Source organism: Saccopteryx bilineata, chromosome 12 (genome assembly GCF_036850765.1).
Source record: "Saccopteryx bilineata isolate mSacBil1 chromosome 12, mSacBil1_pri_phased_curated, whole genome shotgun sequence".
NCBI classification, from domain to species: Eukaryota; Metazoa; Chordata; class Mammalia; order Chiroptera; family Emballonuridae; genus Saccopteryx; species Saccopteryx bilineata.
Window position 1 is genome coordinate 29145887 of NC_089501.1, and position 576716 is coordinate 29722602.

Sequence of the window (576716 nt, forward strand, 5' to 3'; positions counted from 1 at the left end):
GACAAAAATAAACACCACAAGAGTTTCATTACAAAGGCTCAATATTCGTATGGTAATAACAGTTAAACATACAGGGAAAAGTAAATATTTTAAACTGGTATTGGAAACATATTCAACAAAATTTAGAGTGCAGAATATTTTTTTTTACTATTTTATTTATTTCTCAATTCTTTGCCATATTTTTGAACTCATCAAAATGATTCTGAAGAATTTATTCTTTTTTTGAATGCATGCCACTCTTTTATTTAAAAATTATGTATTTTATACTGCAGTTATAATTTCAAATTCTTAGAGGCATTGATGTTTGGAACTGTTTCTATAGTTCATGGTTCTTATAGGTTTGAAAAGCAGCATTTAATAGTGGCATATGACAAGAATTCAGCAAGTATTTATGAAATAAGTATTTATAAAATAAATATATAAAATTGTTTTTCTTTAAAATTACCTTCTACATAACAGCAACTTGAGCCCTTGTATTTGGTATTGAAACTAATTTGAATTGCATTATATTCATGTATAAAATCACATAGTCCTGTTGGTTAACCTTCACTGTCCATACTCTACAGAGTGAATACTCTATATGCATTTAATCTTACTTTCTTCCTTTCTGCAGAGAGAAAGGAATACTGTTCTGAATTATTAGGGAAAGTTTAATTAAACTTTATACCACGTGAAATTACATTAATTTTGAGTATGTCTAGTCCTAAGTAAATTGTGAAATAAGAGAAGTTTGTTTTAAGATCTTATCTTTTAGCTTTCTATTTTATAACCCAGCATCGCTTTCTCTTTGTCATTGCCTGCTTGTGCCTGGTTTGACCCTGACCCTTTAAGGTATTCGTAAGCTACCTTCTTCATGCAGTGGTACACACAACAGGCCTCCATGTGGGCTTGGTGTCAGCTGTCCTGTGCTCAGACCTTGTCAGATTTGCTGCTTTCCTCACATCCATATGAAAATTCTCTTGTTCTGAGTTCCATCCTGTCAAGACTCCACTGCCTGCTTTTTAAAGAGATTGCTAATTAATCTGATAAATGTAACTCTACTGATGTGATACACAGATTAACATATAACATTATTTTATTGAAGGAATAACATAGATTCAGAAAATGTACATTATTCAGAAATGTGCAGCTCAATGGGAGTGAACACACACATGTAACCAGCACCAAGATCAAGAAATAGAACATTGCCAACAGTCCCAAAACCCTTTTCCAAGCATTATATATCCTAGAGTCCACATTATTCTAACTTCCAATGGCATATACAATGTTTATTTTGTACTTTACTTGAATTGAACCATACCATATGTAGTCTCTTGTCTCTGGTGTCTTTCACTCAACATTATGCCTATAAAATTCCTCTACATGGTTGCATGTGTTTGTGAATCATTCTCATTGTATATATAATATTCCATTGCATGAATATGCCACAATTTATTCATGTTCCCTTTGATTGGCATTTGAGTAGTTTCTAGTTTAGGGTATTATGAATATTCTTCACATGATTTTTGTTTATTAATTTTTTTTGTTTTTTTTGCAAATATAACTTCACATTTCTGGTGGGTCTAGACCTATGAATGGAATTGCTAGGTCATAGGGTACACATATGGTCTCAATTTTAGTAAAGACTCTCAAGACATTTTCCAAAATGGTTAACCAATACATACTCCCTGCAACAGAGTGTAAGAACTGGTTTTTTTCCAAATCCTCCCCAAAACTTGGTATTGTTTGCCTTTTTGTTTTTAGTTATTTTGTGTGTTTATAATAGCCCACCATAATTTAAATTTGCATTATGTTGATATCAATGAAATTGAGCATCTTTTCATGTGTTTATTGGTTTTCTATATACCTTTTTTGATGAATTACATATTAAAGATATTTGTCTGGTTTTCTCTGTCTTTTCGTGCTAATTTATAGACATAATTATATTTAAACAAGGCACTCTAATCATGGGAGCATGATGGTAAGCAAGGTTTTAAAAAAGGATGCCTGGATATATTATTTTTGTTTATTTCAGTCCCCAAGTGCACTTCTAAATAACACAGGAACACAACTCCTGTCTTGAGCCACGTAGATCATTTCAACCAATATCCTACTTTAGAAAATGTACACATTTGTGTTATTTTTTATTTTCAATTGGGGCTGAGAAAAGTCTGGTACGAAGTCCAGATTCTGCTGAGTTGACATCAAATAGCAAAACCCCAATGGAAAAATACATGCAGAGAACTAGACCAAGTGAGGGCGAAGTGGAATTAACGTCTTAGCCTTGGCCGTTGTGTCTCTCGGCCATAGATGCCACTGTGGTAATGTTATCCTACTTGTGTGGTCACAGTAACCCAAAGCACCGCTGGTGAAAGCACCCGGAAAGAGTTAGCCCACAATGTTTGAATCATCCAGGGGAATTTTCCCATCAGTGTTCCTCCTGAAAGAGTGCAAGCAGCGATGCAGAGAATAACAACACTGCTGAATTAGTAATGCTGTCAGCTGTAATTTCCATTTTTTTTTTTTTGAGATTTTTTAGTCACAGGCCTGCTATAAGTTCCTGCATTTGGCAATGACTTCTTGTTTCAATTGTATAATAGTGAGCCCATCAGTCTGCTTGAAAAGGTGCTATAGCAATGCTGGTTAGTGACAATTTTAATCCAGCCTGATTCAATTAACCTCAGACTCCAAGTCTATAAACCTGTGTATTTTTACTTGATTCCATAAATGCTGCTGCAAATAATTATCTTTTGTTTCGGTTTTTGTCTGTTTTCTTTTTCCCAATGGTATGAGCCAACCTAAACCCAACAACCATACTGAGCAATCTCCCAGGTTTGTTTAACACTTCACCCTCAGGGTCTCAGGACTTGGATTTGAATCTCTGTTGTTTTCCCTACATAGCAAGTGATTTTGACTAAATAACTTGACATCTCCAAGCCCTCATTTTCTTATCTGCAAAATGGGAAAAAAAATTACTTTTTATACTTGTCAGGATTAAAGGGGTTTATCCACTTAATATTTTATGTGAGCACACAGTACATTTGGCTAGTATTACTACATATTTTATAAAATTTATTACATTGATTTTTAACAGCACTTATCTGAACTATTTTAAACTTTGCTAGTATTTTGGAAATGGCCCTTTTTTTCCTACTGCCCTTTAACCACTGAGCTTTCTAGAGCCAGAAATGAGGAAAAATGACATTTTAATTCCACATTAGATTTAGAGAAATCAGTACACTAACCTGTGGTTATCTTTAATTTATAAGCAAACAGAATTAACAAGAAAACTGTGCCTCACCCAAGTTCTCAAGTAGTGTAAATGTAAATAAAATGCTTTAAGTACTCTGATAAAAGAATCAAAAGCAAAGTTTTATAAAAAAAAATTACCCATGATTTAAACATGAGCCAGCAATAGCCTCTAAATAAAGTAGGAAGTTGATTACATGCATATTTTGTTATTTCTCTGTCTTCTCTTTTTGTTCATTTTTTACTCTTGGGGTCTGAGGCTCCCCTCCTGAGCCTTTCTGGTTTCCATTTATCTCCACCGTGACACTTCTTCCAGACCTACGCTTACCCGCCACTCAAACCCTGTATCTCCCTGTCCCATATCAAAATGTCTTTATTATCTGATACACTCTTCAAGTGTGGCCCACTTTGCTATCACCCTGAAAATAAAAATGTCTTTCTACGATAGCTTAAAAGCATTATGGGGCTACCTCTCCAAAGACATGTCTGTGTGGGATGAACCTAGAGGGTATTACACTAAAGGAAATAAGTCAGATTGTGAAGGGTATGTACCAGATGATGTCACTTATGGGTGGAATATAAAAAAAAAAAAAACTGAACCAACAGAACAGAAATAAACTCATAGATACAGAGAACAAAGTGATGGTTGCCAGACAGAGATGGAGTCGGGAGGCTGGATGAAAAAGGTGAAGGGAGTAAGTACAAACTGTCAGTTTTAAAATAGGCAGAGGGATAGAAGGTAAAGCATAGGGAATGTAGCCAGTAATCTTCTAATAACTGTATGGTGTCAGCAGGTTACTAGACTTATAAAGGGGGATCACTCTGTAAATTATATCAATATCTTACCACTGTGCTGTATATCTGAAACTAATATACTATTCACCTTCCACTATAATTGAAAAATAAAAAAGGATGCCCACATAACACTTATTAACATACATATAGTTAAAAAAATAAGATTCATGATGGTTTATAACCTGCTTTTGTTAGCAACCCAAAATATGTTTCACATGGGAAAAATACATATCTGTAAAAAAAAAATCAACAACAATATGTCCATGTGAACAAATGGATCTTGGTTTAACTAAAAAGAATCAATTCTTAACCGTGGAATGTCGGGAATCTCTTGCTGAGCTGTGGGTGAGACATATGGAGAGAAAGTACATTTTTTTAGTAGATCAAATCAGTCAACCTATTAACCTATTAATGGTTCTACAGCCCTGTGGGCAATCCCAGGCCTGATTAAATACATCCATCGTGTATATATTTGTGTGGCTTTAAATGAACTTTCCCAGTATTTTTTTTTTACTATATGTAATTATGTCTACTCATATGACTTACATCTTCCCTTCCTCCCATCACATGAAAGTTGTTACAGCACACCATCTGAAAAATGGCCCTATTTGCACACCCATGGTAAACTGAACCTGAAAAGCAATTATCCTGGATTAGCACAAGTCCTCTGATGCTAAATTAGCAGCCAGACCCATGCACACCGCCGCTCCCTAACCCTCAGATACTCTTCGCAGAAAACCTGAAGAAATCTGAGTAGAGCAGTCCTTCTGCTATTGGTTTAATTTACTTACCATTTATAGACCTGGCTTCAGTCAGGAAAGAGATTTATTTAGTGACTAAGAAATTCGTCCAACCTAGATACATATTAAGCAACAATTAAATGCTTATTCATTGGCTAGCAAATAAGCGCCTTGAAGGAGAGGGGGTGCAGAATCAATGTTAATGCTGGTGCAGGCTTTCCGGATCACCACTGAGCTGGATCCTCTTTTTGCTGTAGATTAGAAAACTGACGCAGTCAAAACAACCCATGAAGTGTCCAGAACAAAAGTGACTCCAGCGATTCAATAAAGAATAGAAGAAGCTCTGTAATGGTATTGTAGGGAATGCCAAAAGTAAGAAAACTGAGGGAATAAAGCATACCTAGTCTGGTGTTAATACTAGATTATTTGTACTGAAGTTGGAATTAAGTAAGAGCTAGACCACTGAAGTCAACCCATTTTATAACACATGTTATTTCTTTTATTTTCTTAATTTTGCTTCTTTATAAAGTAACAATTTATTGCTTAATACAACTACAAAGCACTTAGTTTAGTACTTGTTGACTTCTGTCTGCTCACTAATTTGCAATGCATAGACTCTAATTTTTTTTTTTCATTTTCTTTGAAGGGTGTTAAAACTTCTATTATAAATCATGAATCGATTAAAAACTGATTTAGTTAAATTTTCTAGTAGGAAATAGAACTGAAGCATTTTAATCCTTGGGAAAAAATACCCTTGTGGTCCTCTTGCACTCTTTAGAGAGTAAATAGTCACTCCCCAGCCCTTCTTTGAATAAATGAAACAACTCCAAGGACCAGGAGGCATTGGTCTTGCACTCTCTAGGGAGGTTCCCTTTTTCCAATGAAACCTGAGGGATCAGTCTCAGCCAGGCACAGCTGGAATTCCTACAGTGCTTCCCACTGTACCTAACCATCACACCATTTTCCCATGCCCTGTGTGCGCTACCATTTATGACTTTTTCAAACAACTGTTTCAAAATGGGAGAGGCTCAGAAATGAAATAGAAAGAGTTAAAGTGGGCTTCATGCAAATAAGAACAACCCAAACCGTGGAAATTATGGGTTTGGGAAAAATGTTTTCTTGGCTTATTTGATTAACACTTTGCCACTGAGGCGAATTTTCCTTTGAGGTTTCTTATTCTGGATAGTTTTTAATGTAATTGGTTTAAGTGATACTTTACTTAAATATATCTTAAAAAGAAATCTGCCTCTAACTATAAAATTTTCATGTTCAGTCCAATTGACTTCAAAGTAATCCAAAATGCGTTTTCCCAAGTGACACCTATCAGTCTCCAGCTGTGTTCCTGATGGAGACTGACATCTGAAACCAACAATTAAAGTTACCTAATGCCAGAACTCTTTAAAGACTAAAGGGCTTTACAGTACCCTATCAAAGCGGCTCATAACCAACTCATACTATTATTGTTTCTATAAGTGTGCTGGGAGGATTAATTTCTTGACACTCATTTAACATTACAGGAAAAATAATTTTCAGAGCCAAAAGGTCATTCTTTGCCAAATCAGCACATTCAAAATAGTATGTTTAATAAAAAACCAAAAATATTTTTAAGGCTTTGACTGTTTTATATGTGTTCTATAATCATTCTGGCCTTTTTCTCATTTTCTGTGTAGCATCAATTAAAGGATATTATTTAAACTTGAAACTTGTCTTCAAGAAACAAAAGCAAAAAGAGGAAAGGAGGACCTCAGAATAATGTTACCATTCAGATTAAGGTATAACAGATCAAATTCCTTTTTCTTTAGTATTAAATGCAATTATTTTTTAAATGCAATTATTTTATTATTTCACAAACCTTTCTATTGGCCTTCAGACTGGGTTATTCAAGCAAAGACTGAACAGAACTTAAAGGGTTAAAAAGCAGCAATTTTCTTGTTCTGTAATGCAGATGTCTCAGAACTCATGAAACCCATCATGATTGCTCCAAATCTTAAGAAAGGTGCTTTCAAGGAAACATAGGGAAATATCATTAATATAAAACCTACATACTATGTGCCAGGTCCCGATGGTGTTAAAAGATAAAGGGTTATGAGTGATACCAAAGGAATTCTTGCTAAGGGTGAGAAATGGACATCCTTAACTATGACTGGAACAAGAGGATCAGCATGTAACTCCTTCATCTAACCCTCTTCCCCTCCTAATTCCTATCAGCCTCTTCTCCAACTCCTTCTCCTCCAATTCCTCCAACTCATTTTTTCCTTGATGTTCACCATAACCACTAATTACCAGGACTACATAGAATTAATTAAAGATATTTAAAGAAACTTAATAATAAAATTGTTCAATTATTGAGCACAATGAATGATCTATCAGTACAAATAATTAAGGCACTGGATACCTCTGGTTGATATTCAACTGGATAATCAATTTTTCAAGTTCCAGAGGAGACATCTGATCTGTAGTAGACTGATGATTCTCAATTTCATATTGCAGAAACAAGATAACTTAAATAACATAAAAACTTACTGGTAAGATTAATGAATGTTGAAATACAAACTGTTTTTATTTGTTATAATAACTAGATTTTTTTTTTGAATCAACTTTTTTTTAAAACAATATTTTGTTTTGGCATTGATAATGGCTGACTTTCAGCTGTAAAGTAAAATAAGATTAATGTTACTTTAAGGATTAGTGGCAAACTGGGCATTAAGTAGAGAATACACATATAGTATTTATGAAGGTGATCTAGAGAAAGAAATATTTAGTTAAATACCTAATTTTTTAGGTGATAATAAGCCATTCCAGTTTATAAAATGTCAAGTAAACATTCACCAGAATGTCTTAAAGCTATGTGTATAGACAGATTTCTGGAGGTAAATTTCAGTTTATGGATTGTAAGTTAATCAATTTAGCAAAAGCACCACAAACAATACATTTGGATAATGACTTCTAAATTATAAATTACATCCCTGAAGAGACAGTTGTTATAAATAGTTTGTTTTCTAAAGAAATTAGCCCAGGGAATGGTGAGATTATCACAAATTAATTGTTTCATGCTTAATATTGTTTAGAAATATATTATATACATAAAAAAATAGTCCTACCTTTGCCCAGAATTATGGTTCATCTGCATCTGGAATAGGATTACAGTTTTGGAGATCATATTTCATGAAAAATCAGATGGGGTTTGAGAAAGTCCAAACAAGAAGCAATTGTATCTGGGATTTGTATGTGTCATTTATTCATTTTATAAGGTGATTGAGGCTCTTCGGTCTCCTCACAAGAAAATTCTAGAGGCCTTTTAATAGAAATCCATCAAGTCATGATGTTACAAGAAAACACTTACAAATATTAAAACAAAACAAGAATCTTTCCAAGAAAAGGATTTTTTTAAAGAGTAGATCAACGCATGTCATAATGGCTTACTAACAAAAACTGGAATGGGGGGGTCAATTCAATGGGCAGAAATGACTGTTTTGTTAGGCCGTCTCAAATCTCAGGCTAGATGTACTTCTTTTAAAAAAGCCACAGACATTATTTTTTTTTAATTTTTTAAAAGATTTTATTTATTCATTTTAAAGAGGAGAGAGAGAGAAGGAGTCGAGGAGCAGAAAGCATAAACTTTCATATGTGCCTTGACCAGGCAAGCCCAGGGTTCTGAACGGGCGACCTCAGCATCCCAGATCGATGTTCTATCCACTGAATCACCACAGGTCAGGCCTAGATATTCATTTTCAAACTGATGTACAATTCTTGAAAATACAAAATTCCATAAGTATGGAGTTGAGTAATCCTTTCTGAGTTTTAATATGAATAATTTGATTCATCTCCATTATTTTAACAGAATGGTTAATGATATTAAAATAATGGATTTTTTGTTAAATGATTTTAAGGATCTCAGTAAAATCCAGATTAAAAAAATGAAGAGACAAAACATTGTCTTTTATGTTTGATCAAGAATGATACCAAGATACAATTTGTAGACTCCATAACATGCAGTAAAGTTAAACTAGGAGCCAATCTAGCTAGTTACTTATGGTATACAGACCAGTGAGGCCCAGGAGGAGCTGCTTTATATAAGCACACACTTCAAAGTTACAATAAAATGAAAAGGAACTAAAGCAAGTTTTTTGTTGTTGTTATTGTTTGGAAATACAACCTTCCAGGAGGTATTGTTTGCATATCAAACTAGATGTATAAACAATGCTGTTGTGGGTTTAATTTCTGAAATGAGTGTAAGCCTTGATGAACTATGATGTTTGCTATTTGGAAATAGAAAACTACTTTTAATTTTACATATTCATCAGAAGATTGACACAAACATAAAATATGTAGACTCCCCAAATTAGCTTAAAGCTTGAAATTTTTCTCAGCAAGAATTTAAATGATAGCATAAAAGTGGTGGTTTTAAAAGTTATGTCATCAGTTATGAGGTTTTATGATATAATACCCAATAAAATATTTTAAAATGCTGTGGTATTAAAAATTCAAGTGAAATACTTCCAGTTGTTGGCAATGGGTACTTAAATCCATGCACAATTGTGTCCGCAGACGTTGTGGCCAGTCTTGGGTGTTACATGCGCATCATGTTTTTAGTTGATAGTTTTTCTAAGTATCACTCCGATGTGCTCAGAATGTGTTAACTTTGTTTTGAGAACAGTAATCCAACATTAATTAAGCACTTATGCTTATCAAACACAAGTATCTTTAAATAATGTTTTAATAATGAAAATAAAATTGTAAATTCAAGTGAAGCTCTACTCTAAAAATAGTTAATATAAATTTTAAATTAAAAAAACAATGTTATACACTCACATTAGTACTTCTGGTTCATTCGTATATGTCAGTTGTAACTTGCTGCTGAGTTGATATTCAACTACTATAGGTAGTATCAGTAAACAGGTAGGTCACGTTCTCCTGATTCCTGAAATTTGATAACCATGGTAAATGGATTTAATTCATTCCATCTTTAGAATAATATTCTGAATTATAAGCAACAGGAAACCTATTCTAAAGAATTGTTTTATGAATTTCCGATTTTAACCAGAAAATACAAGGTGCTACAAAGAGTCAACCTTAAAAAACAGTTAGAAAAATAGGGAAAAATAAAGTAAGGGTGAGCATTGCCAATTACTTTATTGGTCAGCTAGTTACATATTTATATAAAAATAATATTATATTTAAGAGGGTAACTGTTAAAAATTTGTCACCCACAGTAATAATAACACACATGTTTATATTCTCAGTAGCTTCAATTAGCATGCTAAGAATTGTGAGACCTGTATTCTACTTGTATTTCTCCCCAACAACTAATGAGGAAATCACTGAAAGAAGTTCTCTGCGCCTGGAGTCTTTCGCTAAAGAATGAGAATTTTGTGCCAGATTATAACACAACCTACTTACAGATTTATAAAATCAGTTATTTTATGACAATTATTATATTGTTATTAAAAAGTTAAATTATCTCAAACTTTTTGGTGGGTTGCTGACAAGGGTGGAATAAACAAGTTAAAGAAACAGTGGAATTACTTCAGAAGAAAGAATGATACATTTTTTTAAATGTAAGATTCCCAAAATTCTAACCCTGGATATACTTTGATGAACTTTGCCTTATTTTTTGTTACATAATCATTCAAAATAGTGTGAACACTTTTAAAAGCTATTTATTTAGAGGCAGCTTATCTTGATAAAATATGATTAGAAAACAAATTAAAAGCAGATGAGCAAGAATAAAGGTTGGATGGAGCCTTAAAACGTATAAGGTGAAGGCTAATACAAGAAGACATACCCCAGCAGCCTTGCTGTGAATGAGTCCTAAACATGGTTCTAAACTTTTGAGCCGTAAGTCAAAAATAAGATACGTTATTGGTTACATAATTCTCAGTGCCATCAAGATTAAGCATCAAGATTAAGATAGTTCTGATGATGCTAATTTCCTTTGTCCTTTGCAAAAAAGAGACCGTAAAATACCAATTCTCAACAACAGCCTATGAAGTAGGTACACTACTCTTTCCACTGGCTTATTATCACTATTAGGATTTATTGTGTCTTTTTAAAAATTATAGCTGTATCAATTAATAAGGTATATTTCAATGAGGCCCAGGCAATACAAGGAGGCTCAGACAGTGTGTATAGAATTACTGGTATATTCAGTACTTTTATATAGAGTGCTTACTATGTGCAAGATTCTACATTAAGTACTACAGAGGATTCAATGATGAATAAAATGTAGCCTCCCTAAATGTAATATCAGTAATCATCATACCAAGTAGATTTTTTTCCTCACCTATAACACATACAACAATGAAGGATGTTCATAAGAAAACAAACCAAAAGGTATCGCTCAGGTCTGTGTGGTTGAATGAAGGTGATAGTGTTGGAAGGACAGGAGATTGGAGGCTTTGAAAGGTTCCCTGGAACGCCCCCCTGTCCTCCCCAAATAAACAAGTGACATGAAAAGAGCTGTGCTGAAAAGTGAATAATCTAATAGGAGAAGCAGGGAAAGGATTAGAAATAGAAAACTAATTATGCAGCCACATACATAGTCTGTGTGAGAGTGAATGAGACCCAGATAAAATTAGTGTTAAAAAAAATACAAAGGAAAAAGAAAGCAAAGCTTATAGGAAAATGGGAACTATAGGACTGATTGAATAAACAGGGCTAAGGAATGAAAGGATTCATTTCCACTTCCATGCGGCTGGGAGGGCATTGGTATGGTGCCAATCATAAGAGAGGGGTCACTGGGAGAGGTGTATCTTGTTGGGGGCAGGGGCGGTGAGGCCGAAAGAAAGAGTAAGGACTTCTATTTTTGTTAACTGAATTATACGTACTCCTAGACATTCTTTAGGCTCTAAGGCTGGGTCCAAATGCTGTCTCCTTCATTCTCTTAGCTGGACACAAACTCTCTCTGCTCTGAACTAAAATAGCCTGTTTGTCAATGTTTCTTTTAAGGAGCTTGACACTTTCTCATGTAATAACTATTTTTAAATGCCCTATGTTCTGCTCTATACTGAAATTTTCTGGAAGAAAGGGCTGTGCCTAGTTCACCTCTACTCTTCCTTATACTGAGTAAGCATGCTTGACTGCTAAGAACATGTGGTAAGGAACATCCCCATTTAAGTGGCCAGAGGGGATTCAAGGAGAAGACATTAAGGAGTATTCAGAGGTAGAGGTGATGAAGGCCACATAGACCCACAAAAGTCAAAGGAGAAGAAAGTTCCAACAAAGAGTTCGTCAGTGGGGCCATTCATCAAAGAACAGGTCTGCAAATAAAGGGACCGAAAAAAGGATTTGACATTGAAAGTCGAGGGTTTTAGGAATTTGATATTGTGAAACCCAGGATGAAAACAAGGCAATGCCACCAGGGTTTTGAGTTCCACTAGACTGATGTCCTAGGTGACTTCAGCACTGGCAGCTAACAAATTTTTTTGGCAACAGGACCAATTTGGGGGAAAATTAAGTGTTTATGGGTTTCTTTCTTATTTTTTTTATTCAAAATTAAAATAGCTTCTTTATTGGCTCTCCTGGGGACAAAGGGTCAGTTCTTATAACTGAGACTGCCTTTGATTTGAAGGGTAATGAAAAGAAAGTTGTAGCGTTTCAACCACTCAAATATTCAAATGAGGCAGAATTGGGGAGCAACAGCCCAAAGCCTTCCCTAAACTGTCTCACAGGTGCACTAACTAATTTCAGTTGAAATAAAAGTTTGTGGGTTCATACCTTTGCTTCAGATGAGGTATCAACGGCTTACTTTAGATTAAAATTAAATGAGCAGGGGAATTGCATCTGAGTCAGTTCATTCAGTTCCGTGCAATAATAACATTTATCATCGCAGTGGCACTGTGGAAGACACGGAGAAAAGAAAGAGGAATAAGAGGCAGCCATCTTGAGTCCTTCCCCTCCTGACTTTCCCTAACCCAGTCCTCCCTCTCCTGTGGATATAGTTCGCTGTCTCAATGGGTTGCCCTCAGCCTCCCCTCCTGAGCCACAAGTCCCCATCTGTTTTTTGTTTTTGTATTTTTTTTTTTCAAACTCATAGACTACTTTGAAAATTGTCATGAAGCTGGGATGGTTCACCACAGATCCCAAACTACAGGACACATGCAGAACACTTTATCTTTGCTAATGTGGAATAGGAAAAAGTAAAATTCAAAAGAGGGAAGATGTTTTGAATTTTGAGAGCAAATCCAACTGCCTCTGAGATCCTGTGTGAGTTGGCACTCCCCAACTTTAAGCAAATTAAACATCCATGACGAGGCTCCCCATCAGGTTATCACAGTCAGTTTATTACAGTCAGGTTATCAACTGGTGTGTTGACTAAGCCTTTATTCAAGCCATTTATTTATTTATTTATTTATTTATTTATTTATTTATTTATTTATTTTAGTAAGTATTCATCTAGTGTCAGATACAAGGTACTGTGCATGGGAGAGAAAGGGAGATTCAGGGCTCTGGTTTGCTCTATCCGCTCTGGGCAGTTGTCACTGCTGGCACAAGGTATTTGCACTTTATTAAATAAACATTTGGAACCTACTGAAGATTCTTAACTGAAATAACTGTACTTTAAAGAAAAAAATCTGTATCTCTGTGTAATGAATTGGCAGAAAAGAGGTTTGAAGAAGAAGGGAATGCCAGTTAAGATGTGGAACTGGATGTGAGGAGGCAGCAATGATAAAAAAACAAAACAAAAAGGAAAGATAGATGGGGAGACATTGCCAACAGATAACTAACTAACTTGACTATTTGGCTTATTGTATGTGGAAGGTGAGGAAGAGACGTAAAGATGAATTCAAAGGGTCAAGCCTGAATGATAGTGGTGCCATTTTCAAAATTAAGAGCTGGCGAGAGGGGTAGAAAGGATAGGATGATGCATTCAGCTTTGACTCTGCTGAGATGCCAACAAGACCTGCAGTTGAGGCTGCCTAGCCCTCTGAGAAGGAGGTTAATGCTCTTAAATCACCCATTTAGAGGTGACAGAAGAGACTATAGAAGTGAGTAAAATAGTTAAAGGAGACCATCTAGGGAAGAAAAAGAAGAGAACTTATGTCTAATTTTATTTTCAAGTGTAATTAAGAGAAAAGAAGAAGCTGTGTACGAACTAGAAAAGTAACAATCAGAGGATAAAGACAGAATCATGGCAGTCGAAAAGGAAGTTAGCAGAAGGCTGCCGTCAGTAACACCAAATGCTCCCTGGGAGTCAAGAATGAGGAAGACTAAGAAATGATCATTAAGAAACCACTGGTGATCTCAAAAAGAGAAGTCTCAGCGAAGGAATGAGAGCAGGTCAGACTTCTAGGATTCAGTGACGTCTGGAAGTAGATGCACTGAGCACTGAGCAGTAGTTGAGAAGACTGGTGGCAGAATAAACTCAGGTAGACAGGAAAGTCATTATAATCCTGCTGAAGAGGTTGACAAGAATGCATGCTTACAATAAAAAAAACATTGTAGAAAGAAATTGTTTCTAAATGTGCTTTAAAATATAATGGAAGAAATGGACAAAACAAACCCTTCAGTAGTTTTCTATGACATTATAATATGTTCTTTCAAAAATAATCAATCTAAATAAATTGTTGCAATTTAGTAATTTTCCTAACTTTGAGATTTTATAAAATAAATGGATGCTGGAGTAAACCATGTCAAATGCACTGCTTTAAAGTTGTCAAATCAATTTGTTTGCCATCCTTAAAGTAAAATTCCTTTTCCTACTAATCATAGAATTGTGTATTTGGGGACTTTTGAATTATAATCAGTGAACAATTTTCATAACATCACAGGATATACAATAAAATGTTGAATAAAAACAGATTAATTGGATCTTTCCTATGTTGAAATGATTTATTTGATAAGCCAATGAAATCAAAAGAACTACAAAGTGACATTGTTTCTACATATTTCAAGTACAATTATCACTTAAAACTGTGCATTTGAAGTACAGTGGTACCTTGAGATACGAACAGACTAACATACAAGTTTTTTTAAGATATGGGCTGCTACTCGGTCCGTATTTTTGTTCGAGATCCAAGCGAAATTCTGAGATACCAGTCGTGATTCAGGAAGCTGCTGCTAGTTGGTGCGTTGGTGCATGGGTCCAGTATCGGCAGTTTGATATACGAGTTGACTGACTTACAAGCTCAGTTACAGAACAAATTAAATTCATATCTCAAGGTACCACTGTACTTGATAAAACAGAATTATTATAGTATCTCAAAAGAAACACTATGTGAACTAAAAATAGAGAAAAAAATTACACGTATGTTTGTTAGAATATGAAAGGAATGTGAGTGAGTGGGAATTTGCAGTGAAGCCAAAACCTAATGTCACAGAAGAAAAAAAGGAACTCATTCTAGTATGTTAATGAGACCACACCCAGACCAATGTATTCAATGTGGGGTACCTCTAAACAAAAATGAACATTTAGGAAACTGAAAATAGTTCAGAGACAAGCAATAAGCATGATTAAGGGCTTGGGGAGACTGAACTGAAACAAGATGAAAAGGCCTTACATTTGTTTAACGTGGCTAACAGATGACTAAAAGTGGGCATGATATCTGTTTAGAAACATCCGAATGTTGGGTGTAAACATGAAATCTAGAGTCGAGTTGCATACTATGGTATGAAAAGGATTTAACTTGGGGGAGAAAACTGAAGAGAGAATTCGAAAGTCAATACAATGAAGTTGTCTCCCAGAGAGTGTGCTTTTTCTTTTCTTTTCTTTTCTTTTTTAAGAGACTCTGCCAAGAATGAGGAAGTGTATAGCACAAAGCCCAGCAGAAGAGAATGACCCAACAGGTCCCCTGCAGATCTGGTTGCTTCACTTTCACAGACCAATAGAAACATTTTTAAGCGTGAACGGTTTGCACAAAATTACTCAGAAAGTGTGTTTATTTGTAGATTTTAGAAAACCAAAAGCAGAGCATTTTAGATTCCTGGACAATCATATATCCTCATTTGTTCTGTCATTGGTAGAATAAGCCAATAAAACAGTCTTAAGTGTAGCTCATACTGATGCTGGCCTCTAAATGTCTATTCTCCCAAAGCTCAAAGCGTTTGGCTTAGAATTTAATAAGAAACAATTGAATAATTATATTTTTAAAGAATTGTATATACTTCCAGCTGGAGTTCAAAGATACACCAACAAAGGTAACTCAAGAGATCTATTCTGGGATAGATTCTATAAGCATCCCGTCTTCTGTCTTTTTTTTTTTAGTGAATGTATTGTCTCATTCCATTTTTTTTTTAGCCTAAAGTTTGTTCTTACTAAAGTGATGGAATTGTTTTCCATTCAAGTTGCTTTAAAGAGAAATTAAAACAAAAATTAAATGTAAAAAAAATTTGAACTGTTCCATTTTCTCTCTTCCCAGAACAAATGTTTTTCTCGGAAGAAGTTGAACGTTTATAGATGTTCTGATGGCCTGACTTACGCCACCTGCGAATGTTTCTAAATCACTTCCAGAATTTTCCAGCAGATCTCAGACTCCTGCATTGCCCTACGTGTCTTCTTAGGCTCTCGGAGCTTCTCTCTCATTGATCTACTTGTGCCTCCTCTTCATTGCCTTGTAGAACTTGGTTGCAATACCAGACTGGGCCAATAGATGCTGCCACTTCTATGTTAACAGTTGGAAACTTTTTTTGTGGTTAAGGCCTAGGATTAAGAGTGTGTTGGGGGGGGGGAGTAAAGGAAAAAGGAGGGTAATGGGTAATTGCTAAGTCTCTCAGGAGAGTAATTAGGTTTTTATTTGTGTGCTTAGGAATTATTTGAATTTTACAACAAGTAAGATAGTAAGCAAAACAATAACATATAAATTACTTTAAAAAAGACACTTCCATGTCTGGTGCTTCGAGTATATTTTAGGCAAGAAAATTAATAATTGAATAACAGAATTTTAAAACTCATATCTAAAAGTATTTTGGACTCAACATTTCTCTACAGTCATGGAAAGGAAAGACATAAAAATATGTTTTGGAGAGCCCAAGGGATATAAGAAATGTAATTCTTTAGTGTTTTGCAAACTGATGTGTAAGATTATTTTAGGTGGTACAGGATAAATGAGTTTTATTTCCATAATATAGATTTATTTGCAAGGTCACTCTGTCTTCATGGCTAGTTATATTGGTTTTCCATTAATGGTGATCGCAAAAAGCTTCCTATATCAGACAAATGGATTTAATAGCTTATTTAAAGGAAAATTTGAGTCATTAATATTATAGGTTAATGGCAATAAGTATAAAAGTGATATTCAATAGAAATCCTAGAAATATCGCCCTGTTTAAACACACAATACATTTTCACCTCTATAACCTTACAATTCTTTGTTTATTACACTCAACTGAATGTCAACTGAAAATGTGACATTTTATATCACTCATAGAGGTATCCATGTAATACAGAGGTGGGCCGAGTAGGTTTACAGTTGTAACATTCTTTTCAGTTAATAAAGCTATGGTAATAATCATGAACTGCATGTCTTTTTCCATGTGGACAACTGTAAATGTACTTTTGCCCACACCTGTATATGTATGTCTAAGCCTATATCATAAGAAGAAAGTAATAAGAATTTGAATAACTAAATTTGTGCTAAAATCTTGGGTTTTTGTATAACTTCTGTAAAGATATTTTTATGCGAATGTAGAAAAATTGTGTGATAGTAAAGTAACTTGAAAGCAAGGTAAATATTGCTGAAAATCTGATTGTAGAAGGGAGTAAAGAAACATCCTAAACAACTATACTTGTGTGAACAATATACTGTACAAATGTATGAACTTTATTTCTTAAGTGAGAGGTGCAGGCAGGGAGGCATAGCGACAGACTCCTGCATGTGCCCCCATGGGGATCCATCTAGCAAACCCATGAGAGGGTGATGCTCTGGGCATCTGGGGCCCTTGCTCTGTTGCAACTGAAGCTATATTTTAGCACCTGAGGCAGAGGCCATGGAGCTATCCTCGGTGACTGGGGCCAACTAGCTTCAACCATTTAAGCCATGGCTGCAGGAGAGGAAGAGAGACAGAAAGAGGAGAGAGAGAGAGAGAGGGAGAGAGAGAGAAAGAGAGAGAGAGAGAGAGAGAAGGGGTCGGGAAGGGGTGGAGAAGCAGAAGGGGGCTTCTCCTATGTGCTCTGACTGGGAATCAAACCCAGGACTTCCACACACCTGGCCAATCCTCTACCACTGAGCCAGCCATCCAGGGCCTGAATTTTTATTTTATCTAAATTATACATCTTCCCATCTTTATGTAGAGGCCAGCTTAACATTTAACATTCTATATTGAAATGAAATTCAAAATTTTGTGGCCTTATGAGGAAAGTATTTAATTCAGCATTGCATTTAATTTTTCAATGTATTTGCTATAGCCACTGAGAATTTCTAGACACCAAATGAGTCACAAAACATTTAAATTGCATTATATTGCCTGTGACATATACACTGTACTGAAAATAATTAATAATTTTCTGACAACTACTGTTACATTACAGTGGCTAAGAGTGATCTTTGGGGTTACACACAGGTTGGTTTCATCTTAGGTCTGCAAGTTTTTAGGAAGTTACTAGAAATTATGAACCCTTAGTTTTCTTTCCTATAAAATGAGAAAAAAAATAATGGGTAAAGTTATCTAAATTTGTCCATTGATATTTCTGTCTTGAGTGTATATTACTGGCATCCTCTTCAGGCCAGAATGCTTAGGGTTCTAAATCTTCTTTGCACCAAGCCCACCGCCAGAACCCTTTCTTCCTTGAGAACCAGGAAAAGGAACATTATACCTGGCAAGTGCCTACTCCTACCTTCCCCCAATTAATCTGCAGGGAAGCACACTCAGTGAGAGCAGCAATGCATGCCTTTATCAGTTTAAATATCCAACCTTACCTTTTCCATTGCCTGTTAATAATTGCAGATAATGCTTCACTAATTAAAAAATAAATTAAAAAATGTAACTATAAATATCAGGTATTGTTTTTGCTTTTGAACTTGACAGTATTCATACCAGTTGCATAAGGAGGTATAGAGCAATAGAAGATAGAACAAAGAAACAAAAACTCAAGGGGCATAGACAACAGTGTGGTGACTGATGGGGGGGGGAGTAGAGGAGGGGATAGGGGCATAAATGGTAATGGACAAGGAAGATTTGACTTGGGGGTATTAACACACAATACTGTGTACAAGGATGTGTTGTAGAAATGAGCACCTGAGACCTGTGTGATAATGTTAACTAGTATCACCCTAATAAATTCAATAATAATAATTAAAAGAAAAAAAAAACAAGCTGAAGTAAAGGGGGAAAGCTTTTCCTGAACTTTTTACGGAATATAATTTAGTTGACAATGTATTACAACTAAATATTCTCCCAATGAGAGTAATTTATGCCAGTTAATCTGTAATCTCTGAGGCCACATCTAAGGCAGCGGTGGTGGTAGTTGGGGAGAGGAGTGGCTTGTTGACTCATAGGCTTTCTGATTAGAGACCACTGGGTTTGTCTTTGGGAAAGTTGCTGGGGTTTCTTCCGGCCTCAGTTTACTTAGCTCTTATAGGGGCTTAAATGATCATCATAGAGCTGCTGCAAAATTAAATGAATCCATATGCACCATAAGTGGCCAGACTAAATACTCAGTAAATTCTCAGTACACTTACATTATTAAAACACTTAAAATTGATATGACAAAGATGTTCCTTAGACAACAGATTGTAGGAAGAGGTGATTAAATGGATATAACATTTATTTATTGTTTATAGTGCATTTTGCTTCAGCCCCTGTTTGTGATATACACATGTGCAGTCCTACGTGGGTGCATAATACAGGCGCAGAAGGCTTAGAAATGAAATGTCACTTCAGCAATGTGCCTGGGAAGCTCTGACGCTGCCTTGGAAGTCAGTCGTCGCTGCCTGACCTTTGGTCGTCTGGGAGGGATGCCTATACCTGCGCCCAGCGCTGGAAGGGGCCCAGGCCCTTCCCAGCACAGCCTATTCCCAGACTGCTTGCTCGTTCCTAGCATACATCTTCACGGAAAGGGTTATTCCTCCCTTCAGTGAAAGTTTCCCAGTCTGGCGTGGGTTGGTTTTTATTTTACGTTGTTTCAAGTAGGCGAAGTCCCTTCTGTCTCCTCCCTTGGGGTAAGTGGAAAGGAGTCCATCAGGACGTCCGCAGTGGCCTACACCCGGGGACAGGGTAGCGACCGAGTTAGAGACAACTAGGCTACTGCCCCAGCAGAAGCAGGTGGGGACAGACAGCGGTTCCCTAGTTCCGGCAGGAGAGTGCGGCCGCGGGTCCCTCCCCTTAACCTGGAGGCCGCGGCGTCCAGCGCCTGGACGGTGGGGGGCGGGGTGGGGACGGTTCTGAGAGCGCGGAGATTACCGTGGCGCCACCAGGGATGCCCAGGGTCCCGAGCGGTTTCCCCACGCAGGACCACAAACGATGACAACAGGCAATCGTCCCCCTAGGTCGAATAAAAAAGAGGCAGTTTCCCGCTCACCGCCGCCGCCTGTAGCCTGCCTCCAGGCCTCCGGCAGCCTCCAGTGGCCGCGGGCGCCGGCGGCGGCGTCCCCCGCCCCCAACCCCGCGCGCAAGTGCGAGGCTGCCCGCGGCGCGGCGCACGCTCCTCCGCTCTCGGCTGCCGCGCAAAACTTCGAGCCTGTCCACGAGAAGTTGTCGCTCCCCCTTCCAGAGGGGAAAGAGCTTTGGGAAACGCTGGGGAGTGACGACTGCGGTGGCTGGGCGCGCGCTTTCTTTTCTTTTTCTTCTACTTTTTTTCCGCCTGTCGTCAGTCCGCAGTTTTGGCTCCTCTCCTTTCCTCCTCCCCCTCGGAGCCGGCTTGTCCCCCCGCCCCGTTTCTCCCCCACTTGTGTATGCTATTTGTTGGGGGGTGACCGAAGGGGATGTCCTGTTTTCACCAGAGGCACAGCGCGAAGGGGAAACTTCGACACTGGAAGGAAAGAGAATAAATAGCTAAATACGGACGCACGGATCCGCTTCTGGGACAGACACTTGAACTTCAGGATCCTTAGGCGGTCGGGGCGGCGAGAGGTGAGTGCCCCTCGCTTCGAGCCCCGTCCTGGCGTGCGGGGGTTCAGGTTTAAGGGGGCCGTACACTCTACCCAGGACGGTGCGCCGGGCGCTGGGGACAGAGGGCACACGGCGGGACAGTGTCGGCGCCGGGGTCCCCGCGGCTGCTGGGAGGCGGAGTGCCGCACCCCGGCCGGGCCGCTCGCGCTGCGGCGGTGCGTGCGCGCTGGAGTACGCCCCGGCGCCCCGACTGCCTGGGCTGAGCCTTCCCGCCGCTTGCGGGGCCGCGCTGGAGCCGGCGCTGAACCGGGTGCGCCGCTCCCTACCTGCACTCCGCCCCTGCTTCGCAGAGATGCGCTTCCCGGGGTCTCCCCTTCATCCTTGCTGTGACTTTTATTACTTTGTGATGACTCCCTAGATAAGCCTGGGGCAGGGATGCTGACCCGGGTCCCGGGGAAGGAAGGCCCAGACGCCTAGGGTTTTCACGATCTTGGGTGCGTGTGTACGTTCAGTGCTTGTGCTCTGATCTCCGGGCGCGAACCGGGCTTTTATACTGCGGCCATCCCACTTTTAATAGTTTTTATGTGGCGTGGTCCGAACGTCCCCTGCAGTTTGCCAGGGTCCGTGAAATTAGAGGCGCCTTGTCAGAGGAGTTGCGTTCATTGGCTCGGGACGCAGATGCCATGGAAGGATTATAACTTCTGTAAACGAAGGGACCTGGTGGGGGGGGAGCGGGTTTTCTCTCTTTTCCAAGCCTTCTGGTTCGGGGGTGGTTGCGGGTCTGGAAACGGCTTGCTGCTATAGCATCGTTGAGCGGTGTTTGGAAGTCGACTTTGTGCGTGCTTGTTTTACTTTGCGCCACACAGCTGCCAGGACTTTCATTTAGTAGCACTTTAAAGATGTTTCTTTCTTTGTATACATTATTCGAAACAGCTTGGAGCTATTGGGGAATTTTTCGACCCGAGTCCCTTGGCATAGTGGTGGCGAAACTGGAAAGAGCAGTTTAATTTTTGTCAACTCTTCTCTAGTTGGGGTGATGGTGTCACCCCTCACCACCACCTCTCTGCCCCCTTCCCTTGAAAGCTAGGGGATTTGTGAGTTGGGTGAGTGGGTATGTGTTTGGTGTGAATGGGGGGAGGGTGTTGTTTGTAGACAGTCTTTTCTCCCCCTCCACCCTGCACTACCAAGGGGACAGTTCTTCGTGAATCCTAACCTGAGGGCAATGGAAGAAGGTGCAAGTTGCTCGGTCTGCTAAGGTGCAGAAGAGCGACGGGGGTGTGTGTTTTGGTTTCAGAGCAGTTCCACGTGGAGCACCTCCGTGTGCGTGTGTGTTGTGTACTTGATCTGTGAGGAGGTAACAGGAGTCTCGTGTTCAAACCCAGTGGGCTGTTGGCCATTAATTTGCTTTCCTGGCTGTCATTACAGACACTTCCAAAATCTGATACCTAAGAGAACCAACAGGTTAGGTTTCACATTAAGAGCTCATACTTAACAGTTTTCTTTCTCCCTTTCCCCTTTTGGCTTGGCACCCTGGGATCAACGTAACTGATGGAGCGAAACATATCTTCTCGAATATGGCATTTTGTTCCTCTTCTCATCAGCAGCTACTTTTTGCACCCTCGGGCGTTTGTCAGTTTCAGTGCGGGCTCCTGCGGGACTTAGGTGGGGAGTCTTAGGAGCGTTTAACAACCCCGGGCGCCCCTTCAACAGCTTCTGAAGTTTCACTTACACGTAGGTGACTGACAGTATTGAAAGTTGACGATGGTTTTTCTTCTTTGTTGGGTTGCTTTTGTTATTTTTTTCAAATCTTAGGACAAGGATTGTACTTGATAACCTTTTCCGGGTTATCAAGTACTTCTTAAGCCTAAATATTGCTTTTTATTTCTCTTTAAAATATTTCTGGCCAGTTTATAGCCCAAGGACCAAAAACTAGGAAGAGGCACAGGCAGAGAATTCTAAAACAAAATACTTGGTACATAGTAATAGTGCGTTTTAGGAGACCGTATTCAAAGGCATTTATGTACTTTTAAAAATAACAGTATTCCAAGAAACAAGTAGCAGTAGTAACAACAGACAAACTATTCTGTGTGGGGCCAGACTGCCAGAATATAATTTTTATGGCAACAATACCAAATGCAGATATAACTACATCCTTTTTTATTATTATAAACCATAAAAATAGTTTGTTCCACCTGATTAAAAGCTGTAAGTCATTCAGAGTTAAACCAATTTTTAGAAATGACTGTATAAGAAAGTTAAAACCTTTAACAGTTACAGCTTTAAAAGTAACACAATTAGCTTATCTGGAAACTTTCTTTTTTTTCCCCTGATTATTAGGGCAGTAATTTTGTCTTTTATGACAAGTGAAGATCTAAAATCAATGTGATTTTCAAAAGCCTGTTTTCCTTTGTCAATTTCCTGAAGATACTGTGCTTCAACATTTTCAGACCATCAAAATTACAGGTTGTTTCACAGACAGCTGAAATAAAAATCATTACTTGATTATTTTTATTAATGAGTAAGTATTTTATTGGCTATTAGGAACTTAATTTCTCTTTTACAAAATGGAAAGTTTTATGTATATGTATATATTTATAGTTAATATTTAAATAATATGTTCAGTTTTAAAAATTAAAAAACTCAAAGCTTGTTTAAAAACAAATTGGTTGAAGGACAACGGTTATTATTAAAAATATAGATACTGTATTCTACAGGGTTGTTGAAGCTAGTTGATAAAATAGTCTGCATAGGATTTTCTTTTTTGAGGGTAAACTGGCAGATGAGTAGTTTGTTATTTTGGTATAATTTTTTTCTTTTTTAAAAAAACTTCTTTGAATTCAAAAAAAAAAGGAAAACAAATTTTTCATTTTTAAGAGTTTCCTTTCTATTTATATTGTGATTTGGAGTGTAAATAAATTTTACATAGCCGCGGGAAATAGAGTGTCCTGTTTCATGTTTTCAATCTCTGTTGCAAGCTCTAAATGACTGATGCTGTATCTAAAAATATATTTGTGTGGCTTGGTCTTTCATTTTTTTAAAATTTATGAACTGGAATTGAAGTATTGAGAGTTTTTAGGAATAGGATGGTAGAAAAACTGTATCTATTGTTATGAAAACTCAGGAGGTTGCTAAGTTCATGTTTTAATTCTCAAATAGTAAAATCAAAATTATTTCACCCAATGGAAGTTTTTATGTAGAATTCAAGAAAGGGAGAGATCATTCTTTTCAAGACTCAGTGAAGTGTTAAGTAATTCAAAAGTGCAAGTATTATGTTTTCTCCTTATCTTTTTTTTTTTCCTGCTAGGTAAATGCAGGAACACTGAACATTTAGTGAAAACAGGCCCCCCTTTATAAGGAGTTTATTCACCATAGTTCTGTATTGCAGCTGCTGATCATATTTCATGGAGCTGTTAAAGCACTTAAAACCTAAAATTAGGTACTGTCTGGTTGTAAATATTTCAGATCATTCATTTCAGAAACAAACAGAAAAGCGTGCTATCAAAAGTAGGAGACATTTTGAATCCTCTCATTGGAGAGCTGAACAAACCTCTATCAAACACATTGTTTTTTTCAGTGAGAATGTAATCATAACAGTTTCTCTTACAAATAGATATTATTCTTGCATATTCTGAACTCTTACAATGTGTCTGCCTATAGAGTATCTTAAACTAACTGTATTCAGAAATACAGTTGGGGGATTTTATTACAATGGTTACTAGGTGAATGAAATCAACACCAAAGAGGAATGGGATGAGGTTGCCAGTGTACCTGCTTCTCTCATGAATTTTTCCCAGTGAACTAAGAAATAACATGTTCTTTCAGGCATGCTCTAGAAACGGGTGAGATGCAATGTGTATTTAATTGTAGTATGTGGAATACTGCATTTTGCAGTCAGATGTGTTTTAATGCAGGGAACACTGAATATTCATTAAATTGTACGTGGAGCCAAACTTGGTGTCATTTAACTTGAACTTGAGTGCAAGAAAATAAACAAGAGTCGCATTTTCAAAAGCAGTACACACAACCTCCACTGCTTGTGAGTCTGAAGACTTTGTAAACGTTACTGTCACCTCATATTACTTACTGCACCGCATATTAATATATACCTTTGTGATATACCATTTTGCTGTTCAGTGTTTATGGTTCTTATCATGTCCCCATCCATGTTTTCACTAGTTAGAGAGGTACTGACAGTGAATACCACTATTCTTCTTTAACTCCTTTCCCTCTTTCAAAAAAAAAGAGATGAAACAGATTAATTTAAAAATAGAAACCATTTTTTGTTATCAAAACCATATTTATATGAGTGGTTTTAAACAGTTTCTGAGAGCGAGCCTCCGCATCTCACTGTAACCTTTTCTGTCATTGAAAGGTGCTAATTGATCTTAGGGCACTGACATAATAGTATAGTTTGATATTTGAAACCTTTCAGCATTGGTCTGGCCCTTTCCTCACCCTGAGATTTCAGTGCATGGCTGATGAGGAATAACACTGTATTAAGATACCAGGAATCTAAATTTTCCCCTATATAAGACATTTTAATACAACATAGTCGCACTTTAGAGCTTTTATTTATGCACAGTGGTAAATTTATTTTAATGTATTTCTGAGCCATGAGAAAAATGATTGTTATCATGTTAGCATTTTTTAGTATTATTTTTCCACAGGTACATCATTTTTAGATTGAAAATTTTAGATAAAGTCTAAATTGCTATAATCACATTGGAATACACTCAAAGGGAGGTTTTATTAAATCCATATAGAATAGCAATCTTGAAATTTTATATCTGAAGTTTATTTTCTTACACATATTTATAGATTGAGGTATATTTTAAAATAAAAATTGCCAGTTTGGATTTCGTACTGTTGTAATTTTTTTGTCTTGTTTAATCATCATTGTCATTGTCATTATCAATCATTATCATCATGACATCATAGCTGACGTTTACTTGGAATTTACTTTATGCAAAATACTTTAAAGTATTTATGTGGATTAGCTAATTTTAGTCTTCTCAACTATGCCATAAATTAGGTACTTTTCTTATTCCCATTTTACAGGTGAGGAAACTGAGACCCAGGCATCCAGTGGAGTGGAGCCAGGATCCCAGCTCAGCAGTCTAACCCTAGATCCCTATCCTGAAACAGTGTGCTAGGCAGTTGCTCCCACCAGTCAGGTATACAGAATCCGCTTTAGGTGCTACTCAAACATTTTATTTTTATATTATTACTTATGCATTTATTTCTAAGGATATTAGGAAAACGTATTAAATTTTATTTTAAGCCTGTATTTTCATGGATAATATTAAGACAGGGCCAAAAAAGTATTGAAGTAAAAATAATCTTAAAAAGCACCTATTTAAAGAAACATATTAAATAACAAACAGTGAACAAGTACTTGGCTGAAATAGCCAAAATCATGAAGGTTGACGGCAAATGACTAATTTGGAGAAACTGTTACTCGGGAATGCTTCCCAATCGTTAAGAAGTTGTGACTAGGTCTTTTTAATATCTATCTTGCATGGAGAATTTTCTTTGTCTTTCAAACTTATCCGTTGGTTAGAAGTTATCAGTTTTACAGGGTAGTTTTTTTATTTTCTAGTTTTAAGCTTGATTGCTGGTTAAGATTCTCAAATCTACACATTTATATCAATTCAAGTAATAAGGACTGCATCATGATTACCAGAGGCAAGTTTAAACTATGATGGGGTCAGCCATATTTTGGAAATATTTTCAACTTAACACAGATATCAGAAGTTGCATTTTTAAGGATTTTTTTCTAGGTGAACACTTGTATTGCTGCTATTAATCTATTTTAAATCTTTATTGTCTTTTTTCACTGCAACAGGGATTTTCACTTTTTATTTATTTAGTCACAGACCCTTTTGTTCACGTGAAAATCGACTCTGTGCCCACTAGAGAAATATCCACTGCTCAGGACGTGGGTGGCTTGTGACTCACTCAACAACACTGCCATTGCCACCTCCCAAAGTCTCTTTGAGGATCTTCCAGTGTGTGAATACCACTGGAAAAATGAACAAGTCTTGTGACGAAAGTGTACAGAGGACCTGCTCTAGTATGTTTGTGTGGCACTCACTAAAAACTAAAACTAAACAAATACAGAAACAAAACATCACAAAAAAACAACTCTCAAATACCACAGAACACCTCCAGTGTAATTATATAGGCAAAAGCTCTGTCTGTCCACTCTAATATAACTTAAATATTCTTATTAACTAGTCCGTAACTTTATTTCAGTTTAGTACTGAGAAAAATAAAACAGTAGCGTCATCTTAACACCTGAAAGTTGACATAACACTTTTTGGAAGTATTTTTGTATTAATTTTTTTAATCTTATTTTTATTAATTTTTATGCAGTGACATTGATAAATCAGGGTACATATGTTCCGAGAAAACATCTCCAGATTATTTTGACTTTTGATTATGCTGCATACCCCTCACCCAAAGTCAAATTGTCTTCTGTCACCTTCTCTCTGGTTTTCTTTGTGCCCCTCCCCTCCCCCTACCCCCTCCTTCTCCTTCCTCACCCCCTCCCCAGCCCTTCACCCCACCCCCTGTTACCGTCACACTCTTGTCCATGTCTCTGAGTCTCAATTTTATGTCCCATCTACTAAGGTGCTGTATTAATTTTTATTAACAGTTGAAGTGTTTCCCACATAGAGTAGGTCTGATGGAGGCACACAGAATTTGTACATGCAATGATTTGTGTTATTAGAGCATTTTTCCTTTAAAGAGTTTATGAAGAAATATTAGCAGTTGCATAAATTGAACTGACCTTAACTTTCGTGTACATTATTACTACTTTTTCTATTATTCTTTCCTCCTTTCTTTCTAAAGTGAAAGTGATGTTTATTGTGAAAGATCACAATTAAATCCTAGAAATTTACATTTGTATGCCATTAAGTTTAATTCTACCCACAAAAGCAATAGCATTAAATTTGAAATTCTGTCTTTAAGCAAGTAGGTGTACCATATACTGGGAGAACTTATTCTCTGCAAGGTCATATACACAACTCACAGACCTCTGCATGTACCCAGTGGAGGGTTCTACTCAGTACATTTCACCTCTGACTCTCAACTCCCTGATGTTAAAGGCTTTAAAAACACCTGAACGTTCTGAAAAAGAGATTGAATATTTTTACCTTAATGTGTCTAATATGTTGAAAGTGATGATAACGGGGAGTCCACAGGTCTCTGAAATAGCTAATTCTTTTTATTTAACATTTTATATTTTAATGTAAATGTTTATTCATGCATGATTATGACTCTAGTAATTCTAAACAGATTTAATCACAAGGTGTGTAAGCAATGTTCAAGTTGCCTTTTGCAGGTTTTCAGTAATCTCAAACTGTGCTTCTAGTAAGTTGCTTACAAATGCAAACTTCAATAAGTCCATGAAGAACAGCAATACTTCCAAAACGTGTTATGTCAACTTTCAGGTGTTAAGATGACGCTACTGTTTTATTTTTCTTAGTTGACCTGAGATGATTTTTAATTTAGGTCTATTTTTGTTGTTGTTGTTGTTTAATTGTTGGCCTTAGTTTTTAAAGGCTTCACTCAGGAAAATACCTGGCAAAGTTCTGGGTACATGTAAATGCTCTTTAAATACCTTTTTATTATCTGTGTTGCTAAAGACATGCAAAAATTAGATTGAGGTGAATAGGTTTTTTCCTACTCTGCATAGTTTCTTATTATAAAAAGATTTGGTTTTCCTTGACATATACTATTTACAGGGAATGTTTAGCATAGTGAGTTAACCATGGTAACCAAGGTCACTGGTTGAACCCTCAGGTATTGCATTAGCTTTAGGTGGGCAATTGTCCTATACACACTTGCTCATATTATCTTTGTTATAAAATGTATAGTTGTGATAGCTCGACTGCTTCTTTTTGGGGGACCATTCTGGACTCTGCCAGATCTGTCTCTAATACCCTCCTCCCCATCCCTAGGATGTTCAGCCACATTTGTTCAGTTTTTATCAGGGCCCTCCTTGACTAAAAATCCTTTTAAAACTTTTCTGTAGGACAAACTCCAAAATTCTTAGCAGAGAGTAAAGAGATCTTCATGCTGAGAACCTTGCTCAGGCAGCCATTCTCCTCTCGAACTATCCACTCACAAGAAATCTCTGCTCTAGCCATATGGAATGCTGCATTTTTCAAATATACTGCTCACAAAAATTAGGGGGTATTTCAAAATGAATAGGAAGCTAATTTTTGTGACAGTATACATCCTGGTTATTTCCATTTCATTTCTTCACGCATGTGATTCTTTCTGTCTGAATGCCTCTCAACGCTGCCCCTGAAACTTTCTTTCTTACTCCTTTTTCAAGATTCAAGACGCAAAAATGTTACCTCCTCTGGTAAGTTCTTCTGAATTCCAGAGGCTGAACTGGAAGTTTCTTTTTTCTTTACTGCCAAAGCTCACAGTTTCTACCTTTTGCATAGCGCTTGCCACATTGAAATGTAACAGGTCACGCAAGTTTAAGTCTTGTTCTAGACTGAGAATTTACTGATTACCAATATTTGTCATCTCAGTATCTTTGGTAAGGAGGGATCAGTAAATTCCTGTTGAGTGAATGCCATTGACCCTGAGAAAGAAGATACTAAGAAGGGCTCCTGTGGCTAATTGGGATCAAATTTAAATTCAGAGCCTAGAAGCTGTTTCTAAACAGGGGCCTCACACACAAGCTGCCTTTCAGGGAGAAGCCTGCACTAAGCTGCCTGCCTCCTGCCCTGAATTCCCTGCAAGCACTGTGTTCTTACAGTCTAAGCCAGCCTTTATAAATGTGTTAGTTCCTGGAATTGTATTTCAACCAATAGGACTGTGACTTTCCCTGTCCAATCGGAGCTATATAACTATATCCTCATTAGCATCTTTACCATCCAATCAGAGCATTTCATTCTGACCAACCAAGAGAGTGCTTTTTGGACAAATCGCACCATGAGGATTTGGAGTCCTCATTTGTATGAGGATGGACCAATCAGGGACTTCTATGTAAGTCAGCTCCCCTCTGGCTCTGAGATCACGCTTCCTTTTCTGCCAATGACCAAGTAGTGATTCCATACCTCTAACCCCCTTCCTGGAAACTGAAACACTAAAGATGTCTCAGAGGAGCAGAACAGGGCTGTCTAATTTGGAAAGGGGCCTTGCCCAGAGCCACCTCACAGCTATGTTGTTACACAGTTGTGCTGATTCATAATCCAGCTTTAACACAATTAAGCAGCTCCACAGCTATACTGTATAATGATTGAGGTGTTTGCACTGCACAACGTTTTCTCCTTCACTACATCCCAAATTGAGGATTTCTGTTGGCATTGAATTTGTACCAACAACCTTGGTTGACAACGTATAAAGTATATGGGGATAAGAGCAATGATGGTGACACAGGCATTCTTTGCCACGAGATTGGGAACAGTGGGAATAGCTGCGACCATAACAAGTCAGAGCAGGCTGAAGAAGAGCCTCAGGGAACTTATGTATTAACCCAGTAGAATTGTAGCTCTAAATCAGGCCCAACTTATGCATATGTGTATATTGATGTAGAGATGTATTTGTTTCCTACATAACCATTGGGAAGTCACTGATCTAGTAGACAACCATGGATCCTGACACTCTCTGGAAATGTGGGTCTTTTAGAGCACTTGAAATCTGAAGATTCCATTTCTTTTTATAGCATAGTGTGGTTAAGTACCAAGAATATGGAGTCAGGTTGTTTGGGTTGGCACCCCAGTTCTGACTCTAACAACTCTGTAATGATAAGCGTGATACTTAAACTGGTTTTGCTTCAGATTTCTGAAGTGTAATAGACGATACTCCATGGGGTTCTTACGATAATTCAAAATGTAAGTATATGTAAGCATTTAGAATAGTGTCTGATACAAGTTTTAGCTATTACAAATGTATACCCTCCACTATATTATCCAAAATATTCCAGAGGTTTCTAGAACTGAAAGTCCTTTTGTGAATATAGATTGGGGACCATGAGTTGAGTCCACAGTGTTTCAAGTACCAATTTATTTCTCTGGGGTAATCTGGGCAAATCTAAGAGAAGACATTAGAGGTGTGCAGAACTCAGCTGCGGTCGTTTGCGTAGCAGAGGGTTTCTTTTACACATACTTCCACATACAGTAATCTAGATTTGTAAAACATTTTTTTATGTGTGTCTGTGACAGAGACAGAGAGAGACAGATAGGGACAGACAGATAGGAAAAGAGAGAGATGGAGAAGCATCAGTTCTTTGTTGGGGCACCTTAGTTGTTCATTGACAGCTTTCTCATATGTGCCTTGACCGGGGGCAGCAGACCGAGTGACCCCTTGCTCAAGCCCGTGACCTTAGGTTCAAGCTGGTGAGCCCTACTCAAACCAGATGAGCCTGTGCTCAAGCTGGTGACCTTGGGGGGTTTTGAACCTGGGTCCTCTGCATCCCAATCCGACACTCTATCCACTGCGCCACCACCTGATCAGGCTAGATTTTGTAAACATTTTGACCTATGTGGTTCCTTAACTACCTTAAACAATTATATAAGTGCTCTTATTTTACAGACAAGATTTGTGTCCTCAGTTGCTTTTTCTTCAGCCTGAAGACACCAATTATGAGAATTTGTATAATTTTCAGTTGCCAGTGGGATTGATGAAATCAGTTTAAACATTTTAAAAGATAACTCTAAATATTGCTATGATTATTATGTTTGTAGAGACAATAGGAGATTGTTAGCACTTCTGTTCCTAGAACTTGTCGCTGGTCCTTGGATTCAGATGTAATGACTATATGGTAGAGCGGGGCTAAGGAAGGAAGGAAAGTTAAAATATTAATTACCGAGGTCTCATTTTTATGCTTACCTGGAGTATAGCTGGAGTACAGCTGTGGTACAGCCAGGTACAGGTGTGGGGGAAAAAAAAGAATACTAATATTAATGTTGTGTCTGGATCCTCAATATATTAAGACCAGGGTTTCTCAAGTTCTGCGTACCGACATTCTGAACTGTTTATGTTGTTGGGTATCTGTGGCCGTCCTTTGCATTATAGGGTGTTCAGTAGCATCCCCAGTCTCTGCCCACTAGATGCCAGTAGCACCTTCCCCCGAGTGATGAAAGTGTCTCCAGACATTGCCAGACGTCTTGTGGAAACAAAATTGTCCCCAGTTGAGAACCCAGAACCAAAGTAGAGTTTAAGATCACTTGATATTGTCAAAAGATTCCAGAAGGTCTGCGTGAAAAGATTGTTCTATTTTCAGTTAAGTGTAGAGAATCATACCTTCGTCCGAAATGTAAGCACAAGGTCAAACAACTCTCATTGGTCTGTGTTGATAACGTTAATTTTACACGGAGGACGTTTACAGATAAACTTCACACGGGTGACTGTCTTCGGCTTATTTTCCTTACAGGAAACAGTATGTGAAGGGGGGAAGCATAATATCTGGGAAAGAATATAGGAAGCAGATATTTATCTGAATTAATTATATGTCTATTCTTTGTATTATTTTTACTGTTACTTGTTGGTAGGTAGTTTGGGGTCATTTTTAATAATGACAATTACATGTCCTTTTCAGTATATAAATATGTAGTGATAAGAAACTTGTACTTTGTTCAGTCTGTAGTGTCAGAAAGAGTTGCTACCTATTATCACAGCTGCCTAAGAATAAAATACTTAATGAATTAAATACTTCATTTGATATAATGAGAAATTTTCAAATGAAGTATGGCTTAGCTTTCAATTCATACCGCAATTTTAGAATCTTGAGCTTAATGACACTGGTACAATCTGGAGAAAGTAAAAATTAAAATATTGCATGTAAAAGCTTCTTTGGTAAATTACTAAATTCAAACCTATATTCTAGTTCTATAGGTTTAATCTTGGGATACATTTAATCTATGAATTGCTGTGCAGTTGACTGAAAATAAATGGGACTCTAGTCTGAGTATGACCTCTAAACTCTGCCTAGTTTGGGTATAGGAAACAGGTTCCAAAATTCCTGAAAGGAACAAAATAGGAACGTGTAATATACACATAAAAACAGAAGATAACTTGGCTCATAAGAATTTTCGGTTGAATGTGAAAATTATTTAAAATATGAAACACTGTAATAAATATCTATATGATTAGACTAATATCCACAAGGTTTAAATCCTACTAATAATTGCAAAGATGCTTGAAATTCCACACATATGTATTGTTTAATTTAGTGGTTTTGCTTTAATTATATTAGGCAGGTAATCATGTTACCTGGAAGGAGTCAGACTAACCTGATGATTTCACATCGTTTACTAATTGATGCTGAAGCAAGCAGGGTAGAGGTTCTTGAAAACAAACAGCCTGTCTGTCCGCTTCTCTCTCTGTCTTACCTCTCCTTAGACTTTAATTTTTGAAATGTACTCTTAAGAGGGCAAAGTGGCTCAGAATATAGCATACTGTATGTGACCAAAATGTCTTTCTGTTCTAAGAACAGAAGGACCTGGCACAGCTACTTGTTAGCAGAGAGATGGAGTGGGTTCTGGGCAACCCAGTGACAGATGGGGGCCATACTAAGGGACCTGGGAAGGGAGTTGTATGTCAGGGGCTTAAATCGTAAGTTTTCAGACAACGGAGGAGAGTTCTGCTTCATGCGTTGACAGGAAGTACAGAGAAGGTCTAGCAAACCTTAAGTCCATCTGGGCACTTTACGCCTGACATTGAACAGGAAGCCTGGTAGCCCTTAGTCATTGGAGAAGAGCCAGCAAACCAGAGGTTCTGTTTTTCCAAATGAATACTTTTGGATTCATAAATCAGAGACCCCCGCTTCCCCCCAAAGAATTCAAGTCACATATCTACTTTCTCAGCTTGGTTTTTTGTACAGTGGATACTAATGTAAGACTTGTCTATGTTTATGCATACTCTATGGCAGTGTTTTTCAAACATTTTACACTTAGGGACCAGTGAAAATGAGAATTATTTGGGGGACATCTAAGACAGAATCACCCTGAGTATAAGCAAATTCGACTAAGATCATTGGGTCTGTAATCTTCAGACTACTTCAGGGTGATTAACTCTTTCTCAGACTGGAACAAAATTTCTGATGGACCGGCCCACTGACCATTAGTTAAAAAACGCTGTTCTGGGGCATAAAATATAATTAGACACTTCCTTTCCTCTCCCTGGGATAGTCTCACCAAATCCTACCCTGCTCCGGCTCCCTTAATCTACTTGCCTCTTATTTTTTTTTTTTTGCTACCTACCAGGACAAAAAAAAAAAAAGCTACTCAGGTTTCAAGGATTAGCTCAAATGTCACCTCCTCTGGGAAGCCTTCTCTAAGGCTCAGGCAGAATTCATTCTTTCCTCTCTGTAATACCGTAACACCTTATTTGGACCATCAGTATAGCAGCATGTTGTTCTGAGGCTAAGTATATGTGAGTCTGTCTTCCAGGGAGCATCTGGCCTCACTGAATGGAGAGCTCATATCTTCCCCACTCTGTAGCCCCAATGCCTGCACATACTGATGGAAGTTCAGTAGCTACACACACTCTTCCATGCATGTCTTCAAAGGACATTCATCTGAAGACATAACTACAAAGAAGGAAATCTGTTCACATTTTGCAGCCATGGAAACAGAATGATTAGTTTCTATTCTAACTTATTTAAGGCTTCATTTGTACCCGTGGTCCAGCATGAATGGATATTTTGAATAAACTGAAATTAAGACAAATTCTACTTGAGGTTTATGGTCTTCCTGTTTCCAGTTTTCTCCAGAAATAAATTTGATCACTTTCCGCTGAGATAAATTTCATGTTATCTTGAAGAATTTTTAACCCTCAGAATTAAGGACTTCATCTGAGAGGTAGCATGTTCTGTATTTTCTATCACTGTTTGAAAATGTGGGCATTGAAACTCCCAGATATGTTGTATGTATATGTGGCCTTTTGGTGAGAGGAATTAGGTCTTTCTTTTTCCAGGCACAATTGAGGAAGGAAAAAGTTTTGTTTGGTTTCTAGTGGTTTGTTTTTAAGCATTTTTCACAAAAAGATGAGCAAGACCTTTCAAAACCACGAACTTGCTTATTTAGGGGGAAAGAAATTTCTCCTATGTCCAAAAATAACATTCAATTAAAATTATTGTTTCCAATAGTTTAAAATTTGTGGTTTTATTTCCTTGTATGAGTCATTTCTGAATGCAGGACATGATTTCATACATCATGATGAAGCATATTTGCTTTGTATTTTAGGAGGTCACATTATTCATCAGAGGATCAGATCAGAAGCGGAGCTGAGCCTAACTCTCCATTTTGCAGAGAGATAACTGATGTAGAGACATTAGGTGATTTATGGAAAAGAAGCTGAAAAGGGAGCCGCTGCTGTGCTCTCAACTCTACATCTTGCCCTGATTTTTGTTGTTGCTGTTTATGTCTGACAAGGATTTGCAAAGACTGGACTTAGACTACCTGTGTGGGTACCCAGGCCCTGCCGCCACTCATCACATGGGCATGGAACTTTGGGGAAGTTATTTACTGACGTGCTGAAAGTGTAGTTCCAGAGTGTGTAAACTAGCAGGGGGGCTGTAATAATGATAGTACCGGCCTTGTGGAGTTGTTATAAGGAATCACTGTGTGCGCACAGGACAGACACTCAGGGCACTGAAATGCTCCTTATGCGTTTTGAATGCATTTCTTTGAATAAGCTGCTTAGTGTATCTAATACTTAAGGAAGAGATGTTCATACTGCTGAAGCACTGTTTTTTAAAATCGTATCTTTTTTTTGTTTGTTTGTTTGTTTGTTTGTTTTTTTCATTTTTCTGAAGCTGGAAACAGGGAGAGACAGTCAGACAGACTCCCGCATGCGCCCGACCGGGATCCACCCGGCACGCCCACCAGGGGCGAAGCTCTGCCCACCAGGGGGCGATGCTCTGCCCTTCCTGGGCGTCGCCATATTGCGACCAGAGCCACTCTAGCACCTGAGGCAGAGGCCACAGAGCCATCCCCAGCGCCCGGGCCATCTTTGCTCCAGTGGAGCCTTGGCTGCGGGAGGGGAAGAGAGAGACAGAGAGGAAAGCTCGGCGGAGGGGTGGAGAAGCAAAATGGGCGCTTCTCCTATGTGCCCTGGCCGGAATCGAACCCAGGTCCTCCGCACGCTAGGCCGACGCTCTACCGCTGAGCCAACCGGCCAGGGCCTAAAATCGTATCTTTTTAAAACTCATATCTTTTTTAAAAAACAAAAGCAACCTATAAATTGTGTAACATACTAAAACAGGTATGATAAGGGGCCACCTCTGGATGAGGAAAAAAGAGAGGGTACTGGAGTGCTGACAATGCCTTGATCTTGACCTGACAATGGTGATATGTGAGTGTTTATTTAATAAAAATTCATCAGCTGTGTAGTTGGGATTTGCATCTTTTACTGTGTGTATGTTATACTTAGCTAAAAAATAAAAATCCAGATACATGTAAAGTAAAAAGTGGGTTTTTCCACATTCCACAGTTTGGGGTAAATTGTTCTTTAGTCTGGTTTCCTCTTGGACAATTTTTTGCTCTACATGTGCAAATTTAAGACCTATGTGAGATGTTGTTTATTTTTATTTTACATTTTTAACTCGAAATGGTCCATCAGTTGCCCTAAAACTTGCTTTTGGTTTGCTGTTTTTTTAATACTTTTCCGTATTAGAACATACAGTTTTGGGTACTTCTAGTTAATATGCTTGCATTTTATAATTTAACTGCTCTCCTCTTAGAATTATTGAGGTTGTTTCCAGCTTTTTACAATTACAAAGAGTGATGCGGTGATGATTTTTTCTATCTATCTGTCCATCTGTCCAAAATTCCTGTAGATACATCTCTAGATGTAGGATTAGTAGATGAAAGTGTGTGCAGTTGCACAGAAGATGCCAAAATACATTCAGAAGAGTTGTAACACCTTACATCTCAGTGATGGTGCTTGTATATTTCTCATAAAAACCAAGGGCAAAATTTCCTGCTTAACTGAACATTGTAAGTATTTGTGCTCTGGTCCATAAGCAGGTGTTATAATGGTAAATCCCTTGAGACTCATATACTAATTGTGCTGGTTCACTGATAAGCACCAATAATTCTAACCACATTTATATCAAATTTGTTATATGTAGTTAATATCTCACTTAAGAATTGTTACTACTCAGTTATATGAATGATTATTATATATATTCTTAGCTTTTTAAATTAATTGGTAGGAAGAAAAAATCAGCATATACTATATTTACGACCTATTCACTTAGCACCATAAAATATTTATATGAATTATTAGGAGAAATGCCTTTAACACTGATATTGTTAATAAGAATTTATAAGGATTTATTTATTCTTATTCTATTAAAGGCCAAATGTTTGCCTGGCACAGTCCTAGCTAAGCACCTTACATATATTACAATAGCTTTTCAACATATAGATTAAAAGTATAGACATTAAATTATTATATATGAGATTATTCCATTCTGAATGTGTTGATAAATATTAGTATGTATTATCTAATGAATGCCATAAATTTAAATCTGTTGTGTTAAAGTCTGCTTAATATGAAAATTAAAATTAATGTATCAAAATCCAGAAAATTACTGCTTAAGTCCTGGCTAAAGTAGTATATGCATAAAATTTAAAATTAAGTACATTAATCAGCTGGCTTTATTGTTAGGATCTTATAGGTAGTAAATTTTGTATTTAGAATATCCAGTTCTTACAGTTTTTGGTTAATTGAGATACTGGTTAACCTTTAATGGTCATCTAGTGCCTTAAAAGAGGAATCCAACTCAAAATAGCTAACTTATTTCTTCAACATTGGATAAATATGGCTATCAATTTTTGTGGGCTTTTTTTTCCTGCAGAATTTTCTGTTATTCTAAGGGATTCAATAGGACTTACGCACATAAAACTGAAATTTATATCACTACGGGGAAATGGTTTTGTGCCTTCGAGAAGGAACTCTCTTGCTAACTTAAGTACTGTATGTGTGCTGAATAGCTAACATATTCCTCCCCAGAAATTTCATGTATGCAGTTAAAACAGTCTTAAATTGATTAAGGATTTGTTATATATTTCCAGAAGCACTCAAGAGTACTTTTTATGGTTATAAGAGTAGAGTGCATTAGAATGCCAGAAACCAACGAATACGCTAGAGGCCTTCAAAACCATGCCCAGCATTCCTGACTTCACCATATAAACACACGGGCAGCCTAGAAAACAAAACAACTCCCCTTCCCCCAAATGTGGGCCAGCCTCTGATGATAACGCAACTGGCTTGAATATTAATTTGCTACTTTTTCTGTTACAAGTAATTTTTACTACTTAGGAAATGGAATGAAGAAGTCAAATAGGACTGGTATTTATTTCTCAAGTAAAGTATTATAAAATAATACACATTTGACCAGTTACCTTTATACTTTTTGGAAAGTGTATTATTCTACAACTAGCACTGTATTTTGTCTATTAATCGGGGAAGCTAAAAAGCGTTTTATAAATGTTGAATCAAAACTCTTACTGCTGTGAGGGAATTAAATTTCAAGCCATATACTTCTTTTATAGAGTGAGAAACTGAAGTATGGAGAAATTACAAGGTTTTCCCAAAGCCATACGTTAACTGTGGCAGACATGGAAGTCTACAATCCTGTTTGCCTGATTCATTCTGAAAGTTCATGAAATTAAAGTTATCTACTTACCGATGTGTGCCTTAGTAGTATTTCCTCATTTACTAATTCATCCCTTCCTTTATTGATTTATTCATATATGTAAAAGAATTTGTATTTTTACAACATATAGGACGGTGAATAATACTTGGTATTTCTGTATCTTAGATACTTTTTTTTATAAGAAGCTCATTGTATTTTTTTATGACGATGAAAAAAAAAATTAGAGCATTAAAAAACAAGTTGGGTTGGCCAGGTGTAGGGCACAACAGTATCTAGAAGGATCTGAAGCTTCTTTGGGAGCTAATAAAGTTTGTTCAAGTGCTTGAACAAGAAGTTGGCTGAAGACAAGGCCTGTAGTGTAGGCTGGTGACCAGGAGAGTCTACAGTACTTATCAGGAGTATGGAAAGAGCTAGTGTCTTCCCAAGTTTCAATTCTCACATTTAAATTCTTATTGTGATCTTTCTCTTACTAGTGTAACCTTGCTTTACCTTCTGCGTTTTATCTTCCGAGCTTTAAGAGTCATATTTAAAGCAAATAGCCTTTTTCTGGGTCAGACCTCACTTTGGACTGAGCAGCTGGTACCACAAGTACTTTCAAATGAGAAAAGTCTCTGACCTCTGCCCCAACACAGCACCCTATGACAGAGAATCCAAAGATCCAAAGACTAGAGGGATGCCCTCTGCCCTCAACTTTGTTTCCAGAGAGTTTAGTGAACAGTTGTTGTGTGTTTGTTTGGTGGTTCTTTTGTTTCAGTCCTGAGCCTGAAGACTTAGACTAGTTCTGGCTCTTTGGGTCCCCAGCTTTTCCCTTCAAAGTGTTCTTCCCCGGGAGGCTCCTCAGGTCCAAGAGCACTTGGAGCCTTGGGAACCCAACCCTTAGATTCTACAAACAAGCCCAGACACGTCCAAGTCCTGGGCAGAACAAACGTTCCTGTACCTTAAACACTAGTCTTTTCTTCTTTAGTTTTTGTAAAGAATAATACAGTCTTCAACAAACCAGGAAACAAACAAAACCCTAGGGTCTTTCTCAAAGAAGCATTCTTACTGCTTTGAAAATTTATTGTCTTAATTTCTATTTCAGCTAATTGAGTTTTCTTTCTTCCTTTCTTTTTTTTTGGTCTGGGTATAAATGTGGTATGTAGTATATATTAATTCTGATCTATTATAATTTAATGCCAATTTACAATTGAGTGGTTTAAAAGTAACGATGCACTGTGACCTAGTAATTATCCACCTTCCATTTAATGCAGTTCCTAGGCAATTATGCTTTTGTGTCTGGCAGAATTTTCCTATAATCCATGTTGGGAAAGAAGAACTTTTTTTTTTCTTATTAAAGATGTGGTAGTATTAGCTAAGGGCAATTTGAGGAAGAAAGACTTAGGGGTGACATGAATGATAGCACTCTCTTAATATTTAATAGTTAGCCATATATACTTGAAAACAGGGTTCAGTTATGTTTTGTGGCTCTGGTGGGCAGACCAGAGTGGAAGTCCTGGAAGGTAAGTGTTAAAACTAATATATAAGGAAGAACTGAAAAAAAAGAAAAGAAAAGAAAGAGGAGAAGGAGGGAGTTCTAGTCAAGGAGCTCATAAGCTTTAAGTATTATTCAGTTACTATATCTGTAGACTCATATGATCTTTCTGTAAATAAACCTTACTTATTGCTATACTCCTCATTATCCCAAGACAAAGAAATAAGATTATGGATTCCATTCATGCTCTTTCTCTGTATCTAAGTTTATCCTTAAAGATAAAACATACAACATGAAAACACAATATGGAATTGAACCACAACACTAAATTTATTTGAGAGAGTATATACTGATTTTCTTACAACTTTAGCCCTTAGAAAGTTCTTTGGATTTAGAAGTTACAATAGCGGGGATTTTTTTTTTTTGGAAGTGTGATTTTATTTTGAATGCAGTTATAAAGTCAGTGAAATTCTTTTATACTCTGAAGCTACAGGGAAATATTTAGAGGGAAAGAATGTATTCAGACTTTCCTGTATGCCTCAATTATAAATCTGGATGAACAAAATTTTCCTCAAGTGCTCCCAAATTTTAGGAAGGCAAATAGCATCCTATTTAATTATATCCTTAGTTAATATTCACTATGAACACAATTCAAGCAAGTAAGTTGACTTTAGCTAAGTCACATTTACTGCTATATTTTGTATTTTTCATGTTTACTTTGTTATATATTGCCCCCCACATCTTTGATAATAGGAAACATTTGACTTTCAGACGTCGCACACCTTGACTCCTGAGAAATTGGTGTATGGGAAATTTAAGAAGATATGTTTGTGTCTATGTTATCATTTTTGTCATCATTAATTTCATTCCGAATCTTATATTGTACTTCACAAATTGTTGTGTTTTTTTTTCTTAAGTGAGAAGTAGGGAAGCAGAGAGACAGACTTTCCCATGCACCCAACCAGGATCCACCTGGCAAGCCCACCAGGGGCTGATGCTCTCCCATCTGGGGTGTTGCTCTGTTGCAACCGGAGCCATTCTAGCTCCTGAGGTGGAGGCTATGGAACTATCCTCAGCACCTGGGCCAACTTTGCTCCAGTGGAGCCTTGGCTGTGGGAGGGGAAGAGAAAAATAGAGAGGAAGGAGAGGGGGAAGGGTGGAGAAGCAGATGGGCATTACTCCTGTGTGCCCTGACCGGGAATTGAACCCGGGACTTCCACACGCCAAGCCAATGCTCTACCACTGAGCCAACCGACCAGGGCCCACAAATTATTTCTTTAGCTGAATCTAATCTGCTGTTTGATTCATTATTATTATTATTATTATTATTTGGTAATTTCAGTGCATCTATTTTAAAAATGTTTTTATGGTTCTTTTCCAAATGTATATTTTTTTCATTGTGTGTGTTTCCTTCAGTTTTGTTTCCATTTTTTTTGTCTCTTTATTTGTTTTAAGCATACTAATTATTTGGTATTTTTTCAGACAGTCCTATAATCTTGGAATTTTGGGATTCCAGTTTCCTTGTTGTTGAATTTGCTATCTACAGTGTTTTATTCCCTTACATAGCTATCATTGTTGAGGAGTTCTTCTCTCAGAATCCACTGCACCCTATGGAACAATTCTGCATTTGCTTACCCCTGAGTCTGGGGATTTCAGGCCTCTATCAGTCTTGATTTTAATTTTTTGGCCAGAGGTTTTGATGCCACAGATACAGTAACAGTTTAAAATTTACATTTGTGTAAAGCTGAAGCTTTGATTTATCTTGAGTAATTATTTTCTTTGATTCTGTCTTCAAAGGCTTCATCAAATGATGAACTCCTTGCTGAGTCAGATGGTGGGCTGAGGTTTTCTAGCCCTCTTTGATAAAAGGGACACACTCTTTATACTCCTTTCTTTAGCTTTGTCTCTTGCTTTTGTCTCCTGCCTGTCCCCATAAATAAAGATAATGATAACAAAAAATAACACAAACGTATCTTTCCCTCTCAACTTTTATATCATATATCAGCAATTTCTCAAGAATCAAGGTGTGATACCTTGAACGTCATATTGACCTTATCAGTTAAATTCATGTTTTCTATGTCCTATTGATTTTACTTTCACATCATCACTTATATCCAGGCCTTGTTCTTGCCTTTCTCAGCCACCACATCAGTCCAGGTTCTCTTGAGTTCTTACCTAGATCATCCCAACAGCCTGCAAGTTGCCTCTTAGCCACTTATTATTCATCTTGTTTTCCAGAAATCTGCAGTATCTGTGTTATTGAAGTTATAGCACATATGCTATCTTCATTTGTATTTTAAGGCTATCAGGATAGAATAATAACCAATTCAAAACTTACTAGCATCCAGGAACACTGAATACTTACCTGCACTCATGCCTTATTTTTCAAAAACCTCTTCTCTTTCACATCACCGTCTATAACTCTTTTTTATTTTTATTTATTGATTTTTTAGAGAGAGAAGAAAGGGGAGAGAGAGAGAGGGACAGGAACATCAATCTGTTCCTGTATGTGCCCTGACTGGAGATGCAACCTTCAACCTCTGCACTTTGGGATGATGCTCCAACCAATGGAGCTATCCAGTGAGGGCCCCATCTAAAATTCTGTTATTGGTATCATCAGTCTCTCAGTCTTTTTTTTTTGTGTGTGTGTGTGTGTGTGTGTGTGTGTGTGTGTGTCAGAGACAGAGAGAGACAGATAGAGGAACAGATAGGGACACACAGACAGACAGGAAGGGAGAGAGATGAGAAGCATCAATTCTTTGTTGGGGCACCTTTGTTGTTCATTGATTGCTCTCTCATATGTGCCTTGACCGTGGGACTACAGCAAACTGAGTGACCCCTTGCTCAACCCAGTGACTTTGGGCTCAAGCTGGTGGGCCTTGCTCAAACCAGATGAGCCTGCGCTCAAGACGGCGACCTCAGAGTTTTAAACCTGGGTCCTCCGCGTCCCAGTCTGATGCTCTATCCACTGTGCCACCACCTGGTCAGGCAGTCTCTCAATATTAATTAAACAAATCATAACTTTGATGTTATACAGAATGGCAAATTAGAAAGAGCTAAATGCTAATGACTTAATATTGTTCATGGTTACAAACTTATGTGAGTTCAGAAATTGGTAAAAGACTGGTGAATTTTGGCTACTGTCTAAATATAGATAGTTAATACAGCTCCTGGAATTTAAAGATCAGTATACTATTCTTAGTTGAGCAAAGTTAAAAATCATTACACTTTCACAAGTAATTGCATGGATACTACACTATGCAGTGAGAAATGTTTTAATTCTGTGTATGAAAGGCCAAATATAAAAGTAGAGAATTTTTACTCTATCACTATCAATCAAATGGCATTAATTTTGGAATACATGATTTTATTTAATCCTAATAAAATTTAACAGATATTATTACTGTCCGTGTATTATAAATGGAGAAAATGATATTTGAAGGTATTAATAATTATGTCAAGACCATGAAGTTATCCAATGGTAAAGCAAGGGCTTCCATATATACCTGTTTTATTCCAGAAGACTTTACTTGGAATTACTACATTTATATTCACTTTAGCAAAACTCTTTTAGACCTCTAGGGTTTCAAGAGGTGAACTCAACATAAGCGATGTATTTTTCAGTTCTTCCAAAGTGCAACTAATTTTTTACAGAAATCATCAGATGTGTGTTCAATAACATTTACAGTCAATATATCCATCAAAAAAAGGTTCCTAGCTATGGAAGAGGGGTTTATGGCTGAGAAAGAAAGCAAACTGCTTGTAAGAAAAAAGCTGAAGTAGTTCTTTTCTGCCAGGCTACAGGAGAGTCAGCTAGGTGAACCATTAGAGTGTATATAAAAAGCTCAGCAAGTTAACACTAATAAAACAAACAATCCAATTAGAACATGGGCAAAGGGTACGAATAGACACTTCTCCAAAGAGGACATACAGAAGGCCAATAGACATGAATGTATGTTCATTGTTACTAATCACCAGAGAAATACAGATTAAAACCACAAGATATCATCTCATACATGTCAGAATGGCTATCATTGATAAATCAATAAACAAGAAGCGTTATTGAGGACGTGGAGAAAAGAGAACCCTGAATAACTATTTGTGGGAATGCAGACTGGGGCATCCACTATGGAAAACATTCTGGAATTCTCTCAAAAACTAAAAATGAAACTTCCTTATGACTCAGTGATTCTTTTTTGGAAATATATCCAAAGAAACCAAAAACACTAATTCAAAAGAATATATGTATGCATCCCTATGTTCATTGTAGTATTATTTGCAATAGCCAAGATCTGGAAGCAGCCTAAATGTCCATCAGTAGATGAGTGGATAAAAAAGCTGTGGTATAGCCTGACCAGGTGGTGGCACAGTGGATAGAGCACTGGACTGGGATGTAGAGGACCCAGGTTTGAGACCCCGAGGTCGCCAGCTTGAGCGCAAGCTCATCTGGTTTGAGCAAGGCTCACCAGCTTGAGCCCAAGGTTGCTGGCTCGAGCAAGGGGTTACTCAGTCTGCTATAGCCCCCCTGGTCAAGGCACATATGAAAAATCAATCAATGGACAACTACGGAACCGCAATGAAGAATTGATGTTTCTCATCTCTCTCCCTTCCTGTCTATCTGTCCCTATCTGTCCCTCTCTTTGACTCTCTCTGTCTCTCCCACAAGAAAAAAAAAAGTGTGGTATATTTACACAATGGAATACTACTTGACCATAATAGAGAAGGAAATCTTACCTTTTGCAACAGCATGGATGGACCTGGAAAGTATTATGCTAAGTGAAAAGTAAGCCAGTCAGAGAAAGACAAGTATTATGATTTCACTTATATGTGGAATCTAATGATCAGAATTAACAAACAAAATGAAAACAGACTCATAGATACAGAGAGCAAACTAGCAGCTTCCAGGGAAGGGTGTTTGGGGGGTTGGATGAAAAAGGTGAAGGAATTAAGCAAAGAAAAAATCTTATAAACACAGGTAGCAGTGTGGTAATTGTCAGAGGGAAAGGGGGAGTGACAGGAAGCAGAGGGTAAAGGGGTGATCAATGCTATCGGAAGGAGACTTGACTTGGAGTGGTGAGCACAATAAAATACAGATGATGTGTTATAGAATTGTATATATATAGGTATATAATTTTATTAACCAATGTCACCCAAATAAATTCAATAAAAAATTTAAAAAGTAAAAATATAGCATAATGCTGACATAAAACTTGGTAAAAAGCGGTGAATACTTGAACAGAGATTTGGATACCAAGATGACCACCATGATGGAATATCATTAAAATACTGTATTCAAGAGACATTTATGTCATAAGGAAACATATAATGTGTAGTAAAAAGGGAGGGAGCACGACTTTATATTCAGCAGGATCCATTTTGTGGTGAAAAATATGAAAGGTAATAATATAAATTTTAATTATTAAAAAAATCTCGGCAGAGTAGTTGTGAAGTGCAGGTTGGGGGGAGCGGATGGGGAGGAATGTTGGTCCGCAGGGTCTGCCTGAGAATCCGCAAGTCACAGAAGTTGCTCGAGCTCGGGATTCTTGCCGGTGTTTCTCTGGGATCTTCCGCTTATAACTGTGTTTGTGTTATCTAAGGTAACTAGCCCACCATCAACAATTAGCAAACACAAACATAATTGACAACGTTGGGTAACCCTGCTTGTCAAAAAATCAAGTGATCATAATTTATAACTCCAGGACGTTTGTTGCTATCCCGTGAAGCTATCACTAATAACCAAAATGATTATCATAAAATTGAGCTTGTAATTTTTTTTTTTAGCATGAGAAATTAACGCCATTATTTTTAAACATTTTGTACTAAATGGACCATTTTGTGCAAGTCCATGCTACTATATCTTTATAAATAGTTAAAAATAGTTCAGCATCTAGTTTGTAGCTTGGCTTCATTTAAGGGAATTGAAATCAGGTAAAATACTCATTACTGTTCACCCAGATCTGTTTCTTGGACACCTTTGCAATTTTCCTTTTGTACAAGCAGGGAAGAGAGTCACGTGCGTGGGCGAAGAATGCGCACGTCCGCCTCTCTGAACAGTTGGCCGTAGAATCGGAGCTAGGTGTTCTTTGTGCCTCTGGCTTCTCTCTCTGGCGTGCTGCCTGGGCCGTTGGAACCAGCCAGTGGCTGACCCAGCTTCGCAGACCCATTAATGAAATTTGGAGGGTGGTGTAGATAACTGGGTGAACAGGACAGGAAAGCAATGCCCTTCTTGACAGCTGGTCCCAGATATAATTTCTCAATAATGGAATGAGAATCGAAGTTGTTAGACTTCCTATACAGTGACAGTTTTATATTAGGCAATATGCTTAATAAAGGAGAGAATTAACTGAAGACTCTGAGTGTAGCTCACGGAAGCCAAGGAGGAACTGAACAACCAAGCAGCAGGAAGAGCACAGGAACAGCGAGACTGCAGGAGTAACCAGATCCACATCCTTAAATTCTGCCAGGACGTTCTTGCCATCCTCACTTTTGCTCTTCTTTCTGGGTCAGCTCCCTTTTGTCTCTCCCAGCACACCAGCTACTTCCACGTGTTTTATATCCTAGGCATTTTGCCCCTGGAGGAGGACTAGCCCGACACTCTCCCAGGCTCTTATCCTGAGCATCAGGAAGGGATTTTGATGAGGCATTAGAAGTAGCTTGTTGTAAATGGAAATGATCTGGGGCATCTCATGGGTTACACACTGAATATGGATCAGTGTCGTAGATGTATATTATAGGTATGTAACCTAGCCGCATATAGGCAAACCTTAATTTTATACACACTATGTTTCTGAAATTTTACTTGCAGTTTGTAAACCTTAAAGGTAAACAATAGATTAGCTGCTCTGAATTATAGAGTATAATGGAAGGTCACTCTCCTCTGGCTTAGAAAATTCTGCATGTGTATGTCGATTCCTCAGAGTCCCCACCTAGGCTGAAAGAGGGCTGTGCCAGAGGTGATGGATAGGGCCAGCCATGTGCCTCCCCTTCCGTCCCAGGGTCTACATAGGGGCTGGAACCGAAGTTTGGGCAACCCACAGTTTTTACATCATTCCCTGAAGGGATACTAGACATCTGAAAGAGGGCTGTGCTACAGGTGATGGATAGGGCGAGCCATTCGCCTCCCCTTCCGTCCCAGGGTCTACGTAGGGGCTGGAACCGAAGTTTGGGCAACCCACAGTTTTTACATCATTCCCTGAAGGGATACTAGACATCTGGAACGTGGGCTGTAAGAGAGCCTCTGCCATGCCTGGACCCTCCTGGAACTCTGGTGCTGTTCCCAGGCTTTGGCTGAGGCTCTCCGGTGGTGGTGAATGGTGGGGAACGGCAAGGACAGGGTGGCAGAGGCTAGGGGAGAAGGAAGGTGGAGCTCTCCCTTAGAACTCTCACTTTAGACAGTGCTCCAGGGAGCAAAACTCCTGACAGGCTCTACCACAGCTGCAAGTAGGACTGGTTAAGAATTTCCAGCTTAGGTCCTGGTCGGTTGGGTCAAGAGGTAGAGCGTTGGCTCGGAGTGTGCATGTTCAGGGTTTGATTCTCGGTCACGGCACACAAGAAGGACCACCATCTGCTTCTCCTGCCCCGTTCTCTTCCCCTCCTGCAGCCATAGCTTGATTGGTTTGAGCACATTGGCCTGGGTGCTGATAATGACTCCTTGGAGCCTCTGCCTCACGCACTAAAAATTGCTCATTTGAGAGCATGACTCTAAATGGGTAGAGCATCAGCCCCAGACCCCCATGGATTTCTGGTTGGGGTACATGCAGGAGTCTGTCTCTCTATCTCCCCTCCTCTCACTTAAGGAAAAAAAAAAGAATTTTCAGTTTATCCTAAGGATGGGCTAAAGCTCTGAACTGTTGAGAGAATACAACCAATCTTTATTTTTAAACTATCACTCAGGCCTGATTGAAAAATGAGGTCCAGGGAGCAGGGTTGGAGGAAAGGTGATCCTCGGGAGGCTGACACTGCAGTCCAGGAGTGGGCAGTGATGGCTTGCACTACTCCAGGAGCAGCGAGGAGAGAAGGAGGGAGAGATCTGAGCAATCCCTATGAGGTATAGATACAACTTGTTCATTTATCGAATGCAGAGAGGAGTGGGCAAGGAGTCAGTGACAAAGGCCACAGGTCTAGTGTTAATGACCAGTGGAAGGCTGTGCCATTCATCTACCCAATCCAGAGAGAGGTAGAGTATTGCAGGTGCAGCTTCTGTCCCTGTCCCCCACCAGCCCTAGTGCACAGAGTCTCCCCCTTCTCGTTCACCTTTATTCAGCCAGAATAAAGCACGCCTGGGCAAGCTTTTTATTGAAGGTTTGATTAGGAAGATAGAGAATTAAGCTACATTACACAAACTCTACAAACTGCTTTTTCTCTAAGGCACAGGGTCCCTTGCTATCTCTACCACCTGGACCAAGCCTGAGTATCTCATTCCATTTCTGATTACTGCTCTTCTGATATATAGATGTCATTATGTAGTTAAATTAGAAAAATTATCAATTTTTATTTCTCATTTTCTAAGAGACAGAAGTTTACAGTTCATTTCTAGAGTAGAGTTAAAGGCAAGGTTTTGAACTGTTTTCTATATATTGGAAACCTAACTGCAGAAGAAGTAATCTCTCATGGAATGGGTGAGGTTGCTGTTATTCCTGTTTTAAACTCACCTTTTCTGGAGGAACGACCCTGAAATCACGCTGGGAACTAGATTATTGCCCCATAAAACAGCGTGAGGTTACTATTATTCCTTAATTTTATATCCTTATTATGAGGTAATACTTCTCTTACTTGATTCTAAGAGTGTTCTCATCTTTTTCTCATATATTTGTGAAAACTAAATGTTAAAGGATTTAGCATAACAACCATTGCTAAATTATGAGGTAAAATAATACTGTGTCTGCAATTAGCCTAGGTAGTTTTACTTGGTTCAATAATATGAAATCACTGGGCTCATAATATTTTAGTACCTCAGTGTGTTTGGCAAAGAAAAAAATTCATGTTACCATAAAAATGTTAAACTAAGTAACAATTAATCTCAATTTTAAGGAAATATAAAAGAGAGTATTATGTTGTAACATGGTACATTGATACAAATAGCTCCCCAGGTAGAACATTAAATAGATTCTGAACTGGTGCTTAACCAGAAGAGGCTAGTTTTTGCCTAATTCTCATATGCTCCAGTATCTTCCAGAACTCTTCATTTTTATTTCATTTGAGTTATCACCAGTGCCCTGGTGGTCCTTCTAAAAAATGATGACTTCTTTCCTAATTATCAATATCCTTATTTTAATTCTTATGTATCCTTTCTGGTAATTCTATGATCCCATCTTGAAATGATTTAAGTGTGGTAATAATATGTGTTGTGCTTTGAATTGTGTCCCTCAAATGATATGTTCCAGTTTTTACACTCTCATCAGTGATTGTGACCTTATTTTGAAATAGGGTCTTTGCAGATATAATCAAGTAAAGAGGAGATCTTACCGGATTAGGGTGAGCCTGAACCAATGGCTGGTTTACATATTGGAAGAGAGGACTTTGGACACTTGAGACACTGACACACAGAAGAAGGCCGTATGAAGAGGTGGACAGGGAGAATACCATACAGCAATTGAGGCAGGGATTGGAGTGATGCAACCACAAGCCAAGGAATGCAAGGATTGCCAGCCAACACTAGACACTAGTAGAAGAAACAAAGAAGGATTCTTTTCTAGGGCCTTCAGAGGAAGCATGGTCCTGCCCACATTTTAAATTAGGACTTGTCTTGAGAACTGTGAGAGAATATAGTTCTAGTGTTATGAGCCACCCAGTGTATTTCTTTCAAAGCAGTCCTAGGAAACAAAATCAATAGGCTATGTTGTAAGTAAACAGTTGGTTACAGTGGCATCAGTAGTAATTTTATTTTAAATATTTTATTAGGTCATCTTTGTTGTAATAATTATGGTTTTAACTGATCTTGTAAAATCAGTTTATCAACATTTGGTTTTATTTGCTGCATGCCTCCTTGTATTATAGTGAAAAAATAAAATTTTATTTATTGCACAGACAACATTGAAATCAGCAATAATCAAAGTACGGGAAACCAAAATTATTATTATTAATTATATTTTTATTTTTCAATTTGCCTTTTAAGCAATATCTTGCTAGTGGTAATGTCTAGTTCCCTAATACTTTGAGAATGCAATCTGTCACTACATTGTAAATGCTATAAACATGTTTAAACTCTTATCCACAGTAATTGTCCTAAGAAGTAAACTTGCCCCAAAATAAGTCACAAGATATTCACTACAGTTTTATTCATGATAATAAAAACTAGCAACAGCCTTGTCTTTGCAATGGATCAGTTAAACAAACTGTGGTCCACCAACTTAATATAATACTGAATGACCAAAAGAGTCATTATTAGAAACGGGGAAAAATAAAAATTGTTGTGTATTAAGTGAAAAAAAATAGGAACCAAATTTTAACTATCTAACGCTAATGTACATGAATTTCAATTGAATGAAAACACCATTTTCTTTACTATATCCTTTCTGACAATGGGTATTACATTTAAAATGTTTTGGTTATTGAGTATGTATACAATAATCCAAAATGCATATTTATTGCTTAAGTTTGCATATTTTGGCAACTGTGAGACTTTTTCGTGTGTGTGTGTGTGTGTATATATATTTATTTATTGTTTACATTTTTTTCATGCTTTGTGTTTTCATACCCTTGCTTAATTATTTAATAGGCTCTTAAACTTCTCCTTACCAATTTCTTTGTTCTCAGCATTACATCTATAATATTGACTGAACATATTTTCCACAATCTTTTCTGCCCTTTTAGTTTGGGGGCTGTTTTTCTTTATTCAGAAATGCAAAGTTTTTGTGTCATGTTTATGTAGCTGAGTCTGTTCTCCCTTCCCTGTGCAAGCTGGTGGTGCTTTTACCATCCATCTTACTTGTTTATCTGTTAGAATGAAAAGGAACATCAAATTCTCTGCTTCAATAGAGCACTTAGCTAATTTGTTATCCAGGAAGTGAGAAGAAAATGGCTTTAAAGATGATCAGCCACAACTCCATCAGAAGGGATGGAGGACGGGCTGGAGAGTCAGGCAGGCGTGGGGTCTCAGCAGTTTCTGTCAGTTGGACTAGTGGTCTGCACTTTCTGTGTGGTGTGCACTGTATCCAAGGTGAGCCTGAGCTGGAGTGGTCCTAGTTACCTGGTGTGTGTGTGTGTGTGTGTGTGTATTTTCATGTAACTTTCAATTTTGATTTTTTTTGTGTTTGTGCATGTGTATATTCAAGGGGGTGGTGGGGCTTTTTTGTTTTCTATTCCGTTGCTTCTATTATAAAATCCTTCTCTCTGAGAACTTAAAAATATATATGCCTATTTTTTAGAGGTTTTTTTAAACTTTAATTTGCTGCAGAAAATGTTGATGTAATGTATAAACTTTATACTATAAAGATTAACTTTTTTTGAATAGTAAACTGATTTTCTTACCATAGTTAATTGACCAGTTGTCCTTCCCAAACACAGGGTTAGGGCAAAAGTAGATTTACAGTTGTGACTACACAATACAGAATTTATTCTTATATTATTAGTTATTACTGTTTTTTCCTTACAAACAACTGTAAGCCTACATCATCCAAACCTTTATATTTGTGATAACTTTGTTGTAATAGTCTTGTTTTTATTCTCTTTTTAATGTTGGCAATGTATTTCATAACATTATGTTCTTTGGAACTAAATAATGATATCTGTTAATTCAAACTTTCCTGTAATAAAAAGCTGTCAAATTAAAATGCACATTGTATTGCCTGATCAGGCGGTGGTGCAGTGGATAGAGTGTCGGATTGGGATGCCGAGGACCCAGGTTCAAAACCCCGAGGTTGCTGGCTTGAGCTCAAGCTCATCTGGTTTGAGCAAGGCTCACCAGCTTGAGCCCAGGGTCACTAGCTTGAGCAAGGTGTCACTTGGGCTGCTGTAGCCCCCTGGTCAAGGCACATGTGAGAAAGCATTCAATGAACAACTAAGGTGCTGCAATGAAGAATTGATGCTTCCCATCTCTCTCTTCCATCTGTCCCTATCTGTCCCACTTTCTGTCTCTGTCACAAAAAATAAATAAATAAATAAATACAATGTACATTGTATTTTCTTAATTTTATGTACTTTATAAAGTGAATGGTTAATGCAGACTTAATATTTAATCCACTGATTGTTCAGTGACATACCTCTCTCAGCAAAATAATGTAGTAAGTGTTTATTCAGACTATCTCCAAACTTGTTGTCAGGTGTTTTTGTCTATCTGTAGGATTCCTAAGTAGCTATTTACATATCTCAATTTAACCATGAAATGATTTTCAAGATCATCATTTCTGTCATTTATGAGGACAATATTAATTATTTTTGTTCTTAAAAATAATTCAGAATACCTACCTACTATCATGAAAACCATAGTGTGTTTTGATAATTTTACAAATAAATGAAAAAGGTACCGTTTTCATTTTCCTCCTTTGTTTCCCTCTTTTTGTTTCAGACAGCCCGTTTTTAACTGAAGGAAGCCGCTTCTACTCAGGAGTGGCAGGAGAAGTGAGGAAACCACATGGAAGACTCCCAGGATTTAAATGAACAATCAGTAAGTCTTCATTTGTTTCACGTTTGCTGAAATATGTGTGGCATGACTACTCAGAATCATACTGTAAGGAATAGATTGTAAGAAGCAAGTTTTTTAAAACACATTTTTTTAGTTGATTTTGAAATTCTCCTTTAAGACCACAACACAGGCCTTTGGAAATTTATGGTGTTCCTGGTTGTGACTGTGATCTCCCACGGTTGTCTACTTGTAAAGCCACTGGGAGAAAGACCAGGGAATTGAAATCATGCTAAGTGTTTTACTCAGTATAAACAATTTTATACACCTCTTTTATTAGTTTTATTCCAAATGTGCTTCAGTAATGCATCTGCTGTTGAAAAGAGAAAGTACTTTGCTAGCGTGCCTATTGCTCATGTCAAGGATGGCAGCCACAGTCCTCGAGGGCTTTCCTTATTTTGCTGAGCTCTTTGCAGAGTGAAGAATGCACAAGACTGGTGACAATCATTCTAACACTCTGATTTCTCAAAGGGAAAAGATTTATATGGCCTTTCCTGCTAACTCATTAGCACTATCTCCCTGAGACTAGTTCCTTACTGTGTTGACCTGGATTCACTAGGAGGTCTTCCCTCATACTCTCACATTACTACCAATGTTGGCCCAAGCTTTTCTGTTCATAGACAACTAATGATATCACAAGTACGGAGACATGTGTATCTACCAAGTATGGGTAGTGCTGACTGATGCTATTTTTTATTAGCTTATGTGATCATGATTTGATGTTAGAGTCTAATGTTTCTATCAGGCAACAAAAGGCAGTGTGTTTGTGTTTAACAATGTGGTTCTAGAAAAGATTTCTTTGATGAGTTCAGTTTTAAAATACAGAGGTAGACCAGGTGGTGACGCAGTGGATAGAGTGTCGGACTGGGACGCCAATGACCCAAGTTCGAAACCTCGAGGTCGCCAGATTGAGCGTGGGCTCATCTGGTTTGAGCAAAGCTCACCAGCTTGAACCCAAGGTCACTGGCTTGAGCAAGGGGTTACTTGGTCTGCTGTAGCCCCCCAGTCAAAGCACATATGAGCCTGACCTGGTGGTGGTGCAGTGGATAGAGCATCAGACTGGGATGCAGAGGACCCAGGTTCGAGACCCCGAGGTCGCCAGCTTGAACGCGGGCTCATCTGGTTTGAGCAAAAGCCCACCAGCTTGGACCCAAGGTCACTGGTGCCAGCAAGGGGTTACTTGGTCTGCTGAAGGCCCGCGGTCAAGGCACATATGAGAAAGCAATCAATGAACAACTAAGGTGTTGCAACACGCAATGAAAAACTAATGATTGATGCTTCCCATCTCTCTCCGTTCCTGTCTGTCCCTGTCTTTCCCTCTCTCTGACTCACTCTCTGTCTCTGTAAAAAATAAATAAATAAAATTAAAAAAAGGCACATATGAGAAAGCAATCAATGAACAACTAAAGTGCCACAAAAAAATTGATGCTTCTCAGTTCTCATCTCTCTGCCATCCTGTCTGTCTAATCCTCTCTCTGACTCTCTCTGTGTCTTTGTCAAAAAATAAATAAATAAATAAATAAATAATAAATAAATAAAATACAGAGGTATATGTGTTCTGGTATATATATATATATATGTCATTTCAAGTTAATTTAATATTTTTCTACTATTTTTTTCTTTTTATGAAGCTGGAAACGGGGAGAGATAGACTCCCGCATGCGCCGACCAGGACCCACCCGGCACGCCCACCAGGGGCGATGCTCTGCCCACCAGGGGGCGATGCTCTGCCCCTCCGGGGCGTCGGTCTGTTGCAACCAGAGCCACTCTAGCGCCTGGGGCAGAGGCCAAGGAGCCATCCCCAGCGCCCGGGCCATCTTTGCTCCAGTGGAGCCTTGGCTGCGGGAGGGGAAGAGAGAGACAGAGAGGAAGGAGAGGGGGAGGGGTGGAGAAGCAAATGGGCGCTTCTCCTATGTGCCCTGGCCGGGAATCAAACCCGGGACTTCTGCATGCCAGGCCGACACTCTACCACTGAGCCAACTGGCCAGGGCCTTTTTCTACTATTTTGTTTAAAAGAAATGACAATTGAGTCTTTACCTACACACATGACTGTTATTTAAGTTTATTATATATTATATGATTTTTTATCTTTACACAGAATCGAATATAAGAAAAATTATAAAACTATAAAAGTATCTGTCAAATAATAGAGATGTTATTCTTCAAAAGTAGCCTGACATTTTTAGAAAAGTAGACAAATGAGAGTCTGGGGTTTCAAAGTTTTTTTTTTTAGTGCTGGTCATTGAACTTAAATGTTCACAGTGTGGATTCTAGAAAAATGCATGATAGCATGATGATGTTTCTAGATCCCTGTGGTGTCAGAGCTCTGTAAGCGTAACCGTGGATATATCTGAGTAAAGGATGATATCCTCTTAATAGTGATGTTGCATGAGAGGGCTACTGTTGATTTGTAGTTTGTTCTAACACACGGAGGGTTATTTAAAAGTTTCTGAGTGTGTGTGTGTGTTGTTAGACCCAGGAGGTTCCCAGGACATGGGACTATCAAAGCTTAAACAGGTGGAGTCTGGGATGTTTGATCCAGTTGATCCTAGGGTGTGTGTATACTTAAGAACAAATTTTTGTTTTTAATGCAGTGGAGGTTAAAGATAATATGTTTTTATGTTCAACATTAGAGTGAGCTTATTACCCAGGGTGCTTCATACCACCTTTTGCAAAATGAAACCCAACACTTGTAGATCAAATATAAAGTTTCTTCTTAGTGATATTTTAGAGCTGTGGAGCTCAGTATTTATTTATTTTTGTTAAAGTTTCTGGTGTTACTAAGGTGAAGCCAGGTTTGAGAACCAGAAATGTAGGGGGACGTTCTGGCCTCTTAGTTTGAACCAGCTGCTGAATTTGTGGTGAGAATAGAAAAAATCTTGAGAGAAGAAAAGGGTGCTCTTCCCTGTCTGTCTTTCCCCTTTTCCACACGGGGTCCTCACGTGAGGGTTAGTGTCTGGTTAGTCAGATGAGAAGATGCTGCTCTGTGCAGTGGTTTGTTAGGCCATCAAGAAGGGGTGTTTCTGGTTTAAACCACAGGAAGCTTGAAGTTTGTGTCAGTGTTAATGGATTAATGGCTTTGATTTTATAAGCACTGTAAATTCTTTCTCCTTCTTCAACATCCTTAGACATAGAAGACCATATAGACCAATCTTTTGATCTTGTGTATGTGCAAAGGGATACTTGGCACTCTTAAATGACTTGCCCATGTTGGCATGGCTGGTAAGTGTCAGAGTTGAGACTTCACACAGGTCTTCTGACTCCAAGTCCAAAGCTCTCTTCATAACATTAACATGCTTTTGAGTTTTCTTATTTTGACATTCATCACCATAGAAATGTCAAAAAAGTCAGAATGGGCCCCCTTTACATTGAAATGGTTTCTATTTGAATGAAATCTTTTAATGACTTTAAATCTTGTAGAGTAAATGAATGCTTCAAAACTTTTTTTAAAAAGAGACATCACATTTATCAAGATGCAGAACAGCCGCCAGACCTGACCTGTGGTGGCGCAGTGGATAAAGCGTCGACCTGGAAATGCTGAGGTCGCCGGTTCGAAACCCTGGGCTTGCCTGGTCAAGGCACATATGGGAGTTGATGCTTCCAGCTCCTCCCCCTTTCTCTCTCTCTGTCTCTCCTCTCTCTCTCTCTCCCTCTGTCTCTCCCTCTCCTCTCTAAAATCAATAAAAAAAAAGATGCAGACACATAGGGTGGAATTTTTAAAAAGTGCATAATAAGATGAAAGGGAATTTACTGAGATCACAGCTATTTTACTTAAAGAAGAATTCTTTCTCTAGGCATAGGCCTGACAGTCAGTGCCATTCATTGCACATGCATACTCCATTTAGCATTTTCCATGCATTCTCTCCAACACTTCCTATGTCCTTGTGATGTAATGGTATGTTCACCATTTTACAGAAAAGAGCATGGTGGCTTAGAGAATAGCCAGATCAAACAACAATTAAGTAGCAGAGATTAGAATTGAGCCCGCTTTTACCTGGCCCTAAAACCTGTAATGGATTGTGCGTGCTACACCACAGTATAGAACTTAAGGAATTGAATGCTGAAGCCAGACACCCCTCACACTTCAACACTTGATAACCTTTTAGAAATTACTTAAACTCTTCCTCATCTGTAGAGTGGGGAGGGTAATTAAAAAGAAGTTATTTGAAAAATGCAGCACATGCCTTGCTTAGAGTAATACTCATTAAATGTTAGCTGCTATTACATATATCCCGACAAATTCAGGTGGTCTTTAAGAAGTATGCATTTATTCTTGCATATCCAGCTACACTCTGGTGACATCCCTTCCTGGAGGCACACAGGTCCACAAGCTCAATAGGTGAAAACTGAACTCACCAGCTCTCCTGTCAGTGTTTTGTCCTCGCTCTATTGCACTGCTTACCGTCTCAATGGAGAGCGTCATCAGCCAGAGTGGGTTAAATCAGAAAACCGGTAGGCATCCTTTTCTCCTTCATCCCCATTTCAAATCCTGCCCATTCTTAATTTTTAATATCTCTCAGAGCCATTGTCTGTGCTTCAGGTCCTTATTTTGGATCTTTATTTGACCTCTTGCCTGTCTTTTTCTGCTTTGTTAGTTCTAGAGTGGTCTTTCTAGAATACATACCTGATCACATCATGGTTCTGCTTAATTTCCTTCTCAGGCCCTTTGTTGCCCTCAAGAGATGGTCCCAAGTGTGTATCAGGGTACACAGACATCACTTCCCACCTGTAACTCATCAGTTTTATTTCTGGCTTCTTTTGGTTCCCTGAATCTTGCAGGTTCTCTGAGGTTCTTATGACTTGACTAATGCTATAGCCTCTTCTCATGTGGCTTCTTCTCCACCAAGATAACTCCTAACTCTTGAAGACTCAATACAGATTTCATGGCCCTGGCCAGTTGGCACAGTGTTAGAGTGCTGGCCTGGTGTGTAGATGTCCCAGATTCGATTCCCAATCAGGGCACACGGGAGAAGTGATCGGTTTCTCCATCCCTCCTCCTCCCTTTCTCTCTTTCCCTCCTGCAGTCATGGCTTGATTGAACAAACACATCAGTTCCGGCCGCTGAGGATGGCTCCATGAATCACTTGCCTCAGGCACTAAAAAATAGCTCTGTTGCAAGCATGGCTCCAGATGGGCAGAGCACCAGCCCCAGACGAGGTGCCAGGTAGATCCAGGATCCTGGTTAGGGTACATGTGGAAGTCTGTCTCCCTATATCCCTTCCTCTCACTTGGAAAAGAAGAAAAAAATCTAGGTTTCATTCCTTCCGAACAAGCCTTTCCTACTGTTTCTCCTTCCCCAGGCTGTTAGCCGTGCTGGGTCGGAGGCTTCTGCAATGTGCTTCCATAACTTCGGGCATTTACCTCTTTCTTAGGACTTACCCCACAGAACTGAAGTCTGCCTGTTTATTTGTCTCTATACTAAATCATAAACTGCTTGAGAGTAGTAGTGGGTCGTGTTCATCTTGTATCCTCTTTAGCACAGTTCTTGCTGATAATGTTCTCTTTAAAAGCTTTTATATGCTATTAGTAAAGCATGTTAATGAATAGCCTGACAAGTTTTAGAAAGCTAAAATGTTATTGTCGGAATGGATTACTAAATTATGAATTTATGTTTCACTTATATTTTTTTAAAAATTGCATAAACATGTAATATTAGTTTAACAGCATGTGATCAAAACAAATTTTGGTCCTTAAACATTGTATTTTACAGCATGGCTGTATCTTATTTCGTAGTTTGGATTAAAGGACTTAGGGAATTTTAAGAGGTAAGCAATTAAAGTAAAATTTAACATTTATGTTGGCCTGAAATTCTGTATTAGGACTTCATAATTACTTAGAAGCAGTTTTAGTTATATCCAATTATATCTTTCTACAGTTTTTAACTAAATATTGCTCTATTAATAGAAATAAATATGAATCTAGATTATACATAGCAGTATCTACTATATTCATACTCTGAAGTTCCTTTGATACCATGAAATATGTTATATTCCCTGTATTCAAATAAAGGCTGAGTAATATTTCTTGTTTTTGTAGCTTTTATAAAAAATTCTTACACAACAAGATATTCTAAAGTTGTATTTTTGTGATGTTGAATATTGCCAATATTTTTTTTCAGGTCTGATTTATTCATACCTAAGTGAGAGTGAGAGTCTGGCCTAAGTTTATCATTAAACTGGAAGGTTTGAAAAAAAGAATATATTTTGTTACTTTTAAGTACTATATGTTATACAAAAAAACATTAGCGACTAAGTAACTGAGGTAAAATGAGTAAGTTGTCGCTTATAATAGGATTACTTTCCTTATTATTAAATAGTAAGAGCCTGAATATTTCTACATATGTAAATTTTGTTACTAAATCAGTCAAATCATATTATTGATGACATACATTAGTTAGTGAAGTCTAAATTAATTCATATCTATTGGATCCATGTTATATATTACATATTTCAGCAGTACACTTAGAAAGTCATATGTATTTATAGATAGTAATAGTATTTTTTCTTGCCTAAAACCTAATAGCAATAATGTGTATTAAAATTATAGTTAGTTTAATAAATTAATTTCTGATTCTGTTTTCCTCCTTTAGAATTCCAAATGACTTTAGATTATTCTGTACTATGCATAATACTATATGTAGTACAAATAGAGAGATTCCATAGTATCGTCTTTGATTATAGCCACTACCCCACCCTGATCACCTGCACTGCTGTCTGAGCCATTTAGACAGATCTCTAGCTGTTGTATGGAATTGAGTATACCATCCAATTTATCATCCAGATGTAGAGCTTCAGAATCAGCCATTTCTGTCATTGTTCCTACACTATGCCAGAAAATAATTGTTTTGATTAGTTTCAGTCATTATCAAATTGTACCTAACGGTACTATTCTACTATTGCCTTTTTCTTAGGTTCTCTAAATAATTTTGAGCAGCATGCCTATTTTTATTTTTAGAGGTATTTTATTCAGATCTAATCAAAATCAGGAGTTTGTTTGTTTTGAGCGACAACTCTGTTTGGAAGAACTTGGCATTTAAACTAGTCAAAAGAGTCATGTTTACAAGATGTATTCTTTACAGCGTCCAAATAGACAGCATACTTCAGAGTTCAATGGAATTCTGCTTAAAGCTAAATTATTTTAGAACTGTAACTCCCAATGGCCAATTACAATCTTACTTAGCAATTATATAATAGAGTACCTATTCCATAAAATTACAAAGTAATCTTAAATATATTTTAATTTTCATTAGTCATTAAGATTTATCCTTTCATTTCAAACAATTTTTTAGCTCTGAATTTTTATATTTTCCATGAGTTTATAGCATTCATAAGAGGATCTTGTGAATTATTATATTCTATGATTTTCTCATTTTGTTATTTAATTTATTAAAACATTCACAAATTTTGGAACACACACACACACACACACACACATATAGAGAGAGAGAACCCATATTGAACAGAATATGGATTGTGATTGCGTACCATTTTCTGATATGTAGAATGTAAATATTAGGCTTCTCTTCTGTCAGCTGTAATCAGATGTAGCAGCTGCCTCTGTTGAGTCGGAACCTAAAGCTGCCTTCTAGCTCATTGGAAAAGTAACATTATACATGTAGTGTGGTCTGCTGTGGACTGGGTCTGCCGGTGTCTAGGTCCGCCTTGGGCTGGATCTGCCATGAGCTAGGTCTGCGGTGGGCTGGATCTGCCATAGGGTGGGTCTGCCATGGGCTGGGTCTGCTGTGGGTTGGGTCTGCCATGTGCTGGATCTGCCACAGGCTAGGTCTGCCATGGACTGTGTCTGCCGTGGGCTCGGTCTGCCGTGGACTGGGTCTGCCATGGAGTAGACCTGCTGTGGGCTGGGTCTGCCATGGAGTAGACCTGCTGTGGGCTCGGTCTGCCGTGGAGTAGACCTGCTGTGGGCTCGGTCTGCCATGGAGTAGACCTGCTGTGGGCTCGGTCTGCCGTGGAGTAGACCTGCTGTGGGCTCGGTCTGCCATGGAGTAGACCTGCTGTGGGCTCGGTCTGCCGTGTACTGGGTCTGCCATGGAGTAGACCTGCTGTGGGCTGGGTCTGCCATGGAGTAGACCTGACGTGGACTGGGTCTGCCATGGAGTAGACCTGCTGTGGGCTGGGTCTGCCATGGAGTAGACCTGACGTGGACTGGGTCTGCCATGGAGTAGACCTGACGTGGACTGGGTCTGCCATGGAGTAGACCTGCTGTGGGCTCGGTCTGCCGTGTACTGGGTCTGCCATGGAGTAGACCTGCTGTGGGCTGGGTCTGCCATGGAGTAGACCTGCTGTGGGCTGGGTCTGCCATGGAGTAGACCTGCCGTGGGCTGGGTCTGCCATGGAGTAGACCTGCTGTGGGCTGGGTCTGCCATGGAGTAGACCTGCTATGGGCTCGGTCTGCCATGGAGTAGACCTGCTATGGGCTCGGTCTGCCGTGGAGTAGACCTGCTGTGGGCTCGGTCTGCCATGGAGTAGACCTGACGTGGACTGGGTCTGCCATGGAGTAGACCTGACGTGGACTGGGTCTGCCATGGAGTAGACCTGCTGTGGACTGGGTCTGCCATGGAGTAGACCTGCTGTGGGCTGGGTCTGCCATGGAGTAGACCTGCTGTGGGCTCGGTCTGCCGTGGACTTGGTCTGCATGGACTTGGTAAGGAGGAATGGTACAGAGCCTCATACCTGCTGATCCTGGGCTATGCCAGCAGCTCAGAGCACTTTGTTTGAATAGTACAGATGAAAATAAAAGCTAAAGTCTTTATCTGAATTTACAACTCACATATGGTATATTAATTGTCCAATAATTCTCCCTTATATATTAAAATGAAAACCACTGTTGAGGACAGAAATTTTATTTTATGCTTTTATAATCCTTTTTGAATCCATTCTAATGGATATATTATAATTCACTTTTCATTATTTATATATTTGTAGTTTTTTAAATTACAGTTTATAGTCAATATTATTTTATATTAGTTTCAGGTATACAGCATAGTAATTAGATAATCCTATACTTTACAAAGTGTTTCCCCGGATACTCCCAGTAATCTCCTGGCCCTATATGTAGGTACTACAACATTAGTGACTATATTTCCTATGCTGTACTTTATACTTTCTATACTGTACTTTATATTTCCATGACTGTGTTGGAGCTAACAAGTACTTCTCAATCTCTTCACATTTTTCACCCAGTCCCCCAACCTACCTTATAATCTCGAGAAAAAGAAAAAACGAAAGTAATATAACTTTTGCTACAAAGTATACAGCAAATGGTAAATATTCACTGACAAAAAGACTAACACTCATTTTACCTCATTTAACTTAATGGTCACCAATGTGTTATTATATAACATATAATATACTGCTCACAAAAATTAGGGGATATTTCAAAACAAATATGCAGCAATAAAGTATCCCCTAATTTTTGTGAGCACTGTACTTACAATTTTGTTCATCGGTAGGCACCATGCTAAGTGGTTTATGTGACTTAACGCAAGGAACCTTAAGCAGCCGTGTGGATGTGCTCTGGCATGACCTCAGTCCAAAGAACAACCCCCTGAAGCTGAGCTTAGAGATTTTATTCGAAGCTGTGATAGCGAGAAAGGGACGTGAGCTCATGTCGTCTTATTCCGGATTCCACACTGCTGAACAAAGTATTTTATCTGCTTCGGTCAGCTTAAACGGTTTTCAGACCCTTCAGTACATTTTGTCTTTTAAAAGTATTCATTAAAACTCAACTTGATCTCAACTTATTTGAACAAAAAGCAAAGGTTTTGAATATCGTAGATCTTAGTGAGAAATAGAAGTTACTTCCCCATGAATACAAATCAGCTACACAATCTTCATTAGTAAATATTTTGAACAGGCAGTCATAAGATAGCAGAATATAGGCAAGATGAGTGATAATTCAACAAATTCAGTTCAACAAATATTTAACGATTCCTCACTCTTTTGTCAGGAGCTCTGCTAAACTAAGGATTAAGAGATAAATATAATACAATTCCTGTCCTTCCCCAAATTTTACTTAAATATATGATTGTAGGATGTTATGCCAAGTTCTAAAGTTATTTTAAAATGCAATTTGGACAGTGGCAACTAATTTATTCAGTGAATATTTGTGGTTACATATGTACTTGAAGTATCGTTTTAGGTGTTGGAAATACTTGGTAGACAAAATGGATACAATTATCATTCCCATGGAGCTTATATTTTCGTGGAGGAGACAGGCAGTAAGTCAATACAGTGTGCTGATAGTAATAAGGGCAAGGAGAAACGTTCAAGCAGGGAGGAGGATAAGAAGTTCTGAGCCATGCTGGGTGGGTAGGGAAAGCGACGATTTTTGGAAAGTGATCAGGGGGATCACACTGAGAAGATGGCATCGTGCGAAGACTGGAAGGAGATGAAAGAGCAAGTTGTGTGAATATGGGGGCGAGTGGATTTTGGTTTAGAAGGAACAGCAACTGTACAAACTGAGGTGGCAGCATGCCTGGTATGTTCAGGGAATAGGAAGGAGGACAGTGTTTGTGGCGGTGGTGGAGACAACAAGGTGGAGATATGGATGTGCTGAGGATGTGGAGATGGAGGAGTCCACCTTGTGTCGGGGATTTTAGGCGCCATAAGAGCTTGAGCTTTTCTCTAACTGGCATGGGAAGTAGTTGGAGGAGCTTTGGGATGACATGGTGTAACTTAAGTTTGAAAAGATCACCCTATCTGCAATGTTGAAAATTGTCGGTATGATGTCAGGAGTAGAAACCGGGCTACTGTAAATATCCAGATGTACAAAGGACAAGGTAGCTGTGGAGGTGGTGAGGATATGTTTTGAATGTAGGGCCATTCAGTGGATTTGGATGTGGATTAAACCAGGAGTCACAGATGGCTTCAAAGTCTTTGTCCTGAGCAGTGGGAAGGATGAGATTGGCTCTTGCTGAGCTGGAATGACTTAGAAGGAACAGGTGGAGAGTGGGGATAAGGAGGTTGGCTTCAGACAAGGTGGCAGAGACATTCCTGTGTTTTCACCAGTTCTGTTTCATATACTTTTTTGCTGCTGTCCCAATTACTACGCTCCTCCCCCCTCCATTTAGACATGTCATTTCCAGGCTGAGGCAGTGAGAAGCCTCTCCACGATTTTTTGGTCTCTGTGTTCCCCTAGTATGAAGAATGAAGAGGAAGCCTCAGGCTAACATGGCAGAGCCCCAAGCCTGAGGAAGGCTGGATCCCTGAGGCATGGCATGGAGGCCAGATTCCCAGGACAGTGTGAAGCAGCTGAGTTAATAGAGACATATTAAATTTTCCCTGATATGAGACATGCATGGAAATGTTCGGTAGTCAGATGTAACCATTTGGAGCTCAGGAGAGAATGTTGGACTTGAAAAAGAAATTCGGGAGGCTTCAAGGTATCGGTGGTATTTATCAATGGTTGAGAGCACTCGAAGAGTTAGTCTAGATAGAGATCAATGAAAAGACCTGAATACAGTCAGTGAATTGTCTTTTGATGTGTTTTTCTTCCAAATTTTCCAACAGTCACATTATATTTATATATGGGTTATGGGTTACTAAGTTCACCTCTCTCAGGGGAGTGTACAGCTGATTAGGTATTGAGACATCATTAACGTCTTTGCCTTTTTTTGTCAAAGTAATAAGAAGCCATAAATATTTAGAAGAAAATAGACAACAAGTATTTGTTATTTTCTCATTGTTGTTTGTAGATATGATGTTTCCATCATTCCAACTTAATAAAGAATTGACATACAATCAAGGTTTCTAAGCTTCAGCATTATTGATATTTAGGAATGAATAATTCTTTATAATTGGGTGGGGAGGGTGCTGTCCTGTACATTATATGATATTTAGAAGCATTTCTGGTATCTACCCACTAGATGTCAGTAGCACTTCCTTGCCACCCCCAACATCACTACTGACAATCAAAAATGTCTTCTGAGCGAGGTAAGAATCACTGATCTATATTATATCTGCTTTTAGTGAGTTAGTTATTTATATATTTATTCTCTGCAAAGTATCTGAGGAGGTTTTCCTGAACATTTAATATAATATGCTATATTAAATTATTGAGGAAACTGAGATGAAAAATAAAACCATGATAATACAGAATTTAATCAAGAAAGCAACATAACATTGCCAATTTTACAGTACAGAATAATTAGCACTATGTTATTAGCGGAGAGAGTCTATTCAAGAAAGGTCAAGAAAGGAATTAAAGATAGGTTAGGTCATTCCTTAACTGATTGGTCTTGAAAGAGGGGGTGACATGGTATGGACACAGCCTGGCCTGGTGGATAGCAAGAAGTGCAAAGTAGAAGGCAGGAAGTCCCACCTACGTTCTAGGGATGGGTTAGAATGATGGAATCAGAAACTCTGTGGGGTGAAGATGTAGAACGGTGGGTAATCTCGCTGAGAAGTTCTGAGGCCAGACTGGCGAGAGTTTTGAAGTAGAAGGAAGAAGATGGATCAGGAGAGACAGAGAAGACAGAATAAGTGAAACAAAGGAAAGATCAGGATAATAATGTTTTCAGAGACAATGGCCAACCTAACTTTCGGGAGGAATTGGTCATCACTGTCTGACATTTCCAGAGGTCAGGCATGATAGAAACTAAAAAAAAGGCTGTTTCATTTTTTATTAGGTCATTGGTGGCATTTCAGTATACAGTCTCATAAGAATTGTGGCAAAAAGAGACATCTCAGAGGCTCAATACAGAGAAGAGGAGGAGGGAAGAGGCAGCTGGTGCATTTAAAGAAGAGAAACGGGACAGTAATGGAAGGGAGCACTGGTTCCAAACCAGAAGAGCCTTGGTTGTGTGGTTGACGACCAGGGGAGAAGAGTCAGTGGAGAATAGAATCAGTTGTTGCAGAAGGGATGTTAGGCCTCAGTGGAGGGCAGAATAAAGAAGATATAGGGATGAGGAGGCAAAATATTCTCTGACTCTGAAAATGTTAGATAGAAAATGCCTGTGTTCTTGCATACTCCAGGGTGCACTCTCTTGATGGCATTTGGTTTTTTGTTTGTTAGTTTTCTGGTAACACAGGAGGGAAGTGCTTTTGTTCATGTAAGGTCAGGAAGTGGATTGAAACATGGTGGGATTAAAGATTTAAGTTGTATAAAGAAGATCAACAATGACCGTTATTTTTAAAAAAAATGATAGGTGAGCCTGACCTGTGGTGGCGCAGTGGATAAAGCATCGACCTGGAAATGCTGAGGTCGCCCGTTCGAAACCCTGGGCTTGCCTGGTCAAGGCACATAGGGGAGTTGATGCTTCCACTCCTCCCCACCTTCTCTCTCTATCTCTCTCCTCTCTCTCTCTCTGTCCCTCTCTCTCTCTTTCTAAAATAAATAAATAAAATAAAAAATAATAAAAAATAAATGATAGGTGAGTTCCTAGAACTCAATGCACAGATTATTAAGAGACATTTTCAGTTTTCCTTTAGCAAAGCAGATTGCATTGACTATGACTTAAGACTGCGTTAGCCTGAAAAGTTTATTTTTTTGCATTGAAACCATTAAGAAGACACAAGAGAAAAATAAACATTTTGTGGTTAATGAAAATGCCTCTCATCTTTGGAAGAAACTGCTTCCTCTGTTTTCTTTGGATATCAGTATATCCAACAAAAAGAAGAGCCTATTTATTTAGATGTGATTGGGTCAAATTTAACAAGAGTCAGACTGGAAAAGTACTTCTCTCAAAGTACATGAAATTCTATCATTTCATATCTTCTTGGAGAAAGGATTGATTTTTCTGCTCAGACTTCTTTTAAGATGCAAATATCCTTGGAAGGGTTAATATGTTCAGAAGTTCATGTTAACTCTCTTGGCAGAAGCTGGGACGGCAGGGTGGAAGAAAGTTTACCAAAAAAAAAAAAAAAAAAAAAAGCAAACGAGAGTTAAAAAAGAAAGGCAAACATTGTCTGCTTACTTTGCTTAGCTTTCATTATTTTGCCCAAACTGCTGTGGATGACACATGTGAACAGTGGATTATAACAAGATCGTGAGTGCCAGCTGCTCACAGACGACACTTACGTAGTCCTCACTTAGGCTTTCTAAGTGCCTTATGTATACTAACTTATTTAATTCTTTAACAATTTGCTGAGGTGGGCAGTATTATTATCCCTCAATTTCTAGGTGAAGGATCACTCAGCTAGTGGGTGGGTGAGCAGGATTTTAATCCAGGCACTCAGGTTCCTGAGCTGACAATATTCGTTGCTAGGGGAATTCGTTGCAGGTAGAATACCCTATTTACTTTTCATTCCTGACTCAATGGCTTCTATCAAAAAATTTGAAATGTTTTGACTTTTCATACATATGAAGAAAACAAATTTGATCTGTGTCCTTTTTTTTTTTTCTATTATCATTTTCTTTCATTTGCAGATCTGTCATACCACACATGGTGTGAAGGGGTAGACCACACACCTATAAAATAATAGGTGGTATTTGTTTTTTCATTCTAATTATTAAAAAAGTGGGCTTAGATAGACACTGGAGTCTATGCCGGTTTTCCACATCAGGATTTTTAGGAAGACAAAGGCACACTTACATTTCTTTTACATTAAACGTATTGCAGGCCTTTTCTCCTTTTCATGTTGTCATGCTTGATACAAAGGCCTAGACGATTTGTTTTATAGGTGGTTGCGACCTTTAGAGATTACATTATCCAAATTCTTTATGTTGTGGATGCTGAGAGGGCTTAAGCTCCATCTCAGGCTAAGACTGAGGAGGAGGGTGTTTTGAAATAAGACTTTATGACTCATTTCCACCTCAACACTAAAATTTGAATACTTTTGTATGCAGGATTTTAACATCTGGAAATTAAAATCAACCCCTGTGTTAAATTAATGCTTTATTTGGAGATTGATGAAATAATTTTATTTGAACTTACACTAAAGTTGTTGGTAAATCAGGGTCGTTTCAGAAAAATTCAGGAAAGGTGTGATATTTTACATGTTTATTTTTCTCCTGGTTATTATTTATTGCTCAATCAGCATTAACAGAAGAAAAATAGTTTGGCTGCTGAGTTACTGTAGTATAGGATTTCAAAGGGCCTTATTAGAGAGGGATGTAATTTCATCCTCTGGGCCTTTTATGTAACAGAGTGCATATTTGGGTTACTTTATTTTGACCCGGAATTAAACAATAGATTAAAGTGGTGCACAGGAAGTTAAATTATTTATTCAAGAAAGATTAAAAATATATTATGGTTGATTTTTAGACTACTCAGGCCGTCTTTATACTTTATAGCTTTATACTTTTATTTTTGGTAACTCTTGTCTGAATGGCCTGCCGCAAAGTTTTCTGTTTATTTCACAAATTTTATAAAATGTAGGTATTTGACAACTACTGTGTCTAATCAATGGTTTTTAAACGCATAATTTTGACAAATTGATAGACAGTAATGCTTTTGTATATTGCTTAACTATACAGTGTATCCATAAAGTCATGCTGTACTTTTTTAACCGGTCACAGGAAAGCAACAAAAGACAATAGAAATGTGAAATCTGCACCAAATAAAAGGAAAACCCTCCCAGTTTCTGTAGGATGATGTGGCAGCATGTGCACATGCGCAGATGATGACGTAACACCGTGTATACAGCAGAGCAGCCCACGGCCATGCCAGTCGAGATGCAGACAGTACAGAGGAAAGTTCAGTGTGTTCTGTGGCTCGCTAAATTAGGATCCATGACCAAAGTGCAACGTGAATATCGGCACGTTTATAATGAAGTGCCACCACATAGTAATAACATGACTCGGTGGGATAAGCAGTTGAAGGAAACCGGCAGTTTGTTGGAGAAACCCCGTTCTGGTAGGCCATCAGTCAGTAATGAGTCTGTAAAGGCTATACGGGATAGCTACCTAAGGAGCCCTAAAAAATCTGTGCATGAGCCCACATCGAACTGCACTGAATAGATATGAAACTAGGAGAGTTTTCCTTTTATTTGGTGCAGATTTCACATTTCTATCATCTTTTGTTGCTTTCCTGTGACCGGTCAAAAGTGCACCATGACTTTACGAACACACTGTATATGACCATAGTTTAGTTATGGGATTCAGTAATGAAAAATAGAGTAGATGTCACAGATTGTAATGAAGCTTCACGTATTAAATATTAAGGGAAGAAAACTTGAAGATCTGTGAATTCAAAGAAAAATGCCTTTACAACTTCAGTTTTGAGAGCATTTTCATACGATGAAAGAAACAAATAATATCAGGGTACTGCTAACTCTAGCCATCTAGTAGTGCATGGATCCATCATGAGACTTGAAGGTAGTCCTCTCTGCTCCCTCATCCCATGACTGACCCTGTGATTTGCATAATAATATCCACCCTGGTTCATGTTTGGGGTGATTGTTTCCATCCTCAATGTGAGACTGTGGAATTCTTATTTTGTTTCCATGAAGTAAAGTTTGCATTGGCTGGGGTCCCAGCTAGACTGATGCTTTTTTCTCATTTTGTTTATTTGTTTAATATCGTAGGTTTTGAAAGTCATTCAAAATTAAAGGGCTTGCATATTATCCTAAGAAGATAATTTGTGATTGAAACCCTTTGTGAAAAATTACAAGAGGCATTTAAATGTTTGTTAAGTAACTTGTTATTTATGGTTGGATGAGAGGTCGATCTGGAGTATGCCTCTGCTGAAAATTTATATGGTACTTACTGAAGGCTATCTGCCTACTTTTTGGAAGATACAGACACATTCCAGTGTGCATAAGTTACTTCACAGAAGTCAATCAGAAATTGTAAATGATAATTTTAGGTCATGCATAATTATATTTTAGGGCCCTGGCTGGTTGGCTCAGTGGTAGAATGTTGACCCAGTGTATGGAAGTCCCAGGTTTTGTTTCCAGTGAGGGCATACAGGAAAAGTGACCATCTGCTTCTCCTCTCCTCCCCCTTCTCTCTTTCTTTCTCTCTCTCTCTCTCTTCTCCTCCCACAACCATGGCTCGATTGAACCAAGTGCTTCTGCCCTGGACACTAAGGATGGCTCAGTGGAGCCTCAACATCAGGCACTAAAAATAGCTCGGTTTTGAGTATGTTCTCAGATAGGTAGAGCATTGGCCCTAGACAGGAGTTGCTGGGTGGATCCCGGTCAGGACATATGTGGGAGTCTGTCTCTTTATCTCCCCTCTTCTCACTTAAATTAAAAAACTATATATATATATATATATATATATATATATATATATATATATATATATATATTAGAATGTTGAATGTATGTGCTAATCTATAAGTCAGTAAATTTTACATTGATATTTCTGATTTAGTAGTTTTAATATATTAATGCTAGACTAATTTTACCTTAGTTTGCTATTTCTTGCACTACAATGGTAATTGGAGTATTTTAATTCTAGAGCCCATTAAGTCAAGCTCGAGATTTAAGGGAATTAATTGAAGGCCTTCAAGATATTGGTATTTTGTTACATGGATTGAATATTGATGTTGAGGTCTTAAGCTCAAAGTTGCTTTGCTGTTTGATTCTGTTAGACTGAGTATACAAAGAATTGGGGAGGGGGAGAGGATATACTTGCAGTTCCTGGCTTTCTCTACCTTTGGAACAAGTAACAAATTTAAGAATTGATAAAAAAGGAAAATTTTTGTTTTATTATAATTTTTTCCAGATTTTATTAAATACTCTTTTGGTTTCTGGATTTATATGAAAGAACTCCCAGAAGTTTATATATCTATATAAATAGTTTTGCCCTTTTTCTAAATATCCCTTTGGCAGAGTCTTTGTGTGTTTAAGTTTGGAGACAGCAGAGACCAAGAAGTCCAACTCATCATTTCATAGATGTATGTAGAGTGAGCTAAGGACCGGGGAGATTCAGGATCACACAACTGGTGGGTGGTAGCATCAAGATTCAAGCTTGCATTTTGAATCCCAGGCTGTGTTTTTTACGGTCTCAGCAGGCTTACTTTTTTCTGTGTCCAGAGCTTACATCCATGATATTTATTGAAGTTTTGAGTCTAGGGGAACTGTCATTGTTGGAATTTTTGAAGTCATACAGGGTCTAAACCTTACTGAAAATTTCAGACTGATTTGGAAAGGAAAGAAAAAAAACCAGAAGTTATTTTTTCTGTTCTTAAGATCACAAAACTGACATTTTATTTATTTTTATTTATTTTTTATTTTTTTATTTTTTCTGAAGCTGGAAACGGGGAGAGACAGACAGACTCCTGCATGCACCCAACCGGGATCCACTCGGCACGCCCACCAGGGGGCGACGCTCTGCCCACCAGGGGGCGATGCTCTGCCCCTCCAGGGCGTCACTCTGCCGCGACCAGAGCCACTTTAGCACCTGGGGCAGAGGCCAAGGAGCCATCCCCAGCTCCCGGGCCATCTTTGCTCCAATGGAGCCTTGGCTGCGGGAGGGGAAGAGAGAGAGAGGAAGGAGGGGGTGGGGGTGGAGAAGCAAATGGGTGCTTCTCCTATGTGCCCTGGCTGGGAATCGAACCCAGGTCCCCCGCACTCCAGGCCGATGCTCTACCACTGAGCCAACTGGCCAGGGCCAAAACTGACATTTTAAATGAGATAAAAATCCTTCTGAAACTAGAGATTACTTTATTTAATTTGTTTTAATTTTTAAATTTTTATTGAGGTATAATTTATATACAACAACTGCTTGTGTGTATGTGTGTGTGTGTGTGTGTGTGTGTGTGTGTTTGTATTCTGGGTACAAATTCTTATATATATATACACTTTGCAGATGTTTTCTCACATTCTGTCTTATTTTTTCATGGTGTTAGTGGCTTATTAATTACAAGAAAGCGAAGGAAAACAAAGCAAAGAAAACAAAACAACTGGGATTTTGATTGACATTGCATTGAATCTGTAGAATAATTGGGGAGAATTGACTTAACAATGAACATTGAGTCTTTATACCCATTTATTTATGTCTTTATTGCTCTCAGCAACATTTTATAGTTTTCAGCATGTAGGTTTTGCACAACTTGTCAGATTCATATCTTAGTCTTTCATATTGTTGATGCCAATGGAAAAGTTTTTTTATTTCAATTTTCAGTTGTTTATTTCTTATATATGGAAATAAGTTGAAATTGGTATAATTTATTATACAATCTTGCCAAAGAATTATTAGTTCTACTATATTAGGTTTTCTATATAGACATATTGTCTGTAAATAAAAGCAGTTATAATTTTTCATTCCTCAACCTAACCTTTTATTTTTCTTTATTGCTCTGTTACAATAGCTAGAAATTCTAGTTCTATATTGAATACTGATGAGGAAAATATCCTTTATACCTTTTTACATCGAGATGAGAATGGAATCAATGGTCGTTCATGGAAAGTCTCAAATGAAACTTCTTAGAAGGCTCATGATTGATTTTGAAAAAAAAATCATATTTTGCATTCTTCTCTATAGCTTTCTGTTTTTAAATATAAAATAAAATTTAAAAACTTAATAGTTTAATTATTTTGTTCAGAAACTGTCTACCCCCTGACCCCAAACATCTATGAAAGTGTTGATTCAGGAAGATGTGCTGTAGTTAATCCTGTGTTTTTTATAGCATGTATCTTAAAACATAATTTGAGAAGGAAGGTAAATAATAAAATATATGTCACATAAAATATATCTAAACAATACAAAACAATGTAAAATGAGTATAAGTTGTATAACATTATACTGAGTTATTTTGCAGGCTGTATTATGAACTTAACTTTAGGTCTCTATCGGTAGACTGTAAATTTCTTCTAGGCAGACCTCATCTTATTCTTTATTTTTATCTACCATAACCTATAGGACAGCCCTATATACATTTTGCGGAGTGACTTTTACTAGACCTTACTCAACTTTCACATGCAGAGATCACTGGAAATAAGTAAGAGAGAGATTATACTGGAGTGATCAGAGAGCAGGTTAGAAGAACTAAAGTGTGTGTGAGTTTGGGGTCAGATTGGAACAGAGGCTAGGTCAGATACCCATGAAATGGAAGTAGATTATATGTCCATTATGATTAAGGACTGATATAGAACAACAACTCATTTCTTTATTGCACTGAATAATATTCCATAGTCTGGAGGTACCACAGTGTATTTATCCATTTACCTACTGACAGACATTGTCATTGCTTCCAAGATTCGGCAATTATGAACAAAGGTGCAGTAAATATCTGTGTGTAGGATTTTGTGGGAACAGTTTTCAGAGCCTTTGGTTAATTTTTTTTTCTTTTCTTTTTTTAATTTTTATTTTTTTTAATTTATTTTAGAGAGGAGAGAAAGAGGGAGAGAGAGAGACAGGGAGAGAGAGAGAGAGAGAGAGAGAGAGAGAGAGAGAGAGAGAGAGAGACAGGGGGGAGGAGCTGGAAGCATCAACTCCCATATGTACCTTGACCAGGCAAGCCCAGGGTTTCGAACCAGTGACCTCAGCATTTCCAGGTCGATGCTTTATCCACTGCGTCACCACAGGTCAGGCCCCTTTGGTTAATATTAAGGGGCATGATTGTTGGATTGTATGGTAAGAGTATGTGTAGTTTTGTAAGAAACTGCCAAACTATTTTCTATAGTGGCTTATTTGCCATTTGTATATCTTCTTTAGTGAGGTGTCTGTTAAAGTCATTGGCTCATTTTTGGTTGTTTGTTTTCTTATTGTTAAGTCAGAGTTAATATTTTGAGTTGTAAAATACTATACAGGAAGATCTTTTGTGTGATTAATATAGTTTTTCCCAAGTTATGAAAAAATTAATGTTTCAAAGGACATCTGAGTTTCAAAAGGATTCTTTTTTTTTTTTATAAATTTTTATTAATGGTAATGGGATAACATTAATAAATCAGGGTACATATATTCAAAGAAAACATGTCTAGGTTATTTTGTCATCAAATTATTTTGCAAACCCCTCGCCCAAAGTCAGATTGTCCTCTGTCACCCTCTATCTAGTTCTCTGTGCCCCTCCCCCTCCCCCTAACTCTCTCCCTCCCTCCCTCCCATGTCCTCCCTCCCCCCCCCCCACCCTTGGTAACCACCACACTCTTGTCCATGTCTCTTAGTCTCATTTTTATGTTCCACCAATGTATGGAATCATGTAGTTCTTGTTTTTTTCTGATTTACTTATTTCACTCCTTATAATGTTATCAAGATCCCACCATTTTGCTGTAAATGATCCGATGTCATCATTTCTTATGGCTGAGTAGTATTCCATAGTGTATATGTGCCACATCTTCTTTATCCAGTCTTCTATTGAAGGGCTTTTTGGTTGTTTCCATGTCTTGGCCACTGTGAACAGTGCTGCAATGAACATGGGGCTACATGTGTCTTCACGTATCAATGTTTCTGAGGTTTTGGGGTATATACCCAGTAGAGGGATTGCTGGGTCATAAGGTAGTTCTATTTGTAGTTTTTTGAGGAACCACCATACTTTCCTCCATAATGGTTGTACTACTTTACAGTCCCACCAACAGTGAATGAGGGTTCCTTTTTCTCCACAGCCTCTCCAACATTTGCTATTACCCGTCTTGTTAATAATAGCTAATCTAACAGGAGTGAGGTGGTATCTCATTGTAGTTTTGATTTGCATTTCTCTAATAACTAATGAAGCTGAGCATCTTTTCATATATCTGTTGGCCATTTGTATCTCTTCCTGGGAGAAGTGTCTGTTCATGTCCTCTTCCCATTTTTTTATTGGATTGTTTGTTTGTTTGTTGTTGAGTTTTATGAGTTCTTTGTAAATTTTGGATATTAGGCCCTTATCTGAGCTGTCGTTTGAAAATATCAGTTCCCATATAGTTGGCTGTCTGTTTATTTTGATATCAGTTTCTCTTGCTGAGCAAAAACTTTTAATTCTGATGTAGTCCCATTCATTTATCTTTGCCTTCACTTCTCTTGCCATTGGAGTCAAGTTCATAAAATGTTCTTTAAAACCCAGGTCCATGATTTTAGTACCTATGTCTTCTTCTATGTACTTTATTGTTTCAGGTCTTATATTTAGGTCTTTGATCCATTTTGAATTAATTTTAGTACACGGGGACAGGCTGTAGTTGAGTTTCATTCTTTTGCATGTGGCTTTCCAGTTTTCCCAACACCATTTGTTGAAGAGGCTTTCTTTTCTCCATTGTGTGTTGTTGGCCCCTTTATCAAAGATTATTTGACCATATATATGTGGTTTTATTTCTGGGCTTTCTATTCTGTTCCATTGGTCTGAGTGTCTATTTTTTTGCCAATACCATGCTGTTTTGATTATCGTGGCCCTATAATATAGTTTAAAGTCAGGTATTGTAATGCCCCCAGCTTCATTCTTTTTCCTTAGGATTGTTTTGGCTATTCGGGGTTTTTTATAGTTCGATATAAATCTGATGATTTTTTGTTCCATTTCTTTAAAAAATCTCATAGGGATTTTGATGGGAATTGCATTAAATTTGTATATTGCTTTGGGTAATATGGCCATTTTGATTATATTTATTCTTCCTATCCAAGAACAAGGAATATTTTTCCATCTCATTGTATCTTTTTCGATTTCCCTTAACAATGCTTTGTAATTTTCATTATATAGGTCCTTTACGTTCTTTGTTATGTTTATTCCTAGGTATTTTATTTTTTTTGTTGCAATCGTGAAGGGGATTATTTTTTTGAGTTCGTTTTCTAATATTTCATTGTTGGCATATAGAAAGGCTATGGACTTTTGTATGTTAATTTTGTATCCTGCGACCTTACTGTATTGGTTTATTGTTTCTAATAATCTTTTTGTGGAGTCCTTCGGGTTTTCGATGTATAGGATCATATCATCAGCAAAAAGTGATAGCTTTACTTCTTCTTTTCCGATATGGATGCCTTTTATTTCTTTGTCTTGTCTGATTGCTCTGGCCAGAACTTCTAGCACCACGTTGAATAAGAGTGGAGAGAGTGGACAACCCTGTCTTGTTCCTGATTTAAGGTAGAAAGTCCTCAGTTTTATGCCGTTTAATAGGATGTTGGCTGATGGTTTATCATATATGGCCTTTATCATGTTGAGATATTTTCCTTCTATACCCATTTTGTTGAGAGTCTTAAACATAAAATTGTGTTGTATTTTATCAAAAGCCTTTTCTGCATCTATTGATAAGATCATGTGGTTTTTGTTCTTTGTTTTGTTGATATGGTGTATTACGTTAACCATTTTGCGTATGTTGAACCATCCTTGAGATTCTGGGATGAATCCCACTTGATCATGATGTATTATTTTTTTAATATGTTGTTGTATTCGGTTTGCCAGTATTTTGTTTAGTATTTTAGCATCTGTATTCATTAGAGATATTGGTCTGTAGTTTTCTTTCTTTGTGCCATCCTTGCCAGGTTTTGGTATGAGGGTTATGTTGGCCTCATAAAATGTGTTTGGAAGTATTGCTTCTTCTTCAATTTTTTGGAAGACTTTGAGTAGAATAGGAACCAAGTCTTCTTTGAATGTTTGATAGAATTCACTAGTATAACCGTCTGGGCCTGGACTTTTATTTTTGGGGAGATTTTTAATAGTTTTTTCTATTTCCTCCCTGCTGATTGGTCTGTTTAGGCTTTCTGCTTCTTCATGACTCAGTCTAGGAAGGTTGTATTGTTCTAGGAATTTATCCATTTCTTCTAGATTGTTGTATTTGGTGGCATATAATTTTTCATAGTATTCTACAATAATTCTTTGTATATCTATGATGTCTGTGGTGATCTCTCCTCTTTCATTTTGGATTTTATTTATTTGAGTCCTGTGTCTTTTTTCCTTGGTGAGTCTTGCCAAGGGTTTGTCAATTTTGTTGATCTTTTCAAAGAACCAGCTCCTTGTTTTATTGATTTTTTTCTATAGTTTTTCTGTTCTCTATTTCATTTATTTCTGCTCTGATTTTTGTTATCTCCTTTCTTCGGCTGGTTTTGGGTTGTCTTTGTTCTTCTTTTTCTAGTTCCTTAAGGTGTGAAGTTAAGTGGTTTACTTTGGCTCTCTCTTGTTTGTTCATATAGGCCTGAAGTGATATGAACTTTCCTCTTATTACTGCTTTTGCTGCATCCCAGAGATTATGATATGTCGTATTTTCATTTTCATTTGTCTGTATATATCTTCTGATTTCTGTGCTTATTTCTTCTTTGACCCATTCATTTTTTAGAAGTATGTTGTTTAGTTTCCACATTTTTGTGGGTTTTCCCCCCTCTTTTTTGCAGTTGAATTCTAGTTTCAAGGCTTTATGATCAGAAAATATGCTTGGTACAATTTCAATTTTTCTAAATTTGCTGATATTGTCTTTGTGGCCCAACATATGGTCAATTCTTGAGAATGTTCCATGTACACTAGAGAAAAATGTATACTCTGTCGCTTTGGGATGAAGTGTCCTGTAGATGTCTATCATATCCAGGTGTTCTAGTATTTCGTTTAAGGCCACTATATCTTTATTGATTCTCTGTTTGGATGACCGATCTAGAGCCGTCAGCGGTGTATTGAGGTCTCCAAGTATGATTGTATTTTTGTTAGTTTTTGTTTTAAGGTCAATAAGTAGCTGTCTTATATATTTTGGTGCTCCTTGGTTTGGTGCATATATATTAAGGATTGTTATGTCTTCTTGATTCAACTTCCCCTTAATCATTATGAAATGACCATTTTTGTCTCTGAGTACTTTTTCTGTCTTGTAGTCAGCATTATTAGATATGAGTATTGCTACGCCTGCTTTTTTTTGGGTGTTGTTTGCTTGGAGTATTGTTTTCCAGCCTTTCACTTTGAATTTGTTTTTATCCTTGTTGCTTAGATGTGTTTCTTGTAGGCAGCATATAGTTGGATTTTCTTTTTTAATCCATTCTGCTACTCTGTGTCTTTTTATTGGTAAGTTTAATCCATTTACATTTAGTGTAATTATTGACACTTGTGGGTTCCCTACTGCCATTTTATAAATTGCTTTCTGTTAGTTTTGTATCTAGTTTGATTCTTCTCTTTTGTTTTTCTAACATTTGTTTTTGTTTGTTTGTGTTCCATACTTCTTTCCTCTGTTGCTACCTTTTTTAAGTCAAGTGTTTTTGTGGTGGTTTTTTTAAGGGTGGTTACCATTAAGTAATGAAAAGGGTACCTACCATATTCATTGTAGTACCCTATCTTATAAGTATTTCTGCACTTCATCATCCTTTGCTACTGTTAATCTCCATCCTCTCCCCCCTTTTTTTCCTTTGTTGTCACAGTTTAAGTTTGGTTTTATTGTGTTCTTGGTGGAGCTGTTACTTGTGGTGTTGTTTTCTTTTGTTCTTTGAATCTGGTTGGAAAACCCCCTTTAGTATTTCCTGGAGTGGGGGCTTTCTGTTGATAAATTCTCTCATCTTTTCTGTATTTGTGAATGTTTTTATATCTCCTTCATACTTGAAGGATAGCTTTGATGGGTATAGTATTCTTGGCTGAAAGTTCCTCTCTTTCAGGGCTTTAAATATTGGGGTCCACTCTCTTCTAGCTTGTAGAGTTTCTGCTGAGAAATCTGATGATAATCTAATAGGCCTTCCTTTATATGTTGTACTCTTCTTTTCCCTGGCTGCCTTGAGAATTTTTTCTTTGTCATTGGTTTGTGTCATCTTTATTATGATGTGCCTTGGAGTGGGTTTGTTGGGGTTAAGAAAACTTGGTGTTCTGTTTGCTTCTTGAATTTGAGGCTTTAGTTCCTTACACAGGCTTGGGAAGTTCTCGTCGATTATTTGTTTGAGTATATTCTCCATTCCATTTTCTTTCTCTTCTCCCTCTGATATACCTATTATTCTTATGTTATTCTTTCTGATGCAGTCAGACAATTCCTGTAGGGCTTTCTCGTTTTTTATTATTTTTGAGTCTCTTTCTTCTTCTCTCTGTTGTGCCTCAAGTTGTTTGTCTTCTATTTCACTAATCCTATCTTCAATCTGGGCTGTTCTGTTAGCTAAGCTTGTTACCTCGTTTTTCAGCTCGTGAATTGAGTTTTTCATTTCTGTTTGATTTGTTTTTATAGTTTCAATTTCCTTGGTAATATATTCTTTGTGTTCATTGAGTTGTTTTCTGATCTCCCTATATTGCCTTTCTGTGTTTTCTTGTATATCTCTGAGTATTTTTAAGATTTCTATTTTAAATTCTCTGTCATTTAGCTCCAAGGCTTCCAATATGTTAAATCTTTTCTCCATAGATTTTTCCACATCTATTTGTGTTACCTCTCTTTCTTTTGTATCCATAATATTTGATTTCCTCTTTCTTATCGGCATCTGAGGGTGATCTTATTGATAGCACTAATTAGAATTAATAAAGAGTAAAAAGTAAAAAAAAAAAAAATGTAAAACACCCCACACAAAAAAAACAGTAATAATTTATTATTTCCCCCTTTTTTTCTCTCTTCTCTTTCCCTCCTCTCCCCTCCTCAGGGAAATATCGTGCCTATAATGGAGGGCCTGATTTGGGGTGAAGAGTTCAAGGGGCAAAAAAAGGGAGTAGGGACCTACTAAATGCAAAAAAAAAAAAAAAAAAAAAGGAAGAAAATCTTAGACAAGCATAAGATGATTTGCTTGTAAGTGATGGTCAACTAAGAGATATAATGAGAGGGATAAGAGGGAACCAGAAAAAAGGAACAAAAAAGAATAATAAAGAAGAAAAAATAAAAATAATAAGTAAAAATCTGTTGTATTAAGTGGAGCGAAGACTAAATACAATGGAGACCTTGGGTTGGGAGGACCCAAAATGCCACAAAAATAAACAAACAAGGAAAAAAAATGAAAACAAAAGCAAGAAAGAGAAATAAAGCCAAAAAAAAGCCTTGAGTCCCAAATTAACTAATTTGTTCGTGATTGAGGATTATATAGGAGGAAAGTAAAATGAGAAAAGAAAAAATGAATAGAAAGGAAAAAATAAGAAAAAGAGAAAAACGAAGGAAGAAATAAAATAGGAAGAGAAAAAAACAAAATAAAGCAAGACAAAAAAAAAAAAAAACAAAAGAGGAGAGAGTGAGAGTTAAGTGTTTTGGAGTATAACCTTAAAGGAGGGTGAGGATGAAGAAGAAAAATAAAATGCAACACTCATGGGTAGTGTAGTTCAAGAAAGGGGAAGCATAAGATGGGCAGAGAATAGAAGGACCGAGGTGGAGGAAATAAAGGCAAAAAGATAGAAGAAACAAACAACAACAACAACAACAAAAAAATTAGTGGATCAAGTTGTAAAGTCTGTGGGTTTTTCTTGATTTTGAGAGGTTAACTTCTTCCTTTTTCTTTTCTCTACTTCTTCCTGGTCGGTGACTCTGTACCCCAGGCTCTGCCCCTGTGTCACTCTTAGGTAGGGATTTGCAGTTGATGGGATTCTATGGCAATGTTATATAATTGGCTTTAGTCTTGCTGGAAGTAAAGGCTTGTTGGCGTTTGCAGGGTCCAACGATGAGAGAGTTTGCTTTCCTGGATTCTCTCTCCTAGTCCCCCCTTTCTGAATTAGCAGCCTGGTGATCCAGCTATAAGGCTGCAACTGCTTTTGCCTGGGGAGTAAGAGGCTCAAAGAGCTGGGAAATCCCCACTCTATCCCCACTCAGTGCAAGGCTTTGGGAAAGGCTCTGAGAGTCAGGGCCTCCAGTGTAATCAGGCGGGGGTGGGAGTCAATTGTTGTCAAGGTGACTGTTCAGCGCCTATCATTTAGTTGGACCTCTCAACCCAGGCTTTCCACACTTTGTAGCCTGTTTTTGCAGGGAAGAAGAGGCACTAGTCTCTGCTTACGACTAGTGTAGTATAGACCTTAATATCTGCCAAGTCCTTCTTGTTAGCGTTTATCCCTGAATATGGAGGCTCTATCAATCAGAAGTTGCCCCCGCCCCTTTAGCGAGAGGCACTAAAAAATATCACGCCTCTTGTCTTGGATCGCTGAACTGAGAGAGATCTTATCAATTAGAACCGAGGGTGCGCAGATTTTATGGGTTAAGCTAATTTCAGTGATTGGGTCGCAGCTGTGCTTTCCAAGGTATTTTAGGCTGCCTGCGCGCGCCCCTCCCCCAACGCTTGATTGTTAGCTTGAATGGCTGGGTGAGGTGCCCCGCCCACGGAGAGAATCTCCCAAGCCTCTCCCGCTCGCCCCGCCGCTGGCGGCTGGACCGCACCAGGCGCAGGACAATGGAGCCCCCTGGGTGTGCGGGCCAGCAGGGCGCCCTGGGCGCGTGGAATGCCCAAGGCACGCGCGCGAATGGGGCGCTCTGGGCACCGGTGGCTGGCGACCCCTACTCGCAGTGTGCGGGCTGCTGGGAATGTCAGCGGTGCTCAACCGGACCGGGTGCGCGCCCGGCTGCTCGCGGCGGCTCATGGCGGCTGCTCGCGGTGGGGGTTCGCAGCGGCCGCTCGCAGCGGCGGCTCTTGGCGGCTCCCGGGGGTTCGCGGCGGCTCGCGGTTCCCAAGTATATGGGCTGACTCACCACAGGCGCACTTCCTTGCGGTTTGAAAGAACGTCCCTGTGGTAGATTCCTCCACACCCTCGTCTCTCAGATTCAAGTGATAACAGTCCTTTCGCTATCAGTTTGTGTGGAACTCCGGAATGCTCCGAGGATAAATTTTTCTGTTTCTAGTTGATAAATTTGTTGTGATTTAGGGGAGAGCTGTCGGACGCGCTGCTCACGGCGCCATTTCCATGACGTCACTCCCCGAAAGAATTCTTTAAATGATTGGCTGTATGCGTATGTTCTTCATCTGATTGTATGTGTAGGTGATCCCTTACAATGGTTATAAGTGGAATCATCAATTAATTCTAGGATTCTCAACTCACATAGAAAAACACTTTGTAGCTATATTCAAAGTATTTCATCCAGCCTCAGCAGGGAAACTGTCTTTCTCATGCAACATTGTAGGACCTTGCATTGAGATTGGGCTTGGTCATTATAGAGAGAGATACAGTAGGAAGATGTCTCCAAAAGTAAAAATATAATGACATCTATTATTTATTTAGCACATACTAGTTATAAGTCACAGTGACTTATATATGATACATAATGTTCATATAATATATATTAAATATATTTATGTACATGCTATTTTTATCATTGCTAAAATTACAATTGCAATTTGGGCATTTACATTTTCTTTTTAAAGGTTAGACAATGCAGCCCTGGCTGGTTGGCTCAGTGGTAGAGCATCGACCTGGCGTGCAGGACTCCTGGATTTGATTCCTGGCCAGGGCACACAGGAGAAGCACCCATCTGCTTCTCCACCCCTCCCCCTCTCCTTCCTCTCTGTCTCTCTCTTCCCCTCCCGCGCAGCCAAGGCTCCATTGAAGCAAAGTTGGACCGGGAGCTGAGGATGGCTCCATGGCCTCTGCCTCAGGCACTAGAATGGCTCTTGTTGCAACAGAGCAATGCCCCAGATGGGCAGAGCATCACCCCCTGGTGGGCATGCCTGGTGGATCCCGGTCGGGTGCATGTGGGAGTCTGTCTGACTGCCTCCCCGTTTCCAACTTCAGGGAAAAAAAAAATTTAAAAAAAATTAAATAAATTTAAAAAAAGGTCAGACAATGCAATCTTAATGAGGTTAAGATTTTGCCCTAATTTACATATCAAGTGGCAAATATGGGATCCAAATCCAGTTCTTTCTGACCCCAAGGTCTTAGTTTACTCTGTTATATTTAGTTTATTATTTATTGATGAATTTATTAAATAAAGATTAATGGAGTACTTACTAAGTGCCAGACACTGTGGTGCTGAAAATACTGCAATGGAAAAAGACACCAAGTTCTTGCTTTTAAACATTTTATATTCTAGTGAAAGAAATAAAGAAGCAAGTATTGTATGAAAGGAGAGGTTAGAAATAAAGAAGCAAAATACACGATTGTCTTGTGATGGTAAGTGGTATAGAAAAAAGACAAAGCTGTGCAATAGGATAGAAAGTGATGGAAGAAGAGGTATGCATGGGAAAGGATGGGCCATGGTAATATGTGCAGGAATAGCCTTCAGGCAGAGGGAACAGTATGTGCAGTGCTCTCTGAAGATAGGAAATTGATTAGCATGATTATGGAACAAAAATGAGGCCCATGTACCTGAAACATGTTGAGTATAGGGGAGAAGGTAGGATATGAGATTAAAGAGGTGGTGTGCGGTCAAAACCTTGGTCAAGATTTTGGCTGTTTCTCTAAAGGAGATGGAAAGTCATTGAAAAGATTTAAACATGGGTTATGACATGATAGGACTTATGTTTTAAATGGAGAACAGACTATAGGACAAGAAAAAGGGTACGGGGGACCAGTAAAAAGGCTACTGAAGGTAGTTCAGGCTTGGGCTTGACGAATAATTGTAGAAGTGATGAGATTGGAGATCTACTTCAAAGGTGGAGCCAACGAGATTAGCTAATGGATTGGATGTGTAGTGGAAGGAAAAGAGAGTGTTGATAATGACTATGAGTTTTTTTATCCAAAGTACTACAATGAGAATATCTTGAGGAGGGAAGATTGGGAAGGAAATCAAGATTTCATGTGTGTATAATGGTGGGTAGGTTTTCCCTACCATAAATAGCCTATTATTTCCAGCGTATTTATTGGTCTTTCTTCTTTTCCATTTATCATCTATTTTTAATTGATCACTTATGAGATAACCATTTATATCCATTAAGGAATATATAATTGTGCTATTCAGAGTTCCAATTTTACCATTTTTCATTACTAAAGGAGAGTGACTAAATCTATTAATTACTGAAATAGGTGTGTTAAAATCTTTCATTGTGATGGCAGATTATCATTTTATTTTACAATGATATTTTGACTTTATATATACTCGTTATGTTACTGGATTCATGCACATTTAGAAGTGTTCATTCTTTCTGGTGAGTTAACTTTTATTATTATGTGTTAATATCTTTATCAAATATCCTACAGTCTGTGTGGTTACAACCATTCTTCTTCTTCTTTTTAATTTTTTAATTTTTTTTTTTTTTTTATCAAGTGAGAGGCGGAGAGGTAGAGACAGATTCATGCATGTGCCCAGACCAGGATCCATTCTGCAAGCCCTCTACCAGGCTCTTCCTGGCTGGGCTGCTGCTCTGTTGCTCAGCAACTGAGCTATTTTAACATTTGAGGTGAGGCCATGGAGCCATTCTCAGTGCCCAGGGCCAACTTTGCTTGAACCATTTGAGCCATTGCTGCGGGAGGGGAAGAGAGAGAGAGGAGGAGGAAGTAGCAGATGGAGGCTTCTCCTGTGTGCACCGATTGGGAATTGTACCCAGGACTTCCACACACCAGGCTGATGCTCTACCATTGAACCAGCTGGCCAGGGCCACAACCATTGTTCTTTTGGTTAGTTTTTGTGTTCCTGTTTTGGACTCATGTTGTTTTGAACGTTAGCTATGGGAATCCTTTGGAGTCTGGGCTTAAATTACGCTCCTCCATGAAAAACGTGAATTTGCACCTGCCAGATTCCTGGAAGCCCTGTCATCTGGGGTTCACTTAAACTAAAGTTTGATTTAGTTTTTCTTTTTGTGGAAATTTTTGTAGCTTAAATGTTGAATACCAAATTGAGTGATTGTGAGCTTGGAATTAGGAATTCTCAGGAAAGTGTTCTATTATTTTCCCATCTGAGCCAAAGTCATGATAGGCGTGTGGCCCCATCATCATCCTCCACAAGATGGGCTTCTTCTACTTCATCACTGAAGGTAAACCCTTTCCACAATCCCACCTTGACTGTTCCCGATCTAGTACCCACTCACCCACGGGAGTTTGAACTCCTGACTTTGCCTCATTAAAACCCAACTTCAAGTCCACTGGGGTTAACACCAGATAAAAACCCACCCAGCCTGCGCTTACTAACTCTGCTGAATTTTCCAGTCTTTTTTCATTATTTCCTCTGAGGAATTTCCTTATTTCCCGCTATCTCGGATATTCTTTAACAGGTATTGAATTTTTATACACATGTTTACATCTGCCTGAGCAGCTAACGTTTTCCTGAACATCTAGTCCACAGTAGTTGTGGGTGACATGCAAGGCTGTAAACACATGAAGGTGTGAGGCCAAGCCCAGCATTGTGGTTTTTGTTCACCAGCTTTGCCGGTAAATACCTTTAGGTTGCATCAAGAGCCTCTTCTGTAACAACCTGTCACTGAGTGGCTTTAGCATCCACTAACTATTATTGATTGAATTACCTGTTATGCAAAGGGCTACAAAATGGTGATTTTCAAGACCTATTATTTTTTCTACAAGTATTATTTACCATTTTTCCATAAAAAAGAGCTTTCTCCTCTGACATATATATATATATATATATATATATATATATATATTCTTACTGTGGTCTCATGGGTTATTTATAATTAAATATGTTCTAAACCTTTACCGTTATTATTTTTGATACTCATACTGTCCTGAATTTAAGTGGAAGGCCTTCAAACCAACTCCTGTGTTCTTTTGAGTGCCCCACTTAGAGCTTTGCGCCCATCTTTGCTTTTTGGAGCATGGAGATGTTGCAGGCTTGCTTTGCACGGTCCCATAACTAGATCTGGAGTTAGCCAGTTCGCCTGAGGAGCCCTGCTGCTTCTGGTGGGAAATGGCATTTATAAACCAAGATCAGAGAGACATAGCTCATTGCTGTTGGAGTCATTGCTTTTAGGTCCCTTCGGTGGAAACAACTAGAAAAACTAATTTTAAAATCCTAAGTTTACACTGATATTTTCAATTTACAGAGTTTATTTGCTCTAAAAATAATAAATATCAGAAATTATAGCATAGTGGTTAATAACCTCCATTCTGAAATGTACTGGTTGTTGACCTTGGGAAGTTTATTTTACTGCACATCTTTCTTAGTTCCCACATCTACAAAATCAGAATAATGAAAGAACCTACCTTAGGAGGTATTGTGAGAAGTAAGGAAGGGTGTTGATATATGTAAATTGGCTATATATGTCCCTGGCTTAGAGTATGCACTTTATAACCCTTTGCTAAATTAGGTGGAAGCTATGTAACTACCACTATTTGACCATTTTGACCTACAAAAATGATCATTTCATGTGGCTCAACCTAATAAATATATAAATACCATCCAACAGCAAGTGCCTGTTAGGGGCTGGATACTATGATCTGCAGTAGACACCACAAGGTCAGTACAAAAGCCCATGACCTGAAGGAGTTGAGAGAGAAGTGTTAGGTCAATCAGTAAGATTTCCCAATAGCGCTTTTTATATGGTGGGAGAGTAAGGAAGGACTCTTCTTGGACTATCATGAGTCAGTTTGGGGAGGGAAACAATCTTGGGGTCTAGAGAATGAGAAGGGTGGGATTGTGTTTTGGAATTCTCAGACTCAAGGTGGGAACCCCTGTGGAATGTCCCCAGGGAACGAGTTAGAAAAAAAGAGCACATCTGAGCCTGACCTGTGGTAGTCAGTGGATAAAGAGTTGACCTGGAACTCTGAGATCGCTGGTTCGAAACCCTGGGCTTGCTGGTTAAGGAACATATGGGAGTTGGTGCTTCCTGCTCCTCCTCCTTTCTTTCTCTCTCTCCTTCTCTCTCCTTTCTAAAATGAATAAATAAAATATATATAAAAAGAGCACATTTGTGCAAGACTATGTATAATTTTTCAAACAAAAGTTCTAATAATCTTGAGCCTGTTTCCATAATGTGACCAAAATGAACATATGTGTTAGAATCCTATTAATTCCTTTGTTGACTCTTTTAAAATTATTTCCTCTCCATTATTCATATGTGTTACAAACTCAGTCCTGTATTTATATTTTTGGCATTGAAGTGGTACCATTAAATACTCACATCAAGCTAACGTACGGTTATCATTCCCAACCGGGCTGAAATAGAAATTTATGTGGTGAATATTTATAGTTTTAGTCTCTGATTCTCTCATCATTCTTATTAAATGTTAATGAGTGAGAATAACACAGGATTAGCACAAATACAGGGCTGACAATAGCAGGTCTTTCTTTAAAAGCTAGTCTTTTATTGGCGATGTTTTAGTTAATCTTAGTATCAATCACAAATATTTGTACAAAATGTTATTTGACTTTTTTTAAAGAGTGATGCATTATATATTTTCTTATTAATTAACTAATTAATTAATTAAAGAGTGATAGGTTCTTATACTGAGCTCTGTCATTGTTTGATGAGCTTGAATTCCTGGAAGTGTTAGAATGGAGAAGAAGTATTAGGAGCACCTTCTCACAAAGTAGCCTTTTAAAACTTCTCATAAGCACAATAGCTAGATCATTACCATATTGCTCTGCTTGCCTTCTCTTTTGTATGTCCAATTATTTTTTTTAGTGCTTATAAAATTAAAAGCAAAGTTTTTACAGAATTCTAAGAAACTTTATTTTGCTGAAGTCCAACTCTAGCCGGGAGTTGAATTTTCATACCATATGGTTTATATTTTATACACTTTTGACTCTAATGAGACTGGCATTGCCATGTGAGTCATGCTGGTGAATAGGATGTGTGTGTTTGTGTTTATGCTCTGTAGGAGGGTTCTGGAACATGTGTACTTATTACAATCATAAAAATCTATTAAACCATCTTGATAAGAAACTTTAAATATGTAAACTATTCATTAAAAAACCCTTTAGAGAGAAATTCCTTAAAGAAAACATGATGAATGAGTGTTTATCTTTTAAACATTACACTATTGGATTAATAACACATGATGAAAATGCTAACTAAGCACCGTTATCTTTGGCTGGTGAGCTTTTCCTTTGTGTGTACTTTGAATTAGAGGTTTTCCTTTGGTGTACCAGTCTGACTCTGTGTGTGTGTGTGTGTGTGTGTGTGTGTGTGTCAGAGACAGAGAGAGATACAGACAGAGGGACAGATAGAGACAGACAGACAGGAAGGGAGAGAGATGAGAAGCATCAGTTTTTCATTGCAGCACCTTAGTTGTTCATTGATTGCTTTCTCATATGTGCCTTGACCTGGGGGCTATGGCTGACCAAGTGACCCCTTGCTCAAGCCAGTGACCTTGAACTCAAGCTGGTGAGCCTTGCTCAAACCAGGTGAGCCTGCGCTCAAGCTGGCGACTTCGGGATTTTAAACCTGGGTCCTCTGTATCCCAGTCCAGTGCTGTATTCACTGCGCCACTGCCAGGTCAGGCCCAATCTGACTTTTAGGATTATTAAGATTTTAATGGATTCCTAAATGCCTTTGGGGGTTCTTTTTTTATTTTGTGAAAAAAAGTAATATCTTAATACAGAACAAATGTTGTGCATATCAGGAACTCTGCTAAATTCTATGTGCATTATTTTATTTAATCTTCATACAACCATATGAATTAGATGATTTATATATATATATGGAAAACTGCAACTTGGAGATGTTGGCTAACTTGCATAATTTAAAAGTAAGTGGTGGAGCTGGGGTTTGGATCTGCCTTCAAGACTTGATGCTCTTATCTGCTGTGCTCTATTTGATTTGCTGTGTTGGTTCTCACTGCCACACGCACTCATGCATGGTCACTCTGCACTGTGGACAAGGAGACGTGCCGCACTTCAGAAGCACAAAGATGATTAGATCAGGACATGCCCCTCACAGTGAAGGAGCTCCCATGTACGAGGGCACGTAGTCACTGAGTATAGGAACTGTGGAAATACAAAAGAGCATGGCTAAATCTGCCTGGGATGAAAACAGGGAAGCATCAAGTTAACTTCTCCGGGGAGCTGGGTTAGGCTCAGCTGGCATAGCAGGGGAAAAGGACTTTCCAGGAAGTGAGGACAACAAAATGGTGGTTTTGCAGATGCTGCAGAGACGAGATTTGGAAAGACCTTGGATGCCTGGTGAAGGAATTTTGAATTGTGAAGAACCATTGGAAGAGTTTAAGCAGTAATGGAATTAGGTTTGCTCCTTTACAGACTTATCTAGCAGCCATGTGGGAATTTTGTTACAATGAGGCAGACTGAAGGCTCTCAGGACTTCATGGTCCAAGTCTTCTTGAGAATCGAGCAGAGGTAGAAAATCCCGAGGATCTGAAATTTCAATTTAATATTAGAGTTGTAGAACTTTGAGTTGGTTTTTGGAGTCCAGACTATATTTTCTCATGTCCCCAAATCAGAAATAGTTTTTATAGCAAGTTTATTAAATACTTGTTTCAAAATGGACTGAATTTGGAATTTAATCAACCAGAAACTTTGACATTCCAGAAACAAATGTGTTCATAACAAATACCTAGATATGCTTGTTTTATTTTTTCACCTCGCTGTTAGCTTCTGCAATGAAGTTGAAACTAAATCAGATATATACAAACTACACACAAATACACACACACACACACGCCTATACAGCAATTTACCACTCACTTGTTTATACTAAAGCCTAAGTAACTATAGATTTACAAATTAAGATCTTTAAATCTTTATGAACAGATGATAGCATTCTCACTATAAGAAGAATATGCAGTTACTAAATGTAAAGCTTTTTGAAAAGTTAGTAGAATGAAAAGTTTCATCTAGTTAAAAAATATCATATCAGCTGATATACCAGCCCCAGATAAAAGATTTATATTATTAGCTTAATCCAGGGATCTATAGACTTTTTCAGCAAAGGCCCAATTAATAAATATTTTTGATTTTGTGGACTGTACGTTCTGTGTTGCAATGACTTCACTCCACCATTGTTTAGTGGAAGCAGCCATTGCCAATATTTAAATCAATGAGTGTAGCTGTGTTCCCATAAAACTTAATTTTACAAAAACAAGTGGTGAGACAGATTTGGCCCACAAGCCATAGTTTACTGACTCCTGCTTTATAGTTTCATTTGTTTGCTTGCTTGCTTATTTTTGATTCTTAATTTTATTATAAGATAAAGGGTAACACTGAATGATACTGTGTTTTGTCCCAGTATGTGCTTAATGTAAGCATATCGGTATTCAGTGTTTTCTCAGTGACCTTTTTTTTTCCCTTTAGCAACATAGATTATTTTTATATTCGGTAGAACCATTTGCACTAATTTTTTTGCTTTCTTTTTAATATTATCTTTAGTTTGAAACCAGTGAAACAGTTTTTCATGGTATTTTTATTCTGGTTTTTTTATTTTAATTCTTCCAGGTATTTACTTAAACAGAGAGACAGTCCCATCAAAAGTCCAGTTGAGGCAGGTGCCAGAGCTAGACCGCTGTGTCCCAGCTGGTGTCACACAACTGGAGGCCCTTTCTTCTGCCTCCCAGATGCTGACTGAGCCTGGCCTCTCCTCTCCGCATCCTTCTGCCTTTCCCCACTCCCCATTTCAGGGTTCAGGTATAACGATTTTGAATGCTTTATCAGCATTCAAAAATTTTCTCTTAGGAACACTAAATTATTTGAGTCCCTATAACTGGATGGAAATAAAAAGATATTTTACTTTATTCCATCATTTCAGATTTGGTATAAATGGAATATTGTTTTCCTTTAACATAAAATATGAATGACACAGTGCAACCAGTGCTTTTAGTTTAAATCAAATTTCACTTCTTTCATATTATCTTTTCTTAGCACCCCATCATAAGACTGATATATATTTTCTTATTAATTTGTATCTTTTAAAAAATTTATTGATGTTTTAAAGAGAGATGGAGGGAGAAAGACAGAGAGAGAGACAGAGAAAGAGAGAAACATTGATTGTTCCACTTATTCATGCCGTCAGTGGTTGATTCTTGTATGTTCCCTAACTGGGGATTGAACTTGCAACCTCAGCATTTCAGAGCAATGCTCTAATCAACTGAACTAACAGTCAAGGCCAGAAGTGATATCTCATGTGTCACAGTTCTAGTAGGACTTTGTTCATATCACTCAGGTGAAATTTATGTGGCACTAAATTTAATATGAAATTTGTTCACCCCTAGTGAGAGGTGAGGGCAGAGTGGATAAAGGGCTCTGGTAGGGGAAGGTTACCTCCACCATCTTCATGTTGTCCACAGAGTCTGACACAGTAGGGTCATCCCTGAGTAGCCACAGGGAATTGATTCCAGGATCTACTAGGATAAAAGTCACAGATACTCTAGTCCCTTATATAAAATAGCATAGTATTTGCATATAACTTATGCACATCCTACCATATACTTTAAATCATCTAATATAAGTAATATCATAGAGTACTTGCAACACCAGTGTAAATGCTGTGTAAATAGTTGCCATATTGTGTTGTTTTGGGTATAATGAAAAAGAAAAAAGTCTGTATATGTTCAGCATAGATGCAGCCATGCGGCCATCCCTTCAGTAGGCCTGACTACATAGCATATGCCAGCAACAATGTAACTTGTTTTACAGAAGGCTCAAATACATGTGTTGGTTGAATGAAGTAAATAAATGGATATTCTCCGTAAAGGAACATGAATTGTACATATGATATAGTTTGTAGCAGTCATTTCTGCCCACACCCTGAACACATAAATTTTCTAGTAAGTTTCTCTGGCCATCATTCAGTTCAAACTTCATTTGAGCATTGATCCTGGACTACATCTTATTGTAGATTCTGGGGATACACATAATATATTGGTTTATTATTTAGTGAATTATCTAGTAGGGAAGACAAACATTAATATATTCTTTTAATAAAATGTGATATGTATGTTTTAGGGAGCATGTGCAGGGTACTCTTGTAGTCCACCCCCCTCAATTCTCCTTCAGGAAGCTGGACATTCTTTTCTTCTCTTATATTCCCACCCAGATCCGGAAAAGTAAGTACAGGGAAGTGAGGGGAATAACGGGAGGAAAGAAGGAAGGAAGAGCACTTGGGTTGAAGAACTAGCTACGACAAAGGCAGAAGAGGGTGAGACATTGTGGCGTGCATTGGGAACTACCAGCAGCTCTGTGTTGGAAGGTGAGTCTGGAGAAATAAGCCAGCCCAGATTATGGAGAGTTACATGCCTCATGGTAGGGGAGCATGAACTTTATCTTGGGAGATAGAATAGTACAGTGGTCAAGTGTGTATTCTAGAGTGTGCGTTTTAATCTTCCTTCTGCATCTTACTGCAAGCTCAGAGGCCCTCTCCATTTTTCTCACCTGTAAAGTGGGGCTACAAATGATATAACTTCTAAGGTTTGTTCATTGATTCAAGTTGACTGATGAATACTTATTGTGTTTCAAGACTTTCTAGGTATTGGGAATATAGCACTAAACAAAGAAACAAGATCCTATCCTGGGAACTTATATTCTAGATGGAGTGGAATGGGGAGAGATGTACAATGAATAAGATGAGTAAAATCTAGAATGTGTTCTGCGGTCCAAGGAGGATAGGGCATGCTGGACCAGGTTAGGACTGAGGGCCAGGTCAGGGAAGACCTCTTTGAGAAGACGGCAGTTGAGTAAAGACCAGAATGAAATCAGGGTCCAATCCATGAGGATATGTGGGGGAAAAGCATTATTGGCAGAGGGAACAGCAGGTGTAAGGTCCCTAGATGAAATGTTTCTGACATGTTTTAGGAGCAGAAGGAGTCATTATGGTTGGAGGAAGTGAGTGAGCAATAGACAATGAAGTCAGTGGTAAGGTGACTGCAATTTGTAGGGCTTTGCTGGTCATTGTTATGACATAGAGTGAGACAAAGTGTTCAAGGGTTTGGGGCAAGCAGTGACATGATCTGTCTGTGTTAATAAGAGCACTTTGGCTGCTCTTTTGAGAATATATCTGGTAGGGCAAGGTCAGAAAAGAAGACCAGGTAAGAGGCCAGTGTGATAGGAAAGGAGTGGTGAGAAGTGGATTTTGTAAGGACTAGCCAACTTGTAGGTCACTTCTAGTAGCGCCTGGCACATGGTAAGCAGTAAGTGTTAGCTGTTAGTTGATTGTTAAAACTTCTAATGACATTCAGCAAAGAGGGGTCAACCTATCTGAGGTTTGATTGAGCATAATGAACATGGTTTGTGGGGTTTTTTTGAAGTTAAGTGAAAAAAAATGTATATTCCGTTACCAGCTAAGACATAAAGACCTTACCTGGAAACAGCAGCCATGAGGAGTTAAGCATAGGGACCTAGACGCCCAAGAAGCGAATGGCAGCCATTCTATGAGCACTCACAGTGAGCCAGTGTTGTGCAGGTTGTGGAACACTTTTCTCTGTGACCTGCTGGGTAATCCAGCAGCTAGTATTCTACCAGTATCTATGCTTCAGTTCAATCTGCTGAAGAAGTTTAGTGTCCTGTTCACAACCAGAGAATTGGTAAATGGCAGATTTGTATTTGAAAACCACAATCGTCTTTTTCAACTAGGTTAGATTGCCTTATACCTAGTGCTTTGTATCTATTCAAAATTTAAAGTCGGTCATACAAAAGAATAAAATATGTAAGTAAATAAATATATGGAAGGCATATCTATGTTATATTTCTGCCATTAGTCATAACACCTGAGTAATAATGAAGACGTATGTGTTTGACAAGTGTTATTTTGCATGTGTGTATATTTATTCAGATGGTATGTCTCATATAACCACAGTAAAACATTGGGTCACATAGAACCTTTTCCCTAGAAGTTTTAATGATGTTGCAAAATTCTGCGGTGCTTCCGGGTTCTTTTCTCTGCCAGGTAGACAGTGCGTTTGTATTGCATGATTTTTACCACGAGTTACAAATGCAAGGAGACAAGGGTCAGGAGAGGTTAAATGCTGTAAGGACACCTGCCCATGAAAGTAGAAGAATTTAGATTAGATCTGAACACAGTGGTACCAGACCCTGTTACTCTTATGGAACAGAACACCAGAAGACATAGTCATAGATATATGGTGTGAGAAGCGACCTTATCAGCAGAGGTCCTCATTTCTACGTAAAAAAGTGGGGTTCTGATCGTGGGGATTGCTGTAGCCAGTAACTGGTAGAGCCAGTACTGTAATCTGGGCCTCTCACTTCCATTACCCTGCTCAGCTTTAATTTGATCAGCTGTTTTTCCAAGTGAAAAGTATATTCTCCAAGGGGAAAAACAAATACTTCTTTTATTCTCTCAACGTTTCTGAGCAGCTTAGTTTTATTGTGGAGCTGTATTAAAAATGGAATCCTTAATTTGAAAACCAGACTTGTATCCTTCAGTTATGTTTTATGTTAAATTATACTGAAAAATTATCATATCCAGAGTTTTTCTTGTCTGTTGAATTCTGTTTATAATACTTAACATTTTCAAAACAACTGATACTGTAACCCTGTTTAAGTAGTTATTTCTGTAAACCAAATATAAGGATATATATATATATATATCCTTATATATCCTTAGAATCAAGACAATATGACATACAGATAGTGATAGTAATTGAACCCTTACTATGTACCAAGTGTGATTGTAAGAATATATAAAGATATAAAATATAAAAATACAAAAATAGCGATTTAAAAAGCACACATAAATTTAAATCATAAAAGAACTGAACTGATTAGAGATTCTCAGTAGGAACTTTAAAAAAAAATGTATTTAATCCTCACTTTCCAATCGCAGCAACAAAGTTTGGAATGATTTATGTACAAGAAAAACATTTTTTATTATTTTTGTGGTGGGGCATTTATTGCACACACAGTAAGTGTTATAACCAAAACAGATATACAATTGGGACATTGTGTTTAAATTATCTTCTGTCATGTGCTATATAAACCGACAATAGTTTGAAATGTATTTAAACTACCATCTGGGACAAAGCAAAAGCAGTTCCAGGATCCAGCACGTGATGAATGGGAGCTGAGTTTCATTAGGAGCCTTCCTAGCACGTCTCTGCATCCTGGATCATTTGTTCCATGGTCTGAAAGAATTCCAACATTCGTCTTAGCTCCCAGAGTTTTTGAGTGTTTTTAATAGATCATGACATTTTTTCTGGCTTCATAAAGAACTAAATCAATGAAGTTAAAACTTTTTTTTCTGTCTAGATTTTCTTTAGTCTTGAGAGATAAAGTCCAGGCTTGTGTCTTTTAATGTTTCAGCAGAAAGTTCCATCTGATGGGAAGAATTCTTGCTGGGAATATAGTTTGCAAGGTGCAGTCTTCAATGAACTCACCTGAATCAAGTACTCATTAAGTGGCATTCCAGACCTAAATAATAATCTTGCATCCTAATCTAGCTCTGATTGGCTCTAAAGCCCTAGTGATTTTCATTTAGGATACTGTGTTTATTGTGTTTTCCCTATACAATGGCAACAATATAAATAGTGACAATTCCTGAGCCGTATTATGTACCAAGCATGATTCTAAGGTCTTTATACAAAATATCTCAGTTATTCATAACAACAGTCTTATGAGGTAGATACATTTATAATCACCATTGTTTTACCTGTTCGGCTGAAAAGCTGCAAAACTGTGTGACTTGCCCAAGGTTTCACGGCTAGAAGTCCTCACACCAATGCAGGCATTATCTCAGTCTTTACAGATGATAAAACGAGGATAGCAGTTAAGCAAATCTCCTAAATCATATATCTAACAAATAAAAAAGGAAAGAGTTGTATCCAGGACTTCTGATGTCAAATTCAATTTTAAAGTAAAACATGTTATCTTTTCAATAACTTTATATTTTTGTGCATATAAACTTTAATACGCTTACATAAGATATTTAAAAATAAATTGAATATGTAGTTTTAAAGTAATTTTTTATTCAGAGAGTTCTCTACATATTTTTTTGAAATCTAAATTGTGTTAGAGAAGACACAACATTATAATTGTGGACATTGTATAGCTGCTACACTTTCCAGTTGCACTGAAATATGTTCGCCCTTTAAAACAAGAATAACATAAAATACCATGCACAAAAGGCATTTTTAGTATTATGTTTGAAGATACTTGATATAATATCTAACATATATAGATTTCTTTAGTAGTTATGCTAAAATGTTTTTCTTTACTAAATATAATATTCAATATCATATTCTTCTGTAGACAATGAAAAAAATTACAAAACTGTGGAAATCAAAGATATTTAAATTGGTAGTTAATAGAGGTACTACATTTGTTTTCAGGGAATAAATTTCAGAATATTGCAGTTTAAGTAGAGTCTGATAGTGGTTGTATGATGATACGGAAGTATAGTAATCTTAGATGGACCAGAGCCTTGACATTTAATAAAAGTATTTTTAAATAAACTATGTGGTGACATTGCACTTCATACTTTTAAAATATTTGTTTTAAGTTGTTAAATAATATATATGTAATAATCATATATTTAGACATATATATCTACAGGTATGAGAGAAAAACAGGTTTTTTTACATAAAAATTTTTCTGTTTTAAAGCCGCTGTAGAGATTTTCAAACAAATCTTTGTTCTGTCTTCTGATTGAGGTAGTAATACTCCAAAATATTTAAAAATAGTTTCCATTAATTTGCTATTGATCTTACCATTCTGGCTTTTTTTTTTTTCTTAATAGAAGACTGGTAAAGGCATTTCCGCAATATGAGAATGTCCTAACGTGTATTTGCTATGAAAGCAGATCTCTGTTTTTGGTTTGAAACATGTCATTCAGAAAGTTCTCTGATGTAGGAAGCCAAAGGAGGTTAGCCCAAGGGAGGAAGACTTCACGGTCAAAGCCCAGGTGAAGGCAGCACATGGACCTTTGGGTTGAGAGCTTTATCTTATTCTTTGATTGTCAGGCAGTATCATCTACTGATGAGGAGAGTGTCAGGGAGAAGGTACTGGGGACTTCTAGGGGAGGAGGGGAAAAGTATCTGGGAAAGACTATTTTGCCTGTAATAAGCAAGTGTTAAACAAAGTCTCTTCCTTTACTGTGAGGGTTTGCGATGACGTGGTGAGGGAGCGCCTCGTTCACCTCAGAAGACTCAGTGGTCAAGGCCTAGAGAGTGAGGAGGCTCATTTGACTTATTTGGTGATTTCAAGTGGAAAGTCTGTGCTGTGCTGTAATAACTCCTACTTTAAAATACATTCAATAATTGTTCTTTCTGAAGGGAAGAAAGCCTTTTTAAAAAATAGATATATTTGTTGCTGAACAGGAATCTAAGGGCCTTATTATTTCTCCACTGTGTATTTGTTGTTTCATTCTGATTTGGAAACAGTTTACTATATATAATGATTCTGAATAATCTCTCATTTATCTCATTACTATGTCATTGCAACATCTTTTTCTTGTTCCCCTCAACAATCTATTAGTTTGTTAATATATAATTTTAATACAGCCTAATAAGATATGAATTTGGTTAGTTTGAGTTTTAGTATTTTTCTTTTTCTAAAAGTATTTTACTTACTGATTTTAGAAAGAGGAGACAGAGAAGAGAGAAATGGGGGAGGGAGGAGCAGGAAGTATCAACTCATAGTTGCTTCCCATATATGCTTTGATCGGGCAAGCCCAGGGTTTTGAACTGGTGACATTAGCATTCTAGGTTGATGTGCTATCCACTGAGCCACCACAGGTCAAGAAGAATTTTAATATTTTTTTTTAGGCTTTGAATGCACCATAAATTGGCACGGTGAAGAAAAATGTAGCATATAATTGACATGGAAAGAATTATTGAGGGCTTGGTGATAGTTTTCTGAGAATACATGACCTTGGCTTGAGGTTTGGTTAACAGTAATTTCATTGCTTTTAAGATTTTAGTGACTCCAAAATAAATTTGGAGGAGTCCTGGTGAAAAAGAAATGAGAAAATCCCTGAAAAACAACTGTGAAACACCACAGTTGATAACAAAATAGTGTAATTAGATGTCTAATGTTTAGCCAAATTCAAAATCCAAAAATAGGTTCTTGAATATGAAAGCATTAGGATGAATTTGAAAACTGTCAAGCTAGCCTTAATTCTGTAGGAAACAACTGAAAATTTTATCTTTGAAATTTCCTTAATATTAAATTTCTAGAAGGTCATATTTTATTATATTTTAAAATTTCTATTTCTTAGAATCTTTTTTTGTTTGATGATTCTGTCATGAGATCTCAGACCTTTTTCTTATATCTGTATTTGAGGTGACCTTATTTAGTTGACATTTTGGTACCCGGACCTAAAACTAGATTTTACTATTTTCTCCTTGTTCATTCCCCATTTCTTTGCCATCTTCAAGGCCTGTCCATTTTACCGCCCAATATGTGCCCAGTCCGTTCAGTTTTCCAGCTTACTGCCTTCACATTTGCCCCACCGGGCTGTAATGATGTTTTTTCTGGATCATTACATTGCTTCTAGCAAGTGTCTCTTCCTTTTCCCCTTTCCTATGTCCTGTCTATTCTTTATACAATGGAAGGGATACATTTTAAAATATTTTAAATTAGATCATATCCCCTTCACCCCCAAAGTCATTCAGTAGCTTCACTGCACTCAGTTAAAAACCCAATTATTTTTAATTTTCTTCCAAGTGAGAGGAGGGGAGATAGAGAGACAGAATCCCGCATGCACTCCAACTGGGATCCACCGGCAACTCTGTTTGGGGCCAGTGCTCTGCCATCTGGGCCCATGCTTACAACCATGCTAGCACCTGTGGCAGAGGCTTCATAGAGCCATCCTCAGCTCCTGGGGCCAATGTGCTCAAACCAATCGAGCCATTGTTGCAGAAGGGGGAGAGAGAGAAACAGAAGGGGGAGGGTTGGAGAAGCAGATGGTCACTTCTCCTGTGTGCCCTGACTGGGAATCGAACCTGGGACATCCACATGCCAGGCCAATTCTCTACCATTGAGCCTACTGTCCAGGGCTAAAAACCCACATATCTTACCATGGCGTACAAGCATTGCATGATCTGCCTTGAGAATGTAAACTCTGTGGAAACATTTATTCTCATTCAGGAATGTTTATAAAACTTGTATGCAACATAAGCACTGTGCTAGATCCTGGAGACACAGCAATCACATAATGAATAAATAACAATAAAAAATAAAAAGAAAAAAAGAACATATGTGGACCCTGTATGCATGGAACTTACAGTCTAATGGCATGGTAAATATTAATCAAATAATCACATACAAAATACCCTATAAAAGTACATGATAGATGCTGTAGAGAATAGATCTGTGGTTTTTTGAAAGCATGTAACAGGGAAGTCTTACTGAGGTGATCATAACTGAGGTCATGAGAAAGGGGGTAATTATGTTGCATGGAAGATTGTGAAGGGAGGGGAGGGAGAGAGTATTCCAGAAGGAAGAAGCAGCATGACAGACTCTGTGGTGACAAAGACAGGCTGTGGCTGGAGGGCATAAGATGTGTCCATTTCTGCAGAATGTTGTGGGTCTCATTTAAAGATTTTCTAATGGATTGAATGTGGGAGGGATGAGGAAAGGAAGGCATTGGCAAGTTTTTGGTCAAGTTTTGGGTGGATGTTGCCAAGCATGACTTAACACTTAGATACCTTGATTCAAGTGTTGGTGGTACTACGTGTGTGTGTGTGTGTGTGTGTGTGTGTGTGTGTGTGTGTGTGTGAGAGAGAGAGAGAGAGAGAGAGAGAGAGAGAGAGATTGAGATAGAGAAAACCATCAACCTACTTTAGGTAAATCACTTAACATTCTGAATTACAGACTTCTCATCTTATTTGTAAAGTAGACAGAAAATATTACTTAACTCGTGGTGAAAATCAAATGAAATAGTGCAAGTAGTTTACAAACCATAAATTGGCATTTTCATAGATCATTATTATTACTGTTTCTCAGATATTTCCCTGAATTCTTCAGTGGTACTTTCTGGCCACTGTCCCACTATACACTGTCGTTCTTCTTCACCGTACCAATAGCATTTACCTAAACCTTCATCCTCACTCAAAGCAAATTGTCTCTTTACAACCCATTCTCTTTAATAGATTCTTTGCTTCCATTTTATTTTTCGGCCTCTATTAAATTTATGTTCCTTTCTTGTTTCTTTTGTGTTACCATTCACTCTTGCATTTTCTATTCTTTCCATCTTGGGCTATATTTCACTTTCAGAACATGACTTTCCTGCATTTCCCTGTAGCTCTGAGCCTAAGACTCTGCCCTCTTATGTTTTCCCCCTAGGTCCTTATGGGAAAGAGGGAATGAGAAATATAAACACATTCAGTTTTTTAAGTGCATTCATATTCTTTTATTCTTATTTTCATTTTATTTTATAAACTAGACTTGATTTAAAACTTTGGTTAAAGCTCATGTCTATAACATTTATGTTATTCTGTATCTTTTGTTCCTCAGTTTATTGTGTTCATTAGATTCCACACATAAGTGAGATCATGTAATATTTGTATTTCTCTGACTGGCTTATTTTACTTAGCATAATAATCTTCAGGTCCATCCATGTGTCAAAAAAGTAAGATTTTTTTTTTTTTACAGCCATGTAGTATTCCATTGTGTAAATGTGCCATATCTTTTTATCTGCTTGTCCACTGATGGACATTTAGACTCTTTCCAGATCATGGCTATTGTAGACAGTTATGCAGTGAACATGGGGTTGCAAATCTTCTGAATTAGTGTTTTCTGATTCTTAGGGATATATTCCTAGAAGTGGGATAGTTGGGTCATAAGACAGTTTCATTTTTATATTTTTGAGGAAACACCATACTGTTTTCCACAGTGGCTGCATAAGTCTGCATTCCTACCAATAGTGCACAAAGGTTCCCTTTCCTCCACATCTTTGTCAACACGTACTGTTTCCTGATTTATTGATGATAGCCATTCTGACAGGTGTGAGGTGATATCTCATTTTCAGTTTCCACCATTAGTTTACATTTTCTTGACTTAGAAAGAGTATTTACATATATACTTAAAAGAAACCTAATGATAAATTTTAATTTTCAGAAAAATATATTATTTTGTTATTCTACTTGGATTAATTTTGCATTAAATTTGGATTAATGGATGAATTTTCTCACATAGTAAAAAAGTACTGTATTTTTTCAAGGCACACTGATATAACTTGCCTTATGCATGAAAATATTTCTGCTTCTCAAGCCAAATTTTCAACTAATATTTAATTAACAAAGCAATATTACTATTATATTAATTAAAAGCCAATATTAAACATGATTAATTTTTGTTTTGATATTACTGTATTCATCATCCTTAACTATGAGAACATTTTGCGCCCTGTAAAGCATTTAAGATGGCAAAATAGTTATATAGGACTCTCCTTTTAGTAGTTGTTTTATGGAAACTCAAAATCAACTGAAATTTTGAGTGTGGGATCGCTGGCTTAAGTGTGTGATCATAAACACGACCTCATGGCCCTTGGTTGAAGCCTAAGGTCTCTGGCTTGAGCAAGGAGTCCCCAGTCAAGGCACATATGAGAAAGCAATCAATGAACAACTTGATTGCTGCAACTACGAGTTAATGCTTCTCATCTTTCTGTCTTCCTGTCTGTCTGTCTCTCGTCCCTTCCCTCTCTCTCTCTCTCTCTCTCAAAAAAATCTGCTGAAATTCCTAACTGCAACTGGAATTCATTATGAACCAATGCCAGGTGTCACCCTATTTTCCTGCTCATCTAATAGTAGGAGTCTGTAATTTGGAGTGGTGACACGATTTTCTAATAGAACTTTGAAAGAACAGTCTATTAAAATGTTGCTTCTCCTCAGTTCTCTTCCCTCAATGGAAAAGACACGTCTAAGCTGAGGGGCGTCCACCTGTGTGGGAAGGAGCCAGTCTCTGGGGACATGGTTAGTGGAGTCCTGGACAGACAGATCTGTGATTACTGAAGCGGCAGAGAAACTCAGGGTCGCGGCCCCTAAACCACACGTGGCCTAGGCCGCCGCAGAGTCAGAGGAGGCTTGCAGATACTGTTAAGGACAACAGCCCCAAGTCCATTTTTCATAGAACTTTTTCCAAGTGCTTTTGTAAAACCATTAAGTGTTAAAACTTTTTTGGGGATGGAAGGTTAAAGATTTTTCTCTCCCTTTATGGTGATATAAACTTTAAGGTGAAATATTCCTTAAATTGAATAAAGTACATTGTTTTAAATAGAGAAAATTACATTAAAATAATTTCATAGGACATAAGAGTGCAAGCAGGGGAAGTCTGTTTTTATTTGAAATCTGCATCAGTACTCTTAAACTCAGAAAATTTGCTGAAAGTTCTGAAAACTGGTAGAAGGTTAATAAAAGACAAACACTACTGATAGAAATGTGAAAAGATATAAAGACATTTTAGGAACAGAAGTGATTAAGGTGACGAAAGTAAATCCATAGGGTCTTTAAATACATAGAAACAAAAATTTAAATTATGCTGATGCGAAGAGAAAGTTTGTGGGATTAAATTATGGTGAGAAATATATTCTATAGTAATAATTGGCAAATATATTGATTCTTATACTAGCTCATTTTAAAAGCGTTTTTTTTTTTCCCAGTTCTAAGATTTGTGTGATTGAAAAGATGTTTTGCATCTCCTAACAAAAATTCACGTTGGAGTTCAGTGGCAGCCACAGTGTGATAATTTCTATAAAGGGGGGGGACGCAAAGTCAACAGGAACAGAGCGTTATTGGAAGTGTCAGCGGGAAGCTCTGGCTCACTGGAGTGAGCGCTGAGACTGTGCAGCACACACTCCGAAAGCACTCTGGTTCCCATAGGGGGTCCAGCAGAGCCAGGCCGGCTCCAGGAAGGCCTGTCAGCTGATGTCACTGGTAGGTGGGTCCGTGGTTAGTATTCCTGTTGAACTGGCTCTTGCTAAGTCTCATTTGAAGAAACTAAAGACTCCCTAATTCTCTCAAAAGCCTGACAGTTTATTATTTATTTTTATCAGCAAATAGTTAACATTAGTGAAGGCTTATATAGAGATTTCTTCAATATGGGAAGATGTGTAGATGAACATTAAAAAATAAATGAGCTGTGCTTTTTTGTCTCCTTAAGTTTTAAAGTCCCTTTACCATGCCTGATTACTATAGGTCTCAAGGTAAACATCTTATAGCCATAAGCGTACAACCATAACCAACAAAGTTCTATAAGCAGCCACTTAAAATTTATATTAGGGTAAATGCATTCTCAAAGAGATTTTTCTGGGTAGCGAAGTATTTTGGGTAGCTTTTTGTAGGCATTCTTTTTTTGTGTAATATAATAATTTAGAAAATGTGGTTTTTTTGTGTTTTTTTTTTTTTTTCATTTTTCCGAAGCTGGAAACGGGGAGGCAGTCAGACAGACTCCTGCATGTGCCCGACCGGGATCCACCCAGCACGCCCCCCAGGGGGTGATGCCCTGCCCCTCTGGGGCGTCGCTCCATTGCATCCAAAGCCATTCTAGCGCCTGAGGCAGAGGCCACAGAGCCATCCCCAGCGCCCAGGCCATCTTTGCTCCAATGGAGCCTCGCTGCGGGAGGGGAAGAGAGAGACAGAGAGGAAGGAGAGGGGGAGGGGTGGAGAAGCAAATGGGCGCCTTTCCTGTGTGCCCTGGCCGGGAATCGAACCTGGGACTCCTACATGCCAGGCCGACACTCTACCGCTGAGCCAACCAGCCAGGGCCAGAAAATGTGTGTTTAAGTGAATATTAATTGAAATATTACTTTAGCCAACCAGTTCCCCCACTGTCTTTTTTTAGTTCCAGTAGGTTTTCTACTGTACTCTTTTTTGGTCCTTCCTTACTTGTATATGGCTATTCATTGACCTTTCCCTACACTGTATTTTGTCTCTCATTCATCCCCCACCAACAATATATAGAGTATCCATTAGATATTTTATTCCCAGATCACTAGTTTACTCTTGCTGGGACACCCTTTCTTCACCTTGTACATATTAGTTCAGCTGCCTACCAGTAGGAACTAGACTTCTTCGCTGCCTGTTGATGACCTTGCAGTCCATGAGCAGTCTGAGTGGCTCACCGCACTTTCTTCTTGGGCCTGCATAAAGGCTTATGCTTACTTTATTCATGATTGATCAGTGGGGCCTTGTCTGTTCTTTGTTCAGTTTGGAACAAGAAAGAGAATGACAAAGAGAGACAGAATGAGGGGTTTGAGGGACAGAGTCTATACTGAGTGATGTTATTACCATCAAACATCTGCTCAAATCTGGACAGTTCCATTCATTCTTTCCACATATCAAAGAGGCAAAAGATGCTGGGATATTAAGAGGTAGATACTACTTAAATGTTAGGATTATCCTAATTTAGCACTATTCTAAGTTTATATTTATTATTGTTATATCACTCTTGAGAATTAATGAACTTATATTAATAGAAGTAAAAATAATCATAAAATGCATGTCTACAGTTCTGGAGTGAAACTGTTCTTAAATATATGAAATGAAAGAGAATGGTACCATTTCCTCATTCACTCCTATTTCCTAGGTGATAACCACATAATAGTTTAGTATGTATCTATCTGAGTTCTCACATAAATATTTTCAATTTTCCTTCCTTCCTTCCTTCCTTCCTTCCTTCCTTCCTTCCTTCCTTCCTTCCTTCCTTCCTTCCTTCCTTCCTTCTTTCCATCCATCCATCCATCTATCCATCTATCATCTTTTTCTTATACCAGTGTAATCAAACTTGATTTTTTTCATGCAGTTTGGGAGACAAATATATACATTTGAAGAACATACTTGTATTCTTTTGTTGATCTACAATTCAGAGGGTTGATGTACCAGTGATTTCTTAGCCTATGGTTATAGAATTAGAATTATTTTTCTGAAGCATGACAATTTGTGAGCAATTTCAGGGTCTGATTTGTGGATGGTGTTGGACCCTTCTGTGACTATGAATGGTTATTATTTGCTGGCTCCACTGAGGACAACTCATGTAGAATCAGTTTTAGAACTGAATGGGCACTGGTGATTGTTCAGAATTTTATGTGAAGATTTTTATCTGTGAATGAAAACTGGTTTATCTGTGAAGATAAGCAGAAACTAATGGCTTCTCTTTGCTTGTCCTAGTTATTTTCACATCCTAGTTTCTGTGAAACTTCTATGTTCATTCATGTCTTCCCTTTCCAACTGTTAAGATTTGCACTTGGTGCCTGACTGGGTGGTGGCGCAGTGGATAGAGTGTCGGACTGAGACATGGAGTAACCAGGTTCGAAACCTCGGGGTCACCAGCTTGAGCCCAAGATCGCTGGCTTGAGCAAGGGGTCACTCGGTCTGTTGTAGCCCCCCGGTCAAGGCACATATGAGAAAGCAATCAATGAGAAACTAAGGTGCCACAATGAGGAATTGATGTTTCTCATCTCTCTCCCTTCCTCTCTATCTGTCCCTAACTGTACCTCTCTCTGTCTCTCTCTCTCTCTCTGTGACACACACACACACACACACACACACACACACACACATACACAGAGAGACTTTTCTTAATCTTTTTCCAGATTCTCTTTTTATTCTGCTGTTCATATGCTTCTGGTCCAAAAAGTCAACGTTTCACCATTCAGTGTCTCTCAGTTTCTTGAGCAGCTTTAACAGCTCTTCTAAACACTCAGCATCCTGGACACCGTCCATACCACTGTAGGTACCATTTATGATGCCCCCTCCACCCCGTGCTTATTTTTACCTAATACTCCAATGTGTACCTAAAGTTTCTACTTTGGGGTTTCCTTTACTTAACTTTGTTTTCTTCTCTCACTTTCTTTGGCACCATTCATGTTTTTGTTGTTGTTTTATTTTTATTTACTGATTGATTGATTTTAGAGAGAGAGGAAGGGGGAGAAAGAGAGAACACTGACTTGTTCCACTTTGTTGTGCATTCATTCATTGGTTGCTTCTTATATGTACCTTGACCGGGGATTGAACCCGCAACCTCAGTATATCAGGATGATGCTTTCTACCAGCTGAGCTACCCCACTAGGGGCATTTTTATGTTTATTTTTGTCTTTTAAATGTAGTCACTATTGTATTAGTGTGATTATCTGATCATAAAATACTAGATTATCTAAAGCCCGTGTTAATCTGTGAAATTGTGTCCAAGCAATGAATCTACTGATAGAAGGCTATATTGACAGCATTTTCACTAATCACACTTGTGGCAGGCAGCTCAGGCTGTACCTTCTAGACAGCCCTTTGTGCTGCAGAACAGTGACTAATAAAACTCCATTTCCTCTTGCTGTGTCCCACCTCCCCTGCCAGAGTTTAGACCCCAGGAAGACTCTCTTCACAGATCTTTGGGGGAGGCAGGGAAAGATTTCTTCATCTTGGATTTGCTTAAATCTTTGTGGAATCAACACGGTGATGTCTTATAAGAAGTTGATAATTTCAAGACTAGACACAAGCCTCTGTGCTTAAATTCAGCAGTCAGAATTTAGATATACAGGGGATTCTCAGGTTATTACATGGTTTTGTTCCTACGATAGTGGCATAACCCAAATTTTGGTGTAAGTCGAAACACACCCTCGCCTGTCACTTACCTATCCTAACACAGTTGTAAAATCATAATCCTGTGGTTGGCTTGCACACTGAAAGGGGCAGTGCAGGGTGGGAGAGAGTGATCTATTGGGAGGAAGAAGCTGGAGAGGCAGGAGAACTTGCAGAAGGTGCTGGAAATACTGGGTCAAGTGAGTCAGGATTGCCTATGGAACATGCAGTAAATGCTGAGATCATTCTATCTATACTACAGGTGTTTCATCTCAAGAAGCAGCTGATGTAGAGGGTACAGGATCTGTTGCAGGCCTCTCTACCTTCTTAAAGAATTGTTCTAGGCTAATCTGGAAGGTTAATGACATTTGCTCTTCTGAAATCTGCCTATAGCATTGCAAGGCATCTACTGTGTCCGTAAAGTCATGGTGCACTTTTGACTGGTCACAGGAAAGCAACAAAAGACGATAGAAATGTGAAATCTGCACCAAATAAAAGGAAAACCCTCCCAGTTTCTGTAGGATGAGTGGCAGCATTTGCGCGTGCGCAGATGGTGACGTAACACCATGTATACAGTGGAGCAGCCCACGGCCATGACAGTTGAGATGTGGATGGTACAGAGGAAAGTTCAGTGTGTTCTGTGGCTGGCTAAATTCAAATCCATGACCAAAGTGCAATGTGAATATCGGCGCGTTTATAACAAAGCACCACCACATAGGAATAACATTACTCGGTGGGATAAGCAGTTGAAGGAAAACAGCAGTTTGGTGGAGAAACCCCGTTCTGGTAGGCCATCAGTCAGTGACGAGTCTGTAGAGGCTAGCTATATGGGATAGCTACCTAAGGAGCCCTAAAAAAATCTGTGCATGAGCCCACATTGACTGCACTGAATAGGTATGAAACTAGGAGAGTTTTCCTTTGATTTGGTGCAGATTTCACATTTCTATCATCTTTTGTTGCTTTCCTGTGACCAGTCAAAATTGCACCATGACTTTACGGACACAGTGTATATCAGCTCTGTAGACCTTACTGAGTCTGTTATCACTGATGACACTAACAGCGTAAGTCGAAACACACGTCTCAGGTTTTTTTGTTTGTTTGTTTTTTTAAAAAGAACCATGTTTTGAAATTTATTTTTAATTTTGCTGCTCTCATAGCACTTAGTTCATTACTAATATATAATACTAAATAAAAATTAGTCAGTGATTAAATATATATTATTCTTATTCAAAGATCAGAATTACCATTATAATAGAATAGAATAAGTCAAGACAAGTAACGTCTCAGTCTTTTATAGTTTTTATGGGAGTGAGCTTCATAAATTCAAAATGTCGTATGTAGAGACTGTGGTAACCCGAGGACCCCTGTAATCAATTGCCATGAAACTAGATGAGTAAAAATCTCCCTGTAAGATCGCACATTTTTTAGTTAACTTTTACTTTGCATACTTGGCATGTTATGTTTTGTGTGTACAGAAGTTCATAATTTTATATCTTCTCGATGGATTTTCCTTTTGCACTGGACAATGCCTTTCTTTATTCCTATTTACTCTTTTCTTTGACATAAATTTTATTATTTTATACCAACATGGCCGAACCACCTTTCTTTTGCTTAATAGTTGTTGAATATTCCTTTTCCATTCCAGTGATAACTTTTTTCTTTTTTTTTTTTTCTTTTTTTACAGAGAGAGAGTCAGAGAGAGGGATAGGTAGGGACAGATAGACGGGAATGGAGAGAGATGAAAAGCATCAATCATCATTTTTTCGTTGCAGTATCTTAGTTGTTCATTGATTGCTTTCTCATATGTGCCTTGACCGTGGGGCTACAGCAGACCGAGTAACCCCTTGCTCAAGCCAGCGACCTTGGGTCCAAGCTGGTGGGCTTTTTGCTCAAACCAGATGAGCCCATGCTCAAGCTGGCGACCTCAGCATCTCGAACCTGGGTCCTCTGCATCCCAGTCCGATGCTCTATCCACTGCGCCACTTCCTGGTTAGGCTCCAGTGATATCTTTTTAAAAGCAATTGTTTAGCATGCCTTTGTATTAGTGGTGTCATTTTCAAAGCAGAATAAGTTGGATTTCTCCAATTTTTCAAATATCTGATAATTCTCAATAGGTAGTTTATTGTCTACACTTATTGTGTTTAAGGCATATCCATATTTATTTTTATTATCTCCTTTCGAGTTTCCTTTTACCATCCTGCTGTTTTGCTGCTTTCCCCCCTTTCTGCTCTTTATTGGATAATTAAAGCTTTCTTTATTTTATTTTACTTTTTTCTGTTTACTTGAAAGCTATACATTGTATTTCTGCTTCTTTAGGAATTGCTTTTAAAATATTTATAAATTATTATATATTTTAAGGTCTGAAGTTAATCTGTGTTTATATCCTCTTCCTGAACGTACCTTAGAGTGTTATAAATACTCAATGAATAATTCTTATTGTTAATACTGACTAAAGTTTTGGTTTTATTTTTACTGTAGTATAATTAGTTATTATTTTATAGTGAACAGTTAAATTTTCAATAGGTTTTTTTCTTTTATCTTGTGGCATTCATATGGATTCATTTTTTTATATACTGAAGTTGATCCTTAAATACAAGTTGGGGCAAAACTAGATTTATAGTTGTTCATATGGAAAATAATATAGTAATTAATAAATAATAAAAAAACCTGTTTCACATACTAATGACTGGAACCCTACTTTTGCCTTACCCTTTCATTGATTCAGTGACAGTAAAAAATGTGGCTTTAATTTTATTTTTGAGTAATAATTTTTCTGGGTTCAAAACTCTAACATTTATTTTCTTCTCAGCACTTTAAGGATGTTCTCCTATTGTCTTTCTCCTGAAATACAGTAAGCAAAAATGAATAGCATCTGCTGTTGCTCATAAGAAATGACTGTTCCTTTGCTGGTATTCTGGCCTTTTCTTTCTATCTAGTGGCTTTGATACTTAACTAATCTTGTTGTTTGCAGTTTTCTTATTTGGATCTGTAAATATTTAGCTTTACCATATGATAGATTAAGTTATTGATCTGTGGAGTGATATAAATTTACAGAAAGTCTTTTTTTCTTTTTTTAATTTTTCTAAAGCTGGAAACGGGGAGAGACAGTCAGACAGACTCCCGCATGTGCCCGACCAGGATCCACCTGGCACGCCCACCAGGGGCGACGCTCTGCCCACCAGGGGGCGATGCTCTGCCCCTCCGGGGCGTCGCTCTGCCGCGACCAGAGCCACTCTGGCTCCTGGGGCAGAGGCCAAGGAGCCATCCCCAGCGCCCGGGCCATCTTTGCTCCAATGGAGCCTTGGCTGCAGGAGGGGAAGAGAGAGACAGAGAGGAAGTGGGGGGGGGGGTGGAGAAGCAAATAGGCGCTTCTCCTATGTGCCCTGGCCGGGAATCGAACCCGGGTCCCCCACACGCCAGGCTGACGATCTACCACTGAACCAACCAGCCAGGGCTAAATTTACAGAAAGTCTTAATTTGTATATCTCCAAAGTATTCTTTACCTATATTTATCTTATCTATAATCTATAATCATCTATGAAATATATTTATAATCTTTCATCAACTCTTATCAGAGATATGGACCTCTTTTTCTGCACCGCCTATCAGAGGTGGGGTGGAGCCGCTCATTTGCTCTGCAGGGTCTGTTTATTTCAACAGAATCTTTAGATTTCCTTTCCAATATTTTAAACTTATAATATTTATATCTTCTGTTCTTTTAAAATTCATGTCAGTTGTTGTTTGCATAAGTTTTATTTTTGAGGGAGGAAGGCAAGGAACTTTTTCTATTATTTATCTATCTGAAAATTCTACACTAAGTTTCACAAAAGTAATTGTCTATGGGGGAAATCAATGGTCAAACTGGTTGATTTTATTGTGTTTTTGGGATTAGGGGTTCTTTTAATGTCTTTTGGAATTTTGGTATGCAGGCTTACTTTAAGTAGGAGGATTTCACAGTTATACAAAATTGAGTGTGAAGGAAGCAACTGGGCTCTGTACTAGCTCAAAATTTCAATTAGTGATCCGGGGTAGGGTCTGTATCTTGTGTTGAGGACATTTTGTTTAGGCTTGTGATGCTCTGAGCCAAGTTACTACCTGCTTCTGAACGTAGAGGCCAGTACTCCCTGCCATCTGCCTCCCATACCACTTTTCCATTTCTTATCTAAATGCACTAATGATATATTTTTTAAAATCTCAATTATAGTTTTATAACTTTACATTTTCTTACTGTCTTACAACAGCTGTAGGTTTGAGCCAGAAGAGATATGTCAGTGATTGTATATGTGGAAACATCTTAACTGGAAATTGAGACTTGACTAGGGGAATAATTACTGACAAAAAAAAAAAAAGATTAAGCTTTGGTTATTTAGATTGAGTGGCCCTTGAGGACATAATACTAAGTGAAATAAGTAAATCAGAAAAAGCTAAGAACTGTATTATTTCACACATAGGTGAGATATAAAACTGAGACTCCTGGACATGGATAAAAGTTAAGTGGCTACTGAGAAGAGGGGATCAGAGAGAGGAGAGAAAAGAAGGACAAATATATGGTGACAGAAAATGATCTGACTTTGGGTGATGGGCATACAACACCACAATCTACAGTTCAAATGCTATGGAGATATTCACCAGAAATCTGTTTTCTCTTATTGATCAATGTCACCACATTATATTTAATTTCAAAATAAAAAAAATTTAAAAATAGATTGAATGCCTGTATCATTTATCATGCAAACTGAAACCATTTTGAAATTGAAGGAAGGTACTATTAGTTGTTAAATGGAACAATAAGTTAATAGAGGCCACTATAGAAACATAGAATTGTATAATCATTGTGCTATAAAAGACTGCTCTCCTTTAATTTACTTATATATAAATATATTTATATATTTGACTCAGTATTACAATCTTTCCATTGATGACTGTATTCCCCACATTGCAAGATAGTTTTCCTACAAGACACATATAATTAGTATATAAATATAAAATCCAGTAGACTTTGAAAACTTGAAATACAAAGTGGATTAAAAGAAAGTGGGGTGCATGAGCAAATCTAAAGCTAATTATATTCATTAATGTTTTGAAAATATTTAGAATTATCTCATTAAAATATTTATAGAGTTGCATTTTGTGATAGTTGAGTCTAATTTCCCTTAAAACAGATACAAGGATGTAGCAGTAGGAGGTGATCCTGAGGTAAAGTTGATGTGCTCACTTTTGTACATGTAGAATCCTGTTTCTTGACTACTATATACTATAATTGCGACAAATCTAGTACATAGACATATATATAAGAGAAATTCAGAAGCAGTATGCTTTGTAAGTACTAAGCGAATCAATATACTGAACTTTAGTTAAGACTAGCAGCATGAAGGATATTTTACAAACACACTTAAACTTTTTATTCATCACAAAATTTAAACATAGTACTGCACCTGCCTGCTACTGATAAAATACAACATAATAATGTCTAACTACCCTATCTGTAAGGGTCTGTGATTCTAGTCATTGGTTTTAGGAAGTATTATCAATTTCTCAGGACACAACTCATTCACTTTTATCTTATATATCTTTTCCTACATATATCAATAGAAAATGTCCCTGTGTGTGTGTATTAGGCTCAGAAACCCATGGTGAATATGGGCTTTCCGTTTTTCTGCTCCTTACCATATCTTCCTGAGCCAACATAATTCTTGTTTGTTTTCTTTTTCAAAAAAGCACATGCCATCATGTTGGTCAGATAGAAGGAGAGCCATCTCATATTTTGTTTGTTAGAGAGTTTCAATTATTTAATAAGTGCAAGTAATTAAGACATTAAGAATTAAAGTGACTCCAAGAAGAGCGCTGAGACTCTGCACTGCAGAGTGTTGCCTAGGTTTCTGAGTTTGAATTTCAACAAAAATAAAAATACCTGCTACAGGTTCTTTCAACAATTTTATAAGATGCAGCATGTTGACATTATACTGTGACGTAGACAGTGTAAAATCATGTACCCTTTGGTTAATAAGAACAGTTATAAAATCCAAATACAATGCTTTCATTTCTTACTAAGTTGGAAAGATTGTATCACCAAATGGCTCAGTACAAATATGTATTAAATAACTTAATAGTTGATAATGTGGTTCTAGTGGAAGCAAGGATTATTATGTGCATGTGCACACACACAGGTGTGTATGTGTGTATGTGTGACTGAATGGGGAGAGGGAAGGAAAAGAAGAAGGAGAGGAATAAGAGTGAATATATCGAGGTCAGTATTTCCAAAGACTTTCTTTTCAGTGACTGTATTTTATATGCTCAGGTAGGCAAAAATATATACTAAAGGAATTACCACAATTATTTCGGTGTTCTTACAAATGTGCTATAGTTTCCCTGAGGTTATAAGGCACACACCAGGAAGAGGTGGGACAAATGCAAATATCTTAACACACAAATATCCATAAGGAGCTACAAAATGTGGTATCTGAATAACTGGGTGGCCGCTTTCATTTCTCAGATAATAATGGGGTTAAACCTCATTCTCCATTAACATTTTTAAAACTTTCATCTTCATTTAAACAAGTTCAAATATTATTGATTTCTCCTTCTTCTTTTGAAAATCAATCCCTCAAGTTTTCAAAGACAACTTGAATATTGGATAGCAGTTCATATATAATGCATATAACCTCTCCACTGCTGTCAAAATAATCTTTCTATAGGTTCATACAAGAAACATAAAGTTCTTAAATTCAGAACAGTGCATCTCTTTATATGACGGAGAAGTTATAATGCATTCTGTCATCCAAAACAGTGTCTGTAATTAGTTTTATTTATAATAACATTTAAGCTTCTGAAATGAAAAATGTAATTTTATAAGAAAGAATTTTAAATCTGCTTTGTGTGTGTGTGTGTGTGAGACAGAGATAGAAGTGTCATATAAATACTTGATTCACTAATTATTTTGTTTTCAAGTATTCAGTCCTTAAAGTGTTTCTATCTTATGGAATATATAATGGTAGTTTGGTTTTATGATTTTTTTAATATAAAATAAGTGTCTAAAATACCAGGTTATTTCTCTGGTCCAGACTGGCTCCTACCTCAGTGCACATAGTAGGTCCTCAGTAAATACTTGTTGAGTGGCACATGGCATGAACTTTGTTGAATATGAATCTTAATAATGAATTAAAAGAAAGGATTTTATTAGAAAATTAGCCAATATTTCAAAATAAGCAAATTAATAAATCTAGTCCTTTCTTTCAAGTTTTGTTAGTTATTCCTGGAAACTTATAGAACTTACTTCAGTAATTATTTTGACAGAGGCAGCCTTATCTCTGAAAGCTAGCTGGTACATTTCAAGAATGCCAGGTTAGTTAACCAGGTAAAGTATCCATTGCGGAAACCAAGAGTCCATTCGTAAAATGATCAATGCAAGCATGTGCATTTAGGCAGGTGAGAGTGAAAGTTGTGTAGGAATATGGTTATGATTCCAAGAAGAAAGGACCCGTATAATCTTGTGGAAGGTAAACCTGTTGGTTAGAGTGGGGGGGGGCAGAGCGAGCGAGATAGGGAGGGTAGAGAGAGAGAGCTGAAATACATCATATTGGTGTGGACCATTTTATTAGTATCAAAACTACTGTTTGTATCCAGATCTGTGTAATCCATCTAACTAGTGTGGCTTAGCTGAAGATATTGACTTTTTGATGGTTTTATGGTCTGTCCTCTCAAATCTTACAGTTCTAAATTTTCATCGTTTGTACTTATTTCCATGTATAAACTTGCATCTGGAAAGACCGATACTTCTCCAAGGCAGCCATCAACAGACTTTCAGCAGAAAGGGCAGATAGTAAACGTTGTAGGGTCTGCGGCTATCAGGACCTGGTTGCAATTACACAGCTTTGCTGCTGTAGCCAGGAAGCAGCCATCGACAATGGGCGAATGAATGGATACGGCTACTCACTCTTGTTAGCTTAGCTGTGGGGAAACCAGCTTTCTTCTACTCTCCTCAACCCTGCCCCCACCCCCCACCCAGCCATTAGCTTGTCACAGGTGATCAATTAAGCTTTCTTTATCTTCACCCACCACCTATCTTATGATTGCCTCATTTGTAATGCTGTACCTACAAGTTCCTGTTTGATGGTCTGCCTCTTCATCTCTTATGCTTTATAGGCCCTCTGCTAAGGAGACCCTAGGGGACAGCAATACCTCTCTGAAGGTTCATATTTGGGAAGAGGGTACCTCCTGTGCCCTTTTTTGTGCCTTCACCTGTGGAGGCAGTGATGCCCAGAACAGCCAGTTCCAGAGCCAGTCTTGACTAGAGCTTCACACGTGCTGGGGACCTCAGCGCCATAAGCTGGCAGGTGTAGGATGAGTTCTGCTGTAACTGGTGCCTGGAAGGGTTGGGTAAACACTGAGCAGGGCTGTACGGCTGTGGAACAGGACCCCCTCCCCCACATTCACATGAATCCGTTGTCCAGCTGGGAAGGGGACCCAGCCTGCTTGACTGGAGGGGTTGATTCGCTCTTCTCTCGAACTCTGAATTCACTTCCTCATACCTTTGTTGTGTCTGAAGTGCTGCTCCTCATGGGAAGCTAGCCCTCAGATGATTTCCTCTGTTAAGTACTGATGGCATTCGGGTCTGCTGTGTTCTGCCTGTTCCATCACTTGACCACTCTTGACTCTCAGTGCCTGCCTGAACCACGCCTCTGTGGGCTTGCTTGTTGGCTTTCATTCTCTCTTCCCTGCCTTCTCACCTCCTAGGTGGCACCTGCTGCTGAGGACTCATGCTTCCCCATTGGCCCAGCATGATATATGTCCAAGTAGAGATCACCTTGTTTCTATTCAATGTAGTGATATATAATTTGATCTTTTGTTCAAATATGAACATTTTGTGATTATTATTGGTTAGATACAAAAAACCCCACACTAATATTGATTTAAACAGATATTTTTCAAGGGATTTTAAAATCTGTGCTCAAAGATACTAAACATGGGTCCTGGCTGGTTGGCTCAGCGGTAGAGCGTCGGCCTGGCGTGCGGGGGACCCGGGTTTGATTCCCGACCAGGGCACATAGGAGAAGCGCCCATTTGCTTCTCCACCTCCCCTTCCTTCCTCTCTGTCTCTCTCTTCCCCTCCTGCAGCCAAGGCTCCATTGGAGCAAAGATGGCCCGGGCGCTGGGGATGGCTCCTTGGCCTCTGCCCCAGGCACTAGAGTGGCTCTGGTCATGGCAGAGCGACGCCCCCTGGTGGGCAGAGCATCGCCCCCTGGTGAGCGTGCCGGGTGGATCCCAGTCGGGCGCATGCGGGAGTCTGACTGTTTCTCCCCGTTTCCAGCTTCAGAAAAATACAAAAAAAAAAGATACTAAACATGAATTAAAGCCAGAAAAAAGTGAGATTTCATGTCGGTCATGATGCATAGGGAGCAACATAGGGAGAAATTTAAGATTCACAAGAGATAAAAACAAGGCTGAAAGTATTGGTTTTTGTTCAGTGATAAGAACCGACTAGAAAGTTTTCTGCTTCTAAATTGTCTTTTACAATTCTAGAGTCAAAATACTTGCTATAATTTAGTAAGTAGGCATACACAAGAGCTTAGTGATTATTTTTATAACATACAATTTCTAGAAATAATATCAAGTAATAGTAATTCTTTTATAGCAGAGTAGTCTGTAGAGAGAGACATATATGTATATGGACTATAGAGAGGAAAAACAAGATGCTTAAAGTCCAATGAAAAGACCACTGCAGTTGTCTGGGGACAGATTGGAAATATGAAATGGAAAAGTTTCCTAGAGACTGCAAACTGGTTAGTTTCATTTTTCATATAAGTCAAGATGGTAAACTTTAATAATGGTCAGAGTCCTTTAAGTAACCAACATAACCCTTTGGGATAAAGGCTTGTGGTTAGCAGCTTTGGGAAGGAAATATTAGAACAGAGGTTAACAGCAATACCAAGGGGTACCACTACTTGATGTACAGCCCAGTAATACATCTTAGTAGTGGGAAGATTATTTTACCTCTGTATGCCTAGTTTCCTTATCCTTAAAATAGAAATATTAAAAGTAACCAACTTTGTAGGGTTGATTACCTAAAGATTTAATGGGATAATATGCATAAGACACTTAGACCATTAAAAAACATGTTATTATTATATGGAGTTAATAGCATGGATTTAATCCTTGCTCCACCATTTATTAGCTCTAAGACTGTGGGAAAATCAATTAAATTACTCTGGTTTAAGTATTGTTATCTTTATTAAAGTAAGAGTAATATTATTTCATAAAATGGTTGTAGGAATTGATCCCAATAAATATAAGTAATTTTTAAATACATAATAAGTGTTCAATAAATTATAGCACCCATTAGCATTTGCTAAAGAGATAATATATCTGGTTTAAATAATCTTATTGCTTTGAGGGAAAACTAAAATATATGTAGAGACATAAATCTATTTCCTCTTTGTTATTTATTTAAAGTTAGTTTATAGTTTTCCTTCACTGATAAATATTATCAAAATGTAGTCACAAATTAAGTCCAGATTAGTATTTTGTATGAATAGAGAAATTGCTACAAAATGCCAGACAAGTGTATATAGAGAGAGTTGTCCTTCAAGACCTAATACTGAATTTTAAGATCTTGAAAATGCATTGTTTTGATAAATTCATAGGTTTTCAGGAGACACTGTATCATTACAGGTCAACTTCTGGCTTATAAAAATGGTACTGGATGTTTATATAAATGTCTCATATCAACTTCAAAAATTTGGAGACTTAATTTAGTTCAACAAATAGAGGGCTGCTTGAATGCAAGGAAATTTCTCTACTCAGTCTGCTTTTGAAGTATCTTTCATTTATTTGTCTAAATCTTTTGAAAATACTTTTAGTTCTTGGAGTGGTGACAATTATTTTTAGTATATTGTGACTTGATGATTAGGTCTGTGTTTATACCATCCAAAACTTTTCAAGGTTTTAAAACATTTTTGAATTTATTTTTACCAAGCCTGTTTTACCAATGTAAATAATATCCACCCTAAGTGTCTTATGTGCTAACAAGTCCATTCCCAGCCTAAAGCCCATACCTGCTGGGTAACTACTATCAAATATTCACACACACTAAAGAGGGATTTTTAAAAGTGGTGGTTTAATCCTTCAAAAAATAGCTAAAATTCTAGCTGGGAGATTTGAAATTATGTGTCTTATTTGCTTGAGAGCTGCCATTGTCGTCCAGTCTATGCCTGCCTATAAATCCATATGGTACAAACCACATAAGGGCTGATAAGGATTCTCTGTGGAAGTAAGTGGTGACATGATGTAAACGAGCTCTGAAGTGGTGTTTTGCAATCAACTCTAAAGGAAAAAAGGAGCCATGAATGCAAAGGAATTAAAAGAACTATACGAGGAAGGTGGATCTACTTCTCCAGATTTGGAAACCTCTCCATTTAATAAAAAATATACAGTGGGAAGGAGAGAAACAAAGGAAGCAAGAGAGTGGAAAGTCTCAAGTGATTCAGAAAGGATATATATATATATATATATATATATATATATATCCTTTCTGATATATATATATATATATAGCGCCTGACCTGTGGTGGTGCAGTGGATAAAGCGTCGACCTGGAAATGCTGAGGTCGCCGGTTCGAAACCCTGGGCTTGCCTGGTTAAGGCACATATGGGAGTTGATGCTTCCAACTCCTCCCCCCTTCTCTCTCTCTGTCTCTCTCTCCTCTCTCTCCCTCTCTCTCTCCTCTTTAAAAATGAATAAATAAATAAATAATTTAAAAAAAAAGAATATTTTATATATATATATATATATATAATTAGTTGACTGAAACTGAAACGAGCCGCCTAGAAAAGTTGAGTGTTCAACTGGTGGAGATACTGAAGTCAAATGTCTCATTGTTGGATGCTAAAGGAGTTCATACATCAGCTATTGATGTCTTCCACCTTTCATTTGCTGTGATTCTATGATTTATACTGCTAATTAGCCAATGAAAATACTATGTGAAAGATATGACAATACATCTCTTTCATGATTGCTCTGGAATAATAAATTACCCCTTTAAGTAACTACAGTGATTTAGAAAAACACTACTAAAGTAATATATTTCTTTATGGGAAAATTATATTACATTTTCTAACTTGATTTTCTAAATCCCATTTCAGAAAAATCATCCTTCTGCTAATAGAAATAACAAAAGTCAAATTCTTCGACTGGGATTATAATGTATAAATATTTGGGGGGAGGATCATAATGCTTAAAATAAACCTAGTAAAATAATAAAAACCTGTATGTTTGGTTGATAATTTTTGGAGTGGCCTAAATTTTGTCATACACTGTGGTTTTCTAAAGAGCCCTGATTTTCCCAAGTAAATAAAATATGTCCCTTAAATGTTTTCACCCCTGCAAGTCTAGTTTAATAGGTGTCATTTTCTCTTATGCTGATTTTTCAGCTATATATCATGTGCAAAGGGCAGTAAGAGGAGTATGTTTTTAACAGTGAAGGATGTAGTAACTGGAAGCACTTAAAAATGTGACTTATAATGGCTCATGGAAAATTAAGTAAAACACATCGATTTCATAAGATTCTTTTTCTGGTTATATTATATAAGGAGATCAAACAAGCATTCTAAAGTTTCATTCCTAATGCTGTTTGATTATTCGTTAGTTAATACCTAAACTCTTTCTTGCTCCAGAAGTGTAAAAATTAATGATTAACACATTCGTCTCCATTATTAAAGTTGAAATTTCAGATTTTTTATTCTGAGGCTCTGTATACTTATCCAATAAAATGAGCAGGTTTTGTGAATTAAAATTGTCACCAAATGGATATAATTTTATTACTAATGAAACTGTCCTAAATTTGTAATGTACCTTAACAACTTTTTGAAAATATCAGAAATCTTGGGGAAATGTGACTTTGGAGAAGGATAATGCATAGGTGTGATCAGTATCATTTATTGTCGGCAGAACGGCAGAACCCTATAAATAATTCACTTTCTGAAGGCCTGACTGATACCTAGCGAATCCCTGTGTCATCAGCAGCATTATTTAAAAGATGGCACAGAAGGTAACATCTGGGAGCCAATTCATCATTTAATTAAATTATCCTGTAATGAAATCTTCAGTAATGAGATTAATTTTAATTATTAATCAGGAGTTGACATGGGCACAAGGCACCATGAATAATAAATGGGAGGCTTTGTCTGTCCCATTTCTAAGAAGGGACCTACTTTACTGCAACAGTGCTTTTGTATAGAGCGCTGCTGAGTCCTCGCAATGTGATCATCCGAGAAGCTGGCTTGATTTTTATTTCAGAGCCTAGCAAGAGGATAACTGATTGATACTTTCAGATTTGAATTCTAAATCAATTTATATTTAGTGTACACATGGATTTTTTTTTAATTGAAGCAATTTTCAGTCTTTCAAGTAGTTTTGAAGATGACAAAGACAGGAAGTGCTTTAAAAACTAATGTGAGTTAAATTTCTAATTCACATATGAAAACGTCGCTTTTTTTTCAGAACTTTATTGAGGTATAACTGACATGTGAGTTGGTGTAAGGTTAAAGTGCACTCTTATAATTTGATACATAGATATTACAAAGTAATTGCAATAGTAAAGTTAGTTAACACATTTATCACCTCCCATAATTACATTGTGTGTGTGTGTGTGTGTGTGTGTGTGTGTGTAAGGAACATGTAAGAGTTACTCTCTTAGCAACTTTCAAGTACATAATACCATATTTTTAACTGTAGTTACCATGCTATATGTTAGATTCCAGAACTTACTCATTTTATAACTGGAACTTTGTACCCTTTGGAAAACGTCACCTTTAATGGGGAAAAATAGTGATTGCATTAACAATTTTCTATCAACTGTAGGTGTGCAGTTGAAGTCTTCTATCAATGGTCTGTCAGTTCTTGACAAATCTGTCCATGAGGGGTCACCAGCCTCCAACCAGGCTTACACCAACACTAATAGGACAGTAGGTGACTCAGGGGACTAAATCACAATTCAGTGGAGATTCAGCAGTGCCCAGGACTACAGGGGACCCCCATGGTTACCAAGCAGAAGCCTCCCCAAGATACTGGCCATATTCGCTCAAGTCTTATGCCTTCCCTTTCTCATGGCTGCCTGAATGGAGCTGAATGAAGGACAGTCATGAAGAAAAGGAATGAGACCTACCCTTTGTAGCAAGAGATTTCAGAGTGAGGGTTAAATTGACAGAAAAGCGTTTGAAAAGTCTTAGAAAAGCAACAGATCATTTCACCCCCCCCCATGCCGTGATTAAAGTTCTTCAGTTGATTAATTTTATTTAGACTAAAAATTAATTTTCTTTATAAACCTACAAGGCTTCTGCAACTTCACCTTTTTTTCAGTCACCTCTACCCCCTTTCCCTACACATATATATTTTTCTATAGTCTCAGCAATATTATTTTAGGAACTGGAGGATGCTATGGCTCTTTCTACTCAAGGCTTTCATTATGCGGTTCCTGTTGCTTTCTCCTCGATATTTTCTAGTATGCTCCTAGTCATACTTCAGGTCTTAGCTTAAGTATCTCTTTTCTCAAGAAGCCTTTGCACCTTTCTTTGCCTAAGTCATTGCTCCCCATGTGTTATAATCTCTGATCACATTTCCATTGATTCATTCATATTTTGTGAAATTATTTTGGACTTACTGTGTGACACCCAGCTTTTGCCTTCCTTTAGATAACCTTATCAAACTGTGTAGCTATATAGTCATTTTCTATAATTATTTATTTATTTGTTTTACTAGACTGTAAGCCTCAAGAAGGCAGGGAGCATACTGAAAACCAAACAAGTAACTAGTATATAGTATCCCTTAATCATGAATACCTGATAAATGAGAACAAGAGAGATGAGAACTTAATAATTTAATCTATCAGATACATTAATGGAAATGCTTAAAAAGAGGCTATACTACTTAATTGAATTTTCCTCCAGAAAGGGTATTTAAGCATTAGAGAGGAAATTAAAATAGATAATTATAAAATTTTACTCTAATTCTATGTGTGTGTGGGGGTATAATATCTAGGAAATAATCAAATAGTTGCTTAATAATTGACTAAGGCATTACTTCTTGGTGATAGTCCCAATATTTGCTTCATGAAGAAATTGAACATTTCTAATTTATTCTTAAAGCACTTGTTATTTGTTGAGAATAATCTTTGAAAGCTAAGACTCTTGGCTTAATATTTTACCTGTACCAGTTTCTAACACCAAATCAGCCATCATGCCATTCTACTTTCACTTTAATTTCTACCAGTTGCACTAGAAATATTTTAATATTCCATCTTGATATATTAGAATAGTAAGGACTATATGAGCAGGGGAAATAACATGATAATTGTAGTAAAAAATAACCACAGTCTAGCATTTGATTAGGTTGTATTGTACATTTTGAGTGTTATTACTAAGTAATGAGCAAAGTTTTGCAGGTCATAAAATTAGCTTGCCTTCTGAAAAAATTTCTTCACGGTTGGGAATTTACTGGTGGGCTATATATACACACTAAGGAACTCTTTCTTTTTAGTTGGTAAAATTCCACTGCTCTCAGCTATCTCTCAATCTTGACTACTTAGTGTAATTAAAGAGACAGAGCAGAAGACACATCAAGCCTCCCTACAGTTCTTGAACCCAGTTGGCTGTTTTGCTCATTGACAGTGAATCACTCAGTCTTCACAAAGGATATTCCTACCTACATAGTAGCTTTCAATTTATAATTTGACAGAAATTTGAATTAGCAGATGCATATCCTAAAACCAGAGCATTTTTTAATAAAAAAATTCTGGTTTTACAAGCCTAACTTGTCCATGATATGCCTCAAAGGTACAGAGGACAGGATTTATGTAGCTGTTTCCTTACACTCCTTATGTGTAAGAAAAGAGATTCGGGTCTTCATCGTTTTGCCTCTGGGACCTTAAAATAGTCCAGTCCAGAATGGAACATTTTTTTTTTCAACATCAACTGTTTGTTTGCAAGTTGGTAGTAATAGTAAGACTTTCAGATAAGGATTTTTTTTTCTTAAGTGGTATCTGGAAGTTGTATTAGTAATTGTAATTAGCTGGCTCTACCTAAATATATTTTTCTGCTACCATGTATCTAGCTGGCATGTGTCACCAGGGCTGAACATTTTAGCACCAGCTAGAGGTTGTATTGTGTTTCAGTACTTTTCCTACATGAGTGCGGCTTTGCCAGTCTATCTGTTTGATCACCTCTAGCAAGGGAAAAAAAAAAAACACCCTAGTGATTGCCACCAAATTGTTTATAAAATAAAGTCTATTTTATTAAGGTTTGTTTTTAAGCCTCTATTGTATACTTTGTAGGTGACAATTATTAACATAAATATTAGAAATAGTACCTACATAAAGAATATTTTGACATCTGTTTATCTTTTGTTGAGAATTTCTTTCATTGCTGAAATTTCAAAAGCCAGACAGTAGCTGAGCTACATATAGATCTAGCCAATAAATAACACTCTTTTGCTAATTTTAGGGGTAAGAGTATTGCCTATGCCCTAATTGAGCATTTTATATCACTTTTGCGATGACACAGTGTTTTGTACAAGAGAGAATTATTAATTCCACAAAAGAAAGAAAAGTTATTTTTAGGCAAGACAGATGACCTGGTGGAGGCCTTTCTGCATGTCTGATTTTTACAAAGTAGTTTGTTGATCTGGATCACTAAAAAATTAAAAATAAAAATAAATTTCCAAAGGAAGTACTACAGCAGCAGTTCAGCAATGTGCCTTTAAATGCTTAAGTCTTTGCTTCTTCTTCTTCTTCTTTTAGCTAATTATAGGTAGCTCAATTATAAGTTGTGGAGACTTGGATTGCTAATTTGTAAATTTCTACAAGAACATCCATTCTGTGTCTAAATAGCTCTAAAGGTGACTAAATAATGATACCATGCATCAGTTCATTCATTCATTTATTCAACAGGCGTTTATGAAGCTTCTGCTATATTTCCGACACTGTGCCTGGTTAAAAAATTACTGATTTTGTTCTTATATTGCTTACTGTCCAGTTGCTAAAAGAGAGATAAAGCAAATAATATGAAATCCAGCTGTCTTAAGTGTGATAAATTTAGGTAAATAGGAGGTTTCTCTGAGGAAGGAGTTTATTGAAGACTAACACTGATGAATAAGAGTTGGGTGGGAGGAGGTACCTGCGGGGAGCATTTGAGGTGGGAGAAGAGCCTGTATACTCTTTAAAAGAATGGAGCATGATGCTTTGTACGTGGACCCTGAGAGCCAAGTACGCTTTATAAGTGCAGGAAGGCTGTCCAGGTGAGTAGGGACCAGTGCAGGAACTTGGAAGCCAAGTTAAGGTTGTTTTGTTTTGCTTTGTTTTTCTTTTTGGTCTTCAAGATCAATGGATGCGCTTAAAGTGTTAAAATGTGTGTGTGTGTGTGTGTGTGTGTGTGTGTGATAGAGAAAGAGATGGATTAATAAAAAAATTACTTTGGTTGCACTGTAGAGCTTGGGTGAAAGGCATTAAGAAATGATACAGAGTAATGATTATAATTTACATAACATGAATAAAAGAAATTAAAAATAGGAATCCATAGGGATGCTTGGGGGTAGAAATGGAGTAGGGGGAAAGAAAGCTCTTCTTTACAGAAAACTGTTAGCTCTTATAAGTAGAAGGAATGATATGAAGTCAACATTTTTGCAATTCCTAAGATAGTAACTAATTAGAATATCATTAACAAAGTAAAACCATTAGATAAATGCCTATGAAGAAATAGTATATTCATATGGTACCAAAGTATTACCTTAGAGAATGAGTACTAATTATAGAAAATAAATTGTAACTTTCCAATAGAGGGTCACCACTTTCACCAAAGGCTAAACTTAGCTTCACTCATAGTGGGAAAGCTTTGTCATGAGATGCGATGGAAGTTCCAAGCCTTGCCTATGAAGTATTTATGCAAAAGGAAAAAAAGGTTTAACCTGACTATAATCAAACCTCTAAATCTAACTCTGAGTTTGTGGACAATGTAAGAACGGACAATCAATTAATTGACACCATGTGGTGGGACATTCCACAAAACTCCTGGCCTAGATATCTTAGAAACTTGGTATCATGGATAGAAAAGGTGGTGAGGTTGTTTAATATTAAAAGAGATTAACAAGATGTATAGCAAAACCACTTGTAAAGATCTTGATTGTATTTTGGTTTGAAAATTTATATAAAAAAAAAAGACTTCCTTGGGACAATAGGGGATATTAGAGGATTTTATGGTATTGTTAGTTTTTATAGATATGAAAATGAACCTATTTTTAGTAAATGATATATGTAAGGTTGAAATGTTAACCTACTTCCAAATGATTTAAAAGAAAATATAAATATAACATAGAAATAAAGATAAATATGGAAAAAATGTTAAGAATTATGGAATTCAGGAAGAGACTATCTAATTGTTCATTACACTATTCTTTCAGGGTTTTTTTGTCTCTATGAAAAATTTTATAATAAAAATTTGGAGGGAGAGGGAGGATTGTAAGCTGGGTAAGTTACTTGACTCAGTTTCTGCACCTGGTCACAGGGTTTCTGGTACATTAGAAGCTATACAGTTGGTGGGCTGATCCTTTATCATTTCAGAGTCAACCTAGTGTCCACAATTGCCAAAGCTGGAGTGGAAGCACCTCAGCAATGTAAATATGTGTTTTGTAGTATGAGTCTCAAAGCCTACACACCTCCACTGAGAGTCTGGGACTCAGGGTGGATTATGGACGCCTGCAACAACTAGAGTGTTCATGCTTGACTTCACACAGAAGGAATGACTGGGATACCAGTGAGGAGGCTCTTGCAGTGTGCTGGGTAGAGGCTGATATCACAGCATTTGTTCTAGGATGGTGGCAATGAGAGAGAGAAGCATAGATATAAGAAATAAATTTTAGGAGGTAAAAGATAGCTACACTTAATATTATATTGGTAATGGTGAGTAAGGCAGAGAGGGGTATAATGTCCAGCTCCTAGGTGTCTGACTTGTATAACTGGAAGGCTGTCATGTCAGACACGGAGAGTAAGAACTCTGAAAGTAGAAAAGTTTGTAAAGAAAGATCCATTTTAGACATAATGGATTTCATATATTTTGAGAAATCAAGGTGTAAATGTATTATTTGATTATATCGGGTTATGAAGTCTAGTTTGGTGGGGGAAAGAGACTTTTAGAAATTATTATACTATAGTCCTTTGCATGAAATAGCACTTATTTGGTGTACTTTCCTGACTGTTCTCACTTAAATAAGTTTCTGGACAATTACATGATAAATTTTGTCTAATAGAAATTTTTAAAGCACTTTCCTGCATTGTTTATTCTCTATGAAGCTATATTATATAGGCTATTATTTTTGTTCAGAATTTCTCCAAATATAAAAGTTAATATTCAATCAATGTAGGGACTAGAAAGAGCCAAATGCTAACTTCATTGGCTAAATATATAGTCATTAGCAAATAACAAAACAAAACAAAAACACCAAAATATTACTATCACAAGTAATAGATACTCATTTTAGAAATATTAGAAAAATTCTAATAAGTTTGAGAAAAATATGTCATTTGTCATTTCAGTAGCATTTGATGTTGATTGATTATGCTCATTTTAGACTCAAATTATATTTTTGCCTTTTGTGTAGTAAGTGAACTTATTACTTTTGGACTAACCACATATATTTTGCCATAATTATTCAACAGGACAGAACTGGATATTTTGTTTAATTTTACCTGAATATTTGTATTTCAGTATGGTATTTTTTCCAGAAAGTCTCTACTTAATTTACATTGACAAAAATTTATAAAAAGTAAGCCTTTTATCTCACCTCTAGAAATCTGTTAGATATTATACCATAGCTTCTATAAACAAATGCTAGCGTAACTTAAGGCCATGGCCCCAATACAATCCTCTCTGTTGTACTTTTACACACTGCTACATTAGTGTCATCAAATAATTTCTTAGGACACATTATAGCAGTCACTCTTGGTAGTGCTCAATTTAGCTATGGCATGATTTTGATAGGAGAGGTAACAATTTTAGTTTTTGCTGAAACCATGCAATATTGTGTGTGTGCGAATGCCCATAGACACATACACAAAAGAACACTTAGAAAATGATCACTGATTACATATTTTTTTGTCATCTCAAAAATAGCCAGATGTATTATGTAATAAAAAGACACATTCTTAAGAATCGTGTTTCTCCTGTGAAGAAGATGATGTCTTCTGGGCATCATTTGTGTCTTCTAAATTGATTGTCACAGTCATTTTTATCAGCATCAGAAGACCTTAGTAGGTGCTGAAGTCATTGCTGGGCATGCAGGATGTGGTCAGGGAAAGCTTTGTGTTGCATATCAGGAGACCCAAGTTCTGTACAAACTGGAACACAGACTTTTCAAATGTCTTTGCCCAAGTCATTGTTGATGGAACTAGCATTTGGGGAGTTTGGCTAGTCTATTTAAGGAACCAAGTAAGAGACCATAAAAAGGGACTGTTTTTGACTTCTGTTGAAGCAGTACAAGGTAGTGAAGTCCGTCAGGGTAGAATAGACCCAGTTCGATTTTCTTAGGTCTCTGAAGGAGTGGATCTGTAGCTCCAGAGAATCTAAAAAGTTGCTCTGAACAGCAGAGTGCTGCCTGCAGGTGTATGATGATTGCAGTTAGATGACTGGTTTCAGTGGCCAGTGGTGGTACAGAGCCATTAGTGGAAGGGTATCAGACTTTTTTGTTTGTTTTTAGAATTGGGGAAATATGATTGTGCTTGTCATCAAAGCAGAGGTCATCCCTGGAGAGGAAATGGAAATATGCAAAAGAAATGATGGGGAAAGGTCATTCTTGCTTATTGGTATGGTTATTCTTTGAAAAGATGATCATGGATTCTGGGCTGCCCAATGAAACATGACAATCATAGTCTATAGCCTGTAGTTGGGGCAGAATGTTCAGTGAAAATGTGATTTCTGAAGTGATAAGAGAAGAGGTTGTATTTAGAGAGGATCTACTAAGAGCTCAAGCACTGATAGATTGATAGGTTTATAAATAATAAGTTACGACAGTGTCCAGGTAGACGTTTATAGGTAGCTAAAGTGGAAAAGTACTAGGAAGTCATTGACTTTGAGGCAGTGAAGGTCTTTGTGTCCAGAGGCAGAAAAAGTTAGTAAGATGATGTTGAATCATCAGGGACGATGGCCAAGAATGGATTACAGAAGTGTGTACAATAGTTGCTGAAACCAACAAGCAGGTTTGGAATGTTGATGATGGGAATGGTAAAATTTAGCAACCAGTTAGAAGTTAATATAAGATGGTGAGAAAGTCTTAAAAGAGAATGGGATATTAAGTCACATTATCAGAATTTGCCATATCCACTGATGTGGGTTAAAAAAAAGTTGTCACTAATATCAAGATTGTGCGTAGGCTTAATGCATTAATGCATGGTCAGAAGTTCATTCCACACCCTTTATGTTTACTGGATAGATTGTGGTTATAGACAAAAACAGTACAAAACTAGCATAGTTGTTTGTATGATCTCATGTCTCATTCTTTGGCAAATTGGTTTCGGACTACTCTTTTAGATTCGAAAATAGTTCTTTTTCTGCCTTTATCCTTTTGAACATATACATCTTTCTCTTAGGATTTGTGCCATTCGAAAGGACCTGAACATGTTTGACCAGGAGTATTTTCAAGGTCACCCTAATTTATTTCTTCACATTTTCATAATATAGGTCCTTCAGGTCACCTAGGCATCTGTTTGCTGTGTTTATCCAGTGCTTCATTGTGCAAAGTCTTCCCTGGAAGATTGGTTGACCCTCTCTTAAAACGTGTACTCAGGGTGCTCAGGCCCAGACTTCATGTCCAGGCTCTATACCACAGCCAGTATGAATGTAGGAGGAGTTATACATTATTATTTCTTAAATTTTGGGCTCCATGGTAAGTAACTTCCATCTAAAATACAATCTACTGGCAAATCATGTTGGCCAAATCTTCAGAATACAACTATATTTTAACCCAGGGGTCAGGAACCTAAGGCTCACGAGCCAGATGTGGCTCTTTTGATGGCTGCATCTGGCTCACAGACAAATCTTTAATAAAAAAAAAAATAATGTTAAAAATATAAAACATTGTCATGTATTACAATCCATTTCCTACTGCTCATGTTCATGGTTGTGGGTGGCTAGAGCCAGTCACAGCTGTCCTCCGGGACAACACCAAATTTTTATTGGATAATGCGTAATGTACACGGGTCCTTGTATGGCTCTCACGGAATTACATTTTAAAATATGTGGCATTCAGCCTGACCTGTGGTGGCGCAGTGGGATAAAGCGTCGACCTGGAACACTGAGGTTGCCCGTTAAAAAACCTTGGGCTTGCCTGGTCAAGGCACATATGGGAGTTGATGCTTCCTGCTCCTCCCCCTTCTCTCTCTCTCTCTCTCTCTCTCTCCCCCCCCTCTCTAAAAAATCAATAAATAAAATATTTTAAAATATGTGGCATTCATGGCTCTCTGAGCCAGAAAGGTTCCCGACCCCTGCTTAACCACTTCCCACCAGCCCCTCTGATTCCATGCTGATTAGTGGCACAGATGGGAAGCTATCTTCCTGTGTGTGCCCTTACCCCTTTAGATTTCTTTCTTCACACAGCAGCATGAGGAACTGTTTTGAAGACTTACCTCACCATGCCACTCTTCTGCTCTAACACTCCAGTGGCTTTCCATATGACTTACAGTAAAAGCTTAAGTCTTTATTGACCTCGAGGGCTTGATAATCATCAGTTTCACCACTCCCTCTGACCTCAACTTTGAGCCCCTTTCCTCTCTCTCACTCTTTTGTGTCCACTTGGCTTCCTTGTTTTCAGACGCTCAAAGCACAATTTGCTTTCTGACTTGTACACATCCATCCCCTGGAACGTTTGTCTCCCGTTTACATGTAAAGTTCCTTCTCTCATGTCTACGGGGAGGTCTCTGCACGAATCTCGCCTTTTCAGCGGGGCTTGCTTCACCCCACCACATTCCTCTCCAATCTCCTTTCTAGCTACATTTTCTCATAACCCTTATCACTATCAGACATGACATATATTTTACTTGTTTATTTATTTACTGTCTGTTTGACTTCCCTAGATCAGAAGCACCCAAAAAGCAGAAATTTTTGTGTTTTGTTCATGTTTTGTCTCTGAGTGCCTACAAAGTGACTAGAACATGCTAGATTTTCATTAAATGTTAGTTGAATGAATAAGTGATTAGAGGTACATATGGATGAATTTAAATACATGGTGATTTAAAGTATAAAGGTAAGTGGTAAAGCCAGGATTGACACTGAGGACACCTTTTGGTCAAAGCTACTATTCCTTTTACTTTACCATATGAACTAATCTAGATTTTTTTCCTGAGATATATGGATGGAACATTAATAGTAAGTCCTTTGTAGAGTCCACTATAACATTGAAATTTATATTCAGCCTGACCAGGCAGTAGCACAGTGGATAGAGTATCAGACTGGGATGTGGAGGACCCAGGTTCGAGACCCCAAGGTTGCCAGCTTGAGCACGGGCTCATCTGGTTTGAGCAAGGCTCACCAGCTTGAGCCCAAGGTCACTGGTTTGAGCAAGGGGTCAGTCAGTCTGCTGTAGCCCCCTGGGCAAGGCACATTTGAGAAAGCAATCAATGAACAGCTAAGGTGCTGCGACGAAGAATTGATGCTTCTCATCTCTCTCCCTTGCTGTCAGTCTGTCCCGATCTGTTCCTCTCTCTGTCTCTCTTTGTTTCTGTCACACACACACACATAGGCACACACACACACACACACACACACACAGAAATTTATATTCAAGCTGGATTTAGCTTTGTGGATTTCCAAATAAAAACAATCTTAATAAATTCTAATTTAGAGGTATAGCACTGAATAGAATTTACAAAATTATTTTCTAGCCTTGAAACAAAGAACTTTTGCAATAGTTGAATTAAAAAAAAAAACACATTGACTCACAAATGACTAGCTAAGGGAGAGCAGGATTTCTAGATAAGCAGGACAAAAAATTTCCACTGTTTCTCACCAAGTATGTAGCTAATGGGGATGGTGGCTGTAGGCCAGCTACCACTTAAGGGGAAAAAAAAAGCGTATCATTCAACAAGTGAAATAGTTAGTGTGGAATGGATAGCGTCTATTGAAATTTGATTTTTAGCAGTCTTTCCAAGTGACTGAATAAATTTTTTCAACCTGTTTACTTTTATAACATGTCTTCTCATAGTTAAATTTCAGATTAATTATATGACAGTATGTGGTCTAATGCTACTCAACTTTCTTCATAATATCTTTAAAGATCATTTGAAACATGCTGGATCCTAAATGGCCTGACTGACATAAGATCATTAACCCACAGTGATCAGAGTTTAGGGGCAATTTACTATCAGACTGAGCCCCAAATCCAGATAATAAAATCTCAGAAAGTGAGTGAAACTGAGACTAGTCTAGATTGGAACCAATACCTGCGGGTCTCTTCTGTGGCAGGGTGAAGTCAGGTGGGTGGTATCATGATGCCATTTTGGATCTTGGCTGATACAAATCTAAAGATGAATTCTAGCCAGTAGGGAAAGAGGGTACACAGGCAGGTCGAATCCCCAGAAGGGCTTCACAGAGCCTGGACACATTTTCAGGGTTCAGCCAAATAGGCTAAATTTCAAGACAATTATATAGGTCCATCTGGAGGAAAGTGAGACAGATACAGGTCAGCAGGCAAGTCAGGGGAATGGGGCAGCTCTTTTATAGTAAACATCTAAATTTAGGTCCTATATTTCTTAGGCTTACCTGATAACAAGGTATACTGCTCCTGTCTCATTTAAGGCATCTACTGGAAGTTTATAGTAAGCATCTAAATTTAAGACCTATATTACGTAGGTTTACCTGATAAGAAGGTATACTGCTCCTGTTTAATTTAAGGCATTGACTCTAATATTTTGATGAACTTAAATGAACTTGGCTGAAGGCATATATTAAACTTATCATGCATATTGTAAGTCCTTAGTATTTTTATATCTGGGCCCAGCTAGGGTAAACAAGTATTAACAAGAGATTTGGGAATTTCTGAAATATTTATTCAGTATACCTATAGCAAGTAGCCTTAATATAAACAAACAGCACTAATTTATTTTAATGGTGAAAATGCCCTTATAATGTGATGCTAATACTGTATTTCTTTAATACAGTACAGACTTGATTCCTTGTTGTACACTCTATTAATAGGTCTGTATTCAGAACACTGTTATTTATATTGGTTTCTTGATTTTGATAAAATGAATGTATTTATTTTGTAAGTTAAATTATGAAAATATGCTATAAATATGGAAATTTACAGGTTAATGACTATTCTGTGTTATTTGATTTATTAACTTTATAGGTTTCTGCTAAGGAGGTGGAGGGTAAATTGATCTTCTTTAAAATTTTTTATGGACCGTTCTAGAATATAAACAGATATCCTAAGAAATGAAGGAATAGACTTCTTGAAGAAGAGCTTGACCTTAGGAAAACCTGAGAAAAGCTTAGTTGTGAAGAGACCCATCAGAATAAAATTGTACATATTAACATATAGCTCCTCTATGAGACTACACAACTGAATGTGCCAGGATGGGTCTTGACCTCTCTTTTACTTTAGATCTATTTTGGTTTTCATTTCCAACTTACTTACACACTTTTACCCTGTCTCTACTTTACTATCCTTGAGTCTCAACCCTCCTCTATTTTGTCTTTTGTAGCATAGACTTTGCTCCTATACTTGGACTCAGTTTAAGCTGGTGTCCTAGGACAGTAATGATCTCGTTCCCTAGCAACTGTCCCCACTCACATCCAACAATCTCTTCACCTCCTCCACCATCATAAGCACCACCACTCCCTCCACATACACACCATGGTGAGTTGTATTCTGATGTCCTTACTTTGTTAGCCTTGACTGTTATAATAACACACTACTATCTACAGTTTTCACACATTCATTTTTCTTACTTGATTGCCATTTCAAAATAGAAGATGAAAATTATGAATTAAAGAAGAATTATATTTTAAAAATATTTTTATATTTATGATTAAGTAAGAAAGGGTTTAGATATGTTATTTATAAATATTTTCTTGTAGGAAATAAAATATTTTGGACTCTTATATGTGCAAGATTTTATTTATTCATCAGAAAAATATTGCCATGAAAGTCTCTTACAATTTTACGAAGATTGAAAGCCATTATTTATCATTAAACTTTATTTATTATTAAGTAAATTCTTATTTTGGCTTTGTATGTTACACTCTGATATAAAAATATCCTCTTGTTCTTGAAGTGAGGAGAGAAATCAAGAGAGTCTTCTCCTGAGCATTGTAGAAAAAGAAATGAGCATATGTTGTATATTCACTCAATGTTTGGCACAATCACATGCCAAGGGCATTTGACTAGAATATCCAGGCCCTTGATGACATGATGTATCTGACTTATCTTAGGTCTTCAGTTTCCACATTTGAAATATACTGGAGTAGATCTAGGACCCTGTGATTTCAAGCATATGTAAAAAGTGAGATCATGCCCTTTTTGAAATGATTTCTAGCGTTTTTTGATATTTCAGATATACAATTTTACAAATTGAGTAGTTCAAAACTGTGTTTTAGCTTTTGGAGAATTTTGCTTTTGCTCATGATTATAATAATTTATTAAATTATTTTAATTGTATCTGATCAGTTAATGTATCAGGTTTGTTTTACAGTCTGTTTGATTTGGTTCCATTTATACTTTGACCTTATCAATTTTAGGCTCATAAATCAATTAGGTAAGAAAACTGCCTTTAGACTAAGTTGATATTTTTAAAGGAGATGACATTTGAAATGATTACTTTGATATAAATATTAAATATTTTTATGTATCATGCATGTGTTAATATATAAATGGAACATTTTTAATATAATACTGCATACACATAACCAAAATTATTATTCTGATAAACTATTTTTTCAGTCATATCAAAGTTGCATCTTTTTGTTTACTCATTCCATTTTTAGTTGTTATATAACAACATGAATTACATAAAATTTTTTACGGTGTTTTTATAATGCTACCTCATATATCACTCTCATCAGAACAGAGAAATGTATTGGCTTATTTTCTAAAAATGCCTTGAATTTTTTGGTCCTTTCTACTTCATCTGTAAGTAGATGGCTTCCAGTTTTGAAAGGAACAGTGTCAAATCTGAAGAGACTGGATAAATAACTCTTCACATTTTTTTAATTAGGTAAAATTGTTAGTGCTTGACATAACTGTATCGGTATATGGAACAGATCTTATCTAGTTTTTTTAAATGAATAATGAAATTAAACAGTTTAAAAGCAAAAATGTGGAAAGTTATTCCATGAAAGAAAGAAAATCATTAAGCACACTCTTTTCAGGCAGTGTGCTAATTTAATTCAACACTGCCACTCTTGCTTAGAAGGAAGTGGCAGGGATGATGGGATGGAGACTTGGCCACTTCTGCCTTATAAAGAGTGATATTTTCTTGCAGGGACTATTTTGTAAGGCTCTCTCTCTCCTTTTTTTTTTTTTTTTTTTTTTTTTGTATTTTTCTGAAGTGAGAAGCTGGGAGACAGACTCCCACATGTGCCCGACCAGGATCCACCAGGCATGCCCACTAGGGGGCGATGCTCAGCCTATCTGGGTTGCTGCCCGGTTGCAGCCAGAGGGATTCTGGTGCCTGAGGCAGAGGCCATGGAGCTGTCCTCAGCACCCAGGCCAACTTTGCACCAATGGAGCCTTGGCTATGGGAATGGGAGAGAGAGGGAGAAAGGAGAGGCTGAAGAGTGGAGAGGCAGATGGGTGCTTCTCCTGTGTGCTCTGAACGGGAATCAAACCTGGGACTTCCACATGATGGGCCGTTATTTCACTGCTGAGCCAACTGGCCAGGGCTGGCCACGCTCTCTTAACAAGCATTCTCCTCCATAATTTTCTGAGGCGTGTGGATACTAAATATGATGTATATATCTTTGCATAGGCACATGCATGTATAATTAAAGATGTACTAAAGTATTTAAAATTAAATACATAAATCCAAAACCTGTATATTCAACTTTAAAACTTCCAAAGATATGTTACTTATTCTCCATTAGTGGCATTTTTAGGAGATAAACCAGTAAATTTCTCTGTCCTGATGATATAGCTATACAGAGAACTATTAGGTAAACACCATAAAAGTTTTACACCATTCATGTTGTTATATACCAACTGAGAATGAATGAGAACAACATATTTACTTATTTTAATTTTGTTTAGAAATTTAAATTTAATGGTGATATTGGTCAATAAGAGTACATAGGTTTCAGGTAAACATTTCTATAACATTTGAACTGTTGGTTATGTTGTATACCCATTACCCAAAGTCAAATCATTTTTTGTCATCTTTTATTTTTTGTCCTTCTTTACATCCTCCCTCCCACCCCTCCTCCACATCACCCTGACCAAACAACATATTTAAAGAGATTGTTGGCCAAGCATTTCACTTTGTCATGTTTTCGTAATAAGTGACAGTGTATGTGAACATTTTAAAATCTATTTGAAAAATTGAAGTTGGAATAATAGTAACTAAATTGTGTATTTGCCTGTTAATTCAGTTAACTGTAAGAAAACTGATTCTGTGGAAAGGGCACCAGTAATAAAAGGTCTGTGCTTTGGATTCTCCCTCAATTTTCCAGACATCGTGAAACCTATTTTACTGTTTACTTCTGCACAGTATTTATAAAGTATAAGAGAAGATAAGTACATCTTTAGAGAAAGAGAGTGTTTCTAATTCAAAATTACTTCAGCACTGGTTATCTGGAATGGATGGCTTGATATGATACCATGTAGACCTGCAATCAGAGAACTTGAATGTGTAGACTGCATGAGTGACAGACACCCCACCTGTTCACTCCTTCCTCAGTTAAGTGCCATCATCTCAGCCCATGTCTGGGGACTGAGTCAGTCTTGGTAGTTCTGAGAGAAAACTGTTTTGGGGCAATGATTGCTTGATATGATTGTAGTGATCGGTTTATCCATTAGTCTTTTGAGCTTTCTGGATTATGTCTCCAATGTGCTCCAGAGATACAAAAGTGTTTTTTTTTTCTTCAAATTATAGGTTTAAATAATTTTAATTTTGGTCAAACTTTGGACTAAAATTTGATGCAGATACTAACTCCTCCCCTAAGGTATAGTTGCATCATTTTTCTTGACATGCACTTAGAATGTACAGTTTCATAATCTTGAAAAAGTGTACAAATAAATTGCATTGAAGTAGATAGAGAAAGGCTTAGATGTCCTACAGTTTTTAGATAGAATAACAATCAAAAATGTTTTTTTCTCCAGGATATAGTTTGTAATATTTAAATTTTTTATAGTTAGAAACCTTGGGAACTTAAAATTACAATCTTAGGATATTCTAGAATCATTCTATTTTCTGTTTATTTGTGCAGCTCCTTAGTCATCCTTTTTACAAAGTAATAGCTAATATTTATTGGATGTTTCCTATGTCACCGGAGACAAAATGGTTTTCATAACTTTTGTTTCACTCTCTGCTAGCGGCTTTATCTGGCAGAATGCTTGCTTCACAGTGAGAGGGCAGCAGTTGATTCTGGGTTACAGAGCGTGGCCAAGGGGGACTGTCGTCCTGTCAGGCTGACTCCATGCTCTGAGTGGTAGTCCCCACCAGGACACTGTGCCCAGGTCGTTAGCTTCACCCATGATGCAGAAGGGCTTTCCCTGTGGTGACAGTTGTGTGTCTCATGGAAATAGCAGCATTGTTTTAGTGATGAGGAGTGACCAAAGTACATTTGAAAAGGTTTTGGTAATCTGGTATTGTAAAATGAAAATCCACTCCCTCCTATAAAGAGCTCATGGTTCCTGAAGAGATAGGTGGCTTACTGTAGTGTTATTACAAGGGTCAGAGAAAGCGGCAGCTCTGCCACGAGGAAGGATTTGGAGAAGACTGGATGCTTTAGATTAGATGTGAGCAGAATGCTTTGTTCTTTTGTATGGCCTTCTTCTGGCAACATTTTTCGGTGTTTCCTGACACCCTTTTCATATCACAATTTGCATGAGTTTGTGCTCATGGTACTTAGTCCAAATATACATTTCTCTACTTTTGTTTCCGTTGGTTTTCATATGCTTTTAAGTTTCTCTTTATGAGTCTATAAATGTATATTATACTTGGTAAAGTTTTTGGATAAAGAGTGATTATTCTAGTTTCATAGTTTTCCTCCAACTATAATTATATTCAGCTCTTTTTCACGTTAGGGTGTTATGTGAGGTGGTGATTAGGCACATTTCCTTATGCCCCCCATCATTTTATAGCTGTCATATCTACTAGTAAATACAGTACTAGAAAGGGCAAGGTGATTGCCAAGACTTAGCACAGTGCTGAGAAATAATAATTGCTAACCTTTGTCATGAAATAACTCTATGACAGGCATTGTTGTCAACGTTTGTCATGGATTTTTTAATTCCCACAACTCTATACATATATAATTACTTTAATGCCAGTTTAGAGATGATGACACTGAAACACAGTGGTTAAATGACTTGTCCGGGGTCACATGCCTGGCTAGTGGCAACGGAAAACCATTAACTGAGGACATCTGATTCTAGAGCCTGTGTCCTCCACTTCACTGGGTCTTATCAATTTTGAGAGAAATCTGTAATTTACGAGCTAATCATAAGTTTGTATTCATTCAATAACTATTCAGTAAATATTCCCTACAGATTAGAAAATTATTTTTCTCTATGATGATAGTGTTGTTTAGATGTTATCAAGAGAAGCAGATTATATAGGTCACAGAGTAGCTCACATAGTTACAAATGCCCTATTCAAGTTTGGGCTCTACCATAATTAGTTTTGTGACTTTTCCAACCCTCAGTTTTCTCATTTGACAGATGACATTTTAAGTATCTTATACCTTCAACAATCCATGATGCAGGTTTTTCTGGCATCATTCTTACTTAAATATGATGTAAGTTGAAAGCTTCAGACTGATGTAATGGGCACTCTTCTCATCTCTTTCATCTTTTCATATTGAAAATATTCCCTTCATGGTCTCATTTAGTCTCCACATTTTAAATATTATTTTTGTAATAAACATTCACACATTTTAAAATCCAACCTAGACCTTTCCCATGAGCTGAAGACATCAAACCCATTAGCCATTCTTTCTCTACCTTTAAAATATAACCAGAATTTGATCAATTTCTAATGCATTTATTTCTACGCTGACTGGCCCCAGGAGGCTTCATCTCTGTGTGCATGATTGCAGTTGCTTCCTGATTTGTCTTCCTATGGTCCTGTTCTCTGCACAGCCCCAAGTGAACCTTTTAAAACAGAAACAAGATCATGTCACTCATCTATTCAAACTTTCCACTGGTTACCACAGTGGCACCAACCCCTGGGCTGCGGACCGGTACTGGTCCATGGGCCATTTGGTACCAGTCCGCAGAGGAAGAATAAATAACTTACATTATTTCCATTTTATTTATATTTAAGTCTGTACGATGTTTTATTTTTTAAAAATAACCAGATTCCCTCTGTTACATCCATCTAAGACTCACTCTTGATGCTTGTCTCAGTCACGTGATACATTTATCTGTCCCATCCCAAAGGCCGGTCCGTGAAAATATTTTCTGATATTAAACCAGTCCGTGGCCCAAAAAAGGTTGGGGACCACTGGGCTACCAGACTTACTCCAAAGTAAGTCACAGTCCTTCAGTGCCCTGCAAGGTTGTACATGATCAGCTGCTCAGTTGCACCTTTGGCATACTTATTTTTTTTATCTACTCTAGCCAACTTAGCATGTTGTGGTCTTTGAATACACCAAACGTACTCTTGCCTCAGGGCCTTTGAACTTCACCTTCTGCCTAACGTACTCATTGGTCAAATGTCTCCTTGACTTACTTCCTTATCCCCTTTCGGTCTTTGCTAAAATATGTTTTGAATGAGGTGTTCCCTGATGACCAATGACACCCCCATTTTTTATTTGCTTTATTTTGCTGATTGATGGTAATGAACATCATCTGGCGAGGTAAATCCTATTTTTCTGTTTTTTCTCTCTTCATCATTGATATGTAACCTTAGTGAAAATACAGATTTTGAATGTTTTTATTTCAGTATTATATATTCATGCTCTAGAAAAGTACTTGACACATATTAGACACTCAGTAAACATTAAGTTAATATATGAATGGGTTAAAGAATGAATGAATTAGATGAATAAGTGAGTGAATGTGTTCAAATTTTTTTTAGAAACTTGCATCTTTATTTGTAAATCATTACAAGCTAGTGCTGGTCTCCTATTCTGGCAATTAGGACCTACTGAGTATATGGCAGGGCAAAAAGAAATGCCTTGAGACCCAGGCAGATTATGTAAACATGGAAATGCTTTGGGATAAATCAATACAGAGGTGTGGGGGCTATGTCAAAGCCCCGTCTAAGAGTTACACCTCAGTGCTGTCATTGGCAAATAGTCTATCACCCTTTGACTTGGAAGAAGCAGTTGGAAACCCAGATTTTTTGTGAGATTTAACAATTCATAAATGTTGACTTCAAATTCAAAATTTCATGTAGGTCAAACAAAACATATCTTTTAGCCACATTCAATTTGTAGGCTACCAATTTAGGAGCTCTAGTAAGGGAAGCATAAATATCAGAGATCTACCTATTTGAGCAAATTATATCTGTATAAAATATTTGTAAAATAACTTGAATGGAAAATATGTAAGACATTACATACTAATCAAATCAAAACTATTTGATGAAAAATGATTTCCTAAATTTTTTGAGGTGTTTCTGATTCCCCTATTGATTGTTACTTAGGGTAACAGGGGCCTCCCTTGTTTATGATGTCGATAGTGTATTTTAACAGAGAAAACGAGCAAACAAAATTTATTGAAAAGGTCCTGTTACATGCCACACATTATTTTAAGTGCTAGGTTATAGGGGTGAAGACAAAAGAGGTACATCTTTGAATAAAACTTCCAATCTATTTGTGAGTAAGTGTGTGACAGACAGTCATCAGATTAATGAGAAAGCTAATTTTACAAAGATATAAAACAAAATGCTTTGACAGTGCCGGGGCTGGGGTAGTGGCTAATTTACAGAGTAGTTAATGAAGGTGTCTTTGAGATGGTGACATCTGAGCAGAGACCAAACCAAGAAAAGCAACCATTCAAAGATCTGGGGCAGAGCTTCTAGACAATGGGAATATTAAGTGAAGAAACAGGAAAGCATAAAGGAACATACTGTCTTTGGGGAACAGCACACAAGACAGAGAGAGGGGCTGGCATACAGTGAGTGAAGCAGAGAGCTGAGCTAGCTGGAGTTGGTGAAGTAGGCAGGGACCAGATTATGACTTAAATATAAAGATGGCTTTAGAGCCCAGAATGTGGAGTGTGGATTTTATATAAAGTGCAACCAATGGGAAGGCACTGTATATTTAAGGATAATTTAGTTTATATTTGAAGCAAAGACATTCATACTTTTTGGTTTAGACTAACAGAAATATTTTACATAGCTGCCTAATACACACACACACACACACAAAGACCTACACACCCTTCAAATTTTATGATAATACAGTTAGTTTTATTATGCAGAACACACTCTGCTATTTTCTTCTTTATTTCGTTGTGTTAACAGAAAATGTCTGGTTTAGATTTTGTGACCCAGTTAAGAGTCATACCCTACAGTTTGAAGAACAATACTTTGAACACATTCCCACTGGTGTGTAGATGAATTGTACTAGGTCAAAAATAGAAGCAGGGAGAGCACCAGCAAAGGAGGGAAGCAACACTATCTTGGACTAGAATTATCTTTGTGCAGATGCAGATGTAATGGAGAAGCAGGGCTGAATCAATGGAGATGTTTTTAAATCATATACTTTCTCACAAAAATGAGGGGATCAGGGACTGTGCAGATACTCTAGTACTTTCAGCCTTTTGTATAGTGCATTTTCATCAATGAAATAAAAGTTGGTTTTGCATCTCATTTGCATAATTGAACAATTTTCTTTGACTTGTCATTTCCTTTTCTGATGTTCTTGTTTAATAAAAATAATCAAATGCTTCTTTTTTTTAAATAATTTAATTTTTTAAATGGGGTGACATCAATAAATCAGAATACATATATTCAAAGATAACATGTCCAGGCTCTCTTGTCATTCAATCATGCTGCATACCCATCACCCAAAGTCAGACTGTCCTCCGTCACCGTCTATCTAGTTTTCTTTGTGCCCCTCCCCCTCCCCCTTCCCCTCTCCCTCTCCCCCCTCCCCCCGTAACCACCACACTCTTATCAATGTCTCTTAGTCTCACTTTTATGTCCCACCTATGTATGGAATAATGCAGTTCCTAGTTTTTTCTGTTTTACTTATTTCACTTCATATAATGTTATCAAGATCCCACCATTTTGCTGTAAATGATCTGATGTCATCATTTCTTATGGCTGAGTAGTATTCCATAGTGTATATGTGCCACATCTTCTTCATCCAGTCATCTATTGATGGGGTTTTTGGTTGTTTCCATGTCCTGGCCACTGTGAACAATGCTGCAATGAACATGGGGTTGCATGTATCTTTGCGTATCAATGTTTCTGAGTTTTTGGGGTATATACCCAGTAGAGGGATTGCTGGGTCATAAGGTAGTTCTATTTTCAGTTTTTTGAGGAACCACCATACTTTCTTCCATAATGGTTGTACTACTTTACATTCCCACCAACAGTGTATGAGGGTTCCTTTTTCTCCGCAGCCTCTTCAACATTTGGTATTACCTGTCTTGTTAATAATAGCTAATCTAACAGGTGTGAGGTGGTATCTCATTGCCGTTTTGATTTGCATTTCTCTAATAACTAAAGAAGATGAGCATCTTTTCATATTTTATTTGGCCATTTGTATTTCTTCCTGGGAGAAGTGTCTGTTCATATCCTCTTCCCATTTTTTTATTGGATTGTTTGTTTGTTTGTTGTTGAGTTTTATGAGTTCTTTGTATATTTTGGATATTAGGCCCTTATCTGAGCTGTTGTTTGAAAATATCATTTCCCGTTTAGTTGGCTGTCTTTATTTTGTTATCAGTTTCTCTTGCTGAGCAAAAACTTCTTAGTCTAATGTAGTCCCATTCATTAATTTTTGCCTTCACTTCTCTTGCCTTTGGAGTCAAATTCATAAATGCTCTTTAAAACCCAGGTCCATGAGTTTAGTACCTATGTCTTCTTCTATGTACTTAATTGTTTCAGGTCTTATGTTTAGATCTTTGATCCATTTTGAGTTAATTTTAGTACAGGGGGACAAACTATAGTCCAGTTTCATTCTTTTGCATGTGGCTTTCCAGTTTTCCCAGCACCATTTGTTGAAGAGGCTTTCTTTTCTCCATTGTGTGTTGTTGGCCCCTTTATCAAAAATTATTTGACTATATATATGTGGTTTTATTTCTGGGTTTTCTATTCTGTTCCATTGGTCTGAGTGTCTATTTTTCTGCCAATGCCATGCTGTTTTGATTGTCGTGACCCTATAATATAGTTTGAAGTCAGGTATTGTAATGCCCCCAGCTTCATTCTTTTTCTTTAGGATTGCTTTGGCTATTCGGGTTTTTTTTTTTTTTAATTTTATTTATTCATTTTTAGAGAGGAGAGAGAGAGACAGAGACGGAGAGAGAGAGGAGAGAGAGACAGAGAGAGAGAAGGGGGGAGGAGCTGGAAGCATCAACTCCCATATGTGCCTTGACCAGGCAAGCCCAGGGTTTCGAACCGGCGACCTCAGCATTTCCAGGTTGACGCTTTATCCACTGCGCCACCACAGGTCAGGCTATTCGGGGTTTTTTATAGTTCCATATAAATCTGGTGATTTTTTGCTCCATTTCTTTAAAAAATGTCATTGGAATTTTGATGAGAATTGCATTAAATTTGTATATTGCTTTGGGTAATATGGCCATCTTGATTATATTTATTCTTCCTAATCAAGAACAAGGAATATTCTTCCATCTCATTATACCTTTTTCGATTTCTCTTAACAATGGTTTATAGTTTTCATTATATAGGTCCTTTACATTCTTTGTTATGTTTATTCCTAGGTATTTTTTGTTGTTGTTGTTGCAATCATGAAGGGGATTATTCTTTTGAGGTCATTCTCAAATGTTTCATTGTTGGCATATAGAAAGGCTATTGACTTCTGTATGTTAATTTTGTATCCTGCGACCTTACTGTATTGGCTTATTGTTTCTAGTAGTTTTTGTGGATTCTTTGGGGGTTTCGATGTATAGGATCATATCATCTGCAAAAAGTGATACCTTTACTTCTTCTTTTCCAATATGGATGCCTTTTATTTCTTTGTCTTGTCTGATTGCTCTGGCTAGAAACTCTAGTACCACATTAAATAAGAGTGGAGAGAGTGGACAACCCTGTCTTGTTCCTGATTTAAGGGGGAAAGCCTTCAGTTTTGTGCCATTTAATATGATGTTAGCTGATGGTTTATCATATATGGCCTTTATCATGTTGAGATATTTTCCTTCTATACCCATTTTGTTGAGAGTCTTAAACAGAAAATTGTGTTGTATTTTATTGAAAGCCTTTTCTGCGTCTATTGATAAGATCATGTGGTTTTTGTTCTTTGTTTTGTTAATATGGTGTATTACGTTAACCGTTTTACGTATGTTGAACCATCCTTGAGATTCTGGTATGAATCCCACTTGATCATGATGTATTATTTTTTTAATATGTTGTTGTATTTGATTTGCTAGTATTTTGTTTAGTATTGTAGCATCTGTATTCATTAGAGATATTGGTCTGTAGTTTTCTTTTTTTGTGCCATCCTTGCCTGGTTTTGGTATGAGGGTTATGTTGGCCTCATAAAATGTGTTTGGAAGTATTGCTTCTTCTTCAATTTTTTGGAAGACTTTCAGTAGAATAAGAATCAAGTCTTCTTTGAATGTTTGATAAAATTCGCTGGTGTAGCTGTCTGGGCCTGGACTTTTATTTTGGGGGAGGTTTTTAATGGTTTTTTCTATTTCTTCTCTACTAATAGATCTGTTTAGGCTTTATGCTTCTTCTTGACTCAGTCTAGGAAGGTTGTATTGTTCTAAGAATTTATCCATTTCTTCTAGGTTGTTGAATTTAGTGGCATAAAGTTTTTCATAGTATTCTACAATAATTCTTTGTATATCTACGGTGTCTGTGGTGATTTCTCCTCTTTTATTTTGGATTTTGTTTATATGAGTTCTTTCTCTTTTTTTCCTTGGTAAGTCTTGCCAAGGGTTTGTCAATTTTGTTGATCTTTTCAAAGAACCAGCTCCTTGTTCTATTAATTTTTTCTATAGTTTTTCTGTTCTCTATTTCATTTATTTCTGCTCTGATTTTTATTATCTCCTTTCTTCGACAGGTTTTGGGTTGTCTTTGTTCTTCTTTTTCTCGTTCCTTAAGGTGTGAAGTTAAGTGGTTCACTTGGGCTCTCTCTTGTTTGTTCATATATGCCTGAAGTGATATGAACTTCCCTCTTATCACTGCTTTTGCTGTATCCCATAGATTCTGATATGTCGTATTGTCATTTTCATTTTTCTGTATATATCTTTTGATCTCTGCACTTATTTCTTCTTTGACCCATTCATTTTTTAAAAGTATGTTGTTTAGTTTCAACATTTTTGTGGGATTTTTTTTCTCTTCTTTTTTTTTATTAATAATTTTATTTTTTTAATGGGGTGACATCAATAAATCAGGATACATATATTCAAAGATAACAAGTCCAAGTTATCTTGTTGTTCAATTATGTTGCATACCCACCACCCAAAGTCAGATTGTCCTCTGTCACCTTCTATCTTGTTTTCTTTGTGCCCCTCCCCTTTTTTGCAGTTGAATTCTAGTTTCAAGGCTTTATGATCAGAAAATATGCTTGGTACAACTTCGATTTTTCTGAATTTGCTGATGTTGTTTTTGTGGCCCAACATATGGTCAATTCTTGAGAATGATCCATGTACACTAGAGAAAAATGTATACTCAGTCACTTTGGGATGAAATGTCCTGTAGATGTCTATCATATCCAGGTGCTCTAGTGTTTTGTTTAAGGCCACTATGTCTTTGTTGATTCTCTGTTTGGATGACTGATCTAGAGCCGTCAGCGGTGTATTGAGGTCTCTAAGTATGATTGTATTTTTGTCAGTTTTTGTTTTAAGGTCAATAAGTAGCTGTCTTATATATTTTGGTGCTCCTTGGTTTGGTGCATATATATTAAGAATTGTTATGTCTTCTTGATTCAGTGTCCCCTTAGCCATTATGAAATGGCCATTTATGTCTCTGAGTACTTTTGCTTTCTTGTAGTCAGCATTATCAGATATGAGTATTGCTACACCTGCTTTTTTTTTGGATGTTATTTGCTTGGAGTATTGTTTTCCAGCCTTTCACTTTGAATTTGTTTTTATCCTTGTTACTTAGATGAGTTTCTTGTAGGCAGCATACAGTTGGATTTTCTTTTTTAATCCATTCTGCTACTCTGTGCCTTTTTATTGGTGAGTTTAATCCATTTACATTTAGTGTAATTATTGACACTTGTGAGTTCCCTATTGCCATTTTATAGATTGCTTTCTGTTAGTTTTGTGTCTTGTTTGATCCTTCTCTTTCATCTTTCTATCTTTTGTTTTTATTTGGTTGTATTCCATACATCTTTCCTCTGTTGCTATCTTTTTTAAATCATGTGCTTCTGTGGTAGTTTTTTCAATGGTGGTTACCTTTAAGTAATGAAGAGGGTTCCTACCCTGTTCATTGTAGTGCACTATTTTTTTTTAAGATTTTTATTTATTTATTCATTATAGAGGAGAGTGTGTGTGTGTGTGTGTGTGAGAGAGAGAGAGAGAGAGAGAAGGGGGGAGGAGAAGGAAGCATCAACTCCCATATGTGCCTTGACCAGGCAAGCCCAGGGTTTTGAACCTGCAACCTCAGCATTTCCAGGTTGATGCTTTATCCACTGTGCCAACACAGATCAGGCAGTAGTGCACTATTTTGTGAGTATTTTGGCACTCCATTGTCCTTTGCTACTGTAAATCTCCATCCTCTCCTCCCCCTTTCTTTTTGTTGTTGTCACAGTTTAAATTTGGTTTTATTGTGTTCTTCTTGGAGCTTTTACTTTTGGCTTTGTTTTTTTTGTTCTTTGTATCTGATTGGAGAACCCCCTTTAGTAATTCCTGGAGTAGGGGTTTTCTGATGATAAATTCCCTCATCTTTTCTGTATCTGTGAATTTTTTTATTTCTCCTTCATATTTGAAGGATAGTTTTTATGGGGATAGTATTTGTGGCTGAAAGTTCCTCTCTTTCAGGACTTTAAATATTGGAGTCCACTCTCTTCTAGCTTGTAGAGTTTCTGTTGAGAAATCTGATGATAATCTAATGGGCCTTCCTTTATATGTTTATTCTTCTTTTCCCTGGCTGCCTTGAGAATTTTTTTTTTGCCATTGGTTTGTGCCCATTTCATTATGATGTGCCTTGGAGTAGGTTTGTTGGGGTTAAGAAAACTAGGAGTTCTGTTTGCTTCTTGAATTTGAGGCTTTAGTTCTTTCCACAGGCTTGGGAAGTTCTCATCTATTATTTGTTTGAGTATGTTCTCCATTCCATTTTCTCTCTCTTCTCCCTCTGATATACCTATTATTCTTATGTTATTCTTTTTGATGGAGTCAGATCATTCCTGTAGGGCTATCTCATTAAATTTTTGAGTCTCTTTCTTATTCTCTCTATTGTGCCTCAAGTTGCTTGTCTTCTATTCCACTAATCCTACCTTCTATCTGGCCTGTTCTATTAGCTAAGCTTGTTACCTCATTTTTCAGCTCTTGAATTGAGTTTTTCATCCCTGTTTGATTTGTTTTGATAGTTTCAGTTTCCTTGGAAATATATTCTTTGTGTTCATTGAGTTGTTTTCTGAGCTCCCTAAATTGCCTTTCTATGTTTTCTTGTATCTCTGAGTATTTTTAGGATTTCTATTTTAAATGCTCTGTTTTTTTTTTTTTTTTTTTGCATTTTCTGAGCTGGAAACAGGGAAAGACAGACAGACTCCCGCATGCGCCCGACCGGGATCCACCCGGCACGCCCACCAGGGGCGACGCTCTGCCCACCAGGGGGCGATGCTCTGCCCATCCTGGGCGTCGCCATGTTGCGACCAGAGCCACTCTAGTGCCTGGGTCAGAGGCAAAGGAGCCATCCCCAGTGCCCGGGCCATCTTTGCTCCAATGGAGCCTTGGCTGCGGGAGGGGAAGAGAGAGACAGAGAGGAAGGCGCGGCGGAGGGGTGGAGAAGCAAATGGGCGCTTCTCCTGTGTGCCCTGGCCGGGAATTGAACCCGGGTCCTCCGCACGCTAGGCCGACGCTCTACCACTGAGCCAACTGGCCAGGGCCATATTTTAAATGCTCTGTTGTTTAACTCCAAGGTTTCCAATATATTAAATTTTTTCTCCATAGATTTTTCCTCATCTATCTGTGTTACCTCTCTTTCTTTTGTGTTCGTGATATTCGATCTTCTCTTCCTTAATGGCATCGGAGGGTGGTTTTGTTGATAGTATTAATGAGATTTAATAAAGAATAAAAAGTTAAAAAAATAAAAATAAAAAATCGAAGTTTTTTTAAAAAATAATTAAAGAAAAATAAAATAAAAATAAAAATAATAAAAATAAAAAAGGAAATTATTCCCCCCTCCTTTTTTCCTCTTCTCTCCTCTTCCCTCTTTCTTGAGAAAATCTTGTGAACTGTGAATTATATTGTACTAAATAGAACAAACAATGCCTGTACTGGAGGGACTGAATTAGGGAGAAGAAATAAAGGGGCATAAAAAGAAAAAAAAACAGAAAAAGGGGGGTATGGACCCACAAAAAGCAAATAAGGAAAAAATTTGGATCAAGAATAAAATGATTTGCTTTTAGGTGTTGGTTGACTAAGAGTTATGATAAGAGGAATAAGAGGGAAACAGGAAAATGGGGGGACAAATTAAAAAATTACTATTGTATTTAGTGGAACAAGAACTAGATAAAATGGAGATCCAGGGATGGGAGCACTGCTAGTGAGTTAAAAAGGTGAAGTAAAAAAAAACCCAAAATGCCACAAACATAAGTTTGAGTCCCAGATAAGATCATTTGTTCATTATTGAGGTTTGAATGAGAGGAGACATAAAGGAGAAAGGAAGAAACTAATATAGAGGAAGAAAAGAGAGAGAGAGAGAAAAAAAAAGAGGGTACCATTAAAAGAAGAAAAAAGAGGAGAGAAAAAGTTAAGGGTTTTGAAGTACAACTCTCATAGAGAGAAAGGAAGAGGAAAGAAAAGATAATGGAAGATGTAATACTTATGGGTAATGTAGTTCAAGGAGAGGAGAGAGTAAGACTGGCGGAAAGTTAAATGACCAAATTGGAAGAGGAAAAAAATATCAAGAATGAAGATAAGAGAAACAAATGAACAAATATAATAAAATTGGATAGGTTATAAAGTCTGCGGATTATTCTTGATTTTGAGAGGTTATCTTCTTGCTTTTTCTTTTCTCTCCCTCTTCCTGGTCGGTGACTCTGTACCCTGGTTTCTGCCCCTTTGGTACGCCAGGTAGAGGTTTACAGTTGATAAGTCTCTATGGCAATGTCATGTATTGTGCTTCAGTCTTGTTGGCAGTCGAGGCTCATTAGCATTTATAGGCTCCGACAGTGAGAGAGTCCGTGTTCCTGGAGCCTTTCTCCTAGTCTTTCCTTCCTCAATTAGTAGCCTAATAATCCAGCTATGGGGTTGCTGCTGCCTCTGCCTGGATAGTAAGAGGCTCAAAGAGCTGGCCACTCCCCACTCTGTTCCCACTCAGCACAGGGCTCTGGGTAAGGCTCAGTCAGTCAGAGCTGCTAGCATAATCAGGTGGGGTTTCTGCCCACTCAAAGACCTCTGACTCTGCCACTCTGTCCGGTAACATGGGTGGGCACCCACTCCTGGGGCGCTTGGAGGAAACTCTCGCTCATTATCTGTGCACAGACCAGGATATCAGGCCGGAAGTCTCACACTCTGAGTGAAATCCCCGCCCACCGGAAAAGTTCCAGCGTTTGAATTGGCTCTCACTCTCTCCCCGTGCGCGGCTTTTTTTTAGGGTGCTGGGGAGGCCTGGAGATTCCAGTTTTGGCCCACACAAAGGCCCCTGACTCTGCCCCTCTGTGGGACAACACGGGCGTGCACTGCTGAGGCACTCGGAGGAAACTCTCGGTCACTGTCTGTGCGCGCAGACCAGGATATCAGGCCGGAAGTCTCACCCTCTGAGTGAAATCCCCGCCCGCACAGAAAAGTTCCAGCGTTGGAATTGGCTCTCGCTCCCTCCCCGTGCCAGCTTCCTCAGGGTGCTGGGGCGGCCCGAGATTCTGCTTTTGGCCCACACAAAGGCCCCTGGCTCTGCCCCTCTGTGGGATAACACAGGCTCCCACTTCTGAAGTGATGGGAGGAATCTCTTGCCCTCTCTCCATACATGCTCACCAGGATATCAGGCCAGCTGCCTCACCCTCTGAGTGAAACCCCTCCCGCACAGAAAAGTTCCAGCGTTGGAATTGGTTCTTGCTCCCTCCCTGTGCGTGGCTTTCCCAGGGCTCTGGGGCGGCCCAGAGATTCTGCTTTCGGACAACACAAAGGCCTCTGACTCTGCCTCTCTGTGGGGTAACACGAGCACCCACTGCTGAGGTACTTGGAGGAATCTCTCGCCCACTATCTGCGTGCGCCGACCAGGAGATCGGGGAAAATGGCTGCCCCATTTGTCTTTCTTTGTCTGGGTTTGGCGCGAGTCTTAGCTTGTATTGACTGGGTTGCCACAGGCACAGTTTTTCCTTGGCTTGGATCTCCGTGCCACAGCCTGGTTCAGCCGTTTGTGCCACGGGCTGGATCTATTCACCTCCTTTGCCCGCCTCAGTTTCTATATTCTCAGTTCCCAGTGAAAGCCGCCCTGTTTAGGTTAGTGAGGAAAGCGGAGCATTTCTTACTCCCTATTTCCTTCGGGGTTTGATTATATATTTAGCCAATTTTCGCTCGACCCTAACTTCGGGTGCATTGCGAAACATCTGGAGGCTCCAAGGATAGGTTTTTCTGTTTCTGGTTGAAGATCTTGTTGAGTTTTGGGGGAGATTTATCGGTATGGCTTCCTACCACGCCATTATGCTGTCGTCATCTCCCATGCTTCTTTTTTATCGCTTAATATTTATTTTGAAATAATCCCTAATTTTTATGAGCAGTATATATTGAGATACAAGTTACTTACAATAAAATGTACCTATTTTAAATATAATGTTTGATGTGTTTTCAATAAATGTATATATATACATTCATGTAACTACCACCATAATCAAGATAGAGAACATTTCTATTACTCCAAAAAGTTCCTCACTTCTCTTTGTAATCAGTAAATCCCCGGGCCCTCGATCTGGCCAAACATTGATCTTTTTTTGTAATGATAGGATAGCTGTGCGTTTTCTAAAATTTCATCTGAATGTATTCATACAGTGTTGTATCTCTTTGTTGGTTTCCTTCTCTCAGCATGATGCTTTGGAATGTCACCAAATTCTTGTGGCCTCAGCAATATGTACTTTGCATTGCTGCATGTCATGTGTATGCAGTATAGCTGTATTGTGACTATGCCACAGTTTGCTTACCTACTGAACAATTGGTGAATATTTGGGTTGTTTTAAAGTTTTTTTGGTTATTATGAATAAGACTGAACATTCATATACAAGTCCTTGTGAGAATTTATGGTCTTATTTTTATTGGGTAAATACTTAGGAGGAGAATTGCTGAATCATATGACAGATATTAAAAATGTTAAAAACCTGTCAAAGTGTTTCCCAAATTGATTTTTTCCATTTTACATTCACACCAACAATGTCTAAGAGTTCCCAGTATTCTACTCTCTCACTAGCATTTGACATTGTCTTTCAAATTTTAACTATTTTGAGAAATGGTTATTTCTCAATCCATTATCACAGACATGTTTGATAACTTAAAGTATTTTTATATGCTTATTCCCCATTAATAATAATGTGAAAATTATATTATATGGCATTAACCATTATATATCTTGTGTGTGTATGTGAAATGTCTGTTTAGTGCTTGGTATTGGATTTATCTTCTTAGTTTGGGTAGGAAGATTCTTTACACATTCTGGATACAAGTCCTACATCAGATGCATTTATTGCAATATTTTCTCCTAGATTGTGACTAAAGGTATAGTTAAAGAGTGGATGTTTCTAGATTTTATTTTTACTAAATCTGGAAAAAATTTTCACATTATTGCACAACTATTTTTCTTCTCCTTCCCCCCGTTACACATGTTTGACTGGTTAATATTGTTCCACGGGTCCCTGTGGCTGTATTACTTTCCTTTATCTTTTTTCTTTTGTGCTTCAGTTTTGTGTGTCCCCAAGTTTTCTGATTTTTTCTATATCAGTATTCAAACTGCTGTTAAATCCAGTGAATTTGTTTTTATTTTAAATATTTTACTTTTAGCTCAAGAAATTACATTCTATTTTTTACATATTTTATTTCTTTTTATTATATTTGTATTTTATTTGTTATCAAACATGTTTATAATAATGGTGTTAATGTTCATTTCTCCAAATTATATTATCTCTGTTACTTCTGTGTATATTGCTAATGACTGATATTTCTGGTTATATTTTCTCTGGCTAGTAACATTTTATGGGATGCTGCACATAATGAATGTTGTGTTGTTGAGTGTCTGGATTTTATTTTCCTCCCTTATGGAATGTTAAATCTTGCTTTAGCCAGCCATTAGGTAACTTTCAAATAAACCTAAATTTTAGAGGCTTGTTTTTAAGTATAGTCCAGTGTAGCCTTACTAGTGCTTTGCCTTACCTGTAAGATGTGAATTTACAGGATCTCAACAGAATGTTTTGGCTATTCACTGAGGTCTTTCCACTCCAGCTCTATAGAACACAAATGTCTTCTAGCTTTCTGTGAACGCTACACATGAGGATGAGAGCTCATAAGTTGGTTATGGGTTTTTTTTTTTACCTGCAATGTGGAATCTCAAGTTATGTGTATATAGTTCAGTTCTATCAACTACCTAAAGGGCAGATTTCTTGAGCATTTTGTCCGTATAGCTCAATTATCCCCAGTACCATACCCATGTGTTCTAGACTTCCTACTCTTCCCGAACTCGACCTCTGACTTCTAATCTGAGGGTATCACAATCCTCCCTCCATCACAATCTAGAAGGTGACTCTAGACAGAAATCTGTAACAATCTCAGTGCTCACCTCCTTTATTTCCTTTCTTTCATGGATTACTCTGTTGACTTTATCTAATGTTTAAAATCAACCATTTTATATATTTTATCTGAATTTCTTTTTTTATAATGAGGGGTGGGGGGGTCTGATACAAGTTCTAAACAGTCAGAAATGGATTTCTATGAAAGAAAATTTTTTTCTATAGTATTTCATTATGGAAAATTTCAAACATATAAAAAAGTTGAGAAAAGATGCTAGCAAGTTCTTATACATGTGATTCATCTGTGATAGTTACCAGCAAAATACCAAACTTGTTCACTTATACTCTCTTCCATCTTCCAAGTCCCCTCACCCATTTTAGATTACTTTTAAACAAGTTTGGCGGAAGAATTTAAAGCAAAAAGTGGGAAGACAATGCTATGTTAAAGACAAAAATAATGGCCCTGGCCAGTTGGCTCAGCAGGAAAGCATTGTCCTGGCATATGGAAGTCCTGGGTTCGATTCACAGCCAGGGCACACAGTAGAAACGCCCATCTGCTTCTCCACCCTTTCCCCTTTCTTTCCTTTCTATCTCTCTCTTCTCCTCCTGCAGCCAAGGCTTCATTGGAGCAGGGTTGGCCCAGGCACTGAGGGTGGCTCCATGGCCTCTGCCTCAGATGCTAGAATGGCTCCAACTATAACAGAGCAACACCCCAGATGGGCAGAGCATCGCCCCCTGATGGGCATGCTAGGTGGATCCCGATCAGGCGCATGCGGGAGTCTGTCTGACTGCCTCTCTACTTCAAACTTCGGAAAAATACAAAAAAGAAAAAAAAGACAAAAATAACATAAGAGAAGTTGTATTTATTGAATCCCTACTTTTTTTTAGTTAGAATTTATTCCTGAACTATCGATCTAAATTGTTTTTTCTTAATCTCAGAAACCTTATACCTTACTTTAATCTTTTTGAAGACTGCCAAATATTTTGAATAAACTTCATCTTTTAGAGTAGTAGTTTATTTTTTTTAGAGCAGACTCACAGCACAATTGAGTGTAAGGCACAGAGACTTCCTGTATTCTCCCTGTCCCCATACAAACACAGTTTCCACACCATAATTTACATTTGGTAGAGATTGATGAACCTGCATTGATACATCATTATTACCCAAAGCCAGATACTTATATATATATTATGCATTGGATTTGTGTTGGTATTTTGTTGCTAAAAGTCATTACAGTGAGGCAAATAGTTTCAATTATTTATGTACCTCAAGCATTTTCTTGTGTATAAAATATAATCTAATTTGGTTAAAGTGAATAAAATATAGTAATCTCACAGTTAATGGCTGCCATGGGAATGATGTGAAAGAAACTTTGCAATAGGTACATGTGCATTATAATATGTAGCATTTAATTCACATCTGCTATATCAATGGTTTAAAATGTCATGTAAAAGTAACATATATAATGTGGTGGATATCTTTAAAGGAATCCAAGAAAAACAAATAAAGTGAATATTTTTCTGATGGATTAGTGGGATTATTTTTCTTTTAAAATTCTCCTTAGTACTGTTTCATCAATAAAGACAAAATGAAATAAATGGAAAAGGGAATAAATAATTGGAGGCATATGATTAGTGACAAACCAGTTGATTTAATTTACAAAGCATGATGATAATAAGGCCAGAATTTGAACCTTACTGAAAGAAGAAAGAAAGAAACATAGAGATGAAGCCAAGTGTAATCAAAGGAAAAGTCTTCAGAATGAAAGTTGAGAGATAATCAGCCATAGCTAAACCAAGACCTTTAATACACTAATGAAGATCCACAGGTTTTAGCTCAAAATATTATGGTTGGCAATTGTGGAAAGTTGATAACCTTGTCCCAACACTAAAGATGTTTTGGACATATACGTACGAGTTCACATGATTTTAATTAAGTTCATAGTTTTTATCAATGAAAGTAAACATATTGAAATGAAAATTTCATTGTGGGTAGTATTTTCTCTACTTTGTTATAAATTTCATAAACATTTTTAAAACTATGATTGTACATTGTGCTGAGAATATTTATTTCTCTAGTTATGTAGGGAATTTTCCTGAATCATGGATCATGATTAATTGGTATTGAGTCATTTCTCTGTTTCAAGTTCACATATAAACTGTTCTCAATGGTCTGTTCATCAATATTCCATTTCTAACATATTGCCAATGAGGAGTGCTGATGGGTGTGCCAGTGTGTGTGTGTTATGAAATGACAGTTCTTTAATTCTGTTAATGTTGAGGTGAGTGAAGGTTAGTTATCTTCCCTTCTAAACCTTGCATTAAACATTTATTAGAAAGCAAACACACACACACACACACACACACACTCATATAGTTCTGTAAGCTTAAGGAAATTCTAGCTCTGTGTCTTTTTAGGTGTTGTGACCACCACATAAAAGCCTCAGTTGATACAAATATCAAAACACTAAAGGCAAGATTCTCTCATCAATCCTCTTATCTTTAATTCATCTGTGTGAACTCATTTCTAACACCACAGTATTAGTCTAGAAGCCCGTTTTCATCAATGAAACCCCATTTTTGACAGTAAATATTCTAATTTTCAAAATGTTAGTTGCTGATGGAAATACATATACCAGAAGACTTTAAGTAGTTACCTCAAGGAATGTGGGTTTTCCAAAGAGAATGACACCCCTCTATTATTGCATTTTTTTAAAAATAGAATGCTTGCCACCCCTCAATTTTAGCTTACTCTAAGTAACCCAAACATAATAATACATTGTATATGCTACAGTATTTTAAGGAAGATTACAGACATCATCATAATTTATATGTTTGTAATATTAAGGACAATAGTAGATATGCTTTAAACATCCTTATTTACAGCTTCTGTGACAAAAATGTCACGTGGATCCTTGAATGAACCATGCTGTATTTTGTAGGATCATCACCTCCAATTGTTCACCACAATGATTCAGCTACTTAATTTTTCTGATGAAGAATTTCACATAAATAGTAAGCAGCAGAACTAGAACACAGATTGTCTAGGTTCTGATTCTAAAGTATGTACTTATTTCCATGGCCTAATTCTTCTACTTTTTCTGTCACATGTATTATTTATTATTGATTTAAATTTATTGTGTTTACATAGATTCAAATGACCCAACCGAATACAACCCCCTCTCCCCTGTGTTCCCCTTAACATCCCCCTTGCCCCTCTCCCCTTCCCTCCAGGATTTGCTGTCCTGCTCTCTATAACGTTGTGTTATGTATATATAATTTCAACAATCTCTTTTCCTTCTCTGATCCCATCATTTCCTCTGTCTGCTTTCCCTCTGGTCCCTTTGATCCCGCCTCTGTCTCTATTCTGTTCCTCAGTTCACATTGTTCATTGGATTCCTCAAATGAGTGAGGTCATATGATATTTTTCTTTCTCTGCCTGGCTTATTTCACTTAATGTAATAGTTTTATAAGGAGTCCTGCAAAACATTGTAGGTATATTTCTGTTAGGACTTCTGGGGGGGAAATAGTTTATAGGAAAAGAATAGTTCACAGGAAAAGAAAGGATCTAGGATCCTTCAGTTTATTAAAAGTTGTGCCAAGGGGAAAAAATGTGAAAAACTTCATTTTTGTTAATGAAAATAACCAGTGTCTGTATAAAGATATGACTCAGATCTGTTGAAAATAGGTTGAGGTGTAGTTTTGTTTTTCTCACATAGAAGCTTATGGGAAATCACAAAAACAGGGCCTTCTCATGAAGACTACTGCCAGAGCTTTTAGACAACGGAATAACAAAACTCTTTTTTGGGTCCATAGACCCAAATCAAGGTTCAGAATAATGGGTTTTGAAAAGTAGTTCTTTAATGATTCCAGTTTCCTGGGGATGAACCCTAGTTCTGAGCACACTTAGGATGTTTTTCCTCAGTGAATGTTATCTAAGTATCTTTAATAAAGTTTCTAAATAGATTTGTGTCATTATTTATGTTCAAAGAGTAAGCTTCTTATTTTGAAAACTAGTTTTTAAATATTATAAACCTCAAAATTCAGGATTTTGAATATAAAAACCAAAAAATAAAAAAACAAAGAGCATGCTTTTATTAGAAAAATAACTATCAGTAGGATTCTATTATACAGTTGCGTACTATCTTAACTCAACAACATATCATAAATTGGATGGCTTAAACAGCAAAAATTTATTTCTTGTACTTCTAGGGGCTGGGAAGTCCAAGACCAAGATGTCAGCATGGCTAGTTGCTGGCAAGAATATCTTCCTGGCTTGTAGACAGCACCGTTTCCCTCCCTCACATGGTGGAGAGGTAGAGAGACAGTAGGCCCTCTGGCATCTCTTTTTGTAAGGACATTAATCCCATCATGAGGGCCCCACCTGCCCGGCCTCATCTAATCCTGACTACATCCCAAAGCCCCCTCTCCAGATACCATCAGATTGGAAGTTAGGTCTTCAGCATACACATTTTAGAGGGATACAAACATTCAGCCTGTAACACTTATCATTATCACCTTTAAAGTCAAGAGTCATACCACTCAATAACAGTTTTTCACTCAAGAAGAATAACACATACAGGTTATTTAAATTAGCTTATTTTACTCACATTGGATTAAGACATATTTTGATGGTTGTGATGATGATAGGGAAATCAGTGCTTGACCAGAACTTTCTCTGTTACTTTTCCTAGAACGTATTGACCTCTGAGCTTATTTATTATTTATGAATGTTACTATGAAAGTTATGCAGAAGATAGCAGAAGTTGACTGCTGCTGAAGTGATAATGATGCCTACTCAAGTTTCAGATTCAGAAATGAAAGTTATTATTATGAAGCCAGCTTTTTTGATATTAATAGGACCAGTGATATAATGAATGTAAAAGAGTTTTGAGAATGAGCTTAAATGAAAGATTAATCTACTATCTGTGAGCAAAGTGTTATTCAGTTTCTTTTAAAAAGAAAGTGAAGAACATTGGTTAATCCAGTGAGTATTTTAAATGCAAGAGTTTATATCATATCATGGCATCATAATAGTTAATATGAAATATATAATATGATTATAGTAAATACCTACACAGTAGTGACTTTAAATATATGTATAACTAATGTGCAGTGGATGATTCAGGAAAAATTAATTACAATCTTTTTATTAGGCGCAAGCTATTTTTTCAGTCAAACTCAGTTGTTTATTTAAACCATGAATCAGACTCAAATTTCTGTTTTCACTCATGACAAACTTGGTTAAGAATAGTTATATGTATTTAAAATTGATAATTTTTCCTGTATATTTACAATTACAGTATACTTAATAGTCCTTGTTTACTGGTTCTTAAAACAGTTTTTGTTCCTCTTTTTTTTCTCTTCTGGTTAAACTGAGCCTTTTGAACTGAAATTAATTTTCTAGCAAAAAAAAAAAAAAGAGTAAAGGGAGGACCTTTGTATTCTCACAAAATCTGTTTTGTAAAAATACCTAAATATTGTCAAAGTAGCAAAATGTTTTCTGTAGAGGTTATTTTTCCCCAAATCTAATTAAATAGTAGAATCAGATCTAATTGTAAGATGATTTTTGAACTGAAGGATCATTTGGAAAATTTTCTAAAATATCTTTCCACTCTTGGCACCATACATTTCAGAATTTGACAGAAATCTAAACACTCTCATTTCCAGGTCATGTCAAAAATCTAAACTGTTTGTTCTGCAGTGGTTTCTAAAGACACGGAAGCCCATTATCCAGGAGCAGCTTTTCTTATTCACACATTTCCCTTAGAATCATTCACATCAAGTGGAACCCTTCATCGCTGGGTTGTTTGTTTTGTAATTAAGGGAGGGAGTAAAGGGGTCTTTCTGATTTTTTTTTTCACTTGAAGCACAGATTTCACATTATGGTAATGCTTAGTGTCACTTTGGGGACGATAGTTATATATATATAACATTTATATAAATGTATTTAAGTATTATATATTTGTTTATATATTTATATATTATATTTAGAAATAGTAATTCTATGTGATATATATATATATATATATATATATATATATATATATATACACACACACACACACACACACTGCTCACAAAATTTAGGGATATTTAAAAATGAATATGAAGCGCCTGACCTGTGGTGGCACAGTGGATAAAGCGTCGACCTGGAATGCCGAGGTCGCCGGTTCAAAACCCTGGGATTACCTGGTCAAGGCACATATGGGAGTTGATGCTTCCTGCTCCTCCCCTCTTCTCTCTCTCTCTCTCTCTCTCTCTCTCCTCCTTCTCTCTAAAATGAATAAATAAAGTCTTTAAAAAATTTAAAAAAAATGAATATGAAGCTATAAAAGGGAGAGAGGGAGAGATTTTACCTGAAGTATTACTAAGTCTTGTTGCTACATATTTCCCTTTCAATATGGTTTGAATTAAAGCAAATATTAAAGGTAAAATAAACCCTGAAGAAAACCCTGCTATTAACTTCATAGCTTTTGTTGACTTAACTGTTAATTTTATTGAAGTTCTTGCTTTAACACAGCAAAACTCACTGGTCTAAAATTCATTAGAAAATAAGAAACAAAAATGTTCTTACTCAACTAGAGCCTCTCTTTAAAGCAGAGGCAGTACCTGGGCTGGAGTTTGAGTCTTGACTCTTAAGTATGATTTCTGTGACCATGAGAAAGTTGCTTAGTATCTGAATCTTTAGCTATTTTCTTCTGTGAGATTGAGATAATTACTCTCCCACAGGATCAAATGATAAAATGAATAGGTGATTCAAAAACTGTTCTGGGACTGAAAAACGCATCTATATATCTGTACTTCTCCCATATGAAACTCATAAATAAGTGATGCATTTTTATTCAGTTTTTTAGCTATCCCCGGTTTTACCCATGTAAAGTACCAATATATTTTCTCATTGAACTATTTTGATTGAGAATTTTTCTAAAAATAATTTCACATGTAATTACTTTCTAAAATGCATGATAGCATTGCTTTATATTTACATATTCATTCATTCAATCATTAACAAAAAACTGTTGAGAGCCATTCTATACAATGCTCTCTGCTAGAATCTGTATATAAACTCATGGAAAAACAGACATAGGTCCAGTTTTCACAAAGTGTGTGAGAACTAGCAGGGAGACAGGCACTAGATAGGTAAAAACAAACAAAAATAATAATAAATGCATACACATTGTGATGTGTTAAGGGAAACAAGAGAGTAGTACAAGAAAGAACAGGGAAGTACTACTTTCGATTGAGTGATCAAGAAAGTTCTCTCTGAGAAAGTGCAATTGAAGCTGAGATCTGAAGGATGAGAGATAGCAGCAGTCTTATGGCCCCATGAGGAGAGCATTTCAAGTACTGGAAACATCAATGAGAGGCCTTGTAGGAAAAGTGCCCTTTTAGTTTTCAAGAAGACTGAAATACATGGTAGCTGGAACACAGTGACCCAGAGAAGAATTATCTGACATAGAGTCCTATAGAGATTATAAAGCACATTACAGAAAATAGCTTAAGGCAACCAGTTGAGATACATAAGACATTAATTTTTTAACAAATATAGGCATTGAGGGTAAAGGAGGATGACTTGACCAATGTTACCTTGCCAGTAGCTTAGATTAGAGCTCCAGTATCTGACACCTCTTCCTCCTGTGAAAATCTCCTGGCTAAACCTTTTCACACGTTACTAAACTGTGCATTAGTCAATAAACCAAAACCCTAAGGAGCAGTTGAAGTGTGGAAGGACAGTCTTTTGGATTCTTGTATTTGAATCACAACTTTCTATTTTCTCTGCTCTTGGGTAGTAACTTTTTTACATGATGTCAGCTATACCCTTCTCCTTTTCTGAGGAGCTGCAACATGGTAATTAGCATATTTAATTTTGTGGGTATGTGTAAAGTAATTGTCAGTAGCCTCTGAGTTAGAGTCCATGGGACTCTTCTATTAATATAGTCAATGAACTCAGGTGTGTAGACTTTGGTATGTTCTCTGACTGTTCAGAAGCAAAGGTTTTTTGGTCCTTATTTAGATATTTTCATGATAAACGAAGTTATGAGGGTACAATTTTAGAAAGCTGAGGCATTACTGGTGTTTGGGAAGGAAACTATGTATTCCCATTATTTTGTTGTCTCAATAGACTAAGCAGTGATATATAATTATTCTTAATTGTAAAATTGATTTTACATTGGAAATATTTGCCTATAAAATACAACATATTCCGCTGTAGCAAAGGACAGCATGCTTACTGCCCATTATAACAAGTTTGGGTTCCCTAAACTCAGAGTTGTTTTGCTGTAATGTAACCCAGATGACGTGTTCCCCTGTGGAATGATGAAGACATCATAGGTGATTAATGGGATATGAGAGAAATTCATGAACACCATTAGTGAACATGTTGACCAATTTTTTTGGTCAGTTGGGGAATAAATGGGCCTCCATTTTTTTTCCAGTTAATGGCAATGAATTGAGGAAAGGTGGTCATAATCTAAGTACCCAGAAATAGATTCAAGCTCAGCTACTTGGATGCTGTGCTGGTGGCTTACTCCATCCTAGGCACAGGGACTTTCTTGCCAATCTCTGGGTCAGCTTTATGTCCATCTTATTGTGAAAAATAGTACAATGAGTCATCTGTTCTGGAGGAAAGTTCTGACCCTCTCCAGACAACAGCTATCATTTCATGTGCTAAACAAGGAAGGGGGGACTTTGAAAACATTATAGTTAGGAGCCAATCAAATGGCTAGAAAATTGACTGGTTCCCTTGAGAGATGAAGGTGTGGGCTCTATAATAGTTGTTAAAGAAGAATGTCAATACCTGGTCAATTTTGCAGTTCATTTCTCCTGTAGTCTGTCATACCAACCTTAGACCCATTAGGGGGCAGTAAAAGGGTTTAGAGTTCCTGCAGTGGGTCTGAGCTGCTGTAAAGGAGCTATGGCCTTCTTGGGGGGATTTCCCTGAATTAAAAAGCTCTTATGGAGGCCCTGGCTGGTTGGCTCAGTGGTAGAGCATCAGCCTGGCGTGCAGAAGTCCCTGGTTCGATTCCCGGCCAGGGCACACAGGAGAAGCGCCCATCTGCTTTTCCACCTCACCTCCTCTCTTTCCTCTCTGTCTCTCTCTTCCCCTCCTGCAGCCAAGGCTCCATTGGAGCAAAGATGGCCTGGGCGCTGGGGATGGCTCCTTGGCCTCTGCCCCAGGTGCTAGAGTGGCTCTGGTTGCAACAGAGTGACGCCCCGGAGGGGCAGAGCATCACCTCCTGGTGGGCAGAGCGTCGCCTCCTGGTGGGCAGAGCGTCGCCTCCTGGTGGGCGTGCCAGGTGGATCCCGGTCAGGTGCATGCGGGAGTCTGTCTGACTGTCTCTCCCCGTTTCCAGCTTCAGAAAAATACAAAAAAAAAAAAAGCTCCTATGGAAACCATAGATTAGGTGATGAGTTGTATTTGGGTTCTTACCACCCTGAAATGCTGATGAAGATGATCTGCTAGGAAATGAGAAATTGACTCAAAGAAATCTAGACAGCCCTGGCCGGTTGGCTCGGTTGTAGAGCGTCGGCCTGGCGTGCAGAAGTCCCGGGTTCAAATCCCGGCCAGGGCACACAGGAGAGGCGCCCATTTGCTTCTCCACTCCTCCCCCTCTCCTTCCTCTCTGTCTCTCTCTTCCCCTCCCGCAGCGAGGCTCCATTGGAGCAAAGATGGCCCGGGCGCTGGGGATGGCTCCTTGGCCTCTGCCCCAGGCGCTGGAGTGGCTCTGGTCGCGACAGAGCGACGCCCAGGAGGGGCTGAGCATCGCCCCCTGGTGGGCAGAGCATCGCCCCCTGGTGGGCGTGCTGGGTGGATCCCAGTCGGGCGCATGTGGGAGTCTGTCTGTCTCTCCCCGTTTCCAGCTTCAGAAATATACAAAAAAAAAAAAAAAAGAAATCTAGACAAATTCTAGTAGTCATCCCATTTGCTTAGGGAAAGTCCCATAAGTCTTCTGCTGAAACAAGGATAAAACTTTAGAGATGTTATTATTATAATAGAGCAGTAAATGTCGTAAATTAAAATAGACTGCTTAAAACAATTACTGCTGTGCAACTCAAGCTCAAGTCATCTAAAAGGAGTGAAGACCATAGCCACAGATAGTGCAGTTATGGCTATTAAGTCCAGAGGTTCCGCTGAAATAGATGATGTCAGTAATGACGATCTTGCTCCCCAGTACAGTGCATTCTTTGCATGGACTGAAAACTTTAGAAGCTCATATGATTGAGTCCTGAGCCAGCTGTCAATCAAAGCTAAAAGTAAATGTACCTTCCTTACTAAAAGGAGTTGTTCTTTTCCCCTGTAACCCTAGATTGTTCCCTCTCTCTCTCTACCTCAACTTTAGCTTTTCTAAGGAGAAAGATATAGGTTAGGAATGAGGCTGTGGTCTCCCTGTCCTGATGGAGGACCAAAAGTCTTATGCACTCAACCAAATAATATGTAAGAAGCATCCTACATGCTGGGAAACTCTGGAGAGGGGAGGGACTTAAACTTCCAAGCTGCCCATTTCACCATTCTACCTTTCCCATGGAAGGAGGAGATGCCTGAATTTAGTGACTCTTGCTTTGTAGGGTTTGCACTGTAGGAAGAAAGCTCACAGGCCTTGTGGTGGGGCCCATTGAACCAATTCAATATAGCATTGTTGTAGCTTACACTACCGAATTTTACATGATTACAGGGAGTCCTAGAGTTACGACACAGTTCCATTCCTATGACAGTGACATAACGTGAATTTTGATGTAAGCTGAAACACACCCTAGCCTAATACACATGGAACACTTGCACTTTTAACAGTCCAAAATAATGTAGGTAAGCATTACAGGAGATGCTAACTCCTTCACTCATATACTCCATTACTGCATATTCTTCTGCCACAAGCAGCCACAAACTAGTTCGCCCATGTTGTCTGTAAGTATGATGCTAATGGCGTAAGCCGAAACACTCATGTCTCAATTTTTTTTAGTTTTTATGGGAGTGTCATAAACTCAAAGAGACTGTCATAACCCAAGGACCTCCTGTGCACTGTAAATGTTTACAAAGTCCAGCAGGGACTTCTCCTGATCCAGAAGAGCTGCTAATATGTTTTGTGCCCCACAATCATAGTGACCTCTTTTGAGCTTCAGGTCACTGTGACTTTCCTGATTGGAGCCTCTAGCAATTGACCTGGAGGTAACACTTGATGTTTTGGACTCATTTATGCCTGACGTGCATACTAGGTACAGTCCTTTTGAGTCAAACTGAACGCCTGGCCAATGGAGGCTTCATCATTCTTCAGCCTGGTACTCTCACTTTGGAGTGGTTCAACTCCAGTAACTAGGTGGGAAGGGCCTAGCCAACCTCAGTTGTCAAATGGAAATGGTGTGGCCAGGAATGCAACTGGGCTGACACCAGCAGCATCTTCACTTCACTTGAACATGTGGCAGCTCTTCCTTTGGGGAAAACTTAATCTTTTTGATTCATAGGAGGTTCCGTTAAGTGCGGGGCCTGGTTCACTGACGGACTGATTAAATTGAAACCTAATGGCATCCACTGAGCTTCTGTGACTGTTCAGCCTCACCATAAGCTATTGCGGAATAGATAGTGTCTCTGCTCAGTGTGCAGAATTCAAAGCAGTTCTCATAGCACTGGCCAATGCTTCCCTTAATGAATCTTGTTATATATTTACTGTCTTTGGGAATGTTACCAGTGACCTAGGTGTTTGGTCTGCCACTTGAAAAACTACCAACTGGCAGATTTAACATACCCCTGTTGGGGGCTACAAGCTGTGGAAATGGTTAAGCTGTCAGGATGGTTCATGAAGACACTTATGGTGAATACCTAGTCTCTGATGAGAACCAACTGGAATCAAGGTGCTGATTCAACTGCACCAACCAGAGTGCTGTCATTGCTGCCCCGGTGTGTTGTTGAACTGGGCTTACAGCACATCCGTAGTCACAAATGAGAAGTCACTCTGTTTCAGAGGAAGGGGTGACCAGCATAGAAGACTGGTAACTCCTGCTTATGGTGGACCTGTTTGTCTCAGTGAGGGAAGATGTTTTGCAGGAGTTAATCCCTGCCATCCTGACAGATTGACAGCATTGGACCCCCTCTAGGGACTGTCAGTGGTGTCTCATTGCTATTGACACTTTCTCAGGTTATGGCTTTGCTGGCCACATCAATCAACTAACTCCAGCCACACCATCGTGGTCCTTAAAGTTGGCCTATATCAGTATGACAGTGGTGTACTGTCTATTACAGAAGCCAGGGCTGATAGGGTATTCAGTGGCTCCTCCCTGCTCCCAGTCATCCACAAGCATTTCATATTGTTGAGCATTGGGAAAGTTTTCTTCAAAACCAACTCAAAGAAGTATAGTGCTGCCTCCCTGACCACATTCTTTTCCACATACTTTTAGTAAAAAACAATTTGGTTATTGAATCCAACAAGCCCTAGTTAGGAATTGCCTCTCAGCCACTTCCTGGGTTATGATCAGGATGAAAGGGTTGAGAGGTTATGTCACATATTATATTTTGAAAATTTGAGGTATTTTCTTGACCATTTCTAGACAGGATGAGTCTTTCTTTCCCCTAATAGCTACTCTAGGCCAACTGTTTGGTTCACCCTCTTGGTGACAGCCTAGTCAAAAGGGGTTGAAACAGAGGATTCAAATTTATTCAGCCACTTGAGTTTTCTTGTTGTATTGAATCATCCTAGGTCATAATCATGTTGATCACTTGACTGAATAGTTACTCTTTGAGTCAGTCCCCTACAGCAGACCTTATAGGCAATGTGGGGAACATATAGGCCTGTGTAAGTTTTATAAAAACAGCCTTGACCCTTTTGCTTATGATATTTCTCAATAAAAGATCTGCATGCAAGTAGGGGATGATTGGAAAGAAGTGAAGTTGTAGCTACTGGAACATGACACATGATTTTGTAGTGATGAGGGGCAGAGTAACAAGTCTGAGTGTGTGGACCTTGCTGTCCTTAGACCCGGGAGGTGCAGTGGTTGGAAAAACATTCAGGGCTTTTTGTCTTTCACAGCCGCTCTTAGAACCTTCCTCTTGAAGGAAAATGCCCTCCTATACTGTTAAAAAGCACCTTAAATTTAACTGATTTCTGGTCTGCTACTTGTGGCAGCTCAGATAGGTTTGAACTCCATTTTCCTTAACCTTACCACATCTATAAGCCACAGCAGAAACTGATCCATTTTATTCACGTCTCATGAAAAGGGGCTATGAACACCTTTATGTCTTCCCCATCATTCCCGGAGCTATGATTCATTCATTCCAGGACAGAGATTGAACTGACTGGTTCCCAAAACAATACTAGACACAGTTACTGGAGCTGATCTAGGAATGGGGAGGCCCATCAACTGACCTAGAAGCCATGTTGCAGGCACCTTCCACCCGTGCCTTCCCAATTGATGTCAATTCCACTTATAGTGCCCTGATGGTTGTAAGAAACATTTTCCTTCTGGGCATTCTCTGTGTTATGTTGGAATTGTGCTTGTTGTGTAAAACCCTTTTATATTAGGAGTGTCATAAGAGATTTTACATGTTGAAAATTATAGATTATATACTCATTCGATATAGAACTCTGTCCAAAATAAAACTACGCTTGGTCACTCAGGAGAGTTTCATGGAGGGGTAACTGACTCATAACTTGTGTAGCCCTGTGGGCCATTATCTCTGTCTCCAATTAGACAAGGTGATATCAAATTTATTCTTATTTTTAGCTGAAGTAATCAATGATAGCACCTTAGCCCTGGAACGTATTCAACCATGTTCAATTCACTAGCCATGATTGTTATAGATGACAGAATTGTCTTAGGGTTCCTCTTCTGGGGCATGTTGGTATCCACAGACCAGACAGAAAGGTCAATAAAGAAACAAGAATAAAGCCACCTGGCTCTCTAAAGGCTGACTTTGATGGTTTATGAGCTTTATTGAGCTGATAGTCTGGGGCACATGGTTGAGGTCAGTTCTTCAGGTTCCTGCTGCTCAGATGAATTTAGATGAAGAACTGGAGGAAAGGAAGGGCCCAATGACTCTGGTTTCTAGCTTTATTTACAAGGGAAAATATTGGACAGTAAAAACAGGATTAGTGGAGAAGGACTAGTCCCTAGCACTAGGTTTGATAGGGTTGTGAGATATTGATATAGAGATATAAATTAGGAGTATCTGAGCGTTTGGCATTCAGAGGATGGATCTGGAAGGTAACAAAATTTTGAGAATCTGCAGCATATAGATGATATCTAAAACATAAGAATACATAAATCATCTGAAACTTGAATGGTTTGGGGCAGGTCATTCATTTTGGCAATAGTCCCACCTCTGCCTGACCAGCGTCTTTCCTTAAGATTACCCACTTGGCTCTTGAATGTACTTGGGTTTGTCAGTCTTAACAGAAAAAGAAGGAAGAGATGAAACAAATGGCAAATATAATTACTGCATTGATTACTAGATGATGTTTGTTATACAATGGCATGGACATAATTTGCTAAATGTTTATTTAAAAGTAGGCTCTTAGGTTTTGGATTTTATATTCTAATATAGATAGCATATCAGTCACCTGGCGAAGGAGGCTGTTAAGCATTTGTGGTGGCTGTTTAGTTTTGGTTCCATATGGTCTCTTTCAGATCAACATTTTGAGAGCTTATTGTACATCCAGAAATTTGAAGTTCTTTTTCTCTCCACTCTCTATGGTTTTAAGTTGTCAGAATTATGTGAGTGCACTTTTGATTTTCTTTTGTTCTCCCATGTTGACTCTGTTTATATCTAGATTTTTTTTTAATTTTATTTTTAATGGGGCGACATCAATAAATCAGGATACATATATTCAAAGATAACATGTCCAGCTTATCTTGTCGTTCAATTATGTTGCTTACCCATCACCCAAAGTCAGATTGTCCTCTGTCACCTTCTATCTAGTTTTCATCGTGGCCCTCCCCCTCCCCCTTTCTGTCTCTCTCTCCTCCCTCCCTCCGTAACCACCACACTCTTTTCAATGACTCTTAGTCTCACTTTGTGTCCCGCCTACGTGTATGGAATAATACAGTTCCTGTTTTTTTCTGATTTACTTATTTCACTTCGTATAATGTTATCAAGATCCCACCATTTTGCTGTAAATGATTCGATGTCATCATTTCTTATGGCTGAGTAGTATTCCATAGTGTATATGTGCCACATCTTTTTCATCCAGTCATCTATTGAGCGGCTTTTTGGTTGTTTCCATGTCCTGGCCACTGTGAATAATGCTGCAATAAACATGGGGCTGCATGTGTCTTTACATATCAATGTTTCTGAGTTTTGGGGGTATATACCCAGTAGAGGGATTGCTGGGTCATAAGGTAGTTCTATTTTCAGTTTTTTGAGGAACCACCATATTTTCTTCCATAATGGTTGTACTACTTTACATTCACCAACAGTGTAGATTTTTAATATCTTCTTTGGGATTTTTCACAAAGCCATCTTATAGCTGTTTAGACAATAAGGAAAAGTAGCAGGAAATGCTATACCTAAGAGGCTGGAGGCATTTTATTGTTTTGGAGAATGAGGGTGCCGGATAGATTATGAAACAATGTACAGAAAAGTGATATAGGGAAAAATGAATACAATGAGTACAAGAGCATCAACCTTGTGCTGTTTATGGGGAATGAGTGGTCAAGGCAGATACGAAGGTGGCACCCTGTGGAACTACAGTGACTGACTTATTTTCTGAATTAAAAAGTTTATTAAGTGATTTCAACAAAACCTAAGAGGGCCCTGGCCGGTTGGCTCAGTGGTAGAGCATCGGCCTGGCATGCAGGGGACCCGGGTTCGATTCCTGGCCAGGGCACATAGGAGAAGCGCCCATTTGCTTCTCCACCCCCAACCCCTCCTTCCTCTCTGTCTCTCTCTTCCCCTCCCACAGCCAAGGCTCCATTGGAGCAAGGATGGCCCGGGCGCTGGGGATGGCTCCTTGGCCTCTGCCCCAGGCGCTGGAGTGGCTCTGGTCGCGGCAGAGCGATGCCCCAGAGGGGCAGAGCATCGCCCCCTGGTGGGCAGAGCGTTGCCCCTGGTGGGCGTGCCTGGTGGATCCCAGTCGGGCGCATGTGGGAGGCTGTCTGACTCTCTCTCCCCATTTCCAGCTTCAGGAAAAAAACAAACAAAAAAAAACCTAAGAGCTGCCATGATCAGTTAAATGAATCTCGTTTTGCATATTACGTTGAAGGCATTTGAAAAACACTGGAGTGGTGTCAACACCATGCGAGTCCCCTGCTGTGTACTGTTTCAACTGTCAGCAGTTTATAACAGCGTCACTTTTATTGGAATGTGGGGCAGGCCTTCTTGGTCGCACTTCAGTCACTGAAAGGTAGACTGGAAGAAACTACTATACATGGAGGTTTTAGAGGTCAAAGTGTCATTTTCAGTTTTTTCAGATATAAGGCAAACAAGCATTTACCCATAATACAGGCTCTATAGTGTTTTTTTTTAAACATTCCATTCCTTTGATTTTTGCAATGTGATTAACTCATTTGTACCCATAGGGTATGTCATAATAATTGACAGCATTGACTGACAGCTCTGTACCTGATCTCAAGCATGCGTAGTGAAATCAATTATTGTTAAATGAAATACCTTTAGGAGATGGAGTCTTTGAAAATATGTAGTTCATGCTGAAAAATATATATGATACCACTGACACTCTGAGATGAAAGTCTTTATTTCACAGATAGAGAAATGGATGCTTAGAAAGAATGGTTTACCTATTTGTTGCAGGTCATATAATTAGTTGGTGGCAATACATTGGGACAAGAAAGGCATTCCGACCATATCTATTGATAAAATGTTCATTGATAAAAAACCATCAATGTAATTTTTCTTCTTATTTTAATAGTGGAAAGTAAAAATATAGCATTTTAATTTTATGATTCTAGGAAGACTTTGATGCCCTTATGTAAGCTCAGATAAAGATTATACATATATCTCATCAGAAAATTTGTAGTTATTTGTATTCTTTAAGAGTTGGAACTCCAAATAACAATTGTTTTCATGTTTATATTTTCCTTATTTACCAAGTTTTTACTGCACGTTGCCCTTGGCATTATCCCCTATTCTAACCAACTCCCCTCCCAAGATTAGGGGGAAAATGACCATCGTCAGCCCTCTTCTCTTCACGGAGAATTTATTTCCTACTCTCTTAGAATATTAGGTATGGTTCATTGGGTCTCTATTATAACAGGAACAGACATAAATGTTGCTTCAATGAATGTTTCTTGAACTCTTAAGACTTTAGAAAATATTGAATGACTTATAATCCCTTAAGAAAGTAAATATTTCAGAAGCATATTCTGTTGAATTTAAAAATTCAGATTTATCTACAATACTCAAGAAGCTCTAACTGCTTGAAATCCGGATGCAAAAAAAAGATTATTTTTAGTGATCCTAACCATATGAGGAACAAAGAACTGAACTGTCAACATGGCGTCTGTAAAATAATTAATTGACTCATTTTATTAACGCTGATGGAGCCAGGCAGCTGTCAAGTAAGCATTGTAGGGGCATCAAACCTGGGCTGAGCATGTGCTGCAGGTGGAATGTCCGAGCTGATCCAGTTTCTCCGCAGCAGCAGCAGCAGCAGCAGCCTGTCCTGTGGGGAGACAGCGCCGTCTTCAGTTCCTAAGGGCACTGAGCTTTCTATAGTGCTGCCCAAACCTGAAATAGGTAACAGCTTCTCACTCAGCTCCTCTCTTGAAAATAAAAACGACTTCAAGAAACACTTGTGCTACAAATGACTCAGAATGAGGTATTTTTACTCCTTGGCTATGTAGGTCTTTATTTTGAAATATTTGCCTCACTGTATCACTTAGCGCCACACTGTAAAGATCAAGGGGAGAAAAAAAAAAAGAAACAGAAATTCATCCCAGATTTATGGAGACAATTTGAGGCAGTAATTCCCATAATGCCTGTAAATGCTAAATTGAAATGTCGTAGGCGGAATTTATGAAATGAGTTTAGTCTTTCTTTTGACATCTCTGAGACACATTTTTAAAGGGAGGAATTGGAAAAGTTGCGTAGTATTGTCTTCTCTAAAGAAAACAATTCTTTTTTTTAATAAACCATTAGATAAAAGGGGCCCACAATGCCAAAGAAGAGATTTGTTTGCATTATCCTTTTCTTGAATTTAGCTCTTCTTGTTTACTTCTCATTTCATTAGAACTTACCATATATCTTCTTCCTTAAACAGAAAAGGTTTTATTTTATAAAACATTTTACATAAAATAGTAGCCTCTGTGTGAGCATTTCTCATCGTATGTTCATTTGTTCCTCTGCCTCAAATAAAAATGGAATTAAAAATGCCTGTAATCATCTGCCCACTTTGTCAGCGTACACGTGCATGTGCTTAGGGGAAAGAAAAAATGTACTAGCCGAGAGATACAATAATGAAAGCGAACTTTTACAGCCCTTCTCCCTCCTCCAAAAAACAAGACAACAACAACAAAAAGCATTCGCAATGAACAAACAAACAACATAAAGTGTTGGTTGGGGACTTTAACTGAGCACCAAAGCTTATTTATTCCTTATTTAAATGAGTATCATTTCTTAATTTGGCATGAGGTATTTTTCTACATAAATGTTTTGCTTTAAAAGAAATTTAAGTAAAATTCACTTTTAGAGCATTTAATGCAAGGATTTAACTCCTTGAGTAGCTGCACCGGTGGTTTGTGAACATGTCACCATGCCAGCAGATTGACAGCCCAGGAATCAGGGTAAATGCTGTACCTTCGTTTCCCCTGAAAGGCAGGAGCTATTGATGGGGGTGATCTCTGAGAGCAAGTCATCTTACTATAAACGGAAGGTCGTGGAAAGCCATTGGTCCGAGCTAAGAGTGTTTACTCTCCAGGTCTCCTCCTCGTTAACCTAAATAACTGCACTGCTTCTGGAGTCCGGAGGTTCATGCCAGAGCAAGGTGGTTTTAAGGCTACCTAGATGTTGGTTAGAGACAATAAACCTCTCAGAGTGTTCTGTAATCCTCTAACCGGGTTTCATTCTACTCACACTCGAGAGTGGAATTTATTGGCTGTTGAACTTCACACACACTCACACACACAACTTCCAAATCAAACTGGAATTAGTTTCAGGTTTTTGGACTTTGAATGAGGTAAGTTGTATTTAGCTTTTGATTGAAGCATTGTAATTATTATTATGTTACGTGGTAACTCATACCTTTAATGATAGGCAGTTCTAGCTCAGAGAAAAGTATTGGTTAAAATAAATTGCATGGATTTTTCTCAGTTTTGGCATAAGGATGATAAAAGAAATATGAACACAAAAATTGATCAAGAAGATTAATATAGACAAAATCCCTAATCTTTCCCATTCTGAAATGGGTAAATACATTTGACTTTACTGCATAAAATTTAGCTACTAAAATTACATTATGTTAATGATCAAAGCAATGTAGGTGATGCAATAATTGATAATTAATAAATTACATTTTATTAGAAGACATTAACAGGTGACTTTGAGGAATTTTTCCTTATAGGTACATGCTTCAGGATTTTAAAAATTAATACCAGCTATTTAAATGAAAGGTTCTTTCTTTAAATAATTTTTATTTTGAAATTTTGTGTTGAATTTAGATTTTTCACTAGATTTCAAATCTAGTTATCTCAATGATAAGTATTTTATATTTTTAAGAAAGCTAATATTTCTATTTATGGAACTTTATGATTTTTCTAAAGCTATAACAGTAAGATCAAGTTTGCTTTCAGCTTAAAAAATTGTTTCTCGTTGTTTTACCTTCATTTGGATGTGCATGAGAGCATGTGCTTTGATTTAAAAACTTTATATAGAAGCCCTTGGTAAATTATGTTTAAATTGTTTTGTATCTTTGCATCTCATGAAGAAACAGTGTGTGAATTGCTCTTTTGCTACATCAAGGGGCCGAAATGTAGGTGAACTGTCACAGTAATTATGGTATCTTAAAAATTTCTTTTATCCAAGACAATTGAGGAGAGCTTTGCTCTGTTGGCACGTTACATTATTCTGGTGAGAAAAACACAATTCAGAAGGAGAAAATATCGTCTAAGTGTCTGTGAAAACTGATTTACTGCCAGAGTTAGATTGTTTGGGGAACCTGTTTGAAGAAAGGGAGGATGAATTATCACAGCCAATAAGTTTCCCAGTTTGGTTTCCAGGGTCTACTGAGCATCAGTCAGCGCTCTCCTGTTTCCTGCTCCTTTTCTTAGTTGCAGTTACTGTTTTCTGAATCCTGTGTAATTGAATAATGATGTTGCACTCTTATTTTGCTTTTTGAGTGTTCATTTTTTTGTCAGGTTTTCCCAAACTACTAAAAATGACTCATCAGAAATGGCAGCAAAAACAAACACCAATAACCAAATAATGCCTTTTGTTATAACTTCTTAACCAGAGAGAGGATGGGAAGGAGGGAAGGAGGGAAGGAGGAAAGGAGGGAAGGAGGGAGGGAGGGAGGGAAGGAGAGAACGACAGACCAATACATATTTTTTTATCTCTACTTCAATTTTTCTCTTTCCTCTTCCTAGATCTTTAAAAACTACTTTTGTTAGAATTTTCACAGTTGTTTGATCTGACTTTCTGAGCTCACAGCCACCCGCAGAAGGAAGGTGGTTGTGTGTGTCCGGGGGCAGTCTCATGTTTTGCTTTGGGGAAATGGTGCAAGCCAATTTTGAAGGTAATGCAGCTGTTAAAGAAATACAAAAGCCAGATGACTTCATAAGTGTGCATTGAGGAAACCAGGATAAATTGACCTTAGATTCCGCTCTCAGAAATCCATTTTAATTGAGGTCAAAGAGGAAAAAATCGTAAGTATATCTCAATTATTTATTAGGTTTATCTAGAATGAGACCTTCACTGCAGATAGACCTGATCTATAATTTCTTTTCTGTTTAACCCTTGCGTTTAACAATTGTGTGGATTCATTTTGCACTGAGAATGTGGAGGGCACTTACTTCATTCTTAATGATAAATATTTAGAACCACAAAACATATGAATTATCTGACTAAACGTCACTTCCATCTAATGAATTAAATTCTTTTTGCATTTAAAAAGGCATATAATAAATTGCATGGTTTTTACTTGAACTTGCACAGTTAATGGAACTATTTCTTCTTACTACATAATTGTCCGTGTGAAATATGCTTTCTATAGAACTTTTTTGTCTTATGCCCCTAGCTAGTAGGTGATTCAGAATGTTACATCAGTTTGATAGAAAATCTGCTCAAACAGAAATCCCATAATTTGTGTAATTATGCCATAATCTCTGTTTTATTAACTCTTCTAATGAAGAATTTTATTTTAGGTAATTATACAAGATAAAATTAATATATAAACTACTTTAGAATAGATTTTTAAAATCATAAAACATGGATGAATTATTATAAAAATATCAGATTAAAAGGTAGCATGCTACAGATCTTTTTCGTATTGTATATACTTTAATTTTAAAAATAAAAAACTTGATGCCAGCACCCCAGAATTTTCTTCTTATAAAAGTTACTTTAACAGATCAAGAATCCAAAATTTATAAAATTTAAAAGCATACATGTTTTTATAGACTTCTTTTATTCACATTCTGTGCCAGAAATATTTAATCATATATACATTAGCTTTTAAAGAAGTTTATTGATATAAAGTAATATATACTGTTCAATTTAAAATTTCCTTTAACAATTTATTTTTACATTTTAGCCATCTGTTTGTTCTTAAAGACTTTCTCAGTTTTTCTTAAGAGTAATTGTGATATCACTAATCACATAGTTAAAGTTTATATATATATGTATTCAAACCTAAGAGAGATTTTAACAGAAACTTTTACTAAAACGATTACACATAAATTCAACAATTATAAGGTAATAAACCAGACTATCTCTATATTTATTATTGTTGAAATTGAAAAGGTAATCAATTATACCTAATACACAATGATAGTAGGTACACTAGCATATGTTAAACAATGATTGATATTTTTGCTTTAAAACAAATGATGGCTAACCTATGCCTGTGGCCAAATTCTTTTGAAGTTTCACGACTAAGATGAGCTGAATTTGTGAAGTGGTAGAGGGCTGTGTTGTCTGGGGGCCTGTTGTGCTTGGCAGGTCATGATAAATGGGGAAGTTTTTCTTAACTTGTGGTCAAAGCATTCCAATATCTAAAAAGGAAAATAAAAAGATATAGAAGACATTGCCAAAAACATTAGCAAAATTTCTCTATTTAGGGGAATAAGGTCAATTCCTGTGATTATTTTTAAAGCATTACTTGGATGAATTTATTAATCTTCACTTGACTAGAGGGAAATTTAAAGCTCAAGAATTTGATATTTAATACTGGTGGAATGATTCTTTCCTGATTCAGTGAGAAAATGTGCAATGGAGTTAGCAATTTGAATTTAATTGCAATGGATTATACCAAATTAACATGATGCTCATTACATTTTAGATCTTGGTTTAGAGTTGAATATTCCATTTTGCTCTTTTGTTCCTTCCATACTACTACCTGTCTTGTGGAACCCAGGATTGTAAAGAAACATGTAAACAAAAAATATAAAGGAGATGAAGCTATGTGGGTAAATATCTTAGGTGTTTATAGTACACATTTGTAAAAAAAAAAAAAAAAGTTCTTTTTAACACTTGTCATCATTGATATGCAGAGTGTTATGGCTGAACAATCTAGTCCTGTTCCAAACCTGGGGAGAGTGGGAAACTTTCATATGAGCTGTAACGTGATATGTTAAGTCATCTCATGGTTCCTTCTGTGGCATTTTAAGTACTATGTTACCTTTGATATAGTCCCTTTTGGGTAATAATGAAAAACTTACCATTAGAAGAAGTTTGAAAATTTCCGGAATATTTCATATAGTATATGTGGAGTTTATGGCAGGTGACAAAGGACTATAACATAAATAAGGAGAAAATATGCTTCAGGATTTTAAAAACTCACATGGCTTGACATTTGATTTAATAGGTATATACTAAACATAAATTATTATGCTTTGTTTCCAAGTCATTGTTATATGCTGCTTTTTAAATATATCCAACCTTGCAGTGAACTTTCTGATCATTTGAACACTGTTGTGACCATTGTAGTTGACAAAGAGTTACAGCCTACAGGATTTTTTACGTTTAAAAAACATAATTTCTCCCCAGTGTGTGTTTTTATATTACATCCCTTCGCCTAAACCTGGGTCCTAGAAATTAAGATCTTGCCCATGGCAGTCCAATCTTAGAAGGGTAAAATAATTCCACTTTAGGTTTTTGTTGGTGGATTTTTATTTATTAACCTTGTGCCCTACTAATCACAGTTTATGTGTTTATTTTATTACTCTCACAGTTGGAAGACAGGGTATTCAATTGTATCTATGTACTTTATGTATGACAGTTGAAGAAGGGTTATGGCAATTTTTCTTTGAACTGAAATGGATGCAGACTTCCAGTTATGCAGTAGCATTATCTCACTTTTCTAAAGAGTAAGTGGTAGCTTGGCTTTCTGGAAACTGATACTTGGTGTGGCGGGGATGGGGTTGGTTGGGAGGAGATGCCTGGGTAAGCAATGATAAGGAGGTTGAAGAGGGATAAGACTAAGTGAACGCAGGAGTAATAAACTTTCCTAACTCCATAAGAAGGATTTTGGAAATGTATGAATTTGAGAGCTGCAAAATTTTTGTCACTAAGAAGGAATGACACTTTCTAAAAATAGCTTTAGATTATTTAGTAATTAGATCTTTACAAAATCTATCTCCAAGCCTGCAGTTTTCTGACCCCCATTTGGCGAAGTGGCATTTTATTTATTTTTAAAGTCTCTCGAATTCATATAGGCATATTAAAACAGAGATATGTTTTTAAAACTCTTACATTGTGTTCCAGAGATTTTTTTTTTATGCTTTGCATTTTTAGAAATCAGGAATTGTATGGAAACATATAATTAAAATGCAAAGCAGGTCTTGGTGAGAAGTGTGGAGACATTGTAATTGAAGCCAGTTTATAGCTAGTGTCTCCCGAAGTGTGTATCAGTTCCGAACTGGCAGCACAGCAGTTCATTGCTGACCTCAACCTAAATTATGTGTACTTGGCTGCACAAATGATCACAGGTTATCTCTTTAAAGTGTGCATGTATTTTATGCTAAATTCTATTAACTTGTAAATTTAGAAAATAAACATTTTGTCACTGTTCTAAGTAAGTAAACATTAAAATAACTTTTAACAAAAGCCTCTATTGTAAAAATTAGACATTTTGTTGACTAGTCCAACTAGTATTACTTCGACACAACCTTTAAATTAATTCATATACCAGTTCTTATATTTCTTAGTTATGTTACTACATGCATTCTGAAGTAAAATAGAAAACAAATATTATAATTCATATTTATTTAATTCTACTGACTAGAGAACAGGGTGATTGAGCAAGCCCATTGAACTCATGAGTATCAGATGGTTCAACTAAGTGAGAAAAAGTCAATGTGTTAGAAAGGGTCATCTATTTGAAATGTATTAAATGAGGCCATAATTTACACCCCCAATATAAAGCTGGCATAATTATAAGAAAATACTTTTCAATTTTATTATGTAATTTAAAATTCAAATATGACCATTTCTAAAGATTAGAAAATAAGAAAAATGCCACATAGCAATTGATACTTCAAAAGGTCTCTTATTTTCACTACATCAGAACCTAAAAGTAACACATTCTGTTTTATCAGGCAATTATTTACAGTTATTCTAACTCAGTCATAAAATACATTTTTTAAAACATACATTAATACACAGATTAGGCATTGATAGGCTATAGCATTGTATGTACTGTTCATTCGGTTAGAGTCACATTTTAGGATATTTACATTTGAAATACAACCAAAGCTGACACTATACAGTTACATTATATTTTCTATACAGGTTAGTGAAGAAATAAAGATTTTCTTAAATATTATCTGTAAAAATACATATAGTAAGTCATTCATTACATTAGCAATCTTTTACATTTCAAATTTTTATCTTGGATGTGTAGTTGCAGAATTGATCCTTTATTATCACTGTATAGTATGTTCTAAGCCTTAATCATTAAGGTTTGTTTCAAAACAAAATAAAGTTACAAAGGAGGTCTTTTTAAATTGTCTTCTTCTATTTTTCAATCCTTCACGTTTTTTAAAAAATTTTTTTAATGTTTCAGGATTTATAAACAGCAAGATAAAGTAGAACATAATTGGGATAATTGGTTCCAGCTTTTTAAAAATATGGAGGATAAGATAAAAGAAACTTGTTCTTTTTTATAAATTTTTAATGAGTTAATTATGTTTTTAATTCTTACAAAAGTTAATTCATACAAAAGGTCATAAAAGTTGCTCGAAGCACCTCATGTTATGAAACATAAAAAATTTTAAGGTGATTTTTAATACATGAATATAATACAAAACATTTTAAAGATTGTATTTTCTACATATATTTTTCAGACTTTGAACATTTTTATTATTCCCAACACCAAATCCCACTTCATAATTTATTTTAGAAGTATAATTTTTTCAATTCCATTTTACATTTCAATATTATTTTGTATTATTTCAGATGAAAAAATACAGTTTCTGTTCTTCATGTACATACAGCCTAAAAAACTTGGTGAGTGAGCGGTATTATCAAATAAGAACAAGATTTGTAATTTTTTTTTTAAGATTTGTAATTTAATAACATTGACCAATCGTCTTCACCCCTTGTTCTGCTTTATTTTCTCTTGGTACTCATCACTGCTGACATTATAGTCTTTATTTACATTTTTTTTTAATTTACTGTACATCTCCTCCACTAGAATGCATGGTCCATGCAGGCAGGCTTTTTGTTGGTCTAAGTTAGTGCTATTCAACAGAAATATGGTGCAAGCCACATATGTATTTAAAACTTTCTAGTAACTGAATTAGAAAAGTAAAAAGAAATGGGGATTTATTTTATTTAGCCCAGAAGATCTAAAATATTTTATTTCTCAATATAAAAAAATATTGATACATTTTGGCTTCTTTTTTCATACTAAGTCTTAGAAATCCCGCATGCCTTCTGCACTGACTACACATCTCAGTTTAGACTCTCCACATTACAAGGTCTAACTGCCACGTGTAACTTGTGGTTATTCTGTTGGACTGCTCAGGTCCAGTTCGTCTCCATTCCTTGCATGGTCTCTAGTATTCCGAAGGCATTCAGTAAAGCTTTGTTGAATGAATGGATCCTGCTATTTCGGACACGAAACAGCAGAAAAATGAAAGTGTTTTTCACATTAGGTCTTCTTTGCGATTGTTAGGGTGATGGCTGCTAGAGGTTTTTGGATATTTTTTGTCAGAATGTTTCATTCTGCATACATGGGATTTATATGTTGCTAGTGCTTGGTAAAAACTGATTTCTTTGGTAGTCCAATTTAAAAGATTTGTTTAGTAGTTGATATATTACCAGTAACTGGTAGGTCCTTCTTTAAAAAGCATTCTATGGAATGTTAGTTTCAAGTCTTGGTTTAAAAACAAAAAGCAATTGGCAAGTCTAGTATAGGAGAGAAAGAAAGGCTTGATGTATATATAGCATTTGTTCTAATTCCAAAGCTGTTAGTGCTGTTAGGGCTATAGCTGTGGGACATTGGACAAGTTGTTGAACCCTAGTTTTCTTTGAGCCTAGTTTTCTCGTTTGTAGATGGAGGATTTCATTCATCATTCTTGTCTTTGTAGATTAAATTAGATTACATATATATATCTATATATAGTTCAGCACAGTGAATGGAAAGGAATAATTGCTTAGCAAATGGCAGGAATTGTTAAAAAGCAATAAAAATTGAACTTTTTAATCATTTAAATATTTTAGGTTGCACGTTCACATATTTTTAAGTTCTTAATATATACTGCTTAAAATGTTTTCATAAATCTGGGTTTGAAGTTTAGTACAGAACTTGCTTACAGATTACATTTTCTGATTCCCAGTATTGTCATCCATGAATTGGGGAAAAAGAATATCCACCTAAGCATTGAGCCTGGCATATAATAAACACTAAAAAGTTTAGGTATTATTCAGTTAGGTATTATTCATTCATTTGTTTATTTAAAAACCAGTGTTTCAATAATATATTTTTGTTATACTAATAATTTTCTTAAAATAGTTAAACTTTTCTTTTTCATCTTTGATGTTGCATGTTCTTTAATAACATTAAATAGGATTAAAATCACAATGCAACTATTGAAATGCATTTAACACAATTAGTCTTTCCTCTCTTGGCATGTTTTTTGCCCACCTCCTTGTGTGTCTTATGAAAACTAGGATTTGGATTTAAATTGTAGGCACGAAATTTCACCTCATTTCTTGGCCTGCTTGTTTCAACTTTGTTCAAAACAAATCCAAAACTAAATTGCTGGTCATTGAAGACAGAGGTTCTATATATTTTATAATAATATTCTTTCTTCAATAGCATATATGTTTCAGCAGTCACCATTTAATGAAGTGTTGCTGATCTCTCAAATGGGAGGGTGTGTTCAAATTTAGGTAAAACTTTCCATTTGGCTTCTAATTTCGTGTTCAAGACACTATAAACATATAACTTTCTTAATGATTCATTTAACTTTTCGCCATCAATTCAGAAATAATGTAGGGTTTTGAAGTATTTTAAAGTCGTAAGTTAACTTTTTCTTTTTTTTTTTTTTTGGTTTTTGGTAGTATTAAAATTTTTTTCAAGGATGGATCAAAAAGTCAGATAATATTCTGCTTTAGACTTTGCCTCAATCAATAACAACATTCTGCCAATTCTGTCTCAGAAATAGTCATCAAAAACATCCTCTCAACTCTTTCCCCATGGCTCCTCTCTTAATTCAGGTCTTCACCATCTCTCACCTATGACTGAATTATTCACTTGGTAACCTAGTATTTGGGGACCCTCTTAGTTCATTTAAGTTGCTGTGACAAAATACTACAGATGAGGTAGTTTATAAATGACAGAAATTTATTTCTCAAAGTTCTGGAGTTTGGAAAGTCCAAGATCAAGACACCAGCATGGTGTGTCTGGTGATAGCCCACTCTCTGGGTCATAACCGACTTCTACTCGCTATGTCCTCAGTGGTAGAAAGTCTGGGGAGCTGTATGGAGTCTCTTTTATAAGAACATGAATCCCATTCATAGAGGCTCCACCTTCATGATCTAAGCACCTCCCAAAGGCTCAATTTTCTTATGTTTGAAGGTTAGAATTTCAACATATGAAATTTTGGGAGGACATAAACATTTAGACCATAACAGGGAGCACCTACTTCAGTTTTGGAATGTAGTGATGTACCAGGTCAATGCCAACTCTGCTTTCATGGAACTTATACTCTCTCTCGTAGCATTAGGCTGTTATCTGTCTTTCAGCCCCCACCTTTCCCTCCTTCCACGCTGTCTTCTATACCATCTCTACTCAGTCTGTTTCTTAAAACCTTAAAATGGTCTTCATTGGACCAAGGTTATAGATTTCAAATTCTTCATTACTTATAAGGTCTTCATAATATGGTTCCTCTGGCAAACCCCATGATGTTGAAATACCTGCCTTTCTTTGAGGCCTGTATCTTTTAAGACTTGGTTCAGAAGTCAGTTCCTTTGTTGCCATCCCCATTTTGCTTAGGCTGGGGTACAATGTCCTCTGAACACCCATAACAGTGTGTAGACATCTCCTGTAGTAGTTATGGTATCCTATACATTATTCTTCCTTCACTTGACCATGAACAAATGAATAAAGCCCTAAAAAGAATCACTGTGAATAATGCGTATTTTTAATATATTGAAAAGAATATCTATACTTCAATCTTTATCACATATTTGTTAGCTATGGATTCAGGATTCAGTGGTAAATAATCAATAGATGTGTCCTCTGCCATTACAATTTCTACTTTGAGAGAAAATTAAAATAATCAGCTGTTCTGTTAATTATTTGGGGAATGATGCTCTATATAGCCATGGGTATTAAAGAAAAAAAATTCTTAGTTTTTTGAACCACTGAAGCTTGTCTCGTCCTGACTCTTGCTTGGGAGTATATGTCTAGTTTGCCTATGTAATCTAAAACTTCTCCAGTCAGTCCCAAAGTCAAGTCATTATAGTCTTAAGGAAAGTGACATTCACTTTGAGATGATTTCTACATATTCACTGGGTGTTCGTGTACTTTCTGATGATGAATCATGGGAAAGAACCAGTGGGAAAGAAGGATCTTATTCTGGTATCCTTCCTTTTTAGTTTTTATTTATCTTGGACAAATTTTAACGGATATAAGATATTTGTGGGTTTTGTAGTGAATTCTGTGTTGATAATTTAAGAAAAGTATTTCTATTTCTTAAACTAATTATTCTTAAAAAACATCTTTTTACCCTTCCATTTTATAGTGCTGAGTTCCGTGTGAGGGGCATAGGAAATGTTACAAATAGAATAATGTCTTTACTAAGCAGTTTTATTTTCGTATTGTGTAAACGTATACACAGGATGTAAAAGAAAGTACAGTTTATAAAGCAAATTATTGGTTTCCCAGATTATAAAAATATCTGGGCTTAGAATTGATAGCAAAAGGTATTTCAAAAGTGTAGGGGCTTTCTGTGTGTTTGTTTTTAAGCATTCTTCTGAGTCAGAGAAGGAAAAATTACTTGTGTCCTAGAAAGAAAATGCCGTATCTTTAAAATTCAAAATGTACTCTTTAAGTGTTGCCATTTGTACTGCAATTTATAGCCATGGTCTATGTTCAGTAGTCTTACCTATCACTTCCAAGCGACCTATTAGAATTTAAAATGCCTTGGATTCTTCTGTAGGCTGCATAGACAGACCATGACAAAATAGACACCAAGAGTATATGACAGTGGACTTGGAAATGTATATTGTTAATGCTTCATATTAAGTAAGGGATTTTTGAAATTGAGTCTACTTTGCATATAAGATACCATTTAGACCAGGGGTCTCAAACTCAACTCAGCATGTGGGCCGCAGAGCAAGATCACAGCCGTTCGACGGGCCACACTAGGTCTACAAAAGGCAACTGTTACGCAACACTTTTCTCACTGCAGTTGAAAACAAACAAAAAAATCAGTACAACAAGCACAATCCGGGCCGCATGCGGCCCGCAGGCCGCGAGTTTGAGACCCCTGATTTAGACCATAAAAATCAAATGTAAGTATCTGTTCTTGCACTAAAATAATGAAAAGCGACGGATTTTTGCTTTACCTTATTTTGGGGAACGTATTGCACAGTATGGTCTAGAAATGGATGACATGTCTTCATAGTATAAGTTAATTTTCATTCTTTATCTTTTGTGGGTTAAAACCCACAAATTTGAAATACAGTCTTCAAAATATACTTCAAATATATGTGAGAAGCCTGTGAGCAATGCTGAAACTTAATTAATATGCTGGGAAATATATAAAACATATAGCCACTGGATTGAGAAAATTAAAATTCTTATATGAATGTTTTAGCTAACACTGTGCTTTGCCCCCAGAACCTGGTATTTATTATTGTGTGCTTTAGGAGGAGACAGAAGCAGTATCGATTGAAAAAAACATTTCTTGGTGAATTGAGAACAGTATGGCTTTCTAGTTCCTAAGTGGGAAACCTGGCTCTTTGGTTTCTTTGTTCCCAGTTAAGCTAGTCCCGAGCTATTTTAGCTGAACATTTTATATACTAATGGAGTCTAGGGAAGTGCCTTTGGCAGCTGTTCATGGGAAAATAATGAAATACACTATTTAGTACTGCTTGCTGCTGCTGTAAAATGTGGGGAGCATTTTATAGAGATCTTGGTGAGCAGAGCTGTATCCACTTTAAGTTTAACAAGTGTGTGAACCTAAGTGAGGAAGTTGTATTTTCATACGAGAATAACTTGGACTTTTTTCTTATAGGTAAAGAAAACGTGCACAGAATCAGATGTTTCAGAACCTCAGAATTCCAGGTACAGTACAATTTTCTAAGAAAAATTCCAATTTTAGAGAACTAGTAAGTTGTTATATTCCAGAAACAAAACTGTGATTTGAAACACTGAGTTTAAGAACTTATTCTGTATGGAAATTGTATATTCATACTGTCTATGGTGCCATTAATCATAATATTATTATTATAAGACAACGGTTAAAGTCAAGTTTAAAGAATAATAGTAGAAATATCTCTAGAAAGACTTGAAAACCTCTTCCCTAGTATTCATTATTTTACACTCACCATCATTTTTCTTACTAATTCTTATCATGTATTCACATCTAAAATTTAGCCACAAACTTTCAGATCTGTTTACCAGAAACACTACCATAGTTCTTTTTCTTGTCAGTCAAACATGGCTAGGTTTTGAAATGATGTCAAGCTAAAAACAATCAAAATTAACTTGATGTTGTTCTCTTTTTGGTTATTTGGAGCCTGCAGAAATGATGAGCTAAAGTGGTCAGACCGCTACATACAGGAGCTTTTAGTTGCTTGGCGTTGGACCAGATGCCCAACAGATTGTTTCAGGCTTACATGGTTTCATTTCAAGATCCAAGGCCTCGGTTTTAAATAGATAAATGAAAGTATTGTAAACCATTACTGTAATAAACCCATATCCTTAATATGGTACTAATGATATACCTTAACTTGTTGCATTAAGAGATTTGTATCTGCATTAAGGGGTGGTTCTTAGTTTATTCTACTTTCTTCAGGATACAATGTACACAGTGATTTTCTTGGTGTAATGAACAGTATGGCTTTAGGAAGGTGTTAATAACCGCCGTGTATTCTCTTTAGATAGAAAGTATATATTCGTACAGTCTATTTGCAGTTTGAGTAACCATTTTTATGCAGTGTGATATTTCTATAATTAATTCCTATACATATTATATTAAAATGATAGTATGTGGTCTTTTCTTTAGGATTATCAAGAATATAATCTGCTATAAAATTTTTGGCATTTAATCATTCTTCTTTATAATTGGGTATCAAAATAAAACCAAATAGTTTAGCTTGTTGGAGCAGTAGGAAATTGATGAACGATAATATTATTATTTTTTTACTACAAAGCAGAGTAATTCCAGGGTGCCTGGAGAGAAGGAAAGGCCCAACTTCTATTTCTTGTGCTCATTTCCTTCCCACTCATTTCACTGACCTCTATGGGTGACCCTCCTATGACTTGTTATTTAAGTAATTAGATAATTCTTGCAAGCAACTGGTCTTGAGGATTTGTAAGAAAAACAGAATATCATCATTCTTACTGTTAGTATTTCACATCAAAATATTTTATCCTTCAAGGCACTCAGAATTTTTGGACAAATAATATTAAGCTTAATATATTAAATAAGCAGCAATCCACCAAACTGATTGTGTTCACAGTTGATATCAATAAGTCAAGAGAAGAAACAGAGAGTTTAGAGCTCAGCGTATTTAAGCCTAGATTAGATCATTCTCTTATCTAGAAAATATCAGGTGGCATGGCCTTAAAAGTACAATTTTATTTTTAAGGCAAATATGACTATTTTCAAAAGACTACTTAAAATATATGTTATCATTTTATAATCTATATTTTAAATTTAATATATTGTACTAATATATTACTATATATTATATGATATATATTAATTGAACAGTAGCTTGACTTCCTGGAAACTGGCAGTTGGTTGTCATGGATTAGCTGCTTCTAAAAGTCTCCTAAATCTGTGATATAAATGGGTACAATTAGACGAATCAATTTCTAAGAACTCTTAATATTTTGTGATATCAAAAGCAAACAAACAAACAAAACAAGCTTACTTTTAAAAATCCAAGGTAGAAAGACTTTTAAGATGGCCTAAACTTGCCTGACCAGGTAGTGGCACAGTGGATAGAGCATTGAACTGGGATGCCGAGGACCCAGGTTCGAGACCCCGAGGTCGCCAGCTTGAGCGCGGGCTCATCTGGTTTGAGCAAAAGCTCACCAGCTTGGACCCAAGGTCGCTGGCGATCAAGGGGTTACTTGGTCTGCTGAAGGCCTAGAATCAAGACACATATGAGAAAGCAATCAATGAACAACTAAAGTATGGCAATGCGCAACAATCCTCTCTCTGTCTCTGTAAAAAAAAAAAAGATGACCTAGACTCATTTATTGGTTCGACATTGTCCAGACTTTTTGATAGTGGCCCATCTCCTCTCCTAACTTCTGGTACAAGGGACAATCTCCACAGCCTAATAGTGTCTGTAACATAAAAGTTTGACTATTCTTGGATTCTCTGTTTATTCACAGGGATTAGGTATTGGAGTGCCAAAACTAGCACTTAATTAATTCAATGGTAGAATACCAAGAAGAGAATAAAAATATGCTAAAGAACATTATGCACAAAAAGCACACAATAACTTACTGAATAGTCAACAAGTCAAGGAATGCAGACAAACAGTATTTATTATATGCATGTACCGAGCAAGGTTCAGTTTTTATAGCCTGTCAAACACCCCACACCTAAATGCCTTTGTTACACAGCATATACTTTAGTATGGACATACATGGTTATTAAACACCACAATCATTCAGATATTCTCTCTCTCCACCCCCATCTTTCTCCCTTCCTTCCTCTCTTTCTCCCTTCATCCCTCCCTCCCTCCCTCTGTCTCTTCCTCCCTCCCTCCCATCTGTATGTATGTTCAGATGTGAAAGAGAGGGAGGGTGAAAAAGTAAGAGAGAAAGAGGGAGAGATTGATTCAGATAAAGATTTAAAAGCCGAGGGCTTGATAATTCTATTCTAAATAAATACAAAGTAAAGAACCAAGCTCCAAATGAAATACTGTATCAGCATAAAATAAATGCAAGCTGGAGACCCACTGCCTTATAAAATGCTGCCTCACTTGGAACCTAAAGCTAATGTCACTCATTTAGCTAGCTTTACAGTATGTTGGTTTTGGATTTGAAACCATTAGAATGATTACAGATGGAAAGTGTTTTTACAGTAGGGAAGTAATTAAATTGGGTGTGGAGACTTTGTCAGGAAAATTCTTGGAGTGGCATATGTGTATCAGCAAATTCTTTGTCTTGCTTGGCCTTAAGTCTTCCTTTGGAAAGAAGTGCTTGGGCTGCAGATGTGACTGGTAGATGGGGAAAAAGAGAATTCACAAACTCATGCAATGTACGTAAGGTAAAAATATCTCCTTAGGAATAACATTGTGTGTATATACTGAAAGTCAGACATTAGAGACAGTGTTTTCTCAAGTTCATAAAACTGTATTGAACTTGATGTCATATGAAAGGAGATATAATGTGCTTCATAGAAAATTCAACATTTCTTTTTCTTACCTTTCTCTATGTGGCATAACATCATTAAAACATAGTATTATTGACTTTTGTTCCTAAAACTAAATTTAATCATGAAATGCGTACATGAGAAAACTAAAATTTATATTTCTCATACCCTAAAATTGTTTGTTACTGGATAGACCATCTTAAAACATAATTGAAATATTTTATGTTGATTTTGTCTGTTGTCATGGTGATTTTACTTGTGTAGATTTTGTCTTGAGTGTCACAGATCTTGTTTAACTGTACTATTATAGATAGCTCCTAGGCAGGTAAAGTTAATAGCAGCTGTTTCAGAGTCACAGTTTTTTGAACTCTTCTGCTTTTAGTCCTTTTTATTTCTGATAGCAGATGAGGAAGTCATTTATTTTATTCTTTAACTGCATTCTCGGCGAACAATCTTAGAGCACCTATATGTTAAAATAGTCCCCATGATATCTGCATGATTTCTTTGCTGATCTTCTTTGGTAAAGTTAGGTCACTCTTTACTTTTCCCTTTGGGGCCACCAACTACTGTAGCATTTTCACCAAGGCAAGATCAAGAACAGAGAAAGAAAATAACACTCAAATCAGGCAATTTTGGTTTTAAACTCCTTCTGTTAATTAAGGAGTGAATGGAAATCATCATTTTGGTGACATTGGGATGTGACGTGACTTCTAGGAAATGTATTCCTTTTATGTTATTGCTTCATCTCATCCTGACCACAGTGCCACCAATAGATTATAAAACGGGAATAGAAGGGACAGTAGTAAAATACAGGCAGTACATGTGGCGCATATGAGCTAAGCTGAAAGTTTTTCCATCTAGAGTGAAATATGAATGTGTGGTAATGGGGAAGGTGGTCTCTTCCCCACTTTCAACATTAATGAAATTGGGTCTGCTCAGAACTTAAACTTAATGGTTGCCTAAAATAAGCAAAGCCTTGACCCTGTGCTGTGTATTCTTGCTCTAGTCTATCCTGTTTACAATTATCAAGAGAAAGGCCGAGAACTCTCCAGCTTTTAAAGAAGCATTGGAATGAATCTGTTTAATATCTAGTTATTCAGCAAGCCCCAGGAAGTTTAATTCGGTGTCTATGGGTAAAAGCTTTAAAAATGCAACTTATGTAAAGAGTTATGATTTAACTATCTTATATTTAAGATATTAAGTTATACATGCTTATTTGCGATGAAAATAATTCTTGCAATGCTTCCAGAATTCAGAAATGTTTATTTGCATATAATTTTCTGTCATAAATTAAATGCTGGTTTTCCATATCAGTGAATACTGAGGACCCCTTTGTGAAATCACACATAGTATTTATTATTTCACGGTGTCAAATCAGAAGTCAATCTGGCTCAATATTCTATTTCTAAGACTCCTCAAAAGTTATTACTATCAGTTTACATATTCTCAATCTTGAATTTTTGATAGTATTTCAGGACATAGTACCAATAAAATTAGGTCTCCTCAGTAACACAATCTAACTCCACAGTCCATGAGATTATATAAGCATTTCTTTACACTCTGTGCTATCTTTTTGGACTAAAGAACCAAGAAAATGACTAATCACAATACAAAACAAAACAAAACAAAACTACTTTCATGTTATAAGATATCCTTCCCCTAAAAATTATAGATGCTCAATAGATATTCTAGGAGTGTGATCTAATTCTTGTGTTTCAGGATTTGAAGAGAAAGATCCTGATAATGCAATCTCTATATACAATGGTTAAGTTAACCTGAGTCTTATTATAATTTTGTATCTTTTTCTTCCCAATTGAGAACATGTTTGTCTCATTTCTAAGCCTGGCTTCATGCAGATGCCATTCGTCTCTTCATCATGTTGGCTAGCCTTCACTGGAGGTTTTGTGAATCCATTTTGCCTTCTCTGGTGCATGTTGACAGATTCCTACAGGTGTGAAAGCATCTGGGCTTCTAAAAAAGAGTGAATGATGTGTTCTGTGTTGCTATTTTTTTTTTTTTTTTTGTATTTTTCCGAAGCTGGAAACGGGGAGGCAGTCAGATAGACTCCCGCAGGCACCCAACCGGGATCCACCCGGCATGCCCACCAGGGGGCAATGCTCTGCCCATCCGGGGCGTCGCTCTGTCGCGACCAGAGCCACTCTAGCGCCTGGGGCAGAGGCCAAGGAGCCATCCCCAGCACCTGGGCTATCTTTTGCTCCAATGGAGCCTTGGCTGCGGCTGCGGGAGGGGAAGAGAGAGACAGAGAGGAAGGAGAGGGGGTGGGGTGGAGAAGCAGATGGGCGCTTCTCCTATGTGCCCTGGCTGGGAATCGAACCCAAGACTCCCGCATGCCAGGCCGAGGCTCTACCACTGAGCCAACCGGCCAGGGCCACTGTGATGCTATTAATTTGTGTCCTTATTATCTAGGATATCTTGACCGTTTTGGTCATGGTCACATATTGAGTTTTATTTCATCAGATAATTATTCACAGTGTCTGCTAAATCCCTGAAATTAGTGATAATTGAAGATTTGAAGAGTGATTATTACATTTTCTACCTCAGTATCTTTCTTTCTAGTGGTGAATTTTTTAGTCGTCCTGCTTTAACTTCAGAGCACACTCTGACATTTCTCTTTCCCTTCCCAAAACTTGTTGCTCAAGTTGTATTTAATTTCATTTTGCTATAATTTGAATCTCTTTATCCTCTTCCTTCCTATTGCTACTATGAAAGCTCTTGTTACCTTACTTAATAGAAGTCCTAATGTGACATCTTTGAATATTGATGTTGTCTTTCTCTTCTGCCAGACTATTGAATAAGCCTCTTTCTTTTTTCCTTTTCCCTTTTCTTTCTATCTTTCTTTCTTTTTTTTAAGATTTTATCAATTGACTTTATTTTTTTTTAGAGAAAGGAAAGAGAGTGAAAGGAAGTCGGGAGAGCATAGTTGCTTCTTCTATGTGCCTTGACCCAGCAAGCCCAGGGTTTCAAACCACTGACCTCAGCATTCCAGGTCAGCACTTTATCCACTGCACCACCACAGGTCATTCAGGATGAGCCTTTCTTAATGGCACTTTCATGTGGGTTTGCCCTGTTCATTGATCAGACAGACAGTATTTAGTAGATATTTAGAGTATTCACAGAAACATGAACACATAACTTAAAAATAAAACTATCTGTGAGAGGTAAATAAGAGGACATATACTGTTTGTATCGATTTGTTGTCCACAAAGAATCAGGGATTATCTGGACTATCTGTAATCTACTTTCCTATTGCTATCTATGAGGGTCAGTTGTTTCATTAATCTCTTTCATATTCTTTCATTATTCTAAACTGACATAAAAATACATAAATCTAATATGGGTCCCCGAAAGTAGGTACTTTAATTTTCATACTTTTCTTCTCCTGTCCCCATAGACCTTAGTGTAAAATAGAATATTTGAGTATTGGGAGAACCGGCTTTAGGGCAGTACTCACCTGGTGGTTCTGCAGATGAGCACATTTCACCAGAGAGACAGAGCAGAATAGTTAGCACTCCCAGAGTGCAGCTGGAGCCTGTGCTCTGAGGGGCAGATGGTCAGGGAGAGTCTCATGGAAAAGTTAGGGCTGAATGTCAAAGAACAGATAAGGTGTTTTTCTATGATTATTTTTTATGAAAGGAATTAACAGATTGAATGTACATCTTGACAAAAGAAAGTATTTGGAATGATAGTGAAATCAGAGTACCAGACTGGCAGAGATTACCTTCCAATCATAAAGTGGGCAGGATCAGCAAAGGAAAGATATGAAACAGCAGAAGGCAACAAGAATACCTTGTACAGCAAACTAGGTCTTCTATAGAAGAATCTGCGACATTTTACATTTCTGTTGAATTTATTGGAGGGACATTGGTTTACAAAATCATACAGGTTTCGAGTGTACAACTTAACAAAACATCATCTGCACTCTGCACTGTGCACCCATCGCCCCAGCAAAGTCTCTTTCCGTCCCCATCTTCCCAGGCTGTGCCCACCTCCACCCAGCTCACATCCCCTACCCTTTGTCTAGATCACCCACTGCTGTCTGTGTCTGTGTGTTATATATATAAATAAATGTTTTTGGATTTTATTTTTGCTTAGTGCCTTTGCTTAGTGCCTTTGCTTAGTGCCTTTATTTCATCCAGCCTTTGAACCACCTCCCCTCTGACAGCTGTCCATCTGTTCCCTGGATCCATGCCTCTGTATCTATTTTGTTCTTCAGTTTATTTTGTTCATTAGATTTAACATGTAAGTGACATTATGTGGTATCTATCTGGCTTTCTCTGACTGGTTTATCTTATTTAGCATAATACTCTCCAGGTCCATCCACTCTATCACAAAAGGTAAGATTTCCTTCTTTTTTATGGCAATGTAGTATTTCCATTGTGTAAATGAATCACAGTTTTTTATCCACTCATCCACTGATGGGTACTCGGGCTGATTCCAGATTTGGGGTATTATATGTAATGCTGCAATGAACATGGGGGTGCACATATTCTTTCAAATTAGCGTTTTGTGTTTCTTTGGATATAATCCCAGAAGTAGAACCACTGGGTCAAAAGGCAGTTCCATTTTTAGTTTTTTGAGAAAATTCCATACTGTTTTCTACAGTGGCTGTACCAGACTGCATTCATACCAACAGTGCACAAAGGTTCCCTTTTCTCCTAGTTCTCACCAACACTTATTGTTTGTTGATTTATTGATGATAGCCATTCTGACAGGGGTAAGGTGATATCTCATGGTTTTTGTTTGTATTAATCTGATGATTAGTGATCTTGAGCATTTTTTCACATATCTGTTGGCCATCTGTATATTCTCTTTGGAGAAGTTTCTATTCAGGTCCTTTGCCCATTTTTAATTGGATTGCTTAACTTCTTGGTGTTGAGTTATATGTTTTATATATATATATTAATATATATATATTGTTTTTGAAAATTAACTCCTTGTTAGAAGTATCATTGTAAATATGTTCTCCTTTTCAGTGTTTTTTTTTTTCATTTTGTTAATGGTTTCTTTTGCTGTGCAAAAACATTTTAGTTTGATGTAGAAAGAAAAGATAAAATTTCAAAAAGGGGGGAAAGCACACTGAGGTACAAGAAAGGAATAGAAACTGAAATTAGAAGGTATCTTTTATGGATGGTGAATAGTCCCACTTCATCCATGTGGAGAAATAGTAGAGTAGATTGGAAAATAGGTAAATTAGCACAGATTGTGGCTAAGTTTGGTTCCCTGTGGTTTTAGTTAGGACTCTTTTGGTTATAGCTACCAATGTGATGCAGAGGAGTTTTTTGTTTGTTTACTACTTTGTTGTTTTGATTTTAAACACGGACATATATGTCTTAGAACACTTGAGAAGAGTTCTGGATCTCACAGGGTCTGAGGTCTACCTATGTACCGGCTACTACACAACTCCAATATCTTTATATCTCTATGCAGACTGGCTAATCAATCTCACTCTTTCTCTAAGTCCTACAATAGGAAGAAGATGCCTATGTTAACACTACTGTGGTTTTTATCATTTTTACCTCTGTAGGTATTCAGACAGTAGGATCTCTCTCTCTTTTTCTTTATCTTGTTTCAGATTTCCAGGGAAGATAGTAGTACCAGAAAGACAGTCAAAAAACAGAAATAGGGCTCTCAGCCCCCCCCCCCCGGGAGCATATGAAGCAGGAGTGAGAAGAACTTCCAAGACAGGATGCTGAGCAGATAACCCAACAACTGCCATCCACTTTCTTCCTCTGCCCAGAATACATAACTGATCTCTCTTATTCAAAACTCCTTTCATTCTTTATAATCCAGCATACATCACTCTCCCCTTCCCTAATTGGATATAACTCACTGGTTATCCATTTCACTAGTATGGAGAATTGGAACTTGATTTCATAGGTCAGACATCTACGAACTACGGTCTACAAAGTAGAGAATGCTTGAGAAAGCTTTAAGTGGAATGGCAGCCAAACTTCAGAGAGAGAGAAGCTCCTTCACGTCTCTCTGTAAAACCTTCTCCTGAGTCTTGACTTGCCTGTTCCCATCCCCAAGCTGACCGGTTGCTATTCAGTGGAACCTGTCTCCTCTTCTGCTCCAGGTTACCAATCCCAATGTTAATTGCTTTCTCCATTTCCTTTGATTAACCAGGGTGTTAAATAATTGTCTGATGAATACACTTCACACTGTGGTTTACATTGTTTACCTTTCTGAAGATAATTTTGCAAAATAAGCATCTAGATTTGAATTTTAAAAACAAACAAACAAACAAGATTCTCAAACACATTCAAAGAAATACAATCAATTACGTGGAGCCCAAACGAAATTTTGGCAACCTGTCTTTACAGGCACTGGGAGGTCACCAGTGGATTTCTGATCAGGTAGTAATATGATTAAAATTGTCTCTGTGATGACTGATGACAAATCAGCCATGTCACTGGTGCCTGGAGGCGGAGAAACCAGCTAGGAGATGTGTTTAAAAGGCCTGAGAGACTGAGCAAATTGTGGTTATTTTGGGAAGCATTGTACACTGTGTTTTTTTTTTCATGATTTAAACACATTTTTTCAATTTTCTACATCGTGTATTTATTTCTTTTTGTATTGAGAACAAATGTATACACAGCATGAAACACTGGGTTGGACTTGAACGGGGCATGGTAGCAGTGGAAGGGACCCGGCCGCTTCTTCCTGACAGCTTGCATTAGACTCTAAGTCTGAGAAAATGTTTTATTTTGCCGCATGTATTAGTGATGAATTCCAGAGAGCAGCTATGTTTCTGGTCTGCCTCTTGTGAACTGAATTCCTCTGAAGTCTTTATGGTTAATAATATGAACCAGTCTTTTGGGGGACTGTTAGCTGCTTTGAATTAATTCATTTAGAGTAACACATCACATTAAATAGCATCTGTTTGGTGACTTTTATCCAGAAGACCTGAGGAACTAAGACAAGACTCTACTTTGCACCATAGTTATAATTAAAATTATTATGGTTAGTGGGGCAGCAGAAGTCTGTGAACGTCTGCCTTGTTGGCTGATGGTCTGCTTAGGACTTATTGAGCTGCATCAGTCCTTATGGTTATTTTGGATGTGGGTTATCTTTAGTGCAAAGTTCTAGACTCAGTGTGAAAAGAAACATGGAAGCCTTGGGGGCCCACTTCATGGTAAGTCAACGTAAGGTGAAAAGAAACAAGAGGATCTTAGAGTTTTCTTTTCAGGAGTTCAATCATAAGAACACTTATTCTCGCCCTTAAAGTTACTATTTATTGGGCATCTACTGGGTGTCAGGCATTGGTCTGGGTGCTTGAGGTACCTCAGTGAACATAACCAAGCACACATGATGACGGAATAAATGAGGAGGCGGGAAATACTAGGGAATAAAACAGGATGTGGCGCATTGGGGAACAGTGGGTGGTAATTTTAAATTGAATGATACTTAGGCAAAGATGTGAAGGAAAAGAGCCAAGAAAAGGGCCGGGGAAGTGCATTTTCTCAGGAACAAGCCAATACCCGGCCCATCAACGAAAGCCTGCCTGGAGTGTTTGGGCAACAGCGGGGAGGACGGTGTAGCTAAAATGGAATGAACCTAGAGTTTCAAATTTGAAATAGCAATATTCTAGTAAAAGCCAATATTTCTGTTGCCAATAATTTTTTTTTTTTTTTTTTTTTTACTTATTGGTAATAGTCTCTGACAGGCACCTCATCCATCACTGCTACAGGATGAGGTTGATCCAGCCAGAAACACCTCTCTGCCTCACCACACACGTCCTCCAAGACCAGGGCGCTGGGCTGGTCAGGAGGCTTCAAGCTTTTTCACGAGCGAGCTCAAACACCTGAAAGTTGGGTTTTTTTCTTCTTTTTATTAAGTAAAGTTTTAGCTATAAATGTAGACGAAGGCTTAGTGAGGATTCCGAAAATTTGATTCGTCTAAGTACAGAGATTCTCCTCGTTATCTCACATTTAAATCGTCACATCTCAGTCGTCTTAGCAACCTACACAATGTTCTCATTTGCTTCTCAATAAGCCAATGGATGAATGGAGTCTTTGTTCGTGTGTTTATGAATTTCTATCACCTGATACTTGATGTCTTCCTGGCACGCTTGCTGTGCCAAATAACTGTCTTTATATTCTTAAAATTCACGTAACTAATATTAAACTTTAAATTTCTTAAAAATCTAAATTTTTAATGAGAAACTATCCAACTTAAGAATAGTTGGAACAAATATACATATAAGCGTGTGTTGTAAGAATGCTTTTATTTTAATTATAATTAATTTTCAAGGTTCTGTAAACTTGGCAAACTGAGTTATCTAACAGAATTCACCCACACAGGCTTTTTTGTGAACTACAGAGAAAAAAAAAGGTCTCATGACAAATCCAGGTGTCACAGAGTTCATTATCTCCTTCTCTAGATGGTGTCTCAGAGTGTATTTTCTCTTACTTTATACATAACTCTAAAGCTTCATAGCTCGTTAAGGTGGATGTGGGAATGCTTACATACAGTGGGCAAACACGATAGACTACTGAGTTCAACTCCCAGCTGTGAGCCACTTCTCTGTGCCTCAGATTAATCAGCTGTAAAATGGAAGTAATACCATAGTATCCCATGGAGGAATATATGGAAAACACTTAGGGAAGTACCTGCCACATATTAGGTTAATTTAAATGACTGCACTTATTACAAATAAGCTTAGCAATAGTATTTACCAGTGACAGTCTAAGAATAAAAAGTAAAGAGAAAAATAATCAAAATGCATAGTCACCTGGGGTGTTTGGCATTAACGAGAAGCCCTCTGTGCTCTTGTAATCCCTGAGGGTATTGGCCTACCTTAGTTCAGTGTAACGGTTCTCTTTATTGTCGATCACCTTGATTCTCTAAGTAAAAGTTAAATTATATTTAACATCCTAACAGATTTAGGAATTATTATCATACAAAATGATTCAATTTTAAAGATTCTATTGCTTATAATGATGCACATCTCACCTACCCAGAAAATTTTACTAAAACCTAATGATTATTCCTTGAAGTTTCTGGATAGCTTAGGCTTTGTAGAATTATTTCTTTTTCCCATTAATAGGAGCAACTCAATGTCTGGATAATTTAGGGATTTTATTTTAGTCCTTATCAACCCAGCTTGGGTATAGTACCTACACTAATATAGTACCTACACTATTCTCACTACATTATGCTATATAGTAACTAATAAGGCTTAAATGTCAATTGTAAACAAGGTCAAATCTGAGAGAGACCTCTCAGTTTACTATAGCAAGGAAGTGACTACATCCCAGCTTCCCCAAATATAGTCCCAGTTTATACCCACTGTTTTAGTGTCCCCTTTGCTTAGAGTCACTTTACTTTCAACAAAGTCCCAGTAAATTTCATTGTTACTATAATTAATATCATTATACCCCTACCAAACCTTTTTTTTGTGTGTATTTTTCTGAAGTGATAATCAGGGAGGCAGAGAGACAGACTCTTGCATGCGCCCGGCTGGGATCAACCCAGCATGCCCACTGGGGGTGATGCTCTGCCCATCTGGGGCATTGCTCCACCATTGCAACTGGAGCCATTCTAGTGCCTGAGGTGGAGGCCATGGTGCCATCCTCAGCACCCGGTCCAACTTTGCTCCAATGGAACCTTGGCTACAGGAAGGAAAGAGAGAGAAAGGAGGGGAGAAGAATGGAGAAACAGATGGGCGCTTCTCCTGTGTGCTCTGGCCAGGAATTGAACCCAGGACCTCCACATGCTGGGCTGGTGCTCTACCACTAAGCCAACCAGCCAGAGCTCCTACCAAACATTTTGAGATAGAAATTTAACAATCAGTCTCTCCCCATCCCTCCCTCTTCTATCCTTTCTTCTTTGTGTTTCTTTCTTCTTTCTTTTTTTTCTTTTCTTCTTTTGCAAGTGAGAGGAAGAGTGGAGAGGGAGGTGTGGAGAAGCAGATGGTCACTTCTCCTGTGTGCCCTGACCAATAATCGAACCAAGGACATCTACACGCTGGGCTGACACTCTACCATTGAGCCAACCAGCCAGGGCCCCTTTCTTCTTTCTTAGGATAGTTTTATAATAGAGCATTACACCTTTATCTTTACAGCAACATGATATGTGAAAATGCTGCTTGAAACAAAAGTTTATTTAGGAAATAATTATTCTGTTATTATAGGCTTGATTATTATGTTTTGTCATATGATTAATTTGTAGAAATTCCATACCTCTCAAAAATATTATCATCTTTTCAAGAACAGAGACAGTCTTATTGCATATAGTGATGTAATTTTTTATCATTTATATGCCTGTATTACTCATTCTCTCATTTTTTATTATTCTTCCAATGGAATATCCAGAGTCTCAACTAATGGGAATGGTAGATACCATGGTAGTGCTCAGGAAAAAAATGACGAAAGTGGTTTGGCAGAACACCAAGGCAGATGCACCACACCCTTTGTGCAGCAGCTGTTGTGATCACTGCAGGCTTGAGAAAGGAGCATCATATCTCACAGCGAATGGGAGACAACACAGGCTGCTGTAGCTCTGACACTGACTTTTACGTATTCTGTAGTATGATTTCACATGTACTCTGGGGGTAGTAATTACCTTGTGTTTTCTTGTTATTATTTGTTTGTTTTAAAGAGAAGCAGTAATGATAACCCTGATATAGAGATAAAAAGAAGTGTGTGTGTACAACGTGACTGGAAGTATAGATGACCTCCCAGTGTCTCCCCAGGGGGATTTGGATGAGTTAATTCTTTGTTATGCATGCCCAGCACATCACAGGACTGTTCAAACCTGACTCCTTCCGAATCTCAGTTTTGCCAGTCACAGTGAGAACACTGCCTGGCATGTTTTCAAAAACGTTCCAGGTATGCAATAGATGCCTGATTATGGTCAGAGGAGGCAACTCCTAAAAGTTCATACATGTCTCGTGACCTAGGAAAACTTTGATAAACACAGGCTTTAGAAATGCTAGGATAAAGCCAACCTTCTTAGGGTCCAAAACAAATCATTAAGTTGGCTGGAAAAAACAGCAATTAATCCCAATCATGGCTCTCACAGACATTTCACATTGGAACAAGGGCACTCTAAGAGTATAGGCAGCAGAGCACAAACCCATCAATCCCTTAGAAAAAAACTCCAGGTCAGTGTCTCAATAACATCAGCATTTGACATAGGTGCTGCTTAGACAAAATCAATACACTCCACAGTGAGAAGTCAAGGCCTCATCATGGCAGTGGGATAGGAGCGATGTGAGGATTCAAAGTTATTTCCCAAATTCTATATGTTCAGTTCCTCTTTACTCTTTCCATTTCATTTCCAGTCTATCTATTGCATTCTAACAGATTCTTGATATTAGGGCATGGGGATTTTTATAAAATTAAATTTCATTTCATGAAAAAGTCTTTTTCTTCCTGCATTGGGAACTCCTCTTTGAGGAGTATAAGAAATAGTTGGCTTTTGAATATTGATAACCTCTTCTTGATTTATCATTTATCAGTACTCTAAACAGAGGTGGGAACATCTTTTTGGGGGCTGGTGTCCTTTACTTGCATAGATGATTTATGCCCAAATCTCTCACATTGCATTCTTTTGTGTGTCTTTTTCCCTATGGTCATGCATTGAGGATCCATTTAATTAAAATAGCTGAGTGGCTTCTAAAAAAAATTGGAAAAAGGATAGTACAGTGCAAAATGTGGGCCTTGTCTTCAGGTTAAGATTCAAATGAATAGCAAAAGAAGGTTTGTTTTCCTTCTCTGCAGTTCCTGGGAGTGACCAAACTGGTTTTACAGAGCATGTGAATTGATTCTGTGTGTATGGTAAGGCAGAAAGAGATGCTGAGACTAGTTTATTTGAAGTAGTTTTGAGAGTTTTTTACTTTCTAAATAATGTCCTTTTTCTTATGGGAAAGGAGATTTTATGCAATGATCTTCCTTAGATTGAATTTCCATGTCCCCGTTGAAGCTGCATCAGTTGGTTGAACTCTCCCTAGTGGAGTGACTAACAGCACCGGTTTCTGCTGCTTCTTACTTAGTGAGTCTGATTTATTCATCTGCTACTACTTTTCTTCACGTTTTCATGTTTCTTTTAGTCGGTTTTTCTGTCGATATTGTCACACGTAGAAGTTAGAACTTCCCAGTCTAACGTGTTTCTCTCCTAAAAAAATGAAAGTTCTCTGCTAAAATTACTTCTTTTGCATACATACTATAGAAGGTTTGTTTGAAAACTTTGGGAAGAGCCTAAATTACAGAGCCCAGAATTTTACTAAAAATGTAGACATTTTCTGTGGTGAATTATGCACTGTAGAATGGGAGAGGCTCATTTCCTATAGAAAGTCTTGATATGGGGCTTTTTCCAAGAAAACCATTTACAGGTTAAAATTGTAAAATCTTGTCCCCAGTTGCACCTGGTGAAGTGCACACACGGACAAGAAAGCTGCTCAAGGTCGTTACCGCTGATGGTATTGGTTGCTATTTGAAGCAGGAAGATGGGGTTTGTTTGAAGCTTAATCGTAAAGCACATAGATGAAAGTTCATTAACAATGTCTAAGATAAAACATCACTACATGGTATTTATCTTTTGGCTAAATACGAGCCTCCAAAGTCTGTAGTCTTTTGCTGCCCTGCTTAAAGCAGGGCCAGCTCAGGTCATCTCTTGCCCACACCAGGTCACGCTCAATCCAGGTCATTGTCCAGGGGAATGAACTTGCTCTGCTGGTGGATTTTTTGCATGTAATTGACACATGCTCAATTTTTTTCAGTGTCAGTCCAAACATATTTCTGTTATAATTTATTCTGTATAATTGTGAACCCCTTAATTTGGAGAAAATATAAATTATTTCTACTGTCAAAAGGAACAGAAAGGTATTACTTTTATTAAACTAGTACTTTAGAATACTTTTTTTCCTCTTTCAAGCAGAGGATTAGTATGAGAATCTGGTATTCAATATTGCTCATTATCTGGGTTATTTCACCAGATCAAGATGTTGGTGTGCAGTGTCAAAAGGTGGAAAACGTTAGGGAGTTAAAAACAGGTTGATACAAGATGCTGAGAATAAAAAATCAAATGAAGCTTATGTTTTAAATCAAGAATATGTTTTCAGTGAAAATATTTTCTGATGAGTCACAGGAGAATGTTGTCAACTTTGACTGCATCTGCTGAAAATCAGAATGTAGTTATGTAGCGTTGGATTCTGGCAGTAGTCTCTCTGTGACAGGGAGCGAAGTTCCCATTATTGACAATACTTTTGTATTTTCCTAGCTTTAAAAGTAGTTTCCTGACTTAAAAAAAATGTCAACAGCTTGTTTTTCCTTCTCCACATTACAAGAATAGATTGGCAACATACTTATGTGATTTCCGGAGTAGGTTTCTTAAATAATTTTGATGGGATGATAATTGTTTAAAGTCAGTATACAAAGTCCTGCCACAGTTTTAAACAGAATTAAATAAGATAAAATACAAAGGGGGGGGTTTGTATAATATCTAGAAAAACATAGATTGAAGGAACAAGTAGGTATTTAGATCTGAAAAACTTAGAACTTCCAAATTTTATAATATAATAATAAGGATTTATGGCTTCATTCTCTGATGTTGCTTGATTTTTATGTTTCCAAATTTACATACTAGAATAGCAACATATTTATCTACTTATTTATAGTTTTTTATTTGCTTATATATTTTCCATTTAAAAGAGTTTTATGTAAAACTGAAACCTAACAAATACATATTATGTGTGAAACAACATCATTACTAGAATATATCCTGACCCAGATACAAGTTAGAAAATTTCATGAAAGCTCCCTTCCATAAACAGTTTGCCAATATAAGATTTTTATTTAACAAAATTCATGAAATTAGATGTAGTATGCATTTGTGCCCTGGGTTATCTATCATATGAAAGATAGTCACACTTAAATCAAGGATTGTAAGGTAGTATACAAAGGATTAGTTACCTTCTCTTTTAACAGTGTTATTTTTAAAATACCTTAGAAGTGTTCTAAATTTTGATTTGGGATCAAACCTACTTCAGTTAGCATCTGCCCCTTTTCTGTTAAGTTATAGACATTTAGCATAAATTCCAACAAATTCTCACCTCGTTGTATAAGAATGAAAAGAGAAACAGTTCATATGGGCAGCTTTCATTTTGAAATCAAACTGAGGATTATAGCTTGCCTACTTCTTTGGTCAAGCATTTTTTTCTCAGAAGATAATATTAAAATGAACATAGACTTTAGACATCAAAAGACCTCGGTACAAATATCATTCCTCTATTCACTAACATCGAAGTTTCATAATCCTCTTTTACCCTAAAGAGCCGGTATCTTCCCTTTTTATTTTCACGAAGACTAAATCAGATATTTCGTTTAATGCTGGATCCATAGTAAACACTCACTGAAAGGTAGTTATTATTTTCCCAGGTATACACAACTAACCCTGGGAACTTATGACTTGACCTAATTGAAATGTTGCAGAAACTAGGACTCTGCCTTCCTAGGAATAAGCTGCCCTGTATTGAGGGTCTTTTCCTGCACACTGTCTATAATATCAGAAACCCCGTATTTTCACCAGCACAGGACAAACACGTCTGGTAGTAATAGTGCCACAGGAAAACTACACTGCTTCCATCCTTTGAGCAGTAACCACAATGAACTCAGCAGAACAGAAAGGCTAGCTAAAGAGTTGCCCACTTCCTCATTGTGGCCAGCCTCCTTCACTACTAGCCTTGACCATTTTGTTCCAAAATTTCAATCAAAATGTATAAAATGTATATGATTTTGGGGAGAGAGGGAATATATTCTTAGGAGGAGGGATGTACATATGTGTGTCTGTACACAAGCATATATCTTCTTTATACCATTGTAGATTGTGGACCCAGTGTGCAAACCTAACACAGACTGCACAATGGCACCAAAGGCCGTCTAATGGCAATTCTTTAAACTTCTCCGAATACTGTGTTAGGGAGAAGTAGTTGGTACACCTGTTAAGTTATAGAGTGGCAGGCTCTTATTATGTTGTCTATATTATGTTATCTATATTATGTAATTATTTGTTCATTATTTAAATAGAAATTGGCATTCCAAATACACCTGTCCTTTTAATTCCCTATCAGATTTCTAAAATGGTGGCATTCATGAAATAACACAGTATTATACAAACCATTCCAAAGTGAGAATCTAGTTAAGTATCTGGAATCTTAGATTCAAATGGCTTAATTATCAGCACATGTGTTAAAATATGTATGAGTTAGCCAATTTTTCCCTGAATAAATTCATTGTGATGAGGCACTGTGAGGACGTTGAACTGGAATTGAGGATCACATGCTCACCTCTTTGTCTAGTCCAGTGACTCAGGGAGCAGAGCAATGTAAAGAGGCAGTCAGGCCCAATGAGGAGATGCTGCTGTCTATTAATCCCTTGTGTAAAAAAAGCCATCACAACGTATCATTTTTATATATTAGCTCGGTCAATAATGATTAGGATTGCATGATCAGGCATGGCACAGTGGATGTAACATCGAACTGCGACACTGAGGATCTAGGTTTGAAAACTTGAGGTTGCCAGCTTGAGCCCGGGCTCATCCAGCTTGAGTGCAGGGTCACCGGCTTGAGCGTGGGATCATAGACATGACCCCATGGTCGCTGGCTTGAGCCTAAAGGTTGCTGCCTTGCTGGTTTGAGCAAGGGGTCACTGGCTCAGCTGTAGCCCCCCTCTCATCAAGGCACATATGAGAAAGCAATTAATGAACAACTAAGGTACCACAGTTATGAGTTGATGCTTCTCATCTGTCTCTCTTTTTGTCTGTCTGTCCCTGTATCTCTCTCTCTCCAAAAACCTTTTAAAAAAAAGAATGATTAGGACTATGCTAGAGATGAATTAAGCCAGAAGGATTAGAATTTAACCCAAAAGGGAATAGAATAAATAAATCCTTTTACAAATATAGTAAAATCTCTTGTCTCTAGAGAAATGAAATGGAGGGCAACTGGGGACAGGACCAGTAAGAATTACAGAATAGCATGAGTTGCAAAACCATTAACTTGCTTCCATTAATTGTAAAAATAATAGTACTTCTAATATACACCTTCTATTGAATGCTTGAGAAAGGGCATTGCACAGCAGAGGACAGGGACCCTGCGGGGACAGCCAGGCTGGGATGGAATCCCAGCTCCTCAGCATTTGCTCTGCCACCAGGATCCTCCTTTTAGTCACTCAGGGACTTCCTTCGCTGTTAATCATGAAGTATTAACAATCGTAGCCTTCCAGAGTTGTTGTGAGGATTAAATTAGTTTAACTAATTGAGCATTTAAAATAGCATCAAATGCTATTTTTATTATTTCTGGTAACACTATTGTGTCTGTGCAATATGTAAAACAATCATTACTTTTGGGCAGGTCAAATAACACACACAAAAAACATTGTTTTGCTAAATAAGAATTTATATGGTTTGACTTGATGGAGAATAAAAACTATGCAATAACTAGCTACCTTGCTTTATTGATATTTTTATAAACTTTGATTCCTAAAGACTGAGCCTAAACAATTGTGTTTTAGAGAGCATAGTTATAAAAAATAAACTTCCTGTTTTCCTTAAAATGCCTCTTTAAATGAAGGGGGGAAAATAAGATTTTATTCCAGCATGTTTAAGTCGAGTAGTGCATATAGTGTACAATGACAATTCCATATTAAAATGGCAACTTGAGAGTATTTACTAGGAGAGAGTACACTCAACTTTAAGGATTTTCCTTTTTATCAAACAATAGTTATTTTTCATAACTGAGATTATTTTTTAAATAGTATATTCTAATCTGAGTGGATTATAGTCATATGTTTGCACACTCATAATTTAGGTTATATTTAATAAGGGAAAGGAAGCTACCTTAGAACATGTTTTCCTATCATATATATTTTTGCTAAAATATCTAGGGAATTTCAACTCTTGCTCTCTTTGGACTGCTTCCTTTGTTCTCTTTTTAAAGTCACAAGTGACTGTTGCCACCAAGAAATAGATTAGATGAAAAACATAAAGCACATTGTCTCTTTTCTAATTCTGATGTGATTTAGTTGTGCAAAGAGAGCAGATAAGATCCCTCGTTACTGAAGCGATGAATAACTTCATTCCATTAATTCATGCACATCCACTCAGCCAGTATTTGTTGGAGACCTTGATTTGTCCCAGTCACTGTGCTCCTTCTGAAAAGACAGCAAGGCGTACCGCATTTTATTGGGCTTAGCTTTATTGCATTTTACAGATACTGTATTTTTTATAAAGTGAGGGTTTGTTGCAACCCTGCCTCGAGCAAATCTGTGAGCACCATTTTTTTAAATAGTATTTTCCACTTTGTGTCTCTATAACAGGTTTGTAATTCTTGCAGTATTTCGGGCTTTTTTATTGTTGTTATATTTATGGTTATCTGTGATCAGTGATCTTCGATGTTACTATTGTAATTGTTTTGGGGTGCCAGGGACTACACTCATATAAAACAGAGAACTTAATTGATAAATGTCGTGTGTATTCTGACCACTCTTCGAAGACCCACTGTTCCCCCCATGTGTCTCCCTCTCCTCACGCCTCCCTATTCCCTGAGACATAACAATTCTGAAATTAGGCCAGTTAATAACCCTGCAGTGGCCTCTAAGTGTTAAGTGGAAGAGTGGCACGTCTCTCACTTGAAACCAAAAGCTAGAAATGATTAAGCTTATTGAGGAAAGTAGTCAAAAGCTGAAAGCTAGACGAGAGCGCCAAACAACTAGCCAAGTCGTGAATGCAAGGAAAAAGTTCTCAAAGTGTTATTCCAGTGAATACATGAATGGAAGGATAGGAAAGTGCAATGGCCTTCCTGCTGATACGGAAAAAGTTTTAGTTGTCTGGATAGAAGTTGAACCAGTCACAACATTTTTTTTTTTTTAAACAAAAGCTGGATCCAGACCAAGGCCCTATCTCTGTTTAGTTCCACGAAGGCTGAGGAAGCTGCAGAATAACTAGAAGCTAGCAGAGGTTGGTTCATGAGGTTTAAGGAACAAGAGGTATCTCTGTAACATAAAAGTACAAGGTGAAGCCTACCAGGTAGCTCGGTTGGTTAGAACATGGTCTTGAAGCACAGAAGTTGCTAGTTCAATCCTCGGTCAGGTCACATACAAAAACAGATCGATGTCCCTGTATCTTTCTCTTTCTCCCTCTCACCTTCTCTCCCTTCCTCTCCTACTAAAATCTGTAAATAAACATTTAAAAAAAAGAGTACAAGGTAATGCAGCAAATGTCAATGTAGAAGCTACAACAAGTTATCCAGAAGATCTAACTAACATAATTAACGACAGTGGCGACATTAGACAACAGATTTTCACTGTCGATGAAACAGTCTCATATTGGAAGAAGATGCCATATAGGACTTTCATAGCTAGAGAGAAGTCAGCGCCTGCCTTCAAAGTGTCAAAGGACAGGCAGACTCTTGTTTGGGCCTAATGCAGCCGGTGGTTTAAATTGAAGCCAACGCTTGTTTACCATTCTGAAGATTCTGGGCCCCTAAGAATTTTGCTGAATCTACTTCTCCCTGTGCTCTGTAAATGGAACAACAAAACCCAAATGATATCACACAGGCGTGGCCAACAGTTTTTGCCACCGGGCCAGATTAGAAAGAAAACTTTTTTCACGGGCCAGATAAAATATTAAAATTAAAAAATATTAAATACAAAAATGACTCGTTTAAGTAAATAAAATTTTATTATGTAATTTGTTTATGAATAAATATGAGTGAAAAAAATTTCAATATACAATATTATTTTAATAAAAATATATTTTAATAAAATGTAATTAGATACCATATAAATACCCAAACTGTATCACAGTCAATCGAAACAATATTTAATTAATAGAATGAGCTTGAAGGGGTTATATCGCAAAAAAACACAATTATTTTGTTTTACAAACAGCCTGGACACATTTTCAGTTATCAACTACAGCTATTGTCTATGCTACAGTGCCACTTGATTCAGCACACTTGACCACAAAAATAATGAATTGTTTGACCTTGGGTGCGCACTGGCAAACTCCGCCTAAAAGAATGTGGGTTTCACATCACCACTAAACGTCAAACAGTTCATATCGAGTACAGATGAGTACAAAAGTTGTAAATCTTTATAATGGAATTTTAAAAAAAAATAAAGTATCGCGAATCCATTCAACCAATTATTGGAAGTTAACCCTAGATTAGTCACACGCAGAATTCTTTTCCACATATCACTATCTTCTTAAATATCTCGATTTCCAATAATTAAAGACACTTCCGCTTCTGAGTAGCTGAGATTTTAAAATAGCGAAGAATATTAAAAATTTAATCGCAGGCTGCATAAATTCATTACGCAAGCGGGATCTGACCCACGGGCCGTATGTTGGCCATGCCTGATATCACATATTTACAGTATGGTTTACTGAATATTTGAAGTCTGCTTTTCAGATCTACTGATCAGATAAAATGATTCCTTTCAAAACATTACTCCTCATTGACACTGGTCAGCCAAAAGCTCTGATGGAGATGTAGAATGAGATTAATGATGTTTTCATGCCTGCTGATACATTCTGCAGCCCAGGGATCAAGGATAATTTCAGCTGTCAAGATTTATTATTTAAGAAATACATTTCATATGGTTATAGCTGCCATAGGTAGTGATTCTTCTGATGGATGTGGGCAAAGTAATTTGAAAATATTCTGGAAAGAATTTTTCATTCTAGATGTGATTAAGAACATTTGTGATTTATAGGAAGAGGTTAAAATATCAACATTTTGAAGTCTGGAAGAAGTTGATTCTAAACCTCATGGATGACCTAGAAAGGTTGAAGACTTTAGTGGAGGAGGTAATTGAAAATGCGACAGAAATGGCTCGAGAACAGGAATTAAAAGGGGAACCTGAAGATGTAGCTGTATTGCTGAAATCTCATAAAACTTTAATGGATGAGGCATCGCTTCTTAGGGAAGAGCAGAAAGAGTGGTTTATTAACATGAGGCTACTCCTGGGGAAGACGCTGTGAAGGTTGTTGAAATGACCAGGAGGGATTTAAGGTATTACCTCAACTTAGTTGATACAGCAGCAGCAGAGTTGGAGAAGACTGACTTCAATTTTGAAAGAAGTTCTACCGTGGGTAAATGCCCTCAAACAGCAGTGCATGCCACAGAGAGCCCTTTTGTGAAAGGCGCAGTCAGTTGATGTGGCCCGACTTCGTTGTTGTCTCTTTGTAAGAAACGGCCACAGCCAGGACAGCCTTCAGCAGCCACCACCTGGATCAGTCAGCAGCCATCAAAACCAGACCCTCCACCAGCAAAAAGATTGTGACTTGCTGAAGGCTCAGATAATGATTAGCATGTTTAGCAATAAAGTATTTTTTAATTAAGGTATGAACAATGCATCATTTTTTAGAAATAATGCTATTACACACTTGAAAGACTAGAGCACAGTGGGGTTTTTTGTTGTTGTTGTTTTGTTTTGTTGCACTTTTCTGAAGTTGGAAATGGGGAGGCAGACAGACTCCAGCATGCGTCTGACCAGGATCCACCCGGCATGCCACCAGGGGGCGATGCTCTGCCCATCTGGGGCGTTGCTCTGTTGCATAAAGCCATTCTAGTGCCTGAGGCAGAGGCCATAGAGCCATCCTCAGTGCCTGGACCAACTTTGTTCCAATGGAACCTTGGCTGTGGAAGGGGAAGAGAGAGAGACAGAGAGGAAGGAGAGGGGGAGGGGTGGAGAAGCAGATGGGCGCTTCTCCGGTGTGCCCTGGCCGGGAATCGAACCCAGGACTCCCGCATGCCAGGCCGAGAGCACAGTGTTAACATAAGTTTTAGACGCACTAGAAAACAAATTCATGTGACTCTCTTTATTGCAATATTCACGGTATTTGGTCTGGGAGCCCAGCCTGCCATATCATTAATGTATGTCTGTACACACTCTTAACTAGGTTCGACAAGTAGTGACTCCTAGTTCAGTATTTCCCCCTAAACATTCGGAGATGATTTTTTCATATTATAAATATAATACATTGTAGATCCTTTAGATAGAAAATACCCACCGTCCTTCTAAATAAAATAAGATGATTTATTGTTCTAGTTCTTACCACTTTTTGGTGATAAGAAGCAATTCTAGTTGTTGGCTTGACTATTTAAGGCTTTTCTTAATATAAAATACTTGAGATTAACAATGTCCTATCCATTTAAATATCAGTTAGTATTAGCCTATAAGAATATAAAGCATTTTCATTTCACAAGGTATATGGGAAACCCTAATATCTTGTTCACTTGATTCAACATCTATGATTACATTCTATTTTAAATCTCTCCCCTGATGGTACCTGCTACTTTTTCTAAGCTGACTTTATTTATTTATTTTTTTTGTATTTTTCTGAAGCTGGAAACGGGGAGAGACAGTCAGACAGACTCCCGCATGTGCCTGACCGGGATCCACCCGGCACGCCCACCAGGGGCGAAGCTCTGCCCACCAGGGGGCGATGCTCTGCCCCTCCGGGGCGTCGCTCTGCCTTGACCAGAGCCACTCTAGCGCCTGGGGCAGAGGCCAAGGAGCCATCCCCAGCGCCCGGGCCATCTTTGCTCCAATGGAGCCTTGGCTGCGGGAGGGGAAGAGAGAGACAGAGAGGAAGGAGGGGGGGTGGAGAAGCAAATGGGCGCTTCTCCTATGTGCCCTGGCCAGGAATCAAACCTGGGTCCCCCGCACGCCAGGCCGACACTCTACCGCTGAGCCAACTGGCCAGGGCGTAAGCTGACTTTAAATGTGCTTCTTTCTACTTGAACACACTCCCTTGGCTCTTCTCATGGGTAATTCTTACTTTTTCTTTCTCACTTACGAATACACTTTATGAAAGTCATTTTCTAGTGACATGAGTTCTTTTCCTGTTCACTCATTAGTCATGTGTGCTTATCACTGCCATGTTCAGCCGCAGAAGTTGTCCAGCTTCTTGCCACCCTCACTGGACTTCAAGTTGGTAGGCACTGTGCTTTTAACTGTGTGCCAAAGGCCTCAGCCATCTGCAGGTGCATGGAAGTGGGTGTCATAATAATATCTATTGGGTATGTGAATGAGTGAATGGATCAGCATCATTTTAGCAACCTCTAGCCTCCAATGAAAGCTGGAATGGAATACACATCTTACAGTCCAAATGGTTAAGACTGAAAGAAATGGTTATCTTGGTGACAGAAAGCACTGTCGTTCTGAAAAACTCAAGGCAGTCTAGTAATTTATTTATTCCTGTCTTTATCACAGTGAGGTGGCTCAGTTCCAAGTCTCATAAAAATTATTCTCAATGTTTTATATTCTAGTATCTGTGAAATGAAAATATTCTTGATTCATTAATTCAGTAAATATTTACTGAATGCCAGTAATGTGCCAGGCATTATTTAACATGAGGGTTCATCAAGGTATAAAGCAGACAAAAGTTTCTCCTTTGGGGCTTACCTCCTAGTGACTAGAGGCCAAAAAAGAAGCAAGATTAATATATAAAATGTCGTATCTTTAATGCTGGTGTTATGAACAGAAACAAAGCTGGAAAGTAAAAGAGGGAATATGTGAGGATAGAGGAGTGACCGTTTTGAATTGCATGGCCAGGGAAGGCCTTAGTGAGAGCATTAGAAGAAATGAAGGGGTCGGCCATGCAGTACCTGAGAGAAGAACTCCAGACAGATAACTGCATATGCAAAGGTTCTGGGGTAAGAGCATGTTTTTTTTTTTATTTATTCATTTTAGAGAGGAGAGGGAGAGACACAGAGAGAGAGAGAAAGAGAGAGAGAGAGAGAGAGAGAAGGGGGGAGGAGCTGGAAGCATCAACTTCCATATGTGCCTTGACCAGGCAAGCCCAGGGTTTCGAACCAGTGACCTCAGCATTTCCAGGTCGACGCTTTATCCACTGCGCCACCACAGGTCAGGCCAATGTTTGTTTTGTTTTAGGAATATTTTAGCCAGCTTAAAAGTAGTGAGAATGGGAGAGACTTCTAGGTGATATGGTGGGGCTTGGGATGGGGAAGATAAGTAGTTCATCCAAGGTCATCATAAGGATTTTTATCTTTTACTCTTGGGTGAGCTGGAAAGCCATTGGAGGACTGTGAGCTGAAGATCAAACAAGTTGACTTTGTTAATTGGATCATTTTGATTTCTCTGTAGAGCAGTGCTGTACAATGTAATGCTCTGTAATGGAAATGTTCTATGATCTGTGCTGTTTATTATAATAGCCACTAGTTACATGGTTATTGAATGCTTAAAATGTGGAGAGTACAACTGAACTACTGAATTTTTAATTTTAATTAATTTATATTTAAATAGCCACATGTGGCTCGAGTTTATTCAACAGCACAAACCTAATGTTACTAGTAATAGCAAATATTATCTTCTGTGTGTATGCATATATATGTACATATGTGTGTGTGTATATAGTGTAGACTGTCAAATTTCAATAATGTTTCCTTTTATTGATTTAACAGGCATTGAGTTATTTAGCACATGGTATAGTCCAGGTTCTGTCCTAGGTATTGAAGGGATTTTAAAATCTATTAGATGTGATTCTTGCCCTAAAGAGGTTTACAGAATAATAGGAGAGATAAAAAAAAAACACAAGTAGTGACACAAGATAGATTGCAGAATATCTATAAAAAACAACTAATTGGTTAAGGGAGAGAATAAGGTCAGAGCTTCCTGGAAGAAATGGTGTCTAGCTGCACCTTGAGCATCATGGAGTGAGGACAGACATCAGATACTGTGGCATAAATATGGCCACATCGGCAGGGTAACCAAGATCTGTGAATGCAGGCAGAGGAGGAAAAGCTGGAAAGAAAAACTTTGGTTAGCTTTCCTTCCGGAAAGCCTTTGAACCAGTATGTGTTTTGTGAAATCTCTTTAGTAAAAATATCCTAAGATTTTTCATGTTGAAGCCCTTGGTCTTCATAATCCTCTGTTACCTTCAGCTAAATGCCAGTATGTATCAGCTATGTTGCATAGCTCATATACATCAATCAGAATTCATAGCCTTTATAATTTTTCAAGTTGAAAGCTATTAACAAGTTGTATAAAACCTGTTTTTATACTTTAACAATATATATAAGTTCCAGGTACACTACTATGATTTTTTAATTCTAGAAATTTTTTATCTAAATTAAAATGAAATGTTCCAAATTTATTGATCATTTCACTCCTCATAATTGCCTGAGTAGAGTAAATTAGGAAGAAATCCAGAGAGATTTTAAATGAAGCTTACATAAAATTATAAAGAAAAGCAGAAAAATAATATCTGTTGCATTGGTTTTTCCATAAGTTGAAATATAAAAATCACTTGTTTGATTTTTAACTTTCAGATGTATTGTTGGTGTTTCTCCTTAGTAGATTTTCCCTAGAGCTGTTGGTAGAATCTCTGTATAATACATTATGTCTTTGAATTTAGCAAGAAAGAGCCATAAATTTTGCTATCAGTTTTTTATTCAGGAAAAGATTAATGAAAACCCTTAAATTTAGCTATTTAAGTTAACTTTCAATTCTAATTCTGTTTTATCAACTACATGTTTTCACATGGGTTTCTAAGTAAGTGATTCTCCACATTTATTTCTTTTTTGTGACAGAAAAAGAGAGGAAAAGATAGGTCAGACAGACAGGAAGGAGAGAGATGAGAAGCATCAATTCTTCATTGAGACACGTTAGTTGTTCATTGTTTGCTTTCTCATATCTGCCATGACCAGGGGGCTACAGCAAACTGAGTGACCCCTTGCTCAAGCCAGCGACCTTAGGTTCAAACCAGTGACCTTGGGCTTTAAGCCAGTGACCTTTGGGCTCAAGCCAGCACCCATGGAGTCATGTCTATGATCCCATGCTCCAGCCAGCGACCCCTCACTCAAGCCAGTGACCCCACGCTCAAGCCAGTGAGCCCATGCTCAAGCCTGATGGGCCCATGGTCAAGCCGGTAACCTCAGGGTTTCGAACCTGGGTCCTCTGTGTCCCAGTCGAATGGTTTATCTACTGTGCTATCAGGCTTTATGCAGTTTTTAATTGAAGGAAAGCCATTCATCAATCACAAGGGGATTATTTAGATCATTCTGTTTAGTCTTGTTGGAAATTTGTGAATGTTTCTTAAATTGAAAAAAGGTCGCACTACATGTTGAATGGGGTAGGGGTGAGGGGGTAGGAGGAATACAGACCCCAGGAGCCCCACACTCTCACATCCCCAGGGACTTTTGTTCTTGCTCACTGCCTTCCTTCGTTGCTCTAAGAGCCTGCATTCCCCCTCCCCCCAGGGGCGTCACATTACAGCAAGCTTAACAGAAGCAGTTCGCAGGGTGCCAGCTCCCCTGACTCTGGAATAATCCAAAGACCCCCTGTGCCACAGATAAAACGTAACAATAAATCTTCCGAGCTCCAGTCAGTTTAGTCTCCTAAATTCAATTAAGTTGAGCCTCACAGGAATTTGTAAATCGAATCGTAAACTATGTCGATTCCAATCCACATATGTTTGTTCCTGATTTTCCTTTTCAGAAGAAAGAAAAACACTGCTGCTGTTTTCCATTTTTCAGCTTCCTTATAAAGGTATTTCTTATTGAAACCAAACTCATATTTCTTAAATTCCTAGACCACTATCTATCATGCAGTTCAAGTCAATTTTCCAACTGGTAGAATGCCAGAAAATCAAAAGCTGTTGTTTTGGTTGCCTGATTTTCTCTTGCATTCTTTGGAGGATTTGAAGTAGGAAAAAAAAAAAAAAAAAAAAAAAGGAACCCAAAAGACAAAAACCTGACCTATATTAAGAACTAAATATGAAAGGGATTAAGAAAAGCTTTAATTTACTTAATTATGCAAACATTTCCAGAACTATAATGCCATACCTTTATAGAGTTTCTTTTATTGTTGGTGTATAGTTTGGATTTTGCCAAAGAACATTTATTACTAAAGATTCAAGGGTTCTTACAGAAAACGTCATGCATTGCATTTTACATTTGGGCCCTTCGCCTGATAAGCAGAACATTTCTCTTGTGCCTTTTCTGGTGAATGCCCAGCTGAAGGTCTGATTGAGAAGCTAGGGAAGGTATGCCTCCATCAAGGGCTGCATCTGGCTCCTTGGCAGTCTCCACGATGAACTTTTGTTAATGGACTTGACTTTGCTGGGAAGCCTTTTATGTGGTCACTTTGTCTGCATAGTCCTGTCTTCCTGATTGATTAGTGTAAGGGTTTAAAATTTTTTCCTTGTCCAGTGTAGGACCAGTGGTTGCCACCGTTGTGGTCATGCACAGGCAGGTTCTTATTGGATTCCAGCAGATAGTAAAGAAACAGTGGAGCCATAAAAATGGTGGGCCATTCCTTTATTAAAGTCTTGCACCCCCAATGAGCAAACACACAGGGCTCCCAAAGCCACTGACACATTCTCTGGTTCTGCTACCAAGAGAATCTCCTCCGGTTTCTGCTAGAATCAAAGGCCTCACCAGTCTCAGTAGTGCTCTCAAAGCCCCTCAGCTCTGGTTCCCCATCTGCACACCTTCTCTCTCCCCGCCAACATGGCTTCTCCTTCAGAACTCTGCATTCTCTCTGCTCTCACTCTGCAAACATGGCTTCTTTCTCTGCCTCTTCTCCTCCTTCTCTGCTCTTTTCAAAACTTTCTGACTCAAAAACCTCTCCTTTAGCAAATGTTAGCAAAATAATGGCCTTTCCCAAGCAGGAAGGTAATTTGCCATTTCACAGACCACTTATACCTGGTACTACCCAGCCCCCAATGCAAACTATAAGAGAGCAAACATAAAAATCATATTTTACAAACTTATTTGACCAACATCCAGTTTCTAGAATCTACACTTAATGTTGAAAGAACCTTATCAGAAAAATATTTTTAAGTTGTTCCTCCAAAGTCCAAAGGCAATCTGATATGGTGGTAGAAACATACATTCTGGAGCCAATCTGCCTTAATTTGAAACCTGGAAACATGCTAGTTGTGGGGCCTTGGATAATTGACTTAACCTCTTTCATGTCTCAGTGTTTCCCTCCAAACATGAAGTGATCATAACAGTACCTACCTCATATGTTTCTGTGAGGGTTAAATGAGTTTATTCCCCCAAAGCTTTTAGGACAGGGCCTGGCATAAACTGAGTCCACAGTGAATGTTAGTCATGATGTAAATCTGTCCGTGGTATTCATCAAACTAGATAGAGTATGTTCTGATTTGTAGGGGATTTAGAATTAAATTCGGCTTTAACTGTCCAATGGCTTAAGGCTATTTTTGATGGGGCTTATGGAGATGTATAATCATTTTGAGTGGAAACTAAAGTCAGTTCCTTTGTAAAGTGGTGAAGAAGCAGTTCACTCTCCACTAACTAGACTCCGGACTTGTGAAAGCGCTGTTTCAATCTGGATTTTATTCTAAGTGACAATGAGTCAGCGAGCCTTAGATTCTGGGTCCATAGGTGCCATGTGACATGGAAAAGCCTCAGATCTCGATTGGCAAAAACAGATGCTTGGGACTGGATCATTTGGAAGCATCTACTACTCCCAACCAAAGTTAAAGCGTTAAAATTTATATCTACTTTTTTTTCATGATCATTTGATCATTTAAATGGACTTTTCTAAGTAGGAGGACTGTTGGACTTTTAAAACACTTCAAATACAACCACAACCAGTGCGTGTCTACTAAAAGTTTAACATAGCAAATTTGCTAATATTTGCAAAACCAATTCTGATATGTATATAAAATTAGATCATGACTTTAGCAATCTGTGTATTACCAACATCTGTTGATTATATCTGTCTCACTAATTTAATGAGATGATAGTGAAATATCACTTGGATAGTGGACATGCGTAAGTGAATGGAATGGTTGGCATCGTAGAAAGCTTTCTTTTCAATGGAATATGAGTCAAATGAACCTATGTAATATATGTAGTTTTAAATATTTTTTTATTGTTTGATTTTTAGACAGAGAGGAAGGGAGAGAGACAGGAAAAGATCAATTTGTTGTTGATGACACTTATTCATGTCGTCACTGGTTGATTCTTTATGTATCTTGACAGAGGACCCCATTTACCTCTGCTTGCCAGAGTGACTCTCTAACCAACTGAACTACCTGGTTGGGCCTATTTTTTTTTTTTTTAACAAGAGATGTGTTAGTGGTATTTCTTTAATATTCATTACATGCTGCTTTTTTCTCCAGATTTGATTTAAACTTTAGAGTGAGTGAACAACAGGGTATGAAATCTAGGAAAGAGAAAAAACACATTATTTTGCAAAAAAAATTATCATTTATCTTAGTGTAACACCAGCTTATTTAAAGACTTTGGGTAATTTCTACCCAGGTCACAAATTTTCAAACAGAAAATAACACCTAATATAAAAAATAGCAACTTTGTTCAAAAGCAAAAGTCATGATTTGACTATACAGAATTTCCTTCTAGGACCAAAAAAGTCGTGTTTCCCCCTTTCCCCTTGAAGACTCCCTACTCTCCCATGCACCCGCATGCACCCGCAGTACCTCCTGTTGACCTGGCATGCCTCCTTCTGTGGGCGCCCTGCCGCCCACTTCAAACAGGGCTCTGGTTCCCCAGTTGGCTAGTTAAATGATTATCCCCAGGTGTTGAGCCACTCTTGGCATTGTTGGGCTTTACCTCCTTCAGCCTTGAGTCATGGGGGAAGGGAAAAGGAGTTGGAAGAGGATCACAGTAGCAGTGCGCTACATGGAGCATTAGAGGTGGGGCTGAGCCTACAGCCCTGCCTTCTCCCCCTCCCTACACTCCCCTCCCACCCTTCTGCCCTCCTGAGCCTAATCAGAAGACAGAGCAGGGTTAGTGGCTGCATCATGAACTCTGCAGTTAAAGCTATTTTATTTTAAAATACAAGCAGCATATTTAGCAATATACAATATTCAATTAATTGTATAGTACAATTGTGTAAGTAGAAGATAACGGATGAGGTCTTAATATTTTTTGAGCGTATACTCTGTTCTCTGCAAGGTACTATGGGTGAACATTATGATGAATAAAATACGCCTGCCCCCAGGTAGATCTGACTCAAATAGTTAATACAATTCGTATGGAGCAGGACACAATTGTTATTTGTGTTGTTTTATAAATATAAAACTTCATGAGAGAAGTAAATAAAAATGCATCACCAACATGATATTTTTATCTGCAATCAACAGAATTTTGCATACTGTTTTTAGAAACTCTAAAAAACACAAAACTTATTAAAAAAAATATTCTACCCAAAGACAACCACACTTTGGTATACTTTTACAATATATATATTTGGAATAGTACTGTATATGTACATTTCTATCTTGCTGTTTTCTTAAACTCTACATTATATATTGTGAACATTTCACGATGTAATTGAAAAGTATCTGCATAATTATCCCATCACAGGATATAATGGTTTATGTAATCATTTCCCTATTTGGAAACATTTCTGTTCCTTTCAAAGTTTCCCTTCTTATAAATAATTCATTGATATATTTTTGCATGTCTCCTTTTATTTCTGATTTTCTTATAATGAACTTATAGAAATGGAATTTTAGGTCAAAGACCATGCATATTTTAAAGCTCTTGAAGCGTTTTGCCAGTTAACTTTCCCCTGAGCTGATGCCACTTTAAAGTCACAGCACCAGGGCATGTCTTATGTTGCCAGCATTGAGCATTACTAGTTGTTTTTTTTTACCTCTAACTTTTTCTATTTTCATAAGTAAAAGTGACATGTATTTTTTTTCAGTTGGATAACTTTAAAATTTAATTTTTGAAGTGTAAATTATATACAAAAATGTGCACATATTAAACATGTTCACTTTTGTGAATTTTCCCAGAACTGGAGACAGCGATGTAATCAGTACCCGGAACAAACAATAAGCATGACCAGAGCCCAGCAGCTCCCCTCACACTGCCTTCCAAGCCATAACCCTTTTTTCTGACTTCTACATCATAGGCTAATGTTACTTGTATTAGTGGAATGATATTACTGTATGTACATTTTTGTGTGTGGCATCTTTTACTTTTCTTCATATTTGTAAAATTCAACTGTACTACCATGTGTGGTTGTGTAATTGATTTAGTCTCCATTGATTTCTAAGTATCAGTCTTGTTGCATGAGACCTCATTCACTTCCTGTCTGGCTTAGATCTCATGGCTCACCTCTCCTGCCTGTAGTCTTAGTTTCCTTTCCCCCTTTCTCTTTCTCGTGCCCTTTAGCAAAATCAAAACTATCTGCCTTCTGTGCTTACACACACAAGGCTTCTGAGTGTTTTAAAAATGAATGTATATATTAGACTACAGACTAACTGAGAAATCTTAAAGCACGCTAATTTAACAGAATAGATTTTCTTCTTTTACATAAAACTCCAGAAGTTGGTAGGTGATCTGGGCTGATGATTGGCTCTGATCTGCATATTGCTTGATGTCCATTGTGACTCCAAAGTGGCTGTTCTAGTTCTCACCAGCTCCTAGCTGCCAGAAGACATAAGGACAGAGAGGACAAACCCAAGTGGGAATGGTATATGTCTCTTATGTTCATTCCTGTTAGCTACATTGCATTCATGTGAGCAAACTATCATGGAAGAGATTGTGAAATGCCAAATTATATAGTGGGTGGCCATGAGAACAACCATTTATTATGAAGGAAGAGGGAATCACAAAATACTGGTGGACAGCTAGAAGTATGCAAGAAAGCTACCAATCTATTCTTCATCCACAATAGGCCCTTAAGCCTCACTGACAATTATTCTGTTTCACAAACAACTCTTTTTCTCATTCCTGGTAGTATTTATGTAGGATCTTCTCCATTTTTCATTAGCTTATTCCACTTTTTGGTCCCTTTATATTCCCACATGTGAAGATCTTGCCTCCTATTTCACAGATAAACTAAATACTGAAGGTTAGGAATTTCCTTTGCTTCCTTTCTTATCTGTAGCCACAGACATCTTTCTTTGCATCCTACCCTTGTTATTCTGACAGGGGCCAATTCTCTCCACATATTATATATTCTGGCTGCCCAACCATTTCAGTGATTACAATGGGGAACAAAATTTTTGTTGCATCCACAAAAAACACTTGTTCTTACCTAATTCAAGTGTGCTGATCTCAAATCTGACATTAGTTTTTCTCTGTAAGCTACAGTTTTTTTGCAATTCAATATTTTAGGTTTTCATCTTATTGCAAAATTTTCAGCATTTAGTTTAGCATAATGAAGTAGAATGTCTTCTTGGGCATCATCTTTGTGAAAATATGATAATTTATATAATGCAGTAAATACACTAATACACTAAAAGATATGATTGCATCAGAATTTGTCTGCAATTTTGAAATAGAACATATTGAAACACTTATTTTAAACATAAAATCTGCGCAAAACTTATTTAAATTCTATTCAGGCAAAACTCTGCGTTTGTAGCTCTTGCATTTGTGTACTTGTTGAGAACAATCTCACTAAATTCTTCAGCATTACTCTGCTCATCACTAACAGCTCCAAGATTTTCGGGAAACTTATCAAGGTGACTGTTCAGGAAGTGAATCTTAATGATCATGTTACATCCAATGTCACAGAAAGCCAACAGCATCCTGTTGAACCAGAAGTTCATAGTTTTCTGCTTTTTTATTGCCAAGGAAGTTCTTTGTAACTGCCACAAAAGACTGCCATGCTGCTTTCTCCTCCTTATTCATCTTCCTGGCAAATTCTTCATCACGTATGAGGGTTCGAATTTGAGGTCCATCGAATACACCTGCTTTTATCTTCTTGAAAGACAAGGCAGGAAAAGCAGAAATAATATGTTGAAAGCATTCACTTTCTCTATTCAAAGCCTGAACAAACTGCTTCATTAAGCCAAGTTTGATGTGAAGTGGGGGGAAAATGATCCTATCTCGATTAACTACAGGTTCATTCACAATATTTTGCATCTCTACTTCCAGAGCTTCACGTTTCGGCCACTCCCTCTGTGTCCAATGTTTCTCCCAAATTTGACTGTCCCACAAACACAGAAAGCAAGGATACTTTGTGAAACCTCTCTGTTGTCCTAGCAGGAAATTTACCATTTTAAGATCCACACAAATGATTCAGTTATGCTCCTCATACTTCAGAAAATCGAGGACAATTTTTATGTCATTCTTACTAAGTCATTCAATTCGGGTTGGCTACACCGCTGAGGGGTTAATGACTGCTTGGCATCAGAAGAAGACCCTTCAGATTCTACAACCATTTCCTCATGCATCTTATCAAAATACACTTGATCACCATGTTTACTTTCTTCATCCTTAGAAGAAATTAAACCATTGAAAACTGGAACCGGGAGTGTCTTAGAGTATGGGATAAGTCGTATTGCTGAAGGAATATTAGGATATGCGATCATATGCCGTTTTTTCTTGCCGATGCTTTTTGTATGGATCAGACAGAAATAACAGTCACTGCTGTGGTCCTTAGGTTCATGACAAACCATGGGAATACCAAAAAGCATTCCTTTGCGTTTTCCTTTTGTCCAGTCACGAAGCATTTCCTCACAATTATGACAGACAATATGAGGAGCACAATTATTGTCTTGATCGCCAAGGGGAACTTGGAAATTGACATATATGCACGTGTCACAAATGATGAAATATTGCGCCATTGACATTGAAGTGTGTAACAGCCACATATATAACAGAAGGTGTCAGGACTATTCTTATATTTACGCCTACTCGAAGAACCCATTATTCAATCTTAAAACAAAATAAGAGGGTGTTTTTATCAGATAATAATTTTTTACATTTAAAAACAACTACAATTATGTAAAATTGATGTTTGTAAAACATTAATTGCCTTGTGGTTATGTTCAATCCAAGAGTCATTGCCCTTTAACTCCAATTTAAAAACCAATGCATGCCATTAACTATAACAAAAAGAAATTAAAATTGCATAAAAACTAGAGCATGCACCGAAAAACAGATTTCAAATTTGGAATCAGCGATGCAGAAATATATAGAAACAGTTCTAAAACCTCATGCAACAGAAAATGAAAAAAAAAATTGTTCCCCTGTGTTACCAATACTAACCCAGTGAATTTCTTTCAACTTTCCTGAGACCACACCTTCCAGGCTTTCCTGGACTCTCTTATTTATTTATTTTTTTTTGAGATAATTTCTTTTCTTTTCTTCTTTTACAGAGACAGAGAGAGAGTCAGAGAGAGGGATAGTTAGGGACAGACAGGAACGGAGAGAGATGAGAAGCATCAATCATTAGTTTTTCGTTGCGACACCTTAGTTGTTCATTGATTGCTTTCTCATATGTGCCTTGACCGTGGGCCTTCAGCAGACTGAGTAACCCCTTGCTCGAGCCAGAGACCTTGGGTCCAAGCTGGTGAGCTTTGCTCAAACCAGAGGAGTCTGCACTCAAGCTGGGGACCTTGGGGTCTCGAACCAGGGTCCTCCGCATCCCAGTCCGATGCTCTATCCACTGCGCCACCGCCTGGTCAGATGAGATAATTTCTTTTTTACTAGTTATCTGTATATTGTGTTGTGTGTTCACCACCCCAAGTCAAGTCTCCTCTGTCACCATTTATCCCCCTTTATCTTGTGTACCGCCCTCACCCCTCTTTCCCTCTGATAATCACCACACTGTTGTCTCTGTCAATGAGGTTTTTTTTTTCTTTTGCTTAATCCCTTCACTTTTTTCACCCAGGCCCTATCCGCCCTTCCCTCTGACGGGTACCAGTCTGTTTTCTGTGTCTATGAGTCTGTTTCCATCTTGTTTGTTAGTTCATTTTGTTCATTAGATTCTTTATATAGTGAGATTATATGGTATCTGTCTTTTGCTGGCCCTCTTTTTTTTTTTTTTTGTCCTTTTCTTGCAACTCCCACCTTTTCCTGATTTTTTCTTTTCTGATGTCTTTTCGTATCTCTTTTATGCCCATTGCTGCTTCCCAGGACACTTTGACTTTTATCTTCTCATGACCATGATCTTTTATTGAGTGACCTCTTCCATATACAGAGCTTGAAAAGTCTGGATGTGTTGATGAATCTCAAATCTATTTCCAGCACAGATCTCTCTCTCAAGCTTTCTGTTGACTGTTGGATATCTCTACTCGCATGTTTTTTGGGCACCTGAATCTCAACTTGTCCAAAGTTGAACTCAGATGCATCTTTGCTTCTTAACTTTTCTTTACTAGTGCCTTCTCTGTTACAGAATTCTGGATATTCATCTTTTATTCTTTTCTCATGCTTCCCCCTCATATTTAAGCAATAATAATTTATTAGAAAAACCCAGCTCCTTAGAATGTCTAGAATCTATTGACTTTTATCTCTGTTGTCACTGCCCTAGTTTCTATTGATACTCTGTCACTTAAATAGCAGTTTCCTGATCAGTTCCTGCATCTCGGGTTCTCTTCCAATCCATTTTCCACATGTTTACCGGGAAGATTTATACAAAAGTACAAATATAATTAAATAATTTTTCTGTTTAAACCATTGGTAGCTCCCCATTGCCTGCAGTACTGATCCAGTGTTCTTAACCAGACATGTGGGGCTCTTCATGATTTGGTGCCCACTGACCTCTTCACCACCTTCTCTTTCTTCACCCCTTGTATTCTGCATACCCTCCATGCTCATTCTCATATCTGGGCTTTTGTATATGTTCCCAACTTTGCCTAAATGTCCTGACCTTCCTTTGTTTACTTTCTGTTTAGGTTTTAAACCATCTTTTGGTTTTCTTTAAGAACTGTCAACATATTAAAGGGGCCCACTTACCTGTATGCATCAAAGCCCAATAAGACATGAACAGGAGCTTGGAGCCTTCTAGGTAAGGGGTTATTACTTGAGGAAATGATGTCATGCCAGGAGTCACAAGTAAGCTAATGCTCAAATGACATGGCTCCCCAATGGCTTCCAGGGGATGAGTTTTATAGATGGGAAATCATTAATCATGGTACCTAAGGGAGTTAGGGTCATGGTCAAGGTTATGGTCTCTTCTGATTGGCTGGTACTAGGGTAGGGGGTGGTTGACCAATGTATCTATTCCTGATGTCGGCCATGGTGTTGTTTCCTCTGGTTTCACTGCTTTGCTGGGTCTGGAACTGAAACACCTAGATATTATCTTCAGTGTGATTAAAACTCTGTCCCTGTGGTCAATAGACCTGAGACTTTGTTCCTATGATTATTTGACACTGACCAGAGCTTCATTGTCCTGTGGGCTTAATGATTCAGGGATTGATGTGTAAGAGAGAGGGAGGCAGGTGAGTCAGGGTGCCAGATGGGTCAGTTTGAATCAAGAGAAAAGAATGAAGAAAAGGTCATGTTAAAGAAGTGAAGTTTCTACATGGTTACAGAACCTTTCTCAAAACTGTCCTTTCCATGGGTTGGTGAAGAATCCCTTTTATATACTGCTCACAAAAATTAGGGGATATTTCAAAATGAATATGAGGCAATAAAACATGAAGCATTTCGTTATTTTTTATTAAACAAGAACATCAGAAAAGTAAACAAGTCAAAGAAAGTTATTCAATTATGCAAATGAGATGCAAAACCAACTTTTATTTCATTGGTGAAAATACACTATACAAAAGGCTAAAAGTACTGGAGTATCTGCATGTTTCCTGATCCTCTAATGTTTGTGAGCAATGTACATATATTCCGAAATCATTGTGTGCTTGCCTTGGTTTTAGAAAACTTAAAAATATGTATTGTAATTTTCTGTTTATCTCTCTGTTTTTCTTCCCACTTGGTTCCATAAGCTGTGATGCCGACAGAGTGGAAGGAAAGCATCTTTTAGGAAGGTCAATCTATTGGTAGGGCAGGAATAAAAGTTGAAGCAAAAAATTCTGACAGAAAGAGGTCCTGGATTAGGGGATAGTAAATGGGAGTAAGACATAAAAGGTGAATATGGGGCCCATTTTCAAGATAAACTCAGAGGACTTGTGATGATTGGTTTATGAACTGTATTTTTGTGTAGTAAGCAGTCAGAATATATATGGAGTAGAATGTTGAATGAATAAGGATTTACGTCCATATGATTGTATGTCTATACCCAGCCCTCATTCATGTCACAGGTACACTCTATATGGGATATTTATAACCAGGGTACATTCTATATGGGATATTTGTAACCAGGCGTATTACTCGTAAACAGAACAGCAACCAAAAATGATTTATTTTTTTAATATTTATAACGTTGTGAGATATCGTTTCTATTATACAGATAGAAATAAGGCTCCAAGTGGTTAAATGTTTGTCTAAAATCACAATTAGTGTGAGTAGCTGAACTGGGACTTGAAGACAGTTTTCTGGAATTAAAGTGTGGATCATTCTACAGATTTTAATTACTCAAAACATAGAGAATAAACATATATTTATTTATTTATCAGTGGCTGATTTTTACACCTAATATGTACTTCTGTGCTTTTATTGTATGCAATGCATAATATTTCTTCTCAGAAAACATATACCCCATGCCTCTTCCCCAATTTTCCAGATTTGTTTTGGTTTTACTATTTTTCATGGTATTTGTTGGCTAACCCCATGATGGGGGCATTAGTTTTGCTTGTCGTCTTTCACTTTCCTCCTTTAGCTTTTCATCATTCAGCAGTTGGGGAAAAGTAATATACATTCTGAACCAAGGTACCTAGCCAAAAATCTGTGAAGTTCATGTCATGATTGACTGCATTCTGGGAGTTTGTTTGTAAGAGCCAGACTCTACTTGAGTACCAGGTCACATTTTTCACACAGCAGATGTGACAGCTGTGAGCTTTGTTATGTATATCCTAGACTCTTAGACGTCTTACAAATCTCCTCTCCACACAGTGCCCAGCAAACACCTAGCATATACTAATTGCTGAAGAATATTTGTTGAATGCATGATTAATGAAGATTATTATTGTCATTACTGTGGGCTTTTTTTCTGACTATGGCATTTAAAATTGAAATGTATGCATACATACATAAATGCACATGCCTTGTGTATACACACACACACACAAATATAAGCTGTTACGGTTTATGCTCAGTACATTTCAAATACACATTTCAAAATTGTTAAGACAGTACACAGACAAATTGTATAAGTCTGAAACATGAGCTTAAGGTTTTGTTCAACATGAGTACTTTCTATTTCAGACAGATTAGCTACGTAAAGGATAGTACAGTAACTGAGACAACTCTATAAGTAGTTTAACTGCATATACAATCATCAGAGGTGGAATGATAGATTATGATTGTATAAAATTTATAATTTTGGCATTTCCAGGTTAGAATACTGTTTACTTTGTTCTTTGATCCATGAACATAGAGAAAATGTTAAGCTGTTAGCAATGTTTTGTAAACTGGTGCTCAATAGATATGTTGGAATCTTGATAAACATGAGTAACTCAAATTATGGTGGCCAATGCATATAAATACAACTGCTCACAAAAATTAGGGGATCAGGGAACGTGCAGATACTCCAGTACTTTCAGCCTTTTGTATAGTGCATTTTCACCAATGAAATAAAAGTTGGTTTTGCATCTCATTTGCATAATGAACAACTTTGTTTGACTTGTCATTTGCTTTTCTGATGTTCTTTAATAAAAGAAAATCAAATGCTTCTTTATTTTATTGCTTCATACTTATTTGGAAATATCCCCTAATTTTTGTGAGCAGTAGAGATGAATGCATGACTCAACTATCTGATCAAGTTGTAATTTTTTAGCCAAATACACTTTATGTCTTTTACTTGTTTTCAATCCTGTTATCACCACCTTAGTCAAAAACTATTCAACCTCCTGTCTGAATTGTAGAATTAGTTTCCTAATCAGCCTTTATCAATAAATTCGTCATCTTTTCTAAAACATGCAAACGCAGATTAGCTAAACTCCTACAACTACTGCTTTAACTGTGTTACTCCCCTGTCAGATTCCACTGCCTGGCTTTCAGAAAGCTCTAGCTACACTCCTAATCCAACTTTTTTTCTATTAGTCAACACTCTCCTCCATTCTTGCCAGCCTCTTCTTCCCTCTTCCCAGTGCTAAGTAAGCTATGTTCATTGCAGCGTGGGTTCCAGAGTTTAAGTTTACTGCTCAGCAGAATACCCTGTCCTCTCACTTCCATCTGTCCAAATGTTACTAATAATTTATGTCTGACTAAAGTTGCGCCCGTGTGACTGAGCCACCCTTTCTATTGACTCCGTGGTGTTTCTCATCTCTAGCACCCAGATTCTAAGCTCATTGTAGACAGACTTGTAAATAGGTGAGCTAACCCATTGCAAAATATGTCAGTATGAGTAGTGGTTAAAATAAAAGGGGGTATATATTTTTCTCCCCTATCCCACATGAGAATGTAAGCTCCATGAAAGCAGAGAATTTTTGTCCATTTTGTTCACAAAGGAAAACTAAGGGCTTAGACACACAAACATTTGTCAAATAAATTAATAAAGGCATGAAATTGTTTACTACATAGTGGGGATTCAAATATTCCTTTCTTCATAAAAAGTTTTGAAGGCAATAGGAATAAATTTGAGTGATTTCTAAATTTTAAACAATGTGATATTTTAGAGGTGTTTTCTTAGGTGAATTCAAGACTAGCATTTTTGGGGGGAATTTTTATGCACTAATATAAGTAGATATTAACTGAAGATAGTCCTAATACAAGTTGAAATGGATGAACATAAAAATGGTATGAGGATGTTAAAGCTCAGAATAAAAATACATGACCTGACCAGGTGGTGGTGCGGCATCAGCCTGAGACTCTGAGGACCAGGTGCGAAACCCCAAGGTTGTCGGCTTGAGTGTGGGCTCATCCAGCTTGAGCACGCAGCGGTCAGCTTGAGCATGGGATCATAGACATGACGTCATGGTCACTGGCTTGAGCCAGAGGTATCTGGCTTGAAGCCCAAGGTTGCTGGCTTGAGCAAGGGGTCACTGGCTTGGTTAGAGCCTACCCCCCCTCGTCAAGGCACATATGAGAAAGCAATCAGTGAACAACTAAGGTGCTGCAACTCTGAGTTGATGCTTCTCATTCTCTCTCTCTGTCTTGTCTGTCCCTTACTATCTCTCTATCACTAATATATATATCTAGCAGATTCTTGGGTTCAGAGTAGTTTGATGATACCTATATTTTCCATAGCTATAGTCATTTATCAACCCTTTCCTGAATTATATGATTTTTAAAAGAAGAAAATCATAACTCACTCTTTCTATTTAGCCCAGAATCTCACAATATCATGTGCAGTAAATATTTTTTTAATACTTGAACTTTTTTAACAATGGCAGAACTTTTCTTTCCCCCAGGGATGGGAGGTGATTTTTTAAAAAGGAGTGAAATAGTTATAGTCACATTTGAGAAAAAGAATTCTGATGATTGTTTGGAGGAGGATTTTCAAAAAAGTCAAGAAACAAACAAACAAAAGAAAACCCAGATGTTTATTATGCATTGAAGGGCAGTTATGGAGCATCTACTTGTTTTATGCACTTAAAAGAGAATGAGCTGCTAAGATTCTGTGTGATAAGCATAGGAGGTAGAAAAAGCTTAGGTGAAGAATTCTAAAGATTTAATTTAAGTAGTGATGAGGATGAAAAGGAGTGAAAATTTGGAATTTATTTAGACAGTTGCACTGAAAGTATCTGATGGCCTTTGCTAAGATTGAGAGCTTGAGGATATGATGTCAAGTCTTTCTCTGAGGGACCATTTTAATGGTCTAATTAGAGATAAGAGTATGAGTGGGACTGAAGGGAATGAAGGTGAGAGTTTAGCTGTGGACTTACACTGTTAGAAGAGTCTGTGAGAAATTTGTGGATCTGAACAATATAGAATTGTAGGTAATACGTGTTCCTTAAAAGAGATAATGCAAATTGGTAGTTACAAAATACTCATGGGGATGTGAAAAACAGCATGGAAAATATAGTCAATAATATTGTATCAACTATATATGGTACCAGATGGGTATTAGATTTATTGGGGCGGTCACTTCATAAGTTATATAAATGTCTAGTCACTATGTTTTACATCTGAAATTAATATAATATTGTATGTAAACTGTAATCAAAAATAAAAAATTATTTAAAAAATAAATAAAAGATATGAGGAGAGAGAGAGAGAGATGTGAGGATCGAGGAGGAAGGATTTTGAATTGATCAACAATAAGCAGTTATTGAGCATATATATTCATGGGAAGGGTGATTACCTGAGTGAAATGAGATGAAGGCTAAGGATGTATGTAGATTACAGACACCAAAAGGTTAAGAGGACAAGAATGATACACAAAGACTGAAAATTCATGGCCAGATGTGACGTCAAGAAACCAGGAAAGAGTAGTTGTATCAGTGAAAATGGTATCAAGTGCAAGTAATAGAGAAGCTGACTCACTCAGCTTTAAACAATAAGGTAATTTACTGGTTCACATAGCTGGAATTCCAGAGGTAGAATGGCCTGGGGAGTGGTTGATCCAGAAGCTCAATAACTCCATCAAGAAACCAGTTTCCTTTGTCTCCTTTTGCTCTGCCATCACAGTTTTGCATTTGCCCTAAGTCTGTTTCTTCTCTGGTAATAGAATGACTGCTTGTAGAAATCAGGACTACGTCTTCCCCCATTCATATCCAGCTCAGGAAGCACTTTGGATCTGGAAGTTCTCCTGAAGAGTAAAAGAGAACTCACCATTTGTCTCCACAAAGTCCTTCTTGTGCCCCTTTGATACAAATAGGATTACCTAATAAGTCCTGAAACAGTCATTAACTTGGGGAAAGGAATTAGGCCTCCATCTCCCAGAGCTGAAGGTGGATTTAACTTTCCCTGAGATGCTGAACTCTGTTGGTGAGAGAGGAATACCTGAATAAAAACCAGGATTCTTTAGGTAAAAGGAAGTGGGAAATGGAGAATGCATAACCAGACAGCAGGAGCCACTTCAGAAATATGAAGTATGTCTAAGACAAGGAGACTTTGAGAAGTCATTAACACTGTCAGATGCTAAACAGGGTCAAAGTAAGAGTTAAAGTAAAAAAGCCAATTAGATTGTGAATTAGCAGGTGACTCTAGATAGATTGAAGTGGAGATAGGATGTCTCTGAGGTGAGAAAGAAGGTATGAAGCTTTGACATAAGTTTAGAGAGTCTGGGTTTTAAAAGGAAGACTACTGATAATATGTCAGCTAGTTGAGAAAAGTAGTAAAAGGAAAGTTTTTTTTTTTAACTGAATTTATTGAGGGGGACATTGGTTCAGAAAACCATATAGGTTTCAAGTGTTTAACTCAATAAAACAGCATCTGCACATGGCATCATGTGCTCATTGCCCCAAGTAAAGTCTCTTTCTATCCTCATTACCCCACCTACCCACCTCTGCCTACTGCCCAACCCCCTTTCTCTCTAGCTATTATTTTTTTGCAATCATCAGTTACCCATTTCAACGTCTAGTCAGTGTTTCCCAATCAGGTTCTGATGAAAGCTCTTCTGGTGACCAGTTCTATGAACTCAGTCAACTTGTCATGCTATCTCTGAGTTCTCATCACTTAAAAGGAAAAAAGGAAGTTATTATATATAGATGTATACATATGCAGGGTGGACAAAAGTGGGTTTACAGTTGTTTGTATGGAAAATAATACAATAATACATAATAGTACAAGCATAATCTCTGTTTCATATATTCATAACTGTAAACCTACTTTTGCCCACCCTGGTTTATAACCCAAGGAGAAAGGAGATTTAAGAAATACTTTAAAGAAGAGAATAATCTTTTTTATACTTTAGATATGTGTGTTTAGAAGAGATCTTAAATGTTATACTCCACTGACGCATCAAAAAGTCATTTATTTGGTTATGGAAAATAGAAATACTTTTGTAATTATTAGCTCAGTAACTATTTATATAGAGAGAATTGATAGTTGACCATTCAGCATGCATCCTTGTTTTGTATTGAGTGAATCTTGCGTTGTACCAGGTAGAGAATGAAGAACACCACTCCCTTCCATGCCAACAAATTACAAAAGACTGAGATTAGTGTCCTTAAAATTAATGATAGATACCATTTTAATGTAAAGAAAGAATTACAATGTAGGTATTTTTTTCAAGCTTTTACGAACTGTTTAAGTGCTTTATATTCAGAACATTGTGTGTTCCCCTCAAATAGTAATGGTTTAAATCAATGAGATTCATGTGAGTGATCGCAAAACTTCTTTCATCCTACATTTTATAAGCAACTTATTTTAGAGTTTATGGGCAGCCATTCATATTTTCCAGGCAGAACTTACAGAATTATTTTACTTAGGAAAACAAGAGAAAACCAAAGATTGCATGTAGGCCTAACAAAATATTCAGTTTGCTTGATATTTTTTGCCAAGACTTTTGTCATGAGGGCCAAGCGTAGTGCCTGGCTGCACACCCCCAGCCAGCATTTGCAAACCACCAATCCTTTCCTAAGGGACCGTAACAGACGGAAGCATTGAATTCTCTGCAGTCAATATTGCCTTCCACCTGGGAAAAGACAGTCCTGTAATTGAATCCCAGCATATGCATTGTCATCCCTCCTGCCTGCCCCTCTGGTGCGACAGCAAATTAAAAGACTTCTAAGGCTCAGCCTGCCTTCCAGCTGCCAGCCCCTGGTAGACATGAGGGAGCCAGAAGGGACCAGGTGGAGCAGTTTTGAGTTGCACTAAACACACAGTGCAAGGAGGTTGGCCGTAACTTCCCGATGAATATTTATACCAGCCCCATTTCTCATGTTGCGCTTTGGCAGGGATCAGAGTGCTGAGCTCCTGCTGATTTCAAGGGCCCTGCATTGTTTGGACCGGCTCCGTGAAGTATTACGCCAGATGAGAAGTGGACCCCAGGTTCCTATCACTAAGATGGCTGGTCGACTTTTTTTTTTTTAATGGAGACTATCATGTTATAGTGTCATAAGGATGGGGCAATGGGGGAGTTCCCTGACGTCTTCTGGCATTGCTGTTCATGAATCGCACGCAGCCTCAAGCACAGCTTCCTGTGGAGTGGAACTTTAATTGCTTATATTAAGAACCACACAGTACTCTACGTTGTATATCACTGCGTTTTCTTCATCTTTTTCTTGGAAGGTTTATTTTTGTTTGCTAAGGTCAGGCACTTATCACAGGGCTCTCTCATCACATTTCACATTCTGATCCCTTGTGGCAGGTGCTAACTTCCTTGCGCTCACAGTGAATGGGTTGAGTAACCTCATAAAGATACAGAATGTCTTGGCATAGAAAAGAAGGGAGTAAAGAATGCCTGTCTATGGAAGACTCTCAGTATTATTTAGTGAGCCCTGTAAACTGAGAAGATATTTGGAAAACCATCTACACACAAACCCATTAACTTTTTCTAGGTAGTAGATCATAGACTTATACTTATGTTTGTGATTCCCAATCCATATTGTTACCTAGTAAAGCATACAATTATCATGAGAATTGTTTAAAATAAATAATTTGTGTTTCTTTTTAAAAATTTTTTTATTAAAGCATAGTTAGCATACAATATTGTATTAGTTTCAGGTGTACAACATAGTGATTTGATATTTATATACTTTATGATTTTGCTGAGCAAAATCAGCCTATTAACCATCCATCATCACGCAAAGTTACTATTATATTAGGTTGACTATATTCTCTCTGTTGTATACTACATGCCTGTGGCTGATTTATTTTATAAGTAGAGCTTAGTCCCTCTTATTCCCCTTCACATTTTTCACCCATCCCCCACACCCTACACCCCTCTGGCAACCATCAGTTCATTTTCTGCATCATTGAGTCTGTTTCTGTCTTGTTCTCTTTTTTTAGACTCCATATATAAGTGAAATTGTATGGTATTTGTCTTTCTCTGACTTATTTCACTCAGCACGATACCATCTATGCCCACCCATGTTGTTGCAGATGGCAAGATTTCAGTCTTTATGTCTGAGTCATATTCCCTTGCATATATGTATCACTTCTTTATCCGTTCACCTATGGACAGCCACTAGGTGACCTTCATATCTTGCAGCAGTGAACATAGGGGTACATATATCCTTTTGAATTAGTGTTTTTGTTTTATTCTGACAGCCAGAAGAATTACACTGCTCACAAAAATTAAGGGATATTTTATCACTTCATATTCATTTTGAAATATCCCCTAATTTTTGTGAGCAGTAGATTTCTGTATCGTACAGTAGTCCTATTTTTAATTGTTTGATGAACCTCCATACTGTCTCCCATAGTGGCTGCACTAGTTTATAATCACACCAACACTGCACAAGGGTTCTCTTTCCTCCCCATTCTCACCAACACTTATTTGTTGACTTTTTGATAACAGCCATTCTGACATATCTCACTGTGGTTTTGATTTGCATTTCCCTGATGATTAATGATGTAGAGCATCTTTTCATATGATGTTTAAGGCCGTTGTTTCCTTATTGAGTTTTTTTACCTGTGTTTTCTATCTATTATGGTATGTGTCTATTAAAGTCGACTATTATTGTTATAATGTCAGTTTCTCTCTATGTCTGGTAGTACTTGCTATGCATAGTTAGGGTTTCTATGTTGGGTGCATAGATATTTATGAATATTATATCTTTTGACCCTTTGATCATTCTGTAATGCCCTTCTTTGTCTCTTTTTACAGTCGTTTATTGTTTTTTTGTTTTTTTTAGTGAAAGGAGGGGAGACAGAGAGATAGACTCCCGCATGCACAGGACTGGGATCCACCTGGCAAGCGCTTGAGGTGGCGATGCTCTGCCCATCTGGGGTCGTTGTTCCATTGCTTAGCTACCAGAGCCATTTTTTTTAGCACCTAAGGCAGAGGCCATGGAGGCATCCTCAACACCCTAGGCCAACTTGTTCGAACCAATTGAACCATGGCTGGCTGCAGGAGGGAAACAGAGAGAGAGAGAGAGAGAGGGAGAGAGGGAGGGAAGGAGAGACAGAGAACAAAAGAAGAAGGAGTGGGGGAGAAGCAGATGGTTGCTTCCCCTGTATGCCCTGACAGGGAATCAAAGCTGGGACTTCCACACACCAGGCTGATGTTCTACCACTGAGCCAACCAGCCAGGGTTACAGTCTTTGTTTAAAAGTCCATTTTGTCTGATGTGAGTATTCCTACCCCAACTTTCTTTTCACTTTTATTTGTGTGGAATATCTTTTCCATACATTTATTTTCAGTATGGGTCTGTCTTTTGATAAAAGGTGAGTGTTGTATATGTAGCATATGGATGGGCCTTGTTGGGGTTTGTTTGTTTGTTTTTGTTTGTTTTTTATTCATTTAGTCACCCTATGTCTTTTGGTTGGAGAAATTAGTCCATTTATATATAAAGTAATTAATGATAGGTATGTGTTGGTTTTTGCCATTTTGTTTTTTTGTTTGTTTGTTTTTGTAGTTGTTTTCTGTTTCCTTTTTCTTATTATTACCTTCAAGATTCTCTCTTTACTTTTAATTTATGCCACTGTAATTACAGTATGTCTTAGTGTGGGTCTCTTTGGGTTCATCTTGTTTGGCACACTCTGTGTTCCCTGGACCTGGATGTCTGTTTCCTTCCCACATGAGGAAGGTTTTCAGCCATTCCGTCCTTGCACTTCTGGGATCCCTCTAATGTGAACATTAATGTGTTTGATGTTGTATTAGTTTCAGGTGTACAACATAGTGATTTGATATTTATATACTTTATGATTTTGCTGAGCAAAATCAGCCTATTAACCATCCATCATCACGCAAAGTTACTATTATATTAGGTTGATCCCTGAAACTAGCATATTTTTTTTCTTTTTTCTTTCTTTCTTTTTTTTTTTTTTTGTATTTTTCTGAAGTTGGAAACGGGGAGGCAGTCAGACAGACTCCTGCATGCGCCCGACTGGGATCCACCCGGCATGCCCACCAGGGGGCGATGCTCTGCCCATCTGGGGCATTGCTCTGGTGCAACCAGAGCCATTCTAGCGCCTGAGGCAAAGGCTATAGAGCCATCCTCAGTGCCCCGGCCAACCTTGCTCCAATGGAGCCCTGTTGCGGAAGGGGAAGAGAGAGACAGAGGAAGGAGAGGGGGAGGGGTGGAGAAGCAGCTGGGCGCTTCTCCTGTGTGCCCTGGCCAGGAATCGAACCCGGGACTCCTGCACACCAGGCCGATGCTCTACCACTGAGCCAACCGGCCAGGGCCTGAAACTAGCATATTTTTAAATTCCTTTTTTTCTTCTTGTTCTGATTGGGTAATTTCCACTATTGTCTTTTTTTTAAGTGGCTAATTTATTCTTCTGTATGATCTAATCTGTTATTGACCCTAGTCTATTTTATCATTTTTGTTTTTAATTTTAAGCTGTGATTGCTTATTTATTATAGTTTCCAACTCTTTTTTGAAGTTCTGCCTGAATTCTTCTATTCTACTCTCAAGTTTGGAAGCATTTTTATGATCGATACCTTGAATCTTTACCTGGCAAATTATTTGCTCCATTAGAAGTTTTTGAGGGTGGTTTCCTTATTCCTTCACTTGGGACATATTCCTCTATCTTATATTTTGACTTTCTGTGTTTGTGTCTATGGATTAGATTAAACAGCTATTTCTCCTAATCATGAAGAAGTGGCCTTGTGTAGAAGCAACCTCTGTGTAGATGTATGTGCTGTTTTTGGCATTCCAGCTGGAGCCACAACTGGCCTCTGTGGTTCCTAGGGCACCGTGGGGGGCTGACTGGGCAGAACTTCAGCAGTCACTGGCTGAGGTGGCCTGGGGCATGGGACTCCAGAGTGCCCTCACAGCTCTGCAGTGGGGGGCTGACTGGTCAGAACTTCAGCAGTCACTGGCTGAGGTGGCCTGGGGCATGGGACTCCAGAGTGCCCTCACAGCTCTGCAGTGGGGGGCTGACTGGTCAGAACTTCAGCAGTCACTGGCTGAGGTGGCCTGGGGCATGGGCCTCCAGAGTGCCCTCACAGCTCTGCAGTGGGGGGCTGACTGGTCAGAACTTCAGCAGTCACTGGCTGAGGTGGCCTGGGGCATGGGACTCCAGAGTGCCCTCACAGCTCTGCAGTTTGGGACTGGAATGGGCCTGGAGTGGGGTGGCCTGATGTGTGTATTTAGTGGTACCCTAGTAGTTTCACTGTCTGGGACCAGAATGGGATTAGGGTGGTGAGACAGAGAACGTGCTTCAGGTGTGTCGAGTTCCTGGACAGAGCTCCAGCCTGTGCTATCTGGGTGAAGGAATTTAAAACTCTGGCACTCTCCCCGACCCCTCTCAAATCAATGGGAAAAATATTTTAAAGGTCCCTGGGTGGCTCAATGAATAAAGCATCATCTTAGCGCACCGAGTTCACAGGTTCAAACCCTGGTCAAGGCATGTGTGAGAAGCAATCAATGAGTATACAACTAAATGAAAGAATTAAGTGGAATGGTGAGTTGAGGCTTCTTTCTTTCTTTCTTCTCCTCTCTTTCCACCCCTCCCTTCCTCTCACTCTCTCTCTCTCAAAAAAAAAATCAATTGGAAAAATTAAGTTAAAAAAAAACAACAACTGTGGCACTCAAAAGAGCTTCCAATCCCAGACGGTTCCCACAGTTCTCAAAGCACTTATGCAGTTCCCCAACCTTCCCTGTGTGGTCTCTCTCTTTCACTTGTGCAGAGCTATTCAGTCAGCCCTCAGCTGTCTCTCAGGAGGAACTGGTTTATATGAGGAATTGTTTTACATGTATGTACATATTCAGTGTGTTCATGGGAAGAGGTGCATTCAGAATCCTCTAGGTTGTCATTTTGGACTGGATTGCCCCTTACGTAAGCACACCATTCTGTTGTTTCTTTATATGATAAATAAACTACAGACCAATGCACTTCTCTAGTTTTTCTGATTTTACAATTATATTCTTAAATAATTAAATGCAAATAATTAGAAAACGGGCTACAGTTTTGAGAAGTCAGCATAAGTTCTCTAAGCAAAAGGAATATTATAATAGACTCATAGTCTTTTGTGAGAGCAATACTTGAAACAGGAACAGGGAATGCATTGTACTTAGTACATGTGGAATTCAGCAAGGTGTGTGTCAAAGGCTCTTGATGTATTTATAAGGAAAAGATAGAACTTTCTATCAGCTCAATAACTATTCCCAATTAGTTAATATAAATAATGAGATATACTTCTAGAATCGTTGACATCAGCCTACTCAACATATCTACTGTAATTTGGCATTGAGGACACACAAAGAAAATTTATGGGTGTCATGGCATGGGGAAAGAGTACATCGAACGGCAGAACCAGAACATAACAGGACAAGCTATAACAATGGATACAGTTCAAGATGATATTTGGGAGGAACACATGAAAAGCTGTTAACTTGAGTTCTATATGCCAACTTCAGAGTATGGTAGCTGTGAGGACACAGGTCTTTAAAGCATCACATGAAACACAGGCTTAGGCATCTGGTCACTGTTTTTCAGTATGAGATAATACTCTAATGTATCTGCTAGCAAAGCTAAGGTACTCTTCGGGCTAAATGTTGTGTCAACAATGAAAGTGATGACATCCTTGCCTCATTTTTTGTACCATGACTGTAAGACTATGGGTCTTGCTGTTTAAGCAGCAGCATGGAATTTTTTCAGAAGAGACCACTAGGAAGTGCCCTCTTTGAAATGGCCTAAGTGAACCAAAGAAACTGGAGATGCTTAACCTGGAAGAGAAGGGTTCTGGGTCAGGACAGCCTTTTTGATGTCTGAAGGGCAGTTATGTGAAAGAATGCTTAGACTTGACCTATGTCAGTACATTACAGTGCTTAGAGCACTAAATTTCTGTGGAAACCATGTACAGAAACAAACTTCCTAATAATAAGCTGCCTCTTAAGGAAGTGATTTTTTTGAAACTTTAACTTTTCAAACAGATAGATCAGGCATTTAGTAACAGTATTGCAGAAGTCATTATAGTAACAGCTAACATTTATTAAGATATACCATATGTCAAATTCTATGCAATTTGTGTGATCTTATTTAATTTACACAGTAACCTCCCCCCACCAGTGGATATTATATTATTATTTCTTCTTTTGAGCCTAAGGTCCAATGACCAATAAATGGTAGAAGTTGAATTTAAAGCCCAGGTTTGAGTCTACAGTACAGTCTCTTAACACTGCATTCACAGCCTCAAGTATAAAACGGTATTTGTGCATTTGAGAACAGTGAATGTCCCTTCAGACCCTGAGATTTCATCACTTGAATAAGGAATCATCATTTTTTTTCCCATTATGTCAATGCTTTGCCTTTTTTAGTTCCACATTCTAGTATGAAAATATCCTCATTCATTCTTACAGTAAAATGTCTGATTGTTATTGGTAGAATTTTTTCTTTAAAAAAAAAGGAGTCACTATATTTCTTGGTATAATTGATGATATTAGTTGTTTTGATTGTGTCCTTATGGCCTTACTCTCCTACTTTCTGGAGCAAAATAATTTCCTACTTCATTACCCATGGTGCAACTGATGGAACAGAATCTTGAGACCTGTGTCATCCAAATAATGCTTGGAGTACTCACTGGATTTCTTTTCTTTGTTTTTAAATTAAGCAGTGCTTTCACAACCTAATTTTAGAGAAATGCTTCTGTTTTAAAAAAAATACTTTCTCACATTTTTTGGCTGGGAAGATTATGTTTTATCTGAATAATTTGTTTGAGTTATAATGAAGAAGGGGCTGGAATTACAGGTCTCAAGTCTAGAGTCATAAGCCCTGGAATGCAGGGATGGTAAAAGTATCCAAAGAACAGTGTGTTTATGGCTTTATTTGTTATTACTCCAAGGCCTGAGGTCACCCTGGCAGGCGGTTGCTTGCACTGCAAGCATTCATACTGGCCCCAGGGCCAGGCATGAAGTCACTGGCAAATTGCAAGAACAGCTCCCATTATGCATGGCCCACTTCCCTGATCCTTGCATTATGGGGTCTTCTCTCAACACATCCATCCTTTCCTCTATGGTAGAATGTAGTTCTGACCATGTCTGGTGAAATGGCCTAGGGAAGGTGTCTTTCTGAGACTGTCTGTGTACCCGTCAGTGCCATAGACACTGTGCAGTAGAGAAGATCCACGTCTCCCTGCCTTTCTGCCAAAGGAGAAACTGGCTCAGGTCTGCGGCGATGACAAGGGTTTCTTGGACTCTATCTGAAATGTGTTGGATTAAGATCACCTGGCATTGCTATCTGATGTTTTTCAAAGGCCAGTGCTTTTTCCAGAGAGTGAGAACTGGTACGCAATAGTGACATGCCCATGACTTTCATCCTGATCAAAGTTGGCCAAGTCTTTATTATTATTATTATTATTATTATTATTTCTTCCACAGTGGCTTTCTGTACCCATATATGGAATCTTCCCTCCCTCCCCCACGCCCACACACTTACCTCTTACTCATTTGGGAGATCTGACAGTGCACATTCAGATATGAAAAGTCCACACACATTTATATCGTAAAACGAATCCTCTTGTTCTCCCGCTATCCTGCAAGCGCTTTGAAGATACTTTATGCATTCCTAGAACTCCCTCAGTGCACAAGTATAAAAAGCTTCTTCTTCCTTGGGTTTGAAGGGGACATTTCAGTTCTTAGAAATAAATTTCATATGTCACGGAAGCAGCTCTAGACGACATTTGACTCCAAGTAACTGAAATCACTTCATCTACGTTTTCCCTATTCGTATTTTATTTTTCATTTATTAGTACCCAGTAAGTACCCTGCACAGTTTTAAGTGTAGGGGAGAAAAAACACAATGAACAAAATTAAAAATAATCCCTGCCCTAATGGCTCTTACACTAATTACTTAAGTAGAAGCCAGTGTTGTTATTCCTACTTTTTAGCTGAGAAGAATGAAGGGTTATATTACATAGAAAAGGAAGTTGTAAGCAAAGCAAATACCTGAACATGTGCCTTTCAACTCATGGGATGGTCAGAATGAACACTGGCTGATTAAATGGACTCTGGAAATGTGGGACAAAGAGGCAGGCATACATAGCATCCATTTTATGCAGAGGAAAAGCTGGCATGAGAGTGAGTGTCTTTGAAAGTCTAGGATGCTTCTGCACTTCTTGGGTCATGAACAATTGATGGAATCTCAGCCTGTAAATAAACAGGCTATGACTTATTACCAGCGTTTGTGCAGAAGGAATCTATTTCGGAGTTAGAGCAGTCTCTAAAATGTACCATTATAGAGCTAGCTAGCGCTTTCTTGGGTTTGAAGAGGATATTTCAGTTTGTCAGAAATAAATTCCATCTGTGCTGCAGAAGTTGCAGAAAAGAACCAAGAATTTGGTTGCACCTGACTGGCAATTCTTTATTTTCTTTATTTAGTGAGTGTTTGCAGTTATGGGCAAGTTCATTTTTTATACTGTCCAGGTAGGTACATGCGAGTATTCATACAGCCTTATGACAGAAGGACCACTTTGCAACCTTTTTCATCTCTTGGCACACATAAACTAATTACTAAAATTCTTCAGCACAACAAAAATATATTTTTTGCTAATCTGACAAAAAACTAGGTCTGATTTTGATTTATTCATACTGGATGACTATTGTTGTATTGGCTTTTGTCCTTTTTTTTTTAATTTGACAATGAGGAGTAGTAAGTGTCCCTGACTGAACAGTCAGATAGTGCATGTTCTAAGAATTCTTGTGGCACACCAATTGAAAACACTTCTTTAAGGGAGTTCAGATAGAAATCTTGGGAGGAAAAGAAGGTGACCTTTAAATATGATAACAACTGGTGTAAATTGGGAAAGATAAACATGCATTGAGTTTAGTAATTTTTCAAAAACCACTCATTATTTTATATTGCACAGATACACATTCTTTTTTTTTTTCAGAGACAGAGAGAGAGAGTCAGAGAGAGGGATAGATAGGGACAGACAGGAACGGAGATGAGAAGCATCAATCATCAGTTTTTCATTGCAACACCTTAGTTGTTCATTGATTGCTTTCTCATATGTGCCTTGACCATGGGGCTACAGCAGACCAAGTAACCCCTTGCTTGAGCCAGTGACCTTAGGTCGAAGCTAGTGAGCTTCGCTCAAACCAGATGAGCCCGCGCTCAAGCTGGCGACCTCAGGGTCTCGAACCTGGATCCTCCGCATCCCAGTCTGACACTCTATCCACTGTATCACCGCCTGGTCAGGCAGATATACATTCTTGATTGTGGTTTCACACAGTGAAAGAATCAAAGTCACTTCTTAAATGGGAAACATACAATTTATGATAGAAAAAATTGAGCTCAGGCATCAGATAGACCTGTGATCAAATTCTGGTTCTGATCTTTCTACTTACATGATGTAAGCCTCACTTTTTTAATCTACAAAATATTGGAAAATAATGTGTATCTGAATGTGTTATTGCAAAGACTAAAGGAAATAATATTAATATAAGATGTATCATATAATATACATTAGTAAAACTGGTACTGATTAATCATTTTCTGCTGTGGAACTGTAAGGTAAATTTCTTATTTTATATTTACATTTTGTATAAACTAGACTTAAAAAGAATCATATTTTCTTTTTTTATTGGATCAGTTTTTATATATTGTGTCTCAAGAAATTTGCTATCTAACTTGTATTATTTGGCATAATACTGTTCATAATGTTCTCTTATTATATTTTAAATATCTTTAATATCTCTAATGATCATCTGGATTTGTAAATTATCTCTGTTGTTCATAGATTTTCTATTACAGTGATTTCTGCCTTTTATTATTTCCTTTTTTTATATATAATTTTATTTTTTTAATGGGGCAACATCAATAAATCAGGATACATATATTCAATGATAACAAGTCCAGGTTATCTTGACTTTCAGTTATCTTGCATACCCATCACCCAAAGTCAGATTGTCCTCTGTCATCTTCTATCTAGTTTTCTTTGTGCCCCTCCACCTCCCCCTTTCCCTCTCCCTTTCCCCCCTCCCCCCGTAACCACCACACTCTTATCAATGTCTCTTAGTTTCACTTTTATGTCCCACCTACATATGGAATAATGCAGTTCCTATTTCCTTTTCTATACTTAACTTTGGGTTTAACTTGCTTTTCTTTTACTAGTTTCTTAAGATGGAAACTTAGATCACAGATTTTAAACCATTCTCCTTTTCTAATACAGATATTTAAAGATATAAATTTCTCACTAAACCACTGCTTTATTTGCATACCACACATTCTGATTTGGTGTTTTCCTAAGACTTCCTTTTTTAGAGAATTTTAAGTTTTACAACAAAATTGTGAGGAAGGAACAGAGATTTCTCATATAACCTCTGCCCCCACATATACATAATCTCCCCCATTATCAGCATCACCTACCTGAATGGTGCATTTGTTACCAAGTATGAACCTACATTAACACATCATAATAGCCTAACATCTATAGTTTACCTCACTTAGGGATAACTCTCAGTGTTGTACATTCTGTGAGTCTGGACAAATACATAATGACATGTATCATTACAATAACATACAGAATATTTTCACTGTCCTAAAAATTCTGTGTACTTTGCCTGTTCATTCCTCCTCTGTCCCAACTCCTCATAACTGCTGATCTTTTAATTTTCTTCTTAGCATTACCTTTTCCAGGAATTCATATAGTTGGAATCATACAGTATATAGTCTTTTCAGATTGGCTTCTTTCATTTAATAATAGACATTTAACGTCCCTCCATGCTCTTCATGGCTTGATAGCTCATTACTTTTTAGTGCTGAATCATAGTCCATTGTCTGAATGTACCAGAGTTTATTTATCCATTCGCATACTTAAGGACATTTTGGTGGCTTCCGAATTTTGGCAGTTATGAACAAAGCTATTATAAACATTTGTGCGCAGATATTTGTGTGGATGTAAGTTTTCAGATCCTTTGGGTAAATATCAAGAAGCACGATTGCTCAATCATATGCATAGAGTATGTCTAGTTTTGTAGGAAACCACCAGAACTTCCTAACAAAGTGGTTGTACTGTTTTGCATTCCCATCAGCAAAGAATAAGAGTTCCTGTGGCTCCACATCATTGTCAGCATTTGATGCTGTCACTATTCCAGGTTGTGGCTATTGTAATAGGTAGTGATGATATCTAATTTTAATTTGCATTTTCCTGATGACATGATGTGGGACAACTCTTATTGTGCTTATTTACCATCTGTATATATTCTTTGATGGGATGTCCGTGGAGGTCTGTGGTCCATTTTTCAGTGAGTTGTTTTTGTATAGCTTAGTTTTAAAAGTTCTTTGTATATTTTGAACAGAAGATCTTTATCAGATATGTCTTTTGCAAATAGTTTCATGCAGTCTGTGATTTATCTTCTAATTTCCTTGACATTGTCTTTCTCAGAGCAAAAATCTTTCATTTTAATTAATTCTCGCTTATCAATTATTTCATGAATCATATCCTTGGCATTATCTTCAAGAATTTTTATAGTTTTGCTTTTGATATTTAGATCTATGATGAATTTGGAATTAATTTTTGTGAAGGTTATAAGATCTGTATCTAAATTTATTATTTTTGAATTTAAAATTTTTATTTAGAAAATTAAATTTAATGGGATGACATTGATCAATAAGAGTACATAGGTTTCAGATAAACATTTCTATAGCATTTGAACTGTTGATTATGTTGTATACCCATCACCCAAAGTCAAATCACTTACCATCACCTTATATTTGTGCCTCTTTATACCCTTCCCCCACCTACTCCCTTGTGTTCCCAGATGCCCCCTCCCTGGTAACTGCTTCACTTTTATCTGTGTCCATGGGTCTCAGTTTTATATCCCACCTATGTGTGAAATCACATATATTTTTTAGCTTTTTCTGATTTACTTATTTTACTCAGTATAATGTTCTCAGGGTCCATTCATGTTGTCATAAATCACAATATGTTGTCATTCCTTATGGCTGAGTAGTATTCCATTGTATATATGTACCACATCTTCTGTATCCAATACTCTATTGAAGGACACTTTCAATGTTTCTATGTCTTGGCCACTGTAAATAATGCTGCAATGAACATGGGGGTGCCTTTATCTTTATGCACCAATATTTTTTAGTTTTGGGGGTAGATAACCCAGTAGAGGGATTGCTGGGTCATATGGTAGTTCTACTCTTATTTTTTTATGGAACTACCATACATTTTCTATAATGGTTGTACTAATTTGCGTTCCCACCAGCAGTGAATAATGGTTCATTTTTCTCCACAGCCTCTCCAACACTTGTTATTTCCTGTCTTATTGATCATAGCCAATCTAACAGATGTGAGGTGGTATCTCATTGTAGTTTTGATTTGCATTTCTCTAATAGCTAGTGGAGATGAACATCTTTTCATATATCTGTTGGCCATTTGTAAGTGTTCTTGGGAGAAATATCTATTCAGGTTCTCTCCCATTTTTTTTTTTTTTTTTTTGTATTTTTCTGAAGCTTGAAACAGGGAGAGACAGTCAGACAGACTCCCGCATGCGCCCGACCGGGATCCACCCGGCACGCCCACCAGGGGGCGACGCTCTGCCCACCAGGGGGCGATGCTCTGCCCCTCTGGGGCGTCACTCTGTCAAGACCAGAGCCACTCTAGCACCTGGGGCAGAGGCCAAGGAGCCATCTCCAGCGCCCGGGCCTTCTTTGCTCCAATGGAGCCTCGGCTACAGGAGGGGAAGAGAGAGACAGAGAGGAAGGAGAGGGGGAGGGGTGGAGAAGCAGATGGGCGCTTCTCCTGTGTGCCCTGGTCGGGAATCGAACCCAGGACCCCTGCACGCCAGGCCGACGCTCTACCACTGAGCCAACCGGCCAGGGCTTCTCCCATTTTTTAATTGTACTGTTTCCTTGTTTGTTGCTGAGCTTTGTGAATTCTTTATATATTTTGGATATTAACCCCTTATTGGAACTGTTGTTTGCAAATATTATCTCCCATTTGGTTGGCTGACTATTTATTGTCAGTTTCTTTTGCTGTGCAGAACCTTTTATTTTGATATAGTCCCATTTATTTATTTTTCCCTTCCCTTGCCTTTTGGGTCAAATTCATAAACTGTTCTCTACTAAATTTATTATTGTGGTTGTCCTGTTGCTCCAACACCATTTTTGGACAGATTGCCTTTGTTCCATTTTATTAACTTTGCTTCTTTGTCAAAGATGAGTTGACTATATTGAGCGGGTGATGTGTTGTCATCATTTTGTCCTAAATATTTTCTACAGTCACTCCAACATCTCCTTTAGTGCATAAATTATTTAGAAGTGTGGTATTTAATTTTAAAGTATTGAGGATTATTTTGGGTATTATATTATCATTGTTTTTTATTTTAACTTATTGTGATAAGATACCACATTTTGTAAGATTTAATTTAAAATCTAGTGATACTCATTTTATGGCATAACATATAGTCTTTTCTGGTGGACATTCGTATGCACATGAAAATAATGTGTATTTTATAATTACTGGATATTAGTGTACTAGGATTGTCAAGTCACATTAGTAATACTATTCAAATCTTCTGTGAATAGTATATTATTAAATATGTATAATTAAATTTATGGAGTGACATTGGCTAAGAAAATTATATAGTTTTCAAGTGTGCAGTTCTGTAATATATCATCTGTATACTGCATTGTATTTTCACCTTGCAGAGTCAAATCTTCTGTCACCATGTATTTGACCCCCTGTTCCCTTTACTACATACACCCCACCTCTCTTTCCCTCTGGTGAACACCACACTATTGTCTCTATCTATATGTTTTTGTGTGTTTGTCTCATTTGTTTATTTTTTTGCTTTTAGTTTTATATCCCACATGTAAATGAAATCATATGGTTCTTGACTTTTTCTGTCTGGCTTATTTCACTTAGCATGATAATCTCAACATCTATCCATGTTGTCACAAATGGCAGTATTTCATCATTTCTTATGGCTGAGGAGTATTCCATAGTATATATGTAGCACATCTTTTTTGTCTGGTCATATAGTGAAGGACACAGCAGTTACTTCTATGTCTTGGCCACCATGAATAATGCTGCAGTAAGCACAAGAGTGTATCTTTGCAAATAAATGTTTTCAAATTTTTCAGGTAGATACCCAGAAAAGAGGTTGCTGGGTCATATAACTCTATTCTAAGTTTTTTGAGGAACCTTCATACTGTTTTCCATAGTGGCTGTACTAGTTTATATTCCCACCAGCAGTGAATGAGGGTTTCTTTTTCTCCACAACCTCTCCAACACTTGTTATTACCTGTCTTCTTGATATTAGGCATTCTAATAGGTATGAGGTGGTATCTCGTAGTTTTGATTTGCATTTTCTTATTAGCTCATGAAGTTAAGCATTTTATACATCTGTTGGGCATTTTTTTTATTAAATGAGAGACTAGGAGGCAGAGACAGACTCCCACTTGCACCCTGACTGTGATCTACCAGGCAAGTCCCCTACTGGGCGATGCTCTGCCCATCTGGGGCTGCTGCTCCATTGCTCTGTAAACAAGCTATTTTAGTGCCTGAGGCAAGGTCACAGAGCCATCCTCAGCACCTGGGGCCAACTTGTTTGAACTATTTGAGCCATGGCTGTAGGAGGGAAAGAGAGAGAAAAAGAGAAGGGGAGAAATGGAGAAGCAGATGCTTGCTTCTCCTATGTACCCTGACCAGGAATTGAACCCAGGACTTCTACATACCAGGCCAACACACTACCACTGAGCAAACTGGCCAGGGCCATCTGTTGGACATTTGTGTGTCTTCCTGGGAAAATTGTCAGTTCAGGTCCTCTGCCCATTTTTTTAATTCGATTGAGTTTTTTTGTTTGTTTTAACTGTTGAGTTGTACGAGTTATTTAAATATTTTGGATATTAATGCCTTGTTGGGGGTGTTGTTTGCAAATATCTTTTCCCATTTGGCTGGTTGTCTTTTGATTTTGTTGACAGTTTCTTTTGCTGTAAAGATGAATTTTAGTTTCAATAAATGGTGTTGGCAAAATAGGAAAGCCACATGCAAAAGAACGAAACTAGAATGTTGTTTGTTACCATATAAAAAATTAACTCAAAATAGCTCAAAAACCTATATATAAAACCTGAAACAATAAATTACATAGAAGAGAACATGAGTACTAAATTTATGGACCTTAGTTTTGGAGAGACTTTTATGAATTTTACCTCAAAGTCAAGGTAAATGGAAAAATAAATGAATGGGACTATATCAAACTCTGTGTGTGTGTGTGTGTGTGTGTGTGTGTAAAATTTACTTTTTGTCTACTTTTTATTGTTTACTCTATGAAGCATGTTATGAAAGCTACAACTATGATCATAGATTTTTTATTTTTTTCTTTAATTATGTTAGTTTTGCTTCATGTGTTTTGAAACTCTGCTATTAGGTTCATGAAAATTTAGGATTGCTATGTCTCCTGGGGGGAAAAATGTGTTATCTGCTAATACACTTCTTCTTGAGGCCTAGTTTGTATGATATTGTTATAGCCCAAACATTTATATTTATTATTTACATGGGATATCATTTTTTGTACCTTACCCTGAACCTATTAGAGTCATCACTGTTCAAGTTCCCAGCAAGCAGACCTTGAAATGGTGATGATGTCAGAGTTTGTTGGGTTGTGCTATCAGCAGTTATAACTTTGGGAAGATAAAGGGAGCATGATTGGCCTGAGAGGCATTGATCTTCAGTGCAATTGCAACAAAGGTTTCAGCTGATTTTATGCAGGCTCTGGAGTCATGTGACCCTGAGATTCAAGGTAATAGGCTTTATGGCCCTTTATGGACTAGTCTGTAGTTAAAGGCTACTTTCTAAGAGGTGTGATGTTGGGTAAAGTGAATCGGTTTAGTTGAGGGCAAATCCTGGAAAGAAATTCATTTGAGAACTGCCAGTTAGTAACACTCCCAACAGCTATAGGAATAAACTTTACTGTCATAGAACTAGGAGTCTGGGCAGCTCACCATCGTATCACAGTGTGCTTAGATTTAAAGTCCTTTTGTTATAGATACCCAAAAGGTGAGACTTGGTTACTTCATCCAACATGACAATATTTGTTTTTTTAGTGGAGTGTTTAGTTCAAGATATTTATTGTAATCACTGATACATTGTGTTTGAGTGTGCCATCTTGCTATGTGTTTTCTATTTTTCAAATGTTCTTTTTTTTTTTCTTTTCCTGACATTTTTGGGGTTAATCCCATTTTTTTAAAGTTTTTCAGTAGTTTTATTGATTTTGTCATACTTCTGATATTTTTATTAATATTTAATGATAGGTATTACTTAATATATCCAAAACTTGCTTCTTATCTGTTTATTATAACACCATATGCTAAATGAAAGAATCTTAAAGAATATAATTTTTGTGCTGTTGTCATGTATATTATTTCTATACCATATTATAAAGTATACATTTGGCTCTTTCATGAATTAAAAGAAAAATAAAGGATAATCTTTTGTAGAAATAAAACGTGCCTGCTATTTACCTTCCTGACAATCTTTATTCGTTCCTGTAGATCTGAGTTTTAATCTGGTTACAAATAACAAATTATGAGGATTAACTACGGTAGAAACTTTATTAATTTTTAATGAACTGGCATGTTTACCAGTTTAACCAAAAAGTCTTAGCTGTTGGTTTCATTTCTTGTTATTGTTACCTCACATTCATGCTCAATAAAATATATATGTAGTTTATTAAGAAATTATTGCTAAGCCTGAGGTCTCTAGTTCAAAACCCCAAGGTTGCTACCTTGAGCATGAGATCATCTATATAACCCTATGGTCACTGGCTTAAATCGAAAGGTTGCTGGCTTGAGCCCAAGGTTACTGGCTTAAGCAAGGGGTCACTGGCTTGGCTAGAGCCCCTGGGCAAGGCACATATAAGAAAGCAATCAATGAACAACCAAGGTGCTACAACTATAAGTTGATGCTTCTCATCTCTCTTCCTTCCCGTCTCTTTCTCTCACAAAAAGAGAAAGAGAGAGAGAAAGAAAGAAAGGGAGGGAAGGAGGAGAAAGGAGAGAGGAGAGAGGAAAAAGAAAAGGAAAAAGGAAAAAGGAAAAAGGAAAAAGGAAAAAGGAAAGGAAAGGAAAGGAAAGGAAAGGAAAGGAAAGGAAAGGAAAGGAAAGGAAAGGAAAGAAGTTATTGCTGAAATTCCAACTTCTGCTCTCTTGCTTCCTGCTCTAACAGGTCTATGGAAATGCAGGACCTAGCAAGTCCTCATCCTCTTGTTGGAGGCGGTGATACTCCTGGTAGCTCCAAACTGGAGAAAGCTAATCTAAGTAGCACATCAGTCACCACAAATGGGACGGGAGGTAAGTGTACAACCTTGAAGACACCCAGAATCACATATTATTTTTGCTGCAATTTCATATGTTAGGGATTTACTAATAAATAAATATTTCATTAGCAATAACATAATCAGCATTATATTGAAGAATGTTATTTATTGTTCTGTTTGCTTTCTTGAAACTTTTGCTTTTCTTCTAAAACTGGAAGCATTCAGAAAGAATAGACAGTCCTAGACATTTGAAGGCCTTTAATGAGGCTTCCTTTTCTTGCATTTGTCATTGTAAATATTTCTTTATATGTAGAAAATGTGCCCAAAGATTTTCACTGGATTGTACAAAAAAAAAGGAAGACAAAGAAAATAAATTATGTTAATTTCTGGTTTTGTTTTGAATTGCAAGAAAGAAAATCTACCCCATATTTTTTCTTAAAAATAATTTTGGAAATAGAAAAAAATCCCTATCTGCTGCAATTTTCTTTTCAAAGAGAATAATGCCCAGCAAGAATTTAGAATAGGAATTGAGTATTTTTTCCAGATACCTTCTCATTTGATTAGTCCATAATTATTCCATAGCATACAGCAACAGTCAATTATTTCAAATATTCTTCCCTATTGTTTTTAGAAAATGCATTCAACTTGCCAGAAAATATTATCTTATTTTTGTATCAGAATACATAGACTACATATATATACACACATGAATGTATAAACTGCAATTTAAATTATTCTCACTCATTTTGAAGTTTTGTAGATCTAGTTGTTTTATTCAATAAGTGATAAATTATAGGAAATTTGTTTTAATTTCCAAACGTCATAGGACTAGAGATCAGCATTTGCCACATCATATTTTCTTTTAAATTTTCAATAAATATTTATGAAATTGATACACCTCTTTACATTTATTTGAGAATAACAGTACCACCTAAAATTTCCTTTGTAAAGTTGTGTGCATTGCAACTTGCCTGTATTTAATAATGTTTTACCCCAGGCCCTTTGTAGATTAACATTTTTCTTGTTGATAATGTTTATTTGTCTCTAAACATGCATCTATAGTTTCAGCTAATTAATTATAGTATTGAAAATTTATAAGATTATTTAGTGATGACTTCTGGAGTAAAAACATTAATATTTGAACCTTAGCTTGATAGAAATAATACGATTTTTTAAAAATCATACATCTGGAATCAGACTTTGGAGTTCACTAATTGTCATGTGTATATATTTAACTGAACTAAAACAGATCTGATAAACTAAAATGTAAAAGTCATGCCATACAGTTATAATTTTTGGCAAAAAGGTCAGAAAGCAGTGCAGGCATGGAAGACTATTGGTGTACACTGAGCAGGCATTCAGACAATGAACCCTTATACTGTTCCTATCCTCAGGGGACAACATGACTGTTTTAAACACTGCAGACTGGTTGCTGAGTTGCAACACCCCCTCTTCCGCAACAAGTATGAGAGACGATGGTACACTGCATGTGTTTGGGTGTGTGGATTTGCCCTTCTGGTTTGCTTTCTGCTGCTATTTCTCTCTTTGCACCTTTTATTCTGTGTCCAGTACTGTAAAGAAAAAGGAGAAATGAACATGCCTTTTAATTATGTATTGGTAACAGTTGGCTCTGGTTTTTGTATCAGCTAGTATTCTCTTTTTAGAATCTTTAAATCAACCAATCAAGTATTTTTTTCTAGATTTTTTCATAATTTTGCAAAAATGGGTTCATCTGTTTTTCTAACTACATATCAATTTACTGAATGGTTAATTGAGCGCAACAGACCTGTCAGAGCTTTTGAAGCAAGACTGTACATAATACAAGCTCAATTATCTTTTAAACCTGTTTCTTTTCATATTTAAATTGGCTTTTTACCATGGGAAAGATATTTACTATTTTAGAGTCTTTGTTAAATATTCTAATTAAAGTACTTCAGTATTAATATTTAAAATCTCATCATTTAAAAACCATCAGTGATGAAAGGTATATATTTTAAATTATAAATTAATATCATCCTTTATAATGTCTTGATCTATAGACATTTATTATATTCACATATGTAATATAAAGTATAAACAAACTTTTCCTAAACCAAAAGTTAATATACTATCAAAATTAAAAATTAAAAACAAAACCATAACACTATGGTGGGACCACCCAATTTTAAGGTTAAAAAGAAGAGCTTACTACCTATCTGAAATGTGCATTACAAGCAAGCAGTTAGGCTAGGCATAGTTTGCCTGGACCTTACTGTATCTCAGATTATATTAGAATATATGATATATCCCTTACTTATATATTTGTAATTTTAGTTTCAATTTTTTTCAATTCTATACTTAAAATATACTTTTCATACTTAAAAGTATATTGCCAGAATTTAGTTCCTCTTAATTCTAATTCATGGGGATTTTTCTACAAAGAAACTGGTAGTAACTATTGTAGGCTTCATAGGTTATAACTGCCTCTGTCTCCACTACTCATAATGCCATAATAGTTCAAAAGCAGTCACAGATAATACAGAAATGAACTAGTGTGGTTCGGTTGCACTAAAACTCTATAGCCCCCGAAATGTACATTTTATATTATTTTCACTTGTCACAAAATATTCCAAAATTGATGGCTTTTAAAAACATTTAAGTTGTAAAAACTACTTCTCGCTCACTGGCTATTCTCTTCTAAAGTAGAATTAATACAACACAGGCAACCTTATACTAATTAATATAGATGTTGAATATTTAGTAATTTTTATCTAATCTTAACTGGAAACATTTTTTCTGAGCATTACACATCAAGGTTTTCGGGTGCTTAGTGTTAATGTTAAATGTCGTGCGCTCATGTGGGAAGAACAAGGACTTGTGTGTCAGGACCACAGATCTGGACCACTGCACTTATTGTGAGTGTCTCCTTGGCCAAGTTACTGAACCTTTCTGAGCTTCAACTCCTTTCTATGAAAGAAGGTTGATAACACTTCCCCCTGGCAAGTGTTATCTTAAATTCGATATTGTATGTATGTTGCTTGATGATAAATACCAGAATATTGCCTTGTTAAATTGATAATTTGATAATAATTAGGCAACAAATCCTTAAGGAAAATGAAAAAAGAATGCATTCTATTTAAATACTCTCCAATTTTTAGTTAGATGTTAAATTCTTCTTCATTTAGCCTGACACAGGCGGTGGTGCAGTAGATAGAGCTTCGGACTGGGACACGGAGGACCCAGGTTCAAGACCCCAAGGTCGCCAGCTTGAGCATGGGCTCATTGGGTTTGAGCAGGGTTCACCAGCTTGAGCCCAAGGTTGCTGGCTTGAGCAAGGGGTCACTCAGTCTGCTGTAGCCTCCCGGTCAAGGCACATATGAGAAATCAATCAATGAACAACTAAGGAACCGCAGCGAAGAATTGATGTTTCTCATCTCTCTCCCTTCTTGTCTGTCCCTATCTGTCCCTCTCTCTGTTTCTGCCACAAAAAAAAAAGAAATTCTACTTCATTTAGAATATGTAAAGTGACTACTAAAGGCAAACTTTTAGTAACAAAATGTTACATATACTTTGATAACTAATGATATAGTCTTGGTAGCACGTTTATATGAAATTTTTAATAAATTTTAATGATTTATGTTTAATATTTATAACATAAACTAAGCATTCAGTGCATAATCTCTCTCAATGAGAGTAAACTATTTTATTTTTAATCCTTGGTTTTATTTTTAGTATTTGATCATTATTAAAAATTATTATAATAAAAATGGCAGAAGCTAATTTAGTATCTTCTTAAGAACTTTCCGTTAACTTTGAGGTTTTCAAAAAGATTATTTTAATTATATAGTTTATACTACTATGAATGAATTCATAGTATCATCTTAATAACCTACCATGCTTCATTGGTGCTGTTTAAATATATTACTTTAATTAAAAATGTTTTATCGCCTTAATCCTAATTATTTAATTACATCTAAAGATTTATATTGAGGATAGATTTTCTTTTCAAATGTTTGTCACTTATAAAATTGTTAGAATATAGAACTATTAATTAAAACGATCATATCTCAGCGTATAGATCAGTGATTAACAAACTTCTTCTATAAAGGGTCAGATAGTAAATATTTTAGGTTTTGCAGAACATATGATCTCTGTTGTAACTATTCAACTTGGCTATTGTTGGACAAAAGCAGCCATAAACAATATGTAAACAAATGAACTTGGCTGTGTTCAACTAAAGCTTGATATGTGAACGCTGAAATTTGAATTTTACAACATTCTCATGTCACAGAATATTTTATTTTTTTGATAATTTCAACTATTTAAAATGTAAAAATTCTTAGTGCGTGGGCTATGCACAAACAGGCCACAGGGAAGATTTAGCACATAGGGTTTAGTTAGTCAACCCCTGACTGATACAGATAAATATGTACTATAGCTATAGTATACACACTTCATGTATCTGCATATTCATGCATGTATATGCATGCCAACTATATTAAAGTTACTTTCAGATAGAGGAAAGATTCTAATTTGCTTAATGGTGTCAGATTCATGATTAACTATACTTTATATACAAGTATACTTAGGGAGTACTTAAGATAGAGTCTCAAAATTAATTTTCACTTTCTCAATTAAAAATGCACTAAGTTTGTACTATAGTCCAGGCTCTGTGCTAGGAAATGGAAACCCATGACCTATATAGAACACCATACTGGCCATCAAGAAACCAAAAATCTAGCAGAGGAAAAGAGACCAGAAAAATAATGAGTGCATAATTGGTTCAAGGTGGGTGCACAGTAGAGGAATGGAATATTTGATTCTACAGAGAGATGAAGAAAATACTTCAAAGTGGTTTTGGGACCAAAATTAGACATTCTGATCAGGTTTATGGAGTTTTCTATACAGGGGTGTGCCAAAGGAGGTTAATAATAATGATAATAAATATAATCTCTAATAAATAAATAATATGAGAATAAACTCTTTTTCAAACTCACAAGTATAAATCTACTTTTGCCCCCCCCATATTTAAAATCTATATATCATGGAAAAGAATCTTCCAGAATATTTAGTATATCCATGATTGACTCACATGTGATGAATTTGTTTTTGAATGTTTTATATATATATATGTGTGTGCCATAGAGCCACTTGCTATTGTAGCTCTATATTTTTAGATTTGCTTTTTGGAATGAGAACCATGAATTGCTTCATCAAATTATTTCACAAAATTAAATATTTTGTGAATAGTTAGGAATGAAACATACTTGGAGCTCTATGGTTTTAAAGTGGATATATTGATTTAGACAGACATTAATCATAGGCTTAATTTTATTGAAACTGGCAGGCAATACTATTCCCTAGCCAGTGGTAGAATTGTATCCTTCCTGATCTAACTCCTTCTGAAATTCTTTGTAGAACCTAAACCGTCAATGTTTAATTTTGTGGTTCAGAAAGGAGTGTATACATATGTGTGTGTATGTATGTATGTATACATATATGTATGTATGTATTCATATATAGTATGTGCTCTTTTAAGCAGACACTGGTTTAAATACAGATTTCTGTAGATGAAATATACAATGTAAATTACTTGGGTCACCTTCTCTTTCAAGGAATAATCTTAAAACAGACTTTCTTTAAAAATATACACATGAATGTTATACCAAAGTTCTTAAGGTAAACTGAAGGGACATAATTAAATTTGCTTTGAAAATATGTGTATGAGGAGATGAAGACTGGGATGTGAAGAGAGGAAACCAGTGATTTAGTAGCCATAGCTGACACTGGACAATAATCACATACAATGTTGATTTTGTCTGTAGAGTATTTTAAAGGTAAAATAATTTAGCCATATCAGTATATTAAAATTAATTTAACCCTTTAAATAAAAACTATGTGGCTCTATTTTTAAAAAAATATAAATTGCAAGGGGATAACTGGAGGGGAGGGGGACCAGATAATTCAAGCATTTCTTGAAGTAATGTTTCTGTGTAATGTGCTTTAGTTTTGTTATTTTACTCTATTGGAAATGAACCCTTGTTTGGAGCACGTAGATGGTGACAGAACTCATTAACCTAGGACATTAAAATATAATTGCTGCTTTTGAAATCAAAATATTTATTTTGTACATTTGAGTGTTGTTGACAATATGATACTTTTCTCCTGTAGAAGGTTATCGCTCCATTTTAGAGTCTGTAATGATGTTGTTGGACACTACCCTGAAAACAAGTCCAAAGGCCCATTTAACTTCTGCTTAAATTTCTCTTCCATCTAATTTTCTTACATATATTAAGAAAAACAAAATATAGTTAAAAAATCTATTTGATCATGACATAAATATACACTGGTAATCATTTGTAATGAGGATTTTTACAAGCTTTAGAAAATAATAAGATGCATAAAACTTTTTTTTCTAAATTGTTAAACATTTTTCCAATAGAGCCTAGCAATTAGTTCATTAAAATATGTTTTCTGCCCCTAGAAAAGTATATAATAGATCTAATTAGAGTATGGAAATAAAAGCAAAGACAAAAGAAAATTGAATACATTTCAAATATATTTGGACCTTTGATTAAATTATTTTATTTTTTTAGTTTTATCTATAATTATTATTTTACTTATATGAGTTACCTATTCTATAAATATTAAGATACTTTTTGTATTCTAGCATCTTATTAATAAATCAACTAATCATATAAAGAATGCCTATGTTTTCTACCTGAATTTTCTGTCCTGAAGAAAACAAATTGTTATTAACAAATATTACTTTATAAAATCAAACCAAAAGACTGCATCTTACTTGTAGTTTAAGAAATGTTTTTGATGCTCACTTAATGTGAAAATAATTTCTCTTCTGTAGCAGCATACTTAATTTCCCCCTCTTCTCTCATGTTCTACTCTTACCTGGATATAAATTTGCATTAATGTGCAGCTTTTCTTCTCCAAATATTGAGTTATTACTTTACAAACCATGCATTTTGGTACACTGAACACATCTTGATATTTAGGCTTCTCTCCCTATACTGTCTAGGGATACATTTTCTGAGTAAAATGCATCTTCTTTGTCTTTGACTACATACAGCCCTTTAAAATGTTAGAGAGATGTTTCCATTATAATGAATGCAACCAGAAACTCTCACTCTTCCTTTCCTTCCTTCTGCTTTTGACCACCTGAAACTTTCAAATTGGGGAGATTATAATCAACATCAATGCTACGCTTTTGAAATCAAGTCTGAAAGTTGGTATTCAACGTAACAAAACTAATCTTTATGTCTGGCTTCTAGAACTGTTTTATTAGACACAGGTCCCAGTCCCCTCCCCTCTTGCCAATGCGCAAATATGTAGAGAATGAATAAATGTATTTTACAAGTAGTCTTCATAGATTTAAATACGTTTAAGTAGGAATTCAGCCACAGTTAAAATTTGGAAGTTTCTCTTGTCTTAGTTTCACTGAAGGTTTTAGACTATGCCTTTTTTTGTCATAAATGTCAAGAATAAGACATTGCATCACAGAGAGCCTTTACACCCATCTAGATCACACTCTGGGTCATCTTTATACAGACACAGATTAAAGGAGTTCTTGGTTAGTGCTGCCGGCAAAGGTAGTATGGTTTAAAATTTGTGTTCTGAAACCACACCACCTTGTCTCAAATTTTAGGATTTACTAACTGCAACTGTAGGCAAATTATTTCACCTCTCTGTGCCTCTTTGTTTCCTCATCTGAAAAATGAAGATGATAATATTAACTACCTCATATGATTGTCATGAGCAGTAAATGAGTTAATATCTATAAAAAGCACAAAAAGAGCACCTGGAATGTAGAAAGTACCTTTGAAGTGTGCATTGTTATCTCCTTTTGCATTTGCTACTTCTTGTGTCTTTTAAAAAGTTTCAAGAGGCCCTGGCCGGTTGACTCAGCAGTAGAGCGTCGGCCTGGCGTGTAGGAGTCCAGGTTCGATTCCCGGCCAGGGCACACAGGAGAGGCACCCATCTGCTTCTCCACCCCTACCTCTCTCCTTCCTCTCTGTCTCTCTCTTCCCCTCCCGCAGCTGAGGCTCCATTGGAGCAAAGTTGGCCGTGGTGCTGAGGATGGCTCTGTGGCCTCTGCCTCGGATGCTAGAATGGCTCTGGATGCAACAGAGCGACGCCCCAGAGGGCGGGTGGATCCCGGTCAGGCGCATGCGGGAGTCTGTCTGACTGCCTCCCCGTTTCCAGCTTCGGAAAAATGAAAAAAAAATAAATAAATAAATAAAATAAAATGTTTCAAGAGAAAGAAATGAAAAACATACTTTTTTAACCTATTCCCAGATTTTGCAGTTTTCATTATTAACAAAGTGTGCCTAACTACTCCATCTAAAATAACCCCATTCTTACACTTTCTGAACCCATATGCAGTCACTGTCATGAACATAAGCCATTTTCATATGTGAAGACAGCCTGTTATGGTGAAGAGATCCTGATTTTAGAGCGAAAGACCTATGTTCAGATCTTAGCTTTAGCATCTGCAATGCAACAAGCCCCTCAGCCCACCAAAACATTAGTTTCCTCATGTATAAAATAGATATAGGGGTTCACATCGATCAAGCATTGTTTTGAGGATTAGCTAAATGTAAATAGTCTAAACATAGTAAGCTCCCAATAAATAATTATGCAGTAGTAAATAATTTTGTAGTGGTAAATTTCATTAGTGATGAGCTATTAGCATAATATGGACTACTATACAAATTATTACTAAAAAGTAGTAACCATGGCTCATTATCATCGTACAAATAATTAGACACTACTCCTCAGGTGGTTGTTGCTAAATAGGTCAACCTTAAATATCCCCTATGCTAGGAGACTTAAGCCAAGTTTCTTCACTTCCTCTTTCCAACTTCTTAAACTTCTTGTAGTTTTCTGAATCTTCCAGCAAATCTTCATGACATTATTGGATCATGGATACTAAATTAACCCCAGAGCTCACTAAGGGAGGTTCCAATCTATTCTGTTCATAATCATTACTGCATGTTTCTCCACTAATTAATTGCTTTTCTAACAGCGTAACCATGCTCAATTGTTTGGTGGGTACATGCTGACCCATTACAGTATTCTTCTTGTCACGTTTATTCTTGTTTGGCTAGACTTCAGCTTTCTTATGGTTTTCTGCTTGCTTCTAAGGCATTTAACTGTATCATTTTCAGGAATCATAAGAGGTGTTAAGTAGAAAATAATTTAGCTTATTCCCTTGCTGCTGTGATATATGTAGCAGAGCTTTGCCCACAAAGGGAAAATATGGTGTGACAAAATGAGAAGAGGCTTTTTCACTGGCCCCTCCCCCCACTCGCATCTAATAATGACAATAATGTGTGCCAGGCTACATCATTGCCAAGTGAGGATTTCACAAAAATATACCACCTCAAAATAAAAATAACATATTAAAGAGTTTTTAAAGGTATATTTATTGCTGTAGAAATTATCTCTTATTCTGTGTTTCTATATATATATATATATATATATAACTCATTAAAAGTTATTATGCCATTAAAATAAAAAGCCTAACACCTTATGTATAGCTCTTTCACCTTTTTAAGAACAGAAAATTTATTGAGTGTCTCATTTTTCACCCATCACATAAATACACCCATGGTTTCCTTATTTGAATATACCTCCATTGTACTCTTATGCACTCTTTTTTTTTTAATATCTTCTTGAGAAGAATAAAATATAAGCTAGTACTTCTCTTTGTTATGTTTTGGATTAGACATTCTGAAGACTGACTGATGGTTTCTTTTTTCTGTCTTTTGACTATAATATTAGAGTGTGCTTTAGGTGAGTTAAAAAATACAAATATGTGTATTGCTATTTCAACTATTTAAGGTTGACTGCCTTTAAAAGCCAGATCCGAGAGAACTGGTTTAGCCAGAGGATTTTTAGATTAAGTTCTCTACAAATGCATGTCCATTTAGAAGCTAAATTAACAAAACTCTCTTCACCAACTCTATAAGTTCTCTCTTGCATGACCATGGTAGCTAGAAAAAAACACTAGTAGAGCAGTCAGCATCTTTGATATCAGTCTAGATATGAGACTCACATGTACTTATTCTTCTACATAGTGTCTCTCCTTGCAGTCAAAACAGAGCCTTTGAACAGCAGTGAAACCACAACCACGACTGGAGATGGAGCGCTTGACACTTTTACTGGGTCAGGTAAAGCCTTAAGCTCGTGTGTTGTTACATACACCTTGGGGTATACGTGATTCTTCTAGTGAACAAGCTGCGTAAACACCAAAGCTGTTAGAACTGGGTTCTTTATAAATTTAGCGATGAATTTACTTTGAGAATTGATTGTCATAAACCATACCTTTTTTGGAAATTAAATTTAGAATCATTTTGCCAGATTTTTTTTTTTTAGTTGACAGCAAAGCCATCCCCCTGACTTTCTTATTAGAAATAAGCAGAGCTGGATTCCTTCATAAATATTTTATACCTTGTTTGGTTTAATAATCACATTGTCATAGTTTACTTTATTCCTTTAACTTCCCCACTTAGGTGACATAAAAACGGCCTTTCCTCCAAGATTCGAGATGTAAAACTATCCATTTGATTCCTTCTAAATAACCTTGTTTCCTTTCTGGGTTTAAAAAACCTCCTGTGTAAGCAGCTGAGTGACAAGTATTAAAGGTTAATGGGCTGCAGGAGAGCACATGCTGGATGCATTAGAAGCCAGCCTCTGAGAGCACTACTCTCACTCACATGCTTCAGAGAGAACAATCGCATGTCTTTACACATCAATCCTTTTTAAATCCAAATACCTGGTAACTCCCACGTGAGCACAAAGGACATGCGTTAAATTGACTTAGTTAAATTATAGTCTTTTGTTTGGTTTATTATCTGGTGAAAGGATTTTTTTTTTTAATGTGAGAAGGCATGTGTATAGCAGAAAGATGACCATTAAACCTAAAAAAAAAAGTATTTGTGGTCATTACAACTGGGTTCTGTTATTCTATTTTATTTTACGTTTATCCATGCTTTTATGTACAAAGATTTTATATGGGCACACTTCATGTAAAGAGTTGCGGTATGTCCTTGAGTATGATGTCATTAGAGCATAAATTGATTTTTATAGATATGGATGATCCCATTTCATGAGCTCACACAGCATTTGTTTTGTACTCACATAAATATTACCGCCCCAAACTGAAAGAAATAATCAGTCATACACTCTGTATAGAGATTCATATGTGCTAATCTACATTGTTTTCTAGCAATTCACTTGCCTCCCAGGAAACATATAGGTACCAACTAACTCTAGCATTTTTTATTATTCACCAAAACCCTTGTAAACTTTCTACAAAGTAAGTGCATATGAACATATTTTTAAGGAAAAGAACAGACTTAGTAATTGCTGACATACGTTAATAATACATCACAAGTTAATTAAAAGCTAAATGATAAGATTATAGAATGTCAACTCCACAAGGAATTTTAAAGATCTCTGATTCATTCTGTAAGCAAGAATACTGACGTCCTGAGAAGGTAAAGGCGGTTAAGGCCATACAGTCAAAGCTTCACAGGTCAGCACAGGTATAAATATTTGACAACAGCATTCTGGTCTGGAAAAAAAAAAAGTTCTCCAGTTTTCTTTTAAGAATTATCTAGCCCTGTCTGGTTGGCTCAGTGGTAGAGCGTCGGCCTGGCGTGCAGAAGTCCTGGGTTTAATTCCCGGCCAGGGCACACAGGAGAAGCGCCCATCTGCTTCTCCACCCCTCCCCCTCTCCTTCCTCTCTGTCTCGCTCTTCCCCTCCCACAGCCAAGGCTCCATTGGAGCAAAGATGGCCCTGGCGCTGGGGATGGCTCCTTGGCCTCTGCCCCAGGCGCTAGAGTGGCTCTGGTCGCAACAAGAGTGACGCCCCGGAGGGGCAGAGCATCGCCCCCTGGTGGGAAGAGCATTGCCCCCTTGTGGGCGTGCCGGGTGGATCCCGGTCGGGCGCATGCGGGAGTCTGTCTGACTGTCTCTCCCCATTTCCAGCTTCAGAAAAATAAAAAAAATAAAAAATAAAAAATAAAAAAAAGAATTATCTAGGACCACACTGTTCATTAAAGTAGTCCCTAACCATATGTGACTATCTAAATCTAAATTGATTAATATTTGGTACAAGTAACAAAAGTTACCTTGTCACACTAGTCATATTACAAGTGTTTAATAGGTACATGTGTTTCCTTTTTTTTTTTAAGTACATTTTTTTAAAATTTTTCTTTTATTAATTTTTAGAGAGGAGAGAGAGTGTGTGTGAGAGAGAGAGAGAGAGGAAGGGGGAGGGAGGAGCAGGAAGCATCAACTCCCATATGTGCTTTGACCAGGCAAGCCCAGGGTTTTGAATCGGCAACCTCAGCGTTCCAGGTTGACGCTTTATCCACTGCGCCACCACAGGTCAGGCAAAATAGGGGCAGAATAGGAGCTTGCTCTCATTTATTTATTTATTTATTTATTTAAATTTTATTTTATTTATTCATTTTAGAGAGGAGAGAGAGAGGGAGAGAGAGACAGAGACAGGGGGGAGGAGCTGAAAGCATCAACTCCCGTATGTGCCTTGACCAGGCAAGCCCAGGGTTTCAAACCTGCGACCTCAGCATTTCTAGGTCGACGCTTTATCCACTGCGCCACCACAGGTCAGGCTGTACATGTGTTTCCTTAGTGGCTTTCATATCGGACAACTCCGATATAGAACATTTTCAACACCATGGACCAAGTTTTTTAGGACAACAATGATTTAGGTCAGCAATTCTCAATAGTAGTACTACCTAAAAACTGGCGTATTTCTCATTGTGGAGCAGCTGTCCTCTGCATTTTAAGATGTTTAGCAGCATCCTTATCATCCATACCAGGATGACAGTAGGACCCTCCAGTGATGACAACCAAAAATGTTTCCATGTATTTTAAATGTACCCTGGCAAACAAAATCCCTACTTACCCTCCAGCCTCACCCCCCACCTCCCACCCCATTGATGGTCAATGTTCTAAAGTGCCATGATAATAAGAACAAACCATTAAAACTGCTTGACATCATACTCTGAGATTCTAATAATCTTTAAAAATTTGTTTTAATTAATTTTTAGGAAATATAGAAAATTTTGCTTACTTTTATAGGCAGAAATGATGAGCTATAATGAGTTGAGTGCTTTGGATAAGCACTCAACTAGATTTCTAGATTACTTAAATGGCAATGAGGAATAAAAGGTAGGTCTGCATGCCTTGTTTTCCAGAAATCATACTGGAGGTTAGGCTGCCTGTGTAGCATAATTCCAACTCACTTTAGATAAATTTTGTTATCAGTTATGTGCAGAGTGTTGTTAGAATAAAATGTAAAAAGTTAGTTAAGATGCACAATTTCTCCAAGTTTTATGTGAACATCCAAGTTTCCTGAGCCAAAGGTTTTATATTCTATATTTTGTTTACAAAATGAATGTATAGTCACTAATATAAAATTTTAAAGGTTGCACCTTTATACTGAAATTCATTCATTAGAGGGAAGATGCATCCTACATATTCAAATTTGTGTTCATGTATATGATTTTTTTCTGAAATAATTTTGTGCTTTGGTTTATTTAATAAAAGCTGCTATAGTGAATACTTCTTTTCATTATTTAATGTCTCTTTGGTAAAATCTTGTGTTTTACAGTCCTGAGAATAATTAGTTACAGGTTAGTATAGTCCAAGACTTGAGTGTACCAAAGGGAAGTTTTGTGAATCAGAGACAAAACACATGGTATTAAGCCTCATTCAACTATATTTTGTTGGATAAACAGAGTATTCACTATTGTGAATTACTGAATTGGACTGAATTTCCTGTGGAGTAACACTGTTGATACTATGTAATTTACATATGGTGCTCATAGTGTAGTAAAAAGAGTCTGTTCTCATTGAGATCACTTGAAAGTTTTAAACATTCTTTAAATCTGTAATAAATAAGTGGAAAATGAGTGGTCCATTGGTCAATGTACACTGCTCTCAAAAAGTAGGGGATATTTTACCACTTCATATTCATTTTGAAATATCTCCTACTTTTTGTGAACGGTATAATTTAAGGAAAAGAACAGACCTTGTAACTTGTTAAATATATTTAATGATTTTCAAAATTGATTATTATATTCATGAAAACATACATACTTTCTGAACTGTTGCTATGGAAACCATAATAGACTTTCATACTCAAGGTTTGCAAACCAAACAGCATTTTAAGCACATTAAATTCTACCTGTTTCTGAAGCAGCAGATCACAAAGATACTTAATAGCATTTTGATACAGAAAAATCTCATATTTCATCAAATAATTAGCAAGCTAAACCTATTTGTCACTTTTATAATTCTAAAAGTTTAGCTCCAGAATTATTATGAACAACTAAAAAAGGACATAGTACTTTGAAGTATAACTATGATTGATTAGACTAAACTAATTCCAGTGCTGCGTTGTGTACTACTTTAATCTTTTTGAAAAGTGAATGAACAGCAGATGGCCTAATAAAGACACTCTGTGTGCCTGCCCAGTATGCACTGGCTCTGAAGGGACTGCCTCACACTTCAGAGCCCATATATTTGCAACACATCCGTCTTAGTCAAGGCAGATGGTTAGAGGAAACTTCCAACTTTTGGATGTATTCCAGTTTGGGGCTGCATGTTGGGATGAAATATTAGTAGGACCCGACTTTCACCTTTATGTTCTTCTTGTAAAGGTTCTATCTCTGATAGTTCAAAACATTTTTGTAAACAAGATTACTGCTTCATTTTGCAATTATGTTTTTTTTAAGTATTGCATTATCACCCATGCTTTCCATGTATAGTATATTCCAATTATTACTAGAATACTTTGGACTCTGTATTTTTAATTTCTCATCTGGTAAAAGAAAGGAAAGAGAAAATGATAGCATTTGACAATTTGAAAATGAAGGTTGGAATGTCACATTTTTAAAATAAACTTTTATTGTAATTCTAGTAGAATAAATATGGAGGAAAGAATCTATTACCATCATATTTAGAATTTAAAACATATAAAGTTTGCACATTTTAAAAATTTATCTTTAGATCATTAAATATTAATTTCTTATAATCAAAGATTTTTATAGTATATTAATATGTAAGCTCATGCTATTGATTTGAGAAAATGGAAGAATGATGGAGACGAATGATATTTAACATTAAGAATTCATTTCATGCTCTTAGAACAAACTTAAAACAGTTCAGTTTGAATAAAATGTTTAGGCATCTGCTTCTGTTTAGAAAATGAATCCATTTATTGAATCAGTGAATTTTAGAAACATATCTTTAACGTGGTAATTTCTTTAAATTGGTTTAGTATATTCTAGTGAAATATATTTATGAAGCAACCTTTTTGCACTTTTATTGTGTCTTACAGTAATAACAAGCAGTGGCTATAGCCCCAGATCAGCACATCAATATTCCCCACAGCTCTATCCTTCCAAGTAAGTGGCCAGTAGGTTCCTTCAAATGTGTTAGAATGATTTTCCAGGACTATCTTTATAAATCTGTATTCATACAATATAACAACTTTAAACCGGAATACATTTATGTATATCAATGTGTTAGAGACATTTGGATAAATTAGTTGGATAAATCTATACCCTGCACAAATCTGCAAATAAAGAGACACTCATTTTTATCTGGACAGTTCCCTTAATGCTGGATGTTTATACATCTTGAAGAAAGCATCAAATTCAAACCAGAATGCACTGATATTTTTTAATGAAAATTCTGAAGTGCCGACTAGTTTAAAGCAAATCTAGAGCTTACCTTTTATGCAAATGTCACATCATAATTTATTTCATTATTACAGTATTTTTATTGGATTTCAAGTCCTGAAAAACATATTTTTGAAGACTATGCTCTTATTATTTTTATAATTAATGTAGCAAACTTATTGAGGGCAGTGGTAGAAATTTCAAGTTTAACCATATTAATTGTTGCAGTCAGTCAGATGTGTCAATATATTGGATCCCAGATTCATGCACAGTTAGGTGTTATTTTCTGTGGCAACTAGAGTGTCCTTCCACTGTGCCACCGTCTGGTCATACTAAGTGTCCTTAAGAATAGGCAGGAGATGGGATATCCATTTGGGAACATTCTGTAAAATGTGGCTTGCTGAAGGGAATGGCATTCTATTTTTTTTTTTCAAGAAGTTGCCTACTCTTTTTTTTTTTAAGATTTCTAGTTCTTGATAGACAATCCTTGGTAGGGCTTAATGACTCTTGTAGTCATTGCATAGTATTAGGTCACTTACAGAAACTGGAGAGTCTCAATTAATTGGTCTGTGCTCCATTTTCCTCATTTGCATATCAATTAGAATGCTGTGTCTGAAGTAAACAAGAATTATAGACCTAGAAGAGGCTTTAGATATAATATCTAAATCAAATTTCTCACTTTACAAGACAGTGTAGACATAGGAAGTTTAAATTATTTATCCAAGGTCACTAGACTGGTTCGTACAGAGCCTGGACTCCTGACATACAGACCCATGTCCTTTCCTATATTGCTAAAATTATATTGTGGATAAAGAAGAGGATTACTTCCTGGCTATTATAAGGTTTCACTGAATCTAAGCTGTCTGAATTAATATGCAGTCTTTGTTGCCACAGTAATGCTATTTTTCTGATATTTAGGCCCTATCCACACATTCTTTCTACACCAGCAGCTCAAACAATGTCTGCCTATGCAGGCCAGACTCAGTATTCGGGAATGCAGCAGCCAGCCGTCTACACAGCCTACTCCCAGACAGGACAGCCCTACAGCCTGCCCACTTACGGTATTTCACGTCTTCTCTTTTCTCCTCCTTTGCTTATAAGCAGCAGGTTATACTCCTGCTGGCTAGTCACTGTATATTCTAATGTGTGATACAACTCAGAAATAAGATCACTGAGTAACAAGTGGTTTTGCACATGCTTCTTCCAAACAGATTTGGGTGTGATGTTGCCAGGCATCAAGACAGAGAGTGGACTTCCACAAACTCAGTCCCCGTTACAAAGTGGGTGCCTCAGTTACAGCCCAGGATTTTCCACCCCTCAGCCGGGCCAGACACCTTATTCTTACCAGATGCCAGGTAAGGAGCCACACAGGAGATATGTTAGGTGAGAAGAAATTTTTTGAATGATGCTCCTTGGCTTCAGACTAGAATTCTGCAGCCATGAAGACAGTTTTAAATGTTAAACCTCAACTCACTCAATTCCATCAGAAAGGAAACATGACAAAAAAAGTCAAATATGCATTAAGATATATGACCCATGCCCAGTACTTAAGTTTAAGTTGCGTAAAATTGGCAGAAAACTTGGTCCAAGCAAAGCAACCCCCAAGCCAGTCACCATGCCAGCAGTCACATATTAGGCAACTACTTAAGTGATTTCAAAGATTCATAACCAGAACCACTATTTTCTTGTTAGTGCTCCTTAAGTAGATCCTGCTGTTTTGATTCTATTTAAGGTTGAGTTAGCACTTATTCTAAGTCCTGCTGATCATTGAATGAGGATTTTTTTTTGTTTATTCCTAAAATATCTGTATCCTGTTGACACTACATTTTTAATAGGAATATTTTATATAATTTGTACCACTCCCAAATCCTCCATGTTTAATATTTCCTCTTGTTAACTCTAATTAAAAATTCTTTTTAATCACTGTGCAGTAAAAGCTGGAAAAATTTAGTGACATAATAAAAACATTAAAAGCGGTTTCTATCTGTCATTTTGTCTATATTATCATATTCATAAATTTGGGGCTATATTAACATATTTGAAGCAACTAGTACTGACATTTGAGCCAGTTGACTAAAATGAAATAATTACTTAGACTTTTTTTGCTGAAATGGCAAGTTTCTCTTTACGGAGAATGTAGGTAGAAACGTGTTTGCATACTTGCTACAGCCATAGTTAGCCACACAACTAGTTCCGGTCAGTTTGCATTGATTATATACTACTATTTAAAACCCAATGATAAAATAATCAGCTGTATCAATAATCTTTTAATTTATTCCTTAACAAGTACATTCCACAGGAACATAGTCTTTAAAAAAATAATCCGCAAATTGATAGTCCATTTGTTTTTGCCCTAATTTTAAAAGATGTTGAATAAATTCCTGACCTAATAGTGAATTTTAGAAGGCCCTCAACTCTTAGATTATTGCAGTATAAACCCTATGGAGTCTGAGCCCTGGTTCCCAGGGCTTTTTGTTTTAGGGAAAGGGCACAGGAATGAAGACAGGGAGCTGCAAGCATCAGTTAATTCTGAGTGGGTTCTGTATGTTGATCTCTTAAGCTAACACTGTCCAAATGTTTAACTCAGGGGGTTTGTGTATACAAAAGCAGTTGATAGGACAATCAGAAAGTTCAATAATCTGGAAGTAGTTTGAGTCTGATAATATTTTATTCTTTGAGTGACTCTGCACTTATAGACACTTAACACCATGAAGAGCAGCTACAGTCCATATTAAGACTTTTCTAGATGTGACCTTATAGTCACAAGAGAAATGGAGTTAAGCACATATTCCTTATAAATCTCTCAACTTCAATTTCACTATCTTAACAAAATTAAAAATACATTTATCTCATTGAATTCTGCAAAGTGAAGTATTTCTATTATTTTACAGTGAATACTTTAAAATGTATTTTTTATTTATCTGTAGGTTCTAGTTTTGCACCATCATCTACTATTTATGCAAATAATTCAGTTTCCAATTCAACGAATTTCAGCAGTTCACAACAGGTAAAGTAGTTTTTTTGTATTTATGCTTCTTATACCTATTCAGATTTTGGAAGATTAGTTTCAGATTATCACATAAGTACATAGTCTCTCACAATAAGGTTTTTATATTTAAAATTAAGATGGCCATTTCAAGGTAGTAAAAGGGGTAATCCAGAATTTTGGGGATATGTGTAATTCTAGCTATTTTAGGTTTCCTGTTTTCTAGGTTTGCCCTTAAACATTTAAGCTGCTATTGGTTTAATTATTTGTCATGAAATTACAAAATGTATTGCATGCTTTTCTATAATCTTAAACTCAATATAATTTATTGAACACTAAACAAAATAGTACTAAATACAATTTTATTTTTTGTGATAAAAGTGTATGAACATTAATTGATTGAACTGTAGTCAATAATCAGATTGTGTTATGTCAGTTTTAGAGTAAAATATCATTTGTTACTAAACAACCTTTCTGTTGGACTACGGTTGGCTTTTATTTTTATTTATTTAGTTTCTAGGTAGAGTGACAGCATGAGGAAAGAATTACTCTGTTCCACTTGAAAGAATAAAAGATTCATAATGGAGAGGAAAGATTTATATCATAAAACAGATCTAGTGCTACCTGAATATTTAAATACAGTGGTTTCAGTATAAAATGTGTCCTGCATTTTGGCCCATGGACTGAATACCAATTTATTATTCTAGGAAATACTTATCGAGTACTTATTCTGTATTAGGAACTGGCTGGTGTCCTGGGGAAATGAAGGTGGGGGTAAAATGGATTGGACCTGATTCCTACCTCATGGAGTTTACAGCCTACTGAAAGAAACAGACATTAAACCAGTCATCATACAAGTAAATATATAATTAGGAAGTATGAAGGGAGAGAACAAGGTCCTATTAAAAATACTATTAGAAATTTAATTTAAGTAAGGAAAATTTGGGGGAAGGCCTATCTTGCGGAACATTTAGGCCAAGTCTCATAAGGGCTGTGTGAAGAATGAGGGCAAGGGTGTTTCGGGCATAGAAAGCAGCTTGGACCCGACCCAAGGGCTGAAAACCTTGGTGCATCAGTGAATGCAAAGCAGGCTGGGGTTGAGTTAGTACATGAGTATCCAGTGGGGAAACACATTTGTTTAGATGTACAGGGGCCTGGGGTTTGTAGGATGGAACTTGTAATCTATTTCAAGCTCAGTAGGAAGCTAATAAAGCATGTTGAGCAGCAGAAGAGCATTGTGTAATTTATGTTTTGAAAAGGTTACTTTGGCTTTAGGGCCTTTAGAGAAAGCCAAAAATGGAAGTGAGGAGAGAAATTAGAAAACCTGTCCATTGGCTACAATAGTAAGTGAAGGTGGCTTGGACCAGGATGAAGGGGTGACAATAGTGGATATAAAGAGAAGAAAAGATCTCTAAGATATGGTTGAGCACAGAGACATTTTATTCACCAGAAGTTGATGCCTGTACCTTTCCAGTCAGTGAGTTAATTCATCTTCCTTTGAGGCATAGCAGAGATTCCAGCTCCCAGATGCTAGTCAGGCTCCCTGGATTGCGGTTTCAGCTCTGAAACTGGCTAGCTGTGTGACCTTGGGCAAATCACTGAAAGGCACTCTGTGCCTTCGTCCCCATCACTGTAATGATAATGCTGCCTATGGGTTGTGATACTTAAATGACTAAGTTCATTTAAGGCTTCAGAACAGTACCTGACACCAAGCAATCACATTGTATATGTTTGTTTTTATTGATTTATTTTGAAAAATATGTGTTGCTAGGAACATTGTCCAAATACTGGTAAGATTTTGTTTTTGTTTTTTATTGGCTCACAGGTTGTAATGGGACTATCAAATCTAGAAATTAACATAGGATTTTAGTTTTCTACCAAACTACTTAATCCTTTCTTATCATATTTGCTTATACACTTATTTACTTATACAAAGAATTTCCTGCCTGACCAGGTCGTGGCACAGTGGATAGAGCATTGGCCTGGGATGCTGAGGACCCAGGTTTGAAACCCTGAGGTCGCCGACTTGAGCTCGGGCTCATCTGGTTTGAGCGAGGCTTACCAGCTTGAGTGTGAAGTTGCTGGTTTGAGCGTGGGATCACAGACATGACCCCATAGTCGCTGACTTGAGGCCAAAGGTCACTGACTCAAAGCCCAAGGTCACTGGCTTGAGCCCATGGTTGCTGTCTTGAGCAAGGGGCCTCTGGCTCGGCTGTAGACCCCCCACCCCCGGTCAAGGCACTTATGAGAAAGCAATCAATGAACAACTAATGTGCTGCAACAAAGAATTGATGCTTCTCATCTGTCTGTCCCTTTCTGTCTGTCTGTCTCTCTCTCTCTCTCTCTCTATATATATATATATGTATATACACACACACATGCACACACACATATGTATACATATAGATCTATATATCTTTGTGATATATATATATATATATATATATTGCTAAAAAAAATTTCCTCAAACATGGATTTTTTTTTCCCTTAGGAACATGTATGAGGGAACCTTAATCCTGACCAAGGCTTTTTTTGTCATTAATAACAATTTGGGCTAAAACATACTAAATATTTTAAACACCGATTGTCACAACAAATCCTTGTTCATTGTCTTAATATATAAAAGGATTTGAAGGATTATTTCAATCATTTTAAGGTTCTTAAAGTGTTTTAATAAACAGCAGGTCAGAGGAGTTGATCCAATGTTTTCTTTTCTCACTGTAACAAATGAGGCAAATTAAATGTTTGAAAACCTCACTAAAAACTCCAAGTCAGGGCCGCAGAGGGGATCTATCCTGTGAGAGACTGGGCAGGAAAATTTTTTATTCATCTTCCTTTTTTCACTCTTCCTGCCAAGAAAACAGAATTTTACAGGGCAGCCTGGAAGGGAAATAAAAATCGCAATTATGCAGACCCAGAGCGAGGTGTGCATGCAAGCTGGGAGGGGTGGTCACACCTCCCCCTTGCAGGTGATGTTAGAAGATGCATGAGAACAGATGCTGTGAATAAGCACTTATTTCTTCTTCCTCTTTCCTCAAGTGCAGAAGACCTGATGATGTAAATCCTTGAATAAATAATTATAGGGGCAAAGTGAATCAGATGTCGCATCCTTTAGACAGATTCAAATGTGTGTATTGGATCTGATTTGAACAGCCAGCGGGGGAGTCCAGGACATTGTTCATGCAGAAGATGCCCACAGAAGAGTCTCTGCTCATTGACATCACCTCAAAGCTGTGGGCTCCAAAACAAATGGAGCCAAATACTAATCTTACCGTTTACCATAGTGATTTGATTTTCTTTCAAGCCTACTAGAGGGCAGTTTCTCTTAACAAACACACATGTCTCAATTACTGTTTCAGGATTATCCATCCTACACAGCCTTTGGCCAAAACCAGTATGCACAGTATTACTCAGCATCGACATACGGAGCTTATATGACATCAAATAACACAGCTGATGGCACTTCATCCTCCACCTCAACCTATCAGTTGCAGGAATCTCTCCCAGGACTGACTAGCCAACCAGGTACAGATCTTCATCCAGGTGAAAAACTTTCGTATGTTTTGCTGTGTCTAATAATATAGAGAAAATGGACATTTCAGAAACAAGGCTGAAAGCTCACAGACGATTATGCTACTGTTTAATCTGTGCTCATCCCACTATATGAAATGACCTTCTGGCATTTCAGAAAACATTTCTTTTAGATGTGATGCAGTTAGGAGATTTTAATCTTAAATGGCAGTGTACGTATAAATATAAAAGGATATTAAAAGGTCAGTGGACCTTTTGCAAGATAAATTATTTTGTGACAATCTTGACAACATAGAAAAGTTGAAAGTTGTAGTATTCTCTTCTTTGGGTATAACTGATCATATTTCCTTTACACTTGAGAGAGTTTATAGCTCCTTTAGCACTGAGAGTCATCAGCACTTCCAATGAGTGAATTTTCCCTACATTCCTAAAATTTATAAGAGCATTGCTAGATAGTCTAATATCTTTGTCTAATTCATACATATTTAAAATTTGTTGTATTTTTTGTTGTCTGAAGCTTATCTGTTTTCTAATTGGAATTGTATTTGCTGACACATTTAATCCAGCTGAAGTATTCAAGTTAAAAGCTAGTTTAATAGAGATTCATCATAATCCCAGTCAAAATTCTGGCAAGACTTTTTGAATAAATTATCAAGATAATTCTAAAATTAGAAGGAAAGGCAAAGGAACTAAAACAGCCAAAATTATTTTGCAAAGTAAGGACAAAATCTGAGGGCTTGCATTGCCTGATTTCAAGTCTTGTTATAAAGTACAGTAATTAAGAATGTTTGGTGTTGGCAAAAGGACACATACTTGGAGTAATGGACTAGAACAAAGGGTCCAGAAATATATAGATATATATTATATATATAATATATATATGTATGTGTGTGTGTATGTAAATAGGAATTTTGGCAAAGGCAATTGGAGAATTAATAGTTTAAAAGGGGGCGCTAGGACAATCAGACATGCATATACCAAAACAAACAAACAGACAAAAATAAAAGCATGAGAATCTTGACTTATACCATATACAATGCATGTAAAAACTAAAACTATGAAACTTCTAGAAGAAACCATGGAAGAAATCTTTGTGGCCTTGGATTATATAAGATTTTATAGATATGATAGATACAGAGATTATGAGATTCTCTGTTGAATTTAAGGATGAAATTATTTCTACTTGTACTATATTATTCTTTCAACTACTAAAATCATAACAAAGACATGTCTGGATTTTTAAGATATTCTGTGACCTCAGAACTTCAGTTAAGATAATGATAAGTTTGAGTTTGCCTTTTTAGACCTGGCAATCATAAAAATAAGCAAGTTCATAACTAGGAAATTTTTCTTTATTATTGGTGAAAGTTGAGCTATTTAGTTTAAGGATATGAAAACCATTTCCATTAACCAGTTTTGCATTTTGGAATTAAACTAGAGACCTAACAATTAAATCCATAATTTTTTGTAAATCATTGACTGTTAATTTCTCCCATTTTTTAAAGGGAAACCTACTTCCTGTTCTCAAAGAGACAGCTAGTTATTTTGATTTAGAGATAAACCCTGATGAAGTAAAGTTGGATATAAATATTTAAAGCATAGAAGGTACAGTTATTCTTCAGTGTACTGATTAAAGGGTAATTATTCAATCACGTATAGTATTGGCCCAAGAAAATACCTAAGGCATTTGGTAATGACTGATGTCGTCTGGAAATTGCAAATAGCATTCAGTTATTACTCTACCTTATTAGGTAGTTTGACAGTGTGTTTAAAAAAAAAACAACATTACCATGCTGATTAAGAACAGATGTTTTAGTTCATTATCTTTATAAAGATCTCTCTTTGCTTTTAACATAAAAATTATCATAGGTGTATCATAATTTTGATTTGCATTCAGAAAGTTCAATGACTGATTAGCACATTAAAAGAAGAATGTGTTTATAGCCCCACCTTTTAAAAATATTTTAAGCATCTTTAAAATTTAATATAATTAGTATTTTTGTAACAATATTTTCCTTTACTGTGAGATCTTGGCAAACATTACAATACATTAGCTAATTAAACTTTACAAGTGCTTCAGAAAAGTAAGGGATATAGTAAGATCACATCACTCTTTGAAAGGAAGCCAGTTTCTTAAGCAGAACTCAGTAGACTTTCCATAGCTTCATGGCACTTCACTTATAGACAGGAAGGAAAGCAAAGTGCTAATTCATTTCATTGAAGCTAACAAGAGGATTTAGATAGAAATCCTCTAAGCACAGTTAGCTTCTCTGCCAATATACATTTTCCCAACCTGCTGCATAAATGGGCCCTAGTGAAATTACCTGAGTGAAATTTGGCAGAGGCACTGGAATTGACAGCTTTCTTCTTTAAAAAAAAAAAAAGAACTGTTAACAAATGTTTAATGACCATTTGAGCTCAAGTTTCTGGTTTTACCTTTTATCAGAAAGAAAGGATAGCACCTTCCAAAAATATAGAGGTCAGAACAGTTCTACCTGGTCGCTTGCTATAGGAGCCCAGATACAACTTGGGCCTCTTCAGGACCTGCTCTTTTACTAAAAATTTCTTTTGATGAGTTCTTTGGCTCTTACTTACATAAATTGTATAAAGTCTGTATTACTCTTGATTAGTAAAAACAGGTATCAGTTTGTAATCCGGAGGGTCTGTTGCTTTTTGGGGAAGGAATTATAACCTAATGATGCAAGCGGGAGTTCTGGAATCACACCAGACTTCACACATGCGCTGTTCCATCTTGGGAAGTCAAGTCCCACATGTCTCCAGTTTTCCCAGTTAAAAGAGGGGAATGAAAGACTGAATTCACCGGATCAAAGTGAAGTTTATATCATACAGATACAGATTAGATATAGATAAATATAGACATACCTGTATAAAGAATGTTTCACAATAAAGAGTGCTGCCAAATCAATTAAAAAAATAATCCAATTTTTTTTAAATGGGAAAAACATGTCAACAGTTATATCATAAAAAGAAGATGCCGAATGAGAACTAAACATGCAAAAAACTGTTTCTTATTATTACTCATCAAGAAAATGCTAGTTCAATCTACAATAAGATACCACCATACCCCACAATGACTGGTTTTTAAAAAGCTAGCAGTATCGAACATTGGCGAGGATGTGGAGCAACTGGAGCTCTCACTGCTAGTAGGAAAGTGAATGAATACAACCACTTTGGGAAAATGTGGTCAGTCTACTAAACATGAGCATATGCCTTTCCTCCGACCCAGCAGCCCCACTATGTGGTATGTACATACCTGAGAGGAATGGGAGGTTATGTCCACAAGGACAAAAACAAGAATGTTTAGAGCAGCTTTATTCATAATTGCCTAAAATTATGACTAATCCAAATGTCCATCAACAGAATGGATAAATAAAGCATAATATACACATATAATGAAGTTCCAGCCACATTAAGGAAAGAAAAAACAACTGCTCCAGGCTACAGATGTGAATCAGTCACACAGACATAATGAGCAATGTATAAAGCCAAACATATTTCAATAAACATTTCTAAAGAGAAGGCAGTACATGAAAATACTAAAGGTTTAATAAATGCAGAGCTACTTTTCTTAGTTCTTTAAAAATCTATGCCTTTACCTCCATTTAAATAGTTCTGTCCATATTTTGTCCAAATTCTTAGAGCTCTTTCATGATCTCTCAGTTAGTCGGAAAGAATCAGTGGCCTCAGACACTTCCTATGAATAGTCTTTACACTTCCTCCTCTGGCTCTTTCTGCTTCTCTCTGTGATAGCTGTCAGCTCCCAGTTCATAGGAAGAACTGAGTTGTTCCTGCCAAACTCCTTTATGGTTCCTGTCACCCATCAACCAACCATGACATCACAGTCACTTTGGGATTTGGCAAGTTTTTGTCCTTCCAGCTTTTACACCGTTGCAAGAACAAAGCTGCCTTATGATAGTTTAACACCTGAAAATTTATTTATAATGAATGGAAAGATAGGTTGTATGGAATGTCATCCCCCAAAATTATTATAAGCTTACTTAATAAGTGAGGGTTATTTGAATCAGCATTTTATTTGAAAGAGAACATTTAATTTAAGGACATAGTAACCTCAGGAAAATTTTGTGTTAAAAAAACCCTAAAAATAGAAAAAATTTTGAGTCATATGTCTTAGAAGTTGGTGTGTGTTTAAATACCTAAATCCTAATTAATACCTATGCAAGTAAGCCAAAACATGATTTACCATAAGAAAGAGCTATATTTAATCTCATAACTAAAGAAATATTTATTATGCTACCTACCCTGACACAGTTGGTAGCAGAGACCCATACAATGTACCATGCTAGCAATGTTTTAAGAACAAATAATATATGGAGCAAAGACATATTTTTTGATGCTGTGTCCTAACATGCACAATGTTTCCCCAAAAAAAGTTACAACCATTATAAATGATTACAAGTCAGCTATGTAAAATTACTACTTATTTAGAATATCTCAGAATAAATATTATCTAAATGTTATCTAGTTTGTTCAGATGTGATTATTTAGATTAATAACTGTTCAGCTGTCCTTCTAGTTACTTTATGTTAATTTTATATTAAAGCATGATAGTCATAACATCTTAATATTTAAAGATTGTATAACCTAAATTTAATACTTTGCCGGCAGGCTCTCATAGTTTTTACTTTATGCATATGATTTAAATCCAGTTAAATATAAATCAGATCAATATCATTAATTCAGAGGTAACTGCTATTACCCATGCTTTAATAGAAAGAAAGAGAGAGAGAGAGAGAGAGAGAGAAAGGAGGGAGGGGGAGAGAGAGAGGGAAGGAGGAAGAAGGGAGGGAGGGAAAGAGGGAGGGAGGGATGGAGGGAAGAAAGAAGATAGGGAGGAAGGGAGAAAATAGGAAAGAATAGATTAAGAAAGACTGAGTAAAATGCTTGCAGTTTACAGTAAATCTGCCTCTTGTTACTTGTGGGGTTCTGCTGCTCCTCACTGTTGCTTCCATTTGTTTATCTTAACACCCCCCTACACACACACATTTACTGCTTAGTGCTCCCCACCTCATAATATGCTACACCATTGACTTTAGACATGGAAGATTTTCAGGTATCCATGGGGCATGCAGAAATCCATTAGATACAAAGTCTGAAACTTAGGATGCAGCTTGGTTGGAGGTACAGATTTATGTGGGTTAACCACCTTCATCACATAGAAGGTGGTTAACCTATGAGAGGGTTAAACAGATCACCTGGATGACGTGACATGAGTAGGACAGTGATCAAAGGATGGAATTCTTAAATGTCAGCAGTAAGGATTGGGAGAAGAAAAAGGAGTCCTGTGTCCTAGGCAGAGAAGGACTGGTGAGAGAGATTTTAGAATGAGAAGAGGGCAGAATATCAGCTGCCAGATAATGGTTCTGGGAAGTTGCTGTGTCAGAGGACCAAACCCAGCATGGAGATCCGGGAGGGTAAGGGTTGAGTCTCTCTATTGCACTTGTCAATGGAACTATTAGAGACTTTGCAGGAGAGAAGTGTTCGAGTGCTGGTGAACTGAAGCTAGGTAATGACAAACTGGATGTCAGGAAGTAGGGAGAGATGTGCTCTTCAGGGCAGTCGCTGCTGGCCACATGTGGCTCTTGAACATGTGCAGTGTGGCTAGTACAGACCGAGGTCTGCTGCAAGTGGAAACCATACATAGGCCTTAATATGAAGAAAAAATAGTGTAAAACATGTCACTGGTAATTTTTCATATAGATTCCATGTTCAAATGAATATTTTAGATGAAGTTTATTTGTCAGTTAACAAATAAAATGAATTATACATGTTTCTTTCTACATTTTTTTCTAATGAGGCTCCAGGAAATTTTAAAGTGTGTATGTGGTTAATTTGTGGCTCTTGTTTTTGTTGGACAGCCCTGGTATGCACTATTGTTTTAAGACGTGTTACTTAAAAAAAAAAAAAAGAAGTTAGCAAGCAGATAGCTTCTAGATGAAAATGCAGGGTCAAAGGGAAGGACTTTTAAACTTGTGTGGGTTCCCAGAAAAGGAAGAGGTTGCAGGCAGGATGAGAGATTGTGACTGATGGAGTCGGGTTCCCTAAGAGGTGAGAGGTTGAGGAGTCAAGTTTGCAGGTGGAGACATGGGATTGATCCCGAAGATATTTGATGGTCTGAACTCTGATGTAAGGAGGTGAGAACAGATCTAAATTTAAATAAATATAGAGTTGGGGGTAGAAACAGGAAGTTGGAGGCATATGGAATATAAAAGGCATTCAGTTATAATAGATCACAGAGATTGAACCGAGGAGGTGTTTGTCTGACCTACGGAATTTTTGACTGCCTTAGGACTCTAGGTATTTGGGAGTATAAATCTTTCTTTGCTTTTCTTTTTTTTTTTTTTTGGTCCTAAGGAGATCTCTGTTGAATAACGATTTGTTAATTAATAATGAAGATTCACACCTGATCTAAAACTGAAGTGCTATTCTCGACCTGTTCTGTTATTTATAGGAGAGTTTGACACTGTGCAGAGTCCCTCCACACCCGTTAAAGACCTTGATGAGAGAACATGCAGGAGCTCTGGGTCCAAATCCCGAGGAAGAGGCCGGAAAAATAATCCCTCCCCACCGCCCGACAGTGACCTGGAGGTATGCTAACCATCCTCAAAGACTGTGATGTGATGTTTGATTTTTATTGACTACCTAGTTTATACTTACTGTTTCACAAAGTTTCAAGCTCTTATATATATATGTATAAATAAAATGAAGGGAGTAGATCTACTTTGTAATAGGCATTTTACAGCTGCCAAGTGTGAGATTTCATCCATTACAATGACCAAATTAAAAACAATAACAAACAAATTTTAAAAATAATGCCATTGCTTGAGGGATAATTTTCTGAGAAATACTTCATTTGGTAATATTAAGATAATGAAAGATATTTATGTGGGTCAATTAATTTTAAAAAGTAAAATTAATCTGTTTGGAAAGGAAATATTATCTCCTGAAAATAGGAAACATTCCAGTCATTTGATATAGGTTAAAATTTTTATATCAGTAAACATTTCCATGTGCCTTTTTTTGTTGTTGTTAAAAGCTCTTCTGAGATATGTGCATACAAAGCAGATTGATTTTTTTGTTACAGAACATCAGGAAAAACTGTTCTTAACCATAATACATATGTTACTTCTTAAACAACTGCATACTTCAATTAAGAAAAAATATTAGGCCCTGGCTGGTTGGCTCAGTGGTAGAACCTCGGCCTGGCATGCAGGAATCCCAGGTTCGATTCCCGGCCAGGGCACACAGGAGAGGTGTCCATCTGCTTCTCCACCCCTCCCCCTCTCCTTTCTCTCTGTCTCTCTCTTCCCCTTCTGCAGCCAAGGCCCCATTGGAGCCAAGTTGGCCTGGGCACTGAGGATGGCTCTATGACCTCTGCCTCAGGCGCTAGAATGGCCCTGGTTGCAACAGAGCAACTCCCCAGATGGGCAGAGCATCGCCCCCTGGTGGGCATGCCGGGTGGATCCCGGTCGGGCGCATGCAGGAGTCTGTCTGACTGCCTCCCCGTTTCCAACTTCAGAAAAATACAAAACAAAAGAGAAAAAATATTAAATTTCCAGATTTAGTGAAGTTAAGCAATAGTCATTGCAGCCCTTCATAAGAGATCATTTCTTTACCTGCACAGCAATAGCAGGTTCAGACACAGGTGATAATCAGTGGGTGAGCTGGGCTCAGAAGCAAGACTATTGTGGGAGCAGTGAGCTTTGGCCCATTGAAAAGGGGTCCACCTATCCCTGCCACATGGAATATCAGCCAGTATCGCCATATCTTCCAATTTCTGTACTGCAGTCAGAACCCCTAAGGTTGTTGGAAATCATCCCAATCTTGAAAAGTATATCAATAATTAGAAATCTTTCAAATACTATGCAAGCCAAACAACACATCTGATGGTCTAAGCTGACTCAGGAGTCCACACTTTGCAGTATCTATTTAGGGATCTCTTTGAGTCTTCTAAATATATTAAAATTTTTAATTGGATGTATTGCAAAATGTCATGAGTCTATATTCTAAAGTCCAAATGTGTCTTTTGGCAAATAAATATTTGGATAAATTTATTCAAATTAGAATATCTGATTTTTAACCTTAAAAGATTTTTAAACTTAAAGAGATTTCTGCTTTTAGAATGTGATCACTCTTGATGTTTGTCTTTTCTTCAGCGTGTGTTTGTCTGGGACTTGGACGAGACCATCATTGTTTTTCACTCACTGCTCACAGGTTCTTATGCCCAGAAATATGGCAAGGTAAGGCATCAAGAAATTTTTTTCCCAGAAATTTTGTTAGAGTTTTATTTTGTTCAAAAATCAAGAGCCTTTTAAAAATACATGTAAGTGTTTTTATTGAAGCGTGTCAAATATTCTCTTCATTCTTTCTTTTCAGTGGCCTGTTATTTGTTTTAATGTGACTTGGCAAATTTTACAAAACTACCAAAAAATTGCATTCTTTTTCTTCATGTCTTTGAATTTTCCACATCAAAAACCAAGAAGATTATTACTCTGATGTAATTATTTTAGAAAAAAAATTTTTGTAACTTGAGATGCACTTTAAACATTATAAAGTTATATATTATCCTCTAATAAGGGAACTTTTTAAATTTTTATTTAGAAAATTAAATTTAACATGGTGACATTGATCAATAAGAGTACATAGCTTTCAAGTAAACATTTTTATAGCATTTGAACTGTTGATTATGTTGTATGCCCATCACCCAAAGTCAAACCATTTTCTGTCCCCTTATATTTGTCCCTCTTTAGGCACTTCCCCCCACCTCATCCACCATGTCCCCATGTGCCCCTCCCCCTGATAACCAACTGTTTCACTTTCATCTACGTCCATGAGTCTCAGTTTTATATCCCACCTATGTGTAAAATCATACAGTTCTTAGGTTTCTCTGATTTACTTATTTCTCTCGGTGTAATGTTCTCTACATTCATCTATGTTGTCATAATGGCACTATGTCATCATTTCTTATGGCTGAGTAGTATTCCATTGTATGTATATATGTGTGTGTGTGTGTGTGTGTGTGTGTGTGTCTGATATATATCACATCTTCTTTATCAAGTCCTCAATCAAAGGACACTTTGGTTGTTTCCATGTCTTGGCCCCTGTGAATAATGCTGAGATGAACATGGGTACATGTGTCTTTACGTACCAGTGTTTTCAAGTTTTGGGGGTAGATAGCCAGTAGAGGGATTGCTGGCTTATATGTTAGTTCTATTCTTAGTTTTTTGAGGAACCACCATACTTTCTTCAATAATGGTTGTACTAATTTGCGTTCCCACTAGCGGTGAATGAGGGTTCCTTTTTCTCCACAGCCTCTCCAGCCCTTTTTATTCTGTCTTGTTGATAATAGCCAATCTAACAGATGTGAGGTGGTATCTCATTGTAGTTTTGATTTGCATTTCTCTAATAGCTAGTGGAGATAAGCATCTTTTCATATATCTGGTGGCTTGCATTGTATTGTTGCACCACATGTTGCTATAGAATGCCATTTGGAATAAGGAAATAATCTTATATCTGATGGATCCTTTGTATTTATGAATAAAAGTATATTTTGTAATTTTGAGTAAGGACATGAATTGAGACCTCACTCACACATTCATATTTAAAGACAGATAGTCTCATTGCTCCTCTTCCTTTCTCTCTGGCTATTTTTTTTATTGTGAACTAGCTTCTTACAACTGTGCTGTTGCACACCTATATGAGTGTGTGTTTCAAAGATTGATGCAACCGCAACAGGATTTTTAGCTGGAAAATTGACCATGTCATTACTTACCATTTGCATCTTTGACTCTGTGAGACTCATAATCTAACCAGAGCCAATTAAAAAAAAGAATATTGGCCCTCCTTCAATTACCAGCTTCAAGGTTGTATCTGACTTTGGTTACTTTAGATATCACACCTACATAAGTGTCTTCCTATGTATTTTAGTGTCACATTATTTAATAGGGACTCATGTCAGCTCAACATGTAATTTTAGCAGGTTAGTTATACTTTGTCTTCTAGACTAGCAATGATGAATGATGCTCATGTATTTCCTCCTAAATTGCACTCTTGGTGAATCTGCATTGCATTTTATTTTTAGTATAGTTAGTCAATGTTGCTAAACTGATGAGAAAGGTAACAATTTTGTTTAATGAACATTTAGAAGGAGTCTTAGTCCCATTATCACAATCATTATTATCTAAAACAGTGATCTTCAAAGCAGGATATGTCCACATGTACTAGAAATGCACAAGAAGCTTCACTGAGATAAGGAAAGAAAGTATCAGTATGTGTGTCACACGCACAAGTATCTTTCAGTTTCTATTGTTGTCTTTACATAATGAACATACTTCATAAATATTGCATATGATTATAATTTAAACAATATGTATATAATTTAAAAGTAAGTTAATTATACATAAATTTGGTGTGCATGCCAAAATTCTATTACTTATAGAGTACACCATCTAAAATGTTTCCAGACCATAATTTAAAGCATTTCTTCTGGAATAGTTTTGACTTATGAGGAATACATAGTAAATCTTGTTGAACTGATTGCAGTATTTTTGTACAGCTAAGTTTCATGTTAAATAAATGTCTAAACTAAACAATCTAACTTGAAATCCTTGAATCCAAATAAAGTTTCCTTCAAAATAGACACCATTGACATCTATATCTAAATATCTGTGTCATTTCTATTTGGCCAGATCAGTGGTAGAACTAATCTTTTTACAGTTACCTTTAGATTTTTAAAATGTCTTGTGATTCCAAACCTTTATTCTTTTGTGAAAATTTTGATCTTTAGAAATACTAAGATCATTTGAATAAGCAACATAATCAAATATTGCTACTTTTTTAATTTGCATAAAGTATCTTTTTTTTAATAAACTTTTATTTTATTGGGGTGACATCAATAAATCAGGGTACACATATTCAAAGAAAACATTTCCAGGTCATTTTGTCATTTAGTTCTGTTGCATACCCATCACCCACAGAGAGATCGACCTCCATCACCCTCTATCCAGTTTTTCTTTGTACCCCTCCCCCTCCCCTCCCCCTCCCCCTCTCTCCCTCCCCCTACCCCCTGTAACCACCACACTCCTGTCCATGTCTCTTAATCTCGCTTTTATGGTCCACCAATGTATGGAATCCTGCAGTTCTTGTTTTTTTCTGATTCACTTATTTCACTCCACATAATGTTATCAAGATTCCACCATTCTGCTGTAAGTGATTCGATGTCATCATTTCTTCTAGCTGAATAGTATACCATGGTGTATATGTGCCCCATCTTCTTTATCCAGTCTTTTATTTTTTTTACAGTGATTAAAAGCCTTTAAGCAAACTCTTGGCCAATACAGCAAGAATCAATAAAAGAGTAGTGTCCTTAACATGTTCACCAAGTCCAAGTTGGCCCCATCACCATGCCAAATCCCTGAAAAATGCAACCCAACCACAGTTCAGTCTGTTAGGAGCTGTCACAGGGAGCAGGAGTCCAGGAAAAGTCCACATCCAGGAAAAGTCCACATGGCACTGGAATTGTTGTCACTATTCTATACTTTGCAGCTCATGTCCAAGTCCCAATGACTGCTGCTTCTAGCTGGTAATGATTCAAGTAAATTGGAAAAGCCATTTGCAGCATGCGTGGATATGGAGCTTCTGTTCTCCTCTGCCTGGAGAGATGAGACCAGGTTGCTTTTCCCTGGAGCTCTGAGACTGTGGCATGGTAAAGAGAACCTTGGGATACACTAAACTGGGTAGCAAAGGTAGATTCATAATAGAAGTTGGCAAAAGGGGGAAAGAGAGCTCTAATTTAGGAGTAGGTCCCAGCCTGAAATATGAGTGGGGCATTGAGGTAGGAGGAATAAAGGAAACACTATATATTAAGCAAAGCAGCAGAAAATAGGACTATCAACACCCACAACAGAGATCTTTGAGGGAAGAATAAAAAACCTGACTATTCAGGCAAAACATAGTTAAGTGGCCCTTGTGCAAATGAGATCAGTTTACCTGCTTCTTGGAAGAAATACCCGAGGCTCATCCACAGTGTCGTAGATGGGGCCAATGGCCCTGGGCACCTTCAGCCTTCAGTGGCAAACCCCAGCTTTCTGGGCAAGGTTAGGTCATAGGTGGCTGGAGCAGGGCTGGAAGAGACTGAACCCTCCCTTAGAGGAGTGAGGGGGAAGCCTACCTTCCAGTGTCCCTGTTTCCTCACAGCAGAGGCATGTAAGCCTGGCAGGCTTTAGCTCAATGACCTTCCTTTCTGATCAGGAACAAGGCAGGGGTGCCCCCTTTCACCACTCTTATTCAACATAGTTCTGGAAGTCCTAGCCATAGCAATCAGACAAGAAAAAGAAATAAAAGGCATCTGAATTGGGAAAGAAGAAGTAAAATTATCATTATTTGCTACTTTTTTTTAAGTGAGAGGCAGGGAGGCAGAGACAAACTCCTGCATGTGCCCTGACTGGGATTCACCCCTATCTGTGTATACTCTGCCCATCTGGAGCCACTGCTCCATTGCTCAGAAAACGAGCTATTTTAGCACCTGAGGCAAGGCCATGGAGCCATCCTCAGCACCTGGAGCCAACTTGCTCAAACTCTTCAAGCCATGGATGCAGGAGGGGAAGAGAGACAGAGAGAGAGAGAGAGAGAGAAATGGAGGGGGAGAGGTGGAGAAGCTGATGGTTGCTTCTCCTCTGTGCCCTGACTGGGAATCAAACCCAGGACTTTCACACACTGGGCCAATGCTCTTGCCACTGAGCAAACCAACCAGGACCCACTATTTTTATTTTTGTCAAAAATATCATAAAATAGTTTTCATCCCATAACTGAGCATAAACTGCCATTTGGGATGAGAAAGGGTGCCAATAAACAGGCCAGGAAGGCAAATCACTAGAAAAAATGAAGCTGCTCTTCTTGAGTGACTCATGAACTGGCTGTAAGAGTCATTCCAAGAGCAGAGTGCTCACCCTGGCATCGCTGAAATAACTGCCACTTCCTCGTGTGGCAACCTGGATGTGCAGCGTTCACTTCACATACAAGTTACATTATTTCAAAGTATTTTCAGAAGCTTTATTTGAAACAAAATAGGCACATTTTCTATGTTTTACAGACACTTAAAATAGCCAAGTTTACCAAAGGGGTGGAGCAAAGGGGGGAGGGGAAGAAGGGAACTAATGTTTAATATTTACCCTGTGCCAGGCAATAAGTGAGTGTCACAATTTTAAGGGATAGGTTGTTCTCTCCAATCTATATGTGAAGGAATGGGCTCAGAGAGGGAATAAAATGTGTGAAAGTCACACAGCTACTCTGTGGCAGAAATGAGTGTTGGGTCCTTGGACTAGCTGACCCCAAAACTCATGTTATTTCTACAACAGCATATCACACAGCAGAGACCGTTAATCTACTATCAACATAATATATAAGTGATTTTTCCTAAAAGGAGTAAAGACAATTAATGATTTACTGTGTAGACAGTTTTGTGAGTTCTCCTTTCAGTAGGAATAATTCTAATTCTCTTTTTCTCAGATAATTGGGATATTTTTCCATCAATAGGTAAAATTTAAGAAATGTTCAGTGAAATAAAGTGTGGTAGACAGATATTTGAGCCTCATGATGTGTGAACTAGGAAAAGAATCAGGGTCACTACTAGAAGGTGCGGGGAAAATAAACTTACATGTACAGCATACCTACCACGTGGTAGAGCTGGTGCTTGGCATTTCACAAGCAATAGGGATGGATGGTGGTTAAGGACGAGAGCCTCTGAGTCAGATTAAACCTAACTGAAAACCCGGTGCTATTGCAAATAGCTTTCTGCTGCTGGCCAATTTTCTTAATTCCTCAGTCTCAACTTTTGTGAAATGAAAACAGTTCTATCTATAGTGAATAAGAACTATAGAGAAAACATGTTTCAAGGGCCTAGTAGAACCTCTGGTGTGAATTAACACTCAAGAAAATACTATAACTGTTATTAGTCACTTTCACAAATGTTATCCCACATAATTCTCATAATTACTATGCTGTGATTTATTATGATCTAAATTCTATGGATGAGGAAGCCTGGATTTCGGGGGTTTAAGAAACTTGACTAAGGCCAAAAGTGATGAATGCTGGTACATATATTAGAAATCATGTCAGTCTTATAACAAGTCTTTGTCCTTTATACTATTCTCTGTTATTCGAAGGGGGGGGAATTTTCAACGTAAGAAATACCCAAACCTGTAGAGAATTTTTATGAGTTTATTTGAGCAAAACTGATGACAGTTGTCAGGGAACAAGATCTCAAATGCTCCGGAGAGTAACAATTTTCAGTGTCTCTATGCATTTGAGATGACAAAGGGAATTTAAGGAAGATTTTAAAAGGTGGGGGAGAGCAAGGCAGGCATTGGATTATAGAATAGTTAAGAGGGTGGTCTGCTTTAGAAGGAGAGTACTAGAAGGGTGTATTTCAAAGGTGTGTTAGCGTAAATGCACAGAAACAATGAACAGGGCTTGCTTTATGGCAAAGATAAGCCTTTTAGTAAAGAAGTTGTAGGCCCGGGGCATGACTACCATGACCTGCTCACTTAGAAATGTATGATCAGATCACAATGTCAGGTTACTTTCCATAGAACCCCTTTCTCGTCCACAGAATTGCTCATATTAAATAATGTTTTATTCAGGGCAATTTAAGACAAATAAAAATGTTTTTAGGTGCATATTTTTCCATCAAAATGAAAACACACTTACTGAATTCCATGAAAAATAACTTAAGATGACTTTATTTATTAAATTATTATTTATGTTTTTTAAAACTCATTGGATCATTGACATTTTTCTCAATATCAATAAGAAAATTAGCATTGCCTTTTAGCTAGTAAGAAATTAATATCTTGTCATAATTGAAATAGCTAAATAAGGGTTATATCAGGCCCATCTTGTGAAGCTGGAGACCCTGGGTCATTCAAAGGGGACAGAGAAGACATTGGGGAGCATCCGAGGTCACCACAAGCCATGTATGAGATGGTGAACTAGAGCTCTACAGACAGAAGGTGTTCATGTAACAAATATTTACGTAACACACGGCAGACATGCTTCCTGCTCTCCTGGAGCTTACAAGCAAATGAAATCATTTCAGATAACAATAACTGCTATAAAGACAGTAAAACTAGGTCATATGGTGTGGACAAGTCCTGCCGGGGGTGAGGACGACGGAGACACAAAGACCCAACTCTGAGGACCAGATTCAGTGACACAGATCCACTTTATTCAGGAAGTAAGCTAGCTTATATACACAGATTCAGCCTATAGGGTGTTAACAGCATGTTCCTCAAAGCCAATGGCTGAAAAGATCAAGGAGCTGCGTGGTTGGCACTGAGTCACTTCCTTATAGCGGACGAGCTTCCTTCCTGGGTGTGCCCAGGAGGCTTCTGGGAGCTGGAGTATTCTCACAGCATTGCATCAGCCACAGCTGCTAGGAATGCGCTCTGCGCTCCACTCACAATATGGAGTGACTTGGGGATGACTGTGGAGATGACATTAATACTGAGACCTGAGTTACAAGATGGAGTTAGTTGTGCATCTGGGGGCAAGGGAAGGTGGGGAGGAGTGTCTCAGGTGGAGGGCACAGACGGACCCAGAGGCAGGCACAGTCTTAGTTCCAGGAATATAAAGAGTAGCGTGACTGGAAGGTTGTGAACAAGGAATGACACAAGGTAAGAACTGAGAGTCGGCAGGGATCTGCGTCAGGTAGGGAAATCTTACTTCCATGTATAAATAAATAACTTTGTAAATTTTCCAAGGAACTTCCTAATGTTATCACTCTGGACTGTGTTCAGTTGTCAACACAACATGCTCTTATCGCATGTAGAGTTGTTTCTGGATATTCAGCATGAGGGTTGACGGTATCTGAATTCCGCTGCCTGTGAAGCTGGTGGTGGACTTTGCAGACACCCGAGCATCAATGGACACTACAGGGGTCACCACTGCAGAACTAGAATAGGAATTGTAAATTAGACCAGGAATCAGGCATCATCTGTTAGAATTTATGGAGATCATTCCTATTCTCTGATTAATTGAATATATTATTTTACCTGATAAGTTGCAGTAATTCCTTATTTGAGAACAAGGGGATGAAGGGAGCCACATAAATTGTGCTTTAGGGATTTGTTTTATATTGGAGCATTAATGTGTCCTGTGCTATGAAGCCATGATTCTCTAAAGTTATTCCATTGTAAGGATAGAAAGGAAGTAGCCCAAGGCAGGGAAGAGGCCGAAGGAATGGTGGACGGTCACCTTATACTGTCGAATTAAAATTCAAGCTCCCAACACGACTTGCTCACTGTAGAAACCTTCTATAAAAGCACTGTTGGGGAGATAATTATGTTCCTCGGAGTCAATTAATTGGTTACTTTTATATTAAACAACTTCTACATGGTTATATAGAAAGACTTATGAAAGCACCAGCTAAATTTTAAATTAGAGAATAGTCATGAAGATAAATACTGAGTTAGATGCATGTCAACTAAGGAAAAGCAACATGATTTAATAGGGAGTTATTATAACTAACCAAGTGCTGGAATCATGGATTGGAGGCCCCCATAACAGCACTGTTAACACCAGGCAGGTTACCATCTCTCTGCACATAATGGTTAGAGCATTCTGGCTTTGGAGGGTAAATGACCTCAGTTCAAAATGGAGCTCCTCTTACTACGCTTGTGCCTTAGGGGAGTTTATTTAGTTTTCTCCAGACTCAGTTACCTTTTTTCTAAAGTGAGGAGGATAATAAAAGTACTAATTTGATTAGGAGAGTTAAACGAGTAATGCATTAAAACTCAGAACGTTGCCTACCACATAATAAACATTCAATAAATGTAACCTTTTTTATTTGATTTCAAGGAAATCTGGATGTTGGGGAAATTGGATGTTTTCTGAAGATATTTGAATACATTTTTATCTGTGTTATCCCATAATGTAAGATATTCACAGAGCTTAATGTTTAGAGAAGTAGAGGGTGACTAGAGAGTGGCTATGGTACACATAAAATAATGAGTGCAAAGTTTGACGGCCTCCGTATTTTTACAGTTGTTTCGTGGATGTATTCTCTGCCTCTGCCTCAGCAGCTGAGTGTGGCCACCATCTCAAGTAGGACCCAGCGCTCCTGGCTTAATTAGGTCTTCCAGCTGATTCTTTTGTCTTTCTTTTCCTTCCTTCCTTCCTTCCTTCCTTCCTTCCTTCCTTCCTTCCTTCCTTCCTCTCTCTCTTTCTGTTTCTTTCTTCCTTTCTTCATTCCTCTCTTTCTATTTTTTATAAGATTTTATAGATTGATTTTAGAGAGGAGAAAAAGAAAGAAAGGTGCAGGGGGGAGCAGAAGGCATAAATTCATAGTTGCTTCTTGTATGTACCTTTACCAGGCAAGCCCGGGGATTTGAACCCACAACCTCAGCATTCCAGGTCAACGTTCTAGCTACTATGTCACCACAGGGCAGGCCCAGCTGATTATTTTAAACCATCTCTCCTCTCATAGCTTCAAAGCCCCCTCTTAATTCCACACAAAGCTCCTCCCCATCACCAAAAGTGAGCAACTAAAATAATTACTTCATCTTCTTATCATAAACATGTTCTCTGCCTTTTCTTTACACCTTTGCTCCTATCCTGGATCCAGACCCTCTCATGTAGTCAAGAAATCTACTCCTGAAATGACCCCCTTGGCTCCTGAGACCCCAGTTTCCCACTCCTTTGGATTATTCCTGTCACCACCGTCCATGCTGTAACAGCCCCTTCACCCGGAAATCCTGTTGGGCCCGTCTTCCCCAGCTTCCCAGTTGGGTGACTTCCTGCAGGTCCGAGGACTGACCTTCTCCTGCCACACTTAAGGTTCATCTTGCTGGGGCCTCTCACCAGCCTTTGACCCAGCTGAGCACTCCCTGTACTTTGGAATACGTGGTTCCCTTTGCCTCCCTGACCTGGGTCCCTCTGCCTCACACTGTCCCACACACGCTAGATCACTCCCATCTGTGCACATGTCTCTGCCACCCCCGGGGAGTCTGGGCACAGCTCGTTCCCTCTCCAGCTGCCACCTCCTGGGGATGGCCTTCCCTGGGCTTTCCTTAAATGAGCCATCGCCACTCATGCCTGTGGCTTCCTCCATCTGCTCACTCTGATTGTTTCACCACCTAAAATACTATATATTGGCTTGGTTTTTTGTTTGTTTATCAGGTAGCTCATCCAGTGATAACATAAACCCGTTAAGGGCAGGGACTTGGCTTATTTGATTCTCTGCTCTTGGTCCAGAATTTGAATATTTCTGACACATAGAGGACACTCAATAAATATGCGCTAAATGAATGAACGTCCCTTAAACCATTCTCCAATTCCCCCTGGGAACTCTTAGGGCCACTGCCTATCCGTCATAGGCAAACATCTCAGCTGTTATATCTCCCTTCCGATTCGTGACTGACCTTCATCTCCTGTCACTGGTGAAAAGCGTTTATTTTCCTAATAAAACCACTCACCATTTCCACCTCGGTTTGGGGAGCGAGTTTGTCCTCCTTCTTTGGTAGTGAACTAGCGCGCCTCTGCCTCTGTGTGCACAAGCCTACGTGTGCTTCAGGCCTCAATGGAGTAACTGCTTCAAGGATTTGAGCTCTTAAAAAAAAAAAAAACCTCTATTTTTTTTTAAACACATAATGACATAATTGTTTTCTCTCCTGAGATATTTTTATATTGTGTCCCTAGAGGAAGGATTCCAGCTGATGGCCCAGTATAAGGCAGAGGCCCCTAGACAGACAGTCTGGCTCCAATGTATGCTCTGTGCTAACATGGCTGATAGACGGTAGTATTTAGATTCAGAGAACTGCTGTACTTGAACTTGACTTGGTTATATGCTGGTAATATCGAACTTAGAATCACACTGTTAAGGACCAAGAGTTATTCAGGTTTTTCATCTTCTCTTTCTTTCCCTCCTTCACACACACACACACACACACACACGCACACCCCAGATGTCTCGGGAGTAGTTTCAGTATTTTAATAGAACAGTTCACGGAGTTGGCAGAAGTTCAGTTTGTCCCATATTAAACTCTGCCATAGACACTTTGAACCTATTGGAACTGTTTTATATGTAAAATATGCATCATAACTCCCACGAAACCCTGTTGGTACCTTTATTATCTCACTTTTTTTCTTCTGTCCAAGTTTTCACTATCACTTTATTTCAGACCCTAAACTCAGCACTCCTACAGGTAAACTGAAAAGGGGCAGTAATTCTTGATTCATAAGGCGCCCATAATTCTACAAACATCTAATGAAAATGAGCAAACATCTCTGTATAAAACTTGGGTTCAACCCAGAGGTATATTTAACTCTCAAATGTCTGATAAAACCGCAGGCTTGCCGGCGCCGGCAGCTCGTTCACAGTCTGGCGAAGGCAGGGGGCGCCCCACGTTACAGAGACCTCGCTAAGGCTACCCCCACCAAATGCCTGCTCATCTTTCTTGGATTCTACATCTGTGGGTCTGTTAGCTGGAAAGATGTGATACTATAAGCTGCTGACTTAGAGTCAACTGTCCCAATGCCTTAGTAAGATGGGGGTAAAGAAAGTCAAATCAGACATTCGAAGCAAGCCCTCACTAGACACCCTCGTGGAAACTAGATCACTGCCTCTTACGCACATGGTTTTCCTTGGCCTGTGTGGCATGACTGTCCTGAGCCCATCTGTGCCAAGCCTTTGGCGTGGCCGACAAAACACCTCCCTTTCAATAAGCCTCACTCTTTGCAAACCTTAGTAAAATACAGCTGGTTCACACTCCGGCAAACCTCAAACCTAAACTTCCCCAGTTTACAAATGGTATTTTGCCAATGTGCTTGCGAAGCCGTGCCTCTAGTAGGAGTATGTGATGTCGAGTCGCCATAGCTCGGGGAACAAGTGAACAGCCCCTTCGAGGGCCGCGGGGTTGCGTTCCGGCTGAGTGCTGATACAGTTTTCATCACATCATGCGTTCTGCTTACTTGTTAGACCATTCTTGTCAGTTCTCTAAAAATTATCTTTGTTTTCATGCTTATCAGATGCACAAAATGCATTTTTCATGGACTTTCCTGTCACCGTTGGGGTAACATACAGAGTTAGGGACTTCAGAAGCGTGGAATTGATGGGCAGCGCAATCAGAGAGGAGCAGTATGGTTCCTTCCATCCCCATAAATCTCAGCTGCAAATGCAAAGAATTTGAATTAAAGAAAGTCTGTAATTTTATTTAAATCTTAAAAACAACAACAAAAAAAGGAAACTGGCAAATCGTGGGATGAGAATTTAACCAACCTCGCCTCAGGAAGGAAAACCTTCTCCTCTCTGAATCCTCTTCTGAGATAGATGTCTTTAGGGCAGTCGCCATCAGAGACGTTTGGACTGGTGTGGAGCTCACTTTTATTGTCTTGCATCATTTGAACATTCCTCAGTAGCATAGAGCGTCACTAATGGAATTATATGTTTTCATGCTATAATTACATTGGATTTTTCCTGATTTTTTGTAGACATTTGTTCATGGTCCCATGACTAGACAGAATATTTACAAGCTTTCTATGTCTTCAGCATACCCAACCCCCACCCCCAAAGAGAAAGAGGAATTTTTTTATAGAAAAATGACAAGTGTATATTTTTAAAACTTCTATTCAAACTTCAGAGAGATTTTCTTTCAACAACAAAAACATAAACAGCAACTAAAAGAAATAAGAAAAATGAAGAATTTTTGTACTTGAAGGATACAGAGATCCTCTCTGAATTCTGAACGTCCTTGAGACAAAATGGGCGTTTTATACTTGTGTTCTTGTGCTGATTGACTATTTGTTGGATAGAATGGAATTGATTTGATTTTTGAGTATATTGCTCTAAGTGATCCTGTCACTGGAAGACAGTTGAATCCAGCAGTAGAGTCAAAGTAGAGGCTTTTTTTTTACTGAAGGACACGAGACCAGGACACCATCACATGTGTGAACAATGAACATCTCTTTTTCAGAAGAATTTCACACTATAAAATTCATAGAAGTCTCTGAGGAAGAGATGTAAATAATTAGAAAATTATGTTGACATTTAACATATTGTTATTGTCCTATTTCTTCTCCCATATCAAGTCTTAGTTTTGCTCAACACACCTCAATGACCTCTTTCTTTTCTTAGCTAAGCACTCAACTCCTATTCTCTAGGTTTTAATCAGTAAAGAACATTGAGGTGATACTTGCTTCATATCGCTATGGAAAGAAGTATGGGAAAAAGCTTGTAGTTGCAGCATAGATGTAGAATGTGGAGGGGCTTCTACTTGCTAATTGTGGTAAGTTCAAGGGTGCATATGAATACTGCTGGGCCTGACCTGGGTTGCATATCCTTATCATAAATTAATGTCAAGTTATCATTACATTTTCCCAAGTTGAAATACATTTCTTGAAATGCCATTTATTAGAACATTAAAAACACAAGTTTGGTACTCTCTCCTTAAATCCCTACAATCTGGCTTCTGGCCCAGCCACTCAACCCAAATCACCCTCTGAGGTCTTCCAAAACGACTTCTCAGCCAAAACCAATAGAATCCTTCTAGACTTGTCAGCTTTGTTAAAAACCATATTCTCCCCGCTAACATTAGGTTCATTCTGGTTGCAAATCCTGAGGATTTGTTCCTTCTAGGTTTTCTATTTTCTGTATTTTCAGGGTCACACCTGTAGTAGTTCTCTTTAGAGATCATTCCAACTTTGATCATTTTAATCACAATGTTTAAGCATGAATTACTACCTTAGCCCCACCCCTAAACTCTCCTTACTTTTAAAATCTGACACCCATTGGTGCTAGGCTTTCAGCTGGAGTTAGTCATGGTAAAGTACAAACTCTGGTATTGATGCTCAGTCCCTTGCTCCTGTGAAGTATCTTGATTTCTGTATAAACAAAAACTAAGTCACTTTGACTATTTACTAATCTTACTTTTATTAAAATTCTAAGTATATATATTTTCTTCTTAGATTACATTTACTGAATTAATAATGTTCCTTTCATTATCCTCGACCCTTATCTCTTCATCCCTAGTCAAATATACAGATTAGACTGCAATAGACACTTATGCAGGCAAATATGCAAATATTGCCTTTCAATTAAAATGAAATTCATCATTAAATGGTGATTTCACCATGTTCAACCAGCTCTTCTTATCCCACCTCCAGATAACATTGCCCACTCAAGTCCTGCAAACATCCAACAGACCTACTATCCTCTCAATGTGAATATTTTATTTATTTATTTACTTACTTACTTACTTATTTATAGTGAGAGAGAAAAGAGGGACAGACAGACAGGAAGGGAGAGAGATGGGGAGCATCAGTTCTTCATTGAGGCACTTTAGTTGTTCATTAACTGCTTTCTCATATGTGCCTTGACTGGGAGGCGCCAGCCGAGCCACTAACACTTTGCTCAAGCCAGCGACCTTGGGCTTTAAGCCAGCGACCTTTGGGCTCAAGCCAGCGACCATGGAGTCATGTCTATGATCCTGTACTCAAGCTGGTGAGCCCTCACTCAAGCTAGCAACCTCGAGGTTTTGAACCTGGGTCCCCAGTGTCCCAGGCTCACACTCCCTCCACTGCTCCACCCTGGTCAGTCATATTTGTCATCCTTCTTAAAAGGGCATCCTTTCTTTTTAACAATTCTGTTCCATTCTGCAGTGCTCCATCCAGTCACAGTTCTCCAAAGGCCTTTCCACAGAGTGCATATAAACTGAACCCCCGTGGACTAGCTTGCTTTCCCCATCTTCCTCTAGTGAACGTATACAGCTCTCTGTGCAAATGTATTCTAAGTCATGTTTATGTGTATATAAATTTCTATAAATTCACAGATGCATCTGTATATTTGTCCTATCTTAGGTAAACCTTTTGGAAAGGTACCTTTTCAGAGAATTTGGATGTTTTTCTGAATCAGGTGAAAATTCATAGTCTCCCCATCACTACAACAACATGGACTTAAATATTTTTAATAACTCAAGTTACTGAATTTTATCTCATTGCATGTGCATTTTCTTTTCAGGATCCCCCCATGGCTGTAACCCTTGGACTCCGAATGGAAGAAATGATTTTTAATCTTGCTGACACACACTTATTTTTTAATGATTTAGAGGTAAGACTTTTTAAAAGGCAAGAATAGTTGTATCCAACTATGAAAACTCTTAGATCATTTCTGTAAAACCAGAAATTGAAAGAAATTTAGCTTAAGAGAAGAAATACATATACAAATATAAACAAAAGCTAAATTGAGTCCATGAATTATACATAGGTCGTGGTACAGAATTAGAACAAATATCTCAGAAGGTTGCCTTGCAGTTGCATTACCATGTAGCCCTCTACACTGCTTTTCATTCTTCTAGTGTCTCAAACACAACCCATTTGCACCTTTGGAATCATCATTAGCTTTTCCAGGATACAAACCTGGATACTCCTTAAATTAATTACTAGAGAGTAGTCAGAAACACTCTTCATGGTGCTAGCATAGGTCATTATGTTTTGCAGATAATCTGACACCTAAATTTAGACAACATTATCATTCCTCAGTTTCTCCTTTTTCTGACAAACCAGGGCTCCAGCTATTACAATCACACATCTAACTGGTTTGGCTGCTTTTATGTTCTCTTTTTTTTTCTAATTTATCTTTCTGTTTCCAACCTCAAATGAAGAGAAAGTAAAACAATACCAAAATGAAAGGATCCAGGAAACAAATAGCCTCATGATAGCTGAATAGGTACTGTAACAAGGTATCCAATCTGGGTGCTGATGAACTGAGCCCTTAGGCCAGGGGTCTCAAACTCAACTCAGCATGTGGGCCGCAGAGCAAGATCACAGCCGTTCGGCGGGGCCACACTAGGTCTACAAAAGGCAACTGTTATGCAACACTTTTCTCACTGCAGTTGAAAACAAAAAAAAATCAGTACAACAAGCACAATCGTACATGCAGTTTACTCAGTGTCACAAAACGACCAGAAACTGTAGTTCGCATCACAACTGCTGTTAACTAAGCTAATATCTAGCTAGGATGCTAGAGAAATGAAAAATACAAGTAGGCCCCTAGGCTTACTTAATTTTATCCAAAATATTTTGAACTTCGTGGATTAGTCTGCGGGCCGCACAAAATTGTTTGGCGGGCCGCGAGTTTGAGACCCCTGCCTTAGGCAGTCCGACAATACAATTGGACCGAACCATGTGTCCAGGGTGCTGAGCAGGAGCACTTCCTAGCCAAGCACCGCTATGCTGAAAGAGATTTTGCTTTCTTTTTTTCAATGTCATATTTAAATTTATTTCTGTATCTCATGATTTCACAGTGGAATGAAATTATTTGTCTATAACATTATGAATAAAGAGGGAGATTTTTATTAGTGAATCCTCACCTTGTTCTTGGCATTTTATATTGGTCTTTCCATTAATTAATTAACCTTTTGGAATGAATATGTGTACCACATTATTTTTTTATTCACACCAGATTTATTGATTTTAGAGAGAGGAAGGGAACAGAGAGAAAGAGAAAGAGTCAGGAACAATGATCTGTTCCTGTATGTGCCCTGACCGGAATTGAACCAGCAACTTGTGTGCACAGGCTGACACTCTTAACAACTGAGCTATCTGGCCAGGATGACCACATTGTGCCTGTAGAGGTGGAATTGTTGGGTTTACAAGCGTAAAGATTATGTCTGAGGTTAACTGATAGCCCAGTGGTAGAACTGGGATTTGAAAATCTGGAGTCTGTCTGCATCTAAGGCACATCCTTCTGCCCCTATGCCATGCTGAAATTCACAGCAGTGTGGGAGAAGAAAAGCCAGCCAAGTGTGTCAGTGTCTTCAGTGAGTTGTTGTTTTTTAATTGACAGGATCTCAAATTCAGTTTCAGTTACAGTTGAGACATAAGAGCAAAACTGGTGTTGTTCAGTATATCCCATAAAAGTATATGCGGGAAATCTGTGTAGAATAGCATTTTGTTGTTTTCTCTTCAGTGACTCACTGCTTTCACTGGATAAAAGAATTACTTCTCTTTAAAGAGGTGTTTTTAATCTTTAATGGACATATGAAAGATTAGTATTTCTAGGCAAGTGTTCCAGTTTTATAGTAAGAAATAATAATCACCTCTCTAAAACCTGATTTAAAGTAATCTTGCTACTGATCCCTGTCTAGGGCACAGAGTGATTTCATATATACATGATAATAGGAAACACATTTTAACCTCTTTGGAACTTGAATTTTTTATATAGAGTGATAACTTCTTAGGTTGGTTTTTCTCTTGGTTAAAATGGATTAGCCTCATTCTAAAAGAGAATTCTAAGATTATTAGTCCTTTCAAACCTGTAAAAGACAAAAAAAAAGAGAGCTTTTATCCAAATTTTACAGTTTTATTTCATTTCATTAATTATTTTTTACTAGAAATAAATGGAATGAATGAGCCATTAGCTATTTTACTGATACATTAGAAGACAGATGGAACAAATTTGCCACCCAACTTTTAACAGAACTCCGAAGTGAGAAAGTGAAAGTAGCATGTGATGAATTTGCAAATACCTTTGGCAACTTGACAGGAGCATTTGCATATCAGAAACATGTGCTCAGCTGTGGTGCTTTAAGCACTTTAATTGTGGATTATTTAGTATATAAATTATATTTTTAAAATACCTAGCAGGATCTCTACCAGAAATATTAAATGAGAAAAATCGATATTGACTTGCTTTCTATGATTATAGCTTTTTAGTTGTGTTTTAGAATGTAATAACTATTTTATTTGATGCCAACACTAGAACTTAATATCCAGCAATACTTTACTTAATCAAAAGAATGATTGGATCTCTTGCATAGAAATCGATTGAATTCTTAAAGCGCGCGCGCACACACACACACAGACACACACACATTCAGTCAGTAAATGTTTATTACTGACTTAAGTGAGATAAATACTAAAACTAATAAAACCTGAATAGTAGCTTTCAATTCACTCCGTACAGTCACATACCTATCCACATATCCTTCTGCTGCTGATTTCAAAAGTCAGCTTTAATTTCCCCCAATCTTTTATTTCAGTAAACCTCCTCTCAGTAACGATTGTCCTGGGCTTCATCACTGGTATTAAACTATTTTTTGTTTCTGACCAAGAGGAGAATTCCTCAAGAGAGTAGTAACTCCATCGTTAGCCTATTATGGTTTTTTTTCTTCCTTGTGTATTTAATCTTGCAAGGTATCTTTTTCTTCGCCCCAAAAAAATCTAATTTGAGATTCAAATCCTTCAATAGATACTGCAACATGTGTAGTAGCAGCTGCTTTCACATAGTTCCTTAGAAGATATACATTTAAATCCCCCCTAATAGACACTTCACTACATCCTGCCCAACTGCGGAGAAGGCAAATGCTCAAGCTACTCCCCCTGAGAAGAGAATGCTCTGTTTGAATAAAATGTTATTTCAGTTAGAATAACTTCCAGAAAAGAAGGCACCAGGGAGTTCTGACTCGCAAAAGTGAGAGAAGACCGCTGTGGGTTATAACTGATAAAGATCAAGGACAACTTTGCGGTCGCCTTATAAAACAAAGTTAAAGAATTTAAGATGAGTGCCAGAACGATCCCAAATGTTTGAGTTCTTATGCTGAAATTGTTGAAGCCAAAACGTTACACTGTTTTTAGTATTTCGGGTTTTGGTCAAAATAATTCCTGCAAAGTTCCTGAGTAAAAACTAATTGAAGAACAATTATTTAGATTTTTCTAAAAATGTAAGTGATTGAAGTTCAGGTTTCTTTCACTGGCCTGTAATTCTCGGGCAAGAGTCCAGAGTCAACAAGCATCGCTAACTAGGCATAAATTTAAAGAGAAGTTCCATTTGGAAAAACCTCAAACATAACTTCAAATATGGAGTTCAAGGTCCAATAAGTTTGATATACTGATGTCCTCAGGAGTAAAAAAAATGAGTTTGGGGGCAAAACGTATAAATTAATCATGTGAGTTAATACTAAAAATGTCAGAGGAATTTCTTTAAAATTAGGATGAGAGGATATTAAATATAGAAATAACATCTAATTAACAGGATAATTCATAAACATTTCTTCCACACTTTTTTTTGGATATTTGTGTTTGGTTGTGAGACCTGGAAATTATTTAGAAACTGAAAGGTTTTAGACCTTAAGCAGAAGTAAGCAGCTTCACGTGATGCCATTTCAAGAGTGATTCAATTCAGCCTTCAAACTTACCAAGAATGTCACCATCTCTAAATAAGAAATAATCCTTGTCACCCAGAACCACCTTGCTGCCTCCGTATCCTGGGAGGAAATTTTATTTCCAACTTCCATGCTAAATCTTTCCAGCTTCCATGGTTAAATCTTTCCACTCATTCTTCTAGATCCCAGCTATTGCTGTTGCTTGCTCTACTTCAGTCTGGTACTGTTCTGGAGCCATGGTGCCTCCTTTGGTTAAAGTTTGGGTTATACTCTTTTCAAAGAATACTCAGTCAAATGGGGACGAACCTTTCTAAATGCCTGTCCTTCCATGACTCCTGTGACCTCAGTCCTTACCCCCTTCTCTCACCCTCCCTCCACTCCCAATATAAATATCTTCCTACAATTCTTACCATCTAAAATATTTTCATATCACCATAATTTTATGTTAGAAAATTTAAATGCCTGTGGTAATTCTGTCAAGAACCGTAATTTACCTAGAGTTCTGCCATTTATGCAACAAAGAACTGTTGAGTGATTACTCTGTAACAGATTGTGCCTTTGGTGGGGGTATATCCGGGTGACCCAAACACACACCCCCCCCTTATGGAGTTTCCAATCAGATTAGCTTACTGGCTCTTTTTAACCTAGGTAGAGGTTTACTCAAAATTTAAGAAACCCATAATTGAAGTGAATCATATGAACATTTAAAATTAATTTATCTGTATTTTCAACTTATGTACTAAAATCGTATTGATTGGGTTAGTCCTTAAAGTTTTATATTTTAGAAGAAGCCAGTGCAGAATGCTGGAGATGAGATAGTAAATATTTCACTACCAGATATTTTCAAGTTTTATAATGGATATAACTAGTAGATGGAAAGCCTTTTTTTTTTCAGTATGGTATCCCCTTTTCTAAGTTCATTTTTTTTTTATTTTTAAATTTTGAAAATTAACTAAACAGGGTGACATTGATCAATAAGAGTACGTAGGATTCAGGTAAATATTTCTATAGCATTTGAACTGTTCGTTATGTTTATACCCATCACCTAAAGTCAAATCATTTTCTGTCACCTTAAATTTATAATTTTTATAATTGGTTTTGAATGGTAAGCATTCTATATATAGTCAAAATCTGTCAGTATGAATGAAATAATGGGAATGGGAAAAATAGAAGCCCAAAAGGCTAAAACATGTCCATTCTGAGTTTAATAAGTATTAGGTGTTTTAAATGCCCTAGTCAGATTTCACCATTTGATCATGTTCTAGTTCACTGGAACTTTGCAGATTATTTGAAGATAGAATAGTAAAGACGAACAGTGAAGAAGAACTGAATTCTCCTGCTGAAAAGTTACCATTTGTTCTGAGCACTCTGTAATTTCAATCAGCTTGCTCATTGGGTAGACATACCTTAAGTTTATTTTCCTCTGAGTGTGCAGCATATTGGATGTGGTAGAGCTTCATTTTTTCCTTTTTCCTTTTAAGTATTTTTTTTTTCTTGGTGTAAAGATTTTAAACCTTGAACAAAAGACACAAAGAAAATGTCAGCTTCTGTGGTTATTAGCTTTCTTTCTGTTAGAAGACCAGGACACCGGGACTTTGTAAATAATACCAGCAGCGTTCTCTCCTGGTCTCTCTGGCCCAGCACATGCTGGGAGTCATAGAAATCTCACAGAGCCCATCAGCAGCAAGCCCGTCTGTTTCTGCTCAACAAGTGATAAATAACAGTCGCCACTTGAGGTGCGCAGACCGTACAGTGTTGTGTTTCTTCAGATTAGCTTTGCTGCAATACTTAAGTATGCACAATGGAAATGGAGAAATGGCTGAGGAACCTCCAGTGGTTATTATAATTCAAAAGAGATTTCTTATCAGTTATCTTAAGAGTAAAATTATTTTCTTAATTGCTGTAAAGGAGCCCACATGCCTGTGTTTTCGGCCCCTTTTTTTTGTGGCACTCTTCTGGATTTGGATTTTACGGAGTGAAAAATGGTGCCCTGTCTCAGCAGGGGGTGGTGGCGTGGGTGGACAAATGCTGCCATCTTCTGGCCGTAGCCTGATCCAAATGGAAAGGTGGGGGGAAAACCGTCAAACGGGATGACAAGCATCATTTGAAAACCAAATAACTTTCCCGCTGTTTTCAACAGGAGTGTGATCAAGTTCATATAGATGATGTTTCCTCTGATGATAATGGGCAGGACTTGAGGTAAGCCATGCCTTTTCGTATGCTGTTTCCTACAGAAATTCAGCTATGGAGTTTTGCACATGTAATTATTTCTTTTATCTCTTTTTAATATATTTTGGGTGTTGCAGTACCTACAGTTTTGCAACTGATGGCTTCCATGCAGCTGCAAGTAGTGCAAACCTTTGTTTGCCAACAGGTGTAAGAGGAGGGGTTGACTGGATGAGGAAGTTGGCTTTTCGTTACAGAAGAGTAAAAGAATTATACAACACCTACAAGAACAATGTCGGAGGTAGGTGTGGCTTTTTAAATCTAATACAGGCGCTCTAGTTAGAGGTAGACTTTGAACTGTAGTTCCATATTCCATATTAGAGGCTATCCTACTCTAAAATAAATTATCAAGAGCTCACGTTGACCTACATTGAGCCAAAATTTTAAGTTTCTTGGATGGGTGGTGGGAAATTCTAACTGTAAAATAAAATGTGCAGCTCTGTCAAAGGCATTGGAAATTCATTATTCCCAGCTATTTGGTCAAGATTAACAGACCAAGATTAACAGGCCTTCTTCAGCTGGATGCTACCAGAGAGAGCCAAGCAGAGGCACTAAGTGAGGTGCTGGGAGGACCTGTTTTAAGACAGGAGCTCCAGCCATGGCAACAGAGTTGTTAATAATCATTATCTTTCTGAGATCCTCTCAGATACAAATATAAACAAGCGCTTTTTTTGTCACTTCAAAGACTTCAAAAAGTCTATTTTATTCTTTTAAAAATTGTATGTTGCCTGGCATGTCATGGAGCAATGGATAGAGTGTCGACTTGGAATGCTGAGGTTGCCAGTTTGAAACCCTGGGCTTGCCCAGTCAAGGCACATAAAACAAACAATCAGTGAACAACTAAACTAAACAACTATGAGTTGATACTTCTCACTTCTCCCTTCTTCTGTATAATCAATAAGTACAATCTGTAAAAATTTTTTTTAATTACATGTCATCTGACAGTATATCTTTACCATATATAATGTGAACTGTGATTATCATGGTTTTTGAAAGTTTATGTACTTATAGGTGATATCTAAATCATTTTATACATATATTACAGGTGATATCAAAATCTATGACATCAAAACCAAGACCCAGAAGTGCTTCTTGATAAAATAAACCTTGATGATCTCTATTATTAGAATCACTTTTAGGTCAAGATCCTAAGGTTAGCCATGAGGTCACATAAGTATTTTCTCCCAGGGTTTTTTATTTGTTTCTCTTTAAAAAAAAAATAAATGAATGAAAGAATAAATAAGGAACATAAACCAGAATTAAAATTGAATGATATAGCTAAATACACTTGTACGTACTATACATATGTATCTCCACATTTTTGTCATAGAACACAATATAGTAAATAAGATGTTTTTCTATGGTATTTATGTTACATACACCCGTACTCATCATAAGGGTGGAGCTGTATGTCAATTCACCTTGTAGCCCCAGTGCCTTGCTAGCTTTGAGGTGCATAACAGATGCTCAGCGAATACTCAGTAATGCAAGAGAAGAGAACAATGTAGAACCATGGGCAGTAATGTTAAAACCAAGAGGGAACTTACATATGGAAGACCTTTATTTCCAAATGAAAAATAGGCTTCTGCAGGTTACTGACTTGCTCAGGTTTCCTAATTCATTTTGCTTCTCTATACAAGATGATTTTGTAAAATCAACTAATTAGGTATTCTATTTAAAATCACTGTGAGTAATATGTTTAACTTGAAAATAAATATCCTTTGGGAAAATCTGAATTTTTATCATTCAGGTATGTTATTAATTCCTTTTTGGAGACTATTATTAAAATTATTTCATAGTTACCAAGATTACTAATAAATAATCTTGTATCTTAAAAAGTTTAAACAATGACCCGAGAGTCCATTTTCTGTAACACATTAGCATCTTTCCATTGAGATAAGGACAAATGAGACTTGCTAGAAACTATCAATTTTGATTTAAAAATATTATCTCCCTATGTATAAATTCCCAGTATTCTGAAATACAATTAAAATAAGGAACTTTCTTTTGTAATGATTTACATGGTCTTGTTTTACCATAAAGGAAGAGCTTAAATTTAAAAATTAGCATGCATACTTCTTTTCTTATAACTTCAATATAGTTTTCAACCATTGTCTGTAACTGTGTCATATACTTCAGGATTTTCAGCACAATTCTTAACTTCTTATAAAACCAAGTATTTGTAAGTGCTTTAATACAAATATTAGAAAGAGACTACAGGTTACATAAAATAATGCCATTATAACTGTTTGAAAGTGGTATGATTGTGAATATTAAGAAGCTGAACTTTTCAGACACCCAAAATATTTGAGATATTGTAACCCTTGTGTGAGACTGGTAGACCCGGACTTCTCCTCCAGTCCTGTTGTATCAGAGCCTTGGGTGTGACCCAAGAATAGGCGTGCTCAAGCTCCACAGGTGATCAGCATTCACACCACCAGAGTCCACGTTCAGTGAGGGCAGAAACTGTGACCCAGTCTGTCACTGTTATTTCCGCGGTTTTCAGCCCAGTACCTGACATCAAGAATTTGTTCAATAAATATTTGTGGAATGAATGAATGGATAATCAATTCTGAAATGAAGGCTTCATATTGTTATAAATCAGTCTCTCTTTCTCTCTCCATTTCTGGTACAGGCTGGAATTAAAAGTATCTATACTAGACCGAAGGGAGAGCAAGCTAAGTATTCTTGGAAAGTGTTCATGCCATGACTGTGCCTTGCTTTTTTGGTGTTGCAGGACTCCTTGGCCCTGCCAAGAGAGACGCATGGCTGCAGTTAAGGGCAGAGATTGAAGGCCTCACAGATTCCTGGCTAACAAATGCACTTAAGTCTTTATCAATTATTAGTACTAGGTAAGTGGTATCGTTGCAGTTTCTACATGCATTGTATTGCAGATATAGTCCTAGTATCACAACATATATAAAAATGTTTTAATTCTTTGACTATTTTAGCATTTGAAGGGACTTAACAATTCACTGAAGGCCCATTAGCCCATCTCTCTACCCTTCTGTCCTCATAACTGCAACAATCCCCACAGGAAGAGCATATGAATTCTAGCTTAAAAAAAAAGACACTACTGTTAGTGGGCAAGTACAGAAGACGATGGCACAAGTAAAACAATACTGTTTATAAAAAGAGTGGGTGTTTTTAAGTCTATTATCATAACAGATAACATGCATGAATTAAATGCATCAAAAAAAAGGAAGAGAAGTTCTTAGAAAATTGTAACCTTTGTGTTGTTTGAACTAAAGAGTGAAGTATTGACTAGTTTGTGTTGATAATGGAATGGAATAGACTTAGAATTGGTTGAACACCATGTACCGTAGATGCTATTGAATAAAATAGTATAAATCTGGAAAGTCAGGGCTTGTAGAATGGAGATGAAATATTGTACCATTCTTGTTCCTTAGTTTTATTTCCAAGTTAGATGAGTAAATAAGGGCATGCTTAACAAAGTGTGGGTAACCTAAAATTCAGGGAAGAAAAAGGGTATTTGTACTGATTGTGTCAGAATATAGAAAAACCTTGGCAGGGTGAAAGGAGAGTCCAGTATTTAGAATACAGACATAAACTATCGTGTATCAGATCTTGCACGTGGCTTATAGTGAAGCCATGGGCTGTGACCAGCAACCCTACTGGTAACAGAAAGTCTAACTGAGGAGGGGTGGGGACAATAGCTCCTGGGTCAGCCTAGGAAAGCCAGGACAAAGTACTTTGCTCAGTCCTGGGCGTCACATTCCAGTGGGCTGTGACATATTTGAAGCATCTTATATCCAAATGGCTGGAGAGTTTAGGCTGTGGAAACCACATAAAAAGAACATTTGGAGGGAGAAACCACGGAGTTTAGTCTGAAGAAAAGTCATGTGTGGAACAATAATACTAATTCCACTATTTGAGATGTTAGGCTGAAAATAAATTACATTTCTCTGTGCCTGTGAAGGAGAGAATTAGGGCTGTTGAGTAGGAACCCTAAGAAAAGAGGTTCTTGGTCCATGTGAGGAAGAATTGTCTAACAATTAAAGATACTTTTATAATGGGACTTGCTGCTTTGTGATTTGTGCAACTGGTAACATGGAGATCAAAGGTCAAAAAGCTGGGATATGAGGATTTTGAGCCCCTGAAACTATATAAATGGAGTGGACTGTGTATTTGCCTGGGGAGGAGTTCAACAACTTTTATTATTTCTAAAAAAAAAAGGTCTCCTAGGTAGTTAAAATTCAAAGGTTATTACATATTCCATAGATTATATGCTTGCTAAATCTAATATAATTATAGAGATTGTTATTAAACACGTGGCCTTAAAGGAACTACATGGGTGTGTGATCTTTAAGAAATAAGGTGTAACAAGGAAATGGAGGGTAAAATAATTCATTACACACTGAAGATTTAGGTGCCATGAAATTTGCTAAGTTTTTTACATATATTACCCTGTTGGTAATTTTCACAAAACATTTGGGATCAGAAAGAGGAGGTGCCCTGTACAAAACATTGATGAATTAGGTATCAGAGCCTTTGGCAAAGTTTTTACCCTCTGACCCTGAGTCTTGTTTCATGAATATAATGAAGGGTTATCATCAAATGTATAGGAAACATTCATATATAAGGTAGAGTTATTTATTAATGTTGAGATATCATAAACCGTCTAAGTGACCAAGCTCAACTTTTAAAAATGACGGTGCAGCCACACTAGAGAGTAGTTTACACTCATTATGTTTTGTTGGGAAAAGGGAAATACTATTATTTCCCTACAATATGACAAATTAATAAGCTTATGCTATAAGCAAATAAAAAAGTAAAATACAAAGTTATATACATAGTATGATCCTAATGGGAAAAAAAATCTGTACAGAAACAGAAATTCTGAAAATAAGTGTACAAAATGGGGAAAACAGCAACCATCTCTGCACAGTTAAATAATTGATGCTTTTTATTTTCTTATTTATATTTATCTTTGTTTTACAACCATATAATATAATTTATAAATATATGCAATGTTTATAATTAAAAATCAGAATGCATTACAAGTTGCATAGACATATATGCAATATTTTTAATTTAAAAAATATGTAATTCTGAGTATTCCAGGGTAAATGGTGAAGCTAGATTTTAGAACCATTATCTCTCAACTTCAGAAATTTTTGCTTTATTTTATTCCACCATGTTTTCAATTTGTAATACTCATTTGTATATGACACTGAATAGCATCTAGTTTTGACAAAATATTATGTAGAACTTTAAATGTCAAAATATAGTAATGTGTTTATATATTATTCTTAATAATTTGCCATTATGTGGTTAGTTTCTGTCTGATAATAGACAGATCACTTTCTAGGTCTTGATTTCCTAATCAGTAAAATGAAGGATTGTATTGATGATATTTATTAAACTTCTACCTCTAGCTCTTTGTTTCTTTATCTTGTATAAGTTGATGATCACATCATTTGCTTCCAGGAGTCAGAGCTCTTGTTATAAAATCAGATATCTATGGAGATAATTTAGAAATGAACATTCTTTACAAAGAATTTACAAAGAATTAATTACAAAGGCGTTGTAATTGTTTTCGAATAAATTATATATAGTTTTTCCATACAAATGATATGTCTAAAGAATATAAGTATGATAGTAAGTACACTGAGGGCTAAGCATGTATATACCCATGAAGAGTTAGCACTCAGCTTGCTCTTCTAAGTGGCCATGAGGCCACATTGATGAAAGTTAATCTAGAGAATTCTAGAGAATATTTTACAGCTGTCACAAATATTCATTAAAGGCATACGATACAGAATATCTAATAGAAGAAAACGTCCATAGCTATATGCCTTCTCTTTCTCAATTTCAGAGGTGTAGTTTTGAGCCCATCAAAGCAGGATGGCTTAATTTCCCCCATAGTCAAGGAGGACCACATGCCTCACAGCACTTCCCACTCTCTTGGTGTTTCCTTTATCTCTCCGACCCCAGTATTACCATGAAAGAAACAGCTGTAAAATTGCAGGATGGGAGATTCTCACTCTCAAAGGGTAGGACCTTTGTTGAGGATTAAGCTTTTAGCCATTAAATGCAATTTGCCCTTTGTTGTTGCTGAAGGAGAGATCCAGGGGTTCAGCCCCTTCTGTACAAAGCAAAGATCCTCTCCATCTTTCTTCAGCATCTATCATTTGTCAGCACCTTGATTGAGACTCTCTGTGCTATTTCTTCTACAGAATCTAAAAACTGCTTTTACCCATTCTGTCACATTCTTTCTGCCTATGCCCTCTACTTTCCCATAATCTGAAAATACCAGGACAGAGTTCTGTTACCCTAATATTTACCTGCTCTGGATGCTTTTAAGAAATTAGAGTTAGGTCATTCTCCCTCTGACAACCTTCTTGTCATTGATAAAAGCTGAGGTAGGTATTCTCTGAGGTTCCACAGGGACCTGACAAGATACTTATTACAGAACACATTTAATATTACAGGTGTCTGTTTACTTGTCTTTCTCTGTGTCTGTCTTATAATCCAGAGGGGGAGAAAACCACCATACATATATTTGCCCATTTTTCTTCAATTTCTCCATTTTAGGATGTATTCCTAGCACCTGTCATGGTGCCTGACACGTAGTAGATATTCCATAAATAACTGTTGAATGATAAAAGGTTAGGTTATCAAGCACTCTTTATTAGGGAATTGAGAGACCACAATAATAGTTTTAAATCTGTACGAATAGCCCTGGCTGGGTGGTTCAGTTGGTTAGAGCATATTTCCAATATGCCAAGGTTGTGTATTTGATCCCCAGTCAAGGCACATACAAAAATTAACCAATGGATCAACGAATCAATGTTTATCTCTTTCTCTCTCTCTCTAAAATCAATCAATCAATCAATCAATCAGTCTTTAATATCTGTACTAATAGAAACTATTTAGTATTAGAAGACAAATATGCATATTTCCTCCCTATCTTAGGAGTAACTGCGTAAATGTCTTGGTAACGACAACGCAACTGATTCCAGCACTTGCGAAGGTTCTACTCTATAGCTTAGGAGGTGCTTTCCCCATTGAGAATATTTACAGTGCGACTAAAATAGGTAAGAAAATTCATTCTAAATCTGTATGAAATATGTTCACTTCTGTGTTTGGAGAATTTTCCTAATGTGTGTCTGTATGATTCCCTCTTTATCACCTTGGCTGCTAGAGTATCAGGCAAATTTGACAGCACACAAATAACAAAGTGCCCTCCTACTCATTATATATGTGCAGATTTTGTGATATATATATCATAATGGCACATACGAACAATACACAGTGTATCTAGCCATGGTATTTAATAGTTTATTTAGTGTGATACATAGTATTTTATCCTTGCATATGGAATCATCTAAATCTAACATAAAAATACTATTTTGGCAGAAGAGTGTCAGATATTCCAGAAATACATAATTTGATGAATTAGAAAACATAATTGAAACATTCATAACACACAAATGGCTAGCAATCCACATTTTCAACACTGTTCAGTAGCAATCAAAGGATGACAGCCTTGCTCATATGGTTAATATCTATCTGTGGAGCCATCACTGATTTGAAGTGCCTTTCACAAACTAAGACTTCTGGTAAACTTTCAAAACCAAAACTTCATCAAATTCTGCCGTCCTGAAAGAGTTAAAAGAAAAGAACTCTTGTATTCCCTGTCTTTCAAGGAAATGCCTGGGGAAATAGATGGGTTGTATAACGTGCCCTGAAGGTCAGCAAACTTACACCCTGGCACCTTGACAAGAGAAGTTCAAAATCCTAAAATCCCCTCCCAAAAATAACCCACCCTGGGCCTTGCAGAGTTTTTATATTGACACAGGCAAAAGGAGCCCCTAGCTGCAGCTGTTTGGGGAGGAGAGTGAAAGAGAGCCAAGCTTTGGTAAATTCTCCAGTGTCATAAGCAGAACAGTTCAGAGCCCTGGTAGCAACCTTATTCATTTTTAATAAATGTATGTATTTACACTAGCAGGATTAATATAGAGAACTTGCCTTTATGACTAATCAAATAATTTTATACAAGCATAGACATTTCTTCTAGTAAGGACAGTATTTTTTCTTAATAGCCAAATTATTGCTAACGATTAATCTGAGAAAAAAGTCTTTTTTTATGTTTTCCTTTAAACTGGTATTTTTTTTTTGAATTATCAAATTAAGAAAAAGTGCAGAAGTAACCATGACTACATGAACATTTTGGGAATGAAATTCAGAGAATAATGCCAAGGCTATAAAAACGAAGAGCATGTAGAAATTCCATGGTGTATTCCCATAGTGCCATCAGAGGATATTAGCGTCACCAGTGCCGTGGCCCAGACAGCACTCTTGGTACATTTAATCTGAACAGACTAGCTCCAACCACCCGAAGGAAAAAGTTTTATGTCAAAGTAAATTCACATCTTAATATGCCCTCTTTTCTTATAGGTGAACCTTCAATAGTTCTTAATAATATTTTCAGCTGACTTGTCTATACTATATAAAATAAACTAGATAAAAGTAATATATAGGATGAAAAGATAAATGTCAAAACTTACAGTTGCTTGTAAGGTTGTTCCGATAGCTTTTTGGTGAAGTGAAAGGTATTAATATTTTCTCTGGGTCAAATGCTCAACCCTGCAGATTGTTTTGAAGCATGGGACACATTTGTGCAGTAAGCAGCCCCAAGTAAAGACTAAACATAATTCAAGCATATTTGTAGATTTTATTAACCCAGAGGTTGCAAGCTAGTTTAAGTGATGGATGTTGAAGAGAAATTAACTGAACACTTTATGTGAATCTTTAGGTTAATGAATGCAATGGCTGGAAGAATAAGCAGTGCATTGTTTTTCAGGCAAGGAAAGCTGTTTTGAGCGTATAGTGTCCAGATTTGGCACTAACATAACTTATGTTGTGATTGGAGATGGCCGAGATGAGGAGCATGCCGCTAACCAGGTAACTTCACTCTGAACTTTATCTCATTTATCTTCCAGGAAAAGAAAGTTGCTTTGAACGAATAATGCAAAGGTTTGGCAGAAAAGTAGTATATGTTGTAATTGGGGATGGTGTAGAAGAAGAACAGGCAGCAAAAAAGGTAACCTGTCTCAAACAATGTTGGTGTGATACTTCTAATGCAAGCTTTTTTGTTTGCATTCCTGTAAGTTTGGCCCAATGGCAGCTTGATAAATGATTTAAACTCATAGATGCAAAGCAGTAAGAGCATGAGAAGGTCAATACTTACATTCAAATAAACCATTTGGAGTTTAGCATTTTTTTTTCCTGAAAATTGATAAGAAATTTAGTTATGATTATTTATGTGTGTGCGTGCGCGTGTATAATACACACTGAGATAATGGTCTGTAAGATGGGGAAAAAAGAACCATTTTTAGGCACATGAGATTTTTCACAGTATAAACAAGTCTAATGAGCTTCACAGAAAATCATGGAGCTCAGTCCTACCCTTCTCCTCACCCATCCTCTATGTCACATGGTCCTTGCTTAATAGCAAGTGTGCTCCCTGCTGACAAATGCTGAGAGTAGATTTAGTAGCTGAAAGAGAAACTGTTGTGAGAAAATTTAATAAGCGCTATTGGAATGGGATGTACTATTCAGATCCTTTTGTGCCAGCTTGTTGTAGAGATTTAGAGGCAACGTGCCTCACATCTTCTAGAAGAGTGTTGTCTATTTTGGTGAGCCATTGGTACGTGATTGAAGCCAAGCAGCTGGCTTTGAACATACTCAGAAGATCTCATAGGCCCTAGGTATTTAAAATAAGCCTTTTCATCTGGCCCATATTTCTACAGAAGAAATCAAGGCAGTTAAAAACCATTAAATGGTTGGTCCAAGATCAAAAGAGGAATGATATCAGGATTGGCCCAGACACCAGACTATCAGTCAACACAACAGAGATTTACTGCTTCCTTCTCTGAATGATAACAAAACTCTCAAAGCCAGGATAAAAGTGATATAATTTATAAAACAAAGCAAAATTACGAATTAATATTTGGAAACAATGACATAGCAGCTTATATTGTTTCACATAGAAAGAATGTTGTTGTTGTTTTTTTATCCTGAGATTTCAAATCCTCATCTAATAAAACCTTCTTTAACATGTGCATGTGCTAAAGTGTTTACCTGATTTTTGTTTCCCCTCCCCCACCAAATTTTTTTTCTCCCCCCCCAAAAATCAACATAAACAGTTTCCTAGAAAAGTTTAGAGCTTGTATAACAAGAGAAAGGAAATGACTTATATATGGAGTCAATTCAAATCCAGCAAAATGAAGGAAGAGAAAGAGGTCCCACTTTAGAAGGTTGAGTGACATGTTGGAAGCCATGAACATGAAGAAATCCTACGCAGGCTCAGCTTCCCACAGCCCTCCTTGGTCTCAGCAGTCAGCAACCCTAGACTGCACGCTGCTCCTACAGACATCCTGTAGGATGAGGTCAGAGATGCAGCTTCCACAAATACAATTTTCATTGCTGACTGCTCTTTGAAATCCTTTCAGTTGCACACAATGGAAATATCTTCTGTAGTTGGTCCATGTCCTGAGTCCATATTCTTATTAAGATTTTCATATTGACACCATAATACAAAACAAATAGCTCGCAATGCCGCCACTAACAGTAAACATTTCACATATATTTGGGTCAGGGATTATAAAACTCAGTTTTCCAAACCGGAAACAGTATACGCCTTTGAAAATGAAAACTTCTACCCCAGTTGTTCATGGCGTGAAATTGGTAGACCAGTTGTTGTAACTTCTGCCTCGCACCCAAAACCAGGAGAAAAGGGCATGAGTCCCAGAGGATGAGAACCTCGGTTAGAATGCTATTTCCAAATGGTTGTTTATGTAGGTACAGTTTGGTGGTGGTGAAGGCTTATAATTCTATTCTGAAGCACAGGTGGTTGGTTTCTCTAGTATCCATTAATGCATGCTTTCCTTTGAATGTAGCTGTAATCGCATGTGCAGAGATATTAAGTACTATTTTGTTATTACAAATAGATCTGAGCTGAATGAAAAAAATGTACTTCTGGGTATATTTCTGTGTTTAATTTCATCTAAAACTATAGGGTTTTTTTATAAATCGAAGAAGAAATTTCAAAGTTTAGAAATAATAGTGTATAACTGCAATCCCCTATTGAAATATATAATATAAATACAAACCATAATTATAATTGTAAATTTTCTAGAAGCCATATTTTTAAAAAAGTAAAAATGGACAGAATTAATTTTAGTAATATAGTTAACCCAATTTATCTACAATACCATTGTCTCAACACCTAAAAAAAATATAAAAATTATTTTTAAAATGTTTTAATTCATTTTAATTTACATTCTAAGTCTTTGAAATTTAGTATGTATTTTGAACTGGACAATTTCAACTATTCAATAGCCACATGAGATTAGTAGCTATCATATTAGATAGCAAAGGATTATATAACAATAGTGATTATTATTTTAATGATTAATTTTTATAATAAAAATGTATTCCCCATTTTTTATACAAATGTATTTTCATTATACACATGACTATATAACATATATATTCTCTAAGAAGTCATCAGCCAAAACTTACAAATAATGTTTTCGTTTTGTTAATAACTCTAGTTCAGGAGTCCTTTTTACTCATCATCCTCCACAATGGAGTTGTTCTGTACATGTTTTTTTCTTTATCTTTTTTTTTTTTTTCACAGAGACAGAGAGAGAGTCAGAGAGAGGGATAGATAGGGACAGACAGACAGGAACAGAGAGAGATGAGAAGCATCAATCATTAGTTTTTTGTTGCGACACCTCAGTTGTTTATTGATTGCTTTCTCATATGTGCCTTGACCGTGGGTCTTCAGCAGACCGAGTAACTCCTTGCTCGAGCCAGCGACCTTGGGTCCAAGCTGGTGAGCTTTGCTCAAACCAGATGAGCCCGAACTCAAGCTGGTGACCTCTGGGTCTCAAACCTGAGTCCTTCTCATCCCAGTCCAACGCTCTATCCACTGCACCACCGCCTGGTCAGGCACATGTTTTTTTCTGATCACATCTTTTTATGAAATATTAATACCATACATGTATCAGATACTGGTATATTTTTGTAGGGCCATGAATCACTGTAATGTCTATGAATTGTTGCCCCACAAGAACCCATCTTTTTGTCTCCTTCAGTGTGTGTCCCTTCCCAGTGAGAATGGTTACTGTAATGCTTTCTCTCAGACCCACATCAGTGAAATAAATTGATCAACTCTACGGACTCCAGCTAGTTACCCCAGCAAAGTAAGAAAGTTGATCATCCCCACCTTATATAGTCCAGCTTCAGATTGTTTTTTATATAGAAATGGATTTACTCTTTTCCTCTCAGAAGGACAAAAATCCTTTAGCTGAGGCAGTTTCTTGTGTTTAGATTTTTAATGTTTAGCTGAGAGATGGAATTTTCAGAGTGATATCGTGGTTAGAACTTTCTCCCCACTGACCACACAGGATTTTGATGCCAGTTGCTTTTCCAGATGCTGCTGTTGGTAATGATAACTTCCCAGAATAAATATGAAACCACCTAAGAAATCTCAATGTTTGCTTTTTCTGTCATTAAATCCAGTTCAGATCTATTTCTCAATTATTTTGACAATGCCATAGTGATGCTACCAAGCCTTCAAATATGGTCATCCCTCTCTTAAACTCCCTCCCCTGAACTTGGGTGGACTACACATCCTTGTGTGTACGGCTGCTTCATTGAGACAATAGTTATGATCTCTCTCCATTCCTTCCCCTTCTCTCTCCCGTCCCTCCCTCTCTTAACCACACAGCACAACATGCCCTTTTGGAGGATATCAAGTCACTCAGACCTCTTGGCTCTACATCAAGCACTGGAATTAGAGTATTTGTAACTGTGTTCTCTAACTGGAGATCCGTTTTTTTATATGTATATTTCAAGTACACTGAATTTTTATGTGTGATTCAATGCCTCTGGCTTTACACATATAAATTGTCTTAAAGGAGGAAATCATATTTGGAATGAAAATTCCAGAATGAAGAATTCAGATTGCAGAACGGGATTAAACTTTAGTGCTACAGAAAGGAAGCTCTATGGTCTTATATTTACAACACTTTAATGGTTTAACAACAACAACAACAACAAATCTGTGGAGGTTGCTGGTACACACCGAAAGAGTCCTAACTGGAATGAACAGCTTTAGCAAAGAACTCTTACCCTGGCAAAGCACCAACACATGCTTCGTCTGACAAGGTGGTGTTCAACAACATTCCTCAAAGTGGGAGATCTTCTCAGCCCTGAGGTTTGAATCTGACTTTAGCCTACCTAGCCCAGAAAATCTGAATTGGAATGCACTCAGACTGTATAAGGACAATCCTATCTAGACCTGTAATTTGTGTAAATTATTGATGAAAATAATTTACTGTGACTTTATTAGCAGCTGACTTTGAAAGTGGATGCAATTTTTCTTTCATTTGTCGGGGAAGGGCGTGGGAGGGGCAGTGGGAACCTAATATTGTCTCTTTTTTTTTAAGTTTGGCAAACAGAATGTTCATACTGATGTGTTGTGCCTTAAAGACAAGACAGCATTTGTGTGTTACAATGTAACTTTGGTTAAAAAATCTCTGTAGATAATTAAAAGCAAAAACCTTTGTGATCATTTTAAACATGACCAAATTTAAAATTCAAGCTCTCAAAGCTGAATACTGCATCAGCAAGAAACTGAGTTATTTGTTGCAATAAGAAAACCTTAATAATAAAAGAAAGCTTGTGTGTTATTTGGGTTCTTAATAATTCCAATAATGTTATGAGGCAACTATTTGTGCATCCAACCATAAGCTGAAGGTTAGGGAAAGACTGTGGGACCTTTACTTAGAGAAAGTGAGATGTATGTTGAAGTCCTGAGTAACCTTTCTACAGTTTTATTGGAGAAAACTAAGAGCCATATATTCATGACGACTTGCACTGGTCTGAGTTTGACTTTTTGATAAGTGTAAGTGGTGTAGAGGAAAATATTCTCATAAAGATTATAAGCTAGTATCACCTAAACTTCCTTAGAATATATCATGAACATGGCTTTAAAATTCCATTGATTAAACATGGCTTAAAATAAAGCTCAGTGTATTTATTCCCGATGCCATTGCAAAAATGAAATGTCACTAGTAGTGAAAGGCGGATGCCCCAGCTAGGGCTTCCAAGGAAAAAAGTGAATCGATGAAAATGTTACCGAGAATATTATCATAAAATAATTTAGTAAGTGAGCCAGATCTTGGCAGCATTACTGAAATTACAACGATGAAATTGTACCTGGTTTCCTGTCTTAGCACATCAACCCAGTTTCTCTCCATTACAGACCTGCGCACCTTATTTTCTACCTATCCTGTTATTGCACAATGGACTGCATTCATTGCGAGGAGAACCTGTCATCGTGTGTTTGCATGTTTTCTTTTTCTTGGTGTGTAGCCCATGTTAGGAACATGATACAGGTTCTCCTGTCATTTTGTGTGACACGATTTCCCTTGTGGAAATTTAAGACTTCAAGATCCAGAAGTGTTTTAATGATGTTTGCGCCTGCAGTTCTGTGTTTAAAATGTCAGAATGTGGAACTGGAGTCCAGCTACCCGGAAGTGACCCTAAGCAGAGGTTGGTCGGAATTCTTCACCCTCTGAGGCTTCAGTGGTCCCGTAGGTCGGCGCTTGGCACACTGATCATGCCCACTCACTGTGGAAATATGATTTTACTTCCCAGGCTATAAACCAATATTTCTTTACTGAGTGCAAAGGCCATGTTTACACTGGGCAGAAAGAGATTGAGATCTGGTTTTATATAAGATTGTGATTTTTATCACACAAACCTGTCAACTTATTCTGTAGCTTTCGGCTACCTCTCCCCTAAGTACAGTAAGTACAGTCACAGACAAACTAAGGTTGGAATGCTTTTAATAATAATAATAATAATGATGATGATAATAATAATTCTTTCATCTGTTAGCCTTTAGCATGAAAATAAGTTTTAAAAAATTAAAGAGCTGCATTGATTATCAATAATTATATGTTGTGCACTAAAACCTTAAATATTTATTACTGTGAATAAAACAAAATTATCTTTACTGTACGGCTAGTTTTTTTAAATGACAGAATGGTGGCATTACATCTAATTTTTCATTCTTTTTCATATCAAACAAGCAAGGCTTCTTATGCTGCTAAGCCTGCAGGTGCAGAGAGGAACGCCCCTTCATAGCACAAAGAGAAGGGTCACTGATTGTATCACCCTGTGCTATTTCTCTCACACATTTTCTTCTCTGATTATGTGTTCAGAAGAGGCTGCCAGCATAGAACTTAACGCTATGATGAAGGAGAAAGCTTGTCTGGCACAACAACGGAGCAGGCCAATGAGCCTACATCACGGCTTGTCATGCGACTTTGAGCATGCTCAAACTAGAGCCCTTCCCTCCCCACCTTAGTAACAGAAGATCTGCTTCCCCTCTGATCTGAAAACTAATTAACCAACCAACCAACAAAAAAGCAACCCCTTTGGCAATATCTGCATTCTATTTATCTATAGAATATTGTGCCTTATTGTAAATCAGTTTGAAAAATATTTTGCAACTAAAAGGAGTTTTTGGCTACTTTATGTACAAATATGGTATAAGACTAGAAGGGTAACCGTCTTGTGTTGCACCTGAAATATCAAGATAGGCGGGCTGGTTATAATATTGCAGCATACAGGATAAAGTTGATTAAGTCACTGTACCCCTACAAAAGTTTGTAAATCAGATTCAGAGGCAAAAAAAAAAAAAAGAATCATGCAGTTTGTGCACAAAAAAGTAGATAATAACTCTCTAACTTCTTTTCCCTTAGTCTCTAGTGAGCTAAGATACAAAATAGTGTCAATAGCATGTTCCAGTATGAATTTTTTTAAAGCACATGTGTGTATGACAAGCCTACATTCTCAGTGAATATGGCATTTAGTATTTCTTTTAAAAGCAAACTTAAGCATCATGAGCCAAAGTTGTATTTTGACTCCCTACTATGGTAGCGTTATGGAGATCTCACAAAGTCAAGGATTTCTGTTATGTATTAGTAAAGTATAGATTATGGGGGCCTACATAATTTAAAGAAATGTAAATTAATATTAAAAGCTTGTAAAAATATGTACATCTTTACTATTTCTCAATAAATACCTTTGGAAATGTTTTCATTTTCTTCACCCTCCCATGTTGTAGAGTTTTTGTTTTGTGTATTTAGTTCGCTTCTAAATAATGTGAAATTTGTCTTCAGGTTTCTTGGTGTATTCTTGTTTTCCCTTTTTATGTGTGTGCCTAAGTTGCATAATTTGTAGTTAAGGCAAGCTAGGATGTAACTCAGTAAAATGTGACTAAGTCTAAAAGTGTGCTGGTGTAATGAAAATATGTGAGCTGCATAGATTTTTACACAGAGCTGCTACATTCAGGTATAATGCATAAGTAGTCATAGTTTATTAATGATAAAGTAATGCCTGTTAGGATACCTAATACAAGTTCCCTTGAGATAGATATGGATGTAGTTTATAAATAGCTTCAAAGAGTGATAAAGGAGTGTTTTTCTGAAATAGATTATCTTTTATATATATATATACATATATATATGTGTATATATGTATATATATATATATATTTTTTTTTTTTACAGAAACAGAGAGTCAAGTCAGAGAGAAGGATAGACAGGGACAGACAGACAGGAATGGTGAGATGAGAGGCATCAATCATTAGTATTTCATTGTGCATTGCAACACCTTAGTTGTTCATTGATTGCCTTCTCATATGTGCCTTGACCACAGGCCTTCAGCAGACCGAGTAACCCCTTGCTCGAGCCAGCGACCTTGGGTCCAAGCTGGTGAGCTTTGCTCAAACCAGATGAGCCCGCGCTCAAGCTGGCGACCTCGGGGTCTCAAACCTGGGTTCTCTGCATCTCAGTCCGATGCTCTATCCACTGCACCACCACCCGGTCAGGCTGAAATAGATTATCTTGTGTGTAGTATTATTTGCAAATCTGTTGCATATGCAAACCAAAGGCAAAATTCAGACCAACGTTCTTCACACCTTTTAAAATGTTAACCTCTGAATTGAGTAGGTCCTTCTCCCTAAAACTGCACATGCTCCCCAATACTCCTGTCACTTCCCTGCTTTACTGTTAAATAATACTTAATCCTTAGATTTATAAGTATCCAACATGACACATTTTAACTGACCTTTTGTATGGGATGACTTGCCCATTAGGATGTGTACTCCTTGAAGGCAAGGATATTCGTTTTGTTCTGTTCACCTCTGTACAACTAATTTCTAGGAAAATGTCTGGCATATAGTAGGTACTCAGAAATATTTGTTGTATGAATGCGTAAACCATAGAACACATGCATAATTGTGGTCTGGAATTAAAAAAGATTTAAAATGGTAGCACTAAATTTAAGAAATAAATGAAAGGGGAAGACATAACAAGTAAGTTTGGATGGGACCAATGTAAATTTTTACAGGTTAGCTGGGGTGCTTGCTGGCAAAATAATTAACAAAAATAAAAAGCAAGGATGGTTATAAGTGAGCATGTATTTGGAAAAGAGTTATACATGAGCTGAGAATGATCGGCTGGGGGGAACACATTTACAATGAATCAATGATCTCTGCCTCTGAACCTTTTACTTTTTTATTTAAAAATAAATAGTGTGCATGATCAGGTTTAGTTGATTTAAATTGCTTAAAGCCACGAAATATCACACAAATCAGATCTGTTTGCATGCTGTGGTTCGTTATTCTGAGTCCCAGAGACAAACAAAGGGAAAAAAGGAGTGGAGGTATGTGATTTTCCTTAGCCAGCAGAAGCTAACCCATCTGTGTATGATTTATATATTTTTTAAATCAGTTATTGGATGTAATGGTATAAAAGTACATACATTCTCATTCACAGGTCACTACTCAAAGCAGTCTCAAATCTGGCTGGGCCAAAGTCAATTCTGGATGTATTATGGTCAAAAAAGGTGCTCCCTTAGAGCATCTAGGGGGAAATGTTCCATGTTCTAACTTTTAGTGCCTTTTCCTCCTACAGAGAAACGTCCAGGACTGTGTCAGCACACAACTTGAAAAATGTCCAAACATAATATGCTGAGGAATCTCTGATCCAGCAGATAACTCTCTACAAGCCAGATGATTATTTTCTCTCCCCAGGAAATACATTTTGATAGGGGCTTGTGGAGACACTCTCTCTCCATGGCTAAAGGGCACTGTTACTGTCCTTGGTAGTCAGGAGGTCTTAGATTTGGTGCTCCGTGGCCTCTGTAAAGATGTCACTCTAGCTCTCTGGTGAACATTCAATGAAAATACTTGGAACTGAGTGGGGACATGGAGGAGCCACCCAGTAAATCAGTCTCCACAAAACCACGGTCGGGTAGGGCTAACCCTCAACTTACCACACTGCGGACCCTGCACCTCCGGTGAATAGTTGAAGAGGTACTTAACCCATCCTCAAAGGGAAGATTCCCAAGCTTGGACTCCAAAGACAAAGTGGAGAAGGCCAGGGGAAGGGGGACTGGAAGCATCTGAACAAAAGTGGAAAATATAAGAGGGTATGGATAAGAAGAGAAGAGAATGGTGTGGTCAGGGAACCGCAAATAATTCTTGTTCTGGGGCACAGAATAAAGAGAGGGACTAGTACAAAATGAGTCTGGAAAGCAAACAAGGGCCAAGTCATGAGGATTTTCAATACAACTAATGAGTTTTTATTTTATCCTGGGATCAGTAGGTGTCAAATGAAAGATTGGAAAGGTAAACAAAAGACTTACGTGTCTGGATTTGCACTTGATAACAGTATCTCCAGCCCCACGGTGGAGATTGAAAAGAATCTAAGAGCCTGGCACAGGATCCCGGAGAGTTAGAAATAGATTCCTGATAGTGATGGCCATGAGTATGGAGAGAGGTGGACAGATTCAAAGAGAGGAAGACACTAATAATTAGGATTTAGCATATGTTGCTCCTTCTCGTGTCCTCAGGCAAATCCAGCCTGACCCCTACGTTTCTGGTTTGGAAAATTTGGTACGTGAAGTTCAGTTCACAGAGATCAGAAACCCTAAAGAAGAAAAAAAGATTCTAGTTATTTTTATTGCTATTGATGGTGCTGGTTGTTGAATGGAGATGCTAAGTCCAATGACTAGAATGTTCACTGGCAGGTGGTGGAGGATCTCAGCGTTGTCCAGTGGGAAGATGAATTTATTCATGAGTTTCTCATTGTTTGTGAAACACCTTGCCATGTCATAACTGAACTATTCTGAAAAGAGTCAAAATTGTAAATAATTTTATCAGATACTATAAATCATCTAAAAAGCATTTATCATTTGTGCCACGTGATGACAGTATGGGGAAAAGCCAGGAATGATGGCAATAGTGTAGCGGTGTATGAACAGTGAACACCACGGAAGATTATTTGGATTTACCACTTGAGTTAACATCCTGCTTCCCCATCTCCTGCCCTACCCCGATTTCCAGTAAAGGTAATGTATCTGGATTTACATCCCCAAAGAAGTTCAAATGCTCCTACAAACTTCTCATTGGCAACTGGTGTACAAGTCATCCCCAGTGTATGTATGCTTAGAAACAAACATGACGTTTCTTATTTATTGAAATTATTACCAAACATGAAAGCTATTAGAGAAAGAGCTCTACAACAAATGGCAGATGATTTATTCATTTGTTTATTTGTTCTTCAATTAATGTATTCCAAAAAAATATGACCTTTATTAAAATAGGGAATAAACTGATTGAGGAGAGTAAGCAGTAATAATCTGAACAGAAATTCAGGTACATGAGAAGAAATTAAAATTAATACCAAACACACACCTATAAAACTAACCTGTTTGGCTCATAAATTAAAGTACGTCTGCATCAGTTATGAGAACAGCAGGGGTGGGTAGGAGAGACACTAGAGAGAGCTCTGAAAAGAATGTATTATAACATCATTTTTAAAATTTTTATTTAGAGCAGCAATATTCAATATTTTTTTCATTTTATGACACATGAACTACTAAAATTCTGCAGCACACCAAAAAATGTATTTTTTCACCAAAATGACCAAAAAAAAGAGATAATTTTGATTTATTCACACCGGGCAGCTATTGTTATGTTGGTTGTTATCATTTTTTTTATTCGACAATCTGAGGGAAAAGAGGTCAGTGCCCTTGACTAAATACTCAGGTATTGCACATTTAAAATTTTTTTGCAGTGTACTGGTTGAAAGTCACTGATTTAGAGTTTTACAAATGAAAAGTGCATTTTCCAAATTGTGAGGGTCCACTGCTTTCCTAAATAAAACCTACTACCATAAACAATTACCACTTTGCAATATATGTTGTTACCATATGTAGTTGAGGAATTGCTCTTAAAAAAGAGAAAAGGTAATGTTTTCCTCTGTCCATGCAGAACAAGATTATTCATTTGTAAAACCTTTATTATTGTCATAATTTTACTCATCCAACCTATGCGGTGTCTGCTGAGCAGAAACAGATGGTACTTCTGAAACAAGGTAGGGAATGGGAACATGCAGGAAGCGGTCAGCTTGGATTCATCGGTAGCTCTGGGGCCAGTTCTATAGGGAGCACGCTGGAAAAAGGAAGAGGAGGGACACTAGCATTTAAAGACTTTTTTTTTTTTTGTATTTTTCTGAAGCTGGAAACAGGGAGGCAGTCAGACTCCTGCATGCGCCCGACGGGGATCCACCCGGCACGCCCACCAGGGGGCGATGCTCTGCCCATCCAGGACGTCGCTCTGTCGTGACCAGAGCCACTTTAGCGCCTGGGGCAGAGGCCAAGGAGCCATCCCCAGCGCCCGGGCCATCTTTTGCTCCAACGGAGCCTCAGCTGCGGGAGGGGAAGAGAGAGACAGAGAGGAAGGAGAGGGGGAGGGGTGGAGAAGCAGATGGGTGCCTCTCCTGTGTGCCCTGGGCGGGAATCGAACCCGGGACTTCCGCACGCCAGGCCGACGCTCTACCACTGAGCCAACTGGCTAGGGCCTAAAGACTCTTGTGATGAGCCAGAAGCTTACATCTGTTACTTCATTTAATTATCACGTCCCAGAGAGTTGACATTATTTTTCCTATTGTACAGTTTAAGTGACCTCCCGGGGTCACAGATTTGTGGGTGACACCAGTAGAGCTGGAACTCAGGTCAATTAGGTGGACTCTCTAGAATGCAAAGTTATGCTCGTTGCACTGTACCTGGATGTCCATTTACTACAATGGAATTTGCTCAGAACCTGTAGAGTTATGATCTGAGGAAGTGGAATCAAGACCATGTGAGATTGCAGGTAATGGAGTTAACTGTTCACACTTTTCTTGCCCCATGGGTATAAATGCTACCCAAATAACATCCTGTGTTGCCTATGTAACATACGGCCCTTATGCAGAAGAAATGTAACTTTTACAGATAAATGGTGAGAGGGCCCTTAACTAAAGATTTGGCTTAGCAATCACAATTCTATCCAGTTATGTCTCTGTGTGGAAGCCTAAGAGACAACTATCAAGTGAAATCTATTGATTTGAAACAGACTTTCCTGGTGCCCCCTTTTCAAAACATATCTGTAGCTCTTGGCATACCTGACTTGTAGGCTCACTGGTCTTGAGAAGGACCCTGATCAGTCAGTCATGTGACCGTAGTGAGGGATTAGGAGGTTTCTATAGCTACCTAGTATGGATAAGACAAACAAAGCAGGGTAGAACACTGAGGAATTCTCATGATTTCAGGAGTATCTGGATGGCAGATACTCTGAAGGAAGCCCCTAATGAGTAAGTGGAGAAAATGTTTTTAGAAACTGCTTGGCCAATATTATATATTTTCTAAAATTCTATAGTGTATATAACTTTTTAAAAATTGTGGTAATTGGGCCCTGGCTGGTTGGCTCAGCGGTAGAGTGTCGGCCTGGCGTGCGGGGGACCCGGGTTCGATTCCCAGCCCAGGGCACATAGGAGAAGCGCCCATTTGCTTCTGTACCCCCCCCTTCCTCTCTGTCTCTCTCTCTTCCCCTCCTGCAGCCAAGGCTCCATTGGAGCAAAGATGGCCCAGGCGCTAGGGATGGCTCCTTGGCCTCTGCCCCAGGCTCTAGAGTGGCTCTGGTCCTGGCAGAGCGACGCCCTGGAGGGGCAGAGCATCGCCCCCTGGTGGGCAGAGCGTAGCCCCTAGTGGGCGTGCCGGGTGGATCCCGGTCGGGCGCATGCAGGAGTCTGTCTGACTGTCTCTCCCTGTTTTCAGCTTCAGAAAAATACATAAAAAAAAATACAAAAAATTGTGGTAAAACACATAAAAATTTATCATCATACCCATTCTTAGGTGTATAATCTGTTGTGTTTAGTACATTCACATTGTTGAGCATCTATCACCATCATCCATCGACAGAACACTACACTTTGCAAAATGGGTGCTGTGCAGTCATCAAATGGTACCACTCCATACCCCCTCGGCCCAGCCCCTGGCCACCACTACTCCACTCTATATCTCTATGGATGTGACTACCTTATAGAAGTATAATCATACACTATTCCTCCTTTTGTGACTGGCTTATTTCACTTAACATGATGTCCTCAAGGTTCATCTATGTCATAGTGTGGTGTCAGAATTTACTTCCTTTTTAAGACAAAAATAATACTCCATTGTACATTTTGTTTATTCATTCGACCATGGATGAACACTTGGATTGCTTCCACCTTTTGGCTATTGCAAACAATGGCACTCTGAACATGTCGGTACAAATATGTGAAGTCTCCACTTTCATTTCTTCTGGGTATTCATCCAGAAGTAGATCATGTGGTAATTCTACTTTCAAGTTTTTGTAGAACCAACACAGTCCTTTTCCATAGTAGCCGCACCATTTTACATTGCACAAGCGTTCCAGTGTCTTCACTTGCTCATCAATTATTTCATGATTTTTAGTGTAGCCTTTCTAGTGTGTGTGGTGTGTCTCATTGTGGTTTGATTTGTATTTGCTGAATGATTAGTGATGTTGAACACTTTTGCATATGCTCATTGGCCACCGTTCATATATCTTCTTTGCAGAAATGTCTAGTCATTCCTTTGCTCATTTTTTAAATTGGGTTGTTTGCTTTCTTGTTGAATTGTAAGAATTCTTTATACAGGGTGGGGCAAAAGTCTGGATATTTTTAGTTTCATCAGCCAAAAGCTGGGGGTTTTTTTCAATTTTTTTTTCTTAAATTTGTTTGACTTTGATTTCTAGAATTTGCAGTCACAAGAGTATGCACTAATAATAACCAATGAGAAATGGTGATTTCTGGAGCGAACAGCTCAAAGCATGCCCTCCAGTCAATGCTTGGGAGAATAAAGGAGGTCAGAGTTGGTCATTCGTATGTAGGGTTGTCTGGGACTCCCGATTCTCTTCCTAAGTCTTTGCTCTTTCCAGCTACACAGTGTCCGAGAGATCTGGGGACAGCAAGAAACTAGAAGGGAGGAATTGTTTGTTTAAAACAGAGGGGCTTTATAATAGTTTCTCATATGATAGTTTAAAGCTATTGATTTCAAATATAGTTGGCTGTCCAAATCCATGGGTCCTACATCTGAGGATTCAGCAAATGGCAGATTAGAAATAATCAGGGGAAAATGTTAAGTTGTTGCTTATATATTTTATGTAGTTAGGCCTGCTATAATGTGTTTGTGATGCAATGTACAGAATTTTTTTCTTGTCATTCTTTCCTAAATAGTACAGTGAGACAACTAATTGTATAGGGTTTTTTTTTACAATGTATTAAGTATTATAAGTAAGCTAGAGATTATTTAAAGTATATAGGAAGATATGGAGGCTATATGCAAATACTGTGCCATTTTATATAAGTGACTTGAGCTTTTGCGTATCTGGGTATCCACGAGAGGTCCCAGAACCAATCCCCCACAGACACCAAGGGACAACTGTATCAGCCCCTCTCCTTCCATTGCTCTGGAGAAACCTTGGCACCTCACTTTATGTCACTCTACAAGTGGGTTGTACATCCTGAGAACACAGCGCTCCAGGACTGGAACCTCAGTGCTAGAACCCTCCAGGCCCCTGCCCCACCTGCTGACCACACCACCTGATCATCTGTGAAATGCAAGTTAGAACTTAGTCGATTAAATGATAGATCCTGTGATCATTCCTTAATTTTTTTTTCCTTAAGAAAATTATTGGCCTATCACCCTGATTCATTTCGTTCTCACCTATAGGCATGTGAAATATTCAGCAAACAGGGCGCCACTGAATCACATGAAATCCCCAACACGGAGATTTTCTCTTTTTTCCTATTTCTCAAAACACCCAACTGACACCGATGCTGAGAGCTTATTTTCTTTTCAATTAAGTGAATCATAACTTTTTTTTTAACAGCTCAATGATAAGCCCTAGAAGTAGGAATCTGTTAAAACTGACAGACCTGAGTGCTAAAAAACACATTATGCTAATGAAACAAAAAATCATGACTTGAGAGTAATGATGATATCGCTAAGACATTTTTGTCTTTTTACAGGGCAGTAACTGAAGCTTGAAAGTATTTATCTCTTTAACATTAACTCTAGAAACAAGTTGCCTTCATGAAATTCTCTTAACTGAGGACAAAAAAGTACATAACGCAGTGTTCGTTAAGAACAAAGTGGTCTATCAAAGTTTCCTTATGAACAAAGTTTTAATCATGTTTATTAAATACAAAACATAAGATATTTGTCAACTGGGACCATAAAGTGTTCTATCCTGAGGCTGCTTTTGTTCTCAAGAGAATAAGCAGTATACCTTTTTTTTTTAATAACCAACCCCATCTTTATAAAACTTTCCAGTTGCTTTTGCTTCTTGAGATTTTTTAAAAAATAAAACAGACCAAAATAAAACAACATAAAATTATTTGTAATAGTGTAGGTAAGTAGAATTAAAGTAAGTTTTCCATTAAAAACAATGTCTAAATGAACATCTAAATTCATCAGCCTTCTACTGCCTAATAATGTGACATGTTTACAGTGTTGAAGGAAATCAGGTGTTTTCATGTTAAATGAAAATAAAATTTATGTACTGTTATTACCATATTCTTTCCCTGCTGTTTCTCACTCTATTCATCATTAAAGGCTGCTCAATAAGTACTGTGCAAACTGCATGTGGGAATGTTATGCAGTAATAACTCACAATCAGCTATAAATAACCACCTACCAGAGCTTTGGGAAGACCCCAGGGCTAAAGAGGGAATGTTTGCTCCCCAACTGCTAAATTGAGAAAAAGGGAAATATTGGTCTATTTTTTCTTTGTATTTGAAACACTAGAAAACTACAGTTGAACATTAACACTCTAGTCTAATAAAGATCTTTATCCATCATCATGTCAGCTGAGATAGGCAATAGGTTAAAAACAGTGTAATTTTAGAGACTAAAGTTTCTTCTACCCAACTACGATGCATTAGAAAAGTTGATGAAGGAAAATTTACTTGTGTACCTTGTGTATTAGTTATCTATAGCTGTGTAACAAATTACTCCAAAATTTAGCATCTTAAAACATCAACCATTTATTATCTCACATAGTGTCTAAAGGGTCAGGAATCTAGGAGCAGCTTAACTGGGTGTTTCTGGTTCAGGGGCTCACAAGATCACAGTCAAGCTGTAAGCCAGGACTGTAGTCATCTGAAGCCTAGACCAGCTGAAGCATCTTCTTTCAAGCTCACTTAAATGATCATTGACACCAATCAATTCTTCCCTGGCTCTTGGCTATGCACTTCAGTTCTTGGCCACACGGATCTCATCATAAGACTAGTCATGATAGAGTAGTTTGCTTGCCTTATAATGAGAGATCCAAGATGAAAGTTAGAGTGAGCTAGCAAGACAGTGCCCCAAATGGAAACTGCAGTATTTTTTTTTTACCTAATCTCAAAAGTGGCATACCTCTTGCCAGGTCTTTAGACAATTGGGAGAAGACTTCAAGGGTGTCAGTACATGGAAGTGACAGTCACTTAGGGTTCATTTGGAGGCTGGGCACCTTGCTCATGAGTGAAATTGGCATTGATGTTTAAGAACAAATTAAAAAGTGAAATAAATCAGCAGAGTCAATTTGAAAGGACACAGTTCAGGTAAGACATGGCTCTAAACCCTAGAGTGATTCTTGATACCTTCTGATATTTATTTAACCTCCCTGAGCCTTTGACTTTCCATCTCCAACCCCTTAGCAACCCTTCTTGTATGGTTGTTGTGAGCATTAAATGAACTATTTAAAGAGCTTTCCTTCTGTTTTGTTGTTAACCTCCAATCTCTAAAAGGAGTTAACAACAAAAACAAGGGCATTTTTTTTGATAAGGTAGAAAATGGAATCCAAAAATAGTATGCTACCGTATACTTTGGAGGGCACAGTACCCTCAGGCATGGACTGCCACAGGTGACTTGAGGGTGTTGACAATGTTCCAAAAAGAGTAATGCTTCTATTACTGAAAACTAAGGTAATGCTCCTACATCACTACGCTGGCTAGGGTTTCCTGACAGTGCTGTTGAGTCACTTCCCAAGCATTTATTAAACACTCCCAGTGCCAGGCACTGGAAAGACTAGGGTTACAGAACCAAGCAAAACTCAGTTTCTGAAGTCAACTTGCTCTTAGTCATGCCTGAGGATAGAGAGATGGTGAGGAGACTGGCACAAGACAATTCTAACTTTAGGTAGAAGTTTGAACAAGGAAGTGTGTGTGCTCAGAGGAAGGAGGGCCTGACTGCCTGGAAGAAAAGAGGAGAAGTTTCAACTAGCTCTTGGCATTCCAGCAGGGGAGTACCAGCCAGAGAGGCAAGCAGCATCATGCTCAGCGTGGGCAGAAAAAGAGGGATGCTATTATCTACAAGTAAGTACCACTGCCTATTTTCAATTATTTAGACTGTGCGGGCAATGGAACATGGATGTCCTTGAGCTCTTTCAAATCAAGCTGCTGTTCCATTTTAAGTAAAAAAGGGAAGCCATGAATCTATTACTTGTTTTCGTATCAGCAGCCAATGTCTGCTTTGGACAGAGAGAAAGGTATTATGACATTTATACATTTCTACCCTGTCCCTCCCACCCCCCCACTGGCAAAATATCCCAAGATTCCTTAGCAGAAGAAATTCTTCAACTTCTATAAAGTATAATTCTGTTCACAAACACTTTATAAAATGCCAGTAATGCATACGGCATTATATTCTAATTTACTTCCTTTTTACTCAAGGCATTCTCCTCTTTTCTGCCCCCAACAAGAGCGTCTTTAAAGCCCAGAGTTGTAGTTTGCTCCTGCCTGAGAAAAGAAGGAATGACTTGACTCTGTGAGATTGTTAACTAGTCAAGGATAACCAGAGGATGCCTGTTTAACATATCTGACCACGACTTTACAAGATATTTTGAGATTTAACCAAGCCTTATATCTACTTTAAATTACATGATTTATCTCTTATCCTCTTTTTCTCTTTATTATTAGAGTTCCTTTCTTTGGAGACATTCTTTTGTGTGATATGTACTAGGGAAGGAGCTGAGAGAGTAGCTGGCAGTAACTAGCGACCATCATAAGGAACGTGCTTTAGTGGTCGTATTGGCCAAGACCCGATCACAAAGAGCTCTGTTCTCCAGCTTTGATTTTAGTAAAAATATCGAGACCAAATTTAAATAGTTCAATAAAGTTGATACAAAAAATTATATTTAGAAATTGTTTTGGACTATCAGAAATAATTTTTTTTAAAGTATAAAAAGGCCAGCAAGAGATGATAGGAAAGCACTGGACTAAAAATCAAGAGAAAAATTTCTGGCCTTAGTTTTAGGGTTTTTTTGTTTTAAACTGAGATATAATTTGACATATTAGTTTCAGGTGAGCAGCATAATGATTTGATACTCATATATCTTGTGAAATGTTCATCAAAATAAGTCTAGCTAACATCCATCATCACAGTTACAATTTTTTTTTCTGTGATGAGAACTTTTAAGATCTACTCTACTATCTTAGCAACTTTCAAATATACAGTGCAGTATTACTAACTGTAGTCACTATGCCATACTTTACATCCCCATGACTTATTTATTTTATAACTAGAAGTTTATACTTTTGACCACCTTTACCCATTCCATCCACTCTGCACCCCCACCTCTGGAAACCACCAAGCTGTTTATTGTATCTATGGGTTCAATTTTGTATTCGTTTTGTTTTGTTTAGATTCCACATGTTTCTGAGATTATACAATAGTTTTCTTTCTCTGTTTGACATATTTCACTTGGCATAATACCCTCAAAGTCCATCAAAAAATATTTTCCTTTTCATTCTGTTTTTCAGAAATCTTTTTAAAGTAAAAGAAGGGAATACAAAATTATTGTATCCATTATTTCTTCCTGTTTGGGGATTCTAAGTTTTTATACAGTTGATTGGAACTTGGGAATTAGCATAATATAACAAAAGAAATATATGACTTGTGTTTGCATTTGAGAAACATTTTGGCACCTGGCATTAAAAACCTACTGATTCATTTATTCAACAATAATCATTGACCACCTATTCAGGTCAAGCTCTCTGCAAGGCCATGGTTCAAACAGCATAGGAAGGAGGCCTGTCTCCTAGGGGAGTTTGGGGGAGGGGTTAGTTAAAAGCACAGTCAACTGCCATGCCTGAAAGAAGTGTGTGTGTGTGGGGGGGGAGTGTTGTCATAATAGCTATAAGGCATAGTATTTGGAATTGAATGCTATTTCCAACTTAATAATTTTTTATCTTTCTTTTTCTTCTTTTTCAAGCGAGAGGAGGGACATAGAGAGACAGACTCCCGCATGCACCCCGACCAGGATCCACCCAGTGACCCCTGTCTGGGGATGACACTCTACCCATCTGGGGCCATGCTTACAACCAAGCTATTTTTAGCACCTGAGGTGGAGGTTGGTTCCAGGGAGCCATCCTCAGAACCAGGGCTGATTTGCTCAAACCAAATGAGCCATGGCTGTAGGAGGAGAAGAGAGAGAGAAAGGGGAGAAGTAGAGAAGCAGATGGTCACTTCTCCTGTGTGCCCTGACCAGGAATCAAGCCCAAGACATCCAGAGGTCAGGACGATGCTCTACCACTAAGCCAACCAGCCAAGGCCACCAATTTAATAATTTTTGTAGTGGAATCCCTTTCAACCATGTTAAAAGAAAAATTAAAGTAGCTTCTGAACCTTACATCACAATATAAACAGTGAAGTGGATTCCAAATAATTCAGGCCTTCTGTTAATCTGGAGCAGGGAAGGCCAATGTGCTTAGACATCTGTTTAGACATCCACTTAGCAAGCATTCTGTCAGCCTGTTGGGACCAGAACCCACAGCTGAAACACGTATAGCTCCAGACACCAGCTGTAAGGGAACCAAATGGTGCCTTAGCAAAAAGTGCCTTAGAATTCAAAGTATCTAAACAGTTTGACAGGCACAACTAATAATTTACAAAGGAAAACCCACAAGCACACTGACATACATAGGCCCTAAATTCAGTAAGGAACAGTTCCAAAATTCAATTGTATCACTTCAGTACTGAATTGGAAGTCTTCCCTATAGAGCAAGACAGTGCATAACACCAAAAAAAAAAAAATAGGCAAAATATAAAGATATGTTAGGTGCTGGCCAAATGATGGTAGATTAATTGGTGAGATCACACACATTCGAAACACTTGGCAGTATGAGAAATCTTTGCTTGTTTGATAGACTGGTATTGTTTTGAAAAGGTAAAAAATGAAGATGCTTTTTATTCTTATATTTTCAGAGTAGTAATGCAATGAAATGTACTACTTGGTCATTACTGAATTGGTCTCATATCTATTAAAATAATTAAAGAAAAACCTAAAAGTTCTAGAGGTTTGCTAACCAGGAAAGAGCAGAAACTAGTTTTAAACCTATTTAATCAGTAAACTTCGGTTGAAGGGCTGTCATAACAAGCTAACACTAGAGCTGATTGTATATACTTGCCTCATCAATTAATGAGAACTTGCTGCAGTGAGCACAACTCTGCAAACCAACCAATCAGTGGCAGCCTTACATTCTCAAAGCCAGCCATTGGTTGTCACAAACACTAGTGAACATACTTCTAAAATCAAACCAGTCCTGCCTCTGTCACCAGCACAAAACCCTGCTTCCTAGACTGTGGCAACCTCCTCTTGCCTCAGTCCTCCTATAACCAACACTACCCGGAACCAGTTCTTCCCCAAGCTCTTCCTAAGATATTTCTTTGCTCAGCGAGACTAAGTTAGTCAATAAATTCAACTTTATATTTTTGAGATCAACTATGTTGGTCTCTTTCTTCTTCTACACTATATACACATTATTTGAAATTAGAAGATGAATATTTTTTAATCACTTTCTGCAGACTTTCTTTTGTATATAATAAGCCATTATGTTAAAATATTTATTTAGAAAACATTCTTTATTAAGTATAGATTCAGACTCCTATGTAAAATTGGGATGCTTTTTACAAGTTTATTTTTACTTACAAATTCTGAACTTAATTTTTCTGAAATTCAGTTGGGATTCCCTATGTCATAACCATCTACCTCATTCTCCAAACTGCAAACCTTGGGCTTAGTATTGGCCCTCCCTTCCCTCTTTCTTCTCCAACCTTACCAATACTGTTTTTGAAATATTCTTTAAATCTCTGCCCTCACTTCATTCCTTTGGCCCTATCCTTGGTTCAAGATTTCAACTCCTTTGCCAAGATGATTAACAATGTTAAATTGTTATGTGAAGTTGCTCTCACCCTTCTAATAATGCATACCATGTGAGCCAGCCTATTGAAAATCTATTTATAGACACCGGGATGTCTTAGGAGACCAAGTAGAGACTCTTTAGCACGACAGTGTGCCATCAGTGGTACTGAATTCACCCTCCTCTGCCCCGTTTCACATGGACTTGATTTGGTCACTCATGAACACCTTTACTCCCCATTGCTCACGCTGATTAATTCCTCTTCTTAGAACTTCTTTTTGTCTTCTGAGCATGGTTATGTCCCTATCTCAGGCTGGAAAAGTCCTTCTCCTACTAAAACCATCTCCCTACACTTTGCAACCCCTTCTGCTAGGAAAGCATGGACTTCCATGCACTGATGCTCACTGTGCAGTGCTTTCCTCCCCTACTGGAAGCAGCTTAGGCAAAGGCAGAATCGTATTCCTCTTTGGGCTCTGTTGGTTAAAAGACAAGGTAACAAAGAGTAAGATTCCAGTAAACGTTACTTGAAAAGGATTTCACGGGTGTGGGAACTAGTTTCTGCGGCAGAGTTTAATGTATTCATAGGACTTGCAGAATTTCTCTACTGACAACTTTTCATCCTATGAATCCACCTGACCTTGAACTCTCAGCACTGACTATATTAAGGCCTGTAAGTTTCTATGAGCAAATGCTAGTCTCTGGTGTCATATTCCTCTCTCCTGGGCTCTCTCTGAGCTATTCTTATGAGAGAATGCCAAGGCATTCCAGAATGAATGTTTGCATGTGTTTCCGGAGGAATGTTTTTTGGACTTTCCTGTCTTCACTGGCATTTTAAAGGAATGACTTCTTAGATGGCAACAGAACTGCATGGTTGCATTGTGTTTGCCTTGGCAGTTGTTAGCGGTGCTTTGGCAGATGGATTCCACACATCCTGGTTTGAGAGGTGAGAATTTAAAGAAACCTTAATTGAGCACTGACTGTGTGGCAGGTACTAGGAGAGAAGATGGAGGATACAAGACAATTAAAACACACATTCACCCTTAGAAAGTCTGCACTCTGGTAACGAATGAACTGGGTATACAAGCAAATAATAAAGACATTCAGAGAAGAGCTAGTTTGCAGCACAAAGGAAGTGCTCCTGAAGCACAGGGGAGGACTGAGCATGGAGGGCTCCCTGGGGGTGGCATCTGAGCAGAAATGAGTATGTATATGAGATGCATCTGTACGTGTGCTGCCCTGAAAGCATAGCATAGCAGGGTCCTGGAGAGTCTAACAAGGCTCTGCAGCTAGGAAATCTCAGCATGCTCTTTCAAGTTAGTAATTTTAATTTCTTTTAAAATTTTCTTTCTTTACAGCCCATAAAATGCATAGATTTTGTTTGTTTGTTTTGCTTTGCCAATTCCATTCTTATAGTGTATTATACTACTATACATTTTTGTTTGTTTTTTGGTCTTTTCAAACTAGGTGTATGTACTATTAGAATAAATGTGTTGACAAAAGCTAACGTCACTAACCATATTGCAGCCACACTTCTAAGAACCTCCAGGTTCTTAGCCTCGATGATGGGTGGAGTCCTGACAACCAGCCAGTAAAAACGGTAAGATTGAATAACTCACAGTGCGTTGTGTAAACATGCTGGTCATGTTCTGTCATAGTGGCAACACTTCGAACCGATGCACGGACAGTGCCTCTGCGTCCGCTTGACTTTTACATGCTCAACTAACAGTATCAGAGCAGGGCAATCTAATCCCTCGTGCTGAGCTCAGGTCATTAAATACTCGCCCTGCATTTTACAGCTTCAACCCTGTGACAGGGGAGCTGACCCCAGCTCGGTGCCAGGCACCCAGCAAAACCGGGATTAATAAACCCTGCTCCGATGTAGCCAAGGGCTCCACAGCTGCTTCTTGCAATTAGACTTGTCATCATTCTCTCAAGAAGCCCCTGTTGAGTTTTAAATCCTAATTGGCAGGAGGCACCTGTTTCCCATGGGAAAGATGGGAAGGGGTCATTGAATTGCAGCAGGCACAGGGGAGGCTGAGAAGTTGGATGAATGCAAGTACATAGCTTTGCCCCAACTCTGTTTGCTTCCATTTAGAGCTTCTGTTTTTTCTTGTTTATTTTTTTCTCTCCAAACACAGTATGTCCAAAGTCAAGCTAGTCCTTAGAAGTATGAATTTGCCTCTGGGATTTTTTCTTTTTGAGCAAGAACTTAGCAGTGATTTCTCCCTAAGCTGTCCTCCTTACCATCCAGGACCGCCCCCCTTCTTGGCAAGAGTACTTTTTTTTGGCTCCACTTTATTTCTTTGCCAGGATCAAGGCCATCATTCATTCTGGCATTTAGCATTTATTAAGTATCTGGGAGCTGCTTAAAATCTGTAACCAACTTGTGCCTATAAAGAGTATTCAGTATATTTTTAGTTCCTGTCTTCACCCAGCTTGCATTCTACACAGAGGGAGGCATTAGAACTGCGTGTAATAATACATGTGAAGTATTTTTTTTACAAACCAATCTGAGACCGTGTCCATAAGTAAACAGAAGGAATCGGAAAGGCTTTCAGACAGTTTTCCTAGAGGTTTCGTCATTTTGATTTTCTCAAAAACTTAATCACCTTAGAGATTTGTGTTTAGCTCTAATGCTTGAAATCTGTCTAAATGGTAGAAATAATGGCGGATAGAATTCACTGTGACCATTCCTCTTAATACCATTTTCAAATTATTACTATTATTTATTATGCTCTTATCATTAGGGCACATGTGTAGGTGGTAAGAATAATGGATAGAGATATGGAGAAGGTTACGAATCAGTGGAAAGAGGGAATGGAATCGCGATTCTCATTTTCATACAACAAGCATTTATTGAACACCTAGAATATGCTAGCATCTTTCCTAGCATCTGGACCTTTTTCGGATCACCCCGGGTTTCATCTCCATCTGTAAGCACTGTCCTCTTAATAGAACTGCGCCGATCACCAATTAGTCCTCTTTTAAACCTTGCCACGTCCTTGTGGGCTTTAGTACAGTCAGGCAATCAGGGAAGACTTATTCTGGAGCCCAACTACATACCAGTGGCATATGCCTTCACATTTAATACAGTAAATTCACATTTTCCTGACTTGTTTTACTAACTCTGTGCCTTGAATGCATTATCATTGTCACTGCCAAAAATGTAAAGGGAGTAAAAGAACTGATTATTGCCCTTGAGAGAATTGTATGTTGGTAGACAATAGATGCATAATAAGAACAACCACCTGCATTTGTGTAATTCTGTATAAAGATTTACTGAAGGCATTAGAGCTCACTACACCCGGTGATGACTCTTCAAGAAATTCCATTATTGTTAGTAATCTGAAAGTCTCTTAAGCTCCTAGATAAACAGTTTTCAAAATTTAGTGTCCAAAAAGATTACCCAAGAATCTCTTTAAAATGCATATTCCTGGGGTTCCAGTCTCCAGTGATTCTGACTCAGGAGATCTGCGGGAGGGGCTGGGAATGAACCTTTCATAAGCAGTCCGGATAGATGATTTTGATGAAGAAGGTCTGCACCCCATACTTTAAGAAAGTAGGAGACCCTCTCCCACCCTGTAAAAGAGAGAGGTTGCCAATGGAAGGATAAAATTACAAAAGAACAATTTCTGGCTCCTTGATTTTTCACTAAGGACCAAGTGGGTTTCAATCGTGAATGCTGAAGTGCTTCTCAGGCTCCTGGATTGCTCCTGGTGCTCCCATACACATCACTCCTTTTTAAAGTGGTTGACTGTATACTTGCCTTGAATGTGTTTTTTATCAGGTACATATAAAAGCTACCCTAGGACTTTGTCTGTTGATATCGCCTTTGACTTTGTGTTCCTTTTCGAAGATAGGGAGGGCTCCGTACAGGTTCAGAACTCATCTATTACCATAAAAGGAGGGAGACACTTGTGCTGAAAGCTCCTTTGAGATGTTTGGAACAAAGTGTGCGGCTTCGCAGCCTCCGTGTGCTCATGATGTCAGCAGCAGCGAGCAGCACAAGAACTTCGTGGGGAATCAAATCGGTGATTCATTCAGGAAGAAATAGCTTGCACCTGTGAAAAGGCCGAAGGCGCCACTTGGCATTATTGGGGCGCTGCATCAGCTGGAAGACGGCCTCTGTCCCCAAACGAACTGACTGCCTGTAGATCTTGAGCTGAGCTGGCCCTCTGTCACTGTGATGTTTTGCTTTTGGAGTGAAAGCAAACTTGTGACTCACATGGGAGCAAAGGGGAGGTGTGTGCTTAGTTGCATTCGGTCTTGGCAGGAGGGCAGCCGGGCCGCTACAGACAGGGGACGCAATCGAATAAGCACATGTGTTCTTACAGTATGCCTTGTGGCCAGGCCGCTTTATCTCCAGTAATCCCAATCCATGTACCAGAATCACAGCATTTGGCTGTGGATCAGACCCTGTGAGCTCCTGGCTGGGGGAATAACGAAACGTGATCTCAAGACAAGATAGGGTCCTAATCTGAAAAGGCACTGATGTATTACTCCCCCTCCCAGCAGCTCCACATTAAGTGTAACATGGCATCAGGAAAAATATATTTAACATGCCTTCAGTAGAGAAGTCTAAACATTGCCGTCCATACGTGGAAGCTTCCTCCGTAGCTTATGATGGTTGACAGGAACAAATTGATGTTAAAGATAAAAGAGCATCTGAAAACAAAGCTTCAGTAATAGGCAGCAGTAACCCTGACTGTATCTGCCGACACTGGCCGGAGTCATTTGTCTTTGAGAAGGCACTACCTCCTTTTATACATGCCAGTCAAAGGGCTATTTATTACGAAAAGCCCTTCAGGGTACAATAATAAAAGGAAAAAAAAAAACCTTTTGTGTTTAAAGAGTGTGGTGAAGGAGACGAGGCCGTGTCTAGCTCGCAGTATGGTCTCCCTTGCTGCTCCTTTGAGCAAGCGCAGTGCGGTGGCCCAAAGTCTGTGATCTAGGAAGGGTCAGGAGGGCAGGTTCGAGAAGGCTCCAGGCAGACCGTGGCTAAATTTCTGTAGCCACTGATGATCCGAAGCAGCTGATGTTGGATTCAGTAGTGGGAAAAGGAATCATTTGCTTTTTGGAAAGCCTGACTCTTTCACTGTGAAATCATATAAATGTCATGAAATCTCTAAAGGCGGTGATAGTTCTTTTCCAACGCCATCCCATTTGTTGTGATTAAAACTCTGGCTTGTACCACAATGAGCCCTTTGCAAAATATAAACTATTCTTAAGTTCAGTGTTCACACCGGGGACACACATATAAATGGAACAGGTCAAAGTCAAGGCTGAACAGAACAGAAGAAACGAAAGTATAGGGTAGCCAGGAGGCGGGAAGGAGAATGAAAACTCTGCTGTCGTTACTGTGACTATATTCGAGAGGTGCCAGGACAGGCAATATAATTATTTCAAGGTAATGCAATTAAAAACAAAAAAAAAAGAAAAGAAAAGAAAAGAAAATACCTCCATGGCCCTGGCCAAGTGGGTCAGTGGACGAAACCTTGGCCCTGCACACCAGAGGTTGCAGGTTCGACCCCAGGTCAGGTCACATACAAGAAGCAGTCAATAATTGCACAACTCAGTGGAACAACTAAGTGAAACAACTAAGTGAAATGAATTGATACTTATCTCTCTCTCTCTCCTTTCTCCATTCTCTCTTCCTCTCTCACTCTTAAGTCAATGGAAAAAATTTTAAAATAACATTAAAAATGAATAAATTAAAAATATCTCCAAGTTAAATATCCCAAAAGTTCATAAAAGAAAAAAAAGAGTATTTTATTTTTAGATTTTGGTTCTACATTTTCAGAGAAAAAACCTTTTGACTTCCTTTTTGGAAACAAAAATGGCAACAGAATGTATTTTTTTTTAATGGCCAGCAACCTGTGATAAATTTTCAGTTTGGCAATTTGTTTAGTACAGGCTTACAGAAAAAAACAGAAATAGTCAAACACTGCCACCTGCTGTCACTCTTTCTGCATCTACTTTTAAAACGGGTCTTTTTTTGTTTTGTTTTGGTTTTTGGCCTTTGTCTGATAGGGGAAAGGATCTAGAGCAGTGACCCCTACCTTTCAGCTGGCTTCAGAGTCACGTGGAGGGTTGTGAATACCCAGATGACTGGGACCCATCCGAGGACTTCTGCCCCAGGTCCAGGGGAGGAGCTGGATAATTTGCATTTTTTAAAAGTTCCCAGATCCTGCCACCGCCGCCGGTGCCAACATTGTTCTACTTCAAAATGTCAAGGATGTCTTTGGTTACTTCCATAGAGGTTTCTTTACAAAAGAACTCAACTTCTATGGCACTGTGAAGATTTACATTTTATTGCTTTTTCTAACTTATTCTATACCACACGGAGGAAGAATAAGTTGGCTGTGAAAGCTAACCTTGAAAGCATGTGATCAAATGTAGGCAAAGAAGCATGCAGGTTGCTGCGCTTGACGCTGAATGAGTATAACAGAGAAACATGCGATGAACTGGACTCCGGGAGACTGTTTATATAAAAAAATAGCTTGGCCTGAAATGTGAGGGACCTGCCCATATGCAAGAAAACTGCTTTCAAACGGAATGGATAGTGCTAGTCTTTGAAGGTCTGGGCAGAGTCCCAATTCTTCTGCCTTTCTTTCATATGCCACATGTTAATTTGTCTTCAGGATTCACTTACTCGGAAAAGCAGATGGCCAGAAGTGTGAAATTTTGGTGGTATTAAGTGCTATCATTTTTGTCATCGCTAATGTTTTCAGTAAAACCAGAGACTTCATTGATTAAATAACTCACTGAACAAGGCTGTGCTTTTGAACTTTGGAAAATTATGAGAAGAGAAAGAATGTGCTTCAACCATTTTTTTTATGGTGGTAAAAAAAAAAAGTACCACATACCATGAAACATAACATCTTAATCATTTTTACGTGTGTGGTTCAGCAATGTTAAGTATATGCACATTGTCGTACAACACGTCTCTAGGACTTTTTCCTCTTGTAAATCTGAAATTCTAACCCATTCAACAGTATTTTACCCCCACTTCCCTCTAGCCCTTGGCAACCGCATTTCTTTCTGCTTTCTACTTCCATAGTTTTGACTGTTTCAGATAGTACGTATGAGTGACATCACACATTATTTGTCCATATGTGCCTGGACATTTTCATTTGCATCATGCCCTTGAGATTCATCCATACTGTAGCATGTAGCAAAGTGTCCCTTTTGAAAGGCAGCATAATATTTCACGATATTTTCTTCATCTGTTCACCTGAGGATTGATGGATTGTTTGCTTCTACCTCTTGGCTATTGTGAACAATGCTACAATAAACATGGATGTGTCTTTTTAAGGTTCTGCTTTGAATTAAAAATATCTGCTATCATATATATATATATGCAGATGGCTGAATCATTGGGTAATTCTATTTTTAACTGTTTGTGGAACCTCCATACTGTTTTTCCATCATGGCTGCACCATTTTCATTCCCGCTCACAATGAACAAGGATTCTGATTTCTCCACATCCCCGTCAAACCTTTCTTATTGCTACTAGCTTTTGTTATTTTTGTTTGTTTGTTTGATAGTAGCTATACTAATGGGTCTGCCTTGATAACTCATTGTGCTTTTGGTTTGCATTCCTCAAATGATGTGATGAGAAGCATCTTTTCATCTGCTTGTTGGTCATTTGTATTTTATATTTAGAGAAATGTTTATTCAAGTGCTTTCCCATTTTTAAGTAAGGTTATATAGCCAAGTGCCATATAACAATGTTTTGCTAAGTGATGGACTCTGTATACTAACATGATCCCATAAGATTATAATGACGCTGAAATTTTCTGTCACCTAGTGACATTGTAGCCATTGTAATTAAGGTCTAGTGCAACACATTACTGTGCAACACATTACTCCTATTTCAGTCTATTGGTAGTAATGCTATAGGTTAGAAATGCCTAGAGGCAACTCACCTCGGCCCTGTCCCACAGACATCTCCCTTTCTCAACCTGTGTTACTCCTTTTTGATGACTTTAACTCTCCAGCAATAATCATTAGGAAACTCTGAAGAAAAAAAGAGTTTAAAATGAGTTTACATGCCTTGGACTATACAATGCATGCCACGGGCTACACAGTGAGGTTGAGCTCAGGGGAGGTGGAGATAGAGAAAGGGGCCTAGGGCAGGGGTCCCCAAACTACGGCCCGCGGGCCACATGCGGCCCCCTGAGGCCATTTATCCGGCCCCCACCGCACTTCTGGAAGAAGCACCTCTTTCATTGGTGGTCATTGAGAGGAGCACATTGACCATGTCATTAGCCAAAAGCAAACCCATAGTTCCCATTGAAATACTGGTCAGTTTGTTGATTTAAATTTACTTGTTCTTTATTTTAAATATTGTATTTGTTCCCGTTTTGTTTTTTTACTTTAAAATAAGATATGTGCAGTGTGCATAGGGATTTGTTCATAGTTTTTTTTATAGTCCGGCCCTCCAACGGTCTGAGGGACAGTGAACTGGCCCCTGTGTAAAAAGTTTGGGGACCCCTGGCCTAGAGTTTTGTTTTTATTAGGTTTGAGTGTGGGACCTATGATTTCTTTATTGGTGAATTTAAAATGTAAGAGTGGGAATTCAAAGAGAGAAACACAAGTAGCCTAAATGTTCAGTTATTAAAATCAAGACCTCCGAATCAAAGAGGGCTCAGTAGGGGGAGATAGCCTGGCTCTTTGTCTAGTCTGTGGCTGGCAATGTATTTAATGCCTTCCATGAAGTGGATGCCTCTTTGCAATGGATGCCCAGGCAATCAAGTTTAAATCAGGCACTTGCTTTACAGGAAGAAAAGCCAACTGTTGGGGCTTACCATACACAGGGGCTATCCCCTCCAGCTGTGTAAGTGTTCTATAATGTTCTCACAAGGGGAAATCTCCTAACGATGCACTTTTCAGGATGTAGCCTTGTCTTGTCATAAAGTAGCACATGACTGTATTTGATTTTTGTTGTTGAGTTATAGTTCTTTATATATTCTGGATATTAACCCTTAGCAGATACATGATTTATAAATGTTTTCTGTAATTCCATAGGTTGGCTTTTCATTCTGTTGACTGTGTGGTCTTTGCTGCAAAACGTTTTAAAGTTTTATATCATCCCATTTGTCTATTTTTACTTTTGTTGTTGATGCTTTTGGTGTCATATCCAAGAAATCAGTGCCAGATCCAAAGTCATGAAACTTTTCCTCTATGTTTTCTTCTAGGAGTTTTATTGTTTAGGTCTCTAATCCATTGCAATTAAATTTTTGTAGAAAGTGTAAAGATAAGTGTTGAAGGGAACCAAAATTTTGCTATACTGAAGCTGCCTTTTTAGGATATTGATCAGAAAAAAAACACATGACCTTCCCACTTTTCCTGCCCAAGAGACTCAGACTGAAAACCTACTCAGAAAGGAAATCTTAGGATGTTCACTTTAGCCCAACTAGCCTAATTTGAATTAAGTATTGTTACAAGAGGCTTTCAGGCTGGGGCCTGTTAGCTAGACACCTGTGTCTCATTGTTCTAAGTTGTTTCGCAAGAATTTTTTGCCAGCCACATCCAGCTCTTCCTCAACTACATATAAACTGCCCATTCTCACTTCTGAAATCTAATACTCCATCGTCCCACCCTTTCTCCTTTATCCAAAATTGTCTTATATACCCAATGTTGCCTCATTGTCTTTGCAATGTTCAATGCTTATATGAATTCCCCAGGCACATGCATTAATATTTAATTTTCTCCTATTAATCTATCCCTGTTAATTTAATTATTAGCCCAACTAGAAGAACTTAGAAAATAGGAGGAAAAGGATTTTTTTTAGCTTCTAAAGGATCTAATTTCTTTATTTTATATGTAGATATCCAGTTTTCCCAGTACCATTTGTGAAAAAGACTGTCCTTTTCTTATAGAATAGACTTGATGCTCTTGTTAAAAATCATTTCACCATATACACAAGCGTTTATTTATGAGTTCTTATTCTATTCTCTATTCTACTATATCCTATCTATTCTATTCTATTCTATTCTATTCTATTCTATTCTATTCTATTCTATTCTATTCTATTCTATTCTATTCTCTGTACGCCACTACCACAGTGTTTTAATTGCTATAAATGTATAGAAATTAGGAAATGTAAATTTTCCAACTTTTTGTTGTTTCTTTTTCAAAATTGTTCTAGATGTTTTGGGTCCCTTAAGATATCATATAAGTTCTAGGATAAATTTTTCTACTGCTGCAGAAAATACTATTGGGATTTTGATAGAGGCTACTTTAAATCTGTAGATTGCTTTAGAAAGTATCGACATCTTAATAATATTAAGTCTTCCAATCCATTAATGTGAGGTATGTTTCTACTCCTTTGTGTCTTTTAAAATTGCTTTTAAGCCCTGGCCGGTTGGCTCAGCGGTAGAGCGTCGGCCTGGCGTGCAAGGGACCCGGGTTTGATTCCCAGCCAGGGCACACAGGAGAAGCACCCATTTGCTTCTCCACCACCCCCCCTTTCCTCTCTGTCTCTCTCTTCCCCTCCCGCAGCCAAGGCTCCGTTGGAGCAAAGATGACCCGGGTGCTGGGGATGGCTCCTTGGCCTCTGCCCCAGGCTCTAGAGTGGCTCTGGTCACGGCAGAGTGATGCCCCAGAGGGGCAGAGCATCGCCCCCTGGTGGGCAGAGCGTCGCCCCTGGTGGGCGTGCTGGGTGGATCCCGGTCGGGTGCATGCGGGAGTCTGTCTGACTGTCTCTCCCTGTTTCCAGCTTCAAAGAAATACAAAAAAAATAAAATAAAATTGCTTTTAGCAATGTTTTATAGTTTTCGATGCACAATTTTAAGTTAGGTTAGTATCGTACGACTTTTCTTAATTTGTTTATTAGTTTTTATTTGTTGGATCTTTAGGGTTTACTTCAAGTAAGATCATGTCACCTGCAAAAGAGATCATTTTAATTCTCCCTTTCCAATTTGAATACATTTTATTTCTTTTTCTTGCCTACTTGTTCTGGCTAGGACTTATAGTACAATGTTGAATAGAGACTGGGCATCCTCTTCTTGTTCCTGAACTTAGATAAAAAGCTTTTAGTCTTTTACCATTCATTTGATATTAATTGTGGACTTTTTATATACGGTAGTCTATATTATGTTAAAGCATATGCTTTCTATTCCTAATATGTTGAGAGTTTTTTTTATCAGGAAAAGGTGTTAAATTTTGTTAAATGCTTTTTCTGCTTCGATAACATGAGCATGTAGTTTTTGTACTTTATTCTGTCAATATATATTACATTGACTGATTTTTGTTGTGTTAAAAATTCTTGCATCCAAACCTTCAATCACTTTCTTTTAATGAAATGATTCTGTATTATCTTTTCCCTTCAAAATAATCTGAAAAGATGGATGCTACCATTGGGGAATCTGGATGAAAGATAATGGGGAAACTAGGATAGTTTTGTATTATTCTTAACAATTGTATGCGAATCTACAACTATCCCAAAATAAAGTTGTTGTTGATTTTTTAATGATGAGAAGTATGCAATATTAAATCAGAACACATTTAATGAGCTCCTATTATGTCTGGGGAATTGCCTTTCTCCTAATTCAAAAAAAGTATAATTACTTTCTGATAATTTAATTAATTGTGCCAAAGACAGAGTGCCTTGCATTGCATGCATATGCAACTCCTGTTTTCCCTAGTTCTTATTTTCTCTTATTTCCCCTTTCACTTTTCCAATATATGTAGATGATGTGGAGAATAGTAAAACATGATCCTGATTAAAAATGTTACTAAGTGTTCATGTAGGTGATTGTCATGTTCTTTTTAAATTCAGTAAGAGAAGGGGTGGCAGAGAGACAGACTCTCTCATGTGCCCTGACCAGGATCTACCTAGCAAGCCCACTAGGGGGTGATGCTCTGCCCATCTGGGCCATTGCTCCATTGCTCAGCAATGGAGATCTTCTTAGCACCTGAGGTAGAGGCCATGGAGCCATCTTCAGTACTTGGGGCCAACTTGTTCTAATCGAGCCATGGCTGCAGGAAGGGAAGAGGAGGGGCAAGAGAGGAGGGTGGAGAAGTAGATGGACACTTCCCCTGTGTGCCCTGACTGGGAATCATACCTGGAGCATCCACATGCTGGGCCGATGCTCTACCACTGAGCCAACTGGGCAGGGCTGTCATGTTCTTAATCAATGGGTATTGTGGGAATTCCAACTACATTTCTGGGCAACGAATGTTGCCTGCTCAACAAAACAACAATAAAAACATGATTCAATGCAATCTGGGAAATAGATCACAAATTGACTATCTTATGATTCAAGAACACTTTTTATTTTGTTAGATATAATAATGGCATTGTGGTTACATTTCTTTAAAATAAAGATTTTTTTTTACTTTGAAATATACACATACCTAGAAGTAAAGTAATATAATATGGAATTTGCTTTAAAATGTTTCAGCAAAAAAAAATAAAAAGGAATAGTCAAGCAAAGATAAAATATTGATAATTATCAAATTTAGGTGATGGTTATATAAATGTTCGAGTGTACTATTCATTCTACTATTATGAATATTTGTAATTTTTCATTGATATTTAAGTTTTTAAGTAACTCATTATACTCAAGTCTTGGTAACTACTGAATAAGATAATTTTTAAAAATAGAGCAAATCATTTTTAAGAAAAAGAATGTGAGAAAAACATTTAATTATATATTTATTAAAAGGGTTATTTCCATTTTTAGAATGGTCTATTTTTATATATCTATGATTTCTACAGTAATATCAAGGTGCAGGTCTCATGACCAAGTAGCCAGGTTATCAGGATTATATATAGCACTCCTACAGTCTGTATATCATCAATTTCCAGGCACAAAGTCAAACATTTTATTTTTTTTAAGTGAGAGAAGGGGAGATACAGAAACAGATTCCCACCTGTGCCCTAACCGGGATCCACCCAGTGACCCCTGTCTGGGGCAGATGCTCTGCCCATCTGAGGCCATGCTTGCAACCAAGCTATATTAGCACCTAAGGTGGAGGCTCAATGGAACTATCATCAATTCTCAGGGATGACATGCTTGAATCAACTGAGCCATGTCTGCAGGAGGGGAAGAGAGAGACAGAGAGAGAACGAAGAGGGAGGAGAAGCAGCTGGTCACTTCTACTGTGTGCCCTGACCAGGAATCAAATCCAGGACATCCACACGCCAGGTTGACATTCTACCTCTGAGCCAACTGGCCAAGGCCAGCATTTCAAAATAGCAATAAAAGAAGCAGTCTAGGTGGTTTTTCATGTACTCCCCAAAGAAGATTGGAGAGGATAAAAACCATCACTGTGGAGGAACTGAATGGGAATGTTTTATTCCTCAGGTAAAATTTTTGTCTCAGAAACCCAATATTACAACTTTTTTTCAAGAAAGAAACAAACTTAGAATTATATGAAATCACTAATAATCAAATGCTTTATAGTTTTTGGAAGTAAAACACTGCCCATTTTAAAAACTGACATTGGATCTTTTGAAATAACCATATCATAGAGTCAGCAGGGTCAACAGGTTTACCATGATCAGAGACCATCACTCAGACAAGATATTAAAACATACTTATACAGGCCCTGGCCAGTTGGCTCAGTGGTAGAGCATCGGCCTGGCGTGCAGAAGTCCCGGGTTTGATTCCTGGCCAGGGCATGTTAATCCAAATTTGGAGGGACCCGAAATATGGAAGACAGGAGCAAGGTCCGTCGTTTACACATTAAAGCTTTATTGTCTAGCTTGGCCAAGCGGCGGGAACTCCGACAGAAATCTGACAGAGAGCGCGCTGGCCCTTTGTTCTACTTAGTTTTTATAGTTTTGTAAATGGGAAGTACAGAATCAAAAATTGCAATTAGGAGCCCATTACCGCTATTGGTTATAGTCATATGTCCTTTAACATGATAGGACCATGTTCAATTTGCAAACCATACATCATTTTGGAGAAAACAAAATTTACAAGTCAACACAATGGTAGAAAGATATCTCTTTACATATTAAAAGGCCTTCCTATATTTTCTAGTGTTCATCCGCCACCTCTCTGTCCAGAGTCAGACGTATTAACCACATGCATTTACATAAGAGAGGTAGTTTCTGTGGGGACAAATGCCCACAAATGGCTCATAGTTATAAGAAAAGGTTTATTTTGGCTTTTCCCTTCCTGCACCTGGCTAGCCATTCACTCCTTTCCCCACAGGTGTGGTGGAATGTCAGGGAATCTATGCTTTCCTTCCCTTTTCATTTACAATACAATGGCAAGAGCCATCCTGGTTATGCTAATCACACAGTGCAGAGACTATTCTCACAATTTCTCTGCACACCTTAACCAAAATTAATAAAATGTTCTTCAAGCCTCCTAAAATATTAATATTAATTCTGTAGCCTTTTGGTACTTTACAACATCTGCACGTGAAATGGCTCAGTGGCTCCTCAGGCACACAGGAGAAGTGCCCATCTGCTTCTCCACCCCTCCCCCTCTCCTTCCTCTCTGTCTCTCTCTCTTCCCCTCCCACAGCCGAGGCTCCATTGGAGCAAAAGATGGCCTGGGCGCTGGGGAGGGCTCCTTGGCCTCTGCCCCAGGTGCTAGAGTGGCTCTGGTCGCGGCAGAGCGATGCCCCGGAGGGGCAGAGCATCGCCCCCTGGTGGGCAGAGCATCGCCCCCTGGTGGGCATGCCGGGTGGACCCCGGTCAGGCACATGCAGGAGTCTATCTGACTGTCTCTCCTCGTTTCTAGCTTCAGAGGAATGCAAAAAAAAAAAAAAAAAAAAAAGAAAAGAAAAACCACAACAACAACAAAAAAACATACTTATACAGGCTCCTGGAGGAGAAAAAGAAAACAACCACAGGTTTCTTTTTTTAATATGAGCTTTACTAGATTACAGTTGTTACTGGTACTCAATCAGAAAAATGTCCTGAGGTTAACAAATTTCAGGGGCAATTAAGATTGTTTAAAAATAAAAATGGAAAATATTCATTTCTTAAAAAGATATCAAGTGAGATCCATTGTTTTCGATTTTGCTCACCTTATTAATCACCTAGGTGACTAATCATCAGAAATTGGTCATCATTCTAGTGCTGAACACTAACCCAAGATCTGATTTAAATTTTATGAGATGTCAAGAGGCCTCTTCTTAATTCCATTTTATATGCTAAAGTAAACCATGTGAACATTTTATTACACTTATTTGGTTTGCATTTTTTATTTTTTATTTGCTCAAGCTCCTGACAGCCCACATCAAACAGAAATTTAAAAACCCAACACATCGTCCTCCAAGTGTAAAAGATTGACTAGGTCTCAGTTTATCTACTGATTAGAATGTCCCCCCATCATTCATTAATTCATTTCTTCAGCAAAACATTTGTCACCTTTTTTTTTTTTTAAGCAAGGATATCTGCACTAAGTGCTAAGAATACAAATATGAGTTAAGTATAGACTTTGCTTTTAAAGAGCTCTAATACAAATGAGGAAACTGCAACAGCAAAGTGCTCCAATAGAGATATGAAAAAATACGATTTCAGAGGATAGGGTGGGAATGCATTATGACCCACATCATCTTAAATCTTTGAAATAATAATTTGAGGATTCCTGAATTATATAGGCACTGCTTGTCAAACTTTCAGCTACAAAGAGGAAGAAGATGTGTAGGTTGAAAAAAAGCAAACTAATTTTCAAAAACCTTGACTTCACCATTCAACCCAAAGTTCTAAGGATCTTCTGACCTTAAACCAACTCTCACTGGGGGCATGGATTTTCTTTGCAACATGTCATTTTTTTTTTACTGTGGCATGAGCTGGAAAGATTCCAAAGAAGAAAAAACATGAGGGATTTGGACCTTCAAATTCTTCTATACTTTCTCAGGCATTCCTCAGGCAGCCGCTGTTTCAGTACCTGACTGCTTTGTTTCAGATCGCAAACTCCTTTTGTTTTCCCTATTTGAATTTTATAACCCAGTCTTTCCTTGCAAGCCATAACCCACCTAAGGTTTTATTTCTGATAGTTACCTCCAGAATCACAGATTCCAACCATACCCTGATGCCAGCCCAGACCTGGGGATAGTGCTGGTCAAACTCCTCTGGCCTTTTATCTCTTGGAAAGAGGCAGGGGAGATGCTTTCTTGTGGTAGAAGCACCTCCTTCTCTGTCTAAACCAACCTCTAAATGGAATGATAATGCACACAGAGCTCACCTGTGGCCTTTTCACAACTTTTGCTGAGCATTTCTCCCTACCTTTTGCATGTTCTCATTCCTACTGCAAATGTCCAGTGTCATCATGCTCCCTATTTCCCACACAGTCTTTCTCCCAACCAACAATGTTCAATGTTCCAGACTTCTCCAACCTCCTTGTCCAGTTTTTGACACCCATATAAATGAATGCCTCATTCTCCCCAGATTTGATTTCTGCTGAGAAGGTTTGGCTAATCTGTGAGATGAGGATAATTCTCAAGCACATTTGAGACAACTTTTTAGAATTACCAGAAATCTAGGGGAAGACTTTAAGGGTGGATGGAATTTCCAAAGAACAAAAGGCAGCTGGTCCATTTACCTGCAAATTGGCATTGTTTGTGAAAAATGGGTTTCTGTAGACAGTCAGCAAAACCTGGATAATCAGAAATTTTAATGTATTGTCTTCTTTATTTTAGCAATTAACACAGTACCTGACACTTGGAACTAAATAAGCATTTATTCACTGACTAACTGATTGGAGTTACTGCTCTCAGAGGCCAAAGATACAGGGTCCAGTCTTTGAGAGGAAAAGAACTGGCTATAGGCTAAGGAAAAACAAATCACATTAACTCAACAAAGCCCAAGAAGTAAAATAAGAATGAAGATGTTCCTTCAGTGATTCCTAAGGATACCTTAGAATACCTCATGAGGTGTTTCATTAGAAGTGCCTCAATTATTGTTAAAATTTATTTAGTTTAAGGGAAAAGCTCCACAAACCTTTTACATTCCTTTCCCTTCAATACAACTCATCTTTTTAAATGCAAAACTACAAAGGAACACTAGAGGGCATTCCACTTTAACTGTTTGGAATCCCTTTCAAATCCAATCTCTGATTTTACCAAATCTCAGTGGACTGGATGAAATCATCCAAGGACTACTCCATAATATAAAGTGAGAAGTAGTTTGTCTTTAAGAGAAAATGCAATGTAATTTATTATCCTTCAACATGAATATTTTATTTTGCATAGAATTTGTCCAGACTGCATATATATCAAGGATTATCCTAGGTCCAAAAGGAGGCCAGTACAAATCTCAAGATTTTGAAGTGTTTAAAGCTTTAGAAAACTTCACTTGGCTTTTTAATGTGACAACTCTCTTGCTGGAAATAGGCTTCTTTTTTGCAACTACCTACTAGATAAGAATAATATTGTTACAAAGATCTAGGAGGAGCAATAGTTTTTAGAAACATGTAAATTGTGAAATAAAATCAAGTACAGTATACATATACATGTATGTGTATGCATATATATGTATGTATATGTGTATTCCTGTGTAAATTTGTACAAATTATGAGCTCTGCAAACAACGAAGACTATTCTCTAAAGCAGGGGTCCCCAAACTTTTTACACAGGGGGCCAGTTCACTGTCCCTCAAGATTGTTGGAGGGCCAGACTATAAAAAAAAAAACTATGAACAAATCCCTATGCACACTGCATATATCTTATTTTAAAGTAAAAAAACAAAATGGGACAAATACAATATTTAAAATAAAGTACAAGTAAATTTAAATCAACAAACTGACCAGTATTTCAATGGAAACTATGGGCCTGCTTTTGGCTAATGAGATGGTCAATGGCCAGTTCCATATTTGTCACTGCTAGCCATAACAAGTGATATGACGTGCTTCTGGAGCCGGAACGTGTGCATCCCACGTCACCGGAAGTAGTACTGTACGTGAGCAATGCTGCTACATACAGTACTCCAGGAGCACAGGATATGGATGCTGACCACCAATGAAAGAGGTGCCCCTTCCAGAAGTGTGGTGGGGGCTGGATAAATGACCTCAGGGGGCTGCATGTGGCCCGCGGGCCATAGTTTGGGGACCCCTGCTCTAAAGTATACTAGTTACAGATATTATATCATCATTCCCTGACTACTAATTTATAGTAGTTTCTCTGGAAAGTGGACATGAGAGCTTTGGTGACTAAAAGTTTAGTTTCCCCTAGCTGCATTAAAAACAATTGTCCAATTAGTTAAAGTATAATTTTCTTCTAACTTCTTAACAATGGTAAAGACAACTGACTGGAATAGCAAAGTGTTATTTTCTTCTTTTTCTCCCCCTCCACAGCAGTAGGACTCTTATAATCTCCTCACAGAAGGGTATGGCCATCACATCCTTAAAACCTCTCTGAAGCTAAAGAATCTGCAGAGGGGGCGGCAAGATGGCAATGGAGTAGGTGGATGTACCAACTTCCACCTCCCAGAACCAAAGTGGATTACAACTTAATTTTAGGAACCATCATCTGGAAAAACAATTTTGGACTAAACTAAGAAGACTCTTTAACCAAAGAACACTGAAGAAGTCACACCAAGACTGGTAGGAAAAGCGGAAACGCAGCGAGGGCTGCCCAGCTCCCAAGAGCGAACGGCAGCCCAGAGAGACTCATGTGGCGGGAAGTGAGTTTAGCAAAGAGGGGAGGGTCCTGGGCCCCAGGAAAAAAAGCCCCAGTCTGCAGCTGCAGAGCCTAGAAGAAGCATATGGACAGTATTTAGCTGCAAAACAAGTCAGGATACTGTTTGTGAGAAAGAGACAGATTTTTAAGAACCAGAATTCTTCTTAAAGGAACCACTCAAAAAACCTCTTTTACAACCAATCACCCAGGGCTCCAGGGGATGGGGAGAGATGAGAGGACCAGAGCACCAGGAAGAGAGTGTAATATAGGAGGTACAGGGAGAAACACTTTGAGAGACAGCAACCCTAACCCCTGGGCTAAGTCACCCCCAAAATCTAAAGTGAATATTTCCCCTGGAACCAGCAATACCAGCAAAGGGAAGCAGAACTCCAGCCAAACAAGCTCTCCCATGGCAATCAGAGCAGAGTTGCTCAGAAGTAGGGAGCATTCAGGAATACAGTATTGAGTGCTTAGGTCTGAGCTGCAGCACCCCCATTCACAATGCTAAGGGCTTGCCAGAGGGTGGGCAGCAGCAGGACACAGAAGTGTGGTCGCATTGGCAGGGGTGGAAGCCGGGCCGGCCATGACTGAGGCTCAGCGTGAGCTCAGTCTCATCTGGCCGGAGTAGAGGGGACACACAAAAGTGGTTTGGCCAGGCTGCAGGGCCGGGCAAGCAAAAGTAGTCCACCGGCAATCCTGCCCACAAGGGAAAGACAAAAGCCTGGGAACTGCAGAGACCCGTGGCTAAGAACAGGCACACAGCCCCACCCAACCTATGGAGCTGGGGCCTATGGCCCGAAGTGCAAGCACAGCTCTTCCCACGGGGCAGGGCAAAAGCCCGGGAACAGGAAGAGACCCACAACTGAGCATAGGTGCACAGCCCTGCCCATGGTGCCAAGGCTTGCGGCACATAGCCCAACCAGCAGGGCCCGGGCAAGGCCAAAGCTGGCCAAAGCTTGTAGCCTGGGCAAATAAACATAGCCTCTCCCATAGAGGAGAGGCAGAAAACACAGTGACAGCCGCAGAAGGCCAGCGCTGGCAACACCAATACCCAAACGCCTGAGGCAGTGGCAGAGGGGGTGGCGGGCCTGCAGACAGACCCATATCTAGGGAGCACATAGGCTACACCCATTGGACTCCAGTGGCCACACCCTTTTTATACACAGACGGGAAGGCAGAGAAGTGCAACCCAAATGAATGAAGAGAAATCCCCAGAAAAGGACTTGAATGAGTTAGATATAACCAAATTACTGGTTGAAAAGTTTAAAATGATTGTTAGGATGCTCAAAGATCTTAGAACAACAATAGATGGACACAACAAACACTTAAATAAAGAGATAGCAAGTATAAAAAAAGGATATTGAAATAATAAAAAAGAATCAGTCAGAAATGACAAATACAATATCAGAAATAAAGAGCACAACAGAAGGATTTAAAAGCAGGATGGATGAAGCTGAGGATCAAATCAGAGAGTTAGAGGACAAGATTAAAGAAGGCAAGGAAGCAGAGCAGCAAAAAGAAAAGAGACTCAAAAATATGAGGAAACTTTAAAAGAAATCTGTGACAACGTGAAGAGAAATAACATCTAAATCATAGAAATTCCTGAAGAAGAAAAGGGAAGGAACAAGGGATAGAGACTTTGTTCAATCAAATTATAGCTGAAAACTTCCCTAAATTGATGTAAGAAAAAGTCACACAAGTTCAAGAAGCAGAGAATTCCATTAAAGAGAAATCTACACCAAGACACATCATAATTAAAATACCAAAGCTAAGTGATAAAGAGAAAATATTAAAAGCTGCAGGAGAAAAAAAGGCTATCACCTACAAAGGAGCCTCCATAAGGATGACATCTGACTTCTCAACAGAAATGAGGCCAGAAGAGAATGGCAAGAAATATTCAAGGTAATTCAGAACAAGAGCCTACAACCAAGACTACTTTATTCAGCAAGGTTATAATTTAAAATTGAAGGAGAAATAAAAAGTTTCCCAGACAAAAAATCCTCAAGGAATTCATTACAACCAAACCAATGCTACAAGAAATGTTAAAGGGCCTGTTGTGAACAGATCAAAGGGGGAAAAGAATATAGCAAAAGAGGAATACAGCTTTAAAGAATAAATTGGCAATAAACAACTACATATCAATAATAACCTTAAATGTAAAAGGATTAAATGATCCAATCAAAAGATGAGAAAACAGGACCCATACATATGCTGTCTACAAGAGACACACCTTAAAACAAAAGATGCACATAGACTGAAGGTAAAAGGATGGAAAAAAAATATTTCATGCAAATGGAAATGTAAAAGAAGCAGAGGTAGCAATACTTCTATTAAACAAAATGGACTTTAAAACAAAGTCTATATAAGAGATAAAGAAGGTCACTTCATAATGATAAAGGGAGCAATCCAACAGGATGATATAACCATTATAAATATCTATGCACCTAATATAGGAACACCTAAATATTATATATAAAGCAGACTTTGATGGACATAAAGGGCAAGATCAACAGCAATACTATAATAGTAGAGGAATTCAATACCCCACTAACATTACTAGATAAATCCTCAAAAAAGAAAATTAACAGAGAAACAACAGACTTAAAGGACACACTAGATCAACTGGATTTAATAAATATCTTCAGAACCTTTCACCCTAAAGCAGCAGAATATACATTCTTTTCAAGTGCTCATGGTACATTCTCTAGGATAGACCACATGTTAGGGCACAAAAGCAGTCTCAACAAATTTAAGAAAATTGAAATCATATCAAACATTTTCTCTGGTCACATGGCATGAAACTAGAAATCAACCACAACAGAAAAACTGAAAAATACTCAAACACTTGGAAACTAAATAGCATGTTATTAAATAATGAATTAGTTAACAATGAGATCAAAGAAGAAATGAAAAAATTCCTAGAAACAAACGATAATGAGCATACAACAACTCAAAATCTATGGGACACAACAAAAGCAGTCCTGAGAGGGAAGTTCATAACACTACAGGAATACCTTAAGAAGCTAGAAAAAGCTCAAATAAACACCTTACCCTGAATCCAAATAAACTAGAAAAAAAACAGAAAGTGGCCCTGGCCGGTTGGCTTAGTGGTAGAGCATCGGCCTGGCTGGCGTGTGGGGGACCCGGGTTCGATTCCTGGCCAGGGCACATCGGAGAAGCACCCATTTGCTTCTCCACCCCCCCTCCTTCCTCTCTGTCTCTCTCTTCCTCTCCCGCAGCCAAGGCTCCATTGGAGCAAAGATGGCCCGGGCGCTGGGGATGGCTCCTTGGCCTCTGCCCCAGGCTCTAGAGTGGCTCTGGTCGCAGCAAAGTGACGCCCCGGAGGGGCAGAGCATCGTGCCCTGGTGGGCAGAGCGTCTCCCATGGTGGGCGTGCCGGGTGGATCCCGGTCGGGCATATGCAGGAGTCTGTCTGTCTCTCCCCATTTCCAGCTTCAGAAAAATACAAAAACAACAACAACAACAACAACAAAAAAAAAACAGAAAGTAAAGCCCAGAGGTAGTAGAAGGAAGGAAATAATAAAGATCAGAGCGGAAATAAATGACATAGAGGCTAAAGAAATAATACAGAGGATCAATGAAACCAGGAGCTGGTTCTGTGAAATGGTAAACAAGATTGATGAACCTTTAACCAGACTCACCAAGAAAAAAAGAGAGAGGACTCAAATAAATAAAATCAGAAATAAGAATGGAGAAATAACAACTGACACAACAGAAATACAAAGGATTGTAAGAAAATACTATGAAGAACTGTATGCCAAAAAATTAGACAACCTAGATGAAATAGACAAATTCCTTGAAACATATAATCTTTTAAAAATCAATCTGGAAGAATCAGAAAACCTAAACAGACCATTTACAACAAATGAGATCAAAACAGTTATCAAAAAACTCCTAACAAACAAAAGTCCTGGGTCTAATGGCTTCACAAGTGAATTCTACCAAATATTCAAAGAAAAACTAATTCCTATCTTTCTCAAGCAATTTCAAAAAATTCAAGAGGAAGGAAGACTTCCAAGCTCCTTTTATGAGGTGAGCATAATTCTGATTTCAGAACCAGGAAAAGACAACACAATGAAAGAATATTATAGGCCAATATACCTGATAAATTTAGATGCTAAAATCCTCAACAAAATATTAGCAAACTGGATCCAGCAATATATGAAAAAAAAATCATACAACATGATCAAGTGGGATTTATTCTGAGGAAGCAAGGCTGGTACAATATTTGCTAATCAATCAATGTGATTCATCACATAAACAAAAGGAATGAGAAAAACCACATGATAATTTCAATAGATGCAAAAAAGCATTTGATAAAATCCAGCACCCATTCATTCATGATCAAAACTCTCAGCAAAGTGGGAATACAGGAAACATACCTCAACATGATAAAGGCCATCTATGACAACCCACAGCCAACATCATACTCAATGGATAAAAATTAAAAGCAATCTCCTTAAGATCAGGAACAAGGCAGGGGTGCCTCCTTTCACCACTCTTATTCAACATAGTTCTAGAAGTCCTAGCCACAGCAATCAGACAAGAAGAAGAAATAAAAGGCATCTAAATTGGAAAATAAGAAGTAAAACTATCATTATTTGCAGATGATATGATATTGTATATTGAAAACCCTAAAGTCTCGGTATAAAAACTACTGGACCTGATAAATGAACTCAGCAAGGTGGCAGGATATAAAATTAATACTCAGAAATCAGAGGCATTTTTATACACCAACAATGAACTGTCAGAAAGAGAAATTAAGGAAACAATCCCCTTCACTATTGCAACCAAAAGAATGAAGTACCTAGGAGTAAATTTAACCAGGGAGATTAAAGACTTGTACTTGGAAAATTATAAAACATTGATAAAAGAAATCAAGGAAGATACAAACAAGTGGAAGTATATACCATGCTCAGGGTTAGGAAGAATAAACATCATTAAAATGTCTATATTACTCAAAGTAATTTATAAATTTAATGCAATACCAATTAAAATACCAATGACATACTTCAAAGATATAGATCACATATTCCAAAAATTTATATGGAACCAGAAGAGAACATGAATAGCCTCAGCAATCTTGAAAAGAAAGAATAAAGTGGGAGGTATCACACTTCCTAATATCAAGTTATACTACAAGGCCATTATACTCAAAACAGCTTGGTACTGGTATAAGAACAGGCATATAGATCAATGGAACAGAACAGAGAACCCAGAAATAAACCCACACCTTTATTGACAACTCATATTTGACAAAGGAGGTAAAGAAATACAATGGAGTAAAGACAGCCTCTTTAACAAATGGTGTTGGAAAAATTGGACAGCAACCTGCAAAAAAATGAAACTAGACCACCAACTTACACCATTCACAAAAATAAACTCAAAATGAATAAAAGATTTAAATGTAAGTCATGAAACCGTAAACATCTTAGAAGAAAATATAGGCAGGAAGCTCTTCGACATCTCTCGCAGCAATATATTTGCTGATTTATCTCTACGGGCAAGTGAAATAAAAGACAGGATAAACAAATGGGACTATATCAAACTAAAAAGCTTTCGCACAGCTAAACACAATAAGAACAGAATAAAAGAACAAACTGCACAGTGGGAGAACATATTCAACAGTATATCTGATAAGGGGTTAATAACCAAATTTTATAAAGAACTTGTAAAACTCAACACCAGAAAGATAAACAATCCAATCAAAAAATGAGCAAAAGAAATGAATAGGCACTTCTCCAAAGAGGACATACAGATGGCCAATAGGCATATGAAAAAATGGTCAACATCACTAATCATTAGAGAAATGCAAATTAAAACCACAATGAGATATCACCTCACACAGGTCAGAATACCGCTCACCAATGAAACAACACAGAATAAGTGCTGGTGAGGATGTGAAGAAAAGGGGACCCTCCTGCACTTCTGGTGGGAATGCAGACTGGTGCAGCCACTGTGGAAAACAGTATGGGGATTCCTCAAAAAATTAAAAATCAAAGTGCCTTTTGACCTAGCTATCCCACTTTTAGAAATATACCACAAGAGCACCATAGAACTGTTTCAAAAGGAGAAATGCACCCCCATGTTTATGGCAGCACTGTTTACAATAGCGAAGATTTGGAAACAGCACAAGTGTTCGTCAGTGGACGAGAGGATTAAAAAGGTGGTACGTATATACAATGGAATACTATGGGGCCATGAAAATGAAGGAAATCTTACCTTTTGCGACAACATGGATGGACCTATTATGTTAAGTGAAATAAGCCAGGCAGAAAAAGAAAATATATCATATAACCTCACTCATTTGAGGAATCCAATAAACAATGTGAACTTAGGAAAGAAACTGAGACAGAGGAGAGATAAAAAAGACCAGAGGAAAAGAGAACAGAGGGAAAGGGGATGATAGGATGGGATAAACCTGAAGGGAAGGGGGAGGGCACGATGGGGACGGGGCAAGGGATATGTGGAGGGGAATATGGGGGAGGGGGGATACATTCGGGGCAACACTAGAATCTATGTAAAAACAATAAATTAATATCAATTAAAAAAAACCTCTCTGAAGCTAAGACTGCTATCTTTTTCCCAGACCCCAAAGTTTTATTTTCTGTGAAACTACATTTAATATTCAGAAACTATTGCCTGACCAGGCAGTAGCACAGTGGATAGAGCATCGGCCTGGGATGCAGAAGGCCTAGGTGTAAAACGCCAAGGTCATCAGCTTGAGCATGGGCTCACAATCCTGAGCATGGCTCACTGGCTTGAGTGTGGGATCATAGACATGACTCCACGGTCGCTGGCTTAAAGCCCAAGGTCACTGGCTTGAGCAAGGAGTCACTGGCTTGAGCAAGTGGTCACTGGCTTAGCTGGAGCCACCCGACACATATGAGAAAGCAGTCTATGAACAACTAAGGTGCCACAATGAAGAATTGATGCTTCTCATCTCTCTCCTTTCCTCTCTGTCCCCGCCCACTCTCACAAAAAATAAATAAATAAATAAATAAATAAATAATAAAAAAGAAATTATTCTGTGACTTGTCATATACTGACAGTTAAGGAGATATGCAAAATACAATTGAATTAAAATACACATAAAGTGGAGGAATATTAACTTATAAAGTCCTCTCAAACACTCAAAATTTTAAGTAATTTTAAAATATTAAAAAAATTAGAAAAATAATTTATTGAATAAAAATTGTCAGTGATTGCAAAATTACTGGAGGTTCAGCTAAATTAAATATATAATGATCTGGCCCTGGCCGGTTGGCTCAGCGGTAGAGCGTTGGCCTAGTGTGCAGAGGACCCGGGTTTGATTCCCGGCCAGGGCACACAGGAGAAGCGCCCATTTGCTTCTCCACCCCTCCGCTGCGCCTTCCTCTCTGTCTCTCTCTTCCCCTCCCGCAGCCAAGGCTCCATTGGAGCAAAGATGGCCCGGGCGCTGGGGATGGCTCTGTGGCCTCTGCCTCAGGCGCTAGAGTGGTTCTGGTCGCAACATGGCGACGCCCAGGATGGGCAGAGCATCGCCCCCTGGTGGGCGTGCCGGGTGGATCCCGGTCGGGCGCATGCGGGAGTCTGTCTGACTGTCTCTCCCTGTTTCCAGCTTCAGAAAAATGCAAAAAAAATAAATAAATAAAAATAAATAAATAAATATATAATGATCTGGGAGTTAAGGCAGTGTATTCATTATTGCTATAGATGCCAAGGCACAAAATATTATAACTGGTGAATCTTATATTGATATATAGCATCTTACAAGATTTATTCATCAAAATTGCTTCTTCAAAAATTAAATGCATTTTGAGTTTCTTGGTAAAGACCATATTTTAATGTATAAAAAGGTTAGAAATTTGATACTATCCTAATCTCTACTCAAGTGCATAATCCTTACTTATCAAATTTCCCTGAACCTCATTTTTAAATCCTAACCAGTAATTAGAAGAAGAGCAAATATAATTAAATAACATATAAATCTATTCAACTTTATTTCCAAAGAGATGCACTTGACAACATTATATAAAAAATAAAAATAATGTATTTTTGAATTAACTAAACACAGTCTTAAGGAGGATGTAATGAGACCAGTATGTTTGCATTGCTAGTTTTAGTATATATTCATTTCTGCAGTTATTCTCAAAAGCAATTTAAAAACACAGTTCAAAAGGCAAGATTCTATTTATTCAGAGAGTTGGAAAGTACTTACTAAGTAACCCAGTGCTTTGATTTATTGGCTGGCTGGTATAACAGTGGCCAGTCAAAAGCAATGCAGTAGCCCTGTCTCCATGTTGCTTGTGATCTGGCATTATTTTAAATCAGAGTTCGGGAGCCTATGTCGCGAGCCAGATGTGTCTGTCTTGATGGCTGCATCAGGCTCACAGACAAATATTTAATAAAGAAATAATAACATTAAAAAATAAAACATTCTCATGTATTACAATCCATTCATTTCCTACCAGTCATGTTCATGGTTATGGGTGGTTGGAGCCAATCACAGCTGTCCTCTGGGACAACACCAAATTTTTATTAAATAATGCATAATGTACAGGGGTCGTTATATGGCTCTCATGGAATTACATTTTAAAATATGTGGCGTTCATGGCCCTCTCAGCCAAAAAGTTTCCCGACTCCTGTTTTAAATGGAAAGGGAACAGTTTTGGGCACATGCATATTCTCTGATATTTTCAGAATATAATCTATATGCCCAACAATTAGAAAGGCAATAATTAACTTTTACCTTATTGATATCCTGTAAAACTATGTAACCATTAAAATGAGAATTATAAAATAAAGCAATTAAGAAAATGCTTCTGATATAATATTTGCTGAATAAAATTATAGGAGTTGATAATATGTCATGCATATAAAAAAAGTATATGGATAAAGTCTGGCAGGGAGCCAAAAATAAAAGAAATACATGAATTCAATATTTTATATTGTGTTCCTTGTTATTTTTCTCACAGTAGTTTTATATAATAATTTGAAAGCATTAATAATGAAAAAATAATTTTCATGACAGTGTAGAATTAGCCATGCCTGTCTCAAATGATTCTTCTAAAAATCTTCTGAAACAATGTTTCATGAAAAGCCTGTATATATATTTTTAAATAGAATCGGATTAATTTTTGGAAATCATTTCATCTATGAGATCATTTTTTTCTAATTATGGTAATCTAAACATACTTTATATCTCATATTTTTTATTATACCTCTACTTAATGTTATTAATATTCTGGGGTCAAATTAGTGTGAAAATGCTAAGCTAATAAAGGTAAAAATACTTTAAAACCTGTGAAATGCTTTGTAAATATAAAATTTTATTACTATGATGAATGATTTCTTAAATCATTTTTTTCTTTGTTTATACTAAGAGAATTGGTTTAAGAAGATTTTTGACTTGGAAGATTCTTTCTTCTATTCCTTGTCTTTATGAGTTAGAAAGATTGACTTCCCCAATGAAATGTGAAGACACGCTTTATTGTGTTTAAATCAGATTTTGGGAATAACTGGTAAGGCAAGCCCTGACATCAAGAGAACGGTAACCAGTGGGATATCTTGCTCAGGACGATACACACACATCACACAGGACAACATGGTCTGAGCCTACACACACAGGAAAAGCGTTTTGGTACAATTCTTCTGCAAAAAAAAAGAATCTCTGAAATCAGAAGATATGTACAAGGAGGAGGGCCATTAGAGCAGCATTTGAGAAAGGGAGATAGGAATTTTCGGGATGATAAAAGCTTTGTTTTCTAAGTTTTGCTGTTTTGTTTTGCAACTTCTTTCTCCCAACAAAAATAGCAGTAACAAATTTAGGCTGCAAGTGACTAAGAAAGTGGGGAGCTGTAATTTGGTGTCTTACTGGGCAGCTGGGCTTGTGGGGAGAGGAACCCCAGGGCAGTGCTGACACAAACAGGTGGGGACATGCATCTGGAGAAGGAAAAGGAGAACTGGGAATGGATGGAGGCAGTCTGATTACCCCTTTCCAGTCCTAGTTTTATGTTTTGTCCTTGGCTTGTTGGGACAGCTGGATCCACTGCATAAGGGTGAATAGAACTAGGCTACTTTGTCTTGATGTGAGTGTTAAGTGAACACTATGAATTTTCCAAGATATGTGACATCTGTTATTTTTTTTGTATTTTTTAATCATATTATAGAGATTGCCTTCTACTCTTTCTTTGTTAAGAGTTTTGATAATAAAGATTAGATTATATCAAGTTTTTCTCTCTGCAATTATTGTAAGATATTTATCTTTTTAATCTAGTAATATGTAAATTATTTTTCTTTTCCCCTGAATATATTGTGTATATTTCAGACATACAAGTACAAAAATATGCAAGACCACCACCTGGCATAATAATAAAATCTGGCATTAAATTGAAGCCCCCTGCCTTGGCCAGTTGGCTCAGCTGTAGAGCGTTGACCCAGTGTGTGGAAGTTCCGAGTTTGATTCCCAGCCAGGACACACAGGAGAAGCACCCATTTGCTTCTCTACCTCCCCCTCTCCTTTCTCTCTGTCTCTCTCTTCCTCTCCCACAGCTAAGGCTCCATAAGAGCAAAGTTGACCCGGACACTGAGGATGGCTCCATGGCTTCCACCTCAGGTGCTAGAATGGCTCTGGTTGCAATGGTGCAACGGCCCAGAGAGGCCAAGGTTCACCCCCTAGTGGGCATGCCAAGTGGATCCCGGTTAGGCACATGCGGGAGTCTGTTTGACGCCTCCCCGCTTCTCACTTTGGAAAAATACACACACACACAAAAATAAAAATAAAAATGAATGAAGCCCCCTATCTATTACTACTTGATCAGACTTTCCTCCTTCTCAAAGATAATTGCTACCTTTGTTTGAGTTTTATTATTTCCAACCATTTCTTTACAATTTTATAATCTGATTAATAGATCAATTATATAGACTATCCTTTTCTCCTTATACACACACAGGTACACATTCCCAAAGTAATATATGATATGGCTTTTTGTGTGGTTTTATGCTGTATAGAAGTAGTGTTATGCTGTATGCATTTGTTTGCAACTTACTAGTTTCCCTTAACATTATATTTGTAAATTTTATTCATTCATTTTCACTACTAAATATTATCACAATTTTTATTTATTATGTTATTCAACAATAAGGTATTTTCTGTGATGCTTTAGCATAAACGTTGTTTTGAACAATTTTGTATATTTTCTTTATTTACATAACTCAGATTTTCTCTAGGGAACAACATTAAAAACATCTTTCCCCTTTTTGTGGTTTTTATAAATATTTTTTCTCTAATCGTAGGATCTTATATAACACAGAAAATTTAAATTTTGATACAATTAATTTTATCTTTTGGCTATAATTTGTGCTTACTGTGTTTTGTATAGAAAAACATTTACATCTTTAAATTGTTGACACATTCTCATGTATTGCTCATGTATTTTTTTTTTAAGAGTTCAGTGGTTTCTTTTTTACTTTCAACTTTTAATACACCTCCAATTTTGTGTTTGTGAGTGTATGTGTGGGTCAAGTTTTGTTTTTTTTTCTGCAACAATTATGTCAGTGCCATATCTTAAATCATCTGCAAACCTTTCCACAAAGAAAACTGCAATCAGGTGGATATTTTGGTTAGTTCTATGAAGCATTTGAGGAATAATATCAATGTTACACAAAACTTTTTCAAAATCTAGAGTAAGAGAAACCTTTCCTAAATCAGCTTATGATGTCAGCATAAATGAGATAACAAAACCGAACAAAAGCATTATACAAAACAAAATATTAGCAAATTGAATCCAGTAACATTTGAAAGGATAATGCATAATGATCATGTGGAGTTTATCCTAGGAGTGTAAAATTGTTGTAATAGCCCTCCCAAAACTTAAACATAGGCACCTCTGTGGGTGAACCCAATTTTGTGTGTGCTTCAAGGGATGTTGGGAACTGGTTCTGATCATCTACTAGGCCAGGATTTGCATCAAAAGCCTTTGGCTAAAGGAGGAATGGGAGGAAGCTAGAGTCCTTTGAAGGGAAGTCAACTACTCAGGAGCAACTACAAAAAACAAGATCAGTTTTTGGAGTCCTTTACCCTTATTTTTGAGAGTGTTAAATGAAGTTTCAAATATATAATATTTTGACTGTTGCTAACTTCTACCCTTCCTATATATAGCTTAATCTAGTTCATTATTTATAGCAATGTGACCATTCCATTTATCAGCTTGTTTCTAGTTCCTTCCAGTGGTGATTACTCTCATCACCTTGACCTATACTCCACTTTCCCATGGGCTGCAAAGTCAACTGCTAAGTACAATGCTACAAACAGCAGGGAAGTGGAGCCTTTTAGAAGAATTGCTAAGGCTTTCTTGTTGCGATTCCAGCTTCTGTACCTTTGCTGTTTCACCCTGGGATGAAATATATCTGGGGGACTCTAATGTCTGAGGAATGAAGAAGCCATATGGAAAGAAACCCATTTTGAGGGGGGAAAAGTTGTGTATGAGAGTGGATGCTGTAGGCGTTGCATCCACCGGGTACAAGAACAAACATCGGAGACTTTCAGGAGTTTAGATGTTACTTTATTGGCCAGTTTAACCTGTGCAGGGGCGAACTCCCAAGATGTCCAGAGACATCGTATCACAAGGAGCTGCAAACGGGAGTCGCGCCTGGCGCTTACAGCTAGGTCCTTATATATCCTAAGTGAGCAAGCATTATACAGAAGTAGATGTGGAAGTTAGCTATTCGCTAGGGAGATTGAACGCAGCATAGCAACAGGGGCTGGCATAGCAACAGGGGCTGGCATAGCAACAGGGGCCGGGTTTAGCTTAGTGGCGAATTTCAAACATAAACTTCTGATAAGGGTCTCTGACCTTCTTTGTTCTCAGCCTCACAGGGGCCCTATCAGCACTCTCTGTTCCTGCTCCTTCAATAGTTACATTCTGGCAGCCACAGCACTTCAGCACTTCCTGTTCCTGCTCCTTCAATAGTTATACTCTGGCAGCACAGCACACCTCCCTGAATCTAACAGTAGGATTTTTTGTATTAGTCCCTTGGATGGTCCTTCTGTCTAGTTTCCATGACCCAGTACCAAAAAAAAAAATTAATTAAAAATAAATTTAATTTTCATTTCATTCAAATTAGAACACCTCTGAGAACTGAATATCGCCCAGCAGTTGTGGTTTATAGTCTGTGCAGTGGAAGTTGAGGGAAGAGGGCCTGTTGGACTCTGGTGAAGCACAGATAAACACACTGCCCTGCGAATGAGATCAACCAATAACCAGGGGCAGAGAAAGAGAAGAAGGCACCAGACTACTGCGTGGGTGGCAGGCATCACTCAGCAACCTGGTGGTAGAATTGGAGAATGGAGATGTCTGCAGAACAGGAAGGGGAACACCATAATGAAGAAGCCCCAGCAAGAAACATGCATGAACCACCTTAGAAGGAGGCTCAGGTCATTCCAGAGCAATTTCAAACGGGCCAGAGTGCCTGGAACTTTTGCATTGGAAAACATCTGGAAAAAATGTCCTTTTTTTAAACATTGGAAACTAAAGTTCATGAGTCAGTGAACAGGGGTTTCATTTGTATTTCCAACAGTGCCTAGCCCACTGTCTTGTTCATGATGGTAAGTCAGTAGCTATTTAGTGATTAATGATATATTTTTCTGCTCTGTAAACTAGAGGAATAAATTGTGATTCTGGCATCGGGAGAAACTACAAGGATGTGCTATAAACCACTGAAAATTCACTCTGGGAAAGAAAGTAGCAACAAAACTAGAGGGGCTATTTGTAAACAATAAGTTATTTCAGCTAAGTATCAGCTGGGTCAATGCCAAATGGTTATCAGGAATAGAACTATGAGCTGAATTTCAACATGAGAAGAAATGAGGTTGTCTTGAAAAAAAAAAACCCATGAAAATCTAAACAACTTGGTAACTAAAACAAAAACAAAATATGCTGTTTTTGCTACACAAGAGGTCTTGCCGAGAATTTTTGTTTTGCTTTTAATTCCTATTTACATAATAAACATTGATATTTATTTTGAGTGGTATGGCTAACATTATGAGAGTTCATTTAGTAATCAATTTGTCTAGCTAAATACAAGATATCTCAATAAAATTCAAATGCCCTGTTTAACATTTTCCGTAGACAGTTACATTTTTAATTATGAAATATTTTACAAAAGCCAAAATTGTAAGTTTTCTTATGAGTAGATGAATCCAATTGCATAGTGCATATTCTGGATCTGTGATGTGATTTTTTTCTCTCTGAAATTTCCAAAAATTTCTTAATCAATAGGGGTGCATCCCATGTACTTGCCTGTAAAACTTTCTTAATAGTGGGATTGAGTCTTCAGAACACCAAATGCCAGAACAAAAGCCTCAGGAAGAGCATGCCAAAATCAAATGGAAAAATAGAGATAAGAAAAATATTAAAAATTATACTTTATAAGCAAAAGAATGGTTGTACTTCATTGGAATGCTGTAACTTTCAGGTCATTATCTTTTCCCTGAACTATTGTAATGATCTTTTTACTGTTCTCTCTGTTTCCAGTTTTCACTCACTCCAATATCTCATATACTCTACTCTCCAATTATCTTTCTGGAGTTCAACTCGAATTGTGTCATTTCTCAGCTCATAAACCTTCAATGACTCCTCATTATCCGAACAATGAAGTCTAAACGCGAGCCGGGCATTCAATCTCTAAACTAGCTTTCCAATTCTGTCTTCCACTTTATGGTTCTTATAGTTCAATTCCCTTTATAGCCCTTAGGGTTTGATCAGCTGGAACCACTTTGGTTTTACATGTACACCCTGGATATCCCTCTCTCCAGTTATTTGGTTTTCTTGTTCCCAACACTAGCAGTTTGTGTATATTTCATTTCTACCCAACTTGACAAGCCTAGTGCAAATAGGATTTTACAAAGGAATGGTTACACACCTGTATGACTGAATTGTGTTCCCTCAAAATTGATATTTTGAAGCCCTAACCCATAATGTGAATATATTTGGAAAAAGGGACTCTAGGGAAGTAATTAAGGTTAAATAAAGTCATAAGGCTTGGGTCCTAATCATATAGGACTGGGGGCCTTATAAGAAGAAAAGGAAGAGATACCAGAGATCTCCCTCCCTCAGCACACACAGAGAAGAAAGGCCACGTGAGGACACAGCAAGCAAGCAGATAATCCTCGTCAAGCCAGGAGGAGAACTCCCACCAGAAAACCACTCTGACAGCACCTTGATCTTGGACTTCTACTATCCAGAACCGTGAGAAAATAAACATCTGTTGTTTAAAGCACCAGTCTGTGCTATTTTGTTATGGCGGCCCTTGCTAGCTAATCCACCACCTCTTTGACAAATCCTCTGTGATCATCACCATTTCCCTATCTCTCTATTTTCATGGCATTTTATTTGTATCTATATCATATTACCACTTCCCAGCATTAATTATAGTAATGTAATGTATCTACTAATAATGGGCTCGACCTGAGTAAGACAGAGAGTTTATATGCTGCTTAGGTCTGGTGTACAGACTCCTTGCTCAAAAGGACTATCTTGTTCTATCTTTTGATTTTCCCAGTCTGGCACTTCCATCCTGAAAGTCACCCAGTTGCTGAAGACAGCTTCTAAAGCTAAACCATGTGTTTCAGGAATCAGGAAGGAGGAAGGGAGAAGAGAAGGGGAAAGGGACCCACCTCTGGACTGAGTCAGCTCCCCTTAGGGAGCCTTCCCAGAAATCCCCAACAGCACTCTGCTTCCATATCATTAACCCAGATGGAAAGATAATATGTAACACCTAACAGCAAGGGATGTGTAGCCATTTAGTTAAATGCTAAAAGGATATGCTAATGACAAATAGCAGTCTCTGTCATCTTTAAAAGTATTTGTATCTTTTCTAGGAGAATTCAAGTTCCTTAAGAGCATGGTAATTATATCTGTGCAACTCCAACATTTGACAGGCATTAAGATTTTCATAAATAGGACACTCCAAAACATTTCTTGAATGAATGAACTAATTAATATTAATTCACTTGAACTGTGCATGAAAGTCATGCAGGTAGAGCTTAACCTTTTCCTGCTATCTGCTCAGGCTTATGGGACATCCTATAAGTTTATCATAGTAACACTGTCATTATGCTAGAAATGTATTTTATGCTGATTTTCTCAAGATCTAGGTTTTCACTCACTTCTTTAAAAGCCCAGATAGTATATTTGCTTAAACTTCTCCACAGGCAGCAAGTTTTTGGTGTGACGATACTTTTTTATTTAAGTTCCCTAAAGTTCATAAGAGCAAATTTTTTTCTTTGGAAACAAAGGAAATAGTTTTAATATGGTTCCAGTGAGGAAAAGATGTCTCCATATCTTCTAAGTTTTGATAACTTTAATGCCATCAGACAATCAACCTTCATCTTTTCCTATGGATGGTAATAAAATGGAGTGTGTAAAATACTATGTTCTTGTTTTGTTTAAAAAACCTACCTTCTTTTGGGATGATGCCAAGGGTAAAGAACTTACACTGCTCCTTAATTTTCTTTCTTTCTTTCTCTCCTTTTTGTTTAATTCAGTGAGAGGAGGGGAAGCAGAGAGACAGACTCCCACATGCACCCAACTGGGATTCATTCAGCAAGCCCAGTAGGGGGCTATGCTCTGTTCATCTGGGGTGTTGTACCGTTGCACAACAACTGAGCTCTTCTTAGCACCTGAGGCTGAGGCCATGGAGCCATCCTCAGTGCCCAAGGCCAACTTGCTCCAACTGAGCCCTGACTGCAATAGGGGATGAAAGAGAGAAAGAGAAGAGAGAGGGGGAAAGGTGGAGAAGCAGATGGGTGCCTCTCCTTTGTGCCCTGACTAGAAACAAACCTGGGATATTCATATCCTGGGCTGAAGCTCTCTACCACTGAGCCAACAGGCTAGGGCCTAAATTTTCTATTATTTATTTATTCATTTATTTATTTAGTTAGTTAGTTAGTTATGCTTTTCTTTATTCTATTCCCTCATATTCTAAACCAGAATTAAAAAATCACAGAGGATGTGAAATATAAATGAGATTAGCATAGGTGATGCCGTAGAGATATAGGAAGTATAATTCCCACTCTCAATTCTTACATCAATGTCCTAATTTATGGAGGTACAAGGGGCATCCAACAGAAGCAATTTCAGTAACAGAATTAGGTAGCTATGTTTTTTCTATTTCTTTTCATCAGTTTCACAGTTGGACGGAGCCAGTGAAAGTTTGATTAAATTGTTATCCCAATGGGCAAACGATAAGCTTCCTTTAGGTTCTTCCAACCCACAAACCTGCTCACAAGGATCCAAGTTTCCACTGAGCATTTCTCTACTAAAGGCATTCCTAAAACGGAACACAATCTCTGACTTTACTCCACTGTCCTATTCCCCTGTGAGCACAATTAGTACAGAAATATTTCTGCCTAGCAAGGGACCTTTGCCACATCTAGCAAAAACACCTAAAGAAATAGAAGCATCTCGGTTTGTTTATGTTAACTCCTCCTTTCTATGTTTCCAACCAGATGTATGGTAAATAACAGATGTTGTTAATAATGTAGTAAGAGCCACTAATATGCCCATTTTCCCAAGAGTGCAACTGAAAGATCTTCTGTGAATATGGTAACAAGTGACAAATTTTTCACGTGTATTTTCATGAAATGTTTTGACTGCTGAAGTTGTTCTATAGCAGTTCATTAAAAGACCCATAAAATATGTAAGTTTACATTCTATAAAAAGATCATCAGGACATTCTTGGCCGATAGTATTCCTTCTATTAAGCATCTGTTTTCTATTTTCTAAAGGATTGTAGCAGTGATTGTCTAATTGTGTATTAAAAATAGTTGATTTAAGCTGGATGAAAATGTTGTGATTTCTTACTAAAGATTGGTAACCCACCAATGAAGCTTCCTTAGAAGGCAACCAGTAATGTGTATCTAGCACATCTGGTTTCAAAATATCAAAAAATTATAAACACTCACCGATCCAATCCATCTGTTCTCTCCATCTGCATAATTGTCATATTTTTAAAACTAGGACATGCACTGAGCTTGACATTACACAAAGCTAAAGAATTTTGCTCCTGATTTCTAGGCAGTTATGAATGATTGAGGTCAATTTTAGAAGAATGTCATGTTTATTATTGCCTATGTAGGCATTCTGGAAAACCGGTTAAGACTCAATTCCAATATAAGTAGTCTGTCTTTGACTGGAAGTTGTGAGTGACATCAACTGGATAGAATGTTAAATACCACCAGCTAAAGTGTCAAGACCTCCATAAAGATTATCTAATTTAATACTATTACCAGTAGTTAGCACTTATTAAGTGCTTAACAGGAATTATTGCATATAAATCTCATCACAACCCTTACTAACCCCATTTTAAAAAAGAAAACTGAGGCTCAGTTAGTTTAGCCAAGACCACATGCTAGTGTGTTGTGAAGCCATGATTTATGTTTGAGCCATACGACTCCAATGCCCACTCTCTTGTACTCTCTGTGATAGGGCACACAAAACATCTTTCTAAATAACAACAATCTTCTTAACCTTAACAGTTATTTCTTAAAAGCTGTATCTCTCAAATGTTAAGAACTCCTTCCCCAACCTGTAGTTCATCCATGAATTCATTAAATGATAACATAGATAATAATAATGATAATAATTAACCCTTACGAATATTACTGTGCTCCAGGTATGGTTCTAAGCTTCTTACAAATTAACTCAATCTTTATTATAATTCTACAAGATAGATAAGATTACTACACCCAGTTTTCAAATCAAGAAAATGAGGCATAGTCGGCCTGGCGTGCAGAAGACCCGGGTTCAATTCCCGGCCAGGGCACACAGGAGAAGCGCCCATCTGCTTCTCCACCCCTCCCCCTCTCCTTCCTCTCTGTCTCTCTCTTCCCCTCCCGCAGTCAAGGCTCCATTGCAGCAAAGATGGCCCCGGGCACTGGGGATGGCTCCATGCCCTCTGCCTCAGGCGCTAGGCTGGCTCTGGTCGCAACGGAGCGATGAGCATCGCCCCCTGGTGGGCGTGCCGGGTGGATCCCGGTCGGGCACATGCAGGAGTCTGTCTGACTGCCTCCCCGATTCCAGCTTCAGGGGAAAAAAAAAAAAAAAAAAGAAAAGAAAAGAAAATGAGGCATAAAAAGTTAAATAACTCCCACTTTAAACAACTAGGAAATAAAGATTCCAAAATTTGAACTCAGCAATCTGGCTCCGAGCCTATACTTACTTAAGAGCTATGTAGGGCTTGTGCTAGGTGCCAGGCTCAGTTCACGCTAGGTGCATGTATAAGGACGAATAATACATGGTCAGCTTCTTTCAGTTAGCGTAATATTTTCAAGGTTTATTCATGGTGTAGCATGGATATTTCAGAACTTCAGTTCTTTTATGGCTGAATAATATTGCATTGTAGCAATCAATATACCACATTTTGATTATCCATTTATCTTTTTGATAAGCACTTGAGTTCTCACTTTTAAGCTCTTGTGAATATTGCTGCTGTGAATATGAGTGTATGAGGATACGTTTGGATCCTGTTTTTAATTGTTTTGGATGTATACCTAAGAGTACAGTTGCTGTATCACAGAGTTAAAATGGAAAATTTAATGTTTACATATATTTTTAACACAAGAAAATATTAGTTAAAATAACCACGACCTGTGTCTTTGGGAGATGCACATTAATATAACAAAATTTGAGCTAATAATCAAAGTAATATGATATGTGCTATATTGGTAGCATCTGCAGAGAGCTATGTGAACTAGAGTATGCCTGATATTGCCTAGTGTGGGGTGTGGGGCTTCAGGGAAGGCTTCAGTAATAACATTTGGAAAAATTCTTAAAGGATGAGAAAATATTCTCAACGATGATGGTGATGGCTCACAGGAGTGGGGGTGAAGTGAGTCAGGAGGGGGGAAAAACATTTCAAACAAAAAAAATTTTTTTTTGAACAAAGGCCCAAAAATGTGCCAAGCCTATGATGGTTAATTTGATGTGTCAACTTGAATGGGCCCAGATACTTGGTCAGACGTTATTCTCTAGGTGCATTCTTAGATAAGGTTAACACTGGAATCTGTAGACTAAGGCAGTTTCCTTTGCCTAAAGCAGGGGTCTCAAACTCAACTCAGCATGTGGGCCGCAGAGCAAGATCACAGCCATTCAGCGGGCCACACTAGGTCTACAAAAGGCAACTGTTATGCAACACTTTTCTCACTGCAGTTGAAAACAAAAAAAAATCAGTACAACAAGCACAATCGTACATGCAGTTTACTCAGTGTCACAAAACGACCAGAAACTGTAGTTCGCATCACAACTGCTGTTAACTAAGCTAATATCTAGCTAGGATGCTAGAGAAATGAAAAATACAGTAGGCCCCTAGGCTTACTTAATTTTATCCAAAATATTTTGAACTTCATGGATTAGTCTGCGGGCCACACAAAATTGTTCGGTGGGGCCGCGAGTTTGAGACCCCTGGCCTAAAGGGTTAGGCATCATCCAGTCAGATGAAGGCCTTTGTAGAGTGAAAAGCCTGACCTTCCTGCTAGTACCAGGAAACTCCTGCCCAGACCGGGACCGCTGAGCTAGAGATCAGTGTTTTCCTGCCTTCAGCCTCAACCTGACACAGGATCTTCTTGGGTCTTGAGCCTGCAGGCCTATCAACTGGCATTTACACCTTTGGCTCTTCTGGGTGTCTCGGTTGCTGACTACAGATCATGGGACATTTTAGCCTCTGTAATTCTATAAGCCAATTCCTTATAATAAACCTTTTTTTTTTGTATAAATATATATCTTATTGGTTCTGTTTCTCTGGAGAACCCTGACTAATACACCAACACATTGTCTTTTGGTGAGGCTGTGTCTGCAGGTGAGTTTAGGGTTTGAGAAAACTCCTTCATAGTTCCTAGAGTTAGAAACTAAACTCCCTTTTGGCTGACCACCCTCTCATCTTTGTCTATTATCTCTTTCCATGTTCTGTTTACTCATTTTTAACCTGTTGTCTTCACTGTTGACTCCTTTATTGTGACACTCAAGTCCCTTCGCTATGTGGCTCCATCTTAGCGTTCATCTCCCCCTTCCTGCTTGTGCATAACTTGTGCTTCAGCCATTCTTGGCTATTACTGGAATGTTCCATCAGTTCACTTCCTTGTTCTGTTTATTTGATCAAGCTTCCTTCTCTGCAGTGATTTCCTTTTCCCATCTCTGAGTGATTTTATTAAAGTCATGCTTAAAGCTATGAAACAAGGCAAGCTTGTTAAGTGTAGAAACTCTATTTGTTTTGTTTGTTTGTTCACCGCTTTACCCCCAATGTCTAGGATAGTGACTGGAATGAAAGAGAGAAGATAGGGAGAGACAAGAGGTATTAACTGACAGAATTCAGAACATAAGGTCAGTTGTCAGAATGTTTAGCTCTACCCCTGCCTTTCTTGGTCTGGTCACTTAAGCTCATATTTATTCACATTTAGGTCACTTGCAACCAAAAACACTCTGGCTAATCCACTATACAGGTTTAATCATCAAAAATATTAAAAGATACTTCTTGCAAAGAAAAGTGGTCCAGCATTCTACATGGCCTCATGCCCTTCCCGTCCCTTAAAGTAAGTAAATACTAAAATTCACCTGTAACAACAGGACCACTTTGAGCCATGGAGAATATCTTATTTCTAGATTATTAAGATAGAGAAAAAAGAGAGAAAGAGAGAGAGAGAGAGAAAGAGAAAGAGAAAAAGAGAGAGAGGGGGAGAATGTTTACTAAAAGCCAAAAACAAGCAAACAAACAAATAAAAAACCCAGTCCTATAGTCAATTTACAAACCAACTATTCCACACGCCAGGCCAACACTCTACCACTGAGCCAACCGTCCAAGGCCCAAACCAACTATTCTTAAGATGGCTAGCCTGACCAGGCAGTGGCTCAGTGGATAGAGCATTAGACTGGGATGCCGAGGACCTAGGTTCGAGACCCCAAGGTTGCCAGCTTGAGTACGGGTTCATCTGGCTTGAGCAAAATATAAAATGCTCACCAGCTTAGACCCAAGGTCGTTGGCTCAAGCAAGGGGTTACTCGGTTTGCTGAAGGCCCGCGGTCAAGGCACATATGAGAAAGCAATCAATGAACAACTAAGGTGTCACAACAAAAAACTGATGATTGATACTTCTCATCTCTCTCCGTTCCTGTCTGTCCCTATCTATCCCTCTCTCTGACTTTCTCTCTCTGTCCCTGTAAAGAAAAAAAAAAAATTAATTAAAAAATGTTTTAAATTAATTAATTAATTAAAAAAAGACCCCAAAGTCACCAGCTTAAAAAAAAAAAAAAAGGCTTAACTACTCAACTACTCTTTCCATCTGAAATGAAGGCACTGCTTTGACTCTTTGGGTTCTATTGTGTCTAAAATAATATGTTTTATTATTAGTTTAATAATAATATGTGTACTATTCATCTGAAACATTATTCCACTGCTTATTGATTTTAATATATTTGATTCCTCTGTACTATTAAGAAGAAATAATAATTAGTCTTACTGTTTAGGACTTCTGCAATTACTTTTTTCCTTCATAGAGTGGAAGAGTTTCCATGTATTTTACATATTCTAAATGCCAAGCTTTTAAATCTTCAAAAAGAATGGAAGTAAAGAGAACAAGTCATCCCTAGACCTTGATCATGCTTGAACACAGTCAGCCTGTCCCCAGCTCTTACTTCCTCATAGTTTTTATTCCCTTCTCTACTTTTAACCTCCTCTTTTTAAAGAACAATTTCACATAAGTATATAAAGCTTACCAAAGTTTGTTTGAAAGCTTATCTCCTCAGCTAGGTGAATGAAACAACCAATTGTCATTAACAAGCCCAAGGATGAGGGTAACCTTGTGATTTTTTAGTAGAAGAGGATTGGAGGTTCTTAATTCAATGTTAGTAGGTCACTAGGAGAGTCCTTCATGCTTTCATGGCTCTACACAAGTTAGTATTAAAGGGATTTTTCAGAATATTATTACGTTTAAATTTTCCTCAACCCAAAATAAAATATAGAAATATTCTTTGGTGCTTTAATAAAACCAGTGAATAAATTTCTTTCAATCTGTGATGTCATTTATGAAGTGAAAATGGAATAATAAAATGATGATGTGTAAGATTTTAATATACCAGAGTTCAGGGTTCAATATTTACTGATCCTTTTAGGGGTTCACATTTTTCTCCACCCACCTTTTTTATTATTTAATGAAAAGGAATTTTTTAAGGTATTGATAAGTTTGATTACTAAAATATTTTTTTTCTAAAACTCCAATAACATTCTTTTGTGATAAAAATAGATAAAAAGTATCAGGAAGCTCATTTTTATTACTTATATATTATCATTATTCTCTTTATTCTCCTAAGAGAGAGAAATGTATTATGATCAGTAAGTAGTATCTAAAATAGTTTTTAGTCTTTTGATATAAAATGTCAATCCAGCCATACTTTTTTTTTTTATGGTATAATGACATGTAGATAATTAAGCTATGAAATGCCACTCTTCTCAAACAGTAGTTTGATAGCAGGAATTTTAAGGATTTTTGATAAAGAAAAACATATTATAGATTCCTATTATATGTTTGCTTATGGAGTATTTTTCAAAAACATCTCTATAATTACTTGTTCAGGTAATGGGTTTGGAGCCAGTGAAAATAAAAATGCCTTAAAATAATTATTAATAATATTCATTAACCCAAGGTCAGAGAGAAATAGCAGCATCTTTGTTGTTATTACTTCTTTTCTGTTACTGCTCTTCCTATAAACATGTTCAACCTTGCTACTTTTTACACCCCTCATTTGCAAAATCTATGGCTCTAGTTGCTATATAAATATAGTTCAAGTGTAACACAATGTCTTTGGTCATTCCATGATAGATTCATGGGGTGATTGTCCTAAAGATTTTAAATGAATTTTATATACAAAGAAAATTGTATAGTTATAGCGGAAATAGAAATATGGCAGACCAGCAATTTTTTTCAAGGAACGGGCAGATTTCCTCATGTGTAGCATAGTAAATGTTCCAGTATTAATTGTTGTATGAAATATTGAGTGAATGGATGGAAAACAATTGAATCATAGATATACTGTAAAAACACAAACTTCCAGCAGTCTCATTTAGAAAATCTTATGCCTGACCTGTGGTGGCACAGTGGATAATGCGTCGACCTGGAAATGCTGAGGTTGCCGGTTCGAAACCCTGGGCTTGCCTGGTCAAGGCACATATGGGAGTTGATGCTTCCAGCTCCTCCCCCCTTCTCTCTCTCTGTCTCTCTGTCTCTCCCTCTCTCTCTCCTCTCTAAAAATTAATAAAGAAAAAAAAAGATTTTAAAAAAAGAAAATCTTATTACTGAGAAAAAAATTCAGGATTTCTTGCATGTGATGCAAGAGAAATGAGAAATAACATTACAATGTAATTTTAGATATTCTTTACAGAAAAATTATGCAATAGAAACAATGGCCATTTGGTTTGTGTTGTTTGGATGTTCTTCTCCCTACTGGAACCAGAAAGTACCTAACAACTCAGCATTTTGGGCTTATGAGACTATATAATCTAAGTAGAGTTGCTGAACAACTGTCTTTACTTAAACTGGAAGAAAAGAAACCTCATGGAAAAATATAAGTATAATCACTGCAGACCTTTTCACTAATGGTTTGGCTGAAGATTAAAACACAAATATACACACACGCAACATACACATACACTACAAGAGAAATGCTGAGGTTATATCCGGGATAAAATGAATTATGTTTTAATGACTAAACCAAATCTTCAGATTCTGGAGACACACATGCATTTACGTCAAGAGACGTGACCTGGAGTCAACTACACTGGATGATCACTGTATTGATAGGCCATATTTTTACCAACCAATTTTGGTTTTCCTTTTACTACAACAATTGTTATTCTTACAAAATGGTCTTTGAAAGGCAGCATTTCCCCTGTCTTTGTAAACTCACATTAAGAAAATACCCATATTTTTACTTCAGTTATCACAGAGGAAGGCTGACTTCCCAACTTTAGAGGGAACAAAGTTACCGTCTTCTGAATACATGAGTGATAGTTTGAACTTGACCTAACAAAGTCAAGATTAAATGTTGCCTGCGTTCCGGAGATCGAGTGCAGAAACTAACTAACAAAAAAACAAAAATGCTTATTTTCTTTCTGTAACTGTGAGGATGGCATATATTTTTTAAAATATCTCTGAAAGGTGAATCAAAGATGGTCACAAGGGCCAATCTCTACTACAGCTTTCTTATTTTCTATCCATTACACAAGAGTTAAACAAAATGTTTGAATAGAATGTTTAATAACAAAAGACATTTATGATGTTTACTTAATGTTTTGGACCATTAAGCATCAATGACATGAGTTATTGTATGTAATATCTGGCCAAAAATCTTTTGACCAGGCTGCATTTTACTACTCTTGGAGCTGCCAGCATCCCAATTTGAAAAAAAAACCTGTGGTCAAATCTTAGTTTTCTCAGAGGACTTTGGATTTGAAAATATCTCCTGTTGCCAGAAAGTACCTTTTGAAGTTTACATTAAGATGGATATTTATTTATTTTTTCCCTATAACAATGACAGTGGTTGAGATAAACTGTTTAATTCTAAATAGAAAACACATCTGCTGTGTCTGCATTGTTTGTGGTTGCTGGAGGGGTGACAATTTAAACCAAGTAGCACACATGACATTTTAAGTGAGATGTTGTGTGAAGGCTCCCAGCTGCTGACGTGGTCCTCTCCTGCTCAGCTGGGGCCAATGGGCCTGCAGAGCCAAAGCCCCCATTAGCGAGCCTGGTGTGATGGACACCCAAGGATGTCTTCGGCTTTCCCTCCTTCTCCAAAAGTGAGAAAGTGGCAAAGAATGACTCAAAAATCAATATTTTTCCTGTTAATTAATAAAAGAAATTTAGCATATTTTTCAAACATATTTTTCACCCCAAATCATATTAGCTTTTGTTTGGATTGAACAGAATACATAAATAAATTTAGAGAGTGGATATCCTTGTAATAATTTCTTCTATGTACATTTTGTATGTTTCATAAGTTTCAAAAATTTGTTCATATAAACTTCTATATTTCTTGTTACATACATGCTTAATGTATTTTGCATTTTTGTTGCTGTTTCAAATGAGATCTTGCCCATCATATTATACCATAGCTTTCTGCTGTTTTTGAGGGAAACTCGATGCTTTTTCCATAGTATTATAATCAGTATCCTTATTGATTTTTAAAATTGTTTCTAATAGGTTGTAGTTTATGGTAATTTTGCTGTCTCTGTTGTAAGGATTATACTCTGTATTTAGTTCTCTTGACTAAGTGAATTATCTAACACTTCTGAAACAATATTAAACCATGATGGCAGTAGTAGTCATCTTTATCTTTTTCTTGACTTAGTAGAGATTTTCACCATTAAGCCTGATGTGAGATTCTTTATTTATCAGTTGATTTATTTCTCCTATTCAATCTATAAAAATATTAGAATGTATCTATAAAAAATGAAAATATTTTAAAAGTCTAATCACAATAATATGAGACACTTTTAATAATAATCCCTTAACATTATCAACTATCTAGTAAGTAATCAGATTATAATTGTCTTATAAATGTCCTAAAATTTTTTCAGAATCAATATCCAAAAAGACCCATACATTACAATTAGTTCATAGTTCTTCTTTTAATTTTCTCACTTTAAATTTTTTATTTTCTGATTTTTTGCTATTTTTATTGCAAATTTAGATTATTCATCCTATATAATTTCTGATAGCTTGAATTTTGCTGATTGCATCTCCATAGTATTGTTGAGCATGTTCTCCTATCATCTGTGGTTCTGTAATTTGGTTGTTTGATCTAGAGGCTTGATCATACTAAGGATTATTTTATCTAATTTTATTATTTTATTTTATTTTTGGCAATACTGCCTCCTAGCTTGTAGTATGTTCTTTAGAATATACATCATATCTGGTGGTATTTCTCTTTTAGGGTTAATAGCTGATCATGATCAATGCCTATATTTATTAGTTTATTAGTAATGGTTAAATAGTGATATCCTGATTTTTATAATTAGTGCTTAAGTTTGTAGCTGCAGGTTTTCTATAAGAATATATTCTTTTTTGTAATGATCACAGTGTGATCACTACAGACAATATGTTATAGAATTATACACCTGAAACTTATATAATTTTATAAACTAATGTCACCTTAATATACAATGTTTCCGTAAAGTCATGGTGCACTGTTGACTGGTCACTGGAAAGCAACAAAAGACGATAGAAATGTGAAATCTGCACCAAATAAAAGGAAAACCATCCAGTTTTTGTAGGATGATGTGGCAGCATGTGTGCATGCGCAGATGATGACCTAACACCATGTATACAGCGGAGCAGCCCATGGCCATGCCAGTCAAGATGTGGACAGTACAGAGGAAGGTTCAGTGTGTTCTGTGGTTCGCTAAATTCGAATCCATGACCAAAGTGCAACGTGAATATCGGCGCATTTATAATGAAGCGCCACCACATAGGAATAACATTACTTAGTGGGGTAAGCAGTTGAAAGAAACTGGCAGTTTGGTGGAGAAACCCCGTTCTGGTAGGCCATCAGTCAGTGACGAGTCTGTAGAGGCTATACGGGATAGCTACCTAAGGAGCCCTAAAAAATCTGTGCGTGAGCCCACATTGAACTGCACTGAATAGGTATAAAACTGGGAGAGTTTTTCTTTTATTTGGTGCAGATTTCACATTTCTATTGTTTTCTGTTGCTTTCCTGTGACTGGTCAAAAGTGTACCATGACTTCACGGACACACTGTATAATAATAATAAAAGTATTAATAAATCAAGAAAAAAGAACATAACCTTTTAAATTATAAGATCAGTTCAGGGCTTTGCCTCACAACAATTATCTGGTATGCAGCAGAAGTGAATTATGTGTATTTCCCATTTCATCACACAGAATATTAAAAAGTGTGTGCTCTTGGGGTGAGATATAATAAAATTAAGCATTGTCCTGCTTTAACAAAAATATTGTAAAGTGAAATTAACATTTAAGTATGCTTAATGTTAAAAAAGAGATACAATGACTACTGATATAATTTACCACTGACTGGATGTCTGCTAAGGCTTCCTAGTTCTGAGTATTATTATGATTTTGACTTTGTGGATTTCCTGAAATGTCCTGGAACTCTCAGGACCACACTTTTAAAACCACTGCAGTAGATCTGAGGTCTCTACTACCGGAAACATTCTCTTCCACAACCCCCACCCGATCTCCAGAGCTCAGCTGAAAAGTGAACTTCTCAGAACAACCTACCCCGACATCCAATGTAAAGCAACTACCTTGTTAATATCAAATCACCGTTTTTAATTTCTGCAAAGTTCTTACCACAGTCTCATGATTTTCTTGATTATTTTCTGTAGTTTATTTTCTCTCTCCTCTTACTAGGATATAAATTATTTAAGAAATGAGCTTTTTCTTGTTTGTATTTTTAGCATATAGTAGGCATTTTAAAATATTTAATAAGTGAGTGAATAAAAACGTTTGTATTTACACAGAAAATTTCTTTTTAAAATTAAATTTGTTGGGGCCCTGGCTGGTTGGCTCAGCGGTAGAGCGTCGGCCTGGCGTGCGGGGGGACCCGGGTTCGATTCCCGGCCAGGGCACATAGGAGAAGCGCCCATTTGCTTCTCCAACCCCCCCCCTCCTTCCTCTCTGTCTCTCTCTTCCCCTCCTGCAGCCAAGGCTCCATTGGAGCAAAGATGGCCCGGGCGCTGGGGATGGCTCCTTAGCCTCTGCCCCAGGCGCTAGAGTGGCTCTGGTCGCGGCAGGGCGACGCCCCGGGGGGGGGGGGCAGAGCATCGCCCCTGGTGGGCATGCCGAGTCGATCCCGGTAGGGCGCATGCAGGAGTCTGTCTGACTGTCTCTCCCTGTTTCCAGCTTCAGAAAAATACAAAAAATAAAATAAAATAAAAATTAAAAAAAAAATTAAATTTGTTGGGGTGACATTTCAAGTGTACAGTTCTATGATACATCATCTGTATATTGCATTGTATGACCATCACCTAAAGTCAATTCTTGTCACCATATACTTGACCCCATTTACACTCCCCCTTCCTCCAGTAACCACCATGCTGTTGTCTGTGTCTATGGGTTTGTATTTATTTGTTGCTTTCAGTTTTATATCCCACAGATGAATAAAAGTATATAGTTATAGATGATACCAGAAGTAGGAGGTCAGTTATGGGGGATGAGATTAGGAAGGAGGGAGGGGAGAGAAGTAAGTTTGGAATAGCTGGAGACTAGGTTTTATGTTTAAAAGATGTCTTCCCTGTTAAACTGTGGTTATCACTTGGCCAATCAGCTCTTCTTTGCTTTCCAGATTCCCTTGGTTTTTACATCTAAAGTTCTTTTTAAATTTTTTTTATTTATTAAGTGGAAGGCGGGGAGGCAAAGAGACTGACTTCCACATGCACTCTGACTAAGATCCACCTGGCAAGCCCTCTAGGGGGCGATGATCTTCCCATCTGGGGTGTTGCTCTGTTTCTCGGCAACTGAGCTATTTTACCACCTGAGGCAAGGCTCTGGAGTCATTCTCAGAGCTCAGGGCCAACTTGCTCAAACCATTCAAGCTAGTCTGTAGGAATGGAAGAGAGAGAGAAAGAGGGGAGGGGAGGGGAGGGGTGGAGAAGCAGATGGTTGCTTCTCCTGTGTGCCTTGACTGGGAATCAAACCAAGGACTTCTACACACCAGGCCAATGCTCTCCCACTGAGCCAACCAGCCCAGGTCTCTAATGTTCTATCTAATCATATTTAACATACTTTATTATGTATACCTTTTCTTATGCTAGTGTTGACAAAGTAGCATGACCCTGAAAACCAAAATGGTAGGAGGCTCTCCTCTTTGTCATTTTCTGCTCCTCTCTGAACTCCTTTGCACTGTGGTGTGTAGAAGATGATTGCTCAATAATCCTCAATTTCAAAACACTCATTCATTCATATCCTGGGAAAAAGAAATCATCACCAAATTGTAATTCCAAATTCCCTGGAAATCAGACTTCAAAGATTCCCTGGCCCACATTGGGAAACTTGCATATCTCTGTGTCTAATTAACTGTAGCCATAAGAACAGAAACTTACCCAAAACAGGGTTGTAGGGAGACCACCCCATGGCAGCAGAGGGATTTTTTTTAGAAAGAGGGATCAACATGAGCTAGACTCAAATGATATTTTCTGTGATTTTTAATTCATTTTATCCATGATTTTAATTAAAACAATCTAAAACTTCAATTTTAAAATAAATTAATTTAAGTATATTTTGGTAATCTAACTCTGACATTGTGCTTGCTATGAATGAAAGGGTAAGCAGTCTCCATTAATTTAGCTCATAGAGAACATGGCTTTACTTGCAATCTATTGCAAATATACTTGGAAACAAGAGGGTTGTACAAAAATTTCTTGACTCTTCTCTTATGGTTCTTTTCAACATGGGTACCAGAATTCTTCTCTGTATCCAATTATCTCTCTTGTTTTTCTATTTTTCACTCAGAACCCCAGTTCCACCTCACCATAAGCCTCTGCATCCAGCAGACATGTCTCTTCTCATGGCTTCTTAAGTATTAGTAGTATCAAGTCCTATTGTTTTGGGTTTTTACTGTTTTTGGAGAGCAGCACATGTAAGACAAACCAGCACTCTCTCTGCTGAAGCTGATTGTCTCACTGAAGCTGATTAACTCACTCTATTATTTCTCAAGGGTCCCTCTGCAATTGCAAGAGCTGTTGAAAAGGACAACAGGAGTTAACCATCCATTCACAGTGCTCTACAAAATCTAATGTTGTTTTCATCCTGAAACATAATCAGACTGGTTAAAAGATGCAGAGAAAGAGGTTCCACCTTGCTCTCATATCCTTGTTATTTTACTTAAGTTGTAACGGTACTGTAAGGATCAGTTAACAAATTTATAATTAAATATATTACAATTTATTAAATGTTTTATTTTTTACTGGCTTATAAGTTCTTTGGGTATAGGAGCCTAATGCTTCTCTCATCGTTATATTCCATCAAGATTCAATGCCTCGACCATCGTCTGGTCTTGATGAATGTTGAGTAATGACTTAATCTTTGGCCTTATCATAACTTTCTATTCTGTTGTTCAGCATAATAGACCTATTTTTTGGATTCTTATTCTGATATCACTTCATATTTTCTCCATAGCTGGAAACCAGGTTTTACGTTCCGAAGATGCTTTCACTGTTTAACTGTGGTTTTCATTTGATCAACCATCTTTCCCTCTGGCATGTTTACTTTTGCTCCATTGTTAATTGCTCTCATTAAAGTTCATTTACTTTGATCTATCTATTTTTTTCAACAATACTAACCATACAACTATCATCTTGGACACTCAGTGGAAGGGGAAAAATTCTATTCACTTTCTCTATGTTATATAAAGACACTGATAAAAGTAATTGGAAATTAAGATATTTTAAATTATAGCTAGGTAATTGTTAGAGACAATAAAAACCCTTAAGAGAGAGTCTGATGTTGATAAGAATAAAATCACAGTATCCTTAGTGTTGCACATTCTCATCAAAAAAGCTACTACTCCATGCTGCAATCAATTTATACCCAGTACATATAGTGGACAAAAGTAGGTTGACAACTGTTCATCAGAAAAATAACACAAAAATTAGTAAATAATAATACAAGAATAAATTCTGCACTTCACATACTCACAACTGTAAACCTACTTTTGCCCCATCTTATACTACCCACCATATGATGTTCCCCAAAATGTGCTCCAATTGATTCTGTTTTGTAATCCTCCCCAGTAACTGAACAGGGTGTTCTTAGCTCAATCTCTTTATCCAATGCTTCCTGATCTCTTCACCTTTCTCCAAAATAATAGATTCAACTATTTCATTCAAGTAGTTACAACCTTCCTAATGATAAGATAACATATGTTTAGCAAAAATATTCCAATCATGACTCATAAAGAATAACAAAGGAATATTGTAATAGTTGAATTTATAACTAAAATTTATTAAATCACTTGACAACTATTTTTATGTGTCTGTCCCTACAAGAGGTCCTGGAAATATAGATATTAATAACATGCCAAGTCTCTGCTTTCAAAGAGTTCAGACTCAAGTACTGGAAATGATCTTCACTTTCTTCAGCATTTTGTATAACAGCATGGTAAAATCAATTTATCCATCTACATTTAATACACTTGAAATTTGGAAATAACTAGAAAAAAATTGCTTTCTGATTACTGCACAGCAAATATGCAAGGTGTTTTTCATGAATTATCTTATTAAATACTAACAACAATCCTATGAGCCTGACCAGGCAGTGGTGCAGTGGATAGAGCATTGATCTGGGATGCAGATGACCCAGGTTCAAAACCCTGAGGTCCCCAGCTTGAGCACGGGCTCACCAGTTTAAGTGTGGAGTCACTGGCTTGAGCATGGAATTATGACTCCATGGTTGTTGCCTTGAGCCCAAAAGTCATTGGCTTGAAGTCCAAGGTCTCTGGCTGGAGGCCAATGCCACTGGCTTGAGCAAAGGGCTCACTTGCTCTGCTGTAACTCCCCCTGCCTCCGTCAAGGCACATATGAGGAAGCAATCATTGAACAACTAAGGTGCCACAACAAAGAATTGATGCTTCTCATCTCTCTCCCTTCCTGTCTGTCTGTCCCTCTCTCTATCTCTGTCAAAAAAACACCACCAACAACAACAGAAAACAATCCTGTGAAATGTTATTGTTCCCTCACAGTGAACTCACCCAATATTAGCTAGTAAGGCACAGAATCAACTTTTGAATTCTGTTCTGTTTGGCTTCAAAACTGGAGCTGTTAACCTCTATTTTATGTCTTCTCTGTTTAAGACCTATTTTTAAGCTCCCTCTGATGGGAGCTAACATAAATATCTTCATTCAAAGCTATACCATATTCCACATCTCTCCATTGGATAGGCTGTAGGTACCTCAGAGGGCAATCCATAGCGGAGGAGGAATTCTATTGTTAACTCCCAGGTAAACGACATACAATCAGTACATTGCAAAGCACAACAGAAATCTCTTTAGAATAACCAAAAATATATTTTAGATTTAACTTTGGTTAAATCTTGTATTGCAAAACATTGCTTTGGCATGATGCCACAAACAGAAACAATAAAGAAAAACATTGGTAGATCTGACCACGAACAAATCTCACCATCTAAAATAGCTAAAAGTTAAAAACAATGCATAACAGAATTAAAATGAAAGGACAAGCCAGGAAAACATAACAACATATAAAATAAATATCATTAATATATAAAAGGTATGCTTTCAAAATAAAAAAATAAATTAAAAATGAACAAAAATAATAGTAAGACATTACAAAAGAAATATAAGTGACCAATAAATAGTTGGTGAAAAAAAAATCTGTGTCATATAGCTAAAAAGGAAATGTAAGTTAAAACAAAAGTGTTTGGAATAATGATATTACTTAGAGTTTAGATTAGTTTTAGAGAAGTGGACAGTCTCATTCTTTTAGGAAACACAATTTGTATAAGATTCCTGGAAAGCCATTTGATAACATACATTAATGCCTTTAATATGACAGTTCTAGAAATTTAATATAAACCAGTTACTAAATTTGACTTTAACAATTTAACTACAACAAGGTTAAGTGTGGCATTCATATAAAAATAAGAAATCAGGGTAAAATGTCCAGCAATACAGGGACTAAGTAAATAATAAGTCAACTACTGTGCATTCAGGTAAAAGAACACTTAAGGAGCAATTCAAAATGAGATTGTTTTAGTTAAAATGTGCAAAGCTGTACACAATAAATTAAATAAAAAATTTAAAAATAGGTCGCCAAAATTGTGTCTAGTTTTAACACAGATGTATGTACTTGTGCTTGTGTGTGTGTATGCATGGTGTGTAGCTATGTCAGAAAGGTTATTGCCTAAAGTATAGTGTGTGTATGTGTGGTGTATTATTGCCTGCCCCACAGCTGAGTCTATTTATAAGTCATGGCATTATAGGCATTTTAATTTCTGTCTTTTTAATCTGATCAACACAATGAACACATACCATCCTTTAGAATTTTGTCATTTAAAATTTATAAGCTAAACCACCTTATAATTTGACCTACATTACAGATGCTTTGATATTGTCTATGAAATAGACTACCTGGTTCAGTTCCTACTTTTTATGTTAAAATCACAAAACATCCTTATTTGTGTTCCTGCGGACATTGATCAAGTTATTAGTCAACATTTATTATGTGAGAACTGTGTACTTGGCTCTAAACAAAACATGAGATGCAGAGGGGGCTGAAATGCAATAAAAAGCCTGAGGAGCTCAGGGCTGATGGCCCTTTGGCAGAAGAAGCTCTCTAATGGGCTGGGACTGGTGGCATATTTACTGCGTGGACTCCTGGCAGATGGTTTGGAAAGCCCCAAAAGGCCTCAGAGGCCTCTGTTGGCAAGCAGGAGCAAGGAGAGAAGAGTAGGTGGTGAGGGGATTTAAGGCCACAACCCGCATCCTTATTAAAAAAAAAATGGAATCGAGGTCGTATGCCTGGTGGCAGCTGGGGTAGGCTGCTAAAACGATGACTCTTTTCTCTGTTAGTCTAGCATTTTCTATATTAGTCTGTACATTCACAAATGTTAGAAACTCCCTTGCTATCAAGGAGAGTTGCTATAGACTCTGCAGTGAAATTTGACTCACTTTCCACTTCTAGCATCCTGCCTCTCCGTGAAACACTATCAGCAGCTGCCTTCTTGACACCAATCAGCACTCATCCTCTTTGGGTGGCTTCAGTGCCAATGAGGAGATTCCAAATGCTACTACGCACACCACAGTAGGTGATTCGGGGTGAGGGCTGACCAGAGATGGCTAGAACATGTGATCTCTAGGGGTATTCTTCCATGCCATGTTCTCATGGAGACGGCTCCATCTTTGGCATTTCGTAATTGAAAGATATTTATATATTATTTATATTTTAAACTGTTAGGTAGAAAGGCCTCTATTCTCTTGTATCTATTGACTCTTCCTCTAGTTATCAATAATCATGTCCAGAACTCAGAATGAGAGCTCAGTAAATAGCTTTGGTTTACAGAAGTCCCACGTGCTCTTTCCAAGTTATCAGCGATCCATAACCAGGATCTTCCTGACCGAAGGACTGTAAGGCAGTGAGGGTTCTCAGCCATGCCTACCTAGCATGGTGCTTGGCTCCGAAGCAACGTATCTATTATTGTACAGACATGCCACCCACTGTGTTTAGGTTACTGGACCTCTCTGCACCTTATTTCATCATCGCTTAGATGCAAATGATTAATGTATCTACCTTTTAGGATTGTGGTTTTGAGAATAAAATGTAGATGCAGATATAGATATATGCTATCAGTAAAAGTAAATGTTCTTTCCTCTCCCTATTTCTAGACTATATAATTCAGATTCCTACAAAGATTGACCAGGATCAGGAGGACAGAAAACAAAGCTAAGAAATACAGAGAAAATTTCAATAATATTGAGATTTTTTTTTTCACCAGCTGCTAGATATAGGAGGTGAAGCCACAAGGTTTATGTATGCTTGAGAGTTCAAGCAAAAAAAAAAAAAAGTAAAACACTCGGGACTTGGAGAAGACAGAAATTCAGTATAGACTTACCCAGGAAATACCAGTTCATTTGCACAGTCACTCCTCATCCTCAACTTTAAAATCTTGAGAGCAGCTGTGCATTTTCTTTTTGTTTCCAAAACTCAGTCCAGCTCCCACTTGACCCATTGTGCAGTTTGGCGGTTTGTTGCACAGTCTGCTCCTATCCTTTGTGCAGAGAGAGAACCTGCCTATGGAGACGTCAGGCCCCTCCCACTCCAGAGCTACCGCAGAAAATGCCTACAGGGACATCACCAACCCCTCTCTGCTCAGTTCCCCTTCGTCAATGTTCCCTTTTGATCACCCTCCTGACTCTTCAAGAGACTCTTCATCTCCAATTGTCTCATTTGAGATGGAAGCAATTATGTTTAACTATCATTTTTTTTTTCTTTCTCTTTCTGTTCCTCTACACTTAATAACTGTAGTGTTTTGGCTCTGTATTTATACTTATCTGGGCCTTTCCAGATTTTAGAAAGAGAATAAGTGTTTTCACTTCAGAGAATAAGTCTGAGAAATGGCTATTTTTTAAAAAAATTGGAATGTTCTGGAAAAAGACCTCTTTCTTTTCAGATTTTTATGTCAGAATCCTTTTTGTTCCTAATAATTTCCTCACTGGATATAGAGTGGAAAAAAACCTGTTTATTCAAGCTGTTCTTACATGATTCTCATGGACATTCTTATTCAGGTATAAAAACGAATGGAAGAAGACAATAATTGGCTTCTACTATCTTTTTGTTTGTTTGTTTTTATATTTTTCTGAAGCTGGAAATGGGGAGAGACAGACAGACTCCCGCATAAGCCCAACCGGGATCCACCCGGCATGCCCACCAGGGGCAACGCTCTGCCCACCAGGGGGCAATGCTTTGCCCATCCTGGGCTTCGCTATGTTGCAACCAGAACCACTCTAGTGCCTGAGGCAGAGGCCACAGAGCCATCCCCAGCGCCCGGGCCATCTTTGCTCCAATGGAGCCTTAACTGCAGGAGGGGAAGAGAGAGACAGAGAAGAAGGAGAGGGGGAGGGGTGGAGAAGCAGATGGGTGCCTCTCCTGTGTGCCCTGGCCGGGAATCAAACCCGGGACTTCTGCACGCCAGGCCGACGCTCTACCACTGAGCCAACCGGCCAGGGCCTACTTCTACTATCTTGAACCAGGGACTAAGGAGGTTTTGAGTCTTAATTTTAAAGAGTTAATTTGCAAATCAGCATAATAATCAAAGGCTTCTTCCAAAAGAACATAATAAAAATGAAGTCATCTACTAGGAAAAGTGGTGTTTGTCCACTTGGAAATTCACCAAATTAACTATTTAGAAATAATTTATAAAATGAGGTACAACGTGACCCAGTTTTCATGCTGAGCAAAATTAATTTGGGAAACTATCTCTATAAGTTGGACGTGCATGTATGTCATTCATGTATCTGTGAACACAGGCCTGTGCTTATATACTTTATATTCAAATATGGCATGACTGACACTATGTGTGTCAAGAGTCACAAAGACCAAAGTTTGAGCAATCATTTGTTAATATTAACTTTCTTTCTGAGTACTTTCACATTTATGAGGAAGAGCTGATATGCCTCTTCTGTCAAGCCTTTAAGCAACTGTTTACTCTAATACACAAGTTTGATTACACCTCTCAAATTTTTCATCAGAATTCAGTCTCTACAAGGTAAAATTAAAGCTCCTTACCTGTCATTTTAAAAATCCCACCTTGGGCCCTGGCCGGTTGGCTCAGCGGTAGAGCGTCGGCCTGGCGTGCGGGGGACCTGGGTTCGATTCCCGGCCAGGGCACATAGGAGAAGCGCCCATTTGCTTCTCCACCTCCCCCTCCTTCCTCTCGGTCTCTCTCTTCCCCTCCCGCAGCCAAGGCTCCATTGGAGCAAAGATGGCCCGGGCGCTGGGGATGGCTCCTTGGCCTCTGCCCCAGGCGCTAGAGTGGCTCTGGTCGTGGCAGAGCGACGCCCCAGAGGGGCAGAGCATCGCCCCCTGGTGGGCAGAGCGTCGCCCCTGGTGGGCGTGCCAGGTGAATCCCGGTCGGGCGCATGCGGGAGTCTGTCTGTCTCTCCCCGTTTCCAGCTTCGGAAAAATACACAAAAATAATAATAATAATAAATAAATAAATAAATAAATAAATAAATAAAAATCCCACCTTGCCTGACCTGTGGTGGCTCAATGGGTAAAAGCATCAACTTGGAACACTGAGGTTGCAGGTTCAAAACCCCGGGTTTCCCTGGTCAAGGCACATATGGGAGTTGATGCTTTCTGCTCCTCCCTCCCTTCTCTCTCTCTCTTTCTCTCTCTGACTCCTCTCTCTAAAATTAATAAATAAAATCTAAAAATAAATAAATAAAAATAAAAATTTTTTAAAAGTTAAAAAAATAAAATCCCACCTTTATGCTATACAGTTAGTTTCTCCCTTAAAGCTCATTGTAGCAGATGGTTGTTAGCAAATCAATCTAATATCATTTTTTCCCAATTATTCTTTCCCTTTGTGCTTTGTGTAGAACCTGAAAAGCTAAACTGTCACTTTCTCAACCTCCTTTTGAGTTTCCATGTGTCACAAGCTGCCATGTGACACATTGCTTGCCAAAGAAAGGGTTGCTGACAGGGTCAGTAAAGGAACTTCTGAAAAAACTTTTGTTTTTCTTAGGAAACTGGAACAGATATACTAGTACCTTCTTTTTTTTAATTTTTTTTCCTGTTTTTCTTTTACAGCAGCAAGTGTGAATGCAGTCCCTCACTACCTCAAACTATGCAAGTGAATTTCCCATATTGGTGGAAATCGTAGAGGTCAGCACCGTGGGTTGAGCCTCACCTTAGAAAGAGCACTTGCATGATCACAATTCTCCCCTTGCCGGTTAAGTGTTTCTAAAACTGGAAAATATAATGAAGTTTGTGCTGCCTGTCACCAATTCAGAGACAGAGATTGAATCTTTATGGGTGCTTTAATCTGATGGCCGGCAATGTGGGGAGATGAGGACTACATTCCCAAATCATCTCGACTCCCTTTCCCCAGCCAACCTTTTTATAAAGGGGAAAAAAGGGTAGTTAAGGGTTTTGGTATTTCAAGGGAGAGTTAATTAGATCATAGTCAAAGTTAATTGGGTTATAGTCAGCTAGAGTTCAGTCCCTGGAATATAAGGACTTTGCTTACAGTACCCTGGGACAAAGGTAGGTTGCTCACAGATCTCCTGGAGCATGAAAGGATGTGACTTGCAGTCCCCTGGAGCATACTGGTGGATTATTCACAGATCTCATTAAGTAATGCAAGCCTGCTCAGGTATCCCAGTTTCCAGAACAAAGCTTTTACTTGCATTAACCATTTTGCTCACTAAACACAAACAGAGCCACTATTACTCAAGCTAAAATTTCAACTCTTGAGTTCCTCCTATCATTACTAGTGCCTTCTACTTCCCTTCTTCCTTCATTTTCCTGCCCTTAACAATGACAAGATGCTTAGAGCTACAGCAGTCATCCTGCAACCATGAGGAAAAGGACATTAGAATTGCAGAGATACTGGTCTTGACATTCTAAAACAAAATCTCAAGACTTACAGGAGGAAAAGGAACCCCTGTTTGTTCGGTTAACTTAGGTTCTCTATTGTTGCAGAATGGTAACCTAAATCACATGCTCATTTTCTATCATTCTCCTCCCCACAACAATTTATGTTTCAACAGTGCTACAGTGCTTATACTTTGCCAAACATATTATGGTTTTCTGTGGCCTTCATGCATTTGTGTATCTTGTGCTTTTCATCTTATCCATTATTTTCTCCCTTAGATGTGTTTAATATCATTGGTGAAATGTAGTTTCCATATCATCTCTTTCAGAAAGTCTTCTTTCAGACATTTCAATTCAAAAGTAATCACTCTCACCTCTGGGCTTTCTCTTTATTTTGAAAGTATTTTCTTTGTTGAACTTCTCAGCTAATTTTGTCACTTATTTATTTATATGCTTAGTATCCTAAACAGACATGAAATTAACTGTTGTGGAATGACATGCAAAGCATTACCTATGGACAGTGTTGGAGAAGATAGAGATAAGACTTCCAGTCAAATAACAGAGAAGGTTAGTCTTGTAAATGACCAACTAGACTCTAAAACACAATAAAGTAGAGGCTGTCATAAAGTAAAAATGACATTATATAAATTCAGTTAAAAGGAGAAATTCATTCCAGCTGATGGCAGATTCTACTTCTTTTTCTTTTTCTTTTTTTTTTTTTTTTTTTTTTGTATTTTTGTATTTTTCTGAAGTTAGAAGTGGGAAGGCAGTCAGACAGACTCCCACATGCGCCCAACCGGGATCCACTCGGCATGCCCACTAGGGGGCGATGCTCTGCCCATCTAGGGCATTGCTGCATTGCGGCAGAGCCACTCTAGTACCTGAGGCAGAGGCCATGGAGCCATCCTCAGTGCCTGGGCCAACTTTGCTCTAATGAAGCCTTGGCTGCAGAAGGGGAAGAGAGAGATAGAGAAGAAGGAGAGAAGGAGGGGTGGAGAAGCAGATGGGGACTTCTCCTGTGTGCCCTGGCCAGGAATCAAACCCAGAACTTCCACACGCTGGGCCAACACTTTACCGCTGAGCCAACCGGCCAGGGACAGGTTCTCCTTCTTTACAATTCTATTGAAAAGGAAGAATTGAAAGGAAGAAAAGCAGCATGGAATCAGAATTTGGTGACTGGCTAGATGGAGGGAAACTGAGAAAGTACAGCTGATCTTAAAAAGAAAGTATCTAAATTTATAAAATGAGGAAATAGTACTAAAGGATGACTGATGGTTCCTCTGGTTTTATTCTTTTGTAAATCTAATGCTCTTTAATTAATTCTTTAATTAAGTTAATCAGTAAATGTGATCAGATTTGCACTGAAATCGGAATGATGTTAGTTGAATCTTGCTTCTTTGTTTGAGCATTTGTAAAGCCAGCAGCCAGGGCCAGGGCCACCATCACAGCAGCCTCCTGGCCCATGCAGGTTCGCATTGGATTCGGACAGTCGGTAAAGAAACAACGGAGCCACAAACTGATAGGCCATTTTCTTTAATTCTAGCTTGCACCTGGCGGGCAAGTAAAAATACACACTGGGCTCTGAAACCCACTCACATTCAGTGTTCACAAAGCCACTGACATATCCAAGTTTCCTAGAATCAAAGGTTTCTAGCTCACCAGCCTTCTTCTCCTCAGTTCCCCATCTCCTTCCTTCTCCAGCGTCAAACTGCACAAACTGGCCTCTCACTCAATACTCTGCCATCTTGGCTGCTTCTCCTGGCCACATGGCCTCTTTCTGCTCTCTGTTCTGCTCTCTCCTCTAATGATAATCTCAGGAACCAAGAGCGCAAGCTCCCGTTCTACCCCTATTTTATAGTGTAGATTCAAAACCCTTAATCCAATATACAAAATAGGCAAGTCTCTAAAACAAAGTCACTTTCTGAGTCAAGATGGGATTGTACCACCCCACATCAAAAAGGGTAGGAAAGGCTTAATCCCAAAACCAAGCCCCAGGCTACAAGGATTCTGCCTGCCTTTAGCCCACCCCCAACACACATTAATATCACCTGGACGACAGCCTCCTTGTGTTATCTTTAACAAAGTGAGCATAATACATTTTATCTGCCCAACAGCATTGTAAACTAAAGTAAAAAAAAAAAAAAAAAAAAGAGAAAGTTAGTAGATTTTTAAAAGTCACTAGTAAAAATGGAGGAGAGAGAGAAAGAGAGGGACAGGAGAGGGAGTACTGTGTCTGAGTCAAGTTTTAACGGAGGTTCAGTATTCCACTCTTATGATCGCCCTCACAGCCATTGAAGAAATCCGTTCAGCAACATGATCACTTGCAAAGTCTTGAGGGGAACCAGAGTTCAAGTCTGTTTCCATCCATGCCAGATAGTGTAGAGTGTGATGATGGTAGTCTAAATACGCTGGGCTACAATGAGGAGAAGGAGGAGGAAGAGGAGAAGAGAAAGAGCATTCTGACACTTCACATTCAAAGTTCCACATTATTTACTTTCATCCCAAAACAATGTTTTCCTAGTTACCTTGGGTCAAAATGAAGTTCAAAACTATCCCACTATTAAAAACCAGGCTTTTAACTGAGATTCTTCATCAGCACCTGTTCCAAATGTTCTACCTCTTTCAAATAAATTCCCTTGGAGAAACTAGTAGACTTACCAGTAAACTTACTAGTTTCTAGAGTTTTGTGACATAGATGTCATTTGTTCAAAGCATCACGTACCAGTACATCCTAATAGGTCCCCTGATACTCTATTTTTAGGGACACGTTTTGTTCAGAGATACTTGTATCATTTGCTTGTGAGAGACTAGGAAATACAATGCCTCTTACAGATTAAACCTATTCCTTCTAATCTAACTGGGGAACTCCTATATGTTTTAAATCTCAGTTCAAGGAATTTCTCCACAGGGAAATAGTTTTATCTTCATTCTCTCTCCAGAATTTATCACCCTCTTATTGAATAACTGTACGTTACACGAGCCTTAATTTTAACACCAATCAAACTCTATTATATTTATTTAAATGCTTATTTTTTCCACAATTGGGTAAGCTCCTCAGTGCCAAGGTCTATGTCAAGTTAATTTTTGAAGTTTAATTGTCTGAAAAACACTTGCAGAAATATTTGTTTAATGAAAAAATAAAATTATCTTATTAACACATTAACATCTTTCCAAGAAAAAAAACAAACAAAAGAAATACCATGTACTTAAAAATTACAGATTTCATGGATTTGAACATTTGATATATAGAAGGTTAAGAATAAAAGACCAAAGAATAATTTAATTGGAGAAGTAACAATTATAATGGAAGTTTAGCTCATCTATTAACAGCTCAGGTAGTCAGAAATGGATCCATTATGTTACAATGTTTATTGTAGAAATTAAACTACCCTCTCATCTTTTATGATTTTCTTTTTCTTGCATTAGGCAGAATTTGTATTTAAAACTTAGATATTATTTTCATTTGAACAGCGTATCAAATACCACCCACAAATTGTTTAGGCAGCACATGCTGAGTGAACCCTTTTGAATGAAAACATAGAACACATAACTCATAAAATTTCTATAGAACATAACTGTGCAACTGCCATGGGCGTTTTTAAGTTAGATATTATTAATTATTAAAATTATTGTTATTGAAATAGTCCCAAAAGATTGCAGTATGATTAGGACCAAAAGAACTAAGATTTTAATAAATATATTGGCTGCTTATGGAATAAATTACTATTCCACAGCCAATTTCATGTTGTAAACCTATGATAAAAAAGCAAGCTCCCTCAAAATGGACAAATGCCTTCACTATCACTTTGGATTAAATTATAGCATTTTTCAAATGATTTTTGGTATGTGTGTTACTTTATCTTCATTATGATGAAAAAAATGGATAAGGGTTTTGGAGAAAATTATGGCCTCATCAAGACACAAATAAATTACATATGACTCATTAAAAACTGTCAGTTCAATTCAGATAACATTTATTTATTATTAGTTGTTTTAAAGGTTTATAGTTGTTTTCTAGATTATTTTATTGCACTTTACTTACTCTCCTTTAAAATTCTTTTTCAGTGGTGAACTGTCTAGCTTAATTTCTCTTTCCATTACTTTCCTACTGAAAGTTAAATAAAAACATGCTGTAATTTGCCTTCCAGATTATTATCACATGCTGGGCAATACTGTTCTCAGAATTGCCAGTGGGCTCTATACCACTTACTTGCATGTACTATGTTGATATAGGAATGTTGAGAGAAATAAATTTGCTTTATCAAGACGCTTTTATTATGTGACACTGTGTCCTATGCCAAAGCAAACCAAGCAAAGGACAAACAAGACACTGTCATCCAACTATTGCAAAAGTCTGAAAAACATCTTGAAGTTTTTGTACACTAAAACCAGTACTTTTGGCTTATATCACATAATTTAGTTGTACATATGAGTTTTTCTAATGCATGAATTTTCCTATTTGTTTGTATCAATAGATTACAGAGTATATAAAGGCCACTTATTGGTCAAAAGCTGTTAAAAGTAACATGTATTTCCAAATTTTTTTTTTTTTCATTTTTCTGAAGCTGGAAACAGGGAGAGACAGTCAGACAGACTCCCGCATGCGCCCTACCGGGATCCACCCGGCACGCCCACCAGGGGGGATGCTCAGCCCACCAGGGGGCGATGCTCTGCCCATCCTGGGCATCGCCATGTTGCGACCAGAGCCACTCTAGCGCCTGGGGCAGAGGCCACAGAGCCATCCCCAGCGCCCGGGCCATCTTTGCTCCAATGGAGCCTTGGCTGCGGGAGGGGAAGAGAAAGACAGAGAGGGAAAGTGCGGCGGAGGGGTGGAGAAGCAAATGGGCGCTTCTCCTGTGTGCTCTGGCCAGGAATGGAACCCGGGTCCTCCGCACGCTAGGCCGATGCTCTACCACTGAGCCAACCGGCCAGGGCGTATTTCCAAATTTAACAGTAAGGAAAGAAGCACAGGATTTACAAGTAGGCAGATGTTAATTCTAATATTAGATCTGCAGGGTTTTTAAATTAATTTTAATGGGGTGACATTGATAAATCAGGGTACATATGTTCAGAGAAAACATCTCTAGGTTATTCTGACATTTGATTATGCTGCATTCCCATCACCCAAAGTCCAATTGTCTTCCGTCATCTTCTAACTGGTTTTCTTTTTACCAGCTATGTAAGCTGCAGTTTCCTCATCTACAACATGGAGACAATCATGAAGACCTAGAAAGATTGTTGCAAAAATTCAATTAGGGGTGATATATTATTGAAAAATTGAGAGCCTATAGTAGTTTAGTACATTGTTAGGACTAATGGGAACAACAAAACTAGCACAGAAATGCTGATTACATAGATAATTATGAATTGAGCTTTACTTTTCATGCATAATTTTACTGCTTTAGGTAAGCACAGACATAGTCTAATAAGCTTTTCACATTAATCTAATTCAGTAGCAAAAAATGACCATCATCATCATCACCACCACACTGTGCTGGGGAAGGTAGTGTGCTGTGAGGATGATGTGGGGAGAGGATGCTGTGGTATGAACACTTGTTTGTTTTGATGATGGCTAAGTGTGATTAGGGTATAGTTCGATGATGGTGTGGTGTGATGGCAATGTAACATGATGATAGAATTACATTGTCAGGAGGTGATGGTGTGGTATGGTGATGACATAGTGTGAGGACAGTGTAAGCGCTGTTTCTCTGATTGAACACTGACTGATACAATTTTTGGTGTGCAAAGTGGTTTCAGAGGCCCAAGGTCTCTAATAAAGAGTTTTCTGAATTGGTTCTGGGTTTTCTGGCATTGGTTCTCTAATGTGATTAAATCTAAAGGCTATGATTCCATTTCCAGTAGTAAAGAGGGTTGTGCATGGCATGAAGTGGTAATTAAGACTGACAGACCATTGCTTTTGGATATTCCTAATCAAATGCCTGTGGAAGATAACGTCCTGGGTGACCATGTATTTGATATTGTTGAACATTCTAGTCAGACTAAGTAGTGTAATTGGCTTGGCTGGTTGCTCCTATAAACACACCAACAGAAGAAGGGAAACAAAACAGATGAACTCAAGGCTTCATTTCCCAATTCTAGCTCTGTGTGACTTACAGGAAAGTCTCTACATGTGCCCTGACATCAATCCTTACCTCCCGGTGTTGCAGGGCCAACGTTTCTGAAAACTAAACCCAGAGTGCCATCTTGTGAGTGGCTGAATTACAACACAGACCAAATTCTCAGATTTTTAGAATGTAAGGTGTCTTTCAGGATGTTAAAGTGTGGGTATTGATTGGAAAGACATGGGATCCTGTAACTTGAAATAAAGTTATTGGTAGATCCCAGTGAAGCTGGGGACATGGAACCCTTAAATTCTGCCAATAAATCTTTATGAATAGAAGTAGCCCTTCTACCCCTAACTAAGGAAGTCAGCCCTGCTTGACCTGAAGAATCTTCCCTGGGTTATTGCCTTTAAAGACACTGCTGATTCTCATGGACACACTCCATATTTTGCCTTGCTTCTACACATATAACCAACCTCAAGTTCTATCAGGCCTGACAGGTGAGGTACAAAGTGTGACCCATGAAGAGGTGTGCTGCATTCCAAAAGAACTGCATGATTACTTTTTATTTTATATGGACAGAAATCCAGGGAATCTGTGTGGGAATAAATCTGAGGGTATAAGATAATGGTGGAGGGAACATAAAATTGGATCAGGTCAAGTATATTGACACGGATTCACTAAGCAGAGATCCTGGATTTATCTCTTTTTTCATGAGAAATACATATGGCACACATTTAAAGGGCCTTCTACCTCACTGAGATGTCTAGGGCACCAGTCTGCAGAGTAAATTGAGAAATCCTTTTTAAAGTAAAAATATTAGTTGAATCATCGTCCCTCCTAAAACCAAAAAAAAGGGCCCAACACCAAGTGGTCTTCCTTGGGTTTTAGAGGCAACATGTCCTTCATTTGGGTGTGCTACTCTGCCTCATTTACTGAGTTACTCAGAACTATAGTTTTGAACTCAATGAGTTCAGATTGCCAAGCAAGTGACCCCACCTCTTGGGCCGTATGACCCAGCACATCTAATGGGGTTTAAAGTGTCAGTGGCAAAGAGATATATTTTTGGAGTCTTTGGCAGGCTTTTGTAGGTAAATCACAAAGGATTTTGGAACAAACCCCTGCTATACTCTACACATAACTACTCTCTCTTGGCTTGCTATGGAGCCTTAGTAAATACTGAACACTGTACCATAAGTCCTGAGTTGCCCAACATGAAATGAGGGCACCCATCCATAAAAGTTGGGCACACACAGAAACACTTTGTCATCAAATGGAAGTGTATGTATGTGTATGTATATATATATAACTTGGCCAAGGCAGGCCATAAAGTTACAAGTAAGTTACATGAAGATGTGTCCCCCAATGCCCATGGTTCCTGATGATGCTTCATTACCTTCTCCCTTCCTGCACAAACCCATCCCTCATGAAGAGTTCCCTATGACCAGTTAATGTGGAATAGAAATAGGTAAAAAAAATATCTTCTTTTTTAATTTTCTCTTATTTTCTGATTTTATTTTATTTTTTTCCTATTAATTTTACTAGGGTAACATCAATACATCAGGGTACATATGTTCAAAGAAAACATGTACAGGGTATCTTGTCAATCAATTATGTTTCATACCCATCACCCAAAGTCAGATTGTCCTCCGTCACCTTGTCACCTTCTATCTAGTTTTCTTTGTGCCCCTCCTCCTCCACCTTTTCCTCTCCCCTCCCCCAACCACCACACTTTTATCAATGTCTCTCAATCTCGTTTTTTGGGGGGTTTTTTGTATTTTTCCAAAGCTGGAAACGGGGAGAGACAGTCAAACAGACTCCCGCATGCGCCCGACCTGGATCCACCTGGCACGCCCACCAGGGGGTGATGCTCTGCCCACCAGGAGGCAATGCTCTGCCCCTCCGGGGCGTTGCCCTGCTGCAACCAGAGCCACTCTAGCACCAGAGGCAGAGGCCAAGGAGCCATCCCCAGCACCCGGGCCCTCTTTGCTCCAATGGAGCCTTGGCTGCGGGAGGGGAAGAGAGAGACAGAGAGGAAGGAGAGGGGGAGAGGTGGAGAAGCAGATGGGTGCTTCTCCTGTGTGCCCTGGCCGGGAATTGAACCCGGGACTTCTGCACACCAGGCCGACGCTCTACCACTGACCCAACCGGCCAGGGCCTCAATCTCGTTTTTATGTCCTACCTATGTATGGAATAATGCAGTTCTTGGTTTTATCTGATTTACTTATTTCACTCTGTATAATGTTATCAAGATCCCACCATTTTGTTGTAAATGATCCTTTGTCATCATTTCTTATGGCTGAGTAGTATTCCATAGTGTATATGTGCCACATATTCTTTATCCAGTCTTCTACTGAAGGGCTTTTCGGTTGTTTCCATATCTTGGCCACTGTGAACAATGCTGCAATGAACATGGGGCTGCATGTGTCTTTACATATTGTTTCTGAGTTTTGGGGGTATATACCCAGTAGAGGGATTGCTGGGTCATAAGGTAGTTCTATTTTCAGTTTTTTGAGGAACCACCATACTTTCTTACATAATGGTTGTACTACCTTACATTCCCATCAACAGTGAATGAGGGTTCCTTTTTCTCCACAGCCTCTTCAACATTTGCTATTACCTGTCTTGTTAATAATAGCTAATCTAACAGGTGTGAGGTGGTATCTCATTGCAGTTTTGATTTGCATTTCTCTAATAACTAATGAAGATGAGCATCTTTTCATATATCTGTTGGCCATTTGTACTTCTTCCTGAGAGAAGTGTCTGTTCATGTCCTCTTCCCATTTTTTTATTGGATTGTTTGTTTGTTTATTGTTGAGTTTTATGAGTTCTTTGTATATTTTGGATATTAGGCCCTTATTTGAGCGGTTGTTTGAAAATATCATTTCCCATTTAGTTGGCTGTCTGTTTATTTTGTTGTAAGTTTCTCCTGCTGAGCAAAAACTTCTTAGTCTGATGTAGTCCCAGTCATTTATTTTTGCCTTCACTTCCTTTGCCTTTGGAGTCAAATTCATAAAATGCTCTTTAAAACTAAGGTCCATGAGTTTAGAACCTATGTCTTCTTCTATGTACTTTATTTTTTCAAGTCTTATATTTAGGTCTTTGATCCATTTTGAATTAAATTTAGTACAAGAGGACAAACTGTAGTCGAGTTTCATTCTTTTGCATGTGGCTTTCCAGTTTTCCCAGCACCATTTCTTGAAGAGAATTTCTTTTCTCCATTGTGTGTTGGTGGCCCCTTTATCAAAAATTATTTGATCATATATATGGGGTTTTATTTCTGGACTTTCTATTCTGTTCCATTGGTCTGAATGTCTATTTTTCTGCCAATACCATGCTGTTTTGATTGTCGTGGCCCTATAATTTAGTTTGAAGTCAGGTATTGTAATGCCACCAGCTTTGTTCTTTTTCTCTAGGATTGCTTTGGCTATTCGGGGTTTTTTATAGTTCCATATAAATCTGATGATTTTTTTGTTCCATTTCTTCAAAAAATGTCATTGGAATTTTGATGGGAATTGCATTAAATTTGTATATTGCTTTGGGTAATATAGCCATCTTGATTATATTTATTCTTCCTAGCCAAGAACAAGGTATATTCTTCCATTTCATTATATGTTTTTCAATTTCCCTTAACAATGGTTTATAGTTTTCATTATATAAGTCCTTTACATTCTTTGTTATGTTTATTTCTAGGTATTTTTTGTGGTTGTTCTTGCAATCCTGAAGGGGATTATTCTTTTGAGTTCATTCTCAAATGTTTCATTGTTGGCATATAGAAAGGCTATGGACTTTTGTATGTTAATTTTGTTTCCTGCGACCTTACTGTATTGGCTTATTGTTTCTAGTAGTCTTTTTGTGGATTCTTTGGGGTTTTCGATGTATAGGATCATATCATCTGCAAAAAGTGATACCTTTACTTCTTCTTTTCCAATATGGATGCCTTTTATTTCTTTGTCTTGTCTGATTGCTCTGGCTAGAACCTCTAGTACCACATTAAATAAGAGTGGAGAGAGTGGACAATCTTGTCTTGTTCCTGATTTAAGGGGGAAAGCCTTCAGTTTTGTGCCATTTAGTATGATGTTGGCTGATGGTTTATCATATATGGACTTTATCATGTTGAGATATTTTCCTTCTATACCCATTTTGTTGGAAGTCTGAAACAGAAAATTGTGTTGTATTTTATCAAATGCCTTTTCTGCATCTATTGATAAGATCATGTGGTTTTTGTTCTTTGTTTTGTTGATATAATGTATTACGTTAACCGTTTTACGTATGTTGAACCATCCTTGAGATTCTGGGATGAATCCCACTTGATCATGATGTATTATTTTTTTAATATGTTGTTGTATTCGATTTGCTAGTATTTTGTTTAGTATTTTAGCATCTGTATTCATTAGAGATACTGGTCTGTAGTTTTCTTTTTTGGTTCTGTCCTTGCCTCGTTTCGGTATGAGGGTTATGTTGGCCTCATAAAATGTGTTTGGAAGTATTGCTTCTTCTTCAATTTTTTGGAAGACTTTCAGTAGAATAGGAACCAAGTTTTCTTTGAATGTTTGATAGAATTCACTAGTATAACTGTCTGGATCTGGACTTTTATTTTTGGGGAGGTTTTAAATATTTTTTTCTATTTCTTCCCTACTAATTGGTGTGTTTAGGCTTTCTGTTTCTTCTTGACTCAGTCTAGGAATTTATCCATTTCTTCTAGATTGTTGAATTTAGTGGCATAAAGTTTTTTATAGTATTCTCCAATAATTATTTGTATATCTATGATGTCTGTGGTGATTTCTCCTCTTTCATTTTGGATTTTGTTTATATGAGTTCTTTCTCTATTTCCCTTGGTAAGTCTTGCCAAGGGTTTGTCAATTTTGTTGATCTTTTCAAAGAACCAGTTCCTTGTTCTATTAATTTTTTCTATACTTTTTCTGTTCTCTATTTCATTTATTTCTGCGCTGATTATTATTATCTCCTTTTTTCGGCTGGTTTTGAGTTGTCTTTGTTCTTCTTTTTCCAGTTCTTTAAGGTGTGAAGTTAAGTGGTTCACTTGGGCTCTCTCTTGTTTGTTCATATAGGCCTGAAGTGATATGAACTTCCCTCTTATCACTGCTTTTGCTGCATCCCATAGATTCTGATATGTCGTATTGTCATTTTAATTTGTCTGAATATATGTTTTGATCTCTGCACTTATTTCTTCTTTGACCCATTCATTTTTTAAAAGTATGTTGTTTAGTTTCAACATTTTTGTGGGATTTTTTCCTCTTTTTTGCAGTTGAAATCTAGTTTCAAAGCTTTATGATCAGAAAATATGCTTGGTATAACTTTGATTTTTCTGAATTTGCTGATGTTGTTTTTGTGGCCCAACATATGGTCAATTCTTGAGAATGATTCATGTACACTGGAGAAAAATATATACTCTGTCACTGGGATGAAATGTCCTGTAGATGTCTATCATATCCAGGTGCTCTAGTGTTTTGTTTAAGGCCAATATATCTTTATTGATTCTGTGTTTAGATGACCAATCTAGAGCTGTCAGGTGTATTGAGGTCTCCAAGTATGATTGTATTTTTGTTTTAAGGTCAATAAGTAGCTGTCTTATATATTTTGTTGCTCCTTGGTTTGGTGCATATATATTAAGAATTGTTATGTCTTCTTGATTCAGCGTCCCCTTTATCATTATGAAATGACCATTTTTGTCTTTGAGTACTTTTGCTGTCTTGTAGTCAGCATAATCAGATATGAGTATTGCTACGCCTGCTTTTTTTTTGGATGTTATTTGCTTGGAGTATTGTTTTCCAGCCTTTCACTTTGAATTTGTTTTTATCCTTGTTGCTTAGATGAGTTTCTTGTAGGCAGCATACAGTTGGATTTTCTTTTTTAATCCATTCTGCTACTCTGTGCCTTTTTATTGGTGAGTTTAATCCGTTTATATTTAGTGTAATTATTGACACTTGTGAGTTCCCTATTGCCATTTTATAGATTGCTTTCTGTTAGTTTTGTGTCTAGTTTGTTTCTTCTCTTTTGTTTTTCTATCTTTTGTTTTTGTTTGGTTGTATTCCTTACATCTTTCCTCTGTTGCTATCTTTTTTAAATCATGTGCTTCTGTGGTGGTTTTCTCAATGGTGGTTACCATTAAGGAATGAAAAGGGTTCCTATCCTGTTCATTGTAGTGCACTATCTTGTGAGTACTTTTGCACTCCATCATCCTTTGCTACTGTTAATCTCCATCCTCTCCCCTTTTATTTGTTGTTGTTGTCACAGTTTAAATTTGGTTTTATTGTGTTCTTCGTGGAGCTTTTACTTGTAGTTTTGTTTTGTTTTGTTCTTTGTATCTGGTTGGAAAACCCCCTTTACTAATTCCTGGAGTGGGGGTTTTCTGATGATAAATTCCCTCATCTTTTCTGTATCTGTGAATGTTTGTATTTCTCCTTCATATTTGAAGGATAGCTTTGATGGGTATAGTATTTGTGGCTGCAAATTCCTTTCTTTCAGGACTTTAAATATTGGGGTCCATTTTCATCTAGCTTTTAGAGTTTCTGTTGAGAAATATGATGATAATCTAATGGGCCGTCCTTTATATGTTGTATTCTTCTTTTCCCTGGCTGCCTTGAGAATTTTTTCTTTGTTGTTGGCTTGTGCCAATTTTATTATGATATTCCTTGGAGTAGGTTTGTTGGAGTTAAGAAAACTCGGAGTTCTGTTTGCTTCTTGAATTTGAGGCTTTAGTTCTTTCCACAGGCTTGGGAAGTTCTCATCTATTATTTGTTTGAATATGTTCTCCATTTTATTTTCTCTCTCTTCTGCCTCTGATATACCTATTATTCTTATGTTATTCTTTTTGATGGAGTCAGACAATTCCTGTAGGGCTTTCTCATTTTTTAAAATTTTTGCATCTCTTTCTTCTTCTCTCTGTTGTGCCTCAAGTTGCTTGTCTTCTATTTCAATAATACTACCTTCTATCTGGCCTGTTCTATTAGCTAAGCTTGCTACCTCATTTTTCAGCTCGTGAATTGAGTTTTTCATCTCTGTTTGATTTTTTTTTCTTTGTTTTTTTTGTATTTTTCTGAAGCTGGAAATGGGGAGAGACAGTCAGACAGACTCCCGCATGCGCCCGACCGGGATCCACCCGGCATGCCCACCAGGGGCGACGCTCTGCCCACCAGGGGGCGATGCTCTGCCCCTCCAGGGCATCACTCTGCCGTGACCAGAGCCACTCTAGCGCCTGGGGCAGAGGCCAAGGAGCCATCTCCAGCACCTGGGCCATCTTTGCTCCAATGGAGCCTTGGTTGCAGGAGGGGAAGAGAGAAACAGAGAGGAAGGAGGAGGTTGAGGGTGGAGAAGCAAATGGGCGCTTCTCCTATGTGCCCTGGCCGGGAATCAAACCCGGGTCCCCCGCACACCAGGCCGACGCTCTACCCCTGAGCCAACCGTCCAGGGCCTGTTTGATTTGTTTTTATAGTTTCAATTTCCTTGGTAATATATTCTTTGTGTTCATTGAGTTGTTTTCTGAGCTCCCTAAATTGCCTTTCTGTGTTTTCTTGTATATCTCTGAGTATTTTTAGGATTCTATTTTAAATTCTCTGTCATTTAGCTCCAAGTTTTCCAATATATTAAATTTTTTCTCCATAGATTTTTCCTCATCTATCTGTGCTACCTTTCTGTCTTTTGTATCCATGATATTCAATTTCCTTTTCCTTAATGGCATCTGAGGGTGGTTTTGTTGATAGTATTAATAAGAATTAATAAACAATAAAAAGTTAAAAAATAAAAAAGAATAAAAAAATTATTATTCTCCCCCCTTTTTTTCCTCTCCTCTCCTCTCCCCTCCTTCTTGAGAAAATCTTGTGGTAAACTGTGAATTATATTTTGCTAAATAGAACAAAACTACCAATAATGGAGGGCCTGAGTTGGGGAGAAGTGATAAAGGGGCAAAAAAAGGGGTATGGACCCACAAAATGCAAAAAAGGAAAAATTTTGGGTCAAGAATAAAATGATTTGCTTTTAGGTTATGGTTGACTAACAGATATGATGAGAGGAATAAGAGGGAAACAGGAGAGAGGGGAAAAAATTAAAAAATTACTATTGTATTTAGTGGAGCAAGAACTAGATAAAATGGAAAGCCAGGGTTGGGAGCACTGCTAGTGAGTTTAAAAAGCGAAGTAAAAAAACCCCAAAGCACCACAAAGAAAAATTTGAGTCCCAGATAAAATAATTTGTCTGTGATTGAGGTTTGAATAAGAGGAAAAGTAAAGGAGAAAAGAAGAAACTAATATAGAGGGAGAAAAAAAAAGAAAGGGAAAAATACAAAAAGAAGAAAAAAGAATAAAAGAAGAGAGAGAGAGAGTTAAGGGTTTGGAGTGCAACCCTCATAGAGAGAAAGGAAGAAGAAAGAAAAGATAATGGGAGATGTAAAACTTATGGGTAGTGTAGTTCAAGGAGAGGAGAGAGTAAGACCAGCAGAGAATTAAACGACCAAATTGGAAGAAGAAGAAAATAATCAAGACAAGAAGATAAGAAAAACAAATGACAAATATAATAAATTGGGATAGGTTATAAAGTCTGTGGATTATTCTTGATTTTGAGAGGTTATCTTCTTGCTTTTTCTTTTCTCTCCCTCTTCCTGGTCAGTGACTCTGTACCCCAGGTTCTGCCCCGGTGGCACACTTAGGTAGAGGTTTGCATTTGATAAGTCTCTATGGTGATGTCATATATTGGGCTTCAGTCTCGTTGGCAGTTGAGGCTCATTAGCATTTGCAGGCTCCGCCAATGGGAGAGTCTGTGTTCCCGGAGCCTCTCTCCTAGTCATTCCTTCCTGAATTAGTAGCCTGATGATCCAGCTATGGAGTTGCTGCTGCTTCTGCCTGGAGAGTAAGAGGCTCAAAGAGCTGGCAAAGCCCCATTCTATTCCCACTTGGCGCAGGGCTCTGGGTAAGGCTCAGTCAGTCAGAGCCCCTAGCATAATCAAGCAGGGCTTCAGCCAACACAAAGATCTCTGACTCTGCCCCTCTGTCCGGGAACATGGATGCCCACTCCCGGGGGAATCTCTCGCCCACTCTCTGCACTCGCCGACTAGGGGATCAGGCCGACTGCCTCTCACTCCAAGTGCGGTGCCCCACCCGCACGGAAAAGTATGAGTGTAGGGAATTTCACTCCTGCTCCTTCTCCACGTCCTGCTTTTTGGGGTGCAGGGGCGACCCCAAGATTCCGGTTTGGGCCTACACAGAGGCCTCTGACTCTGCCCCTCTGTCTGGTAACATGGGTGCCCACTCCCGGGGCTCTAGGAGGAATCTCTCGCCCACTATCTGCAAGCGCCGACCAGGAGATCGGGGCGGATGGCTGTCCCAAGTGCCTTTTTTTTGTCTGGGTTTGGTGCCAGCGTTAGCTTGTGTTGACTGGGTTGCCACAAGCACAGTTTTTCCTCGGCTTGGATGTCCATGCCACAGCCTGGTTCGGACGTTTGTGCTGCAGTCTGGTTCTGTTCACACCCTATGCCCACCTTAGTTCCTACACTCTCAGTTCCCAGTGAAAGCAGCCCTTATTTAGGTTAGTGAAGAAGGTGGAGTGTTTCTTCCTCCTATTTCCTTCAGGGTTGATTATATATTTAGTCATTTTTTTGCTCAATCATACCTTCACATTTAGTGTGGAACTTCTGGAGGCTCCAAGGATAGATTTTTCTGTCTCTGGTTGAAGATCTTGTTGAATTTTGGGGGAAATTTATCGGTATCACTCCTTACGGTGCCATTTCTCTGACGTCACTTCTTATTTTCTGATTTTAGAAGGGTATGAAGAACTTAATCTTGGGTAGAATGTGGCTGTGGAGCACAACTGTGCATTTCAGTTTTAGAATTATGTAAAGTTCCTGGCATTCTTTTATCTGTAAGTTATTCTTTTTTCCCACCACTTGCCAACAACCAGTAGTCTTGCACCTGACCAGGCAGTGGTGAAGTGGATAAAGCAGCAGACTGGGAAGTAGAGGATCCAGGTTCAAAACCCCGAGCTTGAGCACAGCATCGCTGGTTTGAGCTTGGGATCATAGACATAACCCCATGGTCGCTGGCTTGAGCCCAAAGGTCGCTGGCTTAAAGTCCAAGGTCACTGGTTTGAGCACAAGATCACTGGCTTGCTCAAGTGGTCACTCACTCTGCTGTAGCCCCCCAATCAAGTCATATATGAGAAAGCAATCAATGGACAACCAAAGAGCCGCAATGAAGAATTGATGCTTCTCATCTCTCTCCATTCCTGTCTGTCTGTCCCTATCTGTTCCTCTCACTGTCTCTCTCTCTGTCTCTGTCAAAACAACAACAAAAAAAAAACAAAACAAAAAATCAAGTAGTCTTATAAATGGTTTTCAAGTGTCACTAGACCAATAGTAACTGAACTATAATATCTAAAGTTATAATCACCTAATTTTTTTCATTAAATATATTTTTTATCCTAGCTTTTACATTTTTCTTTTCTCACTCCAATTCCTTTGGCTGCTGCACTCATAAGTATTTTTCTGTAGACACTGTCTAAGCAATTCTATATTATACAACACATTGTTCATATTCATGAATTCATCCGTTCACATATTCATTCATCTCTCAAATAGATACCAAGTACACACAGTATGCAAAGGATTATGCTATATTGTTCAGTATGTCAGGGCCTCATAATGACCAAATCTAATTCCTTTCTTGTCTCAAAAATCAATAATAAAAACATAAAAAATAAAAGCTTTTGCCAAAATTTACCTAATTAAATGTTTTCATACAGATAAACCTTTCATATTTCTTCTCAAAATTCAGGTTAGAAGGCTAAGCAGATTTAGATTTTCAAGCTGCCTTTGCAGTTTCTCCCTACAGTAAACACACACACACACACACACACACACACACACACACATACACATTCCACACACTCAACTCATTTTTTCTTAGAAATGCTTATGACTAAAACTGAACTCAGACACACACTAACAGACTTTTCTGAATGCCTATATTATAACACTGGCCATCAGTAATCAATCATTTGCATAAGAGCCAGTGGTGCAGCTTTGCCCATTTTTATCCTTTTCAAAATATTGGATGGAAGGTTAGTAGTCAAATTTCCAGAGAAATCTAACTTTGCTACCAAATCTCAGTCTGTAATCCTCTTCTCTCTGGCAGAAAAGACTAGCTCAGAGCAAGGTTCTGAAGTGGGTCTTTCCATCAGATAGACATTGCCCATAAAGAAGCTACCCTGCAGCCTGCAGAGTGCCATCCTCAGAGTCACAACACAAAGGCTATCCTAGACCTGCTCTACCCCACTCCTCCTGGATGGGATACTAGAAATCATTATTCTACATTCCATGCTATAGAGGGCTGTGTTGCAGCCAAATTCCAGAACATGACCACTGCCACAATGCGAATGTTTACGCCATCTCAAAATGTCACATCAACATGACCTTAGAGAGGAGGTATTTGTTTGTGTGACTCCTCAGAGCAGGGCCTTTTTGTGGCTGGGACATTATGAGTCTTTAGTAAATATAAAACTAATAGAAGAGGAATGGAGAAAATTGTATCCCAAACAAACAAAAAGAATAAAAAAGAGAAGAAGAAAAGAAAAAGATGACAATAATCAGACTAACACCTATTAAGTGCTTAATGTATATTAAGCAATAATCTAGATTCTGGATGCTTACAGTTAATTCATTTTGCCTTTGTACTATCCTGCAAATAGGTATTATTATTATCATCTCCACTTTTAGATCAGGAACCTAGCCATAGAAAAGTGAAATAGCTTGCACAGTTAGAAAAATTTCTTAGTGGGATTTGAACTCAGGTGGTCTTAGTTAAGAACCTGCAGTTTGAAATGCCACACTCTCCTATTTCTCCATGAAAACTAATAATGGCAAAATGAAATGGAAAAAGGTAAAATATTAGAAGAATTTCTTTAATAAACATTGTATCCTATAAATATTTATTGAACTGAAAAACAATGTTTACTGAGCTGTTGAAAAAGACATAGCTCCTCTTTTCAAAGATGTCAGAATTGGTTGAAAGTAAAAGACAGGGAAATAGAAAATGCATGAATGCAACAGTATAAAACTACAGGAGGGACTAGATTCCGCTTCTGGGAAACTATCCGAGGAACCCTGAAACATTAATTTAAGAGAATATATGCACCCCTATGTTCATTGCAGCATTACTTACAATAGCCAAGATTTAGAAGCAGCCCAAGTGTTCATCAGTAGATGAGTGTATAAAAAATGAAATACTGCTCAGCCATACAAAAGAAGGAAATCTTTTCATTTGTGACAGCATGGATGAACCTGGAGAGCATTGTGCTAAGTGAAATAAGCCAGTCAGAGAAAGACAAATACCATATGATTTCACTCATATGTGGAATCTAATGAACAAAATAAACTAACAAGCAAAATGGAGACAGATTCATAGAGAGCAGGCTGAAAATTGTTGGGTGGGGTTTGGAGGGCTGGGTGGGTGGGGTGGAATGATTGAGCAAAAGAGAAAAAAACTCATGGCCACAGCCAGCAGTATGGTGATTGCTGGGGGAGGGGGTGGGGTAGCTGGAGGGAGATATAGGGGATACGCGGTGATGGAGGAAGACTTGACTTGGGCGGTGAACTCTCAGAGTACAGATGATGTGTTGTGGAACTGTGCACCTGAAACCTGTATTGTTTTGTTAACCAGTGTCATCCTGATAAATTCAATTTAAAAAAAAAGAAAAAATAGAGCTATAGGAGTACTTTATGCTTTGCACAGCCTTAGGCGTACTTTTGAGAAGGCAACCATCTCTGCCTGGGGAGGAAGTGATGGTGTTGGTGGTTCTCCAGGAAACAATGTCTGGGTTGCCTCAGAGAACCAACTTCACAGCAGTGAGAAGTGTTTTTTAGAAGATGAGGCCCAGAGGGACATATTTATAGCCTGTTTCAACACTATGTGTGTGCTGATAAAGGCAAGGAGAAGAGCATTGGTTTTTGGATTAGTGAGGGTAGAATAAACTGAGTATAGTTTGGAAGAATAATTGCTAAGGGTTGTTCAACAACTAGTTCCAATTAAGGAGAAGTGACATTATTAGTTGACTTCCAGTTTTCTCACTTGGACAGAGACGGCTACCTTTTCATGCACCATCAATAAATGCAGAGGAAAAAAAAAAACATAGGAAAAACAACTCAGAGGACTTAAAGGAGAAGAGATAATATAAAAATAGCAAGTTCTTGAGTGTGAAATCTCCATGAAACTTTTAGGTTGAGACATCTAGGGAGCTTCATGGTCAGAGTATAAAACACAAATTCATTGGCAGCAGTTAAATTGCTTAGAGTAGAAGGATTGCTAGGGAATGTGATTAATGGGGGAAGAATAGTGGAGGAAGGAACATTGAAAAACACCAACAGTGGGGTGAGGTCCACAAAAAAGAAAGACCCTGAAGAGTGGTCAGCATTAGAGAAGGAGAATCAACCACTCAAGTCAGGGGTAAAGACTTTCCAATAAAAAGAGGCCAGTAATGATGTTAAATTTCACAAAGTCTTCACATGAAATATAAAATGCAAAGTAGAGAATTTGACTGTTTAGACCTAGATAGAGTTGGTTGGGGGGGCTTTTGAATGTAAGGGGTGCTTTCTTCCCTCAGAGAGGAAACGACGATAACAGGACAAAGAGAAAAAAAGTAAATTTGCCAGTGTTCTCAATGGAGGGCAGAAGTGTTAGGTTAATCTGTGAGATTAGAAAGTGAGACTGATTGCTGAAATGACAATAAAATCTGTAACAGTGGGCAATAGTGAAAACATCTACAAAGGGAAAAGGGTAAGTAAAAGGGTGCTGACTGACAAAGATGTTCCTGCTGAGACTGAGAAAGATCGATTTTCAGTCACAAATCTACATTTTGACTGCCCTGCTAGCAGCCCCGCTCCCCACCTAGCAGGAATGCAGAAAGGGGCAAAGGACGGTGGGCTGTTGGGTTTTAAAAATTCAAAAGTGGAACATGAATGCTCAAATAAAGAAAAAGAATTAATGAGAAATATTTATTTCCTGATTATCATTTGTTAAATTGAACATTTATTAATTACTTACGCTGTTTCTGGAGAATAATTATTTCTAAGTATTTATTGAGCACCGACTATGTACTCAGCATTCTGAGAGGCACCAAACATTCAAAGCTCTATGTCCCATACCCTTAAGGGTCTTAGAGTCTTATGGAGGAATCATATAAGAGAATTGTATCCGGGTAGGGGTTCTGATAGAAGTGTTACTAGAGGAAATAGGCTCTTGTAGTGTCACAGGAAAAGCATTTCAGGGACATGTGAAGGAGGATTTGAGCAATAGTGGCAAATATTTTAGAGCACCCTTGAAAATGCTGTAGCACTCAGTGATGTACTTTCCTGGTGAGCCCACTGACAGATGTTGGTCACGTTGTCCATCTGCCTCAGGTGCACCATGCAGAATATCTCTTCCATGACCAGGTGGGTCAGCACCATCTTGCTGAGGAGGAAGTTTAGCTTCTGGGGTTGCAGGGTTGCACTTATGCCCTGAGGCCCAGGATGGCAGGGTCCAGAGCTGCAACACGATCATTCTCGGTACCGGAGGCTCCAGTAGTCTAGCTCAGTGTCTGCTCCTGGCTGGCATCACGATTCTTAACTGTGTGACCTCAGGAAGTTACTTATCTTCTCTGTGCCTCATTTCCCCATCTGTATGCCCACTGCCAAGGCTCAATGACTCCTAGACCGCTCATCTGCCCTCCATCCCCACCCCAGAAGGACCTTGGTTCCACTTCAATTTATTTCCTTGGGGTTGGGAAAAGAGCAGACTTTCTTTCAAACTACCCAACCTCTTTCCTGGCTTTTCCAAGGCCTGTGCTAGTGCTCTTCTCATATTCAATCTCTTTCCTGGATCTTTCAGGGTTTTAGGTCTTTATCCTATTCAGGCTTTTTTCCAGATTTTCCCAGGGTAATCTTCTCCCCTGTATGGTCACCATTTTGGCTTCTACTGCCCATGCCCTATAGTTCTGCTTCATCATGTGGCTTCTCTTGTGCATGCACTTAATGAAAAGATGTCCCCTTGTACTGTCTCTACCTTCCCCCATGAATCAGATTAAGCGGTGCAGGTAGTTTCCTGCAATGACTGTGAAAATGCCCTTTCCTAGTTCATACTGCTTAATCAGATGTTTGCTCCCTTCCTTTTCTTAGTAACTAACTAACTAACTACCAGAAGCAACCACAGGACGCTGGGGGCTCAAAGCCAGGTTGAGTCGGGACAGAAAGAGAGATCTCCTTATGAGGCCATGCCTGAGACATAAAGACAAGTGAAGATAATCAGAAAGAGTGTTTCGATAGGCCAAAAGAGGCCCATGAGGAAGCTGAAAAGATAAACAGGGTCAGGCCACATTAAGGACTTTGCATTTCATCCTTAGTCCTGCTCCCTACTTTCTTCTTCTTCTTCCCAAATACACCGAACAAAAGCAAGCGAGTATTTATCTTCCAGGGATATAGTAGCATAGCCTGAAATGCTTGTTGCTCACGTTAAAATTCCTTGGAGCCTTAGGTTTTAAGGGGTTGGATGCAACTGGCACGCACCCAAAGCATCCAGGGAGACTTCTTCCGCTCCTGGAGGCCACGCGCATGCCTGCTTGTCAGCAGTTCAGAGCCACTTCCCAACCAAAGAGTTAGAAAAGGAAGCCTTGAAAATATATATAGTTGGATGTAATGTATTTTCGTTTCTAGGACATTTTTGTAGGTTCTAGGGGCAACAGGACCCAATATGTAAAATTTGACCCGCCCTGCCCTTGTATTTTATATGGGACTGGCCCGAGTTCTCCCCAAGGACTCCAGAGGAAGAGACAGGTAGGAAAATGGTCTGAAGTGGGCTCTACTTTTTCCTCTCCTTCCGACCTCTCAGCCACGCAGCCTCGGGGAACAGGTGTTTGCGCAAAACGGTGATGAGAACTACTAAGTGTGAGAGGTCGTGAAGATCTAAACCTTCGGTGTAAATGTGAGTCATGGGCACCTGGGGCTCTCATTTTAACTTTTTAAAAAATGATTACATTTTCACTTTGGGCTCTATTCATTGGTGGAGCTTTTAAAATAGCTAAATTCAAAATTTTCAAAAAAGTAATGAAATACTGGTGAATTATTCTTATAGGTAGAGAATATATATATTATATACATATAATCCTAAATTATCTCAGTCACGTCTGACGTGGCAGCCCTGAATACAACTTATCATGGTGTCTCTTTTAATGTTTTTAAAGAAATATTTCAACCATATCTCTCTTTCGTAATTATAAAAAACAATGCAACCTGTTTAAAATAAAAGAATACTATATTTCCTACCTAACTCTCCATGTTTCATCACCAAGTCTCTATTCTTTATAGTGGATGTCAGAGCTAGACTCAAGTGATCTTAGCAAATGTCACGTCCCCTGAAGGGCCCGAATAGGATTGACTCCGTACAGATCACCTGTGAGGTCTCTGTGACTCTAGTTTTCCTAGAGACTTAATCTTGGAACATCCACAGGGCCAAGATTTATGTGGCCATAAGTGAAACAGTTCTTCTGGAATGAATAAGCTCTAAAAGTTTAGAAATCCTCAGGCTATTCTCTAAACTAAGATGTGGGAAACTATTAATGTTTATACTTAAGATTCCCTAATGTTGGTTTTCTTTCATTCTTTCTTTTTTTTTTTTTTTTTTGGTCACTGTAAACTATGAATGGTTGTGTCCTCTGCAATCCCTACGTAGGGGCCTCTAGGCAGAGCGCTTCCAGCTTGAGACATGGATATGGAGAGGATGGAGAGGTAGGTAGCTTACCTACTTTAGTCGTAAAAGGAGGCCAGATGTTCTCACACATACATAATATACATACCCACACAAACACCCTCACACCTGGCTTCTCAATCCTGGTTAGAAAATAGCAGCTCAGAGACATGGACAAGAATGTGATGGTAACAGGGGGGGGGGAGCGAGGAAGGAGAGGGGTGGGGTGGGGGAGGGGAGGGGCACAAAGAAAACCAGATAGAAGGTGACAGAAGACAATTTAATTTGACTTTGAGTGAGGGGTATGCAACATAATCAAATGTCAAAATAATCTGGAGATGTTTTCTCTAAACATATGTACCCTGATTTATCCATGTCATTGCATTAAAATTAATAAAAACAAGATAAAAAAATAAATTAAATAGCAGCTGTGAGAACCAGAAAAAAAAAAGAAAATAAATAAGTGGCCCTTTAGGCCGACTTGCTCATTAGGCATGACGAGGACAGTGCCCAGGCCTACTGTGCTTTTAGGGGTGTACGAAAGTGTTTTAGTTTTTGTTAAAATGAACTTTTAGATTGAAGGAAATATTCCAATATATAGTATATTCATCTTTATGTCAATAAAGCCATAAACTTAAACTAGTGATTTTTGTTGTGTTTTGTTTTGGTGGAAGCAGCTCTGAGGGGTAAAGGGACAGGGCTTGCAGAAATCATCATGTGGGCCTCATGTCTGTGCTCCATTCAGTTGGCTGTGAGACACTTTCTTTTTCTTTTTTTGTTTTTAAGTGAGAAGAGAGGAGATAGAGAGACAGACTCCCACATCGCTCTGACCAGGATGCATCCTGTAACCTCTGTCTGGGGCCGATGCTCTAATCAGCCAAGCTGTCCTCAGGGCCTGAGGCCGATGCTCGGAGCAATGAGCTATCCTCAGGATCTGGGGTGACGCTTGATCTGATCAACACACTGGCTGTGAGAAGAGAAGACGGAGAGAAGGGATCAGGGAGCGGGAGAGAAGCAGATGGTCACTTCTCCTGTGTGCCCTCACTGGCAACTGAACCCGGGATGTCCATATGCCAGGCCAATGCTCTATCCACTGAACTAACCAGCCAGGGCCAAGAGACACTTTTGAAGATGGCCTCTCAGCTCAGACAATTAATTTCAGAAGCTGGATGCTTAGGTTTCATGTCTAAAGAATTTAGTTAACGATATTCAGAGAGAAAAAAACTATTCTAATGCATCCAAGACGTCTACCAAATGCATTACTTGGTCTCAACGTCAGAATGCACACAAATAAAAAACTGCATGTTTCAATGCAAACTCACTGTCACTACTGGGGAAAATGACTAGGGATTCCAGGTAGTTCTAAAAATTAACTTACTGTAGCATTAAATATGTAAACTAACAACATGAATCTCTGTTGTTTGAAAAAAATTTTATTAACTCACAGTTTTGTGGGTCAGGAATCTGGACAGTGGCTCAGTGGGGCAGGTCTTCTGTTGGTATAAACTGGCCACACTGCAGTCAAGTAGCACAGTGGCTGGGGCAGGAGATTTCATTCACAGCTGGCAATCGTTGGGCTGCAGGCTGGGGGGCCTGGGTCCGCTCCAGCGTGGCCTCTGCTGCTGGCTAGACTGGACTCCCGTGGTGGAAGCAAGCTCTGCTTCTGTCACATCACCAAGTCCATTGCCCAAACCAAGTCACCTGTTCAAGAACAGATTCAAGGGATGGGAAAACAGACTTTACTTCTTGATGGGAATAGCTGCAAAGTCACTTTGCAAGGGTCACAATGTGCAATGGGAAGAGGCTGTGGCCTTCCTCTGCCATGCACCTACCATAACTCTGCCTTCAAAATCCTCCTATTAACACTTCTGCCGCTTCACCTCCCTTCGAACTTTTATGTTCAGGTGATTGCTTTCGCAGTTTAAGCTAAAGGTTAGTTTGGTTTCTGGAAGGGGAAAAAGGAGATGCAATTGAAACAAGCCCAATATTTTCTTTAAAACCACATTTTATGTTATCTTTTCAACGTTTACAGTTTCATGTGATGGAATACACATGACTATATATCGGACCAGTCTGAATTCATATCACGGCTTTGCCACATCGTCTGCGACCCTGGGAAAGTCGCTCAGTCACTCTCTGGGCACCGCTCTGCAAACCTCCCTCTCAGGCTACTGGGAAAGGAGACCGACGTGCTCACAGTCTGCCAAGCACTGTTAGGTACCTAAGAGTTGTTAGTATCGCGATCATAATGAATAAAGCTGGTAAGTTGCTAATTAAAATAAGTTCAACAATTAACTATGAAGTACATGCTGTGTACAAATAAACTTTCCCTAGCTTAGCTTTAAGTATTTTTGTGAATTTCACATTTTTAATGACCATTCGTCCTGGCAACATTTAGTTCTCCTAGTGTCAGTGCAGAACCTGTTCTTAAGTAGAATGGGAGTGTCTTCTAAAAACTGACATAACTCTAATGGGATGTTTTATAATTAAATTAAACCAATCATACTATCATGTGATACTAGCTGCTAACATTTGAAATTTTATTCCTCTTATTCACATTTCTGACTGCAGTGAGTTTTTTTTTTCTTTCATTTTTGGAGTTACTGATAAAAGTAAACATTCATTTCACCTGTTATTTTAAGTTGAATGCAGGTACTTTTTATAGCTGAACTCCTTGTTTTGCACTTCACCTCTTTCCACTTTCAAAATATTAATGCCTTGTTACCTTACCTTCTTTTCTTAATTTTTTAAATTGTGGATTCGTATTCTAAATGAAGGCCCTCTTGTTACAAAATCCTTAAAAGACCAAATTTCTACTTTTATATTGTCAACTTGTATCTTATCCAAACCTATTTGTTTGTGTTAGATTTAAACAATCAGTAACATTAGGACATGACCAAGCATTCAGTATGTCACCCGGAAGGCAGCCTTGGACTTTGATATCACCTAGTGTATTAGTTTATTGATATTAAAATAAAATAGAGCCTGACAAGGTAGTGGTGCAGTGGATGGAACATTGGACTGGAACACAGAGAACCCAGGTTTGTGACCCCGAGGTCGCCAGCTTGAGCACGGGCTCATCTGGCTTGAGCAAGAAGCTCACCAGCTTGGACCCAAGGTTGCTGGCTCGAGTGAGGAGTTACTCGGTCTGCTGACGGCCCGATGGTCAGGGCACATATGAGAAAGCAACCAATGAACAACTGGGGTGTCACAGTGAAGGGCTGATGATTGATGCTTCTCATCTCTCTTCGTTCCTGTCTGTCTGTCCCTATCTCTCTCTCTCTCTGACTCTCTCTCTGTCCCTGTAAAAAAAAAAAATCAAATAGAGGTTATATACTAAATGTGAAAGTAATGTCAGAACAACTAAGTTAAAAGGCATTTTATCAGGAAAGCATAGTGGCTTTCCATTGGTTTATTTTAATAAGGTAGAAGTTTATCATTTATAGTTCAGATGGAATATATATGATAAATAATGCCTATACTACTCTAACGTAGGCTATTGTGGTGTTGATCAAATGACATCCATATTTCTATTAATGTTCAGACTCTTGCTTGGACTTTCTTTCTGAGGTGTCCTAGTTGAAGGAAAGAAAGGTAATGCCTTACCATTCTCATTCACTTGACCTTATCTAACACAAAAACCCTGTCTTGGGTTAGAATCGTAAACTTGGAAAGTCAATAACATTTCTGGATTGATTAAGTTCTATGAATTTAATTTTATTCACATTTTTTTGTCATCAGAAACAATAATGCTAAAAATCAGGATGATGTATGTTTGTGTAGATTACAAATGTATATGTAATTCATAAAAAAATTAATATACAGGTACATCTCATATTAAAACCAAATAGTGTGTGTTCATATATATTTAAACACATGCACACACATTTTGAATAAATACCCATGTGTGTGTGTACATATGCACTTTTAATCACAAGTACCACAAGGAATCCAAAGGACTTTTTCATCCCAGGCGAAAGGTAGAAAAAGCCTTTTTTTCATTAGATCTCATTGGCTACACCAAAGGTAGTCAACAACGTAGAAAAGGTACTCAACAAATTTCTGTGGAACAAATTCATGCATTAATAAATGTTTTGGAAAATAAATAGCTAAAGCTTAAGAGTGTATGTCTTCATTATCTCACTTGTTTTGGTCTCAAAGCCTTTCTCTCAACATGCACATTCTGCTTGCTGAAGTGTCCCTTGATAAAAGCCCGAGATTTACTAGCCGTGCTCTGCGTCTAGAGGTTCTCATTTGGCCCCTCCCTTTATCACCCACTCTAATTCTACTACACAATGTATAAATAACTCAGGGAAGGGAAATGTTTAGACAAAAGAAATGGTCTGGAAATACTAGCAGCACATGTGCTTACCCTGAGAGTGCATTAATGAAGTTGACTTATGCTGCAGTGTACCTTCTGAGTTTCCAGTTTACGAGCATCAGAAACTGCAGTTCTGAAGGCTGGTTGGATGAGGGTAGGTGTGATTCAGGAAAAGGTTTTCTAGCAAGCAGCACACTAGAAAGGAAAGCAGAATTCTGTGGATGGCATTTATTTTATAGACACGTACAGTTTGGTCATCTGTGTATGGAAAATACTAAATCTATATATAAATCTACCTTATCTAGGTGGATTGCTTTCACACACCTCTAAGAAGGTAGTAAATTGGAACAATTTCCTCAGTCTAGATACATGTTGGTATGTTTTCACATATATATTACTCAAAGTCAGAAGAAAACAAAATAATTATAGAATGAACAAGCTAATAAAGAACGTTTAACCATTTGAAATATTCAGTGAAATACCTTTTATATGAGATAAACACCATATCATCATCAGGTGAGTAGGAGTTATGCTTTACCGTTTTTGCTTTAGTGAATTTTAAGTAGATGTTTTAATAGCTCTATTAGAAATTGAAGTCAAACAACTCCAAGAGAATTATTATTTGCATGTAAGTTTACACAAAATTGATTATATTTGGCATAATATTTTGTGTTCTACAGGAACTCTTAATCAGAAGTTAATCTTATACTTAATCTTATACTTTTATACTTAATCTTTTAGTATAAAAGTATAATTTAATTTTTATTTCTTTTCCCCTTAATCACATGTTTATTTCATGAAACATGTAAACTTCAGAGGAGAAATTTAGAAACTATGATATATTCAGGTAGAAAATAAAACCATTTCATTGTGACAAAGAGAGCTATGTAGAAATACAAACAGAAATTCACCTGAAGCCAAAACTCTAAAAAAGAATGATGTATGGACTTGAGAAAAACTAAAATTCAAGAGTGTAGATAATTTGAAGGCAGTGATTTTGGTCTTTGAAAGGACCCTTGTTTTATATTATTATTCATATTTTTTTCTTCAATCTTCTTTGAGAAATTGACTATATATATGTATATATATATATTCAGTTATATATATATAACTGAATGTTTCTTATTTAATTTATTTGTGGTATGATTAAACAACACATTTAAAACTGCTATGTGTGATGATGTAAAGAAACTTTTTTTAGCAGAAAGAAATAAAGTGAACCTTGTGTTTTCTTTATCAAATTTTAGTCGTGTTTAAAAATTTCTTTCAGTTCATTAAGACTTCAAAATCTAGTGCAAGTGATAAACTATTTTGAGAGCATGTACATTTTCATTTTATAACTATTCTTATACTAGGAAAGAAATATATAGATTCTGTTTTTCTATCTATAAAAAATTGGGGCTTGCTTTAAAATAAATGTGACCACCAACTCTGGCCGGTTGGCTCAGTGGTAGAGCATCTACCTGGCGTGTAGGAGTCCCGGGTTCGATTCCCGGCCAGGGCACACAGGAGAACCGCCCATCTGCTTCAGCCAAGGCTCCATTGGAGCAAAGATAGCCTGTGCGCTGGGGATGGCTCTGTGGCCTCTGCCTCAGGCGCTAGAATGTCTCTGGTTGCAACAGGGTGACGCCGTGGATGGGCAGAGCATCTCCCCCTGGTAGGCATGCCGGGTGGATTCTGGTCAGGAGCATGCAGGAGTCTGTCTGACTGCCTCCCTGTTTCCAACTTCAGAAAAATACAAAATAAATAAATAAATAAATAAATAAATAAATAAAATAAATGTGACCACCAAGAGAAAGAAGTGAAATCATCCTTGCCATATCAGCAACTTGGTAATTTGGAAAGACACTTTGCCCTTAATAAGTACAATATCTTCTAAAATGTGTGACTAAAACCAAGGATAACTGATAACATTGGTGGGGTGTTTGCTATGTCTATGCAGGTTACACTTGATCAGTAGTCTCTCTAATCCTCATAATACATATGATGCATTTTACATACAATGAAATGAAAATTCCGTGATTAGTGTCAAATCACCTGGCTTCTGAAAATATGCAACCCAAGTACCATCGAAGGTACTACTACATTCTTCGTCTTCTCATAGACCATTATTGTACCTACCACACATTTCCTCTGCGGATAATCATAATATTATATCAGTATGCCAAATAGGAAAACAGTAAGATGTGCATTGAAAGACAGGTGTTCTAGACTTCCTTTCTCACCAGCTAGCTAGTTAACAGGGATGGTTAACCCTCTCACCTTTGCTTTTCTTCTCACAAAACATCAGGGTTGGAAAAGAATATCAAAGGTTGATTTTAACTCTAAAAGTTTTCTTATAGATTTACCATATTTTTCGCTCCATAAGACGTACCTACCATAAGACGCACCTAGAGTTTTAAGGAGGAAAATAAGAAAAAAATATTCTGAACCAAATGGTGTGTTAAAATATTTAATAAAATATACCACAATAATATTTCAACAATGTAAACTCAACAGCAGTATTAACAACCATTAACACTGTTATTAACAAATGAGAAGAGACTTTAATGTTCAAATACTCTTCTAATTGTCCGGGAACCCAGGAACTCATCATCACTAGTGTCAGAATTTAAGAAGCTCAGATGCTCACAATCACTGGTATCACTTTTTTTGCTACTTTCATACATGATACCATCTTCAGTGCCATCTAAGGCATTGCTAATGCCACATTTTTTGAATGACCATACCACAGTTTCATTCTTCACCGACTGCCATGATGTTTTCACCCATCCACAAACTTGAGTGTTGGTAGGTCTCTTCATTCGTCCAGTTGGTGTCAGATCATGATTACCAGAAGCCATTCATTTGTTCCATTCTTCTCTCATAAAGACTTTAAATGGTTTGATGATGGAAATGTCAAGAGGTTGCTACTGTCTGGTAAGACCCCCAGGAAATACAGCTAGATAAGTCTTCACTTCTTTAAAGGTTTTTTGTGTGTGTGTGTGATTTTGCTAAGGTGCTCTAAACTGGTCAAGCACTAAGAGGGCAGCAAGTGACGTCAGCACTTCACACAGAGCCCCAGCAGCTGCAGCGCAGCCCTCCACCGCTGCAGTGCCCCTCTCACGTCTGCCCTCCATGATGCCAGATGAATGCGCCCACACAATGTCACTCGCCTTCCCTCCTGTGCTGCCTGCGACTGTGGAAACAGGAACCAAGAGATCACTCAGCAGATGCCGGGGTTCCACACGCTGCCCTAATGGGTATGATTACGCCCCTGCTGGTGCTCATTCTACATATATTTACCAGTGCAGCACCCAGCAGCAGCTAAGAAAATGAACATTCGTTCCATAAGACGCACGGACATTTTCCCCTCCACTTTTGGGGGGAAAAAAGTGCGTCTTATGGAGCAAAAAAATGGTAAACACTTCTTTGGACAGAGATATGTGTTTGTGTTTGTGTGTGTAGGCAGACAGAGCTCTTGCTGTTACCACTGAGGCAGCCTCAGCTTTAAAAATACAAAGTCTGTGCTTCAACTCTTTGCAGTAAGGAATTCACTTTAGCTGATCTTTGTCCCTTGCTTGTTTCTTCTCCTTAAATATTATATCCATCAAACTTGAAAGAGTGTATGATTATTGATTTCCCTATTTGAAATTAAGAAAGAGAATCAGGTGTTCTAGAACACTGACCTATGGGAGGATGGAGAAGTTATGCTCATTTAAATGGTTTACCTTTTTAGAAAAAATCACTTAAGACAGTAACAAGCCAATATAAATCATTTGAGTGATTTGTTGCCTTTCTTATGCTTTCCATTATTATAAAAAATAAAAAATAAAAGTTGTTGTAGCATGTGAGTTATTTTCCTTCATTTACTATTTATTCTGTGCTCCTAGGCAAGTATCTTGTCTTCCCAGAGTCTGATTGATAAAGCTTATAAGATTTGCAAAGTTCTGTCTCTACAAAATATTGACTCAGTGTCTGACTAGTTTCTGAAACAAAAGCAGAATCAGAAAGGTTGCATTATCCCCAACTCAGAAATATTCTTCTTCCGGTCTTAATTTTAAAGTCCTTGACTTTAACCTAGCTGTGTTTTTCTCATCTGGGAAGGAGGGGCTATTTATTAGGAGTCATACAAAATAAACATAAAGAGTTTGCCATAAAATATGACAACCACTTTAAATAATGTTGACTTAATTAAACTTTAAACTTTATTTATATATTTTATGGCTTTAGTGTGAGCTCTTCTCGGATGTTTACTTCAGTGGAAAATCCATCATGTGAGGACCTTGAAAGGAATTAATCCCCCTACCCCTGGCACAGAACTCAGTTCCAACAATTCAGATCTAAATATTTAGTGATGGATGATACATGTTTATGGGACCGAGGGCAGCATGACATTTAAATGTGAACTGCGGTTTCCATCTTGAGCATATGGCTGAAAAAGACATGAGAAGCGAAAGTTAATGCCAACTAACAGAAGTTAATAAGTTTTCTTATGCTTGTCTCTTTTTCCCCTTTGCCTATTCCATCTGTTTCTAAAGTCTTTCTAACAAAACTATTCTTACAATCTCCTTTCCAGAGAAGAAGTTCTGCTGACTCTCGTGCATTTGGTAGTGCATCCCATGGTTAAACTAATAGCCTTGCTGGGTGTCAGCCAAAGGTTACAGGCCTCTCAAAATATTCCTGGAAAAAAAAAAAAGTTTATCACTAAACTGAAGTTTCTCATTAGTAACCCTGTGGTGTCTAATCTGTGAAATTACATGATTAACTCCTCTGCAGAATCGGCTTCGGTTGGGGTTTGCAATCCCACAGGAAGTTATTAAAAGTATCACCAAGATAATTCCCTAGCTTTGTACTTGGCCTCTGGGGTAAAGGAAATAGATCATTAGATGAGAACTTTATAATAAAGTCATAGATCACTCACAATTATTAAATGACTGTCAAGGAAGACTATTATTTCAAAAGTTGAGGACAATGTGACTTGAAAACAAATAAAACACCATGAAAGAATTTCTTACTTCCTTTGTTTTGGAAAGGAAACAAAAACATGCTGTTTTCTCCCTCATGCTTTCTAAAGTTGATGTTTTAATGTCTCTTTTCAAATTACAGATAACTTACCTTGTGCTTTTTGTCCCTGAAGTTGTTTAAATGTTCTTTAAATGAAAGAGACGATTATTGAAAGTAAGTAAAAGATGGTTTAAAAAAGTCAAAGAGAATAAAATACCTCACAAATATGTGTAAATAACACTAGAAGACTTTTCTTATAGTGAAAAGAATGTGGCCATGTGTATGGTTAGTAGCTCACCAGAGATTCTGAGAGGTTATTCTAGTCATTTATTCAGTTCACAGAACAATATTAACCTGGACTCTTTGCCTTTGGTAAGAGTATAATACCAAAATATCAACATTATAAGGGAAAACCATATCAGGTAGCTCTCACTATTAGTCTAAATCTACCATATATCACAGCTGATTCTGGTAACTTCAATTGAATATTTGGCTTTTTAAAGCTCTGCTCTAGGTTCTGAATTTTATCCTGGTCCAGACAGAAATGTTTCATATGTCTTCCTACTTTGCCTTCCAAAATATTTACGGAAACTTTTTTAAAAAAAACAAAACCTTTATCAACATGGTTTCTTTTGAAACCAAAAGCCCTGTTGGTTATTCAACCAAACCATTCACGAGCCTGAGTTTAACTAATCACACTGGCACCTGCCATTCACTGGGTAGTGATGTTGAACCTGGCCAAGTGGACTCATAGATAGTGCCTGTATAATGTGGAACTATTCTTGTGAACATAATGCCAAACTTTTTATAAATTTTCAAATGTCAAACTCAATAGAACAAAGCAGGACATTGGTAAAAGGTAGATTTCTTTTTATTTGTTTTTCTGTTTAGTCCCTTTGTTTGTTTGCATTCTTTATGATTTTCTGACCCTAACTAGAAAAAAACTAATTACTGAAATTTCATATAAAAGGAAGTATATAACAGTTGAAAAAAGAAAGCTCACATTTTTTGCTCACACTTGAATATTTATATGATAAACTTCTGAATGTAGAATTCTATTCAAAAACAAAATATAGAATACTATGTGAATTATACCAACCCATGATCTTTTACTCTCCATTTCAAGTTAATGGAAACATAAATTATGGTGTAGAGTCCAACAGATAAATATTGAAGACCGAGGTAGAAGGAAATACTTGCATTATAAATGCGCTACAATGCTTTCATCGTTCTTCAGACAACAGCCTGGTAAGGGACTCTTCACTTGTGTGTGTATGTGTAAAAACACATCTACTTGCCACTCCAACACCATTTAAAGGGAGCGATAAAAATGTGGCTTTAGTGCGTCTTGTAGTCATACTTGATTGCTCTTGTCAGCAGCGCTGGCAAGCATGGGCAGCCTTCTGCCCAGTACTGTCAACTGAACACTCAGAGAGCCAGCTTCATGATTCAGAGGGAGCTTATGGGGTGTGATTTGAGGACTGCTGAAAGAGTACTTACCCAAAACATCTGCCTCAATAGGAAGCCATAGTGTTAGGAATTGCCATGAAGCCATTTATTGTGTTAATACATAAAAATAAGAAAATGCATATTTGTATTCAGGGATAGGAAAAAAGTATAGTCATCATCATCTATATAAGTACATTAGCACTAATTAATAGGTTACATTAATCACCCAGAAGTAGCCAATACTGTCTTTTGTATAAGATACATTGTTCATTTACTATATTTTAAGCACTGTGCTGAACCTTTCTAGATTATAGTAATGCATTTAATGCATGTAACATGTTAATGAGATAAGAACCATCATCTTCCCTATCTTACAGATGAGAAAACTGGAGCACATAAATTTGAAGTAATTTTCCCAATGTCACAGAGCTAAAAGATGATCAAGCCAAAATAAAATCTAAATAATCTTACCCCAGGGCTAGAACCACTGTGCCTACTCTCTGTGAGACTCAGGATGAAGCCGAGAACAGATGAGTTCAGAGGGGACACAAGAAGCAAGCAAAGGCCCATTAGGAAAATCTGTGAATGGAAAACTGCCTGTGAAGAAGCATATCCTGGGATAGTTCAAAGCAGTAGAGACACATGCTCTTCTGGGTGGCTGAAGGCCAGGCAGAAATGCGTAGGAGAAGGATTTCCAACAGTGAGGCTTGGGGAAGGAGAAAGAGAGTGGCAGACCATACTACAAGACCTCTTCACACTTTTTAAAGGCAACTTGCTAAGTGTAGTCCCCAAACCACATACATATACACACAAATTATAACTTATTTATGACAAGAGTGGTGGTACTTTGTGGGTCTGCCATAGACATCAAAGTTTTTTGAATGGTCGAATCAGCCCCACTGAATGTTAAGTTTCCTGGGCTTTGGAGACAGGCCTACCTTAGTTTGAATCCTAGTCCTCCATTTTCCAGTTGGGTAAAGTTAGACAAGCTAATCAACCTCCACGGAGAACCATTGTAAAATGGAACACGAGTGGGCTTTGAATTCTTCTTCCATTACACAGGAGCTATTTGTTCTTGGACCAGTTTTTTAACTTTTCTGAGCTTATGTCTTCATCTGTAAATATGTGTTCATAACTCCTCCCTCTTATAATGTCTTATTCTTAGGTATGGAGTGAGAATTAAATGAGACAATGTTTGTGAAATGCTTGAATGGTGCTACGCACGAAGCAAATGCTCAATAAATGTTAGTTCCTTTGTCCTTCCCTTTCCGATTTTCAGTGCGCTTACCTGTAATCTGTGACCAATGTAATTCACCTTGGGAGGTTTTGTGTTATTTTATAATGGATGTGAAACCATAAAGACCCACACACTCACACAATAGATGTTGAAGGTCAATTAGCTGCAGGTTACCTAATACTGAGCTTGAGTGCCTGTAATTTCCCTGCTTTAAGTCTAGAGTTAGGGCATAGTTCTTGGTTCCCATAGGTAAAGGGGAGCATTGAAGATTAGAGACTCAATGGTGCATATAGATACCATCTGACTCATTTATAAGGAGAAGGGGGCTACAGAGACCAGGCAGGACCCTGTAACAGAGAAAAAGACTGTTTGGTCTAAAGTCATAGAGATACCTCTTTAATAGGCTGCTTCATCCAGTATAAGGAAGATGAGCACCACTGGGAATGTCTTTGTAAACACATGGAACACTATCCTAAAGACTACTGGATTTAGCTTCAGCCACCCACATGTTAAGAGTAATAAGAAAACGGCCCTGGCTGGTCGGCTCAGTGGTAGAGTATTGACCTGATGTGTGGAAGTCCCAGGTTCAATTCCCAATCAGGGCACACAGGGGAAGCAACCAACTGTTTCTCCTCCCTTTTCCCCTCCCCCCCTCTCTTTCTTTGGCTTTCTTCCCCTCCTACAACCATGGCTCAATTGGTTTGTGTACATCAGGCCCCAGGCACTGAGGATGGTTCTGTAGAAACTCTGCCTCAGTTGCTAAAAATAGCTCATTTGTTAGCATGGCCCCAGATGGGCAGAGCATTGGCCCCAAACAGGGGTAACCGGCTGGGCCAGTCAGGATGCATATGGAAGTCTGTCTCTCTATCTCTCCTTTTCTTACTTAAATTAAAAAAAGAAGCAAGTGCTAGAAACTAGCCCCAGAAAATACCCCAGTCTAGTATGCCCATGACAACCACATTCTTCTCTGAGCAGAGATGGTGATTATTCTGTGAAGAGACTAAAGCCTCGGCCACAAACAAAGTCAAGACTTCTGTTGTGTCTGAACTCATAACTTTTGGCTGCTTCAATCTTTTAAAATGTGTAATCTAAGTAAATGATTCTTTAGCTTAAAATAAGTGAGGAAGCACATAAAAAACATTATTTATATAAGCTGTTATTAAAGAACAAATTCTTCTATTTCAGATTAAAACTTGGAAACCTTTATTTAAAATATGAAGTAATCTTCATATAATGTATAAATTCCACTGCTTTTTAAAATGATAATGATTAGGAAAATGTACAGTGATAAGATTTCTCATGACTTGCTCTGAGCTACTCTTTTAAAAAATTAAGTATGAAGGAATATCTCATCAGCTCATATCCCTGACACCTGCTCACATATGCACACAGACACACACCAGTTAAATTTGAATGTCAGAAAAATAACAAAACAAAGTTAGTATAAGTATGTCCTGTGAAATGTGCTCAATTGCATGGAATATATTTATACTAAAAAACAATTAATCTTTGTTTTCTGAAATTTAAATTTAGCTGGGTGGTCTGTAATTTATTTGATAAATCTGGCAACCCTAACACACCTAGACACACACATACACACACATGATAAGTTAAAGAATGTTTTAACCTACTGTGCCTTCTGCTAAAATAAGGTTTTGGAAAGCCACCCACCATGAAGTTTTAATTGAATCTTTGGGTCTGGACGTTCTACACAGCCTTCCAATGATAAGGTACAGTATAACTACAAACTCTCTCGGACATAAATAACATGTAACTTCAAGCTCACTTTTTTTAAACTTTGTTTTTTATTTGCAGTCTACATTCAATATTACTTTGTGTTAGTTGCAGATGTACAGCATCGTAACTGGTGATTTCTGCTTCCTGTTTCTTTTTATATCTCCTCGCTTCTCCCATCGGCAGACTCCTCCTCAACACTCTCGCTCAGCAATACCCTCCTGTGTACCTCTGCATTTAATAGCCCATTGGATGCTCGTTCTATTTTCCCACTATCCTTAAAGCGTTCCTTCATTCCCGCCCCCTTAGCCAAGGTCACTAATGACATTGACTGAAGCTTATCATCGGCATTACTACCTGTGACTGGGCTCACCACTGTCTTCTTCAGATCTCAGCTTTCTCAGCAACTCGGTGTCCTTGTTATAGAGATCCCAGAGAGCTTCAGACTCTTTCACTAGGTGAAGGTACGAAAGGAAGACAACCACCAATTTACTGGATAGGGGGCTCTCACCTGCTGGCGCCTTGATCTTGATCTTCCCAGCCTCCAGAACTGTGAGAAATAAATTCTTGTTCTTGATAAACCATTCAGTTTATGGTATTTTATTATAGCAACCAGAAAAGACTAAGACACTTGGGAAAATATATCTTAGTTCTGAATAAAACATAATGTTTAAAATGCAATTATTCCCAGATTAATTTATAAATTTTATGTAATTCCAAAAACATTTACTGTATCTATCCCTGTTTTATTTTAGAATTGAATAAAATTAACTTAAAATTCTTATAAAAATAAATCACTGAAAAGAGCCACAAATATTTTGAAAGGCAGGAAAATGATAGAAAAACATACTTTAACATATATTAATATATTATAATGCAAACATAATTCAAAACGACATATATATTGGTTGAATAAAACAGAATCCAAAGATAGACCCAATTACACATACAAACTTAACACTTGCCAAATTTAAGCAGAAGAGATTTTGAGGTGACTCAATTTTGAAATGTGATGAATAGCATAATGATAATAATAGTAATATTAATCAGCAGTGTGTTAAAAGAAAGCTGAGTTGAACCTGGGGTCACCTGAAACTGTATAGCACAGCTGTGGCTAAAATCAGAAGTCAGCCCTGGCAATGCTGATGCGGGAAACCAGAAGTCCACGGTGTGCTGGGAAACACTGAGCATATCAGTTCAACTGGATTGAATGTTCAACCTGAAGAAATTTTGGGAGGGTTTGGAAGGTGCTTCTTCAGTGATAATGTTGTTTCTTCATCATCACTTGTTATGGTACAGCTTGATTTTATGCAAAGATTCTCACCAGGTCATATTAACCAATAATAAATCTATGAAAGATATAATTGATATAATAAATATTCCTCCAACTTCCCAAAGCTAATGTTGCAAAACAATTTGTCTTCTTGTTTTTTTGGTTTTTGTATTTTTTTATTTGTTGATAGAGGAATTTGGGGTCAAATATCTTCTAGATTTATGAAAAAAGTTATCAATATTCAACACCAGATTCTTGACTTTCAGCTAAAATATAAGCATTCTTACCCCAGTTGGTGGCGCAGTGGATAGAGCATCATGAGTTCAAACCCGAGTCAAGGCACATATTAGAAGCAACCAATAGCACAACTAAATGGAATGAGTGATGCTTCTCTCTCTCTCTCCCCCCTTCTTTTCTCTCTCACTCTTTCTTCTCTCTCCCTCTCTCTCTCTCTCTCTCCCTCTCTCTGTCTCCTTCTCTCTCCTCTCTTTCTCCCTTCCTCTGTGTATGTGTGTGGGGGTGTATAAGCATTCCTTAAACCTCTCAGTGCAAGTGAATCATTGTTACAGCCTCAGGTAATCACATGACTAGTGAGCCTGTTCTTTGTTCTGCGGCCAAACACTTGTCAGATTAGATAAATCTCAGAATGATTTATACACAACCTGAAGAAAGAAGAAAACCACTTCCTATGAGCTTTTCAAAAATCAGTAATAACAATCTCTCTAGAGATAAGATGTATTTTAAGAAAATAAAATTGACTAAAGAAGCAAGGTCTAGGGACCACCATAAAATATTAGTGTATTAATACTCTTTAGAAAATAGTTATTATTATTTTTGGGTGGTTCTTATATTAATCATCATTCAATATGCCTTCGATCATCACTGACGTTTCTGCATTGATTCTGTTTCTCAGGCTCAGCTGCTAATTTCTTCACCTGAAGTGTTCTCCTTACTTGTCTATATCTATTTAAAACTCCCTTTGACTTTATTTCTTTACGGATTGCTGCTATAATCAATGAAAAACCTTTTCTTTTCTGTCACTCAGATTGATATCTATAAACCAGCTGTACCAAAGGCAGGTAACCTTGACATATATTTGTCTCTATAATTATATGTGCCACATACATATATTACCATGAGGTAATGTCTTTTAACGATTGTGCCTCATGACTTCTGTTTGTGATTCCGCAAAATCAACTTCATGTCTCTGTTTCATGTTGGCCTTCTTGTTTGTACTGATTTACATATTATTTGACTTCTAATATAAGTTTTCATAAAACAAATGCAACTAGAGCCCTGGCCGGTTGGCTCAGTGGTAGAGCGTCGGCCTGGCGTGCAGAAGTCCCGGGTTCGATTCCCGGCCAGGGCACACAGGAGAAGCGCCCATCTGCTTCTCCACCCCTCCCCCTCTCCTTCCTCTCTGTCTCTCTCTTCCCCTCCCGCAGTTGAGGCTCCATTGGAGCAAAGATGGCCCAGGCACTGGGGATGGCTCCTTGGCCTCTGCCCCAGGCGCTAGAGTGGCTCTGATCGCAACAGAGCGACGCCCTGGAGGGGCAGAGCATCGCCCCCTGGTGGGCGTGCCGGGTGGATCCTGGTCGGGCACATGCGGGAGTCTGTCTGACTGTCTCTCCCCATTTCCAGCTTCAGAAAAATACAAAAAAAAAACAAAAAACAAAAACAAACAAACAAAAAAAACAAATGCAACTAGAAATTGTATATTCTCTTCTTTAATTTTAACTAGTCACCTACTATTCTACTTTGATTTCATAAAAGTTAGAACTTGTCATCGAAGGTTTGGAAGTGTTAGATTAATAATAAAAATAAATTGGCTGCTTCTCACAGATTCAAGGCTCATATTTTATAAACACATGACACATCAGATTAAAAATAAAATTTTTACTTACAAAGGAGAGCTAAAGTTACCTAGAAAATAGGTTACCCATATAGCATGTGAGATTAACAAAGGAACATTTGCAGTAGTTGTAATTCATACAAGACAAAATCAAAATTAAATTTCTAAAAGGTAGTTATAAAATAGTAAAAAACATACTAAAGCTATTTTCTGTCTTAAAAAAAAACTATTTTATCTCGTGGATGCCCCACAGACACTTATTTCTTATGATAGATACAGACGAGCCAGAATGGTTTTCAAAATTTAAAACTCAAAATAACACATTGTAATTTGGCATAGAATCCATTAATGTACCCAAGCAAATAATGTTTTTCTCAAACAAGGTGTGGTTGGAAAGCAGGTCTCTCTTAGTGAGTCTTCAATGTGGTGGCTGTGGGAGGTGTGGTGGATGTTGTGGTTTGCCAGCCAGGTCCCCCTTAAAAACTAAGGCACTCATTCAGATGCAGGCGTGTTGATTGCAGATGATTCATAGGTAATTTCCTCTCTTGGTATTGCCCTTTGTAGAAGGGAGCTGCCTTACTTAAGGCGACTCCTGTTCCCTGGGTGCATGTAGCTCACATCCAGCATAGTCAAGGCAGGTTTACAAAGGGTCAACCTCTTTGCCTTGACATAAGACAATTCAGCCTCTATCTCTGTCCAGTCTTAGGATTCTTAACCCTCATGAGTGTTTCTTTCAAAGCACTCAGCAATTATCTGTCCTCAGGCAAATTTCTGCCTCATGTCTGTTTCCTGGGAAAGCTGGAGACTACAAAAATTTATTTAATGTTACTCTGGTAATATTATTCAACACTGTAGTCTTTTATTATTTTTTTTTGTGCTTCATACTAGAAAATAACATTTTGTTATATGTTAGATACAGTAGGGCAAATAAGTTTGTGATCTGTATTTTCTGGTTTTGCTCACTTTGTTAAAGAGTTGTTGCTCACTTGATGATGCTCTCACGTGATACAGCTAATTGCCTTTTATGCTTGGGAAGGGGCTTGGTTATGCTAATGTGTGCTGAGGAAGGACTTTTGTGGTGAAAAGTTTTAAAAGGAGGAGCTAGGAGGCCATTTTGGGAGAGAGACCACTGTTGTTGTAGAGAGAGGAGGAGACCATGTTGTTCCTGAGGAGAGAGGTCACGTGGTTGAAAGAGAAGAGGCAGTCAAGATGGCGGGGTGCTGAAGAAGAAGCTAATTTGTGCAGAGAGGAAAAGGGAGATGGGGAACCAGAGGGAATAAGACCAGTGGGGGCCTTTGATTCTAGGGAAAAAAACAGAGAAAGTCAGTGGCTTTGGAAGCCCTGAATGAAAAGGGAAGTGTTTTCCTGCTACGTGTATTTTCTCGCCCGCCAGTTGTGAGCAGGAATAAAGGAAAATTGCCCACAAGTTCCTGGCTCTGTTGCTTCATCTGTCTGAATTAAATGTGAACCTGCAAAATCCAGGTGGCTGTGATGGTGGCCACAGTGACTGGCCTTACAGATACCAAATACAGTTACAGAAAAAAAAAATTGAATCACAGAAAAAATTAAATCACTGAATTTGCAAGCAAGAACAATTTACTCATTGTTCATTTCAGTCATAAAAAGTAAAAATTAATCAACATAAGCATAATTAAGCAACAAAACATGTTAGACTGATTATAAAGCTGTCTAAGATTTTTTATTAGTAAAATTTAAATTATTTGGTTTATTTCACTCAAAATTTTAAAGCTGTTTATGTACAAAAACATTTTAAAATACTTAGTCCATAAAAATCATACAGATGAGAATTTAAAATGATGTAATTATATCATTTTTTATGAAGAACAGACTTGACTTTACCAAAACAAATTTATTTTTATATAATGTTATCTTGGTAAGTATTGACTGTAGTTTCTGGCTGTTGAAGTCTTTCATCTATTTAATGGAAATGTATTAACTTTGCCAGGAATATTATACTCATGAAGACTAACACAATAATATTTTGTTTGTTTCTAATATAACATGACAACAGATGAACACTATATAGTGTTTACTGATCCTCCTTCAGATTTGAAAGGGTAAACATTGCATTTCTGAAAATCACATACTGTTGGGTAGCTAATTTTGCATACTGGACATGATTCGGTTTCTACCAATGAGAGGCACTCTCATAATATTTGGAAAGTGGAAGGGTAGACAGGCCATTTTCCTGCAGCCACGCTGGTTGACCCTAAATTCTGATAGACTGAGGATGGGCAAGGGGTAAGGAGGATGACAGCAATATCCTGACCTGTAGATAACAGTTGTAGTGGTGTGACCTTGAATGCAAATATTCATTGTACTCCCCACTTCTCTCCTTTAGTGTTTCCATTGATTTTTTTTTTTTTGTATTTTTTGTATTTTTCCGAAGCTGGAAACGGGGAGAGACAGTCAGACAGGCTCCCGCATGCACCTGACCAGGATCCACCCAGCACACCCACCAGGGGGCGACGCTCTGCCCACCAGGGGGCGATGCTCTGCCCCTCCGGGGCATTGCTCTGCCGCGACCAGAGCCACACTAGCGCCTGGGGTAGAGGCCAAGGAGCCATCCCCAGCGCCCGGGCCATCTTTGCTCCAATGGAGCATCGCTGCAGGAGGGGAAGAGAGAGACAGAGAGGAAGGAGAGGGGGAGGGGTGGAGAAGCAGATGGGCGCTTCTCCTGTGTGCCCTGGCCGGGAATCGAACCTGGGACCCCTTGCATGCCAGGCCGACGCTCTACCACTGAGCCAACCGGCCAGGGTCTCCATTGATTTTTATAAATACCTAATTCCATGCATTAAACTCCATGTACTTGAATTGCCTACATTGATTTCTTGCTCCTTTACCAAAACCTGACTAAATACAACATTTTCCTTCCTTAAAAAATGTACTTGGTTTTATTTACATTGTGACTATTTCTGTTAGCATAAATGAATAAGTGCATATGTAACAGTTTACTCTTCTATTATGATATAAGGCATTTCTTCTATAACAAATCACTTTTAGAAGAAGATGTCAATATTGTTTTCTGAGAAAACCCTGGTGAGGTGAGTTAGAACTATGGCTTCAGAATAAAGATTTTCTAAGCAAATACAACCAAAACCAAAATATCCAATCCTATCATCTGAGATTAGAATCCTGTGATCCTACACCTGTGACTCTGCCTTCAGGACTGCCATGTCCATTGCAGGAGGCCTTTATGGATCAAATAGAAACTGACATAAATAGGTCCCAACTGGAACTTCCATGCTGAAGTTTCTCCCCAGAGAATGTGGAGTTTATCCAGGGCTCTGCAACAAGAGACAAGCCAAATGGGTTCTAGCCAACTTGGCCCTTTAAGCTACCAGAAGTGGGAGGAAGGAGGTTGCCAGCCTGCCAAATAGCTCTATAATTTTGGAATGAAGAGCCCTTGTTTGGGACCAGAAGTTATGCCTTTTTCTGAGTCCCATGCCTGACCCATTAGGCAGAGCATAGGGTGGCTTCACAGACCTATAGCTAAGCAAACAACTTACCAACTGTGAAATAACTGGTGTCTAATAAAAATGTGAAATTGCAATAATGATAATTAAACCTGTGACTTTTGAAAGCTTTATCTAAAATTAAATAGATTAGAGCGGATTCTCTATTGATTTCTATAACATTCACTTTCTCTTAGCTTCAATTTCCTAAGGTTGAATGAGAGATAAAAACTTAAGTCTCTTTTATCAGTGACACAGCCAAGCCTTTGAGAGAATATTATGTGCTGGAGCCCAAGTACGATGTGCATAATAGGAAAAAAGCTTAAAATTGTTAGTATAGAAAGATATTTGAGTCATAGGACCTGAGTTTAAGTCCACCCAGTTCTATTAGTTAGAAGCTATGAGCCTTGCTTTCACCATCTATATCATAAAGAGAATGCTGAGGTGAAATGTAGTCTCTGAAAGGGCAAGGATTCATTGCCCTTTCTGATTTGTTCTCAGCTATATTCCTATCAGTAAGTATTTAATCCAGCATACATTAGTTCTTTATTAATAGTTTTTGGATATGAATGTATGAACCTAACATGGTTCTCAATATATATGTACATCCATCTGGTATATATCAATATATATGTACATCCATCTGGTATATATCTAGTATGGAACATAGAAAATCTTCAACTGATAACTATTATTAATCTAATTTTAGAGGTCCCTAGCCCTGAGTCCTCTTTCTTTCCTTTATCCTGAATGATTCTTAAAGCCTAAACAAGTTCTAATGAATTTTTATCATGTTTTGGTGTCATGATTATCTCAGCCCCAGCCATCTCCATTCTAAGCTTGATCCACTGGTATATAAAAATCAGTACTTACTCTTATACCAGCTCCTCCCCCAGGTCATCTGAACCTTGTCTCTTCTTAGATTGGTGCCCATTTGGCATAGAAAATACCTTTCGGCTCTGACCATTCCCAGGAAATTGGGTTGGCAAAGATATTCCCTGCTTGCATTTGACCCTTGTTGAGGTTTGGAGCAGCACAGATGGTAGTAGCATGGGTGGGAACTACTCCCTTGACTCAATAAAGACAAACAAGACTAGATAGTAGAGAATTCTAGGGATGGAGCTCAACTGAAGGATCCAGGGTCTGGATGCCACTGCCATGGGCTCCTTAGGCTAGTGTTAACTTTAGGCAGCAAAGGAGAAGCACATTGCCCCTTGTTGCCAGGGGGTGTCTTTTAAGAATCCCAAAGAAAGCTGCAGCCTTCCTATCCCCTTCCCAGTCAGGACGAGGAATTAGTCTCATTTGAAGGCAGGGCATGCCACGCTGCTGGCTGTTTCTTTCTGAGCAGAGTGTGGGGAAACCACCAAGTCCATCCTCTGTTCTAGCTTGAGCTGCTCTTGTGATTATTCCTTGTCTTGTGGTGGCCACTTCTTGTTACAAATTTGATGTAACACTTTATTAGTGCCTTGGCCAGTCCATAGAGAAGATTTAATTGCTCAAGTATCATTTTTTCACGTGGGCAGGAAGCCCACGTGTTACAGAGGGGACGCAGGTGAGAGCTTTGTATTATGAAAGAGCCTCCCTTCTCTTTGTCACTAAGAGGCTGTTTTATATCCTCAGAGGTCAGTAGGAATGTGGCTGAACTCGCCTTCTGGAAATACTCCCATCTTGAAATCTTGCTGCTGCAGGTGGGTGTAATTCTGGAAATTTTATAACTGTTCTTTATCAGGAAGTCCCAGAGTAAGAGCAGAGTTGGAAAGACATGATGATACAAAAAAAGGAACAGCAAAAGAAATTCTCTCCAACTTGTATTTCAAGTGAACTTCCTCTGTCTTGTACTGTTTACTTTCTGTGATTAAAATAATAAAATATAACATAGAATCAGAGCCACAGAATTCCAAAGAGTGGTTTTCTTCCTTAAAGACTTGCAGAATTGATTAAATCAACTTAGAATATTTTTTTGCTTAAAATTACCAAAGCTTTCTTGTAATCTTTCTCTCATTTGCCTTGCTCTATTATTATTTCATATTGCAGTTTAATTGTTGATAGAGTTCATTATTCATGACTTCATGTTTTATTTGGTACAACACCAGACTCGCAGATGATTAGTAATAGTTTATGAAGTAAATTTTCTTAGTCCAGGGCTCTTATATCATGTGAAACTGAGTATCTACAACCAATGTCTTTGATATTCTTTCAATGCAAATGGTGTTATCTCAACTGTCCTACACTCCAAAAGTAAAAAAAGTGGCAAAAAACAATATAAGAAACTTGATATTTTTTATTGATTGCTACTAATTTCATAATCAAAACGAATTTTTCCAAGATATTTTTGAAGATCACAATTCTGTTAAATATGCAAGTTTTTAAAACTACATATACTTTGTTCTATTTTCATAATTTTTTTTTTGTATTTTTCTGAAGCTGGAAAGGGGGATAGACAGTCAGACAGACTCCCGCATGCGCCCGACTGGGATCCACCCGGCACGCCCACCAGGGGGCGACACTCTGCCCACCAGGGGGCGATGCTCTGCCCTTCCGGGGCGTCGCTCTGCCGCTACCAGAGAGACTCTAGAGCCTGGGGCAGAGGCCAAGGAGCCATCCCCAGCGCCTGGGCCATCTTTGCTCCAAAGGAGCCTCGCTGCGGGCGGGGAAGAGAGAGACAGAGAGGAAGGAGAGGGGGAGGGTGGAGAAGCAGATGGGCTCTTCTCCTGTGTGCCCTGGCCGGGAATCGAACCCGGGACTTCTGCACGCCAGGCCGATGCTCTACCACTAAGCCAACCGGCCAGGGCCTTCATAATATTTTTATTAGCAAGCAAAACAGGCATAAAAAATCTTAAAGAGAAAAATAACAAATACTATCACACACTGTCAACTCTACTATAATGCACTTTTTGACACCACCTACAAATGAGTCTGTGAAGTCCACTAATTCACTGAACTGTTATTTTACAGTAGCATTCTAGCTGGCAAGGAGGGGAAGGAGGAGAGCTGTGCCACCATCCAGGGAAAAGCTAATTGTAGGTCACAGAAGTAAAAACATAAAGCAACTAGACTTTGTTTCATTGCGATTGGAGTGGTTTTTGAAAGGAGTAAAATAAGCCATCCATCTGCTTTTAAGAAAAGCAATTCAAATGTCTCATTCAATAAATAAAATAACAAAAGCAATTTATAACTTCATGATATAGTTAAGAGAATCAAAGAAAAGGGAGGAGAAATAGACATGTGAAGAGACCACACACAGTCACACAGAAAGAGATAAAGAGTGGTGGGGCCCCATGAGGGCAGAGACACACAGCTATTAACACAGAAACAGAAGCAGGGCAGAGTTTTACAGAGAAGCATCTTCACTCCGTGGTCTTTGAATTTTTTTCTTTTTTTACAGAGACAGAGAGAGAGAGTCAGAGAGAGGGACAGACAGGGACAGACAGACAGGAATGGAGAGATGAGAAGCATCAATCATTAGTTTTTGGTTGCACATTGCAACACCTTAATTGTTCATTGATTGCTTTCTCATATGTGCCTTGACCGCGGGCCTTCAGCAGATCGAGTAACCCCTTGCTGGAGCCAGCGACCTTGGGTCCAAGCTGGTGAGCTTTTTGCTCAAACCAGTTGAGCCTGTGCTCAAGCTGGCAACCTCAGGGTCTGAACCTGGGTCCTCAGCATCCCAGTCTGACATTCTATCCACTGCGCCATCTCCTGGTCAGGTGGTCTTTGAATTTTTGATCTTCATAAACCATGAAGCTAGTGACTACTTCCACTGAAGGAGCAACCAGCCTTGTCACTTTGGGCTGCTTGACTGCAGGCTGAAATTTAATTAAGGATTGGGGTTCATCAGCCAGCCTGCCCAACTTCTAAAGTTCTTGGCCAAATTATTAAAGTCTATCTACTTGTACCAAGCTTCATTAGAAAGATTGCTGATTTACTCTCTCACTGCTAAGATATGAAACAAAGCTAAAGTTAATACTTTTATTTGTCATTCCTTCAAAAAAATCCAAAACAAAATAATAAATAAAAACAATGTTATTTACTTTAAGAACTGGTATGTTTTTTTTAAAGGGGAAATAGAAGAAGAATTTTACCAGTTTTGTACAGATCTTTTCTTAAAGGACCTCATTGAGAAGCCAGGCCCTAGAAAGATCTCGCAGGCAGAAAAAGATGAGCAAGGAAGGAGTAAGTTAGAAAGTGCAGAAAGGTACCCAAAGGGATGTTGGCCAGAAGGGCCAGGCGGGGTTAGCAGTCACTGCTGCTACAGTGTTCCCACCCCTGTGCTAGGCCTAACACTTTAAAGCCTGATTGAAAAAATGTATTTAAAGATAAACCTGTACTAAGTTTATGGTGTTCAGAGATTCTTGTTAAATAGATTCATTACAGTACAGTTGACATATATAAACTACACATATTTAAAGTATAGAATTTGAACCAGTCCTGAAAGATAATGAACATCTTCACCACCATTGTCAGGTTGATCTGGCATTTGAATCAGAATCTGGTGAATTCTGAGTCCTCATGGCAGTTCTGGTACACCTGCATGGCGAGCTGGTCACCATGCCCAGGTAGCAGGAGCCTGGCACAGACTGAGGGGTCTGTGAGCAGGTGTCAGAGAGCTGAACAGCTGGAATGGGAGGGAGCTGGTTTCCATGGAAGAACTGTTCAGGAGAAACCTACAACAAGTCTTGGCAAAGAACCTTTGTCTTATTGCATTAGAGCTTTAACTTGCCTTTCTCTAATATTGAACATGTTTTGTTGGGCTTCTTTGTCATTCATGTATCTGTTTAGGTGAAGTGTCTGCTCAAAATTCTTGCCCCTATCAAAAATAGATTCTTTGTTTTATACTATTATGAGAGTTCTTTGTATGTTCTAGATATTAGTCTTTTATCAGATGCATACTTGGCAAAGATCTTTCTCCCAGTCCTGGTTTGTCCTTTCAGTTTTTTAACAGTGGTTTTCAAAGAACAACAATTTTAATAGTTATGAAGGCCAATTGATTAATTTGTTCTTTTATAGATTTGTGCTTTTGATATTGCTTCTAAGAAGTCTTCACCTAACCCAAGATCATGAAGGGCGTCACTTATGTTCTAGTGGCTGCATAGTTTTGTTTTGCATTTAGTTTTAAAACTTCTTTTGAGTTCAGTTTTGCATAGAGTGTGTGGTGTGGGTCAAAGTTTGATTATTTTGCATATGGTTATCCAATTGTCTAAGCACCATTTGGAAAGACTATCCTTTCACCATTGAATTATTTAACTTTGCACCTTATTGAAAATTAGTTGTCCATTAAATGTAGGTCATTTTTAAAACTCTTTTGTTCCTTTTTCTTATTTTTCTACCTTAGTTGGAGTATCACACTGTCTTAATTTCTGTAGCTTTACAATGTGTTTAAATTATGTAATTTTAGTCCTCTAACTGTACATTTTGTTTTCAAAGTTGTTTTAAATATTCTAGTAGACTCAGAGATCTTAAAACCTACAAAAGTCAAAACCTAGCATTACCCCCCAAAATTATAATGCTAGCACCTGTAATCAAAAGTCAAATATAGGAAGAATTGGAGGCATCCAAATTGATGCTATTCATACATTAATGTCTTGCTACCTCCCATCCAGAAACTGTATTATTAGGAGAACCCCATCAAGGAGAACAGTCTTCAAACTGGAAGAACCAACTTGGATAAGAGGGAATGAAAGCTTGAGATGGAAAATTTAAAAAAAAATAAATGAACATTTTAATTTATTTAACTTTATTTATTTTTCAAATCCAAACATACTCTATTCAGAAATAACTTAGAGATGCTATCTTTGAGGCACTCTCCTTCACTCGGCACAACATAAGCTCAAGAGCAGAGCAAGATGGCACAGGCTGAAAATACAATAATAATACTATGTAGATGTACATGTATAAATTTTCCCTGTCATGGAGGGAAATTCTAAGTATGACCATTGAAACTTATAAAATGAGCAAGCTGTTCTTTGGTGGCCATTTTCATGTAAGTGACCTGCTTAAATAAATAGAAAGAGAACTGTTTTATAAAGAATCTCCTTGCAAGAAAAGCTAGGTAAAATTTAAGGTTATTAGCTTCCCAACACTGAGTTCAGAAATACACTGAAGGCCCTTCACCAGGAGTTTTGGGGAGTGAATTTCTATTCTGGGTGACCTCAAAAGTAGCATCCAGTCCCAAAAGTTGATGAGTTTCAAACCACTTATCATATGACATCAATAACCACAGTAGATGCATAGTTTTCAAGCTGTTTCCCACAGGGTTCTAGCATCCCCAAGTATGAAAAGAGATCACATTGTTTTGGCGTCTGCCTCAGCTACTGCCCTAACAATGTAACCAAAGCCTGGGTGAGCACAATTTATTAGGTTCCTACCAGTTCAGAAATTAAAGTCTTTCTTCCTTTATTGCTTTACACTCTCCCTTATATAAACACATGCTGGATTTGGGGGTTATTCAAGCAGCATTTCACACGTAACTAGCCCATTCTTCTGTGGGAAATTTTCTTTTGTTCACATGGATGGCCACATGAACCATTTCAGAATCTTGCAAGATGTAGCAATAAAAATGACTTTGGCCCACATGTTTGACTGTAGAGCTGATATCTACCCCAGATCAAATAGTTTTACTCTATAAATAAAGGGTTTGACCTGTTCGTCTTAGCCAGCTTGTCTAAACATAGAAGTTTAGCTGAGAAGTGATCCAGATTTCCAGTGTCCAGGCCTTACATAGACGCACATGCTCACACACACATGCAGACTCGTGTGCACACACATGCTGGCATTCGTCCCCCTTTGACCTGTTTCGGAGCATCTGCCCTCCTTCTCCAGAGGAGTAGTCACCCAGTAAATAATCCTAGGATTCTTTCCAGAGTGCCTCTTGTTTAGTAGGCACTAGAATGAAAAAGAGGGCAAATACCAATCTTAAAGTGCACTGGCCGTTTCGTTTCCAGCCAGGAAAGCAACAGAGATGGAGAAAGGGGGAGTACCTGGGATCTGTGATTACTGGGGCGGCAGACTTCCAGAGACACTGGACCTGGACTTTGTTTTATCAGGATTCTTTCTAAGTTGCTATTTAGAATTATATTCAACAATCTCATTTTTATTAGCCGTTTGTGCTCATTATGGTTTTCTAGTTGCTAGCTTGTTATGGATTTAATATAAATAAGGTTCTAAAAATGTCTCACATGAGGAGCTGCAGGGCTGGGTATGTTGTTTAGACCGTGTAAAAAGTGTATGTAGAGGACTTCCCTTGTAATGAGACTCTTTTATATTTAAAAGAACTGTCGTATAAACATATACTAGCATTTAAAATTCAGTTTCTGGGCTATAAAATAAACACCATTTCTAATATTGCTGTGGGCTTTCACATGCATAGAGTTTAGTTCATTAAATGCCTTTTATTCCATTTAAGTGAAATGTGTTTTTAACCACCAGACTGGCACATAAAATGCATTAGCCTTTGAAATGAAGCTATTATCATGGAAATAATAGTGAAAGTCAGACATACCAAACGCTTTATGTAAATTCAAGCAAATTATAGTTAATTTTAACACCCTGTACAATGCCACAAGCCTAGTAAACTGGTAGTAAATTATTATTGATGATTATGATAACAGCATTCATAAATTGGAATATAAATGTGGTCATAGATCACAGAAAAGATTATACATTTATTTAGATATACATTGGTAGTTCAATTTTCATCTGAAAGTTATGTAGTAGCAATACTTTATTTATTTTACAGTTAAAATAAAGTGGACTTACATGAAGTTGTTCTGCATTGCATATCTTTATAAACTTCAGTAAAAAATTACTACAGCCTGACCTGTGGTGGCGCAGTGGATAAAGCGTTGACCTGAAACGCTGAGGCCACTGGTTCAAAACCTTGGCCTGGTCAAGGCACATATAGGAGCTGATGCTTCCTGCTCTTCCTCCCTTCTCTCTCTCTCTCTCTCTCTCTCTCTTTCTCTCTCTGTCTCTCTTCTCTAAAATGAATAAATAAAAAAAATAATTTTAAAAAATTTAGTACAATGTGCCTCACTTTTCTCATCTGAAAAATGTTTACAATGGTAGTATCATGACTAATAATTTCTTATAAATGAGTTAACACACAAAGTTATTAGAACATTGCTAAACACATAACCAAAATTAATAAATGTTAATATTGTTTTTCCAGAGCTTTGATTTAAGGTCACCAAAAGTAAATATTTTGTTACATATGCTAGAAATTTCTGTGAGACACAATAGAAATCATGAATGTAAGTTTTGTGTCAGAAAGTGCTATGCTGTTTATCAATATATAGCAGTAATCAATCTAGATCAATATATTTGTTATCAAATATTTCCTTGTCAAAGTTTGTTTCTATATTAATTATTTTGCACATGGTTATCCAATTGTCTAAGCACCATTTGGAAAGACTATCCTTTCACCATTGAATTACTTAACTTTGCATCTTAAATGTAGGTCATTTTTAAAACTCTTTTGTACCTTTTTCCTATTTTGAAAGTTGACAAGTTGGAAGTCAAAATACAATAGATATGGCCACTGTCATTCAAAGTTATGTGAACAAATAATATTAATACATAACACATAGTAAAATTAGTTTTAAAAAGAAGACATTGATGGTGACCCTACTAAATAGTTTTAAAATAACTGACACTGTGATAAATGGTGCTAGAACATTTGTCTATTACTACACAACAACATAGTAAAAATAAATGCCTAGTAAATTAAGGACCTCAATATGAAAACTAAAACTGCAAAATTTTGGGAGAAAAATCTGGAAGGGTATCTTTGTAACATCAGGATAGAGAAGAATTTATTAAACCAGACACAAAACCCACAAACTATAAATAAAATAATGTTTAAAATATATTAAAATTTAAAAATTTTGTGTGCCAAAAAGATAACAAAAAAATTAAGACAAGTCACAGACTAGAGAAAGATATTTGCAGACATATTAAAACCTTCTTTCCTCCAAATAGTATCTGGAGTTCTTCATGTGTTATAAACCAAAAGACAACCCAATAAAAAGTGGGCAAAGAATTCATAGTGAAGAAAACACAATGATCAGTAAATACATAAAAATATCCTTAACCTCATTACAATAAATGGAAAAAAACAAATTAAAATAGTCAGAGGTGTGTGCATCTGGCTACAGCTGACTAAATTGTAAAAGATTGAATCATATAATATAAAACAAAAATCTCTGGAAAATTAAAAATTTGTTTTAAGACTTCAAAAAACAATCATAACAGCTATGGTTTCTATAGTGAAGATTCCAAAGAAAAAGGAAGACAGAGACTTAAATCCAACATTCACTGTTGCCTGCCCTGTTGAAATATTTGCCAATCTGTCACTTTTAGCCAAAAGAATAAAAGGCAAATAAAAAATAGGTAACGAAAGAATTTGGATCTTCAAAGTTTGCAATAGTTGCAGCGTTGTGGAGACAAAAACTAAAGGTCAGGCCTCATCTTAGAATATCCTGATTAAATACTCAGGAAAGTTGAGACCTTCAGAAAGCTATTTAGAAATAGGCTATCCCGGCCCAGCCCGGGGTTCGATTCCCGGCCAGGGCACATAAGAGAAGCGCCCATTTGCTTCTCCACCCCTCTCCTTCCTCTCTGTCTCTCTCTTCCCCTCCCGCAGCCAAGGCTCCATTGGAGCAAAGATGGCCCGGGCGCTGGGGATGGTTCCTTGGCCTCTGCCCCAGGTGCCAGAGTGGCTCTGATCGCGGCAGAGCAACGCCCCGGAGGGGCAGAGCGTCACCCCTGGTGGGCGTGCTGGGTGGATCCCAGTCGGGTGCATGCTGGAGTCTGTCTGACTGTCTCTCTCTCCCCGTTTCCAGCTTCAGAAAAATACAAAAAAAAAAAAAAAAGAAGAAGAAATAGACTATCTCTCACTACTACTGAAAAATAACTGGATTTAGTTCAATCTATGGCAGATTAAGATGATGTATTTCCATTCTAATTATCTGTCTGTTAGTAGGAGAAGTTAGTTTTCTCTCTAGGAAATTAACATTATCATGAGCCTCAAATTATCCTTAAACTTTTTTATGTATAATGATTGATATCTATTAAAAATGATCAGTTATACCAAAAAAAGAATCAAATACTTAAAAAAGTAGAAAAAAATATCCATAGGAAAGTCAATTAGTAGAGCTATCAGACTCTGAATTTAGAAGAATAGTGGTTAATACATTCAAGAAAAATACACAACAAATTAGAGACTTTTAGTGGAGAATGAGAATCAACAGAGAAGAATCAAATAAAAATTCTAGTTTAAAAAATATAATAATTAAATTGAGAATTCAATGGATTGATTAGCAGAAGAGTAGACATTACTAAAGAGAAAACTGATGAACTGAAAGATAAATGGGCAGAAAATAGCTTGAATGAAGTATAGTAATAAAAAAAGGTGGAAAATACAGAATATATTAAAGAAACATATTGAAGATGATGAGAATATTTAGTATGTAAAAAGGTCTAATATGTCTAAAAGGAGAGAAGGTATGAAGCGGGGCTGAAACAATATTTGAAGGAATATGACTAAGAGTTTTTATGAATTTGTAGTAAAATCAAGTCACACACTCAAGCAGTTTTATTAATCAAAAAGAGATAATACAAAACAAATATATATAAATACAGATCACAATAAAACTATTAACACCAACAATTTAGTAATACAGATACAGATGTGAAAATACTAAAATGTATCCAGAGAGGAAATATGCTATCTTCAAAAAAACAAGAAAAAGACTAACGGCTAACTGCTCAACACAAATATTAGAAACTAGTAGAAATGGCATGACTTTTTAAAAATGCTGAGAAAAGCCCTGGCTGGTTGGCTCAGCGGTAGAGCGTTGGCCTGGCGTGCGGGGGACCCGGGTTCGATTCCGGCCAGGGCACACAGGAGAAGCGCCCATTTGCTTCTCCACCCCTCCCTCCTTCCTCTCTGTCTCTCTCTTCCCCTCCCGCAGCCAAGGCTCCATTGGAGCAAAGATGGCCCGGGCGCTGGGGATGGCTCCTTGGCCTCTGCCCCCGGCGCTAGAGTGGCTCTGGTCGCGACAGAGGGAGGCCCCGTAGGGGCAGAGCATCGCCTCCTGGTGGGCGTGCCGGGTAGATCCCAGTCGGGCACATGCGGGAGTCTGTCTGACTGACTCTCCCCGTTTCCAGCTTCAGAAAAATACAAAAAAAAAAAAAGCTGAGAAAAAATAACTGCCAATCCTGATTTCTACACATAGCAAAAATACTTATCAAAATTTATGATAAAATAAATATATTTAAAGATATATAAAAACTGTGAGTTGATCAGCTACACACTTTTAATTTTTTTAACTTTAAAATTATTGTTATTTAGGTAAAAAATAATATGTTAGTCTGCATAAAAATTTAAGACAGAAAAAATAACACCAAGAAAAACAAATATATAAATACAACTGAATGAATGCTTAATATATTGTCTAATACATTGTGTTGTTTAAAATATTTGAAGAAGTAAAATACATTACAAAAAATGGGAAAAGAGAATATGTATTGTTGGGAAATGGTATAACTAATAGTTTATATTAAACTAATGAATGACAGCAATAATAAGTAAGTATGAAATAATAAAAAAAATACTTGTTTAATCTAAAAGAAGACAAGAAGGAACAAAAGAAAAAATAGAAAATAAGTAGTAAAATGATCATTTAAACCTAGGTTTATTACCTAGTTAAATGTAAGCACTCTGAATATTGTGATTAAAAACAATCTCAAATTGGATTTTTTTAAAAGTTAGGCCTTTAACATACAAAAAGCATCTTAAATGTAAAATAATGGAAAAAGACAATGCAAATATTAACCAAAAAAATTTACAGAACAGTATTAATGTAAGAAAAAGAGGGCTTTCTACAAGAAAGCCTTAGAGATATTAGAGATAAGAGAATGTTTCAAAATGGTCAAAAGTCTAATCTCCTAGATATATCTAGCAATTCATAGAGCCTCAAAATGTCTAAATCAGTAATTGACAGAGTCTTAAAAATTTGACAAATCCACAGTCATTGGGACATTTTATTATAAAAATTGATATATAGTCTTAGAAACCTTTTATTTTAATATTTGTATTTTTTAAGTATTTTTAAAGTTATTAACAGTGTATAAATTTTCTTTTTAAAAACCACATAGTATAGATTTCTTGGAGAGTTTTGATATATATTTTGGATTACTCTTTATGCATAGAACTGATATAGTAATTATTATTTTGATTTTTCACCTAGAAAATATAACCAGCTTATATATCCTGGGTTATACAGTTGACTTAGGATTCAAAGTTCACTTTTAATTTTTGCAACAATCACATATGAAAGGAACTATTTTTTATATAATTATGTAATTTTCCATGTTTCTTATCCTCTTATTTTTTCAAAACATGTTTTCTTTCATCTAAAAATGTCTCAGCCTGGCCCTGGCCGGTTTGCTCAGCGGTAGAGCATCGGCCTGGCGTGCGGGGGACCCGGGTTCAATTCCGGGCCAGAGCACATAGGAGAAGCGCCCATTTGCTTCCCCACACCCCCCTTCTTCCTCTCTATCTCTCTCTTCCCCTCCCACAACCAAGGCTCCATTGGAGCAAAGATGGCCGGGGCGCTGGGGATAGCTCCTTGGCCTCTGCCCCAGGCGCTAGAGTGGCTCTGGTTGTGGCAGAGCGACGCCCTGGAGGGGCAGAGCATCGCCCCCTGGTGGGCAGAGCTTCGCCCCTGGTGGGCGTGCCGGGTGGATCCCAGTTGGGCACATGCGGGAGTCTGTCTGACTGTCTCTCCCCGTTTCCAGCTTCAGAAAGAAAAAAAATTTAAAAAAAAATAAAATAAAAATGTCTCAGCCTTATTTTAGTAGATCTACCATTTTTAATTATCAGTTGAATTTTCAAGTGGAAAATTTGATTAACATTTTTGTGAATAAAAAAAAAAAAAACAGACCTTTTCACATTAAGTTTGGTGGAAGTAAAGAAATTTTTTTGGAATTGAGTTGCTATACTAAATCGTTTAGATTTGGTCTTAAAATCTTTTCCAGGTGGGTCGAGGGTCTATAGAAAGGGAACAGAGAGATGTCTTCATAATTTTGCTTTCAAGGGCTGGCCCAACTGTGGGGTACAGAGATTACAGAGTCAAGTGGATTTTGTAATTAGTTTTAAGGCGCTATCTTTCTCTTTCACTGATTTAAATTAAACCCAGGCACACTGCTGTGATTTGAAACACATTTTAGTAACAATAAAGCAGAATTATTAATAGCATCATTTTTCTTCTTATCAAATGCTGACATATTCAAGATAGATTTGGGAATTATTGGTACCTAAACACTCATCTCCATTATCATTTAAAATTAACTATTTCTTAAATTAATACTTAGATCTTTCTTTAATTCCACATACATAAATAAAAGAAGAGTATAAAATTTTCTCTTACATTTGGACCAAAATTACTTTGTTACTTAGTAGAATTAAAAACCATCAAAGACAATGTCCATGCTTTGCCCATGGATAACCTGCAGTTTATAGGGATATTGTTCTATGGAGGAAAAACAAACTGAGGACTTTTATAAGAGGGCATTCTTGGTTCAGGGTGCATTATAAATGATGTGTTATCACTTTCAGAGCCAACAAAAAAAAAGGAGACAAGGTTTTAATGTTAAAACACTAAAACTGATTTATTGCTATTATGCTTGTCAAATACAGGAGAAACTGTTTTATAATGTTGATAAGGTGAGCATAGAATTTAGTTTGGCTACAGATTCAGCTTTTCATGTAAGGCAACTATGAAAACAATTTCTTGAGGCTTCTCTGAGGACTGGACTGAGTTCACATAGATCACCAGACCGTCGCAGCATTCTCAGTAGTCTAGGATCCCGTTTCTCTTAGGCAGCTGAACTTCTCTAGCTCTGGACCCAGGAGTTCACATAAGAAGTGAAAGTTCATCTCAAACCTTTCAGAATGGCTATTATCAAAAAATAAAAAATAAAAATAAATAGCAGGTATTGACAAGAATGTGAAGAAAAAGGATCCTTGTGTATTTTGGGTAGAAATGTAAATTGGTGCAGCCACTTTGGCAAACAGTATGGAGGCTTCTCAAAAAATTAAGAACAAAACTGCCATATGATCCAGCAATTCCACTCTGGGTATGTATCCAAAGAAAACAAAAACACTAACTCACAAAGATATATGCACTCCAATATTCACTGCAACATCATTTACAATATCTAAGACATAGTTATTATATCCAGAGCATCAGCCAAGCTCTGTTCACTTGAAGCAGAAGTCGCTGGAGGTACAATATGGTAGAGCTCTGGCCAGTTGACTCAGTAGATAGAGCACTGGCCTGGCATGCGGATGTCCCAGGTTTGAACCCTTTTCGGGACACACATGAAGAGTGAACATCTGCTTCTCTCCCTCTTTCCTTTCTTTTTCTCTTCCCCTCTTGCAGCCAATGGCTCGATGCATTCGAGCATCAGCCTCAGGCACTAAAAATAACTCAGTTGGTTTGACCATCAGCCTCAGGTACTGAGGATAGCTCGGTTGATTGAGCATCGATCCCATACCGGGGTTGCCAGGTAGATCCTGGTTGGGGTTCATGCAAGAGCCTGTCTCACTATCTTCAGTCCTCCCACTTAAAAAAATGGTAAAAACCAATTTTTCAAAGTTAATTTTCACAAAACACTGAAGGCTGAGTGTGGTCTAACTTGAGGCTGAGGAACTCCAGGGAGCCACAATCTTACAAAGACCCCACACTCTCGTAGATCTTACCTTCAGGAACCACTATGTTCTCATGGTGAAGATGTGAAAAGCCTCCCCCCCCCCCAGCTCTGCAGACAGCAAGAAAATTTGATCTCCTCCCCCAAATAAATAACCTCAGTTTCATCATGGAAAATAATTTGACCCATCCTTATTCAGAGACATTCTACAAAATATCTGACCAATGTTCTTCAAAACTGTCAAAGTCACCAAAAACAGGGAAAGTGAGAAATTGTCACACTAAGAGGAGCTTACAGAGACATGATGACTCAATGTACCGAAGTATTCTAGATAGAATCCTGGAACAAGACATTGTATATAAACTCAGGAACTCTGAGTAATAGATGGACTCAAATGATAATGTATCAATATTAGTTCATTAATCATAATAATGTACCATACACACTAATTATAAATGTACAATTATATATCAATGCAAGATAATTCTAGAGGAAACTAGGGTAACGGGTATATATATGTAAACACTATGTACTCTCTGTTCAATTTTTTTGTAAATTTAACACTGTTCTAAAACATAAAGTTTACTTTAAAATAGTTTAAAATTAATATATAAAAAATTAGAAAATTTTAGAATTCTAAAAATTATCATTTTCCAACACATGAATTAACTGAGCTAGGTATTTAGCATCAATAATAACAGCTAATATCTCCCCAAAAGAGATAACCAGACATCGTGTGCCTCCTGATAAAACAAAATAAACAAGCCAAAAAAACATTTCCAATTTGCAGGAAATGCAGAGGACAGAGGAACCTGTTACACAGCACCAAGAGTGTGCAGTCAGCAAATCCAGATGTTTGGAACCACAGGACAGATGGCCCAGCATATAGGTCACTTATTCTACTTGCCAGCCCTATTTGAGAATAGGTCAGGCACCTGACCTAGGTCCAGTTGGGCAGACAATGCCATGAAGATGTTCCAGACTGCTTCCCCATCATCAAGAGGCAAGACATTGCTCTTTGAGTCTGTGCAGGGTGCTACAACAAAATACCATAAACATAGTGGCTTAAAAAGAGCAAACTTGTATTTCTCAAAGTTCCGGAAGTTGGGAAGTCCAAGATCAAGGCACCCATAAATTTAGTGTTTTTTAAGAGTTCATTTCTTGGTTCATACAGAGTCATTTCTCTGGGGTCTCTTTTATAAGGGAACTGATCCCATTCATGGGGGCCCCACCTTCATGACCTAGTCACTTACCAAAGTCCTCACCTGTAAAAACTGTCACATTGGGCATTAGGATTTAACACATGTATATTGGGGGGACACAAACATTAAGCCAATAGCAACCTCACTAATGAATATGAGCGCAGAACCTAAACACCTAGCATAAGCCACCATTTCCTCCTATAAGGTGGCTGATGACCACCTCTTCCCCCCTGGCCTTCGATCATCAGATTCAATGGCCCAGAAGGACTTACAACCTGAGACTAAGACAAGCTACTCCAAATTTCCTTGTCTGTACTGATAAGGAGCTGCAGGTATCCACCTCCTCCCATTCCCTTAACACAAACTCTTTGCCTTGAGTTCTCCTGGGAAGTGCTTTCCTTTAGCTCTGTATTCCTGTTTACATCAACCACCACAAAATGCCCCAGGCTCCCAGTTAACCCTTACCTCCTGCTTTTATTCCTCATAAGGCTCAGAACACCTCTATTTGTCCCCTCTCCCACCCTCTCCAATCTGGCAAACCATTTCATTGTGTGTGTGCCTCAGAAACTCGTGGTCCCTGTGCCAGAGCATATGCTCCACAGTGGCCACGACGACGTCGCCCATCCTTACGCTTCTGCAACCTTTCTTGGAATGTCCCTCTTTCCCAGACCACTTCTTTTTTAAAAAAATTCTACCTGCAAGCCCCTTCCCCATCCCAGCCCTCTTATTTCCCTTACTCTGTTCTTTTTTCCTAAAGCACTTCTCACCTACAATGATTTTACCTCACTTATATCTTTATCCATTATTTGTGGTCTGTCTCCTGGTGCCACATTCTCTTCCAACCCCAAAAGAACAGAAGTCCTAAAAATACAGAAGCATTTGTTTGTTCCCTCAGTGCTATATCCCTAACACCTAGTGTAGCATCAGGCACATTTTTCGGTGTGCAGCGTATTAACTGAATGATGATCTCTGGACTTTGAATCAGAAGTTGATGTCTGAAAGTGGAGTCAAAATATCTTTTCTTTCTGATGTGGTGGTGTGGCCCCTGGAGAAGGCAGGTGGGACAGCAGCAAGCTAGTGTGTCCACCACCCTGTGGTCTTGTGGTCACGAGCAGTGTCAGTCTGGACCACTGCAGCGGCTGGAGCTTGGCAGTGGTTTTACTCGGTCTTTTCCTAGTGCCTGCCTGTTTCCTGGAACTGACTCTCCAGCCATCTCGGGTCCTGCTAATGACCCCAAATCCTTTTGAATAAGTGTTTTTCTGCTTAAATCAGCCAGACAGAACTTGTTTCTTTGCTAAGAATGAAGAACACTTAGAATTGGTCTTTTGAAAATGAGTGAGAAAATTTCTGAAATATTTTTCGGTTAGAATACCACTGCAAAAAGTGAAAGAAAAAATATTACAGGACAGTTTATTAACTGTCAACATAGACAGATGAGACAACTCACCCAGAAACTAGGAGCAAAAAAAAAAAAGCCCCAAAATGTTAAGATTAAAGTGCTCATCACGTTTCATCCAACATCACATGAGCAGCCTCTTTCTTTACTTCTCGCGGTAGGGCTGACCCAAAAGACACAACAGTGAAAAGACATCTCTTTTTAAAAGCCATCACCTGGCCTACTGTAATATAAAAGGCTATCGCTGGGAGAGTCCCAGCGTGGGTCCATATGGTTTGTGAGTCGTTTCCCCTGTGACATTTTTATGAAGGTTATGTATATGTCCCATTCTTCTTCATTCTCCTGGTGCTAATTGCTGTCTATTGGACCTGGCTACTGTGTAGGGAGACCACATGCTTCCTCCCCGACTCCGCCTGACTGCGGTATGCCACATGGCCCTGCTGTCCTCAGATATGAACCTGCTGCTGCCTGACCACAACAGCTGGAAATGTTCTGCCTTGAAGAGCTTATCTTGCTGAGACTCAACAAGCACACAGAATGAGTGGCTTCTCTGGGGGGCAGTTCACTGTGGCCAAAAACCTCCCATGTGCCTTTAGATGCGGGCTTCATGCTTGGAGTTGATTGTGAACTTGACCATGGACCCTTTTCGTGAGGAAAACACTGAGTTAAGAAAAAAAAAAAGCAAGAAGAGCAAGTGGCACAACCACACTTTCTCTAACAATCAGTTTCTCTGGGTGTCTTGAATATTTATTTATTTATTTATTTATTTATTTATTTATTCAGTCATTCATTTATTTATCTTAAGTTATGAGCAGAAAGAAATGAAAAAAAAGGAATATCCTTTAAGTTCTTTCTTTCTCCTTTATCTCTTTGAATTTATAAAGCGTCTGGAATCCAAGAACTGCACCATCACCAACAATAGGCCTCTACTTATGGGCTCTTTCTAGTCCTCCACCACTGCCTGCTCCACCGTGCCTCAAGTGAACAAGTATCCAGAATTTTATGCTTATTGTTTCCTTGCTTCTTAAAATGACTCTATCACACACATCTATATTCTTAAATAACACAGTGTTCACTGTCTGAGGTATATAAAAATGATATACTGTCTACAGTTTTCTGGAACATGCTCTTTTTCTCACTTAACACTGTATTTCTTTTTAGCATGATAGTATATTTCTGAGGTTCATCGATGCTGTTCTGTGGAGTAGAGATCACTGACTTTTCCTGCTGTTGATGAGGTCTTTGTATGATGACTAAACAAGAGTGCCTCCATTTCTGTTGACATTTGGGTTGTTTCCGGCTTTCTAGAAGTCTGAACGGAGTTGTTCTGAACAGTCCTGCCCGTGGCTTCTGGAGCACTTGTACCATACATCATCTAGCAAAACTCACTTAGAATGAAATTACTATTGCTTGCATGCTTCACCTCACATGATAGCGCCAAATTGTTTTTCCAAAGCCATTGTGCTACTTTACAGCAACCTATGAGTTTGCATTGATCCACATTCTCTCAACATTTGGTCTATGTGATTTCTCAGAAGACTTGTTTTGTGCGAGAGGATTTTTCTGTAATCTGAGAGGATGAGCTAATTAATGTCATTCAGGTTGAAAAAGATGTTCCTAGCTACCAAGCATCACTCCTGTTTCTTTTAATATGTTTTCTTCTTATCTGTCAAGACAACCATTGCTTAGGAATGGAGCCAGCAACAGCCTTCAGAGAAGAAAGTACAAATGACTGGGTCAGAGAGAATGCAGGCTTACTCCTCCATGTACCAAACTAGGGTTCCCTGTCTGTAGAAGACAGACAGTATTTCTGGGGCACCCTCACCTCACACTGGTGATAGAAAAGACATAAGGCAGGTCAAGCCTCTCCTGAACATCCCCACTGCTCAGGTGTTGATAGTAGCCCTGTGCAAGATGTTTCTAAGCCTGTTCCAGCTACTGAAAACACTCAGGCTTGTTTTTTGGGAAAAAGGAGGTTGTATGTGTATAAATGGGGAAATTCAAGGATATAGGTAAACTCTGACTCTCTTCTTACTGATAATTAAGTATATGTGTTAGCTTCAGAAACAAGACATTGACTCACAAAGCCCTGACCTACGCTGCGTTAATGAGAGAAGGCTAGCATTCCAGTGTAGGGTGCAAAGTAGTATTTTGCCAGGAATTTAACATGGTGAGAATTTTAAGTTAGGCCAAAAGGCTGAAGACAATTAGAAAGTTAATAACACAAAAGTTAGTTGGTTAAAGTTTGTGCTTAAACCAAATCTCATTTGGCAAAAGTTTAGGCAGAGAATCAGACTTGTTATTCATTTATATAAATTTATTTATCTTTTCAGCAAACCCACAAATTCCACTCTTTATGCTCCTCAGAGATTTGGATTTTGTCTCTATAATAAACCTTGAAATTTTATAATAAAGCCTAAACTTTTTCTTTTCCAATTTCAAGCATTTCTATATTTGGAAATCCACTTTTAAGACTGCATTTTCTAGTGATCAGCTGGATATTTTGTGTTACATAAACACTAATTTGAATTTGGTGAGTTATCTGCCTCCAAATTCTTTCTAAACTCCTGGAGAATGCATGATGCATTTAAGGTCACAATTTGCTGTTGGCATCCCTGAAAATATGTATGCATGCTGATTCATGGCATGGTAGCCGTTCCCAAGCAGAAAAGACCTCGCTCAATTGGCATGTACACTTGAATAAAGAATTTTTTTAATGGAAATTCTTTTTCTATTGGAAAGTGGTATAGGAAAAAAATAAAATTTACTAGCTAATAAAGATTCTGAATTATAAAAATGCAATACTTTAGTCAAAAAAATCCCCACCTTCCTCTCTTATTCCTTATTATAGAAGTATGTATTGTGTAATAAATAAACTATTTGCCATTGCTCTTTAGTCTCTGGAAATTGACTTTTTAATTCACCAGACATTTTCTAAATTAACTAAAGAAAATTGGAAGACAAATTCATGACTGGTTTCTAGGGAATGAGCATGAGACCAATTGGACATCACTGTAGTGAAGTAAGGGTGGTGTAACATGGAAATGAAGTCAGGATGGTCTAACTAGCCAATAAGGATGAATCATAGAATAATACGCTCTTGAGTTTGAAGAGATTTTAAAGGTCATCTAGTGCAGCAACATGATTTAAACCACAAAGTTTTTTTGGTATGGCAACATCAAGCCAAGTGTGTAGTTTGTTTTTTAGAAAAAAATTCAATTATCCTGGCAAAATCAGATTTGCCTTGCACATTTATTCTAACTTCAAACTTTGTTATTATTAAAGGTTTTAAACATGTAACCTATGGATGGACCACAAGGGGTGCTCAAGGGCCCTATGAAATCGAATGCAGAATTGTGTGGGATTGTGTACATTTGTGCTTTGTTCTAATAATAGTAAGCCTTGATCAGTAAAACTCAAGTTTTAAAACAGCTCTTTGGGATTTCCAATAATTAAAAACAAATGTTTTCAAGGAGTCCTGAGACCAATGAGTTTAAGAATCTTCCCCTTCCATGTTATTGCCCTTTCATTTCTTCCACAAAATAAATACCAGCTCTTTTCTGTTGGCCCTCCAACACAATTATAATGCCTGCAAAGTAGACTGCCTTCTTGTGTCTCTCCCATTCCATTGCCACAGAAGAATCATCCTGGAACTTCAGTTTTATCATAGAATCAGAAATGACCCTTAAAGACCATTGTTTATACAGTTATGAAATTGAGATCTGGGAGAGTAAGAGATTTATCTCAGTTCACATAGGTAGAGTCCGTTACTTTTCACTTGTGCTCAAGACCTCCAGACTTCTAAGTTCAAACCAACCTGGAATTCAAGATTGACCAAATCACTTGTTCTACTGCTCCTGAACCATAATTCCCTGCTCTAGACAGCTCATTTCCTTAACTCTCCCCTGAACCTACCAGACCCACCTTGACCTCCAGGTTAAGAACTCTAGTTAGATAGAGCTAGTTTTTCTGTAGTACAAAGTGGTTCCCACTCTTTAAATTCCCACTTATTTGATATTCTGTATTAGAGAACAATTACATATAACTATGCCCTAAATCATACATGTAATACTTTATAAAACAACAGTTCTTGCTTTTCTCCCTTCCCCGGAATCCTACTCCACAGTAACAACCACTTTTAATGATTCTTTCTGTTGTATATATCCACATTTATAAATAACATGCTTTAAATAAAGATTTTTAATGTTTTAATTTAGAAATTATCTATTGGCTACCTACAATAGAAGATCAAGATTTAACTCTTTAACTTCACCACCTGCACACAGATATTTTTCTTTCCCTCATTCTTTCAATACAGGGATATCACAATATTTGGCTAAATTGATATTTAGTATATTAGATCGAACCATATAAAATTGATGTTATACCATTTTGAAACTTTCGGTTTTATCATTTATTGAGTGATGTGTATGTCCTTCTACAAATACCACAATGCCTTGAGAGATCAGGGTATAGAACAGAAATGATCAGCGCACAGAGCAAAAGCAGCTCTTTCTATGTTCATCTTAAAATACTGACCTTACTAATTTGTGTAGTTTCCACATACCCTTACATGTATACAGCTGAGCTACCAGAAAATAGTCTATTTTTGGTCCAACATCATTCTGCCCCTTATAGCACTGTATGAATTAAATGGGCACAAGAAAATATATCACGAGGAATAGGCAAAAATCCTGATGTCATGCCTTGGCCAATTTTTCAAAATAAATAAATCATTTGGAGAATTAAAAAAAAATACCACAGTGCCTTGCTTACTGTTGCTTAACATTAAATTTTAAAATTAAGAATTATGTTATCTCATTCATTTTTCCTTCTTTTTCAAATTTGTTTTGGGCATTCTAGTTTCTTTCCTTTTCCAATTTTAGAATCAGAACAGGGGAGTTTTTTCTCAGTTTCTTTTTTCTAGAGAAAAATTTTCTGTTAGGGGTTCACATACTTACTGCCATTACTATATACTTGCCCACCTAGGGCTGGCCTGGAGGTAGGGTCAAGAGAAAAAAGAGAGAAAAATAGAGATCCTCTTGCCACTCTAAAGCAGAACCAGTTCAACTACGTAACTAATCTGATATAAATTCTTTTAACAAGTAATCATAACTGTACTCTTTAAAATTAAAAAATATAACTCCTACTTATACTGTTTGAATAACACAATTTCTTATTGTTTATAAGATTGTGTAATAATGATGTTATTTTAAAAATAAAATTGCAAGAATGCTTTTGGGGGAAGAGAAACTGATAGAGCACTACAGTAGGACTTCTCCATATTTAATCCACAGCAATTTGGTCTTACCATAAGTGCAGCATTGAATAAACTATCTCAATAATACAAAAGTTGTTTCAACAGGAATCTCAGGAAGAATAGCTAAATGCATTAATTTAAATCTAGTTTTATTATTTATCCCTATCCCTCAGAATTTCTTTGCACTGAACACTAAATTGACTGCATTAATCTTTTCTGCTTCTAATGTACATGTTACATTTTTTTCTTTGATTCTTGCTATCCTGAAGAAGCGACCTTAAATCCTTTTTTTAGGTTTTTGCAAATTAAACTTTAGGTGACCATTCATCAGGTGTATATTAGAGGACAGTGTGGTTTTCAGAAATTCCATTTACTACATGCTGTCTATGATCTTTGCACAGAACTTTCATTTATCATGGGATTAAGCTCTCAGCTGTGTTTAGTTTTTAGGTCTTGAGAACAAGTCAATTCATATTAAGACACCTAATAATATAATTTATGCAGTGCAAAAGATTTGACTGCCCTCTGTCAACGTCTCTATAGACAAGTCCTTTGAATATAGTAATGAGTAACAAAAAAAAAAAGGATCTCTTGGCAAATCTCAAAGTTTCATAAAAAACACGACTCCATAACTTAGACTGACTTAAAGACATTTGGCACAATGTCAGAATCTTCTAGAATATTCATTTACTCAACATTAGCCCCAAATAACCAATGTCCCAAAGTGTCTATTGATTTGTTTTGAAATGTGTTCAAAACTAAAAAGTTAGAGACAAGTAACACTAAGTACACATAAAATGAGAAAAATTTCACAACATATATAACCAAGAATTTATCCAATGTCTTTTATAAGAAAAGTCTCCTTAGGATAAAGGGAGAGGCAATTTATAAAGTAACAAATTGTCTCCTGCATCCAATTTAAGATATGAATATAAAGAAAATAAAATTTGATCAGGGAATCACTTAGCATTTTTTACTGTCAAGATTGTCTGTAGTTGGTTTGAATATATAGTGACTAATTTCAAAATTGAGGTCTTATTTTATCTTATAAAGACTTGCTGCTTTGGAAACTGAATTGAACACTTCATCAATCATTTTGTGAGAGTCCCTAAAGTATTCCAATCCTTATTCAAATAACATCTAATCAACTACTCATTTTAATTTTAATTTTATATTATTTTGTCTCAATATATAAAAGAATCATTAAGCTATCATCAATTTTTCAAGTGACTCTAATTAGTATCCTAAGTTGTTGATTTTAAATAACTTTATAGTTTTCCATAAGGTAAGAACCAATGATCTATAGAAAGATATTTATACCTCCAAGTGCTTATTTTGGGGCTTAATTTCTAATGACCTAAAGAAATTACCTACTGTTTGATGAATTATAAGCCTCACCAAAACTTATGTGACTTTGCCTACTAGAATTTTACCAAAGTTCATCATAAAAGAAGTCTAGCTTACCTATCATAAAACCATGTCTGAAGTTGGATACTGATAGAATTAGTTAATTTGGGAATTATAGTGATTTAAAATGAAAAGCCTTGGAACAACATAAAAGATGAACTAACCAAATTAAGTATGATAGTGTGCACCTCTCAAGTGGGCATTAAATAAATGGTTATTTACAAAGTAACTAATAGAACCCTGGCCGGTTGACTCAGCAGTAGAGCGTCGGCCTGGCGTGCGGGGGACCCGGGTTCGATTCCCGGCCAGGGCACATAGGAGAAGCGCCCATTTGCTCCTCCACCCCTCCTCCTTCCTCTCCGTCTCTCTCTTTCCCTCCCGCAGCCAAGGCTCCATTGGAGCAAAGATGGCCTGGGCGCTGGGGATGGCTCCTTGGCCTCTGCCCCAGGCGCTAGAGTGGCTCTGGTCGCAGCAGAGCGACACCCCGGAGGGGCAGAGCATCGCCCCCTGGTGGGCAGAGCGTCGCCCCTGGTGGGCGTGCCAGGTGGATCCCGGTCGGGCGCATGCGGGAGTCTGTCTGACTGTCTCTCCCCATTTCCAGCTTCAGAAAAAAAAATACAAAAAAAAAAAAAAAGAAAACAAAACAAAGTAACTAATAGGTTATTTGAGGACATACTTCATAAACACATAATCTTAATGAATTTGTCTTCTAAACATTAATTAATAGTAAATTAAAATAGTTCTGCCTCTTTTCTAGCCTGAGATCAACCTTTGGCAGTGTAGAATGATCAAAATTGCCCTGGAGTCTAACCTCCCTAGCTTGAAAAGCATATGAAAAGATTTATGCTTTTAACATTAGGTTTTAAAACATTTTTGACAGTGACTCACAATAAATAAATTTTGAATTGCAATCCAATACATATACACTAAGAAAATTGTTTCTACCATCACATACACATATTTTTTCTATTCTTCTATACTGTTTTATTACATTTTTAAAAAATGCTGTGTTCAGACCACCAAGTTGATTTCATGACACCTAATAGGTCATGGACTAACATTTGGAAAATGCTGTTCTAGACCATATCTAATATCCATTGACATAGTCAAGAGTTTCTCAGAGAAGAATGGAGAAATTTAGAGAACAATATTCCAGAGCACTAGCAATAGAGACATCACACATTTGCTCAGAATCAAAGATGACAATGGGCTACACTAGGGATACTCTCTTTTTAAAGCCTAAAGATTCAACAAGTATTTTAGATTTAACTCTGGAAGGAACATATTTGCTAAGAGTTATTGTTATCTTTGGCTTCTGCCTCTCCTTTGTACTCCACATACAGTATTTCACCAGTTTCTCTGAAATATCTCTTAGACTTTTTCTCTTTTTCTAGTCCCATTGTTATTACTGTAGTGCAGGATATTATCAACCCAGACCGAGATCATTGCAGCAGTCCCTGGTTGCTCACCCTCTGTGGCTGGTGTAAGGTATTGTTCAGTTATATCATTCACCCTGATTAGAACTCCATGATGATTCTGTATTCAACATGTGAAGAGAGCAAGGGGGATCTATATTGCAGAACACTTACTACATAGCAGAACTTGAGCTACATTTTTACTCCTTTTATTATTTCCCTTAATTCTCAAAACTATCCTATGAGATAGATGGTTATTAACATCTCTTTGATAATTTAGAAGAGACCAAACTATAACTTACTGAAAACTACCACATAGTTTATATGTATTAAGTTCCTATTGCTGCTGTAACAAAGTACCTCAAACTTAGATAATAAATATCACAAATCAAAATAAAAATACAAGTTTATCAACTGACAATTCTGGAGGTCAGAATTCTCATGAGACCAACAGTAAGGTGTTGACAGGTCTTTACTCTTTCTGGAAGCTCTAAGGAAGAGTCATTTCCTTACCTTTTCTAGAATATACAAATTATAATTTTAAAAAATATTATTAAATTGGATATATAAAAGAACAAAATGTTCTTTGAAAGACACTTTTAAGAAAATTAAATAAAAGCCATAGGATATGGAAGACATTTTGAATACATACATCATTTAAATAAAGTTGCTTAACTTTGCAAATAAAAATAAAATACACCCACTTAAACTTGACTTTTAGATAAACAATGAATAGTTTTGTTACTGTAGGTTTGTCCCATGTAATATTTGAGGCATGCATATTATTAATATTATTACTCCTTATTTATATAAAAGTCAAATTTAACTGGATGTGCTGTATTTTATCCATCAGCCCTACCTACAAATAATGTACATTTAGAATATATTAAGAATTCTTTACATCCCTGGCTAGTGGCTCAGTGGATAGAACTTTGGCCCAGCTTACAAACGTCTTGGGTTCAATTCCCAGTTAAGGCACATAGGAGAAGTGACCATTTGCTTCACCCCCTTTCCTCTACTCCTTCTCTTCCTCTTCCACTCCCACAGATACCGGCTCAACTGATTCCAGCATGGCCTGGAATGCTGAGGATAGCTCCATTGAAGCACATCAATCTCATGTGCTAAAAAATAGCTCAGTACTCAAGCATAAACCCCAGATGGGGTTGCCGGGTGGATCCCAGTCAGGGCGCATGCAGGAATCTACTTCACTGTCTCCCCTCCTCTCAACTAAAAATAAATAAATAAATATATAATAAAAAAGAACTCTTTATATAACTATTTATATGTTAAGAAGACAACTCAAAAATCAGACAAAAGATATGGAACAAACGAGATGTTTATATACTGCTGGTGCAGATAAAAAAGTGCACAACCGTTTTGGAAAACTTATACTCATCATATGACTCTGTGCTTTAGGTACTTATTTAAGAGAAATAAAAATATATGTGCACACAAAGACTTGTAGACAAATGTTTATAGCACCTTTGCTCATAAATGTCAGAAACTAGAAACAACCCAAATTTTCATCCACAGGTGAATGGAGAAACAAATTATGATATGTTGTTACAAGGTAATACAAAAAAAGAAACAAAACTTCTCAGACATATGACAATATAGATAAATCTCCGGAACATTAAGCTATGTACACAAAAAAAGAAAAAGGAAAGAAAAAAGAAATAAAGCCTAGCACAAAAGCTACATACTCTATTATGTTATTCATATTAACCTCCTTTCACCAAAATCAATCTAATCAAAGGTATCAGAAAGCAGATAAGTGACTATCTAGGGTGGAGGAGTTGTGTGATAAGGGTGGAGGAACTAGGAAGAGGCAGTGGCAGAATTGAATAGGAAGGAGCACAAGTTGTTTTTGTTTTGTTTTGTTTTTTGTATTTTTTCAAAGATAGAAGAAGCAGGGAGGCAGTCAGAAATACTCCCGCTTGTGCCCAAACAGGATCCACCCAACATGCCCACAAGAGGGCCATGCTTTGCCCATCTGGGGTGCCCCTCCATCTTGGCAGGAGCCATTCTAGTGCCTGAGGCAGGGGCCATGGAGCTGTCCTCAGCACCCGAGACAACTTTGCTCCAATGGAGCCCTGGCTGCAGGAGGAGAAGAAAGAGGCAGAGAGGAAGGAGAGGAGGAAGGGTGGAGAAGCAGATGGGCACTTCTCCTGTGTGTCCTGACCGGAAATTGAACCCAGGACTTCCACACGCCGGACCAACGCTCTACTGCTGAGCCAACTGGCCAGGGCAGAAGGAGCACAAGTTTTGGGGGTGATGAAACAGCTTAATATTTTGATTGTGGTGATGGTCACACAATTGTTCATATTTGTCAAAACTCATCAAATTGCACATTAAAATGGATCCATTTTATTCTATACAAATGATATCTTAATAAAGGTTATAAAAAAGATGCTTCATAACTTATAATAACCATGAAAATAAAAATAAATGTACATATTTCAAATCAGTGTAAGAAAATTTGACTTAGATAAAAATGGAGAAAATAGGCAAAGAATATATACATACATAATAATGTTATATAAATGAGTCTTTATAATTTAATAAATTAGTTAATCAAAACTCACTTAGTCTATCAGGAGCATTTGGTTTAAATGAACCATACCTTCCAGGACACTGTAGATTTCTACTTTTCCTTCTGTTTCACTTACCTGTTCTTGATCACTTGTACAGGGTATACTCCTCATCACCTGGACTTCTTAATATTTTAGTACTCTAGAGCTCAGACCTTAATCCTTTCTCTTCTCTACACTATGCTCTTGATAACGTCCTTCAATCTCAAGTCCTTAATTACCATCTATATAAGCTAATAACTCCCAAGTTTACATCATTAGCCAATACTCTCTCTTACATCCTCTCATTGTTTCTTTTCAATATCTACTTGAAATCTCAAATTTAACCCATCCAAAATCAAAATCCTGACATTAGTCTCCATTCAAACTTTCTTTTCTTACAGTTTCCTTTACTGTGACATTGACAACTTTTTTTCCCGTTGTTCAGGAAAGCTAAATCCTTGAAGCCATCTTTTTCTCTGCTTTCTCTCACAACACATCCTGTCTGAAAGCTTAACATGTCCCACCATCTAAATGAGTCTTGAAGGGTAGGCTCCTGAAGTCTATGAAAACCTATGTCTTTGTGTTGTGGCCACTTCTGTAGATTAGCTGCCAAATACCTGTCAGTCTATTGGTGGGACTGCTGTTGGTCAACAGGGCCAGCAGTTGAGAAGTATTGGACTCGAAGCACACAAGACTAAAAATAAGCTGGAAACCAGTAACACCTCTGTGTCTGTCACCTCATCTAACCACAATAGCTTTTAGAGAGTAAGGGCTGCTCCTCACTTTAGTCTTCCAAATCTCACACAAATTCCTCTTTTGACCAACACTAGCCAAGCTAGAAATATACAGGGAGGCCCTGGCTGGTTGGCTCAGTGGTAGAGCATCGGCCTGGCGTGCAGAAGTCCCCAGTTCGATTCCCGGCCAGGGCACACAGGAGAAGCGCCCATCTGCTTCTCCACCCCTCCTCCTCTCCTTCCTCTCTGTCTCTCTCTTCCCCTCCCGCAGCCAAGGCTCCATTGGAGCAAAGATGGCCCGGGCGCTGGGGATGGCTCTGTGGCCTCTGCCTCAGGTGCTAGAGTGGCTCTGGTCGCAACATAGCGATGCCCAGGATGGGCAGAGCATCGCCCCCTGGTGGGCAGAGCATCGCCCCCTGGTGGGCAGAGCGTTGCCCCTGGTGGGCGTGCCAGGTGGATCCCGGTCGGGTGCATGCAGGAGTCTGTCTGACTGTCTCTCCCCGTTTCCAGCTTCAGAAAAATACAAAAAATAAAAAAAAATTAAAAATTAAAAAAAAAAAAAAAATATATATATATATATATACACACACACACACACACACATACATACATACAGGGAAAGGAATTTGGGGAATTATAGTTCCAATTTGGCCAAATTGACACACAGCAAGTTACTGCAGACAACACACACTATAGTAACAAAAAGAAACAAAAAAGATTTAGGAATGACTAAAAAAAAAATGCACAAGAATTTCATGGAGAATTTTTACAAGTTCAATTTTAGGACATAGAAAAATCTGAATAAATGAAGAAAAGATAACTATGTTCATGAATGGCATAACTTAAATCAGGAAAGATAAATTAATTTACTTCAAATTAACCTACAAGTTATATACAATCCTAGTCAAAATTTGAAATAAATATTTTGAATAATTTGACATATCTATACTAATAATTATGTAAGAATAACTGTCCAAAAAGGTCTGAGTGAATTTGAGCAAGAATTGCAAATAGGAGCGACTCAACCTATGAGATATTAAGATGCACTGGAAAGATATGTGATGAAAACAATAAGAAATCAGTACAGGAAGTGATAAACAGATCAGTAGAACAAACCAGAATACACCCGATTGGCTTGTGTATTTATGAAAATTCTCCATGTATTAAAAAGCTACACTACAAATCAGTGAGAAAAAAATTGACAGATTGGAAAATCGGTTTTCTATTTGGAGAAATACAGGTGAATTTCAATTTTATACCATAATGCAAAGATGGATTCAAGATAGATTAAATACTTTACTGTAAAAGATAAATCTATGAAGCTTTAAAAATGAGTAATATCAAGCTGGCTATTATAAAATTAAGAAATTTGGAAACAATAAATTTAATGAATTGTTTGCTGGTGAGACTCTATTTGAGAACAATTTCTGTTGATTTCATGACCCAAGAATTTCACTCTCACATATGCACCTAATTGAATAACTGAAAAAAAGTTTTTTTCAGATCTTGTTTGGAACATCCTGTGTTCATAGCTAAGGAAACTGAAAGTAAATATGGTAGATTCATACACACTGTGTTATAAATGCAGCAATTATAAACAGTACTAAATGTATACATTGTATATGACTAGATCTTTACAAACATTGTGTTGGAACTATTTTTTAAATGATCTATAACAAATTGCCATTATAAAATAAAACACATACATACAAAAATGATATGTATTTGATAATAATACACTTATATATCCAAAAATATTTTCATACACCAAATGCTGGTCTATGGAAAAAGAAAAAAAAATAACATAGAAACCCACAGAATGAGATTCTGCCATGAGCTGAGAAATATCTTTTTCCAATTATATACTCCCTGAGAACCAAAAGAAAAAAAAATAATAAAGTGTTTCTAATGAATATACTTTCGCTGTTTTCCAAGGATAAAAGGTGAATAGGTGAAGGTGGTTCTGCTAAATTAGAATAGATTTAAGAAAATGGAGAGTCTCCCTGATGGTAAAGGAATCCAAGGAATGTGTGAAACAATGTTTCCTTCTACTTAAAGATGCACACAATTATTTTAGCACTGAGCTATTCCATGCAAACGTAAGAGACCCATGAATCAATACCAGGTGCATGACAAAGGAGAAACATGCAGAAGACAGACCACAATCCCTGTGTGTGGCAGCATGTGAGGCTGGTCAGTGAAAATGGCTATCAGACTCTTTGCAGAGAAATGTTCAACATTGTACAATGACAAACACAGAGTAACACGGATTGCAGCCCTACTATATATGGGAAAATAACTTGTTTGCCCTGAGAGACCCAACACCCTTGCCAAGGAGTTAACAGAGTATCCGAGCCTACTTGAAAGTCACGCCATGGCTCCCATTGTACGAACATCTAGATAACTGATGTAACTTTATATGTAAACAAGTTTATTTTAAAAAGTAGGCTTCTGTAGAGTGAAGATAAACAGGTATGACTTTGTGAGTGTAAGTGTACGCTTTTGTATGTATAACAAGGTGACTCGGAGTGAGCAGCAACTTCAAGAATTTTTGAACCTTTGACGAGACTGAAAAGAAACTAGACTGGAGTTTGAGCAACCTCATGTTGGCTGAAAATTGATAAACCAGTGCTGTGCAAGTTCAAATACACCAGTCTGAGGGAAGGCTCTAATGTGGAAGTTTGTGACTATTCTGTCAGGACCATGCATGTTCCAAGGGGAAGGTGAGAGTCTCCTCAGGGAAAGGAAATCTTTGTTTACATCAAAGAATAGGTCAGTACAGAAGCAGGAGACAAAGATGTGGCAGGCAGACCTCAATTTAAAGTGAGAATAAAATTCTTCTCTGGGCCACAGTAACATATGACCTAGGCTCAGAGTTATGACGGTACCCAGTGACTCTCACTGGTGTGAAGACAGACTGGGAAGTTAGTTTGGTCAAGGACTCTAGAACAGAGGTTAGAGAATTTTTTCTGCAAGGAGATCAAAAGTAAGTATTTTAAATTTTCATAGCAATATGATCACTATTGTAACTAATAAACTTTGCCATTATAGTACAAAAGCAGCTTAATCAACTTTGCCATTGTAGTGCAAAAGAAGTTATGGACAATATGTAAACAAATGGGCATGGTTGTACTACAGTAAAATTTTATTTACAAAAGCAAACTGCAGGCCAGATTCCGGGGGGGGGGGGAGTTAACTCTAGGAAGAAGGAAGCAGCATGAGGTGAGTTGCCCACTTCATATTATAGCTTTTATCTTAAAGGCAAACCAAAGATAGTGCTGGACTAGGTGGCTAAATCTTCAATACATACACCAACTTAAACACTTTTGCATTATAAAATAATACAAAAGGTCTAGTTGTGAGAAGCTGGGGGGGGCAGTGCCATAGAAAACTCTTAATATTAGCTCAAAACTCCTTTAATAGGAACTCATTTATGAGAATACACCCAAATGGAATTTTCTCCATTCTTTTATAGATTGTATATGCAAAGTACAGAAATGTATTCTTATAGATGAGCTGAAATTTTTGTTCATAAAAATACAGGAAATATTGAAGAAATCTCAACTTACATATGAACAGGATAAAGAGTAGGAGAGCCAATGTCAATGCAGAGAACTATAAATTTAAAATAAATATGTAATGTGTATGGCCTTGGCCGGTTATCTCAGTGGTAGATTATCAGCCTGGCTTATGGATGTCTCAGGTTCCATTTCCAGTCAGGGCACACAGAAGAAGCACCCATCTTCTTCTTTACCCCTCCCCCTCTTACTTCTCTCTCTCTCTCTCTTCTCCTCCTGTAGCCATCGCTTGATTGGAGGGAGTTGTCCCTGGGCACTGAGGATGGCTCCATGACTTCTGCCTCAGGTGCTAAGAAGAGCTCAATTGCTGACAAATGGAGCAATGACCCAGATGGGCAGAGCATCGCCCCCTAGTGGGTTTTCTGGGCACATCCCAGTCGGGGTGCATGCAAAAGTCTGTGTCTGCCTCCACTCCTCTCAATGAATAAAAGAAAAGATAAATATGTAATATGTAATAAATCCTTCCAATAATCTAACAATGATGTTTTGAAACATTACCCACCTCTAGCAGTTAATATTTATTTGGCTTATAAACTGAAATGGGCATCTCTCTATCCTTGCTGTAAAGGTTGTTATCACAAAAATATTACATGTGAATCACTATTTTGGAGACCCGCAGTCTCCAAATATTGACATAGTCGATTAAGTAGAATGAATTTTGATGTGCCAGAACTAATTAAATACATGAAGATGTCATAAAAAATCTAACTTATCCTACATGCAAGGAAGTGTCACCTTCAGACATACAGATGTGGCATGCCTTGTCATTAAAACCTTGTAAAAATGTAGAAGTATAAAACATATAATATTATAGACATGTTTAGTATAAAGTATAAACATTGAAGCAGAGTGGTTTGAGTATAAAGACCTCAGCTAAGATTTCACTGAACTTATTACCTTACAAATCTAAACAACAGTCTAGGACTCTCACAGAGGTTGAGGCAGTTTATTATTATAAAGTGGCACAAAGATATAATAGTCAGGACAAGTGGCTAAAATCTCTACTAACTTCAAAAATGAGGAAAAAAACCTCAGCCCCCTCGCTTTAGTCAAACTGTAATTCTGAATTGTAAAATTACTTATATATAATCTGTCATTTTTATGAAAATGCTTTGGAAAGTGGGAAGGCAAGTGAAATTATTCTTGAAACAATGTATGAGAAGCAGGAATCCCCACTCCACTTTCTCCTCTTTGACAAATAAGTGGGGGAAAAAAGTTGAAAGTAAATATATGACAAAGTGGTAGAGAAAGATGGGGTCTCAAAGAGGCTTGGGTAATCCATCAGTATTTAAAAGTTTTAAGAGAACTAGATTTCCACTCTTTAGTGAACAAATACATGTTCTGGTTTAGCCTGAGATCAATTCTGAAAATTGAGGGAAGGGACAGTAAAAAAAAACGTTGCAGGTGATTTAAGAAAGAATGAAGCAATAAAGTATATGCATACCTGATAGCCACTCTCTTTTTGGCAAAGTGTCTTCTTTAACATATCTAAGAGAAATAAGTCAGATGGGAAAAGTCAAGAACTATATTTCACTTATATGTGGAATAGAAAACTGAAAGCCACAGGCGAACAAACAAGACAAACAACAAAATCTCATAGACAGACAATAGTATGGTGTAGTATGGTGGTTACCAGAGGAAAAGGCAGGTAGGGGGAGGTAGAAAAGAATAAAGGGGGTAAAATATATTGTGATGAGGCCCTGGCCAGTTGGATCAGTGGTGAGTATTGACCTGGTACGTGGATGTCCTCAGTTCGATTTCTGGTGAGGGTACACAGGAGAAGCAACCATCTGCTTCTCCACCCATCCCTTTCCCCTTCTCTCACTATCTCTCTTCCCCTCCTACAGCAGCCATGGCTCTTTCAAACAAGTTGGCCCTGGGAGCTGAAGATGGCTCCATGGCCTTGCTTCAGGTGCTAAAAATAACTCTGTTGCTGAACAATGGAGCAAGGCTCCAGATGAGCAGAGTATCACCTGGTAGGGGACTTGCTGGGTGGATCCTGGTCGGGGTGCCTGCTGAAGTCTGTCTCTCTGCCTCTGTGCCTCTCACTGAATTAAAAAAAATTATAATAATAAAAATAAACTATTTTTTAAAAGTCCGTTAATTACAACGTCCTTAAAAGAGATGTCACTTAGAGACCAAGTCTCATCTCCTTACACATGCACATGCACACTCACATGCAGTCTTCTTTTACACCATTGCCCACTATTTCCTCTTCAGTTAATATTTTCCCTTGCATTATAGTGGTTTTTGCATTGTTTACGTGCTTGTGCCACACTCTGCATTTAAGTTTCTTTAAAATAAGGACAAGTTCTTGTACTTGGATACCGCCAACACCTAATGTCATACCTCAGACATAGTTAATACTTGACAAATGGTTGTCAAATTTAAATTTATTTAATTAAAACGATGAGTATATCAGTATTGTTTTAGTTCTCAATTCTTTATAAAAGTTGGAAAGTATTGTGTATAATTTTTTTTCAATTTCTAAGGTCAATTCTCTCCATTATGAGCCTGATTTAACAGCCTAACTTACTTGGTGATTCACATAATTAAGTTATATTCATTATTTTGATTGTCTCTTAGTGAAAATGCTCCTAATATTGAGAACAGTTTCCAAAAATACATAGTGCACCCTTAGAACACTACTGTTGGGATATTAATTGAACTTTGGATAGATTTTATTGTATTTAAATTATGTCTCCCAAAAGTCCATTTTAAAAATTATTCTTCAACAGACCAATAACTAGAAAGGGGGTTGAATCAGTAATCCAAAACTTCTCAACAAAGAAAAGCCTGAACCCAGATGGCTTCACTGGAGAATTCTACCATACATTTAAAGAATATCCTCAAACTCTTCCAAAAACTTGAGTAGAAGAGAATACTTTCAAACTTATTTTATGAGACAAATATTACCCTGGATACCAAAGCCATCAAAAATGCTACAAGAAAAAAAGAAATAGAGACTAATATCTCCAATGTATCTTGATGTAAAAATCTTCAGCAAAATACTAGCAAACAGTAGTAAATAGTATATTAAAATAATTAAAAACACTTTGACCAAGTGGGATTTACTTCTGCAATGCAATAATGACTCAACATATGGAAAGTAATCAATGTATTACTTTTACATTAACAGAATGAAGGACAAAAACAATATTATTATCTCAATTGATTGGATGCAGGAAAAGCATTTTATATTTAACACCCTTTTATGATAAAAAAAAATCTCAACAAATTAGGAATAGAAGAAATGTGCCTTAATATAATGAAGAACCTATATTAAAAATTCACAGCTGGTATTTCACTCAATGATAAGATTGAAAGCTTTTCTTCTAAGATCAGAAACAAAGTGAAGATGCTTTCTCTCACCAATTCTATTCACCATAGCATTAAAAATCCTAGACAAAACAATTAGGTAATTATAAATAAATTAATAAACATCATCCAAATTAGAAAGGAAAAAATAAAATTTATTTGTTTGCATATGACATGATCATATATGTATAAAGTTCTAAAGGTTCCACACTGCCCCTGGCCGGTTGGCTCAGCGGTAGAGCGTCGGCCTGGCATGAGGGGGACCCGGGTTTGATTCCTGGCCAGGGCACATAGGAGAAGTGCCCATTTGCTTCTCCACCCCCACCCCCTCCTTCCTCTCTGTCTCTCTCTTCCCCTCCCGCAGCCAAGGCTCCATTGGAGCAAAGATGGCCCGGGCACTGGGGATGGCTCCTTGGCCTCTGCCCCAAGCGCTAGAGTGGCTCTGGTCGCGGCAGAGCGATGCCCCGGAGGGGCAGAGCATCGCCCCCTGGTGGGCATGCCAGGTGGATCCCGGTCGGGCACATGCGGGTATCTATCTGTCTCTCCCCGTTTCCAGCTTCAGAAAAAATACAAAAAAAAAAAAAAAAAAAAAAAAAAAGCCCTGGCCGGTTGGCTCAGCGGTAGAGCGTCGGCCTAGCATGCGGAGGACCCGGGTTTGATTCCTGGCCAGGGCACACAGGAGAAGCGCCCATTTGCTTCTCCACCCCTCCGCCGCGCTTTCCTCTCTGTCTCTCTCTTCCCCTCCCGCAGCCAAGGCTCCGTTGGAGCAAAGATGGCCCGGGCGCTGGGGATGGCTCTGTGGCCTCTGCCCCAGGCGCTAGAGTGGCTCTGGTCGCAACATGGCGACGCCCAGGATGGGCAGAGCATCGCCCCCTGGTGGGCAGAGCGTCGCCCCTGGTGGGCGTGCCGGGTGGATCCCGGTCGGGCGCATGCGGGAGTCTGTCTGACTGTCTCTCCCTGTTTCCAGCTTAAGAAAAATGAAAAAGAAAAAAAAAAAAAAAAAAAAAAAAAGTTCCACAAAAACTTTCAGAACTAATAAATTCAGCAAAGTTGCAGGATACAAATCAACTAAAAAATCTGTTACATTTCTATGCACTATGAGCAATACAGAAAAAGAAGTTAAGAAGTCAATTATATTTGCAATAGCTTCAAAAAGAATAAAATACTCAGGAATAAATCTAACCAAAAAGATATAAAATGTTGTACACTAAAACTATAAAACATTGCTGAAAGAAATTGAAAAAGACACAAATACCGTATTTTTCACTCCGTAAGACACACTTTTTCCCCAAAAGAGTGGAGGGAAAAATGTCCATGCATCTTATGAAGCAAATGTTCATTTTTTAAAGTTGCTGCAGGGCTCAGCACTGGTAAACATATGTAGAATGAGTGCCAGCAGGAGCTTAATCATACCCTCTAGAGTGGAATGCAGAACCCCAGCATCTGCTGAGTGATCTCCTGGTTCTGGTTTCCACAATTGCACGCAGCACAGGAGGGAAAGCGAGCGACATTGTGTGTGTACATTCATCATCTGGTATCATTGAGGGCAGAAGTTGCACACTGCAGGGGTGGAAGGCTGCGCTACAGCTGCTGGAGCTTTGTGTGAGGTGCTGACGTCACTTGCTGCCCTATTAGTGCTTGACCAGTTTAGAGCACATATTAGCAAAACCACAAAAGAAAAGAAAACCTTTAAAGAAGTGAAGACTCATCTAGCTGTAATTCTTAGGGGTCTTACCAACCAGTTGCAACCTCTCGACGTTTCCATCATCAAACCGTTTAAAGTCTTTATGTGAGAAGAATGAAATAAATTGATGGCTGCTGGTAATCATGATCTGACACCAACTGGATGAATGAAGAGACCCACCATCACTCAAGTTTGTGGATGGGTGAAAATATCATGGCAGTCAGTGAAGAATGAAACCGTGGTACGGTCATTCAAAAAATGTGGCATTAGCAATGCTTTAGGTGGCACTGAAGATGGCATCATATATGAAATAGCAAAGAAAGTGATACCAGTGATTGTGAGCAACCGAGCTTCTTAAATTCTGACACTAGTGATGATGAGTTCCTGGGGTTCCTGGACAACTGAAAGAGTATTTGAACATTAAAGTCTCTTCTCATTTGTTAATAACAATGTTAATGGTTGTTATACTGCTGTTGAGTTTACATTGTTGCAATATTATTGTGGTATAGTTTATTAAATATTTTAACACACCATTTGGTTCAGAATATTTTTTTTCCTATTTCTCTCCTTAAAACCTTAGATGTGTTTTATGGTCAAGTACATTTTATGGAGCAAAAAATATGGTAAATCTAAAGACATCCCATGTTCATGGATGAGAAGACATAATACTATTAAGATCTCAATACTGAACAAAGTTATCTATAGATTCAATGCAATCCCAATGAAAAACACACTGACATTTTTATTTTGCAGAAACAGAAACACCAATCTTAAAATTGTTATAGGATCTCAAGAAACACCAAATAGCGCAATTTTAAAAAAGAATAACAGAGTTGGAAATTCACAGTTCCAGATTTCAAAATATATTGCAAAATTAAAGTAATTAAAAGTGTGATAATCCCTGACCAGGCGGTAGCACAGTAGATAGAGCATCAGACTGGGATGCGGAGGACCCAGGTTTGAAACTTCAAGGTCACCAGCTTGAGTGCAGGCTTATCTGGTTTGAGAAAGGCTCACCAGCTTGAGCCCAAGGTCGCTGGCTTGAGCAAGGGGTTACTCGGTCTGCTGTAGCCTCCCAGTCAAGACACATATGAGAAAGCAATCAATGAACAACTAAAGCGCCACAATGAAGAATTGAGGCTTCTCATCTCTTTCCTTTCCTGTCTGTCTGTCCTTATCTATCCCACTCTCTGACTCTCTCTCTCTCTCTGTCAAAAATATATAAAAAAGTGTGATAGTGAATAAAGACCATCTTGTCTTGCTGACTATCACTTAAACCAGCTAATTTGTATGTCACTTATTTTTTAAATTTCCTCTAATATTTGAATTCCTAAAATACACATTAAAGAATGAATATCAGGGTTTTTTTCTTATAAGAGTTATTATTGACTCTTTGTGAATCTATTTACTATAGTTATAGACAATAGTTTATAGTCTGATGAACACACTCTAAAAGAGTCAACAAGACTCATGTTTATTTTTTTTTTTTTTTTTTTTTTTTTTTTTTTATTTCTGAAGCTGGAAACAGGGAGAGACAGTCAGACAGACTCCCGCATGCGCCCGACCGGGATCCACCCGGCACGCCCACCATGGGGCGACGCTCTGCCCACCAGGGGGCGATGCTCTGCCCATCCTGGGCGTCGCCATGTTGCGACCAGAGCCACTCTAGCGCCTGGGGCGGAGGCCACAGAGCCATCCCCAGTGCCCGGGCCATCTTTGCTCCAATGGAGCCTTGGCTGCGGGAGGGGAAGAGAGAGACAGAGAGGAAGGCGCGGCGGAGGGGTGGAGAAGCAAATGGGCGCTTCTCCTGTGTGCCCTGGCCGGGAATCGAACCCGGGTCCTCCGCACGCTAGGCCGACGCTCTACCGCTGAGCCAACCGGCCAGGGCCAAGACTCATGTTTAAATCACAATTCTGCCACCTACTAGCTTGGTGGACCTAGGTTAAGTTAATTAAGCTTGTTGATTTACAATTTCTCATCTATAAAATGTGTCATTAGTACTTAGTCTATAGGTGTATTAAGATCATTAAATAAGATAATGTGATATGTGACAGTTCCTTACTAGTCAGTGCTCAACAAATAATCTTAGTTCTTTTACCTCAATCTTTTATTTTTTTAATTTAAGTTATATTTAATTGATAATTATGTTATAAGTAAGTTAATTTTTAAAAATTGAATATTGCTTTAAATGCGCTAGAAGAAATCTGGTTATTTTAATAAGTTCTATGATGAAACTTCATTAAGAAAAAAATTCTTTGTAAAGCAATTATTCATCTCTAATTTTTATATTTTGTAGTTTTGATTAAATTGAGATATACTTTTAATAAATTATTTGCTTTTGGTTAGTGCTGTATGTTTCTTCACTTTATAATTCAATGAAATATTTATATTTTCTCTCTAAACATATAAGAATAAATAATATAGAAATCTCTTTATCTTTATGATTTTCTTACTGCTATAGTCTCTTCTAAACTATTTATACATTTCTGCTGCCACTTACAAGTTTCGACTCGTTAATTATTGACCAATTGTCAGTCTATATTAATTTTTATTAGTCACATGGGCCTAAGAAGCTATGAAATAAAACTGAATGTCTCTCTATATCTAAGAACATATATTTTATTCATAGAATCCTTGTATTATTTTTTACTATAAGACACTCTGTACTCTTTAGGGTCAGACTATGCTGTTTTTCTTACAGCTTTTTTTTTTCCATTGCTACTATTTTATCCTTTCAAAAAATTTGAAAAATTAAGTTTATTGTGGTTACTTACGTGATTCTGTTAGGCATCCATAGGATCTGGTAACAAGCAGTTTATGTTAAATTGGACAACACTTAATATGGTGGTAAATAATCTAAATGTATATTAATGCTTGTTAACCAAGATCTTTAATACATTAGATTATTTTCTTAAATTCTAAGAATATTAACTGCAATAAGACTAAAATTTCTTTTTTGTACATAAATAGTACATACTTGTTTTTACCAATTTTTATATTTCTAGTTTTTCTAATCCTTATTTCTAAACAACTAAATTAAGGGGAATAAGTATATCAGTTGCTTGAATTACTTTTTACTCCCTCAGAACTTTTTTTTTTTCAGAGATGGAGAGAGAGTCGGAGAGAGGGATAGACAGGGACAGACAGACAAGAACAGAGAGAGATGAGAAGCATCAATCATTAGTTTTTCATTGCAACCCCTTAGTTGTTCATTGATTGCTTTCCCATATGTGCCTTGACTGTGGGGCTACAGCAGACCGAGTAACCCCTTGCTCAAGCCAGCAACTTTGGGTCCAAACTGGTGAGCTTTGCTCAAACCAGATGAGCCTACGCTCAAGCTGGTAACCGTGGAGTCTCGAACCTGGCTCCTCCGCATCCTAGTCTGACACTCTATCCACTGCACCACCGCCTGGTCAGGCTCCCTTGGAACTTAACAGAGCTTTAAAATTATTTTGCAAATATTGATTTGATTGAATTGTGCTTTTTTGTGAGTATGCATTTCTGCGGCTTCCTTTTCCCATTTACCATCTTACTTCCCCTGCTAACTCCTTTCTTACTGTCTTTCACAAATCTTAGAATATGAATGCATCTTGCATCTGGCTTCTCTTATTTTTCTTTGCACCGTGCCAGTACGTAGCTTCCTCCTTTGTCCTCCTTTCCAGAACACTTCTGATTCTGTGCCTCATGAAGATGTCAGATACTTGTTGATGTTTGCATTCTTCCTTTCCAAAAGAATTGACAGTCTTACGCTTTGCTGTGATGAGACTAATGCATTCTAAAATTTTTCTGATATTATTACCATGTAGATATTTATGCCTCTGCCCAAATGTCACTGAGGACCTAAAGTCTGCTTCATCAACATAAGACACTACTGCAGGTAGCTCTACCTCAGATAAAAATGGCTTCACATAAAAATTAAGAATTAGATCCTGGCCGGTTGGCTCAGCGGTAGAGTGTCGGCCTGGCGTGCCTGGGGGACCCGGGTTCGATTCCTGGCCAGGGCACATAGGAGAAGCGCCCATTTGCTTCTCCATTCCCCCTTCCTCTCTGTCTCTCTCTTCCCCTCCCGCAGCCAAGGCTCCATTGGAGCAAAGATGGCCCGGGCGCTGGGGATGGCTCCTTGGCCTCTGCCCCAGGCGCTAGAGTGGCTCTGGTCGCGGCAGAGCGACGCCCCGGAAGGGCAGAGCATCGCCCCCTGGTGGGCAGAGCGTCGCCCCTGGTGGGCGTGCCAGGTGGATCCCGGTCGGGCGCATGTGGGAGTCTGTCTGACTGTCTCTCCCCGTTTTCAGCTTCAGAAAAATACAAAAAAAAAAAATAAAAATTTAAGAATTATTCCATTTTTGGTGATAGTATTTGTCAATTTAATAATAAAAGTAACTAAGACCACTCTTGAGGGAAAAATATTTTCTGACCCCCAAACATTCAGTCTATCGTATTTTTATTAACTATTTTGTCAATTTGTCTGAATATGACAAATGACATGTTATGAGTTAATCAACACATATTAAAATGTTTAGAAGTTATATTAGCTATTATAAAATATCCAAATAATAAGTAAAATAAGTGAGAAGAATGCAAGATGAAAACAGTGTCCCCTGTGCTTTCCCACTAACATTTGTGAAAATTATGAGATTTTCCATTCTTATTAATAGGTCTGATTAACTTATATTCTTGCTCAGCAAGACATGATTTTTGTCTTCTCAAGAGGACTCTTTCTCAGCCTTGGCCAGTTGACTTGGCAGTAGAGTGCCGGCCTGGTGTGTGGAAGTCCTGGGTTCAATTCCTGGTCAGGGCACACAGGAGAAGCGCCCATCTGCTTCTCCATCCTTCCCCCTCTCCTTTCTCTCTATCTCTCTCTTTCCCTCCTGCAGCCAAGGCTCCATTGCAGCAAAGTTGGCTCAGGCACTGAGGATGGCTCCATAGCCTCCACCTCAGGCACTAGAATCACTTGGTTGCAACAGAGCAATGCCCCAAATGGGCAGAGTATTGCCCCCTAGAGGGCTTGCCAGGTGGATCCTAGTTGAGCGCATGTGGGAGTCTGTCTCTCTTCCTTCCCACTTCTCACTTCAGAAAAATAAAAAAATTTTATAAAGGACTCCATTTCTGTGTTATGGAAGCATTGCAAATGCAGGTTAAGGGCCATCTGTCAACCTTTCTAACATAATTTTTTTAATCTGGTATTTCATGCTTTTAGTTTGGAGCCCCCTGACTCCCTTGTTTGAAGGTCACTATTCAGGTTGTTCTTGAAATCTTTGCTGACAGATGCTGCTTAAGGAGTTGAAGGTCCGTGAACGTGAGCAGATGTGAGGGTGGGTGTGCACTCTAGCTTCATGTCTACCAGCAGCATCTTGCTTTTCACATGGATCTGATTTCCATGCTCAGCCTGACTGAGAGTAGTCGCTGAGCTTAGTCAAGTATGCCTATTACTGTCAAAACAGCAACAAGAAACGGACTTCTGTAATGCATCAAAAGTCAAAACCTAGTGAAAATTTTGTGCTATAATTATGGGGGAAAGGCCAATCTCTTCCTTCTTATTTTAATACAGTAGTCCCCCTTTATCCACAGTTGAAGACCACCCCAATGAATGCCTAAAACTGTGGTAGTACTAAATCTATATACATTATGTTTTTTTCTGTACATGCATACATATGATAAATAATTTATAAATTAGGCAATTTCATAGATAGAAGACTTGTTCTTACTGAAGATTTTAGCAATCTCATCATATAATTTTTCTTCTTCAGTTGAGGAATTTCATCTTTTAACTTAAAGGAAGGACTTCATAGCTTCTCTTTGGCATATCTAAATTGCTAGCATCACTAGTCCTGCACTTTGGGGCCATTATTAAGTAAAATAAGGGTGACTTGAACACATGCACTGCGAGACTCTGACACACAATCTGAAAACCAAGACAGCTATGTGCCTGACGGACAGGGAGCGTCTACTGTGTGGATACACTGGGTGAAGGAATAATTCACATTCTGAGCAAGATGAACTAGAGATGCTGAGAGATTTTATCATGCTACTAAGAATGGCACACAATTTACAACTTATAAATTGTTTCTTTCTGGAATTTTTACTTACTGTTTTCACACCACGTTTGACCAAGGGTAGCAAATCACAGAAAGTAAAACCACACACAAAGGAGAAACTACTTTACTCCAAACAAGCCCCACATGTAGGCAGAAATCCACACAGTCAGATTTCAGAACACTTAGAAAACCCCTTCCCCTGTCATGTCTCACACTGAGCTCTCCCGAACATCTGGACATCAACATTTTTCAGCCAATCACTTGCATGGGCTAGTAGCATCATCTTCCATGTCACTTTTTCCCTTATTTTCTTTTATGATAAGAAGAAGCCAAGGGTTTTTGTAAAAATCCCAGAGGTGAGAAGAAAACAGCTGAAGAAATATAATTCTAGCCTTGGTATAGTAAGAACTGAATTATACACCATATGATAATTTGGACTGGCTCCTGCTACCAAACTCTTGGGTAATTCCAAAAAAATCTTTGCCCAGTTTACAATGGTACTTAGGGCAAGTCATAGCCATTCCCATTTATTTATATAAAATGAACTTGCAAGAAAATTTTCTTGCATTATTAGCTAATCCACTTTAAATGTATTATTTAAACAAATTTTGCCTATATTTTTTCCCAAACCAATGAGTACAGGCAAAACACTTAAGGGAATTTAATCACCTTACAAGTCTTTTCTAACACCTTTATTATTAAGATATTTGGGCCAGTAAATGCAAAGAAATTGTTCCTGCTCCTCTCCTGACATCTGAGGCTGAGAGTAAAAAGTCTGACTATGGCTTGGCACAGGTCAATGGCTTTGGGGCAGAGCGCAGGAACAAGTGCTTCAGTGAAAAATTGTCATCTTTTTTTCCGTAAAAAGACCTAACCCAATGAGCTATGTCTTTGGATACAGAGGTGGTCGGAGTAAGAGACATTTTTGGAGGACAAAATAAAAACTACTCCTCAAGCAGCAGTAATGGCAAGGAAAAGGATTCTTCCCAAGAGAGTTTATTACTTGTCCATTAGAAGGCTTAGCATCAAATCCCACACTGGGAGAGCTAAACACGGGTTATACGATAGCTAGGTCCCCCTTGCAGCAGTTATTAATGTGGGCAGAGACAGCCTAATTACCACCCAAGCTGCTCCTACACTGACAGCAACTTAGCATGGAAAGAGCAAAAGGAAAGGGGGAAGGAGAGACAAGTAATATGATCTATTATTTTGCAATTAACTCGAGAATAGCCCCCGTCCACTGTCAACACACACATGTATACAAGGCTGAATTTCCAGATGCCTTAAATTAGTTCTCTGCCTCTCACACTCAGGAAGCTAAGCCAGTATCACCTCCTGCAATGAAAACTCGGCTTCCAAGACTTGAGAGGACCAGGGCGCCAAGTTCTTCACTCACCTGGGGGATAGTTAGCTCAAGCTTTCCTTTATGTTCATGAGGATGTCAAGGAGAGCATTTATTCCTATATCTTTTCCATCACGGTTTCATAATGCCTGCTTCGTGACATGGGTTTCATCATGCAAATAATTAGAAAATATAAATATTCTAACATTATGTTTGGCATTAATTAAAACTTCTAATTAGTACAGGCTCCTAGAAAACACTTAGCATCAATCATATAATTTTGCCAACAGAAAACCGGGCCCAATGCTTAACACTTTATCCATGCTAGCTAATTAAGTAAAAATTCATTGCTAAAAACTTAAGCAGATTAGCATTGTTTGTATATAAAAATATTATAAAATGAAATACAAGGTATTCTAGTCCATCTTTATCTGTTTGAAGAGCAACAAAATCCAAATGTAAGCAAAATTTTTAAAAGAGTTAGGGAAATATTTATAATACTGTAAAATGGTAGACAAATGATTAATTTGTTTCTATACAAAGAAGCTTTCCAAATCAATAAAAATGAGATTAACACCTAATATTTCAAATGCATAAAGAGTAATAACTGTTAATTCACAAAAGAAGGAAAAAAAGAAATAAAATGTCCAAACACATTTTTAAATGTAAAATTCCATTAAAATTAAATAAATACAAAATGGTATTCTCCAATCTGTTGGCAAAGATGTAATAATAAGTATATGTCCTAATTTGAAGAAGATATTGGGAAGTCAAAACTTCAAAGTAGTCATTCATATGGTCCCAGCTTATTAAAATTTTGTTAACTTTTCCAGAGAAAATAGCACCTCACACTTTCATGATCACAGCATGCCTGAGACAAAATAGGCACCTAATATTTTTGAAGGGATGTGTAAATATACTTTTGTTATAAGGACATTTAAAATAACAAAAAATAGAAACAACTGAAATATTCCAAAATAAAACATTAAATAAACAAAGTTATATCCATACCATGGGATCACTGAAAATTTTTTATTAAATATGTGGAAATATATATGGTACATACCAGTAAACCAAAAATAAACAGTTTAAAAATAGTTTTATCATGTGATCTCACTTGTAACAATGTTATATATCTATTGTAGATGTGCATACACATCTGTAAATAAATGGAATGGAAAGATATATACTAAATTATTAGTAAATGACTGTTCTTTCCATTTTCAAGAATATGTATTATTAGTACAAGAAGCAATAAAAGGTATTTTTAGGCACTGTTAAAAATCTTGAATACGTGATTTATTTTTATCTTATTTTCCTCTGAAATGTTTGTATTTTTATTGAGTGTGTCAAGGATAATGATACTGAAAAGCACAAGATAAATTTAGTTGGAGGACTGGAGGGAACCTTCCTGGAAAGGTGACATTTAAGAGGTCTAAAAGAATAAGTAGACTTTTGTGTAGAAGAGTTGGATGAGCAAGAATGGGTGGAGGAAGAGTAGGAAAAGAGATAAGCTCAGTTTCAGGAGGGGCCGACGTAGAATTGTGTGTTAGACATGAAGCTGAAAGGTAGGTTGGAATAAACAGTGATATGTAGCCGTCTCTAGCTTAATAAGGAGTCTGAATGTTGTACCAATAAGGATACTTTGCACATCGCTGTTTGACCTGGAGCAAGGCCTGGAAAATTGTATCTTCGACCTTCAGATACGGGTCATGTGCTTGGAGCACTGTGACATCCTCTAAGTCTGATACAGTCCTATGCATTGGATGGTCATAAAGATCGACCCAGGTGATTTGTTGATGAAGACATATGTATTGTCACTAAGCCTTGTCAATATATATTTTGTGCTCACAGAAATCGTTTTGAAGATCTGTATGGAAAATTAAGTCAAAGAGGTATGAAGTACCAGATTCTTTTGTTCTGGCTAACATTACTGGTAAATAAATGAGAACTGACACTCCTTTTATTTCTCTTTCACCCCACATAATATTCTAGTAACTTATTTTCCTCTGGCATGTGCATGTCACTCTTGAAGGTAAGCCCAGCCGCAGGGGTCCGGGACCGAATTGCCCTGAGACAGATTGTGCAGCTCCAGATCCACGGAGATCCTTCTCCACTGATCTCTGTGTGTGCTCCCTGCACAGCGCCCCCACCCTGGAGCTAGGGCTCTGTCTAAACATACACACAGTTTGCCTATACTCATTAAAATAACCAGTCGTTTCAGGTCAAAAAAGAATTCACGTTGCTTTTTTTTTTTTTTTTTTTTTTTAAGAAATGTACACTGTTATCTGCCCCATTTTCATGGAATCGATTGATTTGATCAAAATTCTCCAAGTTTGTATCTAACTCTGAAAAGGATTCTTAACCACCTATCAAGAGAAACCACCCTTTACAAGGGGGTGTGCTCCCCCCTCTACGAGCAGCTCTGTGTGACAAGACAAGTATGATGGTTTGTTATTGCTACACAGAACTGCCATTGAATGCTAAATGTGTACCACATCAGCTAGCAGACATTTAAGAATGGGATGAGCCCTCCTAAAAAATAATTACTCTATGTGCACTGATAAAACAGAAAACAACATCATTAACAACCATGTTTAGCCTTCGTCTTCTAATTCAGAGCCGCACAAAACAATAATTTTTTTATTATTTATAGAAATCGCTCTCCATGTTTCTGAAATGTTTCTTCTTCCCACCCTCTCTGATCTAAGTTTATCCATCCTCTGTATCATTCTCTCTAGGGTTTTAGATGATTGGTCAGTTAATGTGAAATACTACTAAAATTATGCCAAAAACAAATATAATTATTTTAAATGAGACTCTTCTAAATTAAAAGTATCTCTTCCAAATAGAATTTGCTATTTAACCAAACCACACCAAGCAGTAATAATGAAAGCATTATGATCACTGCGCTAGTCCAAAGAGGGTCACTTCTGCCAGGTCAGTCGTTGTCCACACTGCTGACACACAGCCAAACTCTGCTTTCATTTATGTATACTGAGGCAAATTCTTGGAAGAGTAAAAAAAAAATGTCAAAAATTAAACTATTTGGAAATGTAGTATCATGAACTATGAATCACAAACTCAAGAAGCCAGAAATATGATGAATAGTGTCTTTAACATTTAACAAAGCATTGATTTGAAATCACCTCCGTCCAACTACACAGCTAACTGTCAACATTCTTACCACAGTTATGTACAAGTGTGAAAAATGCATTTCAGATGCGTAGGTCTATAAAGGTGTTCTAGTGAGAGAAATTATGAAAATTCTGTGAAATTGTTTTGCTGGTGTTGTGAATCAATTCTCCTAGTGTTTTTGCTTTGCTGTCCTAACCCTTTCCAAAGTTTGAGGTTTCTCATTTGCAAAAAAAAAAGGGGGGGATATATTTCATTTACCAAAAAAAATGTAGGATTTAACTCTATAATTTGTAAATATTTATGCATATTTCCAAAGAATACATGGGCTTAACTACATTTTCACATGATTACTTATATGCCTAATACATCATGTTAGATCTCACATTTTGCACTTTCACAATAAAATGTTCAGATGAGAAGGGAATAACCTAAACAACTTGACAACAAATCAGCAGACACTTGGGACAAAAAAACCCTGAAATTAGATATAATAATATAAAATTGGTGACAATTTAATTTGAGAGTTATTTTCTACTTAAATTTTAAAAAATTATTTTTTGTTCAAGGATGAAATCTCTGTTCAGATGTTGCAGAGGGTTAATAAACAGCCTAACAAATGGCCAGCTGGTGTCAGTGACCCTACCCCATTTCTCTTCCACCTTCACTCACATGGCGAGTGGGATATGCACGCGTTGTCCTGCGTCGTATTCAAAGATGACACTACTGACAGTGATTGCTCCATTCCCCTTGTGTGACTGAGAAGCCCAATATGGTACCAGAACTCCTTCCTGTAGTTTGCACATATGAAGCTTGTTGGGAGATTTGTGACTGCAGCTGCTTCTAACAGAGCCTGCCATTGTTTATATCTCTGCCTCCAAAATACAAAATGGGCCGTTGCTAGGAATGAACCACTTCATTTCCTGACCACTGCAAGCCAGACTGATGTCTCTGTTGTTTCTTCCCAGATGTTCCCCAGCACAGCCATGTTGCTTAAACTTGTGCTTTGCCTCATTCAGGGATGAACAAAATGAGCTCACTTAAATGGTGAAGATTCCTTTGGTTGAGGATTCCGTGTACTGCAGTGACTCCACAATCAAGGTTGAGAACTGATTCTGATTACTTACTCTGTGTTAGCTCACTCTGATGAGTGGAGGGCAGAACACAGGGAAGTATGAGGCCTGGGCTCTGTCATCAGTGTGTGTCCTGGGTAATTACTCTTGAAACAGTGTGAGTCAATTAGTGACCAGACAAGGGAACCTATGAAAATGAACCATTTCAGGTTTAGATGTGAGGGGATTCCTCATGGGATGAAGTACATTTGGAAAAAAAAAGGATGATCAGAAGAGACACTTTGATCATGGGAAATTTGAAAAAATGGCACCAAAGTGGCAAAATGACAATGTGTTTGGGGGAGAGTGAGGTTATAGGTTTGGCCAAAAGGAAAGACATAGAAAAACAAAGTTGGATGGAGCATGGGTGGGAGGGTTCAAGCCATTATATAGATTTCACAGACACTTTGAGAACAATTATATTAAGGAGCAATCAATCCATGAACATAATACATAGTCCTGATTTTGGCACAAACTACTGTGTGATACTGTACAATGAATTTAACCTCTTGGGTGCATCAATTTAAAAAAATTTATTAATTTTAATTTATAGTGTTTACATGGATTCAAATCCATGTAAACAGGTCCCACTGACCTAAAGTCTCAGTCAAAAAACTACTAGACCTGATAAATGAATTTCGCAAGGTGGCAGGATATACAATTACAATTCAGAAATCAGTGGTATTTTTATACACCAACAATAAACTATCTGAAAGAGAAATTAAGGAAACAATCCCCTTCACTATTGCAACAACAACAAAATAAAGTACCTAGGAGTAAATTTAACCAAGGAAGTAAAAGAGTTATACTAGGAAAATTATAAAACATTGAAAAAGAAATCAAGGACGCCTCAATTTTTAAATCTGTAAATTGAGAAGCTTAAAATAGAAAAGTAACTCTCAACACCTGGGTGCAGAAACATTTGGAAAATTATAAAAGAACAACCACAACGTCCACAGAAATTTTAGATTAACAGGTTGATGTTGGCAACTGACAGACCTAGCCCCGGGTGCCTGATGTTCTGTGACACATGGGACAGTCTCACCTGAAAATGTCTCCCAGGTGTAGCGGGACAAAACTGGTATACCACCATCTGAGTCTAGAAGCCAATTCTGTTTTGTGTGAAAATATAAAGTATGTCAATCAATTTTTATATAACTGCTTTCCCTTTAAAAATGTAAAGCTCTTGTGGAGTTTGAGTTGCTAATAAAAATACAATTATATTACTATATTTTACATGGTCACATTCATGGTAATTTTAAGCATCTATAAGAATATAATTATTTAGCCCATTTTTAAAGTGCTAATATAAAGAAGGCATTGACAATATATACTTGAATATCATTTTCATTTACATCCACACTCATTCATTCTAAATAGGAGCAAACTTCAGATGAATTTATATAGTATCTTTTAAAATAGTTGTGCCTGAATGGTCATATTTTGAGAAGCATATTGTTTTATTATAAAGTGCTTTTTCTTTTATTCCCCCTTTTTATTATAATTAAGGTATTTGTTAAAGTTTTTTAAATGATGTGTGCAGGTAGAAAACTCTTTGTGAATTTTATTTCCACTAATAGAGAGGATGGCATAAAATATTTACTATTCAAAGGGACACCGTGTCTGCTGGGGTTGAGAACCACAGGGAGACACAATCTCGAAGGCCCTTGCAGATCAAACCTACTGTTATCTTGCTGATGTGAGAGAGTCTGGGGCTCAGATGTGCCCAGTGAACTCTCAGAAGCTTAGTGCACTATTTCTTAATAAATAGAGCCAGAGCTTAGTAAATTATTCTTTAATGGACTGAAAGAGCAATGTCAAAACAAATCCATCTTTCACTAACAGAATTATATGCATCCTTAGGATATTTACCCTTGGGGTAAATATAAGCATGAAATCCTGAGGCTTTTCCAGTCAAGTTCTCACTAAAAGCAAAGGGCTTTTCCCCTTCCTGCTCTGAAGCATGCCTCTGCTACCCTATGCCTGCTGAGCAGTCACTTACTCATCTAATCAATTTTAAATGATATTTGAAATGTCAATATACACATTTTCTTCCCTTCCCATGCTCACTCTGACTCTTGTGTGAAAACAGTCATGGCAATGATATTTTCACCATGTCTTCAGTTCAGTAAATGTTGACTTAAGGCTTTTATACTTTCAGCATGTCCTGGACTCTCTCCAACACACCTTGAACACCCTGGCTGGCAGTGGGCGCAGGCTTGATGCAAGCCTTGCTGTCAAAAGGCTTCTGCTGTCTTTGCTGCTGTAGGATGTTTGCAGGGGCCCCTGGGAGATGCTCTGCTAATGAATTACAGGCTGCCTCATTTATCCAGCCCTTTGACTATCTGCCCAATCTTTCCAAGTTCCTAACCTCACACTTCCTCTTTCCTCCTACTAGATGTCCTTCTGGGAGACATTGGATCTGGGGATGAAACATTCTAATCCCAGGGTCTGCAGTCTTGTCAGTGTGGACAACCCAGGGGTCTGTCGCTTTGTTTATCTTTCCTACTTGTCTAGTGGGAGGTTTGGCAAAACGGGAAGGATTTAGATGGTGAGTCTTAGAAAAACATCTGAATGGTTTGTTGTTGTTGTTTTTTTAATTCCAGTCATTAATAACAGAGCTCAAATAAAAAATAAAGTTCTGTGCTTTGTTATATCAAATTTTCTACTCTGATGATAAGGAAGATCTTTTACATTCTGATATATTACTTTAAAGCTAAAATCAGGGGTCTATTAGTGAATACTTCATGCAAATTGAGGGTAGCAGCAATAATGTAAGATATCCTTATGTTAAAGAAGTGAAGAGGTTATCTTTAATGCAAAATCCTATGGTCCTCAGTTACGCCACGCTTTGTTTCTGACAGACTGAAAAAATTGAAGGAAGAAGAATTTGGTGGTAGAAATTATATAGATGCTTTCTTTTTTATTGTTTGTATTTTAAATTTATTGGGGTACTTGCTGTTTTTTTAAAAAAAACAAAAATCTCATTTCACATGAGGACCTATGACACAGAACCTTAACCAACTTAGATGATGTTCTTATATGGACACAAAATGAAGAAAAGGCTACTCCTCAACTGAGAATGAGTGTTATGAAAACTGATCATTGTGCCATGGTGGATTTAGCAGAACCTGCACATCCAATTCCCAGTTAATAATAATGTGATTATTAATCACTAACGATGATCACTTACTATTAATCACTAATAACAATCACATTGATTATTGGCACTTGGTGTGGCCCACATCTTTTTCCTGAACACAGAGGCCTTCAAAGTGGCCTGTCCGTGGAAGAGGATTTTGGTGAGACAGGAGCTGGGACACTGGTTGAGTAATTTCTATCTCAGTGGAGCTGTTCATCACAGCTAAACTTTGTGAGTGTTGGAATGATGTGTGTGTTATATGTGTGTGGGGGTGTGTGGGGTGGGGTCCAAGCTTCAAAGACTGTGAAACACAGTATGTGGTATCTTACGTCACTTCCCAAATCTGTGCAAACTCCAATTTCTCTCTGACAAGGCCTTTCCACTAGAATGGGAAGTTCAAAAGCACAGGGCAATTTAGATGGGTGGTTCAACAATAAACATCCCTGTGACTGAAAAAGTCAAAAGCAATTAATAAATATGCTAGTCCTAAGGACAGGATACAAACCTCTGTCATTTATGAGATAGCATTTACCTATCAACTATAATTTACCTTCTTCCTTCTACTTGTGTCCTCTTAACCTGCATGATAGCTGATTATTATCATTATATCTTCAGCCTGAACTCAGGATCTGCAATAAAGGTCTTGTGACTGAAATAGCACAATTTGTCACACAATGGAGTTTGCCTGCTTCACAAAGATTTTAATTAAACACGTAACTGAAGAGCTTCTTTATCTAAACTTTATCCACAGCCATAAAATAAAAAACAGAGAATGTGCTAGAATGATGATGTTTTAGTTGAAATGAAAACATTGAAAATATTCTACAGTTCAAAAGACTTCTAGAGTAGATAGCCTATCACATTCATGCTAAGCCATAGTTACGTTAAATATTTATTAATACCCTGTTATTCTATAGCGTAGTTTATTAATCATAGAAAGTATAATCAGTGAACCTAACCAAGAAGTTGGTGTTAGATATCATTCTTCTGTTGTATTGTAATCATTCAGTATTTTCAACAGCTCCACAGACACTCAGTTCATGATAGTCTCTTTTCTCATAAGATAAGCATTCTTGAAACAGTAGATTGAGAGGAAATAAAATGCATTTAGAAAAATGTTTCCACCAATATGACTTTCCATTAAGATAAAGAGGTTTCCTTCAAAAATTAAAAGCAAAGAAAAAGAATAGAAACAGAAACAACAACAAAAAACAACCATGGTTGTGGGTTTCAAAAAGAAAACATATAAACCACTAAATCCGGAGGCCTGGGCTGGTGGATTAGGCTAGTCATTGGTGGGATGAGAGAAGTAGGAAAGTGTCTAGATCGTTAAGACCATTGAAAATTAGAAAATTCTATGACTTAAACATCTTAGATTAACTTGAGCCCCTTCATTTGGGGCCAGGTTTATCATTGGTACTTGCAGCTTAGCCTGGTTGGGGAAGGGCCATGTTTTCTTGAGAGCAGTTGTTTAGTGAACTTAGCCAGAGCTGCCCATGGTATAATTAAAACAGCTACAAATCCTGCCTCAGCTGTGGAAGTAACAAATAACAAATACAATGAGTCTTGGTGCTTTGGTGTGTCCACTAATACAGTAGTCCCCAACCTTTTTTGGGCCACGGACCAGTTTAATGTCAGAAAATATTTTCACAGACTGGCCTTTAGGGTGGAACAGATAAATGTATTACGTGACCAAGATAAGAGTCAAGAGTGAGTCTTAGACGGATGTAACAGAGGGAATCTGGTCATTTTTTAAAAATTAAACATCGTTCAGACTTAAATATAAATAAAATGGAAATAATGTAAGTTATTTATTCTTTCTCTGAGGACCGGTACCAAATGGCCCTCAGACCGGTACTGGTCCGCGCCCAGGGGTTGGGGACCACTGCACTAATAAACCTAGATTCTGAGTACTTTATTTGGTCAACTGAATGCCAGGTCTTACATTTTAATGTGGAAACAATAAAAATAAAAATAATAAATAAATAAATAAACAGTGACATTGACAGTCCCTAAAGTTCTAAAATATGGCTCCATTTGCTGATGATCTCTGATATGCTACCACTTTGATTGTTCATACCTGTGAAGCAGTTACTTTTTAAAAGAAAGAACTTTAGAATTTTATCAAGTATAAAATAGAAGTCTCTTTAGATTTATTGTGTCTATTTACTCTTTTTTAAGGTAAGAGGAGCAATTACTGCCCCATCTTCTATTCTCTTATTTTTTAAGTGAGAGGAAGAGAGACAGACTCTCATATGTGCCCCAACAGGGATCCACCTAGCAAGCCCACTACTGGGGATGCTCTGCCCATCTAGGACAGTTGCTCAGCAACTGAATTTTAGCACCTGCCGCAGGCTCCAGAGCTGTTCTCAATGCCAAGGGCTAACTCACTGGAATCAATTAAGTCATGGCTGTGGGACAAGAAGAGAGAGAGAGACAGAGAGAAGGGGAGGGGAAGGGTGGAGAAGCATATGGTCATTTCTCCTGTGTGCCCTGACTGTGAATCAAACCCAAGACATCACATGCCAGGCTGATGCTCTACCACTGAGCCAACCGCCCAGTACCCCATCTTCTATTCTGAACATTACTGATTTTAGTAGCTACTTATTTTTCCAAAAGCTGGAGAAGTCAAGCACATTTAAGTTTTAAAGAAAAACTCTTTATATTAAAGGATTAGCTCTACTAGAAAAATAACCTTGAAAACAAGATTTTGTGCCAACTGGTTGTCAAATTGCTAGTTTCTAGTAAGGTGTTATGTAATGACTTATTAAACTCTACTAAGGAATATTATATTCTTCAGGTTAAAATACTTTGAAACAAGAATGCAACAAGAAAGAAAAGAACCAGCAGCATTTCATTCCCTGACGTAGTTGGTGGCCAAATGTGTGAAGGGGAAATAGATCAAAGCAATGTCTACCTGACCCTATGACACATGGTTTGGAAGCCCAGAGTGGTCAAAGACTCCAGTTCTGAAAGGTCTTGCCTCTTGAGAAACTTTGGACCAGGAAATATTACTTGACTTTGAGCTACATTCAAAGGCATGTTTTCCAAATTATTGAAATGAAATCTGAGACTGATAATTCTTTATGGTTTAAGAACACAAGTCTTAACCTTTTTGATGGCTTCTTTTCTCTTTTATTTCATCTGTGTCACCTGAGAATTTTTTTCTCTTCATAAAAATTAAGTAAACACAGGAAAAGATAAGAAACAAACCCAACTTGACCAATTACATACTTCTATATGATGAGTTGCTTTGAAACTACATTTTTTTTTTGTCTCAAAATGTTTTCAAGGTCAGGGGACCAAAGGATTCTGAGTGAGCTCAACAATTTAGAGTGTCCAACAAATTAAGCTCCTTCTTAACATGTCTATTATAGTCATAGTCTTTGAGTTTTTAATTTAAAGCAATTGTCCCCATAGGGAGGGCTAACATTTTGCACTGTTTCGTTAAAATAGTTGACCTGCCCGAGGAAACTAAAAGAATTTCAAGGGTACATTTCAGGACCCTGTTTGTGTTGATAATGGTGTTCCAGAATTTATATTTATTAATATTGCTTTATTTTGGTCAGACTCCCACAGGAAATCCTGAGGAGTGTGTGTTTCTGGCATATTTTATCTTAGCTAGTTCCATCCCTTTGGTCTTGCATCCTGATTGCTAGACTGAAGAGTACCTTTGAAGGCCTCTGCTCTTTAATAGAGCTGAGGATGACAACAAGCAGGAACTTCAACACTCTAGGAAGACAATCTATCTACTTTCTCTAGTTATCATTAAAATGTCTTTTAGACATAGGTCATAACTGGAAACCTATAAATGATGTCTGTGTAGTAAGCACTTCCCACAGAACTGGAGTCCCAAGTGATTAAAATTTATCACATTGTTCTTATGGTTACAAATACTACTGATATGTGTCATTACTTAGAAAGTACTATTCATAACATTTTGATTTTAGTCCAAATAGTTTTCTTTCTGAATTTCCCATAAAAATGCTCTTGATCTTTTTTTTTAAAAAAAGGTCTAATCTCCCTCTCCTTTGAAAGAACAAAGAAAAGGGGTTGATTGTTCTCTAGCTTAAATTTTGTTTAGTTTGATATATTTATTGCCTGGTGGGATGCATCTAATTTTCCACTGGCTTTTCTGAGAAAGTAATTAGGATGGAACAATTCAACTTGCAAGCTCTAAGCTCTTTGTCATGAATTAAAAGTTATGGTGTTTAGTGGTGGTGCCTCCATTAAAATGATATGTAACCATGAGACCTCATATTTAGCAGTGCTTTGTTTTGCAAAACTACATGTTCCAAATGTACAAATGTTCTTTGCTTAGACAACACAGTATGCATTGAAATGCTTTCAAATGAGCCCATAATATGGTAGTAGTTTGTCAGGACACAGGATAATAGGCAGCCTCTCTTTTCATCTCCTAGAAAATTAAAGATCTAAAGTTCTTTCAACATGATTTTTCAACCTTCATGAATTTATCAAGTTCTGTGTTCATAATTTAAGGCATAAGATTATTGCACAGGATCCTTATACATTCGACTCTTACAGAGTATGTCGCCTGAAAAGCAGCGGCTTTAACTAGCTATATTTAAGCCAATCAAGACTGCATGCCACCTGCTTCTCTGCCTAAAAGTCCCTGGCTGGACAAATCTAGTTTGAGTTTTTACAATTGATTTTTAAATTCTGAAACTTAACTGTATCTCAAAATATAAAGATATCAAAAAAGGAACAAAAGCAAGATATTGATAGAATTTAACACCAAGAGATTTTAACTAATATACCAAAAATCTTGTCATGATTTTTATAAAAAGTTAAACACAATCTAACTATTTCATTTAGGTGATAAATACATAGACTATTGTACTATACCTTAACATTCTACATGTTACATTTTTATATAATTTACCAATACAAGGGATTTTACTTAAAATCATCCCTTTTTTACCTCATAGTTTTAGATATAAATAAATAAAGAAAAGGTAAACCTCTTCACTTAAAATCTGAAGTCAAGAGTGTTTGTGAGTTAAGTAGGCCAATTGCCGGATCTAAGATATTTTTTATTTTTAAAACAAAATGTACTAGTTATTTCCATTGCTGACATATTTGGCTCCATGTAACTTTTGGAGAGAATTTCTTTTTTGTAGAATTATCTTGCAGTTTAAAAACATTTGTGGTAGGGAAAAAAAGCCAGCTGGTGGCGAACAAAGAGGAACTAGAGGGGTTGTTGATAGGAAGGGGGGGAAAGGACCATAGAATTGATTTTTTTGAATCTTATCAAAACAAACTCCAAGGGACTGACTTATTTTGTCATATGGGTATTTTATTATATCAAATATTCTTGGAAGCAAGTGAACATTGGCTGGGAAAACACAAGCATTTATCACCTAGAAAATTTTCACTGAATGTTAAAAGACTAGAAAGAAACAATGGTGCATAAATGCAACCAACACAACGTTTCTAACTGTAATGGAATTTTACAGCTAATGTACTTTACAAACTGTTTTGATCAGGGTTTTATGTGTATTTGTAATGATTCATTTTGCCTGTTTAGATTGAGAATTATATTGAAAGTCATGTATGTAGGCAAGATGACCCAAGAACTGGAAAAATAAGTCATATTTCCTACATACCTGAGCATCAAAATTGAATTTCCCAGACAACCAGTTGCTTTGTCTATGTACTAACAAAGTCTAGTTTGTTGTTTTTCATTTTTGTTTTGTGTTCACTAAATTTCCTGAAATAACCGATTGTTGTAGAAGGTAGGCAACCCAGAAAAAAATATGTAATTATCCTAAACATCCTTAGAATTGTAGAATATCAGATTAAGAAAAGACAAACCACAAAGGTCTAGATCTAGATCCAACATGTAAATCATCTGTCTCTCTCCAGCTTTTTCAACAGGTAAGAGATGCTGGTCCCCTAAGACAGCTCACTCTATCTACCCAAGATTAACTATAAGTAACTCCATCCTTATAGAAAAACTTCTATTTATTGGCCCTTGTATACATTTGATAGCAGAGAAAATAAGATTTTTTTCTCTCTAACAAGAAAGCTCTTTTTTCTCCAGAATAAACATCTCGTATTCCTGTAGTTTTTCTTGTTTTGGCATAGTTTTATAGCTAGCCTCTTACCAAGTGCATCTTTTGTTTTTAAAAGCATGCTTTCCCTCTCTCTTGCCAGGCTGTGGAGGGGGTTGAGGCACTGGGTGAAGGGACAGAGAAGTACATATTGGTAGTCACAAAATAGTTATGCTAATTTAACATACAGCATAGAGAATACAGTCAATAATGTTTTGATGTCTGTATATGGTGCCCACTGGGCCACTGAAACATTAAACAGAACACTGTAAATAAAGTATATGGTTGTCTAACCACTAAGCCTATACCTAAAACCAATACATAATAAAATTTAAAAATAAATTTTAAAAAGCATATTCTCTAAAAGGGTGGTGCCTAGATAAAAACTCAGGATTAAAACTAAAATGTGACACCTGTGGAATGTTGGGTGGGGTTATCACAGTCTCCTTAGCCAAGAAAGTTTTCCCCAAATTAGCCTAAATCCTATTAGACTTATGGGAGTCCCACCATTCTGTTGACTAAAAACCTTAGAAAAATTTTACCTGGAATTTTTAATATGAACTATCTTTCCATTTTGTTTTCTGAACATAGCTACAGAGCTTTATTGTTTATTTCTATTAAACTTTATTCTGTGAGCTTCAACCATTTGTCCAGTTGGTCAGGCTCATTTGGAGCTCAGTGTTGCCTCCATCTGATTCAGTAAAACTCCAGCACACTTACCAAGATGCCTACCAAATCATTGTAAACAACATTAGGAAGGCAACTCATACCAATATGGTAAATTCTGGTCCTAAAGCATTCTTTTTTTTTTCTTTCTTTCTTTTTTTTTTTTTTCAGAGACAGAGAGAGAGTCAGAGAGAGGGATAGACAGGGACAGACAGACAGGAACAGAGAGATAAGAAGCATCAATCATTAGTTTTTTGTTGTGCATTGCAACACCTTAATTGTTCATTGATTGCCTTCTCATACGTGCCTTGACCACGGGCCTTCAACAGACCGAGTAACCCCTTGCTCGAGCCAGCGACTTTGGGCTCAAGCTGGTGAGCTTTTGCTCAAACCAGATGAGCCCTCGCTCAAGCTGGCCACCTTGGGGTCTCGAAACTGGGTTTTCCGCATCCCAGTCCAACGCTCTATCCACTGCGCCACTGCCCGGTCAGGCCAAAAGCATTCTTAATGAAGTGTAAATACTGTCTCAGGTAAGGTGAGATCTCAAATAGACCAGGATTAACAAATGGACTGACTTCTTATAAACTCACCTCCGTGATTACTAACAGCACTTTATTTTAAAGCAAGGATATCATGCCTAAAAAAGTAAAAACAATCCAGGAAACACAGTGAATTAAACTCATTCACTATGACCAACATCTACTTTTGGTTATTTATCTGGTCTTTATATGAAAGTGTTGATGATGTAACTCAGATTTTGTTTACCACAGTTAGATTTTTGTCTCTCGTTAACCTCATTTAAAGTGAAGACAGGCTTTAAGCAAAGGACAGTGAAATCCTTATTAAATAGAAGTGAAACTAACACAAAGTCCCTAAATGAAATTGAATTTTTATATTTAACTGTTTTCTAAATATGCTTGCTTCAATATGGTTCTCATTGGATTTATGCCATTGTTCATTAGACACTATACAATAATAAATACAAAATAATATTGTTGGTAAAATTTAATGATTAGCATAACTTTTCCCAGAAGCACACACACACTTATCATAGGAAAGAAGTCTTTGCATTGAACTCTGAAATGCACAATCACTGAAACGCTTGGGCAGCCACATGTGTAGGAGTGCCACGTCTCGCACATATTTATGAGCTGCCTTAAATCCTTTCTGGAGCAGGGAGAAATGTAAATAAAAGACACAGTCACATATTTAATGAGGAGGGAGAGAAAAATCTAAATTGGTGTGCAGTCACCGCTCTTACCAACCATGTTATTTTCTAACTGTTATTTTGAAATGTTCAGGTGCCTCTTTGCAGCGAACACGACCAAGGTAGAAGACGTGCTACATCAACCAATGTCACAGATATGCTGGACACTGTTCAACAGAAATACAGTAACAAAATAGATTTTTTTAAATGATCACTTAGCATTGAAAATTGAAATAAATGTAAAATGCTATCTGCCTTCCAGAGGGTGATTCCTAATTGTTTTCAAGGGATATGCCTTCTTCTGTGACTCTGGGGAGAATTCCATGCTACTGAATCAGAGAAGAAACTCTTTGGTTTAGTTTAGATAGGATTTGAGTGGAGATAATACAATTCCATCTGTCTTTTTTTTTTTTTCCTCTTAAAAATTAAACAGGAAACTCATATGTACCTTATATGTGATAGAAAGGTATCCTGCTGGTTTTATTTCATACACTCCTCTCTAACCCAAACATTTCCTCATTTTCTCTTTTTACTTTTGCAGAAAAAAAAAAATATTCAGGTACTGGTAGTTTATTTCAAAATTTGTTGGAAGTCATTTTATTATATGACTTTTGAACAAAAAAAAGTTCTTTTCATTAGAGACAATGTTTTGTTCAATTGTTTGTTGTTTTTAACTAAGTGGCATAAATCACTCCAGTCGCAAGATAAACAGATATTCATTAGTAGGACAATCCTGGTTTTAACCCTGTTTATCCCACAGATGGCGAAGACCAGATTCTCTGTGTTTAAGTCGCAACTTAACTCTCTCGGCATTCCTCCTGGTGCTCCTAGTCTTGCACGCTATACTCCAAAAGCATAGCTTGGCCAATTTTTAGCAAACAAACTAACAGGATGCCCAGTCAAATCTGGATGTCAGATAAACAGCAAAGAATGTATTAGCATAAATATGTTCCAAATATGGCATAGTCTACACTAGCACAGTTTTGTTGTTTATCAGAAATTCTAATTTATGTGTCCTGTATTTCAACTGGCAATCGTAAAAACACATCTTCTATGCCATTGTTTCAAGGCATTTAGTGTAGGTTTCTTTGTTGCATCTCCAATGACCTCTGTGCCTTGTCGACATGGCAGACCCAGCTCACTGGGCATTCTTCTCCTCTTCCATAAAGTCTTGGCTGACCTGCTCCCTCTTAACCCCAGCAGAGCTAATCATTGCCTCCTTGGTGCTGACACTATGCCTTACACGTACATGATATTACTGAGTCACAAGTGTGTCTCGCCACCCGTGTGCTTCTAGTTGTGAGGTCACTGGGACACAAGGAGCTGTACTCATCTGTATCCCCGGTGCCTGATGATAGTGACGCCACAGGAAGACTTTCAGGTAGGAGTAAGAGCAGAGGGATGGAGCCAGAGAAAAACTGATTTGAATCCTGGACTCTGCCATTCTGTAACTGAGACTGTAAACAGTATTTTGAGATCCTTGAAGCCTAAAGATCTTCATCTAAATTCTTTTTTTTTTTTTTTTTTTTTTTTTTTTTGTATTTTTCTGAAGCTGGAAACGGGGAGAGACAGTCAGACAGACTCCCGCATGCGCCCGACCGGGATCCACCCGGCACGCCCACCAGGGGCGATGCTCTGCCCACCAGGGGGCAATGCTCTGCCCCTCGGGGGTCGCTCTGCTGCGACCAGAGCCACTCTAACGCCTGGGGCAGAGGCCAAGGAGCCATCCCCAGCGCCCGGGCCATCTTTGCTCCAATGGAGCCTTGGCTGCGGGAGGGGAAGAGATAGACAGAGAGGAAGGAGGGGGGGGTGGAGAAGCAAATGGGCGCTTCTCCATGTGCCCTGGCTGGGAATCGAACCCGGGTCCCCCGCACGCCAGGCCGACGCTCTACCGCTGAGCCAACCGGCCAGGGCCATCTAAATTCTTTTAATGCAGAAATGGCCTTTATGACTGGGGGTGGAGGGTGACAAGTACAGACCGCTGTTTCAACTGTGAAGGGAAAGAGGAGCTGAGACGGTCCCTCCGGCTGGGTTCAGGCTCTCAATCCCATAGGACAGCGGCAGCGTCTTCCCAGAGGGAGGCAAGGAAAGGTGGGAATTCACCAGCTGGGGGCATCACAGCAGTCCTCCTGATCTGCCTCTTCAGGATCCAAGGTTTGACAACTGGCCAAGCAGAGGGTCCAGGAAGCTGAAAAATTAATGAACAATGCTGTTTCTAATATCCTCTCAGTTACGGACAAGGTTTTGGGGTTGAAAATTAGTAATTCCCGTATCCTAGATGTCAAATCTGAACTGACCCCTGATGGCAAAGGCCTAACCTGAGGATCCCCACCACCTTTAACATAACCCTGATCCTGCCTCTGGTAGTCACCCCGAAGTCTTCTTTGGACCTCCTGACTTGTGTCAGAATTGAAACCGGTGCCCAGACCAGCATCCCCACAGTGGTCCAGGGAGACTGCACCAGCAATGCAGTCAGAATCATTACTCACCTTACTGGGCAGTCGCAATGTACTAATCAACAGCCTCATAGACACTTTGACCAGCTTGGAGCAAGGCTGTGCCCTCCTTGGAGCAGAGCAGGTATGCCCATTGACGTGCATCCTTTATCTCCACCCTGGATGTGGATTTTATTCAGAATATCCTCAATAAACTTTAGCATGGAATCATCTACATATATTTTAGATAAAACATGCCTGGACAAGTAACTGTTGAAAATTAAATGAAGTTGCTCATATAGAAAGGACCTGTCACTAAGACCAAAGTGACCACAATAGTTACACTGTAATTCCACTCTCCTTGTTGAACTATGAAAGCCTTTCAGAGTTACAACGTCTCTCTTTTTCTTTCTGGATTATCTAGAGAAAACTTCAATTTTAATTTTCAAATAAAGTTATAAATGTCCAATTATGGCCTAAGATACTCAACTTATTAATAAGATATGTTAGTTGTTTCCGCAAATTCTGATTTAATGCATGTTTTCACGTTTGTCTTTTACAATCAAATAGCACTTCCAATCAGACCATAAAGAAAGCAAAACTCTGTTCCCAAAAGCTTGCAATGAAAAAGAGTTTCTAAAAATTACTCTTGTCTCATCTGTCTGACTCACATTTATCTAAAAATAAAAGGAAAACTAGGAGAAGAAAATAAACGAACAGAGGATAACGTGCAGCCTCATGTCTCTAAGTCAGATAACAAGATAATTTTTCTGCATGCTCTATATTTCACTTTACTTTCCAAAATGACCTTTCCACCCCCTGGCCCTATCACTAGAATATAAATCCATTAATGAGGAATCTTTTCTTCCCTTGTCCTTTTTCATATCAATCTCAGCAGGACCCCAGACTGTTCTTTGAGTTCATTCACTTTATAGCCATTAAAAAGAAAATATAGTCTGCAGACGGCCTGTCTCCAATTGGTTAAGCACAGGATGAAGAAACAAATTCCTGAGTTTCTAGCCTTCATCTATCACTGCTTTTCTATGCAAAATCTAGGGAAGTTTCTGAACCCCCTTTTTTTTTAATCTATGAAACGGGTGAATCATTTTTGAAAAATATGACATTTTTGTCATAAAATAAAAAGCTCTTAAAATATTTGTGTTTATGGTTTGTGGTTTTCAAACCATGTTTGCTTGACTTTGGGTCTCATGGGACTTAATGCATTGTTCATTAGATGCTGTAAAATAATAATAATGATCATCATAATAATAGCAAAATGTAATGGTTATTACAACATTCCCTGGAAGCATACAGATTTTAGTCTAACTTTCAAAGCTAAAAAACTGAGAAAAGTATGCAGGAAATCTTATAATAAGTTGACAAATAGCTTAGAGCTACATATAGGGTAGGGTCAATCATTTACTTTTCATTTTTGCCAATATTTTATAAGCATATACTATAAGCCAAGTTCTGTGGCAGACTTATTCTGAGTTTAATTTCTTCAACTTCCTGATGATAATAGGACTATATTCATAAAAGTAATAAAATTAATAACTCAGGGTTTAATAGCTTAATGTCCCTAAATTAATACTCTAATAATGTTATTGATGTTAATATTCACTGAGCTTTGAAACCTCTAAGATAATATCTGCACCTTTATTAGATCAGCACAGCCTTCTCCTGAAGACTCAAGTAACTTCCAACCTACACTGTACATGCCCAATGATACTTCTCTGCAAAGTATGGGTTTTCTTCACTACCTGAAAATAGAGATTCTTATGATACTTTTCATAAACCAAAGTGGCAACATAATCTATACTAAGAAAAGATGAATAATACTTTGGGATTCAAATTCTAAAGGTCACTTAGGTATCTTCTTTAAAGTTAGAACTGTTTCTTTGGATGTATATTTTAAAAGAGGAATAGAAAGAGAATTTATGCAAAGAATCCTTTGTGCTTTCCTAAAAGTAGCTTTTTCAAACCGGAGAGGGGAGCAATTGCTAGAGTGTAGGCCTGGCATGTGGATGTCTTGGTTCAATTCCAGTCAGGGCACACAGAAGAAACGATCATCTGCTTCTCCACTTTTCCTCCTTTTCTCGCTCTCTCTACCACCTTCCCACAGCCATGGCTTGATTGGTTGCAGCAAGTTGGCCCCAGAGATGAGGATGACTTTATGGAGCTTAGGTTTCAGGAGCTGGAATGGCTCCATTGCCAAGCAATGGATGGCCCCAGATGGGCAAACCTCACAAGGGCTTGCTAGGTGAATCCTGATTTGGATGCATGCAGAAGTCTGGCTCTTTGTCTTCCCTCCTCTCACTTAATGTAGAAAGGGAAAGGAAAGGAAAGGAAAGGAAAGGGAAGGGAAGGGAAGGGAAGGGAAGGGAAGGGAAGGGAAGGGAAGGGAAGGAAAGGAAAGGAAAGGAAAGGAAAGGAAAGGAAAGGAAAGGAAAGGAAAGGAAAGGAAAGGAAAGGAAAGGAAAGGAAAGGAAGAAAGAATTCAGTGGAGAGACCAAATCCATGTATATAATCTGAGTGATGACTTGTGCTTTTCTAGGAGTGTCTTACTATCACACAACCTGAGGGACACACACAGTTGAGAGGGAGAAAGAATGAAATCAATAGATCAATAAATGTCATAGCTCCGTCATCTCAATCTAGGTAAATTATTTTCAATAAAAAGAATAAGTCTCTCAATGGAGTGCCTTGAAGATCCAGTGCAGGTAACTCTGTGGCATGGAGAAGCCTCTGAAACCAGTCTAAACCACCTTGTCTGTTAGAAATGCTATTACTTATTTTACATGCAGGAACCATAAACGTAAGATATCACATTCTAGTCTTAAAAGAGTGAGCCCAATGAAATTCAGGAAAACAATCAAAAACAAATAAAATATATTTTTATATACTGCTTAAAATTTTTGTAACAAGCATGCATCATTTAAATAAATGAATAAATAATAAATAAATAAATAAATAAATAAATAAATAAACAGTAAAAGCATTTCTAAAGAGAAAAATGAAAAGAAAGAAGGAAGGAAGGAAGGAGGGAGGGAGGGAGAGAAGGAAGGAAGGAAGGAAGGAAGGAAGGAAGGAAGGAAGGAAGGAAGGAAGGAGGGAGGGAGGGAGGGAGGGAAGGAAGGAAAAGAAAGATGAGAGGAAAGAGCATTTCTTTCCTTTTCAAAATCTGAACTCATAGGAGACTAGAAAACACATCCCAGTGCCTTTAAAGTACTTTGCAATTTCTGAACCCACATGATTGATCTCAGAATCCTACAGCTATAGAGATTAGTGTGGGAACCTCAGATCAGCTTCCATCTTCCCTGAGTTCCTCAAGAATTCACTTTAGGTGCTGCTCAGAGAGCATTGGAAAGAAAAGAGAGCTCCCTTCAACTTCAGAGAAACAGCCAGAGGGATTCTCTAAGCTTCTGCACTGATGGGAAATAATCATTCTTGACCTCTTGCTCTCCCCCTCCAAAGGCTTATGGCTGTTTGAACACAACTAAGAAAATTGAACAGTTTCCCCCATATTTCCAGGAAAAGAGAGCAAGGCTAGTGTTGTTCTGATATTTACTGAAGACCTAACAAACACAAAACATAGTACTTGACACTTTAAGGAACCAAAGAAATAGAAGATACAATTCCCACTGGGAGAAATATATAAAGCAAAAAGAAGTAAATGACAAATTAACTGCAAAACAAGATATTTCACAAGGTTATTGCTAAAGAATAATGCACAAGCCATGAGAGCTATCTTGCCAAATGTAATGTACAATATTTTAATAGGCACTGCTTTGAAAAAAATGGATTTTTCAACATCTGTTAAATGCACACACACATATATACATACACACAATCATGTCTATTAGAATAAAATGTTTAAAAATAATTAGAAGTTATATAAATATACAAAGTTTAAATAATTAGAAGGAGAGCAGAGATTAAGAATAGATGGCATTTACTGAGTGTTTTTACTGCTCCAGGCACTATGCTAAGTGTTCTAAATGCATCTGCTCAATTAATTCTTGCAACAAATTAATGAGATAGGTAGGGATTATTACCATATTCTATCTGCAAAACCAAGACTTAGCAAAATTTAGTTTGTCTAAGATGTCATAACTAACCCCATATTTCTAAAGCCTTTGGTGATAAAGAACGACAGTCAACACTGTACATGTACAAGATTAATCTGTTCTTAGGTAACTTGATGTGTCAGGAAAATTCAAGAGCACCACAGAATCAGCTTAACTATTCATATAAAAAGACAATCACTACAAGAAGAACTTGAGTATGTATTGGCAAATGGGCTAGTGAATAAGATTAGCTGAGAACATTTTTTTAAGGAAATGGACCTTGGAAGCAATCTTTAAAGAAGAGCATCTGGACAGTTCATCCATATTTTATCACTAAATTCTTATTGAACACTAATATTGTAATTCCCTCCCTTTGATGATAATAATAAAAATATAAATAAGAGATACAATTAGCTGCCTTTAGGGAGCCAACAATAACCCTGCATGAGGCAATGGGATGGTGGGAAGGATAGAGGAAGGGAACAGACACCACTCTGGGAGTAAATCTTATTAAGGATACATAAACAGATGTGGAAGAACGGGGGTAGGACCACATAATCCACCTGTAAAGCTCAAATGCCTTCATTCATGAACCTTAAGAGGCCACGTTTTCTATATGAGAAAATTTTAGCACCTCTAACATGGAAAAAAGCCAGCAGCTACTTACGGTAAGGTTGATCATAGCCTGCACAAACATAGGGAAATGGGAGAGAGGTGAGACCAGATAGGTGAGAAGAATTGTTAAAAAAAAAATTATGGCTGATCATAGGGAACTAGAAGAACCAAATGTTCTTCCTTTTCTAGCTCAGCAAGAGGCACCATAGTTCATTCAGTTGTTCAATCTAGAAACTAAGATATCCTGTATGCCTCCTTCCAATCCCTCATTCCAGATCTCTTCAGTCTCTTCGGTCACCAAGTCCATCAATTCTGCCCCCTAAATCTCTCTCCTGTCTCTTCACTTCTCTGCACCCTCAAAACAACCAAATCAGGACAGATCTCTGCACCCTCACTAGTTCACTCACCTTCCTTTAGCCAGCCTGATCTTTTTTTAAAACACAAATTCAACTATGTCACTCTTCCAGGGCCTTCTCAATATTTTTTCTTTTTTTGTATTTTTTCTGAAGCTGGAAACGGGGAGAGACAGTCAGACAGACTCCCGCATGCGCCCGACCGGGATCCACCTGGCACGCCCACCAGGGGCGACGCTCTGCCCACCAGGGGGCGATGCTCTGCCCCTCCGGGGTGTCGCTCTGCCGCGACCAGAGCCACTCTAACGCCTGGGGCAGAGGCCAAGGAGCCATCCCCAGAGCCCGGGCCATCTTTGCTCCAATGGAGCCTCGCTGCGGGAGGGGAAGAGAGAGACAGAGAGGAAGGAGGGGGTGGGGGTGGAGAAGCAAATGGGTGCTTCTCCTATGTGCCCTGGCCGGGAATCGAACCTGGGTCCCCTGCACGCCAGGCCAACACTCTACCGCTGAGCCAACCGGCCAGGGCCCTTCTCAATATTTTTAAAGTAAAGTTCATACTGATTCTTGTGTTTCACACAAGCCCTTTCCAGCCTCTGCTGTTTCCTAACTTGCCTCCCAACTCCACTATCCCTTAAAAAACACACTGTGATTCACTAAAGCTGAATTACTTTTCCTTCTGAGATACATCATGCCCTCCCTTCTCCAGACTTTTACTCTTGATGTTTTCTCAAAAATACTTTCTCCAGGTTTTGGTTGGATTAATTCAATTCATCATTTAATTCTCTACTTGCACACCACATTTTCTGGGAAGCCTTCCCTGATCATCACATCTGGATTAAGCATCCATGCCTGGTGACTACCCAACACGCTGTTCTTCCTCTTTCCCAGCACCTAGAGGGGTGTAATCGCCTGTTTACTTATCTTTATTACCAAATAGACCTTAAGTTCCAAAGAGCAGGAGCACATCTATCACATTCATTTATATCCCTTAGCAGCTGGTATATACTAGACCAGTAAACTAGTGATTAAATGAATCTTGCTGATTGTAAACCAATACTGAAGGGGGAGAAAAAGGCTAATACAAACCAGTGGGTGGGTCAAATGAGGTTCAGCTACCAACTCCATGAGCAAACCACTAAAGCAGTGGCCCCCAAGCTTTTTTGGGCCACGGACCGGTTTAATGTCAGAAAATATTTTCACGGACTGGCCTTTAGGGTGGGATGGATAAATGTATCACGTGACCAAGACAAGAGTCAAGAGTGAGTCTTAGATGGATGTAACAAAGGGAATCTGGTCATTTTTTAAAAATAAAACATCATTCAGACTTAAATATAAATAAAATGGAAATAATGTAAGTTATTTATTCTTTCTCTGAGGACCGGTACCAAATGGCCCACAGACCGGTACCCGTCTGCGGCCTGGGAGTTGAGGACCACTGCACTAAAGTACCTGAGGTTTTGTCAGCGTTGATCAATCAAATACCAAGCAAAATCAGGCTTGGGACTTTCCAGGTGTTTTTTCTACATGAATATGGCTGAGTAGTTTAGTGCAAGTCAAGAAAACGAGTGTCCATTTAGAACTGGGGAAGGTTCTCTTCATAACTGAGACCCAGAATATGAGTCCTATAATACGAATATGAGTCCTTTGAATATGAAGGTTGGAACAAGTCAGAAATAAGAGTGAAGAAAGCTACAAGAAAATAATATGATTTGGAAGATTGGGGAAATATAAAAAATTTGTTTTTAGTTACCTACTGTAAGAAAATACCAAAAATATGGGACCTCCTATTATAATAAGTAGAAGCTTGTAATTTATTCTATAAAGGAATATATACTATATACCTCAGAGGAATGTAAGAACCTACCTTTATCATCTCTTAAATTGAAATAGTCTCTTTTTCCCTATCGTCTACTTTGCATCGGAACTTTATTTAATTCTTTTGCTGTGTGAATATTTTTTCTGGTGATTATCAGAGTCCTTGTCTTGTCTTGTCTTGAAGAAAGTGTATGGCAAAACCAAATGCGCCATGCGCCATTGCTACCTTACTTTCCTAAGGAAAGTATAAAGCACCAGACTGGGATTACTGAAAATTCAAGTCAATATCAGGGCATTTGGAAAGGCCAGAGGAAAGAACAGAAAATGACACTGGATGAAGGCGTGCAACGGTACCTGGCGAAGGCTTCGGCGATGCGCCCTGCACTTCGTGTTTCAGATCTGTATCTCGCCCCTGCAGTTAGTGATGGTCTCTCGTAGCAGCGGCTGTCTCGAGGTAGGAAAGGCCGGTCATTATCTGAGCTTTGTGTTGTGTATAAAGTCTGATAACACTTTCTGTTTTTCAAGAATAATTTAAGCATTTCTGAACTTTTTTGGGTAAAAGCACACTTAATCATCATGCAGCAAAGCTGGAAGCTGGCCAAATGCAGGACAATCAAAGAGCTTTCTCTCAAAAAGCCCAGAGCCGGATACCTCAGCTTTGGATAAGTACTAGTGGGAGAAAAGCAAGGACCCCGGTTCTGGAAATCTTCAAAAACCTTCTGAGTTAAAGCAGATCCTTCTATCCTTTGGAGTAAAACTTAAAGCTGGAGCATGGAAAGGAATGACTAGTCCATGAATAATAATTTTTTCTTAATAAATAGAAAATAGAGAACAGTTTACAATTAAGAGTCATAAAGATAATTCTTAAGCAAGAATTTCTTTCTTAATTGACTTGTCTGAATGTTGGCCTCCCTACCCCCCTCCTAAAAAAAAACACAAACCAAGCTATTACTGGCTTTGGCAGTTTTATACTAGAATGCAAGGTTATATATAATCTGGGAAAACCTAAGATAAGCACATCCTTCCTAATTGCCTCTAAGTCATGTTTCTTGTAACTCCTCATGTTAGAGGCCCAAACTATACTTGCAGGGTATTTATCACATTTTATGCATCTCACTCTATGCTGTTAGACCTCAGGGGGCCCATTCCAGGAAAAGTGATAGAGACACAATTTCAGTGAATCCCTCCTTCCTTAACAAACCACACCAGCTGCCGATACTCTGAGGTCATCAGCTACGTGGTTTTGTTCCTTCATTGATAATCAAGCGCTCATTTCATTTTATAGATGATAAAGGAAATAAAATGAAATCAAGGACCTGGAAATGTGTTGGGTGATGGTCACTGGCTCTACTTTTGTTTCGTCCCTGACTGCAGTTAATCACTTACCCCTCTTTGTCTCACTTGCTCACTTTAGAGCTAAAAGTTGGGCCAGAATGTTCTCAAAAACCCTCTCTAAAATTCCAAGAGCTTTTGACCTATATTAGAGGTATACTGCAAAAAAAACACAGTCTGTCCTACATGGTAAATATGACTGGTTTGCCTTCAAGTTTATGTTTACTTTGCATGTCTTTTTTTTTTAAACCAATGTTTTAATGCTTTCATTGTCTAATTTTTTTTCAAATATTAACTCACTTAAAACTTTGTAAATGTTACAATTTAATACAAGGCAATATTACATAAATCTCAAATTTAATTACATAAACATTAATACAAAATTACTCAAAAACTGTAAAGCCTTAAAGAGCTTTGAAACTCCTTTTAAGTTGTTAAATTCCAGAAATACATCAGAATAAATACGGGGTGGGGCAAATGTAGGTTTACAGTTGTTAGTATGTGAAACAGATTTTATTCTTGTACTATTATTTATTAATTGTATTATTTTCCACACAAACAACCTTAAACCTACTTTGCCCAATCATATATTCTATTTATAAGATTTTTAAAATGCAGTAAAACATATTAAAGAGGTAAAAAACAAAATTATAGAATTTTTTAACATATTGAGAAATAATATAAACTTGGAAAAATATAAATTGAATATCTTACTGCATTCATTTTTGTCTAGTTCTCATTTGTCCCATTTCATATATTATTATATGCAAAATATAGTCCTCCCTTGATCCTTATGTGCTTATATCCCCATAGATATCAACATTAAAGTGTTCCTGCCTTGAGTTCCATATGAGAATTGCATTTCCTTTTGAAAAAAAATAAACAAAAACCTGTTTCTTCTCTCTGCCTCAGGTCTTATTTCTTATACCATATAGGTACTAGAGTAGAAAAAGCTCAGTAAAGGAGGTAATGTTTGAGCCATGTTTTAAAAAGCATTGTTCTTCAGAGGAAGAAAGATGGGAAATATTACAGACATTACCAATATGCAGTCTGCACATAGGCAGTGTGAAAAAGCATATCATGTTCTACTTTAAAGTTGTGGAGAGCTGCCTCACTAAGCTAAGAAATAAAAGCAGGATATGAAACTGGAAAGCTAGGCTGGTTTGATGGATTTAATACAGCAGAAAACAGAGAACTGCCAAGAACTTTGAAGAAGGAAAACAGCACAGTTCTATCCATGCAGTAGAAAATTCAGTCTGGCTTCAATATGGAGAATGGGTCGGTGGTACAAGAGCCTAAGGCGGTAAATTCGGGTGGGAGACTCCTGCGATCAGATGGGAGAAAGTGATGTCTTAACTACAACAATGGCAGTTATTAGATGATAAAATTTAAAACCAGCCATATTTAGGGGTAGCATCTACCATATGTTGTTATTAACTGAGCCTTGGGGTGAAGTTTGGCCCTTAGGTTTTCAGTTCGGTGGCCAAATAAATAGATGTACCAGTGACTAAACTAAAGATAACAGAGAAAGAGTAGTGTATTAGCTGTACTGATGTGTTGGTGAAGAGATGTATAAAGTTAGAGATTATGGACATGGTTTTAGACAGGGAAAAATCAAGAGAATACCAGACACCTCCAACAGCAGAACAAAAGGAAGGAACCAATAAAGTCTGTGAAGAAAGGGTATATTCAGAATGAATAATGCATTGAGAGCCAAGAGAACAGAGAGTTTCAAAAAGGAGTAATTAAATATTTATGCCAATAACATAGAGAAGTCAAGTAAGAGAGCTAGGAGAAATCTAGCTCAATCTTCTTCTAATCCCAGGACTGGGGAAGACGAGAATGTAAGTCTCCCCTTCTGATGGGTTTGAGAAAGGGAGAGTCAGCAGAGCAAATTAATGGTTTAGTTAAGTTGAGAAGGCAAAGGGAGTACACTATAGAAAGCTCAACGACGTGGGGAAGAATCAGGAGACCCAGTATTTCAATGAAGATAAATGGGAACAGATCCAGCAGGCAGAGGAGGGGTAAGCCACCAGACCACCAGGAAAGGACAAGACTGACCTGCATAGAGATAACGGTATGGGAGGATTAATGATGAGGGGACTCTGATTTCTTTTTATCTTTATCTTAAGTGAAATAATTTTCAGCACTTCAAATTCCTTTCTGATATCACATTAACTTAATAATTTAATACTCTGGATGTTCTGCAATTCTACCCTGTATGCGAAGGCACAATGCCAATCTAAGCAACACTGATGCCAACCACCCTAATGAGAAAGCACAGGAAAGTTGATGTGAAATTACAAAACCTTTTTCCATACAGGTTGAAAGCCTCTCGTTCCCTTGTAAGCTTCTCAAGTGTCACTCCTGGGTTTAATGACCATCTTGATATGTTACATAGATAGCCTGCATGATGGACCTCAGTCATCTTCCCCAACAAACAAAAACCCCTCAAATCTGCGTTCTTCTGTTTTAACTGCTTAACTTTGTGAAACACATATAGGACTCTTACCTACTAGGCCAGGGGTCGGGAACTTATGGCTTGCAAGACAGCTGTGGTTCTTTTAATGGCTACATCTGGCTCGCAGACAAATCTTTAACAACAACAACAAAAAAAAAAACGTTAAAAATATAAAACATTCTCATGTATTACAATCCATTCATTTCCTACCGCTCTTGTTCATGGTTGCGGGTGGCTGGAGCCAATCACAACTGTCCTCGGGACAACACCAAATTTTTATTGGATAATGCATAACATACATAGGTCATTGTATGGCTCTCATGGAAATATATTTTAAAATATGTGGCGTTCATGGCTCTCTCAGCCAAAAAGTTTTCCTACCCCTGTACTAGGCAAAACAAGACATTATCCTGCAGGAACCGCCTGAAACCCCATCAACACTACATAAGAAACGCTGGCAGAGTCCAGGTGTATCCCCTGTGGTCATTCCATAAACTAAGAAAAAAAGATTGGGAAAACCACAGGTCTAAGTTGAAAGATAAAAGTTCTGAAAATATTTTTGCCACTAGATATGCCTTGTTGAGAGCCCTGTTTTCTTTTGCCAAGATGTTAAGTCTAATATTTTGAAGCCAGCTTTTTCAGCGGTCTCATGGTTAAAAGAAAAGATGGACTGCTATACTAACCACATTTGGAAAAGCTGCAGAAATAATCCAATCAACATAGCATGAGGGACATTGTTCAAGTGAGCAGTATATTCTGCTGTCAGATTGGTATATAAACAGACTGCCAGGGTGATTTGTTGATATGTTTACCATAGTGTGGTAGACTTAAGACAGAGTCCAACATTTTTTGATATTCCTTCTATTATAAGGTGAGTCTATGTCCAATACCCCTCAAAGCAGAAAGAATTATGGTTGCTCTAGCTAACAGAGTAAGATATAGTGATGTCATCTCCACAGCTAAGTCAGGGTCATATAGCTCTGTATGGTCCTCTTGGGACACTCACTGGAAGCAAACAGACACTACAAAATAAGTCTGACTATCCTACAACCATCATGCTGGAAAGGCCATGTATAAGCACTCAGTCAAAAACACCCCAGATGCCCTCCCAAGTGAATAGATGATGTCAGTTGCCAGTTCGGTGAGGGAGGCATCTTGGACATCCAGCCCAACTGAGCTTTCAGATGTTCCATTTATCAAAATGACAGTTCTTTATATGTCCTTAAAACATTTTTTATGAACATCTACAAAAAGAGATCACACATTTTTTATGATATAGAGCGTCGGACTGGGATGCAGAGGACCTGGGTTCGAGACCCCGAGGTCGCCAGCTTGAGTGCAAGCTCATCTGGTTTGAGGAAAAGCCCACCAGCTTGAACCCAAGGTCACTGGCTCCAGCAAGGGGTTACTTGGTCCGCTGAAGGCCCATATGAGAAAGCAATCAATGAACAACTAAGGTGTCGCAACGCGCAATGAAAAACTAATGATTGATGCTTCTCATCTCTCTCCATTCCTGTCTGTCTATCCCTCTCTCTGACTCACTCTCTGTAAAAAAAAAAAAAAAAAAAAAAAAAGTTCAAATCACCTGTCACAGGTCTTTTTTCCTTATTACTTAAAGGCCACGTTCTCTTCATGCTCTTAAAACACATTTCTTTATGGAAAATATGAGGTTAATTTTTTCTATTGAAATATTTTTAACATTTGTTATGGGTTTTCTTTCTTTTATATTATAGATTTTCATAAAAGAAAATGGAGACTATATACAGAAGTTCATGTCAAAATTTGAGTGTCTAGACTCAAAATTCAAAAGAGAAAACATCAAACCTCAAACTTTAAATTCTAGCTGTCTAAAAAAAAATTATTAAAGGTGAAAAATATTTATCTCTACAGTTTATTTTTAAGCCTATTTTTCAGCTACACCAAGTTGTATTTCTAGCCAATTTGGACTAAACTAAAATCTGAGAGTGGGAAAAAATCAGTAATGCGAAGTCATTTCAGACTTGGACATGTGAACTAGCATGACTCAGATATGGCGAGAAAAACATCCAAATGGCTAGGGCTTACAAGACTAAATTTTCAACCCTGGCAAAATATAATAGTTTATACTTGATTTGAAAATACAAGCACATTGAAGATTTCTAGGCCTTATACCTAATATAAAACTACTTTTTTAGCTATTAAATTGGTTCATACACAAGTTACATTTTTCACTCTTTTAAAAATAAAATAGGTTTGTATATTTAACCCAGAATTTTTCCATAATTTATCTTCTACTAATGTAGAGTGAAATGTAGTCAGATAAAGAACATTATTCAAGGAAGTGTCTGAAAACAGTATCTATATTAGCTCTGACTGGTGTTTGCAATGATATCAGCCACATACTTAATCAGTAAAGTGTTTAAACAATAACATTTATACTGAGTAATAAAAAGCATTATTTAGATTTTTTGACACTGCTTCTCTACCTCAAAGGCAGGGCCAGAGTATAACATTTATTTTTATTGTACTTTTTACCTGTAGTATAGTGTCCTAAAGCCTGCATCTAGAATAATGACAGACTATGTTAGGGATAAAAATACAAAAAAACAAACAAACAAACAAACAAAACAAAAAAACAAGAAGAAGAACAAGAAGGATATGATGAAGATGAAGAAAATACTAAATTAATGCTTGATAGAAACATCTACAAAAAGAGATCACACATTTTTTATGAAGTATCATCCAAGCTAGTATTGATTTAAGATCCATATATTTCATTGCTAAAGAAATTAAATAGAATTTGTCTGTGGTTGCTGCCTGTTCACATTTGTGATATAAAAAACTACCACATGCACTGTGGGAAATTGTAAGACATCAAAGACATGGTTTTTTTCCCTCAAAATATTCTACATCTGTTTGGGAAAGGAGCACATATATTCATGATAAATCAAATTACTTAATTTGCTCATAACTCCTGTTCACAGGGAAACTAAGGGAAATGTAACTATTAATAAATAAAAATTAAAATTGTATTTTATATATCACATTCCCCAAAGGATTTAAGAAAGAGGAAAAAGAAAAAAAGGAGCGAAGAAAAAAGAAAGAGGGAAGAAGAAAAGGGAGGAAATAGCAGAAAAAAAGCCAAAGAAAATGGAAAGAGATAATATTGAAGAATTATAGATAAAATTCAAGGTCTCTTTGACCATGATCCCCACCCCACCTCCAATCTCCTCTTCCAGGAACTGTCCAGGATCATGACTTTTACCACATTCTAGAATTTTATGCTTGTGATTTATTTCACAATACTGAGGACATGCCTACTATCATTTGGCTAACTGCTTTGTTTGTTATTTAACACTATGTTTTGTGTTCCAGTCATACTGATATGTATAGTTCAATGGCATTTATTCTTATTGCTAAATAAATTGTCTGAATTCAACACATTTTAATTATTAACATCCTAATTTGATGTTTCCTGTTTTTCTCTCTTACAATGAAACCTGCAATGTACTTTCTTCTGTATATTGCTTTGCACACAGATATAAATATTTTTCCGGGGAATAAACTTACAAGTAAAATAGCTGGTTTATATGGTATTAATATTTTCAATTTTACCATAAACAGCCAAACTGTTCTCGAAAGTGCCTTCATAAATGTATACTACCACCACGGCACATGACATTACTGTTATCTCAATATCTTCAACCACCCCAATGTTGTAAAATTCTAGAATATTTGTCAATGTAATGACTTTCTAGTCATTTTTTTATTTGCATTTTTATTAATATTTTTCTAAATATGATTTTGACTTTTTTATATAATTAGCTATTCACAAACACTATTCTGTGATTTGCTGGTACATAGTAGTGTTTACTGTTTTTCTATTTCACTATTTTTCCTTAGTCTTTATAATAGTCTTGAGTATAATCCTTTGTCTACTATACACATTACAAATATTTTCTCCCCTGTGATTCCCTATCTTTTATCATAAAGCAATTTTTAATTTTGATGTAATCAAATGATGGATGAGCAAATTATAGACTTGCTAAAATAAATTATTCTTGTATTCTAATCTAATCACAACTGCTACTTCATTATAATGTATTGTTTTAAAAACTTTTGTGTGAGGCGAATGAAACTCGACTACAGTTTGTCCCCATGTACTAAAATTAATTCAAAATGGATCAAAGACCTAAATTTAAGACCTGAAACAATAAAGTACATAGAAGAAAACATAGGTACTAAACTCATGGGCCTTGGTTTTAAAAAGCATTTTACGAATTTGACTCCAAAGGCAAGAGAAGTGAAGTCAAAGATAAATGAATGGAACCACATCAGACTAAGAAGTTTTTGCACAGCAAGAGAAACTGACAACAAAATAAACAGACAGCCAACTAAATAGGAGATGATATTTTCAAACAACAGCTTAGATAAGGGCCTAATATCCAAAATATACAAAGAACTCATAAAACTCAACAACAAACAAGCAAACAATCCAATAAAAAGATGGGAAGAGGACATGAACAGACACTTCTCTGAGGAAGAAATACAAATGGCCAACAGATATATGAAAAGACGCTCATCTTCATTAGTTATTAGAGAAATGCAAATCAAAACTACAATGAGATACCACCTCACACCTGTTAGATTAGCTATTATCAACAAGACAGGTAATAGCAAGTGTCGGAGAGGCTGTGGAGAAAAAGGAACCCTCATTCACTGTTGGTGGGAATGTAAAGTAATACAACCATTATGGAAGAAAGTATGGTTGTTCCTCAAAAAACTAAAAATAGAACTACCATATGACCCAGCAATCCCTCTACTGGGTATATACTCCCAAAACTCAGAAACATTGATACGTAAAGACACATGCAGCCCCATGTTCATTGCAGCATTGTTCACAGTGGCCAAGACATGGAAACAACCAAAAAGTCCTGCAATAGATGACTGGATAAAGAAGATGTGGCACATATACACTATGGAATACTACTCAGCTATAAGATATGACGACATCAGATCATTTACAACAAAATAGATGGATCTTGATAACATTATATGGAGTAAAATAAGTAAATCAGAAAAAACTAATAACTGCATGATTCCATACAAAGGTGGAACATAAAAACAAGACTAAGAGACATGGACAAGAGTATGGTGGTTACAGGGGTGGGGGGGGGAAGGGAGGGAGAGGGGGGAGGGAAGGGGCACAAAGAAAACCAGATAGAAGGTAACAGAGGACAATTTGACTTTGGGTGACAGGTATGCAACATAGTTGAATGAGAAGATAACCTGGAGATGTTTTCTTTGAACATATGTACCCTGATTTATTAATGTCACCCCATTAAAATTAATAAAAAGTTATAAAAACAAAAAACAAACAAACAAAAACGTTTGTGGAAAATTTAGCTAATCCCTTCACCTTCTTTGATCCCATCTCTATTTCACCCTTTCCTCTGACAGCTGTCCATAGCCAAATTATATATACATAACACATAGATACGGACAACAGAGACAACAGGGTAGCAAGTCCCAGAGGGAAATGGGAATGAAGAGATTTGCATGGGCGTGGGGCGGCACGAGGCAGGGGGAGGGGGGCATTGAGGGTGCTATATTGAGTGAGATACTTGAAACCATGTTAACACAATAAATAAAAAATTTAAATTAAAAACAACTGCCTGACCTTGTGGTGACAGCAGTGGATAAAGCGTCAACCTGAAACACTGAGGTTACCAGTTTGAAACCCCAGGCTCTCCTAGTCAAGGCACATATGGTAGTTGAAGCTCCTGCTCCTATCACCCTGAGCTCTTTCTTTCTCTCTCTCTTTTCTCTCTAAAATGAGTAAAGTCTCTATAAAAAAAACCTGTCATGGATTTAGATACCTAGTATTTTAATCTGCAGGTTTATATCTATGTTCATACATTTATAGGTTCATAATTTACCATTTATTTCACTGTCCTACTAAGTCAATTTTGAATTCAGCTTTGTATGGCCAGTAGTCACCATCCTCACAGCCATGCATGTGCAGGTTCCGATTAGATTCTGACAGATGGTGAAGAAACTACAGAGCCAAAAATGGTGGGCCGTTCCTTTATTCTAGCCTCCCACCCGCAGGCAAGTAAATAAACACACAGGCAAGTATCAAAACCCACCCACACATTCTCTAGTTCCACAACCAGAGAATCTTTCTGGTTTTTTCTAGAATCAAAGGCCCCCGACTACTCTAAATCACCTCTGGTTCCCCATCTGCCAACATGGCTTCTTTCTCTCTAGCACTCTTCTTCCCTGCTCTTACTCTGCAAAAACATGGCCTCCTTCTTTCTCCTTCTTCTCTCTACTTAAAACTTTTTGGCGTGAAACTCCTTTTCCAGCAACATTAGCATAACAATGGCTTCTCCCAAGCAGGAAGGTAATTAGCAGTTTCACTTGGGCAGCAGCCATTTTTAACAATAAAAGTGAGTAACTCAGAAAATACAAATTTTACAAACTCATTTGCCCGACAAGCTTGTATTAATCTCATTTGAAAAGACAGAGTTATTTCTCTGCTTTCTGGAACAACTTAAGAAGTTTAGTAAATCTCACCTAGGAACTTTCTGAGCCTAAGGTTTATATATAATTGAGATTTGTAGAATATTTTTATTGCTTTATATCTTTAATGGTTATTAATGTAGTCAAGTTTTTAAAAATGTCTTCTAGTCCCAGTTTTGACACTTTATACTTCAACAAGTTTTCAAATTTATAAGTGTATAATCTTTATGAATTCTCAATTATATTTTCATGTTTTTTTAATCTATAATTATTTGTTCTGTATTTAATAGCATCTCCATTTTTTTCAACTCTTGCCTAATTTAGTAAAGATTTAGAGATATTTGGTATGTTACTCTATCATTTATTGATAGTTTTGTTCTCTTTTTTCTTGATATTAACTTATATTTTTAGTGTATTTTTCTCTTTGGTTTATGTTTTAAAGGCATTATTTTGGAAAGCATAAAGAATAATATTAACATATTTATATCACTACTCAGCTTAAGAAAGTAAGCTTCACTCAGTTCAGCCCCTGATTTACTCCTCCTAAAGGATATTTCCTATGTACCCAATACTAGAGCGAAATATTATTCTATACATGTGTGTCATTTTCTTTCATTGCTTCATATGGTTGTTATATATGCAGATATCCCTAAACGATGTACAGTGTTGTTTTGCCTACTTGTACAGTTTGTATAAATGGTTAACATATGCAAAACAAGCAGATAGATACATAGATAAAAGTTTGTTTTGCTAAAACTTTTGTCTATGGGATTCATCCATGGTTCCTGGGATCACCTCCCAAATACACTTCACTGGAATCTCTGCATCATTGTCTGCTGCTAGGGGTCCCAAACTAGGACACCTATGACCAGTGTACTCAAAAGCTTTCTACAGTGTTATCATTAATATTGTAATACCCCTGCTTCTTTTGAAAGGTGGTCTTCATTCATCTCTTAATATGATGAATTAAATTAAGTGATTCTTTAATGTTCAAAAATCTTTTATTTATGCAAAAACCAGGTTTAAATTTTATCTGATTTTTATTTACTTTATTTTACTTAGTAATTTACATCTATAATCATAAGTAAATTACCCCATAAATTTTATTCTAATATTTTCCTTGTCTGATTCAGGTAACAAGGTTAAATTAGTTTCATAAAACAGCAGTTGGAGGTGTTCATTTTTTTGATCCTCCAGAAAAATTGATATATTAATGAAATAATGTTTCTTGACTCTGAATTAAATTACCTCTAAAACCACCTGGAACTGGCTTTCTTTGTGAATAAATTTCTAACTTTGATTAATTTATTTAATGGATAAAAGAAAATTCAGGCATTTTTTTCTTAATTAAGTTGGAGTTTTTCTAAGAACTTTTCATTTTATTTGAGATGTGTGTTTTGAAAACTATATTTCATAGATTTATCTTTTTAGTCTCTACAGTATTTATAGTTGTCTTCTCTTCCATTTCTGAAATTGTTTATTTGTACTGTTTCATCTTTTCTTAGAATCTAAAAAATGTCTATTTTATTAGTTTTTTCAAAAAATGAACTTTTGCCTTAGTTGATTCTCTCTACTGTATATTTGTTTTCCATTTGATTAACTTCCACTCTTATCTTTATAGTTTCCTTCCTTTGACTTTCTTTGTGTTTATTTTGTTGTTCTTCTAACTTCTAAAGTTGCTTAGCTCGTTTATTTTCAGCTTTCTTCTTTCCTAGTATAAGCATTTAAAGCTATAAATTCACTATAAAGTGTGCTTCAGTTATATCTCACAACTTGGACATATAATATATTTGTTATATTCATCTTTAACTGAGTTATTTGAAAAGCCTTTTAAAAATTAATTTTCAAGAGTGCCTATTTGGGATTAATTTCTAACTTAATGGAAGATGGTTTAGGTGACAAAAATTTTATGAAATTATGTCTTAGGGTGCAGTCAGTTTTGACAACTGTCCCTTGTGTGACTAAGAATAAGATGCAATCTCTCATTTGGGGTTATTTTTCATGTAAAGCTTGTAATAATGTTACACAAATTTTTCATATACTTACAAAAAGTTTATTTCTTGCTTAATTTATCAGTTACTGAGAAAAGTTTGAAAATTCTTATACTCTTGCTGCTGTTTTTTCCATTACAGCGTTAAACATTTTGAGGCTACGTGACACAGATCATATCTGATGAATTAAATTTTTTATCACCATGTTGTAATCCCCTTTATGCCTGATAATTTTTTTTTTGTCTCAAAGACTACTTTACAATCAAGTAATCTCTCTTTCTATTATTATTTTGGTAGATATTGGTTTAGTATATCTTTTCTTATTTTATTTTACTTTTGACATTTTTGTGTACTCATATTTTAAGTGTTTCCTTTCATTCCATTTGGCAGTATATGACTTTTAACTGCCAAATCTATTGAATTTATAGTAATTACCATTACTGACAAATCTGAGTTTATTTCTACCATTTAATTTTGTGTTATATCTCCTGATTTTGCAATAGCTCTTTTTCTTTTTTTCTTTTTTTCTTCTTGCTTTCTTTTGTCTGATTAAGTTTGGTCTCTTTATTTCAGTTCTCTAACACAATGTATCTAGAAGTTAAAAAAAATTTTTAATGTATCTTATTGGGGATGTCCTGATAATTCACATCTTTCATTAATTTGAAAAGTTCATAGCAGGTTCTGTTTGAATACTGCCTTTCCGTAACTTACTCTATTTCCAGAACTCTAATGAGATATCTGTTAGAACTTCCTCATCAGTCTGATGCTCCAAGATTGAACCAATCTTTAAATTTCCTATGAGTATTTTTCTCTTGTTTGCATTCTGGATAATTTCTTCAGATCTCTTTTTCATTTTATTAATTCTCTCTTCAATATTCTAAAGAAAATAAAAATACTCAAAGAGTGGACCCCAGCACATAAATGTTCATCTAGGGACACCAGGGAACTCTGAAATGAGACAACCAGAAAAGTTTGAGAAGCTGACCGGAGGTCTTTACAAACACACAGAGTATGAGACAAAAACCGAAACTTAGGGATATCAAATAAGAAGAGAAGGATAAATCCTTGGGGTTTGGCATCAGAACCACAAAGGTTCCACCTATGCCTTAGGAGAAAATGCGAACTGCAAGTTGACTTGTTATTACAGCTTAAAATTATCTAAATCCATAAATTTAGACTGTGGTGATTTTAGACTATAAGTGCCCAGCCTGCCTAAGGTGGAGACACAACTGTAAATCTCTGGCCTGACCAGGCAGTGACACAGTGGATAGAGCCTTGGACTGGGATACAGAGGACCCAGGTTCAAAACACTAAGGTTCCCACCTTTAGCGCAAGCTCACCAGCTTGAGTGAGGGGTCACTGGCTTGAGCCCAAAGTCACTGGCTTGAGCAAGGGGTCATTTGCTCTGCTGTAGCTCCCAGGTCAAGGTACATATGAGAAAGCAATCGATGAACAACTAAAGAGCCACAACAAAGAATTGATGCTTCTCATCTCTCTCCTTCCTATCTGTCTGTATCTGTCCCTCTTTCTGTCTCTCTCTCTCTGTCTCCGTCAAGAAGAAAAATGTACATCTCTGAGGAAGGAAATATTGTTGTAGTATTGAAGTGTTCTACCTGTAGGAGAGCCAGCCCACCATCCCTAGTTGGCATGACTAAGGCTTTTGGGGCCTGATTACTCATGTTCTCCCATAGTCCTAGAGCTATGACAAAGGTTATGAAACAAAAGAATGGATCAATTACGACATAAGTTTAGGTTTTGTTAGTCACTTTGAAGAATGATACTGTCTCCCACAGGCTTTTTGTATTAAAAGAAAAAAAAATCACTGCTCTCAAACTGACCGATTTGCACAACCACTATTAATTATACTGTGACAGATATAAGTGATCCTATGGAAAAAACTAGGATGCTTCTTGTTCAATATTAAGTGCTAGGGACGTGTGATGACATCTGTGGTCTGTCACAGACTGGGATTTAACGGATGTGGTTTTTCAGGTCATGTTTCTGTCATACAGTACAATCTTGCTTGGGCCCCTCATATACTTTCTTAGTGCCCATGAAATGTGCCATCGCTGTATTTGAAAGGTTAATAGAGCTGCAGATTCATAACTAAGAGATGAGATGGGAAAATCTCTAGGGGAAATTTATAATATGGAAAAACATGTATTATTATTTATTAATAGTATTCATTATTATAATATTTCATATTGATTTTGTAATACAAACTATAGAAGGTGAATTCACCAAGTTCTTCTAGCATGGTGAGGATAGGCAGCAGTTAGATTTTTAGTTAAATTCAAACCTGATTAATAATCAGAATTACATAAAGAGGTTCTTAGAAATAAATATTCTGGAATAAATCTCACTCCAGGCTTTAAATATCATCTGTCCTCCCCTTCGGTCTGAACCCTCCCCAGTGACTTTCACCTTAGTCTATCTCCTTCACCACCCTCGCCACAATCTGGAGTTAGACTTTTGTTTATTTGTTACATCTTTAAATTCAGTCTCGTCGGTGGACTCTGAGGCCCATAAAGGCAAAGATTTTGACTGTTAGCTTCTCCGTCCTGTTCCTAACACCTACCCCAAGGCCTAAAACCTAGGAGGTACCGTATTCAATAAATATGTGAAAGAATGAATAAATAAACCAGCAGAAGTCTCTATCAGGTGATCCCGGAATCTCTCCTTGTAAAGAGCTCCAGAGACAGGTTTGATGACCAACCCACTGAAGAACACACTACACTGATTTATGACAAAGTGATTTTTATCTAAAGAGAACATATAAAAATTTCTGATGGCATGAGAGGCAGGGCCAGCTTCATGAACGTGTTCATTAGTGCAGTTTTGCAGGACCTGCTGAGAAAGGCCCTTCCCTCCCCACCTGCACTTAGAACCCAAGGACCTACAGTTAACCTCTGAATGATTTTACCTTGAAATTTATGTGTTGAAGTCTAATGAGATGATGGAGGATGAGCCAGTGGTTCAGAGTCTGCCCGTAGGTGACCCTGTGTCCCTCTGGCCACTGCCAGTGGGTCCACTCCAGACCAGCAGTGGCACTGTCCTTGCCCCAGGAGAAGGGCACCGGAGGCCCTGCCGAGAGGGTCTGAATGTGCCCACTGAGTTTTTCTGGGCAGAGGAAGGTTTGCATTAAATAATAAAGAAAGCAACACATTTTTCTTTCTTTTTTTTTGAGCAAGAACCCTGGCATTTTCTTTTTGTTTTGGGCCCTGGCAAATTATATAGCCAGCGCTAAGAGCAGAGAAATTCATTTAACCAGAAGGGTTGTACATATTTGAAAGTTGAGAAACACAATTCCCAGGTATACTTTCTTAAAAAGGTAGATTGCTATGAAATTAAGGCACATTATCGGGTAGATGGTGGTGTTTTGTGTCTTTTGCTCCAAATAAATAGAATTTTCCTTTTTTTATATATGTTTTTCTGAAGTAAGAAGCAGGGAGGCAGAGAGACAGATTCCCACATGTGCCTGACCAGGATCCACCCAATATGCCCACTAGGGGGTGATGCTCTGCCAATCTGGTGCATTGCTTTGTTGAAAGCAGAGCCATTCTAGGGCCTGAGGCGGAGGCCATGAAGCCGTCCTCAGTGCTCAGGCCAACTTTGCTCCAATGGAGCCTTGGCTGCGGGATGGGAAGAGAGAGATAAAGAGAAATGAGAGGGGGAGGGGTGGAGAAGCAGATGGGTGCTTCTCCTGTGTGCCCTGGCCAGGAATCAAACCTGGGACTTCTACATGCCGGGCCGATGCTCTACTGCTAAGCCAACAGTCCAGGGCTAAAGTTGACACAGATAATGACCTCTTTTTTTCCTAAGTTATGTTTTCTTGATGAAAGCATAATTTTATTTAAAAAGTAAAGCTTTAAAAAGGTTAACTATTTTTATTTTTAAAAAATAACTTTGTGTATTACAATTTCAAGAATATAAGCACCTACTCACACTTAGTGTTTTACATGTTTATTCTCTAGTCTTTTCTCTTCAAACTTACATTCTTTCCCTCCTCTCCCCTCCTTCAGTACCTACAGCCTGTTAACTTGCTTTAGATGAAGTCCCAGTAGCTTCTAGTTTGCTTTCTCAACTCTCTGCTGCTTACTTCCTTAAGGATATGTCCATGGTGTTTCCTTCCCTAGGGCTCCAATCTGCACTCCATGTCAGTTTACACAGGTCTCATGTGCTGAGGTGTCAGTGGAGAACCTTGAATCCTCCAAAAAATAGCCCATTCAAGACCAAGTGCGGAAGTAGATAAGATGCTGCCTGGTCAATGCTGGGCCACTTGGTTAAACAAAGAATTCTGATTCTGAAGCAAGTTGTGCTGAGACTCCTTGCCTACCAATAAGAAACACCAGCATTTCTCTTGCCTGTACCTTAGCCCTTGCTTTACTGTTCATGAGGCTTCACCAATATTTAACCATGGTTCCATGTTTGGGGAGTCTTTCCCTGTCTACTTGCCATACAATTCATCTCTAAATTTTATCCTAAGGATTTATTTATTCAGAGAAGGAGAAACTTTATTCCTATTATTGTTTCTTTATTAGCAACAACTTTCCTTCTCTTTCTTCTTCTCCAATTCTATTAAAGATTTCATGATTTTGTCCCTAAGTCTAGTCACCAAGCCCCAGCTGAACCACCTGATGCAAACTTCTTTCATCTGCATATACACCTGTGTGCCCTTCACCAAGTGCACCCATCAGCCAATTACTGTCTAATGCAGGCTTGCACAACACTAATATTACTGATGGAGAAATTCATGGATATTCCCTGATCCTCATATAAGGGCATAATTTCCTCCCAGTTAAAAAAGAAAGAAAGAAAAAAATCAGAGTTTATAAGCCCAGCTTTTCAATTCTGATTATTTTAAACTTTATGACTTTTCTGTTAAGTTACAGTACTAGTGTTCCCCTTGACTGAAAAAAAAAAAATAAAGCACAGAGAAAAGTGTTCAAAATCCTGAAATAGAAGGATTTAACAATTCTCATGGGGCCATGGCTCAGTCTTAGGAACACCATCTCATTGCATTTAGATAAAGCTTATCTAGTGAACCAGCCAAGGACAGCCTTTGTAAACCAGATGGGCAGGATCATGTCCTTGCTGAAGCACCCTTGTCTTTGGATCTAACACAAGTTGAATTTTCAAGCAGAATCCCAAATTCTTATAGCTACCTCATTGTATAATTTCCAAGTTCCTCTCAACACAATCTTCAATGGCTGCAGAGGGGGATGGCTGCAGAGAGGAGAGGGGAGCAATAGTGAGGACAAATTTCTATTTATATTTAGGGCATGAAGAACATTCACCAGGACCGTCCCTGATAAGCACTGGTCCTTTAAAATAAGATATATTTTCAACATTGCTGTATGGAGAACTCTCGTGGTCCTGCCCAATACTTCTGGTCTCATCTAAGGTAAGCTCCTTTTTCTTTACCTAGAGATGCCTAGTGGACTCTGTCTTTAGACTAACTATCTTTAAATCAGAGACTTTTAAGCTAGAACTCCTGAAATTCCATAAATTCCTTGAGCTTGTTAATCCAATAAGCTAATATGTATGCATGTGCAATATTTTAAAGACATTTAATAGATTTCACTAGATTTTTTAAAAGCATCTATGATCCAAAATGTTTTAAATTTTAATCTTGGTTAATTTGTACCCAAGTGGCTTTATCCACCAAGATGTGAGATGTGAGAAGATTTCAGACTAAGGTTATCCTTGCAATCTTAGAAGACCATGGCCAAAGGTTGACAATTGAACTTGGATCTAATAATTCATGAACCCAGGACTATGAATTGTGATTTAAAAAAAAATCATGAAGAGGCAATCATCTTAGACAGTGGTTTTGAGAACGTGTGTCATAGTAGCTAGGATTCCATGGGATGCCCCAGGTGGGACTATATATCCTGCTGCAAGCCCACTGATTCCTGTTATATGGTTTATATGTTGCAGTTATGATTCAATATCAGATTTTAAAATTATTATTAGAAAAATAAGTATGAGATTTTATTTTTCTGTTTGAAAATGATTAGCCTAAGATATCACAGCTCTTTTTTTTTTTATCACTGATTCTCAAGATCTGGTGGTTGTGAAAACATAAATTCACCAGAACATAACGCATCCAGACACTGAAATTATTAATAAGTACTACTATGAGCATATATACACGTACACTGAAGTTAGTAAATTATATTTGTCATGCCAACTGCAGGCAATTGGAGGAGGGTGACTAAGAGAAATTCTTGAGAAGGATTTGGGGCCATGCTGGTTCAGCAGGAAGTAGAATATCAATAATTAGTCATGTCTAACACGGTTTCAAGGAAGGTGTTGTGTATTTGCAACTCTTATCCTGGGTCATCTGGAGGAAATAGCTGGCCTGAGCCTGCACCACACAAAATATGACTTCCAACATGGCAATTTTTGTCTTCACTGAAACTGAGATTTAAACATTTAACCACTTATATCAAGTTGATAACTTACAAACAATAAAGATTCCATTTCTCTTGGACCTTCCTCTGTTGTTTTGCCAGACTTGACCTTGGAAATCACAGTTGTCAACTCTATTAGATAATTTTAAGAAACACTATAAAGAAGAATCACCCTGATTTCTAGTTCTGTACAAACAAGAATATTATCTTACAAATGGGGAACAATGTGACCCAAGTTAATAAATTAGTTATTAATTCTTAATCTTCCAGTGTGAACTCTAAGGAAACTGTCCCTGACCTCTTAGGTTATTGGATGATTTCACTGTGTAGTTATCCTTTTTTTTCAACAACTTTATTTCAGTTTATAATTATATGCGTGTGTGTGTTTGTGTGGGCACATAGCTGATTAAACTTTATCTCTCTCATTAGTCTGTGAATTCCAGAAAAGTCTATTTTTGCTCATCATATTATTCTCAGGTTCTTGTAATACAAGGTCTCTCACACTTATTCTATATTATGAAGCATTACTGTTATTTCTTGCTAAAATTAAGTCTTATAAAGTGAAAGAACAGACAACAGAAGAGAAGATGACAAAAGAAATAGATAAATAAAAATAATAAACTTCATCTACCTTCATCTACCCGTAAAGCATGTTGCATTTGAGATCAGGAAGGCCCTGCCCAGTTGCTCAGTTGGTTACAGCGTTGTCTGTAAGTACCAGGTTTGCCGCTTTGATCTCTGGTCAGGACACGTACAAGAATCAATCAATGAATGTGTAAATAATGGAACAACAAAGTGATGCTTCTCTCTCTCTCAAATCAATAATTATTTTTTAAATCAGGAAAGATTACTCTGTAGCATAGCTGAGAAAGTCTGATTTTAATTTTAAAATCAGCACTGGACATCCAGTTTTGTTGGTTCTCCTAGAAGAACTCTCAATTGTAATTGTTACCGAAGGCTGGCCCCAGACTAGACGTCCCTAACTTGAGCTTTCCTGATAGCACCTCTGACTTCTCAGCAGCCTAGCATCTCCCCCATCACTGGCCCAGTACCGTTCTCTTGGACTCAAGTGCAAAGTCTGAAGTAAGATTTAGAAAGTGGAAAAAATATCAAAAACATGGTGTTCTAGGTGCCAAAAGAAGGGTGGATTTTAAGAAGAAGAGAGTACTAAAAACATAACAATGAATGGACATTTTATTGAAAGAGACAAGAAATAAACAACCAGAATAAACAACAGGGTCAAATGGTGATAAGGACGATGAAGAATATAAAACTGGTATGGAGAAAGATAATGGCAGAAGTACAAGGACATTTTTAATCGTGCAGTCAGAGAAGCTCTCTTTGAAGGGGTGATATCTGAGCAGAGACATGGATTATGTGAAGGAGGGAGAGAAGAGCAGTCTACACTGAGGGATTAGCTCTGTAAAGGCTCAGATGGTTTGAAAAATGTCAAGAAGGCAAGCGTGATTTGAGCAGAAGGAGTCAGGAAGAAAGTCAGAGCAGATTTTTACAAGGGCCAAAGAACAGAAAATAACAGACTTTTTTCCAAATGGGATCTAAAGGGAAATTGATTGTAGGGATTGCACAGAAGCCAGAGGCCCAGTTAAGAGGCTGTTATGGGTGTCCAGACATGGCATGTCAGTCAATTGTTTCATAAAGGATTGAGTGTTGAGTGCAGGAAAGAGAAAAATCTATTATTATTCTTATTTGGAGGAACTGAGCAAAAAATATGTTGCCACTTATTCAGAAAGTTGGTATAGGATTTGTTTGGGGTGAGAATATAAATAATTCTATATTGGGCATGTTATATTTGAGATGCCCATTAGACATCTAAGTAGGAACTTAAAATAACCAGTTACCTATACCAGATTGAGTCTCAGGAGGAAGCAGTAGAATACAAACTTGAGCATACTGAATATGTTTTAAACAATTACACAAAAGTTAATGAGAAACAGTGTATAAATAGAAGGAAAAAAAGGAGGGCTGAGGACCTCCTTAACATCTGCTCCAGTTGAGGAAGCGGAACTAATAGAGAGAGGAAATAGCACTGAGGTTACAAACATTCAGGTGCCGAAAGGAAAAAGTGTTCCAAGGAGAGGGCCATTAACAGTGTCAAATGCCACTGAGAGCACAAGCAAGACTTTGGGGAAATGCAGAGAACTGACCATCAGCTTGGCAAGATGGAAACCAGTGGTTCCACTGACAAGAGCATTTTCCACATTGAGGTGGAAACCTTTCTAAAGTGGATTGGAGGCCTAACCAGGTGGTAGCGCAGTGGATAGAGTGTCAGACTGGGACTCAGAGGACTCAGGTTAAAAACCTCAGGCTCGCCAGCTTGAGTGTGGGCTCATCTGGTTCGAGTAAGGCTCACCAGCTTGAGCAGAATGTCTTGAGCAAGGGGTCACTCGGTCTGCTGTAGCCCCCTGGTCAAGGCACATATGAGAAAGCAATCAGTGAACTAAGGTACTGTAATGAAGAATTGATGCTTCTCATCTCTCTCGCTTCCTATCTGTCTGTCCCTATCTGTCCCTCTCTCTGTCTCTATCAAAAAGTAAATAAATAAATAAGTAAATAAATAATAAAGTGGATTCAAAATATAAAAGATACACCCAGCTTACACAAATCATCCAAAAGATTTTACTAAAGAAGAATGAAGAAATGGACTAGAGGTGGGTGCGGGAACTAGAGGTAGGTGAAGATTTATTTTATTTAAAACGGGGTCACTATACTAGAAGTCTGTGGGAATAATCTAGTTGCAAAAGATAAAATAATGATGCAGAAGATACAACAGTTGCTGGAGAAGGGACGGGACCTTATAGGAGCACAGAGCTCATCTTTGTACCAGGAGAGAAGTGGACGTATAAGCATATGTAAAAGTTGGTCAGTTTGGTTATGGGAAGATTAGGTCATTCTCTTCTGAATGCTTCTATTTTCTCAGTGAAATAATAAGTGAGGTCATCAGCTGATAATGCAGAAGGAGAAGGTGGAGTTGAAATTTTGATGACAGAACTGATGATATACATTTGCTTTCTCAGAGATGAGGAGAGCGAACACACCAGGGGAACAGAGGAGGCCTCCTTAAGATCACTTTTCCTACGTCCTTCTATTGCTTGTGGCCAGTCCTGGACACAGACAGCCCACTTCCCACAAAAACGTGGTTGCTAAAGAAAAGCTTTGAACTACTGTTTCAAACTGAGATTTTTTTTTTGTGGAACCGAAGGACTCAATTCACTCACCTGTATCCCTTGCATAGAAAACTTCTTCCTACCTTATGAAGAAGTAGACTGATATTATGGATAACAAATGTGAAACCCTTTCAGAGCAGATGTGTATTCTGTATGTCCCAAGTGGTTCTCTGTGTAAGAGAAATCAAATAAAATACAGAGGTGAGACAAATCAAATATCTATCTGCAGGCAAATTACCCTTCCCTTTCTGCATGGCATTGACTACTAGGTAACATGAGCAAAATGAAACAATCTCTTTGCCATTAACACCACTGACTTACATTTTTATTTCTCATATCTTTAGTTTCTCATCTGGGAAGTTTCACTAATTAGACATGCCACAATTTGATTCCCAGCTGTTAACATATTGTTAAAAAGAAGATGCATCTGAAACAATTTAAAGAATTCCAGAAAGAGCAGATTAAACCTCAGCACTATATTTTGTCAGACTTTTGGGGCTCCCAAAGAGTTGTAACGCAACAGTAACTACATCAAATTGAGTTAGAATCAAAATAGGTTGTTGTTTTGGGTTGTTGTTTTTTTTGTATTTTTCCGAAGCTGGAAATAGGGAGAGACAGTCAGACAGACTCCCGCATGCGCCCGACCAGGATCCACCCGGCACGCCCACCAGGGGGCGACGCTCTCCCCACCAGGGGGCGATGCTCTGCCGCGACCAGAGCCACTCTAGCACCTGGGGCAGAGGTCAAGGAGCCATCCCCAGCGCCCCAGCCATCTTTGCTCCAATGGAGCCTCTCTGCGGGAGGGGAAGAGAGAGACAGAGAGGAAGGAGAGGGGGAGGGGTGGAGAAGCAGATGGGCGCTTCTCCTGTGTGCCCTGGCCGGAAATCGAACCCAGGACTTCTGCACGCCAGACCGACGCTCTACCACTGAGCCAACCGGCCAGGACTCAAAATAGGTTTTTACACAAGGGACATTCAGGCAAATGAATATAAGATAATGGGTGATATGATTAGTACCTTTTAAATTCTTTTACTTGTGCTTAACTTAAGCAGTTTTGAAATAAACCAGTATATCCACTATATCAATGAAGATATGTGAGAATGTAGTCTTTAGAGGACATCAGCCTGGTTTAAATAATAAACAGACATCATATTCTTCTGTTAGGAAATAAAGAACAAATTGAGGTGAGGAGCAATTTTGAAGATGGTGGATAAAGCCAAAGGCCCATAAATGTGTTCTGGGTTATTTGTAAATGTTTTGTTTATTTGTCTGATCCCGCTGTAACTTAGCAGTGTTACATGAGAAAAGGACAAAAATTCCTAGAAGCTGTTTTACAGACTAATATAGCCCGAAGTTAGTAAATCCTACATTCCCCTTGGCAAACTTTTCGTGTTTTCCCCTTGGAAATATGATAAACTTGTTTATTCTATTTGTCAGTTTTCCGTTTCTGAGTTTCTTCATGGAATTTGTTATCTTCTTTGTGTAACCAAGCTGTCCCAAGCATTGTATGGTCACAGTTGCAAAGAGGAAGTAAGAATATGAGTAGTAATAAAGAATAATAGTTTGTAGAACACAGAGTTTTTGTTCATCATGAATGAAATTGGCAGTTATTTTAGCTTTAAAGCATACTGCATGATACTCAATATGTTTTCCAAGCTGACTTTAAGAAATAAACTGTGTTCTCTATCTCTGTGGGACAAGATGGAGTTTTTTCTCTGCCCTGAATGTCACACATTCCGGTGCTGAGATGTGGAAGTTTGAGAAAGGACTGACACAGCATGTCACTGAGACTGGCAAGCCCTGCAGACCCAACTGTAGATGGCCTTCTAGATCTGCCCAAGAGACAATGACTATGTCAGTGTGCTATTAGGGCAGGTGAGAGTAGGACAGGGGAGCCAGACTCTCTTGATTTTCCTCACACCTGGAGACACCATGAGTGGACTACCCGCTGTAGTGGTGGCTATCAATTATTGAACAATTTTTCTTTAACAAGCAATGAGGATACCACTGGAAAGATCAAAACATCTGGGTTTCAGTGGAAGTCATAAGAGCAGGACTCCAAAGCTCTCCTGTTCTCTCACTGGGACAACAGACCCGCCGCACTGTGTAAAACTCCCAGGGAGGATCTCAGACTTATCACTGGAAGAAGAACCCTGGGAAAGATGTAGGACATTCTCTCAGATGTAGACAGTGTTCATGGTCATCGAATCTGATGCTATATACTCCACGGTGAGATAAGATATACCAATTACATTTGTTACCCTATAAAAATTCTGCCTATATTTTGTAATACATCAGAAAAGAGTATTAAAGTAGCTCAACATCCTGAATAATGGTATTAAATCAACTTGCTTTTTCCTCTTTCTTAGCACATGAGGACCACTTAACTCTTTGAACTAACTTTTAAAATTCTGAAGTTTTACCCTAGCTGGACAGCTCAGTTGGTTAAAACATCATCCCAGAGGGCAGAGATTGCCAGTTCGATCTCTAGTCAGGGCACATACAGGAACAGACTGTTCCTCTCTCTCTCCCTTCCTCTCTCTAAAATCAATAAAATAAACATTTAAAAAACTAAAATTCTAAACTTTTAAAGAAATATGTTACATTATGCCTGATTAACTATCTATTCAGTATTAAAAACAATCTGTTCTGGTTTAACGAGGACATTGTTGGACAAGTCTTGTAGTCTCCTAAGAAACACTTTTATTGGTGTTAAAATTCATCTGTACACTTAGAACCATATATAATTCTGAGTTCAAAATACTCAAAAGATTCATTAAATATATACATTTTCTCATTATACAAATTTTAAAATTTTTGGATTATTTTCAAAAGATAATAATTAATGTGCACTCAACATTTTAGGAAGTGTTTTCACATACATGATCTCATTTGTTATTCATTATAACTTCACGAGTGGGGAATTTCCCTATTTGATAAATAAGTTAACAAAGGCTCCAAGAAGATAATTAACTTCAACATCAGTAAGAGGCAAAGACATAGTTCCTCTGTATCCAAATGCCATATCTTTCTCATTTTAATGCATTGTTTGACATAACATAATATTACAAATGTGTCACTAAACAGAACATGAACAGCCTTTTTGAAATCCCAAAATTTATTCACTAGTCTTATCCACTAACTTGCTTTTAAGCTTAGCATAAACCCTTTCTTTACGTTCTGTTTAATAAATGATCTTCCCTTGTAGTACATATGAATTTCTAGAGGCAACAGCTAGTAGGATATTTCCCCTGCTCTATTACTTTGGGTTTCTAGCCACACGTTTGCACCTTGTGGTCTTATTCCACTAGTTAGAGCTGATTGGTCAGAGGAAAGTTGCTCCTCCAAGTTGAGCTTCTCAGATTTGTTCCCACAAAAATTTAGAATCAGGATTAGGAAAGAAATAATCAATGTCTGCTTTACTTGACTTAAATCATGTATACCTGAACATTGAGTGAACAATTTTCTCCTTTTAGAATCGAGAAACAAAAAGGCACATGTATAAAGAGAGAAAAAAGGATATATTCTTGACCTTGAATTTAATAAATAACATCCCCAAAATATATCTGATAATCTACTAACCTCATCTTAATCACTTTATTTCTAACCTTTGAGCAGAACTTCAAAAATTCATTTAGATAGATGGTTGAGATAAACAATAAAAATTATAAGTTACTATAAATTATATGATTTTCTCATTAAAGAATACTATAAATAGATTCATAGTAAAGAATTTAACCTTGTCCAAAGAAAGGTCTTGTCTTTGCCTTTGGCTGCTCAAAGGGAATCTCTAGGGTCTTGGAATGTCATCTCTGACATGAGTGTATTTGTTTGCCTTGGGCCTTGAGTCACACTGAACAGTCTAACAATACAATTTAGTGTGGGGTCTGGCCACATCACACAGTAGTAATATAGCTAGAATGGGGACTTTGGGTCATGTGGTGTCAGTTGATTTTTTGAAAGACTGGAAACTGAGATTAGCCATGTTGCCATCAATCATGCTTACATGATGGAGCCCCCAGAAATGATTCTGGACACCAACATCAGAGGAATTTCATTGGGTGACAATACTCAACACTGACTGTCACACATCAATACTGGCAAAGTAATTCTATCCTGCTTCTGTGGAAAAGAAACAATAGGAAGCTCCATGTTTGGTACACTCCTGGATTCTGCCTCATATGTCTCTTTCTTTGGCTGATTTTAAACTGTATCCTTTCTTTGTAATAAGCCATAACCATGACCATAACAGCTTTCAGTGAGTTCTATGAGCACTTCTAGTGAATTATCAAAGCCGAGGGTAGTTATGGGAGCCCCTTAAACTTGCTGTTGGTTTCAGAAATGAAGGTGGCTTTCTGTGGACTATTTCTTCTAACTTTACCCATTGACTTAGCTTTCACAATGGGTGGTCCTATTTTGTTTTTATTTTATTAAAGAAAGCAAGCTGTTTTCTATCAGTTTTTTAGACTTTAAATAGTACTCAACTTCATCAGGAGGATCAAGATCCAAGCAGAGATTGAATTTTATACATGCTTCTTTAATTGACTTGATAACTGTGTTTATTTTATTTGTTATATCTGTCTCTGACCTCTTTGTGCTGTTGCTGAAGTGAGGAACTATGTGTACTTCATCATATCTCCACTTTCTAACACAACACAGATACATGGTTAAAACTGTGGATGGATGGGTGGGTGGGTGGATGGATGGATGGATGGATAATTGGATGGATGGATGGACGGACGGACGGACGGACGGATGGATGGATGGATGGATTTATGCAAAAATGAATGGAGAAATGAATATATAGATGTATGAATGGATGGTTGATTGGGTTAATAATACAATTTTTTCAGAGTTACATTAAGATGTGCAATAGCTTAGTGATATTCCTCTAAGTGAGGGTCAGAATGAGCACCCTCTTTTTCTCCCTTAACCTTCCCTGTGTCTAGATAACCAGGTTTATACAAAAGCTTAATGGGGAGTATTAAATGGGAAAACATTCTCTATATCTCTAAGCTTTCCCAGGCTCAGAACCAACCTGAATAGTATGAGAAAAGAGAGTACAAACCAAAACCATTTAATAAACACTAGCCCCAGGCATGGTCACAAATATATAACACAGTCTTAGACTTCCATAAAAATGTCTAGGTCAGCATTAAAAAAATGTTTCTGTTGATTGTTTTAAATGCCTGATATATAACTTTTTTATTATTACATCTACTAATAGCTCCTATTCATGGTCCTATAGTATGCTCAATATTTTATACATTTTTATTTACCCTTTATTTCAACTCACTGGATTTGATATTATTAGTACATTTTAGATATTTTACAAATGAATAAGTTGAAACTCAGAAAGATATATTGCATGTGTAAGGCCCAACAGTTAGAGTGACATAGCCTGGAATTAAAAATTAACTCTAGCTTAACCAGGTCATGGTGCAGAAGATAGAGCATTGCCCTGGGATGCTGAGGGACCCAAGTTCAAAACCCCGAGGTCAACAGGACAGGCTCATGCAGCTTGAGCACTGGGTTGCTGGTTTGATCATGTGATTATAGACATGACCCCATGGCTGCTGCTTTGAGCCCAAAGTCACTGACTTGAAGCTCAACTTCACTGGTTTCAGCCCAAAGTTGCTGGCTTGAGCAAGGGGTAACTGGCTTGGCTGGAGTCTCAAGGCACATGTGAGAAAGTAATCAATGAACAATTAAGGTGCCGCAAGTATGACTTGATGCTCCTCATCTCCCTTCCTATCTGTCTCTCCTTGTCTGTCTGTCTCTTTTACTTTCTCTCTCTATGAAAACTCTGATCCTTCCTCATGTTATTTCTACCATGACATATCACTGGGCATTTATTCTTCCTTTTCATGTATCTTTAGCATATGTAACCACATGCAAAAACTGTTCTAGAAATTATGAGCAATAATAAAATAAAGCCCTGTTCTTAAGGAGCATATAGTCCAACATGAGAGAGAAGGAGCATGCACATAGGACAGTCCCAAGCAGACTGTGAAGAAGGCTGAGCAGCAGGAGAAAGCATCACAAGGACTCAGAAATGAGCCCTGGTTAGTGTGGTCAGAGAAGCATTCCGAAAGGAGACAGCATCTCAACTCATGTTTGGAGAAAGAAATTTTATAAAGTAAATTTGGAATATGGTAGGCAGAAGACACAGGGTGAAGAAAATCAGGATGGAGCAAAGCATATTAAGGAATGCCAAGTAGCCCGATTTGGATGGAGTACAGCAGTGCACCTTTTGAGCCAGCTGTCTTATACTCAATAGCTACGTACTCTTGGTTACATCACTTTACTTCCAGAAGCCAAAGTTTTATCATTTATAAAATCAGAGAAATAACACTTTAGAGAGTTGTTGTTCAGGTTGAATAAAATAACAACAGAGTGGTGCACACACTCAATAAATAGAGAACGTTTCTTGTTGGTCAACAGGGACAACCCTGCCCACATCTTCAAAATTTACAGACATGTGTGTTGCTGAAATGCCTACAGGGCCTTCCTGGCATTTAACGGATGGGATCAACATAGGTCAGTGGTTTGTATTTCTTGGGACATTATGGTACAACAAAGAATGTTACTTCCCAAGGGCAAATATTGTGTGTGTTGAGATATATGGGAAAGAATAATTGAATAAATGGTTAAAGAAGTGAGATGATTCTAGGGCACAGTGAGCTTTGAATACAAGATGGCAAAGTTCACTCTGATAGAAAAAGAAGGAGCTGCTAAACTTAGGCAGACAGTAACAACGTCAATGTTTTTGGAAGATGAGTATAGCAAGGGCTCTCAGGATAGATTGGAAGTAAAGGAGACAGGTGAGAAGGTTATAAATTAGAGCAGATGCTTACTATTTCCTCAGCATGAAACACTAACATTTCAAGAACTGTCAGTTCCAGGGTCTTCTTTAACCCTCAAGAAGAAGATTGGGGGAGATTAGAAAGGAAACACTACTTTTGGTATCTTTATGCAAATTACAAAAAAAAAGCTCCCCTTCCTCCAAGTGAACATAACCCTGTGTCCGAACGCAGGACTTGAATTTTAACCCCTTTACCTCTTGACAGAGACACTTTTTTTAGTGGGGTTGATGGAACAGGAAGAGATGGAAATAAAAGATCAAATTTCAGAAGGGTAACAAAGGAAGAGATACAGAAATGGGTACTGATTAAATCTGAGAAAAGAAAGAGACAGAGCTATCTCTTCTGTGTGAAGCTTGGATGGCCTGTGCAATGGTGATGTCATTATTAGAAAAAGGTAAGTGAAAAAAAATGCTTTTGGAGATTATAACTTCAGTTCTAGACATTTTGAGATGAAGATACCATCTGGTTAACAATAAAGAAATGTCTTAAGGCCATTGATTCCAATGAGCAAGAAGATCGGGACTGAAGAGTGGCGTAACAGAGTAGCTTATTGCTGTAACAAATACACACAAAAGACTAATTATTCACACACAATAGAAAGTATTTTGTTCATAAAACAGTCCAAGGTCAACTTTCTGGTGGAGAAAAAGACTTTCTTCATGTAGTAAGTCAGGGATCTAGGTCCCCTCCATCTTTTGGCTTTGCTTTTTCCCTGCAATCCTTCATTATCATCTGTATCCATCCAGGAAAAGAGTAGAGAAAGCACACCTACTTTTTAAAACCCTTGTCCAGTCTGACCAAACAGTGGAACTGTGGATAGAGCATCAGCCTGGGACACTGAGGACCCAGGTTCAAAATCCCAAGGTCACCAGCTTGAGCTAGGGCTCATCTGGCTTGAGCGCAGGGTCTCCAGCTTAAGTGTGGGATCACAGACATGACCCCATGGTGGCTGGATTGAAGCCCAAGATTACTGGCTTGAGCAAGGGGTCACTGGCTCAGTCAGAGCCCCCTAATCAAGGCATACATGAGAAAGCAATCAATGATCAACAAAGGTGCCGCAATGATGAGTTGATGCTTCTCATCTCTCTCCCTTCCTGTCTGTCTGTCCCTGTCTTTCTTTCTTTCTCTCTCTCTCTCTCTCTCTCTCTCTCTCTCTCTCTCTCTTGCATGCATGCACATATGCATGCACTTTAAAAACAAAATGAAACAAAACAAAACAAAAATAAACCTTGGTCCAGAAGTAACACATGTATATTTCTGCTCACTTTCCATTAATGGGTCACACAACCGCATCTAACTGTGAGGGAGGCTGAGAAATGTAACCAACCACATGTTCATAAAAAAAAAGGATATGGATTTTTGGTGGACAGCCAGCTGTCTCTGCCATAAGGTAGATCTTGCCTTTTCTCTTTAAATATAAGGTCTATGAGGATGGAAATAAGATTGGTCATCTCTACTCATTTCCATTACCTTGTATGGTGTCTGACACCTATCAACCGTACAATATCAAATAAATGTATGGCTGAAACTATGGCTGTGAAAAAAAACTCACAAAGAAAATGTGTATAAATGAAATGAGGGAGAGAAATAGATATCTAATAATAAAAGTTATCATTTTTTGTTATTGTCATAGCTATCTTTTATGAAGTAACAGTTATATACCTAAACTTCACAGCAACCCTCGCAAGGTTGTAGATTTTATTAGCCACATTTTAATTATGAGGGACACTGTGCCTCTAAAATGTGTACCACTAGAAAAGTTCAGGGACAGCATTTCGTTGGTGTCTAGCACACCAACTTCTATTTAGTGAAGGAAAGATGAGGAGCCTTGACTTTTGTGCTGCAAAGGAGAGAAATGTCTTGAGAACACATGGAACTGGCCTTAAGGTAAGTCAGGTGACTCGGCAGATTTGCATTTTTGGGGGGTTACTTTGGGGCATAAGCAGAGCCACCTGGGAAATCATGAGTCACTCCATATATAACCAGTACTGAATGTCATGCTCTGTTGCTTCATTCAGCAAGCCTTCCCAAGAGAACACCCAGCTGTTGCGGTCGACCTTAGCTTGGCCACTATCTTGCAGAAATTTTGGCTTTCCTGTTTCTGACTGACACATTTACCATGTGATGGCCTATTAGCTGTCTACCTTCTTCAGCAGTCACCTCTGCTGATGTCACATAAATGCCACTGTCCCTCAACAATGAGGAAGCCACGTTTCTCGTCAACTTGGTCTTGCGCCCATACTTCTGAGGTTCACTGGATAATAGCGCTAGGAACTTTCCTATTGATTTTATCTTCTAGTCTAGAGGGCCTTTGAAAGTCTCTCTTTTACTCTTTCCACCACTACTGCTGTCTGTTGTCCCTTGGACCATTTTAATGGGCCCCTATCTGGTTTTCCCTTATGCATTCTTATTTCCCTCTCTAATCTATCCTCCAATATAGCAGGAGTGACTTTTTAAAATGTTTATAGATGGGCTTGCCACCTCTTTACTTAAAACACTTTAAGCATTCCTTTGGCCTGAGCATACAGATCAAAGTCCTTAGCAAGATTTTAGACCCTGCAAGTTCCAGAGACAGCCTGTCTGGTAGGACACATCCTTCCTTGACTTCTGTGTCCTGGACACACTGACCTTCTCTCAGGTTCTTACACATGCTGTCCCAGCTTATTGTTCACAAGGGTCTTCCCAATTGCTCTGCCTAAATCAGGTGTCTCAAAGCTCCCTATGTTTTCTCCACATAACACAGACCACAACCTGTGATTATACAATCATGGGCGTGATTATGGACTCGTATCTATTTCCTCTGCTATGGTATCACCCACGCTCACATAATGCCAGTTAGCGCTCAAATGGTATTTTTTGAACGAGAAAATGGATGTGTTATCTGCTTCAGGAAATAGAGTATGTTTCTTTGGGAGAACAACCCACATCTTGTAGAACCCTTGAAAAACAGCTTTTGAATTTGAATCACTTCATAATACAGCTTCTTGTTTGTTGTTCAATGAGTAATTTTATTTTCATAAATTTTATTGACTTTTAAAAGTCAATAAATTAATATTAATATTAAACTTCCTAGTATTTGTGATATTCTCTTCCGAGTATAAATTTATATTACTTTGTATTTGTTAGGAAGAAGATGATGTTTTAATGTCCTCTTTTGCTGATCTAGATTTACAGTATTTAAAAGTCTTTATACCTCAAGTTTTATTTTTCCTTTAAGGATTTTAAACCCAAAACCTTAATAAATGAAGTATATATACAGTCCATGAACATATTTTAAGACTTTTGGGAAACACTCAAAACAAAAGCTATTTTGAGGAGTAGGAAATAGCTTGTCTGAATATTGCCAAGTGAATTTGGAATAACCTTTTTGTGGGATGCAATGAAAAAGAAAGGCAAGAACTTCAACATTCTCAGTTCAAGGTTACAAAGGAGTGTGAACAAAAAGTGTTTCTCATCCTGTTAACTCTTAGACACACAAGACATAAAAAAAACAGTGTCTTCTTTTATTTAAAATAATTTTAAACACACACAGGGAAACTTTGACCTTTTTGCCTTTTAGCTTTGCTGGGAGGAGCTCGCATAAATTTTGGCCTCTTTTTCTCCTTCTCAACATTTCGCTGTGTTGACTGAGCCTTGGATACCTGGGCATCCCACTGTATACATACGAAGTGAGCTGGCAGTGGGAGCGCTACCAGATGCTGAGTGTATAATGGCTAACGTCATCGTAATGTCAGTACTTCTCTTGGCTACAAGTTAAAGAAGAAAGGAAAATGCTTCATTCATAGCACATTAAATATAAACGTGCTTTTTAAAAATGGGCAAAGATAGATGGATGCTGGCAGTGTCAGACCCAACAGGGCAACAACAAATTCTTAGGCAAGGATGACTATAGCTCTCAAGAATTAGTAACCTTATTCTGGAAGGCCTATATCTTGAATCATATATTAAGAACTTCAGGGGGGAGGAAGGTGTGGAAGAAAAAAAAAAGAGAATTTCAGAACACCCAAAACTACTTTGTTTACATGAAAACTGCTAACTATTGTAAGGGTATTATATTGTATAAATAAAATAAGGATTTAATATAAAATAAAAATGCATTTAAGGAGTGATCGCATGCAGAAATAACTTTACAAACTGAACCCTAAACCCAAAGGGAATTTCAGATTAAACCAAACACAGTGTGGCTAGTGGCTCTCCTGGAGAAGTGAGGCAATGCCTGCCCCACCTGTTGCTCCTGGTCAGTGCTTACCTACATAAAGAAGAAGAGATCTGCCATGAGGTGGGCACTAGAATCAGGGTACTTCCTAAAAGACAGGACCAACACGGTGCAGGTGCAGCGAGAAACAAACAGTGAAGATGGAATCCAGTGTTGCTACGGGGTAAGCAGGAATTCTGTGAAGACAAAGAGCCCTGCCTGCAGCGATCTCAGAGCGATCTTAGACCAACCCATCCAGTTCTCCTTCCCTCAAAGATCGTCAAAGCTGTTACTTTAAGTTTAAGTCTTAAGTAATATGGGGGGAAAGCCCAATAAGTATAATATTTGCATCTGAACCTCAAAGAGTCTCCTCTCTAGTTGGAGGGGAAATATAACTAATACTACAAAGCAGTATATAACTTTCTTTGGTTCTAAAATCTGTAATACTGCTGTCATATGTCTGAGCTATGGTCGTTTCCTTATTCCATATAACCCTGATCGATTCGTTTTGTCTTCTATTGAGTAGCTTTTATTCCAAAGGAGTTTTCCCTGTCTCCAACGTATTACTTCTTCATCAGATATTGCAGATATATGGGATCAATTCTTTGTCTCCTCTATTGCCAAGTCTTATTGTAGACAAAGTGAGAAATAACAAAGGCTTGGTCTAATTACAGCTTAGCCAAATGAGTACATACTGCATGGTGTCAGCACAAATCCACAGGCCACCCACCAAGAGACTGGGAAAGGAAGACACAGGGTCCTCCCACAGAGAACTGGAAGAGCTTTCAATGGAAACAGAAGATAATTGTGTTTTGCCATTGGCAAGTTCAAATAGTGCCTAACACAACCACACATGCCGTGATATTTAGGAAGTATTACCAAAAGCATGCGAGTGAAAAGAAGGGTAGTGGCTTAACAGATGTATGCACATCTTCCGCCATACCCCCGCCTCATATTCCTGAAGAAGTGATTCTAAGAGGATGAAGTAGAGAGAAAAAATACAGTTGTTTAAGGATACAGGACTGGGCTTCTTGAACTAAGATTCAAAATGCTTTTAAGTAAAATGGTTGTGTGACTTTAAGTGGATTTCAAACTATGAAAAACATAATACTTTTTTCCTACAACATTCTAACATTCTAGATAGTATTTCGCTTTGCAGAATTCCTAGTTTTTAAGTATTTGTTTAAATTTTGCCAATTGGAAGCAAATAAGAACTTGCGGATGTGTTATAGATAAGTGATTCTCAAATGGGAGTTGGTCAGAGAATATCAGCATCTCTGCTGAGATAATGGAGTTAGGAATGCATGGCTTGGAAAGCCTCCCCAAACTGATTCTACAACTCCCCCACCTTCATCCTCATTTAGAACTACTGTTTGAACTGTTACTTAATCACATAAGATTGAACTGCTGTCATGGCTGTGGAAGTCCAAGGCTAGAAACCTTGTGACTAAAAACAGTGCCCCACGGCATGCGAGTTGGTGCAGCCACTATGGAAAACATTAAATATTTTTTAAAAGGTTCTTCAAAATATTAAAAATAAAACTACTATTTGATTGAGCAATTTCACTTCTGGGTATATATCTGAAGGAAATAAAATCAGTACCTCAAAGAGATAGCACACCCCATGTTCATTGCACCATTACTTACAATAACCAAGACATGGAAATAATCTAAACATCCATCAATAGATAAAAGGATAAAGAAAATGTGATATATATATATATATATATATATATTATGAAATACATTCAGACATAAAAAAGAAAGAACTTTTGCTATTTGTGACAAGATGAATGGACCATGAAGGCATTATGCAAAGGGAGAGGAGTTAGACAGAGACAGATATATACTGAATAATATCATTTATATATAAGATATTTTCCTAAAAATGGGCTTATAGAAACAGAAAACAGATTAGTGATTGCCAGAGGTTGGGGGCGGGAGAGATGGGTGAAAGTGGTTAAAAGGTACAAACTTCCACTTATAAGAAAACTAAGTCTTAGGGATATGATGTACAGTGTGGTGACTATAGTTCACAAGATTTTATATATATGAAAGTTGCTAAGAGAGTAGATCTCAAAAGTTCTCATCACAAGAAAAAAATTTGTAACTATGTGTACGACAGATGTTAAACTTACTGTGGTAAATCATTTCACCATCTATACATATATCAAATTATTATATTGTACACATTAAACTAATACAATGTAAAAAATAAACTACTACAATATTACATGTCATTTGTGTCTTAATAAAGTTGGTGGAAAAAAAGGACCTCACAAATTTTTTCTTTTCCTAAGAAGTTATAGAGAAACAAGGTTTCAAAAGAGTAATCAATAAAAGAAAAATTTCTTAAAAGACATATGGGTGGGATGAGAATGAATGTTTCTTGGCCCTGGCCAGTTGGCTCAGTGGTAGAGCGTCGGCCTGGCGTGCAGAAGTCCCGGGTTCGATTCCCGGCCAGGGCACACAGGAGAAACGCCCATCTGCTTCTCCACCCCTCCCCCTCTCCTTCCTCTCTGTCTCTATCTTCCCCTCCGGCAGCCAAGGCTCCACTGGAGCAAAGATGGCCTGGGCACTGGGGATGGCTCCTCGGCCTCTGCCACAGGCGCTAGAGTGGCTCTGGTCGCAACAGAGCGACTCCCCGGAGGGGCAGAGCGTTGCCCCCTGGGTCTGCGTGCTGGGTGGATCCCGGTCAGGCGCATGCGGGAGTCTGTCTGAGTGTCTCTCCCCATTTCTGGCTTCAGAAAAATACAGGGGAAAAAAAAAAAAGAATGAATGTTTCTTGTTTTATCTATAAGGAATCAAATTCTGCTGTAACTATGATGGACCAGAAAAATAGTGATTTACACAAATGAGATATTATCTGTCAATGAAAGTGAAAGTGGGTAGTCCTGGGTGACAGTGGCTTCATGAACTCTTCGACAATCCAGGCACCTTCCACCTCTTTTTCGCCAGTCCTAGTGCTAGTAACTGCCATCACCTCATTATCTAAGACAGCTGCTAGAACTCCAGGTATCACACTTGATTTCCAGGAAGCTAGAAAGGAGGAGAAAAGAAGGACATAAATATATTCACTTTAAAGACTTCTAGGAAGAACCACTTAAACTTCCTCAACTTAGTCACAAAATCTCACCTAGCTGCAACTGAACCCGAAAAATGCAGTTTTACTCCAAGTTGCAAGTGCTAAGATAAACTCAGGTGTCTATATTTAAAAGGGAGGGAAGGGCATTTAGGAGACAAATAACAGTTTCTGACACAAAGACCTTCAACAACCTCAAAATCAGTGCATTTAATGAAACTTTTATGATATATACTATAAACTGTAAATACATATGGATTTGCATTATTGGAAATCATTTGGAAAAAAACTAATCCAAAGTTTTAGGTTGTATAAGATACACAGAAACTAAATGTCAGTTTAAAAGTCAGTTAGGTTAGTTCCTGGCAGCATGGTTCAGTTGGTTAGACTCAACCCAATGTGTAAAGCGGTGGGTTCAATCCCTGGTCAGGGCACATACAGGAACAGATCAATGTTGCTGCCTTTCTCTCTCCCAAATCAATAAATAATTTTTAAAAAAGTCAGGTTAGGATCAATAATCATATTTTCTACCTAATAATAAGGCCCATCTCTAATTTCAGAAGTAATTTTAAATTGTTTGCAATTATTTTTCCACATAAATTCATTATTGATACCAATTTTTTCTAAGCATTCAAGATTTACTAGCTGCCCTGATGTTTCAAAGTTAACTTATATTTTTATGGTTTGTCAGGTAAAAAAATAGATTTTCTTCAGGTTTTAAGTTTAAAAAACAGACTTTCTCCAGGTTTTAAGGTAAAAAACATATTCATCATTTTGATAATTAACTGGTACCTCTTTTCTTTATGTCTAATTTTTATAATATAATAATAAGTAACTGGAACAATACTAGCCAATGTCTTAATAATAGTAAATCAATGGATGATACTTAGAGAGATGATATCCTAAGATAACAATTTATGAAAGGTGGCTTTAAGCCAGATATTTTAAAAATAACCAAATTTTAGCTATTTAATATATTTAGAGATTTTAATGAATGATTGGGTCTTTGATAGGAATCCATCTCAATTATTGAAATACTATAGTTTCCCCTTACGCATGGTTCCACAATTTCAGTTGTCAACTGCATTCTGAAATATTAAATGGAAAATTCTAGAAGGAAACAATTCATAAGTTTTAAGCTGTGTGTCATTTTGAGTACCTGAGTATCTCATCACATAGGCACTGTATCATTTCTCATCATCACAAGAAGAATGATTATAATACAATAAGATAGTTTGAAAGACCACTTTCACAAGACTTTTATTGTAGTATATTGTTGTAATTGTTTTATTAGTACTTTTTGATCACTTATTGTGCCTAATTTATAAATTGAACTTTGATAAAGGTATGAGTGTATATGGGAAAAAACATAATAGATATAGGGTTCAGTATTATCTGTGGTTTCAGGCATGGAATGTATACCCTTGCAGATAGATAAGAGAGGACTATTGTAATACCCAAAAAACTCCTTATTTAACTTTGTAAATTTTCATTTTGTATAAGGTAAATCACAGTGATTTCTCATTTGCTTCTAGTATTTCTTTAACTAAATTCTGAAATCTGTTTTTACAACTTGAAAGCTATGATTGAACTCAGAAAAAATGTAGTGAGTTTAATTGAGCAGTTTAAATGAAAGAAAATGTTTATAATTTTTGGATTAGCTACAGCAATCTCAAAGTCAAAAAATTCTAAGACCTTGTCCTATACCCTACTCAGTTGCTCATTCCATAGACACACCCGAGACTGTGTCATTACAAATTATTACAGCCTTTCTATAATCTAGAGTTTAAGCAGTCCATTTTCCAATCAACAACTTCTATTTTTGTGGTTTATTCCTCTTAATACTCCAACTTCAACAATCCATTCATAGTATTACCTTTCCACTGTCTCTGTCTTCACTTCTCTTCTTACCCAACTAAAATTTCATTGTACTTACATCCCTGAATACACGTACCTTACTCCTTTCATCTTCCTTTGCTTTGTTGGATTTGGTAAAACAATCTCCAACTGTGGTTAAATGCATCTTTGTAACACTCTATAACTATCCTACATTCAGCTGAATGTGAATTGAGAAAAACACAATCATGTCAAATCTCCAACAGCTATTTAACCATCCTCATTCTCAATGGATTCTAATTTTACAGTAATGAGAAAAACAGAAGCAATCAGAAATTCCATAAGCTCTTACTCCACCCACATCTGCCTATATATAACGCCATCTGTATCCACATACATTTTTCTTGTTCTTATAAACAAACTATATGTGGTCCTATTAAAGATCGGTATCTCCATTTGTGTACCACATCCCACTTCTTCTCACTTATTAAATGACATCTCTCTAGCTCTTCTCCCCTCTCTCTTCTGCCTCATTGTTTCCTTCCATTTTATATTATTCCTATCAGGTACCTATAAGCTGTTATTTCACTCATCTTACAAAAGGAAAACCACAAACACCCATTTGACCCTATTTCCCTCTTCAATTATCATGTCTCTACTACTCGTGAGAAAAACTCCTAGAAAGAGTTATCTATATACTTGCTGTCTCACTCTTCTCCTACCATTCTCTCTTGAACCCACCTCATTCAAAAGATTCAAGCTTTTCTCCAGACCACTTCACCGAAGCTGCTCTTAACAATGTCATCATGGCCTCCACATTGCTGCACTGCATCCCAAGGTCAATTCTGAGTTCTGATTCTGCTTGACTTATCAACACCATAGGACAAAGATGATCGTCCTTGAAATATTTTATTCACTGTTTCCAAGACACAAGCTTTCCGGTCTTCCTCTTTATCTTACCGGCTTCTTTCATTTGTTAGTTGTTAGAGTACTCCAGAGCTCAGTTCCTGGACTTCTTATTCATGCACTCACTCCCTTGATAATTAATTGTGTTTAATCTCAGGTTGATGACTCTCAAATGTATATCCTTAGCCTGTCCTTCGTCCTTGAATTCCAACCCCTTACATCCAACTAACTATTTAACAGCTCTACTTGGATGTCTAATAGGCATCTCAAAGTTCATATAGCAAAACTGAACTCCTGGTTGTTCCAAACACACCCAGAACCTGTGCTTCTGCAGATGTCTTCATCTCAGTTAATGCTAACTACATTTCTATTAGTCAGGCTTAGCTGGGTTACGCTACAGTGTTAAATAACCTGACTTTTTACCACTGCCAAAACAAAAGTTTATTTATTTATTTATTTATTTATTTTTTGTATTTTTCTGAAGCTGGAAACGGGGAGGCAGTCAGACAGACTCCTGCATGCGCCCGACCGGGATCCACCTGGCATGCCCACCAGGGGGCGATGCTCTGCCCCTCCGGGGCATCACTCTGTTGCCACCAGAGCCATTCTAGCGCCTGAGGCAGAGGCCACGGAGCCATCCCCAGCCCCTGGGGCCATCTTTCCTCCATTGGAGCCTTGGCTGCGGGAGGAGAAGAGAGACAGAGAGGAAGGAGAGGGTGAGGGGTGGAGAAGCAGATGGGCGCTTCTCCTGTGTCCCTTGGCCGGGAATCAAACCTGGGACTCCTACACGCCAGGCCGACGCTCTACCACTGAGCCAACCAGCCAGGGACAAAAGTTTATTTCTTGCTGCATATCCTCTGTGTGTCTCCTGCAGTTATAATCCACACTGGCTTTGCTCTAGGAGCCAAACTGATAGAGCAGCCTTTAGCTGGTTCACTGCTGGTTTTGTAATGGAAGAAAAAAATAACAGAGCAACCCAAAATCCAACTCTTAAGTCTTCTGCCTACATATTACTGGTCAAGCAAGTCACATGGCCTCCCAATTTCAGTAGAACAGAGGTGTATCATATTCTCACAGGAAGGGACTCTACATGAAGGAAACTGGAATATTCTATAAATAATAAAACAATATATCCCACCAGTCTTTCGGTTACTCCAGGTAAAACTTTTGGCTCCTCTCTTTTTCTTGAATCAAATTGGTCAATAAATTCATAAATAAATAAACCACTTCTCAGTTCTAGCACCTGGGCTCAAACCATCATCTAAAGATTCTATGCTGGTCTCCCTGCTCCTACTCATACCCTCCTAGTCTATTCTCTGAATAATATCAAAAAGTGATCATTTTAAAATACAAGTCAGCTCCTGCCATGCTTCCACTCAAAACTCTCAAATAGATCCCCAACTCACTCAGAGTAAAATATATGTAAAGTCTAACTTGATCTTAGTCTGAGGGAAAAGAGGGGTGGAGTTAAGGGGAGGAAGGCAAAGATGGAGAGAATGTGGGCATAAAAGAGACTTTGCTTGGTAGGAAGGTACACAGGATGCAGTGTGTAGATGCTGTTATATTGAGTTGTACACTTGAAACCTGTATGGTTTGGTGACCATGTCAACCTAATAAATCAAAATAATAAATTTTAAAAAATCGAACTTGATCTATCACCTCCCTGACTCTATTGCCCTTTTCTCCACCTGTAACTCGTTCTCTTCCAACCACATGAACTCTCTGCTATCTTCAAATTTACCAGGTACATTCCAGCCTCAGGACCTATGCACTTGTCGTTTCCTCTTCCTGGAAAGCATTTTTCCCAGGTATCCATATGGGAAAGATTTTCCATGAATCTTTCCCTGCCAATCTGTTTAAAATTTCAGCCCTAACACCTCACAATGGATAGCACTCCTCTCTTTTTTTGCTTTGTGTCCATAACACTCTTACCTATGTAATTTTCTGATATATTTTTGTTTGTCATCTTTCTCACTCCGCTAGGATATACACTCTTTGTACAAATTTTTGTCTCTTTTATTCATTATGGCAAGACAAAAATATAGAACAATGTCTGGATCAGTTGTCACTCAATAGGCACTTATTTGTTAAATGAATAAATTAATGAATGACACAAACCATGGAAAGCTTTGAGGAACTCAAATATAGAAAGATGTAACTTAAAGATGGGGAGCAAAATATGGTAAACATGAAAAAAATATTGTATATTCACACAAACTCAGAAGCCTGCTGAGTTATTTGTCTTAAATTAGAGAAAATGAAAAGACTCTAAGGGGGAGATAACATGAAGAAAACACCAAAAGTGTTAGTTGTAAACCTATAGTACTAATGATCAAGGCAAGTAATGTTGCCTATTTGATTTATTACAGACTACTTAATTTAAACCCAATTTTGAAAGCATACATATGTTAATCCTTTATCTCTACCTAAGCAAAAAAGTAATAGACTTTCAGAAATAGCTGGTAGAAAATCAAAATTCATTTTACCTCTGACTCCAGATTTAAAGGAAAGTGTTGCAGCTGGATGAAGGACCATATCCCAGACACTGCCCTGACGCAGGGCTGCTCAGCTTTGGCGCTCTTCACGATTGCAGCTGAATAATTCTTTGTTGTAGGAGGCTGCCTTTGCCTTACAGGATGTTGAGCAGCACCCCTGGCTTTTACTCATTAGATGCCAGTAGCACCGTCTCAGTGTAACAATGAAAAATGTCTCCAGGCATTGCCAGATATCCCCAAAGTCCTATTACTCCCAGTTGAGAACCACTGTCTTAGTGTATGAAAATGCCTATAAAGTTAGCACTCTTACATGGCCTCAAGCTGTGACCATAAAATACATAGTGGGATTATTATAGAAATATAATACCAAAACAGGCAAGCAGATCTTACATGCATGATTCAGGGAAACACTGAAAAGGCTTCCTTTGAATAAAAGCATTCCTGTCTGACCTGTGGTGGCGCAGTGGATAAAGCTGAAGTTGCCGATTTGAAACCCTAGGCTTGCCTGCTCAAGGCAAGTACGAGAAGCAACTACTACCAGTTGATAATTCCCACTCCTATTCCATCTTTCTCTCTCTCTTTCTCTCTCTCTTCTCTCTCTAAAATTAATAAAGAAGAAAAGCATATCTGCTTTTCCTTCCTGGTTTTACTTTGGTTTGCCATTTAAAAAAAAAAAATGTTACCTGGAAAGTTGAATTCATTATTAAGCTATTTTGGTCACTTTCTTCTTCTTCTTCTTCTTCTTCTTCTTCTTCTTCTTCTTCTTCTTCTTCTTCTTCTTCTTCTTCTTCTTCTTCTTCTTCTTCTCTTCTTCTTCTTCTTCTTCTTCTTCTTCTTCTTCTTCTTCCTCTTCTTCTTCCTCTTCTTCTTCCTCTTCTTCTTCTTCTTCTTCTCCTTCTCCTTCTTCTTCTTCTCCTTCTTCTTCTTCTTCTTCTTCTTCTTCTTCTTCTTCTTCTTCTTCTTCTTCTTCTTCTTCTTCTTCTTTCAGTAATTTAAAAAAAATTTTATTGGGGTGACAACTAGTTAACATAACTATACAGGTTTCAGGGGTCAAATTATAAATACATCTCTGTACACCATTTTGTGTGTTTGCCCTCACCAAGTCAAATCTTCATCCATCACCATTTATCACTCTTACACCATCATCCACCACCCCAACCCGGCAAGCTCCTCACTGTTGTTCATGTTCATGAGCTTTGTTTTGTTTTGTTTTCTGTCCTTTCTTGCTCTACCCCTCCAAACCCCTAGCCCAACCCACACCCCCACCTGAAAGCTGTCAGCCTGCTCTCTATGTATAAGTCTGTTTTTATTTTGCTTCTTAGTTCATTTTGTTCATGAGAGTCCACATATGAGTAAAATCATATGGTTCTTGTCTTTCTCAGACAGGCTTATTTCGTTTAACATAATGATTTCTAGGTCCGTCCACGCTGTCACAAAAGGTAAGATTTCCTCCTTTTTTATGGTCACATAGTATTACATTGTATAAATGCACCACAACTTTTTAATCCACTCATCTACTGATGAGCACTTGGGCTGTTTCCAGATCTTGGCTATTGTAAATAATGCTGCAATGAATATAAGGGTGCACATACTCTTTTGAATTAGTGTTTTGGGATTCTTAGGATATATTCCCAGAAGTGGGATCACTGGGTCAAAAGGCAATTCCATTTTTAAATTTTTGAGATAACTTCATTCTGCTTTCCACAGTGGCTACATTAATCTGCATTCTCACTAAATATCTTAATGATAGTCTAGGGACAAAGTTCAGGACCAAGAGGAAGACAAAAAAAGCTTTAAGAGGGAGAAAGAAAAGTCTAGAACATAAGAAGAGGCATTGCAATGGTAATTCCTATTTATATAAGGAAATACATGAGGCCATTGGCTATGATGAGACACAGAGAAGGAACCTCTGAGGAAAAATTACATTTGTCTACAATTTATTTAAAATTGGTTGTTCAGAGGAACATCTATTGAGGAAAATTAAAACTGGAATAATCAATTAAAAATAATACGACAGTTTTATTCAATATTAAATAATTTTACTATTATTATGGTCTATGTCAATATGGTTTAAATTTAAAACAATTGAAAATGAAATTATTAAAAACTAACAGGAACTTGATAAGAACACTAGTCAAGTCTGAAAATTGTTTTAAATCTAGTTTTAAATGGATGCAAATATTAAAGCCTTTTTTAAAATAATAGTCATTTTGATTCAGAATTCAGAAATTTTTTTTTCTGGGAATTGTTAAATTTCCAGATTTAATGTGTTTTACTTTTTTTCTCTCCAATAAAGACATCCAGCATTGAAATATAAGTGGTTCCTGTCATTTAAATTTTCTTTTTTTTTTTTTTTTTAAGTGAGGGTAGGGGAGATACAGAGACAGACTCCCACATGTGCCTGGCTGGGATCCACCTGGCAATCCCATCTGGAGCCAATGTTCTGCTCATCTGGGGCTATGCTCACAACAAGCTATTTTCAGTGCCTGAGGCAGAGGCTCCATATAGCCATCCTCAGCACCCAGGGCTTATGTGCTCAAATCAGTTGAGCCATGGATGTGAGAGGGGAAGAGAGAAAGAGAGAGAAAGGGAGAGGAAGGAGAGGAGAAGCAGATGGTCATCTCTCCTGTGCGCCCTGACCAGGAATCAAACCCAGGACTTCCACTTGCTGGGTCAACACTCTACTGCTGAGCCAACTGGCCAAGGCCTTAAATTAATTTTTCAATTGTACATAGTAATTAGGGAAGCCAGTATAAATAAATATAAATTCACATATCATTAGAAGCTTTATTCAGTTTGTGGAATAATTTAAATCGTCTCTACTTTGTTATCTTTGTAGTGAAGCTGCAGTCAAGGAAAAAAATTGACCAGTTTGAGTGTCATCTTATATCCTCATATCCTCGTTCTGGAAAAAAAACACAAATTACAACATGGCCAAAAGCAAGTAGTTAGTGGAAATATTTTTTTAAATTCATTGATCTCTTGTGTCCACAAATCAGATGCCATTTGCAAAGATTATACATTAGCCACAATTATATGTACTTTAAAATACTCTAAATATAAATTAACAAAGAAAAAAGAAACATGTACCTTCATTGCTCTTGAAATATGCTTTGGTTTCATACATGGCACTTTTACATGTTTACATTATATACTGTCATTTAAAAATAGTATTTCACTATAAAAACAAAACAACTTATCCATCAGAAGTAGGAATTGAAGTTTTGAATTTAAGAAGCAAACTGTGGACATAGCCCAAGTTCTCAAGTATCCATTAATAGAGGATCCCCAAAGTCTCAGCTTTTATTTAGTTGTATTTCCAACTGTTTAGTTTAATCTTTATTGACTTGTGTATAATTCTCAGGAGTAGGAATGCATCTGTTTCCTTGTGTGCTGAAAAGGACAGTTTAATTTCCTTTGCTAACTCTTGTGTCTGATTGAGAATGTGGAAGTCTGCAAGGCCCAGAACAGTCATCTGGAATACCATGCCCAGAGGAATGGGTTACATTTTCTAGATGTGTGTCCAATTTGAATCTTAGAAAGAGCTGTTTTTGTTTTATTTGGGGTAGCACTACTTAATTCTATTGTTTGTCCCTCGCATTAAAAACCAGGAGCTGCAGCACAATCAAATGTCAAAATAATCTAGAGATATTTTCTCTCAACATATGTACCCTGATTTATCAATGTCACTGCATTAAATTTAATTTTAAAAAAGCCATTGAAAAAAAAATACTACTCTTAAATGCCATCAGAGAATAAGAATTGAATACAATGGCTATACAAGACAGAGACATAGTTCAGAAAGAAAATAAAATATCTCCAGAAAACATCTCAACCACATGAAAAGCTTGGAGTTAAATGATAAAGAATTCAAACATGAAGTTCTGAAAATACTTAATGAGCTGCAAGAAGACACAAATAGGCAACTTATTGAGCTCACCAAGGAGATTGAAACTGTAAAAACAGAGATGAAGAACTCAATACATGAATTAAAGACTGAGATAGCAAGTTTAGCTAATAAAACAAGCCAGACAGAGGAAAGAATCAGTGACATCAAGAAGGCAACAAGAGATGCTACAGAGAGAAGAAAAGAAAGACTCATGAATTTTAAAAAACTGAGAGAGCTCTACAAGAATTGACTGACTCCATCAGAAAAAGAATACAGTGGTACCTTAAGATACGAGTAGATCAACATATGATTTTTTTTTAAGATACAAGCTGCGACTCAGTCTGTATTTTTGTTTGAGATCCAAGCAAAATTCCAAGATATGAGAAAAAGTTTCAATTGGTCATGCTTCAGCACTTTTTAATGACACTTGTTTGTCATATTTCTGTAACATTTTAAAAGTCAGGCAAAAGCAAACCTCTTTGGATAGATTTTTATTCAAAACTCCTGCAAGTGAAATAAAAACTGCAATGAGATACCACCTCACATCTGTTAGATTAGCTATTATCAACAAGACAGGTAATAGCAAATGTTGGAGAGGCTGTGGAGAAAAAGGAACCCTCATTCACTGTTGGTGGGAATGTAAAGTAGTACAACCATTATGGAAGAAAGTATGGTGGTTCCTCAAAAAACTGAAAATAGAACTACCTTATGACCCAGCAATCCCTCTACTGGGTATATACCCCAAAAACTCAGAAACATTGATACATAAAGACACATGCCACCCCATGTTCATTGCAGCATTGTTCACAGTGGCCAGGACATGGAAACAACCAAAAAGCCCTTCAATAGATGACTGGATAAAGAAGATGTGGCACATATACACTATGGAATACTACTCAGCCATAAGAAATGATGACATTAGATCATTTACAACAACATGGATGGACCTTGATAACATTATACTGAGTGAAATAAGTAAATCAGAAAAAAACAGGAACTGCATTATTCCATATGTAGGTGGGATATAAAAGTGAGACTAAGAGACATTGATAAGAGTGTGGTGGTTACGGGGGGAGGGAGGAGAGGGAGAGGGAAAGGGGGAGGGGGAGGGGCACAAAGAAAACTAGATAGAAGGTGACAGAGGACAATTTGACTTTGGGTGATGGGTATGCAACATAACTGAACGACAAGATAACCTGGACATGTTATCGTTAAATATATGTATCCTGATTTATTGATGTCGCCCCATTAAAAAAATAAAATTATTAAAAAAAAAAAAAAAAAAAAAAAACAGGAGCTGTGAGAAGGACAAATGGCCCAGGAAAAGCAGGAGGGAACTGGCAAAGTGCAAACAGAAGTCAAGAGGATGCTGTGTCTAGCTGAATATCCCTGACCACAGATAGGGCCAAAGCAGTTTTAACTGCACAGTAACAAAATATTCAAACTCCAAATATCTTAATCTGAATTATCAATGCATGCATTCAGACCAAACAACACAAAACAAAAACAATGTTATGCTATGTCCCTTATCTCAGTTTATGTCATAAACCCAAGTTATATCATCTTCAATTCCTAGTCCTCTAAACCAGTGGTCCCCAACCTTTTTTGGGCCACGAACCTGTTTAATGTCAGAAAATATTTTCACGAACCAGCCTTTGGGGTGGGATGGATAAATATATCACATGACCGAGACAAGCATCAAGAGTGAGTCTTAGATGGATGTAATAGAGGGAATCTGGTCATTTTTTTAAAAATAAAACATCGTGGCCCTGGCCGGTTGGCTCAGCGATGGAGCGTCGGCCTGGCGTGTGGGGGACCCGGGTTCGATTCCCGGCCAGGGCATATGGGAGAGGCGCCCATTTGCTTCTCCATCCCCCCCTCCTTCCTCTCTGTCTCTCTCTCTTCCCCTCCTGCAGCCAGGGCTCCATTGGAGCAAAGATGGCCCGGGCGCTGGGGATGGCTCCTTGGTCTCTGCCCCAGGCGCTGGAGTGGCTCTGGTTGAGGCGGGGCGACGCTCCCTGGTGGGCAGAGCATCGCCCCTGGTGGGCATGCTGGTTGGATCCCGGTCGGGCGCATGCGGGAGTCTGTCTGACTGTCTCTCCCCGTTTCCAGCTTCAAAAATTAAAAAAATAAATAAATAAAATAAAATAAATAAATAAAACATCGTTCAGACTTAAATATAAATAAAACGGAAATAATGTAAGTTATTTATTCTTTCTCTGTGGACCAGTACCAAATGGCCCATGGACCGGTACTGGTACGCAGCCCGGGGGTTGGGGACCACTGCTCTAAACCTATGTAGTCATTAGTCACCAAGTCTTGTAAATCATGCTTCAAAATATTTGCCAAGTGAGCCCTCCCCTCTCCATGTTTACCACTACATATTATAATTGTGTCTACCCTGCAACCTCCACTCTCGCTTCAATAACTGCTGCTTGGGCTGAGACTTCATAAGCTCTATTCATCCTTCAAGGCCATCCACACCCCTTATTTCCAGCAAAGCAATCTCCCTCTTTTTAGCATCTGCTCAGTAATATATTGGTATTGCTACCATGGCATTCCCACATCCATTATAATTAGATGAAGGTAACTTATCTTTCTCTTATTTTACAATACTTCCTGTTGAGGCCAGCATCTGATTAATGCTCCATATTTATTTTAGTTTAAATAAAGTGACCACAGAACAACTAAACAATATTCAAAATGAGCAATTTGAGGTAAATTTACTCACTGATAACTTGTATAGGATTTAGTTTGGTATGAGCATTGCTCACAATCTTTATACACGCTTTACAATCTCCTCAGAAGCTCGGAATCAGTCAGTGTTTGAAGAAATTGAAAAAAGTGACTTAGAGTCAAATTCTCATTTTAGCAGGTATGCTTGATAAAGCCATCCTAAACAGTGAACCGTGCTTGGGATTCATGTTCCTTAAGCCTTATATTACCTCAGAATGCAAATAGAGTGCTGGTCACGGGAAAAATGGCCCTCAGCATCTGAGCAGTGTCACAAAGAAAAGCTAATAAGAGGAAAACTTAATAGAATTCACTTCCTGAATCTTATTTTACATTGATTTTTATTTCCCTAAATGGAAAAGCTTCCCATATTCCATACACATTAGCATATCTCAAGAACAGGAAATATCAATTGGTGAAAACTATAATTCTATTTTTTCTTTCCCTCAATGTGATAAAAAGTATTTAAGTGCCTCTCTATGGGTTCTTTTCTAAGTGCTGTACCTAACAGGTTAAGAAAGCTTAAAAATCATTTAAGTATTTATGGTGCCTATAAATAATAGTAATATGTACCATTTAATGTTGTTTATTATATATATATATACATATATATATTCAATCAAACATACTAAAGCCCTTTCATTTAAGAATTCTTTTTAGCCTCATTACACAGGTGAAGAAAATTAAGTAACATAGAGGGTAGATAATTTGAGCACGGTTGCACAGCTAGGAAGTGGCAGAGCCTGGAGTCAAACCCAGCCCTGTGTGGGTCCCAAGCCCAAGACTTAATCTCCATTTAAGCTTTGTGCTGGGGGCAAGGGGGGGGGGAGGTGAATGAGAAGGGAGAGGGGGAAGTGCTCCTAACCAGTTCAGCCAAATTATACTGTTCAGTAACAATATGCTTTCCCTTTAAATATGTGCATTCTTCCCAAGTTTAAACTGCCCAGGTATATGTCTGTGTGTGTATGTACACCTCAGAAGATACATATAAATACGTTTTACTCTGTAGTATCTAGAAGTCTTTTCTAAGATGGAGAAATATACAAAATGTATAAATATATTTTGAAGAGGGAATAAAGAAATACTTGTCAATATTCTAGAAGTCTTAGAAAGTACAAGTTTAGATATCATAAGATTTTTTTTAATTTATTATTATTTTTTTTCTGAGAATGAAGGAGGTGGGTCTTCACTACACTAACATTTACATCTCAGTTTCGGGAGACTGGATTTGCATTAATGCTGGGAGCCCTTTCCCATTAGCAGTGAAGTCTGAGCAGCCCCTGGCCTTCTCTTATGCCCTCAAGTGAGAACTGAATTATGACTGGTTGTCTTAAGAAGAAAATGACTCTTACAGGACATAAGATGGGGTGGGGTGGGGGGTGGCTAAGGAAAGGCCTGACATGTAGCTTGTAAAGAGCAGCAGCTGTGGCCTGTTTTTACTAATATCTGACATGTTTCTTTGGCCACTCGCCAAATTGAGATGTACCCAGCACTTCTCCCATCCTTCCTGTGCCTCCGGGATCCTGTGTTACTGCTACGCGAGACTCCGGTCCCCTCCAAATTAGTCCCCTCGGTTCCTTCCTCCCCTAACTGTGCAGGCATCCCACCCTAATTAATTAACCCAACACCAACTTCATCCAGGACCTTCCCACACTTTGCCCCTCATGCAGCCCAAAAACATCAGCACATTCCTGACTTCATCACTTGTCAACTCCCTTTCTGTTAAAGACCAGTGTCCCCTTTCCCTGACCTGGCCTCTGATTTGATCACACTTTAAAGTATCCCACTTTAAGAGACAGTAACAAATGCTGCCTTTTTCCTGTTTGGTTTGTTTATTCACGTTCTCCGGACCTATTATAATTAAAGACCAAAGGACTTAGCAGAAGAGCCCAGGAAGATACTTTAGGCCTTTGATAATGTGGACAAACTCAACACTGGATCGGTAATGAAGCTTCACTTTGACATACAAGTTTCTATGTTTGCTGACCCCTGTTGTGTGGGGGGGAAAAGGACTGGTCTCCTAAAAAATATAAAATTATGTGCATTGTCAACTTCCTGGTCACATTACCACATATTTCCATTTTAGTGATTCCATACCTTTGGCTGCATTGGGGGTTTGGGAGGTCCAGAGGTTCTTCACAATCCTGCTTCATTGCCCAAAAGTTATGTGGTTCATGCCTCATTTCTTTCCTATCACCTGGGCCACTTCATTCGGAAGAAGGGGAGTCTCATCATCCTTTTCCTGCCCACCACACACATACACTCCCTAAACAAACACAAATACCCAAAGCATAGGTCTGTTTGGAAGCTCAACTATATCTCCTACTGTGGTTTTAATAGCCCCTCAGAAGAAGAAAAGAAAGATTAATGTAAAAACCTGCAGTAAAGTGATTCCTTTCTCTCTAGGACAAGACACATTGCTTTCTCAAAGGACAGGCAAAATTTCATGTCCTTATTCTTATTTTACCTAATAAAAAAAACAAGAATGTCCTCTTAAAATCAGGTGGGAAATCAGCCACTGTGCCAGGGATATTGCTTTTTTTTTTTCTGAAATGAGAAGTGGGGAGGCACAGGGACAGACTCCTGCATGTGCCCATCCAGGATCCACCCCGCATGCCCACTAGAGGGTGATGCTCTGCCCCTCTGAGTCATTGTTCCATTGCAACCAGAGCTATCCTCAGCACCTGGGCCAACTTTGCTCCAATGGAGTCTTGGCTGTGTGAGGGGAAGAGAGAGACAGAGAGAAAGGAGAGGGGAAGAATGGAGAAGCAGATAGATAACTTCTCCTGTGTATCCTGGCCAGGAATCAAACCTGGGACTTCCACACAGCAGGCCAATGCTTTACCACTGAGTCAACCAGCCAGGGCTGTGCCAGGTATATTTATAAAGAACATAAGCCACTTAAAAAATAAATTAAGTTGTCTTTTATATACAATTTAAAATAAAGACCCTGGCCAATTGGTTCAGTGATAGAGCATTATTAACCCAGCAGGTAGATGTCCCAAGTTTGATTCCCAGTCAGAGCACACGGGAGAAGCAACCATCAGCTTCTCCATCCCTCCTCCTTCCCCTTTGCTCTTTCTCTCCCTGCCCCCACTCCCCACAACCATGGCTTGATTGGTTTGAGTACATTGGCCTGGGCATCGAGGATGGCTCTGTGGAGCCTCTGCCTCAGGCACTAAAAATAGCTTGCTTGTGAGCATGGCCCCAGATGGGCAGAGCATTGGCCCCAGACAGGGGTCGCCAGGTAGATCACAGTTGGAGTGCATGTGAGAGTCTGTCTCTCTATCTCCCTTCCTCTCACTTGAAAAAGAAAAATAAATAAGTAGTAAGTAAATAAATAAAATAAGGTTAAACTCTAAATATGGTTTTATCTTTCAAAGAAGATGAAAGTTGCATTTTGATGAAATTAAAACAACTTCTTGTTGAACTTCTGATACTTTATTATTTAGTTTCTTCCTCCTTAGCCTACTCATTGCAGTGCCCTGCTTAGCTAGTGCCCTGTGGAGGTAGCCAACCCGAATTCTGTCTAAGCAAAGCTCATGCTCTAGAATGCTCCTTTGCTGACTTTTCCCTTAGTAGCCATCAACTATACTAAAAGTCATTCTTTGGCTTGTGACTTCATGACTCCAATTTCTGCCTCCATCTTCACAAGGCCACCTTCTCTTTGTGTGTCTGTCCAAATTTATTTAGTCTTATAAGGATGTCAGTCTTTGGATTAGGCCTTATTTAGTATATCCTTTTCTTAAAGTTGACTAAACCTGCAATTGTTAAATAAGGTAGCATTTACAGATTCTGGATAGACATGAATTTGGGGAAACACCATTTAACTTAGTACAACAATTATATTTGGGGATTTTGACACTCCAGTCTTAATAATTGACAGAGTGAATAAACAAAACTCAGTAAGCATGTATCATCCAACTTGACCTAACTGACATATTAGAGCACTACAACCAGCAATGGCAGAAAGCACTATCTTTCGAGTGCATCTAAACCATTCACCAAAACAGGTCATATAAAAACCAAGTGACAATCAGTCCCAAAAGACTGGAATTGTACACAGTATGGTTTCTAACAACAACAACAAAAAACAAATTAAAAAGAAAGCAATAACAAAATACTAATAAAACTTCCAGATGTCTGAAAATTATAAACATACTCTAAAGAAAGTATTTCTAAATAATTTTGAAATTATACACAAGTTTTCTACATATTTTTTGTGTTCAAAGAAGGAATTGTAAGAAAAATTAGAAACGTTTTAAAATGGATGTTACTGAAAACAGAAAGGACAAAACACCCACTTGTTTTTTACAAACTTATATAGAAAACTGGCACCTCATGAACATTTGAAATAAAGGACTAGGGACAAGGATAAAGTGGTTTCATCAGCTGCTGTTAGGTAAACTACCTTTGTGTTAATATTTTAATATAACATAAAGGTAGTTTTAATATGTTTTTATTAAACTATTGACTCCTAAATGTTAATACATCTACCTGCATCCTGTGAGCTTATCCCCTTAGACAGAAACAACCAATATATATATATTGTATTTTTTCTGAAGTGAGAAGCAGGGAGGCAGAGAAACAGACTCCCACATGCCGGACCAAGATCTGCCCCGGCATGCCCACTAAGGGGCAATGCTCTGCCCGTCTGGGCCGTTGTTCTGTTGCAAGTAGAGCCATTCTAATGCCTGAGGCTCAGGCTATGGAGCCATCCTCAGCACCCCAGGCAACTTTGGTCCCATGGAGCCTTGGCTGCCAGAGGAAAAAAGAGAGATAGAGAAAAAGGAGAGGGGGAAGGGTGGAGCAGATGGACACTTCTCCTGTGTGCCCTGGCCGGGAATCAAACCTGGGATTTCCACACACCAGACCACTGGGCCAACCAGCTAGGGCACAAACAATATTTTTATGCTCTTAACTACTTGGGGAGGTTTTAAAGAAAGTTTTTTTTAAAACTAAATATATGTTTATTCTATAGCATATATGTGCATACATACATATTCTATATCATATAGAAAACATAACTATTTGTTACAGAGGTTTCTATCCTGTGATCTATAAACCTAAAGGTATGTTGAGCCTTGCTGAATATTCAAATTTTGCAAATGTTTCCCTGGAGAAGGGGGGTATAGCTTTCATTGGATTGTTAGAGGAATTCATAAACCTAAAACTCTAAATAACAATTTTAGAGATTAACGTGTATTTCAGTGCTATTCTTTACTCTCCATATTCTCTTCCCTCTAGTGACCTGTTAGGGTTTTATTGTGTTATTGACATTTTGATGTCCAAGTAGAGAATATTGCAAAACGTTGAGAATAATCCTCTTAATGCAAAGAAGGACCAGATGTGATAACATAACACAGCCCTGTTTAAGACTCTTGACTTGTTTAAAATTAAAGTAGCATTACATCTCTTTACAGAACGGGCTTAGAATAAGCATGGAAACAGCTTTTATGCTGTCTATGAGGCCAAAAAATAAGTGCAACTCTGCACATTTTTTATTTGGAAGCATTCACAAATGACATGCAAGGCATAAACGTTGGCCAAAAGCCACAGCTAAACATTGTGTTAAAAAAAATTTTTTTTAAGAAAGCACAATATGTTTTTAAGTCAAAAGTATGTAAGAACCAGTTATTTTTATTTTCTAATTATTAAATTAGGGGGAAAAAAACAGGAAAAAAATATGTTTAAAGAGATGGCCTTTCAAATAGCCATGACAACATTTTTAAAAATCCAAACAAAATTGATCAACAGGCTATGTAAACGATCATCCAGGACTGAAGAGGGCTCTTCTACTTAGATGAACAAGAAAAGTGGGCTAGAGGAAGCCTGGTGAAATGTGGAGAAGGGAAATTAATGAAATAGATGTGTACTAAGAGAAATGGTTCTACATACATGTTCCGAACGTTTTTGCTTAGATTAATGTTTTCCTGAAAATAAAACTGGTTATCATCTAGTAGGTTAAATATTACAGCTATAAAGATGAATCTACTGTAAGTGAGGTATTTTGACGTTCAGAGCTAAGATATGAGAGTTATTCTAGAAAAATATTAAATAACCAAAAACACTTTGGAATCCCTAACAACAGTACATGTAAAAGTTTTAACCTGTATGACAATGAAAAATGAAATCTCTAAACAAATCCAAATTTTTAATGTCTTCAAGGTACAAGTGTCAGCATTATAGAGCATGGAAAAAGCATATTTTTTTTGAAATGCCATTTAAATATATGTGGCTCTCTTCTATGTCACAATAAAATGTCCTGCCACTCACCATTAATTATGATGTTAACATCTGTCTTGGAATCTATTTCCATCTTGAAAAGGTTTAGAGAGATGGACATAACTGGTTCTCTCTGACAAATCATAATAATTTTCTCTCAGAAGAGGATAGATAGTCTGGAAATAGCATTACAACTAAACATCCTCTTTGAACCAAAAAAGTCGAGATTTATCAGTGCATTTCTCACATCATGTGCTCTACTGCAGGGTGCCTTTAGAGGTGTTGCTAATTTATTAATTACTGTATAAGTAAATAGTAGTAGAAGTCTTATTAGTCCAGGAAACGAGACCCCTCAAAGGCAGTGCCACCTTCTTCTGCTGTTTCTAAAATAGGTCTTCAATTTTAGGAACGTCCAATGGCAATGTCATCACCTCTGATGCTTTCTTTTCCCTGTCCATCTATGTGACAGAGAGTTAATAAACCCACACTCTAAATACCACCCCCCAAAAAACCCCACACTCTTGAGCTGTGTTTCTTAACTTAGTTTGACTCTAAGTACTTCAAGCTGTGGTTTGGGTGTGTTTGCTTGTTCTCACTCCCCAGTGGTGATTCCCAAATGACAGAAGTACAAGAAGGAAAACTGAGGCATTCAGAGAAATGGTGTTTGGCTATCCTTTTATCAATATGGAATCAAACCTTCACAGTATCACTATGTTTGACCTGTATACAGAAATTGTAAGCTCATACAATGTCAGGTGGTTCAATAGAGAATAAAAAGTGTGTGGTCTTCATAAAATGGGCAATTACTATTCCAATTCATTGTCCAGCTTATGAAAAGAACATTAAGTTTGGCTTTTCAAAGCCATTTTCACAACAACCTAGATATCTGGTTTTTATGTTAATACTCCTGACTGCTAAAAGTGTACACTAATTCCAAATTTTTAAACTATTGTGTAAGCTTGCAGGTCCAACACAACAGCAGATATTTCACAAGTACGTGACCTCTGGAATAAGTCCTCTCCAAACAATCAGCCAGGCGGCTGTGTGAACTTGGTCAAATGAATGCATCTAAAGGATGGGTGAGAAGGCTGCCTTAGCAATGACCTCTGGGGTCCTTTGTATGGTGTCAGTTCATGGATACTGAATCCTAATCATCCTCTCCACATTCAGTATCAGCTCTGAGACCGAAGTGTGATTCCTGATCCAACCACCAAAAAAAAGAGCAAGTGTACCTCCATCCATCAAAATCCAGTGTGACAAGCCTTCTGTATTCAATTCTACAACACTGAGTTTATACATATAATATTTAAAAAAAAAAAACTCAGTAGTTCTAATTATAAAATCAACTAAGATTTACTGTAGAAAAATTAGTAAGTACAGAAAAACAAAGAGAAATCTCTTTAAACTACAGTACCTCGATATAGATCCTTTTAAATCTCTACATCTACATTTTAGAAAAATGATATCATACCAAATGCATTTTTGTAACCTGCCTTTTTTTTCTTAATATATTTAGTCAAGAAATACTGATACTTTAAAGGAGTACAGATGTAATTTTTATGATTAATTTTAACTCACTTTATACAACATAAGCCCAAGTAAGTCCAATTTGTCACGAGTACGATGTTGAAGGTCAAAAGAAAAAAATACAAAATAAATCAAAATGCAAAACAACCTTTCTCTCCTAAAACATACCTTTTCTCAAATCATTTATTTAAAGATAGAAATTTCAAAATATTAAGACATCTAGGAGTGTTAGTCTCCAATAATAAGGCCTTAGAAATCCAAAATGAAAAAAGAAAAAAATACATTCATTATATCATGAAGAATATTATTTAGATATAAGAACAATATATTAGAGGATATAAGTAGTTGGTCTAAATAATGAATCTAGAAAGAATGGGCTAGAAAGGCAGGAGGGTCACTGCACCAATTCTACAAAGTCTATAGAGCATATGTGATTATAACAAAAATAAATAAATATAATTCATGTGTATTAATATACGATGAGTATATTTGTTTATTATATTAACATAATAAAATATGTAAATAACATAAGTAAAATGCCAAGTATTTTTAATTTACTTCTTTACTAAATCTCTTACTAATTAAAACAAATATAACATTTTTCCAACTTAGTTTGGGATTCAGCAATGGTACAAATTTCTGTATACATTTTTCTAGAAGATATAATTAGTAAAATAAATGACTAACAAACTAAGTCAGAGCTGAGAAATATTAAATCAACACTATAGAAGGTTATATCTTTATTGAGTCTCCCTCTATTTCTTCCCCTTCTCTTGACCAAAAAATCAGTTGCCAAAGCACAGAGTCAAGAGCAGGTAAGCCACAAATGTTGAAGAAGTTATACAATACAGCAAGACAGTGAAATGTTTTTCTTAGAAAAAGTCTCTCCTTGTCAGCAGCTCCAAATACTAACACAGAGTTTATTTCCACATTCCTTTCATAGATCCAGTTGCCATAAAAGCAAAATTAGCAGAAAATCATATATTAGCTGATTTGACATGTTCAATAATCTCATAGTTTTCTCTCAAAGTCGGATGCACCAATATTGGGTTCTATTAATATAAAAAGACCCATGAAACAATAAGCTATTAAAGGTGCTGTGTCACTCATCTTATACTACTATTCATAAATTATTAGGCTGCCCTAAAGTTGATATATAAAGTTGATACAGCGTTCTGTATTTCCATTTGCTTCCTGTATCCAAGCCACTGATAAATCTCTTCTTTGGTGAGCATCCTGTTCCTCATTTCTGAGATTAAATAAATCAATGTTATGAAGCCATCTTGCAATACTGATGCTCCCTTTTCCCTACCCACATATTCTAATAAAAATTTAACAAGAAAATTTTAAAACATCTCGTCAACATCGTTTCTACAAAGCAACAGTTAGTTATAAACAGTCTTTTATGTCTCCAGGAGATTTAAGATACCTCAAAGACTTGGTCAAAACCCCTTAAATCCAGGTTGTTCTCATATGTTTTCTAAAACATGATATGTTAAGTTTAATGATGAAAAATATTTTTGAAGTGTTTTGTTATGCACTGGAAAAGTTTAACTGATCTCATTCTAAAAAACAAATATTTCTGAAACTCCCATTTTTAAGGAATAATCTTTTTTTTTAAAGGTAACTCACAGTTTTGTTTTGTTTTATTTTTTATTTTTTTATTTATTCATTTTAGAGAGGAGAGGGAGAGACACACAGAGAGAGAGAGAGAGAGAGAGAGAGAGCTCTCAGAGACAGAGAGAGAGAAGGGTGGGAGGAGCTGGAAGCATCAACTCCCATATGTGCCTTGACCAGGCAAGCCCAGGGTTTTGAACCGGCAACCTCAGCATTTCCAGGTCGATGCTTTATCCACTGTGCCACCACAGGTCAGGCCTCCCATTTTTGAAAAGATAAAAAAGCTGTGTCTTTGTTCATGTGTCTTTATATAAATATTGTCAAACTTAAAGAAATAACACATCTCATCTGCCCAAGACAATTCATATTAACATATTTTGATAAACATTAAAAAAAAAAAAGAAAACAAATTTCTCACAACCTAGTTCTTGTAGACGGTCTTCTTGGTTACTCTTCTTATCAGGAAAAAGATTGATCTGTTTTCTTTGAGTATATCCTATGGGTCATTGGCAAGAAAAAACAAATTAAGGCCATCTTGGTAATTATTACAAGTTTGTGCAAATATTAAATACAATAATCATGCTGATCTGGATAGTTCAGTTAATATTTAGTGATACGTCATTAGATTTTAAAAGTTCTGGCTGGAGTCATTCATAAAAGCATGCACAGTAGTATTTTGAACTAAAAGCCATGGTTCATATTTTTCCCCGAAGCTTTAGGTGATAATATAAATAGGATTCACTCTGGAAGGTTTAGATTATTTAATACATTTTTTGTAATTACCATTTTTGAGGGCAACATTTTTTACTTCATAAGAAAGCTTCAGTTGAACCAAATAAATACATGCTCAGCTTTCCACTCTTATTTCCACTAGTAAGGATCATAAAGACAAGAATGTATTATTTATTGTTTTAGCACATATTTTGAAATTTTTATAACCAAAAGGAACACAGATAGTTCTTTATAGGTTCATTTCCTCTAAAATAAGACAATGTGCAGCTCTTACCACTGGTTGACATGTTCCCTTCAGTTTTGAAATTGGAAAATAAAAGAATCAAATTTTATCTATTTGTTCTATTTGTTCTAATACAAAGTAATAGAAGCTTTAAGACATTTATTTACATGACTATTCTGCTCAATGAGAGGCCTAATCTTCCTCTAATATGTGTAGTACGCAGAAAATAATAAGTGCTCAACTGGTTATTAAAAGATCACCTATATTGTCTGACCAGGCGGTGGCTCAGTGGATAGAGCGTTGGACTGGGATGTGGAAGGACCCAGGTTCGAGACCCCGAGATCACCAGCTTGAGCACGGGCTCATCTGGCTTGAGCAAAAAGCTCACCAGCTTGGACCCAGGGTCGCTGGCTCCAGCAAGGGGTTACTCAGTCTGCTGAAAGCCCACGGTCAAGGCACATATGAGAAAGCAATCAATGAACAACTAAGAAGTCGCAACGCGCAACGAAAAACTAATGATTGATGCTTCTCATCTGTCTCCATTCCTGTCTGTCTGTCCCTGTCTATCCCTCTGACTCTCTCTCTGTCTCTGTAAAAAAAATTTTAAAAAAAATCACCTATTAAAACTGGCCTTATAACAAGATGTATTCATAATTAAATCATGGCTGTAATTCGCCTTTGCTTTGTGCTTTCTTCTTTTTAAAATATTTCCAAAATGAATGAAATATACCTATTTAAAAATTGAATCATGGTTTCTAAATTCTCAACAACCTACGGCAGATAAAACACCTTCAATTCCTAAATCCAGCTCTCAAACATACAGAGACATTAATAAAAAACAATTTTAAAAGATCTCCTTCTCCTCAGAGGAAAAAAAATGTATTAATTTGATATTTTGTAATGGTTGTTGCTAAAACATTATACTTACAGTGAAACTGAGTTTATTCTGTCTCCCATTCCAAATTAACATCTTAACAATTTTCTCTTTTATTTCATACAAATAATCCGAAACACTTGTACATTTGAGAACTTGTGTGTCTAGATTCTAGAGAGTAGCAAGTTTGAATTATTTATACCCGCTCCTTCCCCACTTCTTACACACACACACACACACACACATACACACACACGCACGTGCACGCGCGCACTCACATCAAGAGTTGTGTATCTTGGCACACAGTAATTACTCATTGACATTTACTGGAGAGTCATGGTATTGGGTACACGAGGACACTCTACCTCTGATATGTCATCTCATGTGACAAAAAGGATACTTTTTTATAGTCCAAGACTTACATCTGAATACTTAGAGTCCAGGTGCCTGCAGTTGACCATCAATTTATCCCAGTCACTTTGTCATTTTCTCTGCATTTCATTCATGACCCAGGCCTCTCTTCATAAATAAAGAAACTCCAAAAGACTTACGTAAACATTTTAAATTGCCAATGAGATACATGCTTATTTTCCGAGTATTCTTCTTTCTCTTTTCCCCAGAACGTGAGCCTTGACAACCTATATAGTAAAGTAGCTCAAACTGTTTAATTGCCCAGACAGTAATATAGTAACACATATTCTTGTAGCATAAGGGGGATAAGAGAGAAGGTGACAAATACCCTTAGACTAAAATGCAAATTACATAACTAGATTGCCAAACACCATGCTAAACCTCTTTTTCCCTCTTATATATACAGCAGATGTCTAGATTTTATGATGTACTTATTCCATCATTCATTCTCTTATTTATTCACTTAACTTGTGTCTTTTAACTTTAACTGAAAGCCAGTAGACAGTCTATATGAAGGTTTAAGGAAATAATTTGTGTGCAACTAATACCAATATAGCTATAGCGAGATTAACTACTGTATGCTATTCTGAGGACAGGTTTTCAGAAGGCCACTTGTCCTGTAATATGTAAATAAAATGGAGTTATATATTTCTGTATAATTAGGAAGTTAAATATGCACAGATACTAAGACTAAGTTTATTTATATCCATGAAAGGAAGTCAGGTCTCGTTTTTTTTCTGCGAAGAATATTATTAGAGAATCATTCGGCAATGAAGAATCAAGTAGTTTTAACATTCTTCATTACACTAGAGTACCTTCCTCCAGTATTTAGTACCAAAATATGTTTTGTCTTGTGTAAGAACACACTTGGAACCAAGCTTTCTAAAGTTCAGGGAGATGTATGTTGTGCAGAATCTCCGTGCAGGAAGTGCTAGAGCAGGAAAAGGAGGTCAAAAGCTTTGGCCAATTCGATGTTAACAGTGTGGAGTGTCTTCATCTGAATGTCATACCTCAGGATTTCATGCTGCCATGTCTAAAACCCAATTCTCAGACCACTCACCTCACCCAGTTCCAAAATCACTTCCTGTCTATACAATTTTCTTTTAAAGGCCTTTAGGAGTATAGCTTGTGTCTGGGTTTAAAACATGGATGCATTTAATCAAAGTGACACAGAAGATAAAGGCAATTGGAAAGCGCTGAAGTCCTGTTGAATTTCACTGTGTTAACTCTACACCTCACTTAGCTCAGGAAAGCTCGTGTTTTCTTTCAAATGAAATACAATCCTGGATCTGGGCTGCTTGAAGTTATAAAAGTGTCAATGGCAATGGCATTTTGAGGGGAATTATGATTTTAATTCTTCCACCACCTAAATCACTACAATCTGTCTATAAAATTTCCCTTGCAAATGAATAAGATATACTTCATTTCTCTTGAAACATCAAATACATTGAGAAGTTTACAAAGGTGTTGCTGCTGCTACCAAAGTAGACTTTCTTGTTTTGAATTATCTACAACTATTAATTATTATTAAATATATCATAACAACCTATTACTACTCTAGAATTTACTCTGTAAAGTGTAAACCTTAATTCAGTGGAAATTATTTTAATTATATGGTTTCTCAACAGAATCAACTGCATTTCAAAGACAGCAAATTGTTTTGTGCTACAGATTATGTTCCATGTAATCTTTGAGTTCCAAAAAGATTGCAGGTATTCTAGAAGGTGCTAGATGAATCTGTGATAGATCTATGTGATAAATAATATGCTAAAACAAAGAGATTATAATGTTAATGTTTGGAAATTATAGTTAAGAGTGTTATGCAGTTTTAATCTCAAAGGATGCCACAATTCAAAGTGGCCCAGGCTTAAGCAGTATCTATTTTAATGGGGGATAATGTAACTCTTTAGCTACATAAAAAACAAATAGAAGGAACTCATCATCATCAACAATATCAACACTGTGTTGACAGGCAATCAATAAATATCTGTTGAATGAAGTATGACCTTTTTTTACCGAGAACATATACAAGTGCTAACAGCTGTCTAGTTCATCTAATATCATACCCATCTGGTTTTTTTAGAGTTCTACTTTGGAAATAAGAAATGTTTTAAAATATGTGTTGGAGTCAGATTCATCACACTTAATAAGCAGAACACCATAAGTATTCTACCTATCTTCTTAAAATGTAAATGAACCTGCAGTCATGAAAGTCAAATGTTTACTGATAAAACCAAACCAAAAAAAGCTAAAGAAGCTTTGTTTACCAAATAAAAAGTAATACTAACTAAAATGTAAAATAAATATTCTGTAGAGATATAGGGATTATAATAGCAAACAAGCATCCAAGAATTTAGGGTTAGCAGAGTCAACAAAAGAAGAAATATCATCCAAATTGCACCAGATGGAAAGTTCATAAATAAAGACAGCTAAATCCTAATATTTAATATAACTTAATCTGATGGCATTTATTAATTTGCTTATGTGGAAATGAAAACAGTTGATTTTTTCTTTTCCAGGTGCCTTTTTTTAAATTGGCTCAAATGAATTGAAAGATAAATTAAATAACTTTTAACTCATAAAGTACTTCTTAGAGATAAATTGTATGCATGTGTCAGAAAACACAATTCACAACCTGGTAAATGGTCAGAAAAACTTAAGTTAGAACTGTATTTCTTTCAAGGCAGAAAACAAATTTTCATACTGTCAGATGGACATACAGATCAAGCAGTGCACAGCACGATACACAATCACAGCAGAGTGGAGTGCAAAACCTTGTACACAATGTCCTTAGCAGCATTAGTAGTAATAGTCCATAATTGGAAAGAACCCAATGTCCTTCACCTGATAAATGGATAAATGAAATGTGATATAAATAACAATGGTATATTATTTACTATAAAAAGACATGAAGTGCTGATACATGCTGCAACATGGATGAACTTCAAAGACATTATGCTAAGTAAAAGAACTAGTTACAAAATAACACATATTATACAATTACATTTATAAAAAATGTCCAGAACAGGCAAATCTATAAAACAAAGTACACTAGTGGTTATCTACAGCTGGGGTAGAGGAGGAAATAGGAGTGACTATAAATAGGCAGAGGGGTTCTCTGTAGTGGAAGGGGATAAAAATATTTTAAATTAGATTGTACTAATGTTTGCACATCCCTGTGAATGTACTAAAAAATCTTGAACTGCATAGTTTAAATGAATGAATTGCATGGTATATGAATTATATCTCAATTAAGTTGTTTTTCAAAATAATTATGTAGGCTTAGATTTGTTGTTTGGAAGCATAACTATTTACTTACTACACAAGTCAGATTCACTTGGAAATTACTAGAAGCTCCCTTTTTGAAGAATGTAAGTCCTGTATGTTAAAACAATTTAAGGAGAGGTTTTTATTTTATCTCCTTTTGAAAAAAATCTAAAGATGTAGCCCGGGCTAGATGGCTTGATGGGTTAGAGCGTCATCCTGGTATGTCCAGGAAAAGGTTACTGGTTCGATCCTGGGTCAAGGCACACACAGGAATGGATTAATGCTTCTGTCTTTTGCTGTCTCCCCCACCCTCTCTCTCTAAAATCAATAAAAAATAAAGATTAAAATATATAAATAAATAAAAACTCTAGTCTGTAAAAGCAAATCTGATGATGTTACTTTTTTTACAATTATGTCAACAGAGAATAATTTAAAATGATACAATAATTACAACTGGCACAAAATCATTGCTTTTATCTTAATCTTTTATTTTTCATTCCCTTCTTGTTTCCATTGTTCTGTTCTAATACTACAATAATTTGCCTCAACTTTACCAAAAAGAAGCTTTGTTTTCATGCTTGTTTGAATTAACCTGAAATTAATCATTTACCTTGAGTGATATTACACAATGGTTTAATTTCAGGGTAAGTTAATAATATCAAAAACAGCACTGTTATGCTCTGTCACCCACCAAACAACTCTGAAGTGAGAAAAGAAAATTCAGTTGGTTAACTGACCTTGCACCATTTAACTGTCAAATAAATCCCATGATGAACAGCTCAGAAATCTAATTTGGTAATCCTAAATAATTCCCTCCTACTCCCAGTCTCTTCCTCTCTAAAAGGTTATAAAAAACAACAACAACAAACAAACAGCAATTATAACTTTGACATCTAGCTCTAATTTATATAGTATTTCATATGTTCTCCATGATATTCTTAAAATCACCCTAGCTTGCCTAGAGCCAAGATGATGCTGTCTTTAAATTAGGATTGTCATAGGGTGATATTTGCTACCATTACTTTTTAGTAGAGGAACAAATTGGAAAACCTTATAAGCAAGAAATAACCACAAGTAACAATAATTGTATGTTAACGTTGGCCCTATCGAGAGCTCCAGATCACTGAAATGTGGTATATTTCCCCCCATATGACAATATTTCTAACTCCCAGTATACGTAGATCTGTATCTTACCTTTAACTTTTATTTATTTTTTTTATTATTTTTTTTATTTATTATTTTTTTTTTTGTATTTTTCTGAAGCTGGAAATGGGGAGAGACAGTCAGACAGACTCCCGCATGCGCCCGACCGGGATCCACCCGGCACGCCCACCAAGGGCGACACTCTGCCCACCAGGGGGCGATGCTCTGCCCCTCCGGGGCGTCGCTCTGTTGCGACCAGAGCCACTCTAGCGCCTGGGGCAGAGGCCAAGGAGCCATCCCCAGTGCCCGGGCCATCTTTGCTCCAATGGAGCCTTGGCTGCGGGAGGAGAAGAGAGAGACAGAGAGGAAGGGGGGGGGGGTGTGGAGAAGCAAATGGGCGCTTCTCCTATGTGCCCTGGCCGGGAATCGAACCCGGGTCCCCCGCACGCCAGGCCGACGCTCTACCGCTGAGCCAACCGGCTAGGGCTCCTTTAACTTTTATTTAAATGCCATCTCTGACTAACAAATCAGTCAAGATCCTCCAAAACTGGTTTGTAAAACAGGAAAACTCTTTGCTCAGTGGAGCTCCAGAAGTTCAGGATCACTAGAGGGATACCACTCTAGAACGAAAAACATAAAGTATCAGGATCTTGACAAAATTGTCCCTGAAGCCCGCTGAGGTAATCTCAAATTGTTCTAAGTAATAGGGAAATTAGAGTAAGCACTTTCTTTTACATAGCTTTCCTCTCGAGCCATTAACCCAAATGAGTTCTGTAAGCATTTACTGAGAACCAAAGGTTCTGTTCAGCGGCACTAAGGCAGGGCCAAGCAGAAAATAACTCCAGAGCCACCCCTTCTACTTTGAAAGAACAGCAATTTTCAGGTGAATTATCAACTGAAATCACCTAGAAGTATCCACCATCTCTCCAAGAAAGTTAAATATTTAGAAATATAAACACAGCACATCCTTTCTTTTCCGTGGTGTGTACACCTCAAGAGCCTGGCATAATAATCATATGCTTGCCAAATGATTTGTAATCGGTAAGATTCGAAAAGGATGAGCTATTAAATAAGAAAATTGAGTGAAAAAAATCAGTAAGAGTAAAAAAAAACCACTTTATTACAGGACTATTAGGTTTTGTTTTTGTGGGAAGAAAGGTTATGATATTTTAATTTGTTCAGATAAAACCCACTTGACACTCTTACAAATATTCAGGCAAAGAAATGCCTGTCTCTCCTTATAATTATCATTTCTCTCAAATGTAACATGATTTTTTTTTTCATGAGTGCTTTCTCTTACACATAAAAAGTAGATGATATCTGCAAATCAATGTATTGCAAAATTATGTTCCTGACTAAATACTTCTAGTAGTGTATTTGATTATCACTGTAATGAAATGAGTGAGGTTTGGGCTTCCCTTGGATTGTTTTTGTCAAGTATTTCAATAATGGTTTTTTAGAAGCAAATGGAATACTTCCGTTTTACTTTGGATGTTTTGCGGTTTGCTTGAAGACCTGCTGGATCCTTTTACAAAAGCTACCTGTGGACTCATCCTGGGCCTCACATTAATTTCACAGACGCCAAGAATCCAGGGCTGCAAGGAGCAGAGGCGGGCAGAGCCCGGGAAGCAACGTGTAAGATAGCAATCATCGGGTCTATTAATGTGGTTCCAAATTATCCAGGCCGGCACTCAGGATTCACAGTCATTCCCGGTGTTAGCCTCGCTAAGCGACAAGTTGATGGGGCAGAAGGTGGGGAGGAAAATGACCCTGGAAGCGGAGTGTTGGTTTTACACCCGCTGGGTATCTGTTACAAGTGAATTTCCTCTGGCGCCAGCAGATATTTTGAGCAGGCATCCAGAGGGATCCCAGAGAGGAAAGGATGGGAGTGGGGGAGGTGGAGCCAAGAGTTTGGGGATCAAAGCTTTAAAGATCTCGGGGGAAATCGGTAAGATCTGAACTGATTGGCCCTAAGGCTTCAAGTGGGATGTGAAAGACATTTCAAATTTCTGAGGCTTAGAGCCGCCGGGCTAGGGGGTAGAAAGGTAGGGAATAAACAAGATCCCAGAGGAGGAGTCTTCGCACCTGGCCAAGCGGGTAAAATTCCAGATAAAGCCACAGGGAAGATGAGAAGCTTTGCCATCGTTTTTTAATCCGAGGACCCAGAGGGCAACTCCTGCCGGAAGATCGTGCCAGAGAGCCGGGGCTGGGCAGCCACCGCTCCCAGTGGCCCCAAGTCACGCGAAGGGAAACTGAGATTCCGGCAGGGCCCGGAGCGCGGACGGGCACGCAGAGGCCACGGCCAGTCTTCCCTGGAGGTCTGGGAGGAGAGCCATTAGAGCCCGGCTGCCCGCTGAAGCGCTCAGTAAAAGTGACTGCGATTTATTTGGATTAGTCACTATAAAGGTCTGGGAAGACAGCTATTTATCCGATGCGGGGCCTTGACAAATTAACTGGGCAATGAGAGAGAGGAGAGTCCCTCTGACCCCGGCGGTGATGGGCCGGAAAGCAGGATCCTCCCACCTGCTCTCGACTCGAGGGGGCGTGCGCCGCGGTGCAGACGCGCTCGTCCACCTGCGGCTGCGCGGCGCGGCGCGGCGGCCCCTGCCCGCAACCTGCCCTCTCCCGGCGGGCGGGGCTCAGGCCGCTGCCTGCAGGCCTCTCGGGGACCTGCGCTCCTTCCCCAGAGTCCGCTTACCTTACCGCCCCGTTTCAGGCAGTTAACCAAATCGGAGATCTGGCCGGGGTGCCCTGCTGGTGACCAGTCCTGAGCCCACCCTGGAGGGTCCACCTTGGTAAAAATCATTTGGTATGGCAGCATCCGGGTTGTATATCAGAGAGGTCGTTTAGAAGTCTTTTGTTTTTGTTCTTTAAGCACTGACAAATGATTTGAACCTGAAATTTAATTCCACTTATTATGAAATGAGACCATAATGTATTTACTGGTTCTTAATTGAAGATGACTTAGACCTTGGTGTCAGCGAGTCTACAAAAAATCGCTCCCAAAAGCCTACCATCCCACAAACCTCCAACGAGAAAAGAACAAACCACTGCCAAGTTCATTTTTTTTCTATATTTTTAATTTCATTTTTTTCTTGTCATTAAAATATAAAAATTTAAAGTTTTTTTAAAAACAAGACATTTGTACTAAATACTAACCAACAGAGATAAATAGGTAAATTTCTAACTTGAAATGCAATCAAAAGGCATTCTTTTTCCAAAAGTATGTTGCTTTTCATGTAATTTATTGTTACCTCAGGTTTAAGGCCAACACTGTATTATCAGGTAATGCAAAAATTTAAGACTAGATATCTAATACATAATTCTGAACAAGAGCTCAGACAATCCGTAACAAGTAATCCTGATGACTTTGCTTTCAGGATGTGAAACAGACTTTCTTGGACAATCGCTTTAAAAAACAACAGCAACAACAATTTCTGAATCAAGCAATGGTGTTAATTTCTTTCATTGTTTGACTTTATTTTGGTTAAAGACCTAAAGCTAGAAGAGTAATTTGAATAAATTCTTTCTTATTCAGTGAAAGAAATTGGATCCTTTAAGTTAAAAGACGAACGTTCAGTGTAGCCAGAAGATGAGAGTTTTAGCCCTTTTTGATGGAGACTGTTTGAACCCGAAAATTTTGCGTGGCTATCTATCTTGCTAAAAGTCAGGGCGAGATAAAGTGTAATCTGGCTCTGATTTCTGCTGGAAAGAAAACACTGAAATGACTGCTCATTTATCACGGTGCCCACCCTCCCCCTCTTCCACCTTGGTTTAATTGACAATGTAACACCGAGCTGTTTGTGTCTTCCCTTGACTGTTGGAAATGAAATCAACCCAGTTCAAGGGAGGGTTCTAAATCATCCGTTTTAGTATGTAAAGAAATTATAAGAAAAAAAAAGTATAGGAAACAGTTGTAAAAAGTCTACCACCAGCAAGAACACTGGAGAACTATCCAAATTCTGTGACGATTCATCAGGTTTTTCTTCTTGTCTGATTGCTGGGTGAATTTGCATATATAGGTCCTTTGACTAATAGTAGCTACTTTAAACTTTTACTTCAGTACTTTTTGTGACATTTGATTGCCAACATGCCTACTGCAGTGATTATGGAAATTAAAATCATTAGATCATTCCTTGCTAGTCCAGATAATTATTTTAGCCAAAGAGGCACAGCAGTTATTTCCTCTAAATGCCTAAAATCATCAGAAGAAACATCAATATAACATATATAATAAAATTTAGTCTCAACAGTTATCATTTATATAATACTAAAGCAATTATAGAATATTTTCCAATTGCCTAATTCATCAAGATTTCTTAAAATGGTAATACCCAATTTTGACAAAGGTCCAATAAAACTACTCCCAAATACTGCTTGATAATATGTAAGTTAAAACATCTTGAGAATGCCCAAATGGCTTTAAAATCCATGTACCTTTTATGCTAGCAGTTCTATCTTGGTGAATTTATTCAATGGAAAGAATTAAAAATATGCACAAAGATTTTACGTAAGAACATTTACAATAACGAAAAAAAACCTAGAAAAAAAGAAATACAACATGAAAAATGGTTTTGCCATTCAAGTATGTCATAGAAGAACATTTAATGATATGGAAAGATATTTATAATATGTAAGGAAACAAATAGATTGTTATAAAACATAATTCAATTTTTAGGAAAAAATATATTTGTAGAAAATATCTGGGAAGATCTAGATGATGGTAGTTTGTCACAAGGTAGTAAGTAGTATTATATGTTTTAAGTTTTATTACATTCATATATATAAAATTTAAAATACAAAAACATTACACAATGGAAAGTAAGTCTCCTTTATGTCTTCTATTCATGTTGCTATATGAGTTGTTTGGCTTTTTTACATTGGTTTGTGCAATTCTTAATCAATTAAGGAAATGAGCCTGTTTTCTATTATATACCTCCAAATATTTGCCCTGTTCAAAGTCCGTCTTTTGATTCTGTTTATATTTAAAATGTGTACGTAAACATATTTATCAGTCTTTCTTTCATGGCTTCCAGGTTTTATGTTTGCTTAGAAAGCCCCCTTCCTTGCATACACATGTACACACAACCCTACCCACACATACTATATATATATATATATGTATTTTTAAGTTTCTCACTTTTCTTCTAGTAGTTTTAGCTAAATTTTTTACTTTTAAATCTTTTGGTTCATCTAGAATTTCTTTGTGCTCAACAGTGAAGACATAGCTTATTTGTCCTAATGCAATCTATTAAGAAATACATTTTTCTACAGATCTAAAATAACAGGTTTTCCAAAAGTTATATTTTCACTTATATCTGGCTCCAAACTTAATCGTACTATTCTGCTGTCATAGATACCCATTTCTTTCCAGCAATCAGTTCACTGAAAGACAAGGGCCACAATAAACGAAGGAATCTTTCAACTTAAAACCTATTTTACAGTCAACAAACCCAACTTTTATTGAAGCACACATTTAAATCTATAAAAGAGTTAAGTCAGAGAAATGCCTGTGTTAAAAATGTGTGTGAGGCCCTGGCCGGTTGGCTCAGTGGTAGAGTGTCGGCCTGGCGTGCGGGGGACCCGGGTTCGATTCCCGACCAGGGCACATAGGAGAAGCGCCCATTTGCTTCTCCACCCCCCCCCCTTCCTCTCTATCTCTCTCTTCCCCTCCCGCAGCCAAGGCTCCATTGGAGCAAAGATGGCCCGGGCCCTGGGGATGGCTCCTTGGCCTCTGCCCCAGGCGCTAGAGTGGCTCTGGTCACAGCAGAGCGACGCCCCAGAGGGGCAGAGCATCGCCCGCTGGTGGGCAGAGTGTTGCCCCTGGTGGGTGTGCCGGGTGGATCCCGGTCAGGCGCATGTGGGAGTCTGTCTGACTGTCTCTCCCCGTTTCCAGCTTCAGAAAAATTAAAAAAAAAAAATGTGTGTGAAATGAAAGGAGAAAGAAAAAAGCCCATTCAATGTTGCATTTGCTGATATGCAGTTTGCAAGTACAGCTCGCTGCCCTAAACAGTGTGCTGCGGCTAACTCTGCACCTTGCATTCCATCCTAATGAATACAAGTGGAGATAAGGTGAGCAAGAGGCCTGTGAATAATAAAGTCCACAGGGCCTTGCACATTACTTGACACATGGAAGGTTCCAATAAACATGTGCCTAATTAAAAACTAAGCTTGAAGGATGGACAACAAGCATGGGTTGTTCTAAGCATTAACAGCATTATTTCATATATTTAGAGTCCTGCTTGAACAGAAATAACCCCTTTTGTACTTTGTACATTGGTCAGTTTACTGATTTTACGGTTCTATTAAAAGTGAAGACTATTATGCAACTCATAATCAAAATCTATAATTTAACAAAAATTTTTAACCATTTCAATAATGTTTTCAAATGTACTTAATCAAAATCCCCACACTTAATTGAAATCATAAATCTAACACATTAGATACATTTAAGTGCTTCAAACAACTCGCACAAATGATGATAATAATTATAAAACTTTCTATTGTACTTAAATGGGTGAAAGTGCATTAATACCTTGAATTCAAATTTGGCCCTTTATCATTCTTATACTTATTCTCATTTTAAATATAATTTTCCAGGCTCTAGACAGACCATATTTGAAATATTTAACAACCAGTACTGTTAACCAAGCAGAACTGGATGCCTGAGGTACTGAAACAAAGTCCTAAGCTCCCCTACCGCCCTCTCCAGCTGTCCCAGGTATAACCCTTTACTAGCTAAGTCAGGAGAGATCTTTAGAAGTGCAAAGGAGAATTGAGGAGGCACATGGCTAAGCTGGAGTATTTACCAAACTGCATGGAAGTATTTCAATTTTAATCACTAGTATAGCCATTGCTATACTCACCAGCTGAATATTAGCCCTTCTTACAAATAATATACTGCTCACAAAAATTAGGGAATATTTTATCACTTCATATTCATTTTAAAATCTCCCCTAATTTTTGTGAGCAGTATATTACAAGATTCAGAAAAGAAAGTCTCTTTTCTCAAACCAGCCAAGGTTAATCTGGGTTATTGACCAACTAACTGAATGGGGCACAGTGTCTACGTCATCCAAATCAACCAAAGGTGATCTAATTGATCCTCTTTTGATGGTTAGATTTTGACTGCCATAATTTTTCAAAAAATACAGGGCTCTGGCAGATCATTTTTGATATCTCACAATCTTATTTTCTCTACTTGATGCTTATTTTTAAAGTTTTGTTTTATCATTATTATAAAACTTTATTTTTTAACCTCTTGCATAAGTCGGTCTTGGACTGGTTTGATCAGGCTGGAAGCCCCTGAAAAGTCTGGTTCACTGTAATCCCAATTCTCCCTTCTCATCAATTGTTAGTGTTGCCACAGAGAAGTTGGTATGAAGGAGAAAGTAAAAAAGCTTTGTTGTGGACATGCTGTCTATATGATATATTCATATGAAAATGACCAGGCAGCATGTGGAAATTCATCTCTAGCCTTTAGGAACTAAATCCAGAGGAAAGATCTAATTGAAGAACCCTACATTTAGAAATTATAATAAAGACTTGAAAATAGCTCTGGCTGGATAGCTTGGCTGACTAGAGCATTGTCCTGATATGCAAAGGGTGTGGTTCCAATCCCCGGTCAAGGCACATACAGGAACAGATCAATGTTTCTATCTATCTATATCTATCTATCTATCTACCTGTCTACCTATCATCTATTTACTCTTTCTCTCTATCTCCTCCACTTTCTTTTTCCTCCCTTATCTCTCTCTCTCAAATCAATAACTAAAATTAAAAAAAAAAAAAGGAACATGAATAAATGTAATCCTTAAATCTAAAGGGAAGACATGAGAAAACCAGCGAACAGAACCTTGGGAAATGTCCATTTTTAGGTAATTTGTGTAAGAAGACACAATTAAAATAAAACAAATGATCAAAAACATTTGTGAAGAGGCCCTGGCTGGTTGGCTCAGTGGTAGAGCGTCGGCCTGGCGTGCAGGAGTCCCGGGTTCGATTTCCGGCCAGGGCATACAGGAGAAGTGCCCATCTGCTTCTCCACCCCTCTCCCTCTCCTTCCTCTCTGTCTTTCTCTTCCCCTCCCACAGCTGAGGTTCCATTGGAGCAAAGTTGGCCCGGGTGCTGAGGATGGCTCCATGGCCTCTGCCTCAGGCACTAGAATGGCTCTGGTTGCAACAGAGCAATGCCCCAGATGGGCAGAGTATCGCCCCCTGGTGGGCATGCCGGGTGGATCCCGGTCAGGCGCATGCGGGAGTCTGTCTGACTGCCTCCCCGTTTCCAACTTCAGAAAAGTTCAAAAAAAATTTTTTTGTGTGAAGAAAAAGCAAGCTATATAATGTCACAGCATCCAAGCAAAGAGAAAAATTTAAAAATATATACAGGGAAAATTATGTATCATTATTTAAAATAACAACAAAAAAGTGTCAACAACTTAAATTCTCATCAATCAGCAAGTGATGAAATTATGGCCCAGTAATATCATAGACATAGACAACCATTAAAATGAGGTAGATTATACTTACTACCATGAAAAGATTTCCAAGCCATCTCATTAAATTACACATAAATCACAGAAATATATATAGTGTGAAGTTCCAAATCTGTAAGACAAAAATAAAAAGCATTGCATACTATCTGATATATATTTATGCACATGTCTACATATCTAGATTGATGATTGATTGGTTGATATACATAGAATATAATGTTTTAGTGGACTGTCAGGCTGATCACCACACTGGAGAAGAGAGTGTGAGAAAAATATGAAGTAGGATCTTCATATTTTAATTAGGGTAATTCTGCTTTGTGTGAAGTTCTACAATAAAACTATGGTTATGAACTACTTGCATACAATGGTAATAAGCTGCATATAATTTTTATAATAAGCCACCAAACAGTGCTGTGGGAAGAAACCAAAAAGGGTAGAAACCAAGAAAAATGTCATTACTTTTATCCTTAGAAATTTAATGGTAGCCCAAAAAGAGCAAATTTAGAATATTGATAAGGAAAGAATCCTAATTACAAGAATGAGAATAGGTGAAAGTGGAAGTCACAGATACGACCTACTCAAGATTTTTATCTGTTCCTTGGGGAAAGACTATAAAGAGAGCAGGTAACCATAGGTTTTTAAAATATTAGCTTGTATTAGTTTCAGGTGTACAGCCTAGTGATTAAAACAGTCATATACGGCCTAACCTGTGGTGGCTCAGTGGGTAAAGTGTCGACCTGGAAATGCTGAGGTCGCCAGTTCGAAACCCTGGGCTTGCCTGGTCAAGACACATATGAGAGTTGATGCTTCCAGCTCCTCCCCCCTTCTCTCTCTCTGTCTCTCTCTCCTCTCTCTTGCCCTCTCTCTCTCCTCTCTAAAAATGAATAAATAAAAATAATAATAATTTAAAAAATAAAACAGTCATATACTTGATAAAGTGTTCCCTCGCCCTCAGTATTTCTAATACCCACCTGGAACCATACATAGTTATTATAATATTACTAACTGTATTCCCTATGCTGTGCTTTATATCTCCATGACTAGTTTTATAACTAACAATTTGTACTTCTTAATCCCTTCACCTTTTTCGCCCATCCCCCCAATCCCTCTCCCCTCTGGTAACCATCATCTATTCTCTGTTTTTATGAGTCCGTTTCAATTGCGATTGTTATAGCCTTTCTCTGATTGACTTATTTCTCTTAGCATAATACCTTCTAAGTCCATCTATGTTGTTGCAAAAGGTAAGATTTTAAGATTTCATTCCTTTTTATGGTCAAATAATAATTCCATTGTATATATTTACCACATCTTTATTCACATGTCTATTGATGAGCACTTGGGTTACTTCCATATCTTGGCTATTGTAAATGAAGATAGGAGTGTAAATATTTTTTTCAAATTAGTGTTTTGGGTTTCTTCAGATATATACCCAGAAGTAGAATCACTGTGTCATAAGATATTTCCCTTTTTAATAATATGAGGAAAATCTATATTGTTTTCTATGGTGGCTGTGTTAATCTGCATTCCCACCAACAGTGCACATGCGTTCTCTTTTCTCCACATCCTCACCAACACATATTATTTGTTGATTTATTGATGGTAGCCATTCTGAGAGGTATGAGGTGATATATCATTGTGGTTTTAATTTGCAATTCTCTGATGATTAGTGACATTGAACATCTTTTTAGCCCAGAAGAAGGCAGAGAATAAGTGTGAGCTGAGTTCTAATGCTGAACTTAAGTGCTAAACCCTGTTGTGTTGAGCCAACTACTACTGTATATCCTTTGACTATGCACCTGTAAGAGCCAATAAATTGCCCTTTGATTAAATGATGATAGGTTTTTTGTCATTTGACACAGAACCCATCCAAAAACTCTGTTTCATTTGGAACTCTAAATAATGTAAGAAAGGACAGATGAACATGAATTTCAAGTTAACCAAAAAAAATTTAGTATGGCCATTAATTTCAGTGTCTGTCCCATAACTTTTACCAGCTCCTAGCTTGCTAACCAACACTGAAATAACATTGGGCGTTTTGAATTTCACCTCCTCTCCTTTCCTGCCCCCCTCTCTAATGGAGGTGCTTAATGAGTAGTGAAAAGTCCCAAAAGGTGAATGAGAAAGATACTGTGATTTTTATTCCCAAGGCTAAAGCAGTGAGCCCCAAAGGGATTCAGTCCGGTTAGTAAAAATTTGTTTGACCTCACTGAAGTCATCAGAGGTAGTTCTTCTTGTCATCTTGCTGGTGAGTGGATAGCACATTTTCTGTTTAGTGCTGACATTTGAAATATTCGGTACTACCAAAGACTGGCTTTATTAGTTCTCACATTATTTGAGAGGACATAAGTTCATAATGTCCTAAAACTTGTGTGGTTGTATTGAGCTTGTTTTATGGCTTATATCATGTGATAGAATATATAATATTTGATTCACACAAGAAAAATTTTTGCAATACATTTGTATGTTATGACACATAGTTAATAAAAACACACTGCTAAAGATTGTTTCCCCTCCCCAAATTTATGTGTTAAAAGTTAATCCCCAATATGATGGTATTTGGAAGTGAGGCCTTTGGGGGCTGATTAGGTCATAAGGGCAGAGTCCTCATAAATGAGATTAGTGCCCTTATAAAAGAGAGCCTACAGAGCTCCTTAGCCCCTTCCACTATGTGAGGACACAGTGAACAACTTTCTATGAACCAGGAAGTAGAACCTCACGGAACAAGGAATCTGCGAGTGCTGTGATCTTGGATTTCCCAGCCTCTAGAACTACAGAGAATAAATTTTTGTTCTTGTAATAAGCCACTCAGTCTATATTATTCTGTTATAACAGCCCAAATAGACTAAGACAAACACCTAGAACCACCATTCAACATAAAACTGAAGCATTGCCAACACCAGTGAATCTACCTATTTTTGTGTTCCCAGTCACATCCCACTTCCTCAAGATAAAATCACTGTTCTGAATTTTGTGTCCCAACATTCTTTATGTTTCAATATACTTTCATCATGTATAGACATATCCCTTAATAATCACACTGTATGTAGCCTTCCACGGCTTGATTTTTCATTCAACATGTTTCTATTGTTCATCTGTAATGTTAAGTATAGTTGAAGTTCATGTACTTTTTTCTGCTGTATAATATCAAGCCCTTATTTGCTATCTTATATTAGTATGCATATTTTTCTTCTTTATACCTAATGTAATCTGGGGGACTAGTTGTGCGAAGACTATATCCCAGCCTTTGTATGTATGCAACCTTCATGTTGGGAATCTAGTTTCTCTCAAAAGTTATTGATATGAAGAAAAAGCTGCTAACTCGATCTATTACAGCCCTCTCAATACAAACTTCAATGTTACCTTTGTAAGAAAACCAATTAGAAACTACAAGGAACTATGGGGAAATATTCTCCCAATACTGCGAGAAAATTTTTTCTAATTATTTTAGTCATCATATTCCATTACAATTTCAGAAGAGAAAGGGTAAATATCTGTTTCTCTTTAAAACACTTAACATATAGTTGTTAATATTAAAGTCAAAGTTCTGTCTGTTAGTTGGATCTGCGTTTCTATACTATGCTGAATAGTTTATTAAAATTCAACAGTATCATTCACAGTTTTAGCTGGTTAGCTCAGTCAGTTAGAGCGTGGTCTGGAACACCCAGGTTGTGAGTTTGATCCCCTGTCAGGGCACATAAGGGAAGCAACCAATGAATGCACAACTAAGTGGAACGTGGAACAAATGCTTCTCTGTTTCTCTCTCTCTCTCTCTCTCTCTCTCTCTCTCTGTCTCCCTTCTTCTCTCTGTCTCTCTAAAATCAATCAATAAAAAAATTAAAAAATATTCACCAATTAAAAGGAATGAAATAGTAATATATGCAGTAATATGGATGAAACTAAGAAACATTATATAATTTATATAATAAGTCTAGAAGAGACAAATTTATAGCTACAGAAAGCAGATCAGTGATTGCCTATGGCTGCATGCAGGCGTGAGGATTAACTAAAATGGGCAAAAGGGAACATTTAGAGAGAAAACAATGGTCTAAAACTGGATTGTAGCAATGGCTGCAGAACTCCATAAATTTACTAAAATTATTGAATTATAAGAGTGAATTATGTGATGTGTAAATTATACTTCCACAAAGCTGTTAAAAATTGAAATACTGTCTATTTTAATATCCCTAAAACACTAAGTCTGATTCTTCTGTTATTTGATTTCGTTTAACTAATTTATGCTTTAAGTTGTTTGGGCTTTTGAAGAAACAGCTTTGGCCTGCTAAATTTTAACATTTACATGAACAGTATAATGCTCCAATTTAAAAGTAAAACGAGAATGGGAGGGAAAGGGCCTCAGGAGAGGACCTGCTCGCAAAGATGCACCTGAGCGAGGTGGATGTCCTGCTCTGGGGCGAGAACACGCAGCCTGGGGAACATCACCACCACACCACCGGGAAGGGGATTCTCAGAGCGGCGGGTTTCCCAAGGGATCCCGTGTCATGATGAGGAAGGATTACAGGAAACTTCTCCTAACGCATTATTTTCCTTCCTGGAGCTCCCGGACAGGTTTCCGGAACTCAGTGGACAGGTCAATAGCTGCTCACACTATAGAGTTACCTACAGTCCTCGTTGTAACTTACGCCTTGCCTGCTCGTTTTGAAATCCTCTTTCCTTTGGTCAGAGGCATTTACGTTTTTTTGTTTCTACAAGTTTGTAACCCTCAGTTGAGTTCTGTTTGTGAAGTGGGAGTTGTTAACTGAAGGGGAACATCGTGCACCAAAAACCTCCAAAGGAAACCAAAGATAGAAAGCCAGGACTAAAGGGATGATTTAGCCAAATCAATCCCACTCTTTGGACTATAATTTTAAATAAAAATAACATTTTTACCTCAGTATGGATCAGATCCAGAGCTAAAATATAACAAAAGAAAGCTAAATTTCCTTAAAGTACTTAACTTATCATTAATGAATGCGGAGCACAGAAAAAAAAATGCAATTTAGATAACTGAAGCTCATGTCCAAAATAACCAGTTTTGTCTCAGTTATCTTCACATTTCAGAAGAAAAAAATTTGGCATGAATTGTCCTAATGATGAAAATTCTTCTAACGGGTTTTCACTTACAGACACAATGCAAATAAAGTGTGTTCGTGTAGAATTTAACGTCCCAGAAGCATGCAGTCAAAAGAAAAGACTGACCACTGTCAACGTTTTACCTGTAGAGAAATTGTGAGATGGCAGAGTGCGCTGGCCCCTTGCAAACACCCATCACCCAGAGTTCGCAGGACGTTTTTCTTTTATGTTATGAAAGAAAGAATCTTATTTCAGATACTTGATTTCTCAACAGCTCAGACTTTCTATGACACTCTACGTTTAAAAAAAAAATAGGTATCAGTCACTTGGTTTAAAAATTCAAGAGTAATCTAAGATGTGAGAGAAAATGTTTTATTTCTATGTGCAGCTTTTTGATAAAGGATTAAAAAATCTACAGAGGTTTTAAGATATTACCCTTTAGCTAGTTTCACATGGTATGTATTAATAGCACTTGTAGCATAAAGATGGAAGTCTAATGCAGTACGAGGTGTTTTATTTTAACTTGTTGATTGATTTTAGAGGGGAGAGACAGACAGACAGAAACCTCGGTCTGTTTCTCTTTTTGTATGCGCCCTGACTGAGGATTGAATCGGAAACCTCTGCATGTCGGCACGATGCTCTAACCAACTGAGCTCTCCAACCATGGCCAATATGAGTTGTTTTATGCCAGTTTTATTTACTTATTTATTTTCTAAAAAGGCCATGTCTGAACCAAACACCACTAAACAATTTAGTGATGATAGCTCGCCTAACGGATTTCTTATGAAGGTCATTTTTTTTTAGCATTTCTCCCACCAATTCCAATCTCCCAATTGGATTTCTGTTAATATAAGTTGCTGTTACTACCTAAATCAGTTGTCATATCTCACCAAAAACCATGATAAAATGAAAACCATGGAATAAAAGTTTGTTCTTATCATCTCTACCCTATTTTTAGTCCATCAAGGTCATGTGTAAAATTACATTTCCCAAAAGAGTGTAAAGTATTAAAATATAAATCTGTAGAAGCCAGACAGCTCATTGCATGATGTGCCTTTGCCCAATCTAGACTAAGCCTTCAGTGCAAACAAAAGACCTTTTGCCTTCACAATACCCTGTGAGGAAAGAATAGAAATGTACTTTTATTTTCATGTTGTAGAAATCAATCCCAAAGGTCACTGAGACTAGAATCTGATCAAATCATTGTATTAAATACTTTTAACAGGTTATCATAACGCCATAATTAAAGGTAAATATCAGGATGATATTTTCAACAATATGGTGATTATTATAATCACTACAATATTTCAATATAATAATGTTCTCTTACTTTCAGAAGACCCTTAAATTATTATTTTGTAAACTTTTAACAATGGAATCCTTGATTTGACCACAACTTTCTTTCATTTATAACACTTTGTAATTATTTGATTTACTTATTTTCAATTTTATAATTAATGACTATAAGAAACAAATATTCATTCTTTTCTTAATTTATATTTGTCAATTTAGAAGAAAATGTTATATACACAAAGGTTTGCTACATCTTGACAAAGAGGAGAAATCAGAGTTAACTGTCACCTATTGATTGGTGAGCTGGTTGTGTGAGCAGAGACAGAACAGGAGCGAGGAGGGCTGAGTAGCTGTCTGGAGTGACCAGGTCCTCCCTGGCTCCCACTTTCACCAACCAAACAACCAAACAATATGGATGCTTGTCTGTGCCCAGAACAAATTTTCATCAATTGTATTATATTTATGTCATGTTTTAAATTTAAAATTTGTTTAAAAATCTTAAAAGGAGTATATATTCTGGCCTTTCAGGGTATGTGTAGAAATAACAACACCAACTGAAAGAACCAAAAGAAATTTTAAAAGATATCTGTTTGATCAAGCTTCTTTTTCTTCTACAGCGAAAAGAACATTTATTAATAGAATTGATCACTTTTTAAAAATCAAAAAAAACTCAAAAGTGATGCTAACGTAAGATCAATTTAAAAATAAATATGCCAAATACAAATAGTTGTAT

General features: G+C 37.6%; 1 protein-coding gene and 1 non-coding gene across 11 annotated transcripts; one reads left to right on the plus strand and one right to left on the minus strand.

Annotated features, from left to right (window-relative positions):
* The first annotated feature begins 20287 nt into the window (after positions 1-20287).
* Positions 20288-312622, plus strand: EYA4 (EYA transcriptional coactivator and phosphatase 4). Of its 10 annotated transcripts, none has more exons than XM_066248201.1 (20): positions 20288-20768; positions 52359-52457; positions 181468-181517; positions 244748-244872; positions 246233-246301; positions 254912-255004; positions 260209-260275; positions 261470-261612; positions 261763-261906; positions 263479-263558; positions 266897-267080; positions 273559-273695; positions 275264-275347; positions 290116-290205; positions 296400-296458; positions 296566-296726; positions 299223-299337; positions 303425-303546; positions 305316-305416; positions 309442-312622. In XM_066248201.1, the coding sequence occupies exons 2-20, from the start codon at positions 52425-52427 to the stop codon at positions 309475-309477; spliced, it is 1893 nt and encodes a 630-aa protein (XP_066104298.1). In that variant the 5' UTR covers positions 20288-20768; positions 52359-52424; the 3' UTR covers positions 309478-312622. The 10 variants fall into 10 exon arrangements, with proteins under 10 accessions (XP_066104298.1, XP_066104295.1, XP_066104297.1 ...); XM_066248198.1 differs by lacking the exon at positions 305316-305416 and adding an exon at positions 305455-305555 and having other exon boundaries at positions 309252-312622; XM_066248200.1 differs by lacking the exon at positions 305316-305416 and adding an exon at positions 305455-305555 and having other exon boundaries at positions 266897-267062; positions 309252-312622.
* TRNAS-GGA (transfer RNA serine (anticodon GGA)) lies at positions 70917-70992 on the minus strand. The gene has a single exon. It is a non-coding gene; the product is annotated as a tRNA-Ser (tRNA).
* Positions 312623-576716: the final 264094 nt, after the last annotated feature.

Coding starts and splice junctions, on each gene's coding strand:
- EYA4 (XM_066248198.1), top strand. CDS start 52,425: ATGGAAGACTCCCAGGATTTAAATGAACAATCA. Junction 273,696..275,263: donor CGCCCGACAGTGACCTGGAG/GTATGCTAACCA, acceptor TCTTTTCTTCAG/CGTGTGTTTGTCTGGGACTT. Junction 299,338..303,424: donor TTATCAATTATTAGTACTAG/GTAAGTGGTATC, acceptor TCCCTATCTTAG/GAGTAACTGCGTAAATGTCT.